Below are 576,716 nucleotides of genomic sequence, written 5' to 3'. Positions count from 1 at the left end.
CTCTGGGCAACTTATTAAAGTCAAACTTGACCAGCTCAAATTCTGAACCTTCTGGCTTGATACCGCATCAATCCAGGGATTTTTTTTCCTTAAATAGTTGTAACAAAAGTATATTTTCACTTTTGAAGACATGAGGCTGAAAGAGTTGAAAATAGAACAAAAAGTTTGATTCTGAGAAGTTGTCAAAATAAGCAACAACAAAAACAACAAATATGTGTTGATCACCTACTATGTGCCAGGCATTGTTTAGATGCTAGGCACACACTAGTAAAGAACAGCAAAATCTCTGCTTTCACTGAGTTTACAGTGTCAGTGGAATTCACAGTGTGAGCAGTGAAACTAAAATTAGCGTGTTAACCAGGGAGGAGTTTGTTATGGGTTGAGTTGTGTCCTCCCCAAAATTCATGTGTTGAAATCCTAACCCCCAGTTTCTGAGAATGTGAATTTATTTGGAAGTAGGGTCAATGCAGATGTAATAAATTAAGTAATTAGGTCATTAGGGTGGGCTCTAATCCCATATGACTGGGGATTTGGACACAAACTCACACACAGGGAGAATGCCATGTGCAGGTGAAGGCAGAGATTGGGGTGATGCTTCTACAAGCCAAAGAATGCAAAGATTGCCAGGAAACCACCAGAAGCTGGGGAGAGGCATGGAACAGATTCTTCCTGACAGTCTTAGAAGGAACCACCCCTGCTGACACCTTGATCTCAGACTTCTGGCCTCCAGAACAGTGAGACAATAAATGTCTGTTGTTTAAGGCACCCAGTCTGGGGTACTTTGTTATGGCAGCCCTAGCAAGCTCATACGGAGTGGAATCCCAAAAACTGGGAAGGATGAAGGACCCACTTTATGCACAGCAGGCTGGTTTTTTCCCTAGCAGCTCCAGGGCTTGTTCGAGAGGCTCATGAGAAAACGTCCTTGATGGTAGAGATGGGTCCTGCACACAGGCCCACCATCATGGGCTTCCCCTCACCAAAGCTGACTTGGCTGCCACCATTGCCCAGTGTCCACCTTGCTAATAGCAGTGACGAGCCCTGAGCCACTGATCTACCCTGGGGGGTGGGGTGGGCAGTGCAAACCAGCACCTTTGTGGCCAGTTGATTATATTGTACCTCTTCCATCACGGAGAGGGCAGTGATTTGTCTTCAGTGGAATAGATTCTTGTTGCAGATTTGGAAACCAAGCTACCTGGGTTCAAATCCTGGCTCTGCTACTTACCAGCTGTGTGACCTTGAGTGCGTTGCACCATGCTTTAGTTCCCTCATTTACAAAATGAGGATAAAATTAGTACCTACCTGTATTAGTTTCCTGAGGCTACTGTAATAAATTACCATATTTTAGTGGCTTAACACAACAGAAGTACATTCTCTCACAGTTCTTGGGAGCCGAACTCTGAAATTACAGTGCTGGTAGGGCCATGCTCCCTCCAGAGGCTCTTGAGGAGAATCCTTTCTAGAATCTTCTTCCAGCTTTGGTGGCTGCTGAAGTTCCTGGGCTGGGGTCTGCATCACTCCAATCTCTGCCCTCTCCTCTTCTGTGTGTGTTGAGTCTCCCTCTGCGTAGCTGTTATAAAGACACATGTGATTGGATTTAGGATAATCCACGATAATCTCCCCATGCCGAGATCCTTAATTTAATCACATCTGCAAAGACCCTTTTTCCTTAAAAGGTAACATTTTCTGTTTCCATGGATTAGGACTGATTATCTTTGGGTGGCCATTATTCAGCCTACTATACTACCTCATAGGATTATTGTGAGAATTAAATTAGTTCATTCTTGGAAAGCTTTTAAAACGACTCGAAACGTGATGAGCACTCAACAGATGTTACCAATGATGAAGAGTATACAATGATCTTAGACAACCGAAAGAGTGACACGGTGGATTTCTGTCATTTTTACTGGGCTGCCTAGCATCTGGATCCCATTTCTACATTTGAGGAGTTCCCCACCTTATGAATCTTGGTGGATTGTTAAGCTGCCTTCTATTATAGAAGCTTAACATGGTAGACATTGCTTTCTTTCTTCTGTGGGAGCAAGGAAGTGGGCCCTTAGTCCAGGCTCTACCAACCTGATGCCTCCAACCTGTACAAAGACATTGGGATCACAGAGGTTACCATATGGCGGCTTGTCTCAGCAGCAGCAACATCAGTTTCTAGAGATCGCAGCAGCTGTATTTCCCTTCCCGTGCTGCATCACATTGTGAGGAAAATAAGTCCTCATTGCTTTGGTTTTGGGGGAGGGACGTAGCTGTTGTGGTACTACCTACCCACCTTGATTCCTGGTTTTGCAGCTACATGGTCCACTATGGTAGACACAAGCCACATGTGGCTATTTAAATTAAATACAATTAATTTTTGTTTAATGTGCACTAGCCACACTTCAAGTGCTCAATAGCTATGTGTGTATTGGACAGTTCATATCTAGAACATGTCCCATCCTTGCAGCAAATTCTATTGGACAATACCATTCTACAGCCTTCCAGTAATTTTGTGAGTTTCTCAATATTCTTTCAGTAATGCGGCTCAGAGATTGTTTCTGCAACAAAGATTTGCCTCCAACAAATAGTATGCATTGACACTGACAATACTGGCGTTATCAGTAGCAAAGAATTAGTATGACTTACATTGGGGTATAAATCTCCTTTTTAGGGTACATGGCAAGCGTACTTTCAGAATTGAAATTGGAGCATGATGCCTGCTCCTGAGAAATAGTCAAATCATTTTGAGACTGATGTCACTCCAGGGATCTGAACATACATATCTTACGTGGGAAACAAAATGATCTCAGTGAAACTCAAATTAAGGTATATATCCATTGATAAGTAAAATGCAGCTTCTTCCATGCCATTTAGCATTCAGTAAAATGTTTCAAATTAATTACTTGGAAAAATCTGTGATATTTTGCAAAGCATTTTATAATCAGTTTTATTAATCAATTTTTATATCCTCCTCTCTGACATTTAATAAAATCAAGCCTAAGAGGACAATATTTTAATACATGTTATAAATAAGAAAATGATTTTAGGCAAGTTGATAAAATGAAAACTAAAGGGGGGAGGCACAAGTATTGTGGATTCCTGAAAAGGCAGGCAGCGTTTGCCATGAGGCCCTGCTCTTATCTCCAACAATCTTTTCTTCATTTTTAAAACACTGAAGCCAAGGTTGGTCTTGTCCAACTACCAAATGTCCTAGGAACATTGACCTCACTTTTCAAGAATTCAGTATTGAGTAGAATTTGTATTTATTTGTGTAGTATTTAAAGCAGCATTTTGATTTAGTTATACTTCTTATTCATGATAACATGCTCAAAAATATTTTTAAAGGAATGAATCCTAATTCTACCTTACCGTTTGCAAATATCATTTTCACATGTATTGACTCCTGAGCCCGGTGTTTTGATGTACAGCATAAGCCCATATCTTGCATGTGATGTGCAAAGGAATACAGTCAAAGGAGAACACTCATGTAGAGGCATTTCCTTCACTAAAGCTCAATACGTTGTGAAAATCTAACTCAAACTGGCATGAAATAGCTATATGGAGTTTTTCTTCTTCTATTTCATGTCTGGCAAGGAAGGCTACACTTTCATGTTTATTGTTATGCACGTTGTTTGCCAATGAAATCTAAGATGGAACAATTTAGAACATAGAGATCACTGACACCACAATATTAGTGATCAGATGGCAAGAGTTTAAGCTGGATGTCACTGTGTAGATTACTGCGGATTGAACATGATGTCTCGGTGACAATCCCTACGGCCAAGGTGGGTGAGAAAGGAATGCCATTCTAGGGAAAAACAGCTGAGCTATGATATCTGACAGATTTCTCTGGGGGACATGACTAATGCCCTGAGGCTCTGGTAAGATCTCAGGAAGCTCCTTCCTCCCACCCCTCATAAAATGAGTGGGACTGGATTTCCATCCCACTGGAGCAGCTCGTAGATGAGTCATATTCGATCTAATTTCCCAAGTAACAGCAAGATGTCATTTCCTATACTTTGAATGTTGAAAAGCAAAATCATATTGGCCTCCTAGTGCATTAGGCAGCCACCTTGGTTTTATATATTCAGGTGATTTTTTTGTAATTATAGAATGATTTGCACTTATTACATTGTTTTTTTTTTTTTTTTGGAAAGGAAATGATCAGCCTTCAACTTTTCTTACAAGTCTCTTGAGTAAGAGAAAATTTTCAGTTTGCTGAGATATTTATTTTTTGTGGCAAAATATACGTAACAAAATTTATCCTTTTAAGCGTTAAGTGTACAATTCAGTGGCATTAGGCACATTCACAATGTTGTGCAATCATCACCACTGTCCATTTCCAGAACTTGGTCATCATTCTAAACTGAAACTCTGTACGCACTAAACAATAACTTCACATTCCCCCCCACCCCCCACTTTCTCTCTTTATAAATTTGGCTATTCTAATTACCTCATGTAAGAGGAATCATACGATATTTGCCCTTTTGTGTCTGGCTTATTTCCTTTAGCATAATGTTTTTAAGGTTCATCCATGTTGTAGCATATATCAAAACTTCATTCTTTTTAAGGCCAAATAATATTTCATTGTATGGATATATCATTTTTTTATCCATTCATATTACATTGTAGTTTTGTTCTAATTCCCTTCCAGACTGAGAGTGCCTGGAGGGCAGAAGTGATATACAGAGTATCTTTGTACTCCCAGCACCTAGCAGGTTGAAGAAAAGAAAGGACAAATGGTCTCTATTGATAACTCAATGATCAGCAGGGAGGTTTAGCTCACTGATCACTTGCAGGCACTTGGACTTGTCGGTAGGCCTGGATCTACAGTCGGAAAGATGAAGCTGTTGTCTTCAGCTGTGTCCTGATGGGCAGCCTTCTGCAGACCAAAGGCTTACCCCATCCCTCTGTCTTGGGGAAAGAGCACAGCAGGCACTAGCTGTCCTTAGTCTGGGCTTTGACTCACAGAGAGGTGAGCAGGAGGGGCTCAGAGGACACAGCCAGGCAGAACTCTGGCACGGAAGCCTCTGCCTCACTACCTCACAGTGCTGGGCAGGGTGCAAGGGCAGAGGCAGATTCCGGAGGGAAATTCAATCTCTGCCTTATCTTGCATTTCGCAATACCCTCCTTTAGCTCAGATAACCAAATGTGGGCTTCGGAGCAGATCCAATATTGAATGAAATTAAATAAAAGTTGACCTTGCCAACTCAGTCAGAGATGGCCTAGTAAACAATGTCCCTTTAAAACAGCCTAGGGAGTTTCTTCGGTTGCAGAAACAGCCACACTACTGTGCTATATGACAGCAGAAGATATTTGCTTCAGTCCTACAGTTCCATTGTGCTCTTCATCTTTTTCTGTCTGGGGCCCAAGTGTACATTTATTTCAAGTTTGACAACAGTCAAAAATGGCATTATTAATGCCAGAGAAAGGAAACCCTGGCGGAGGGAATGGAAAGGTGTGGACGGCAGAACCAAGGAAACTTGTGGAGGAGCCGAGGCTGTGGCTCCAGGTGGGAGGCGCCGTTAGCGTGTGGCGGGCAGAGCTCAGCTTGAATCCTCAGCCTGCACTGTAGTAGCTGAGTGACCATGGGTAAGTTACTCTCTAAGACTGAAGTTCCTCCTTGCAGGACTGACCGGAGGGTTAGAATACATACATGGAGGAACAAGGCATAAGAAATGGTTGTCATCCAGGGGCTTTAAACACTCCTGGTAACAATTGTTATTACATTTTTGGATCTGTATGACATAGGTCTCTGTTAGACAGGGAATAATGGACCTTGGAAGTCTGCCTGGCCTTTGGAGAGGAGGAATGTGGAGCTGCCAAGATACTATAATTTAAAGAGGTTCTAATATATAGATTTAGCTAATAAAAATGGAGACACCCAGTTAAATATCAATTTCAGGTAAGCAAAAAATAATTTTTTTAGTTGAAGTATATCCCATTCAGTATTTGGGACATACTTATACTAAAAAATGATTTCTTGTTTATTTGAGATTCAAGTTTAGGTGGGCATTTTGTAACCCTACAGGTAGGGTATCTCATCTAAAAGATCTACTTTAGACTCATTCTTGTGGTTCTTAAAGGGTTTTTTAATTTTCTAGGGAATTTCTGTGTTAACATATCCGCTTAAGCTTCAATAATATATAGGCAGATAATGGCTGTGATGACTCCTAGTTGAGAGCAAACCATTGTGGGAATGAGACCCTAGCAAAGTGCTGGGGCCGTTTGGCGTGTGATGAAAAAGGAGACCGAGGAGTGTGGGCATCTGGGACCGGTCTGTTCCTCGCAGTTCTTTTAGTTTCCATACCCAATCTTCTTCTTAAAGCCTGGCGGCTCTTTCATGTTCTCCCACCACAGGGAGGCCATGAACCTCAGACAGGTGATGAGGTAGGGGCTACTTACCTCAGAAGTACAGGTAATGCAGCCCCGGCAGCTGCCCTGTGCACAGTTACCATTGTGCTGTCCAAACTACTGGCTGAAAGTCACACAGAGACTCTGTCTGAGGATAAAGGGGACTGTACGAGGCAGAATAACAGCCCCAGAGGCATCTGTCCCTGTCCCTGGAACCTGTGACATGGCAAAGAGAAATTAAGGTTGCAGGTGGAATGAAGTTTGCTAATCAGCTGACCTTAAACGAAGGAGATTATGCTGGATTAGCCAGGTGGGCTCAATATAGATGCCAGGCTCCTGAGAAGGGGAAGAAGAAGGCAGAAGAGAGTCAGAGAGATGGCAATGGGAAGAAATGCCCTGCTGTTGGATCGCTTTGAGGTTGGAGGAAGGGCCCAGGAAGCAAGGCAGGTGGGCAGCTTCTAGAAGCTAGAAAGGACAAGGAAGTGTATCCTTCTCAAGAGCCTCCAGAAAGGTAGGCTGCTCTGTTGACACCTTGACTTCAGCCCCGTGAGACCCATCTCAGACTTCTGAACGACAGCACTGTGAGGTAACAAGCGCATGTGGTTTTAAGGACAGAGTTTGTGTTAATTTGTTTCGGGAACAGTTGGAAACTAGTCCAGAGACCAAAGTGAGAAAAGAAACAATGGCCAATGAAATAGCTCAGAGAGTAACTGGAGTTGGGAGTGTGGATGTGCTTGGATGTCTTAATAGAAAGACCTGGTTCAGAGAATTGTCTAGACTCAGAAGGGCAATTGATTGAAGACAAATCCTACCCACACAGGACCATTAAACAGAGGCCAGAGAATGTTAGAGCTGAAAGGAATTCTAGGAATCATCCAGTCCAGCCCCTTCATTTCCCAGATGGGGCATCCAAAGCTCAGAGAGATCTGATTGCTACAGTTCACAGAGCGGAGTAGGGAATGAGCCAGGATGAGAATTCTGCTCTGACACATTGGCCAGCACTCCTGGCACCACACCACACTCACAAAATCATTATTTTACAGGTGGAGGGATTACCTATTTAAATTTCAAAGAAATCTTTAGGAATATTTTTGAACTTCAATGCTAATTAGTGAATTGACTCAGGGTAAGATACCAGTTCTTCTGCCTCCTGTACTCCTCATGGCTGTGTCTGTCCATGGGTCTCTCCCCCCTCTCTTACTTGGACCCACAGCTGCATCTTCTTAGGACTCTGCTCACCCACTGTCACCTGCACAAGGAAGTAGCATGTGTGGGTACTGGGTCCAGATAGACCTGCGTTCTCATCTTGGTTTTGCCCCTGACATGATACAGTGGATCCCTTAGAGTAATGTGGGTAATCTCTTAAAGGCTCAGCATCCTTATCAGTAAAATGGGATCATAATTGGATGGGATCCAATAAGATAATGCATATAAAGCTTTTAGCACGGAGTCTGGGACACAGTAGCGTTCACAGGAATGGTAGCTGTTGTTGTTTTCTTTATGGAGGCCTTCTTCAGTCCAGCCCTCTGCTTCCATGTCTGTCAGGATGAGGCACCTTTCTGCGTGTTCCTCTGGAAGCTTGCGCTACCTGTCATAGCCTTTATCACTCAGGGCTGAAAAAGGTAATTTACTTGAACGTCTCCCTGCTCTGGACTATAAGCAACTTGGAATCAGTAATGGTGGCTTCTTGTGTTTCTATCTCCTGGTACTGTGGACAGTACCTGACTCGAAATTTGACACACATACATAAAGGAATAGCTAACACTCATTGAGTACTTGCCACATGCCACTGTTTTACGTATTCCACTTAAAATAATTCAGTTTGTCCTCATGGTACATCTGAGACATAGGTACTGATATTCTCATTTTACTGATGGGGAAACTGAGAGCTCTCGCTTCCCAGCCTTTTCTTTTATTTCCTCCTTCTACCTTTTCAAGCATTTTCCAAGTCATCTTTCCCTCTCAGACAGATCATACTTCTCCTACAGAGTTTCTAGGGGGAAATGTGAGGAGGTGGCTGCTGAAGCTGGAGGGGCCAATTACAAATGTTCCAGGGGCTTATATGCAGGCAGATAGAGGCTTTTATTCCTTATCTTGTTACTCAAAAATGTCTGTTGACTGGTTTAATAAATGAATGACTTATATACTGGATAAAAACAGAACAAACCAATCAACCAACCAAACAAAAACAAATAACCTGGTGCAGCTTTCTTTAATGCTCTGAAATAGCTCCATCTTTACTGTGGCCTCATTTGAAAATAAAGTGCCAGTGTGAAATGTCCTGGTGTTTCTCGTCTAAATTCTGGTTGGTCTTTCAAGCACAGCAGATAGGTAATGACTACTAATTAGTTAGCTATTGATTTTTCAGGTTTTGCTTCGCTGGTGTGGGTAAACAAAATTCTCTGTGAAAGTGAGAAGGAGTGAAGCTTCTTTTGAATTCCAGAAGCTCTCTTCCAAGATGTTCCAGGATTCAACAGTTCTATATTATAGGTGCATTTAATTGGAAATTTGCTTACATTACATTGCTACTTACATTGTTGCTACTTACATTCTCTGCAGGATTAGATGTTTAGTGTGGAAATATTCCTACGAATACATGACATTTGAGGGGTGTAACTGACTGTTCCTAATAGAACCTGGGAATGGTTATTGCTACTGAATTTCCTATCAGACAAGCACCATTGTCATCTGAGTGGGCTAGATATTCATATACTGTAGTTTGATGTGGGAATTCGTTTTCAAATGGATTCTGAAATTTGGCGAATATATGATCCTTCACTAACTAGAGAGAGTAAGAGCTTTAGAGTTTGAGGCATTGCAGAAAACTCTGAAAAGAAGCATCCTCATTTCCAAGGATAAAAATTAGCTGATACCAACTAAACTCCCTTGAGTTTGCTTTTGGCTAAAATTTCTAAGTCTGATATATGAGAGGAATTTCACTTTATTCTCGCAGTGGCAGGAGTGGGCAGTTGAAGCTGTTGGACTTGGTTTCAGATGGGAAAAACAGTGACATAACCTCGCCCTGCTCTCCCTATCTGGTTCTGTGCTTCTAGTTCCGAGAACTGCCTGTGAGGGAATAATTAACATGATGGAAGCTATTTTAAAAACATCTGTCTACAAACTTATGGGTGGAGAGAGGATAGCTGGAAAGGGCTCAAAGGAGAATCGCAAAAAGACTAAAATCTTGGAAAAGAGGGTTTATTAGTAAGGATCTCTGATTATTCGTAAGACAGGACCAAGGAGATGAAATAATGCTCCTAAAGTATACTGAGTGGTTTTGCACACCACAGTAGGTAAGTGAACAAAGGAAAGGAGCTGATTTTTCTTAAAAGAATTAATGGTTACTCTACCTAATTAAAAGATAGTCAACATTAAGAGCAATAGAAGATGAAAATTAAGGAGAAAACGTGGAATCGTTTTTCCCCTATCACAATGGCAAAGATCTGCTCCCGCCCAGTAGTCTCGAGGTGGGAAAAGGGGGATTCTCTCCCTGCCGTACGTTGCAGAGGTTGATGAGAGCTGGTCTTAGTCTGCTTGGGCTGCCATAACAAAGCACCATGACCTGGGGGGCTTAAACAACAGAAACGTATTTTCTCACAGTTCTGGAGACTGGGAAGTCCAAGATCAAGGTATCGGCCAATTTGGATAAGGACTCTCTTCCTGGCTTGCAAATGGCCCCCTTCTCACTGAGTCTTCATACGACAGATCTTCTCTCTCTGTCTCTCTTCCCCTCTCTCTCGTCCTCTTCTTATAAGGGTGTCAATCCCATGAGGCCAGGTCCATGCTCTCGTAACCTAAGCACTCCTCAAAAGGCCCCACTAATACCATCACGTTGGAAGTGGGGCTTCAACATATCTATTTAGGGGTGGAAACAAACATTCAGTCCACAACAGATCTTAAATTGGCCAACTGATTGGAGGACAATTAGGCAATATATATATCAAAATTTTAACAAAGAGTCTATTTTGCTCCAGCAATTCCAGTATCACGAATTTATCTTAAGGGAAAACTTGGGCCAGTGTTCAGAAGTATCCCTACAGGTTGGTCACTACAATGGTGCTTACATTAGAGAGATGTTGGAAGTGCTGAACATATCCATCAATCTGGGATGAACCAAGTGAATTATGATACATCTCTACCAGGGGTCAGCATGTTTTCTTAAAGGGCCACATAAAAACATTTTTTAGACTTTGGGGTCAAGAGGCAAAACTGAGAAGATAATGTAGGCACTAATATAATATTTAAAATATAACCACTTAAAAATGTAAAATTCATCTTTAGCTTCTGAGCCATACAAAAACAGGCAGTGGGCCAGATTTGGGCTGCAGGCCTTAGTTGCCAATCTCTGGTCCATACAGTGAATACTATAAAGCTACTGAAAATAATGACACCGATCTACATTTATTGACATGGAAAGATACCTACAATTAATTATTAAGGGAAAAAAAGCATGGACAGTATGATTATATACTATATTTGCATATATACATTCAAAATAGCATGTATATTATGACTCTATTTTTGTGAAAATCATTTGTTTTCTGTGTATGAATATATATGCATACAAAGTCTAAAAGGCTACAAACCAAAATATTATCCTCTGGTTAACTCTGGGTTGTGGATTGGGGTGATCTTTATTTTCTTTAAAAATTCCTGTATTTTCTGATTTGGGAAGTCAATGAACATATATTACTTCTGTAATTTTAAATAACATAAAACTATTAAAAGCCCATAAACACCTCTAAGAAACAAACACAAATAAGAAAACAAAGCATTATTGTACAGAATATTGCTAATTGCTAAGTATTACGCCTGAATTTGGGGGTAGAAAATAAAAAGAATTCAACTTATCTTTCAGATGATAAATTTAGGATAACATCCTGACACTGAAAGGATTAGCAGGAATTTTTGCTCTCCTCCATTTCGTAGAAAGTTTTAAGTGCAAATTTGAAGACAAGGAATAGTCTGATGAAATCTTCAATACCCTTTTCAAACATCTAACCGTTGCTTTTGCTTATATTAAACACAAGTTTTAGAGTCCACACCATAATAAACATCTTACAAGACAACCTTGGTGGGAATGGAAGATATGTTGGTATTTTCTCCCAAAAAGAAAATGCAAAAATTTAAGTTTAATCACAGCTTTTAGTTTTAAACATGAAAACATTGCAAAACCAGTGAAAATACGGTCACATAGCCAGAATAAGAATGTGACCAGGGAACAAGGGTTTCAGAAACATGACACTAACCTATTTAGCTAAAATCAATTAATAACTTATTTTTCATCTCAAATGAATTTAGTTACCCAATGCTTGTAAAATATCCCTTTGGACACGTTCTTTAAAATTAGCTTTTTAAGTTTTTATCACCACTTTTGGAAGAAATTTCCTCTATGAGTGGACTTTCTGAATTGTTGACTATCCCTAGTGAGGGCAGCTTGTTTTCTACAGGAAATGCAGGTGTGTGTGTGTTCCCAATAAAAATGTACCAAATGAGTAATGGTCGTGAACTTTGAAGATGTTGTGCCTGGTAGGGAAATAGACATTTAAATGTTTTGAGTTAAGTAGTTCTGTTTGTGTAGCAAAACTAAATAATGATAACACTGACAATAGTAAAAGCTTTGATTTATTAAGTACTTTCTAGGCCAGGCACAATACGAGATAGCAGTCTGCTAGGACACAGGTTTACCACACTCATTTTAAGAAGTGCAATTACAGTTCAGAGAGGCAAAATAACTTTTGAAGTCACATAGCTCGTAAGTGGTAGAGGTGCGATTCATACACAGATCTGTTTTAAATTTGTGCACTTTCTGCTCTGCCAAATGGCCATCATACAGTGCAAATGTAAACTATTATCGTATTATCTGTTAGTTTGTTCTCATCAATCATTAGGGCACAAAATGTCTTAGTCAATTTGGGCTAGTAATAGAATCCTGTAGACTGTGTATTAATAGTATTAACAGGCTGGGTATTAACTGGCTTCAACAACAATTTATTTCTCACAGTCTGGAGGCTGGAAGGCTGAGATCGGGGTGCCAGCATTGTCAGGTTCTTGGTGAGGATCCTTTTTCTGGTTATGTCCTCACATGGATTCTTCTTGGCACAGCCTCTTTTTACAAGGGTATTAATTCCATCTAGGGGCTCCACTCTCAAGACCTTATCTAAACCTAATTACCTCCCAAAGGTGTCACCTCCAAATACCACCATATTGGGGGTTAGGGCTCCAACACATGAATTTTGGGGGGACACAGATGTTCCGTCCATAGCACATAATGATGAGTTGATTACGACTATGAAACCATATCTGAGAGGAATACTGTGAATTTTATGAAACCATTATGAAACTGTTGAACTTAGAGGGACTCCGTCTTGATCATTCAAAGACAGCAGCCATTGCCTCAGTGAACATTCGCCGTCATCAATTCTCTTCCTCTTTCACAGAAACATTCTCTTGACATCTTGCAGTCCTTGGTGATGGATAGCAGCTCTCACTTTCGACCCTCAGTCCCTTTATGATGCGTGCTACAGACTCAGGTCGTAGGGAGGTCAACGCTTGCAATTCACAGACTGCTGCCCCTGCAGCAGCCCCTGTTGCTGACTGATAAATGGTTAACTGCTTCTTAGATAAGCTTTTGTTCCAAAGATATAGCACTTACAAAATGGACTAAAGAGAAACAAAATTTGAACAAGCAATTTCATGGGCAGAATGGGGAAGAAATCCCCAAAACAAAGAAACAAACAAAACCTCTCTCCGTTCTTTGCACATAGGCTCTAAAACGTATTTCAATTGTTGCCCTTAAATTTTCAAACTTGGATCACTGTTCATGTCTCATATTTCCTTGATGGTTTTTTTTTAGCTAGAGGCAACATTCATTCTTTTATTTGTACCCTCTCTTGTTTCTCATTTGTTCACTCATTCTACCATCATCGGTTGGGTGCCTGCTCTATGCTAGGTATTGCCCTGGATATAGGGCACAAAGCCAAATGAAAGATGGTTCCTCCTCTCCAGAAACTTTTGGCTTTGTATTATACAGCCATAACATTACATTGTGAGTACAAGACACCAAAGTGTGGATGAAAACTGGAAATCTATATAATGGTTGGCGCTCGCCACAGTGATGCTGGGTAATGCACCACTCCTAAACTCAATGGCTCCAAACAATAATCATTTACTCTCACTCATGCATCTATAAGTTGGGTTGTGTGTATTCGTTTGCTAGGGCTACCATAACATAATACCACAGACTGGGTGACTTAAACAATAGCAATTTATTTTCTCACAACTCTGGAAGCTAGAAGTCCAAAATCAATGCATCAGCAGGTTTGGTTCTTCTGAGTCCTCTGTCCTTGGCTGGCAGGTGGCTGCCTTCTTGCTGTGTCTTCATATGGTCTTCCCTCTGTGTATGCGTCCTGATCTCCTCTGATTACAAGGATACCGGTCACATTGCATCAGGGCTCACCCATCTAACTTCACTTGACTTTACTTCTTTAAAGGTCCTACCTCCAAATATTGTCACATTCTTGGGTACTAGGGGTTAGGACTTCAACATACAAATTTGTGGGGGACGCAATCCAGCCCATGATAGATGGGGTTTAGTCAATCTAAACTGGGCTCAGAGGGGTGGGCAGGTCTCATGTCTTTCAGCCTCCTGGAGAACCAGGCTAGCTGGGGCATATGTGTCTCATGGCAGAACTCTGAAGCTTTCAGAAGGGTGAGGAAAAACATGCAATGTGTCTTAAGGTCTTGGCTCAGGACTTGCCCACTATGACTTCCACCCACATTCTATTGGCCAAAACAAATTCCATAGCCAAACCTGACTTTAAAGGGTTGGGGAATAAACTTTGCACCCAGTGGAAGGAACTTCACACTCACAAGATATAGTGAGAGGACACAGGGAGAGGTGAAGAATTGGGAACAATAATGCAGTCTACCTCAAAGTAGAATGTATTAACTCAGCCTGGAGTTTTCTCTACCTGAAGTGAGCTGAATTTTATTTTACTTCTGAGTGGTATTTAGCCTTGAGTAGTTTCATTCAGTTTCTAAAATGAGTAACAATATGCTTGTACTATTTGGGTAATTTCAAAATCCTTTCCTGAATCAACTACATTAGCCATCCTATTAGTTGAGTAAAAATGATCACAAACCAGTGTCCAGGTGTTTTGCTCGGTAGACAGAGCACCATCTATCTAGACAGAGTGAAATGAGGCTGATGTCCCAGGTCTGATGCACAGATGACTGCTGTTTCACAGCCGTTGATTCTCTCAGAAGGCACTTTATCTGACGTACCGGGTGAGGAGGGACCAGCCGACGTTCACTGTCATGACTGTGAAAACAGTTCAAAGCGGATGTCCCCTGACAAGGGGTCAGTATATTTAGAACAACATGATTAGGTAATAATATGATGTAAGTCATTTAAATGTCCTGTAGGCAACCGAAGTGGAAGGAACACTGTGAAAATAGGAAGTATCACCAGTGCATTTGCCGACAGTGAAAATTGGACTGGCGTGTCTAGTAGTTACCTCGTGGGTAGCCCTTGGCTATTCTACTCCTCAGCTCATCCAGAGTGCTGGCTCCACCAGCAACACGGAGGGAAGGATTGCTAGGTGGCAGATTAATATCTGTGGGATTTGCTATTAGACAAGAGAGAGGGAAGTAAAACAGATTGGGCCACCTTAGGGAAGGAAAGGAAATGTATGGGAATAAAATAATTACGGCAACTGAAATAGAGGGAAAAAAAAGATAGAGAAATGAGAAAAGGCTAAATTAAAATTTTCCAGAATGGCTTTTCTGGCCCCTGGGGCTGATGATTGCATTCTCCAGGGTTTATGAGTTTTATGAAACTTTACCATCTTTATATATTCACTTCTCTTTATTTGATGGCAAGGTAAAGAAAAATGAATCGAAGAATATGCTGAGTGACCCGCATCATTATCTTTTAACAGGGTACCGCCCAGAAATTTTAGGCCTGCATTTGCTTTTCTGTTTACCATCATATTTGCGCTAAACGTAAGCCAAAAAAATGTGCTAGGACACTGGATGAAAAAGTGATTCAAATATGAAATATGATTCAAATACCAAATATGAAAAAATATGAGTTAAATAACACATGACATGTGGCTGCTCAACATGAAAGAACCAACACTTTAAAGTATTCCTTGATGCTGCTCTGATCCTGAATGTGTATACATCTCTTTGCAATAATTTATTAGCAGAAATTATAGTATTAAATGTGAAATTATGAATTTTTAAAAATGACATTGTAAAGGAGTCCAGTATTTTGTTTCCGGATGTATTACTACATTGTCAGGCCCGTCAATGAAACGGATCAGGGTTACATTTAAGGTCGGCGCTAGAAAGGAAAAATAACAACATAGGTAACAGTGAAAGCTTCGATGATGATCCATCTTACTGAAAGGCAAAAGTATCCAGTCAACAATAAGTGAAACCAAAAAGCATGTGGACATCTTTCTTCCGTTAACCTCAATGCTGGTGATCTGCTCTCAGTAAACATCATCCATCACATTAATGATTTTTGAAATATTGTATTGGTGTTGTAGTTTTGTTTTTATTTACTATAAGTTTCTTTTGGTTGTAGAGTTTTCTAAGAGCTATAAACACAAGGAGTTCATATTTAGTTTAATGTTTTTCATATTTTAAAAACATTACAATAAAAATTATTTACATTAATATCAGTGGTATTTGAGAATTTCTTTTCCCTATAGAAGTAATTTGTTCATAAGTTTGATGAAAGAAGGAGATGATAGAAGATAGGTAATGAAGTGAAGGTTTTGTAGAAGGATAACAGATAGTCAAAGAGGATATGCTAGTTTCCTATTGTTGCTGTAACAAATTACCACAAACTTAGTGTCGTAAGGCAACACAAATGTGTTCTCGTACAGTTCTGGAGGCCAGAAGTCCAAGATCAGTCTTGCTGGGCTAAAGTCAAGGTGTCAGGAAGGCTGGTGCCTGCTGGAGACTCCAGGAGAGAATCAGCCTTCTCATCATTTCCAGCTTCTGGAGGCCACCTACATTCCTCGATGCATGACCTCTTCCTCAACACCTTTCCTCGTGCTCTGTCATCACATCTCCACTTCCTCCTGTGACCCTCTAACCTCCCTTTTAAAAGAATCCTTGTGATTACATTTAGGGCCAACCTGGAAAATCCAGGATAACGTCCCATTTCAAGATTCTTAGCTTCATCCCATCTGCACACTTCCTTTTGCCGTATAAGGTAACATTCAAAGATTCCAGGGATTAGAATGTGGACACCTTTGGGGACCATAATTCAGCTTACCACATAGGGACAGTTATATTAAGACCGAGTTAGGGAAAGGAGTGTGAAGTAGGGCTGAGCAGGGAGGTGGTTCCTTCATGGAACAATGTCTCCAGTATTTAACTTAATCATTTGATGGATGAAACAACACTTGTAGGTGGTCTCCTTAGAAGGAAACATTGAACACAAGGAAAGATTTGGAAAATGAAATTTTGGGAGAAGAAAATGTAAAATTGTAGTAAATTTTTTTTTGAAATGTAGACAGAGATATAAATGTTGGTAATCAGCCATTCTTACCAACATCTACTGGATGTTAGTAACTGCCTACTGTTCTGAAGGGGAGCGGAATATGCCACCTTAAAATATGACTCTCTGGCATAAGGATTATTTTGAGCTGATTATTTTTGAGAAACAGCAGACATAGGAGGAACTTTGAAGGTAGAATAGATGTTATTCCTTTGTATGGGAAATTTATATTTATAAAGGAAACCTCCATCTGTAAGGGTGCACCTCTCTTTACCAGGAAGAGAAGGGTGGCTCTAAATCACAAGAGAATCTTATCAATGGAGAATGTTAGACTTAAATCTTCATAACCAACCTTACCTTTGTTTACTGTGCTTTTCCTGCTCACCTCTCCCTAACTGGCCTGCCCTCTTCTTTCTTTCTTTTGTCTTTAGCTGAAGATGGTATTTAAGGTGGTGGCTTTTACCATCTTGGGGAGTTACTCAGTTTTCCTGGGTATCTCCCATGTACACAGGAGGTATACATGTTTATAAACTTCTGTTCGTTTTTCTCTTGTTAATCTGTCTTTTATTATAGGGCATCTCAGCCAAGAACTCAAAAAGGTAGAAGGAAAATTGTTCTTCCTCCCCTAGAGTTTACATAAACCACAGCAAAACTGGTTTAGATTTTAGAGAAAGGAAGAAAGCTGCACTGGTGTTTTGGTGAATGAAATTATTAGCTACTCATATAGATTGATAAAAAAAGTTTTGGAATCTTCTGGAAAATTTTAAGGCAAAGATGGAGCACTATGCCATGGAAAGTAGTGGGAGACTGTCTGGAGAGGCACAGCGTATTATGCATTTACAAGTGTTTGAATGCCATGAGTCATAGCCAGCCCTTTTTGAGGTGCCCTCCAAAAAATGAGCTAGTTCTCAAGCCTTTCTGGTTGCTCAACTGACTTGGAAGAACTTTCTGGCCAACAGTGGCTGGTTATGTGTGCCAGGGAGCAAAGTTACGGATCTCTGTTCACAGCTTGGATAGTCACAGCTACGTTTACAGTAACACAATGGGGTGGAGTTGCCTAGGCCCTCCTTCACTGTGTATAGCAACCTCCCAGAGTGGGGGTCGTGCCAGGGCTGCTGCATACACTACTGCAGACCGCGTGCAGCTCGGACAGGGCTGCTCCCTGCACGTGCCATCTGAGGGACCACATGGGGCTCTGTGCTTAGGAGGGTTCTATGCTCCATTGTTGCCGTCTTGAAAATCTTAATTTTTGGACAAAGGGGCCTGCATTTTCATGTTGTACTGAGCCCTGCAAATTATGTAATGGGTCCTGCCTGTACAATCTCAACCAGCATCCCTATCGCCCACCTCTGTGTGGCCAAGTGGTCAAAAAAAAAAAAAAATACATGCACCTGAAAATCATGTAATGAGAGTATAAAATCAGGTAATAAGGAGACTAGAAACAGCAATTACAAGAGTCCCCTTGTCCTAAGTTATTACGTCAGGCACTGTCAGGCAGTATTTCCCTTCTTCCCTCACAGCAGTACAGCCAAGGCCACGTTCTTGCTTCAATTTTACAGCACAGGAAACTGAGCCTTTGCTGCGAGAAAACTCGCCTGTACTTTATGGAGCTGGTACACAACTGAGTCAAAAATCGGACAGAAATCTGTGGTTCCAAAGCTTCTGCTTCACCAAAACTGTCTTACCTGTCACTTCCTGGCAGGCATTGCATTTTAGGAGGGACGACTGCTGTCCCGGCTATTTTCATGAGACAACTCACTTTACTTTGGGACACCTCCAACTGCAAGAAACTTCTTACTCACTCTGAAATACAGAAACAGCCCTGCCCTCAGGAATGCTTATTGCGGTGTCATTTAAATATATAAAATATTTTGAAACAGTCTCAATAGCCGACAATATATGACGATACATCCACAAAATAGACCGTTATACAGTTACATAAATTGCGTTTAGGAAAATTTTAAGGATATAGAAAATAATTTTTATAACATAAAGTTATGATACAAAGTTGTTTATTTAGACCATGTGAAAAGTGCATAGAGAAAAGACTTGAAGGAAATATGCTAAGATATTAATAGAGAGAATTTGGGGACTGGGGTAATTTTTATTTCTTCTCTGTGCTTTCCAAATTTTCTACAATGTAAATTCTATTTATAAGATATACATTTTAAAAGGTGGTTGGGAAGTATGTTGTGTTATCTATCCAATGAATACTTATTGAGCACCTCTTATGTGGAAGTCACTGCTCTTGGCCCTGGCAGTGAGTAAGACCAAGTCCTTACCCTCATTTACCTTATATTCTGTAACATTAATTTTATTGAACTCTTGTTATCTTTACTTAAGCATCCAAGTCAAACTAACAGGCACTCTTGGATTCACAGGCAACCAAAACTTTAGTTTTTTTAAAAAAAATGAACTGTGAAGTTAATCTTGTTCTTGGAAAACTGATTTTCTCATTGAATAGGCTCAGTCTCTTGAGATGGTTTTACTTCAGGAGTTTTAATTTTGACAGAGTATTAGTTGTTCCTTCTAGCATTGAGACCTTTATACCTAAGTCAAACATATTTTCTCTGAATTTTTTTTGCTTGAGGAAGATTGTCGCTGAGCTAACATCTGTGGCAATCTTCCTCTAATTTTTGTATGTGGGATGCTGTCACAGCATGGCTTGATGATGAGTGATGTGTAGCTCCGTGCCTGGAATCCAAACCCATCGAACCCTGGGGCCTCCAAAGTGGAGCATGCGAACTTAACCACTGCACCACCGGGCCAGCCCCTATTTTCTCTGACTTTGGTAGGGGAGGAAACATCTCTTCCTGTACCCATCTTAGGTTCTCCAGCTGAGGCCCTTTAAATTAGACTGACATAAGACAGAGTAACAAAAAAAAAATGAACAGAGGTTTATTAACATGTGTACCATGCGTGTAACACATGGGAATACCCAGAGATGGGTAGCTCAGAGTACCTGAGTTTATGTAGCTTCTTAGCAAAGGAACAATAAGTTTTTAGAGAAGTAACAACAAACGGAAAGGACCTTGTGTCCCTAGGGCAAATGGTGGGAAGGCAAACACGTGGGGAACCAACGGTAAGTCAAGGCTGGTTGGTCAAGTCTGTTCCGTAGCTTCCTCTGGTGCCATCTCCAGGCTGATGAGGTTCTTAGGTTGCCTCCAGTGATTAACTTCTGTCCTTCTTGGTAGAGAGGGGAGGAGGGACATCCTTGAAAATTTAGGTCCTGTTTTTAGCAAGCAGAGGGAGGGCAGGAAGCTTTTCCTGTGTTTGCTGCTTCTTAATTGCCTTCAGCTCAAAATAATTCCTATATCAAAAAGGCAAATTTTGGGATGACATATTCTGGTTTCTCTCACTTTACTCAGGCCAATACTAGAGATAATAAGGGAACAGCCTCAAGTGTGGAGTCAGACCTTATCTGTAAGTCCCACCCCCGAGTCCCTGGTAGTCCCATAAATTCTGGGTATGACTGTTCAAACAACTGGCTCATCTACTGTATATGTTTACTAGGAAGTCACTAAAGATTTTTCCAAAAGCCTAATTGACAGTGAGATATATTATATTTATGGAATGTTCCAGTTTAGCAACTTTCTCAAAGAAGGAAATGAGTTCACTTGGGCGCATCTTGTTTTTAGAGAGCCTGCACTACTTCGTAGGGTCTGCTGCCTGTGTGTAAAGTTTTTCCTAAATACCCACAAACCATCTGTTAAGTAATTCGTTATAGAATTTCCCAGTGAATAACATTAAGTTCATCTGTCTAGGGTTTGGGAATTTGCTTTTTTGTAAATTGGAACAATATTTTCCCATAATAAAGTCCTTGAGGGGCTGAATGGAGAATCACAAATACCTTGATAGGTGGTCCTTGAGATGGAAAATAGTCTCTAATCCTGAGTAGCCAGAAGACCATAGAGCGTCTTGGCCTCCTCTCTGTGGTCCTGAAGGCCCTCAGAGAGAGGTGAGGTCTGTTAATTAAACACTCTTCGTCTAAAACAAAGCTGGCTGGCACAGGGAGATTTCAGAAGAACCATAATGTGAATTTGATTTTGCATTTAAAAAGCCCTGCTTTATGCAATTGACATGTTGGAGAAAAGATTGATAGGGGAACTTCTTAAGAACACGAGAGGGGCTGGTAATTTGCATATTAATTTATGTACCCCAAATGAATGCAGACAGCCATAAAATGCACTTGTAATAATTATACTACCATTGAACTGTGGGCTTTTAATTAAATGGAATGTTTTTATCTTGTGTTTTCCACGTTAGCCACGTTGCTATGGGTGTCAAGCTGTTCTTGCAAATCAAAGCATTGGAGATGCCTGATTCTGAGCTTTCATCGCTCTGCAGCCCATGGTGGCCCACATTCCAGCACTGTGGCAGCTGAGTCTGGTGCTCTGGGCAAGCTCTGGGCACTTCTGCTTTATGCTAGCTTGAAAGGAGGGCACTGGAGACCCAGCTCAGTCACACTGGCACGGGACAGGCATGACAAACCCTGCCTTTGGAAATGAGAAAGAAAGGATGCTTGCAACCTGTGAGCCCTTTAAATAAATCAGAAAACTAAGCCCTGGGTGTTCTTGAGACTCTTTTGCATTATTTGTTTGTCAGAGCTAGCTATTTTGATCTCCATCTCCATTGTGAGCATATCAGTGTTCAAGGCAGAAGCTGTGTTATACAAATGATCATTTTCACACTTTTCAATGCAGCAACAAGAATGCTCTTTTCTCCTCTGTTTTCTTCAAAAAGGCTGTTAAGTGGAGCCACTTGAGACTGATGTGAACGAGTGCCATTGTGTTTTGATGTTCTGAGCTGGATACTGCTGAGCTTCTTGTTTTTTATCTGAGTTGCACCGTCCCAATCCATTATCTTAATGGCAAGAACAGAGATGGGACACATCCAAGCCAATGACAGCCAGGGGCTCAAGGGCACTCAAGTTGGGGTTGGAGAATGTCTGTTGATATAAAATGAGTAGCATGCAGGTACTGTTCATGTGTCCGAGGGAATTCACAGGGAGAGTGATGTCATATATATGCAAGCTTTAGTGTTCATTATGACTTTTGCTACAACTTACATGTCCAGGAATTCTTTACAACAGCCCTACACTATATTGTTCTCTTGGTTTCAAGTAGCAAAGACAACTTAAGTTAAAAAAAGGGGAATTTATTATAAAAGCACAGTGTCAAATTAAGTAAACAAGGAGGTCATTAGGCTGAGGTGGTTCTAGTGGAGGTCTCCCTAAACAAACCAAAATCTGAGCTTGTCAATGCCTCAAGGTTAGGAAATTGGAACCTAAGGACAACCTAACACAAACAGCCACTAGGCTTTAAGCTCTAGCCAATCAATGATGTCCTTGCTTTGTCTCTGCCTTTTCTCTATAAAAATCTCTCCCCAGGGGGCTGGCCCTGTGGTCCAGTGGTTAAGTTTGTGTGCTCCGCTTCGGTGGCCCAGGGTTTCACTGGTTCGGATCCTGGGTGTGGACATGGCACCGCTTGTCAGGCCACGCTGAGGCGGCGTCCCACATGCCACAGCTAGAAGGACCCACAACTAAAATATACAACTATGTACTGGGGGAATTTGGGGAGAAAAGGCAAAAAGAAAGATTGGCAACAGTTTTTAGCTCAGGTGCCGATCTTTAAAAAAAAAAAAAGACTGCTTCCTTTAAGATAAAAAAAAAAAAAAGTCTCTCCCCAGCTCCTGTTGGTGGAATGCTCCTAACCACTTCTGGTTTAGTATTGCCCCTTTCAAATTGATTTTTGCTCAAATAATTCTTAAAATACTTTTAATATGCCTCAGTTTATCTTTTAACCACAGGTAGGTATGTTTCATAGAACTTAAGGCCAGGGATGGGGCTGGGATTCAGAAATGATCATTACGGGAACTGAGAATTTGGCCAAAACCTGGGGAATGTTCTGCCCATCTCTTGGTCTTGGTTTCTGTCTGTTGTTAGCTCTTCCTTCTTTTCTCTTGCCAGACTGGCTCTTCCCGTGGCTTTCTCTGCAGGGTAGGCAGAGCCGGAGACCACCAAGAGCTCCCAAGTTCTGATCTAGCCTCAAAGAGTGTCTCTGTCTCTGTCGCTCTTTGGCTCCCTCAGTTCCAAGTTCCCATAGAGGGGACCCTGCCCACCCTGGATGCATTGCCTACCCCAGTCCGATCAACTGTGGCCTGGGTTGAGGGGAGTGCGAGTGACTGTGAGTTTGTGTGTGTCTCTGCCTGGGGGAGCAGGCCTGGCTGACAAATATGACCAGGGACTGATGGGGACAGATGATGACATCCACACCAGGTGCCCTTGTCTCTCTCTTTACTCTTTTTAGTGTAACGTGCTAATTGACTCCATCTAGGAATGTATCTAATAAGGCAGAAGATCATGAAAAGCAGGACCATGATAGTGAGGTCTTGGCAATTCATATCTTTTTAAAGCTAAGTGTGCTCTAAGTGCATTTCATGTTCTTCAAATGAGTCACTCTGGAGAGTGTTAGTGTAACCACAGTCAGATGCCCAGAGTTGACAAGCTGGGAGAGAGCAGCAAAGGGTCGCCATCTCTCACGCTGAGTCCAAGACACTTCTGAGAGCTAGATCAATGCCAACACACCATTTCCCCCGTATAAAAGGAGGATTTGGTCAGAGAGCCCTCTGAAATGATACCTATCAGATACTGAGCTGTCCACATAAAGACAGTCCTTATTACAGCAACAATGACAATTTTGAAAGCAGGGCCACAGATTTTATCTGTGACCCCCAGCAATCTCCTAAATTTTAATTTCTGCTTTGCTTTATTATTTCAAGCTCTCTTCTCTCTCTTTTCCACCCAATTTGTTGCCATGAAGTCACATGTTCTTTGGTTTTGCATCATATTTTTCTGCAATTCTCAAAAGTTTCAAAAAAAAAAATTTTTAAGCCAGGAAATTAAAAGCTGAAGAAGGGAAAAGCTGCAATTGTGAAGTTTTAATTATTGCTATTGTGACGTGAATTATCAGGGAATTATCAGAACATAAATTTCTGTCTCACCCAAGAAACAAGATAAAGTAAAAAGCCACAATGGTGTCAGAATTCATCAGGGAACTTAGAGTTATTGTGTCAGCTCTGTTCTTATAAATCCTGAGTGACGTTATCACAGAAGGTGCATAGGCCTCGCCAAAGAAACTCACACCCAAAGGAGGCTAAAAAAATGGTGTGATTTGGTTTCTGTGTCAATTTCATGGCTGGCTTTCTTTCTGTCTCACAGTCCCATAGCACTTGATCTCTCTAGAGTGCCACAGCCTATTGTGTATTAAAACCATGTGTATTTATGTCTTATTTTCATTAATAGATTGTAAAGTCCTTGAAGGCAGGGCATGTGTCAGATATACAATTTATGACTATCTAATTAGGTGTTGGCTTACCTTTTGGTTCTTCTGTCTCCTCTATTCAGATACTGTTCGTATCTTTGAGGGAGCCTGTTATATATGTCGAATTAGTAAACAGAAACTTCATTAAATTGGAGTTGAGAGGCCAAAAGCGGGAGATCTCATGCCCTACATGATAGCAGAGCCCAATAGGAAGAAGAAAGACTTCCTCTTCTTGACATGGCAAGAAGCTCAGCCAATGAGAGACGGTCACAACTTAGCCATTGAAAAGCTCTACACATCAACTCTCAATTCCTCCAATGGCATTGAAAAGCTCTACACATCAACTCTCAATTCCTCCAATGGACACTCTATTTACAATTGCCCTCTGGCTTCCTCTTCCATTCTGTAAGAGTTTCTCCTCCCTTGCTGCTGGGTGACTTGCACGTGACTTGTCATGGTGTCAGACCCAGAAGTGCAAATCTTTGCTGATCTCAAATAAACTGATTTTTGCTGGAGAAACAACCAGCTGGCTATTTGTTTAAGGACAACATACAACCGACTCTTCTCCATCTAAGTTTTAGATTGGTTGAAAAACAAGATAAAATGAGTCATGATGGGAAAATGGAAATATCATCCTTGTCACAGATGGAGGCCATAGTGTAGGACTGGAAGGTGTAGGTTAATGTCTGAGCCCAGAGGGATGTGCTCCTTCCTTTTCCTCAGGTCAGCCCTTGGAAAGCCCTCTTGGGAGGAAGTCGGAGTCTTCAGAGCGTCCACACTCAACCAGATGGCTGTTTCTGCTAGTCCAGGTGGAGACGAAAGAAACAGAGTACATCCTGCTGTCCCTGCCTGCGCAGAATCTTTGAGAGTTTAGCTTCACACAAAGGAGAATTTGAACTAAACCAATCAGGTCAGGCCTTCTGCCTATGTGAGGAGGCGTTAGCACTGGGGCCGGGGGCCAGGAGTGTTTGTGGTATGGTGTCCTCATGGAGACCAGAAGCGGGAAAGCACATTTCCCCACCAAGACTGTGAGCCCCGCAAGGACAGGAGCCATGCCTTTTTCCTGCAATTTATACCCAGCCCAGATCATGGTGCCTGGCACTGAGAGAGCACTCAACAAATGCCGCCCACAAGATGAATGAAGAAACTTCCAACGCCAGTCCCTGAAAAATAGCAGGTGCCCATAAATACTTGTTGAATAAATAAATGCTTAAATGCTTTAAGCAACAAATTGATCCTGAGGATAATCATAAAAGATGATGATAATAATAATAATAATTTCCTGATGATCATGTTCTACGTCCTTTGGTAACTCAAGAATGGCAACCCACAGAGCCTTGTGCTCAGGATCAGAAACATGGATTTTGGTCTGCAAGATTCTGATTTTTGTGCCTTTGACCAGCCAGTCTGAGGGACCTGGGGCTGCTGAAACGAGGTGGTTTGTGAGTCAACCTCCCAAGGACTGGGTGGGCTCACTTTATTTTTTTTTCAAGTTCCTAAATCCTAATTAACCACAGGTAGACTTGCCATCCAAAGGCCAATGCCAGAGCTATTGACATTTGGAGATAATTAGCTGTGGTTCCAGGTACCCAAAGTGGATTCTGTAGTTATTATGAATAGGAGAGGGAGTTGATGCAGTTAATTGGCAAATTGGATGAACTGAAGGTGTGTGATTAAACACAATTTCAGTTTTTAGTGCAGCTTATTGCAACAGGAACACTCTTGTTTATATATTTCCAGCTAGGTGTCCTCATTTCTAAAAGCTATTTAAAAAGATTATGTATATATGAAATATTTCTAGAAATGTAAATTTTGGCAGATCATACTATCTTCCTTCCTCTGCTCCTGGATGGAAATTTCTGGTAGTTAAATGAGATTTAATAGCTACGATGCCTTAGTGTGGGTCACGTATAAAACCACCTTTTGAAGTAGTTATAATTAGTTTTTTGTTTATGATTCGAACCTGGAGTTTGATGCAGGTGCTGTCTTAGGTGGGTGGTGCCAGTTGATCTCCTGGCCCCAGAATGGCTGACTGGAGAGGGCAGCCCAATCACTCCTGAAATGGAGGCACTTGTTTGCCCAAGAGAATCACTCCAAAACTCAGGGAGGTGTTAAATGAACTTGTTTATAATCTCATCTTAGAAAAACAAATAGAAAACAGTTAAATGCAGCCTGGGTTCAGTTCCAGCTTGCTGCTGTCTCAAGTGATGCTGAACAATTTGCCTATTTGCCTTGACACTTGCCATATATATGAGTTGGGAAAACTTGGGCCTGGAGTGGCGAGGGTCCTGCTGAGGGAGCAGTTTCTCTTTCTACCTCATCTTACTGGGTATATTTAAAATAAGCTATTGTGGGCTGAATTGTGTCCCCTAAAATCTTACGTTGTGGTACTAACCTCCAGTACCTCAGAAGGTGACCTTATTTGGAAATAGGGTTGTTGCAATTGTAATGAGTTACAGGTTGATGAGGTTATATTGGAGTAGGATGGGTCCTTGATCCCATATGACTGGTGTCTTTATAAGAAGATGATGTGAAGACAGAGACGCACAGGGAGAACACCACGTGATGATGGCGGCAGAGACTGGAGTGACGTGGTGTCGAGCCAAGGATTGACAGCCCCCACCGGAAGCTGGAAGAGGCAAGAAAGGATTCTACAGAGTTTCAGAGGGAGTATGACTCAGCCAACACCTTGATTTCAGACTTCTAGCCTTCAGTATTGTGAGAGAATGAATTTCCGTTGTTGTGAGCCAACCCAATTTGTGGTACTTTGTTCCAGCAGCTGTAGGAAATGAATACAGAAGCGTTCGTGCCTGTAAAGTGGTCTCTGCTGCTCTTTTCTTTGAGATTTCGAAGGGCTAAACTCTCCAGATCCTCATAACAACCCTGTTTTACAAGTCAGGAAACTCAAGAGTCAGAAATATTATCTTCTTCTTAAGCATATTTGAATCCAGGTTTGTGTGAACCGGGAGCCCATGTGCCATCCACTCTCCATGCCTGAGTTGCTTGATCATAAGTGGCTCTCGACCCTGGTCTGACATGCTTTTGCAGTGGCAGCAGTCCGCATCCCACACTGGCTTCTCCTTTAATCGTCTCTTTAGTGGATGTTTGAAGCCCACACACATGTGATGCCCCTCTCCTGAGTACCCCATGAGTGAGTCGTACTTTCAAGCTCGCTTTCATAGTAGTTGTGATGTGTGATGTCAAGCTATTCACACTGGTTGGGACTAGGAATGCCATGTGCCACCATCTACAGTGGAGCCAGCAAGATGATGTAGGCAAAAGCCTCAGGTCCCAGGACTGCCAAGATCCTGCCTTTTGTTCTGTAACTGAATCTTCTTTGAAAAGAGCAATTCCAGTCTCCAGAAGGATCCAAGGAGCCATCCGGGTAGTTATCCAGCACTTCTGATTCCCACTCCACAAGAGTCAAGGGGAATGGTTGGGTATGCTTAATACAGTGAGTATTTCCTCGGAATCTTTGGCTGTCACATAGGGTGGATTGTCAGGATGGGCCGCAGGAAGGACAAGGCACAATTTCTTTTCAGGCCCTTGTAAACCTAGTCAGAGTTGGGAATGAAAGGAAATGGGCTCTTTTTTGTGTTTGTGTTTTTGCCTGTATGAGTTTGCCAGGGCTGCTATAACAAGGTGCCACAGATGGGGGTGCTTAAACAACAGATGTTTATTTTGTCACGGTTCTGGAGGCTGGAAGTTGAGATCAAGATGTCCTCAGGTTGTTTCTTCTGAGCCCTCTCTCGTTTGCTCGTATATGGCTGTCTTCTCCCTGTGTCTTCCCCTCGTCTTCCCTCAGTGCATGTGTCCAAATCTCCTCTTATAAGGACGCCAGTCATTGCATTAGAGCCCACCCCAATGACCTCATGTTCACTTAGTTACCTCTTTAAGTACTCAATCTCCAAACATAGTCTAAGGTACTGGGGGTTAGGACTTCAGCATATGAATATTGAGGGGACAAAATTGAGCCCCTGACAGTCTCCTTGACCTGGTGGGACTCCTTGAGGACATGGACTGGGTTTCACATATTTTGAGACCTCCAGAGCTGAACACAGGACCTGGCCCCAAGTCAATGATCAACCCTTTTGCTGAATGAATGCACTTTGATTCTTAAGGGACAAACAAAAACAAAAACAAATCTGGTGTTTGCTTCTGTGCTTGCCGTACACAGGCCCCAGTCCCAAACTGCAACCCAGATTACATGTTGAGAATGTACATACGGGAAGAGGAGGGAAAGAGACAGACATGCCAGATGGGAAAGGTGTGCTGGTGCATAACAATAATAGTAATGGCATATGGCTTGTTGTTGTTGTTGTTCTCAGCATAATGCTCTTAACTGGATGATAGTTACAAAATAGAAATATGCCCATGGATGTATTACGAGAGTCTTGTTTCATAATCAAGACCATGAGGTGATAGAAAACAAAGAGAGAGAGAAAACAAAGGCTCCCCACCTAGGAGCCTTTCTCCACTGTGTGCAAACAGCCCCAGGCGTGCTGAGTTACCCAAGGCTTCAGCACATTTCTCTTTCTTTCTTCTGCCCACCCACTTGCTGGTTGTTGCAATCCAGCCAGTTCTACAGAGTTGCTGGGCCAACCTGTGGTTATCCTATTCTTAGAACAGCAAACTACTTACAAATTTGAATTCATTTCCCCCCCCCAAAATAGAAGTAGGTGCAGATATGTTTGACATAATTTATGAAAATACACTGATACCTCCGTGAAAGAAGTGAACCCTTTATTCACTTCAATGTTTTCATTCATTCCTCCATTCACGCATGCATTTGACACATCAAGAGCCTACTACATGCCAAATACAGAGTTAGGCACTATACGTCTAGCAGATTTTTCCTAGAACGTTGTACCACTCTTCCCTGTGTTTGGTTTCCCTTCTGTCCAGAAGGAGGTCATTGTAAACTCCAAGCCAATGCTTCTTATACTTCTCTGTGAATGAGATTCTCCTGGGGAGCCATTTAAAACTGCAGAGCTTCCGCAGATACTCACTTAGTGGGTCTGGTGTGGGGCCTAGGAATCTGACTCTTTTTTTTTCTGAGGAAGATTGGCCCTGAGCTAACATCTGTGCCAACCTTCCTCTTTTTTGTATGTGGGTTGCTGCCACAGTATGACTGCCAACGAGTGGTGTATGTCTGCAGCTGGGAACCGAACCTGGGCCGCTGAAGATGAACGTTCCGAACTTAACCTCTAGGCCATGGGGCTGGCCCCAGGAATCTGAATTTTTAACAGATACCCCAGGAGATTCCCATAGAGGTGGTTCATAGGTAAATGCCCTTTGAGAAATGCTGCTCCAGAGTTAGAAGTACGAGTTGAGGGTGCAGTCCTGACTTCAGTCATAATAGCACAGTTCTCTCAACACTGAAGCTGGCAGCCCATGGGAAAAAGTGTGTGTTGGGTGGGACCTGTGGGGTGTGCCCATCGGGATGCGGTATGTGCCTGTGGGCTGGAGAGAGAGGGTGGTGGGGACAATGAAAGGGGTTTCCCTCAGCTGGGATTCACCTTCCCTTCCTCTGTTTCCCCTGGGAAGACTTGGGTTCCAGTGGCCAGGCCACACATTACTTTCTCAGCTTCGCTTTACTCCATGCAGCTCACCAGAGTTCAGAATTAAATTGTTTTCATTAGTAATGGAATTTGATTTTGAACTTGTGAAAATACAATCAAGTTGTGTGGTCCTTTGACTTGGGCCTTCCAGCAGCTTCTTACCGGCTTATACGAACTTGTCGGTGATAAGATTCGAGCTGTACCTGGAATTCCCACGGAGTTTTTCTTGGCTGCTCTGCGAAGCAATTGTTTTCACACCCATTATTTCCAGCTTATGTAAACCATTTGTTGGGGAGGGAAATGGCCTTTGCTTGTTACGCTGGGAGGTCTTTTGCTGAGATCTGAGGCTTCTATGTTCCAGCTTGGATGGACAGTTATTTATCCCTTTCCTATGTTGAAGACTAAATGGGAAATAAACCCATGATAACTAATACAGATTTGCACCACCTATGGCAACTCATTTCAGCATATAAATTTGTTTTCTTTTTCCTTGACATAAAAACCCTTTGTAAGTCTCCCTTGGTAGTATCCAAAATTGCATGTCTGATCTTTTATGCGCCAATCACGCCTGAAAATACCCCTGCAATTTCAATGCTATCTGGAGCAGTCTCTGTCCATATTCTATGTAAAGGTCTAATGGAGGAAGAGGAATAAATATTATGGCAATTATTACTATGAGCTTTACTTTAAGCAGCAAAGCCCAAGATTTCTGTGGAGACACAAATACATCAAACTGTATTTTTTATCATCATATCTAAACTGGGCAATGATAGCATATCAATAAACTTCAATTACACTCAAGAAAATACTAAAAGTGAACCTCTAGTGACGCTCAATAAAGTCTACAGGCACATTAGGGTTATATAGGGCCGTGACATCCATCTGGTATTTTTCAGCGACATCTAGTCAATTACTACATTTCATCATGTGTAATCCCCTTTTATCTCCAGTTCCTGCTGGTGCGGTAATTCTCACTCTGCTACATCTGTGGCTTTACGGTGAATTTTTATCGCCTACTAGCCGGTGCGTCCCTTCCTGCCCCAGGATGTAGTTGAACTGTATTTGTTGAGGATTTAATTGCAAAGTGGTATAAAATATGGATTTAGAGACGTATAGGAAATGCATAACACAATTGGCAACGTATTAAAAATGAGCATGCTTTGAAATAAAAGATCGCATTTTAGGCAAAGTATGGATGCCATCAGAGCACTGAAACTGGAGTTTGCAGTGTTGTTTTAGAAGGTAAAAACTAAACAAAAGGAAACAAAAACAAAGAAGCAAAATGAACCCCGTCTAACAGCGATCTTTTGGCAAGGAAATTTTGTACACATATTTTATATATGGTGTACAATGTTTTTTGTGTATTTGAACATGTACGTGTACAAATGTTAAATGCATAAGCTCATTTGTATAAATGTTATGAAACATATAAATCATATTTTGGAAAGCTGACTGTATTTTTTTAATGGACTATTTTTTTTTTAGAGCAGTTTTAGGTTCACAGCAAAATCAAGAGGAAGATACAGAGTTCCCATATATCCCCCTGTCCTCACACACACACAGCCTCCCCCATTACCAACATCCCCCACCAGAACGGTATGTTTGTTACAGTTGATGAATTTACTTGCCACCCTGTTATCACCCAAAGTCTGTAGTCTATATTAGGGTTCACTTGATGTTGTACATTCTTTGTGTTTTGACAAACGTATAATGACATGTATTCACCATTATAGCATCTTAAAGAGTATTTTCAGTGCCCTAAAAATCCTCTGTGCTCCAGCTATTTGTCACTCACTCCCCACTCACACGGTCTGGTTCTGTTCATCCTATGATAGCTGCTCTGTCGTAATGCATATCCATCCCTTCTTCCTTCTTTCTCTTCCAGTTTTCCTTCATCTCCCCTCCCTCCCTCCCTTCCTCCTTTCTTTCAAAAACTATTTATTGTGCATCAACTTTGTGCCACGTTCTCTGCTAGATATTCTGAATGCAGTGGAGAGCAAAACAGACATGATATCTGTCTTCATGGAGCTTAGTGTATGGTCAAGAGGACAGATGTTAAACAGTGTTTACCAAATAAAAACATAGTGACGTAATTGCTGGGAATAATGAGGAATGGATGCAAGGAGAAATAACAAAGAGGGGACCCAATTTAGGGATTAAGGACAGCTTTGAGGAAGGCACATTTAAGCTGAGATCTGAAGGAAGACTTAAGAGTTCACCAGGGTGTAGTGTTCTAAGCGGAGGGAAGATGATCACTTCCGGATTGGGATGCTCCTCAAGAATTTCTTTTTGTTTGTTTGCTTTTAAATAAACCTTTCATTTTAGAATAGTTTCAGATTTAGAGATAGTACAGAGACAGATTTCCAAAGACAGTACAGAGAATTCTATGTGTCCCCCATCCAGTTCAGTAAGATCTTATAATCTTACATTACTATGATATGTTTGTCACAAATAAGGAATCAACATTGGTACATGTTGTTAAGGAAACTCCAGACTCTATTCCAACTTTACTAGTCTTCTCTTAATGTCCACGTTTTGTCCTGGGTTCCAGTCCAGGATCCCCACATTGCATGTAGTCATCATGTGTCCTGAGCCTCCTCTGGTCTGTGACAGTTTCTGACTTTCTTTGTTCTTCAGGACCTTGGAGTTTTGAGGAGTACCGGTCGAGTATTCTGTAGAATGTCCCTCATTTTGGCTTTGTCTGATGTTTTTCCCATGGTTAGACTAGAGTTATTGGTTCTAGGAACAAGACAACAAAGGTGAAGTGTCATTCTCATCATATCATATCAAGGAGACATGTTACATGTTATCAACATGACTTATCACTGAGGATGTCAACTTTCATCACCTGTTTCAGGTCCTACTTGCCAGGATTCTCCACTGTACTTTTTCCCCCCACTTGCCATTCTCTACTCATTGGAAGCAAGTGTCAAAGTGCAGCCCACACTCAACCTCCTTGAGGGAGGATTATCTACATAAATTATTTGGAATTCTTAACAAGAGATTTGTCTCTTCTTCCTCATTTATTTACTTAGTCAATCATCTACATCAGTATGAATTCATGCATATTTATTTTATACATTGGATTATTACCCAATACTATAGAATTAATTTTGTTGCTCAAATTCTTCCAGCTTTGGCCATCGGGAGCTCTTTTGGCCCCGTGTCCCTTTTGCTTACTCACATCTCTTTTTTCTTGTGCACTTCCTGACTTTATGGCACTGCAAGATGCTCCAGATTCATCCTGTGTAATCCCTGCCCCAGCCCTGGAATCAGCCATTTCTCCACGGAGCCCTGGTTCCTTCAGTGGCGAACAGTATGAGCAACTAATATGTGGCACTCGGGGTGCTCATTGCTACTGGGGTGTCACTACTTTTAGTTCCTCTTAACTGAGAGAGCAAGAAAATATATGTGTGCATACTAACCCATGTATATACGTGTATCTATATATATTTCTAGATGTATCCATCTGTATCTATATTAACCTAAACATAAGTTCATACTGATGTTCTTGAACTCTGATCTATTACCACATGGATCATTCTAGCTTTCTTCTTTTGCTTGTCCATAATCTCCCACTCCTGCCATGAAAAAACCTGGCTCCCGCCATCTGCCATCCATTTACTTAATTGTTCAAGTTTCATTTCAAAATTATTAACCTGTTCCTCCATGAGAAAACTTTATCAACTAGAGTACTAAGCTTATGCACAGTTCCTTTTGCCTTTAGTCTTGCAACCTCCCCTCATTTTCAAAGTTACTTAGGTCAGCACCTTTTTTCCTCCCTCCCCTTATGATAAATGTATTTCATACATTTGAAATACTCTCCTTATAGTGAATATATTTCATATATTTCATACATTTGTAATAAAGTTAGATTCTTCTATCCCATTCCGGGATAGCCTGATCTCCTAAATCATTTCTTAAATTTGCTTACACTGAGGTTCACTCTTTGTGCTGTAAAGTTTATGGGTTTGACAACTTTGTAGCATCATGTATCTACCACTCCTGAACCATGCAGATTAGTTATTCGCACCTAAAAAGTGCCCTGTGCTGCCACTAGTCAAACACTCCCTCTTCTTCAAACCCATGGAAACCTTCAATCTGTTTTCTGTCCTTACAGTTTTTCCTTTTCCATAATGTTGGATGTATATAGCCTTTCAGACTAGTTTTTTTGATTTATCAAAATACATTTGACTCATTCATGTTGCATAATCAATAGCTTGTTCCTTTTTATCATTGAATAATATTCCATTTTATGCACGTACCGCAGCTTGTTTATCCATTTACACACTGAAGGACATTTTGGTTGCTTCTAGTTTTTGGCAATTATGAACAAAGCTGCTACAAACCATTGCATACATCTTAGTCAGTTCAGGCTGCTATAACAAAGTACCATAGACTGGCTGGCCTATAAACAATACAAATTTGGATGTCACAATCTGGAGGCTTGAAGTCTAAGATCAGGGAGCAGCACAGTCAAGTTCTGGTCAGAACCCTCTTTTGGGATTCACCGCTGACTTCTCATTATATTCTCACACTGTGAGAACAGAAAGGGGGATGGAAGCTCTCCTACTACTCTTACAAGGGCACTAATCCCATTCATGATGACTCCATCCACATGACCTTGTCTAATCTTAATTGCCTCCCAAAGCCCCCCCGACTCCTAATGCTATCACATTGGGGTGTTCCAATATATGAGTTTTGAGGGACACAAAGAAACTGCCAAACTGTCTTCCAAAGTGACTGTATCATTTTGTACCATTTCCACTAGGAATGGGTGAGCATTCCTGTTGCTCCACATCCTTGTTGGCATTTGGTATTGTTGGTTTTTTGGATGTTAGCCATTGTATTAGATGTATGAAATCATATCCTCAAAGGTTATAATCATTTTTATAGACTCAGTGACTAGCATAGGGCATGCCATGGTTGGAATGGATCAACAAATAACTAAATTGAACACAAAAATGTGATTTTACAGTTTATATCTTACAGGTTCCTCTGTTACTGAATAGGGTGTGTTTGGATACGGATTACATTTGGAAAAGAACTGCAAGCTCAAATGCCTTACAAAGTGAAACAGACTGAGTATAAGGACAATAGGGATTGGTAGGGGCTGTGGCAATGTGGAGACTCCAAAAAAACCCAGCAAACCCAGAATTGCCATGTTTTCCAAATTTTTAGGTTGATTCATAAAACTAAATTTTCAAGAAATCTCCCAACTTGTAAATTTTAGTAATCAACTAAAAATTTTAAAACACTTTGTCAGATAGATGGTATATCTTTGTAGGATAGATTTGAACAGTGGGCTAACAATTTTTACCCTATGAGCTTTTAATCTCTTGTGTTGTGGCACGGAGGCAATGCATCCTTAATGACCTAAAATTTTAGTCATTATTTGATTATTATTTATTATTTATATTTATATTGGCAGAAAGAAAAATCAATGTGAAGATTTCAGTATCTGAAGTGAAGCTAGAAAATGTAACTTTATGGCCAGTTTACAAGCTTATGTTAGAGAACAGTATTTAAAGGTTAATTATTCGAACGTTTGTAAGTGTGAGAACTCTGAGTTAGGAAGTCACCTGGATCAATCAGATTCATCTTGGAATGTGGATATTTCATTTAAGCTACTGCCTTTCAGAGCTTTGAGAATCTTTCTTTCTCTATAGCAGGGTTTTGTGGGGGAAAAGAATCAGGAGGCCAGCCATTTCAATTACCTGTTTTGTTCAGTCTTCCTACACTGCTCCCAACCAGTGATGTATAAAACATGAACACATTTTATAATTTATGGGGAGAGAAGAAATTGTGTCACATGCAACAATCTAGTCAATATTTATGAATTTTATGAATTTTCTGCTTCTTAATAGGAGGGTGTGAAAATAACTTAAATGCTGATTGCATGTTAGCAATTACCCTAAGTCTGGAGAAGACAAGAAACCTACAGTCCTAAATAAGGTCTCTGTGTCTGCACAGCAATGTTCCTGTTGAATTGTCTCTCCTTTTTGACATGGTTGACTCCCTTCTGTTTCATTACTGTTCTAATAAGCTCCAAAGCTGTTTCAACAGAACCAAGACACTCTTTAATCAGAGACGATGTGATACATGGTAAAATAGTTTCTACATCCTGTGTGGAATGGACAACAAGCAAGAAAAATACTTCCTCTCTAATTTTAATTAGAATTAGAAGGCTCCCCAGCTGGTTAGCTCAGTTAGTGAGAGCACCCTGCAGAGCCCACGTTCTGACCCTCCCGTGGGCCAGTTAATTTTGCTTAGTTCAGTAGCCACAGCTTGTGTCTCTGCCTCTGCACAGTGATCTGGAGAACATGTCTCCTTAATCATTAAGGAAACGGAATGTGTGAGTGTGGGTGTATTGCCATTTCTGGCAAAATGACTTGAAGAGCAATCCCATTGCTCTCTGTGGTCAGCACCACTATCTTCACAGCCAAAGAAGAGAACATTGTATGGAGAGAATCCCACTTACTATCTGTGTGATGATGGCCTTCTTTGACCTTTCAGAGTCTTAGCTTTCTTATCGGGAGCTTGGCCGTTAGATTTTAATGACATCATGTCTACAAAAACTCTCAAAATGCAAAGAGCTATACAAATCGAAAAGGGATGGTTAACTATGGTTCCTCTCTAAGGAAAATAATCTCTTGTCGTGTAAGGAGCTTTACATGGAAAATCTGAGTTCTATTTATTTTAAGAGAGAATATTTTGATCTCATTCTAGCTCAAAGCTATAAACAAGTGGAGGTATTCAAAAGCTCACTTTGAACAGAAATCCATGCTTATCTTCTAGTTCTCTGCCCCAGAGTTGTTCAGATGCAAGGCCTCATGGCAACTGTGGCATAGCCCCCAGTTCTGCTGTGGCAGGAGGGTGTTACATGTGAGTGGGCGTGTTCGGGCTCTCTCAACCTGCCTCACTCCAATACAAAAGCTGTACCTTCCCTATGCTTTATCCACTGTGGATATTATTCACATAATATTTTGTTGAAAGACAGAGTTTTGCTATTAAAAATTACATTTAGGGGCTGGCCCGGTGGTGTAGTGGTTGGGTTTGCACGCTCTGCTGTGGTGGCTCAGGGTTCTCAGGTTCAGATCCTGGATGTACACCTACACACTGCTCATCAAGCTGTGCTGTGGCGGTGTCCCACACATAAAGCAGAGGAAGATTGACACAGATCTTAGCTCAGGGACAATCTTCCTCACCCCTACCCCACAAAAAAAGTTGTGTTTAGAAACTACATTCTAAATGTCATCTACATGATGACATTCTAAAGTGTACCATGGAAAAGCAGTGAGCAATATCTAGACTGTGGGGAACTTTGCAGGATAAATGGTCTGGTGTTTTCAACAACGTATTCCAAGGGGAAATGTTCACATATTCTGCCTTCTCTCCATCGATTATTTTCTCTCTTCTGCAAAAGTTGGTTTCAATTAGTTTTCTCTCAAATGGATCATTGCTATCAATATAGACATGTTATTATTTTTCCCATCTTAAAAAAATATTTCTTCTGGCCTGATGAAGGCCGCCAATGTCCTCCCTTCTTTGCTCCCCTTTGGAGCAAAACTCTTGGAAAGTATTGTCTATAACTATCACCAATCTCTCTCCTCTCATTCTCTCTAGAAAACACTCCAAACAGGTTTATGCCTTCATTGAAATCGTTCTTATGAATGTCACCAATGGTGACATTACTAAATCCAGCGGTCACTCTCTGGCCTCACCGTGCTTGACCTATCATCAGATAGGTCACTGTTTTTGCCTGGCTTCCAGGTCATGCCCTCATCTGATTTCTCTCCTATTGTTCTGACCTTTTTCTCTTTCTTTTAAGTTTTTTCCTGGTTTCTCTTCTTCATCTTGACCTCTAAATATTCTCTGTCCCGAGGCTTGGTTCTGGAACTCTTCTCTCTACACTGCTTGCCTTGGTGATTTCATCAGAGTTTGTGTCATTAAATACTATTCCTCTGCTGAGAACTCCTGAATGTTCATCTCTAGCACTATTGCCTTCCCTAACTTGCAGACCCTTCTCTATAACTGCATACTTTCCCTCTCACTTGGATGTATGAAAGATATCCCAAACTTTACATGTTCCGAACTTAACTCTGGCTATTTCCCAACCTGCCCTGCAGTAGCCAGTTCTTCCTACCATTAATGGCAACTCCAGTCCTTCAGTCATTCAAATGAAACATCCGGTGTTACCCTTGTTAAAGAAAAAAACTATTCAGACATTTGTTAAAGACGGTAAGGCAGGCCTTATTCAGGGGGACTACTGCAATGGGGTTTGCAGTAGGGGAGAGAGATTGGGCTAAACTCCAAATACAACAAGGGAAAGTGAGAATTTATAGCCAAGCAGCAGGGTGGGGGTCAGATGGATGGAAAATTACTAAGAGGAAGCATCCAGGCTAGGGGGTCTTCTTGCTAGATGGACTCAACAGGATTCTTGCTGAAGGCAAGCCAGGCTGATGCTGTCTTATTTCAGGCTGCTATAACAAAGTCCATAGACGAGCGGCTCATAAACAACAGAAATTTATTTCTCACAGTTCTGGAGGCTGGAAGTCCAAGACCAGGGTGCCACCATGGTCAGAGTCTGGTGAGAGCCCTCTTCCAGGTTGCAGATTGCTGTCTTTTCCTTTATCCCTCACATGATGAAGAGAGAGCAGAGAGAGAGGAGTGACACTCTTAGTCTCTTATAAGGTCACTAATCCCATTCATGAGGGTTCTAGCCTCCTGTCTTCACCATGTCCCAAAGGCTCCATCTCCTAACACCATCACATTGGGGTTTAGATTTCAAGATTTGAATTTGGGGGGGACACAAACATTTGGTCCACAACGGATATCAAGGGTGGGAGATTTTCAATAAACTCACACGGCAGGATTCTTGCTAAAACTGGACTAAACAGGCCAAGGACAGAGCTGAAGGTCAGGGCTTGGAGGGCTTGGAGGAGCCTGACTAGTTAGGTCACGGAGAACGTCCTTGTCATCCTCATCTCCGCTCCTTGGCTCATACTACAATCTGATTTTCCAGCAGTTTTTATTTTTGGCCTTACCTACAAAATATATCCAGAATTTGACCACTTCTGCCCACCTTGTGCCACTCCTTTGATCCAAGCCACCGTTACGTTTCACATGATTTTTGCAATAGTCTCTTGCTTTGGCCTTCGCTTCCCTTCATTACATTTTCAACCCTGCAGCCAGAGTGGCCTGCTTAAACTTAAGTCCGAGTGCTTCTCTCATCTGATCAAAACCCTCCAATGGCTCCCAACTCACTCAGTGCAAAAGCCAAGGTCCCCATTCGGACCCATGCAGCCCTCTGTGACCTGGCCCCAATCACCTCCCTAACCTCACTTCCTACTTTCTTACTCCACTCCAGCCACTCTGGCCTCCTTGTTGGCCTTCACACACCCACAGGCAGTCTTTATTATCCTTATTGCCTTTCTCCTCCCACCAGACGGTAAATTCCATGAGGTTATTGTCGGTTTCACACTCTGCAGAATCCTTGCTCCCAGGACAGGTGCCTATGGGGTAGGCAGGCATTGGATATTTGTTGAAAAAACAAATAAACTAATTTTTGGCTTTGGAAAATACATTTAAAGATGCATGTTAAAAATTTAAAGGTAGCTATTTAAAGAATAGCAGTAACAGATGTAATTTCCAGGTAATTAGAGGAGAAAAATGGAATAAAGAAAATTTTACTAACAAGAGAAAGGAGAAAAAATAGTAGAAGGGATGCATACTAAACAGAAAACTAAAACAGGATAGCAGAAAGGGAAAACATTACAGGAATCCCAGTCTACATCAATGACACAGACTCTCAGAATCGAATTTAAAAATCTAGTTATGAGGTGTTTGCAAGAGGCTAATATAAAATCAAATCATGCAGAAAGTTTGAAAATAAAAGGAAGGAAAACTATATGCAGGCAAATGTTAATAAAAGGAAAACAAGAGCAACAATGTTAAAATGACAAAATATAACTCAAGGGTAAAAGCGTTGAGAAGGAAAAAGAAAAGGTGCCTTATCTTAATAAAACACCTACCAAGAAGATGGAAGAATCATAAATCAATTTGCAATTTTCATCATAGCTTTGAAATATAAATAAAGCAAAAGAACAAATCGAAAAATCTACATTCTTAGTGAGAGATTTTAACACCCTTTTCCAAGAAACTGGCAGATTAAGTAGACAAAAATTTAGGACATGGAATATTTGAATACCCTATTACAGGTGTTCTGAGGCGCTGGGTGAAAATTGAGTTCTAAATATATATCTAGAGGATCACGGGGGTTTAAAAAACACAGAGACATACATGGGGATAATAAAAATAATCATATGTTGTCTATACACTGTCTACACCTAAAGAGCCAGTTGAGAATCCCAGTCCATTTTCTAATCTTTTAACACACCTGGATCCTGGCATTGCATAGAAGAGTGGTTCTCAAAATGAAAGCCCTGGCAAAGAACCAGCGCAAAGAGAGTTTTGGGGAACACGTAGTTGGGGTAGGTGGAAGACTCTGGAGCAGCTTGGGTGTGTGGAAGGATGCTGAGAGAGATGGGGTGTTGCACTTTTCACGGGAGAAGTAGTAAGTATTTTAATTGCTTTCAATTATGTTCTGTGGGATTGCTCTTTCTTGCAGCCCTACCATTGTGAGACTGGACCATCGGGGCCCAGGATTTATTTGGGTGACAACTAGATATAGTTCCAATGGGAAAGCCTGAGGCCAGACCCGGAGTACCTGGTGCTTACCTTTCTTCTCCTGGATGGGCAGCATCAGCTTCATGTTGGAATTTGTTAGAAATGCAGATCCCTGGGCTGCAGCCCCGACCTACTGAGTCAGCAGCTCTGCAGATGGGCCCATCTTTTAAAAGCTCTCTGGGGGCTTCTGATACCAGCTCACATGTTTGAAGCCCCTGCCCGGATCTAACCTCCCGCCTGCCTGCCTTCCTTGGTTTGGATGTCCTCAAGGCAACAGAAGAACAAATTCCTGTTGGGGAGAGGGAAACAGGAATTAAGGTTGGGGATAAAACAGGAAAGAAAAAAAAATAACAACAAAAACAAAAGGAAACAAGAGAGTGTTCTTATATGAAATTATTATAATATGCCCTGAATGCAGAGGCATGATTAATTCAAATCTATGTACCTAAGATCCTGAAGGAAAAAAAAAGTTCAATAATGAATGACTTTCAGAGTTTGAAAGGTGAAATTGGGCTACGCATTCTAAAATCCTAGATCCACAAGCTGATAAAATGTGGGACAGGAAGTTTCTTTTAGAAGTAACTCTAGCTTTTGAGAATGGAACATATATAAATGTGGAGGCTAATTACAAGTTGACTTAAGCTATGGGCCCGATATGATTTTAAGCTTGAAAACAAAAGCATAGCTCAGGGTTTGGGGTAGGCAGCCGTGAATTTGAATCTTAGCTAAGCCACTTACTAGCTGCATTATCACAGACTTGGTACTTAATTATTTTCACATTCAATTTTCTCGTCTAAAAAATAGAGATAATTCTATCTATTTTACAGATTTGTTGCAAGAATTAAAAGTGATGCCATACATAAAGAAACAAGCAGTGTAAGGACAGAGCAAGTACTCTTTGGTGGAGAGAAATAAGACTTTTACTAGACAGTAAGCACGGGATCCGCACCTCTATACCTGGTTTTTCAGTATGTGATAGTATTGATTACAAAGAAAAGCGTGGATAGGAATGATACAATCTTTGTAGATTGATTAATTTTATTAGAATCTAGCAAGCCTGACAACTTTTTTCAGTGGTTCTTAAAGTCATGGACGATGCTCTTTGTCTAACTCAGTTATGCAGATGTCTGAGAAATAAACAGTGCCCTCTGTCTCTCTTTTCCCCTACCTTCTTGGCCCCCCTCCACGTCTCCTCTGTCACAGCAAACAGGTCCTGCTGTGCCGCACTTGAGACCTGTGCTATTGTGGCTGTTAAAAGGAAGCCAGACCCACTATCCATCACTACCATGAGGTGTGACTGCAGGTGAGTCCTTTAAACAGTCCTTAAAAATGAAGAGTTTATTGTAGCTAATCTCTTAGGTCCCATCTCACATTAACATCTTCCAATTCTGCATTTGGAGTATAATATCCTCCACTAATTCCAAGCCCAAGACCATTCTTTGATCATGGAAAATTAATGTGTTACTTAGCTTTGCTACTCAAAGTGTGGTCCGTGGACCAGCATCATCCTCCTCACCATCTGGGAGCTAGTTAGAAATGCAGAATCTCAGGCCTTATCCAAGCCTCCTGAATCAGAATTCTAACAGGATCCCCAGGTGATGTGTGTCCCATTAAAGTTTGAAAAGCACTGCTTTAGAGAATCACACCTCACTTTTATTTGTTCATATGAAATTCACTGCCGTCATCTTCAAAGTATGTCCCCGGAAATCACAGCAATCCCATAAAATTCACATAAGGAGGCTCACATTTTGACCATTTTTATAAAGGGAAACTGAGTCGGAGAATAAAGGGGGCTTGCTGAGGGACTGGGGATGATGATTGTCACATAGAGAAGCGACCACAATCGTCTCCAGACAGCTGTCACAGTTTCCAAGCTTGTTATATGCAATGCTGGGATTCCTGCCGGAGCCACATCAGCCTTTTGACACCTGAGCTAGTTAAACAGAATACACAGAGTCATTTGCATAAGATGATGCCCTTTGGAAGATGAAGTTTCTTTGAAATGAGAGAGACTGATTTGTACTTTGTTATTTTTAAAACTCGATTCATGTCATTCTGTTTATTTTGGCCACCACTGATCTTTAATTATAAAATTACACAGTTTGGAAAGAGACTGTTGACCCCCTACCTGTGCCCAGTTTAACTGAACACGTATCTTTCTGTTCTCTTGTCATGGTGTCAGCTTCAAAGTCAAAAACAAACTGCCTTGCCCTCAGACTCTTGATCCTCCCTTCTGTAGTTGCAATCATGGCTTTTTGAGGACAAATGCTTATTGCCACAGCTGTGGCTGGCAGCTTACACACCCCCTTTCAAATGGGCTGTTAGGGAGACAGACTTCATTTGGCTCTAGGCGAGTAGATGAACCTGAGATGCTTCTCTCAGGCCATTGGTTCTGCTCTTCTTCTTTTTTTTTTTTTTTGAGATCTGAATTCTCCCTCTGTAAAGGGAATTATAGGTGGGCAATAAGTATTGTGTCCACCTAAACCACCAAGAAATGCACGGGAAAAATGGAAGCTTATGCAAATCTGTCAAAGAGATGGGAAATGCTGTGATGCTATTTTCTCTTAAAGTCTCTCCCCTTATTCTTTATGTCCTGTGTAGTTTTGCAAGCTGCCTTGTCACCATTGGAGACTATTATAGCTCTCGATTTTAAAAAGGAGATGTCCCTGTCCCATCTTGCATCCACCTCTGAGTTCTAAGGAAACCAGAACGAGTTCTTGGGGTAGATGTGTGGCCATATCATGGGAAGTAACACTTGGGCAAAGTCCCTTTCGAATGCTTCTGGAATCAGATGGTTGTTTTTAATGGTTCATTTCCTGGACATGGTTATGTTAGACTTCTTTCTACCTCACCTGTTTCCCCTCCCCTCATCATTTTTGGTTATGTTTAAAATTACTGTATTTTAGACTTCAGTTTCTTAAGACATTTTAAAAAAAAGGTAAATGGAAGCCAATCCCATAATCTTTACTGTATAGCTAGTTTTGGTTTTCCATTCTTAAGGTTTCTAAATAAAATTTCAACATGCTTTTTAACACCTCGTCATCTCTAGTGAAAATTAAAATGTTGCCTAAAATCACACCATGGCAGTTTTATGCAGAATATGAAACTTTCACACTGTTTGATGCTATTATAAATCATTCATATTGAGTAAGCGTCAAAAATGGCTAAGATTTAGTAGCTGAGGGAATAAAATGCTTTTTGCCCTACTCTTATACAAAGAATTCTAACGTAGTTTGAAGATCTTGAGAGAAGAGTTTAACTGTTCTGTGATAATGGAAATGTTCTCTGTTTGTGCTGTCCAATATGGCAGCCACTGGCCCCATGTGGTCACTGAGCCCCTGAAATGTGGCTAGTGTAACTGAGGAACTGAATTTTAAATTTTATTTCCTTTAAATTAAATTTAAATAGCCACATGTAGCTAGTGGCTATAATATTGGCTTAGACCAGAAGTTGATAAATTATGGCCCGTGGCCAAATCCAGCCTGCTGCTTGTTTTTGTAAAGAAAGCTTTATTGGAACATAACTACGCCCATTCACTTACACGCTGTTTTCCGCTGCTTTTGAACAACAGCAGAGTTGTGTAGTTACAACAGTGACTAGTCCACGAAGCCTAAAATATTTAAGGTCTAGCCCTTTACAGAAAACATTTGTTGGCCTTGGTCTACAATGTGCAATGGCATCAGATCCACAGCGCATAGGGAAAAGCAGTCCTGCCAATCCAGAGATGTGAAAACCTGGACACAAACTGTGGCCTTGAAAACTACAGTAAGAGATTGGTGATTGGCGATTTCTTAGTTTGTGTTTTTTCTGTAAAACATAGTTCACGGTCACGGTAAAATTTCAAAAAAAGAATGGAAAGTGAAGAGTTAAAGTCATTTTCCGTGCATTGACAAGCACCTGTGTGTGTGTTATAGAATAAATAATATCATCCCATATGTAGTGTCCTACAAGTTTCATGTTACCTCCTTTTAACACTTTATCTTGACATTTTTATGACCTCAAACATTAATCTATCCCACCGCCAAGGTAAAAATCTCACTTCAATGATTATTTCCTTTTTAACTTTTTTACCCTTTCAGTAATGTTTGTAATATTTGTGGACAAATGTAGAAATGGGAGTTTCAAACATTTAGCTATTTTTGAAGTCTCAAGTGAAGTTTTACACATGTATATATGTACACTCCACATTTCAAAGATAAGAGTTTTGATGATATTTCTTATTAGTGAGAGTTAAATGTGAGAGAAAATTTAAACTTACTGTTTAGTCCTACATCTAGGAACAAGCAAAGTAAGAAAATGGACATGTGGGGCCAGCCCCATGGCCGAGTGGTTGAGTTCAGGTGCTCTGCCTTGGTGGAGCAGGGTTTCACCAGTTTGCATCCTGGGCACGGACACGGCACTGCTCATCAAGCCATGCTGAGGCAGCATCCCACATGGCAAAACTAGAAGGACCTACAAGTAGAATATACAACTATGTCCTGGGGGACTTTGGCGAGAAAGAAAAAAAAAAAGATTGCCAATAGGTGTTAGCTCAGGTGCCAATTTTCAAAAAAAAAGGACACGTGTGTGAGGAGAAATTTTATTTGAACTTTTGGAAAAAATCATGCAATTTTATTTTCCGTATACTGGGAACTGGGTGTGCTGTATAAGAAAGACATTGATTCAACCAAATTCTTTGAGCACTGACTCAGCGAGGGCTGACAGGGCTGTCGTATAAATGGAAGATATGATAGTGTCTTGGTTTATAGTCTCTCTGGGTATCCAATCATATAAGGGTAAATGCGTAAAATGTAAGACAATATATAATTAGAACTCACTTGAGTAATGTGGTAAATGTTAAGGAACATCTATTGTTGTTGCTAATTTTTTCTTTATTTCTTTGCTTAGGAAGATTCACCCTGACCTAACATCTGTTGCCTGTCTTCCTCTTTTTTTGCTTAAGGAAGATTGTCCCTGAGCTAACATCTGTCCCAATCTTCCTCTATTTTGTATGTGGTGTGCTGCCACAGCATGGCTTGATGAGCGGTGTGTAGGTCTGCACCTGGGATCTGAACCCGTGAACCTGGGCTGTGGAAGCAGAGTGCCTGTGCTAAATTTAACCACTATGCCATGGGGCCAGGCCCTCATTGTTGCTAATTTTAACCTATGCAATGGCACATAAACCTCAGCTAGGTGCTTTGATGTGAAGCTCAAGAACAAGAAAGACTTGGTTAGAACAGTGGAAGATAGTGTGCAAGGGAAAGGAAGTCATGGGAAAGGGTGAGTGGTAGAAAGTGCAGGGGGACATTCAGATGATAATTATGAAGTCAACATATAGAGATTATACAGTGATGGGATACTGTAAATTTTTCATTTTTCCCCGTGGTCATCCTTTTCCAAGAATGCACAGTATTGATTTAAACTATATTGGAAGAAGAGCCCTTTGAGGTTGTATGAAATGCAACCCATTCTAGAAAGGCTAAAGAACCTGATTACGTCCAGGGCAAAGAAATGGAAAAAGTTGGAGGAGGCAATTAGCAGCCTATATATACCTAACAAGTTGTTTTAAAGGACACTGGTGACAATAAGCCTGGTACGTATTCTGTGCCAGAAGGAAGCAATTTCAGTTAACATCAAAGTTGGTTTGTGCAGATTGCTATAAATAACACTTTCCTTTGGCTGGAAGTGACTCAGCAGTATCCTTCCCCAAGCCCACTGTCATTAAGAGGTTGTGAAGGAAACTTATTCCAGGCTCCCTGGGGACAAGGTAAGCAGGTAATGAGGGCAGAGAATGCCTTTGCTTGGGGGCAGGAGGTCCCCAGGAGCGGGATATGGGCTAGTAATGTGAAGACAGCAGTGTTCTGTATTCCTGCCTTGGGTGGGCACTGTGTGTTTTTGGGAAAGAACCAGAGAGCCTTGTGGGAGGCCTAGGCCCTGGTCATGTGACCTTGAGCAAGCCATGCAATTTTTTGGTAGATCACTTTCCTCTCATTTTTTTGCCCCATCTACCTCACATTCAATAAGAGGGTATGATAATAAAGAATACTTTGAAAAAGTTAAAAAAACCCAACAACAGAAAACCCATACATAGTTAAGAAATCACCATTTCTCCAGAGTCAGGTCCAAAGGTGAAGATTAGAATTGGACATGACATAGGGAAAGAGGGTAGGGAGGTGTCACTTAAGACATTCACTCCAGATCCGATACAGATCCTCAGTCTGGGAGCCACTTTGGGATTAGGATCTATTCCATGGATCCATCTATTGTATTGACCTACATACTGGTAAGAGTCTACAGAAAGTTCTCTGGGGAAAGCCCTACCCTGGGCTAACTTGAGAAGGTATCATCCTATCTGTATCAGTGTGAGGGGATGTGCAGTGCTTAGCTGTTAGTGGTATTCCTTGCTTTTGAAACTAGGAAGGACAAGCTTGGGTTCATAGCTGTGGAGACAAATGAAGGCCAACCCAATGACAAAAGGAAAAGCTATTTATTCAGAGCTTGTTATAGCAAGAGAGTCAGCCACTGTCGTTTGTGTTTGACAGAGACTCAAAAGCAGGCAGAGGAGTGGGAGAGCTTCATAGTGGAGAAAAGGGAGGGCTTCACCGGTGCCCTGATTGGAGGCTGTGGCCTGAGGAAGCTGGAGGTGCACTAACTAGAACTGGGGTGTCCTGTGTGATTGGTTAGGGGTGCATATTTGGCTTTCTCTGGTTGGTCCCAAGTTGAAAGTGAGGTCAAAAACCAGGGAAGCTGTCAGTTATTAATCAAGTCCTAGCTTTTGGGGCTGATTGTTAGGGAAGTTTTTGTTTAGCTTCCTGGATTGTTATTAAAGATAGCAAGTGACTCCTGCAAGTGTGACTCATAGCAGGCTGCCCTCCAGGGCTGTTCATTGCAGATAAGAGTTGGTGCTGCAGCTTGTGGGTCAGAGTTCCGTTTGTATAGATGGCCTGACCATTGTCCATTTTACAGTCTGTCTCTCATAGTTAAGACCAAACACTGATGAGTATCATCAAGTTCTTGCTTTGCCGTGACTTGTGTGACCTTGTGCAAGTTACCTAACTTCTCAGGTATAAATGTGATCATAGTGCCTGTCCTAGAGTAGTAGCTCACAAGGTTGCATGGGGGTCAAATGAGATAAACAAGTGTCCAAGATGGTAGCCTGTTCAGTAAGGTGTTGAATAAATTCTATTGAGGACAGTGACAGAGACCAGTATGGAGTCAAAGCTGTCCTCTTTCCCCTTCCCTGCTCTAAGGTATAGGAAACCACATTGTTGTTGGTTGGAAAAGCTTAGTTCATACTGTTTAGCACCTCTGCCACTCATTAAATTTTGAACCACTTTCTCCATGAAGTCTCCCAGTTATTAATAAGAGGAAATGCACTGACTCTTAAACCCTCATATTTTAACCATTTTTGGGATAACAGATCCATTTGAGGATTTGATGAAAGTTAGGGACCCTCTTCCAGAAAAATACACATATGCACGTACACTCAATTTTACACAAAATTTCAGAGGGTTCACGTGAGGAGTGTATTTATGTAGACTTTTTTACACAGAGGTTCTCAACCCAGGCTGCGTATTAAAAACATCCGGGTAGTTTTGAAAAATCATGGGAATTTTTAAGCAAGCTAACTCCAAGTCAATTAAATCAGAATCGCTGGGGGTGAGACCAGACATCAGTCCTGGAAGCTCCTCAGGTTTAAACTCTTGCTCTAAGGCAGTGGTTATCAAGCTCTAATGAACATCAGAATCACCTGGAGGGCTTGTTAAACTTGGAAAGCTGGGACCCTCCCCCAGAAGTTCTGATGTGGTGGGTCTCCGGTGGGAAGCGGACATTTGCAGGTTGAAAAAGCACCTCAGGTGATTCTGATACTAATCTCTGAGACAGCTTTGGAGGAGGGAAACCAGGGTACAACCCGAGACGTGGTATTTCGGTAGCTCAGAGCTCAAACTAATGCATCAACACACCCCATTCTCAGTCTCTCAGGTACCTGGCAGCATCTGGCTGTATGCTGTTTGACTGAGTAATAACTAAATGCTTGTGTTTCTCTAGGATTCACCAGCCTGGAGGGGAGGTCAGAGGACAGAAGATGCCTCCAGAGCTCACTCATAACAGCACATTTGCTAGTCCTGTACTTTTCCCGAGTCCTTCCAACCCACGTGGCCTGTTGTCGCTCAGGTTGCGGAGAGGGTGCTCAGTACTGAACTCTGTTGGGGAAATATAATTAGGAACAAAATCTTCTCCCAATCCAGAAATCCTCTCCACCAAGGTAGTAGAGAAAGAAACTACTTTTATTATTGACTAAGCATTAAACCAGACCGTGATGCACATCACAGGCAATCCGCTAAGAGATTGCAAAGACAGAAAGCAATCACACCCTTTTATAGAGCCAAGCAGATACAACTCATTACAGACGTGTTCTCAAGATAAACAATAACCAGTTCTCAAGCAAGAGGACTTGATAGCACCATTTGTCACACATAGTTCTTCCTAACTTTATCTGGTAATTGTGTGGCCGTCTGTGTTAGCAAGTTAGCTTTATCCAGAGGAAAAACAAATTTCTCATGTCTTTATGACTGGAAGTACTTGCATAACTTGGAACCAGGCACCCACAGAAGTTGGGATCTTAACCTCACCAGTCAGAAAATGGGAGCTAGGGGTGCTATCTGTCTTGGCATTTACATTTCAAAGAGAGGACTCTGAGGTCTTTTAGAAAGAAATTTCAGGGTCATAAAGCTGACAAAAGACCTATCTAATTTTTGAGAAGATTTATATACATTTCAAAGAGAGGAGAAATTACTTATAATTTTAGGGTTTTTAAAAAAAATTTTATTGAGGTCTAAAGTAAATACTCTAAGAAAAAGGACAGGAGGGGGATCTTTTCCCTTATTTTCAACAGGGAGAATTATGCCTCTTATTTTAAATTAAATGAAATTCTTATACTCTGTCTTAGTCTTGGACTGTTACAACAAAATTCCATAGTGTGGGTGGCTTAAACAACAAGCATTTATTTCTCATGGTCCTGGAGGATGGGAAGTCCAAGGTCAAGATGCCAGCAGATTTGGCGTCTGGTGAGAAGCCGCCTCCCAGCTTGCAGATGGCTGCTTTCTCCCTGTGTCCTCACATGGTGGCAGAGAGAGAGAGAGAGAGAGAGAATCTGAGCTTTCTGGTGTCTCTTCTTATGAGAACACGAATCCTATCAATCAGGGTCCCACCCTTATGACCTCATTTAACATTAATTATCTCCTTATAGGCCCCATCTCCAAATACAGTCACATTGGGGGTTAGGGTTTCAACATATGAATTTTGAGGGAACACAGTTCAGTCCACAGCACATGCATGGTCTGAGGCCTGCATTCAGCACAACTGCCCTGCCCCACCCTATCCTCGGGAGCTTTTCAACTTAGCCTCAGTGTGGCATTAACACTGATGTCAGGCAGTGGGGCAAGCAGCTGCCAGGCCAGATCAACCCTCTGGAATGGTTCTTTCTTGACTATCACATCCCCACTTCCTCCTTCTCCTCAGGTAGGAGTCTTTCCTGTCTTTTCTTCTCACCGTCCAAGGATTTAAAAGGCTTCGAGGGGACGTAGGGCCAGATTTTATCTGACAACATCCCAGATGAGTTTTGAGAGTTCTTTTTGCTCCAGTCTTTCCCACCAGAGTGTTTAGTAAGAGTTTATTTCCTGTGCATCATGCCACAAATTTACTTCCATCAACCCTGCTCTGTGACCTGATACTGAGTCTCCCTGGATTAAGGGAGAACAGACAGGCAGTTTCTTGGGTTCTGAAACCTCACTGGAAAGGTGGTAAGATGTAGAAACAGGTCCTTACTAGAACTTCCCTCAGGGAATTTGATACTCTTCTGAATGGAAGATTGAGACTCCCAAAGGGCATACTTTAGCCACAAAAATAGGCTATAAACTTTCCTTAAAAGAGGTGGCTTGGCTTAGCTGTGGGGATAACCGTTTAAGTCGAGAGGCTGACACCCACCAGGCCCACATACAAAGGCGGTGCCATTCTCTCCTCCAGGTATGTAGCGGACAAATATTTAGAGAATGCTGGTTTGGAGGCTTCCAAACTATGTCTTTTCTAGTTTACCCACGTGTCCCTGTCTGGCCCTTCTCTAATTACCACACACACAGCCCCCTCCAAGTCATCTTCTTCTTGAGTTGACCAAAATTCTGTGTTTTTCATTAAAAACTTAACTACACTTATAACAGTAATGTCTTTAAGAGTACCAAAATCACAGAAATTGATTAAAATATGACATATGCAACATTTCCCAAATTACTCTTTGTGTTCCTTTTGCTGGAGTCTGTCTTTCTACACTTGTGTTAACCTCTTGGTCATCTGACTTGGTCTAAATTCCCATCCCAGTAGGTCAGCAAAACCTCCAAGCTTGGGGCAGGCTGAGTCTTGTCCCAAGTGTTCTTAGCAATATGCCTCTTCCATACATTTAAAAATGTGTAAGTTAGTTGTCTTGCTCCTTGACGGGAGCAGGGGCAGAACCCACTAGAATAGTGTAAAATGGGAAAAAAGAGAAAAGGTTAGTATTTTGGTTTTTCTAAAGGTAAGAATAGCAACAGCAAAAGACTAAGAGTTGCGAATTCTCGCTGGGTGCCCAGCACAGTGCTTTATATGCATGATCTCGTTAATCCTCCCAGCAGCCCCTTGGAGGGAGCGCAGTTATTACCCAGGTTTCACAGATGAGGAAGCAGAGGATTAGAAGGGTTAAGTACCTCTGGGGAATACAGAGCTCCCTATGAAGGCAGAGGCTATTCCCAGGGCTTGGAGTAGAGCCTAGACCAGCACTGTCCAATAGAAATATAGTGAGATCCGTACACATAATTTAAAATTTTTCTAGTATCACATTAAAAAGGTAAAAAGAAGCATGTGAAATTAATTTTAAGAATATATTCTATTTAACCCAATATATAGAAAATATTATCATTTTAACATGTAATCAATGTAAATTATGAATGAGATGCTTTGTATTCTTTTTCATACTAAGTCTCTGAAATCTGGTGTGTATTTTATACTCAGAGCACATCTCAATTTGGATCAGCCACAGTACAAAGTGCCAACAGCAGTATGTGGCTAGTGGCTACCATATTAGACAATGCAGGTCTAGAATCTAGTAGGTGATTGTAGCAGAGACAACTGTGCTCACCAAATATTTCATTTCTACTACATTTCCCAGCCCCTCTTGCAGTTGGGGGGGAGCACGTAATTAGTTCTAGCCAATGGGCTATAAACACTGGTTACATGTGCTGTTTTTGGGTCAAAGCATTTAACTGTCAGTGAAAGACACCCTCTGTTGTGTTCTTTCTTTGCTGTGGCAACTGAGGAAGGCTTGTGTTATGTTGGTGGAGGCATAAGTCAAGGCAGCCTGGATCTCTAAGTTGCCATGTGGTGGGCAGTTGCTCTAGAGACAGACTTGGGCTTTGCAAGGGGGAGAAATAAAGTTCAGTTGCGTTAAGATGTTAAAATTTTGGAGTTAGTTTTGACAGCAGAGACTAGCCTTTCCTGACTAATGGAGTGATGATAGATTTTGGTGAATGAATGAATGAATGAATGAAGGGACGTAAAGAATGAATAAGAACCATATTCCTCCAGGGGGAGGTTGGGCCAACCAGCTAGAACAACCTTAACCCAGAAATATTGGTGTGATTACAGACTGTGCTAGGCCTGGTGCTGGCCTCTGTGCTGGATGTAATTGAGTAGAACCAAGATGAGGTGACAAACACCAGGACACTGGCCACTTCCACTGAGGATCTCACTTGAAGAAAGTTTGTGCCCTGACATTTCCTTTTCCTGTCGCAACATTTACTACTGTCTTTTGGTTATCTTGTTTGCTGGACTGCACTGAGTCGGGCATAGAAAGAGGGCAACATCAGAAAATCTGTAAGATAAAGAAAAAGTCTTGACAAGAACTTCTCCTTTGGTGGATGAAAGAATTCTCCACTTTTGGTACAGGAAGCTAAAAAGAAATCTGATTTAATCCAATAAACTATAAACCACAATCCGGTAAGGCACAATGGCTGGATTAGGAGCTAGGAGTCTAGGATCTAAACGTTTTTGCGATTAATGGCTGACTATCTCTCAATTTTCAACATCTCTTGGAGAAGTTGTAAAAATTTATTGAATCCGTCGTATCACTTTATTCCTGAAAGTATCATATTTAACTTATGAGGCTGTCAGCAGGTCCATCCATAATTCATCTAAGAAACCTTCAACTCATGATGGCTGGTGTTCCTTTGATGTTGAACTGCTTATAAACTACAGAGATTGACATTTCAACATCCAGAGAGATGATTTTCTTAGTGTCATTGCTGTTACTATTCACATTCTATCAAGTTCAAAGACTTGTATAGCCATCAATGCTGAGTCACTATCATTGAGCACTTAGCATGTACCCAGCATTTCATGTGCATTATCTCATTTAGTTCACATGACAGCTCTATGTGGTAGGCATTATTATCCACATTTTACAGATGAAGAGACTGGTCTCAAAACGGTGAAGTACCTTGACCAAGTTCACACAGCAAGGAGTTGGTGGTATTACAGCTCCAACCAAGCTTTATCTGATTCCCAACACATGCTTCTAACTAGGAAACCATGCTGCCTCCCTAGTGTGGAAATGGGTATTGTATTAGTTTGCTAGGGCTGCCATTACAAAGTACCACAGACTGGGTGGTTTAAACAATAGAAACTTATTGTCTCACATTTCTGGAGGCCAGAAGTTCAAGATCAAGGTGTTGGCAGGGTTGGTTTCTTCTGAGGGCTTTGAGGGAAGGATCTGTTCCAGGCTCTCTCCTTGGCTTGTAGGTGGCCATCTTTTCCCTATGTCTTCATGTGGCCTTCCATCTGTACAATCTGTGTCCACATTTCCTCTTCTCATAAGGACACCAGTCATACTGAATTAGGGCCCACCCAATGCCCTCTACAAAGACCCACCTCCAAGCAGTCACCTTCTGAGGTGTGGAGTTTAGGACCTCAGTGTATGAATACTAGATGGAACACAGCTCAGCCCATAGCAGATATGCTGCCGGGTTGTTTTCTCAGAGGTTAGACTACTTTTTACTTTAGTGATGTGGCCTCCATTTGAATCCTTCTGACTGGAATTTCAGTAGCCAAGTCAGCGTCTGAGTCACATCTGATTCGTATTCATCTTCTTTAAGACTGAACTTGAAGTGCCACCTAATACTGATAGCCGAGGCCTGGGAACTGGCTGCCTTTCACTTCAGTGTGTGAAAGGATACATGACAAAGTTAGACTTAGGGCATTTTATTTTATCAACTGTCTGAGTCACTGCTCTTTCCTGTCTCAAAGGACTATTTAGAGATTAATTGAATAAAAATCGCAACACGATTGCGTGGTTTGGAATTGGAGGCAGTGACTCATAGTCTTGTCAGTATCTGGTATAAATTATAAGTGAAGGCTTTCGTGTCACTAACTATAAGGAGGGCATATTTTATTTTGATTGGGTTGGAATGGAAAGAATAAAGGATCTGGAAGAGGCTTTAGGGTGTGTGTGAGTATGTGGGTACGTGTTATGGGGGGGATGCATTTGAGATGGGCAGGTCAAGAACCCAGAGGTAATGAATAGCCTAAGAAGAACAGCAGGCTTGGCTAGGGGAGAGGTGGGGAGAACCCATTAAAGGAACACGAAAGACCATCTTTGTCGGCCCTGCCAACCTTTTCAGACACAGAGATCTCAATCTAAATCTCCGGGAGTAGTGACAGGCTCTCAGAGCAGAGAGATCCCAAGTTGGCTTCTCTCCTCATTTTCCCAAGAATTGAACTTTAGAATATCCTGAGGCTCAAATTCTATTCTGCTGCTGCCTTTTTCCAGTCGCAGATCTTGCAAAACATTGTGATGAGGGGCTCATCTGTGTCTGTTTTAGAAATGGACATGCATCCTAATGGTGGCTGTCTCAGCTTTGCCTTGCCCACTGGATGTGAGTTCTAGATGGAGTCAAGCTGAGTGTTGTGAGCTTAGTGGGTAATATCCTGTGTTCTCAAAGCACAAGAACATCGTGTCCAATAAAGATCACGTAACAATCACAGTTCTTTGTTGAGGGCAGAGCTGCCTTGGTTATGCCATGGGGATGCAGTGCAAAAGGGAGGAATATTCTGTTTTATACCATTTTCAGAGTACCATTTTGCTCTTGTTGATGGCTCGCAATGGCTCTGTGTCTGGGCCTTACATGGGATACGGAATCTGACAGTGTATTTAGAATTGTTTATGGTCGTTATGTAAAAGAGATTTATTTCCTAAAGGGAAATCTTCTTCTGCCTCTGTAATTCTGCTCTTACCTAAGAGTATAAGAGCTATACTGCCTGTGTTCTCATGAAGAGAAATCTGTTTTCTAACTGAGTAGGCTGAGTTCAGGGTGAGATGAGATTTCAGCTTTTTCCTCTGTCATAGTCAGGCTTTTCAGAACGAAGCGTTAATGGATGCAGAAACACTTTTATGTGGTTGGAGAAGAATTGTTTTCGTAGGAGGACAAGATGTAATGTTCCTTGTAGAAGTCAGTCTAGTCCTTAGTGTGAAGCCTGCCAACACTAACGCTTCTCACAGTGTAAACACCTCCCCCTTCCTAGCTTGCTCTTCCTGAGGTGCTGTCTCTCTGCAGCTCACTGTTTTCTCCTTGTTATGTAGGCCCCTGGGTTTACTTATTTATTTTTTTAAAGAACATTAACTCTTGAATGGAAACAATGATATCTAACATACTTGATTTTGTATTTGCCATACTGCCATAGAGATGTACAAGCTTTCAACGATTTATTCACTTTCCTGAAAAAGTATTAAAAAGCTGCTGGGAATTGCATTTGGAACTCTGTGGACTGATCTCGCGAGATAATTAGCCATCCATCTGTCTTAGAAGTGCTAAGAAGAACAGAGAAGTTGGGTTTAAGATATGACTCTTTATGAGAGTTAAATAGGGACTAAAGGACCCTTAGAGGTGGTCCAGGCACTTGCTACATGGTTCTACTAGCCCTGGAGGCTGGACTGAGCCCAGGAACTGGCACCAGAACCTTGGGTCTATATGAAACAGGGAAAGGCTATGGTCACTAGCCTACTGTGCAATGGAGTTTCATCCAGTGTAATTGGTCCTCTTCAGTCTTTTTGAAGGATAGAGTAATACTGGGGCTTCCTGTCAAGGTTGACTAGTCTATACTGAGAGCTAGAACAAGGTCAGGGCTAAGATAGTGAGAAGTCTGTGCTTTTGGTATAGGATGAGATGAGGATCAAGTTATTAGTTATCTAGCCACATGTTAAAAGTTATCCTAAACCTAGTGTCTTAAAGCAACAAATATTTGCTCTCACAGTTTCCATGGATTAGGAATCTGGGTGCAGCTTCCTGAGTGTCCCTTCCTTTAAGTCTCTCAAAAAGCTGCAATCTGAGTGTCATCTTGGGCTGCAGTCTCATGTGAAGGCTTGACTAAGGAGGATCTGCTTCCAAGCTCACTCATGGGATTGTTGGCAGGATTCAGTTTCTCATGGTCTGTTGGACTGAGGGCTTAAGTGTCTTGCTGGCCATTGGCTAAAGATCTCCTTCAGTTTCTTGCTACATGGGTCTCCCCATATAACAGCTGGCTTCACTTAGAATGAGCAAATGAAAGAGCAAGAGAGAGTGCCCAAGATAGAAGCCAGTCTTTTCGTAACCTAATCTCGCAAGTGATATCCCATAACTTCTGCCATACTCTTTTCCTTAGAAGTGAGTTGGTAAGTCTATCCAAGACTCAAGGGGATAGAATTATAGAAAAATGTGTCTACCAGGAGACAGGATGGTTGGGGCCATCTTGGAGGTTTCCTACCACACCACGGCAGAACAAGGTACAAATAGCAGAGATCAGACCACATGAGCAGAAACATGGAGAATCCAAAGCTCATTAATAAAAAACAAACTCATAGGAATTTGGGCTTTGGAATAGACAGACATGAAGGACAGACATGAGACAATAAGATCTTATGAGCTAGGGTAACTTTTGCTAAACTCATAAAAAGCCAAGGACCATAGTCTTACACATGTTCATACTCACCATGAGGCTAAGTAAGTACTATGCCTTGTAAAAATTTGTTGAGTGCATGAAGCAGAGCATTTCAGATTTTTTCTTAGTTTTAGTGATTGATCTTTCTGGTTTCTTATAATGGTTCAAAGAATTTGCATTTCTTATAGAGTAAACTCAGATGGAATCAGTGTTTCTGTCATTAGTAGTGTGGCTTTGTGACATGTTGTCCAAATATTTTGCCAATATTCACTTTTGAGAGTGAAAGGTGTTCCTACTAACGACTTTGCAAGGTAACAGATGCATGCTAAGGTCTTCCAGGAAACTGGGATGTGTAGTCATCCTAGCTGTTACTCAAGCTCCCTCAACAAGGCTTCCAAGGACCTGGGACAGCCCTGCAATGACTCCAGCATCCTCTGGTTTGGGGAAGACCCAGGAATCCTAAGCCAGAGAAGCCCATGGGACGATTCTCTCCCTCCAGTTGGGGCCACAGCTACCTTATTTGTGGAATCAGAAGGGAGAGAGTTAATGTCCCTTTTTCACCTGGGAATTAACTTGGTTACATTTTCCATTACTCTGGAGATTAATATAATTTTGAGGGTCTCCTGGGTACAGTGAGTACCTATAGTGTCAGTCAGCAAATGATTGTGTGGGTGAGCAACTGTTCCTGATCCAAGCTTCAGTTCTGACTTTGAAACCACTTTACCCTGCTGGCTCTCCCTTTCCCTTTCCCTGTGAAATTTAAAGGAAATCTCCTTTTTCTGTAAATAAAAGTAAACAGCTCATGTCCTATGGTGATGGGGATAAAGGTTCTAATTGGTTTCAAGTATTATATAAATAAAAGATACGGCAGAAATGGCAATTTACCCTCAGCACTTATTACAATATTTACAAAGAGACCTAGATTCTCATCTCAAAATCAATACCTTTTGTTTTTTTAAAGATTGGCACCCAACGTCTGTTGCCAATCTCCTTTTTTTTCCCCCTTCTTCTCCCCAAAGCCCCCCAGTACATACTTGCATATTCTAGCTGTGAGTGCCTCTGGTTGTGCTATGTGGAATGCTACCTCAGCATGGCTTGGTGAGCGGGGCCATGTCCCTGCCTAGGATCCATACTGGTGAAACCCTGGGCTGCAGAAGCAGAGCCCACGAATTTAACTGCTCGGCCACAGGGCCAGTCCCAAATTAATACCTTTTGATGATCAATTATTGAAAGCTGTGGGGTTGCTTTTTAGGCTAAGGGCCACGTCTTGTGCCAGAGCTAGCCCTATTAAGGCAAAAGCATCATGTGAGTGAACCCTCATAACTAACTGAGATATGGGTGGTTGTAATCTTGAATATAGCATTGAGGAGAAACTACTCTCAGACGACATAAAGGCTGGGGCTCTGAACCATTTGATTTTCATTGGCCAGTGGCTCCTAGAATTTCCTGGGGACCTCTGAGGTTGAATCTGGGTATTTATCTTCCGAATCAATGACCTCTTTCCCTCACCCTGAGCCAACCTGCCTTAGTAGGAGAGGAAACCCCCTCATGTTTCCATATTAGCCTTTTTTTGTTTGGCCAAAGGTATGAAACCATGAATTGTGGTACTGATCTAGCTCCATTGAGATTTCTAGGGAAAGTCCATCTTTTTATTAAGTAAGAAAGAAAGATGGAAACTATGGAGAATGACAATAGATTTTTATGGTATTGTCATGGCAAAAATGACAAATTTTACAGTTTATCTTAGGTAATGGAAAAAGACTTATTCAAAACTCTTGAATAGTTTCTTTTACCCCAAATTATGCACAGATAGGGAAATAGTGCTTCTTTAATGAATACAAGTAAAAGTAACCATTTAACCCGTAATGTTATGTTCAATGCAGTTGACATGGAGGTGAAAACGATGGGCTGAAAAATGCAAAGCTTCCCTTGGAAGCTTGGATTTGGCCAATTTCTTTTGACATGCATCAGGAGTCGTATTTCCATGGCAAACTCGGAATTTTGCAGCTTTTGTGGCTTGTGACATTTTGATTTATGTGGAGATTAAAAAAGAATGACACCCTGACCAGAAAAACATGATCACAGAATGAATGTGCCACAACTGAAGTCAAGGAGGCTTCTTTCTTTCTGAGGCTCCACGGAAGTCCCTAAGGCGTACACATCGTATTTGTGTCTTAACTACGCCATGGGGCTTTGTCAGTGTTTTGACAAACCTCAAAAATGTCCATCTTGGAGACTAGGCTAGCAGTGGGCACAGAGCCTTGCCTCTCTTCTTTGGATGAGAGTTTCTTGCAGGGTGGAGGTAGCACAATGTGGTGGGGAAGAGCAAGGCAAAAGCTGTAGAGTCAGAGAACTAGGATTTAGACCCAGCCTTGATCCTGGTTGCATGACCTTGGGCAAGTCAATCACTATCTCTGGAGACGGATTTCCTTATCCGTAAACAGGGAACAATGATTAAACCTACCCCAGAGATGTGATGGGTAAATGAAAGAGTGTTCACAAAACGTGGTAATTAAATGAAAGAACACATACAAGCACAAGCGTGATGCAGTTATCAGTAGTTGTTATTATCAGAGCATTCAGGGGGCATCCTCCAGATGGTCTTTGGGTTGGTCTTTTGAAGTATTAATATTTATATCATAATAATATCTGTATCTTTGTTTCCAGACAAAGCTTAAAAGCTTAAATCACGTCAAATGAGGAAAATTATTTTTGTTAATACTTCTGACTTTTCGGGGGGGGCGGGTGGAGACGGGACAGACTGAGGGAGTCGGTGGAGACTTTCACTGTCATGGGGGTTTCTGTGGTATGAAAAGAATTTGGAGAGCTATTATTTACTTTGGAATTGATGCAACATTCTCCCAGGCTAGCTGCTGGGGCCTGGGCTGGGATTGGAGGAGATCTTCATTATGTCTTGTACTTGAGAAGGAGGAGGTTAAAACCACTTCCATTGCCTTCTAAAATGCTTTCTTGATGCACTAAGTTTCAAAAGCTTTCCTTCTCCAAGATGTTAAAAAATAGAAGAATTGCCCCATGCACTCCACCAAAGGCTGATTGCTAGTATGCCTCTTCTGTCCACCTCAATTCTCAAGAATTCTTCATCTGTGATGTTAACCTTGCCAAGTTCCTGGGCCTCAGGAAGTGAGCAGAAGTGAGCAGAAGCCTTAGTTCACCAGTTGCAGCCAGGTACTGCCTGAGAGCTTCTTGCTGGCCAGATCCAGTTATAACCCCAGGATCCTTCACTTTCCCTGCTGGTTCCCAGATTCTTGTTGGCACCCCTGGGGGGCTGGCTTCTGGCTCCCATGCCCCCTAGTTGCTGGCTGCAGCCCTGGAAACCCCAATGCCGCCATTGGACTTCAAACACTGCGTGCTACTGGCCCTGTGACGCTCACTACATGTAGTGGCCCTCTGGGATTTCACTTACTGGTGCCTGCCTGTTGCAGCTTGAGGTTGGTCTTTCCCCTCATCCTCTGTGTCACACACTGAGCACTGGACAAGTGTTGGTCTTCCTTGCACCAGGGCAGTTTGTTTACCTCCATCCAATGTGGTCCTGGTTTCCTCTCCATTCTCTCTGACTCATACTTCTGAAGTTCTAGCATGCTTCATTCTTGAGAATGTCCTAATGACTGGTAAAAATAAAAAGCAAAAATCGAGTCCTGTTCCTTCTAGGGAGACAAAGGTTTGACTATCAGTGAATTAGCTGGAACATCAATACAGCAGCCTGAGTCAAGTGGAAGTAAAGTATGTAAACTTTGGGTCAGATAGACTTGAGTCCAAATTCTGACTCAGCTTTGTGCCCTTAAGCAGGACACTCAGGCTCTCTCAGCCAGAATTTCCTCCACCTCAGCTGTCAGTAAGAGACTACATTTTCAGGATTGTTGTAGGGATTAAGTGAGAGAGTGAAGGCACGTAAATTAGCTGGCACATAGTAAATACACAACAAATGTTAGATATTATTATTATTATTACCATACTATTATTATTATTACCAAATCATTACTGCTGAAAAGAACTTAGATACATAACACCACTCTCTAAATAGAGTTTCTAAACAGGATTTCTCAATGACCCAAGCTAGGGAGCAAGGACCCATGGAAGGTTTTCGTATAGACTCAAAATGTTGAAACCTTTAGTAAAATTTATTGACTCTTTCTTGAAGGAGAATAGCTTTTTATTTCAAGGGGGGAAAATGCCCTTGGAATTCTCTAGTTGGTAATGTGAACAAATTCTGATGAAAATAGGAAGAAAGATTGTAGACTCCACTATGGCATCAAATGATGAATCCTGACTAAAAGTCAACAGATGTTCAGCAAATCAGTGATTCATTTAAAAGACTGCCCTAGTGGGTTGTCACTGTCGCTCACCTAGACTCAATGAACTAGTCACAGGAAAAAAATCGAATGTGCATAATTTATCTTTGAGACGCCTTTGTGTCTAATAAGTACACAATGTTTAGGCCCTTAATGGTAAAGATTTATTTTCCTCAAAAAGTAGACAGGTTGGTATAATGACTACTAAAGGAATATGAGACATAAAGAGAGATGGGCATCCTATCAGCCTGGCAGAAACATTTGGCAAGGACGTGGTGGAACAGGAACAAGGTGGGGGGGGGCCAAGATTCCACAGCCTCATCACTGGCTCTATGAGGAGAGAACCCACCCCTCTGAGGATATTGGCATCCTTGCAGCTGAACTGAATGGTTTGGTTTGGCCATTCACAGTCAGACTGTGCCAGCAAAGGAAGAGACATCGCTCTTTGAGAAAGTCAGACATTCCATGAATTGAGAAGGAAATATGAAATCACTAGAAGTTTTTGATATGTCACAGTAGAGTTGAATACCTACTTCAGAGATATGCTTATGCTAATCTTGACTTCTTTTAGCAAATAAAGATTGCATAGTTTACTTACACAACACATAGACCTCAATGTGAGCGTAATAAAACATATGTGTACAGATTAAAAATAATAGTAAGATAAATCCCTGTGTATCAGTACTTAGAAGCTTCCCTTTGAGACCTGTAGTCTGAGAAAATCAGGCTCATTGGCCCATTGCACTCAGGGAAACGACACACCAAGAATCATTAGGTGTCTCACCGAACAAAGAGAAAGATACAGGTATTACAGGATCGGGGGGAAGGGCAAAGTTTAGGCTCAGAGCATCATGAAATCTAAACTGCAAAGTGACCCTGAGGGCCAGTTTCCTTGGAGCCTACATAGTTAAGATAGACATGGAATGCTGAGTCCAGACACCCCTTATCTGAAGCTCTGCATTGATTGTGAATCAAGAATGCTTCTCTGTTTCAAAGTGGCTTAGATTTCCAGGCCAGAGGGGAAGGTTTCATTCTTACGGATATAATGCCAAGTTTCAGATAGTCTATGATTTCAAAGAACAAGGTTTCTCTAAATTATGTTGTATGTTCATTGGTGATGGAGAAAAATCAACCAGGGAATTGTGGTGAGGAGGTTGCCTTTTAAATAGGGTAGTCAGGGAAGGCTTCACCTTTGAGTAAGGATTTGAAGGGAGCAAGGGAGTGAGTCATGCAGATGTCATGCGGAAGAGCATTCCAGGCAGAGGGAAGTGCAAATGCTGAGGTGAGAGCGGGGCTTGAATGTTAGAGGTTCAGCAAGGAGGCCAGTGGGTGTGGAATGGAAGGAGGAAGGACAAGGGGTACAAGGTTATAGCAGTAACGAGGGGCCAGTTAATGCAGGGCCTTGTAAATCATTGTGATAAATTTGGCCTTTACTTCAAGTGAGATGAGAACACCAAGATCTAACATGTTTTGACAGGACCATTTGAGCGGCTGTGTTGAGAGGAGACTCAAGAAAGGTAAGAGGAGACCAGTGTGGGGGCTACTGCAATCATCCAGGTGAGAGGTCAATGCTTTGGACATGAGTAGGAAGCAGGAGAGATGCTGAGAGATGGTTAGATTCTGAATAAATTTGAAGAGCTGACAGGACTGTCATGCACTGTGTCTGTTCTTCTAATCTCTTAGTACTCACAGTAGCTATTTTAACTTGCTATCCAACTTATCAAAGTCTAGTTTGTCAACATATTTACTGCACTCTACAACAACTATGGGTCTTATGATGCTTTAACTTTTTCTTTTTAGTCTTCTAAATTTATATTATTGTCCTCTATTATTTATATTCTATCCTATTTCCCGTACATATTAGACATTATTTTGTTGTATACACTCAATGTTTGTTTATATAGATATTTATCTACAATTTTATCCATCATTATTTCTTCCATCACTCATCTTTCGTCTAGTATCATTTTTATCTCCCTGGAGTATATTCTTTATATTCCAAATCTTTTTAGTTATTTTTTAAAATTTTAATAAACTTTTTATTTTAACATAGTCTTAGAGTCACAAAAAAGTTGCGTTCTTATATATCTCACACAGTTTCCCCTATTATTAGCATCTTACATTAGTATGGTTTGTCACAATTAATGAACCAGTATTGATACATTATTATCAGTTAAAGTTCACACTTTATTCAGATTTCCTTAGTTTGTTTTTAATGGCCTTTTCCTGTTCCAGGATCCCATCTAGGATGCCACACTATATTTCGTTGTTATGTCTCTTAGGCTCCTCTTGACTATGACAGTTTCTTATATTTTCCTTGTTTTTATGACCTTGACAATTTTCAGGAATTTTGATCAGATATTTTGTAGAATATCCTTCAACTGGAATTTGTTTGATGTTTTTCTCATGATTAGACTGGGGTTCTGGGGTTCTAGGAGGAGGACCACAGAGATAAAACACCATTCTCATCAAATCACATCAGGATACTTGTTATCAAGATGAGTTACCACTGTTGATGTTAACTCTCATTATCTGGCTCAGGTAGTATTTGTCAGGTTTCTCTACTGTAAGATTAATTGTTTTTTCTTCCTTTCCATACTATCTTCTTTGGAAGGAAGTCACTATTCGCAGCTCACACTTTAGGAGTGGGGAGCTTTGTTCTCCACTTCCCATTTATTTGTTTACTCAATCATTTATATAGGTCTGGACTCATGGATATTTATTTGATGTACTGGGTTTATAATCCAATACTATATTACTTACTTGTTGCTCAGATTGTCCTAGCTTTCGCTATTGGGAGTTTTTTCAGGTTGGCTCCTGTGTCCCTTTGACGCTATCCTATCATTTTGCGTTTTTTAGCACTTCCTGAACTTCTGGTGCTAAAACATGCTGCAGGCTTGTCCTGTATCCTCCTGATCCAAGCCCTGGAATCAGCCACCTTTCCAAGGAACCCTTGTTTCTTCAGAATGGATTTGAATTTATTTCTTGTAGATACTGACTGCCTGAGACCCTTAACCTGAAAATAATCTAGAACTTTTTGTACTCTCAATTATTATGGATTCGATCACAGAGTTACTAGAGGGCGTTTTTGGTTATAAATTCTCAGGGGAAATTTTTTCCCTCTTCTATCAAGCACCAACATCAAGACATACAAATTTCCTTGATGCCTTCTTTTCATTGGCCAGTTTATTCGTCTCCGCCTTCACCATCAGCGTACAGTTCTTCGCTGTCTCAGTTTACGTAGTGAGGCTTCTCTTGACCCCTCCAGTTTTTGGTGAATTCTAGGCCTTATCTTCTCTTCAATTTCCTAACACTTTCACTTATAAGAGTGTAAACTCAATAGATTGGGGTTCAGCAGAGACCCTCAGAATGAAAACCCTAGCTTGTTGCTTTCGTGTCTGCCGTGGTTCCTGCTTTTACTTTATTTTTGACCCCTGTGGATTCTTTCCCTTCTGCCAACTCATTGAAACAGATATTTCTCAAGTTTTACCCTTTATTCTAGTGGTTTCCCTTGGGAGAGATGTTCAGTTTACCTACTTAGCCATTCCACCAGAAGTAAAATTCTAGGTTCATATTTTGACCTTGTTATTGATTAGAGGAGGTTCCCTACCACGGGTTTTCTAGTAGACAGCAGCTTCCATGGGTCAAGAACATGGACCTGTGGTCATCAACACAGCATTAAAATTCTTCTCTCCTTGTGCTCACCCGGTGTGTTATTAGCTTAGGCTGAGGGGATAGTGAAGAAGAATGGAAGGTACATGTTTAATAATCCAGACAAGCATAGGCTTTTGTGGTACTTTGGTGGTGGGAATGTTGTTGAGTTGCGGCCACACAACAAAGATTTTCAGCTGGAAGCTGTATAGTCTCCTTTCCAATGTGTAGAAAGGCTGAAATAAGCACTCTGACATGTTCTCCCAAACCATGGTCTCTCTATCCGGGGACTGTACACATCTGGACAGTAGTGTGTGAGGATGGCAGGGGGTAAAGAAGAAGCATTTTCTTCTAGCGATTGCCCTGTCACTCCACTGCCTTTGTCATTCATGCTTTTCAGTAGGTTAGTATCTATTTGGTAGCTCCTCTACTTATTCGCCACCCATTCAAGTCTCAACGCAATTCCGTCTGACTTCTATCCCACTCCACTGAAACAGCTTTCACTGAGTCCGTCAATGACCTCTTAGTCTATTCAAAATTTGTCTCCTTCCAATTCTCATTCTACTTGGCCTCTCATCATTGGATGTTGTTGAACAACTCTTCCTTGAAAGACTCGCACGCCTTGGATTCCTGGTTTTCCTATCTCTATGGCCATCTCATCTCACAGAAATAATTTCTTCCTCTCTGAATGGCTTTTCCTTATTCTCCAGCCATTCTCCCATTCTTCTGTCTCCATCTTCTTAAAAAATATAGATCAAGCTCTATGTCTGAGATAGAATAGACAAGTTGATAAGATGGGTATGCTCCTTGTTTCATAGAGCTTGCTATCTAGTGGGCTATAAACCTTATTAAAGTGAGTTATGGGATTACACAACAGGGGAACCTAGTCAAGTCTGGGTGGTTGACCTCTAAGCTCATGTCTAAAGGATAAGTAATAGCTTGTCTGTTATAGTGAGTAGCCAGGTATGGGAGTCAGCATGTTCGAAGGTTCATAGATAAGAGAGCATGTTGTGTATAAGGAGTTGAAAGAAGCCTGATATGGCTTCCTCAGAAAGGGGAAGAGCAGTGAGAGACACTATTGGAGAGGTAGGCAGGGATCATGTCGTGTGGAGTCTTGGGAGCCTCTAGCGTGTAGAAAATGAACTGGAAGTTGGCAGGAAGGGAAGTGACTAGAGTAGTTTGGGGCCCATTGTGATATATCAGGAGAGCGATAATGATGACTTGGCCAAGGGTAATGCGTTGTGCCAAATAAACAGATTCAAATTAAGTAAGAAGAGACTTTATTGGAAAGAATCATTATGCCAGAGAGGGAAAGGGAGCTATTGCAATAGGGAGAACTCTGGCAAGAAATCTGCAAGCATCTCCAAGGTCAGGCAGAAAAGGCTTTTCTTTTATAGGGAGGAATGAACAAGACTGGAAAGAACCAGGTGTGGGCAAGTGGGGTGAACGAGGCGCGTGGCATGATAGGACAGTAGGTCAGAGAATGTTTCGCCCTGAGGTCAGCCTATTTTGGGGAGGGGTCTTTAAGTAGGGGCTGTATGCTGACTCAGGTCAAGGGTGAGTCCAAGTTCAGGGACCTGAAGGAAGGAAAGAAGCTTGACTAAGTTTGATCAAGTCAGATTAGTGGGCATTTTCTTCTGATGGATCAGTGGGGACAAACAGTTCATCTAATTGTTTATGAGGCAAAGAACGAGAATTTGGAGGGTCTGTGGCCTTGTCATCGATAAACAAGGAGACATCCATGAGTCTTGTCAATGTCAAACGGGGAAAGGGAGTTCTTTGCATTGAGCTGTTTCCCGGAACACAAGAGGATAGGGGGATTTCTTAATCATTGATGATTTACATGAGCACAGGGCTCAAGTAAAACTCAAATTGTCAAGTGGATTGGAAGAAATAAACATGTTTAAGAAATACCCAGCAGTTGATTTCATAGGATTTGCTGATAGGTTGAATGTTAAATTAGCTTTCTAACCAGGCTCCTTGCACCCTGATTTGCTTCCACATCCCCAAATACACGTTCCACATTCCTCGGGGATAACATATCTTAATAAGTTACAACATGCCACTCATGCTTGCAAAAAGTTTCCCAGCTGCATATGTTTTTGGTCTTGGAATAAACTTTCTTCCTTAGTCAATGGGCAAACTTTCATTTATCATTCAAATCTCTTCTCGAATGTTACCCCTTAAACTCTTCTTAAATGTTATGGTGAAGCCATATCTCTCCCTACCTCTCCCCAATGGACTTAGTGTCTCCCTCTTTAAAAATATGTCTTCACATTATTTTCCCTTCAATTATTTGTTTATTTGTCTATTTCTTTCACTGGATTTTTGAGTTTATTTAAGGAAGGGGCCAGTGTCCTTAATCTGTCTCCCCAATGTTGATAGAAGTGCATCGCATATAGTTGGTGCTCAATAAATGTTTAATCAAACTATTGATTAAACTATAAGTCCATGGAGATCTAATTGAATGGAGTCTCCTTGAGGCTGTTTCTTGAACACCAGCATCCTGAACTCTACTTTGCCAAGTAAGTGAAGGCCATCTCTCCTCTAAGCTGTGATGTAAGGAGAGTTGTGAGTTTCTTCACCCCCTAGCATTTTTATTCCTTGTTACATGCTTTATTTGCTTGTTTTCAGGTTTGCCCTCTTTACTCTTGTCTCTCTAGAATCGTCATAAAAAGGGTGAGCCATGATTCCCCCATACCTTAGTATGAACGAGTTCATCAGGTAGCTTTTCTCCGCAGCAGGAGAGATTGTTTTGTGTTTGGGGAATGGGCGAGGGGGCAGAAGAACGGGGTGGAGAATGCTGAAGGCTGACTTGATCTGGTTCATGATCTCTCTGGGATAGCTCTGCTTAGAAGCATTGTTTCTTACTAGTAATTTACTACACCCATTATTATTATGGGCATTAGTGTTGAAGGATGGGTTTCAAAATGTGTTCTGTGGAGACTTAGTCTTCTGTAGACGTGCTTCTGAGATACTCTTGTTGGGTAGGGACGGGCAGATGATCAGGGAATAAGGTCCCAGGCCTCTTACTCCCATCCCTGTTCAACCACGGTACCTCCCTGGGTTCACACCTGCCACGTATAAGCCAGTAACCCATCCATACCTATTTCATCTTTATTTTTTTTAATGTTCATCTCCTCCCTGGTGGAGATGGGTTCTACTTTTCCCTTCAACTATTTTAGCACAAAGAGTTCACAACTTATTTCAGCTAAGATGTAATGGGAAATTTTCAGTCGTAATTCTCCTTGCCTTGTTTTCCCTACTAGGCCCCTGATTCTGAATATCGACAGGAAGGGCCTGATTGTATGTCCCAAGATGCATAAAGAGTCCAAAGAGGCTCAAGAAATCTCAGAAAGAGACTAGAGGACTATTTTACAAACCAGGCTCTTTTGAGAGCTGAGGTGTTGCAAAGGCACATGGGGCCTCCCTGGGGGGCTGAGAGAGTCGTCTATACCAGTGTTTTAGCCAAGCAGCAGTACTTCAATCTCTTAATTACTGGGGCTTTGTGGAACATTTCACTTGAAAACAGGGTTCTTCTGCTAAAAGGCGTTTGAACACCACTGGCCTAGAAGATTATCAAAGCCTCTTTTGGCTATAATGTGGCTACATTCTTTCTTAGGAGGGAATGACAAAGGGAAGCTATGATATTCTTTTCACTGTATGGAGCATAAACTATGGCTCATGAAGCACAGATAGTTGAGCTCTGATGGCTTTGCCTTGGAAGGGTAGATCTGAGTCTCTCCTACATGAAAGAGGAAAAAGAATCTTAGTTGCTGGGAATGTATCATGCACTGTACGAGTGTGCATTTTAATGCCAGTGTCAGGGCAAACTTCCGCCAGCTGTCTAAACATTTACTGAACCAAATAATAGCATGCAAGATATGTGGGTTTCAGATATTTGCCATCTTAAAACAGCACTTACTCATTAACTTAATCACAGCTGCTATATGCCAGCCAATGTATTTTGTTTGTAAACAATGCATCTGCTCCAGGCAGCCATCGGGAGCTCTGCTGCGATCATGTACAGCAGGCTGGTTAATGCAGAGATGAGCATCCCAAGTGTTTGAAACAAATGGGGCCATGTCTCAGACTGAGCCTGTTGACTCTAGTGGGGAAACAAAAAGCTTGAGGTTTATTCCATCGCAAGTACCGCTCTCAACAGAATTAGATGTTCAGTTTGGAGAAATGTCCTGATGTCCATGATGTTTATTTGAAATGGGACATATCCCCTAAATGGTTGATTGTTTACCCTTTGTTATAGACTGAATATTTGTCTCCCCCCAACGAATTCATATGTTGAAGCCCTAACCCCCAGTGTGACTATATTTGGAGTTAGGGCCTCTGAGGAGGTGATAAAGTTGAAAGGAGGTCATAAGGGTAGGTCCCTAATCCATCATGACTGCCCACAAGAAGAATAGCTGGGTTGCAAAGTAAGCATACATTTAATTTTATAAGAGACAGCCAAACTATTTTCCAAAGTGGTTTTTCCATTCCCATTAGCAACGTGTGAGGATTCCAGTTGTTTCACAACATTCGTCAACACTTAGTATTGTCAGAATTTCTCATTTTAGCCATTCTGTGGGTGCTGAGTGGCATCTCATTTTCCTGTTAATTTGCTTTTCTCTCACGACTAATGATGTTGAGAAGTTTTTCTTGTGACCATTGACCAATTGTATATGTATTTCTTGTGTGATGTTCCTAAGTCTTTTGCCCGTCAAAACAAATTGCATTTTCTCTTTCTATTATTGAGTTGTAGGGTTCATTATATGGTCAAGATTCATGTCTTTGTCTGACATATGTGTTATAAATATTTTCTCCCGGTCTGTGGCTTGCTTATTCTCTTGTTCAAAATCTTCCTGCCTTGCCCCAATGTCTGTAGACGTTTCTCCCCCACTAACTTGCCAACAGCTCTTCCTCCCATCAAATTAGTTTCCTCTTCAGCTTCCCAAGGTGCCATGCTCATTCCTGACTCCATGGCTTCACTTGTTTGGACATTTGGCCTCTGTGTGTTATCAGACATCTCACTTACATTAGCGCTCTGTATCTGTATGTTTTGTTTCGTCACCTGGATGTTAACTTCTTGAGGACAGGGTGTGCTTCTTGTTTTTTCTGTACTGCATCTAAAACTGTGCTGTGCAAAAATACTTGGAGCCCTATACGTAGGTGCAGATAGTTCAGGTCTAGAAACCCTCTGAACAGGAGGCTTCGGAGAAGGTCCTCTTTCGGCTTCTTACCCCAATACTGTTGACCATTTGTAATTTCTTCCTTTCATTTTAGACGTGAAGTTGAGTCAGTTTTGTACATTTGCAGTTTCTCTACCAATTCCTGATGTCTTTTTATTTTATAGTTCCAAATACTTCATTAAGTATGTCCAGATTTGGAAGTGCAGATTACCTTTTATAAGACATTATACCATTACAGTCTGGCTTTAGGGAATTGAGCAAATTGTGTATTCTCAAAATCAGAGTTTCCACAGCATCATTATAATAAATTTTGGGGAACTAATGAGAAGAAAAAATGTACCTTCTTACTCATCTTTTAGTTATTAATTTAAGGTGTCTATGGGTGCTAGGTCAGGTTCTTAGAGGCCATATTGACACCTAAATCAATTAACCACGTAAGAACATTTTGAGGAGAATGTTACTGCTTTTTTGGAGGATGGAAAATCTAAGAGTAATACAAGATGCTATTCGCTTCTTGGGAAATTTGTAATCTACTTACTAGTCCAGAATTTCCTTTCTCTCATCTATAATAAAAACAAAAATAATAAAAACCCTCTTATAAAGTAATATATTTCTGTAGTTCCTTGGGTTTCTCTTCCTACGTGACCATGTTGGGAATTCTGGGTATCAGGGATGATCCATTGGAAGAAAGAGCGAAAAGAATATCAGGAATTTTCAATTATCTATCCTCTGATTTATTCAACAAAAATTGCTTGATTACATACCATGACTGAAAAGACAAGAGCTGAAGAGAGAGTCTGTTCATGCAATGCATGATAGGGGACCATAGCCCTACATTTTGGGGATAATTTCATGGAGAGCAACTGCGCTGGACTACAAAATGTCTAAATGTCTCTTGACTCCCTCTCAGAAACAGCTTGCTGAGATAAATGGAGAATTGGTCCAAGCACAGCATTTCCTGTCTTTTTAAAGTGATAAGGTATGAATTGGGTTTGTATGTGCTCAGGGATGCAGAATATAGATATGACAATTTGTTTTTAATTTTCATGATTACAGGTTCACAGAAATCAGTTAGCTGATTACAAGTTACTTTTCAAATACACATTGGGAGCTTTATCTACTTCCAGAAGATAAAATAACCACGCTGATGCATATTTTCCACCTGTTTCTCTAGATCTTTTCTCCACTTATCACATACCCTCTGCCCTGGACAGCTGACGTATAGGGTCAATATCAAGGTCTTCCTTGTTCTCTGGCTTCCACTTGGGGTTGACCAGTGAGATGCTGGCAGGACACTGGAGGGAGCAGGAAACTGGGGTCATTTTCCTAACTCCTGGCTTCCTCCCTATGAGGTCACTTCAGGTTGGCCATGTCTCTTTACTGAAGGTCATTGCTTATATCAAGGTGGCTTCTCAACACAGCGTTCACCTTCCAGGGGCAGGTAACTGCTTTCTCCACTCATCCCTTTGGCCTTGGGGTGGTAATAGCTCTGGTTATTAACACCAGGTTACTGTACTATTCCTGTGGGTCCCTTCATCCTGGCCCAGGCCTTTGTGAACAGATACTTTTGAAATAAACCTCCTCAAATTATCTTGTTATGAGTGTGCCATCTTGTTAGCATCAGGGCTGATATATCACAGCATAAAATTACATTCTGTTTACAACATATTTATTTTTTTAAAGATACAAATAAACACATCGCGGTTAACATCTGGTACCATTCATTTCATTTGACCCATCTCTTACATACCCTAAAATGGCCTTTTGGAGCCTCTGAGGGAAGTGAGAGGTAATTAATCTCTTAACTTGTGGCGGGGGTCTTCAAGTGAAGTGGTTTCTGTTATTTTAATTCAAAAGCTATATGTGAACTTCTGGCCAGTAAGGACACCTGGGATAAAATAAAGGCCCCTACCCACAAGAATACATGAGATGTTGGATAAAACACGGCAACAATTAAAAATGTGCCCAAGCATTTCACACACATTATGATGGCAATTATCAAAAAATGGGAAATAACAAGTGTTGACCAGGGTGTGGAATCCTTGTGCATTGCTGGTGGGAATGTAAAACGGTACAGCTCCTGTAGAAAACAGTTTGACAGTTCCTCAAAAAGTTAAACATAGAATTACCATATGTTTATATCCCAGCAATTCCCTTTCTGGGTATATATCCCAAAGAATTAAAAGCAAGGACTCAAAGAAATACCTGTGCACCTGTGTTCACAGCAATACTATTCACAACAGCCAAACGGTGGAAACAACCCAAGTGTTCATCAGCAAATGAATGGATGGACAAAACGTGGTATATACACACAATGGAATATTATTCAGCTGTGAAAAGGAATGAAATTCTGATAAATACGATAATATTGATGGACCTTGAAAACATTATGCTAAATAAAATAAGCTAAACATACAAGGACAGATATTGTATGATTCCACTTATATGAGGTAGCCAGAACAGACAGAAAGTAGAGTAGGGGTTGCCAGGGGCTGGGAGCAGAGGGGCATGGGGAGTTTTTGTTTAATGGGTACAGAGTTTCTGTTTGGGATAATGAGAAAGTTCTGGAAATGGATAGTGATGATGGTTATACAACAATGAGAATGTACTTAATGCCACTGAACTGTACACTTAAAAATGGTTAAAATGGCAAATTTTATGTTATGTATATTTTACCACACAAAAAATGCCCCCCTCCCCAATTTATCCAAACTGAAAGCAAGAAAGGGAAATCTGCAGGTGCCAAAAGTAAGGGCAGATTTAGGAGTTGGGAGCAGAGGCTGGGTGCAAATGCCTTACAAAGGTAGTGAAAGCAGGCATTGGCCGATACACACTGCAAGCAGCGGTTTCAGCCTCGGGTGCACACTGAAATCACCAGAGAGCTTAAGAAAGTACCGATTCCTGGACCTCATCCCCAGAGACTCTGATTCAGTTGGTTTGGGAGTAGCCTGGGCTGCATCCCTAACCAGGTGCTGGGTATTCCCATGAAAACGAATCCTCTGTGTGTATGAGTTTACAGCCAGAATGAGAAATTACATAAGGAAAGGAGGGAGGCTCAGCAGACATAAAATAAAGTATTTTTACGTCCAAACAGAAGAAAAAAGAACAACATAAAATAGAATTTAAAATAAATGTACTTTATGGGGGCTGGCCCCATGGCCGAGTGGTTAAGTTCGCCCATTTGGCTTCGGCGGCCCAGAGTTTTGCTGATTCGGATCCTGGGTGTGGACATGGCACCACTCATCAGGTCATTGCTGAGGTGGCATCCCACATGCCACAACTAGAAGGACCCAAAATATACAACTATGTACTGGGGGGATTTGGGAAGACAAAGCAAAAAAGAAAAGAATAGAGATTGGCAACAGTTGTTAGCTCAGGTGCCAATCTTTAAAAAATAAATGTACTTTAAATGATCAAAGATTTAAAGGAAAGAATAGAAATCACACAGGAGGAACTTGATATTGTAACAAAGAACAAATAGATTTGAAAGAAACCAAATCAAAATTCTAGAAAGTAAAAGGTGAGAGACTAAATTGAAAATTTGAAAGAGAACTTATAAGGCTTGAAAAAGAACGTATCAGTAACAAGCTTCAACATATGCCCAATAGACATTCCTGAATGACAGAGTAGAAAGAATGGAGGAGAGACATGAGGGTGGAGAATATTCCATATTGAGGAAAGATACAAATTCTCAGACTGAAGGAACACATGAGACCTCAAAGAATAATTAAAAAATTCACCCAGATGCGTCAAAATGAAACTATAAGAAATCAAAGACAAAGAGAACATCTTCCACTCTACCTGAGAGGGAAGACCGATGACACAGAAAGACATGGCTCTAGATTGACAGCTGCTTCCCCACAGCAACAAGAGCTGCCTGGAAACTGACTTCAGAGGTTGAGGGAGAACACGCATCATCCTGGTCATCAAGAGTTAAGGCAAAATCTAGACACATTCAGATCCACAGAGGAAGAGAAAGTGTCCCGCCTCCAGGCCTCTGCTGAAGGAACCAACAAGGAAGGATTCAGCAGCAGGGACATTACACAGACTTTTAAATTAAATCAAAGCACTACCTATCAACACTTGCAGGCGAGCTAAAACATCTACTTCGGGGGAAATTTCTAGCCTTATATGAATGAATTAGAGAACAAGAAAAGTTGAAAAAAATGTGTCTGAATAACAAAAACGGACAAAGAAAAACACAGTAAACCAAAGTAGAAGGGAAAATATAATAAAGACAGAATCAGAAATTAATGAACTAGAAAACAAAGAAATGATAGAGATGATTAATAAAGTTATCTGAAGTTTATATTGCACTCAAATGATTACAATGCAGAATATCTGTCTATATATTTATGTATCTATCTTCTCCAGAAATCAATAAAAAGGCAAAAACTAGTCTAAAAGAGTGCAAAGTTTAAGCAGGTATTTCATATGGAAAGAAACGTATGAAATAGTTAATAAACACAAAAAGATGCTCAGACTCACTACTAATTAGGAAAATGCCAATTAAAAAAAATTGACACACTGTTTTATACCCATCAGATTTTCAAAAATTAAATGAACATCTGTCAGTGCCAGTAAGGAAGTGGGGAAGCAGAACCTTGACCCATTGCTGTTAGGAATGTCAATCAGTTCAATGACTTCAGAGGGCAATTTGGCAGCTCGCTGGTCCAGCTGAAGATGTGCACACCCAGCATTTCCACTCCCAGGTGAATTCCCTACACATTCACTGCAGCATTGCTTTTGTTACAACAAAAAATTCAACACTTGAATGTCCATCAATAGACTTATGGATAAATTACTGTCTCTAATATACTGGGATAATATACAATATTTAAGATGAATAACTTAGGTTAGCATGTATTGATATGGGTTGACATCAAAAACATACTGTTGATATGCTAAGTGAACTAAGCCAGACTAAAGGACAAATACTGTATGATTCCACTTATATAAGCTACCTAGAACAGGCAAATTCATGGAGACAGAGAGTAGAATGGTGGTTACCAGAGGCTGGGGGGAGAGGGAAAAGGGGAGTTGCTGTGTAATGGGTACACAGTTTCTTTGAGTTGATGAAAAAGTTCTGTAAATGGAAATTGGTGATGATTGTACAATATTGTGAATGCAATTAATGCCACTGAATTATATACTTAAAATTGTTAAAATGGTAAACCACGTGTATATTTACAATAAGAAATTTAAAAATCCATAATGTTGAATGGAGAAAACAATTTACAGAAAGATAGGTACCTATACTATTTAAAGACTTGTAAAATTGTTTATGATACATGCATATGTGTTGAAAGTAAAATGACACAAATGGATAGGTTGTGCAGCAACGTCAAGATAGTGGTTTCACCTGGAGAGGGAGCGAGCAAAATGGGGGTCTTGGGCTTTAATTGTACCTGTGATATTTCTTAAAACAAACAAAAGTTCTGAAGGAAACAGAACAAAATGTTGACCCTTAATTCTTAGTGGCGATACATGTACATTTGAAATATCTACCTTTTAAAAATCCCCAGAAGCACCGTTTGGGGGGATGTTCTGATCATTTAGTTGACTCTGCAAAATTTGCAAAATAGGATGGTGATTGGGTAGAGGTTGTGAGGCAAGGAAAAATGTCAGGGTCCAGCTACCATATATCTCTCAAATGTCTGTTTACATCTTTCTTACTCTAAAGAACTTCATTACTAGACTTTTCCAGGTATTGTGGTGGACCAGGAGCCACAAGAGTGGTCCCCGTATTTCAGTAAATGAAGGCGAGCCAGTCTTTTGTGGAAGACCTGCCATACAAGGTCCTCAAGTGAGGGAAATCATCTGGTGCCTTCTGGCTGGCTGAATTGCACATGGATTCTAGCTAACTGTAAATAATCATGAACAAAGAATATCTCAGTAGCCAATATTTTTCTCTGCTGGTATCAAATGAAATTCATTTGGTATCAGCTGGAGTTTTTATAGTGCTAATGGAAGTTATTTCCAGTTATCATGTCAGTCCATAAGTATACAAAGGCAGCAATTTCACTGGTAATCTGCAGATCAGTTCGTTTGTAGGGGGTATACTTTAGACTGTTTCTGCAGTGTAAGCTTTTATCTTATGAAATGCGGGGGAATCATAAATAAAAAGAGAATGGTGAAACAGAACATCCAACAAGGGCTAAGGATGGGCTTGGCAACATTTCATATAGTGACTGTCTGAACTCCAAGATGTGGTGATGTCGGGGAAGCCCTGGGCACAATGGGGAGCCCGTGCATCTGAGAACTCATTCTACCAAATGTTAGTTAGCTCCCCTCCTCATTCCAGTGGTGGCTCTTTAAATACCGACAGTTCTTGCTTCTGTGCAGCTGCCATTTGATCTCATTCCATGGGGTAGAAGAACGGAGCTGGAACCATCAATTTTTGTTTTTCAATAAACTCACGTAATTTTGCCATACTCCCACCAAGTACAAGAATGACAATGGAGCCCTGTAAATAAAATCTGCTCCCTGCAGGATTTTAATTATTTATATTCTTTCAGCAAACAGAATCCCCATCCATCATGATGATAGCATGTGTGCAGACCAGAGGATCAAAAGGCAGTGCCAAGGTGTTAGCTCGGAGAAGCTTTTCTCTCTGAACATGGACATGCTGAAAGCCTGACATATTTGTCTCAAATATCATAACTGGTAGCATTGCAGGAAGCTTGTTTTGTACAAAGGACTCTGGAGCCTAACGGATTTTTTTCCCCAAAGATCAAAGATGGAGTCATCTGACTCTCATTACCATGTTATGTGTTCAATTCTTGATAGAAGAGAACACTGCTTTTAGAAGGAGTAGGCAAGAATTGTACACTTAAAAATGGTTAAAATGGTAAATTTTATGTAATGTATACTTTACCACAATAAAAAAATACATAGAGAAAAATGAGTAAGCAAATAAACAGGGGTGAATAAACCTTGGTTAGGCATGAACTCTGGGCCAGGTATTGTAGGGAGTGGTAAAGATTCCTTGGGACAGAGATGCTATGTTAACTCCTTCTTATACCTGCTTTCCCTTATGATCCTTTCCTAGCTCAGCAGAGTGGCTGGATAACAGTGAGCACAAGCACATTTACTGAATGAAATAAAAGATAGTCTCCCTGTTCTCAAAGAGCAGGGCAGAAGGAGCACTGTTCTACAAAAAAACCCCAAAAACCCCCAAAAAACCCCTAAGAGGAATTATGTATCTACACATATATATCCCTTGTCTGAAAGCACCTAGAAGGCATGGACTGGGGCTCCTGTGCACCCTCAGCCCTGAGCCCAGTGCCTGGGTGTGCAGTGGGGGCTGCTGGAGTCCCACCCAGACCTCTTTACCCACCCTGTGCAACCGTCCCCCAGCTGCTGGGAGCCTCGGCACTCACAGCTCAGAGCTGCCCTCCGCTAACAGAGAGCCACTCCCTACTCCCTTCAGATGGCTGCATTCTTGCTTAGCTCTCTTCTTCTGTTTTATCCCACTATTCTCCTTCCCCTGAGATCTATTACCCAATAAATCACTCAGATAAGAGTGCTCATCTCAGGCTTTGCTTCTAGACCTGACCAAAGAGAGCATATGGAAGATATGCTATACATATTGAACAAATGATTGAACACTCCTCTGGTACTCTTCCATGGGAATAAAAACATGTGTCAAGGAGCCACAAGGTGGCCCCAAATCTAGATGTTGTAAGAGTGAGATGATTAAGAATAGAAAGTGCTGGCCTAGTGAGGGGTGAGAGCACGGGGACAAGGAGGAACACATTGGCACATGTTTTCTTAGATTGCCTCCAGAGCTTGAAGACCTAGAATAAATCCACATCACTCCAAGCCCCTCAAAATATTGCCATTTCTTTCCCTTCCCTTATCACACAGTAAGATGAGGTTTTGAGACAGTCTTGTGGTAGAGTCAATTGCTGTGGCATTTATTCGTTGAATAACTATATATCTTCTACCTCATTCTATTTATTCTATAATTTATTCTATAATTGCTACCTATACAAACAATTCAGAAGGGCCATCACCTTCGAATAATCAGCATGATTGCCATGATGTGTCTTATGATTTTAAGTTTTTTTGACATTAACCTCTTGCGATTAGTTCTTTAAGTCATTCAGAATGCCCGGGTTATTTTCCTCTGCAATGGAAGCGGTACCACAGGACCTGCAGGAGCAGAAGCGTATTCCTGTCTACGCCTTCTTCACAATGCCCGTTAGTACCTTCAAAGCAGGACTCACAATTCTGTCTTTCAGCCATCGAGTTGCCGGTAGGCCTCATGAAAGAACGGATCATTTAGGGCTCGACATCCTTCTTTGTTCCTTAACAAAGATCTTTCTGACACTTTGCTAGAGGGCCCAGAATTTCCGCCTCATCTTGTGCTGCAGAGGCCCAAACTTTGGAAACTGGCATCCATCAACATCTGCAAATACCGCTGAAACAACATTAGGGCCCTTGGCTTTCCACAGTTTCAGTATTTTAAATAAAGACCAAGCCAAACCTCGTCATAATCCTGGCACAGACAGACACAAACACCATCACAGCTGCTGTCTTTGCCTCAGTCTACCCAATAGCTACTGCTTCTGGTTGCCCAAGTCATGTTGGTCACATCAGCGTTTTATTTTGGTGGGGGTGGGAATAGGGTTAGGGTCACCTTATATCCTCACCCAAATGCTATATGCAAAATGCAAGTAATTTTTTGTTCACTACATGAGATTAGTGACCGTGGACAATAAATAGAATTTTGAGAAAAACCTTGGTAAAATACTCTGAGGAAATCATTCCTTTGGTGTTGGCGTATTTAGCCAAAACCCTGGAGTTCCACAAATCCCATATGTGCCTTCATGGTCTTTTTTCTTCATACACTGCATTTTACCCTAGCTCCAAGTCCTCGCCCCAGCATTTTTTTTCCCAATTGTGAATTTCTTCTTTCTTGTTTTCTTTAAAGTTATTTATTTATTTTAAATCAAATAATCCATGAGTACGTAAGTACACGCTTGTAACAATGATAAGACCAACCTTCCCAATTCTAGTCTTTACCAGTTATCTTTTCTGTACGTATCTTCCAGACTCCTTTGTGTGTGTGGGGGTGTGTGTGCATAAACAGAACTTCGCTCCATGGGGATGGAGGTCACATGGACATGAAGAGGAGCTTCTTGGTGGAAGGTCAAGGTGGTTTATAGCAGCGGTCTCACCTGAGACATGCTTTTCAAGGGGTATATGAGCATGGAAATTATTCAGGGAATCAGTGTTTAGATCCTTAGATTCTACAGGTCCTCTTTCCTACAATTCCTTCCTCAAGAACCTGCCTGAGTTCACAATAGCTCTTCTTCCAAATGATAAACCAAAAGCAGACTCCTAACTCATCCCAAATCTTCCTCATAGATTGGAAGCGTGAAAACCTCTGGGCCTCCAATAAAGGGAGCCCTCCTTTAAATATTAATGGAGGTTCCATAAACCCTCAGGGCCTCCTGTGTTTCTCTATCTTAATCACTCTTCTATTCAGGGTGAGATTTGGCGTTTCGGACCTAGGTTAGAATGTTCCGATTCAGATATTGGAATAGTAAGAGTTACGAACAATTTTTGATGAATTTGTCTCCCCCATTGCCTTTCTTTTGCTAAAGAATGTAAGATTCTGTGACAGCAAAGTGAAGTGCACTTTAAGAAATATTGAGTGCTAAAAACGACCTTTTTCATGTATTTAACTATAAGCAATTCTTTTCAGCTATTCTTAGAACTCATCCTTAGTGTGTTTTATTAGCTGGAAAGAAGAGACCTTTGAATAGCCTGACAGTAGGTTAGTTTTGCAGAATCTTTTAAATGTAACTGTAATGTTTCTAGAACTACCGAAATTTTTAGGATACATTCCATAGAACCCTTGGGTAAAACTTATATGTGATTTCTTTTAGATTCAGGTTGTGTTGTTCAATTAGATAATTAAAAATTATTTTATTCCATCATATTTTAAAATATTTATTCTAAGCATAGTCAGTCTCAATCTTACTTCATGTGATAAAATGTTTAATAGTTTCCAATTCTTGTTAACATAAAATTACATATGATAGCTGCTGAATGGATTCATTTTTTAGCAGCATTACATTAGCAGATGATTAACTTCCAATAAAAGTTTTCTCTTAATACTTATGAAATATTTATTCAGATTTGAAGCGCATTTGCATTTTTGATCTATTGTTTACTAATAGAAATTTTGATTACACAATTTGGAGGAATGTTTAACACTTAGAACATTATGATCATGGAAATGAAACAAATTTTAAAAACTTAATTTCTATAAACATATTTTTATTGAATAAAGAATGGTGATGTCATCAATAAAAGACTTCCAAGCATTAAACTATATTCCATTAGGGTATAAATCTAAAAGAAGAGTAATGGTAATACAAATAAGAGAAAGGAAAGGAAATGCAAACATTTCTGAAAGTTAAGAAAGTTCATTCATGTATTGTTAAATTGGTAATAGTCTTACTAAGAACTGTGAAGAGTCAGAGATTTTACCCTCCTTGCAAGCTAGAAAGGTAACCTGCCACAGTTTCAGGGATGCTGTTAGAAGACATGAGACTCCTGGGACGGAGAAAAAAAGACTTCATTATTCAGGGTACAGCGGACAGCATGTGCTTCATGTCTGGGCTGGCCCCCATGCCTGGCAATGGCTGTTGTGTGATAGCTTTGTACTGTATTTACTTGCCTAGGTTGAACTATGTCTGCCAGAGTTCTCTTTCCTGCGTGTTTCTGGTTAGGGTAGCAGATCTGTAGGCTGAGGAAAGCAGCAGCCATTTTGCAGTTCTCGCACATTGTTCCTGATCCGCTGATTTACCTTGTTGGAGCAAGGCAGCAGCTGGGCCTACAACTGCTGCACCTTCCCCTGGATCCTCTTGTAGTTTCCCCTAGGCCAGGTCTGCTTCTTCACCTCTTGATGAAGGACCCTGGCTTCTGCACGATGATACCTTCGCCACCAGGCTCCAAAGCGACAAAAAGAGGCAACTGTCTCCCAACAGGTGGCTTTTAAACCATTATGCAACTTAGATTCTATTGCACATATTCAAAATAATGCCATAGCTTTCATTTTTAAATTTCAACATTTACAACCTGCTAGAAGTCACATTCTTTATTTAAGCTTTTGAAGAAAAAATTTAAATATCAACTTAAAAGTATTCAAGAGGGTGCATAATTTTTCAAAATAATTTTAGGTGGTGTATGAACAGTCAAGTTTGAGACTCGTGGTTTATAGAGTGGTCTTGATTTATAGGATGGTTTATAGGAGAGTCAAATTCAAGTATGTGGACTTCTGGTATTTCTGAAGCGCCATGTGGCATCTGCCACCATGATAGGGCTGGGGGTGTCCATAACCGCAATTCCCCTCCTCTAGAAACAGTTCTGTGAGATGATGCCTAGAATTTTACTTTGAGAAGCAAAGAATTAATATAATCCTTCCTCACATACACACACAAAACACAAAAAATGGGCATAGCAGTAGGTTAAGTTTGCATGCTCCGCTTCGGTGGCCTGGGGTTCACAGGTTTGGACTCCAGGCATGGACCACGCTATGCTGTGGCAGGCATCCCACATATAAAATAGAGGAAGATGGGCACAGATGTTAGCTCAGGGCCAATCTTCCTCAGCAAAAAGAGGAGAATTGGCGGCACATGTTAGCTCAGGGCTAATCTTCCTAAAAGAAAAAAAAATACTATTGGTGCTGGTGATGACGGGAAAAGTTGCCTGCAAAGGACATGATCAGAAGCAGTTTTACAGAGCTTCTGGGTTGGTGAACTTGTGGAGATTTGGGGAGAATGGCACATCTGGAGAGGGCATGGAAACTCCACACCCCTTCCCACGTACCTTGCCCTGTGCATTCTTCCATCCGGCTGTTGCTGAGTTATATCCTTATCTAACAAACCAATGATCTGGTAAGTAAAAAAAAAAAAAAAAAAAAAGTAGTGTTATAATGAGAGGATTATGTAACAATTTTAAGAACAGGTGAGCTGGTGACAAGTGTGCTGGTCACCTTGTTTGCCCTAACGATGCTGGTGCCTTCAGAGGCTGCTCCAGGGAAGTGGACCGGGTAGACACTTGGTCAACTGGGACAGTGAGAATCTCTCTCCTGGGAATTTGTGGTAAGAGATGTGGAATTAGAAGACTTGATTTGAGTTATACTTTCTGTGTGACCATGGGAAAGTCCTTTGACTTCTCTATCTGTCTATATCTCTAAAACAGTGAAATTAACAGGGCCATTATGAGAACTAAACCAAGATATGGATGTCAAAGTGCTTTGTGAAGTAAAAAGTACTACAGAATCTAACCTATGATTCCTACCCCCTACTCCCCAAGGCCACTGTTTATCTGCATCCTTGTTTAGGGTTGTGTGAAGAGTGGGCTTGTGCATTTAGCCCCTCTGTCTGTGTACCTACAGCACAACATTTCTTGACAAGGTATTGGAATGAAGAGGTGCTGATGGCCAGTTGAAGGGTGGGCATGTTGATTTGTGTCTAGTAATCAAGCACAAGGGGTGAGGTTCTCTTGGATTTGTGTTTCCAGATCACATTCTTAGTCGGCTTGTTTCTGTATCAATGTCTGTGAACAGGGACTCATTTTAAAGATTTTCTTTGTTCTCCTTACCAGTTCACAAGGTAATTTGCCTTACACTTGGTCTCTGAGCCTGAAAAGGTGGCCAGACACTTAGGTTCACTACTCTGTTCAGTGGCTATACCTTACGGCCTCCAGCATGAGGAGTGGTCCAGGAGCGTCACCGCTGCCTCCAGCGCCAAGTCATGGCTCCTGTGTTTCAAACCTAGAGACCTTGCGGGCAGGTACCTAGAGTGATGTTAGTGCCTGGGAATAAACTCTGCAGAGGGAACATTTTCCTCTCGCCTGTTTCTTTGAGAACAAAAGAAAGATAAGTGGCTTCTAAGGTTTCCAGAACCCAAGCCTCTTGCTTGAATTTCATTAAAAAAGCAAAATATTGGTTGATGCAGCTTGTAGAATGTGGATACAAGTTGAAATTCTGGGAAGGTAAGCTTCCAAGTTCCGCAGACATCTATATTCGTTTGGTAGGGCTGTCTTCACAAAGTACCACTAATTGGGTGGCTTGAAACAACAGAAATTTATTCTTTCACAGGTCTGGAGCCCAGAAATCTGAAATCAAGGTGTTGACAGGCTTGGCTCCTACTGGACTCTCTGAGGGTGAATCTGTTCCATTCTCCTCCCCCGGTTTCTGGTGGCGGCTGCGAATCGGTGGACTTTGGCTTGTAGATGCATCACTCAAATATCTGCCTCCGTCTTCACATGGCCTTCTCCCCGCTGTCTCTGTGTTCAGATTTCCCTCTTCTTATAAGGACAACAGTCATATTGGATTACGGGCCCACCCTACTCTCGTTTGACTTCATCTTAATTTAACTAATTACATTTTTAATGACACTACATCCAAATAAGGCCACATTCTGAGACCCCAGAGGTTAAGACTTCCACATATCATTTTTGGGGGATACAATTCAACCCACAAGAATGTCTAAGTGCTGAACGTTTGTCCAGGGGATCTCCCACCTGAAATGTCCCCAAACAGCCAAGCCTTAGTTCCAAAGTCACGTTTTGTTGCTTCCAACACAACTTTTATATTCTGCAGTGCTTTTATTTTTCTGATTCCTTTAGTGGGAAAACTGTGGAAAGGATTTCTCAGCAAAGATTTAATAATGGGCATTCAATTTGGTGGTGGTTTTTACACTCAGAGGAGAAAGGACTGATCTTGTAACACAAGCATTCATTTTTAATAAAAAGATCTGTGGATTTAAAGCTCAATGATTATCGCCTGAGGAGATATGATGGCCTCCAGTTAATTCCTTTAGGTTGGTGAGACATCTCCTACAAGACCTTAATGAGACCTTCTATGATTTGTTTGATTTCTTTCCTCTGTAGATTATCTCTTCAAAGCAGTTTGGGTTTGTGCTTTGTAAGCATCAGGATTTTTGGATCTCACACTTAAAGCTGTGACTATTGATCTAAAAGATATTTAGGTTTCAAGACACATGGTTATCGAGCTTTTATATCTGCAGATTGCATTTCTAGTAAGAAACAACTGAAAGAAATGTTCTTCATGCTTTTTTGTTGTTTTTCAGTGTGGGAGAGATGAACATTAACCATTTGATTATAATTATAAATACATCAAATATGATGCAGTTTTAATTACACAAGGCCAACTGAAAATGCAAAACTTGAATATGCGATTTTAATTCAGATAGATGCATAATTACAAGGGTACTTCTCACAGGGACAAGCATGGGGAAGTTCACTTTCACTCCCCTCTCCTCCTCTTTCCTTAAATGCTATTCTTGTTCATTAAACCCCCTGGTATCCTTGGAAATGTTCTGCTCTAGTTTTCTTTTATTGCTCATAGACACTAGGAGTGAGTTAAAAGCCAAATCCAACCAGAAGTCAGCGTGAGAACCTGTCGGAAATCTTCACTGTGTTTTTAGGAGAATGGCAAAATGGTCCACACAGTTTCATTTGTATTGTTACCAAGCAAAACCTCAACAAAAGTACATTTCTTCCTCAACAATCATTTATTGAAGATATTAACATAAACATATAAGTAGTAGGAACTGTATTACACTATATGTTTGTAAGAGCTTTCTACTTGGTTTAAAGATTGAAGGCTGCCTTCCTTGTATATATCTTTACTTGTTTGCATGAATCCCCATGTCTACATCCCCAAATAGAGACGTAACTTTCCAGATAGACAGTGAAAAATACTAGGACTCCATATGTACTCACATACCCATAATATTTCATTTAGAGTCACCTTTATTCCCTTTGAATTGAGCATAATTAAATATCTGTTTAGTTTGTTATTAAACAACATGAAGAGTGTGAGTTTCTCATTATCAGAAATAACTATCATGATAAACCTTTAACAAATATACCGAAACTTAAAACCAATGGAATATGGCCTCCTTCAGTGTTCTCCCTGGAGACAAAGGCCAATAATGATACCATCTCTCAAATTAGGGAGACCCAACAGTTGGTGCCTTGGACCATGAATCTAGGTGTTTCTGGAGACAGTTCAGAGCAACTTCTTCATATTCCTTCTTCTTCGGGCTGATCGCAGAGTTACTTTTATCTGCAGTGTTAACACAATGCCAAGCGCAATCATTGCCTAGGCTCTATATCACTTATATCTGATTTCCATGCCTTACAACAATAATTATGCCTATCATTAAATATTAGCCCATGGGGGGGTAAGATTTATTTATTGCTACACAAAATTCTATTCTCATATGATCAGTTCACATATTTTGCTGTTCAAGCAAAAACTGTGTTCTAGTGAAAAAAACAAATTAAGGGGGAACACTTTCATCAACCTGGTTAAAACCCGATTTGGGACGATTCATGTAATTGCCTAACAACAAAGCACTTTCATTTTACAATACTGGGTGCAATTTGACTCTCAAAACACAATGAGAAGAAAATTTTCATTCATCTGCTTAAAGATTTTCCACTGTTATTGCAAATGTTTAAGTGGATTTCTCAGAAACACATTGGGATTAAAAACAACCACCACCTCCTTTTGAATTAATGCCTTTTTGTCTTTTAGAGCCCTTTCTGGGGGGAGGTTTTGTTATTCAACACCATTTTAACCAATAATACAATGATCATTATGAAGATTATTTACCAAAAGCGTTTATTGAAAGCATTTTCCTGGATTGAAGAGCTCTGTTGCTGTGGGAAAGAAGTATTTCACTAAAGAGTACCTTAACAATACGAAAGCATTTACACAACCTTCCATGTTGCTTTCTCAAGAGTTTCGTGAGTCATTTTGATGAGCAATCAGCAGGCATTGAGGCTAGTGAAGAGTTGTTTGTAGTTTAACCACCAAACCTCACTTGCCAACACTACCACTCTTCTTAATTACAAGCCACTAAGATGATTATCCTTTGTCATACAGAAGTTTCCAGGTGTCCAATTGTATGTGTGCTTCCAGTTCAGAGAAGGGTAAAAGGGAGAATTGTTGCAGTGCCAACAGAGTGGACAGGCTTCTGGGTCATGTGACAAATCCTGGTTGGCCATTGAATACTTTAACTCAGAGCTGTTCCCGACGCGCCTGCTCTGAGAGCTGGATGTGAGATCCCGATAATAGATACAAGGTTTTTAACCCACATGCAATACGTGCTTGTTTAAGTGGAACGGATGGGGAATGAGTGCTTTGTTTAATCGACGTTTTTTGTTAACAAAAAATTACTAAAATATTAATCTTGCCTTATTTTTTTTCAATCACTAATTTTCAAACAACTGGAAAAATATATTTCGTATTAAGACGAAGCGAACATAATCAGGATCTGATCCCAAACATCACCTCTGGAAAAAGCCTTCGCTGACTATCGTTATCTAAAGTCACATCCCAACCCATGCTAATCACTCTCTGTTCCTGGACTGGGTTTTATTTTTTCTCCCCATAGCACTCAACACTACCTGAAGTGGTCGGGAGTATTTATTGGATTACACACTTATTGTCTTTTCTCTGCTAGAAAGCAAGTTCCATGAGGACCCAGGCACTATGCTCAGCCTGTCCCCAGCAGCCAGACTAGTTCCTGGCACACAGTCAAAGCTCAGCGCGTTTGTTGACTGAAGGGGTAAATTTCAGAGAATCTTTATTCTTGTTTTGGTGAGGAAGATTGTCCCTGAGCTAACATCTTTGCCAGTCTTCCTCTATTTTGTATGTGGGATATATCCACAGCATGGCTTGATGAATGCTGTGTATGTCCACACCTGGGATCCAAACCCATGAACTCTGGGCTGCTGAAGCAGAGCGTGCAAATGTAATGACAATGCCACTGGGCTGGCCCCAAATTTCAGAGTATCTTAGGGTCATAATCAGTAAGATTTTCCAAATTGTGAGTCATGGAAGATTATTTCTATGGAATTTTAATAAATATTACATGATAAAGGGGATCTGAGGTCAAATAAATTTGAAAAATGATGGGATAAATAAAGTTAAACAAATATTTTGAATGTAGGTTTTCTCAGAATCTTTACAGTGCTAATTATTTCATTACAGAGCCTTCTGTTTTTGAGAGGCATCTTGACCCACATTCAGAGCAACCGGCTTTGGGAAATGCTGCTGAATAGAGAATGAAGACAGTTCTGGTTGCCTGAGATTATTGGTGATTTGGATTCTGTACAAACGGGAAAATACTACAGATTAGATAAGCCCCTTAAAGTGAAGTAATCTACGTTAAATGGCCAATAATTTTGTGAAGTGCATATAGAAAAAAGGTGAAATTGTGACATGTGAGCCTTGGGTGTTGTTGAATCCTAATCTTACCACCTTGTTCTTTTCTTTAATTTCCTTTTAATTTCCTGAGAACACTCAGGGCCGTGCGGCAAAGTATGAAGACAAGAGAAGCCAAAGTAACAGTTCTGTTTTTCCATCGTGACCTTCTGTGACCTTCAAGTATCAGGAGCTTATCTATTCAATAATAAAATGTCTACTTCTTTTTTTTTCTATGACAGCTTCTTTTATTTTGCTTTTTAATCACAAATGATAGTTCTTGATCTTGGATGTACATTTTAGTCCTGGACTTTAAATAAGTTTTAAAAAATGATCTTTTGATTTCTTATTTTTTTTTTTTTACTTTTTTCAGCTATGCTTTTGATATAATTTCCCTAGCCAATGCTACTATTTTATAATAGCACCTTTCCCCAAAATTGAATAATCAAACGGTTTTTCTCCCCCTGGTCATATCCCTCCAGATATTATCCTACACTGCTTGCCTGGCAAAGCGAGTGCATAATCCTATTCTGAGAAAATGTTATAGAATTATTTTATTTCAGATATTCTCTGTGTCATTTTTTATTGCTCAGAGTCTAGTCTAATTTATTTCTTTTCCTTTGGTGTTCTAAAATTACTTATTCTGTGAAATAACAACTTATCTCATCAAAAACCCCCAAATTTTTGCATTTGGTCCTGGTGAATTATTTTGCCACTGCGTAGAAATCTAGAATGCTCCTTACCACTAAATAGTCTAAATTTGTGTCTTCCTCTATTTGCATAAACATTTCCTTCTAGTCTTATTGCTGGTTGGGGGGTCTATTTCTGAGGTTCCTGACTTGCAGACCATGAATTCCAGTGGGTCATTGAGTCACTTCTTGAGTTCACACACTCACTAAATGTTGTCTGTAAACTGAATAAAAAATTCTTGCATATGTATGGATTAGTATTTTTCAAACGTAAGTATACACTTAAAATTAATACAATTGGAATTATTTGAAAGCATTTCCAAATTCATAGGGATTATTTTTAAAATGTATTTTCTTAATAAAAAGATTTTAAAAGTATAAATACCATCTTATAAGGGCCTAAGAAATATTTTGATGTTAAAGGGTCCTTATTTGCAACCTAAGAGACTCCTTGTCACTTCCCTCTGCTGATGAGATTTTTACCCTATTGTAGTATATGTTGTTGCTACACATAATGCTAATCCTACATTTCCTCCTATTCCTCTCTTGCCTTTAGAATTTATACCCAGCAGTGAACCAAATGGTTTTTAAAAGTATGGTACCTGTTTACTTTAATAATATTTGTTTATTTTTCGTACAGTGAAAAATGTGTATAGAGCTCACACCAAGTGGTCCTCCTCACTGGCTGTGTGTAAGAATCATCCTCAGGGCTGGAAAAAACACAGAAAACTCTCTCCCACCCACTTCTACTGGATAAGCATCTCCTAGGAGGAGAGGGTGTTTGGGCACCTCTGTTTTTAAAGAGCTCCCTAGGAGATTCAAATGCATAGCGAGTGGGGAGAAACAACCGTGAGCTGTGGGCCAGGCACCATGTTTGGTGCCCAGCCTCACAGGAGTGAAAAATTAGATGTGAGATCATCTTCTCTCAGAGCCTGGTCTTGCAGGCATCTCACAGCAACTTCCCTGAGTCTAGCCAGCTTTTCACCAAATGCATTGTATTTTGAGACCCTGCAATTATTGCACAAAAATGGTTTACTTAATTAGAAAATGCCAGACATAAGTGTTTGATTCTTGGCCTTAAAAGCTCAGATACCAGACTGTCTGGCTCTACACTGCATGCCTGGCAAAGTGAGTGCACAATGCCTGGCACATAGACGCTAATCAATAAATATTTGTGTTGGATGAACAACTGCGTAAATGAGCAGTGCTTGGTATAAAGGAATTGTTTGCCAACTTCAGACTTGCAATTATTTGTAGTGGGAGAAAAGTACCCAGAGGCAAAGTTCCTGATTCACAGAAAATGGTCAGTTCTAAGCAAGGCTGTTCCTATTACCTCTCCCAAGTCTATTAAATTTCAACATAATATAGTCCTAACTGCCAAATATTACAAATTGTCCTTAATTCCAAACAGAATAAATTAAATCAGACTTCATCCTATTGAAGCTCTTACCAGTTCTTTTTTTTTTGGTTGTTGTTATGGTTTCATTTCTTTTTTTCTCCTTCTTTCTCTTTTTGGCAAGGCTAAGAAGACTTTAATTCTGCTGCTTTCTTGCTAGGTGACTTTGAGAGCTTTGGTAAAGTTTTGTACCCCGTATTTTCTCATCTGTAAAATGGAAACAGCAGCATCTACCACATCCTGTTTTAGGACAATAGATGACATATGATCATGTTAAACATGATACATAGGAAGTGATACCTAAGTGTAAATTGTATCTGTGGATACTCCAATATTCTCATTTTACAGATGAGTTTCACCAACATGCTCAAGGCCCCACAGCCACCTAGGACTGGACGCATGCTTCGAATGTGGTGACAGAGGTAGAGGCCATGGAGAGGGATGTACCTTGATTGTAGAAACTATCTCTAATAATAGGAAGGTGGCAAGGGTAGGACTCTATATCCACCCCAAAACTCGATGGCTTAAAATAGTAAGAATTTACTACTCATGCACCTAGAGTGGTTGGCCAGCCGTCAGCTGGCCTGGAATGAGTTCAGCTGGGATGACTCAGGCAGCTCCGTTCTGCTCCATACATCTCTTAACTTCTGTCAGGCTGACCCAGGCATATTCTCATGATGATGGTGAAGTCAAGGGTGAGCAAATACCAATGCACGAGTGCTTTTCAGAACTTTGTTTGCAACATCCCAGTTACTATCCATTGGCCAAAGCAGCTCGCGAGACCTAATATGCTTTGGGAGTGGGGAGTGTTCCTTGATTAGACCTAGATTCTTCTTTCTATGAGTGGCTTCTTACTCCATTGTTCACAGTTCTTATCCCTGTCCTCTAAGATGTCCTTATTTTTCCTTCTTGGCTACTTCTGAAGAGGGACTGGAAGATGTACCCTTTGAACAACTTTCTCAGCCTACTCCTCCTTCATAGAAAGTCAGGAACACGGAAGACTTTGTTTCATTGTGAACAGTCTTGGTTCCTTTTAGTCCAGGATACTCCATGTATCAAAAACCAAACCCACAATTTGTTTGGAGACATATGTCTCTCTCTATATTTAATCCCTAATGTTTTGTGCATTTTATATTTCTGTGGGACAGTGTCCTTAAGAATCTTGAAAGCCTTTTTGTTGAACTTAGTGGGTTTACAAGGCACCATCTTAATGATCCAAGAAGTCTTAACAAAGGGTCTCACAAATACATTCTTAATTTTGTCTTTGCCCATGGCCATAGTCTTAATTTGAGAATCTTGTACTAGCTTAAGAGGCTAGAGATGAAAAACAGTTTTATTTTCTAAACTAGCAGAGTATGGCACCTCCATATTCTCTCTAAGTTCAACTTGCAAGTTGTCCAGTTATTTTCTGAGTTCATCTCTTTCTTATAACAGTTTATTACACACAGCTAGTTAGAGCCAGCTGACACTTTCAATATTCTGCCTTTAAATTTCTTTGCTGAAGTCCAGAATTTCACCAGGAACATTTTCTATCTTCCATCACATAGTTCGCTACTATGATAACATGGGTCACCAACTTTCCTTCCTCCTATAACAATTTTCTTACCACTTTTTTTAGGTTTATACAACAGTTTCATTTCTGTTTTTCTAGACTCTATCTACCACCTCATCACAAAGCCAAGGCCACATTAGGTTTTTGTTATAATAACACTTCACTCTATGTACCAATTTCTGAATCTGTTATCTGTGCCACAGTAGTGTTACATAACCCCCAGCCCCAAACTCCATGGCTTAAAGTAACGTATTTATTACTTACACGTCTAGGTTCTTGGGTGGGCTTGCATATCTGGAGGTTGGCTGTCTCTCAGCTGTTCTAGGACAGCCTTGGCTGGGATCACTGGAGCAACTTAGCTCTGCTCCACTTATCTCTTGTCTTCCAGCAGGCTAACCTGGTTATGTTCTCATGGTCATGGCAGTGCCTGAGAGTAAGCAAGCACCAATGTGCAAGTGCTTTCCAAGACCCTGTGCTACATTGGCTAACATTTCATTGACCAAAGTGAGTCACTTGACCAAATCCAGAGGTGGGGAATTATGTCCTACCCACTAAAAAAGTGAGGCTCTAGGGCAAATAATTAGGGCGTTAGTGCCATTGAAGCACAGATGAAAATTGAGAAAGGCTCTTACCTCTAATGCTGGCCTATAAAGACAGTTGGGTGGTTCGAGACCCAATGTTCAACTGGGCATCAAGTACAACTTTCCAAATCCGAAGAAATAATCAACTTTTGATACCAGAAGAGAAGGTGAGGGTCCAACCCAGCAGCAGGACACCATGACCATAATGGAGACAGGCCAGACAGCAAAATGAAAGTAAGGAGGTGTGTGATATATGATTTGGGGTAAATTGTTCTTTTATGGAAAAGAACTCATGCGGTAGCCAGGGAACAGTGAGAGCAGAATCCAGTCCTCTGGAGAAAGGGCTGGCCAGAACTAGTAGGGTCTGAAGGCCCTAGTCATGCTAGTTGAGGCTGAAGGTTAGGCTCTGTCTTATAGTTGGGAAAACTAGAGTGCGAGGCAGAGAAATAAGTGGACTCTTGAAATCAAAAGGCAAAAAGGCAGGGGCAGTCACAGCTGAGAAGCTCATCTCTGGCACACAAGCCCCAGGTACACCAATGATAACTGGGTAGAGACTCCCAATTTACTGCTTAACTAAATAAAGATTTTTTTCAGTTAAAAGGAGTGAGTTGAGTCCTACAGTCCTTTACGTTTACGAATCATTTGCACATGTATCTTTTCATTTGACATCCACATCCAGTAAGGGAGGCAGAATGAGCATCGTTATCTCAAATTTTCATATGAGAAACCTGGGACTCAGAAATGGTACAGGATTTACCCAAGGTTACTGAGCTGGTAGGTGATGAAGTTGGATTCAGAATCAGGCATTCTCGCTCCAGGTGCTTTCTACATTGATGCAGAAGGCTTAGCGAGGAGTGGTGTTACTCTGTAGGGTTCTGCAAAAGACCTTTCTAGAAGAAGGATACAGAGGATTCTTTCCTCACATGGATTGTAGAAGTGGCACAGAGGAAAAGTAAAATAATGACGAGAGTCTTCCATTTTCCAGACATCTCTGAGAAGTTCATTCTAGTAAACGCAGATGAACAGATGAAAATTGAGAAAGGACATTACCTCTAATGCTGGCCCGTAGGGACAGTTGGGTGGTTCTGGTGCATTTTTGTTTTGTCTTGCTTAGAAAGTAGAGGAATCAAGAAAGGGGGAATTGCTCTACTGGAATAAGTTTCATTATCAAAGAATGGGTTAAGGATGTGGAAAGGATGGGAATCTAGGTAAAAAGTCTTAAGTCTGAAACTGAGAAGGGTGTGAAATTTCACCCTACTTTACAAGTTAACAGGTTAGCCTACCACAGTTATATATATATTCTGACAGGAAACAAACATGAGGTCTGTTTATTACTCACAAAGCATCGTAGCGCTGATTCCTAAGCCGCAATCCCTGTAGAGCTGCAGGATGAGTTATATAACATGAGAATGTTATAGTTAAACCATTATAGGCCAAAGAAAATTAATCTTTTTTCTGAGTGTGGTCAAGGTAGCCCCACTGAGAGGAGTGTGTGTGGGATTAGAGGCTGGGGGGAAGACAGATGTGAAATGGGGAAAGCAAGGATCAACTGGGAGCCAAGGGTACTAGCTAGAATCCAAGAGGATGGACTGGAATCTGTGTTGCTCTCTCACAGCCTTCTAACCTCCATCTTTGATAGTGGAGGTGTCCACCAGGAGCCGCTGGCACCCTTTGTCAGCGAGCTAAACACTCTCCTGGCCTTGGAGTCACAGAAGTTGAAGGAGGAGATTCAAGGAGGCAGAGTTGCTGCAGGCCAACAAGGTAAGCAGGCAGATCAACAACAATGCTGGGGCTGCAACAGAGCTTCTGACCCTGCTGACCCTGCTCTGACCTTCAAAGCCTCAAAAGCAACGTGGCTGCTACTTCACTTCCATCTTCCAAATTGCTGGCAAAATGTCTTTGGCTGTTCCCGAGAATTGTATGTATGCAAAGGAATTCTGGGAAATGTAGTTTCAGTTTAGCTAAGTTGACACAGTCTGAATCCCTCTACCCCCATCTGTGTTGACATGTCCAGTGGACTTGGGAGATACCCATGATTACTCCCTTCAGGAGGATTTTTCATATGGGATTTCAGACTCTTCCTAAATCTTTTAGCCTTCTCTTCTCTGTGGTAAGCCATCCTAAGACCTCTGTGTATTTTTGCTACTCTTGAATCATCCTCTTTGTCTAATTTGTATTCTCTGAGACTCTCCGTCACTCTGTAGCTGATGCGGCTGAGGGCCAGGCGGTACCCTGGCAAATGCTCAGTCAGTTTCAGCTTATGGGAATGAGAACCTCATGGTTCCTGTACTTTGTCCTATTTCCATATGATATTTAAGCTGTGTTTATGCTGAGCTAGGTGTGTGTTGTGTTTCTGCAGTCGATTGTTCCTCATAAAGAAGTCTATCTTGCCTATATATTTACTGAACCTGGTGCGGACTATGACCCCTGATTTTGAGTAGGTCAGAGTGTTTTCCTAACAAAGAAGAGCAGTATGCTTTGGCACAGCTGCTTTCAATTTTTCCTAGAATGCTAGAAGGAAGCAGACATTCATTTGGTTTTTGCCAGTCTCTCTTTGTCTAAATTGTCCCATTTGGCTTAGCCTGTTGGCTTTGGTCTATTAGAATAGCGACGTAGGAAACTGTTCCTCTTGGTTTATGAGCTTGAACCCAAGTGCCTTAACACGTGCCTTAGCAGGACAGAGATTTACATAAATATTTCTGGGCCATCAGATCTCTGTGAAGAGCGTTTGCACATTCCAGATGTAGGGTATGAATGTGCAAATCCCACGTGGAGATCACAGTTCACTAACTTGTGGATGGGCCCCCCGAGAAAAGAAGACATTCAGTATAATGACTCTGCAAACTGTAGATGAGAGACCCAGAAACCACCACTCTTTTGGCACTGTTTAAAATTTGGGCAAGGAGCCACATTTCTGAGGCAAAGAGAACTGCATTTTCCTTTTCATAATAATAAAAAACCTTTAGCATTTCAGAATAAGCAATATTCATCTCTCAATTAGTATTAACAGCTAATCAGGGTGCAGAGGGTGGTGGAGCTCGTCAAACAGCAGGCAGCTTGTTTTATTTTTTCAATGCCGCTTAAAGATTATTCGAAAAATCTCCTTCAGAGACCGGTGTGCGTGGAGCCATGTACCCCCAGTCAGAATTTAAAGTGATCCAAAATACAATATTAATGATTGATGCCAAAGCTCACAGTTTGGCACTGGGGTTTAATTAGATAAGCATTGCAGCTGTTTTCGGGTAAAGGCAACTTGATGGGACACAAAGCTGTTATGTAACTTCCCATCTACAGGATATCTATTGAAGCGGAAACAGAAGCAAGCTACTAGGAATTAGGATGATGACTTTTTTTTTCAGAGCTGAAATGAGTAGAATTCTGATTGTGGGGGAGGGAGAAGCATTTTGTAACTAAAAAGGTAGGTTTGGATCTTCTGTTTCATTTACTGATGAACTGAACACTCATAAAACCCAGCTAGTGCAGCCAAGCCAAGATCTGGCAAGTCACGTGTAAAAAGCTTACGTGTGTGGCTCTCTTGGCCCATGCCACTTTGCACATACAAAATCCTCTTGTCTCAAACCCATCCTTCACCTTGCAAGCATCACAGTTGTCTCAGGCTGTCTAATGTCTTACTCATGCAGACACACATCTGTAATAGCTGCTTTGGAATCACTCTCTCTCCCTGAAAACTTGAGAACAATTTAAATTGGGGTTGATGGTGTTTCACTTCACCGGGTCAAAGAGATTGTCACCGTTCCATTATTATAAGAGTTTAGAGTCTTCTGTCTCTCAAGCTGGAAATGACTAAAAAGCACTGTATAGTCTCTGTCTACAGCTTTGGCTTGTGTGTGTGACCTCTATCACCTGAGACAGCTAAAGAGAACAATTTATTGAAGCTCATTGTGAATTAAATGTGCAAGACTTCAAGAATGCGTCCCACCAGAATGAGGCTCAGAGCTCTGCACGTTTAAAGTGGTATTGTTAAATTGATCTTTAAAACATCTCTACCCAATAAAAAGGAAACTTGTCTAGATGTTTCCTGTTGTGAAATAATCATAATAGCCATCTATGAAATAAATTCTTAATTGCTTATTGTCAACATCTACAAAATGTGAAGTTACACATGAATGCCATTATTATTTTTGTTGTGTAGGTGGAGCTTAATGAGTCTTCTCCTGACTAAGCCTGACTAATTTGTGAGAATTTTGAATAAACCTGACTCTTTCAATGTAAGTAGGGGAGAAATGAATCTCTTTGGAGGTGCATTAACTCTCTCGGGTTATTAAATTTTCATTGCCTGCCTGAGAAGGGATTTAAGCACTGCTTTATTCCCTCTTGTTAAAGGTGTTGCAAGGTGCGCAACTGGGAATTAGGAAATTTGGAAAATTAAGTCCTAGTTTGGCCATTTTCTAGCTGTGTGATTCAGTCAGTTTGCTAAGCTTTGAGGGTCCCTCTCCTCATTTGCATAACAGGAACAATAGCCCCTTCCCTCTTTCTCTCCCAGGGCAATTCTGAGGATCCAGTTGGATAGAACACGTCTTCAGGCTTAGATTGTAAACTGGGTGTGTCTAATATTCTACAAATACACTTGTAATAAATTAATGGTGGCTTCCGTGAAGCGGTTCCTCACGGTCTACTCCACAAAGCTACAGAGAACAGGTGACTGTCTCTTAACTTTTCCCCTGAGCAAGAGCAATGGCTGTATCTGGGTTTCCAAAGCTTTTCTCAATAGTAATACTCTTACCACCTGCCTTTCTTGGGGAGGTCAGAGAGGGGTGGAAGATTATTCATACAGACACAGAGATAAGGAAAACGAGATTTTGTGCACCACTGAATGAAGTATAAGTCAAACCTTGGATCCAGGCCTTCTGGTCCCAAGGTAGGTGTTGCCTCCTTTGTAGTGGATTGTCTCTGCAGACAGTCTGCAAATAAATGGGAATGGTGAGCTATCAAGGAAAAGTGTGGTTAACTATGGAATTGAAGAGTGCAGATATCAACAAAGCAGGCAATTCATTAAAGCAGATCAATAAGTTTAACAGCAGGGTTGCCATGAGACACACTGTAGGTAATTGCCTTGTATTTACATGAGAGTTGGCTATGTGGATTTAAAAAAAATAGAATATGTTCCTTTTAGTTGCATTCAGTAAGGATTGTTGATCACTTGCAAGTGACACTTCTATACTTGTTCCTTCGATAAAATAATTGATAGATGTATGATTCTTTTGTGTCTTTTCTAATTGATGCCAACAGAAAAGCTGACAACAATAAGTAGCAGGATTATTGCAATACCCCATCAAAATCTCTGAGCATAGAGATGGATTATAGTGCTTTAAACATCACCATACATCCCAAAGACAATCAATAAAAATTACTGATGAGAGATTCAATTGATGAACCAAAGCCTGGTAGTGTGCCCAGTGAAAGGTAGGCGTGAAGATTTTAGATAAAAGCAATGAGTGGAATGTAGGAAATGCTAATAAAAAGTTAATGCGTAGGTAATAAACACACGTCTTGAAATGAACAGTCAAGCACTTAACTTGTAGAATAATGATAATTGTGATGAATGATGACAGCAATTGCTTTTGTTTATTGGTGCTTACTCACTTTCCAATCCAGCGAATAGTTTTTTCCAGAGTTCTAGCTTGGATTCTCTTTTTTTCTCTCCATATAGTCTCCTTCGGCTTTATTATCCACACTAGGACTACATTTACCATTTGGGTAACAACTCAAGTAACCTCCTGCATGCCTTAGTAACCTCATGCACACCTCTGAACACTCCTATAGCATTTTTCTCATACTTCCATTATATTAGGCAGTTGAAACCATGGATATGAATGAGATGGAGATAAAGTGAGAAGTGTAGATCACCTACAATCAAGGATTAAGGAACCCCAACATTTTAAACGCAAAGTAAATGAAGATTTTAGAGACAGAGTAAGTGAGTGGCCAGAAGGGTAGGAACACAATCAAAAGAGGGTAGCGTCACTGTGTAAACCCAAAGGAAGAAAGTGTTTCATGAAGAAGGATTGGTCAACAGGACTGAGATGTCAGATAAGATGAAGGCTGAAAAATGCCCATTGGATCAAGCAATATGGAGGCCACTAGTGAACTTGGCCAAAGCTGTTTTGGTGAAATGAAATGGGTGGAAGCCAGATCTCTGTGGATTGAGAAGTGAGTAGGAGTTGAGTAAAGAGAAACAGAAAGGACAGGCAACTGACTCATCTAGAGCTATTTTAAAATCAATGACACCATTTTCCATTTATTCCCTCAGAGTTGCAGTTAATGCAAACTGTGAAGGAGTCCATCCAAAAAGGCCTCCCATCCATCTGGAGCTAATGATGTTTCCAGCACTCAGCGAGGCTCCTGGGAACCAAACAACCCTGTTGTCAGCCCACCTGGTCTAGCATTTCCAGGAGCAGCTGGCTTGTTCCAGAGAGGTCTAAGTCCTCCAATCCATCAGAGACGCCCCGGTCCGGTTCTGTGGAAATTTCTAGGCTAGTTATTTCCTCCATGACTCATCCATGTGTTTCATCCAAACTTAAAAATGCTCCTCCTGTCACCCTCCTCTCCAAAGTCCCAACCCCTGTGGCTCTGTGCTTTCTTCTCCCTGAACAGATGTAATTTCCACCGTATTTCTTAGAACCTATACTTAATTGCACACAACATCACATACGCCCTTAGCCTAGTCACAGATCCTTCATCCATTTTCTGGCTCTCACTGAAACCTTCTCTCTCAAGTGGACACTCTCATTTGGGTTGGAGTCCTTGCTCCCAATGTAACTTGTAGATCTTTACTCCTCCGCAGTTCTCCTCGCTCATTCCCCTCTTTCCGGGAGCCCCTGGGCTCACTGTCAATCTTTTCATCTCAGGTGTATAAATCCACCCTTCATCTTAGGCTCTTAACTCCTTTTCCTCCTCAACAGACCAGGAACCTGGTATCACCTACCATCCAAATATACCCCAAAGCTCACCACTTCTTTCTGCCTCCACTGCCTCCACCTAGGCTGCATTCCAGGCCACCACAGTCTTTTACCTGTGCTGCTATAACCTTGTAAATCAGCTTTCTGATTCTCCTTTTGCCCCCATAGTCAGTTTTCCATTCAGCTGCCAGAGGAATTTCCCTAAAATGTATCATGTCATGTCATGCCTCTGCTCAGAACCCTTTAGGGGCTTTCCATCCCACTGAGACTGAAATCCAAAGCCCTCTGGGGTCAACCCCTGCCCATCTCTCTGCCTCAACTCCTATCACATCCCTCTTGTTCAGGCCGCCCCCGCCATACTGGAATCCTTGGGCCCCACCAAGCTCATTCTCTCCTCACAGTCTCTTCCTGGAGAGCTCCTTTTGTGGACATCCACATGGCTTTCTCTCCACTCCATTCAGCTCCCTGCTTGAATGGAATGCCCCGGAGAGCCCTCCCTGATCACTTTATCCAGAATAGTCCCTTCCTCTCCTTGCCCCCAATATCACTCTCAACTTGAAGCTGTGCACACCTTAAAACCACAGTTATAATGTCCAGGTGTGTTTGTTTAGGCCTCTTTCCTCCACTAGAACCCAAGTGCCTTGAAAGAAGACGGCATTTGCCTGTCTTGCTCACCTCTGTCCCCTCAGGGCCTAGAGCCACGTGTGGCACATCATCTGTGCTAAATAAATAAGTGTGGAATGAATGAAGAAATGACTTCTTTAGTCACCATGTCTTAAGGCCATAAAACAAGTTTTGTGGAGCGGCAGCTTGTTGGGATCTAAACGTAAAATGCAAGCTCTTCTCCCAAAAGCATTACTGCTGAAGAGCTGACTGTCTCAGCATGACTCTTATAACGGTGTGAGGACTCAGGACTTGGAATAGGCTATTCCAGTCCTATCCCTTCTTATCTTTGTCTTTGATTTGAAGGTCTTCTCGCCTGGTGCAGGCCGGCCTGTGACTCTATTCCCAGTGTCTCAGTCTGTTCAGGCTTCTCTAACAAAGTACCACAGACAGGCCTTATAAACAATGGAAATTTATTTCTCACAGTCTGGAGGCTGGAAGTCTGAGATCAGGGTGCCAGCATGGTTGGGTTCTGATGAGAACCCTCTTCTGGGCTGCAGACTGCTGACATCTTGTTGTCTCTCCACATGGCGGAGGGCAGGGAGGAGGCAAGCTCTCTCATGACTCTTATAAGGGCACTAATTCCATTTATAAAGGCTCCACTCTCATGACCTCATCGAATCTTAATCACCTCTGACAGGCCCCACCTCTTAATGTCATCACCTTAGGGATAGGGGTTCAACATATGGATTTTGGCGGGACACAAGCATTCAGTCTGTAACACCTGGTTTAGAATGGAGGGAGAGCATGTGGCGTTTTCTCCTGTGTCTTCTCTCCCCTCTACCGGGCAGGGTCAGGAGAGGCTTCTGTTTGTGGGTGAAAGAGAGCAGGCCTTTCCCACCTGACTGCCAGCTGGCATCGAGGTGGCTGGCCTCTCTGTGCTTTGTTCGTCTTCTATTTGCAAGGACATCTCCCAGTAAGCCTGAAGGGGAGGTAGCTGTCCAATGACTGGAAGTTTCTCTGAATTTAAAATGTGGGGCTTTTAGTACTTTTGTACTGAGCTTTGGAGCTAAGTTATGATTCTGAGAAAAACAGAAAAAACATACTGAGCCCCAATGTCGTCCTTTCAAGGTAATCGTCAGGAACTGCTCAACCTCTGAAACCCTGTGATAAATTCCAAGCTCTGACCTCAGCCTTCCAGGATTTTCCTCCTCTTTGGCCCCTTCAAGACTTTCACTCTCCTTATCCACCAGCCTCTCGACTCTTCCCTCATTCCCCACCCTGCCTAAACCTTATGGGTCATCACTTCAACCTCCTCAGAGAGCCCTTCCCAGACCTTCCCAGACATGCAGGCTCCTCCTCAGCACACCGTTTCGTTCATAGCCCCTACGACTATCAGCAGTTCTGATTTTTTTCTTTACGTCTTTGTTTCTTGTTTGTTTCCATGGCACAATACCACCAAGAACCCTTCCCTCTTTTGTTCACCACTGTGTCTCTGATGCTTAGAATAATGCTTAGTACCTATCCGTCACTCAGTAAATATTTGTTGAATGGATGAGTACATTTCAACAACTCTCTTGCCAATACCTCCAACACCTTTGATCTCTAAATTCTGCCCCACCCACCCACCAAAAGGCCAATCTTGGTCCATCTGTCCATCTACCATCCCTGCCCCTACCCAAGCCTCTGAACATTGTTGGAGAAAATTGTGCAATGCTTGAATTGCAGCTACTACCCATCCATGGTCCTGATCCCCAACTTCTGCAGTCCTCAGTCATCTCTCTCCCACTTCTCACAGTATTTGCTTCAAGCCTTCCTCAGTTTCTCCAGGCCCCTCCAACCACCTGAAAACAGAATACATCGAATGAGAATGATCTCAATTGTCCCGTCTCCCTAACCCTTGCCTTCATTCATCCTCAGCTCCTTCATTCATTTCAATAGGGAATGGACTTCCCTTCCCTTCTCCTACATAAGCACATGCTCTCCCCTGAGCTATCCCCCTCCTCAGGGACCTCTCTCCATCACTCTTGCTCCTGTAGCTTCAGCATCTTCTCTCTTGTTCCCTCTTTGCTACCAGTATTTAAACGTGATTACATCTCTCAGTATTGAAAAAAATAACCCCCCCCCAAACCTACCCTCCCCTCCATGTTTCTTATAGATCCTGTCTTATCTCATTTCTTTCAATTTTCTACGTATATTGTATCTAGTTTTGTCCCTCCTGTTCACACCATAACCCTCTACAGTCTTATTCTAGCCCTACCACACCAAAGAAGCGCTCTTTTCTGGGTCACCATCATATTATGCTGATGGATAGCTTAGGCTGTAGTAAGTGTGAACCATTGCCCCAGCTCCGTTCTTTGGGAGGCAGGAAAGGCCAATGATCTCTTCCATATATTTGCACCACTGAGTCTCTCATAAGGCCCAGGTGGCACAAATAATGACCCAGAATTCCACAGAAACCAGCAAACTAACTCCTGTTCTTATCTCTTGGGTGGACTTCACAAGTTGTCTGGATTCCATGTGTGTCTCATGAAAAGTCCTGAAGGTCACCGTGTGCCAAGCAGCTTCTCCAGGAGTGTGGAAGGAGCTGCTGCAGCTGGCTGGAGATCGATGTTTTGAGTAGCTTGGAAAAGTGCTGTGCAAGCTCAACTGAATTTTTTTGATGATTTGATTTTCACACAGTCATTAAGTCTGCTTGGGGTAGGGAGAAAAGACAAGAGGCAAACATTTTGGAAAGAGGAAGGAGGAATCTAGTGGTGTAAAAGCTAGAGGAAGACTGACAGTGAAGGAGGTCTGGAGGATGGACGTGTTTTGCCTGGTTGCTATGTAGAAGACGCCATAGCTGGCACCTTTTGCCTTTCGCTGGCAGCATAATTTTGCTAATCCATCCCGCCATGTTCCCTGCATCTCACTTCATCCCACCATGTTCCCTGCATTCCAAAGTCACACCATACCAACTGCTAACTCACAACCTCACACCCCTTCAGTTTCCTTAGTCTGATTCCCCATGAGTTCTCTATTGAACTCATACTCCTTACGTCTCAGCTCAAATGCCACCTCCTCCATGAAGCCCTCTGATGCCTATACCAGCAACCCCACTGGAATGAACTTACTCTTGCGTGGTCACCCCAGCATGTTACTACTTTTATTGAGAAGGAACATGGTTCAGTTTAGAGAAAAACTCGGCCTGTATAAAGTCAGACAGCCCTGGGTGCGTGTAGAATTGATGACGTACTGGGTGGGACATTGGGCAAATCACTTAACCTCCCAGAGCCTCAATTTCCCCTCCTTTGGAAAGGTGATAATATACAAATCAGAGGGCTGTGGTGGGGATTAAGTGCAATGAAGAATATCAAGCTCTTTGCATCTGCTCAGTGCTCTGTAGTTGCGCCCCCACCCCTTGCATCCTGCCAGGCATTAGAGTTGGTTGTTTCTCCCTCTCGTTGGATGGAAAGCTCTGGGAGGGCAGGGATCACAACCTTAGCAACAGAATATCCTTCTACAGGCCCTCACACAGTGTTTAGTGATGCTCAATAAATGTGTAACAGATTAAGCCCAATTTTCTTCACACGCTACCTCCCAGGTTTATGACCTCCTAGTACTCACAGAAAGTGATAATATTTGCATGGAACACTGGGATCACATGAAGGGAATTTGGGGGCATCAATATGGGGATGGGTGAAAAAATTAAGTACATTTCCATGATCTTATATAACTGTGATAAGGGAAATTAAATATTTAGAAACAAAAAATTTACTTGTATAAAACTTTAAAGTATAATCTCTCAATGACTGGACTCAAGAAGTTCACAGAAGATGCTACCAAAATAGAATCAAAAATAAGGTTGAGTGATTTTGAAAACATTGTGTTTTACATTTTAAATCACTATAAAATATTTGCAAATGTTAATAACTGCCAGGACACTGGTAGTCTGTTCTGGGGAATGCTCATTAGGAAGGTCAGGTTTAGTTAATTTTTATCCGAAGTTCCAGACTTGTTTCTAAGTAAGGAAACCTGTGAGCCACAGGTAGTGCCCTGGTGGCAGGCAGGCGGGAGCCAGCACAGCAGCAGGAATCAGGACAGCATCAGCAGGGTCCACCTGCATCTAGGCACTCGGCAGGCAATCAGCAAATAACATCACCTAAATATGGCTTGACTTTCATCGGAGCCCAATTTCCTCTGTCTTTACTTTAGAAAGGAACATTGATCAGCAACTAATGTGCTTTGTTAAAATGCAGGAATGTCCTGACAAGGTCACTGACATGTTTTGGGCATGGCTCATGTTTATCACTCTGGGTTTCTGATTCTGGGTAGTATCTGGGTTGGCTTTGACTGCTGTACCATTCTGGAATGACTTTGAAGGATACTGTTGATTCCAAGGGACCCACTGCCTGCCAAAACTGTGTTCCAGGAAAAGAGATGGAAGGGAATCAGAGAGGCACAACCTCAGGGATTGGAAGTTAGACAGACGTAGCCATCTGTTACTGCTCCCGCCCAGCTCACGGGCGGCTGTAATTACAGGGCTCTTTTTACAGGTGCGTATTTGTGTTATGTTTGCCCTCCACTTGTCTTTCTGGGTTCATTTTGAAGCACTTGAGGCAATGCAAGGTGTCCTTTGGCTCTGTAAAATGGCAGGATGGCTCAGAGCCCTGCCTGGTAGGACAAGATCTGTCGTGACATTCTGGTGTGTTTCCACACCCAAGGATAGGAAGGGCATTTGGTGGCAGAGGTGGAAGAGAGGGTTCAACAGGGGTACAGTCTGGCCGGACGATAGATACTAAGCAGACATCTCGGGTTATCCGTAAGATAACTTCACTTCCCCCGTCCGTGCCAAACTGAAATACGTGGGGGCCATGCTAAGCCCACTAAGCCAGATTACAGTCAGAATAAAATGAACTCACATATACATAGGCACATAAGTTTTTATACCTTTATAATCTGACCCTACGAGTAGTTGTATACAATGGGCCAAATCAGCTGGGCCTCAATGAAACTTATCTCCAGGTTATGGCTCCATTTTGCACTTGGAAGTTTCCGTTAGGGGAAGACTCAGGATATAAGATCTCAGAGTTCCAACCTTCCACTCTGTCTTGCATAGATTTTTATCACTTGTTTATGTTCTTCTTATATTAAATGCAACACAATTATTAAACATCTACCGCAAACCCAGTGCTCTGATAGATGCTGGGACACAGGGCTGGATAAAATGGCCCAGTGGAGGAAACAGACATCCAAGACCACGGTTTGCCCAGGGCGATGTGTGCTGTAATGAAGGGAGCAGAGGGCAGCATAGAGAAAGAGAGGAAGGGTATCCCACTCGGCATGCAATAGATGCTCAATAAATGTACATTGCTATGAAAGTATATGACAAGGTGAATTTCCTTCAAACAATCATTAACAGGAATATTTATATATATACACATATAAATAATACAATACTACTTTCATTATAATTACTGTTTTTCTTAGTACCTATTATGTGTCAGGCACTCTTCCACACACTCTACACGTATTATTTCTAATCCTCTCAACACTTTCATTAGGCGTGTTCATATTGTTTTATTTAGGCTTGTATTTATTGAGACTTCATGAGATTAAGTTACTTAAGGCACACAAATTGTCTCGTACTCGGGTTTAAAGGTTTAGGTATAATTTTATTTTCAGCCACATTCATGCTCTTTCACGAGCTCATTCTTGCCAGCAAGTATCTTTGACAATCAAGTCCATGTGTAAGTCAGCACCGTCACACTCTCCTTGGGTCTATTTGGCTCTATCCTGTTTCCCACCATAGGCACCCACCAAGCCTGCACATGCACATCCATGCACACTCACGTGTGTGTGCACACTTTCCTGACTGCCTCTCACTCGTTCATACCCCAGCTACATTGGGAATGGGAGCCTGACTGTTCCATAAGATATCCAGTGTTTTCTTTCCTCTGTGCTTTTTTTTGTGCACTTTATTCTCACTTATTAGAGTTTTGAGTTATTCAACAGTCTTAAGAAGAAATGCTCGTCAGTGTGTGAAATGTTAATAAATTGCTTTTTGCTAGAGCTAACTAGTCCAGCTAGTTTTGAAGAAAAGAACGCTAGTTCTCTAACTCAAATCACTCGGTTTTGCAATTGTTTTCCCTGGAATATTAGTTGTTATATTTCTCCTCCATTTTTTTTCTCTTTTAAGGCTCCTTTTCCTCAATATTTTCCTTTTGCATCGGTTGGGATGTGAATATTTGGGCTCCCCTGGAGACTTCTTACTCTAAAATACTGAGCCACTTTATTGTAGGACTGATAAATGCTGTGACTGATGGTGCTAGGATCAACTTAATGACAAGGAAATGCTTATGTTCCAAGGCCAATGATTGCAACCCCTTCCTCACCAGCTTTCCTGCTTCGAGCATGGCTCCCCTGCAGTCAATCCTTCATGCAGCTGCCAAATTCATCGTTCTCACCTACCTCTCTGACAGTGTCACCTCTCTCATCAAAACCCCATGGTGGGGGCCAGCCTGGTGGTGCAGTGGTTAAGTTCACACATTCTGCTTCGGTGGCCTGGGGTTCGCTGGTTCGGGTCCTGGGTGTGGACCTATGCACTGCCTGTCAAGCCATGCTGTGGCAGGTGTCCCATGTATAAAGTAGAGGAAGATGGGCATGGATGTTAGCTCAGGGCCAGTCCTCCTAAAATATACAGATAAATAAATAAATAAATAAAAATAAAACCAAAAAGCAAATTGTAAAAACAAAACAAAACAAAAACCGTGGTGGCTCGCTATTACCCTTCATGTCTGTTGGTGCCCAAAGCTGTGCCCTTAGCTTCAGGACCCTCAATCTCTGGAGTCTCCCACCTTCTAGACCTATCCAGCATTATGCTGTGAATGCAATCCACCTTATTCCTAGCGCCACTCCTCAATACGTCGGGAATCCATTCGGAGTACGCCAGCGGACTCCGAATGGATTTCTGAACGCTGCTCTCTTTGCCTCCACATCCCTTCCCAAGACTTCCAGCCCCCAACCCCACTCTTTGTCAAGGATTACCTGTTGAAATTTCACTTCTTTCTCAAACTCTTCTTCATTTAATTGAATAATAGCTTGTACTTTGGCAGATTTTATTTTTATTTTTAATTGTGATAAAATACGCAGAATGTAAAATTTACCGTCTGAATCATTTTTAAGTACATAGTTCACCAGTGTTAAGTACATCCACATTGTTGTGCAACCAATCTCCAGAACCCTTTCATCTTGCAAAACTTAAACTTGAGAGGCCAGCCTGGCAGTCTAGTGGTTAAGTTCACGCACTCCGCTTCAGCAGCCCAGGGTTTGCAGTTTCGGATCCTGGGCACGGACCTAGCACCACTTGTCAAGCCATGCTGTGGCGGCATCCCAAATAAAACAGAGGAATATTGGCACAGATGTTAGCTCAGGGCCAATCTTCCTCACACACACACACAAAACAACAAAAAACTGAAACTCTATACCCATTAAACAATAACTCCCAATTCCCCCCTCCCTCCAGCCCTGACAACTTCCATTCTGCTCTCTGTCTCTATAAATTTGGTTACTCTAGTTACCTCAGGTAAGCAGAACTGCGTAGTATCTGTCCTTTTGTGTCTGGCTTATTTCACTGAGTATAATGTCCTCAAAGTTTATTCATGTAGTAGCATGTGTCAGAATTTCCTTCCTTTTTAAGGCTGAACAATATTCCATTGTACGGACATACCACATTTTGCTTACGCAATCGTCTGCTGGTGGACATTTGGGTTGCTTCCACCTTTTGGTTATCGTGAATAGTGCTGCTATGAACATAGGTGCACAAATAGCTCTTTGAGACCCTGCTTTCAATTCTTTCGGGTATATACTCACCTGTACATCTTTAAACTGAAAACAGTTTCAAAATTTGCTTAAAGAGAAAGAAACAAAAGCAACTATGTGGTGCTTTCAAGTGATTCACAGTAAGGGATGTGCTAATATTCAGATAGGTTGTATCTTCTCCAGAATCCAATGGTGATAAATGACTATTTCACAATGAACTATGAATGGCATCTATTTGTTGACTGGTTCAAACCTCAGAAGCAGTGAGAGAGATACTAATCTGAAAAATTGTGAGTGTGGTTAGCTGAAGAAGTAACCTCAAGTAACTGTACTTTAGGTTTTAAGTGTTTTATCTTCTTAGTCTTCATTTTTATGGCACTTAGTGTAGTTTTGTGATGTCAAAATAATATGTTTGTGGTAGAAAATATGGGAGGCACAGAAATGTGTGTGTGATCAGTTTGCTGGGTGAAAAGCACTTGTGCCTCTTCTTGCTAAGAGATACCCCTAGGTGATTCTGATTGCCTCTCTCACACCCGCTATGGCTTGCTCCAGGTGGAGGGAGAGCTCTGGGCAGCTGGGCTGGAGAACATGCAAGTTACAAAAATTACTTTAATCCTTCTGGCCTGGAATCTCTGCTGAATGTAACTCCTTTCCTTTCAGTTCACACCCGATCTTACGTTTGACTCTTTGTTCTCTTAGGGCAAAAAGAGATGAGAAAAGAGGATCCCAAGGAAAAGTGCACCAAAGGCAAAGATTGGCCCTCTAAGACCCCCAGCAGAGCTGGCCAAAGTGCCCGCTTCCATCTTCCAGGCTGGAGGCCCTTGAGGCCATGCTCCCAAGCAGAGGCCTGTCCATACAGAGACCAGGTTTTGAACATTTTCTCTGGTCACAGTTAATCTGCGTCACCAGCACCATAGCTCTTTGTCCTCAACCTTGACCCCATTGAGCCTGCATGTGGCCTTGAGCTCTTATCCTCAGCATGTGCCATTGCATGTGTCATGGTGGAGGACCTCCCTGTCCTGCAGGATTTATCCCATCTTCCCCAGCGAGGTGTGCCTTATGTAGCTCAGATTTAAAAAAACGAAAGCCCTTCATATTCAGCAAGTACGTTGCAGTTTTGCACTTCAGTTTTCTTTCGGCGATTCCCCAAATACAGATGTTAATATAAGCCTATTTCTTGAGATGATCATGTTAGGCAAGAGAAGACTAGTACGAAAGAAAACATTTGAAGAAAAGTCGTGCCATTACTCCCCACACCACTTCCCTTGTTATTTTTTGTATCTTCATCTGGCTCTGACGGCAAATTTAGTTGAAAAGAGGGCCATCCACCCACTTTACTTCCAACAGCACCATGGAATTTCTCACCTTAGAGCCAATCTGAAAAACTCAATTAACTTTTGCTTAAAGAGCAAATTGAAGGCACCCTTCTCATTTGAAAGTTAAAGTCCCCACGGGATTGGATTGGAAAGCCAAGCTTCCTTCAGTTTTGGCCCCCTTCCTTCTCTCTCTGCAGGGTCTTTATTCTTGTTACCGCCTCACCTTCCTGCTTAATCCCCAGCCGCCATATGCCATCCATGTCTCTGGATGTTTTATTTGGGATCCAGGACTTGGAATTCGCCCTCATTTTTACTGTTATTCACTGCAGGTCGAAGACAATGGAAGTAATAAAGGGATTCCGTTTCCTGATGAGTCAGCAGTTTGCAGAGCAGAGCTCTTGCTTCTCTGTAACACAAAACAAGATGTGTATTGACAGAATACTGATGAAAACTCTTTAAAAGGTTCTTTATGCCCTCCACTCTCCAAATAATCAAGATACTTTTCACTGTTCTATCTTATTTTCTATCAAAATTTCTTTTGGTGGCTTTTCACAGACAAGGCCACAGCTTTTGACTTAAACTCATTCAAATGAATGAGGAGACTGCAGGAGAAGGTCCCAACGTGGCTGATGTTACATAGCTGACAGCAAGAAGGGACCTGCGCTGGGTTCTGTTTATCTTTCAAGTCTCTAAGCTGTTGACTCAATGAGACCCTCCATGGCATCTTAGCAGAAATGACCTGTATTTTTCCCTTGGTCGCCTAAATCATGGTGTTTACCTTACTGAGTGGCTCAGACATCTTCTACACCGTATTGGAGCCTCCTTAATACACCATTTGTAATAGACTGAAATGAGAACTAAGCCAGGCTCTGTGTATGTGTGTGTGTGTGTACACAAAACCTAGTTCAATTTTCACAACTACACACCTATGAAGTATCTATTATTATCTGCCCTGTATGGATGTAAAAACCAAAGGTCAGAGAAACGACATAATTGTTTGACATCTCCCAGTCAGTGAAAAAGCTGGGATTTGCTCTAGGGTTCCCCACTTACAAAGACGTTGTTCTTTCTATCTATATCATGTTGCTCCTTTGGTTGTAAAAACAATAATTATCTATCAATCCCTTACCCAACCATTTTCTCTCAAAAAACATCTGGCTGATGAGAGTTGCCCAACGGTTGTGAATTCCATTCCTGCCTTTTCCTCCCTTTCCTATCTGGCCAATTTTCTTTGCTGAAAGCACTCTCAGACTATCAAAATTCTCAAAAGACTTCAAACCAGTTCTGTGTATGAGCAGAATATAGAAGCTGTCATAATGTTGGCCACCCCAGAATTACGTTTTTATATACTATGGTTTTCAAATTGGGGCCAATCAACTTGTCATTCACTGAAATGTTTTCAGCAGAGATTATGCTGACACATGGGGATACATATGTCACACTTATAGGAAAAGTCTTAAAATATGATTATTCCACTGGCGTCGCCAAAGATGAGATTATTCAGCTATATTGAGTGTGGCTCTTGTGGATCACTCAGCTACTTGTGATTTTTCCCTAGGCTTTTAAAAAATTCTCCTACAAGGATAAAACAAACAAAATAACATCCTCCTGATAAAGTACAAAAAATGATTAAATATACTGCAGACATTAGAGAAATACCATATTCAATCAATTATAATGTCAGTTTATAAATTTCCATCTCACACTGTGTCTGAAGTTCTGTAATAGGCTTTCTGCCACATAAAGCTGGGCAAGGAGCTCCTTGATTGAAGGTCCCCTTAGGTAAAATGCAGGGTGACTGGTTATTTTTCTTGGAAATAAGACCAGCGCAGATTTAAGGGCTGCAGAAGGGTGCTGAGGATTTACCCTCTTATTCTGGAGAAGTCGAAGCTAGGGCTGTGGGAGGTACACTAAGCTGGGATGAGCTCCATAGCAGGAGTTCATATCTTAGCCAAGGAATGTCTACTGAAGTCCAGACTTGTACATCCAACACCCTTCTCAGCGTCTCTTAGGCGGACATCTTACGGTCAACTTTTCTAGCACTGGCCCCCCGTTTCTCCTTCCCAGACCTGTCTGCTTAGTTTTAGCCTCCTCAGTGTTCGGCAATGCTATGCTTCCAGTTGCTCATGCCAAAAACTTTAGGGCTATCTCTGATTCCTCAATTTCTCTTATACCACATACCCAACTCCTCAGCGTATTTTGTTGGCTCTGTCTCCACAGTACACCTAGATTCTGATCACTTCTCACCACTATCACCACCAATACCTTGGTCCACGCCACCATAATCTCAAGCATGGATGACTACAATAGCCTCCTACTGGTTTTCCTTTTCTATCCTTGTCCTGGATAGGCTTTTGTCAAGCTAGCAGCCTTGTTAAAACCAAGGGCAGAGCGTGTTCCTCCTCTTTCAAAGCTCCCTACTGGCTCCCCATCTCCCTCAGAGTAAAAGCCACAGACCTTCCAATAATCTCCAAGGCTCCACACTCTCAGCTCAGTTCCCTCTCTAGTCTCTCTCACTGCTCTTTCCCTCCCTCCATCTTCTCCGGCCATAATGGCTTCCTTGCTCTTTGTCTCAGCCACTAAACTTGCTCAGTGTTGGTCTGAGTCTGGATTCATTACTGATGTCTCATCAGGTGTCCTCATCTTGTCTTTTGAGCCTGTTCTAAAAGTCATCTCAACGCTTTCTGGACAAAATATAACCCATCCATCCAATTAATCATTGAGACAAATCAGTTTTACTTCCAAAATATGTGTCTAATTCTCTTTTCATCATTTTTACTGCCAAAATTCCCTCCCACCCCCCACCAAAAAAATTCACTTCTGTCTGGTCTAGTGCCTTCCAGGTTTGTATTGTCTTTTTTCTCTGCCTGGGTGAACCTCCCAGAGACGTTCTTATTGTTAATTCCCTCACCTCTTTCAAGTCTTTACTCAAAGATTTCCTTTTCAAGGGGGGCTATCTTGACCACCCTATTCAAAATTGCAACCTGTATATTTTCCTATTAGAATGTAAACTCCATGAAAGCAGACATTATTATCTTTTTATTTTTAAGCTGATGTATCCCAAGAACTAAGAACAGTGCCTGGCAGTAGTAGGCACTAATTGCATGTTAGTTTAATGAATGAATAAGCTGGAAAGTCCTAGTTCCAGATCTAGCTTTGACATTGTGGGACTTTGGGCAAAACAACTCTATCTCCTGAAGTCTGATTTTTTTTCACATGTGGAGAAACTAGGGTTTGCAACTCCTACTTCGTGACTTCAGGGTGACTCTCATATTTTTATGAAAACCTTCCAAAAAACAGACCTCGGTATGCAAATGCAATCTGGTTAGGGGCAGATGCTGCAGAGGTCATGGATGGCACGGTGGGCTCATGCCAGTCCCGGAGCTGCCCTGGCTGTCAGCCCACATGCTCAGTGTTGCTCCTCTGAAAAATCACTGTTGCAAAGTCGTGTCAAATTCTAGCTTAGGGCTAATGTGTAGCTGCAGTCTGACTGAACCAGGAAAAATCTGGACCGTGGAAGGACTAGGCAGCCCTAATGTTTACATACTCTTGATAAAAAGCCATTGCTATGGAAACTTTCCATTCTGTTTTACATGTGTGACATTCTGAGAGTGACTGGCCAGAAGGATATAGCTAGATCCATGAAATATTGAAAATCACACCTCAAATTATTATGGACTTTGTGACTTAATCTTCTGTTAATGACTGTGCTCTGAAGTTCAAAAATATTGTTACCTGGGGTTTAATGATTTTTAAATAAGTTCTTTATTAAAAATACCTGAGTCAGAATCACTTGTCATTTTCTCAAACTGATGATTAATGATTAGAGAAGATCCACTGGTACATAGAATTTTAGGAATCCTATTTTAAAAGGGTTCTTCCTCATTTTTAATGAGTTTCCTACCTTTAGGCATTGTGCTACATGCCTTTGTTTGTCTTAATTAAGATTTGTAAGCAGCTTAAAACTAAAATTTTTAATTTTTACTTGCAAAAGTAGTAGGCATTCAGCCTTAAATATAAAGATTTTTCTAGAACGGAGAGAAATGATTTTTACTCATTCATTTATTCATTCAACAACCATCAATTAGACCTCTACTACGTGCCAAATCTTGTGTTAAGAGATAAAGAAACAGTAGCCCACAAATTACACCAGTCCCTACCGTTATTCATGGAGTGTATGGTCTAGGGGGAGAGAGAAATAAAATAAATAATTAAACACCATATAGTTATAATAATTGTGCTAAATGTTGCTAAGGAAAATCAGGAGACTGAACAGCAGGAGATCTAAGCTGATGAAGAGAGAGGCTGCAGAACCTTCCCACAGTAGGAGGCCTGTGGGAGGGATGAACATTCAGGTGGATGGGAGAGCATATGTGAACGCCCTGGGGTTAACAAGAATGAAAAGAAGACCAACAGTCCTGGAGCTTCTCAGCAAAAAGGAGAAGGGCAATAAACTGGAGAGTACCAGACCATGCAGGGCCTTGTAAACTGTGTGAAGAATTACGGATTGTTTCAAAAGTAAAAGGAATCCATTGAAAGGGATCAAGCGAGAGAGTGACATGATTGGATTTAATTCATTTCAGAAGATCACGCTGGGTGCTGAGCAGAGACTGAGCTGGAGGTGGAGTGGGGATGGGGACAGCACTTAGGAGGCCTCTGCACTAGTCCAGACATAAATAACGTTTTTGGTGGTGGTGGTGGTGGTTGTTGGCAGTGAAGATGATGAAAAGAAAACCCACTGGACGCATATTTCGGAAGTAGAGCTGATGAGTCTGGTCAGTGGATAGATGAGATGTGCGGTTTATGTTTTCTACAGAATGTGTTGAGATCATTTGGGAGCAGGTTCAGAGGACTCTAGATGAGGACATCTGACGGAACATCAGTAATGGATCCAGACTCAGGCCAACGATGATGGTTTCAGCACCTGGAACTGGGTGGTCGCTGCGTGACAGAGGCCTCAGAGATCTGATTCCATGAACACCTTGATGTCCAGTTCACATTGTGGTGTTTATGTACCCCTACTTCCAACTGTCAAGCACAGATTTTACTTCTGTGGTGGTTTATGGAGAGTGGATATTCTATGTCTGTCAAAAAAGGGCTCATTCTCCTCTGTTTCCTAAGAACAGATAGATCCCTAGTTCTGTTGAGATTGTCTATTTCTTCTTGAGTCAGTTTTGGTAATTTGCGTGTTTCTAAGAAGTTTATCTGAATTATTTTAGTGTGTTGGCATATAATTGTTCATAGTATTCTCTTATAATTCTTTGAATTTCTGTAAGGTCTGTAATAATTTATTAATTTTAAAAAATTAATCATTTATGATGTTGGTTATTTTCATCTTCTCTCTTTTTTCTGTATTTCTTTTAGTCTAGCTAAAAGTTTGTCAATTTTGTTGATCTTTTCAAGGAACCAGCTTCTGATTTCCTTGATTCTCTCTATTATTTCTCGATGTTCTATTTTCTTTATCTCTACTCTAATCTTTATTATTTCCTTCCTTCTTCTGGCTTTGGGCTTATTTTGTTCTTTTCCTAGTTTCTTAAGATGTAAAGTTAGGTTGTTGATTTGAGATTTTTCTATTATTTTTTTAATGTAGTTGTTCACAGCTATGGATTTTCTCTGAGCAATGCTTTCACTGCATTCCATATGTTTTAGCATGTTGTGTTTTCATTTTCATTTGTCTCAAGGTACTTTCTAATTTCCCTAGTGATTTCTTCTTTAACCCATTGGTTGTTTGAGTATGTTGTTTAATTTCCATTTATTTGAGATTTTCCAGTTTTCCTTCTGTTATTTATTTCTAGCTTCATTCCACTGTGGTTAGAGAAGCTACTCTAATGATTTCAATCTTTTTAAATTCACTGCTTTAAGATATATAGTATATCCTGGGGAATGTTCCATGCGCACTTGAGAAGAATGTGTGTTCTCATGCTATGGGTCAGAGTATTCTGTATATGTCTGCTAGGTCTAGTTGGTTTATAGTGTTATTCAGGTCCTCTAATTCATTATTGATCTTCTGTCCAAATGTTCTATCCATTAGTGAAAGTGGAGGGTATTGAAGGCTCCATCTATTATTGTAGATCTGTCTATTTCTCCCTTCAATTTGGTCAATGTTTGCTTCATATATCTTGGGTCTCCTTTGTTTAGTGCATAGATGTGTTTAATTACTATATATTTTTGATGGAGTCACCCTTTTGTCAATATATAATGTCCTTCTTTAACTTAAAATCTATTTTATCTGATAGTCATATAGCCGCCCCAACTCTCTTTTGGTTACTATTTTCAGGAAATATCTTTATTATCCTTTCACTTTCAACCTATTTGTGTCTTTGAGTCTAAAGTAGGTCCCTCGTAAGCAGCAAACACTTGGATCATTTTATTTTAAATCCATCTTGCCTTCTCTGTCTTTTAATTGGTGAATTTAATTCATTTACATTTAAAGTGACTACTGATGATGCAGGACTTACTTCTGCCATTTTGCTATTTGTTTTTTATAGGTCTTATATATTTTTTGCTTATCATTTTCTCCAATACTGCCTTATTTTGTTTTTGATTTTTTTCCTAGTGAACAGTTTTGATTCTCTCTTCATTTCATTTTCTGTGTATTTTAAAATATACTTTCATAGTGGTTACCAAGGGAATTACAGTTAACATCCTAAATTAATGCCAATCTAGTTTGAATTGATACCAACTTAACTTCAACAATGTTGAATACGTTAACTCCACTCCTATCCAGCTCTGTACCTCCCTTTAGGTTGTTATTGTCACAAATTTCATCTTTATACATTGTGGGTCCCTTAGCACACATTTAAAATTATTGTTTTATGCATTTGCATCTTAAATTATAGTGGAAACAAAAGAGGAGTTACAAACTAAAAATACAATAATACTAGCTTTTATATTTACCAATGTCATTTTTCTTTTGGTTAATTTTTTTTTAAACTGCCATGCTCAAGTTTGCCTTAAAATATTGGGCATGTTTGGCTCATGTCAGCTGTCAGGCTTCAGCTCATGGTGACTAGCTCACAGAGTCAGCCAGTGTGTTGGTGGCAACATTCATACATTCATAAAGAATGTGGAGGGCTTTGCTTTCAGGTATCTACACCCACAATTTGCCCTGGTTTTACTCAGATTCTACTTTTTAAAAGGAGAAATCTGTGCTTTTCTCTCTTCTTTTTTCTGTCCTCTCTTCCTGTCTCTTTTGCTTTTAGCTTTCCTTCTTTCTCCATGGAGAGTAGACACCTAGTTCTGCACTTGTGAGCAAAGGAGTTATCTGTGACTTTCAGTTGAATTCTCCCTGTTTTGAGCCTCATGTCTCCTCTCTGCATTTTGCTGTCCCTACCGTCTCTCAGTTAGAGAACCTCTGGAGCCCTACTGTCTCTCCTCTGCTGTGTTCCTCCACCTGGCTCTGTCAGTTACTGAGACTACATCTGCTTCCACAGTACAGGAATTATTGAAATCTCTTGTCAACTGACAAATCACCTCACATAGTCACTTCTTGCTGTGAGTTCTATTAATCAGTCTTTGCTCCAATAATGCTGTTAACAAACAACCATACTATTTTGCAGTGACTTAAAACAACGAACTTTTTTTCTCACTCATGAATCTATTGGTGAATTGTGGAAGTTTCTGAAACTGTGTTCCAATTATTTTATTCCTTTAACATATTCTTATTTTAATGTCTCTTTCAAATGTTTCTTTTTTCCTGCAATCATATTTTATAGGAAATCCATTTAAAACTAATTTTAAACAAATTTGCTCAAGTCTATTTGTGTTGCCATTCAGCGATCTTGTTTTTGAACCGGGTGTAGCAGAATAACTGGAGGCAGTAACATCTGTGGCCACTGTTGCAGAATTGTCCTTTCTAGTCAATCTTCAAAGCTTCTAATAAAGTGTCATAAAAGAAAAAAGGTAAAACAATGGTCTCCATCCAACCTGCATATAAGGTTATTGGAGCAGTTTGCTGTGTAAACAAGAACGCTTTAGCCCTCTGTCAGATGGCTCATTTACCTGGAAGGCTTGAGGGCTGAAGAATGTTAGCTCAGACACACAAAGTTGTGCCTGAGCTTACTCCAGGCAAAGTGAGAAGCAGCTGTTCCCTACCTAGTTACCTGAGGCTTACAGTGTCTGATCCCCTTGCCCCTCTGTTCTGAGGGAGGAGGGAATGTCATCATCATGACGTTCTCAATGATGGACGTAACTTTGTTAGCCCTTCCAGGACTATTTGCATTTTGGCAGGAATCGAGGTCTTATGCTGAAGAAATGAGGGAATATCGTTTTTAATACCAGACAATGTAGAAGGACAGATAAAGAGCTGCCTTTCCAAATACTATCATATTCAGGGGACAGAATCAAAAGTATTGTTAGTCTTTCTAGACTTCATGTATCAATTTCCCTTCTCAAGTTTGTCCTTTTCTATATTCTAGTTCCTAGATGTCAAATAGGAGCCTTACATGCTATTTGGGGTGGAAAAATAGGTCCTGTATTGTTCTCCATAAATAACGCAGCTTGGGCCAGTAAACAGTAGGTAGAGAATTGTACCTGTGGGTTGTATTTTCAGATTGTTGCTTTTATTGTCCAGGTCTAGTTCATTGCTTGCCTTGCTTACATTTTTCCAGCTTTGACTTATGAGCTTTTGATAATTTGTCTGTCTTGGGAATATTTATTCATAATTGACATCACTCGCACTTAACGAAAGGATTTGAGCAGCTCACAGTAGAGATACCATAACAACACTTTAAAAATAGAAGTCAGAAATCAGAAGCTATGTAGCAGAGGCAGCATTACAAACAACAGGCTTCGAAGTCAGACACACCTAGGAAGATTAACCTCTCTCAGTCTCAGTCCCTTGTCTGTAAACTGCAAACAACTATCGTACCTACACCCTGGGTTTATTATGACCAAGTATTTAGCTTGATGCTAGCACATTGGCATGACTAAAAAAATAGAAGTTATTGTTGTCATGTGGACAAAAGAGCAAATAAATATAGCAAACTGTCAGGCTTCTCTAGTTCTGATGATTTTACTTTTTTAAAAAAATATTTAACATTTTTTTTTAAAGACTGGCACCAGAGCTAACATCTCTTGCCAATCTTTCTTTTTATCCTTCTTCTTCCCAAAGGCCCCCAGTACACAGCCGTATATTCTGGTTTTAGGTCCTTCTGGTTGTGCGATTTGACTTTTTAACTCATGTTCTTGGATGGCCAGACAAAAATGTGAATACATTAAATTAGGTGATCCCTGAAGTTTTATGGAATGTGGCTTTTGTTGTCCAAGCCTCTCCTGCTTACCACAGCACAATCCCAAGAATTTATGTTGTTCAAAAAAGGCATGGAATTCCCAAACAGCATTCTTATTAAGGACAAGTGGAAGCTGGGGTGGGAGTAATAACTAAAATTTAATGAGTGCCTACTTTATACTGAGACCTGTTTTAGGAAATGAGCATATTTGATTGCATTAAATACTCTCAATAATTCTGTCAAATTGATATTGCTCATCTCCCATTTATGGATGAATAAATCAAACTTAAGAAATTTAACTAAATTCACAGAGTCACTTAAACATTTAGGTCTAGAATTTGAACCCAGGTCTATCCCATGCCAAAGCCTACGGTCTTTCTATGCCAACATCCACCTACCTTGCTGACTTCAAGGATTAAGTCAACAGGTGATCAGAGCGTCTGCAAAATGTCTGGTTACACCTAGACCACTTAGTTTTAAAAAATATTTTGTCTTCACTGACGTTGGCTGAAGACATAAAGAGATTTCCGGGGTCAGTTTCTCACTGACCACTGATTTTGTGTCTTTCATCTTCCTGGAGCTCTTCATATTAGATATTTTCTCTAGCTTTTTCAGGATTCAAAGGAAGCATGATAGTGAGCTGTGTATTCTAATATCTAGAATATGCTGAAATCCACCAGTAGGACATGCATGATTTTAGTAGAAAAAAGGAAAGCAGATTGCAGTTCATTTCTCCTGTAATCTCACTCCTCTTTGTGTGTGTGTGTGTGTGTCTGTGTCTGTGTGTGTGTCCCTGGCAGCTTGACCCCCCTCCTGAAATTGTGGCTTTTTTGGTTGTTGTCATTTTTGTTCCTTTCTTTCTTGGAAGAGATAAATTTCTAGTCTATTTGCCTTTTGAAAACTCTCTCCCTTATAAATCTATCAACATACCTTCATCTTCCACCCACTGCAGTTACCTCTTCAAAGTATCCCCCCATGGTGACAACAGCTGAGTCAAAACCATCTGCTAGAGCTTTCGTGTCCACCCACACATTTTATAGCATAATATTATTTCCATTATGTGATTAAAGAAAGGAAATATTATCATAGCTGAATGGAAAATGTTCTTTCCAACAGCACTTCTACTGAAGTGCCAGAAAGTGTTCTCCATATGTTGATCCATAAAAACACGAGAAATACTGTTTAAACCTGGAGGCACCTGGAGTTCCTTTTAAGTTTGGCAACACATCCCAGGCTGTCTTTGCACTCTTCTAGTCATTTTTCTAAGTACTCACCTAGTTGAATGACTTGAGAAAAAAGGGCAAAGATTTACTGAGCCCAGTGGTGATGGTCAAGCTACAGGATGGGAGAAAATATTTGCAACATATACATCAAACAACAGGTTTGCATCTAGAATATGTAAAAACAGAAAAAAAAATCTCATAACTACAAAATAAGATGAGAACTCAACAACAAACAACATAGGCAAAAGATTTGAACAGATACTAGACAAAAGAAGATGTAGGAATGACCAATGAGTGCATAAAAACATGTTCAACATTGTTAACCATTGGGGAAATCCAAATTAAAACCACAATGAGATACTCCTGTATGCTCAATAAAAGGGCTATTATTAAAAAGACTGACAATATCCATTGTTGGTGAGCAGGTGGAGTAACTGGAATGCTCCCACATTGTTGGTGGGAATGTAAAATGGTACGGCCAAGTTGGAAAGAGTTTAACAGGTTCTTAAAATGTTTAAGCATACACTAATATATAACTGAATCCCATACCTCTTGGTATTTACCAGAGAAAAATGAAAACTACACCCGCACAAAGACTTTTATAGGAATGCTCATAGCAACTTTATTTTTAATAGCGCCAAACTGGAAGCAACCTGTATGTCCATTGACAGGTGATTGGATAAACAAAATGTGGTCTATCCATACAAGGGGATAACATTCAGCAATAAAAAGGATCAAACAACTGATATATGCAACAAAACGGGTAAATCTTAAAATCATTATACTGAGTACATACTACATACGAGTAACATGCTGGATCATCTTTCATGTGAGAGAGAGAAACAGCAGGAGAGGACACCTGGCACGTGCAAAATCAGTGAACTCAGGAATAGTAGCTTCTATAACAATAGAAGACATCACTCAAACAGCCAGAATAAAAGAGGGGGAAATTGGTGGCCATAGGTACTAGTGAATGCAACTGAAGCGAGTCTTTGGGACTCCTAGGAATATGTTTGGGAATACGTTTTTTAGTGTGGCTAGAATTTCTGCAATTGTGGGTGGAGATGGAGGCAAAATAGTCTGTTCATATTGCCTCTCTAATTTCTTCCAGAATGTTATACGTGGGAAACATATATTATAAGTGTGAACAATAACAACAACAACCTGAAAACACACCAACATGGAAGCAGTCAGCAATAAAGTATATTATGAATGAGGAGACTATATCAAGTCATAGGTTAAAAGAAACATCATGCAGATATTCTATAGAGTAATTAAGCACTATTCTTACTTTCTTCAAAGGTAAGATACTTTGTTAGATCAATAGACAGCTCTGTTTATTCCTACCTAAAAATTTTCTGTATGATGAGAATGCTATTAATAACCTTTCTTCTCTCCTTCTCATGAGCTTTTAAAAAAGTCACTTTATTTTAATATATGCAGAATATGAAGTTTACCATTTTAAGCATTTTTGGGTGTATAATTCGGTGATACTAAGTACATTTACAGTGTTGTGCAACCATCGTCACTATTCATCTCCACAACTTTGTCATCATCCAAAACTGAAACTCTGTTTCCATTAAACAACTCCCATTCTCCCGTCCCCGCAGTCCCTGGTAGCCACCAGTCTGCCTTTTCTCTCTCTGTGAATTTGCCTATTCTACCTACCTCCTGGAGGTGGAATCATACAACATTTGTATACCACATTTTGTTTACTCATTCATCTGTTGATGGACACAGGTTGCGTCCACATTTTGGCTATTGTGACTAATGCTGCTATGAACATTGGTGTACAAACATCTGTTTGAGTCCTTGATCTTAATTCTTTGGGGTGTGTACCTAGAAGCGGAACTGCTAGAACATATGGACATTCTCTGCTTAGTTTTGTTGTTTTTTTTTTTGAGGAACTGCTATACTCTCACTAGCTTTTAAATAAAATTTCATTATTGCTTGCTCACCTTCTCCTTCTCCTCCGAGGAGTGCTTGACCTCTGCCTTCCCAATTCCCAGGCTGATTGTAAAGGAGAAGTGGGAGAATGGGTGGAGAGAAGAACCAAATGGTAGGAAGAAAATGGAAAGCGTTCCTACTTGCCTGGTTAAGCTCTAGGTGCCCTTTTGTGCTGGAGAATTCAGGTAATGGGCAAAGTAGAAATAAAGCCAAGAACTAAGACAATCTTCATAACAAAGAGCTAGAGGAGGAGAGAGGAGATGAATGTCAGCGGCTTGGCAAGGGAGGGGCGCTGGAGCGGTTGCAGGATGCAAGAAGACGTGGAGGAAGGGAGCTTGTAAGAAGTGTCCCTGCTGTGGGTTGTGAATTGGAACTACCAATGGTTCTTAGGTGAACCGACTGGAATTCCTCCTAAATTGCTCTTGATTATTGGATTGGGTTTCCTTACACTAGATTCTCTGCAGAGACTGAGTCATAGGAAGCCCCTAGAGACAGGAGAGTTACACCTGAACCGGCCAACGTAGCTAAAGTTTCTGCTATTATAGTAGCAACATCCCTACTGCTTCAGTAAATGAAAAAAGGAAAAAACATTTGATTAGAGTCAAGATTCCAAGGTTATAATAAAGCATTAATTCTTTTTTCTTAGGGCTTTAGGCTACACCCATAATAAAGTAAATGCAGCTAGGGGGAGATTATTTTCATTGCCTGTGACACAGGCTTTCAGCTGTGGCTTTAACTGGAGTTGTGCATTTGAATATTCATAAGTCTGAATTGCAAGCTCACAAATCAGGATTATTTTCTGTATAGGATACCAGCCAGAAACAATGTCATCATTTATTTGGAAAAAACAATATGGTGTGTAGGATGGAATGAGGTTATGTAACAAAACTTTCCTAACCCTAAATCAGGCTGTGTTCTGACACATGGTCTGATAAGGCAAAATATTTCAAATCAGTACAGGCCTGGAAAACCCAGGACATATGGCTGCCTTAGTTTTGGTACTAAAATAGGATCCCTCACTCAGATGTGAGCTCAGTAAATTAAACAGCATTACCCCAATACACTCGTGTGTTCCTTGATTATTGATTCAGTCACTTCTCAGCAAGGTTTAGAACCTTTTCAGTGTATGTTTCCAGTCTCGTCTGTTGGTTCTACTCTCTCTCACAGCCTACCGTCAACCCATTTTAAACTACTTAGTTTCACTGTACAGTCACGTGTGACTTAATGATGAAGATACATTCTGAGAAAGGCGTCCTTAAGCGATTTTGTCGTGTGCGCATCACAGAGTGTACTTACACAAATCTAGATGGTATAACCTACTACACACCTAGGCTCTATGATACTAATCTTATGGGACCAAAACATTATGCAGTGCATGGCTGCATATGCCATTCTCTCCATACTTTTCACGTGTAGTTTTCTCTCTGTGGAATACCTTTTCCTGCACTCTGCCTAGATAACCTTTCCTAATCCCCCTAGTCTCTGAATAGGCATCATCTCCTAGGAGAAGAAGTCTCGTACCACTTCCTTCCCTTATCCTTTTGTCCTGGTGATTTCTCTGTGCCTCTGCGTTATCCTTGTACCACAGTGTATTTCACACAGTCCCGTAAATGTTGACTTACTTCTTTTCTCCCCAGGATAATAAGTTGTTTGAGGGTGTGTTAGTTTGCTAGGGCTACCACAACAAAATACCACAGACTGGGTGGCTTAAACAACAAAAATTTATTATCTCACCATTCTGCTGGTTGAAAGTCCAAGATCAAGGTGATGGCAGGGTTGGTTTCTCCTTTGGCCTCTTTCCTTAGCTTGCAGATGGCTGCCTGCTTACTGTATCCTCACGTGGCCTTTTCTCTGCTCAAAAAAGCATCCCTAGTGTCTCTTCCTCTTCTTACAGGGACACCAGTCATGTTGTTGGTGTGCAGTCTTCCAGTCTAGAAGATTAAAGCCTGGGAGGCGGTTGTGGGATGGATCCTGAACAGCAAAAAATTAGCAGTAACATTAGCAGGGAACATACTTGTGAGATAAGAGAGGAATAAAAGTTTTGCATGAATCTGTAAGAGGTCCCATTGGCATGCTACTGTGTTTTTATGGTGCAATGCTTTGGAGTTCAGGGTGAAATGGAGAGAAAGTGGTCAGGAGGGTTGCCTAGACAGTATTGGGTGTAAATAAAGATCTAAAAGGTGAGCGACTCCAGGGTGTTGTGAAGGACCTTTACAAAATAGCTCCACACAGTCTCCAGAGTTATTTGACAGGAGTTAGTTGGAGTAGAGTGAGACATGTAAAACTGGAGACTAGTAAGGGTTCAAGGGACTAGGGGTCGGGGAGCATGTTGGATCCAGGCAGGAAGGGAAAGACAAGCTTTCTGTGGCCCCTGAGGCAGATTTCAGGTCCTTCCTAAATTTCAGCTCTCTCATTCCCCTCTCCCCAGAGTGAGCACTTTATTGCGGCCATAATTTCTCTACATAAAGCTCCTTAAGAAATGAAAACTTGGGGAAAACATGTTTTTAAATAAAGAGACAAGTCTTTCATGTTCTATAGCAGTGGTCCTCATGGTCATATAAATATGGATTCACATCTGGCGATCCCATCAGCCCCAAGAGGTGCACAACATTTGCTCCAATATTTGAACGCAAAAAGGAGGGGTCCTAACAAGTGACTCCAAGTGAGAAATCCCTGTGCCACTGGAGAGCTGCAGCTAGGATGGTTTTCTTAACCCAGAAGCCAGGTCCCTCATTTCTAAATATACTGTCAGATATGTTCCTTTATTTTTTAAAAGTAAACTTGAAAACATGTTCTTCTTGCTAATGGAACCATTGAATTGAGACTCATTTTAGCACTTGGGTTATGAACCCTGACCAGCTTTTCACACAGAGCTGGGTTTTTATCCACACATAACCCTTCTGTCACCATCATTATCATCTGTTGCTTCTACCCAAATTTCTCATATTACACACTTTCAGCATCATTACCCCAAATTGGAGAATTTCAGACAGAATCATCTGCGGAAATATCGGAGGTAAAAATAAGCCATTGTAGGCTGTTGATGTCACCCCGAGGCCTTGTCTGCTACTTTTCTCCTCATTTTACTGCACTTAACCCACTAGAAAAGGAACTGAACTATAATCAACTGCAATTTATCAGGGCTAATGGGGGGGGAGGAGAGGCACTGGTAATACAAGATAGCAAATAATAAGAGAGAAATGTAGGAAAAAGATGACATATGCATACATAGAAATATTATAAATATCTGCCCTAATAACTTTGCAATTGAACTAAAATGGTCTGTGGCCTGGGATGGGGACAGTAGTGAAGCAGGATTATGTAGGCATGGTGTTCATTTTGTCATTGGCAGAGGCAGGGAAAGCTGGGTTAGCGAACTCAATAAGCAGAAAATTGAGGGCTGATTTGCAGCCAACTACAATGGAAAACAGGCAGGTATATCTGAGCCAGGTTCACATATCATGTTCATTTTCTCATTTAAAAAATTGTCACACCACTTTTATTCTATGACTGATTTTTCTGTGAATCACCTAAAAGTAGACCTTACTTTTTGGAGAGCTCCAGGAAAAACTGGGATTGAGTATGACTCTCAAATTTTACTTCTGTAGAAATGGACATGAAGCTTGGCATGCGTCAATCTGATGAAAGGACCCTGATCTTGACTGTCCTTGAAGGATGCATGTGTGCAATGGCTGGGAGACAGGCTGTGCCTGTCTAGGGGTAGGATGCAACATTATTTCCATCTTGACATCTCATTTCTCAAGGAAGGCATGGAGCATTTTGCTGGAGTCTGCAAATAAGTCAAAATAAATCAAGATCTGCACCGGAACCGAAAGCTCCATTACCTTTTTCATCAGATTTTCTTGGGCTGTACACGTATAACTGGAGAAAAAGGGCAGAGACAGAATGTCAAGCAAAGGAACCATTTTAAAAAATATTTTAATTGTAGCCAAAAAATCAGCTATACAGGAGCTTATGTTTTTAATGACTCTGAATGTGAGATGGATCTAAGCATTCGCACAGTTTTTTCCTGTCTAAAATGTCATTTCCTCCCTTGTCCTTAACTGTCACATATGTCAACTTGACTCATGACACACCCTTCATCCTTGAAAGCTCAAACTCCAAAGTCACAGTTTCTTAACATTTGTTTGGTTAAGTGCCACCGCCCAAGATCCAGTTATTACTGTAGCCAATTAACTAGTTCACTGGTTCATGAAAGCTGTAATGCTTCTAGAAGCAATAAAATGAAAGCACAGAGCTCTTTTTTAAAGGCAGAGAGAATTGGCAGGACTTTCAGTGGTTGCTGTCGTCATTGTTAGCTGTCCTGCATGTTGGAGGAGCCCGAGCTCTCAGGGGCTTTACTGGATCCTTTGATGTATGAAGATTCCAATTTAGAGCTTAGCCTGGGCATGTTTTCCAGAGACTAAGCCAGGTGTCTGGGCAGGGGAGTGGGATGTGCGAGGATGTCTTTCCAGCGGAGAGGATGTTTTGCCCTGATATATGTAGCAGAAACTGGTTAGCTCTTAACCAAACCCACTTCTCTTCTCTCTAAGCCCATTTTCCAGCTCCTCTTGCAGTTAGGCATGGCCACATGATTGAGATCTGGCTGATAGAATGTGCTGGAAGACATGTTCATATCTCTAGGCCTGGCTCCATAGTCTTTCACTTCTGGATTGACGCAGACAAGTGTGGTAAATTAGGGAACCTGGTGGTGAAGATGAAGGAGCCATTGGACAGAGAGCACCTGGGTCCCTGAATCGCTTCTTCGAGGCCACCTGCCCACAGATTGGGAATAAGCTTTATTGAGAAAAATAAACTTCTATTGTCTGAAGCCACTGAGACTTAGGGTTTTATCTGTTACATCCTTAGTTAGTTCTTCCTTAACTAAAACTCTAAACCTGCGTTTGCCTAAATTTATGCATATTGACATTATTTTGGCTTACTGTGGAAAGCAGTTTTAGACTCACCTTTGTAAAAACAAATAAAGGTCTATGCATTTGCAAGACGTATCTTTCCAAATCCTTGTAAGACAAGAGTTTTCCAAAGGTCGGTTAATATTAGTGATCCACTGAAAGCCAGGACCTAAATCGAAGTGAGGAACCAGCTCTTAAACTCATGGAGCTGAACTGATTTCGGTTTCCTTCTGAGGCTGCCTCAGGCCTGGGGGACACAGAGGGAGACACGGGTCACATTCACAGCGAGAATGACAGTGCTTTTCACCCCAGGTCCCAGCCAGGGAGTTCTCTTGTATTCTTGTAGAGATCTTTTTATTAGGTTCCCCAGATATACTTTGGTCCTTTCAGGTCATTTGTGTGGACATAAACAGATAACCGCATGAGAAAAACTAAGGCTGTTTATTTTGAGCTATCGCAAGGGAGTCAGCCCCCATCACTTATGTTTGGCAGAGACTCAAAGGCAGGCAGAGGAGTGGGAGAGCTTTTTGGTGGAGAAAGCCCTCACTGGGGCTGCTGGCCTGGGGAAGCTGGAGATGGGCTAGTTAGAGCCAGATGACCTGTGCGTATTTGGTCTTCTCTGGCTGGTCCCATGTTGAAAGTGCGGACAAGATTCGGGAAGCTGTCTGTTATTAATCAAGTCCTAGCCATTGGGGCTGATTGTCACAGAAGTTATTGTCTAGCTTCCTGAATTGTCACTAGAGACAGTAGTCTGACTCCTGCCAGTTTGATTGACAGCAGGCTATCTTTCCGGGCTGTTTGTGGCTTCCTGGGCAGGCTGCTACAGGCTGGGGGAAGAGTTCTATTCGTATAGATGGCCTGGCCATTGTCCATTTTATATTCAGTCTCTCGTTTGTTTATTTATTTTTATGATTATTATCTATGATTATTATCTTTTAAAACAGACTCTTCCTTCCTCCAGAGACAAGTTGACTGGCTCCATCCACGGTCAAGGTGAAAAGCCTCCTTCCTTGCTGATCATAAACCTGTCCCTGAGGATGGGTACCAGGGATTTCAATGCCTTCCCTACCTGGGGGCAATGCTCCTTGCCCTCCTAGGGCACCTCTCCCATAGAGATTTGGGGGTAAAAGCTATCTCTATAGGTTTGTCCCCTGAAAGTCTCAATCTCATCAGTCTTTGAAATCTTTTTCCTATTTATGCTTTTCCTGGAGGCTGTGGCATTCTCATGTAAGTTGGTCTACTGGTGGCTGCCCCTTGCGACCTGCTTCTGGGTGGCCAGGCAGGATAGGTCTCCCATTCTATTGCATTAAAAAAAAGATGATTTAAGATAAAAGTCTCTGCAAACAATTGGGTATAACTATGGGGTTTGTATAAATTTGTGCCTATTTTTCTTTCTTTTTTTTTGGTGAGGAAGATTGTCCCTGAGCTAACATCTGCGCCAATCTTTCTCTATTTTGTAGCGGCTTGCCACCACAGCATTGCTTGATGAGTGGTATACCCACGCCCGGGATCTGAACCTGCGAACCCCAGGCTGCCAAAGCAGAGCGTGCAAACAACCACTACGCCACTGGGCTGGCATCCCTATTTTTCTTTTTAAACCTGTTGGTTTATTCTGTTTTTAAATATGCAATGGATCTGGCCAAGAGAAGAAAATAAGATCTTTTATATTTTCTTTTCATGCTCCCCTTTCAGATGCTCAAGGCTGATAACAGAAAATCCCCTAAACCGTTCAGTATTCTGGGCGTTTAAAAGATCCTCAAGCATCACCTCTTTGGAAGCCCGGTGTTTTTAAATTTGCAAAGTAGGCAGGCAGGACATGATGCCACATTCCCAACTCCCCGGGACTCAGTTCAGGAGTTTGATTAACATTTTGGTTTGGCTCAGCCAAGAGAAGCTGAAGTGTCTGCTTAGAAGAAGCGGGGCAGGCGTTCAAATGAGGGCTCTTTTCTGCCAAGATCAAAGCAGCGTTGCACATTTTAGAGAGTCTCATTCGCAGGGCCTCGGAGCCTTGTGGCACCGACTTGAAGCCTGTGTGGTCAGAAGTGGCCACTCGAGCAGTCTTAGGGCTGGGCAAAGGCTTCTTTGTTTCAGAAAGTGCTTCCCACTGGGAGAAAGGAATGTGAAGTGAGAGAGCCCTCTTTTGGAGGAAGAAAGCTAAGGAGGAAAGCGAGGGAGAGCGGGAAAGGCGACAGTCAAGCCTGGGGAAGAAGACGTCAGCTCAGGACTCTTGGTTCGCCTTTTTGGGGAGGGAGGTACTCAGAAGAATGACAGTCTGCATTTCTGAATTCAGATCGTGGGAAAACCAACAAATGTTTTTAAGACAAAAGGTAAAGGATATACTACCTATGGGGAAAAACTTTTCCAAAATTATCTAGAGTACAGATGACACGGTTAGAATTTTTCCCTTCTTGTGTGTTTGGCTAAGAGAAGGACCTCCACAGGTGGCAACAGAGTGGCTGAGATGGGTTACGAGAGGGCTGCAGGAGTGGGGAGCAACCTTCTGTCGAGGGCCTGAACACTGGGAGTGCCGTTCGAATGTATTCCATTGTGGTTCCAGGTCCACTTCCTTCGCGTTTACAACAAGACCGACAGCAAAGGTGATCCAAGTGAAAATATCCCTGATTGTTTTGAACACTAACTTTGTTGAGCGTGGTGAGCAGCTTCTAACAGGGCTCCCAGTGATCCCCGCCTCCTGGTGTTCACCCCACCCCTTGCGTGGCGACTGGTTTAGGGACTGCTTCTGATGAGTAAAATGTGGCAAAAGTGTTGAGCTGTCACTTCTGGAGAGGATTATGAAAGTGTGTGACTTCCGTTTTGCTCACACAGTGCTCTCGTCCTCTCACTTGCCTGCTCTGATTAAGCCATGTCAGAGCTGTCCTGTGGAGAGGCCTGTGGAGAGAGAAGGCAGCCTCTAGCCCATGGCCAATCAGGAACCTAGACTCTCAGTCCAATAGCATGTGAAAAACTGAATCTGATGATGGAGTTCAGGACATACAACCTCAAAATATGGCTCCTTGGCATATTGAATATTTTAAGCTGAAGGTGTTTGAGAAAATGGCAGAAGCCATTTCGAAGGTGACTTTGACCTCTCCCTCTTGCCCCTCTCCCTTGAAACAGGACATAAAACCTTTATGTGAGAGGTTCTCTCTATCCCAGGGGAAAGGAGCATCCTTACGTCCAAAGACAGAGGGAGGCCAAGCAGAATCCAAACAAACAGTCTTACTGAGTTTCTCCCAGGTCGTGACCCCGGCCTCATTCTCTATAACCTATATATTCCTCCATGACAGTCTGCTCGTTGTCAAATTGAGCATGAGAGCACACAGGTCTGTTTCTTTGGGTCTTCACTTCCTTATGAAGGCTCCTGTGTCACATAAAACTTATATTAAATAAATGTGGATGGTTTTCTCCTGTTAATCAGTCCCTGTTGGTTTAATTTTTAAACTGAGCTAAAGACCTAAGAGGGTCCAGGAAAACTTTTCCTCCCTTACACTGACAATAACCATGCGAGTGATCTCGGAAAGGCATCCCTTTCCTGGCCTGCCTTGAGGCGGCTATAGCCCCCTGTTCCCTTGATTTCAGTCTGTGCAAGTCCCTGAAGTAGAGGGCCCAGCTCAATCATGCCCAGGTTCCTGAACTATAGGAAGTGTGAGATAGTAAGTGTTGTTGTTTCTGCAGCAAGAGATACCTAATACATGGAAGGATTATTTCGCTGCACCGATTTCCTTCTCCCTGGCTCTGTGCATCCATGTGGCAGCCAAGTCCTATAGGGATTTCTTTTTCTTTAAAGTTTTCACCTCTTCTCTTTTCTCTAGTCTCACAGCCACAGCCTATTCCAAGGAAAGATTAAAGTTTTTGGGAAATTATTAAAAAATAGATTAAGAGTCCTGACATTTGCAGAATGTCCTGCAGCCACTTGTCCTCATTACCCACCCTTGGTTCGTCTGGTTCATCAAGTCTCATTTAGCTGTGCACCAATTAGATTGCCTTTGGCAGCAAGTGACATAAAATCTGAAAAAATAGTGGATTATATAAGCAAAGGGTTTATTTATCTCACATAGCAAAAAGGCTGGAGTTAGGTAGCCAAGGATGTTATTCAACCAGAGGTTGGCAAACTTTGTAAAAGGCCAGAGAGTAAGTCTTTTAGGCTTTGCGGGACAAACAGACTACAGCAACCACTCAGCTCTACCCTTGTAACATGAGAGCAACCACAGATAATAGACAAATAAATAACAGGCAATGTAAACAAATGAGCACGGCTGTCTTCCAGTAAAATTTTACTCGTGGACAACAAAGTTTGAATTTCATATAATTTTATGTGTCGTGATATATTATTCTTCTTTTGATTTCTTCCCAACTATTTAAAAATGTGAAAACCATTCTTCCCACAGGCTGTGTAAAAACAGAGAGTGGGTCGGATTTGCTGACCTTCATAGGAGCCTCCTTCCACCTTCCCACACCTGCATTCTTAGTGCGTGGTTTGTCTTCATGGACACATCATGGCTGCTGCTGCACCACTCACTGTGTCTGCATTCCAGGAAAAAAGACAGAGGAGGGGGAGGGAAAAAGGAGTGGCTCCTAGATCAGATCAGCAAAAGCCTTCCAGAACCCCTCAGCTTATGTCTCAATGGGCAGAATTGTGTCAGCTTGTTTCAGCTGAACAGGCTGCAGACCTGATCAAATTTGGGGTTCAGTTAATAGAAAGGAGAGAAAGAATGGATATTAGAATGGCAAATAGCAGAATGTGCCAGAGCTGAGTCCTTGCTTTACCCTCTCATCTGTGATCCAGAGGCAATATCCAAACGAGTATTTTCTGTAATAGCATAGATCTCTTGATGCCTGATTATGCAAAATATTACTTTCCAATTTTCCAGTGGTAATTCATGTTGTATCAGAGCACATTAGTGAGCTCCAGAAATTTTGATGAACAAGCGTTTCAGAAATTTGACTAGTGATTTTTATTATTGCCCAACCAGTTCTCAACACACAGATATATCGTCAGGATCCAGTTTGTGTGGGCCCGTTTAAAGTAGAAATGCAGTGATTGCTAGTATGGGCAGAACCGTTCCTGCCTTGGACAGCTTGTTACGGCTAATTTTTAAAAAGTAGCAACTAAAATGCTTGCTACAGTAGTTTATAGTTCTTTCCTGCTTTGAATCCTTCACATTAACAGGTTCCCTTGAAAGGGACTGCAAATTGGGAATTGAGACAATACTTTTTGCTGTTAGTTTTTGCTCAAGTTCCACAGAAGCACCTGCTGGAAGAAACCTTTGGAGACACTGACTAACCCAACAAGGGACAGGGCAGTGAGCCCTGCCCTCACACTGTGGCTGGCGAGAGAGAAGTCACAGGTCTCTCTGCCCATTGGCACTGTCTGCATATGAACAGAACACTTAATTCCATGGCCCTACAACTATGACACTTTCCAGAAAAGAGAGATCTTAGGTGGCATAGGAAAAAAGGTGGCCCTGGCACATTTACTGGATATGGACATTGGAAAACAAAACCTATGGATAAAATAGTGGGACAAAGGTGATAGATCATTGGAATACGATCATTGACTTCTGGCCCTATGACTAGCTGTGGAATTTAAAGACATCACTGATTTCTCTACATCTCAGTTCCCGCCTCTCAAAACCTGCTCCCATCTCACTTTACAATGGTATAAGATAACATATAAGAGCATACGTAGGCTTTGGCATCAGACAGACCTGGGTTCAAGTTTCGGCTCTGCCACTTTCAATCTGGGTGAGCTCGGACAAGCGGCTTGATCCCCAGGAGCTGAAATCCCCTACTGTAAAATGGGACTAAAAAGATCTATTTCCTACTTCGTTTCCAGCACAAAAAGAGAAAATATATGTAATGCTGTTCGCATAGTACTTGACAACTAGTAAGCACTCAAAAAAATTGCCACCTATCATGATTCTTTTTGTAGAATAATATGATTCTTTTCCTGACCATTTGCTAAGTTCCTTTGTGAAATACACTGTACATAAAACTCTGTATTGAAGTCTCCGCTCTAGCTGGGAGTTCACTTCTTCATTAGACAAGCCCAGTCAGCTTTGAGTTATATTTTGAAATTCCCTTTCTAAAGAATAGCTAACTCTTACTGAGTGCTTGTGACGAACCAGGCATTGTTTTAAGCACTTTGCATGTATTATGTCACTGAATCCTCACAATAACCATATAAAGAAAGGAGTACTATTATTCCAGTGTTAGCAGTGAGAAACTGGGGCCTGGTGCGATCGTCTCGTCTGAAGGTATCCAGCAGTAAGCGGTGGAATGGGCATTTGAACCCCTAGGCTGGTGATTCTCCATCCAGGATGATCGCCACCGTACCCTCCCCAGGGGACATTTCCACACTTCCAGTTGTCACAGCTGGGGGGAGGGTGCTGCTGGCATCTAGTGGGCAGAGGCCGGGGGTGCTGCTAGACATCCTACAGTGCACAGGACAGCTCCCCCGACAAGGAGTTATCCAGCACAAATGTCAGCAGTGCCAAGATGGAGAAACCTCTCCTGGGCGATCTGGTTCCTGAGCTCCTGTTTCCAACTATTTCTTTATCCAGTTTCCATATCTTTTCCACAGATCAGACAAGGATAATTTAAAGACAATGTGCTAACCCTACGGGTTTTCTCAGGTCTTGTATGCCATTCTGAAAACCTTTAGGACTAATTAATCTGAGAATGATTATCATTTGGTTTTTCAAAGAGGTTAATTGTGGAATGAATACCATTTAAAATCCAAATGTAACATAGTACCAGAAAAAAACCAAAAAATGTCTTCTCCTTTGATTCAGAAACAGCAAGTTTCTGTGAGTGCACAGTGAACCTGAGAAGGCATACTGAAGTGGTGCTTCAGTGAATGTGCAAAATACTCACGGAGGTGGCCTTGGTGGGCGATGACAGTGCCGAGACAGAGGGAAGACACGAAGGAGATGCTTGTCAGCTTTTCCTTAAAGCCCAAAGAACCAGGCGATATCTGAAAGAATTAGCAACAGCCCTGGAAAAAAACCAAAAAACCCAGCTTTGAGGTAGAGGTGGAAGAGCAGAAGCGTATCCTTAAATTTCCTTGGCTAGGAAGTGTGTTCTTTGATGCATCCACCATCCATTTTTTTCCTACTCTGGGATCTGGAAGACAGCCATGAAGGAGGGAAATAAGGCCCTACCCTCATGGGGCTTATGCTTTTAGGTGAGATAGAAAATACACCAATGAACAAATGAGTGTGTAATTTGATATCAGACGGTGGCAAGTGCTAGGAAAAAAATATAGCAGAAGAAGATGTCATAGAATGCGAGAGCTGGCGCTGTTTTAGCAGGGTCTCAGGGAAGACATTTCTGAGAAGACGACATTTGAGTGGAAACCCAAATAAAGTGAGGGACGGAGCCGTTCAAAGGCAGAGGTGCAGATGACCCAGGAAGCAGTGCAGTCTGGAGACAGGAAAGGTGACCTGTTTTTTCCCCAGCAAGAACAGGAAACCTCATGTGGCAAGAGAGAAGTGATCAAGGAGAGCATGAGAGGAGGTGAAGTCAGTGCGGTGAGCAGGGTCCAGACCGGCAGCGCCTGCCCGCTGTGGTGCAGAGCTGAGCCTTGTCCTGCAGGAGGTGGAAAGGAGTTGGAGGACGGTGAGCAGGGAAGTGATGTGAATGAATGTGTAATACTCTAAAAAAATCACTTTGGCTGCTCTGTGGAGACCTAGCGGGAGGGGGCAACGGTGGAAGCACAATGATCAGGGAGGGACGTGGCAGACTCATCTTCTCTAGTCATTAGGGGGTGGAAGCATGACTTTGGAGTCCCTCCGTCTTTCGTCCAAATCATAGCTCTGTCATTACTAGTTGTGCAACCTTGCCTATCTCTGAGACATATTTCCCCTGTGAAATGAAGACATGAATATTTATCTCACATGACTATTCAGAGAGTTGATTGGGAACTGTATGTTGAGAGCCTACCATGGCCCCTGGTATTACATTTCATAGGCATTTATTAAATGTTCATTCCATTACTGCAATTGACTGAATGTTTGTGTCCCCTCAAAATTCATATGTTGAAACCCTAATGCCCAAGGTGATGGTATTAGGTGATGTGGCCTCTGGGAGGTGATTAGGTCATGAGGGTGGAGGCCTCAGAATTGGGATTAGTGCTCTTATAAAAGAGACTCCAGAGAGTTCTCTTGTCCCACTTCCACCATGTGAGGACACAGGAAGAAGACAGCTGTCTGTGAACCAGGAAGCAATTCCTCACCAGATACTGCCTGTGCCTTGATCTCTGACTTCCCAGCCTCCAGAACTGTGAGAAATAAATATTTGTTGTTTGAGCCACTCAGTCTATGGTATTTTTATTATAGCAGCCCATATGGACTAAGATAGTATTTTGATGCGATAGGACATGTCTAACTGCCACGTAAAAAATGGCTACATCCCCCCAACACCATGCACCCTGAAGACCCCTCGCTCTACTTTATTTCTCTCTAAGCCCCATCAGCAACGGGAGCACCATGAAGGCAAGGACTTGGTTTCTTGGTCACTGCTATTCCTACCTCCTACAGCAGTGTTTCACATGAATACTTATGTCTCAATTACTATCTGATGAATGAAAAAATATGAGTGCATTTGTTTGAGTATTTACTAAAATGTGGACCTTGGACTCGAACCCTTGGCAGTTCCAAATGTTGACCACATTGAAAATTTCAACTATCGTTTGGTTAGTGGTCAGGGTTGATTTGGCCAATATGCATGATTCAGCAAGAGGCTTTCTTACTTAGTCATTACCCTAATTATATCCTCCCCAAATCTGAATGCTCCAGCGAGTGGATTATCTTGTCTGTGGATTGTTCTTTAGACTAGAATAGACAAGAAGATTTGCTCTCTTTTTAGAATCTGTGAAAATGTTTTGAAGAGCTATTCGAGGATGAGGAAAAAAACCAAACTTCTCCATCCTTCATTGTCTGATATGTGAATCTGAGCTCAGAAATTGATGATCAGAAGAAAGTTTGCTCATCAGCCTGACAAGAGAAAGTTTAGGAAAAGAGATGCAGGAAGGTACTGCAAGTGAGATCCTTACGGGACTTTATAACTTAAAGTCTCCTAGGACACCCAAATTCTCTGATAGTGATAGAAAGGAATATTTCTTGAAGTGAATTGACAAATGAAATGATATTAGCCTGAGTGCAAAGTAGGATCTTAATGACCCTGAAAGACTGAGGTTATTACATGGTTAATACGAAGCTCCTTTTTCCCTTGTCTTTCTTGATAGGTCATCTTTGCCATTAGTAACTGGAACAAGAGTTAAAACGCATGTGGCATTTCTAAAATGCCATTTCTTGTTCAAAGGTTAACACCATAATGAAGTTTCCTGGAAAATATGACACCATCTTTCTTATTTTCTTGTAAGTATGTGCAGTTAAGAAACTTGTTGTCGGCCAGGCCAAAGATTTTATGATTGCAAGCTAGTGGAAGCTTGGTTTCTAAACATTCAGTGACATGATATCATGAACGGTTAGGGTGTGGGAGGGATGAATTCTTCTTTTCACACATGCGTTCTGACTGTTGAGAACTTCTTTTGTGAGATATATGTACAGTAGTTTCATGATGATTGAAATAGTTCCCTTTAAATTTCAAATACATGTCAAAATATCACGTCATAAAATCAAACACTCAAGATATGATAAAGTAAAATCGCTTTCATAAGATTAATTTTACGTGGACTAAGGGTAAAGTTCTTTAAAATGTTTCCTTTGACTATGAAGACTTCATTATAGAAACTGTGTTTATCTAAGACTGGAAGAGGATTAAACTGGATTTGAAGCATCACAAAATGAATGATGGGACCAGCCACTGTCATACTTGAATCAAAGTTCAAGGTAATTGCTATTTTACTTTACCAGTACAACTTCATGAACAAGTATTATAAAAATTAAGGAAGAGTACAATGTGTAGAATTTATGAAGCTGTGTTCCATGCAGAAATGATCAGTGGCATATGAAACATTAACATATAAACATAAACAGTGGGTTTAGCACCTTTTACCTTACAAAGTGTTGTACATCTATTAGCTTATTGAATGCTCAAAATAACCCCTAGACTTGACATTTATCTTCTGCCTGTTTTACAGGTAATAGTTGGAGATATCAAGGATATTTCCAAAACACCTCTCTCTGAAATGGCACAGCCTGGAGTCGCCTGCAGTTTATTTCTACCATGTCAGGCTGCATATTTAAGTCTGGCAAGCTCCTTGCTTTGAACCATAACATAAACTGTTTAATGCTGGGTATTGTAGATGTGTAAATGCAGAGGGCAGAAAACACACTACTGCAATAAGGTGATAAAATAAACATTTTAAAGTCATTTGGAAAGCCACTATAGTTTGCCTTGGTTAAAAGATAAACTGAGGCATATTAAAAATTTTAAGAGTTTATCATAGCAAAAATCAGTTCTAGTTGGGCAGCACCAAACCGGAAGTGGTTAGGAGACTCTACAGACAGGAGCTGAGGAAAGGCTTTTATGGAAAAGAAGTGGAAGCAAAGCAAGGAAACTATTTAATTGGGTATAGCTTAAGCACTTGTATTTTTTGGGACAGGCTCGTTGGCTGTTTGTGATTGGTTGTCCTTAGGTTTTGATTTCTTAACCTTGAGGCATCTCAGGCTTAGGTTTGGGTTTGCTTACAGAGCCACTAAGGCATAAAGCCACCTCTAATGGCCTTTTTGTTTAATTAATTTAACAGCTTTCTAAACTCTTGATTTGTTCCAAGTTCTGTGGGTTATTTCCTGTGCTGTGTGCAGTGGAGTTCACAATAATTAATGATGATAATAATAGTTGTTATTAATGACATAGCAACCAAAATGATCTAAGGAAACATAAAATAGCAATTGCAATGCAGTTGGTCCAGTACGTAGCATAATTTGCTTGCCTAACAACAGTGCATTGATAACGATTGTGTTAAGGAGAGTTGAGAATTTTCAGGATGATACTCAGCAAACCATATCAGGATAAAAACAAACTAAACTAAAATGAAATCCAACAAACAGCAAAGATTGGGTGGTTGGCTATGAATGGAGGCCATTTTGGGGCATATGTTAACATACTTCCAAAATTATTCCCCATGTGGCTGGGAAAGGAACATAAAACCTTCTTTGGAAAAATAACCTGACTATTTAATTCTTCACATTTGATATCCTTGTGAGCAGGGCATTACACAGGTATTCAGAATTCCTAGCCATATACACTCTCATTTCTTCCCTGCAATGTGCGTTTTTATGTTACATGAAATTTTTTACATTAATCTAAGATTAATACTCTTAGATTCCCAAACTTCATGAAGAATAAAGTAATTTATCATTCTTTGTACCCTATTGTGGAGGGGAAGGAAAAAAATTCTTCTACAAAAATGCACAAAGAAAATAACTTTAAATTCTATCTTACTTATTACAGTGTATCCACTTTTCTTTTTTGTTGAATTTAGAATTGCTATTATGTAATACATTTAAATTCCCCAGTGTGTTATTAGAAGAGTCTATTGAATTATGTGCTTCTAAGAGATGTATCCATCTTTTTGCATATGAATATTATGTAAAACTATGGTCATGCATTTCATTTGCTCGCCACAGTGTGACTTGAGGGGGTTCAGTTTCTCTCTGAGCTTTTGAAAACTAGTTACAGGCTAGTGGATCAGATTAGAGAGCAAAACAGTTGATAAATTACTACTTTTTATTAAGGATAATAAATGTAAATGCGTGTTTCAAAAGCATTAAAGACAGATGTTTTCATGGCTCCTATATATCAAGGGGCTAGATGAGGCTTTATACATAGAGTTTAAAATGAGAACTATTGACTGCTATGTGGGGGTATCCATCAGGATCGCTCTTCATACTGTGGCAGCTGCATGCTGCTGTGATGCTGAAAGCTCTGCCACCAGTATTTCAAATACCTGCAGGGTCACCCACGGTGGACAGGTTTCAGTGGAGCTTTCAGGATAAGACAGACTAGGAAGAAGGACCTGGCCACCCACTTCTGAAAAAATTGGCCATGAAAACCCTATGAATAGCAGTGGAGCATTATCTGATACAGCACCAGAAGGTGAGAGGATGGAGCATGAAGACTGTGTAGGATTCTGCTCTGCGGGACACACGATCGCTAGGAGTCGGAACCAACTTGATGGCACTAACAACAACATCCTTCAGGACGAGGGTTGATATGCGGGTGTGGGGTGCTTTGTCATGCACTGAGAACGGAAGTAATGGACACGTCATGGAAGCCCCAGTGCGAGCACATGGAATTTTAGCTCTAGTTTAAGTTAAGCTGAGCTATGCTTGGTAAGAAAAAGCAATCTGCAGCTTTGCCCATCAAAAACATTCTTCAGTGACCTTTGGGAACCTGCTCACCTGGACAAAATCCAGGCATTAATTAACAGAGAGACCGAAAAAGGAGCTTGCAAAGGAAGTGGGAGAATTAAATAGGAGGGAGGTTCTTGTTTTTCAAGAGATTTGAGGAACCGTGTCACTGTTGAATGGCATGTGTTGAATTTAATTCAGGTTTTCTGCTGTCTTTGCTGGGGCTGACATCAACATGGAGTGTAAAATTGGATATGACATCGATCTTGGACTTGGTTCATGTATTTATCAACCACAAACTCCACCCCTCACCGCAAACAGCTCCCAAACTAAAAACTTACCAAAAATTAACTCTGTTCAGCAAGAGTTCTCTACAATCCATGGCCTGAAGTTTTATCTGGTCAATGAAATATTCAACTATTCGGGTTCTTTAAAGTCCTGTTCTGTGTTTGAAGTTTCTTTCACTTTCTTAAAATTCTTAGTTGCTCACATTTCTCTTCACATCTGTGACTTTTTTCCCCATGTGACTTTCCAGTTCATTAAAACAACCAAAAACAAACAAACAAAACCACGGAGAGTCCTGTATATTTCCCAAATGTGCCTTTGCTTTTCTTTGCTTAATTTAAATTTGTCCTAGTTTTCAACACGACATACCCCCGTAGGTGTGGTTATTTTCATATAGAATTGTGATCTCACAGACGTTTACCATAGTGTTAAGTTTTGCTATTGCTTTTTCAACTGTTCTTTGCTTTATAGCACCTTGACGTGAAGCCCTGAATTCTTCACACATAATTTTGCATATAATTATTTTAGTTGTCTCTGAAATATTATGCCCGGGGTGAGCAACCCTCAGCCTCCTGGAATATATATACAAATACATTTGTTGAGGTCCATGCCTACTGAAACTGCAGCTGTCTCTCTGCTGGGGCGAGGAAAGAGCCGCAGCTCTTGAATAAGAACAAAGTGATGGAAATGTCATTACTCAGGAATGGCATAAGCTTCAGGTGCAGAATGCACTAACACAGTTTTTGTTACCTGCATTCAAAATGCAGTTATGCAGACAGAGACTTAGACAACGTTTGCAGGGCAAAGAACCTCTACTTCTGAGAATTGGAGAGAAAAAAATCAGGAACTTTGGGGCTTTCTACTGCACTCTCCCTAACTGAGACCTTTGACCACATAAAGGCATTTTACAAGGACACTGACTCTGCTGTGAGTTTCACTGGAGAACCACCAAATCAACTACCCACAGGAATGGATTTAGAGTTGATCATCAATCTAAGAAGGAGCAATCACGTAATTGAATAATAACAGTAATCTCTCTCCCAGGGAAGATCAAATCAGACAATAAAAACAGAGCTTCTGTAAGTTTCTCTACGTTCTTCTTTCAAGAAAAAGGGATGTTATGTTGTATTGTTTCTTTCTTTACATTCTTTGATGTTGAGACCAAGATTATGCTCCCAAATCAGGTGACCTTCCTGTCTCTAACAATACAGGGTCTAGCTGTAGCCAAAACACTTGCCATTCCCAAAGTGGATTCATATTGTCCGTTCAGCAGCAACTAAGTGACAGGAAGCTAGCTTGACGCGAGTCTTGAAATATTCAAAGTCCTGCTTCTCAAGGGGAGGAGGAGAATTAGGGAAACAACAAAGAGCTGCTGACCTTTGTTTTCACCCCTTTGCAACTAACTTCTCAGGCTTTGGTGACGTCTCAGGGATGTCCCCTGTGAAATGAGGGTACAGGCCTTGACCCTGGGCTCGCCTTCCCAGAGCCTCTGTGTGGGCTGCATCTCGCTGGCCAGCTGGCCATTAGCAAGTGGGGACTTGATGTTCTTCTCATCTTGGGATGGTAAGAAATTTATGAAAATGCTGGGTCCCGAGGACTAAAAGAGGAAATGATGACTAAACGTAGAGAATAGTCTAGCAGATGACAAGATGAATAGAGCAATAATATGTAATCTTGGCAGGCAATTTGCTCGTTAGTGTGACAAGGATCCTAGGCGAGGGCTGGAAAATTGCTCTTGAGGATGGAAATGGTAGTAATGCTTCACTCTCGAAGGCAGGTGCTCATGTTCCGGTGGAGAGCTAACTGCCACAGCAGCAGAGCCTGACCGGCTTGGCTTAGGGCAAAGGAAAGGGGAGACATCAACTTGGCCAAGCAAGCCTACCCCTTGTGAAAATCTGGAATAACACCAAAGACCAGGAGGAACGACACTTAAAGACTGTCTTGAAACAGGAATGCAAACCGGCTGCACCCTTTTAGAGAGCTTATTGTTTCCTCTAGGACATTCCAAGACACTTTCTCCCCCTAAATCTCTCAGTTGCCAGTTTATCTTCAAATAGAAAGGAGAAACTCTGCCTCCCAGAGGCAGGAGGGACCACTGTGACTGCAGGATCACTGCAGCTATCTCTTTGGCATGGGGAAAGGACCCCCTCAGACAGTATCACAGATTTGAAGAGGAAAACTTCCACTCAGAACTTGTCGCCCGTGTGTCCTGGAAGGTCCAATTATCTCCTGCTGCAAGAGTTTTAAGCATCTCACTAAGGTTTTCTAAGTTGCCCGTAATAGCTACATTGTTTTCTTTGGGCTGTTAGATTTAGGAAGTTTTGCAGTGTGTGGACATGGGGCTGGCTTGTGCAAGTTTCAAAGCTTCCAGAGGATTAAAAACCATCATTCCCAAGCAATTTTGAGGAAACCTGTTGTCACCACTGCTGGATATTGAAGGTCAAAAGTCACACTTCCTGGAGGAAGATGGGGACATCTTGTTGACCAGCATCCTTGTTGACTCATGGAGATGTTGATGTGTTTTGGGGTCTGTAAAGCTGGGTAATCTAGACTCACTGGGTGGTGCATAGCCCTGGAAAAGGAGACCTCTGTTAAGGCAAGTGGGAGCCCCGTATTAGAGGTTTCAGCAAACCACGAGAGCTGGGACTGCTTTCTGAGCAAAGCAGGCCAGGGAGCACAAATATTTATTTCTGTCAGGGACAAGAGGAGTTGCTTGCTTGATTTGAAGGTCCCAGTTTTGAACAAACAATTGAGCATTTCTCTGAGTATGTATTTTCTTGCTCACTTCTTAGCTTTTCCTTCGTTCTTTACCTCATTTTCCACGTCTTAAAATAAGCCACTTCAAAAGTTTAACTTTTCTATGAAGATTTTTTTCTGAGCTCTCCAGCTAGACATGTTTTCTTTCTTTTCTAAACTCCTATAACATTTTGTTTATATTTCTCTAATGGCCGCTATGGTGGTCTGTCTACCTGAGGATCCCGGGTATTCTTTAAAACCCATCTCAAATATCCCCTCACAATTAGGCCTTTACTTACTCTCCTACGTTTCAATTTCACTTTCATAGCATCTGTTACAGAGCTCAGGATGCAAGTAATGGGGTGTGTCTTCTTTTGTATTCCAGTCTCCAGCTCATTGTCTTAGATAACAAACATTTTTGAGGTCATTGTTTGTCTACTTGTCTCTTCCCTTATTAGATAATAAGCTCCTTAAACTTTAACTTGTAGAATGAACCACCGTTTGGTTACTAGCCTGGCTGGCCATTTATCTATTTGCTCTCAGATCTACTCCTTGCTCTTCTCTACTCTGTTCTTCATCCTCTCACAGATGGCAGACCCTGCAGAGTATGTTTCTCAAGCTCCCGTGTCAACTGGCTTCCATCTGGTTTGGCCAATTGGAGATACTGGTGGGAGCTTGGAGGGTGAGAGAGAAGGAGAAGCCAGGGAATTTTCTCTCCTCTTTCTATGTTGGGTGGTTCTTCAACAGCAGCTGTGACTTCTCTGAGGCTCTAGCTCCTGGTAGGGTCCAGCTTCTGCTATGGTTCTGAAAGGTTCTCTATAGTCCCAGCATGAGGACTACAGTCCTCATGAGTCCCAGTCTCAGGCCCAGGTGAGCCCAGTTCCTCGGATCCAGTAACACTGCTTTTGTTCCTGAAGCTGAGGAATGGCAGAGGCTTCTGCTGTAGATAATTTTTGGATTCCTTCACCATCCACCAGCCCTTTTTGGCTTCCCAAATTTTCCTTTACTTGTGTAACCAGTTCACTGTATTGGAATTACCTAGAGTGGTTATTCTTTTTCTAACTACACTCTGACTAAATCACCGGTCCTTGTTTTTCACAGGCTTATCTAAAACTTATCGTTTATCTACCCTCCTTCGGGTATTGTGAAAGGAAGAGGTGGAAAGAGAAATAAGCATCTTCAAGGAAAAGATACTGCCGGGAGGGAGAGAGATATGATTTTTGATATAAAGAAAAAAACCTGGAAGCAATTAATTCTGATTAGTGGAATCCCATAAGGCTTCATAGAGAAGGAATCATTTGAGATGAGCCTTGAAGGATGAGTAGAATTTTGACAAGTGAAGACTCAAGGAGGGGAGGAAATGGTAAAGGTGATTGTTTGCAGAACTGTACAGGTAAAGGAAGAGCTGCAGGGAGGTGCCTGGTGTGTTTGGGGGAGGGGAGTGTGAGTGGTTTGGTAGTGGCTGGAGGGTAGGTTACTAGGAAGTTGCAATAGGAGATAAGGCTAATGGATGTGGCTATATACTGATGACTCTTCAGGTTATATCTTTAGCTCACACCTTTCCCTTAAGCTCTAGATCCATGTCTCTGCCAGTCTGCTGGATATTTCTACCTCACATTCAACATGTCCAATACTGAACTCATCATATTCTCCCACATGCCCCGTCTTGTCCTCTTCCAGTCCCTGCATCCTACTGAGGCCAGGATGATCCTCCCAGGATGCAGGTCTATCCCTTCTAAGAACAGGTTATGGAAATACTAAAATGTTTCCATGGTAAAGAGCTTCCATCACGAGTCCCATGCTACTGTAAGCCCCCCAGCCACTATTATCTCCTCTTGGGTCACTTGATCCACTTACAAATCATTAATAGATGGGTAGTGGTGGCTCCATTGCTATAACTGGAACCTGTTCTGGTTGGACAGTGCCCATGCTCTAACAGTTTGGAATATCACCCCTGATCCCAGGGATGAGAAATTGTGTCTTAGACGGGTATTGAGGTATATTAGTTTGCTGGGGTTGCCACAACAAAGTACCACAGACTGGGGGAGATGGTGGGGTGCTTAAACAACAGAGGCTTACTTTATCACAGTTCTGGAGGCTGGAAGTCCAAGATCAAGCTTTCAGCAGGGCTGGTTTCTTCTGAGGCCTCTATCTTTGGCTTATAGATGGTCATCTTCTCCTTGTGTCTTCACATGGTCTTCCCTCTGATGTTTCTGTGTCCTAATCTCCTCTTATAAGGACACAAATCTTGTTGGATTAGGAACCACCCCAATGACCTCATTTAATCCCACTACCTCTTTAAAGATACTATTTCAAAATAGTCACCTTCGGATGTACTAGGGGTCAGGACTTCAACATATGAATTTAGAAAGGGACACAATTCAGCCCATAACATGATGCAGAAAAACTAGAATGTAAATTCAGACCACGTTGGCAAAAACAAGTTCAAAACCAAAGTGCGGCATCGGGAAATGTGAGAAGAAGGTGGGTAGTGGGCATGAGGGAGGTGGCCAGGAGGAGTTTAGGAGCTACAGTGCCACATGGAGGGCTTTCCCAGATCCTAAATGCTTTCCTTGATTGTAGGGGATCAAGAACTATTTGAACATAGAACAACTGAGGAGCCAGGTTAGATAGCTTTGGATTGCATTAAGGGAAAGACGCCTTTAGGATTCACACTTGGAGATTTCCAGGGAGCTGTTGGAGTTCAGAATCTGATCTGAGAAGGGAGGTCTTCTGTAGAGCGTGGATTTAGAATTCTGCCGATCACAGATGTTGCTGGATCACACCCCCACCTCCAGCAGTGTGGGGGTCCATCTCAGGGCAGTGGACTACCTCCAGCCTGCTCCACGGGCTCTCATCAGCTGCCATAAACATTATGTTTGTTGGCGGCCCATTGTCTGTCAATTACTGTCACCCTGTAATAACAAACTGGACTTCCTGTGAGTCAGCCATAGTCCCTCCACTCAGAGACGCTGCCTGAAGGGTCTAAATTCAGAACCATTAATTAATTCCTTCCCAGTGTCCGGGGCATGGGGAGCACAAACTCTCCCATTTACCCACGATGCTGCTGGCTGGGTAACGTCATGCAGTTCTCCCTTTTAATTTAGCAATGTCTCATCTGACAAGCATCCAGATCACCCTCAGTCTCCCTTGTTTTCCTAACCAGAAGACAGAAAACAAGAGATCAAGGCATTTATGCATCAGCCCTGTGGAAAAATGGCAAAGATTACAATACGTTATATTTAGATCCCCGATTTGCTTGAGGAAGATAATTGGGAAATTAAGTTGCCTGGTTGGGAAGTCAGCAGTCCTTCTGTTTTTGTAGGGCTGTGCAGTCTTGTAAATGTTCAGGCCTTCAATACCTTCAGGCACTCATAGTTAATTTTAAAAATTGGAAGATTCTGTGTATAAACTTCCTGATTTAATGAGATAAGTCAAAAGGGGAGAAAAGGGGGGAATTTCTTGCAGTAATTGGTTGCTACATTTTCCTCATTGCCTTTCTAATCCATTCTGTTGGAAAGAGTTAGGTTTTAGATTGCAGAAGTCCATGGCAATAAGTGCTATTTAAGATAAAGAGACATAATAAATCTGAGCCACACGCAGGGAGGTTCCCAGGGGATTAGCAGCTGCTCAGCCTTCCCCCTTGTTGCTGGGGGAGAGGGTCTGACTCCCAGGGCTGCGTAGGAGAGAGAATTTCCATGGCACACCTGAGGTTGTGGAGTCACGTACTATGGAGGGAAGTTTTAATTGGAATTTTTCAGTATTAGATTTTCCAGGGACTTCATTTGGGCCAACCCTACAACAGAGAAATAAATCCTTTCAGTACATGAAAAAACTAGAAAAGAAATGTCCTCTCGAATAAGGTCATCCCTGAATTTGAGGAACCCTAAGATAAAGTGTTGCGTTAGTTTTTGAGGGCTGCCGTGTAAAAATGTACCACAGACTGAGGGGTTTAAACAACAGAAGTTTATTTCCTCACAGTTGTGGAGTCTGGCAGCCCAAGATCAAGGCACTGGCAGACTCTGCCTGGTGAGGGCCAACTTCCCCTTCACAAATGGCTGTCTTCTTGCTGTGTCCTCACATGGTGGAAGGGGCGAGTGAGCTCTGTGGGGCCTCTTTTATAAGGGACCTAATCCTGTTCATGATGGCTCCATGCTCATGACCTAATCACCTCCCAAAGGCCCCACCTCCTAATATCGTCACATAGAGATTAGGCTTCAACATGAGTTTTAGGGGGGCACAAATATTCAGTCTAAAACAGTTGTAATTATGCCTTTTCTTTCAAAGTGTATTCTTAGAGCAGGGGTCAGCAAAATTTTTCTGTGAAGAGTCAGATAGTAAATATTTTCGTCTTTCGGGCCATTTGGTCTTGATTGCCACTTCTCCACTCTGCCACTGTAGCAGCCATACAGAACACATAAGTGAATGGGCATGTGTTCCAATAAAACTTTATCTACAAACACAGGCAGCTGGGCAGTTTGGGCCCACAGGCTGTAGCGTGCCAACCTGTCTTAGACAATCATTTAGGCTCTCTGGATTTCATTGCCACACCTACAGAATGAGAGTGTTGATCTAAGGCAATGCTTCTCACACGTTAGGATCATCTGGAGAGCTAGTGAAAGCCCAGATTCTTGCACCTACTCCTAGAGATTCCGATTCAATGAGTCTGGAGGGCGCCTGGGGATTTGCGTTTCTAACATGGTCCCAGATGAAGCTGATGCTGCTGGTTCAGGGACCACTCTTTGGATAGTGCAGTTCCGAAGCAATGCTTTTCATCCCTGGCTGCAGATTTGCTGTTAGGACTGATGCCTCTGCTCCACCTGAAACCAATTAATTAGTAGAACCCAGCTTCTGAGTGTTTCAGAAGTCCCCCAAGAGATTCTCATGTGCAGGTGGGGTTGAGATCCACTGGTGGAAGCAGCTCCAAAGCCAGGCCCGCCAAGTGTGGTTCCCAGACCCCCAGCAGCACCACCTGGGCGTTTGTTAGAAATGCAGAGTCTCAGGCCCCACCTTGACCTACTGAATCGGAATTCGCATTTTAGCAAGTTCCCCAGGTGATTCATGCACCCGTTAAAGTTGGAGAAATGGGGCTCTAAAGGAAGGAATGAGCTTAACATTTACAAGTTCCTTTTGTCCCCACTATGCAGAACGCGCCTGGCAGGCTACTTAACTTGCTTTATCTTAAACTTGCCTGTATTAGTTTTCTACTGTTCCCCTAACAAGTTAACATGAATTTAGTAGTTTGAAGCAACACCCATATATTATCTCACACTTCTGTAGATCAGAAGTCTGGGCAGACTCATTTGGATTCTCGGCTTAGGGTCTCGCGGGCCCAAATCAAGGTGTGGGTGGGGTTGGCTCTTCCCTGGAGGCTCGAGGGGAGAATCCACTTCCAAGCTCATTCCAGCTGTTGGCAGATTCTGTTCCTTGTGGTTGTAGGACTGAGGTCCCTGCTTTCTGGTGGGCTGTTGGGCAGGGGCTGCTGCAGCTTCTAGAGACCCCTTTGAGGTCCTTTTTACATTTTACCGTTCCTCTTCCAAGACAGCAACCACTCATCAAACCCTTATCATGCTGCCAATTTCCCTGATTTCCCCTTCTACTACAGGCTAAAGACTTCCTGCTTGTAAAGAGTGTGTGTGATCAGATTAAGCTCACCTGTGTAATCTCCATTTTTACCAACTCAAAGTCAACTGGTTAGTAACATTAACAACATCTCCAAAATCCCTTTTGCCATCAGTGTGACATCCTATCATAGTCATGGTCCTGGGGACTAGAGTTGAAGATCTTGGGGGGCCATTTAGGAATTCTGCCTACCACATTGTTCAGACTCCATGGCTTACAAGTAAGCCTTAGAGCCAGATTTTGATTCTAGGTTCGTCTGACCTTAAAGCTCATAGTAACACTATTTTACTAACTTGTCTCTCAGTGGTAAAAACCAGTGTGTTACAGAGAACTTCATAGTTATCAATGAGCTTTCCCATTTACTGTTTTGTATTGTAATACTTATGAGGTAGTAGTATTCCTTTTTTTATGGATGATAAAACTGGGGATTGAGAATGTTTAATTATTTGTTCAAGACCCTGCAGGCAGAAAATAGCAAATTAAGGACTGAAGGACAGTTCTCCTGATTCCAAATCCAATCCTTTTGCTTTTACATCACCACGATTCCCTAATTTCTTGTTTAGATCTTTTTCGTTATCTAATTGGGAAACAGATTTACTTGGATAGAATAAAGAAACTAGCAGAGTAATTACAGATTGGATGCAAATGTTTGAATGCTACATGGGCCATGTGCAGAAAAATGGGTCTACCTGTTATGCTAATTGAGAGAGAAATTCTGCCCAAATGCAGAAACATATTCCATTCAGGCCTTAAAAATTATGGTTCTTAAAGAAGATAGTCATTGAATTTTTAAACATAATTTAGAAAACAACCAAACGCGAAGCAAAAACTTTTGCTGAATTGCAAGTCAATCAAGTAATTATTTTTGAGAAATGACAGGAAGTTTTCACAAACTGTGGCCACATCCCACCTTTGTGATCAGAAAGTTAGCTCCCCCACGGACAAAGTTTAAGAAGAGATCACAGAAACATGATCGTGCGAGTGACTGTTTTCTTGTTCATTCTCTTTTCATTTCTAATGCAAAGATAACAATGTGGCCTGGAAGAATGTATCTACAATTAAAAAGTTAAGATTCCTTTAGAAGTCAGGCTGATCACTACTGGTCAGTGTTTTCCTGGTAGGGCCAACTAGGTTGCTAGCGGATAGAGAGTACCTCTCTCACCTGAGTACCCAAATAATTTAATCATTTTTTCCTCTCCTCTTGGGGCAAAAGTTGTATTTAGTGAGAGACTATCCTTGCACTGCCAGTTCAGAAGTTATTATTTTATTTTTATTTTTTTGAGGAAGATTAGCCCTGAGCTAACATCTGCTGCCAATCCTCCTCTATTTGCTAAGGAAGACTGGCCGTGAGCTAACATCCGTGCCCATCTTCCTCTACTTTATATGTAGGATGCCTGCCCAGCATGGCTTGATAAGCCATGCATACGTCTACACCCGGGATCCGAACTGGCAAACCCCGGGCTGCCGAAGCAGAATGTGCAAACTTAACCACTGCATCACTAGGCTGGCCCCCAGAAGTTATTTTATGCTTGAAGAATGGCCAATCATTTGTTCAAATAAAAAACAGCTAGAAATTCAATAGTATCTTGGGCCTATTTCCTTGCCATCATTTATAGATGCGAGGAGATCTGTTACAATCTGGGTTGCAGTCTATGATTCAAACAAACTACAAAAAGAATTAGGCCTTGGTCAGGTCAATTTTATTAAAGGCCTTCATCTTGGAGGATCAATGAATATAAGAGAAAGGTTAACCCCAAGGCCTCCTGGTTGGTGAACAAACACATCAAAGGGGACTCACATTGTTCCCTTGGTCAATCTCTGATGTTGCCATACTCAGTTGATCTGAAGATGTGTGGAAAGATAAACACGAACAGGGTGCAAACATGGAACTCTTTTCATTACACCAGTTAGCCGGGAGCTCTGTCCCCTTGTTTTTCATGAGGTGGGTTATTTTAATTGTAGATGCTGGTAACAACAGTCAACATCCAGTCTGTCATTTCCAATACAATCTTTCCTAAAAGAATATCTCCACCGTATTTGACAGACAGCGTTATCTGTCCATCATTTTCATAGATCACTGTGATCTCACAGGCAGAAAATCAAGGTGACTATGAGGAGAAGCTGGAGGAGTAAGTCATTCATTTTGAGCTCTTTATGTTCATTTGAGAGCATCTCGTCCTTTCCAACTGTATATTTGAGGGAGAACCCGTTGTAAGAACAATGTGGGTGTTTGATGGAGAAATCGAAAGTGGACCAGAGTAGTCTGTGTGACAAATGGTAATGCTCATGTCGTTATCTGAAGATGAATGCATTCATGCCTAGTAGTGAGCATGCAAAGATAATTAAGACATGGTCCCCTCCATCAACAATATAATATAGATTAATATTCTAGAATTAAAATTCTAAATTTGATTATTTAGGGAAGGTCATAATATACCTCCATCACAATCATTTAAACAAATGCACAACATGGATATTCTCTCTGGAATACTTCTTTTTTTCCTAAAATATTTCTGATGACATTTCTTCTGAAGGTCGCAAATTGGTACTCAAGACTGGGAAAAACAGTTTCCGGCATTCATTCATGAAGTCAAATGTAAAAACTGTTATTTTTATTTGGGTTTTATTTATAGCAGGGAGAGGAATTAATAAATTGACACACCATTCATTCCAAATCTAAACCTGATGTCCCATTTTTGGAAGATCCATCTCAGCTCTTCTCTTATAAATCAGAAAAAACAGAAACAAACAGGAAAAAAAATCCAGATACCAGCAGAGGCTGGTGACCCGGTGGCCAGTCACTACGAGAAGCAGCTGGTTCTTCCTAGTCCGGCCTTCACCTTTCCAACCAGGGATTTTTAGGTTTCACTCTACAGAGTCAATTGCTGTAGGGGGGAAAAGTCTTCAAATTGCATTACAATATCACTCATTTCCCTTTCCTATAGATTTCCCCCTCTCTCCCTTCCAGGGACATCGATTTTCCTCCTTGGGTTTCTGAGAAAGCTTTGCTCCCCAGGCGTCTTTATCTGGCTCACCGACCAAGCATTATTCACACTTCTCCCGCAGCCATGCAGATGTGCCACCTGCTGCTTGGGCTTCCCGGGGCTCCTACCTCTGAAGGACAGTGGTCTGAATTTCTGAAGGGAGCCCTGGAAAACCTTTGAAGGGAAGTGAGTTAAGAACTCTAATCTGCAAGGATATAAAGGCTCTCACAGGTGCTTGCTTTTCTGTCACTGCGTGTCTGATGGTGCCTGTGAGATTCTCTGAGTTTCCACGAGCAGCTAAGGAGCTCCTCGGACAGACTCAGCACTTTCCTGTGGCTCTGTCAAGTGCCCGGGTCAACCTCTTGGGCCGTGTTTGGCAGATTGCGAATGGGCTCAGAGGGGAAATCATGCCTTGTCTTGAGGCACATTGAGCAGCCCTCAGGATGTCCCACCAGTGCCCCCCCGCCCCCAACCCCACCAGCTCATTATTCTGGCTGTGAAGAATGGAGATTTTATGAATGTAATGACAGTGGGGTGATCTCTGAAACTTATTGTGAACATAGACCTGAATAGATCTTATCAGAGGTCATGACAGCTGGCATAATTCACGTGGGTTTAACAGGCTATAAAATATGCTGACATACATGTCTCATTTGATTCTCATAATCTCAAGGAGAGGCAGGTAAAGCAGGTATCAGTCCAGTCTCAGCTTAGAGAAGAGAAAAGAGAAGCCCTGAGAGGTGAAGTGACTTAGAGATCTGCCTGTGCTCATGGAAAACAGTGCAGATCAAGAAATTCCCCCACCCTGCTGTGTTCTAGAGAATGGCTTACTGCAAAGAACCACCCTTCTCCCATGACTTAGATCCAACTCATGGATGACCCCTTTGTTTCCATATGATATGGCCAGACACAGACCCTCCGAATTCCCATTGTTGGCTTCATGAGTGATTAGCTGACTGTTTGACCAATTAAGACAAAATGCCTGCTAACTTGACTCGGTCGAACTCTTGTCTGACTTCCCGCCTTCCCCCAGTCCCCTGAACTTGGACCCACCTAAGCCTGAGCCAGCATCAGAAAGTGGAACAACTGCTCCTTAGCGCCCCTCCGGAATCTGCTGACCTCAGGAGAAGACATTTCCTGCTCGGCTGTCTGGTCTTGCCATCCATCCATCCCACACCCCCCCTCCCTGATTAGGTTCATTCTAGCACTGCTTACCACTCCCTATAAAAGAAAATTCTTTTTTGCCTGAACTTTGAGATGATCTTACAGTCAGAACTTCTTCCTATTGCAATAGTCTCTTTGAATAAAATCCCTCCTTACTCAAGTCAGGATTTGGTTTTATCTGACAGGTCAGAGGCTAAGGAGCAAAGGTGCCCCACTGTCACCAGCCTTGGTCACCCACATGGTCTGTCTGTCGCACCCACCAGGTGGGTGGTTGAATTGTGGCCCCGACTCTAGGCCCTGCTTACCCAGGCTGGGTTCCCACTTCTCATGCTCTGTGCTCGTGCAACACCGTGCCCTGCAGGAGTCTCTGGAACAAAGCTCTTTCTCAAGAAGTGAAGAGCAATCTCAAAGGACATCCGCGATGCTCCAGGGACGATTGATGCTGCTTTGTTTACGGTGGCGTTTTACCTCAACCTGAGAGCAAGTTGTCTGTGTCTCAGAGAGAAGTGAGTTAAAGGGACGAAGGGAACAGGAATTCAAGATGGAAAAATGAGAAATCGTCCCAGTGGTTGACATTTTGTTTGGGATGAATGCCAGGGATATCAGATATTCTAATTTAGAGGTGAGTTAAAAAAATGCGAAGCCATTCCATTTTGTTCAGCTTAAGGAGCAGCGCTGAGAACCACCTGTGCCAATATGCTGTTTAGAGATGCCGGAGGAACAGGTGGACAGGTCAGCCCTGCCTTCAAGGGCTTTATAGTTAAGGATTCAGACACATGCCCTGGATTGGAGAAGCAAGTTCAGGATTACCTGAAAACTGGGCAATCAGCTCTTTAGTACATGGGTACCAGTTTCAGTAATTGTGTAGCTTGTTGACCCACTGCATACATTTTTCTTTTCTACAATATCAACTATAGTGGAAGGATGTCTTGTACAAATTTTGAGTTTTATTAGTATATCCCTTTATAATGATGATAATCTATGAGCTTTGCAGCCAATATTTCTGTAGCTTGTTGATTCATGTGTGTGGCTACAGTTTACCAAACATTATATGCTCTCAAGTTTGCTCTGGAGAAAAACTTCTCAACGAGCCACCTGCAAAATTACCTTCTTTTGTGGCTAGATTCCTTAAAATCCAATATATTGTGAAGGATATGATCAATAAGCAGATGGCTCAAGCCCATACACATGCCAAGAAATGAGGCATCTAATTAACAGTTAGACAAGGGTGTGAGGCAATTGCAGAAGGGGAGTGGAGACCCTGCCTGGGCTGGGCGACCCCTGGAGAAGAGAACCAGGGCTGGTGGTGTGACATGTCGACACGAGGTAGCTATTGGAAGTGAGAACACAGCTAGGACTTTCAGGCTGTGCTCATTAGGGCTTCTCAAAATTCCCAATTATCTTTTGACCTGGCCCTGAGCAAGGCCCCTTTTTATTGCTATGAAAAAGGAGTCAATGGATCAAAAAGAACACCCGATTTGAAATTCTACGTGGGTTTGACTCTGAAGCTAAGTTGGTAGAACACAGAAATGAGGCATTCTCTGCAGCCAGTGATGGACACAGGCAGGATGGAAGCAAAGGCGGGCTTCTGGAGTGGGGCAGTTTGGTGTCCTGCACAAAGGTCAGAAAAAGATAATTTGCGAGAAGAGGGCAGCACACCGCTTGCAGTGAAGCCCTGAGTAATGTTTCTGTTAATCTGTGAGTCCCACCAAGGGTGTCAAGAGAGTGGGGACAACTTCTTGTCCCCCTGTCACTAGGCTCAAACAGGAACAGAAGGAGGCTTTCCTCTTCTCTGTACCTGGGAGAGCCCACCACTGAGTGCCCCCTGGCACCAAAGCAGAGAACTGAGTTCACTCTGCCAGCTGTCCCTGTGACATGTGGGATGTATTGTCAACCCATGGCCAGCCTCATGTTCCCGTGTTGACTGCTTTTTTGTTGTGCTTCCAATGTTTCCCCAGGTAGGGCCCTCCCTGACGTTTCGAAATGTGAAATGCAGACACAAAAGAGAAGACAGTGCCTGGAGTCTGATATATCCTGAGACAATTCTCCTAATGCCCCTGGGACCAATTAAGACAAAGGAGGTCAAGACTGTACCTGTGGGAGGTGACGTATCTTTCAAGTCTGTTGACACAGCCTTGTAAATCAGCACCTCGACAACAAGTAAACACATTAAAAACAAAGTCAGTGCAACTTTTCACTTTCTTAATCTGCTTTCCCTTCCTGCTTGGAGAGGAGAAATGCAAGTAACTGAGTGAATGAAATCAGCATTCTTTGCTTCTTGTTCTGGAGAAAAAAAGACAATTGGTTGGATTCTGTGGGCAGACAAGTGCATTAACCAACTACAGGTAATGAAACGATACTCAGTGTGATGGTAATTTTACATGTCATGACGTGGCTAGGCTATGGTGCCCAGCTGTTTGGTCAAATACTAATTTAGATGTTGCTGTGAAGATATATTTTAGATGTGATTAACACTTCAATCACTAGGCTTTGAGTAAAGCCAATTACCCTCCATAATGTGGGTGGGCTTCATCAAATCACTGAAGGCCTTAAGAGCAAAGACTGAGTTTTCCAGAAGAAGAAGGAATTCTCTTTCAAGACTCTAGACATAGAAATCCTGCCTGAGTTTCTAGCTTGCAGATTTTGGACTCAACACTGCCACATCAACTCTTGCTTGAATTTCTAGCCTGCTGCCCTGCCCTGAAGATTTTCGACTTGTCATCATCCTCCATAATTGCATGAGCCAATTCCTTGAAATAAATTTCTCTCTCTATATATATCCTATTTCTCTGGAGAACCCTGACTAGTATGCTCATTCTGTCTATTCTAGATGAAGTACTCTCCTTGACCAGACGCATTGGCTAACACTGGCTTAGTTGCCTGCAAGCGTGAGATATCATGATTATTTCCAAGAATGGAGGGCTGGAGTAGAGCCTATTTTTTTTTCTCCTGTCTCCCTGTTCCCCATCCTCTGGTCTTCTCTTAATCTTTCTAATCTACTCATGCTCCAAGAGCGTTACCTACTTTTATACTCTTGTGTCTCCAAAGACGAAATTAAATAAAGACTACCTAAGTGTATACAGAAAATTCAGACCAAAAAACAACCTTTCTTTGATGTAATTTATGTATTCAACTCTCTTCTGAGATGTTGGCTAAAGAAGTCTTTTCTGGAAGATGTTACTTTACTATTCCTGGCAGACCTTGGTCAAGTTGCTGATTTATTATTTTAGATGGTTTTGACAGGGCTTGGAATGCAAAAGCACATCTTTTAATATGTATTATTTGTAGGGAGCCCATGGGCCTTAGCCTAGTCCTGCACATACAGGTGGGTTTGATCTTATTTAAATGCTAAACGTCTCAGTGACTAGTCAGGCATTAGGAACCCTGCTAGGAATGATGCATCAGAACAAATGTTTCCACTTAGTGTTTTTGCGGGGGGTCACCATCCACATCGTATAGTAAATGGAGTGACAAATAACAATTTGCTAAAGGGACACAATGAACCTACATAATTCCTCTTGTAGGTTGGTTAATTCTGTAATGAAGACTTAAAAGCTGGCATTGTCTTTGAACCACTGCCTGCAAAGAGAGAAAGAGAAACAACTTCAAATCTGCCTCTAAAAACATCCACAGCTTAATTCAATGGACGGTGACGCCAGCCCTCTAAACATTCAAACGAGATTTTAGGTATTTACTAGGCTACTACATAGGGATTTTTAAATTGAATGGATGACACACAGCATTGGGGAAAAATAATAAAATATTACATTTAAGCCAGATAAACTGTTCCAATATAGAAGGCAAGCAGATACGGAAGCACAATTTAAGTGTGGCAGTGGAATTGTTTCGCTTTTTCAATTTGGCCACTAGCTTTTGGGATCAAGTCAGAGGATGACTTTTTTAAAATTTCTTTTGTTAATTTTGATAGCATGCACACAACATAAGATTCCATTTTAACCATTTTTAAGTGTACCATTCAGTAGCGTTACGTACATTCACCTTGTGCGATAAATCTTGAGAACTTTTTCGTCTTGCAAAACTGAAACTTTACACCCATTAAACAACAACTTCCCCTCCCCTCAGCCCCTGGTAAGCATCATTTGACTTTCTGTTCCTATGAGTTTTACTATTCTTGTTTTTTGGGGGGAAGATTAGCCCTGAGTAAACATCTACGGCCAATCCTCCTCTTTTTGCTGAGGAAGACTGGCCCTGACCTAACATCCGTGCCCATCTTCCTCTACTTTACATGTGGGACACCTGCCACAGCATGGCTTGATAAGCGGTGCATAGGTCCACACCCGGGATCCAAATTGGTGAACCCCGGGCCGCTGAAGTGGAATGTGTGAACTTAATAGTTGTGCCACTGGGCCGGCCTTGAGTTTTACTACTCTTGATACGGCCTATAAGTGGACTCAAATAGCATTTGTCTTTTTGTGACTGGCTTACTTCACTTGGCATAATGTCCTCAAGGTTCATCCATGTTGTAGTATGTGTCAGAAGTTCCTTACTTTTTAACACTGAATAATATTCCATTGTATGGATGTACGTTTTGTTTATCCACTCATCCATCAATGGCCATTTGGGTTGCTTCTACCTTTTGACTATTGTGAATAATGCTGCCATAAACAGGAGCATACAAAAAATATGTCTTCAAGACCTGCTTTCAATTATTTTGTATATATACCCAGAAGAGGTGTTGTTGGATCATATAGTAATTCCATTTTTAATTTTTTGAGGAAGCATTATACTGTTTTCTATAGTGGCTGCACCATTTTATATTCCTACCAACAATGCACAAGGGTTATGATTTCTCCACATCCTTGCCAACATCCTTGCTGTTTTCCGTCTTTTTGTTTATTTCGTCAGTTGGTTTTGGTTGTTTTGATGACAGCCAGTCTAATGAGTGTGAGGTCAAGATATAATTTTTGGAGGTAGTAGTGTTGGAATGATACTACATGACAGTAAGGAGCTGAGCTGAGCTGACTGGGGAGGAAGATGAGCTTCCAGGCTGTACAGAGGGATTAAAGGGATCAGTGTTGTGAAGGAGACAGTGGAAGTTTTCTCCTTCCACATACTAACTCAGAAAAGTGGACCTCCCTATCAACTCTGGGAACAGGGAACTTGTGTGTTTCTGGGCTTCTGGGAAGCGAGAAAACTCACAGTTGAGTGTCCTGGTTAGGTCTGAACAGGCTCAGGGCTCACCATTTCTGTCCTCTGAAAGGGAGGAGACTCTGTTATGGGCTGAATTGTGCCCCCCCTAGAATTCATCCATTGCCCCAGGATGTGACCGTATTTGGAGACAGGGCCTTTAAAGAGATGGCTAAATTAAAATAAAGTCATCTGGGTGGCCCCTAATCCAATATGACCAGTGTCCTTATAAGAAGAGGAGGTTAAGACAGAGCTACACACAGAGGCAAGACACAGCGTGAGGACACAGGAAGAAGACGGCCATCTGCAAGCCCAGGAGGGAGACCTCAGAGGAAACCAATCCTGCCAATACCTTGATTTTGGACTTCTCGCCTCTACAACTGTGAGACAATAAAATTCAGTTGTTTAAGCCCTCTGGTCTGTGGTCCTTTGTTACGGCAGCCCAAGCAAACAAACACAGACCCTCCTTCCTCCTAGTTTTCTATAGTCGCTCCTTTGGCAGTCTCATCTAGTTCATGCTTTAAATACCATTTCTATGCTGATGCTCCCATATGTGAATCCCTCTCTGTGGACCCCTAGTCTTATTTATTCAACCATCAAATCTACATTCTCTGTTGGCAGTCTAACAGATTATTTTATTTTTTTTGTGAGGAAGATTCCCCCTGAGCTAACATCTGTTGCTAATCTTCCTCTTTTTGCTTGAGGTGTTTGCTCTATGCTAACACCTGTGCCAGTCTCCCTCTCTTTTGCATGTGGGTTGCTTCCACAGCATGGCCGCCAATGAGTGGTGTAGGTCCGTGTCTGGGAACCAAAACCAGGCCAGGGAAGCAGAACGCATTGAACTTAACCACTAGGACATGGAGCCAGCCCCCAGATATTTTTAATTCAACATGTGTAATTGGCATATTAAACAAGCTCAAGTCACACCATAATTAAAACAGACTTTACTTTTAGTTTTTCACTGTCTCTTTCAAATTTATTTGGTAACTTTCCCTTGGTCCCGGATATGAATTCCAGTAGCCCACAACTTTTCTGTTCATCCTTAGATATTAGAAATGCTCAGTGGTCACTTTATGTAGCATTCATTCTTCATTCAGAAATTGGAATGTTCCAACTTGAACTTGATTTAATGCCAGATCTTTACCCTTTCACAGACTCAGATCTACTCTGAGCTGGAAACCTGCTGTGGTAGACAGAATAATGGCCCACTTGACAATTGGTCAACTGGAGATTCTGGTTAGGAGGTTAGACAGCTAGTTAATGATTTGGGGTGTGGTGCACATGAACACAGACTAAGCCCATCCAGTAAATGAACTGAATGAATTCACCTCCTCTGCCTTTTTTAAAAGCAAGAAGCTGAATTTTGTCTCAGAGAGGATATGAGGCTCACCCAAAATTACACAAGGAGCAACTAATAAATCCAGGACTTGAAAAATCTGACTCTGAAGTTCATGGTCTTCCATCTGTCCTGGTGTGTTTCAGACTAGGCCCTCAGAGCACTAGGATGGTTCAGGGCATCTTTGGGGCTGGAGTGGGAGTGTATTAGTTTTCTAGGGCTGTTGTAACAAAATTCTACAAACTGGGTGGCTTAAAACAACAGGAATTTATAATCGCACAGTTCCAGTTCTGGAGGCCAGAAATCCAACCTGAAGGTGTGGCAGGGCTGTGCTTCCTCGATGCCTCCAGGGGAGGAGACGTCCTTGCTTCTTGCAGTTTCTTGTAGCCCTAAGTGTTCCTTGCTTGTGGCAGCATCACTCCAACCTCTGCCTCTGTCTTCACCTGGCTGTCTTCCCTCTGTGTCTGTGTCTTCATGTCGTTTCCTACTCCCTGTGTGTTTCTCTTGTCTTCCTTTAAGGATACTGGTCATATAGCATTAAGGGCCCACCCTACTCTAGTATGACCTCACCATAACTTAACTAATTACATCTGCAAAGACTCTATTCCCAAATAAGCTCACATTCACAGGGACCGGGGGTTAGGATTTCAACAGACATTTTCTAGGGAGCACAATTCAATCCATAACAGGGGTGAGAAGTAGGCCATGAGAGTGAGGTTCTCATCTTCACCCCAATTTCAACTAGGGCTGCCCTGCTTTTGCCTGGTTACTACTTTGGGGTCCCTCGAAGGACTGTGTTTGAGAAAGAGTGCCACTGCTAAGCAATCCGTTGAAAACCACCTGTCTATAGTATGCCACTTTCTACAAAGAAACAGCAAACACATCATTCAATAGGCATAGAAACCGCTTTGGCCTAAGCCTTCATAACTCCAGTCTTTCTTCCACATGCCCTGTCTCATTCAGTTTGTGTAGGGCACAAATGGCCTGTCACTACTGATGGGTGTTCCTCTCGAAGCACCACGGAGAAAAGAGTGAATAGCATTGGTCTGGCCATTCTCTCCATATCTGCTCCTTTTGAGTCCCCTCGAGTTGCCATATGTGCAATGCACGTGTGGTCTGTTCCCCTTGGGGGCTCCATATCAAGTATTCTATCCCTTATGCTTTTTGGTGCCCTTGGAACCAATGGTGTCCTTTAATAAAAGGCGGTAGGTGGCACAATGACAGGATTAGTATCAGTGTCTGGTTTCCCTAAGGACCAGGGAACATTGTGGCCGAATTTTCCCCATCTGCATAACTGCACTGTTTCTATGTTTATGAAAAATCTAAGAGGGGTGGCGCTTATCTTCTCAGCTTGCCGTCTGCTCTACCGGCTTCAGGAAAATAGCAGGGCTGAGTCCCACAGGAATGGTTTGGCTGTTTCAACTAATTGAAAATGTAGGGTGCTGCAGCTGTAAACGCATTGCTATTCTGCCCCTTGTTTGACTGCAGAATGAACAACAATGATGTTCTGCTGAACATCAATTACAGACGTTCTAGGAAGGGCTCAGCAATTTTGTGGACAATAAAGCTGTATTACTCAAGTGTAATGAGCTGAAAAAAATATCTGGTTTTCATGCAGCACCAGCACAGACCCAGGCCCTGGCCAGGGAAGACCCTTTCTGCTCTGTTGTGGGTTTGAGAGGTGCAGGGTGTTCACCCAGTCTTATGGGCACAAATGTGAAAGGAACATTCCGGCTTAGGAACTGAGCTGAAATGAGTATCAGGGACAGAGCTTTTGCCAACTAGTTATAGATGGAATATTCAAACACACAGTTTGCAAAGTGTCAGATACCTAGTGGTCCCACCTCTAAAGCCCCCTTCCCTCAACAAACACAAGAAAAGGGTTTAGAAACGATCGACGACTCCGAGTAAATTCTTTTACAAATCCTATATTTATTTTATTTTCTTATGTACAAAAAGTAAACTCCAAGTAAACATAAAACCACATAAAATCCTTTCAGCTTCACTGAGTTTAACTGCCATTATCTTATAGTCAAATGAATCATTTAAACAATAGACAGTCACCACAAGTTACATTTGTTATACAGAAGGAATGTGATATTTGGCTATTTTAAGATTTTTAAATAGAGAAAAAGAGATTATAAATCACCTGGGGCGGGGGTGGGGAGGGAAATGAAAGGATTTTGAGATAATCACTCCATTAAAAGAAATAATCTAAACAGCAAATCTTCAGTCAAGAATAATGTAATGGCCCAAAAACACTTCTACCCAGTTGACCCAGCATAAGAGGCCCAATGGTACTTTATAATCACTTTGCATTTTAACTTTCCCAGAGGAGGTGGACCAGTGATGTGTGAAACAAATACAATGGATTTGTGGGATACCTAAACTGTGAGTTCAAAGCAAGATTTTGCAGAGTACCATTATTTCCATAGGAGATTCTAGACCAGGGAAGTCATTTTGAATTGAACATAGCACTGGTGTATTATGATCAACGATAATGTCTTTGCTGATTTAAGGCAAAATGGAAATACTTTGGGTAAGAAATGAAGCCAATGACAGCATCGCATATGCAAAGATGTTTTTTATAAGCTGAATCATGCAGTTTTACTCTTCTTGCTCAACTCAGTTATTAAAAGGCTTTTCAAGAAACTCAACCTCTTTACAGAACCACGTCCCTCAAGCCATCTATGTATGGGTTTGTTTTAAACCAGTTAGCTCCATGGGCTGGTTTCTTTGCCTGGTACCTGAACACCCAATGCTCTCGGAAGAAGGCAACAATTTCATTAGTGTGACTGAGGACAGAAACTGACTTGTTCTGATCTCTAAATATCTTGTGCATATATTATTTTCAAAGTTGAAAAAAATAATATATTTTTTGAAATTCAGAACCTGTAGATTGTAAAACTAGTATCATTTTAGCATGAGCTCAGAGCTGACCTTTTCAGGTCAATCTTAAATAATAAATTCTCTCAAGAGAGGTATTTCTAGTGGAGGTGGAAAAAACGTGAACTAAAGCTTTAGTTCCTGTACCTTAAACGTCAGCCACTTGGGCTTAGCACTCTTTCAGGGGATGGTAATAATACATGAGAGCATATACAAATATACATCTTACTTATGTAGACAGAATATATGAAGTTTTTGAATGATCTACATCTGGTGTTGGTATGGTTTCTAATATAACTAATACTGTCATTACGCAATTTCTTGAACACATGGTAATAACCCATGATACTAAACAGCTTTGAAAGACCAAGTTTTATGCCTTCCTATGGCAGAACAAAAATCAATTCATAAAAATCTTGTGACAAGTTGGAGTTAAATCACATACCAATTACAGATTGCTCACTGGACAATGAGGAAAATATTAGAACAAGAGTTTCACCACTCGACTGCCATTTGCATTGATTTCTACCTATAAATCCAGAAGGTCATCTCCACTTTCGTCGCTCTCCACCGTCAGCTGCCGGGTCCACCACTTCTTAACTTCAGAGCCACAGGAAGCTGTATCAGTCATGGGGTTCATTTTGCACACTACAGATTTCATTGTTGTCCGCCCTCCAAACCGTAAGTTGACCGAAGACACTGAATGGCTTATTGGTTTGGGTGCTGTGGAATTAATAAGAGTCCCATGAGCAAGATGGTGTCGTCTCACCCTACTGCAAGCCATTCCAGAAATACCATGGTATGCCCTTCAGTAACACTTTGGCAAACAAGTCCTATCCATAGATGTTCACATAAAACTTTTTCAGCACTTTGTTCTTTACATTCAAAATGGCCTTTAAAATTATGTTATGGATGACTAGTAATACCATTTGAAAAAAAAATGCTGCTTGCCCCTGGCACCTTGTAATAATTATGAAAACTAAAAAATTACTAAAAGTTCCCATTTGGGCAAATATAAGTCGCAGAAATATGTGTGAGTTGGTGTTCATTAGTCTATACATATAAAGAGAAAAAACAAAGGAAGAGAAGGGATGGCATAACCAATAGCGAGGAGAGAGGGAGGGATGTAGAGAAGGTATGGAAAGGAAGATGTGTGTAACTAATTTTTTTTGGTAAAAATGAATTGAAGTGTAGCATCAGTGAAAAAGGACTGATTCACGGACAGATTTAAAACATGCTCAGGGCATTCATCTTTCCAATCCATGTGTCCAAATAAGGCAATGTGTGTGAAGACTTTGTTGACACACTCATGGCTTTGGGTCCCACTTCTGTGACCTGTAGACGTGTAACCAAAGTCAAGCTCATGTCTCTGAACCCAAGTTTCCTCAACTGTAAAATAAAGAGAATACAAGTGTCCTCATTGTACTATTGTGAGGATTAAACTAGATTAAGTGAGATGACCTAAGAAAAAGCATAGCAGAATTACCATCTGATCCAGCAATCCCACTTCAGGATATATTTCTGAAGGGAACAAATTCACTATCTTGAAGAGATACCTGCACTTCCTTGTTCATTGTGTATTATTCCCAACGGCCAAGACATGGAAACAACCTAAGTGTCTATCAGTGGATGAATGAATAAAGAAGATGTGGTGTATATACACAATGGAATATTATTTAGCCTTAAAAAAGAAGGAAATCCTTCTATGTGTGACAAGAAGGATGAACCTGGAGGACACTACGTCAACCGTAATAAGCTAGGCACGGAAAGAAAAACACTGCATGATCTCAGTTATGTGTGGAATCTAAAAATATCAAATTCATAGAAGCAGAGGGTAGAATGGTGGTTACCAGGGCAAGTGAGCAAGTGAGGGGGGGAGGACAGGGGAATGGGGAGATGATGGCCAAAGGGTACAGAGTTTCGGTTATGTAGGATAAATAAATTCTAGAGATCTAACATACGGTGACTACGGTTAACAATACTGTATTGTATACTGGAAATCTGCTGAAAGAGTCAATCTTAAGTGTTCTCACCACACACACACAAGCAGTAACTATGTGAGGTGATGCATATGTTAATTAGCTTAGTTACAGTAACCATTTCACAATGTATATGTTCATCAAAACATTATGTTGTATACCTTAAATATACAGAACTTTTATTAAAAAATCAAAGAGAAAAAACGAGAAAAAGGAAAATGCATACCAGGATACCTGAGACATTGTTGGTACCTGTTAAAATGCTCTTTTTCTTGCCCTGTGCTTCTTCAAACTCAGCGAGTCCCCAAGAGCATGTCCCTTTAGTCGGGGGCCACCCAGGCTTGGACTTTTGGAGGCACTTTGACGACACCCTTTCTTTTATCCATTTAAGTGACTGTGCCTCTCCCTTAGGTCGTCTCTCCTATCTGTCCTCCAGGGTCTGGATCACTGCCACCAGCTTTGTCCATGTCCTCATCACCTCATGCCCAGAGTACTATACCGTCCTCTGGCTCACAGCCCTGCCTCCAGCCTCTGCCACAGACAGTTCACTCTCTACCCTGCTGCCAAGTCAGTCTTCCTAAAGCACGAATTCCAAATGTCACGTCTTGCTCAGAAATCCTCACTGGTTCCTAACTGCCTACAAGATGAAGTTGAAACCACTCAGCCTGTAATTTAAGGTCTTTCATGGCCTGACTCCACCACCTACTCAATCTTGTTCTCTATAACTCCCTGCTTTGTTTAACCAGGCAGAAGCTAGGCTCTCTCTGATCTCTGAGTAATAAACTCCTGGGCATGAAAAAAGATATTTTCCTCTCTGGTGTTAAGGCCCACTGAATAACTTTTGGCCTCAAGATCTAAGTTACACTGTCTTCTGCTTTGTGCAACAGACATGCTACAGAAGAGTCTGCAGCATCATCCATCTTCTCACTTGGATCGGGCTGAGAAGGGACCCAGTTAAAGGGCATTAGGAAGCCCCCACTTTACCGTGAACTCTACAGAGTTATCTACAGAGAAACCCACGCACAGAGGACTTCGGCTGTGCATCTTATTGCTCCCCTCCATCCCTGAGTGCTCCTAATGGGATTATCCTGGCTTTCGAAAACCCCACGGCCTCTAGAAGAAAATTCTCTCACTAAATCAGTAAAGTGTGGAGAATAATAGGATTGTGAGGATTAAATGAGGGAACACATGTAATGCACTCACAATAGTGATTGGCATACAGCAAATACCACAACAGTTACATATTACATTATATCACACTATGTAAGTTTTGTTGTTCCTTCTTTGACAACTCTGGTACTTTCTGAATGATTGTATCCATCCACTCCCTTTTAAACAAATTTTGCCTATTTTGAGAATGCCTTAAATGTACACAGGAAGCCCTTGGAAATCTCTTCCTCTTTCTTTCTAGATCTTGGCTATAACATCGTTGTTAATGGTTGCTGCCTTCTCGACCATGGTAGCTGAAAATGAGGGTTAATGTAGTGCTATTTAGAGAAGTTACTTTGAGGGGAATGATGAGGGGCTATATTTTTCATTGTTTCACTGTCTATAAATAGCTTCAAAGATTTTTTTTTTTTTTCAGATGCAGACCTGTATTTGAAATCCAAGACCCAAAACACACAGAGTGCAGACACCTTTAAAATGCCTCCATGGATGGAGAAGGCGCGCGATGTACGTACCCGAGGGCAGGCGCCACTGCCCGATCTTCCTTTGGGGTTTCCCGGCGGCATCTGCCGCGTCCTGCCGACTTCCTCCCCGGTCCGACAGGGTGGGGCTCAGGAGCTGCTGCTGGCTGCTGGTCTGCAGGGGCAAGAACCAAGCAGGTACGCTTAACGCTATGCTCGCCTCCGTCTCTCTGCGCTGGCCTGGACCCTCATTTTATTTTAGGAAAGGAAGAAAACACGGCAGGAAAACAGGTGGGAAAAACAATATGGACCCACAGTGCCACAATGCGGAAAGGAAAAGCGCAAATTGGTAAGAAGAGTCAAGGAAAACCGGAGTCGCCAGTGCACATCGTGACCAAACGAGCCGCGGCTCTGCAGGGAGCACCTTTCCTTGGGCATCCCTCCATAATCCTGCACCCCAAGGCCAAGTTCCCTTCACGCCTGGGGGCATGGCCCTGTACCAGAGCAAGGAGGGAGGGTGGGGCAGCCAACACAGCCTGGTTTGGGGAAGTAGACGCTTGCCAACCTGGAGGTCAGTGGCTAGAGCTTGAGGGAGAGAGTGCTCACCAGACAAGGCTCTGTGAGGGGTCCCGGAGGAGAAGGACGCTTATCCCAATTAACACAAAAGTCAGAGAAATGCTCAGGCCTTCTATACATTTTGCCCGCTGTCCTATTCACCATCACCTTCCCCTTTTCTGATCAACGCCTCCATCTTCACATCTCTTCAATATCCCCTCTTGGTTTTCTGGTTACCTCTTGGGCTTTTTTTAACCTAAAACCACAGAGCTCTGCGATCATCTCTTTCCCTGCCTCGCTGTCTTGCTGGCTGTGCTGACCTTATCCCAGCCCCACACACTAAGCATTGCCAAGCCATCCTCAGGGTACACAGGTGGCAGGGTCATTGTAGAGGCCTCCACGTCCCCCCTCTGTTGACTGTCCTTGCACAAGTCCCTGTAGTGGGGTTCTTACAGGCTGGGGGGACAACAGCATAAAATCCAAACTGGGCTGTGGAACAAGAGGGCTGCTTGGGGCGTCCTGCTGGGCTGTGGAGCCTCAGGCTTCAGTATTTATCGTGGCCCTGACTGGGCCACTACACACTACAAAGCATGATGCTGCCAGAGGGCCCGTCTCAGAACACTGGATCAGCTCCAGCTGATTCATAACTGCACCCCGGGAAAGGCAGGACCCCCGCCAGCTGCTTCTCACAGCGCAAGGCTCTCTGGACACTGGTGACTCTGTGCTGGTGTTATGGACCTGTAGACTGAGCTTGGAAGTGAAAATAGCAAACAGAAGGTCCTCAAGCTAATCCTCTCGGAATTCCATGTGCTTTTCTGATGCCCAACTAAGGAAGGAGAAGTCCTTACTGAGTCTATTTAAAGAGGCTGAAGGCCAGGTAGAAACATTTCGCTGCAAATTTCTACGATTTGGTGAGAAGAAAATGTGTAGGGCAGAGCTTCAGGCAAACCATGCTCTCCTAAGTCAGGTAATGTTGCTGGACTCCAGTTGAACCCTCATAGATGTGAGGTTAACTCTTAAGACAAAAGTCAACAGAATTATCACGTTTAGGGCATTCACATTTTCTTAGTATGCATACAAATCAGAATCTTTTGCAATAACCTCAGCTATTTCCAGGATGGCAAAGACACAAACATAATCTAGATCAACATGTTCCAATTTTTTTTTTTACTTAAAACCTTCCAATCAGAAACACTGTCAGCTTGTCTGAAATGGCTATGTGAACAGCACCAATTTATTTTTTCTTAAGAAAAAAACGCACGGAATATCCGTGGATGCTAGACACCTCCTACCCGTACCTCCGGTTGCATATTATTATCCTGACTGTTGGCGTTCATGTCCTCGCTGGGCTGGGTGGTCTCGATACTGGGAGGATTCAGAAACCGGGTCCGCTCCTGTTGTTGGCTCTCTCTCAGGCTGTGGATGATGCTGCAGGACTGCTGCTGTTTCTACGGAAATATGATTGTTGTTTCAGGAATGGAAAAACCCGGACCAACATCCCCCTGCCCCCATCACTCAAATTGTATTTCCTTCTGTCCTCTCCAAGGAACCTGCATGCTTGGTGACCTCTTAGGAACTTCTAAACAAGGATCCTTAATGAATTTCACTGATAAGTATCAGCCTGATATAACAGAGGGCTTAGAGACTTAGCAATTGCCTTCCCCTTCCATTTTCATTTGCATAACAATTGGAATAGTTATGTTCCTTGATACTGGCTTGTATTTTATTTAAAATAGAAATTTTAAATCACTAATGTGGGTGTCTATTTTTTCCCCTTCTTATTTTACGCTCGTTAAGCCAGTGTGGATGGCCCCTTCCTCTAAGTTGTAAGGGGCAGAGAGCCTTGGACGGATGAACACTTGCTCTTGTCTTGGTTCTGCATTGGGGCAGGCCAATCTGTCCCGGCACAGACTGAGGCCAGGATGCCCTGGTGGTGAGCTGGCGCTCCCTGTGCCCTCTCAGGAGGGCAGACATGCTCTCTGGAGCTAGCAGAGCTCCGGTGGGCCAGCTGTGACAGCTGCCTTGTCCTACAAGTTTGGGGTGTTTCGTTTCTCTGGGGCCCTTTTCTTTTCCAATAGAAAGATATGTTTCTGGAGTTGATGCTATTCTGAGAAACAGGATAAAAAATTAGCTATTACGTGTAAATGTTTAGTGATTATTTGATTTTTTTCTCCCTGTGTGTGAAACATATGTCAAAAGCATTTATAAAATTAATTACCTAATAGAAATGTCCATTGTAAACACAGTATATGCCAACACAGTATATGTTCATGGATTTATGGGTTAGAGAATCTTAAAGCTTATAGTTCAGGAAGCAGCAAACACATCGTTAAACTCCCAGGAGAGGTGGCCTTTAATTAAATACCGAACAACATTATCAAAAATGTGTTAGAATTTTTAGGAGCATTTTAATAGTAGTTTTGTAAATTCAGTTGCCAGTCAAAATGTAGAGATTTTTGGCATTCTGAACAATTAAGTTTTAATTAATGGAGATCAGAAATATTTTAATACCAATAAATTACTTTTTAAACATATGTTATATTTCCATTGAATATATGGAAACTTCTTATGGACTCTGCTCAAGAGACTGCAGCTGAATTTGGACCAGAGTTAAGGCTGAATCGTCATCTGACCATCATAAGTGGATGAAGTTAACAAAGTTGAAGAGATATAAGGCTCATCACAGGAGGATCTAATCCTGTTGTTCATGATGCTGTTTTCTTTTTTCCCCTCCTCCTCCTTCTTTGAGAGGAAGAAATAGAACCCCAGATGCTTCTAGCTCACTCACGGCTCTGATGCGCTTTAGGCACTTTTTAAGCCACATTCGGATGGTCTGCTTGGCCACTTCCTCCTCGATGGTGTACTCCAGCTGCTCCCTTGCAAGCAGCTCCTCCAACTGCAAACTCTTCCGGATGTCAACCGACCGGTAGGAGAGCATGCTGGAGGGGGAAACACAGCAGCAATCGCAGCTTTGATTCACCTGGGATTTAGACCTTCGATATTTCAAAATCCAATGAGGACATCACTCGATCCAACCAGTGTAGCGTCCTGATGCCACCTGACTAGCTGGTGGCTTGAACTAGTAATGTCACCTCTCTGTCTCTCTTCTCTCAGCTTTAAAACAGGGATAGTCGTGGTACCTGCCTTATTAAATGAGTTACTATTTGTGAGATGCGTACAAGAATAAGTGCCATATAAATGTTTGTAAAACAAAAGATCCAGGCTAGGCCCTGATCTACAGTATCAGCTGCTTAGGTTAAGACGCTGAAACTTTCTCTGCAGAAGGAAGTCTGCGCCCTCTACACTTTCTTCACTTCGGCTCCAACTGGTGACGGGTAACATGGCTTTGGCTGTGGGTGACGCATCCCCTTGCCCCCTCATTTCCCTCTCAATTTATCTCCTTTGTCTCCTGGGTTTTCTTCATTAGTTCTAGATGGATGCAAAGCCAAGGTTGAGTATTCATTCCCATGCTGCCCAGACAGTGGCAAATGAAACCAACACAGCTGATACATTGCATCAGGGCCTCTGGGCAACAAGGCTACTCATGCGTCCAGGCTGAGAGGTCTACAGCCAAAGGAAGATGCAGCCCTTCTGGCAGCTTGGTGCTCCCTGGTGCAGCCGCAGGATCCCAGGTTATTGCTCATCGCCTGCCTGCCCCAGCTGCGAGCTCAGTCCCCTCTCTGCAGCCCAAATCAGAGCATGGAGGGGCCTGAGAGTCTCCCCGTGCACTGCTGGTGCACTGAGCTGCTCCTTTTTGCTAAGGCTCCTCCCACTATGGAGGAATAAAGGGCATTTGCTCTTCTTCTCTTCCCTGCCTCGTCAAGAAGCTCATCATTGCTGGACCGTTTTCACCATATACTGAACCAGAGGGATAGGGAGGGCAGACAATGCCACCATCAACTTCGCCTGAGTCCATTTTATCAGACGCATCACTAAGTTCCAAAGAGGCTGAATGGTAATTATTAACGACAGCGATATCTCTCTGTGCCTCACTTTCAGACTAAAAATATTTGTCACTAGGAGGAAAGATTAAGTGACATTCTGAAAGGGATGACATCTTTGGCTATTCATATGTATTTTCTGCCCTCCTTTTTCTGCCTTTTAAAAATTTCACTCCTGGGGCCAGCCCAGTGGCACAGTGGTTAAGTGTGCACGTTCTGCTTCAGTGGCCCGGGGTTCGCTGGTTCGGTTCCTGGGTGCAGACATGGCCCCGCTTGGCAAGCCATGCTGTGGTAGGTGTCCCACGTATAAAGTGGAGGAAGATGGGCATGGATGTTAGCTCAGGGCCAGTCTTCCTTGGTAAAAAGAGGAGGATTGGCAGCAGATGTTAGCTCAGGGCTAATCTTCCTAAAAAAAAAAGTTCTCTTCTGGAAGAAGTGAACACAGGGAGGTAAAATTGACAACTTGAGGAAACTTCCTTCCTGTCTGTTCTCTTTTCAAATTCCAGTCATGAGCATATTTCTGTATACCTGAATGCTCCTGAAATTTATGACACTGTACCCAATGTTTAACTTGTCAGGTATTTGCAACATGATGAAAATAGCTACTGTTGGTAGAAGGTTCTTAACTCTTTCTGTGGCAGGGACCCATTTGGCAGTAGAGTCTATGGAACATTTCTTAGAATAATGTTTTAAATGCATAAAATAAAATACACATTATTACAAAGGAAGCCAATTATATCAAAAATACAGTTCTCAAATTATTCTTTTTAAAAGGTGGTGATATAGTAACGTAAGTGATTCTTTATTATCGCACTTAATAATAACATCTAGTTGAGGTCAAATGACTACTATAACAGAAGTACTGGTAAGCATAAAGGATATTCTAAGACATCGGCCATGGCAGTAATGTGATTCGAAAATATCTGATTTCTACTGGTGACAAATACGTGGGTATTGTTAATACTGCTGTGGCTCGTTGCCTACATTCATCATTGAAGAAAATGCTGCGTTTCAGTGAGTGATTAGTGAAAATAAAGATGTCACTGATTCCCCTCCCCAGTCCATGGACCTCTGAATTTTATCCATGGACTCCTGTGTAAGAAGCTGTTATGGGGTGAACTGTTCCCCACCAAAAAGGATATGTTGATGTCCTAACCCCCAATACCTCAGAGTGCGATCTTATTCGGAAATAGGTCATTGCAGATGTAATTAGTTAAGATGGGGTCAAGCTGGAGTAGGGTGGGCTCCTAATCCCATATGACTAGTGTCTTTATAAAAGGGAACATTTGGACACAGACACACACACACGTGCGCAAACGCGTGTACCCCCCCCCCCCCCACAGGGAGAACACCATGTGAAGATGAAGGCAGAGATGCAGAGATTGGGGTGATGCTTCTACAAGCCAAGGAATGCCAAAGATTGCCAGCAAATCACCAGAAGCTAGTAGAGAGGCATGGAACAACCTCGGAAGGAACCAACTCTGCCACCTTCATCAAGACTTCCAGCCTCCAGGGCCGCGAGACACTAAATCTGCTGTTTAAACACTCAGCGTACGGCAGTTTATTACAGCAGTCATGGCAGACTAACACGGAAGTCTGTCAGAGAGGAAGAGAGGATGAGCAGCGGATGGGTCCTTCGTCCTGTCTGGGTATTCATTAAATGTCTGGAAAATGTGGTTTGTCAACCGACCCAGGGCCCCCATCACAGAGTGGACCGGGAAAATTCTTGTGAGACCCACGAGTGAGAAGATCTTAGCTCCAGATGTTAGCTCCAGCTTTCCCACAGAGGGCAAGGAACTGTGAGCAAGTCACTCAACTCTCTGGGACCAGCTCCTTCCTCCAAAATCAAGAGGTGGCCCCTGGCTCTCTGAGGTCCCTCTGCTTCCTCCCTTCAGGAGCTCCCTGGTCAGGGGCACTTGTGGGGATGTCAGGCCTCGGCTTCTCTCCCCTTCAGTGTGAGGCACTCACTCAGACATGATCTAGTACATACAGGACAGTGAGAAAGGCCACTTCAAGCCTGAGAAATGTGACCTCACCTTATAACCACAGCGGATGTGGCATTTCAGGTCCTGACCCTACTTGTGAATTGTGTTTCACAAGGCCTTTAATGATGGCAGCTTCAGTTTCTGGACTCAGTTCAGCTGTGTGACACAGAGAGTGAACCCCCCTTGTACCTCAGGACATCATGGAAAGTGACGTCGCCGCCGTTGTGCAGCCTCTCCATCTCATAGCACATGTGTTTAAACAGGAGTTTGTCTTTGTCGAGGTCCACCTCCAGCCTCCCCCGCAGCAGCCGCAGCAGGAACTTCACGCGGAAAGTCGGAATCACCCCCTGGACGGCAGAGCATAGTACTGACTCATCGTAAATCATCATCAGGTCATAACGATCACTGGGATTCTGTTTTCACAGCAAAAAACCCATAGCTATTTCTCCACAAGATAGCGTAATTAGCACCGGGCCACAGGGAAGTTGCTGGCCCCGCTGGAGGCTGGGGTAGGGCAGGGGATAGGCGGCTGAAAGGAGCTGAGATGAAAAGCTGAGCAACCAGAGTTTGTGCTGCGCTTCTCTGGTTCTACAGGGTAACCCCACTATGCAGCATTTGGATCCAGAGGGTGCAAAGCTGGCCCTCTGCCTCCCAGGCCTGATGCTTGCTTTACCAGGCTTCCCTTCCTGTGGCCCATGCCCCTGACTCGGCCCCTGCTCCACCGTTTCTCTAAGACACACGCTGAGAGGGTCAGTGATGCATTACCACAAAAAAAGGAAAATGTACATGCACACGATCCTGCTCTCCACTTAATCCAGATGCTAGGGACTTCTAAACATTTATTCTAAGTTGTTCTTCTATGGACCCATGGCTGCTTTTCAGGTCTTCTCCATTATCATATCAGAACAATTATAAAAAAAAGGGAACTGGGCTCCCAGCTCTGCCCTCTTTCTGGTCAGAGCAGCTCCAGATTCTGAGAACCTAACACGTGTCGCTATCTTCTGGGCAATAAAAGCTACCCTGCCATCCTGGCTCTGCCTCTGAATTAAGGTGTTGGGCAAGAGGCAGGGACATGGGCAGCCCATGGGTTCCTGTCAGTTACTAACATCTGAACCTGTTGAGAGGTGGTGCCGCCTTCCGTGTGTATGACAGAGGAACGCAGGTTCCTGCGGGCCGTAGTCTTGGAGATGTCAGTGAATCTAGCTGAGATGAGAGGCAAGGCTAGGTGCCCGCACGCGCAGATCACTGTTTCAGAAGAAAACCCCCCAAGGCTGGTGCCCGGGTGAAGTTGCGGATGCCAAGGAGAGAGAGGGCAAAGCGGGTGGAGACAGCTACGCAGCCCCGGCTCCAGTCCAGGCCCCTCCTTGACTCAGCCTGCTCTGGCTCCTTGGTTTTTGTGCCCTGTCAGCTCTTCCTGCAACTATTTTCAGATCCTCCCACGGATCTGCCTGCCCACGGCGAAATTTCCCTCGTGTTTCAGATGGTGGGTCAAATAGCACCTCCCAGATGGGCCTCATGGCCACCCTGCTCAGGGAGTCTGCCCCCACCTCCAGCCACTGTCCACCATATCACCTTCTTTAAAGTGTTTATAGCTTCTTGAAATAATGATAATTATAACGATTACTATCATTTCACTTTGTACTGTTTGTCTCCCCCCTTAGAACCGGAGCTCTGTGAAGCACGAGATCTTTCCATCCTGTTCACTGTTATGTCACCTGTGCTGAGGACTGTGCTTGAGTGTTTGCTAGGATGAAGATGCAGGAAGGAGGAGGACAAAGCAGAAGATGCTGCTGCTTTGGCTAATTCTAGGAAATCTTGGATAAGCTTTACGATTAAAACATTCAAATAAGTCCAAAGTAATTCAAAATAATAACTTTCTGAAACCACTTAAATAACTCCTTTGCGCTTCTAATCAGGATTGATGTTTGAGGCTAAGGTGATCATGAATCTGTATTATACTGTCCCTCTGGTAATCTGAACCTCACCCCTTCTCCTGCCCCGAGCCCAGGCTGGTTTCTTCAGCAATCCCCTGCTTTCCTGTCCTTGCTGAACTTCTGAATGGCTGAAGAAGACGTTCACGGTTGGAGAGGATTGAGGGGGAACTATTCTGTCCCCCCACCCCCCAGCATATTCCGCTGATGTGTCAATGATAGCTTTCTGCAATGCACCAATGCAATGGCTATTCAAAATTCAATATATGTCAGCTGCCAACAAGAAGCCCACTTGAGTGTTTGAGCGATGGCGTTAAGTCTTTTTGGGGTAGGGACAGGAAACAACAATCCACACTCCTACCTCTCTTTTATCATCCACCATATTCCATATGATTTGAAAGTGGCGAAGATCATTGTAACTTAAAAGCTGGTCCTCTTCAGTGGAATAAAACAAGGAGAAATTCTCAACAATTATGGCTAAAGAAAAAAAAGGAAAAATTGAGAAGTTAGACAATTATGCTAATCCATCATTTTTCATAAAGAGTAAAACATCTAGCATAAATAATAGATTTTATCAGCTATGTTATAAGCCAAATTTTTAAAGTGCTTTTAGTATGGTTTCCAAGTTGGCATGTTTTACACTTGGACTAAGCTATTTATCAGGCTCCTGCCTTTCCAAAACATGAGGGTCACGAGCATAAACACACATTCTGTGTATTTAGATACTCGTGCCAGCTGGCTTTCATTCTTAGGCGAGAGTTCCAGGGCAGTTTTCAAAGGTTAAATTGAGTTCTGGGTGGCCCCACAGCTGGGTGAACGGCGAGTATCTTTCGAATACATAAATGCAACATTTCGAGGCTGTAAAGGTGGCCCTCCCTGATATTTGTTCAACTTAATCCAGGAGAAGAGCTCTTTTGAAATTAGTGATCATAATAAATAGGAGAACTCTTGAAATTGCAATCAACTGTCATTTACATGCTTTTCAAAAGGTCTTTTCAGCTTCTGGATTGAGAGGCAACAATTTATAATTAATGCCATGAAACACCCACCCCAGGCAACCCAGGATAATTACTTGAAAATTGTACATAATTATCTAAGTACCTGAGTTTAAAGAGATTAAAAAATATCAACGAACATCACTTACCTACAAGCAGATTTAGCATGATGTAGGCAATGATGACATAAAATGAACAGAAATACATAAGTGCCCCAGCATAATTTCCGCAGTCTGTTGCCCAGTATGTAAATTCATCTGGAGTACAAAAGGGAGGCTGGACCTGTGGGGCCATGGCAGGAAAGAAGGAGGAGAGGGTGAGAGCAGAGAAGAATACACATTTCTGTGAACTGACTGTAGTTAGTGAACATATTCCTAAACATATAAGATATAATTAACTTCAAAGTAATGTCTCAGAAGCCACATACACTGGGTGCATCATTTATGGCAAAAAATCAGAACAGAATATTTCACTTATGCTATACTTTTAGGCTTGCAGAAACCCAAGTTCAGTGCCATTTTAGAAGTAAAATGAAAATGAACTGGTTTCCTCCAGGAGACACTCTTTCTGCCACCTCCACTCGTCCCAAATGATAAGTAGTTACTGTGATACAAATTGCAGAAAATCAAAGAAAAAGGCATTTTAAAAAACTTGTCTGACTTAAGTAATGGGTTAAGATTTAGGAAGATTTGCTATACATAGCAAATTCCCATTCAGACTGTGTAAGGAGAAGCCAGTAACCCTCATTCCAGGAGCCCTGTTCTGGGATGTAATGGGAAAGCACAGACGCAGCTTATCGAAAGTCTCCCCAGTCTGCAGTGGCCCAATAAAATGCCACCGCCTCTGAGAGGCCTCCTGTTTCCTTCAGCCAGAGAGACTAGCTCTTTCTTACACATTCCCAAAGCATTCTGCTTATTCTTTATTTAGAATTTATTTAATTCTGCCTTGTATTATATTTGACTTAGGAAATTCTGGCCCTATTCATTCGTGCACAAAGTTCTTGCACTCCCATTACGTGCTGGGTTTAAGCCCAGCGTTGGGGACGGACCTGTGAGCCAGACATAGACCCTGTCCCTCTTTCACCTGCTGACAGTCCAGAGCTGTGCAGTCCAACATGGAGCCGCTAACTACATGTGGCTATTCAAGTTTAAATTTATGTTCACTAGCCTTAAATACAATTAAATAAAATTAAAATTCAGTTCCTCAGTTGCACTTAGTCACATTTCAAGTGCCCAATAACCACATATGGATAGTGGCTACTGAATCGGACAGTGTCGATTGCCGTCACTGAAGAAATTTCTTTTGGACAGTGTTGGCCTGGAGGGGGAGAGAGAGGAAATAAACTCATCAAGCCAATAATTTGCCACAGTTGTGATACGCACTACAAAGGCGCTGTAAGAGTGTCTGACCAGCAGCCTTAACATAGGAAGGATTCCTGAAAGAACTGATGTTTAAACTGAGAACTGAAGGACGATGAATTAGCCCAGAGAAAGGAGGATCCCAAAAGAAAAGTACAACTCAGAACCCTGGATGGAAGCTCCTTGAGGAGGCTTTGGAATCACTGAAGATCCAGCACGTAGTATACAGCCCGGTACGAACCAGGGGCTCCGTGAGTACCTGTTGAATAAATTACCTCAAAGAAGTGGAACTCCTGTTTGTAGTTCACTGTCAAAATGTTAAATATGGGATGGTAAGAACAATGCCCTCCTAATGCATATTTGTTGAATGGAACTACAATAGCTCAAGCTGGGTTCACTGGAAAGTTTTCCTGTATGTGCATACACTGTAATATAAAATAAAGCAATTTTATGAACTAAAAGGCCAGGATATGTGTTTTGAACACTAAGTCTTGATGCTAACAAGGATGATGCTGCCAATATAGCATTGCCAAAGAATGTCATCTGATTCTACGTTGAGGCATTGTTAGTGATGAAGAGATATTTACCATACAGTCATGCATAATCTTGTTCCAGTCTTCGCCTGTGACAATTCGGAACAGGACGGTGATAGCTTTGCCAGCTGAAGAAAAGTTTGCATGCCTAATTTAAGGAAAAAAATAAAAACACAATGCGAGTAGCATGGTTTGTCATGAAGCAGTCAGGTTTGTCACCACCAAAACAGGTGGAAATTTGGAGAAAATTTGGTTGCTAAGTTATCATTTCCAAAGGTTACACCCTCTTATTTGTTTGTTATTTAGCCTTGCCCCCCAAGTATAGCTGTCTGAACAGCCCAGTCCTAGCATGGTGCCACCAATTTACTGCCATTCATCTTGAATGACTCAGGGAGGAAGATTTGACAATTAAAAATGATTCCTTCTTTCATGTGAATTATGCTATAAAAGGTGAGGCTGACGTATCAAGTAAACTCTGCAACAAGACACATTTGTGCATGATTTATTTTGTAAGGACCTTTTTTTAAAAACTATGAGATGCTTCCACAAAATTTAAGATAATCTTCGAAAAATGCTTTTTATATATAATAACCATTTTGGGGGTTCTACCTTCTCATGTTTTGCTAAAACAAAGGAAAAGAAAAGGAAAAACCCAATGCCATCTCGAAATTGTTTAATTAAAAAAATTACATATCACTTTTTGGCAGTATGTGGATAGAAAGAGTGCTGGAATTCATCTGGATATTAGAAGTGGTTATTCCTATATGGTGGTGGAATTATGGATTCTTTTTGTTTTCTTTTGTTTCTGAATTTTCTAAGGTTTCTAAAGTAAATATGCATACTGTTTACAAGTATAAAAATGTCATTTAAAATTTGGCCCTTTTTTTTCAGTTTTAATTTCCAACTGATTGCTCCCTCCACCCTTGCATCTTTGTTTAAAAATATTCAGGTTTCTATTCATGATTTTATTACTAAAAAAGTTTACTTGATAAACAAATAGAAAGGTAAATATACACCAACCTGTTAATGTTCTCTCCATATTTCACAGTACCAAATAAAACAACTCCAGCAAAAGCATAACACAGCAGCAAGAGGAACATTCCTACGATGATAAAGAAGCTTTTATACATGCTGACGACCACGGTCAGGAGGAGCATCTTTAGTGTTACCTGGATGGAGATGGAGATGGAGATGGAGAGAGAGAGAATACTCAGTTCATAAAGCCAGGAAGAACCTAGGAAGTAAATAACATTTAGGCAGGTTGACACAAGAGTGACTCAAGGATATCCTTCCAAAATTGCTCCCTATTAGTTATTGAATCTGAATACTATTAAAAAACCATTAGAGAAATTCTACTCATGTCTCAAACTGTTCAGCCTCTTCAGCCTAATTAATAAAAGTTATACCCCAAGATTTTTGGCTTTTCATTTTCTCCTCTTGCTCCCTAGTTCTCTATAAGGGTTATATATTTTTGGTCCATAGCAAGTAGACTCAGGATTATTTCACAAACAGTTGTTGACAAAAACAAACCTAAGCAATGGTAAAATACTAAATAAGTATCAAATATTAAATATATTGATTATGTGGATATAGAGAATGTCTATGAAATAATGTTAGTAATAAAAAAAGAAACTACTTTAAAAATGAAAAATAAGTGTGGATGTATGTATGAACATTAACAAGGAAAATAAAGGATTCTGGAATCATAGAATTATGACTATTCATTAAAGATTATTTTTCTTTGCAGTAAACTAACTGAACTCTATGAAAATAAAAATAAAGACGCATAAAGAACGACCACTGGTTTTTGCTTTCATGCCTATGTTATGTTTAGTCGATGACTTGGGTTCGCTTAGCAAATATGAAGAAGAAACAAAACAATATGAATGTCAGGAAACATATCACAAGATAACTAAGCCACTGATTCATTTTAATATTTAATATTTGCTCATTTGACTTATGTTGTCTAGCAATTTGTTAACTACAGCCCTGAAGACCCAGAAGGACAGTCATTACTCCTTTCTTAACTGTATACATGACATTTGATAGTATTCTGTACAACATACTCACATGCTTTCCACAGATGGAGAAAAACCTAAAGACAATCACACATGCGCCCATCATGTAGGTGTACGCATTCTGCAAGTTAAACAGAAGCGAGCCCGTCATAATTTGCACAAAAGATCTTGTTACTGTTCCATTTTTCATTTTAAGTCTTCTGTGAAGTCTACTGAATAATTAGTTTAATAAAATGTGAAAATTCCTATAAGAAATTTATCTAAAATAGGTGCTGAAAAGGTCACTGCCAAAACTCATGAATAAATATTAGCTATAAAATCAAATCTTAAATGAAACTTTGGTTTCTGTTTTGCTCAGCTGAATTCTGTATTTTAAAACTTATTTTACATAAAATAGTGACCAGCTCCTTTGAGGAGAAAGAAAAACCTAGGATAACAATGCAACACGAGGAAGTGAAGAGAGACAGGAGATGGTGTTGGAAAAGGTTGCCGGAAGTCAGACTCCTTCTCTCTGAAGACCAGCCAGCCATATGCGCATTAGTCTACACTGATTTCAGAGGTGTCCCACCCTATCCAGAAACATACCCAGGTCTTCCTTCAAGTGTGTGATCAACAGCAAGAGATGACTCAATGCACTTTATGACTAAGAAAGCTTCATCTGAGAAACAAAGATGCCACCAGTTATAACAGCAATAACAAGTGTGGCATTAAGCTGATGCCAAGGCATGATTATTCTTGAGGAGCCTTGCCTAACCAAATGACAACAATCACAGATGGGCCCCCAGGAAGGGGGTCTGGGAGATCCTTGGTGAGGTGTCCGCAGAGAAGCATCTTTGGGGGAACAGGACTGCATCTTCCTTCACAACAGTCCACTGCAAAACAGAGCGGAGAACGAGTGTCCTTCCAGGACCAGAGGCTCCTGGAGAACAAAAACAGTCAGGCCGAATAGGCAAGCTGGTCTTTTTGGTCTGAGATTTCCTCTCTGGGGACATCTGGAATTAGGAAGACTACTCCACTTTTTTGCTTGAACTCAGTAGCTTTTGGCCACAATTTGTCTGGAGAAAGAAAAAAACATGGGCCTTGCTGTTCCTTCTTTCCATGTTAGCTCAAAACCTATTGTGCATACTTTCTCCCTTTGCATTCTGGAAGCGATGACACCCAACAGCTTCTAAGAAGATGACCCAAATCCTTCACCTGGACTACAAGGTACTGAGAGGTCTGACACCTTCTTACCCATCCAGATCTCATCCCATGTCCCCCTCGATCCTTCTCCTCCAGTCCCGCTCCCCATCCTCCTTCCAGCTCCTGCACTCTTCCATCACAGGGACAGCTGCCCGAAATGTTCTCCCTCATGCTACAGACTGAACCTATCATCACTCCCTCAAGGATGCCTTCCAGGGCCTCTCTGATGAAGCCATCTCCCACTATTATGTGTCATCACAGGAACATGTGTCTCTTTCCATCTCCCTCACCAGGGCTGTAATTCTCATTGACTTGGGAGCATTTGATGAATAACTACCTAACTTTCCAGGCTGTGAGTTCACAAGAGCAGTGACTGTCTTTGTTCTTCTTATTACGGTCTTCTCAATTCCTACCACAATGACTTGCACATCCTTAGTGCTCCAAACCATTTACTGTTTGAGGAATGAATCAGTGATGAAGGAATGAAGTGACAGAGCCCACCCAGGTCTGGCACAGGCCCTAGTGCTGAAGGTGACAATTGTTTTAAGAAGGACACTCAATATCTTCCTGAGCACAACAATTTCATACTAAAGCAAGCCGTCTGTGATGTGCAGAAAGGTTCTGTGTTATGGGTCTTTCCTAGCATGACTCTAACATTGGAGAGGATGACAGAATAAATGAAAGAGACCAGAGGGAAACTGATAATATTACTTTTGGATGGGTCAAGGAAGACTAAAAGAAAAATAACATTCTGTGTTATGGGTTTGTATACTCCTTACAGTTGGAAAAACTTCACATACAGTCATTCGCTGCATCACCACGTTTCGGTCAAGGACGGATCACATACACAACAGTGGGCCCATAAGATTGGTACCATAGAGCCTAAGGGTGTAATAGGTTATACCATCTAGGTTTATGGAAGTGCACTCTATGATGTTAGCATAAGGACAAAATTGGCTAACGATGCATTTCTCAGAATGTATCCCCGTTGTTAAGTGACACATGACTGTACTTGATTTTCCTAATGCCCATGTGGAATAGGTAGATTATGAAGTTATATCCCCAAGTTCAGAACAGGGAACAAAACATCACTGAAGCAAATAACTTGATCAAGGCTGGAAACAGTGGAGCCTCGTCTAGGACCCAGGCCTTCTAGAGCTGCGCCGTCCAACATCGTAACCACTAGCCACATGCAGTTTTTGAGTACTTGAAATATGGCAAATCTAAATTAAGATATGCTGTAAATGTAAAATACACACTCAAAGATTTAGTACAGAAGAAAGGATATAAGCTTTCTCCTCCATAATTTTTATACTGCTGACATGTTGAAATAATATTTTAGATATGGTAGGTTAAAAATATAGTGCTAAATTTATGTCATCTGTTTCTTTTTTATATTTTAAATGTGGCTCTCAGGAAACTTAAAGTTATATCTGCAACCACGTTTTATTTCTATTGGACAACATGGCTCGAGATCACAGTCAGGTACACCCATAGCTGTAGATTTTGAGTTGGATCTCAGACTGAATGGAGGGTGGGGAGGCTGAAGGCATTTTAGGCAAAACAGTGAGAACTCAGGTATGGAGATGGAAATGATGTGCCATGGAGAAACGGCAGCTCGGTGTCTAGCAGAAACGAAGACAGCAAAAGTGCCTGAGAATCAGACTGTGAAACACTGACGATAATGTCATGGCCTGGATGCTACCCGCCAGCTCAGAAAACTGGGTCTGAGTCTTCTGATAGGAGCTTGTGAGTGAAGTCAGACAGGTTTCCATCTGTTTCCCTTTCTCTCTCCCTGTCATTTTTATCCTTTGGGAAAATGAAAATTAAGCCAGAAGATCTTTAAGGCCCTTCTCTTTCTGGCTCACGTGCTCCAGGTCTTTGAAGGTCTAGGTTTTGTTTGTGTGAAGAGAGTGAGTGTGTGCAGACATACGTACGTGTGTGCGTGTGTGTGTGTGTGTGTGTGTGTGTGTGTGTGTGTGTGCAGGCACGTCTGAGGGCCTGTCATGGTCAAGGCTGGATTTTAGGGAGGTTAATCTGACACTTGAGAGTAGGCTGACACGGAGTGAAAGGACACTGGAAACAGGGTTACCCGAATGGAAATGATCAACCAAAATAATCTTTAATTACGCGCATACCAGGAGGGCAAAGTGAAGGACCACCCAGACAACGCCAAGTGACGTTACCAGCAGATCGTATCGATTTCTTCTGCTTTGCCAGAAGCCAGCAGGTGACATTGCTATGATCTTCATTGTAACCTGGGGACAACAGTGAAGAGAGTGAAGAAAGGCTGAGTGTTTAGCACATATTTAAACGTATTAAATTGAGGGACACTATTTTTTTAAAGGATGTGGAAACCAAAGAGGAGAATTTATTACTGACACAGATTTTTTAAAGCTGAACAGGTTACAAATCTATACTCCCCACACTCTTTTCTCCTTGTTTTATGACTACTTCTGATAGCAGGACCTTTTTCTGCCTTAAGTAAAAGATCATATATTTCAGGAAACATCAACCAGTACAGGGTGGAATAAGAATCTGCTTGTATTTCAAAGAAGATTGCCATGGAAAGTCATATCATATGGACCACATATTAAAATAATCTTGTCTGGGCCAACTCCCTTTGCCACCATGTTGCAATCTGAGTCCCTAAATTATAGTGGTTTGTGTCGTTCACTATAAATATTTGAACTCAAGAAACTAGACAGGCCAAAATTCAGACACAACAATCAACAGCAGTTAGCAATTCCTGCAGTTAGAAAAGGTCCAAAATATAAAGTTAAGTCTTTGTTCAAATTAAGCAGAACAGCCTTAGAAGGAAACATCCTGAGAGCATGCTACCTCCCTCCCCCCAAAGACTTCAAAAGCAATAGGACACAGAACTGAAAGTAAGTGCATCAAAGGCAGACACTGTTTTACTTTAAAGGTGCACTGCTCCCCCCAGAGCCAGCTGACTCATTACCGTACCTCTAGAACAAAGATGAAGGTGAAAACGACCGACATTGTTGCCAAAGGAACAGTCACCGGATCCTCGACGTCCCACTGTAACAGAAACAGCACACAAGTCTTTGCCCACAGCCATTGGGCTCAAAAGACTGTCCCCTCTTTTTCTCATTTGAATATGATTGTGAATTTTAATGTTTTATACTCAAGAATGTAGACTGTGAGTGGATATGGCCGCTTGTGGTATTCTTAGATGCACCAATGAATACAGAGCTCATTCCGAGTCTTAGGGTGAAATAAAGTACCTTGACAGAGAGTAGCACCGACTGGGCCAGGACAAGCAATGCAATCGTCCTCTTAAAAAATGGATGCTGGGTTATGTCATACATCTTAGCTCTAAAGCCATCATTATCTGGAAAAGAAAGGTTTAGTCAAGGGCATTTCAGACACAGGTCACATTTACTGTCTTGTCTTTGATTCTCTTCAATGCTCATCTTAAAACCCATTACATTTTTTTCCCCTACAGTTCACTCTATTGTGAAGTGTTTTGCAGGAATGGCTGGCTCTGAATATTTAAAACGATGGTGCATGACGCCGTCTGTATTGGAAGGAGGACCACGTCATTCAATTTCTGTCAGTTTAATACATTTCACTCACATGTTTAAAAGGCAAGCACACATATATTTTATTTAAAACTTCATTTTTTCATTAAGGCTTATCCTGAGAGCACTGAAGTGGAGCCTTTGGGTGGTTGATTTTAACAGCCTATGGACAGATCTGTAGTTTGGAGCCTGTTTCTATATTAACTTATGCACAACCGCCTAGTGGCCTCACGATTATTATTTTAATTGAAATTTTAGACTCCCGGGGAATCATGAACACTAGTGCCCAACATGAATAAAATCAGAGCATCTTTGATACCCGGGCGAGGTGGGAGATGAAGAGGCTGTGCTATCTTCAGTCGGCTCTTCAGATCTTCCCATCTTCTCTGATCTACAGTCAGCAGAGCCGTCCCCTTAATAAACAAAGGAAAGCAGAAAAAGGCCTTTGTCTTGTTCTCCACAGCAAGGACGCTGCAATTCGGGCAGTCATACAAACAGAACTAATTTGGGTTTAAAATAAAAATAAGCATGAAACACCGTGGTGGTTCGATAAACATGGTCAGAATTCTCAAACTTGGTCTTGAGAGAGTTCCAGAAAGGATGGCCATGGGTTTCAGAGAAGATTCAGCAGCCTTCAGTTGGCATCTTTGAACATGTAATATTCAGGTTTGGGAATATCTAAAGCAGGTTTTCTACATGATTAAATTTTCAAAAAGGGATACTCACTCTAATAGTGGTTAGTTTCCTTTCATTTCATAGTAGAAAATGCTGCAGCAAAATTACAGCTTGTCAATGCTGCTTCTTCTGGTTAAGGATATTTTGTCTTTTTAAAAGTCATTCTTATATATGCAATAGCAAACCTCTTCTTAATCGATAGGAAGTCATGGAACTTGATCCTTAAGAAATTAGTGCTGTGACAACTGACTAAAGGAGATCAGATATTCTATATTATATACTAATATAATGTGCATGCCTTAAAATGCACATAAATATATTCTATTACATTTCATTACATTATATTATAAAAGCAGAAAATAATTTTAGAAACTGGGAAATAAAAACCCACCTGCCCCAACTCCCATTTTCCCTTTCTGTCTGCGGAGCTAACAATTGTCCTTCAGGGATAAATCCTCCCCACTTCGTTTTCAGCCTTTTGCTGTTTATGCATAAATACTTAAGAATGTATTTGTTTTGAATTTAAAAATTTATATAATGGTATCTAATATGTGCTTATTTATGCAGTTGTTTTTATCTTCATTGAACAGTATGTTTTCCATACAACTAGATATTAAATCTAATTGGTTTATTTTAACTGCTTATATAGTATCCCTCTGTACAAATATATCAGAAGTTATCATTTTACGTTTATGGACTATAAACAATGCTGCAATAAACACACACGCACTGCCTCATGGTAAACATCTTTCTTGGTGGTAAATCTCTAAGAGAGGAATTGCTGAGGCTAGAAATTTACGCATCTTATATTTACCAGATATTGTCAAGTTGCATCTAAAGAGCAAAACCCAAGAAAATTTCCCGGCAGCGATCTACAAGTGTTCCTGTTTCCTTATATTCTTGACGATATTTGACATTACCATTTGATGGGTATGAAATATATCTAACTTAGCTTTAAATTAATGAGACAAAACATTTTTTATGTGTATAAATGGTGATTCCTGTATGTTCTTATATGAATTACCTGTTCATATTCTTTGCTCATTTTTGTATTTGGATACTTACTTTTAGATGTTTTATAGAAATACTTACTATATCCTGGATAGTAATCTTTTGTCAGTCATGTTAGTTGTAAATATTTTACAACTTAGCTTTTTTTTTTTTTCAATTTTGCTTATCACTCATGCCTTTTCATTTTAATGTAATCTAATTTATAAATTTTTTTCTCTACGGATCTCAGTTGGTGCTTAATGTGAAGAACTCCACAACTACTCCAGGGTCAAAAATAAATTCTGTCTGGTTTAAAAATGGTTTAAATTTTGCTTTTCATAGCTGGGTCTTTCATCCATCTGGAATTCATTTTTGAGCATGCTGCGAGGTAAAGATCTCAGTTGAGTTTCTTAGCTCTAAATGGTCAATTATCCCAGCATCGCTTAGTGATGGTCACAGCTCCTCCACTGATTTGCTGTGCTACTTCTGTTTTCTAGATACGTGGGTCCCTCCTGGGGCTTCCTGTTCTGTTCTGTAAGTCTAACTTTCTATCCCTGGAATGATGCTGACAGTATTTTACTTACTGTAGCTTGTTTACTTTCCTTTTCCACATTTTTGCTCACGTTCAACCTTGCGAGAGATTTATTGATTTAATTTTTTTTTTAAAGAACTAGCTTTTTGTCATTCTTGAGCCTTCCTATAGCTACTTTGTTCTCTACATCATTAATTTCTGTCCTTCGCTTTATTTTCTTCCTCCTTCTTTCTTTGATTTTACTTTGTTGTTCTTATAATTTATTGATTTGGATCTTTGACATATTAATTAACCTTTGGTTCTTCTCTAACATGGACACTTAAAGTTATAAATTTGCATGTAATTACTGATTTATCTACATCTTGTGAGTTTTTATCTATCATTTTTATAGATGATTTACCTAAAATTGTGATTCTTTTGTGACTTCTGTAACTCAAAAATTATTTAGAGTATTGTCTTACTATTTCCAAATTATGAGGGATTTTTTGCTATCTTTTCAAATTATGGTAGAGAACATATTGTGTACATTATCAATTCTTTGGCAACTATTTTTTATGACCTTGGAGAGGTCATATTTTGTACTTGAAAATAATAGATATTTTCACATTGTTGGAGTCAGTGTTCTTTATACGTGTCATTAGATCAAATGTTTTTATTTTGTCAAATCTAATATTTTATTTCTATTTTTTCCTGTTTGATTTATGAGTTTCTTAGAGAAATATGTTACTATTTTCAATCATTTATTTGGATTTGCTAGTTTTTTTAAAAATAACGTGGTTTATTTTTGCTTTGCACTTTTTTTTTTTTTTTGTTTAGGAAGATGCGCCCTGAGCTAACAACTGTTGCCAATCTTCCTCTTTTTGCTTGAGGAAGTTGCTGAGTTAACATCGGTGCCAATCTTCCTCTATTTTGTATGTGTTACGCTGCCACAGCATGGCTTGATGAGTGATATATAGGTCTGTACTTGAGCTCCGAACTGGCGAACCCCAAGCCGCCAAAGTGGAGTATGTGAACTTAACCATTATACCCTCAGACGGCTCCTGCTTTGTACATTTTGAGATTCAGGAGGTCCATATCTTTCTGAGGATTAGTTTCCTTTGTCATTTAATTACACTGTTTATTCTTAATAATGATATTTGTTTTAAAGTAATTTTTTCTATATTAATAATGTTAAACCACTTTTTTCACTAACTGCAAACAAACATTTGTTCTCTGGATGTTATACACAGCAAGATATTTTGGAAAGTTGAACTCTGAAAGAATCCAAAATAATAATAAGCATGGTGGTATCATGCTTGACCATGGTGATCATTAATATATGAAAACTTCTGAAAGCTTATTATTGTGAAAATAAGTTTATTAATCAAATATATTGTCTTACAGTAGGGAAATTTTTAAAAATATATTACTGGTATAGAGTTTGGAATTTTAAACCAGGGTTCCATTTTCTAAGGAAGACATAATTTTGCATAATTCTTAATTGTGAAACCATCGCCCCCAAAGTTTACCTTTTCTCATATCTTTATATCTGTTTACTGCCTGTATATTTGGAAATCTATTTCTATACCCTTGGGAGTGACAAATAAAATGTGAGCTTCATAAGGGCAGAAATCTTAATGCATTTAGTTTTTAGTTTATGTGTTGAGTTCCTTATGTTCTCAGGGTCAAGAGCAGCGTCTGGTATCTAGTAAGTGCTCAAAGAAATACGTTGAATGATTGAATAATAGATGAATAAATGCCGTTTTACAGTAGCTCGTGCACTGCTATCTAAAAGACTGGCAAAAAAATCTTTTCTAAAAGGTTCACATAATTTGGAAATTTATATCTCCAATTAACTAATCAAGTTTTTAATGTCTGTTATACAATTTCTTCTACTTTTGCCCTTTCTCTAAGCATCCATTTGAGCTTATATCCATGCTCCCCTTTCTCAGCCCAAAAAGCTTTTGTCTTCCTTCAGAATCTAAATACAACCAGTGTTATAAGCAGACCTCCTGTTATTCTTCTGACTTCAGCCATTCCTCTAAGTTCAAGAGCTGTAATTAATTATACATTTGTCTCTAGTTATTGAACATTTCATGTTGTTTCCTTTGTGTCACTGAATTGTGAGCTGCCATAAGACCTAATTCTTCTGAAATCAGGTGTCTGCTCAGAGGGCCCCGTACGACATTCTGAGCAAACAGTGCCTAAACTCTGTTAATTGACTGATCCGCTTCTGCTCGTATTCCAGAATAATCAGTATCTGCTCCATTGCATGGCTCAAAGCCATCTAAAAAGACCCATTTTCCTCTTTCTGCTTGGTATTAAATTGGACACACTGTAGGGCTTAAGAAACTCATTTATGAATGCGTTAAAGTAAAATAGGGGGGCTGGGCAATATGATCTTTATCCTTTTTTCTTATTCTAAATTCCATGTTTCTGGGGTTGGAATACTGTTGGGGCCCAAAGGGGGGATTTTTAAGTTGTTCCCTTTGAAAGCCTGAATGAAATGACATCCTCATTAGGCACACATCAAAGGTGCCAATTGACTGGGTAACTGGTACCACACATGTGGAGCCTGGGGGACTGTGAATGATAGAGTCCCCTGTGTCACTATGCAAACCAAAGGGCTCTGATGTGAATGCGTACAAATCAGTCCTAGCTATGAATAACATGGAACAGCACGGCGTTACACACGCAAATCTAGTTTAATTCAGCGCAGAACAACAGTCGACATTTTTATACTCTTGAATTCGAAGAATCAGAGACTCTGCAGTAATAGACACCACTTCGGAATTCTGGCTCCATTTTCTATACCTCATAAGCCCCAGACAAGTTATTTCACTTCTGTAAGCTGTCTTTTCTTCAACTGTACATTTCACAGTTGTGAGAACTGGGAGTAGCATAGGAAAAACCTCAGTGCATAGTAAGTCCTCAAAAACTGTATGCATCTCAATGATTATGACTCCAGAAGACCGACTCTTACACAACAGAGGGCGTACCAGCCATGTCCAGAAGAACGACACAGAATGTTCTCCAAACTCACTTTTTCGCAGAAAACTACCCTTGCTGTTTTCCTGTTTGTGAACTCTCGTACTGATCATCAGAGCTGTAATGAGCTCAGTAAGCTTCCCGAGTTCATAAAGTATGTGAAGTTTTAAATGAAATTAGACATCTTCTTTCTAGTCTATGAATTAAGATTTAAGGTTTTCTACTGCAGCCCTCTTCCCCATCAAAATTCTGAGTTCACCTACTGAGTAACAAAGAAGCAAACAATTTACATTTTGTGAAAGTAATATTACCTGCAATCAGTGCATCGATTTTAGCTATTGTGTTTTAATAACTTGCTGCACGTCTTTTCAATTTGAACAATAGGAGATGCGCCTTTCAGTTGTCGGCGAATTAATGACATCGTTACCAAAAGGGGAAATTTAGCAAGAGAATTGTGCTCTTAAATAATGTGCCTGAAAGGCAGCAAAGAGGTAGCTGGTAAAATAGTTACAGAGATTATTTACACCAGTCACATTACGGTTTAATGCGACTTCATGCCGTGTGTGAAAAAGAGAGCTCAAAGTGAGTAGCTAGGAAAGAATAAACCCTGTGGTATTCAAACCAAAAATTCTTACCTTGTTTTCATTGAAATTAGCAATAACTACTCCAACAAAAAGGGTCAGTCCAATCATGCAACCCAGGAATACAAAAACATGAATATAGATTCCATGCATCTGTATAAATGAAAAATACGGTTATTCATCAAAGCCAATGAAAGCAGCTGTTGAAGCGTTCAAAGGATTCCATGTGCTTGCTTACCGGCCCCACACGATGAATAATAACATCCCTCACTTCCACCCAGCCTTTCAAGGAGAGAACTTCAAACAACGCCAGCATAGCATTTCCCACATTGTCAAAATTAAAGTTCCGTGGATTCGCCCTGCAAGTCAGAAAGAGGAATGTTCTGTGAAATGCCGATGAGAAGCCCCCTAAGGCAGATATCTGTAGCTCTTTCCAGTCTTGGTGCAGAGAATATTTAGCACTTGGTGGGCTAGATGGCATTCATTTGCTAAATCATAACAATGTGTTATGTGTTATAATTTATTAATTAGGCAGTTAATTATTAGGTAAGAGTGGGTGTTCTCAATTGAAAACAACAGAAACGTGCATAACTCCAGTCCCAGCTCCAGAGCTTCTTGCGACATGTCTGGCTTGTCTTGATTACATGGAGGACTGGAAAGACACTTTCTAGCTAGAAATCATATAGGAGATTATCACAAAGGGGCACTGGAGTTTGGATGTAAACTTTGAAATAGTTTCATAATTGAAAACCGTTCTATGGGCATAAATGACAATTCCCCGTGTTAGTATAGAAAGTGTAAAAAGAGTAGCATTTGACCACTTTATTTCATTCTGTGTCGTCACTGTGAACAGCATGCTGTAAGACAGTGATGCAGTTAGCCACTGAGATGACAAAAGGTGTTTGCTCACGGCCTCTAAGTGTCCAGATCACTCTCTCCCAGTTGTATTTTTCCTCTCATTAACTCTGAGTGTTGTCAATAGATTCTTCTCGTAGCCCCAACGCACAGGATGCTGTCTGCACCCACAATTGATTCCTGATTTCTCAAACACTTTGGCCCACTATTTTTTGGTAGAGGGTGGTCTCATTTCTCGTTTTTCTGACACGTTTATACTTGTTTTCTTCCCACTTAGCAAAGTGATCTTTTCTACTATAATGCATTTCCTTTCGTTGTTATAGGTCTCAGCCAATAATTTTATTGTTAATAGAAGATTTCAGTGTTTTTTCCCCTATCCCCTTATTAGAAGCTATGTTAAATAGTTAAATGATTTAGATAATCACACACTTTGATGAAGAACTGAGTTTAGGTTTACTGAATACAGTAGGCCTACTGAAGCCTAGCTAAATTCTATTTTGATAACTTTTTTTCTTGCTAGCTCATTTATCAAAATTTAACCTTCAGAAAAGGTAACTTTCTGGGGGACAATTTGGTTTAATATTTTTCTACCATCTTTTGTTTTTTTAAACCATAGAAACAATCATGTGATGCACTTTTATAAGTTTTCTTTTTTTAATACTACATAGATAGGGATCTAATAAGAAAACATAAAACTGAAACTGACTTGCTTCTAAAGGTTTAAGGCTGATTGGTAGAAATGTTTTCTACATTGTCCAAAAGTCCCACTCAGAAATTCAGAAATTTGGGATTCTGATTTATATTTTTTAAGTATGAGATGAGCATATTCTCTTGAATTTTTCCAACAATCTTTCCTTTGGGGGACTGCAATTAAATTTATATTTTACAGCCGACAGAAGCTAGAAGGATTCTACAGAAGCCACAGTTTTCTCAAATAAGGATTTTTTTTCAACCCAGTGAGCCAGCTCTCAGATCTGACATTGAACTTTCTTACTCATCCATTTTCTTTACGTAAAAGTGCTTTTTTAGGTGGACTTGCAGCAACCCAAGCTACTTTCACGTTCTATATCCTTTGTAAGTTAGAATATGTTAAAAAAAACACGTTTAGGCTAAACAAAGAAAAATATAATAAAGGATCATAGACTTAAGTAGTTGGAAGAATATATTACAGTTTAAAAAAATGACTCTTTCTCAGTTTTAATCATAAGATATTTATGTCTTGCCCATGCTCCTAAAATTGGGAAGTTTGAAACTTGATGTATAACTACAGAGGACTTCAGTAAATCCCAGACATAATCCATTATTGTAATTTTTCCTCTCGCCTTTCCTTGATTTGGAAGGCTGTTTGAATATCATCTTTTCTGGCTAATTTTTAAAAGATTATAATCTTGTCAATCCAATTTGGAAAACGAAGACATTGGTTCTGATCTCACAATTCGATCAATCTTCTACCTCCCAGTGAAAAGTGCTCCAGGGTCCCAAGGTCACGGCAAGGAGAGCTGTTCCTCCTCTGGGAAGACGGAGGCACCATGAGGGAGAGGAACTCAGCCTCTGCTCTTGGATGTGGAAATGTAAGGATGACACTGTCCAAAACGGCACCCTGTATCTTACACATGTCTGCCCTCTAGACTAAAGAAATCAGGAACTTTTTGTACTTTCTAGAAGGCACTGGTATTTTTCTGCCTTGTGCTTTGGGAACAGTCTCCTCAGGCCGCAGCCCCTGACCTCTGCCCCACCCCTCCCGCTCACCTGCCTAATTCCTACGCATCCTTCAAAAGTGAACTGGGGCTCTTCTCCTCCGGGTCCTTCCCCCTGGTCCCATCACAGCTTGGGTTAGGTGCCTCTCCTGTGGCTGCCACTGCACCCTTTCCTTTTCTGCATCCTAGAATCAGAGGCTGGTACACCACAAAGCTCAAGAACTTAAGCCTCAGGGCCCCTCCCTGGCACAGGCCCCGGCCAAGACCCTGGAAGGGGCCCAGAAGTGAGTTCACATAGTCACATGGTTTTGTTAAACTTACCAAAGTAAGGTAGTTTTATATTCTTTTGCTTAAAGAGTTTATCCAAATTGTTTGAGCTTAAGAATTCACAAAAATCTGATCCCCTTCTGCCTAGAACGTACCACAGTGTAACTTAAAATTACTTAGCAGTAAGCTTCAAGTGAGCGTCAAGTGCGTTTAGGGGCATGTATATGTGGCATCAAAGCCTTTAGCATATTATATTAAATTAGTTGTAATTTTATTTTCTATTCTCCACAGACTTCAAGCTCCTAAGGGTCGGGTCCTTGGCTTGTCCCCAGTGACAGCATAATGTACGCCGAATAGTAAGCACTCAATACACGCATTCATGGAAAACTGAGTACTTTTTCGATTTTGCTGTCATGCATTCCATTTTCCTATAGCCCACACCTCCGCTTAAGCCAAAACACACACTCTGTATAATATATAATATGTCTAAGCCTTTTTACCAAGGGACTTTTTATCTCATCAAATCTGAGTGTTTCAGAAGGAAACAAATGTATTCATCTGAGGAGGGAACACAGAAAGCAGACTGTCTGAATTAGGGAGCGCATATTTGTGTCCTAATTATAATTATCAAAGCATTCCTCTAGGCGAATTCCCAGATATAAGTTATTTTGTTAATCACAAATTAGCCAATATAAAATTACAAAATTTTCAGCTGCTAACTCCTGACGAGCTTACTAAAGAAAGAAAATGTAAAAATCATCATGGTTACAGTGGACTTTTCTTTGATGGAAAATTGTTATTTCACTAAAACTAACCCAACTCACAATATTCTGAACAAAAGGAAAAAAGCTATTGTGATGATATTCAAGTGATACACCTCTATTTGCTTAGCTTTTAAAGTGTCCTTGAACTTGAAACCCCCAATAACAACTTACATAAAACATTACATTTCAATTAACTCTGATTTTTAAAATCCTTGGGAGCTGATTTCATGGAACAGGTTGAATGCCATGGGGTACAACTGGACACAGTTTACTTTTCTCCCAATAGTGCCTTCCAGCATGTTCTAGCTCCCTTCCTGACTTCTTGGGGAGAGCTCAAAGCTTTTTGGTCACTTTCAGCTATAAGATCAGTCTCATTCTAAAAAGTACACTCCATTTTACACCCAACCTTTGCTTTCCTAACCCGAAAAAGGATCCCATCCTCAGCCTGACCTGTGGTTTGAGGAGGAAAGAAGAGGGGTGGCCACTCTCTTCCGCTCCCCTTCTTCTGACCACCATCTGATTCTCCCAAGATTGAGGTAGGATGCAATTGGAGTTGGAGAAATGGAGTTAAAGTCTGTGTGTCTTAAGCTGCTGGACTCCAGCCATTGGCGTTCTCGTCACAGCAGCTGTTGCTCTTCCATGGAGCCCATTGTATGGTCCTAAGAAACACCTTGTATATTAACCATGTTTCTAGCTTCTGTGAACTTGACACTTTATCATCTGTCCTACATACGTATGCTGGCCACACTTTGTTCCAGACCACCCGATGAAATGCTCAAGTCACCCTGCCTCCTTTATCACCCCCTCCCCCAGAGGAATCTTTTGTATAGAATGCTTTTCAAATACAAACCAACCAACCCAGAGTCCACACCCCCAACCCCCACTTTAATCAGGCTTTCACACTCCGGGCCACTATCCACCTGCCCTAATCACCCCAGGGCAGGTACCAGACCACTGGGACAGCCTCTATGCCCCAGAGCCTGCTGAAATTATTCAAATTAGTCGACTCTCAGCCTGCTTGCCCTGCCTCACCCATTCCCTCCCTGGGAAACCACAATAACAGCTCCTGCCCACAGCTCTCCCTCTGCCTCTGCCTCCTGACCCACCCTGCTGCTTCCCCAAGTGGTCCCAGTGGTGTGGCATGTCCTGTCCCCTTCCTCTTGGGAACAAACTATCTTTTCATAGCAGTCATCTCTTGACCTGCTGGCCTTACAATACCTCACGTTTTCTATTAATACACTATATTTTAAGATACTCCCCAGCACGAGGATGCCCGTCGTGCCGTTCCTGCTGTGAGCACAGTCTCTCGGTGATTCTTTCACAGGAGCTGGGTGATGGAGGTGGATAACCTTTTAGGAAGAACTGCTGGGGTTGTCCAGGTGCTCTCTTTAGAATATAATACTTTCTCTCCTATTGACCTCAGCTTTGAGGCTTTAGCCCAAGTTCCAAAACAGCAGGAAAAAAATCCCTGATATAAATAATTTATTTATGGTATAATAAGGAGTTTTCACCTCACAGAAACATAAACGTTTTATGCTTCTTTAATTTTTTATTTTAATGTAAATTGGACTGCTTTTCTAGTTAGCACTGGGATAAGGATATTCCCTCGTGTCAAATACTTCCCTATCCAGGCTCAAGCCACACATCCAAAATTAATCTTTGTTTTTCATAATTCCTTGGTAATCAAAAAAAAACCCACCTCAATTTAAATTGTATTGAATTGTTTACGGAAGGGAATTTCATGTTAGAGAAATGCCCAAGCAGGTAACAGTGAGTCCCGAGGGTAAAAAGGGCTCAAATGCTATTCCTTTTAAACAATCTGGACATTTAGTAGAGAACATCAATTGTGACAAAAGCAGACAAGCTTTGCTGTGGTTTACTTACTATTCTAAGAGATAAAGACGAAATAAAAAGAAGACAGACAATGATTTAAAAGGACAAATGAAGCTGACAGAACATTCAGGTCATCAATGAAGCAAATCGAGAGATTCCATCCTGGTCATTAGTAAAGCGGATGAGAAAGAAAGTACTAGGTACTTCTACCTTTGACGTAAATGCTTTGAAAACTCATTTTTGAGAAAAGTGAATTTTTAAGAGAAAGATTTAATCTATTGTGTTGCTGATCATTCCTTTCTAGTGTTTCTATAATGCAAATCCTTCAATGTAAATGGGTTTTAAAAGTGAAACAGCATTATGATTTATGCTGCTGTACGATTGTATGAGGACATCAGATTTTCCCTTAAAAATATAAACTCAGGATAAGTTTAGTTTTAATTTGATAGAAAATCTTTGTTTTTTAAAACACTAATTTTTAAAGCCATGTGAATCGACATACATACTTTTAAAGTATTAGAAAAATACTGTGGTGATATTTCATTGTTTCATGAAGCAATATGCGACTCAGTGTACCGCTTGCTCTCTTACTTATTGTATTTTTTTTTTCTTTCTGAGGAAGATTAGCCCTGAGCTAACATCTGCCACCAATCCTCCTCTTTTTGCTGAGGAAGATTGGCCCTGAGCTAACATCCGTGCCCATCTTCCTCTATTTTATATGTGGGACGCCTGCCACAGCATGGCTTGATAAGTGGTGGGTAGGTCTGTGCCTGGGATCAGAACTGGCGAACCCCCAGGTCACCAAAGTGGAGTGCGTGAACTTAACCACTGCGCCATTGGGCCGGCCCCTACTTACTGTATTTTTGCATCCTGTTGTAATTCAGTGCTTTGCCTTGTGTTACTTAAACTCATTTTAACATCTCTAGCAGAATTATTTTTAGTTTCATGCCATATTATACTGATTTAAAACCTTACACTGACAAATAAAGCATTCTTCTGGATATTTTTCTGATATGCTTACCAAACACGGGGCACCCAGAATCCAGGTTTTTTCTCTCCAGGTCTTAACTTTAAATTTAAGTTCTTGGACACACTTACATTAATTCTGAATATCCCATTACAATCTTCCTAAAACAGGGGAAAAAAAGGGGGGAAGGAGAGGGAATCTGGTCAAAAACTGAACTCAGAAAAGATAAAAGATAATAAACACTTTTTACATAGAATAATAAAGGTCTTTTATCTGACAACAGTGATGTGGACAGCTACGCAGCAAATAGGAACAGAGACCGCAGAGATGAGTGCTGAAAGCGTTAGTAAGTGGGCAAGGGCTCTGAACAGACATTCCTCCAAGGAAGCTATACAAATGGTCAATGAGCACATGAAAAGTAGCTCAGCATCATTAGCTATCAAGGAAATGCAGATCAAAACCACCATGGGATATGACTTCAGACCCAGTAATAAGGCTGTAATCAAAAAGTCATAGAACAACGAGCTTTGGTGAGGATGTGCAGAAATCTGAATCCTCATCCTCGAGTCCTCACACACTGCTGATGGGGACGGAAAAGGGCGCAGCCACTTTGGAAAACAGTGGCAGTTCCACAAATGACTAAACAAGGAGTTACCATAGGATCTAGCAATTTCATTCCTAGGTATTTACCCAAGAGAAATGAGAACATATATCCACACGGAAACTTGTACATGAATGTTTCTATCATTATTATTATAAATAGCATTATTTATATAAAAGCTAAAAGATAGAAACAATCCAAACGTCCATCAATGGATGAATACATAAACAAAATGTGGTTTATTCACTCAATACAATATTACTCGGCCATCAAATGGAATGAAATACTGATACATGCTACATTATGGATGAACCTTGAAAATATTATGCTAAGTGAAAAAAGCCAGCCGCTCATATGAGAGTCTCCACCAAGGAAGTCTGCAGAGACAGGAAGTAGATTAGTGGTTGTTTAGGGATGGAGGTGCCAGCAGGGTAAGGATATATGGGGTGGTAGTTAAAAGACAGTGTTTCTCTCTTGAGGTGATGAAAATATTCTAAAATTGGCTCTGGTGATGGTTGTACAACTCTGTGAATGTGCTAACGACCACTGAATTGTACCTGAAGTGGGTGAATTGCGTGGTGTATGTGAATTGCATCTCAATAAAGCTATTTAAGAAAGATTTAAAACATAAAACATTAGTAGGAAGTTTTGAACTCATTCTTTGTCTTTATTCTCCTTTTTGTTCTCTCTCCTTCTTTGACTACAATTGCCATATTTGGAACCCACACCTCTTTTCTGGGTTCAAGGTGTATATGGCAAAATTCTTGATCACTATTTGAATATTTCAACAGAACTTCAAATTTTAACCTGTTTAAAGTCACTTTGACCCTAAAACATGTCTCCTGGCTTGCCCACTTCTGTCGGTGAACAGCATCCTGTCAGCACGCCAGCATCGAGACCTCGGAGTTGCCCACGGCTTTTGCTGTCCTGCATCCTCCACGTCTCCATTCTTATTTCAACTAGTGTAGTGAATACCAACAACACTCAAAAATTTGTCTTTCTGAGCCCACTGGAGCCCACGTTTGATTGGGTGAGGCAGCATGGTGTTCTGACTTTTGACCTTGGACTACTGGGCCAGGCTGCCTGGACATGAATCTCAGCGTCCTCACTTACTGGGGGTGACCTTACATAAGTCATTTAACCTTTGTACTCCTGTTTTCCTCATCAGCAGAATGTGGTAACCGTGATAGTTCTCTGGACAGTACTTGTAATTTGTGAGCACTAATAAGTGTCTGCTTCCTTTTCTCACAAACCTTTAATGACTTCTCATTCCTCATCAAAGAAATTCCAAACCCCTTAGGCTGGCATTCCAGGCCCCCAAGGATCTCTCCCTAAACTACATTTCTGGCCTTGTTTGTCCGTTCTCTTCAACATGGGAGGGAAGTAAACATCGACCATTGGAGGTTGGGTTAGGTTCTTCACATACAAAAGCTGATTTAATTTTCATAATATTGCTGTGTGAGAAGTGTCATAGTGGAGAAAAATAGGTCCAGAGGGATTAAGTGGACAGAACAAGCCATCATACCTACTAAAGCAGGATTCTAGTCTTGGAAGCCAGGATTCCAAAACATTTGTTCTTTGTTCCTGCCTCGCACCAGGACTCCTCCTTGCATGCTGTGTCTTTTTTCACTCTGCCTCCTCTGTGTGCAGGCGTCTTTCCTGCTCATCTCGAAGCTGACCTCCTTCCTAAAGCCTTCCTAGCACAGTGCTCCCAGGTGGAAGCACTATTTCCCATCCTTGAAGTCAGCTGGCATATTATTTCTGTTTCTCATGTGCTCTTTTAACTTCTGACTTTATATTATAGCTCCTTAAATATGAAGCACATGTTCTGATTGGATAGAAAATGCTGCAAAGAAGGGCAGTGACTTACACGTTTTTTTCATTCTTCATTTCACCTATCATGGTATCTTGTACATAACTGATATTTAATACCTATTGGTCAAAAAGTATCCTCAGAGTTTGTTGACAGGGCTTTGGTGACTGAGTTCTGGGTTCCGTATCTCTATCTAAAGTGATCTCAAGATTTCTGCTGTCAAGTTTTAAGAAAAGGAGCAGAGGGAGAGATGGTGCTCAGCCAGACACCAAGAAAATAACATGGTGTGCCAAGAGGAAAATGTGGCACCAACAACTCAAGCTTCCTTGTCTTTAAACATGAGCTGTGTGATTCAAATGTTGGTGTATCTAGTTTCCCCTTTTTGCTGGGGTTTTCATTTCTTTTAGAAAGATGGACTGAAGCTCTGAGATAGAACTGATGTCCCCTCATCCACATGGTGTTCTTGGCCTTGGTCTAGCCGGACTAGAAAAGAGCTTGTCCTGATGTAAAGATACAGACTACTTCTTACTATACCAATTTCTTTTCCATTATTCTGTGTGATGTTGATGTTTTCTGTGATGGATAAGTTTTCTCAGGCTTTCTTTATGAGGCTTCCATGGAGACCTCATTGCTCTGGGAAAGATAATAAACTCATCATGGTATCCATGGGTTTGTCCATGCATCATGAGCTCTCTGTCCCCTATACAAGTCATCAATCTTTAGCTTGGGCTGAGTATGAATAGATAATGTACAATCACAATGCTCTTAGGCCATCATTGGTATACTCAGCCATCCAAGATCCCTACTAGGCTTCATCTTGAAATGTTATTATCTTTCTGGTCTTTATTCAGTTTGGATCTAAAATAACAATTCTTTCCTTACGCAGGCTTGTGGACTAATGCATAAGCTGGCTATTACTTCCTTCGTTAGCTAATCTGGTACCCCACGAGCTTCATACCACGTTCCTTGTTGTATCTTCTCAGGTTCATTGAAGTTCCTGGGACCTCTGGTGAGAGGAATTAAAGGAAGCAGTGACCTAGGTGGTGCCCTGTGAAATAACATAAGTTCTGCCCAACCTGCTCTGCCTCTTCCTGAAATCCTCATTATTAATATAATTGATAAAGCATTTTGACTGGACAAAGATGTTACCTGTATTTTACGACAATTAGAGACCTAAAAATTTTTATAATTAGAAGCTAACAATGTAGGAATTTTCATACTGATATAAAATCTATATTAGATAGCCATGTTTGCTAGAAATACGTACTATAGTTCAGCTCTATCAGGCCTTTTAGAAACAAACATTTTAATGAACTTAAGGTATTATTTTACCTGGATGAAAGAGGAAATACTTTTAGTTTATGCATCAGCAGTACTTGGTTTACTTCATTAATTTACTTGTAATAGGGCAGAATTCTAAGAGAATGGGACACCGGATGGTATAGCAGAGACTGGCTAATTACTAACCAAACCATGTCCCTTCTTTTTAGAGAATGCATCACTAAACTCCGCGTCACGGTCTCCCTTCCAGCATGGTGAGCCCATGCTCTTCCCAGCGGAAGATGAAGTGATGTGTGCCACTTCTAGGCTCAGCCCTTAGTCCTTGCAGATAGAGATTGTTCTCTGTTCTTATCTGCCAGCTAAATGGAGAAGACTTTGAAGACAATCAAGAGTGAAGACACAAGACAAAAGGCGCTTGAGTCCCCGAGTGGTCATTTGGAGGAGAGCCTGTCCAACTCATCCAAGAAGCAAGATAGTCATTTCATTATGTCCAGCTACTGAAACACCGGCCTTGTTCCAGCAGCTAGACTCCTCCTCCTAACACTGACTGAAGAAAGACAAAGAAAAGAGCAGTAGTAAAAAGGACTCAAGCTTGGGACCCTATTAGTTGTCATAATGGGGAAGATTCTGGGCAGCTAAGAGCTAATGCCAGGCCTTGGGCTCCCGGTGAGGGGAGTGTGCAGTGGAGAAGTATTAAGAGGGGCATGAAATTCAGGCTTTGCCTCTCATACTTTTTCTAGGGGCTGTTCATTGATATGAGCCTCATGTGACAACAGAGGCAGGACTGAGTTGGGGGAGGCCTAAAGGGAAAGTTTTTGAGGTTCACAGCTATAAACATCTGGAATCTTAGGTGACTATGCCGCAGATGTCAGTAGTGGTGACAATGGAACAGGAGGGAAGAGGAGAATTCCCTGAGATGTGCTTTCAGCCTTATAAACCTTTGCTAGCCAGAAGAGACACGGTGTTCTTTAAGCAAAGGGAGTTCATAGGAAGAGAATTCCGAGAGTCTTGTCAGGGGCTCCTCAAAGCAGCCTCAGCAGCCACTGGTAACACACGCTTTCCAAGGGATGGGAAACCACCTTAATTTTTATCCCAAAAGACAGAAAGGAGCATCTTACCCTTCTAATAATGTTGGGATCATTGCACTTAGCCAGTTTTCCAGCAAAAAGCTGAACTCCAAAGCTTGCAAAAACAAGCATTAATGTCAGCAACAGAATGGAGACCTGAAAGAAATTGGTGAAATACAAAATCTCTCAGTAAAAAATGAAACATTAGGTTTGTTTTGAACAGCGATATGAGCAGGACTTTTCAGATAACATTGTATGAAATCCATGGTCTTTTGAGGACATCTTTTAACTTCACCACAAGTCATTCCATTAGCCCTACTGGAATGTTAAAGGAAGAAAATTAACAAGAGGCTTTGAATTTTTAGAATAAAAACATATGACTTTCATGTAAGAAAACAGGTAAAGCCATTTTGATATGACTTGGATTTTTCTGATTTTGAAATCAACACTCTGCTTTATTTTATTTAATGGAACGAAAAATATTTAAATAAGTATATTTTCTTCATTTTCTCAAAATGGATTCATATCTCTATTAGCAGAGCATAAATTAGAGGGACAGTGGCTTTGCTTTCGTGTGAGCATGAGGGCGTATGAATGTGCTGTGTATAGAGGATGTGAGATAATTCAGTCCTGAAAGGCAAATCTGCTAATTGACTCATGCTCCCTCTGCTGGGTGACTGCTTTTGTCTCAGCAGAGAAAAGTGGCAAAGGATAAAATACTGAATATTGATCTGTACTGGTTGAATAATCTAAACATATACCTTAAATATACTAAAATTACACAGAAACATCATAGAGGAAAGCCACAAATAGATTCTCTTCTAAATTCTATCAGGGCTCCAAGATGCACATTAGCTGTCAGTTGATACTGTTTTCCTTCAGTTCCAGCTGTGTGAAAAACCACCATGTTATGGCTTTATTCCAAAGAAAATATGGAATTTTAAACACATATTTAAACAAAATATCAGCAACTATATGCCTATAGTAACATCACAGCCTGTCTTTAAAATACCTTTGAATCAACTACAACTACAGCTGTTCTCTCACCATAGGTGTGTTTCTAGAAAGCAAGATACAAAACAATCTTACGTAAATCAATCTATGTTTTCCAGACACAAGCAGAACTCATTAATAATAAAAATAATCCTCTGATAACTCCTTTGTAAGGCAAAGATCCATTTGTAACAGACTGTGAGCAAGGAGCCTCTTAGCTGTTTTTTCTGCAGCCCCGCTCTTAGAAGACCCTAAATCAATGTTTGCCCAACTAAAAAGAATATTTTCCCCTTCAATCACATTTGTATTTATTACTGTATATTGAGGTTATTTAAAGTAGGGTATATCTGTGTTACATTTTGTTAAGTTGTTTTATGTAAACACTCTAAAGATCAGAGCCAAAGTCTATGCTATGGGCTTTAGGCGATATACAGAATGAGATCATGAGCCCAAATGTGTTCACTCCTAACACAATTTGTGAAACAGATGGTGATGAATCTTATCCTTAATTTCTAGATGGAAAACTAAAATCCAGAGTAGAAATTAGGGTCAAGAGTTAGGGACGGAAGTGTCAGCAGATAAGATCTCTTGTTATCATACTTTCCAGAGTGCTTCTCATTAGTTTACTAAAAATGTCCCTTGAGTTAAATACACTGATAACCAGAAGCATCCACAGGTAAAGTTTCTGAATGTGTGTTGTGTTTTGTTAGTGCCTCTATAATCCTCTGGCAATAAGCAAAATTGTATACCTAGCCTTGACAAGCAAGGCTCACTTTACCCCCTCATTAGCTACATTACAGAGTTGGATGACTGGTCTGGAAGCAAAGAGTAACTAACATACCAAAAAAATTTCCTTGAAGCCACTGAAAAGTTCTCGAACAACTTTCCTCATCTGGGGCACCAGTTTGAATATCCGCAGAGGTCTCAGGCACCGAAGAACCATGAGGAGCTGAGCTCCCGATTCAGCAGGCACATTTTGAGGCATCCAACAAAGAAATATCAAGCTCACCTAGAGGGAAAAAATAATCTCTGGAACTTATATAATTTATCCACTACTATCTACATTTTTGAGAGCCAACTGGCCACAACTTTCCCTTTGCAGAGATTCCATGTGTTATGCGGGACAAGCATTCGCCAGGTATGTATGCTGTCTACTAACTATGAACTAAGAACCCAATGTAGACCGGTTAGAGGCCCCAAAGGAAAGTCATCAGGTATATGCAGGTATGAACTGGGGGTTCCCTCCCCTGTGTGGTGTGTGGTCACCAGTGCCTTCTGGTCCTTCTCTTTAACTTGCACACTGGAGGCTCCACTGATGTCAACACTGTTGAAATTCCTTTGATTGAGGATGCTAAACCTCATGCTTGAACCAATACTCACTATTTTATTAATGATCTGAACATGCTACATGTTAATGGTCACATTTCTCCTTGTTGCGTTGGAAAGACACTGATTTTCCATCTTCTTGGATATATAGAAAAAAATGAAATTTCTTTGAGCCCCCTCCTTTGGTTTCTCAATTTACTTTAACTGAACAGTTGAATGGTCACCTTCTCTACCCAGGTATTTGTGCACTGGAGTCGGGAGAGAGTCCAAATACACTTACTTTAGTTTGCCTTTGGCAACAAGGGGCTCAATCAATTTATATGATGTAGATTTTTTTTAGTATAGGAGCCAGAAGAAGTGTGGGGTGCAAACGAGATTTGCTTTCTTAAACCTTATTAATGTATGTCTTATGCATACACCAATCTGGTTGATGTATTTGAACCACATCCATGGATATTTTTAATGCTCTTTATTTAGATTTTATATGTGTGCCTATTTGCCTATAATGGACTACTCTACGTAAGAACTCAGTTATCGCCTCCAAGCCGCTGTGACTCACATTCTTCACTCTTGTACCAAGAAATGCAGATTTTATAAAACCATTACATTTTACATTTAGGAAATAACCAAAGACTTACAAGATATATAAATATGTCCATTACTCCACCGAAGTCCCTGATGACAGCAGTTGGAGTGAAAAATAAGCCATCTGCCATAATCTTCAGATTAAGTTCAATGCTCATGAATATCACAAACACATACTCAGCAATCTGAAAATGGGCAAAAGGCAATTTGATCATCATATATGGAAACATTGCAGGGTCAGTGTTTTCCCTCTGAGCTGTGAGCTGCGATTCAGCAGCAGTACCTGCAAAGTAGGTGCATGCATGACTCTTCGAAAGGGGGATTCGAACATCATGGAGATGCAGGAGCAGATGGTGACGATGATCATGACCCAGTCCAGGTAAGTCACCAATCCCAGCAAATCACTGCCGAAGACCAAACAAAACTGAGAAACACAAACACTCTAGGAGAGGCTGCTGAACGTCAGAGAAGATCCTTCTGTGATTCAATTAACACGGCTGGCATTTTCCTACGACTCCCCAACCATTTATTTCATAGCGTGATATAGCAAGAAATGAAAGAAAATTTTTGTATTTTTATCCAGCATAAAACAGTACATGGAAACTTCAAACGTGCATGCAAAACAGAGTTTGTAATGCTTACTAAAGTTGATGGTACTTTGTATTTTTCACAGCTCCTGTGACAGGATCTGTTTTAGATCTGTAAGAGAGAACAAACACATAAAACTCTGCAACATAGCAAGCGCTTTATAACTTGGCAGCATAGTAATTATAAACATCTCATCTACCTAAAATTTCTTTTACATCCTCTATAAAATGTTCTTTATAGTATAGTATTTGTTAACGGTATGCGGCTTTAGAAGGCAGAGAACATTAGATGAAAGAAAAGTCAGAAAAGTTTGCAGTTGATGCTTACAGAAGTTTTGTGTTTCTCGGAATACTTGATTTTAGAATTTGTGACTCCATCCAACAACTTTTAACCTGGATATCACAAAATTAAATTTTGACTTTCAATTAAAACCACTAGTTAAAATCTTTGCCTAAGCAGTTCAAGGATGTTCCTCACAATTATTTAACGAAACAGCCATAAATTAAATAGAGTTCTTCACTCTGCATTTAACTGCAATCTTGTGGAGTAATTTACGTGGAATTCTTGGGGTGGGGATTTATGACTTCCAGCCTCAGGATGCCCATGAGCAAACTTCAGCGAAGCCCCTGACGGTCTGTGTGTGTGTATTCCCAGGTACAACAAAGTCTTCCTCAGTCCACATCAGCTGCATTGCTGACAAAAGTAGAGTTAAACCACACTAAATGAAGTGGAGAATTAACAATTAGATGCTAACGTGGAGACGGCCAGCAGGATAATTCCAGATGCAAAACCTACTTTGGGAACTGATCAACTCTAAACTGCCACCTTCTTCTTTCAGGGAAGCTTTCAACGATTATTATCAGGTGTTTGAATTGTGAAGGTCTTTCTAGGACAGCAGAAAGAACAATAGACTGGCGATCAGGAGAAAGTCATGCACTAGCTGCTGTCCTTGAGGAAAGTCCTTAACCTCCACTGACCTAAATGCCCTCCTCTGTTGAAGGAGGAGGGACGCAGATGACACCAATGGTTCCCGAGGTCTCTGCCAGCCCTGAAATGTGACAACAGTGTATTAGATTCCTAGGGCTGCTGTAACAAAGACCACAGACTGACTGGCTTAAACCACAAACATTTTCTCCCAGTTCTGGAGGCTAGAAGTCCAAGATGGAGGTGTTGGCAGGGTTGGTTCCTCTGAGTGCTGAGGGAAGGACCTCTCCCAGGCCCCTCTCCTTGGCTTGTAGACGGTGGTCTTCTCCCTGTGTCTTCACATCCTCTTTCCTCTGTGTGTCTCTGTCCAAATTTCCTCTTCTTATAAGGACACCAGTCATATTGGATTAGGGCCCACCCTAATGACCTCCTTTTAACTTAATTACTTCTTTAAAATCCCTATCCCTGTCTCCAGTACAGTGGCATTCTGAGATACTGGGGATTAGGACTTCAACACATGAACTCTTGAGGGGTGGGGACACAACTCCGCTCATAACAGATAGTGATTATCATGATACTCATTATCAACAAAGGAGATCAATTTACTTAACTGATGGCATCAGAGAAGGACCAACATAACGGAAAGTTTTCACACTTCCTCGGAGACTCCTAATATAGTCAGAATATTTACTTAAAGTTATGCATGACAAAACTTCCATTTTATCCTTTGGTTGCCTGCTAAAATTGGCTTAGGTCATCACAAATGCAATGTCCTCCATCATAAATGCAGGTTGACCACACTGACAGCATCTTATAACATTCCTTCCACGTGGATAGGGATAGAGATACTGGCCAGTGGGTGTTCTTCTTGTAACAGCTGGTAATGGAAGTCCTAGTCAACTTCTTTCCACTTATATTATTCTAGAATAAACCAGTTAAGGTTATTTTGACCACAAAGAAACTACAAGTCTAGACGAAGATGTGTGCAATGAACTTCATCTTGTCATTCAGTCTCCCTTTGGTTCAGTATTTCCAGAATAAAAGACGGAGTTAATAACACTGATATAAACATATTGGGCAACTGTTAAAATAAACAAAAATGGCTGTTAAGTGCTTTATAAACGTGAGTTTCATATAAACGTTAACCACTTGAAGGCTTTGTTTATTTTCCACCTGGCCGGCCGTTCAGCAAAGAGGAGCAGCATGATTAATTAGCCCACAGTTTATTTTGTGACCCCATTAGGACTACACGTTCCTTCTTGCTCGTCTGACAACTCCCCCTGCTGCTTGCACGACTCAGGCCAAACACCTGGCTGAAACGGAGTGTACTCACGCATTGAAGCGTGCCCGGACCACCACCCGGCAGAAGTTTCTGAACCTGTGCTCCCGGCCGACTATGAACAGCGGTTTATCGAAGTACGGGTGGTTCTCTCTCAGCTCTTCTTCTTGCACTTTCCTTGAAGGGGAAATTTACGGGAGAGTAAGGCTGAGGGACAGTTCGCCATTCCAAAATGAGAGCTGGGAAACTGGGAACACCCCATACCTCTTCATTTCCGCTTGTTCCTTTTTTTCCTGGATCATCTTTATTTCGCTGTCTTCTCTTTGTGCATTTCTATACCTCACTGTATTGGAATGCTAGAAACAAAAGAAAAGGGGGCATATTAAAATGGAAGCTTTTTTGGAAGGTCCAAAAAAGATAATCAATTTTTTAAAATTAAAATAAAAGTCTTTATTATATATATATGTATTTTGAAAGCCACAGTCATCTTAGGAGGCTTATCTTTTTCCTCTAAAGGGTAATTTCTCCAGAAAAATATTTATTGAGACTCTATTATGTGCCAGGCACTGTTCCAGTGCTACGGACAAAGCAAAACAGAAAAAATAATGACAAATCCCTGCTCTTGTGGGGCTAATGTTGTAGTCAGAGGAGGCAGCTAAAAATTAAGTCAAAACAAGGAAGAACATCAGAAGATGTTTAACGTTCTGGCAAAAAACGAAGAGGACAGAGAGTGCTAGAAGGCTCCCTGTCTAAACAGACAGGTCAGAGCAGGCCTCACTAAAAAGTTGTTCTCTGAGTGAAGACTTGAAGGAGGCAGCCGCTGGATCTCCCCCTGCAGAAACGTGGTCTTTCAGAGGAGGGGTGGGTCTGCGTGTATACACATGGAACAGCCAGGATGCCGGTGCAGGTGGCGTCAAGAGAGCGAGGAACAGAGTAGGAGAAGAGACCAGAGGGGTGGGGTGCAGGCTGATCGTGTAAGACTGACTCTGGTTTTTGCTCCTTGGTAGATGCAGAGCCATTGTTCAATTAACCGGATAGATTTTATAGGAGGCATTCCTTAGATTTAATTATCTGTATCTTCTATCATTTGTAATAAGTGAAAAGATGAAACTCTATTTTAAATTGCTTCTATGATGGAGGAAAAGACATTGAGAGAATGAAATTCTTATTCTCTTAATTCCTATGAAATTAGCAGGACCCCATTCCCTTTGGCCATGGAGAAGATGGCGGCTGGAGTTTTGTTACATGTCTACACAGAAAATATAATAAAAAGTCTTTGAAGAAGAAATAAGCCTCTGGAATTGAGACTATTCAAATAGGGCCTTTTGTTGTGTATATTTAAACACATATTTTCAAAGCCATGTCCTAAGGTGATTCATACGTAGATTGCACATTTCTACTGAATCACATTGAAGGAAAGTGCTCTGAACTGGTGTTGCCTCTCTGACTTTTTGCCTAGAAATTTTTTCCATACAATATACCTGACCCTCAAATTATAAGTACATAGACCACATGTTGGATCTGATCACAATTCCATGTTAATAATATGGTAGATCATATCCAACAGAGCTCTAGTTTAAAAATCATGGTGGTGACATGCTTGTGCCAATTAGAACTGTATAAATTGGGTAATGGCCGTATTGAGTTTTTTCATCACCAACTTAAATTGATGCTTTTGCCTGGAACACTTAGTAAGGAGAATTTACTCTGACTAAGATAGCAGTTTCTACAGATTGAAAGAAGATGGACTCTGTTGAAAACTCCAGAAACTCTTAAGAAATAAGAGGTAAAGTGGTAAAAAAGACAAAAAACCCACAAAAAAATCCTGAGCCTGGCTAACTTTCTCTTCCTAGACCTCCTTCTTTAAATGCCATCCTTGGCTCTGAAGGTCAAGACTCCGCTTTCTTAGCAAGTTATCCAGACTCAACTTAAGACGTACATTTTAATAAGGGCTTCACTAATGATAATTACGTAACGTGTACTTTCCAACTGTCTTGTGATCTCCGTGTGGTATGGTTGCTGGTGAGTCCAACCCATTGGTTAGACATCTGCCTCCCTGGATTTTCATGGATTTTCACGTGGTTTGTTCCTTCACTTACTTTGGGTCCCTAGGCTAATGAAGAATGTGAATACTGACCATCCTCTTTAACATTCCCTGCCGCCAAATCTCCACCTTTGATTTCTTCACGCTATTTTATTTTATTTTTTTATAGTATAGAGCAAAACTGTCACAGCAATGAAGAGATGATGGAAAATAAATAAAAATCACTCCCAGAAATGATCATGTATTTGTTCACTTGCTTATTGTCTGTCTTTTTTACTAGAATGTAAGCTCCTGGAGGACAGAGATTCTGTCATGTTTCCCACTGTTCCTCATCACTCACAACAGGACCTGGCACATAACAACCCTTGATAAATAGTTATTGAGTCAGTAAATAAATAAATGAATGACCTAGACTCTAAAAGCAAAGCAATTCTTGGGAAATCTTACATAGTCTTTGACAGAAAAATTCTTCCAGAAATAAATTTTATTTCCCACTATGTAAAACCCTGAAATTACAGACACAGGATCTAGATTCTAGAATATTTTGAACTTAGTGAATATCCAAAATTAACAATGTGAATCATTCCTATAAAATGTTTTGTGTCTTTAATTTTAGTCAAATGCAACTGATACGTCACTTTTGTGTTACTATCTTAATGAAAACGTGCTATGAGGGACGTCTGAGTTTTTTACAGTTGTTAATGATCACTTTTCTGTACCTGGCCATTTTATTTGCTTCCTCAGTTTCCTGATTCCTTCTGGTCTGAAGTGCTAAGGATATGTGATAAAGCGACAGAAAGACCCAGGTGCTGGAATTGTCTGAGTAGTCATTTAAATACATTTTCATAATCATATTTCCAAAACCCAGAGCTTTGCTTAGAACTTACATCTTGAGTCAGAGTTTCAAGCGATTTCCCCCTACTGATCCTCTGGCTGTTTGAACCGTGTCTTAAGGATCTAAAAAAACCACAAGCAATTGGTCAATACATCTCAAGACCAAATTTAAAAAATAAAACAACTTTTCTATAGCATCACAAACGCTTATCATTTCTTTTTATAGCAAAAGCTTATAGTCTATCCAATTGTCTTTGAGCCTATCTAACAAAACTCAGAATTTTTCCTTCTGATCTTAAATGTGAGAATTTGGTCATCACCAAGGAAAAGGTTTTTGAAAGATTTTTTTGATCTTTGAATCTGATTGTATGTTTCATTATTGTTACTACCAACAAATAGAACTCAGTTTCTCACCCGTGCCTGTCTGCTAACCAGAGCTGTGCTCAGTGAACACTTCCTGTAAAACTCCTTTCCTTAGTTTCTCTGCAGCCTCGTCTCCCGGTGTATTTACCTGCGCTCTTGGCGGATATGATGCTGCACACTGAGAATTGACCTTTCCTTTGCCGGCTGCCCCTCAAATGATCCACTCAGCATGCGCTGTCGAGTGCAAGCTCTAGGAAAAAAGAAAAGAGCCCGAGATAAATGCGTGATCTGTACACTTGGGATGCATAATACATAACTGCCCATTACTCTTATTATTTTTAATATAATATAAGGCAATGATAATGTGAAATACAGCGAACGACACATAACCGTAAAGGTAAATGAGTTTCAGGCTCTGTGTCAAGAACACTTACAAAGCGGAACTGTCATAGCCATGAAGAGGTGCTGGAAAATAAATAGAAAGCTCTTGGCCCCCAAGTCCCCCCACCCGGAATAGGAGAGCTGCCATCAGGATTCTGTAAGCCGTATGGCCAGTCCAATCACAGGTAATCATGACGCTGGTTTTGAATTTAGACAGGGAGGTTTCTAATAACAGCACTTAGGGAAGGATTTGCCCACCCAGGCCCCTGGGATGATGGAATATATGTTCTGAGGAGATTTTGCAGAACTCTAGGAAAATAAGAAAGCATGAAATCGGGGGGCAAAAATTAGTGTTAAAGAGAAGTAACCAAAGCTGGACTTAATGGCTAGAGGACCCTCAGTCTAAAGCCGGTGGCTGACAGGTAACCAGCTACCACTTTCCTTGCAGTCAGAAAACTAAGAAGACTTTCAAAAACAGGGTCTCTTTAGACCATAACTGGGCTTGTGTTAATTTCACATTTGCTAATGAGTGAAGAAAATTGAGTGAGTCGACACCTGTGGTGCGAAAGATTTGGAGGGAAAACAAAATTTCTCCTCCAGAAAGCTCCCTCCCACTGGAAATGACAGGAATTCCCTTGATGTAGTTGTCAAGTGAAAAAAAAAATAATACAGGGGTTAAGAGACTTGTGTTCCAGAGGCGACACTGACATGAACTAGTTGAGTGACGTTTGGGCAAATCAGTTTCCTTACAGGTAAAATGAGAAGGCCTTGATCTGGAAGCTAACTCATAGACTTAAAATGCAATGATCTTATGATAAGCAAATCTTATGAGTCTGTACTTGTTCAACACCTGAACACATGTACTTCTTTACATTTCACTGCTTTACAGAACACTTTCATGTTTCCTAAAATGCATTTCTAGATTGGCTTTGAATTATTGTCTGTCTCAGAGTTAAGATCTTTGAGAAAAGATCTGTGTCTGTTTAGCATACTTAAAACAGCAGCTCTTATGAAATTATGCATTTATTTAAGTACTTAAAAATGCTTTTGATGCTGCTGCTGATATGTTGAATACCTATGAAAAATCATACAAATTTAATGAATGTAAATGCATTACAGGAAATAAAGCCCAAACAGTCACTATTCTTAGTTTAATAAGCAGCAAAGGACCATTTTGAGAGAAAATTCAAGTCAAAATTTTATTGAACAACAAGGATTTATGACAATGATATTTAGAGATTACGCTTATTTCCAGGACTGGGATGGTGTCTCAGAGGAAGATGCATTTGTAAGTTAGGATGAGTTGACAAAGGTATAGCATGATTTCATATCATGTGTATTAAGAATTGCTCTCTGGACAAAGGACTGGAAATTCTGAAGGCATCCTCACAAAATATATTTGAAGAATGGTATTATTCTGGCATAGATATATAGATCCCTTGCCATTTGTTTACACAAACTGTCAAGACTTAACCTTCAGCCACTGTCTTAGTGACTTTTATTCTTTTGTCACAAGACTCTCCCCTAAGGGAGTTGAGACCTATAGGCCTTAAACACAAAACACATACAACTGGATTACAATAGACCTGTTTGAGATGGAACAGTCACTGGCTTTAAGCTGCCCGTGGTAACGGACTGCTGGTATTTGACTGACAGCCCAGCCTGAGGATGCCTGGGCATTCTCGCTAGAGAAGAATTAGGACCTTACCTACTGACTCAGGACCTAATAGATCTCCCAGCACATAAGTCAACATAACACAGCCGTGCCCATCTGGGTGGCTCTGTGGATCCTGCTGAGACCCCCTCCTCTGGCTAAGAGATCCCATGGAGACCCACTGACTATTGGAAAGACTCCTTCCACTCCATGACATCTCCTCTTCCACCGCCTCCAACACAGCATAGCTGAAGTGGTGGGGAGAAAGCACTGTGCGCCTCCCCACCCCCCCCCACCCCGCCCACCCCACTGTTACTTTCTGGCTCCAGATCACTCCTTTCTTTCCTACTGGGTCCAGAGAAGTCAGAAAATAGTATTAAAATGGGCTGGAATTTCTCTGTGATTCACATGTGAATCTCTGTTCTCTGAATGATTTACTCATTTGGAGTGGGGGTGATAAGAGGCTGGTTTTTAGCTCTATGCTGCAATCAGAAAACCTGTGCTTGGGGCCGGCCCCATGGCTGAATGGTTAAGTTTACGTGCTCCACTTTGGCAGCCCAGGGTTTCCCTGGTTTGGATCCTGGGCACGGACCTAACACCGCTCATCAGGACATGCTGAGGCAGCGTCTCACATAGCACAACTAGGAGGACCTGCAACTAGAATATACAACTACGCACTGGGGGGCTTTGGGAAGAAGATGATGAAGAAAAGAAAGATTGGCAACAGATGTTAGCTCAGGTGCCAATCTTAAAAAAAAAAAAGAAAACCTGTGCTTAATAAGATAGCCACTTAAATGTGTACAATATGTAAAACCATTTGCTTTAATTTTCTTATACTATCACTTTCTTCTTTGTTTATAACACTGCTAGAATGATTTCAAACTAGATAATGATGGAAAAAAGAATAAAATACTAAGTAATTCTGGGCCAGTTAAAAGATGCAACAAATAACTTCAGAGTTCTACTCAAGCCCAGTATAACCCTCAGTGCTTTCCATTTCCTGGCTGAGAGGACCCTACCAGAGTCTCCCTGTTCTCTGAGCAGAGGCTGCTTACCCATCTCCTCGTTTCCTGGGGCTCCAAAGGTACACACATAATCTGAGCAAAGTGAAATCAGGCAAGTGGGGTCATCTTGACTTGGTGGTTAAGAGGTTACCTTTGGTGTCTCAGGCTCAATGTGACTCTTTCTGTTCCCCTGTGCCAACCCCACATCCCAGTACTCCACCCCCACTTATGGTGCCAAAACAAAGGTAAAGAGTCTCCATCTTCATGTAGTGCTGCCTTTGTTGAGTCTCTTCTTGAACCGAATGCTTTGGTATCTCATTCTTCCTTCAAATATGTCCAATAGCTTTTAAGCTAGAAAACTCTATAGGTAAATTCTAGGGTTTCTTAGCTGAAAACTAAGGGCCATATTTTTCTAGCAAATTGCTAAACATTTGGGTGAAAGAAATTGGGGGGGAGCACATGAAAGGTAGTTCATTTGAAAGCTCCTGAAGGCTTTTTCTCCCCGCTTCCGAGTACAGTGGTGGGATCTTACTCAAATTAAAAAGCAAAAGTCTCTCTCTCAGGTAGATGTTCTCAAGACAACCAAGAAAAGAAGGAACAATGGTCATTCCAAAAAGGGCCATGGTCACGTGCAGCCTGTTCGCTGCACCAACTGCACCTGATGTGTGCCCAAGGACAAGGCCATTAACAAGTTCCTCATTTAAAGCATAAGCGGAGGCCACAGCCGCCAGGGACATTTCCGAAGTGTCTTCAACGCCTACGTGCTTCCCAAACCGGATGTGAAACTACACTACTGTGTGAGTTGTGCCATTCAAAGCAAGGCAGTCAGGAGTCATTCTCGTGGAGCCCGGAAGGACCGAACACCCCCACCCCAATTTAGGCCTGCAGGGGCTGCCCCACCACCTCTGCCCAAGCCCAGGTATTGAGCTAAGTCCTTAAGACTGAAGAAACACTCTCCTCTGGAAAAAAATAAAATGGAAATCATACTTGAAAAAAAAAAAAAGCAAAAGTCTCTTCTAGGCACTGTATCCATTATAGTTAATTACTAGCCTATTTATCTATAATAGTTTTCCCATGGAAAAAACCAGGTGATGATACAGAAAAAAACAACTTTTCTACAGATTCATAAATCCACCTAGAAAAAAACACATGGGAAAAATCTAATTACATTATACAAGGAGATCAGTTGCCAAAAATGAGTTCCCTACGGATGAAGGAAGGAACTCAGATGGAAGGATATAAATCTGCGGTAGCAGAGGGAGGTAGGGAGCAAGGACATGGGAAAGAAGCTGCATAATAGGTTCACTCTGAGGACACCTGGACATTGAAACAAGTGTAAAGAGTGCCACTTTAGGATGATTCTGCATAAATGAAACAGCCTCATGCATAAGCCACTGTCACACTCTTTTGTCATGTAAAATATTGTGCTATTTTGGAAAATAATGGGCTTGGTAGGAAATTATTAACTTCAATCTGGCACGATCAGATTCTAAGAGGTTTCATATTCTCTAACACAATGTGCCAGGTTCACATGAAAGTATGGTAAAAGTTTGCTTCATTACTTTTAAAAGGAAATACAATTTTATTATATGCAAACATATAGAGTAATCCAAACCGTGAACCACCAAAGAGTGTTGTAACATGCACAATATAATTACAAATTTTAATATAAATGGGTTCTGATAAGTAACATAGAGAGAGAAGTGAATATTTCCCCCATGTGAAAGCACAGAAAACTTATGTTTTATCTTCCATGTTGCTGAAGCATATTATTAACAAGCTTGTTTACTGCTTATGGCATTTTGTCATCATTAGTCACCTCCCTTGTTAGAGTGAGTTCTTTAGGGACCATTTTGTCATTCATCCTCATATTCCTGAAGTGCAGGCCCTGGCACTCCACTGGGCTGACTGATGCGCAGAATGAATGAGTGAAAGGTGGGGGTGTGTGAGGAGAGCAGAGGAAGGTGAGGGAAGTGGGAGGGCTGGATCCACAACTTGCTAGTCTCGAGGTTCAAAGCAGTACATTAGATTTCCAGTTTCAAACCCAGCAGCACAGCTGTGGAAAGTTCTATCCTTTGGGGCCTAAAGGAGAAGACGATTTGAGAAAACACAAGGTTTAGAACTATGCATTTCCAACCTCAGTTTTTCTAGCTGTGGGACCTTAGGTGAGTGACATGCATTCTCCAAACCTCCGTGTCCCCTTTGTAAAACGTGAGCAACAATAATACCTTTCCTACTAACTTCATAGGGAATTGGATCAAATATGATTATGAATATGAAAGTGCTTTTGAAACATTTACGTTTTATTTAAATTTTAGTTGCTAGTATTTACTTTTCCATCTTGTCCCATGTCATGGTTGATGTTAAAACATTCTACAGAGGGCTGAGGACAGAACAGCAAATTTGACAGAGGGTCATATTGGAAGATAGGAAGATAATGTCTACCATGGACTAGAGCTGCAGCCTCTTAACTGGTCTCCACACATCTACTCTCAATAAATGTATTATTATCCCAAGCAAAGTGTTTTCTGAAATGAACATCCGTAATGTGACGGAGGTAGGCATTTCTCAGACTGCCACCAATGATCCTGCCTCCTGGCTTTCATGCCGTTGTGTAATCCCTGAGTGTGGGCAGGACACAGTGACTTGCTTCTAATGAACAGAAGGCAAAAGGGATGGGATGGGTTACAAAAGACTGTGCCTATTGTCTTCTGCACTCACTCACTCTCTCTTGCCCTCTCGCTTGCTCGCTTTGACAAAGCAAGCTACCATGTTGTGAAATGTTCTAGTCACACTTCTTAAGGAAGGAGAGTGGCCTCCAGTTAACAGCTCGTGAGGAATGAAACATTACTCTAACAGCCCATGAAGCACTAAATCCAGGGCCAGCTCCGTGGCTGAGTGGTTAAGTTCGCACGCTCCGCTTCGGCGGCCCAGGGTTTTGCAGGTTCGGATCCTGGGCATGGACATGGCACTGCTCATCAGGCCACGCTGAGGCGGTGTCCCACATGCCACAGCTAGAAGGACCCACAACTAAAATATACAACTATGTACTGGGGAGGTTTGGGGAGAAAAAGCAGAAAAAAAAAAGATTGGCAACAGTTGTTAGTTCAGGTGCCAATCTTTTAAAAAACAACAAAAAAACCTAAATCCTATTAATAACCATGAGAATGAGCTAGAAAGAGGATTCTTCCCATTCAAGTCAAAATGGCTTCAGCTTTGTGAGAGACCCAGAGCCAGGGACCCAGCTAAGCCACACCCAGATTCCTGACTGGAACTGTGAGAGAATCCATGTGTTGTTTAAATCACTGAGTTTTGGAGTAACCTGTTACACAGCAAAGACAACTAATACGGTTATCATCACTTGTCTTATCTTATCATCTTCAACACCCTACTGCTCTTCAGAGAAAGACTAAGACTGAAACTTAGCATGGCATGCAAAGTCCTCTAGGGTCTGGCCCCAACCTCCCTTCCCAGTCTCATCTTTTACCCTCAGGGACCTCAGTTTCTCCACACCACCCTCTTTGGTCTTTCAGTTCCTCACATCCGCCATGCTTTAAAGAGCTCCAAGAGAGCAAGGGTTGACTTTGTGATCACTCACTTACTACTTCCACCTTGTACCCAGTAGGTGCTCGACAAATATTTGTTAAACGAATAAAATTTGAAATTCTGTGAAGATCAAATATTTTAATTTCTTTTTTGATCACTTCATGCTTATGAAGCACGGAAATAATCACAAACCCAACAGCATGTGTTTGAAATATGCTTTTTAAAAGGGAAGTTAACTAATCTCAATTTTATCTCAAGTTAGAATACCATGCCACTCAAGAAATAGGCTGCACACCTATAATAGATGAGATCCTGAGACAGTAACAACAACAACAAAAAAATCCTTTTTGCTCCTTGCAAGCAGAAAATTTATAAATCTTTATCTATATTCTATGTGAACGCTATTAAGGGAAACTGGCAAGCCAACGCGAAGCTGAGCTGAACTCATTTCAATTTCTCAAACAGGAGATCTGATCTGTCACTGGGAACACGTCTCCATACATCTTGTCTTACAGCAATCTGATGCCAAGCTGAAACAGTGAATAACCAAGCAATCTGAGACTTTTGATAGTTTACCAATGAGAAATGAGATGCACACATCACTAAAGCTATGCATTTAGTAATAGACCTACTGAGAAGCAGAATTACTTGGATGCTCAAGCTATATTTTGCCACTTTTAATTTTTCATTAGAATTTAGATGCCTTTTTGTCCCACATAAGGATAAAAGAAATATGTTTTCAGGAAGAAAATGTTCATTTACTTGCTGCTTAGAGAAAAAGCAAAGCTAATGGTATTGAAAACACTCTGTGATCTTCATGGAGGGTCTTGCTCTTCTTAGTGGAAAGACTGGTAGGGTCGTGGTATTAAGGTCTTCAACATCTTCTCTGGATCTCTTCATAATGGCGAATACTAGAAGGCCAGTTTCTTAGAAACTCCATCTAGTGGCTTAATATAAAAAAAATTGGTCTGCCTGCTTGGCTTCTGGAACTGGGAGGCACAAGGCTTCAAGTGTCTGGTGAAAAATAATGAAGTCTTTTGTCTTGTCTGAGCAAGGAAATTCTCCATTATGCAGGCATATGTAAGCCCTTTATTCCCGCTCCCTGGAGGAGAATTACAGTGAGGCATTTTCCTTCTCCCAGTTGGGGTTAATGTTATGCCCGCTCTACCTTTGAAAGTAAAACAAGACTAGGACCCCTGATGATGATTCAAATGTGGGAATATTCTTCAGCAAACACACGTTCCCAGTTGCAAAAATATTACCCCTGGTTTCTTGCCAAGCCTTTGAAAAAATATATGAAAGATTGATTCTTTCTTTTCCCCCCTCTGCATTGCCTTTGTGCTGTGGAATTTCAATTGCCCTCATATCACAGACATATATATATAATCTTCTATGGAGGTTGAGAGAAGAGAATCATGTCTTAAGAAATTGTCTCTATTTTTCTTGACATTTCTCCATCTAAAATATTTTTAAATTGGCCCGAAGATTATGGTTATAAGAGAGATCTTTGGAGCTTTATTAGCCTTTAAACACCACTAGTTGTTTATAGAAACAGTAGCAGGGGGTCCTCGGTTTCTTTCTTCTCAGTCTCATGTCTTCTTTCTTAATGTTCCAGAACAAGGGTGTGGAAAAAGCCTCTACATTCTGTAATGAAAGAGAGAGGGCTCTGAGTCTTCAAATTATTTTCATTCATTATAGAAAAGTTAGATTACACGATACCATCTGGTATTAAATGTAATTACCATCTAAAGGAAATGCAATGTAAGTTTGCAGAGCATTAAATGTGAGGGATTTTACTCAAATCTTGAGCTCCACAAGGGAACACATTTTAAAGTATTATCAGATGTTGGTTAATATAATGTAATCACATCAACAGACAACAGGAAAATAGTCCTTCAGCGGTAATTATGTAAAACTAGGGCTGTACAACTGTGTAAGAGAATAGATAAGGAGTATTTCCTGGAAAGGGCTCTTACCTGACTCCACGAGAGGGACAATGTGATCATCCAAAGTAGAGACAGCAGCGGATGCTAATGAGTGAGCTCCTCTGTAATGGGCTCTTGGGGAGATGAGGAAAAAGCTGCATTTTTATTGTAGTGAATTCCCCACTCCTTCGTGAATCAGCCCAGCCCTGAGTCAACGGATGCAGATCTTTAATAGCAACAGCAGATTAGTTCTTTCCAACCTTGCGCTATCCACAAAAATGTTTTCATATTAGATTTGTAAATATGTGGGCAACATGAACTTCATTGTAGATAGAAAAATAAAATAAGCCTTAATGTCTTATAATGTTGTTACTATACATAAAAAAGAAACTTAACTCATGGGAAATCTGTGTCGTTGGTGCATCTGTTAAAATTCAGCAAATAAAATGTCAGAGATCCCAGACCATTCACTGAGGTTCAAATTTAGTAACCCAACTACTGTCTCAGAAAAATGTAAATCACAACGCAAAGACTGACCTTTTTGTTACAATAAAAGTGAAATCTTGCAAATGTTGCATAAATCATGTGAACCAATTTTCTACAGATACGTATTTTCCTATATTAGTTATTAGTGTGCCCTTCAGTGATAAAATAGTAAAAGAAAACCCTGCTAAAATATCTTCCCACATCTGTTAGGAAAAATTTAATAGTAGCTCTCCTAATCCACAGCAATATTACAATCACCTTGGGGCTTATCTAAAAATAATCTCCAGATCATATACTACCTCAATGAAATATAACATATTTTGATTGCCACAAATCAGGTACTACCTAGGAAAACATCATATAATATATTAATTTACTATGTATGGTGGCAGACATTAACTAGACTTATTGTGGTGATCATTTTGCAATATATACAAATCCCCTTGAATCATTATGTTGTATGCCTAAAACTCATATAATGTTATATGTCAACTATAGCTCAATAAAAATATTTTTTAGGGCCAGCCCGGTGGCATAGCAGTTAAGTTCACATGCTGAACTTTGGTGGCCCAGGGTTCACTGATTTGGATCCCGGGCATGGACCTATGCGCCACTTACCAAGCCATGCTGTGGCAGGCATCTCACATGTAAAATAGAGGAAGATAGGCACAGAAGATAGCTCAGGGCCAATCTTCCTCAGCAAAAAGAGGAGGATTGGTAGCAGATGTTAGCTCAGGGCTAATCTTCCTCAAAAAAATCTTTTTAAAAGTTCAAGGAAAGGAAGTTTGGTTGTTAAACAGCAAAAAAAAAAAAAAAAAAAAGAACATGTATATCATATTGCATCAATTAAGTTATATTTTGCCACTTTGAATTTTTCACTATTCTATGTTATATACAAATGCATATACTCACAGATCTTATTTCTTTAGTTTATTCTTCTCTGAATACAGTTCATTTCCATCTGTGTAGTCTCTATATCTCCAAATGGTTTTTCAACTAATAGTTTTCAACTAATCTACAACAGTTTTTAAGCATCATGAAAACTTTAGCAAGGAAAACCTTAATAAAACTTAGTAAGGAAAACCAACTAGGCAGCCTTAAAAGAATCACATATAAATATTTACAATAATATTTAATATTTAAATTAAATATTTGATTATATGAAATTTTAACATTAATATATAATATTAATAATAAGCATTTAATACACTGATATTTATAATACATTAAATATAGTAATAAATATATTTAATAAGTCAGATGTTAATAATTTAATATTTAATTAATAGTGGGCATATGAACGCCCAACACTCTGTTTTCTTAAAATTTCAGGTTATTCTTGCCAAATATTGGTCATAAAAAATTGCTGCTGTGTCAGGAGGCTGACTCCAACTCAGCCTCAGGGGCCTCTGTCCTCTTTCCTCTCATCGGCAGAGTCATCCCAGGTCCCTGCCCTCCCACAGCTGCAGCACATTCTGGGCAGCAGTCGGCAAGTCGAGCCCAAAGGTCTGTGGGATGCCGCAAGGTACTCTCGTCCTCTCAGGGGTGTGAACGTGTCTCACCAGTTATGCCCAGAATGCGGAGCTTCAGAGAACTAACATAACCTTGTCCAAAGTTGCTGAATTGCTGTGCTAACTGATGAAAGTATAATTCACAAAGGAGAACTTGCCAAATGGGGCAAGATGCTCACGCGTTGCATTATGAAGCTCTCTTAGACTTCCCATTCACTGAGGCAGCTTCAGAGAATTGGCCACTCTGGATCCAGACAAGAGAATGAAGAGGCTCTTCTTTCTGTCCTCAAACTTCCCTTGTCGTATAGCTAACGATGTGCACAGGAACAGGTGGCCTTTTGCAGGGAATCATTGGGATGTCACTTGAATTCCTTCCTCTAGAAACTTCCATGATTTCCTCAATCTCTGCAGTGTCAGGCTCACCCTGTCCTCTAGACGAATATGACTTCATGTTCTAGAGAAGAGCCCAGGCATCAGTTCATCTGTCCCTGACCCTGGGGGGAGCTGGAAGAGCAGGGCCCTCGAAAAGGCCAGAGCCCAAAAGAAATACTTCTCATTCAGCTTACAGCCCAGGAAGGACCACCCCCAGCTAAGTCCTCATCCACCTAGAAGTCACAGAACTTCAACGTGACGTGCACGCCGAAGGTTCTAGGTAGACAATTACAACCCATGCAGAAGACAATGTCATGCCTGCCTTGGCCATAGTGGGCACTGTTCTCTAGTGGTGCCTAAGATGGTGGTTACAGACTCTGTTCCAGCTGCTCCTCCTGCCTGATCACCAGCAAAAAAATCCAATGATCTTTTTTTGTTTTGTTTTTTGAAGGTTTTTTTTTTTTTTCCTTTTTGGTGAGGAAGAGTGGCCCTGAGCTAACATCTGTTGCCAGTCTTCCTCTATTTTTTCTCCCCAGAGCCCCAGTACATAGTTGTGTATCCTAGCTGTAAGTCATTCTAGTTCATCTATGTGGGATGCTGCCACAGCATGGCTTGATGAGTGGTGCTAGGTCTGTGCCCAGGATCCAAACTGGTGAACCTGGGCTGCCAAAGCAGAGTGTGTGAACTTAATTACTTGGCCATGGGGCCGGCCCCTATCCAATGAACTTGATTTCAGTCTCACTCACAATCACTCCCCCACCTGCCAAGTCAATCAGGCCACGCTTTACCAACACCTGTGATCATGCCCTGGCCTCTCCCTTTGCCAGTTGTTCTTGCAAGATGCTGGTCTCTACCTCTTTGACTAGGCCTCCTCCCAGAAACTTCATAGGTTTCCTCCTTCTGAGATAGGACTGTTTTTTCCTGGAACATCTACGCTGAATGGAGAATGTCACAGCTGTCCTTCAGGCATCACAAAGATCATGGTTCATCCCCAGGACTTCCAGCCAGCTACCAGAGATGCTAATCTCGGTTGATGAATCTATGTCGTAGTTTGGGAGTAGATCCACCAACATCCAGCAAATGATCTGAACAAATGATCTGATGATCCCTTGAAGATGTTAGTTAGCAAGGCTAGCATAGGCCCAACTGAGTATAAAGCTGCAGCACATAGGCTGTTGCCAGCTGGGTCAGAAATTTGGGATCTAGCTGGAAAAGAGTGTACCGACATATCAAAAGCATTTTATGTCCCTCAGACCTAGTCTCTGCTGGGCAACAGTGGAGAATTCTGAAGCAAGCTCTTAAGGATCTGCTTTGAGAGGTGACTGTGAACTGCCTGCATCTTGGGGGCAACTGTGGGTCGCTCCTAGACTTACTACTAATAATGGGAAATCACCTACAGAGCGCTTTACAGGTACTAACTTGTGTAACCCTTACCTATCAGGCAGGGTTATTTATTTATAGGACCCCCTTTTTTTGAGGAAGATTAGACCTGAACTAACATCTGCCGCCAATCCTCCTCTTTTTGCTGAGGAAGACTGGCCCTGAGCTAACATCCGTGCCCATCTTCCTCCACTTTATATGTGGGATGCCAGCCACCGCACGGTGTGCCAAGCCGTGCCATGTCCATGCCTGGGATCCAAACCAGTGAACCCTGGGCCGCCGAAGTGGAATGTGCAAACTTAACTGCTGTGCCACCAGGCCAGCCCCTATAGGCCCCATTTAAGAGGTGAGAAAATTGAGGTGCAGAGAGATTAAGTAACTTGCTGAAAGTCAAACATCTGTGAAGTGGTGGAGCCAGGATTCTAAACCAGTTTGGCTACTGAGCCACCGAGTGAGTATTTGATGCACATCTCTCGTTTCCTCCTATGATGTTGCTTAGAGCTCCACTTGACAGATGAAGAAACTGAGCCTTCCCAGGGACTCACTGGTACCCAGAGGATTTGACTGCAAAGCCTGCCCTCTTTCCATTTCTACTACACCGGGTGACACAGCATATTCCACATGACTGTATGAACCTGGACAGGAATGATGCCATCTTTGCAGGTCAGTGTCAAGAAGGCCACACAATTCCAGTCCACAAATGAGTTTGCCTGAGTTGACTTATCCATCAGAGTCTGGGGTTTGGGTTGCAAATAATATCCAGCAAAAGATCTTCCATGAAGACACTTCTATTACCCCCAGATAGCTCGTGGCTGGTTCCCCTGTACCACGGGAAGTTTTAAGGAGGGTGTGTAGAGAGAAGGAAGAAGCTGAAGAGAGTTATGGTCCTAGAGAGTTAAACCACCCAGAGAGTAAGGATACCAGCAGCCCATTCAGCACTTTTGTGTACATTGGACACAGGCACCCCTTCCTCTTGAGGGATGTGGTCCCATGCCAGGGGTGCTGGTTGGCAAGGGTGGTATGCTTAGCAGGTCAAGTGAGGGCTGCATGCGAGCCTCTAACTGCCCCCTTGATCTGGCAACTTTGTGTCATGCATAACCCCTATGCGGACCCCGAAAAGCAGCCCCAAGTGCAGGAAAAACAAGGGATTTAGTGTTGTCAATACAGGGCATGAGAGCGGGGGACTCCTCTAGAATTTAAAAGCATGGAGTGGTAGCAAATACTTGGATTTCGGAGTCACACAAACCAGGGGTTGATTCCTGGTTCCCTGACTCACTAGACAGGGTGACCACAGGCAAGTCACCTAACCTTTTGAGCCTTAATTTCTTCATCTCTAAAACAGAGCTAATAATCCTTAGCTTTCAGGGCTGCTGTGAAGACCTAGCTGGGGGAGATCATGTTAAGCAGCACAGTGTTCAGTACACGGTCCCTTTCCAACAGGAGGGAGAGCTTGCATGAGTTGTTAGAGGATTCATAAAAATCGCTGCCTATTTGGGAAATCATATTGTAGTTGATACTGATGATTAATGTGACACCGAAGATATTTCTATGGTGTGTAATCTTGGGAAAAATGACTTAGCCTAAGACTCAGTTTTGTCATCTATAACATGGGGGTAAAAACAGTATTTTTTCTGCATAAGTGTGTTGTGCAGATTAAATGAGATAACATCCATAGAGCTTAGCGTCATACCTGGATCTTAATAAATGTTAATTATTCATTCTTTTCCCTTCTCCCTTTTCCTCCTCTTCTATCTTCATGTTAGAAGGGCATTTTCATAGCATAATGGAAATATAATTTAAGGTATAAAGCACCAAGGCTGAGATTGTTGTTCACTTTATTTTATGGAACATTTTAGATAAAAGATTTTAATTGTTAAAGTCACTCACTAAGAAAACTGTGACTACGCTATATATGAATTTTCTCGTCACAATTGTGTTCAGAAAACTAGAGATATTATTGAAAGCTCCTACATCTAACTAGTGTCATAAATATTTTTAAGGGAAAACATTGTGAGCTCCTTTAGGGAATAATCTGTGTCCAGTATCTAGGAAAATACCTGGCATATAGAAGATGCTACAGAAATGTTTCTTGAATGAAAGGATGAATGTCTTAGGGGCACTTTTTTTCAGGAAGAAAATCTAGCTAATGTCATTTAAAAAACTGTATCTTAATAAATGTATAGCGATTTTATTCATATTTAAGTAGTATATAATTGTAGTCAATAAAAACGATTCTTTTAAAATGACAGAGAAAAACTAACCCTACATATGTCATTAAACATATTTGATTTTTTTGTAGTAAGTAGCATTCAACTAAAGACTATTCTTTAGACTTTAAAAAATTATTAATACAAGAGCATGGTGAGGAAAATTTTGTCATAGATCCAAATATCAGAATGTGAATAACATACCAGGCTGAGCATTCAAAAAGATTATAAAGATACGTCCTAACTAATGAGGTACTGATGGCAAACCACAGAAGGATGGAGCTTTCTAAAATAAGGTAAAATGTGTAGTTATTTTATTTTGACATTTTTCTATGCATTCAGCCTTGCAGGAATGATAATGCATTTCTGCTCAATTTCAGGGCTCCGCATTAGAGAAATCTCCATATGGGTAGCGATGCCTTTGAAAGCACACTGCTATTTGTTTTGATTTCATCTGATGTAGTGAAAAGGTCACCGCCTTTTGAAGGAGGCGTTCTTTAGTGGAGCTGAACGGTACAAAGTCAAAACAGCAGTGACTTTAATAGCAACGTTGGATTTTATAATTTAGGTGGTAGGACATCCTCTCTCTCACAATACTTTCCAGACATATTTTGAAAAAAGCAATACAGGTGCCCGTTTGTGCCAAGGGAATCACCTGCCTTTTAGTATGCGGGAGTGTTCTCAAGTTCTGTAGATATGCCCCACTTTTGTTTCTCATCAGAGGGTTCCCAGATATCACCAGAAGTTCATTTCTATTTCTCAAAGCAGGCATTAATTTTAAAAAATGATAAGGAGAAGAATACACATTAAAAATAATTCTGTGTAGCAATGATTGGTGACTCCACCAATGGTTCAAATACTCCAGACTCCAGGGCCCTTTCTCTCTGAAGGACTTTTTCCTCGTAGGCTTGAATTTCCTGTTCACCGTAAGGTACACAGCAAACTCTTTGCTGGAATAATGTGGATCCTGTTTTCAAACGGAAGATGGATATTTGGAAATGTGGGTCCCCTGAGAACTGGGACCTCTGGCAGTCCTGCAGCTTAATTATCAATACTAAGAACTGAGGCCTCTCCGTCAATATGATTTTACTGTTCATTTCAGGAAATTTCTGTCCAGGAACTTAAGGCCATTAACCAATAAGCAATTTCATTGTTAGCTTCAGAAACTTTCCGAAAACCCATTTAGCTGAATTCCAGACTAATGGACCAGTCCCTTTCTCTAGACAATAGGTCGTTCAACTGGTCAAACTAGTTACCTAAAAATAATTGGTACTTATCAAGACTCAGGCCAAGACTCTGCCCAGCTAAATCCTAAACATTTTGTTAAAAAACACTATTTCTAGAAATTAGTTGTATTTCTTTTTTAAAGGTAATAGGTGTATATGGTTAAAAATTTAAAAGGCATAAAATAGAATAGATTTCTAGAGTGAAGACGGCAGCGTAAAGTCACTGTCTATTTTCCCTCTTCTCAGAAATCACCCCAAATCAAGAAGGAAAGTGGAAATCAGAAGTGCAAACTCTCTGAATGACTGATAATTGAAATGCAGAGCCAGAGGGAATGGAAAGGGCACTGAGGCAGTGGAGAGGCACCAGGCGTGTCACCTCTTTCTTGCCCCCTGCCCCCTCACAGGGCTGCCCTCCCCTACCTGTCTATAACAGGTACTTATTACCTGTTGTGTATCCTGGAGAGTCCCAAACTCTTTTTTATTTTCATTGAGGTATAATTGACATATAACATTATATTAGTTTCAGGTGTGCAATGTAATGATTTGATGTTTGCATATATTGTGAAATGATTTAAACTCTTATATCAAGAATTCTGGGGTCGGCCCCGTGGCCGTGTGGCTAAAATTCCTCATACTCTGCTTTGCCAGCCCGAGTTTGATGGTTTGGATTCCAGGGGCGGAGCTACACCACCCATCAGCCATGCTGTGGAGGCGTCCCCCATGCAAAGTGGAGGGAGACTGACATGGAAGTCAGCTCAGGGCTGATCCTTCTCACACACACACACGAAAGAATTCTGCCCAATGCCAATCAGATCTGCCCCCCTAAAACTCAAACCCAAACCCTGAAGTTCACCTCCTCCAATCTCAAAATTCCCAGAGAGCTGGAATTTAAATAATTTATCAGTTTACACAGCTAGGCCTCCAGATACCTTCGATTAGGGATTTGTTTTCTATTATTTCCCCCAAATATTTGTAATTTTTAAGAAGTTATTTCTAAGACACTATTTCATAATATCTTCCTCTGACGTCACGCTCAATTTAAAGTTTATGTGACTTACCTCTATCTACACCCCAATCAGGACAAATGCCCTCCTGGGATGTACTTGCCCAAATGTCAGCTCAGGCCTTCTGTCCATGCCTCTCCCTACTTCTCTTGCCTGCCTCCCTGGGGAGGACCCCCTTAGATGAAGCTAAAGACGACTAGTCTATGAAAATAAAAACCTTAGGAAAATGAAGAGGACAGAACACTAAAACAAGCCTCTGCGGGACTTTTTCTCTTTTGTATCACGGCTGACCCATCTGTTAAGATCCTGAATCCGCACCTCCTTATCTGCCAGCCCTTTCCTTCCTTCAAAGCCTCCCTTCACAATGCAAATGGTCATAGAAAAGGCCATTTTTTCCCAGCTTTATTGAGGTATAGTTGACAAATATTGTGTAAATTAAAGGTGTACAACATGATTTGATATACTTCTAAATTGTGAGATGATTACATTCATCTCCTCACAGTTACCATTCGTGTGTGTGTATGTGTGTGTGTGTGTGTGTGTGTAGAAAACATTTAAGATCTACCCTCTTAGCAGATTTCAAGTATACAATACGTTATTGTTAACTGTACTGTTAATTGTTAATTGTAAGCCATACGTTACATCACTAGAACTTACTCCTCTTATAACTGGAGATATGCACACTTTGGTCAACATCTCCCCATTTTCCCCACTTCCCAGCCCATGGCAACCCCCAATCTCCTCTCTATTTCTTTGAGTCCTACTTTTCCTAGATTCCTCACATAAGTGAGATCATACAGTATTTGTCTTTCCACTTTTAAGTTACCCAGGAACTGTGGCATTGCTGAATTAACAGACAGAAAGGTTAGAGCCTCGGGCCGGAGAGGCTCCCAGGCAGTAAGAAGACACTGAGAGAGTGGCGGGAACTCTTCCTTCCTCCTCAGTTTGTGTAGGCCTTTTTGAATCTTTTGCCCTGAGGTGACTGTAAATATTTTCCTTTTCTTTTTTTTTCAGGTTCTCTTTTCTCCTCTTCTTAATTTTTTTCCTATTAATTGTTATTGTTGTTCTTTGGGAACAAAGTAGAAAAATGCCCATGGACCCATAGACATGGACCCAATCTATTGTTGACTTTCTAACTTATGGATTACATTATAATGCAGTTATGATATTATTATTATCACTATTGTTATTATTGCTAGTGAAAAAAAGATAAGTACATCCAAAGAAACTATCAGTTTGACCTCCTGCACTTGTCCTTAATTCTTGCAGAGTCTAGTAGAGGAGCAATGAGGAAAACATTTCAGCAGAAGAAAAAAGGTAAATGGCTTTTCTACAGATCAACTCTGTCTTTTTTTTTTTTGAGGAAAATTAGCCCTGAGGTAACATCTGCTGCCAATCCTCCTCCTTTTGCTGAGGAAGACTGGCCCTGAGCTAACATCCATGCCCATCTTCCTCTATTTCACATGGGACACCTGTCACAGCATGGCTTAACAGGCGGTGCGTAGGTCCACACCCAGGATCTGAACCAGCGAACCCCGGGCTGCCGAAGAGGAACATGTGAACTTAACTGCTGTGCCACCTGGCTGGCCCCTGAATTTGTATTCTTAAAAAAAAATTCTTAAGTTTTTTTCCCCTAATAGTGGCCTCTTATTTCCTGAGATTCCCAAGATAACACAGCTCAGGCAGCCCCAAGGAGCTCCCTCCCGTTTTGCAATATGCTGGGCTGTAGTAAAATGCTAAGAGCTCTGGGAGTCCCTCAAGCTACACAGTTACTGGGCAAGTCTTTTCCCTGATAGTCTTAGAAATTTTGCTCATGCATCCTGTAAATTTCCTCTTTTTAAAGCCACTTCTGTACATTTAAAAATCAACAACTAAATTTCCCCCTCATGATGTTCATTAGCAGTAAAGGACGTAACTTCTAGCTTTATTACAAATGTGCTTTAATATAACTTTGGAAAACACTGGACAGTCTCATCCACGCAGTCCATTCAATTTTATGACACTGGGCACCTACGAAGTCAGCTTTCATTGCCAAACCAATCAGCTAAAGCTGTCAGAAGAAGTCTGACTTTAATTTTCAATTCAAATAACACGTTAACACGTGATCTTGTGACATCCATGTTATTTCTGAGGCCTAACTCTAAGGTAGATGAATTCTTGGAAGAAGGTTTTTCAAAAGTCTGTCACCTGGATGGATAATAAGGTGCTGCATGATGGCACCCTCCTTCGGGAGAAAGCCATGTGGGAATTGTCCCTGAGCCTGGCAACCAAGAGGATTTTACACTCCAGATCAGGACACCTCAGTTTGACCTTTCTTTGGACGGATGAGAGACAGTTTCACTTTTCTTTTGTAAACTGTGACAGAAGTTAATAAGGAAAGGCTGGTGGAAGGTCAAATTTAAGAAAGAGTTCAGAGGGAAGTGAGGCTCTGGAAACCACTTCCTTCCAAGCAACCCCATCTGCCGATGCCTGGAAGGCTGGGAACCCCTGGGGCACGTTCACCTCAGATGGAAGGTAGTTATTCTGGGCAGGTGAGTGAGGTCATTTTGGTTCCTAATTTGCCACGTAAATTCTGAAGACAAGCCAGAATATTACAGTCTCCCTGTGGGTCATTTCTGGTTTGAGGCAGAATTCTCTTCCCTGTGAATGCATCAGCACTCCTGCGGGGCTGGTCCAGCACAGGATCTGTTTTGTGTGAGGGAGGGAGAGATTTTAAGACCTCCGAGCTTGAGGTCACCGTAGGGATTTACTCTGCCATGAACTTTTCCAGTACAGTTACAGCTTGAATATTACCAGGTAGCATTCGAGGCTGGCCTCATGGCATTATCTAGTGGTAAAGCCAAGAATTAGCCAGTTGGAAGCAAACCAAGGGTGGGATACAGGTTGTTAGAAATTTGCTTGCAGGCTTCCCTTTTTCCATTTCAATGAGACCTTTTAGGTTCATTTCATCATATGCCATAGTGATAATATACAAGCCCTAGAAATATTTAGTTTCATCTCATAAAAGCTATTCCAGCACATACTCAACTCTATGCATGAATCGTCAGCCATTATAAAGAGTAAACATAGTCATGCACTGTGTAACAATGTTTTGGCCAATGATGGACTGCATGTGCGATGGTGCTCCCATAAGATTAGTACCAGAGAGCCTAGGTGTGTAGTAGGCTCTACCATCTAGGTTTGTGTAAGTGCACTCCATGATGTTTGCACAATCACAAAATCACCTAATGAAGCATTTCTCAGAATGCCTCCCCATCATTAAGTGTCACCATCATTAAGAATACACAGAATACTCTCCTGATTAGTTAGGATTGTTTTGGCACACAAATTTCAAGTAGTGTTATAAAGTCAAAATAGTTTCTCAAATCATATATATTAGCCCTATTTCCTCATGACAGTTATCCAAGTTATAGTGATATACAGTCTGGCAAAAATGCTTTATTGACTATTCTTAGTAATGAAGATAGAGTAGAAGACAATCTAACTTCTTCCACTTACAAGTTTGGAGAAGGTATCCAAGTAAGAATTTGTCCACTTGCCTTGTCAACCATTTTACCTCCAGCTCCCAATACTTAGCTGTGTCATTCACATACGTCTATGTAATATATGCACCAATAAATTACATTCCAAATACTTATGAATTTTTATAATGATCCAGTTACTCTATATTATAACACAGTCATATAAAATACTCTTACGTGGCTAGCTTAATTTTTCTTTCTGATACTTAATTTCAAGGTAGATTTTAGAAAGTAGCATTAAAATTATACAAATTCATAAGCATTCTAAAATGGATATGCTTTTGACTCATTTTAAATTAATTTATTCTTAATAAATCAATAAATCATAATTACTTTCAAAAAGCTTACCCTTTTAGCATTTTTCCTTTAGATTGTGATTTGTCCTTTAGATGTCACAAAAGATGTACAACTTGTAAGAATAATAGTAAGTTATTTTCACCTTTTTTGTAAATGTTTATACTTATAAGTTATGTTTAAATGCATAAAAAGAAAAGAAATGGCCAGTTGAGCTAATAAAATGTTATTCTTTCAGGGAAGACAGTAATGATGTATTTAGTATTATTTATAAATATATAGATACCCAAACCTACTTCCTAGAAGAAAATGTATATTGATACTCAGAAGATTAGTTCATTAAAAAAAAAGCTCTTTTTTTGCTTAATATAATCCCACTTGTGTTCAAATATGTATTAACATTTAATGGTGTTACCTTAAGATTTTAGTCACTGCGGTCTCCTTTTCCAGAAGGTTCCTTGCCCTGATGCTGAAAACAGACTTGCGAAGCTGTAAAATTATGAGTCTGACTTTAGTTTTGGAATGTAAAGGGATAATATACCGATGAATCATTAAATACATTAAATAGATAACATTAATAAAACAGTAAATGTGATTTTTTTTCACTAAACTATCATCATTCAATTGATTCTATCATTTAATTTTAATTTCTATTTTTGCTTTTATGTGGACAGAACTGCAAACAAACTTGTGGGGCCACACGTCACAGCCATGGGGGTGATGCTCTGTTGTGCTCACTAGTAATAATATTGCCCTACATCTAAACAGGCTTTTCAGTTTCCAAAGAATTTAACGTTGAAACAAATATTGGACTGCTTATTGTCACTGTTTAGTAAAATGTTCTCTAATCCTCACGACGTCTGTTTCAAGTCCTTGGCCTGTGATCCAATACTGCTCTCAATGATGAGTTTAGGAGTTGTTTTCCCTACAAGCATGAGACAAATGAGATGAGCTTCCAAGCTTTCTTCCGAGTTGGCAATGATGAAGTTACTCCAGGGAAGAGAACTAAGGAAAAAAATCTTGGAGGTTGACCATAAACCAGAAGATACACTCCCCAGCTCAGCTCTGTGCTGCTCGATAGGTGCAGCAGATGATTGACAGGTGTACAAGGAGCTGAGTGGGCAGGAAGAGGGCAGAGAAAGAACAGGGAAGCACACCACCCTGGGAAGAGTCCTAACAACAAATAACTAGAAGGTGTAACTCCAGTAGTCAGACTAAAGACGATAACTGGACAATGACCTGTTCATTTTGACAAATAGATGAGGTTAGCTTTACTGAGCATTAGTACAATACTAGTGATTATTGAAGATATAGGGTAACTAGAATCAGAGTTCTTGCTCCCTAGAATTGAAAGCCTAGTTAGGAAGGCAAGGCTGTGACACATGAGACTATCAGTGAAAAGTATGATACAGTAGATAGTGAAGCGCTGGGCAACATGCTCAGTAGGAAAGATGAGAGGGTCGTGGGACTCTGGGTGCAGGAGAACAATGTGCCTGAATTGGTTAGCAAAGAAGTCTTTTGAAGACGTGGCAGCTGTGTATTGGGCCTTGAAGGAAGAAAAAAAGCAGGAAACAGAACAACTCTGTATTCAGTAAAAATAGACCATTTTAAACAAGGGTTAGGTAACTGAAGTGCAGAGTCACAGAGCTCCAGTCTGCAAAGAAACCTGTAAACAAATGCTGTAATGTCAACCTGTACGTGCATACAGCCACAGCTGGGGAACAGCTGGTTGTCATAAATTAGTCTTTTCAGCCATAACCGACATTCTAGATAACATTATAGCCAGCAATGTAATTTTCATATTTCACAGCAGACCTGTAATAAAGGGAAGCATCACTGAACACATTGCAATTTCCCTTACATGAGGAAAGGGGGTACACTCACTTTTTTTCAATAATGAAAAACTGAGTTGGTTTCATTATTCACTAGAATCCTTAGGAGAGTAAATTAATGTGTAGATAAGGAAACAAAAGCGGATGTCATTTTTTTTGCAAATTATATATTCAGGGTAGTGCACAAAAGGCTGTTTACCATGATGTACAATGAAACTTTCTTGCGTCTTCTCCTCTCGGCTTTGGCCTTGATTTAACCTCCCCGGGCTGACAGCACATCTCCTGCGGAATGCTGTTTAGAGTCACTTTTGGAGACAGAACACTCAGCTGAAAGGTCCTGACGTGAGGCTTCTGATCCTTTGATACCCGAGCGCCTGGGCTAGCAGGCCCCCAGAGTGCAAGTCTAGGAGAGGGCTGCGGACCCCACAGCTCTCACTCCCTCTTCGAAGGACAAAGACGCGTCTTAGCTGTCTTTCCCTTAGTGTAAGCGAACGGTCTGAACTCAGTCACCCAGCTACGGCCCCTGTAACAGGGCAGCTGACGCTTAAAATAGTGTTCTTCATAGGGGGAAAAACCTTTGCAGAAACTGGGAATAATAGTTATCATATTGTTTCCAAAATTATTTCTGTACTGCATATGCTTGCTAAAGGGCAACCAAGCCTCCTTTGTCCTAAACCTGAACGATTAAAACAAAATACACAATTAATCTGCACAAGGGAGTACTTGAGAACTGTTTCCATAATAGCAGAAGTAGCAGAATAAATATGGTAATAGGAGAACTTTAATTCAGCTTTGGGATGTTCTTGAAAGAAGAAAGGCGATATCTACAGCTATCTCTGTCTTTATCTATCTCTACCTATCTATCCATCTGGCTAAATTTAATAGTCTAGATATGTATTTAGATAGTTATGTGTTTTAACTGTTCTTTCTCCCAGTTAATAAAGAAGGCCTAGAGTGATTATCAATTTCCCTTCAGTTTTTCTTATTTCCGTAGTAAAGCTTTGCACATTTCTTGTAGCAAAGGATGTTCTCTAAGTGACTGTTAGACTGCTCTGCAGTGCCCTCTTCTGGCTCCAAAAGATACTGACAGTCACCTGAAATCAAAACACTTAAGGAAAACAGAGATCTATTTCATGAAAAGTAACTTTAGATCTGAAATTGTCCATTACAGCTATGAAACGTGTCAGTAATTGTTAATTCTGGATATAAACATATCATAGACGTAGGACATAAAAAGAAGGGTATGGGTAACATTTACATAAAGTTTGCATTGAAAAAAATAAAAGATTAGATGAAAAAGCTTCTCTTTTTTTGGTGGTTTTATTTTGTTTTTAAACCTAATACATTCAACTCCACAAGATAACCATTCTTTGACTGAATTAATGCTCGAAAACAAATAAATTAAATTTAAATGTTCAAACAATACAGAGATGACATTTTTGTCTTAAGTTTTAATTTAAAAGATGTTTCTAGAATTGTGCACTTTAACATGGAATTCAAGAGCCTGGAAGTTCAAATCAGTTTGCATAGAGTTATTCATGATTGAATAATTCAGACCTGAAGGACACAGCAAATGGATGGGTCTAGCTGACTTTTGGCTGATGAATGTCTTTGAAGTGTTTTAATCTACAGGTTCCCCTTTCCTCCCCAAAGCTTAAGAACCCGGGCCATTTGACTTGTGGTCTCTGGGAGTCTGGATTTTGCTAAGTACATGTTCATGGTATAGTTCACCACGTTCCTGTGTTCTTTGTATTTCCCACAAATTGGCAGCTGGGTCCAGAGTTTCATCAGACGCAGGTTTGATCCCTTTGACAAGGCCATTGGTGGTGTCATAGTCTTTCACCAGGAGGCCTATAATGCCTGCTTGTCATGTTAGTCGTATTGATGTTCATTGCTGAGATTGCTGCTTCTTCAGTTTGTAAAACTGTTGTTTCTTTTTCATTTACTAGTTCGAATACTTCTATAAGGAGGTACTTCCCCTCAAGTATTATTTGGCTACTCAGTAGTACAATTCATAAGGAAAGGGCAAGATGAATGCTTGATTCTATCTTATTAGTTTTTATATGATTAACTGACTTTCTATCATCCTCTCATGGTGACTAGTTACTACTTTAAAAATGTCATTATGATTCAAATGTATTCGATTGGTTTCAATCTATTACAATTATCATCCCTCTTGTAGGTCAAATTATCCCAACTGTGCTCATGGGGAGCTTTTTTCAGGTTTGGCCACAGGTTTTTTGACGTGATTCTGGAGTGTTTGGCACAGCTTCCTTGTTCTGAGGTATGACAAGATGTTCCAAGCTCATCTTGTAGGCTTCCCGTTCAAATCAACCATCTCCTCCAGGAAGCTCTGGTTTATTCATTGAGAAATCGTGTTTCACGAACATAATCTAGACTCTAGCGATACAACTGCTACTGAGTTGGTCACTGTTTTAAGCTGAGTTTATTCTGTTTTTTTCCATTTAAATCCAGGACGAAGGGCTTTTACCTAACCTCTTCTATATGATGTCTATGTTTTTTATTTCCCCCCTACATCAAGACTCTTGATTATCAAGGACACGGAAGATGACAGAACTAGACTATCGCATAACTACTCATTAGTTTTATTTCACATTTCACAGACAGTAGTTCAGAATTACAATCTCAATTCTAACACAACAAAGCAACTAATGAATATTTTAAGTGTTTGCACATATTCTTCCCATTCTCGTCTCCCATTTGTATACTTTTACTATACTTATATTAGCAGAGAAAATAGCTTTTATATATTTTAGTCTCCTTCTTTTTTTATTTTTTGGTGAGGAAGATTGTCCCTGAGCTAACATCTGTCGCCAATCTTCCTCTATTTTATATGTGGGATGCTGCCACAGCATGGCTTGATGAGTGGTGTGTAGGTCCATGCCCGGGATCTGAACCAGAGAATGCTGGGCCGCTGAAGCAGAGTGTGCTAAATTAACCACTATGCCAGCCCCCTTACATCTTGATAATAGTTTTTTTGTCCCTTTAAACTTGGAAGTCAGTTTTCCAGGATATGAGAAACCTGGCTCACATATTCTCTCCCTGGGTATCCTACATACGTCACTCTAATTTTTTCTGACATAAAGCATTACTGCTGAAAGGTTTGATGGTAATGGAATGTTCTTTCCTTTATAATAATCACTTGTTCATTTTGAGCTAGCTAGCAATTTTTTTTTTTAATTTAAAGACCTATAACTTGTCTGGAATATGTCTTATTTGTAGTCATTCATGGTTGATATTTTCAGGTATACGGTGTGTGTGTTCAATCGGTAGTTTCAAATCTTTTTACATTTCAAAAATTTTAGTACTTGTTTTATTCTACTCTTCTGGTTTTCTTTTTTCAGGACTTCTATAATTAGCCGTTGGACCATCTTTGACTTTCTTCAGTTTGTCATCTTCTTTCAAATCATTTTCATCTCTTTCTTCATTTCTTTCTGATGTCTTAAAATTTCTCCTTCATTTTCTATTTCTCTTAAGATATCAGCTAATGTGTGTAATCACTCTACGTTTCTTCTAGTTTAGTCTAATTGCTTTTATTTATCACTCTCTCCTGAGTTCTAACACCTCATGTATGAGTTTTTCTAATTCATATTTATGTTGCTATTCTAATCCTAGGTAATTTGTAACGTCTTTTAACTCATTTTGCAATACTTTGCTACAGTTTGAGTTCTTTGTGGCACATCTTTATGGCCTGCCTTCACTACCTACAGGGACAGTATTCTGTTCCTTATTCTTTTTTTCTTATAAATTTTGTAGGGAACTTGACTTTAATAATTTTCTCTTGCTCATTTTTATGCAAAATTAGTTTTCCTGAATAGTTTAGTATTTCTCTTCTGAACAGTTCAGAGCCTCCCCTTCTGCTGCTTTAATAAAGCAATCAAACACAGGAGCTTTCTTTCTGGGATTTCCTGGCTCTGTTCCCACGCCCCCCTGACACCTCTAACTTTAACTGGATCTGCTTTTTCCTTTCTCCCTCTTGTCACTGGCCCATTCCGTTCTGATCCTACTCCTGCATGTTCTTCAGTGTGGAGCTAAGAGGCTGTCCTCCTGTTCCCACAAACATTAGATGCCCTGTAACTAACCTTGGCTTCTTCCCCGCAGGCACCTATACCACGTGTTACTGACGGATTGCTTGCGTCACCTAAAATTCATATGATGAAGCCCTAACCCGCAAGGTGATGGTATTAGGAGATGGGGCCTTTGGGAGGCAATTGTTTGGATGATGTCATGAGGACAGAGCCCCCATGATGGGATTAGTGTCGCCTTATCAGAAGAAGAAGAGACCAGAGCCCTTCCTCTTTCTGTTGTGGGAGGACACAGTGAGAAGGCTGCCATCTGTGAGCCAGGAAGAGGAACCAGACACTGAACTGCTGGCCCCTTGGACTTCCTAGCCTCCAGAACTGTGAGAAATGAAAGGTTTATCGGTTAAATTACCCAGTCTGTGGTATTTTGTTATAGCTGCCCAAACAAACTAAGATGCCATGCAAATCATGGGCTATTGGTTTGTCTGCACCTGCTTTTATTTAGGGTTTGTAGATTACCTTGTTTTGTTGTAAATGTTGTCTATGGATTTTTGGCTTTGTTATCTAGGTATTCTCTTTATTTTCATATGGGAATTCAAGGAGATTCCAAAACTATTCCAATGCCTCTGCCAACTTTCCAGAAGGCTCCTTCATTTTTCCTTGTTGAATTTTGATGCAGATTTACCACTTTTATTAATCTTTTCAAAGAACGAAATTTAAGTTTTATTGATATTATCTATTGCTTCTTTTCCCCCCATTTGATTAATATCTGCTTTTATCTTTACCATTTCTTTCCTTCTGCCATCTTAATATTTTCTCAGTTGATATTTTTCTAAATACTTGAGCTGAATACTTGGAAGATTATTCAAGACTTTATTTCTTGACTAAACATTCAAGGCAATAATTTCTCCTCTAAAAATGCTTTTAGCTACTTCTCACAAGTTTGACATATATTGTGTTCACTATTTTTCAGTTCTAGACTTTTTATTTCCATTGTGGGTTCTTCTATGCTCCCCAAGTTATTTAGAGGCGGTTTTTAAATTTCAAAATGGGTGGGTGTTTTTTGTACTTGCTATTTGGTTTCTAATTTTATTGCATTTTGGTCAAACAATGTCTTCTCTAGGATACCGACTGGGTATATAGTTAGGATTTCTTTGTGGTATAGTAAGCGGTCATGTTTTGTGAATCATTCACATGCTCTTCAATCAGAATGTGTATTCTCTAGTCATTTAATGAAGAATTGTCCATTCAATGAAGAATTAAATTAAATTGTTCATTAAACTATATTTCAAGTCCTGTAAGTCTTTATTAATTTTCTTGGCTCTTTGATCGTGGTGAGGTGTTATATACATATTTTACATATACATAAAATATACATATTTTAAACTTAATCTTCAAATGAATCCTCATAGGTAGGTATTATTCTCTCTTTTTCACAGATGAGAAATCCAAGATTCATAGAAATTAAGTTGTCTGAGATTACCCAGATAATAAACTGCAGGATTATGATTAGAACTCGATTGTACAGCTTCAGTGTTCCAATCTTTTCACTACGTCATGATGTGAACCACCACTACACTTAACAGTATAAAAAAAAGCATTTTCCAAAATATACCGTAATAAAACATTACTTGATTTGAAAGATTTGGTTTACACATATAACAAGCTGTTACTTACCCCAAATCTTAATGCAAAACCTAAACTAGCCAATTTTTCCCTTGTTCCATATATGCATAATTGATTTTCAGAATAACCACCCTGAAACACTAAAAGAGATCAACGAACTTTCCAACCCATTAAAGCCAGTATGGCTCTAGTATTCATATTCTAGATTTACTGATTCCAAAAGTCAGGGATCCATCACAACTTTCAATTAACCAGAATATTAATTCAATTTCTTTAGTCACCTGGGAGTAACCGCAGACTTGTCACGGAATATTAGATTCCTCTGGGATCCCACAGGGCTTAGAGCTAAAGAACTGTAATTTCATTCCAGTAATTCCCTTAAAAATGAAGCCATTAATATTTATTTGAGAAAGAAAACCACAAATATTGCAACTATTCAACTAACTTTTTTGATCTGGAGTTGTTAACAATACATTTCTCTTTATAACTGGGAAAAAAGTTTGAGAGCCCTTATTTTTCTTTTCTAACTTTAAAAATATTAACAGATTGATAATAAATGGGAAAGTGTTTATAAAAACATCTGACCATAAAGCACAAAATCATGGTCCAATGCACAGGGCTTGATGAATGCCATTTCTGCTAGAAAGATGTAGTGCAATTACTGTAATGAGCCACTTTATTGAATAAGTCTCCCACATAAAATATAGTAATTGGAAATAAGCAATTACTTGAAATTACTTAGGTTGAAGGTGGTAGGTACCTCATTTGACTGTATTTGAATTTTTCATGCACCCGTGAGCTGAAAATTAATCCCAAAGTGCATCTGACAGATCATGTGTATGGCAAGGTGTTTCTATGAAATAAACTTTTTATGGAATTGACATTATGTTGGGGAAAGTGATTAGTGTAGGTGGCAACAAGATTAAAAAAGTCATATTACAATGCATATAAAAGCAAATGCTGTTATAATATCATGTTATGAACATTGACATATGTCTTAGATGTGAATTTTGTGAAAAGAGAGTTTTAGATGAGGGGTCAAGATCTCTACTCTTCAGTTATTTTAACATTATAAATTCTGAACTCTGAAAAACACCAGGCATGAGTTAAAAATATATATATATAAATACCTTTGTGTGCACACACACACGCACACACACACCAAATGTTCACTCTTTAGGACTCCAGGGCACCCAGCACTCTCTGTGAATTCCACCAGATCATAAGCTCCATATGACTAGGAGAGTGCATTCCTTGTCCCCTACATTCTATTCCATTGTCTAGCACTGTGCGTTGTTGGTTCTTTTTTTTTTTTTGAGGAAGATTAGCCCTGAGCTGACATCTGCCGCCAATCCTCCTCTTTTTGCTGAGGAAGACTGGCCCTGAGCTAACATCTGTGCCCATCTTCCTCTACTTTATATGTGGACGCCTGCCACAGCATGGCTTGACAAGTGGTGCATAGGTCTGCACCCGGGATCCCAACTGGCGAACCCCAGGCTGCCAAAGTGGAACGTGCAAACTTACCCACTGCGCCACTGGCTTGGCCCCCATGGTTGGTTCTTGAAATGTATTTAAATAACCAATACATTTTTAATATACTACATTTTTTTTCTTATGAAGTGAATCCTTGAAATAACCAGTGTGAATGAGGTAAAAATGACAAAGAAGGATTGCTTATTTTGAAATGCATCAATTCACTTGATATATAGGAAAATCTTGTAAAACTAGAAACTAAAATGATATTGGAAATTTAATTGGCTTGATTTTTTTGCACTTGAATTTTGCGACAATGCTTTAGTCACTAAAGCAGTAGCCTGTGTCATTGTAGCTTTGGTCAAATCTCCAACCCTTTACACATCAGATGGACCAGTATAATGAAAACCCCTGATGCAAAGAACCAGGGAAAACCAATATCTTCAATTATTGAAAAGAATTAGAGATGTCTAATATACAGAGCTTACTGGTAAGAAATGACAATATATGCAAAGTAGGTTTTAAATTATACAAGTAAAAGACAAAATGACTTTGTGGTTATAGCTCATATAAACAGAAAGACAAAGATTGAAAATCTACAGAGATTTAAAAAATAAGATGAGTGGGTTTATGATTCTGGGAGCAAATGCCAGATGCTTTTAACCGTGCAGCTGTTTGTGCATTTAGAATCCGTGGCCCTCTGATAATATGAGGGAGCACTCCCTGGTCTCCAATTATGGGTCACTTGTACTTGAACGTCAGGTCCGAATAACAAGAACTCAGCAGCAGCAACTCCAACACACTGAGACTGGCATATCACTCAATGCAAAAGAAAACTTACGAGCACAACTAGGCTCAAAAGAGAAGAATGTTAAAAAGTACAGTCATGTGTCACTTAACGATGGGGACACGTTCCGAGAAATGTGTTGTCAGGTGATTTCGTCATTGTGCAACATCATAGAGTGCACTTACCCAAACCTAGATGGTGCAGCCCACTACACACCTAGGCTCTAAGGTACTAGTCTTATGGGATCACTGCTGTATGTGCGATCCGTCGTTGACTGAAATGTTGTTATGGAGCGGAGGACTGTAGAGCTAAACATAATTTCAAAGATAGGTTTAGCTGCAACCTTCAGTTCTCTGGAACCTGTTTTGGAAGTAGTACCCCAAACTGTTGATTAAAAACCTTCTATATTACCTATAAAAGATTCTTAATTCTAGACTGATTTGCTTTTCACTCTCAATGAACGTACACCCAAGGAATGCAAACAAATTCTGTATGTATAATCCCAAACTAAAAATGGTTAGATGATTAAATATTCTGCAAAAAGAATCACTGATAGGGAATTCCTACTCTCATGTTAGTGACAGCAGCAAAATGCGTTTTTCACCCAGAGCCCAGCACACTGTTTGCATCTAAAGGTCCTCGATGAACAACCTTCAACGGAAGAAGGTGCGCTCGAACGCAGCTGCATTTTGATCTGAGCTCAAAAACGTACTGCAAAGATCAATAAAAACAAATAAAAAGGTTTCCATTTATATTATGTATCTTTTGTTTCCTCTCCATTAGTGTGAATAAATGGGCAATCAATTCTCTACTAAAGCATTCTTACGCTAAAGGCAGAAGTTCATGGGGTTTTCATATTTGATGAACACCACGTCTTCCTCCCCCTCACACTGCCCCGCACCCCTGCCACACAGACCCCGGTCAGGCGGTGGCCCCTGTAACCTCCCATGCCTCTCCCCCCGACATGTCTTGAACAGCCTTGCAGAGATGGCAAGCTATTATTTCAGAAAATTCTTCCAGAAGAGTCAAACCCTAGAGATGAAAATAGGCTATTCTCGTTTTTTAAGTGAGTAAATGTTCATCCTGGAAATTACAGATCAGCCTGAGTAACTTGCTACATGCAGAGTTACTGGAACAAATCATCAAACACTCTATAATCACAGAGAAAATTATAAAATGCTGCACGGCAATCAACAAGGCTTTGTGAAGAGTAAATCCTTTCAGGACAATTTCATTTACTTCTTGAGAGCCTAAGACACTAGGCAGACAATGGGGGTAGTAACTGAAATATCATTGAAAATCAGACCAAAAAAAAAAAAAATCAGACTCATGATCAATAAGGAAAATAAATCAGTAATTAATGTATTGTGTTCAACTAGACTGTTATATCCGAAGGTTACTTTGTTTAAGGAAAAGTCATTTGTCTTGACAGGTGAACATAAGTGTATTTGCTGAGTCTGACTTCATGGCATGGTTTAATATCAATGACTTTTCTTATCTGGGATGACAGGCATGCAACATAGGCTATGCCTCGTGCGATGCTAAGCATTTAACATATATTATTTAATTCTTCTAACAAACCTTGAAAATAAGAATTCCGTCTATTTTACAGATGAGGACTGGGAGCTACACCACAATCACTATTACTGCTCTTAATCACTATTCTATTCTATTTCTCACAATCAGTTACATCAAGCACATTATGCTTTCTGTGCCTTTCCACATGCTTCCCTCTGTGCCTGGAGCACCTTCCTCCTATCTCGCTTAATCAACCTGCTCCTGTAAGAAGGACTTAGGGGGTCATGTCTCATGTTCCTGTAATACTTTCATCCATTTACACGTTTCTCCCTGTTAGACTAAAAGCTTCTCAAAGGCAGAGTTCACATCTTGCTCACTGTTGAATTCCTACAGCCTGGAAGAATGCCAGATGAATAATGTGTTCCATAAATGCTTGTTGAATGACTGAGTGAATGCTGAAGACTTATGGAAATGAAAATGGTAGAGAAAACACAGTAATTGCTTGCATCATTTTCCTCCTTATTTTGTACATGTGTTGGCTGTTAATTGTGAAGGTTTATTATGGAATTTGCTAAATGCTTAGCAGAAAGGAGGCGGGTAAGAAAGAGAGCAGACATCGCCCTATTGTTGGAAAATTAGTCACTGTTCTTTATCATATGGGTTCTGATACTGTACTAGGAAGTGCAGGGGCACAAGGGGGTAGCTGGGACAGCCGTCATCCCTCCATGCGTCTCAGGATGATGTGACGCTGTGAGGTTCCCTCATGTTTCCCAACATCATAGGTTCTCACCTCAGAAACAGCACGTCAACCAGGACAGCAGGGCAGAAAGATCAGGGAGCTCAGCCAGAGAGCAGGGAGAGTCCCCAGCCCCAACCACAGTGGAAAGCTTGGCTTGGAGGAGATGCTTCACTCTGGAGACTGAGCAGGCTGCTTTTATTACCGGGGCTACTGGAAAGCCAGGTTCACAGCTTGGTTTTGTGGGGGATCAGAATTGGCCACCCAAAATATATCTCTTTGCCTTGACTACTTTTGAGGACAAAAAGACTCTGAAAGAAATATTGCCCTTCCCGCTAGCTGCCTAAAAGAATCTGAGACAGAGGGCCTGTGCCAGGAGGGAGCTACACCTGAGATGACTGTAGTGCAATGTAAATGTGTCTCCGGTCACTGTCTGGAGCTGGCCCATTTGCATTTCCATCTCCATATAAACTGCCTTCCTCCCCTTTGAAGATCCAAACCACTACCTCCAACATCCTCCTTTGTCTTCAGCTGAAGACTGTAGTTAACGCGACAGGCTTTGGCCATTCTGGCGAGTTCCTCAGCTTTCCTGGGTCTCTCCCATGTGTACACATTATAAAGCTTTGTTTGATTTTCTCCTGTTATTCTGTATCATGTCAATTGAATTCTTAGATCACCCAGAAGGACCTAGAAGGTAGAGGAATTGTCTTCCCCGCCTACAGTGTATTCACAAGCACTCTACTGAAGAAGCCTAGGGTTTAACTTCAAGCCTATGGAGAAAAAATGAGTAAAAAACCACTGCCTGATTTCCTTCTGCTTGGAAACTAGAAAAACTCCTCTCAGGGTACGCAGGTTTATCCTTTATCAGGAAGAGAGGGAAGCCCGCACAGATGGCCCCGGTGCGGGCGTGAGGGGAAAGGAACGTGGGACTTAGCCCTCGGGAACTCCGTTTCTATGGAGTGTGGAAGGGCAGCCATTCACCCCCAAGGAGCGGAGGGAAGACGCTATTTCCCGTCTTCGTGCTTTAGGATCTGCAACGCGGCTTAAAGATTTTACATTTTTGTTGGCTCCTTGTTTACAGCGAGAAGGACAGGTATTTTAAGCTATGAGATAAAGGTAATCCAACAGGGCTATTTTTAAAAACACAGTCTCTGCAAAGTGAGGTTGCCATGGGAATTACCAACGTTGTTCAAAGCCAGGGTAATTACTTGGAGAAAATCTTGCTTAACATGTGCTATTGTGTTTCCTGCATTGTTTAATCAAAAACAACCCCCTGCCTTTTGTTGTCAGGGGTTTTTTTTCTTTAACTTGTGATCTTCAGGTTCCTGGGGACTCCATGTTTCCCTTGGCAAGAGACAAGTGCTTCCCTCCAGTGCACTGGGAGTCACAAGTGTCTCCTTACCGGTGATCATTAACAGAAAAGTTTTATTTTATTGCTCCTTTTGTCATGTTATGAGAATCACCAAGAAGCCAGCCTCTCATTTTCTTTTTATTTCTTACTGCTCTTTAAGGAAAACAGCCTTAATTTGCATTACATGGGGCAGGGAGAGTTTCTCCGAGTAGAGTGAAGGACCTTGCTGTCCACCTGACACTGATTGGCATTTCCAAAGGCAGTTGGGATTCTGACAGAAACTTCCAGGTGCTTGATGAAAAATACTTTATCGGGGGGCAAACAGTGGTATGATTTCTGTTCAGGATTTTTGTTGTGTGTTTATGTATTTTTGTTTTTTAAGTGGCTTTAGGGTTTCTTACTAAAAATAAAAAAGGCCTGCCATATTTAAAAATACAAATATCAGCCTGCTTTCTCTTTGATTCTGCTTTCCTTAAATCCTCACCATTGAAATTCATTAAGTGGGATTCTCTGTTTTGGGTTTCCCTGGCCCAATGGCACTCAACAAGGATGGCAAGGAACCCAGGGGAGCTGAAGCTGGAAACAGTGGATCCCGAAAGGAATAAGTCAACTTTGCTGACAACCTAAATAAAGTCAAAGCTTTAAGAATGGAAGGCAGCCGAGGTAAGCCTTTTTGCTGATGCTACGATAGGGTAGCTGCTGCTGAGATGGAGAAAATATGTCCTCCGCATCCCACTTTCCGAACTGGAGCATTTACCCAGATAATGAAGGCCATAAAGAGATGAACAGTATTATTCCAACCATAGTTTACCTACATATGGGCCAACTAAGCTTACCTGGGATGAAGGGCAACCTGACCACCACCGATAATTTTCCTTGTATAAGGTCACATATTATGTGTTTGAATCAACCAACCTTATAGATGGGGGACTGCCTGCAGTATTCAAAAAATTCTAGTCTCTTTTCTTTTTATTTTACTTATTTATTTATTTATTTATTTTGGTGAGGAAGATTAGCCCTGAGCTAACATTCACTGCCAATCCTTCTCTTTTTGCTGAGGAAGACTGGGCCTAAGCTAACATCTGTGCCCATCTTCCTCTATTTTATATGTGGGATGCCTGCCACAGAATGGCTTGATAAGTGGTGTACAGGTCCACACCTGGGATCCGAACCTGAGAACCCCAGGCTGCTGAAGGGGAGTGTGTGAACTTACTCACACGCCACTGGTCTGACCCCAAATTCTAGTCTCTTTTAGATGCTGAGTGACTTGGATACCACCAAGGAGCAGTGTCTTTGCTATTTCATTAAATTTTAGGAGATCATGAGAAAGATTCAAATGTAAAATTATGGAATAAAACTATAATCGTTATCTTACTTTCAGTTAGTTAAAAATAACTGTTAAATGAGAAGATAAAAAGAAACCACCAAAATATAAAGACATTAGAGATGTCAGAAATGGCATTTGGAGTTCTTTGACCTCGCCCAGCACAGAGATGGCCTGACAGGGACAACAGCAACCAGACGAAGGGTGCGACCAAGTCCCCTTAGACTCCTCCTCCACCCCCCAGCCACACACCTGCCAAGAATCTTTTCACTTTTTGCCTTGCCGATTTCAAAATATTCTGTTCAGGAAATTTAAGAGAGATCATGTTTCCTCTTATGGAGAAAATAAATTTTCATGGACTAAGATTCCAATTTCGTGTTTCCAGAAGGATATTGTTACTAGGGATTTAAAAAAGCATGTTGTGGATTTGCCACGTCGAGTACAAATGATATCAGCTCTGGACACCCTTCCTGGAGTTCGCTGGTCAGAACCACAGCCCAGCCTGGGGCTTCATCCACACCTCTGGCTTCAAGTCTGCTTTGGAAATAACCTTTTTTTCAATCATTTTATTGAAGTCATAATGGCTTATAACATTGTGAAATTTCAGGTGTACATTATTATTTACCAGTTTCTGTATAGACTGCATCGTGCTCACCACCAATATTCTAATTTTTATCCGTCACCATGTATACGTGCCCCTTTACCCCTTTCGCCACCCCCATCCCCCTTCCCCTCTCACAACCATTAATCCGTTCTCTTTATCCATGAGTTTGTTTTAAAAATAAATGTTCTAGCGAGTAAAAACGCAATTTCAGACGGATTGGCTGAAACCAGGCTGTTATCCTCTCACTTGATTATCCACCAACATAAGAACTTCTGCTCCCATACCCTGTACACAGTACGGAATGAAACACAACTGTGCAGAAGAGCTGTAAATAGTTTAGTAGCAATTTTTTAAAAAGAGTAAAAGTCTTTAAGGAAAATTAAGAGTATTGAGTGCACATGCACACAAACACAGATTTCATGATTTTTCATTCAAAATTTAAAAGCAAAGGATGACATCAGTTGAGATCAAATTAGTGGGCTGGAAGATCAGGCAGAACAAATATCTTGCAGCACAGAATAAAAAGAGAGAGATGGCAATCATAAGCAAAAGGCGGAAGGAAAAAGGAGCAGATGGAAAAGTAATAACCGAAAAAAATAATGAATGAAAATTTTCTTGACAAATATCTTAGTTTACAAGCTGAAAGAGTTCCCAGTTTGGGCAGTTTGGACAGAAAAGACATTCAAAATATATCCTGGTAAAGTTTCTTTTTTTTGATGAGGAAGATTCAAAATATATCCTGGTAAAGTTTCTTTTTTTTGATGAGGAAGATTCGCCGTGAGCTAACATCTATTTCCAATCTTCCTCCTTTTTGCTTGAGGAAGATTAGCCCTGAGCTAACATCTGTGCCTGTCTTCCTCTATTCTTTTGTATGTGGGACACCACCACAGAGTGGCTGGTGAGTGGAGCAGGTCTGAGCTCCGGATCCGAGTCCGCAAACCTGGGCTGTTGAAGCAGAGCGTGTGGAACTTTAACCACTTGGCTGCGGGACTGGGACCCCTGGTAAAGTTTCGTAACTCCAAGGATATGCAGAAAGTCTTCCGAGCTTCCCCAAAGAAACCAGGAAACCAAAAAAACAAGCAACAACCAAAGAAAAAGAAATCTAATTTACTTCAAAAGAAAAAAAAATGACGCTGGCATCAGACTTGCCATCTACAATCTTGGCATCTAGGACATGGAGGAACAACATGTGTAAAGGACTTAAAGAACATGAAAATGAATCAATGGAAACCCTTGAACGAGAAGACACATCCTGCAAAGGAAATCGTCCCCATAGTCATGGAGAACAAAATCACTGACTGGCAGCAGAGAACCGAGGAACTGGGGAGAGAGAAAGGGGAGAAGTTCAAGCTTCTCTCGGGAGGGGATGGGGGAAACGAAGGAGGTGAGAAGAAAGCCCCGGTGCTCCGGCAGTCTGCTCCTTGTGGGGTGGGGAAGATTGGGGAGCAACAGTGAATCTCAGAGGGTGAAGCTGGTATTTTATTTTCACATGATAAGAGAGAAATGTGTATTTGATTATAAGCAATAGAAAAAAGGCAGTAACAATTTAAAGGAATAAAAACTAAACTAGGACTTGTAAAGTGAAATCTTTGCAAGTGAATTAGACGCTTTTACAAACTCTCATCTTTAATCTCTTTTACAAACTCTGTTATTGATCTTTCACTTTCTAACTGTGGAGTCTAAGGAAGAAAATTCCCTATCTGCTTTTCGAATGATAAAGAAATAGGTAAATCAGAACATGAGTAAGATAATGCACCCAGAGATAACCCCTGCCGCATATTAAGCACTCAGTAAGTGGTAGTTATTTTGATTGATTTTGGGGAAACTGCTCTGGTTATTCTCCCTGCGGTAAAAACTGGACTAAGCATGGTCTCTCACAGACGGCAACAAACAGGCCACCCCTGATCCGGGTGGTACCTTAGAGCTCAGAGCCCTTCCTTCTGGACATGAGAAGATGCAGCTTTGGGGGGGCTCGCGACCTATTCGAGCTCACACGGCTGCTATGTGGCACGGCTCAAAAGTGGACTTGGAGAAGTGCAACATTTAAATTCATAAATTTACAAATGTTAGGTTTAGTGATTTTTTTTCAACAAATACAATTATTTCTCATTAGTCTCCTGGACATTAGATTTCAGGACGCCACACGGTTATGTGGTTCTTTTCTCTCACATATATGCTTACGAGAAATGTGGTAATTTGAGACAGTGATTCTTACCTTTTGGTCAATGTACTTGTCTTCAATTGCAGACCGTTTGGAGTGATCACACGATGAGGACGAGGCCGACGGAAGGCTTCGTAAGAGGCAGCAAGTGTCCTGTTGCTGGCGATCGATGAACTGCTTCATAAAACTTTCCCTTTGCAAATGAAGGACACATACATCCAGCATTATTAATGAGATGGAACAATGAAGACATTGTGCAATGATGCGTTTGCTTGAGCTAAGATAAAGCAATGACAAAAGTTCATGGAAAACAAGGCATGCCATACCAAGAATGGTGTTTAGTTTAATTACTAAAAGAATTAATTTAGAGAAAGCTTTCTGAATCTTCAGTCATTCCTGTTTAAAAAAAAGCAATGTCCCTGAAATAACTTTTAAGCAATAATATTCAGTAATTGATGGTATTTTTTAATCCTACTGAGGTAATAAGATACTTTTTTTCTCCTTTAAAGAATTAATTCACCTCTCTGAACTTCCACTCATCATAAGAATCCTTGAGAGATAATCTTACATCGAAAGACTCAAAATAACTCAAAAGAACCTTACTTCACCTGATCTCTAACACACAGTAAGAATTCAAATAACATCTTTTCAAATAACCCCTAATCTTGAATCTAATTTATGGCTCTTTTATACTTCGTATTTTCAGGTTTGAAATTCTGTTTTTTTGAAAAAATCAGAAATGCAAATATATTTCTATTTGAATTTTAAATATTATGGCAGCACATCCAGTCTCAAACTTTTATAATCCCACCATAGAATTGTCTTTAAAACTAGTTACATAAAAAATGTCATATTTCATTTCATGCTGGCTCCATTTGTAATTATTGAGTTACATCTGAAAGAATTTCCCTTCGTTATCACAAATATCTTTTTTAAAGCATCTTCTAGGCAACTGCTTAACTGGAGGGCACAGTGGTAGAAAATCAAATTAGTGTGAGTGGAAAATGCCATAGTTCTTCTTTTAAAAAGTGGAAGACAAATTATATTCCAGTCAGACATGGCTTTCTAAACAGATGCTGTTACAGTAGTACAGAAGCCTGGGCAGTGGCAGCTTCTCTACTGACTTGAAAATAAAAGGGTGGCAGAGGCAATTTCACCCTTACATGGTTGAGGGTCCGAGGCTGCTGTCTACCTGCCATCTCTGCAACCTCGAGCACCTTTACCAGTTACCAGGGAAGTCAAATCCCTGGGGAGCATCTCAGGGAGAAGCAGTGGGAAGCAGCCTGCTTGCCGCGGCTGATCCAGTCGTCAAATGACTCTGCTCTGAATATATTGCTATATATACAGGGGTCAAGGGTTTCAAAAACAGAGGTAGAGAGAGTAGAACTATAGATAACTTAAAAATAGAAAAAAACCCACACCCACATGAGTTTGAAAGAAGGGCTGAAGCAGATGGAAGACGAATCTTTTACAGTGTATTTGAGATATACAAGCGAAGACATGCTTTCATACCTGATTTTAGGAACTGTAAAATCTGAAGGAAGCTTTGAGATTTTCACCATTTGTGGTCTGTTTGGAAACTTTTCAAAGATTCGAAGGCGCAAAGGGAGCTTTTCTTTGGTGTCTGCATTTGCTTCACTTTGCTTTAACTAAAGAAAAAAACAGAAGAAAAGAGGGGAATCTATAGACTGTTGGATTTTTTCAAAGACACAGTGAGTTGTTACATGAAGGCACAGTAGATGGCAGCAGAGACCCACTGAGGACACTTCCATCACCTGCCGTAGACTGCTCTCGCGCTCAAACCTTGAGCACCAGGAAAACAAAAATCAAAAACTAAGCGAAACAAAAAACTAAACCAGGAAAAAAATTAGAAGAAAAAAATGTATGTTATTTTACTCCTCAATATAAGCTCCTTTCATACCATACATTATTTTCTACTGTTGCTTATTTATTATCACTAACATATTTAAACAATAAAATTTGTTTTATAAATATATGTGCTAGAATTAGAAATCAAAAGAATAAAAAATAAACACAAATCCTAAGGGGTAATATTTGAAAAGAGGGAAAATGTCAAGAAAATTGGTCATTTGTTCCAGCAGATTAAAAAGAGAAGCTCAAATGGAAACAATACATTTGGTACATAAAGCAAGAGTTTTCTGTTTAGCTGTAAAGATGCTTGGGAATTATTACATTACGTGCCACAAAATGTCTCTGCGAGAAACAACAAGCAAGTGGTTCTATTTATTTATTTATTTCTATTTCTATAATATAGTTTTTATATTTCTACAAATTAGGTTTCAGAAAGTTGAGGCTTAATGAACATCACAAACTGGAACCAAGGCCGAGCTAAGGAGACATCATAAGGATGGATTTGGCTGGCAGGACTCTCACCTGAAAATGAGGTAGTGCACTTCCACACTTTCTCGCCACCCCTTCTCTCCCCTCCCAAGGCTGAACTCTCCTGCAGCCTTCCTTCCTTCTCTTGACCACTCCCTCCTCTCAGACCTCTCCACAGACCAGAGTCAACATCCCCACGTCCAGCCCGTCTCCTGTCCTGGCTCCCCAAACTGAATCTTTGAACACTGACCCTATTCGAAGAGTACATCTAACCCAGGTAGCAGTTTTGGTCAGGGGAGGGAAGCATGTTTCCAAAGGCATCAGCTTCCTATCTCCTGTGGGGACGCTTTTAATTTATAATTCCAATCTGTCTTGGGTTTGTGGAAAGATTCGCAAGAGAGGTTGAGAGAGGTTCCATAATAGGAAGAGAGATGGCAACTCTTTCCTCCCACCCCCATGGGGGCATCCAGACTGGTCAGAGAGAACATGGGCGCTGCACTGGGGGGAGCACCCCAACTTCAGTACAATATGTGGCTCAGTCGTCCAATAGCTTTATGAGCTCATAGTGAGATTACATGTCCTGATTTCTAGGTTGGAAAATGTGCCTCCTTTCTTGTTCTGCTACAAAAAGTGTTCTCACCCTTTGGTTTCATATAACAAAAATATTTTACCTTAGCCACCTGCACATCTTGTTGAATTTTGTGGCTTGTCTTCGGTTTTCTGTCTTAGGTGGTAATCTCATTTAGGGAAGGAGCCACCGTTGTTCATTGCCTCCCCCCTCCCTCCCTAAGTGGAACACTGAGCACAGCACGTTCTCAATAATTTGATGGTTATGATGAGGACAGTAATAAAGAATTAGCTCCCAAAGGCACAAAACAAAAAGTGCCAGCATTTCCATGAGATGCAGGCAATTAGAATAATGGTTCCACGTATGAACAAAGAGATTCATGAGGAAGAGATTTATTTTCCAAAAGTTTTTCTGCTGGTTATCGGCATGACCAGTAGAAAAATATTCGTCAGTGGTAAGTCGAGTAGGCAGAAAAAGAAAAAGCAGTTAATATGTTAAATCAGACCAGAGAGACAAGCAATTATATAAGGCCGAAGACAGGCAGGGGAGATAGAACAGAAATAAGGTGTTTAATTCATGCATTTGCTGACTCATTTTTTTATATATTGATGCAGTCATTTACAAAGCAAATCCCATAGGCCAAGTTCTGAGATAAGTTCTAGGCATATAAAAATAACTAAGACACAGTATTTGCCCTCACGGAGCCTGCATTATAATGGAAAGATGGTTACATAAACAGATAATGACAATAAAATACAATAGCTACTCTAGCTGAGATATAAACAAAGTGCTGGGAGCACAGGGTGAGGAGCAAAGAGAGAAATTAGAAAAAAAATGAAGGCGCGACTTCTACTTCCAGAGACTTCTTGGGCAGGAGAATGGCTCCACATGATTATGTTAGTCAACACTGGGGCCCTGGGTGTACCAGGACTGGTATGAATATTTTAGAGAATTAAATGTCTTCAAAGAGACACAAGGGCAACTGGTATATTCATCAGGACATGTCATCAAAACAAAAAACATGGAGCTCTTTTCTGAAAACCTCTCAGCTTGCGCGTTCTTGGATCCCCCTCAGTGCTTCCCTGGGCTCCCGCACTCCCTTCTATGGTCCCCCATCTGGTTTGGCTCCTTCGCATCTGCTCTCCATCCGCAGTCGTAGTAAACTTCTCACCTGGCTTAAACCCTTCAGTGGTGTTCCACAGCTCTCAAAACAAAACTCTCAATCTGTAGGCTCTCCTGCCCGATTTGGCCCCTCCTATCTGTCCAGCCTAATCTGGCCCTGTGCCTACACCATGTTTCAGTCATGTCATCTTCTTTCAGTTCCTCAAAAGTGTCTGGACCCTCTGCCTCAGAACTTTTGCAGGGCTGGTCCCTCTGTTAGGAGCTCCTCTCTTCTTCTCTCTCTCTTGTTCTTCACTAACTTCTACCTATTCTTGCAATTTCAGTTCCTCTAGCAATTCCTCACGGAAGCTTTCTCTGATTAACAAGGTCTCCTTCATACAAGCTCACAGCATATTGGGTTAAAACATAGGAAGCTGCTGTTAGTGTAGGTCAAAGCAGTCAAAAATCGGCAATTTCCTATGGTTCAATGTAATACACAATGTCTTAGGTTCCCAGGACTGCTGTAACCAATTACTACAAGACTGGCAGCTTAAAACAACAGAAATTTATTCTCTTAATGTTCTGGGGGCTAGAAGTCCTAAATCCAGGTATCAGCAGAGCCATGCTCTCTGGAGGCTCTTAGGGAAGAATCCTTCCTTGACTGTTGCCAGCTTCTTGGCAATCCTTGGTGTTCCTTAGCTTGTGGCTGCATCGCTCCAATATCTGCCTCTGTCACCCCAGGGCCTTCTTCCCTGTGTGTTTCTGTGTCTCTCTATCTGAATCTCCCTTTCTTTTCTCATACAAAGACACCACCCTAAACCAGTATGATCTTAACTGATTACATTTGCAAAAATCTAATTTCCAAATAACGTCCCATTCCAAGGTTCCAGGTGGATACGAATTTAAGCAAACACTATTGAAGCCTCTATATATAGCACTATTTGAAATTATAGCTTGTGACCACTTGAACACTGTATCTCTTTTCCCTGAGACTGTAAACTCCAAGAGGACAGGGATCATGTGAGGGTTTTCATTATTCCATATCCAGGGCCTGCCACAATATTTGACACAAAGTAAGCTAAACAAGTATTTGCTGAATAAATAATTATGCTGATCAGGAGGCAGAACTAAACTGTCCAGCAGATAACTGGGAAATAAGAGAAAGGATTTTAGGTATATTCTGAAGGGTGGAGAGATAAGCAGAAAATATCTATTTCCTGATTGAATAACTTGGTGTGGAACATAGGTGCCCCTAGATTCACGGACTAGAATAAAATTACTCTGCGGCATTTAACCTGAACTTACGCCTGCCACTGAAGAACTGATGAATGCCTAGAGAAAGTTTAGACATAAACTTTTGTAACATTTAGTCAAATATCCTAGAATATAATGTTTAACATATGTAGGTTACCAGTATTAAAAAACAATCACCTTGCCTATATGTTTTTTGGCTGAGGCATATTGGCCCTGAGCTACCATCTGTTGCCAATCTTCCTCTTCTTGCTTGAGGAAGATTTGCCCTGAGCTAATACCTGTGCCAATCTTCCTCTATTTTGTATGTGGGTCACCACCACAGCATGACCACTGATGAGCGGCATAGGTCTGCACCCAGGAACCGAACCCAGGCCACTGAAGCCAAGGGCACCGAACTTAACCACTAGGCCACGGGGCTGGCCCTGCCCATATGTTTTTTAAATGGAACTCATCTCATTCTAATTTGTATTCGAGTTATTTATACTTCCCAAAGCTATTAAGCTCCACAGGGGCAAGATCTCTTTCTTAAAGAATCTACTTTACTTTTATAGCACCTTCTAGAGAGTAGATATATAAGAACTGTTTGTGAATAAATGAATTAGAATTCACTGTAAAACTACAAAGGGCAAGTGAGAAGCTCTTTTTGATGACTCAGGAGGTTCTTCAGGATCCTGAAAACTCTATTCTCGCATATTGGGCATCCTTTCTTCATAGATGTGCAGAAGGGCCAGTTAAAACAGAGACAGATGAGAAGGTGCTCGAAACGGTAGATATACCAGATGTCACTGCTGAGGCCCTAGATAGAATCTTCTACAAGCAGGAAGGGGCCTCTTTCTGAGCAGCAGCTGCCAAGTGCTGTTTTCTGTTATTCACGGGTAAGCAGCATCCACTAAAGATAAACACGCACACATCCAGTGGCTTGGCAAATCCTCTCCTAGGCACACCTACCAGAAATGTGTGCACACAAACAGCACAGACACATCCTCACAAGCCCACAGCAGCACTATTTGTAAGAGTCCCGAACTGTAAACTCTTCACGTGCCCATCAGCAGTTGAATAGAAGAGTACACTGTGGTATATTTAGACATCTGAACCAGTAAATACATCCAAGCACACGATTAAGGGTGAATTTCACAACACAATGTCGAGTGAAGGAAGCCAGACAAAGCAAAAGGGTATGTACTGAACGACTCCATTTACATAAAGTTAAAAAACAGGCCACACAAATCTATGCACTTAGTCTCAGGACAGTGGTCATCCCGGGGTGGGAGTGAAGCATAATGACAAGAAGGGTGTATGGGTGTGGGACTTGGAAGGTAAAGTCAATATTTCTTGATCTGGGTGCTAGCCATGTTTAGTTTGTAAAAATTCAGCAAAATGCCTCTTTCTGTATGTATATTATGAGCCGCATATACGATAGTGGTCCCATAAGATTAGTACCATAGAGCCTAGGTGTGCAGTAAGCTGTACCATCTAGATGTGTGTAAGTTCTCTCTATAATGTTCACACAATGATGAAACGTATCAGAACGTATCCCTGTCATGAGTGACACATAACTGTAGTTCAGTAAAAATTTTAAAAAGGGAAGATGATGCAGAAAAGCAAAATCATTTAATTCTTACATCTCCACTCCATAACCTTGACCGTTTCTCCCTCCCCAATCCATGATCATGACTAAGATACAAAAAGAGAAAAAAAGAAGAAAAAGAAAGATGAGATGAGAGAGTGAGTGTGGAGGGGGTCCGAGGGGGGAGAAGGATGAGGCAACCAGAGTCAAGAACAGTATTTCATGGTACTTTGAAGCCACTAAAAAGTTTCCTTAATATGTGATGAAATGGTATTCTCCCTTTTATCCAAATTCTTTCCCCTTCTTGCACGTAAGTATAGATTTTCCAAGGTTAAATATACTTGGATGCAAATGAGTGAATAATATGGATTACAAGAACTGGATAATAATTTAAGGTCATTATACCATACCACAAAAGCAGACCTTCTAACATATAGCAATTGTGATTGTAAATGTCTGCTTAAAAAATTATTTCAAAGATCATGATTCTTGAATGGAAAGAACATAGTGCAGAGAACCCCAAGATTATATTCTTTATATTGAAAAACCTAATGCAAAGAACAGTACAAAGGAAGGAGTTTATAATGGCTTCAACTGAGCATGAAGTCTGGCTGTAACAGACAGATCAGATGATAGCTTTGTAAAAGACTCATACGGTTAAAAAAAAATTTGCAAAAAAGAAATTAGAATCAAAGAAAAAAATTTCAAACCTTGAGCTTTAAAAAATATAACTAATCTAAGCTCAGTGCTATTCTATGGCTCAGCATCTGTCTTGCTCAGATATCATTACACACTGGGCGGCTGAAAGCCTTTTGCTTTCGTTGTGCTTCTCAAGAGAGTTGGGTGTAATTGCTCTGCATGACACATACCCTGTTCTGCCTCATCGCTTAAATCTTCCATATTTCAGCCTGTGCTTTCTTCTGTTAAAATATTCAAACATTATCCAGTTTCAGTGCCTTTCTGAATGCTGCAACGAATAACTGAATTGAAGGATTATATTAAATAAAAATTTTTGTAATTTTTGGTGTGATTTTCTAAAAGAAAACAATTTAAAAAGCATTCAGACTTTGGAAAGAGCCTCATTTTAAAATCTAGCCCATGCTAGTTCAAAAAATGTGCATAGATCTGTGGGTTAATATAACTGAAGAGTATTTTTTGACTGCTCAATATATGAAAAACGACCCTATTATGTTCAATCTGGAGAAGGGGGTTCGGTTCCTCTTTGTTACCCTAGTAAATTAAGGCTGGATTCTGCTTGCATCTTTACCTGATGGCTTTTGCCAGTTTTTCTGGATCTATACATGACACGCTCATTCAGAATTGAGAATCTTCCTAAAGAATAAACCACTATTTTTTAAGGAAGTTTCTCTGATATTTTGCATCTGTGATTTTACCACCTGAATTTCTCGGCTTCTGGGTAAACAGATGGGATGTATGGAGTAATGATCAAACATGTTGGTTTTTATTACTATCCTTGTGCTACTATAAAACCTTGGTATACAAATATAAAGAATATCCCTCACCAGCTTGTTGAGTTCAATAAAGAGTTTCTTACAGGAGAGGACCTTCTTTTTTGCCCTGGGCAAAGGTCCTTCAGCCACGTGATTGCATAGAAGACAGCAATACTATACACTAAAAATGTTTCCTTTAAAAAGTGCTTAAGTCACTGATTTTTCCCCCTTCTACAAAAATCTTTACTAAATCCAGTACTTTCAAGGTCAAATTGGGGTTTTATGGCTGTAAATTGAAGGGTTCATTTCTTGGTTTGCGTATGAGCCATAAAAGCTACATTTTAACATGACAACTGGCACCCCAAACTGTTCAAAGTAATTTCATAACATTAGCTGATTGATGGCATGTGGTGTTTCCTCTTCTACATCTCTCAACAGATTCAGAGCTGTTACTCATTCGTCCTCTTGGCATGCCCCTGAAGAGAATGGGGAGAGGCGAGTGTTCTTGGAGGGGCAGGTACACTGGCGAATTAAGTGGCTCTTCCGCGCTTCCAGATTTGGGAGCCCAGCGGAGCACTTATGAAGGGCTGTTACATTTATACCATCTTATGACATCCCTTAGATGTACAAGACACGTTCACTTTCATGCTCTTGTTACAACACTGAACCTAAGATCTTACAGGCTTTAAATGTCCTTCAGAAGGTTACTTTGTGCAGCAATATAAATAATATTTGCAACAAAGCTAGGCTAGAAGAAAATGCTAACAAGTTAGTAAGAGGAAAAAAAACTTTTCAAAAACTAGAACACCGAATTATTTTGAATGCATAAGTTTTCCTTATATTGTTGTCCCTTAAAATCCCATTAATGGAATTAATGATTTCTTAGAGACAGTAGTAATAAATACAATTTGCTTTTATATGTTTTTTTCTTCCAGCTCCCAAATACCCCTATTTCACCTTACCTCTTCTGTTGTTACTCAACCTAGTCACAGTTGTTTCCATTAGGGAATTTACTGAGTCATAGAAACATGTTCATTATGATAAAAAATGCAGGTTTTTTCTCCTCTTCAGATGAGATTATATTAAAATTTTATGTAAACTAGATTGCTGGTTCTTGTTATGAGATGAATATTCAGTAAGTAACAGGAAAAAAGTCCATACCAAAGGAAATTCAAAATATATATATATATTACACTCACATAATTGTCCTCTATGATTTGATTTAGAAAACACAGGACATAGCATAGTCTAAGTAAAAATGGTAAAAAAGCAAGATGTGGATTTACTTTTTTTTTCAGTTTTATAATCCCTAACCACTTTGGATTTCAATGTTCTCAAATGAAAAATGAGGCTCTTCACTCTTATATAAATGCCACATATATAAGTGAGATAGCATATCGCCTGTAATTTGAGTTACTCCAGGGAAGTGTGCTATAAAAACCAAAGCTACCGCTATGCCACAGTAACTGCTAGCTCTACATGAAATGATCTTATTTCAGTGAACGGGGACAACTGAAGAGGATGGCATGTATCTGCTGTCCATCCCCTCTCCTCCATCTGCTGTGGGACCACCTCAATCTCTACCACTCTCTCCAGTTTCTTTCCTTTTGCTCTGTTGATTGATTGATTTTTCTCAACTCTTGATTGAAAAAACGAAAATGAAGATAGAGAGAGGCCAACATCTCCTGATCCTGTGTGCTCTATACCCCTTCCCTTTCCAAACTTGCTTCTTGAAAGAGTTACCTGTGCTCACCATCGACACTCCTTATATCTATGCTAACTTCCCGTTCATCTTCCACCCTCTCCGGTCTCAGGTCTCTCTCCATCTCCTCAGTGGGTTGGCCCTTGCCAGAGTGGTCAACATTTCCCATGTTGCTGAATCCAACGGTCACTTGGTCATCCATGTTTTACCTCACTGTCACTCCTTAAACCCTCCTAACTGGGTTTCCATTTTAGTCTTGTCCCTTTAAATCTATCTTTCAGAACATCTAAAAGAGAAACATCATCATGTTCCTGGTCCTTAAAGTAATTCAAGGACTGTAAATGGTGCATAGAAGAAACTCTAATCTTCTTAGCATGGCATAAAGAATCTTCTGATGCCTCATCCTTTATACCCTAACAATATTGGTTTGTGCATCCCTCCCACAGAGTCTTAATTCACGTTTGTGCCTTTGAATATAGCATTCCCCTGACTGCAATACACTTTCCTTCTACACCTGGTTAACTTTTATACATCCTTCAAAAATTATCTCCTCTAGAAAGATTTCTCAGAACAACAATTGGTAGTTGAAGTAGTACACATATGTGCTAAATAGTATGCTGAACACTTTGCATTGCTAACATTATTTGATCCTCACATAGCCCCATGATATAGGTACTATAATTAGCTCCACATTCTAGCATGCTACAGATGAGGAAACTGAGGTGGAAGGGCTTGCATCAGCTGCCTGAGGTCATGCAGCTAGAAGCGACAGCACTGGGATTGGAACACAATCTTTCTGAGTCCAAAGCTTGAGCTTCTAAACACTGTTCCATACTGCCTCATCGAAACAACGTTTTCAAGCCATAGATGCATTTTTACTTCTGCAATTTTGTACCCACTATTTCTTTTATATAGAACCCTTTCTCCCACTTTCCTAACAAAATTCAGTTCATCATTTTTAGACACATCTTCCCACCCTGCCTTCAACCTGAGTTAGGCACGTCTTCCCCTAGCATCCCCCTAGTGCTCAGGGCTTTGCACTCTAACTTCCTAATCAGGTGTACATTCCCCTATTAAGATAACGGACTTCTAAATGAGGGCAGGACTCTTGGCAGCCCTATAGCCTCACACTGTACATTTATACACTGAAGACGATGACAACACAACGTCGTGATGAGATGGAGAACAAAAAGGCAAGATAGAGCATGTCCCATAAACAGGCTGAAGTGGCCCATTCGTGATACTTCTCATCACTCTGCTATCCTTTTCTTAGGCTCTTTACAATGTAGAACCAGCCATATTAACCAGCACAAACAATTCTTCCAATTTCGTATGAGTTATATTACCGATAAAGATGAAGAGGAAAAATGACAAGCCACATCAGATTTTCTGTTAGAAACAAAATCACAAAAAGCATCTGGCTCGTAATGAAGTGTATGCTCCCAACATTTTAAGACCAAAAAAAGCATAATTAACTATAAATTCTATATAAGATGTTCATGGTATAAAGCCTCACAGATGTATGAGTCTTTGAACAAGGCAACACAATAGCCAATTCATATGTTCATACATTGCGTTATTAGAGCTTATCAAAGAAAATTCTTATCCCATTTAAAAGAACACTTTATTTTGAAATAATTTTAAAATTACATAAGAGTTGCAAAGACAGTGCAGAGAGTTCCTGTATACCCTTGACCCAGCTTTTTCTTATGTTAGCATCTTACATAATCATAGAACATTTATCAAAACTAAGAGATTAACCTTGGTCAAATACTTTTAACTAAAGTGCAGAACTTATTTGGAATTCCCCGGTTTTTGCATGAATGCCTTTTTTCTGTTTCAGGATCCCATCCAGGACACCAAATTATATTTCATCGTCATGTCTTCTTAGGCTCCTCTTGGCTGTGACGGTTTCTCCAACTTTCTTTGTTTTAATGACCTTGACAGTTTCGAGGAGCACTGGGCAGACGGTTTGTAGAGTGTCCCTCAATCTGAGGTTGTCTGATGTATTCTCCTGATTAGACTGAGGTTATGGACTTTTGGGAAGAACACCAAGGAGATAATATGCTTGTCTCACCACATCAGGGGCTACCCGATAGCAGTATGCCTTAATCTCGGTGATGTTAATCGTAATCGTTTGGGTAAGGTGTGTCTGCTAAGTTTCTTCACTATAAAGTTACGATGTTTCCCTTTCCTTAAACAATGAGTTAGAAGCAAGTCACTAACTCCAGCTGAGACTCAAGGAGAGAAGAATTAAGCTTTATCTCCCAGGAGGAAGGAGTAGGAAAGAATTTGTAGACACATGTTAAAACCATGACAATAACTAAAAGAAGATTTTGGGGGGAGATATTCTGAGGCCATGCAAATATCCTATTTCTCCTGAAAGTTCCACACGCTATTTTAGCATTCCTCAGTAGGTCTTGCCCGCAGCAACTGCAACTGCGGTGTTCTAACAGTGATTTTCTATTTCCCTCATTTATTAGTCCTTACATCTATTTTTCTACATTTATTATTTGGGATTATTCTGTGAGGAAGAGTTGTCCTTTCTCCTTGATTTTTTTATTCAACCATTTATTTACATACAACTATGATTTTTTGAGTATTTATTTTATTCTTTGGGTTATAATCTAACACTATTGTTATTTATTTTATTGCTTAAATTGTTCCTGCTTTACCCATCGGGACTCTTTCAGTTGACTCCTCTGCTTTGTCAATATACCTTTGTCCTATTTTTTTTTTTTAAAGCTCTTCCTTACTTTCTGGCTCCACAAAATATTTAAATCTCATCTTGTCTTTTCCCTGATAAAGCTCTAGAATCAGCCACTTCTTCAAAGAGCCTTGATTTGTTTTATTGGAGAATGGTGTTTAGAAACGACAATCTTAGCACTGGGTTTGCTTATTGTAACTGGAATATCACTGCTTCTAGGCTTGCTCAGAGGAAAGAGCTAGGACATACACGTATCTCTATAACCCACGTACACACACAGATGTATGTTTAGTACCTATCTACATATGCATGTATCTTATGTAACAGCTCAACCATATATAGCACGTGGATATACTATATATCTGTCTATGTACATATCTACGTCTGTATATCTATTCATGTATCTATGTGTCTATCTATCTTTTACCTTAAAATCAACTGAATTCATACTGACATTTCTACTCCAATCTACAGCCATAGGGTTCAAAATAAATATCACCCTTTAAACTGGAGGTATGGAAGACACATATTTTGTACTGGAGTCTCCACACTGGGGTCTTGAACCCCAGTCATGCTCTGTCCCCTTAAGTAATTCCTTTTAGGCAACAACCATGCATTTTCCAAGTGTCATTCCTGAGTATGCTTGTGGTAGACTGCAGAGTTGTTCAATGAGGCATGCTTTGATAAAAAGGGCTTATTAGATGCATTATGAAAATTTACGTTAATCAACATATTTTATGCAAAACAACATGGAAATAGGGATAACATCAAACAAAATAACATGGGTATATATTTCTCATTTCCTAGAAATAATCTAAGTCATTCTTTTGTTAATAGGGTAAAAAATATTCAATAATCAGACAGCTGTGGGTAAGAATGCCAGACACGCCCCATCTCCCACTGTGCCTACCACTGAGCAAGCACACTGAGTAGAATATAAAGAAAGGCTGACAATGAAATCGTCAACCCCCAATTACAGGGAAGCAGAACAATGAATAAAGAAAAAAGGATTGGTCGCTGTTCTTAGATATATTCCAAGACTTTCTGGCCACATTTGGTTATTAAAAATCAGTCTAGTGCAATCCAGTTTCATATCTGATTCAAACCTCCTCCTAACCCCGACCCCTCTGAGCTACAAGTGTGACTTCTGGTCTAGAACCAAGGAGGGGACATGGTCTCTTCTTTCATTGCTCCACATCTTCTTTTGGGTCTAACTCTTCCAAAGTGGGGGCCAGGGTGAAAAGACAATGACTCCCACTGCTGAGAAAGCTGCTCTTGATTGGTGAAAGCGGGTCTGGCATTCTGATTCCTAGGCTGTGTCTCATGCTGATCATTGACATCCCCAAATTCTGAGCCTCTGTGGTGGCTTGAACCTTGATCTGAACAGTTCTCAGTCTTAGCCCCTTCATCTCTTTAAACTGATCTTATTGCTGTTCATGTCTTCACGTGACATAATTTATTATTAAAAAAAAAAAAGCCTAACAATGAAGCAATTTCAGAAACAGCAGATCAAATGCTATATAAGATGATCTTTTGAGACTTAAATTACGGAAAATTATGGGTAATAATAGGCAAATTGACAACAAAAGAGTCATCTCTGACCAAAAGATTGAGAGAGTGGCTTCAAGTGGAGCTGGGTAACATCAAAGGCTGAGTAAAATGCCAAGTTTCCCGACTCTCAGCCACTAATGATTTATAGCTTCATCAGGATATTGATCCTCTGGCTCCTGGGCAGCTGAGTGTTCCGTGGAGCAGCAGGAATCCGAGACATCTGATGCCTCCAGCTGCATGTCATTCCCAGCTGTTGACCCCAGTGTGTTGTACAGACATCATTCTCTATGCATACCACGATGGAAAAAGGCAGGGTAGCAGTGTAGTAAATGGTGCTAACATATCTAAAAAAATTAAGAATCACTCAATAACTAGGAGTCTGTCTGAAAACTTTAAGGGTGAGGAGTCTGAGAGGAAAGGGTTGACAATTCATCTTCACTTCCTTAGCTGTCATTTACTCCTCATCATCTGTAACCCACCTTCTACACCATCAAAGTCCCGGAGCATGCTTTCATCATTGTCACTAACCATCTCCTTACGGCTAAAATGATGACCACGTTTTTACTAAAAAAAAAAGTTTAAATTGTGGTCAAAAACACATAACATAAAATTTACCATCTTAATCATTTTTAAGGCTTCAGTAGTGTTAGGCACATTCACATTGTTGTGCAAAAGATGCCTAGAACGTTTTTTCATATTGCAAAACTAAAACTCTGCAGCCATTGAACCACTCCTCTTTGCCCCTTCCCCCAAGCCTCTGGAGACCACCATTCTGCTTTCTGCTTCTATGAATCTGACTACTTTAGATACGTCATATAAGTGGAATCATATGTATTTATCTTTTTGTCAGTGGCTTATTTCGGTTAGCATAGTGTCCTCAAGGTTCATCCATGTTATGGTAAGCCAGAAAATCCTTCTTTTTTAAGGCTGAATAATATTCCACTGTATGTATACACTACATTTTCTTTATCCATTCATCTGTTAATGGACATCTGGGTTGCTTCCACCTTTTGGCTATTATGAATAATGCTGCAATGAGCATGGGTTTACAAATATCTCTTAGAGATCCTACTTTCAATTCTTTTGGAGATAGACCCAGAAGTGATATTGCTGGATCATACCTATTTTTAATTTTTTGAGGAAGCTCATACGGTTTTCCACAGCAGCTGCACCATTTTACATTCTCAGCAACAGTGTACAAGGGTTCTAATTTTTCCATATTCTCTCCAATACTTTTTGTTTTCTGGTTCTTTTTTGATAATGGCCATTAGGATGCTAATAGGTGTGAAGTGGTGTCTCATTTTGGTTTTGATGTGTAGTTCTCTAACGATTAGTGATACTGAACATCTTTTCATCTGCTTGTTGGCCATTCTTACGTCTTCTTTGAAGAAATGTCTATTTAAGTCCTCTGCCATTTTCATTGTTGTTGTTGTTCAGTTGTAGTACTTCTTTATATATTCTGGATATTAACTCATCATCGGATGCATGATTTGCAAATATTTTCTACCATTCCATAGATTGCCCTTTCACTCTCTTGATTGTTTCCTTTGACGTACAAAAGTTTTTAAGTGTGATGTTGTCCCATTTATTTATCTTTGCTTTTGTTGCATGTACTTTTGGTGTTATATTCAAGAAATCATTGCCAATTCCAATTTCATGAAGCTTTTTCATAATGTTTTCTTCCAGGAGTTTTATAGTTGTAGGTCTTACCTAAGGTCTTTAATCCACTTTGAGTTAATTGTTGTGTGTGTAAGGTAAGCTTCCAACTTCATTCTTTTGTATGTGGACATCTAGTTTCCCCAATATCATTTGTTAAAGAGACAGAACCTTTCCCATCGTGTGGTTTTGATACCCTTGTCAAAGATCATTTGACCATATACGTGAGGGTTTATTTCTGGGCTCTCTTTCTGTTCCATTGATCTATACATCTGTCTTCATGTCAGTACCATGCCATTTTGATTACTGCAGCTTTGTAATATGTTTTGAGATTAGGAAGTGTGAGACCGCCAACTTAGTTTATCTTTTTCAGAACTTTTTTTGGCTATTTTTGATCCCTTGAAATTCTATACGAATTTTAGGATAGTTTTTTTTTTTCTATTTCTGCAAAAAATACATTGAGATTTTGATAGAGATTGCATTGATCTGTAGATAGCTTTGGGTAGTATCGACATTTTAACAATATTAGGTCTTCCAACCCATGAACACAGGATGTCTTTTCATTTATCCGTGTTTTCTGTAACTTCCTTCAGCAATATTTTGAAGTTTCCAGTGTAGAAATCTTCCATCTCCTTGGTTAAGTTTATTCCTAGGCATTTTACTCTTTCCCATGCTACTATAAGTAGGATTGTTTTCTATGGTGACCATTTTGGACCTCTCTGAAGTCTCTGAGATTGTTGACCACAGCCTCCTTCTTGAAACACTTTTCCCTTTTGGATTTGATGACAAACACATTCTGGACTTTCCTCCTGCCTCTTGGGCTGTGACTTATTCACATTTCAGGCTCTTCCTCATTGGTTCATATGATTCGTTTGTTGTTCCTCAGGGAACCACTCTTCCCTTGGTAAACTCATGATTTTTAAAGGTTTAAATTGCCATCTGCATGCTGAATCTTGCTCTTCTTCAGTATTTATTTCAGCCCAGCTATTTCACCTAAGCTTTAAATCTTAACTATCACCATAAACATTGCCTCATAGATATTTCCCAGGCATCTTATGGAAAATAAGACCAACCTCCATACCCCAAGAGAAAACAAACAAACAAAAAAATCGATTTCTTCCTTCTCCTGCATTCTCTGTCTCGGCACACCTAGAGCAATCTAGAAACCTGCGTAATGTCATTGTCTCCTGCCTTTGCTTGTCTCCTACAGCCTATTCATCACCAAATCCTATCCTCTGTATTCCCTCCTCCGTATTTCACCACTCCTTTACCTCCCCTCATCTCCATTTCCTTTAGTTGGGGCTCTGATGACTGTCGGCCTCAGAAATTCGTCCTCCTATCTTCAGTGTAGGTGCCTTTCAGTTCATTCTCTGCACTGAAGCCAGAATGCAGGGGACACTGTCACTCTTTGGCTTAAATGACCTCAGGACAATATCTAAATGCTCAGCTGCTCACAGCATTTCATCTGCTAGTCTCTGTTTATTTTTCCAGGTCACCATTTTCTCTCTTGCTCTACACTTGAGACGCAGTGAACTATTAGCCTCCCCAAACCATTTCCTTTTTGTTGCCTAAAGAAAAAGCTTGTTGTTCTCTTGGTCTTGAGTACCTTTCCTCAGGCCACCTTCTTCCAATCCCCTTCACCTGGATAGACATTACTCAACCCTCAGGATTCAGTCTCTATCATACTTGTGAGAAAACATCTCTGATTTCATCACCTAAGTAGGTGCGTCTCCTATGTGCTCCCCAAACCTCTTGTAGTATCTGTTTATTTGTCACTCTCTCCCACCAGCTCACATGCTATTTGAAGGTGGGAACAAAGTGTTGGCCATCATTATGTTCCTTGCTCCTAACACAATATCAGAAGCACAGTAGATGAGTACCCAGACCCGAGGAGTAGGGAATGGGTAGATCTGGCCTCTGGGTAGTAACTTCCCAACTACAAAAGGTATAGCTCAGATGACCTCAGCCTGATGACACTACATGTGTGAATCACGCAACCCTCCTCCCAAACCCCCTACACTGATTCCTGGCTCACTATGCTATATTCTGGTTATAATTTGACCTCCAGTCTATACTCCCACAGAGAGAGAATATGTGATCCACAAATGTAAGCATCTCATCCAATCCACTGTCCAGACATGCGTCCCCTAATGAATGAATGAGCTGGTTCTTTGAGCAGGCAGCATGGCACCTTTTGGTGAGGACACTGAATTACAGTCAGAGAACTCATGTTGTCCCAACTTAGGTCCTTACAAATTGTATGAACTTGGGCAAGAAATTTACTCCCCTGAATGTTAGTTTCTGTGTCCTTAATATTCAGGATTGAATGCAATGATTTAATATGAGGTGCCTTGTACAAGGTAGTTTTCATAGGTAGTATTTATTACTGTGGCAGTTGCATTATTCTTTTATGTTACGTTAGTCTGAATTCACTCATGAGAGATGGACGAAATCCTGAGAAGACTGCAGGCTTGACTCAGATCAAGAGATGGCAACCACCACTGTCTCCTTGCTACTGCCCTAGAGCTGGAATGACTCCGATATAAGAAACAAGACAGAGATGAAAATAAAAGCTCTCAGATAAAGCTAAGGAGAAACAATAACCTGGAGCTCATATTTTAAAAAGGAATACAAGATTTTTGCTATTTTTGTTAAAAAAAATCACTGTCAATAAGAGAGAGAGGCTTCTTCACATGTCCACCCTCCACTGTGCAGTGGGCGCCATCAAAGACTGAACATCATCAAATTTGAACCAGGATTCAAATGAGACTTGATACAGAGCTGAGGAAACAGTTTTAATTTCAGAACTTTGAATTTAATCTAAACAGACCATCTATACTTCCCTTTTCAGTGATTCTTTCCCTGAGGCTACTCTGTGGGTTTTTCTTTCCTCAGAGTTTAATGAATTTTATATTGCTTAAAAGAAAACCCTTTATATCTGCCTTGCACTCAATTTGCAGAAATCATTAAAGCTGCAAGAATTCTCTTCATTTTCAAAGTTTGCAAAAGTCTACCTACATTCTACACTGTTCTCACTACACCATCAAGCATCAAGGTCATTGTCTCCCACTACTATTCAGAGGATAGCATTAGGACAAGGGGTTTTTTTAGCCTTTATACGAACTGATTTGGCTTCTCGGCAGTCAAATTATACATTCACAGGCAATCTCATCTCTAGTCAATTTTCTGATCTTACCCAGAAAACCACTGTATATCTATATCTATATCTATCTATACCTACATCTATACTTATCTGTCTCCAGGTCCTGTATTGGTTTTGGAGATGCTGAAAAGAGAAGCATGGTCTCTATTTAATTAGATATGGGGTCACATAAATTATGGGAGCTGTGAAATGGTTGCTCCTGCTATACTGCTGCTAGGAATCAACTGTGTCTTATATACAACACATGGGGAAAGCAATAGATAAATTTTATATGATGTATAATTGGCATGATTTCTTAGGACATGATTTATTTTGAAGAATGACAAAGGAAAAGCTACAGTGGTGGCAATCAAGGCACAACACTGGTAACATCATGGAGAGGGTGTGGTGGGATGTGCACTTACATCAGAACATCTCAAAGTTCACCCCTAAGGAGCCCTTTTATGATTCCCCTCTGAATCCTACCTTTTAAAAAAACTTTTTTCTCTATCAAAATGCCTTCATTAAGCAATCAATAATTCACCGTTTTTCCTTGAAGGAAGGCAGGTATGAAGAGACTTCAGAGCGTTAGCATTAGGGGCGCACGCTGCCACCAAGAACTTTCAGATTTCCAGTCAACAGTGTGAAAGCTGGCACTTTAGTTGGCATGTCTGGTCTTCCAGTGGGTGAATGCACAATTCCCGTTAGCCTTCCAGACGTCTTAAAGAGGCCACTGGCTCCACGGTTTCTCTCGAAGAGCCCTAGAAGTCAGCAGTGCCTGGTTGGAAACTACTGTCTCAAAGGGCAAGGAGGTGACTTCAGAAAATAATGGGAAAAAGATATGTAGCACTTTTCTCCCTAAGAAGAACACGAGTCCACGATTCCACCAACACTTGATCATGTAGACCGTACTTGCTCCCAGGGAGTTTCTCTGAAAGACTCTGATGTCCTTGGCTGTTTGGTCATCTGACTGTCTCTTTCCTATCTCTGGGTTTGGTCACATTCCTCCCCCTTCATCACACGGGCTATAGTCACAATCTGTGCTCTTTCCCTTAATTTCGTATCTTGAATGTTTTCCCAGTTCACTCTTCATCTCTTTCTTCCTCTCTTCTGTTCTAATTTCATCACTGTACCTCTTAGCTTCCCACGTTATCTCCTATCCTGTCCACCTGCAGGGTCATATTTCCTCTCCCAAACCCAAGAACTGACTTTCTCTTTCTAAGAGTGCTGTTTAGTGTCTCATATTTAACTTCTCCATTTTAGAGGTAACTTACACTGGTTTCTATGACTCTTAACAAAGTCTATGAACCAACATTTATATTTTAACACCACTGTTCTCACCACAATTATAAGGAAATACACTGAAAGTCTCCAAAGGCCTCATGAAAATGTTAATGTGCTGCAGGCACATTACGTCTGCATCTCAGGAGGATTATTGCTCCAGAAGGTCACCGGGAGAAGAGGCACCTCGGGCAGAGTCTGCCACCAAGTGGAGTGAAGGGCAGGCATCTTAGCTCTTACCTCCTGCAAAGCCACCCTTCCAGTGGCTCTGAAAACTCAGTGATCATCTGATTTTTGAGAGGAGGCAAAGAACTATTTTGAATAGTTTCAATAACTGGGTTGCTTAACTCACCTCCATTCCTCAGAAAACTGCCCCTCACATCAACAATCATTTTGTGAATATAATGATGTCTCTGGCATCTACAATGTCATTATTGATACACAAGTAATCAACAGTCCTGTGAGTGAGCCTTCATGCATGACTCATGTTTGGCAATTATATAGCTTTACCTTCATTCAACATAGTGTACAGGTTCAGAGTCTTGGTTTTTGGTCCAAATTGCCTAGGTTCAAATCCTAACTCTGCCATTTATTAACTGTGTGACCTTAGGCAAGTTACTTACCTTATCTGTGTCATAGTTTCCTCATCTATAAGATGGATATATGAACAATACCTGCATCACGTGGTTGTTGTAACAACTAAATAAGTTAAAATATAAAGCACCTGGCACTGAGCCAGCACTCAACAAATGTTACTGTAGCTACAAGAACCTACGGAGTGGTGGGTGCAAAGGTAACAGACGAAAAAAAGTTTGAACTGAACAAAGACAGACTTTGGAATACACAGAGCTTTCTGGAACTTGAAACATTAAGAAAATCAAATACTTTTGCACATTTTCCCCACTCTATCCTTTATCTGAGAAGAGCAAAAGTAGAGTATATGCATTTAAATCCTTAAGGGTTGGGTCTGCACCTGGAAAACTAAATAAATATTTCATGTAACATTTTCATTGGAGGTCTAGCAGAAGCTGTAAAAGACAGTCTAAAGTTTCAGATATCTGCATTATTACATGCATGTGTGTGTGTGAGTGGGTGTGTGTGGGGGGAGTATGCTGTGAGTGTATTTTTGAAGCTGTGTAAATAAGCCCTACCTCAAAAGCCAAAATCACTGGAAATAAGGAAAACCAGGGATATAAAAAATGACACAATTTTTAAAAACTAGTGAAAATACAAAATATTCTTATACAAAAATGGAAGAAAGTGAACCAGGAGCATTTTAGCTTACTACAATAATATTCGTTCTTCAGCAACTTAATGAGCTTCAAGTATAAAATTAATAGATGAATTTAACAGATGTGTAGTTTCACTTCAATCCTGACTAAAGAACAATGTGAAAAGTACTAATGAAAATGGATTCTCTTTTATTTATGATTAGGATTTTCAATGCTCAATTATCTCTAAATATTCAAAGAAAATACTCCAAATTGTAAGCTAGCACACCTGAATAATCGGCTCTGATGTACAGAGTTTCCAGGAACACAAGCATCACTAATATCTAGCAAGTGATTAAACAAAAACCATTTTATAACAAATGATAGATACGCAAAGCAAAGCACCATGTGTTTATACAAACTTTATAGGCCAGGAAAAAAGTCACAGGCCAATTAAAGTCCTGACTTTTTATTGTTTGTTTTTCACTTGCGGTCAGATAAAAGGTATATATTATATATTTTATCAGCACTGCAAAAATACTAGTAGGCTTGAATTCATAAACCTGAAAAAAATTGCCACATACAGATTTATTTTACTGCTTTCTAGAAGAAAAACTATTTTACAAATGTGAGTTGGAATTATATGGCATTTTAATCGGCCAGTGGATATTTAAAACCATACTGAATGTGGCCATAGCACCAGTTAAAAAAATAAAGTACTCTTCCTTTTATCTACAGAATACACATTTTAATGTACTCTATCAGGGGACATTCAAAATCTGTGAATGGTAAACGTGGTAGACAGGAGAATCCACATTTACATGCTAGATCAATATAACCACCTTAGTTCTACAGCAGCAGATTTTTATTCGTTATATCTAATTATATGGTTGGTCAGTTTCAGTTCTGACTTCACTGATTACATATTTCTTCTACAACTAGAAGCCACATAAAGTATTTGCATCAAGCGCATAAAAAGCTTCCCAACTCTCATCTGAAGAACCTGTCACTGTTGCCACAAATTGCAAAGATCTGGAAGAAATCCTCTCCACCACACCCAGACAGCCATTTTGCATGTGTAGCTGCAGGACAGCAAAGAACTAAAATCCTTTCTGATATGCTCACAGCAGGCATCTTTACATCAAATATGGATTTTTTCTTTATTGACTACCTTTGGTTAAAAGCATAGGCTGTGGAGATAAGAGCAATAAGATGAAATGCTTAGAGTGACCTTCAGATATGTTGAGGACAACAAAAAATATTCAAATAGATTATGTCTTGGCTTTGTTAAAAATAGACAACTCAGATCCAATTTGAAAATTCTGAATGTGTAAGGCCTCCCTAAAATTCCAGAGAAGATTTGTTTTAGAGCCTCGGTTATCTTTGTTAATATCCCGACTATTCCTGCAGTGTCATGGGGTGGTGATCCAAGAATATCTTATCCAGGGTCCCCCTCTCACCAACTCTCCTTCCCAAAGGGTTTATACTCTTTGGCACAGCCAAATATTCAAGCCGAGTATGCTTCACGTACCAGAAACTGTGAGAATGGCTGCTCATACCTGTACTCTTTCCGCCATCAATAACATCATCTTCACACATTTACATTTACGTGTTTGGGGGTATGATCATCAATGCCATAAAACCGAATCTGTTTTCATACATAACTGGGCAAACAGTTGATCATTTATTCTATTGCATTTCTTTTCTTTTTTTGGTGAGGATGATTGACCCTGAGCTAACATCTATTGCCAATCTCCCTCTTTTGGCTTGAGGAAGATTGTCCCTGAGCTAACATCCATGCCAATCTTCCTCCACTTTTTGTATGTGAGATGCTGCCACAGCAAGGCTTGATGAGCGGTGTGTAGGTCTGTGCCTGGGATCTGAACCCAGGAACCCCGGGCTGCCAAAGCAGAGTGCACAAACTTAACCACTATGTCACCAGGCTGGCCCCTCTATTCCATTTCTTATACTCACTTTAGGCACCCCAACTAAATTCTCTTTTAGTGTCTAGAGGTCAGGCAAGTAGATGCTTAATATTTTTGTGATGAGTAAAATAATCAAGAGTATTAATTATGCAAAATGGAAATCTGGTCCTGAGGCACTTCATTCCCGAACAATCTTCATTTAATGGTGGGAGGGGAACAGTCCCCAAATTCAATTTACTGGTACCATGTCCATCTTACTTTCACTCAAAATAATATAAAATATTCCTAGGATATTTATAGAGCAATAAAAAATTTCCTTTGTTGATACTGGATAAAAGTTAAACTTAAAAGAAAATTATTTTGCCAACTTAGACTGCCTTAATTTATTGAAATCTAGTTTTTTTATCTCAAAGCTTGAACTGCTTTAATATTACCTGTAAGTATATATTTTGCCCTTATTTTTTTAAATGCAGATTTAAACCCCCCCATACATCACTTACTTGTTTAAGTTTCTTTAGATCTTCATCAAGTTCTAAGTTGTCCAAAATAACAGCAACAAACAAACTCAGGAGGATCTATAAAATGGTTAAATAACAATGAAAAAACCCATATGCCATAAGTATCAAAATATTACATTCATAATATATAATATATATCTAAAATATACTGTACATAGAATGCATTAAATGAAAAATAAACATGTAATTGTAAATCATTATACAGGCATTTTAAGGTATTTATCACAAATACATTAAAGGAAATACATATGTTAACTGAAATAAACATTATAAATTTTAATTTGCTGTTTGAAGCTGATTTAAAATGGAAATTAAGAAAGTATTTTTATAATTCAACAATCCCACTTCTGAGACTATAACCAAAGAAAATAATCTGAGGTATGGATGAAAAGCTTAATCTCCAAAGGTGCTTGACGGAAGGTTATTTGTAATAATGAAATACTGGAAATAATAGCTAACCTAACATAAATAGTTAATACAGTTATAGAGATCTCTGTTAGAAAATTCATGCAGCCATTAAAAATTCCCATTGCTGTAGGGGGTCTCCAGGATGGCCCCCAGTGTTCCTCTCACCTCCCGGTGTTCACACTCCTGTGAGTTCCCTCCCACGTTGAATATGGCTGGTCTGTGTAACTGATAGGTTACAGAAATGATCGTGTGTGACTTATGAGGCTAGTTGATAAAACACATTGTGGCTTTCACTTTGCCTTCTCTTGTATCACCCATTCTGGTGGAAGCCAGCTGCCATGTCTTGAGGACACGCAAGGGGCCTTATGGAGAGGCCCGGGTGATGACGACCATGTGGGTGACCTATCTTAGAAATGGATCCTCCAGCCCCAGGAAAGCCTTCAGGTGACTGTAGCCCAGCCAGCATCTTCACTGCAAACCCCTGAGACATTCTGAACTAGAAACACCCAGCTAAGCCTGTCCCAGATTCCTGACCCACAGAAACTATGTAAGATGATAAATGTTTATTGTTGTAAGCTCTTAAATTGTTCACAATTTGTTAATAGCAATAGACAACTAATGCACTCATGAATTTTAATAGTATTGAAAAAATGCTTACAATATTAAATAAGAGTATAGATGGTTGAAGTGTAATTATGTACAAAAAGGAATAATAGAGAAAATTCTAGAAGGAGGTACTTTAGAAATGTTAATGGTGACTGCCTGTGTGAAAAATGGATTTTTCCCCTTTCTTTTGGCATTTCACCATATTCCCCAAATTTAAATTAAAAAGGCATATGCTTCTTTTGGAATGGGTATATAAAGTAAAAGAACGAGAACAACAAAAAAGTAGAATTTTAAAAATATTTTAATTTCTAGTCCCTTTTCAACTTTGAATTCTCTAAAGTCCCACAGTCATTTGACAATCTTTTCATTCCTAATTCATATTCTTCCTTTCAATTTTCCTCTTAACAAATTATTCCCATTTGTTAATATTAGATTGTTAAGCAAGGTAAGAAAGTCCAGGTAATTTTGTCATGACTTTGAAGTACTGGAGAGATTATTATAGAGAAGTTAATGGCTAGCTTTTTTCCAAGTTTAATGTTGATATAACAAGGAAAAGAAAGCCTCCAAATATTACATTTTAACAGGATATGCTTGGCTTGGGACAAGTGCCAGCACCCTTCCTTATACCAGCCTTGTCCTTTGGGATCCTACCAGCACTTAAAGACGATACGGAATGATCTAGACTGTAGATTTTTACTGATGTCACCACACCTGCCACACCATGGGCATCTGGGCACAAACGTATTCAGGCTTACTCTAAACCAGACATTACTCTAAACGGGACATTTCATAGTCCACTCCAAGTTTAGCCCCCTCCCCATGACCTGGACGTTGACCTTGATGTTATCATCAAAAGTAGTGTCAGCAGAGTCTGTCTTCCCTGCAGCCTCACCCCAGGTTCAGAGATGTCCGCCTGAAGGCCCCATGCTGCGAGTACGCACCGGCTCACACCTCTCCTCTCGCTCACTGGGCATCAAGCAGGCACTGCTCTGCGTCCTAATTTAACCAGTTTTCCTATCTCAGATGAAAGGGCAAACACAAATCTAAAAAAAAAAAATAATAATTTTCCCTGACGGAAAAAGGGAAAGCAACTGTTCCCCTCCCTTTTCTTACAGCATTTCCTTTAGAAAACCTGTCTACGTATGTTCTTCCTCTGTCCCTTTGAGATGTATATAAATCTTTTGAAAAGCTAAATGAGACTCATCGGTTTACAACCCAGGAGCAGCACCATGTCTCCCCTTCTCTGCGAGGACCAGGATGGGAGTGGAACTTAGCCACCCGGCTCCATGTTGCAAAGCTATCTGCCTGTCATGGAGATAAGAGTTTGATTTTTCCTTTGGATAAAGGCAACAGTTCCCACAGATGGCCACCCCAATGACCAGGCGAATTTAGGGGGGACTATATCTAACTAGTGGTGCTGTCAAGTCTTACTTGAGGATTTGTTGTTTTCATCTTGAGAACACGTACGTAACGTGGGGACGTGGATAAAAAGGCGAGACTCCTTTCTGTCTTTGTGATCTCGTTAGTGGGTTGCCTGTGAAGCCCGTCACAGTCTGGTTTAGTGCTTATTCAAGAACAAAACTCTTTTCTTTCTCCCCTACCTTGGTGGAGAGGCTTTCTGGTTTGGCAGGAGATCTTATTTTTTATTATTTCCCCAACACCAGACAGACGGCAGGCTACTTAAGGACAGTAAGGTTATGTTATTTGAGTAAATTCAACGAGTAGGTGATGGTACTCCATCCATGTGTCTGACATCACCTGGTGAGGACCACAGTATTGTGCTTACTGATATGAAGTTCACAATAGATTTAAGGGACGTAAGCTGGCAGCCTGGCAGAAAAGAGCATTGTGGTTGGAGACCTTGGTTAGCAAACGGGCTCTGCCAGTCACGAGCTACATGGCAACTACTAGCCCACCGTGAATTTCAGTGGTCTCATCTGTAGAATAGTGAGGCTATGACAATAATAGCTCAACAAATTGCAGCTCTCATTTTTTTGTTTAATCTTCCCCAACAACCCTGGTGTGTAGTATAGCCTATATGAAAATACACAGACATGAACTTAGATATGCCAAGATACAATGATCTCCTTGATATTTCTAGAAATGAATTTAATTTCCATAAGCCCTCCATTTGTGTTGATGGCTGAAAATGGAATCTTGCTACATCAATCCAATTTAGTCCTTTGAATAAATGCTCCTTTACTTTTCAGGGCTGGTCTCAGGTCAAGGATGTGATTGTCATTGGTGTTTGGTCCACTGTGGCCATGTGGTCTGTCCTCTGTCCCTTGTCAGGGGCAGTGATGGCTCTTGCTTTGGGGGCTCTGGGCTTTCTCTCTGCTGATATGGTTACCCCCTAAGTTCCTGCTAAGATCTCTGATTCTCATGACACCCTCTGTGTTAGTTTCCTAGGGCTGCTGGAACAAATTGCATAAGCTTGGTGGCTTAAAACAACACAAATGTATTCTATGACAGTACTGCAGGCCAGAAGCCCAAAATCTAGTTGTCAGCAGGACCATGCTCCCTCCAAAGGCTCCAGGAGAGGACCCTTGCTTACTTCTTCCAGTTTCTAGTGGCTCCAGATGTTCCCTGGCTTGTGGCTGCATCAGTCTAATCTCTGCCTCTGTCTTCACATGGCCTTCTCTTTCTCCCTGTGCCTTGTCCTCATGTATCTCTTAAAAGGACACTTGTTGGGCCTGGCCCTGTGGCTGAGTGGTTAAAGCTCTGTGTGCTTGGCTTCAGTGGCCTGGGTTCTCTGGTTCAGATCCCAGGCACAGACCTACTCCACTCACTGGCCATGCTGTGGTGGTGTCTCTCACACAAAATAGAGGAAGACTGGCACAGACATTAACTCAGGGCTAATCTTTCTCAAGCAAGAAAAAAGAGGAGGATTAGCAACAGATGTTAGTTCAGGGTGAATCTTCCTCAACAACAACAAAAAGACAGTTATCATCGGATTTAGGGCCCACCTGGATAATCCAGGATGATCTCATCTCAAGATTCTTAATTTAATTGCATCTGCAAAGACCCTTTTTCCAAATAAGGTGACATTCCCAGGTTCTGGAGTTAGGATGTGGACCCCCATTCAACCCCCTGTATTCTCTATCTGGTCTCTGGCCTGGGCCATTGTTCCTACAATAGTGTTGTTTCTACACACTGGCTCTCAACTCTCAGGGAAGTTTGGAAGTTCTGCCATGCCAGATGGGAGCTAAGGGAGACTTATTCATGAGGGATCTTTCAGGCCCTCTCTCTTCCTAGATGTCTCAGGCAGCTAACCAACTCTGTTCAGGCTGCCTCTTGTCTGTGGGGGCCCCCAGTAAGGCTATACACCGCCCCAATTTCCGACAAGAAGGGGGTACAAGACAAGTCTTGGATGTCAAAACACATCCAGGTTGGTACAAATAGTGCTGTTGTCCCTGAGGGTGGTGTCCCACCCTACCGTTGAAACACTCTTTGTCTCGCTCATGCTCCATCCCAGAAAACATTCTTATTTCCTCTCAGAAAGGAGGAATGTGAAGGAAAATTGGAACAGGGGTTGGAAGGGAGGCCCACACAAGTGTGATGACTGACAACCAGAAACTAAATCCAGGGTATCACACATTTAGTTCTGTGCCATCTGAGCATTTAGATTTCTGAGAGCTGATCTGGGCAAACGGGTGCAGGTGCATCTCCTGAACATTACTTATTTAAAACTGTGAGGCACTGATAAAGAGCCCAACCATGTGCTACCAAGACATCAAGATACCAGGGAGAAGGATGATTTTGGCAGGAAGAGAATTGTGAGAAAGGCTTTCCAGGTGGCATGAGCAAAGACAGGGCCTTGGGAGCATGTGGCTTATTGGGGGCCTGGTGAACCTGGCTGCCAGGGAGGAGGCTGGGGAGGCCAGAGAGGCAGGACAGAGGGCTGGCAGTTTGCCCAAATGGCACGAAGGGAGGTTGGGAGGTGTGAGGGAGGTTATAATTATCACAAAGTGATGACATTGGATTCTTCTCTGTTAAGTTTTTCCTTTCAAATGTCCTATTTTTTAATGCATGTAATGTAGTTATTTTAAACTGGCTCATTGAAACAGTAACTAGATAGTGTCAAGTGCAGTTTGACAAAGTTATTAAATATATAATGTTTTGTTACTTTATTTTTTAAAAAACAGTAATTTTATCCATTCTTCTTGGAGGAAAGAGAAAAAGCTACTCTCAGAGCAGGACAGAGAATGGACGTGGGATGCTAGCTGCACTTTCTCCTTTTCACGAAGATGAGAGTTTTATTTTCATGGTAGAGAGCAGGCAAGACTTGAAAAGGAGAAGCTTTGGCTTTGCTGGGAACAATGCTGGAGGGGCTCTGCAGTCTGAAAGCCTAACCTTTGCAGAATCCAGACCAGCTGTTAGGAGGGGTTCTGTAACGTAATGTGAGAGAAAACTTAAAGTTTGCTTTAAACAATCATTAAATGTAAGTTCAGTCAACACATATCTTTGAATGCTTAGGCTTCACTGCGTAATTAACAAGACAATGCAATGGCAAAAACAGAAACTGTATTTAAAAATATATGTGGAGGGGCTGGCCCCGTGGCCGAGTGGTTAAGATCGCGCGCTCCGCTGCAGGCGGCCCAGTGTTTCGTTAGTTCGAATCCTGGGCGCAGACATGGCACTGCTCATCAGACCACGCTGAGGCAGCGTCCCACATGCCACAACTAGAAGAACCCACAACGAAGAATACACAACTATGTACCGGGGGGCTTTGGGGAGAAAAAGGAAAAAATAAAATCTTTAAAAAAGAAAAATAAAAAAAAGAAAAAACACTAGTTGGGTCCTTTCTAAAAAAAAAAAAAAAAAAAAAAATATGTGGAGCTTCAGTTTCCTCCCGAAACTCTATTTGGACATGGACTTTGAGCTTGATCTTTTTCGCCATGTTCCTAAAGCATAGGGCACTGTGATAAGGTGACAGCTGGGCACGCAGGGTGAGAGATGACTGAAGGCTGGCTTGGGCTGTCACTTTGGAATGCAAGCAGAAGAAGCAGGGTGAGTCTGCAGCTGATTGTGAGAAGGTGAGAATTACTTTGTAGTTCTTTTCTCAGAGTCTAAGAAGGTGGCACAACCACTGTGATAAAGAAATAGAAGCGAAGGGAGGGTGGCAGCTTGGTTGCCATCATGTTTAATTTACCTTGTAATGAGACATTATTTTCCTACAAACCTGGTGCCAAGGGTATCTGGAAGGAGGCAAAGGCTGACTTGGGTGTCAGCCACTTCCTCCTCAAAAAAGTCATAGGAGTGGGGGACAAATCCTCATTATGAAAGCAAGAACTATTCCTCAGTTCTCTGTGTTTTTTTCATTTGTTTGTCTTGTTTTTATAGAAAGCTGAGGTAACGCTCATTAATAATCTGAACCCATTACATTGACGTCTGAATCTTATTTTCAGTCAATGTTTACCTAGAAGGGCCACATGTGCTGTGCCAAAAGGTTTTCCATAGCCATTAAGTGTGACTCACAGGTTTATATGAAAATGTTATTGATTCAATAGAGAATTTTTACAGGGACTTGCCACACTGAATCACGAGAGCTTCATCATGTGCATGAAACACTAACCTTCACACTTTGCCAGTTCTAAATTATGCAACCAACCAGCTCTGCGTTATTTTTCACATTTTAGATTTATATGATATTTATATTTACAACATGGATGGAATACTATATCACTGTTTTTTTAAAGATATAACTTCAGAGAAAAAAGGCTGATGATATACCCCTTCATTTCCTCTTGAGCTTTGTTAAAGCACATACGTACTTTCAACACAGAGCTATTTCGTTTGTGCAATGCTTTAGAAAAAGGAGATTCATATGTATGTTGTCATGCATTGGCTACTTGCCACTTTTAACAGGTCTGTAATATTCCATTATATTAATATGGATCATAAGTATTCGTTCTACCGCATAATATACAACTGATATAATACATCCACTTCCTTATTTTATGATAAATATTGATACCTGATGAATCACTAATTTCAGCAAAAAAGTAGGGAATAAGTATTAAAGTATTCCATGCATCTAATTCTTTATTTTCCTCAGATTATAATGCCCATTCTCACGATATTTTTACGTTGACAATGCATCCAGTGTGGAAAATGCCACCTATCGGGTCTCTGGAGGCCTCTGAAGTCTCCTTCCTAGGACTGGATGAATGACATAGCAACATACGGGTGGACGTTGACCTTCCAGTTTAGTGGATGTCAAAGCATCCGAGTCCAAGTTCAATATGGCTCCTCCCCCTGTGTTGTAGGAGCTGTTTAGCTACTGTAAATCCTTATGACCCCTCGTCTCTTTAACTCCTCCTCTCACTCCTTACATTCCTGAGAAGGCCCAGATTCATGTGAGTTAAGAGTCTGCTAGGTATTCGCTGTGATTAAATTTCACACATTTAACCATGGACAACTAAACTTGTTTTTCTCCCATTTACCATTTCAGCAAAATTCAGTAAATTACTGAAGCAGTGTGGTGCCAGTATCATTATTTCCTGCAATTTTGTCCTGACATGACCATTCTGTCCAACATACCAGGGTTCTCATGCTCTCTACCTGAGACTCACTTTTGGGTTAGCATGCTTCAGACTGCTGAAAGTTATGGTTTATTTTTACAAGAGGGTGGCCTTACCATTTGAGAATGGGTTTTCTTGGTTGAGAAATTCTCTCTCTGTAGCTTCATATCCTATTTTGTATTCTCTCTAACTCTGCATATAGTCACACCCTGTCCCTACTCCACTCTCCATTTTCATTTCTTCTCTAAAGTTTACTTTTACCATTTTCTTTTCCTTTTTATATAGCTTAAAGATAGCCCTTTAGCTGAAATGTCACCTTTAATCTTATTTCTTTCTCTACCATTAATCTGATTAATCATTTCTATTTTTTATTATGTTCAAGTATACGATAGAAGCACAGCGGGAATCTGGTCAACATCCCATAATCTTGTGTTTTTCCATTTATTTTTTACCATTTATAATCACACTACCCTAAGCTGTCTTGCAGGCTGTGGTTGGAAACAATCTCATTTTTTATCCAGGTCAACAAAAAGTCAAATGTAATCAGAGCAATGTACATTGGGATATGTTCAACGCAGATGCACTTTTAAATGAATTCTATGAAATCAAGTTATTTAATTTACACTTTGGAATGCCCATTTTTGTCAGCAAAATAGGACTATTCTAAGAAAGCTTCCACGACAGAAGCAAAATCAAGAGATTGCTGTGTTAATCTAAGCACTTCAAAGGTAACAAAAAGACTATCCACAATGAACGCTTAATTACATTTTCTCTCTTCCAGTATTCACACCATGGGGCTTTCCTTTGAAACAATAATAAAGGGAAAAAAACTGAGGGGAAAAAAATAGAGTCTTTCAAATGGTTAAGTTTTCCATAGTTCTTATCCCCAAAATCATTGGAAAAAGTGGGGGAAAAGATGAATTTCACAAGTGTTCTGCAAACTGCACTCGGTCAGGACAGAAATACAGCATACATACCTGACAGATGACAGAGATGTTTTAAAAGGACAATAGATAATGGTTATGAATATGCATCTGCTATATACTTAAGCTTGATTTTCATTGTGGGCTGACAAATTGGTGCCCCCAGGGGGCAAAGGAATAGCCTGCTGTTTTTTATTCCAGAACAAACTGCAGCCAAACATTTGTTTTTTTGCTGCTTGGCACATGCCTGTCCCTGAGAAGACTAAATCAGACACTCAGCAGGCTGTGTGGCACCCCCGGCTGGCGCGGATGAAAAACACATCAGAGCTTGCATATTTGTGTGGACTTTGGTTTTTTTTCATTTGAGTTACAATATTTTGTAGCATTTTGCAAAAAACCCACACAATTTAACAAAAATGTTCATGTTAAGGTAAGTTCAAGCCCAAAGACAGGCTACTGGAATAGAGATCTTAACTTCTAAATGCTCAGTGTTCAAGGGCATGCGATGTATATTTAACACAGGCCTATCACCTCCATGCACATATTTATATGTGGGTCCACAAACCATCTTCAGCTGTTTTACTGCTAATATTTTTAATATTTCAGATGAGATAGATCTGGAATGACTGGGAAGCAGATGCTTATTATGTGCCATTGACCACAGAGCAAGCCACAGCATGCCCTCCTGCCTCTGTGACCACTTGCATCATTAGGCTTAGAAGCACAGGTTTATTTGTTTGTTGGTTTGTTGGTTTGTGTTTACTAGTCCTACTTCTGTACTAGCTGCAGGCTCAAAGAGGACTGGGATTAAACTCTGTCCCTCTTTGGGCAGGATGTAGGCTAGTACTTATCCACAGTAGTTGAGATTCAGTGAAACTGCTGAATCAAACTGAGCTAAGTTGATAGAGCCCGTTGCAGAACTGTCAGTCTGCGGATACACAGGAAAAGAAAAACAACTGCTGATCGTGCTCGAAGCAAAATCTCCAGAGGACTGGGGAAATGACTTCAGATGCTAGACGTTTTGGGTAGTATAGAAGTGACAGTCTCAGTTTTAATTTATAAAGTGTTTTCTTTCACTGAATTAACAAGGTCTCATTTTAAAACATTATTCATAAATTTAAGAATCTGAATAGCTGATCTTTTTGCTTTAGACATCATAATCAGAGAAATCAGCTAAATATCTCAAAGCTTTAAAAATCTCACATAAGTCTGGTTGAGAAAAATCGGTTTGAGTTTTATTTGAACAGCGTATTTCGTCTAGCTCATACTATCTGTAAACCATAAGTTGAGATGGGTTAAAGAGCTAAAGGTGAAAGGCAAAAATTTAAAATAGTGGAAGGAGATGGGGAGAACATTTTTATTACCTCAGGGTGGTAAAGAATTTAAGCATGAGTCCAAAATAAATATCGACCATGAAGTGAAAAACTGGTAGTTTTGACCACGTCAAAATACAGCATCAAAAGACACTACAGACAAATTGGAATAACACATATTGCCTAAGAGAGGATATTTGCAACACATATAACAGTCAAGGGATTACTATCCAGAGTATATGTACCATTCTAACAAATGAATTTTAAAAGGACAAACTAGCCTTTAGAAAAATAGGTAAGGCATACAATTCGGTGAGTCACAAAGAAGGTGGCCAATAAACACATTAAGAAGTGCTCCCTTATTAAAAATTATGGAAATGCAAAAATGCAAATTAAGGCAAAGTAATATTACTATTCAACCACAAGACTGTCAAAATCTTAAAAGTCTAACTAGATAACTTAAAAGTCCATCAAGTAGACATGAGAATGTAAAAACACAGGGATTTTCAACCGCTGCCCTTGGAAGGATGAATTGGTGCAGTTTGCCTACAGAGCAGGGGGTTCCCAAATGAAAGGTCCAGACAGTAAATATTTTAGGCTTTGAGGGCCAAGAGGCAACATCGAGGATAATGTAGGTATTTACATAATCATTTAAAAACGCACAAACCATTCTTAGCTCACAGGCTGTAGAAATAAAGCCTGTGGACCAGATTTGGTATGTGGGCATGCAGACCCGTACTACAGAGCCATTTGGGCAGTATCCAGGATCCCAGATTCTACTTTCTGGCATATATCCTAGAGAAACTCTCACACAACTGGATGCAATGTACAAAAGCATTAGTTGCAACATTGTAAGAGAACAACATTGGAAAACAAACTAAATATCCACCAGGAGGGTAACTGATAAACAAATATGGCATATTCAGTCAATGGACTACTATACGATTACATATACTAGTGACCGAATGAGCTTTAAGATAAAATGATTTCAAAACCAATATTTGGTGTAAAGCTTAACTGAGAATATATGCAGAGTTTGAAATCATTTATTCTAAAAATTGCTACTTCTAATGATTTGTAAGGAGAGAAACACATGATCAAAAACAACTTGGCCACAGTGTGGAGTATGGACACACAGTGAGAGAAGTGTGCACACAGACATCTCCCACAGGGAGGCCATTAGTGCACTGGAAAAGTGTTTCTCAAACCGAAAAACTAATATTAATTTTAACAACTAATGGTGTAAAATGATTTTAGATGATAACTTTCAATCAAAAACACTACAGTTTTCAATGGATACATATGTGTGTGGGAAATTACTGCATTTCACTGATTTTAAGATGCACATTTATTTTCACATTTTAACAACTTTGAAATTGGGATGTACCTTATAATCTACATTCGTAGTTAAATTGTTGCTTTTTTTGTTAATATTACACAAAATAAGAGTCTTTTTGTAACTGATAGTATGTTAAATTTAATGAAATATGACATTATCTGGAAGATGGATTCATACCAAATTCATCACAGTCATTGCCTAGGAGAAGGGGTGTGGGGAAAGAACGAAAGACGGGAGAGAGGGACTTGGGCATAAATGATACTTTAAACTGATCAATAATACTTCTATAAGTTAAAAACATGAACTAGCATAAAAAAATTTTAGCATTTATTAATATATAGCTCTAATATACACACACACCATCTTATTTAAACTTAAAGGAACTGTGTTGGTGAAAGCTACAATCATCTTCTTGTACCATGGCTCAACATCCTCAAAAATCCAATCTCAACTCACCCATCCATGGCAACCTTGGACACTAGGTGTTTTTGGGCATTATAATCCTCACTTTCAGTTATAACACAACACAGAGATCAGGGAAGTTGTCTGATTCTTCCAAAGCCACACATCTAGTGACCAGCAGAGCTAGACCCTGAATCTGTATTTTGAAGTCCAGATCTGTACTCTTGTACTCTACCATATTTACCAAACCACCCTTGTTGACTTTTCCATTCTCAGTTGCTTTACAGATTTGAAAAAATTATGAATAAAAGAAGAAATGATTTCAATTTTCAGTTTTAACTTAGGAATACTTTTCGAAAATCACAATGAAAAAAATTATGAGGTGTTTTGGGTAGATACTTAAATCTGTAGAATGAAGGAGTGGAATCAGATATGGGTTTTCAAGCCGTGCTCTGTGAATTCCTGAAGCTCAGGTGAACCTCAGGAGTCCTTGGAAGTGCTTCAGTGTTCCACAATCAACGACACGTTTTTGGCCCAAAAAAGAAAATTTAGACTGCCCAAGATTCAATATTTTATTTCATTATATTAGTGATCCCTGCAGAAGATCACTTGAAAAAAATTACTTTGCCAAATAACTTACTAGGCTAGATCATTTTTCTTCTTGTTTTCATATTGTGTGATACTCCGACTTAAGGATCAAATCTATGTCTGAGTGTGAAAAATCTGCAATGAGGATAGCAAATAATTATATTGTTTTAATAGAAAAACAATTAGATATATTATTCCCATAGATAGATGATTTCAATCCTATCTACCCTACATTTAACCCATGATCAACAGTCTCCAAGCTATCCCATAGTTTTAAAGGAACTCAAACAAATAGTAAGTGCTCAATAAACAGTTGAACTCATGAGTGAGAGAGTGAATGAATGAATGACATAGGCTTAAACGTCCAGTAAGGGAGGATTCCAGGACCTCGGGGCCCAGTGTCCTGCAATTCGGACAGATTCAGCCCTGGAAGCCAGGCCTCGATACCCACTGCTGAATGTTCTTTCCTTTTGTGAATATCGTAAAAGCCCATGTAAAAAGTGTCAAAACTATTTCCATGTGATTCTAATGTTTGAACTCAGGACTTTACGCCACAACACAGTGTACCCCTGTGTACTTTCTGATGGACGTGTCTTAGTTTTGAAAGCCCCTGCCTATAGCAAATGCAACCTCCAACGCGTCTAGTTTCTCAAGCATTTATTTGATTCACAGACATTTAGAATTGAAAGGGACCTTAGAGCTCCTATGTAATTTGTTTTATTTTAGTGACTTTTGGGCAGAGGTTTGATTCCGTGAAGACATTTTCAGTGACAATGCTAAACTTCATAACTTAGGGAAGCAGCAACATGTAGCTGTAAGACCATGGGCTTTGAGACCAGGCTGACCTGGGAACATTCTGGCTCCAACATTTACACTTCACATGTCATTGGGCAAATTACTTAACTCCTCTGAGCCACAGTTTCATCATCTGTAAAGTGGGAATACTTCCGAACTTGGTTGTTTCAAATATTACGAGTAAAGTTGTAAAATACTTGGCCGTTCAATAAACAGTAGCAGGTTTCTTTTAATTTCATGTGTTCCTGATAAAGGGCAACATTTTGGGTCCTTACCTTGGAACTTTTGACATAATATTAGAGCTTAAGTTTGCTTCTTAAATATGCATACATTTATTATATGGAGATACACATTCGGCATTAGAAAGACCTGAGAATTACATCCCTTAGCATGTCATAGGCTGCATTTCGTAACTTTTTTCTTTCTTTTTAATAGAAATATATTGCAGAGAAAAATCTGCTTGTTTGACAGAAGTTGATTTTTCCTGGATTTTTGTCTTTAGTTTTTAGCGTGCTTTTTACAATATTTGCAGCTGTGTGTTTCATTTTTTTCCCATGTGTTTCTTTCAGTCACACATAGCACAAAAACACTGAGCTGATTTCTAATTAACTGACTGCACCCTGAGCTCCCCAGCTTCTGCCTTCAGTTTAATTATAGGTGTGAAGAGAAAGCAGTGAAATTGAAGAATGTGTCTCTGCATAATAAAAAATAACAATAATAATGTAGCTCTGGTTTGATCCTTGGATCAACTAGGGTGTGAATGCTTACAGATGATTAAGTTGGTATGCGAGTGTGGGATTTCCACTTTGTTTTGTCTTGTTTTCCCTCATGCAAACAGTTGTATCTGATGGAGACAACTTTTTGCTTAAATCTGAAACCCAGTTCCTGAAGTAGTTCTTTGATTCATAGAAATTTAGAATGGAAGGGCCCTCATCCAACAGGACTGCACTACGTTCCTTCTCTGACTCTGGTTCTGAAATTGAAAATAGGCCAAAAATCTGTTGATGCTCATCCCATTATGAATTCTAAGATATAACTGAAAAGAAGTGCTAAACTCACCAGTGTGGCAAAGAGATGATAGAGAATGAAATAGATGGCAACCACAGGTGCCCACATGTGTCCCACAGCATTTAGAGTTTGGTCCATTACGTCTACCCATCCTTCCTGGGTAAGGATCTGGAACATGGACATAAATGCCTACAGAGGGAAAGAAGGAAGGTATTAAACACCAGCTTTAGGCTTACACACAATATAAAATTAGTATATGGTGTTTGAGGCCTTCGATGTCAATCTTATAGATTTTTATCTGACTGATCAGAAGAACGGCCTTAATTCAAGAGACGGGAAAAGGCTGAGAACCAAAGCTCTTAAAAGCCTGACACTAACTATTTAGTGTAAAAATTTAAAATAATTACCCTGAATTAAAATTAGTCTTGTCGGTGGTAAATACTGTTGAGCAAATTAGAAAAAACTTCAGGACTTTTGCTTTTTTTTCCGTCTAAGCAAGTGACCTATTTAACACTTCCAGATTACTACGTTTTTTTTTTTTGCTGCTAAGCACAACTTATTTTTATAGTGAATTACATTTGATTGTCTAAAGGAATATGAAATAATTAATTTTACTTTTATAGTACTTATCAAATTATTTCAGTTATATTAAAAACATGAGACTTTTAAAAAAAAGAAATATTTCTAAATCATATTGCTATGCTGAGCAACTTAATAAAGGCAAACACATTTTTCATTATTTTCTTTATTCTCAAGGCACAGAGTCAAGATCATGGAAGAAGCCAAGACCAAAAAAGGAGCATTCCAACGAAATCCAGCCAAGCTAAAAGACTCATACTCTCTCTGCAAAGATCTTCTTCGGTTAGTTCCATTCTTACAAGTTTTTCTTATTATGTGATTATATCTACATCTCTGACTCATTCATCCTGTACGCATTAGTGGTCAATAAATGCTTCTCAAGGAGAATTTATGATGATGTCTGGGGAAAGCTGACAATTAGAAGCTAGTGACTCTTTAGAAATGTCCTTACAGGCTTTAGTACAGTGAAGACCTAAGTTGAATTCTCAGATATTGGCATGCCAAGAAATAAAGCCCAGGATAATACGAAGATGGACTGAGCCCAAGATAAAAGCCAGTAACACTGATAGGATCTTAGAGCCAAAATGGACCCTAAAGATAATCTAATCTGATTCTTTCTTTTTGAAGATAAGGAAAATGAGGCTTAAAGATGATAGGTGATTATCCCAAAGTCACTCTATTAATTGTGGCACTAACAGAAGCAGCACTCAGGCACTACGACTCCAAAGCAAGTCCTTTTCCAAGTATTGTATCCTGTGTTCAGTGAAGTCTTGGGTCTACTACTTCTCAGGCCTCATCACACAGTAAGCTCTCTTAGCAGTTTCCTTTACTAGAGACAATTACATTAACTTTTTTAGAAGTATGACATTCAATGCCCAGCACACAGAGGACCCGTTTGAACAAAGGAGCAATTAATTGTTAGATGAATCCTGAACTGGGAGATAAGTTTTTCCACTTACTCTTTGTCCATGTGTGAAACACTTCTTGAGTTAATTTTTCTATAATCTCATTACCCTACAAAGTGTTTTGTTCATCAAAGTGTGAAGTATGTTGTTACTGATACTTCAACTCAGCATCGCCAAGGACAATATAATACTTTCCTTGCCAGGGCACCTAAGAGAATATTAGCTTTAACTCTTCCTAAAAATACTTCAGAGAATTTCTCAACACATCATTTAACCTCATAAGCATGCCAGAATTTATCACTGAGGGCAATTATTTTTTCCCTGTTTTTTTTTTCTTGTTAAATATTTATTACATCCAAAGGCAAGGAACACAAGTTCCACAGATGGTTCACAGAAAAATATCAGATAGCTGTATTTTTTTCAATGGAGATGTCACCAGTGTGAAAGTGCATGTACATCCTAAAGACTCAACAGCAACAGGAGAAGAGTCAAAACACCTACCAGTATAAAAGAAATTTCACTGGACATGGATTTCTTTTCCCCAAAGTGATAGGAAAGCTTGTGATTAAGTCCAACAGATTTATTCTTGGTACTTACAGACCAAAAATTAAGGTGTACCTTGCAGCTTCCTTGGGCTACTGCCATTAGCTTTCATGAATACTCAGCTGTTATGTATTCCGTAAACGCTCGGGAACGTGGAGCTATGGGATTGTAACATGTTGCTGGGGGATGAGCAATGTGGGCAAAAACACTGGGCTTATCCTCTATGCTTTTCAGAATCTCAGAAGAAAAAACAAATCTCATTTCCACACAATTCAGCCACCAGAAAGTGTGTATTGTGGGATGCTGTGAATTATATTTGAGAGCAAAGCTTTCTGTTACAATACAATTCATGTGTTATAGCTGCTTACGTGAATAAACCAATCAAAGGCAGTGTCATGAATACTTCTATTATAAGCTGAAAATTAATTTGCATTCCGCATGAAGGGTGCCTTATCAGTTTTGCTGAGATTTTATCCAGAAATTTAAATCCCAATGATAGTTTGTTTGAGATTGTGAATCAAGTATACTTACTGACTTATATTGTCTGCAGGATCTGTGTTCCTTAAAGAATCTGCTTAGCTTATTTATTCAAAGACATTAGTGATTACTGAAGGTTTGATGTGTTGGGGATTGAGATGACGAAGACACGGTCTCTTGTGTTAAGGGATTTATAATCAAGAGTGGAAGAAAAAGATGAACATGACCAACTCTAAGTAAAGGAAGAATTAATAAGATGGTGGATAAAAGAAATACGGTAAAGCTATCAAGGAGCAAGTCAGAAGAACCTCTTGGGTGAGTCAAGAACAGTTTGGGGAAAATGATGGCAGCTGACTTTCATGAGGAAGACAAGTAGGATTTAAATGGTGGAGAAGGGAGCGATGACCAAAGGCCTACAGGAAGTTGTTTCTTTTCTCCCAGTTACCTGTTCAGGTGTTACACCATTTTCCTAGCCTGTTGACCTTTATCCCCCCTTCACTGGTTTCCACCTGCTCTTCGCAAATTAAGAAAACTAATCTTGTATCTGTCATATATGTTTAATGTATTTTTGCTTATCCATTTATGTTATTTTTGCAAACATAAGTCCTAAATTTCTATGTGGTCTAATTTGCCATTCCTTTTATTAAAGTTGTTTTTGTTTTGCTTTTAAGTGAGATTTCTCTCACTGCAAGATTAGATATAAATGTACCCATACTTTTATGTAGTAGCTTAACAGTTTCCTTATTTTATTACGTTTAACATCTTGAGCCAGAAATTGCTGTTTTAATCAGTGGAAGTCTGGAATTTATTTTGATTTAAGAAATAAGTAGGAGTTAATCTTATTTTTCTTTTCAATAGATGATCAGTTGATTAAACACAATATAACTGAAAAATCTATCTTTTCTTCACTAATTTGAGAAGTCCCCTTTATCGAATACTGAATGCTCATATGCTTTTGGCTCTATTTCTAGACACTCTATTCTTTTCCATCAATCTATTTCATTTCCAAATTGCCTAACAACTGCACATTTTAACAAGTGGTAGGGTTACTAGCCCCTCCTGATAAGCTTTTGTTTTCAGAATTCTTTTATTTATTTTTATATGTTAATTTCCCCAAAACATCCTCTTGTTTTATTCATTGAGATTACAAAGCAAAACTGATAGGATTCTCAAGTTATCCTCCAATCTTGAAGAAAGGTATACCTTTCCATTTATTAAGTCTTTATTCAAGAGTCTGAACTAAGATTTCTTCTTATATAGTTTCTGCTCATTTCTTGTTAAGCTCATTCTTAATATTACTTTTCAAAATTTTAATTAAGGTGATACTATAAGATTAAAACATTACACAGTAAAGAAACCTGTTGATAGGTTTCTTAACGAATAGCAAGCAATTGCTGTAAGCCTGAATATCTCAGGCCCACTTCCCAGAGGCCAATGTTTTTAACTCTTTGTGTTTTCACTTCTGGTCCCTGTTCAGTATTTCTTGATTTATCCACTTTAGACATAGACTTCTGCTATGATATATGAAGATTTAGTCCAGGCACAACGTCACTCCCCACTTCTCTTGACCACTCCCAGTTTTGTACATAAATCTCTATTACTCATTTCTCAAACTCTGACAGAGTGGCTTGCTGTCTCCCTCTATAAGATGGAGATCTCAGCACCTCTGCTCATCCCACTACCTCCCTCCTCTCTCATTTCCATCTTTAGTCATGCGTTCACTCACGTCCTCAAGTTCAACAATATTTACATTTTGTTTTTAGTCATAATTGGGTCTTCCATGCTTGTCAGTACATTGATAATCAATAGACTGATACTCGATATGTTGACTATGAAAATACTATTCCCTGTTGAGCTGGGTAATGCTCTAGGACAACACTTCCTCTTCCAGGGTCCAACATAACATGCAGGTACTAGAAGGTAAATGTTCAAGGTTAAATGTAGTCTCCTTTCTTACATTCCACTAATTGCTCAGAATCTGGCCCAACTTAATTTACTTTATTTGAATCATCATTTTCTTCTTATACGATTTTTAGTGTAGTTTTGTTTTAGTTGAGATTTTGATTGCTTTTCACATGTTCCATTGGGAAAGGAAATGCATGCTTTCTTCCATCTACCTTGAAGAGTTTCCTGATTCTCACACATTTTACCTATTGTTTGGAATAAATTCCAACTTTACTCTCCTATAGATGTTCTTCTTAGAGCCTTCAATTATCCAGAAACCATTTGATTCTTACTCTCATACATATTTTTCTTGGAGTGTTCTTACTACTTGTTTTAATTTGGACTAATTACTTTCTGGACCTGCTCCAAAGTTGTCAAAACCTTCATTTTTAACTTTCTTATCTAGAACTTTTATTATCTCCAGTATAGTGGAAAGTGATCCCAGAATCTCATCCCCAGTCATTACAGTCCTGTTTAAATTTGTCAGCCAGGTTTTCTTCTCTGTTTTGCTGTCTCAGTATGAGGAGAGGGGTTTGCAGGGAGAGAGAGATGTATTAGCTGAAGCTATGGGCAGGTATGATTGAAATATCACGCTTCAGATATTTCTCCAATTCAGGTAGATTCTGGAAATCTTTACTGCTGCCAGAGCTAATCAGTCCCAGGTGTTCACTTCCTCCAATTAATCAGCTTCTCTCCAGCCACCCCTCTCCCTCCACTGACGCCAGGTGAGGGCAAAGACAGGTTGATTCTGTTGGCGTTCCTCCTGTGGGGGGAGAGGACAACTCCTGGGCTCTCCTCTCTTCTCCTGGGCCTCCTGTCCCCTCACAGATTCTTTTCTATTCTCTTAAAATTTTCATTATGCTAAATTTTTGTTTATTATGGGAGATGATTAGTTTTCAGAAATTATGATTATTTTGCTTTCACGCTCAAGCTTTCTTGCCAGCTGGGAAAAATAAAATGGTGAGATCTCGCAGTTTATCTTGCCTTTGGTAAAATGGGCTGGAACAAGTGACTCCTACACCTGCAGGGTTCTCCCTCCCTTTTTTCTAGGCCTCTGCATACCCTCACGGACCCAGCCTCCTCAAATAGGGGGATATGAGTACATTGAGAATTTGCTTTCCGATTTAATTTCTTCTCAACTTCTTCTGGAAAACAGGCTAACGTGTGAGCATAGAGTATTCTCACTCTTTCTCTCTCTTTCTCTCCTACTCTCTTCTTCCTTTCCTCTCTCTCTCCCTCCTTTCCTCTCTCTTTCCTAGTAGCTGCTAGTCAAAGATAATGGTATGAAACTGTGGCCCTTTCTTGTGTGGTTATTTCTGGTGCAATTTTTACACACTGATAATTGTTTTATTCATTTCCTTAGGTTTTAGGGATAGAGGGTCTGTGATTTTGCTATTTTATCCCTCAAGTCCAAACCTACAGATGCAAATACGGGTAAACAGCTTTGTTTACAAGTGCTTTTTCTTTTTTGTTTCTAATGACATGATCACAATCACACATTAAACATCACTATACGGGTCAATCCCTGTGCATATGACAGGTGCCTGGCTGCAGCTAACTGAATCAGGCATATGCAGTTAACCTGAGAATGGGCCAGTTGCACATGAGGTGATCTGGACAAGAAACTCTGCCTCACCAGGAAGAACTAAATCAATCAAAAACATCTCTAATGAATTTCAAAGGGAAGCTACAGAGAAAAATCACATTGTTAGCAATAACATCTGAAGGTGAATGAATGAATGGAGATTGGTATGCAGTTGAGTAGGAGCAACGGAGGGGTCATTATAAAGTCAGGGTTATGAGCATGTTGATATTGCAAGGAAGCAAAGTCTCTGAATGAACAGAGTTAAGTGGGAAAGAAAATACACTGAATAAAGAGACTGCAATGATGTTCACCAAATGGAGAAGGAGGGTTTTGCAAATCATTAGCTCAGTGAGTACCTCCTTCTGATCAGAGTGTTTCATATTCCTTGGGCATGTGGGAGTAAAACAAAGGGTGAGAACTCGAGTAGAGAGTGAAAGTCACTAGACAAGAGTGTAAGGAAGTGAGCCGTCATGGGAGAAAACACATCTAAGAGCAGGAAGCAAGAGTCTTGGAGTCACTGGAAGGGCCTAAGCCCTGCAGTATAGAGCCACAAAATTCACTGCCAGCCCTTCTCAGGCTCCTTGGCAGACTTCCCCTCAATTTTCTAATCTCTAAATGTTGCAGAGCTTCAGGACTTGGTCCTTAGACCTCTTTCCTGTCTCTCAACATTTATTAACTAGTCAATCTCATCCATTCTAATGCCTTTAAATACCATCTATATACTGCTTACGCCCCCATTTGTAATGTCCAGAATCAACTCCACATCTCCACTTGGATGCCTAGAGGAATCTCAAACATTATATGTCCCAAATTAAACTCTTCATGCCCCATTGCTCTGGCCTGTTCTCCCTGCACTCCTTCCCAACTTGGAAAATGAAGAATCTATTCTTCAAGTTACTCAGGCCAATGACCTCACAGACATCTTTGGTCCTTCTCATTCCCTCACTTTCCACATAAAATCTGTCAGGAAATTCTGCTAAACCCAACCTTGGTTCTTGATCTCAGTTCCACATTTATCCTCAATATTCCTTGATATTACTACTAATACAGCTAATAGTTTCCCACTAAGTGGCCCAACATTTTGCTGTGCTTTCTGATCATAAACTGGGATTGGGAGTCTTGAATAAAAATAAGATCACCAAAGAGGGAAGAAAGGGGAATAAACAAGTATTTTCATAGCTTCCCTTTTGTTCCAACTAACACCCCTTGAGAAATGGATCACAGGTGGGATGAACAATGTCCCCTAAACCATGCTTCCATCAGGGCTACTGAGGGCCCATGCCGTAGCATTGCTGGCAGAAGCAGGTTCATCAATGACAGGAAATCCTTTTCTCTCTCAAGGTCCCAAGGATCCATTTCTTACCCCAAATCTGTTTCTGATAGACCTTCTTAGAGTTAAGTGAAAGCAAAGCAAGGGTATTCTCTTATGCTGAAACAAACAGGCTGAAAGTGTTTATCCAGACCTTGCAAAGTAGTGCTTAATCCTTTAAAAAAATATCATGGATGTCCTCTAATAACTTGATGACCCAATGCATGTTTTGGGCTTTTAGTATATGTGGATATCAATTCAGGTTAAAAAATAATTAAATATTAAAAAAAAAAGTAGTATGGGTAAACAGCTTTGGTTTTGGTCAATATACAGGGAACAGCATATACAGTATGATCCCATTTGTAATATACCTATCTAGATATGTTTTTCTGTGCGTAAAAATGCTTGAAAGCCTATACGATAAACTTGGAACTCTGAAGACTGGGATGGAAAGGACTGAGGAACTAGGGAAGGGGGTAAATACTCTCTTTTCGAACTTTTAAAGTTCTACTGAGATATAATTTATATACCATAAAATTCACCTTTTAAAGTATACAGTTAAAAACCAATAAAGTGGTTTTTAGTTTATTCACAGAGTTGTGCAACATAGCCCCTATCTAATTTAAGAATATTTTTATCACCCCTCCCAAAACTCTGTACCCATGAGCAGTCACTCCCCTTCCTTCCTCCCTCCAGCTTTTGGCAACCAATAATATACTTGCTGTCTCTGTGGATTTGCCTATTCTGAATATTTTCTATAAATGGAATCATACAATATGTGGTCAGAGTTCATCCAAGTCATAGCATTCCCTTTTATTGCCAAATAATATTTCATTACATGGATATACAACCTTTTAGCTATTCATCAGTTGATGGATATTTGGCTTGTTTCCACTTTTTGGCTACTAGGAATAATGCCGACATGAACATTCATGTACAGGTTTTTGTGTGGACATATGTTTTCAAAAATTACTTTTTACTTAATATGTTTTTTACTGTTTGTATTAAAATACATTTAAAACCATGTATTTCTTTAACTTTAAAAAACATACACGTTAAACATTTTTTAAATGTGGTGTGAAGAATACAATTGACATCACGACGTACAACTTTTCATTTTACAATGTAATTTGCATCTATTTTATCTATCTTTAGCTGGTTTCAAGAACTCTTTCTCTGCAAAATATCTGCTTTCAAAATGAAATCCACTTGACAGCTTACATAGTAGCTCAATCTTTGTATTGAGCGTGTCCCTGCTGTGTCTTACTACCAGTCAGCCCTAAAATACAAGGCTTGCCTTGATGGTGTTCACTGAGTGCAAAGTGACACCTCCATTGGTTTTAAATGCCTTAATTATTCACCGGCTCAATCTCCTTGTTGCTTTTTTCCCACTCAGACAGCAATAATAGGTAGAGGAGTTTTGTCTTCTGAAAAACTCATCTCATGATCCTGTAATATTTTGTTGTATAGCTCCTTTTATTTAAAACTTATTCAACTGTTCAAAGCTTTAACAATAATTAAAATGACACCAATATACAGTAAATGTTGGACCTACGTAATGTTGGAGTTAAATTTCTAAAAAGTACATTGCTTGGCAAAATCATGACTGACAAGATCAAGATCTTATGGAGAATTAGGAGTTGGGAAAAACCAATAAAAATGGCATTAAATTTATTTAAAAACCAACAATAAAGAAAACCTCTATGAGCCACCACTCACTGTGGCTAAACTAAGTTGTCCATAAATATGAATACTGCGGATTTGAAACCTGGAGTAAAAACAGTACTGTAATGTCAAAGTCATTAGCAGGAGCCATTTCTTTACTTCAAATACCTCTTTATCTGGTTCAGATGGAATTCCATGGTCCATCAATTCAATTGCACTCTTCCCAGTTCTCCAAACTCCATCTCTTTGTCTTTTTTGCCAAACTCTCAGGAAAAATGCCAACTCCTAGGTGAATCTAACTCTTCATGGCTGCACCTACCCATGCGGCTCCACTGTGGAGAAGGTTATACCCCAGGGCAATGGGCCTCTTCCACCCCGTCCTCCAAAGGAGCCTCAACACTGCCCAGTAAACTTCTTTGCTGTTTTTGGTAAATGAGTTATCAGCCACAAGCTTTTCAAAACTTCTTTTCGTGTGATCTAACTTTGGCCACCTCTCATCTCTGCCCTCACTCTTGAGAGATGATCTTCCTAGAAGGGACAGCTGAAGGAGTACAGTGTAAGATAGGTTGAGTGGGCTGAGTATAAAGACCAATAGAGCAGTGAGGCAAAGAACCAAGTGCTCAGCTCTGTAGTCCCAGGGTCCAAGTCTGGGATTCCATCACACACTGGCTTAGTGGCTCTGGGTAAAAACACCTAGCCATCACAACACCAAACTTCCTCAAATGTGTGATCGTATTATGACTCTTGGAAGACTGTTTGAGAATCAAAATAAATAAAGTAAGTGTGAGTACTTTATAAACATTAAAGCATGGAAGACTGTTTGAGAATCAAAATAAATAAAGTAAGTGTGAGTACTTTATAAACATTAAAGCACTACACAAATATTTGGGATAATAATAAAAAATCTGTCCCAAGGAAAAACTTCAATTACCTAGTTAAAATTTCAGAATTATTATGTAGTTTTCATGACTTAAACCTTTTTATGTCATATACAATGTAATTTCATTTTTATAAAGCTCGAAATTATACAGGATAAACTATATTTTTAAAAAGATATTTCCTTCAGGTACATGACTTTGAAAGTTTGACAGTGTTTTTGATGGCGTCATTTTATTTCATCTTTGAACTAAATGATTCCTAAGGTATCATCTAGCTGTTAAGCATCCATTGTTCTAAGATCTACTAATTGGTACTGGTAGTCAATTGGAAAATTTTGTTTTTATACAACATACTTTCCAGTTCATTTTCCCAGACTGTATCTTACCTATAAAAATTAAAGGAAAAGGCTAAAGTAAATATTTTCTTACTAATAGATAATAATTGCCTTTTGGTGCTGTCAATTCATCAGAGTATTTGTTGAATAAATAGTAAAAGTCGTGGTGTTGGCAAGTGAACTGAAAACAGGGAGCTAAGTAAACTAGGGGCTGTGCTGTCTTAAGTCATCACATATACTGGACTTGTTTTTTTAAAGATTGGCACCTGAGCTAACATCTGTTGCCAACCTGCCAATCATTTTTTTGCTTTCTTCTTCTTTTCCCCAAAGCCCCCCAGTACACAGTTGTACACTCTAGTTGTAGGTACTGCTGTTGTTTTTGGCTGTGCTATGTGGGATGCCACCTCAGCGTGGCTTGATGAGCTGTGCTCTGTCAGCATCCAGGATCTACACCAGTGAAACCCTGGGCTGCTGTAGCGGAGCGCGCGAACTTAACTACTTGGCCATGGGGCTGGCCCCTGGAATCTTAAAACACAATGGAACGCTGACTGTGTTGCAGGGCCCTGTTCTGTAGAGTTTAATTATTAGTGACTATTAAATGAAAAAGTTTTTGGAGCCATGTAGGTCTCTGTATAAGAACTCTTTCGTAATTTGAGATCTGTTGAAATCATTTACCTTTGTTGTTAACATTTAAAACATTAATCTCTGTAAAACGATTACTCTATGCCTTACTCCTTGTGATTTAGAAAGAAATAAAGTTAAAACTGATGGTTTCAATTAATTCTGTGACTGCTTTTTATGTTGGCAAGAAAGACCAAGCAGTTCTTTGCTTTTTTTTCAAAATGAACCCCATTATTTACTTTGCTTTTAAAATTCCTAAAATATGCTTGTTGCCAAGCATTCCATTTAAATGAATAAAAACAAGAGAAAACCTGTTTATTGGTCAAATTTTAGACTACTATGGAAAAGCCTTACTGAATCAAGACTAATGTAATTGGCCTTAAATGTCAAAATGAGCTTGAACATAATCAGAAGCAAAGCCGACATCAGAGCATTACGCCTATTCCAGCAACAAATTAAGTACCGTCTACACTTACATCTGATTTCAAGAGTAAAAGGAAAGATGGCAGAAGCTCATCTGCCAAAACCAGTGAATCCTTTTCTAGCTATGGAAGCATATGTAGGTGTATCCGATGACCTGTTTTCTTTTAAATGGCCGTGCTTGCGTTCACTTTTATGTATAACACCATAAATGACAATGTAGACAAAATCATCGATGTGTACAGTCTCGTAGGATTTCTTTCAGGGTAAGTTTAAATGACACAAGAAGAGACGCTGAGCCACGACGAGCTTTTATATGGTGGTTTACAGCTCCCAGAGCAGTTAATTGTCCATTATTTAGAGTATTTTGGGCAATAACCCTGTGAATTAGTTACTGTACATATTGTAGCCCCTATCGCAGATGGGGAACTGAAGTGCAGAGGCCTCAAATATTAACCTAGGCATGCAGGTAGCAAATGGTGCTGCTGGGTCTCTAGCCTGGGATCCATTAGCTTCAAATTCCTGCCACCCTTTTGGACATTCCAGGTACAAGACAGCTTACGATCCAATAATTGCTTATCTCCTTTCATTATCTAAGTCAATAAAACAAACAATATATATACCTAGTCTAAGTAATATTTAAAATTTTTACCTCCTTTGTCTAGCACAGTACAGCGTACATATCTGAAACTCCATAATATGCTCGACTGATTAATGAAAATAGGTATCTCCAGTATTTTTTCTTGGCTAAAATAAGCTCCACTCATTAACATTTTTCCATATGAGAAGGACATAACCTTTTCATTTTCATGAGAATCTGAAATTACAGAATATATTTTAATAATACAAATATTTTAATAATTAAAGACTTAAATGTTAAAGTTCCCATATTAGAAACATTTATCTTACAGAAAAAATATCAAGATGAACTGAATAAACTTATATTTTTCCCCTAACAATCTTTCTTGCAGAGCATGATATTTTTAGTTGAAAGGTATGCTTCCCACCGATTATGTTAAAATAATTTTGAAATGCAACCATCTAGCTGACAGAACAAACAGCTGTGAAAATGAGACCTGGAGATTTATGCAAATAGGAGACTTCTGAATTAATTTTCTTCATAGAACAGACTGTCAAGTTTCTTGGATTATTTATTTCATATTTCTTAATTAACGATTTTGCTAATGTCAGTCATATTAAATTTTCATGATGTGTTTCATTGGCAAATACATGCTATAAAATTGCAGATGAAAGTTGATATTTTACTTTTGGTGCAATAAAGATTTAGTAACATATACAAAATTGGCAATGCTCCTAAAAATACAGATGTATATCTTATTGTTAAGTAAACTGAGGGTTTATTAAGAAACCTTCTGTAAGTAAAATACCAGAGTCTACACAGGAAATTTTGCGGTGTTTTCTTTCTATCTGTTTGTATAACCACGCTCAAGAACAAGATTTTTCGATTTGGCTTCAAACAGAAAGCAGCTTTGGTCAACAGATGCTTATACTTTCGTATATTAACGAGATATATTAACATACATGAAATAATGTACGTACATAATATATGAAATAATATATTTCTTATATTAACAAAAACTACACTTTAGAAATGGAGTCTGCCTATTGTTTGCTCTCTTTTAATCAGCTTGATTTCTCATTTGTCTTCACTAAGTTCACAAAGAGCTTAACTGCAAATTATACTGTCTGCTCTTTCCTGTTACAAACATAAATTTCAAAGCTTTGCTTCTATTTTGATAGTATTTATTTAGTACTCTAATGTCTTGAAAATAAACTTGATAGTTGTTTACAAATAAATATTGTAATGATCTGACTTTAATAAAGCTGATTTTACAATCGTATATTGTAAAAATCTCTATATCTACCTATTTATATAATCTATATCTATCTCTCTATAGATAGATAGAGAGATAGATAATATTCTACCAGTTTTTTCCTGGACATAGATATGTATTTGAAACAAAATTGAAGTTAGTTACAAATATAGCTTTTATTATGCTTTTTAACTAAATATTTTATCATCACCATTTATGTCACTCATGATTTACCTCATTAATTAGTCTGTAAAAATATAATTTAGATAACTGTATAATAGGCCACCAAATTTAACCTTCATTTAAGACATTACATTATGGTTGGACACAAAAGTTGTTTCAAAATTTTTACAATGGTAAATAAAAGGATCATTTTTGTTTCTTAGTAGTGATATTCACAAAGCTTCCCCCTTTCTTTTTTTTCTCCCCAAAGCCCCAGTACATAGTTGTATATCCTAGATGTAGGTCCTTCTAGTTCTTCTACGTGGGACACCGCCTCAGCATGGCTCAATGAGCAGGGTGTAGGTCTGCACCCAGGATCCAAACCAGTGAACCCCTGGCCACCCGAGCAGAGCACGCAAACCTAACCACTTTGCCACTGGGCCAGCCCCCAAAAACAGCATTTTTGAAGATCAATCTTTGTGTGCATCTCTGGTTATTTTCTGGTTATATTCTCTGGTTATTATTTCTAAAAACGCAATTACTAGATCAAAGAGTAAAGATGCTTTTTAGTGTCTTGATATATAATGAAAAACTGATCCCCAGAAAAGTTACACAAATGTTCACTGCTGTGTGCAATATGTCAGGGGGCTTTCTGCCAGCAGCACACATCATCACTAAGGAAAACCAAAACAATGGGCAAACTTTGTCTGTTTGACATCTTCTTTACTGACATGCACTATAAATTAAGGTTTTATCTTCATATTTTCCTTTGTTTTAAAAAATTATTTGTGGTGGTGATTTTTAACTTGTTTGAAAATTCAGATTTATCCATTTTTTAAGTCTAGAAAGTCCTTGACCATCCAAGATGAAAGATGATACTTTCTCTTTGCTTTATACATTTTCACACTTCAAATATCCTTGCTCTAGTTCATCAGGAAAGTATTTTGATACACAGTAAGAGGGGGCTTTACTACCCCCAACATGACTTGTTTCATAATAATTAGTCTTTTAATCACTCATAATTCTTTGTCAAAATTTTTTAGTGGATATACAGGTTGACCCTTTCATCTGTACATTAAGTCTAAACCATACTTTTTAATTATTGCAGCCATATACATTTTCTTGCTGATTCTCACCAAGTTTTGATGATACTCCTCACTGTTTATTTTTTATAACATCTATAAGGTAAGGAAAATACTTCCTTAATAGGGTTTGTTTTGAGGATTGCATTACACATATGTGGATGTCTACGTATGTATATCTGCACCTCTTTCTCTCTCTATGCATCTACGAACAGTCCTTGTTATAGGGCCTCACATGAAAAAAGTACTCATATACAGTAATTATTACTATTAATAATAACCACCTCTGGGGAAATGTCTTTTAGACTTAAGAATAATTATGCTTTTCTAGGAACTAGCTTATTTTTACCTTATAATCATCGTAGAATTTATATGAAGACATTTATCAATCTAAGTGTATATGTGCCAGACAAACTAGAGTCACACCTGTTCCCAAACTCCAGGAAACACAGGTGTCTTCATGGTGAGCTTTTGTGGTTTGAGTCTTGTTTTTGCTTCCATTGTAATTTTGATTTTATTTTCCCTTTAGATAAATTCTTTCAAATTTTTTTAAAATTCACTTGACCTGGCTATAATCCTTGTTGGACACATTATATTCTCTTTGGAATAAGCAAAATATAATAAGCATTTCTTTTTGAGTATTGTTGAATCGGTAGCAACTTTAAGACTACTTTAATCATTTTTATTTGGTGAATGATGCAGAAATACATGCTTCCTCACGCTCCAAGACGGTGTCCCCTTTCCTTAATTGTCCATATTGCTTCACAACCCCCCTAATGGTTTTACATCCTCTTTTCACTTAACCTGAAATGACATGGCTTATCCCAAGAGACAGGAAATGTGACATTTGTTGATATTGTTAGCAAAATTATCTTTTTGGACATTCATATTACTATGCACACTTATGCCAGATTTCTAGAGTTTTTCATACAGAAATGTACCAAGTTCATTTCTGTGGATTGAGGTGGGACTTTTGTCCTTTGCCCATGCCTTTTTCCTGCAATTCTGAACTGGATTCACGGCACACAGAAAACGAAAATAACAACAAAAACAACAGAAGCAATACTAAGACCTAAGCCTCAACTATCTACCAGGTTCTTTCCAACCCCTGTCCCCACCTGGACTGTTTTTTCCCTTTTGTACTTCACAAACACAAGATTAGAGGATGCAACCTATTGACTTCCATTTGCCTAGGACAGCTCCTGTCGCCCCCTCCATGCCCCAGGCCACATACACATACTCAACTCCATGCAGGCTCACTCCTGTGCACACATAGATTTTTATCCCATTGTGTTTCCTGCATATTACAGTTTTAAAATTGATTTATAGTGGATGTTCAAGAAGGCTGGAGAGAGTCCTCTGCAGAGGTAGGCACCTCAGTCTTGTGGCTCATTAAGACCCTGAGTGTTAAACTCAAGGGGTGGGCAGTGGGGAAAGAATGAATCTGTACATCAGTCATTAAAAGGTCCCTTATTTAGTCCCATAAATGGAACAGTCCGTGATAAGCTATTTCAGATTTTGGCAATAATTTAGCAGTTGGTCTTATTTCTCTGTAATATAATTTTTTACTCTTTGCACTTTTGTGGAAAGTTGCAAAGAGGTGACTAAAAAGAATACTCTAAACTGGAATTGGGGCCTATTTTTAAACTTTCAGTGCAATGCAGAAAACTGACTACTTACTGTTCAGTTAATGTCCCGGTCATTTACTGAGGGGCCCTTGTATGTTTGGCTATCTGACAGTTGCTGGGAATTCACTGTGAGATGCTAAGAAGTTAGATTTTCATGCAATTTAAGAACACTAGCTGCTGCTACTTGTTAACTGCCTGTTACACAGCAGACACAGTGTTAGCCAGTTTGCATATATTATAGCCTTTAACCCTCCTAATAACCCTCTAAAATATGTACTATTATTCTGTTTTATTGATGAGGAACTGCAGATAGCCATGAGAGAGTAGTTGAAATGTCCAACTAGAGATTGTGTTTTTTTGTGGTCAAGACTCAAAAAAGTATTTAATAATATAGTCACCTTTTATCAGTGAAAATATGCTGACAGAAGCTCATCTTAACTGACTGAGACAAATATTCCTCATTAATGGCTCTTCTTTATTTTGGAGGTTGGTGCAGTGGAGTAAATCGATTATTAAAATACAAATGTAATATGACAATTAGTTGAAAAACTGAAAATAGGATGATTGGTAGAAAACTACCAAGATCAGAAGAAGTGCAAAAAAGGTGCTCCCCAAAAGAGCACATGTCTGGGATTAGGGCTAGGGAGATGATGATGCTTCACTCAAGGAACGTAGTAATTCCAACAACTGCAGTTCAGTGGACTAATGATATCCACACACAACGGGAAAAGATGGCCATCTCCCCATGACTCATGCTGCATTAAAATCATCCTCTAAACAGAAGTGCACAGGATACTGTTTTATCACCATGCCACTGATGAATCACCACAAAAATAAATTCAAAGAATGGAAAGGAAATAAAATTAATTTTACAGTTTTTTTGGGGGGAGATGGTCAGATTAAGCCATATCATTGTGCTACTTTAAAATTTAAACCAAACTGCCAGTTTCCTTGCACAGCCATGTGCAGGCATGAATGACCATTTGGCCTAAAGCCTCAGATGGGACTGACTTTATGAGACTGTGGAAGATTTAACACAGTAATGGCCACACAGAAAAAATAAAACCCTACCTCCCCTTTTGCCCCGAAGATGCTGGAAATTCCTCAACTGATCATAAATTTTTGTCTTTGCTCAATAAAAGTGAATTCTGTTCAATGAAAATACCTCCTCAGAGAAATAACATTTCTTTCAGTATAACATTCTTCAAAATAGCTCTTCCACTATTCTCCAGAAAAAAAATAAGAAAGAAAGAGCAAAACTCTTCAATGGTTCCCCTGTGTCATAATCCCACCTGCTGACGACACTCAATGGTCCAGCTCCAGATGTCACTGCAGTTCCTTCCTCACACGTCCCTCCACGCTCTGCCCATCTCCAGGCCTCTGCTTCACTCACTGCCTTTTCCTTATACGGGATACTCTCATCTAACGCCAGTACCCAAATCCTTACCTGCTGAAATCATATGCTCCCCTAAAGACACCTCTTCATAAGGCTTTGCAGACTTCCTTCCCTGGAAGCAATCTCTTCCTTTTATTAAAACAAGACGATATTTGGAAGCACGGTGCTTAGAGCACAGTAGGTTCCCAAAATTTTTAAATACTCTCCAGGACATCATTGATATCAGTTTAGAACTGAGTGTACCTATTGTAACATATTTCACCTCTGGCTTATTCAGGTCCTTTCTTATATGTCTGCTGTGGGATAAGTTGATTTCATCCTTACGTTCTCGATGGTACTGTGAATTACAGTCAGCATGCTTGTTTATGTGTGTATGCCTCATAGCTCCATCACACAGAGAATGTTTTCTGAAGTACAAACAAAAAGAGGTATGTGATTTATTTAGTCTTCACTATGACTGGATGCATCCAATATTTTGCAGAAAATGGTTTTCAATGGTGTAGCAGATTAGGGGTACGTAAACATGAGGATATGGGAATCAAAGAGGAGACAGTATCCACAATGCAAATGACTGCTACGAAATATGAGGCTGCAGATGGTGAAGGCAGATGCTGGGATGGCCTGGCCTCAGGTTTTGCCTACAGAAAAACAATAAATCTACCACCTGAAAGAGTCAACAGTGTGGGATTTTTTTCCTTCTAAAATATTTACTAGTGACTGATCATATAGGGAAAAAAATGATTTAAAAACCCCAGGAAATACTGGATAAAATGAACAAACACTCTTTTAAAGGCCTACTTAAGATCTCAAGAAAATAATAAAAACTCCAGGACCCAAAACTAATAGGATGCTTGAGTCAAGAAAAGACAACTTCCTGGGGGATTTATCATCTCTGCTTGACTTTGGGCTCCAATGTTGCGTCAAGCATAAGGGGCAAAGTCATGGGCCCTTGAAAGATGGAGATGGCTAACTGAGATGCCTGAGTAAAAGCTGGATATTTATTGGGCTTCACTGGAGGTTGACCAGAAAAGGAATTCAATGGCAAAAGGAGATGAAAAGGGAGCTTATGAGTCCTGACCTGGGCACACACATATGGAATCACATTATGACACAGCTGGCACTGCAGAACCACGGGGAATGGGTAGACTAGTTAAACATGGGACTGTGACAATGGGTTATCCAAACAGAAATAAAATAAGATTATACCCGATTTCATGGCATCCACAAAAATCGATTTCAGGTTAAATGAAGAGCTAAATGTTTAAAGCAAAACACAGCCTGACAAGACTGGGTGTTGCTGAGTTGTGAAGTAGAGAACATTCTCCTATACTGCTAGTAACACATAAATTCGTAAAGTACTTTGGAATGAAAGTTTATCAACATCTATTGAAGTTGAATATCTTTATTCTAAGACTCAGTAACTCTATTCCCAGCTACATTCCCTGAGAAACTTTTCACAAGTGCATAATTTCTCACGTGCACAAGTTAATGTGCAATGTTCAGAGCAGCACTATTTGGAGTCACAAAAAATTAGAACAAATATCCAAACCTGGATGCATTAGTTTTCAATTTCTGTGCAACAAATTACTGCAAACTTAGCAGGTTAGAACAACACTCATTTACTAGCTCACAGTGTCTGCAGATCAAAGGTGTGGGGGCATTATAACTGAGTCCTCTGTTCAGGGTCTCAGAGGCTGAAATCAAGGTGTGGGCTCGGCTGTGGTCTCATCTGAAGCTTGGGGTCTTCTTCTACCCTTACTCAGAATTCAGTTCCTGTGGTTGTAGGACTGAGGGTCCTGCTTTCTTGATGGTGGTCCTCTGGGGGCCACTCATAGTCCCTAAAGGCCACCCTCAGGTCCTAGTAACATGGCAGCTTACTTCTTCAAAGCCAACAGGAGACTCTTGCTTCAGATCTCTCTCTTCAGGAAGAGCCCAGTCCATCTGATTAGGTCAGACCCACCCAAGATAATCTGCTTTTTAACTGACTCCAAATTAAGTGATTAGCAATCTTCACAGGAGTGAAATGCCATCATATTCACAAGTCCTGCCCAAACCCAAAGGAAAGGGATTATTCAGTAGACCAGATATCTTTGGGGCCTATCTCAGAATTCATCTACCACACAGGAAAAGGGGAAAATAAGTTGTGCAGTGTTTAAATGAATAGTGCATTATATATATACATATATGTATAAAATATAAATCTATATATAAAATGCACTATCTAGTTGCATATTATACTGCAAGGAAAATAAATGAAATACATATACATGTACTCATATGGGAAAATCTCACAAAATAGTGTTAAGCAAAGAAAGAAAGCAATTAGCAGAAGAAATAGTGTAGTATGAGATCTTATAAGGCAGGTTTAAATTATGCAAAAAGATATGATTTTCAGTTGAATATGTAAGAATATATTTTATTATTCTTTATATCTCTTTGCATGTCTGAAATATTTTGTGAAAACATTAAAAATATATGAAGGACAAAACAATAAAACAAAAACATACAGATTCCAGCAATATTAATTGAACTAATTATACTTTTGAAGATAAAATAAACCTTGAATTTATTTTAAATGTAGTCAAACTCTAAGGAGCAAGTTATTTCTTCAAATTCCTCAGTAATTCAGTACAACTAGAAGCAGGATTAGTCATTTTTGTGGTGAGAGGAAACAGGGAAGTTAATTCGTAATTAAATGTTTTATAGCATTTACTACTTATATCGTATAACTGCTTTGGGCATGATTTTATAAGCAAAAATTCAACAGAGCAAGTAATTAGCATTTAGAGAATACAAATTAAGAAAACCTATATGAAATATAATATTAAAATTCAAATACTTTGTGTTATGGAGGGAGTATATTATTTATGAATAAAAACTATGCCCATTTGTAGAACTGCAAAATGAGGCCTGTTTATTAGTGTGTTAGTGGGAGATTAAAGGGAATAAAGATATTGAGCCGGTGGGAGAGTGCAATCTATGGCACACATTTTCGTAACTTAGAGGCACGTTGCTCTATACAGTAAGTAGAGGGATAAGGTGAACAGAACGTAGTGAAACTGCACGCGTGAGCTTCTGTCAGGCCACTACGGGAAACGTGCAATTTGTTTTAGCCTCTGTTACAGAAAGACTGGTGGCTCCTGCCTATGCCAACCAGTCTTATAACCTGGACGGGCTGTTCCATCAGAAAAAGTTAATCGAATTGCTCTCCTTAAAATACAACACATTAGTCCCAACAAAACAGGAGCCGCGGGACATCGCCTCATAGCAGGACTTGATCTTATTTCTACTTAGCAGTGCGCCTGTTGGGTCCAAATTAGAAGAGAAAGTTATTGGCTTGAGATGACAAAGTCGTTTTATTAAATTCCATCAATATATTGTTCTTCACCCTCCTGCCCCCCACTGAAAAAATTTCAAGCTCCCTCCCCCATCTCATGGGATCGTCTGCTGAGGCTCTGCTGGCTGTTTCCTCCCTGCCTCTACTTCCTGATGCCACAGACCCCTGGGCACAGTGTTAAGCTCTTTGGGATGTGTCAGGAGAGGAGAATGCGGCGCTGCCAACCTCAAGATACGTGTAGTCCAGGAGAGGCGATAAGACCCGTGCATAAATGTCGATGGTGTGTGACAGAAAGTGACAACTGCCATAAGAAGAGGGGGAGCAGGAAGCTAGTATGTGCCAGGTCCTATGCTGGCTGCTTTGCAGGTGCTATTTGGGCATCTTGGGAAGGAGCTGGAACCCAGATGCTTTTGGGGAGAGACATTAAACCCACCAGAGCCCTCTTCCAACCATATGTCTATTTATACGCCTTGTTTGCACAGGTCATGTAGGAGCTTTCTGCAGATAGAGATGAGAAGAGAAGTTTCATCCAGGTTGTGGGTCAGACCATTTTAGTGTCTTTTGTGATTGTCTCCCTAATATCCATTTCTTCCCACGTGATTAATCTAAGCCAATCATTTTGATTCCAGCCATCTTGCCAATGATTCATTTAGGAATGACCAAGTTACCCAATCCTGCCAATAAGAGATGAAGCACATTTGCTGGGGGAAGAGGAGGGATGGTACAGGCAAAGGTGTCCTTGCTCCTAATAAGGAGACCTGGGCAGAGGTGACAGCAACTTCCTCTAGATTTTCTCATGAAGCCTGGAAGTGTTGCCTCCATTTTGCTAACACATGAAGACAACATCTGGAGAAAGCATCTGCTTTAGTTTGATAGGGTTGCTGTAACAAAGTACCAAAAACCGGGTGGCTTAAAACAATGGGAATTCATTATCTCATGGTTGTGGAGCCTAGCAGTCTAGGCTCCAAATCAAGGTGTTGGCAGGACCCTCTGAAACTCCAGTGGAGAATCCTTCTTTGCCTCTTCTAGCTCTGGGTGTTTGCCAGCAATACTTGGAGGTCCCTGGCATGTAGATGCCACTCCAATCACATGGCCATCTCTTCCACATGTGTCTTGACATGGTCTTCCCTCTGTGCATGTCTGTGGCTGTGTCCAAATCCCCCTTTTTATAGAATACCAGTCACATTGGATTAGGGTCCATCCTAATGACCTCATTTTAACTTGATTACCTCTATTTACAAATAAGGACACATTTTGGGGTACTGGGGGTGAGAACTTCAACACATCTCTTGGGGCACATAATTCAACCCATAAACAGAACTGAGGGAATTTCAGGGAAAGATCCAGAGTCCTGGCTTCCTGAAATCTACCTAATCTCTTTAATTTTGTGAGAAAAAGTTCCTAACTAAGTCAGTTATAGTCAAGTTTTCTGCTACTTGCAGCCAAAGCATTCTGACAGAGTTATGCAGACATTTCAGATGGATAAGGGTAAGGGCAGTGATGGCAGCTCATGAGTGTCCTGGAGGAGTGGACAACAGTGGAAGAAAGAAACTGGTTTGTTGAGCCTGACACAGTGTGAAAGGACTGTAGAAGTTTGCTTTGGTCCAGGATTGTCATTCATTCTTCATTCAAAAACCTATTCACTGGCAGGGATCGTGCTAAGCAGGGAGGATTTAAAGAGCAAGATATACACTTTCGCCGTCTTTGAAAGGTGCGGTGGGGAAAATCCCAAAATATGAGCCCAAAGAGATAACTGGGGCCAGAGACGAAAAGATACTGAAAACCATATTAAGATGTTTGTTATCCTGAGGGAAAGGAGTACCTTGAAGGGTTTTAAACAGGAGAGTGCCATGAGACAATTTACATCTTAGAAGGGTCATGTTTACTGCAAATGGAGAATGGACTGAAGGGCAGCGACAAAGGCAGGGAGACTCAACAGAGAACACGTGGAATAATGCAAGTGAGAGATCCCTTTAGCATCCCTTCACCTTTTAGTATTTCAGGAAGTTCTGGGGTCTTTCACTGGAGGTGGAGCTCCGTCAGAGGGGCAATGCACTGGGCAGTCACAGAGTGTACCCAGGCTGCTGTTGTCTCTGCTGTCCCTCAGACCCTCCAGGATTATCTTCTTGGAATGTGGATGGGAAACTACCTTCCCGTGTCCACATCAGGTCCTCTTAAAGGATTTTCACAGCAGGTTGCTGGCGCCCAAGATAGAATCAGGCCACTCAAACCAGTGTTTAATTTTACACCTTGTCTTATTTTCCTAGAGAGAAGATGCCACCTGGATGGCTGGGTCAAGATCGGGTTTGAGAAACAGCTACAGAAAAATTATTTCCTGGGCACAAACACTGGGTATCCTTTACCATGTCAGGCTCCTCCTGCCTCTGCTGGACTCCTCCTTTCTTCATGGCAGGTCCTCTCAAGTCTCTCCAGTGCTCCCCCAGTTTACTCTCCTGCATCACATAGCTCTGTGTATGTTGGTGGTATCCAGCCTCCAAGATGGCCTGGACCCCCATAAAGAGAATATAAACAATTGCTGATTTTTAAAGATCCTATTTTACTTTAGGATGCATCATGTGATTTTTCTTACAGAAAATTTATTCTCCTAGTGTGCTGTGCTTTGGCTAATACTATAATGAACCAACCTACCTCAACACCCAACCACTAGATAACAAGAAGGGAAGGGAGTAAGAGCCACAGACGAGTGTCTGAACAGAAGTCTAGCATTGACAGTTATGTTCTTTTAACCATCTTTCCCGATGATTTCCTATTAGGAAAGTACCACAACCTGATGGCGCTTTATTTGGGAATGATAATGACCACTTTTTGTAATTATAATATTTTTAACATTTCTTTTAAAATTTGTTGTTTTTCAGGGATTTAACTCTTAATTACTGTTCACGGGCAAGGAAAAATCTACTCCTTCTAGTCGTTTCGCAGGTTTGGGCTGTCAACACTGTCAGCTGCCCAATCACTGATTAGGGGGCCCCAGTCACCCAGCTGCTGTCATTAAGATGGTCAAAGTAATCAGGCAGAAAGGCACAATTCAGTCATTGGAGATTGGAAAATGTAATGCTACTTGATTACTATTATGGCTGGGAAAAACAGAGCAAACCCCAAGGGGCTAAGTGGGACAAATCTAAGGCAGCCTTGTCTTTTATACAGATACTAACAGACCAACTTTAAATATAGTATACAGACTATAATAAAACTCTTTTTTAATGCTTTCTAAGCCCAGAACTGGCTTGTTTTTTTGTATTATTCAATATACACAGTGCTACAAGAAAAATACTATTTTTGCCTAGATTTTAGATGTAAAAATATAAAAGCTTTAATTTGTCCAGTGTCCACAGAGGGAAAGTGATGGAGTGAGGATGTGAAATCAGACCTGAGTGACAAGATCCGCAATGCTTCTTTGTACAGGCCCACAGCCCATATTCACAACTTCAATACAAAAATCTGAAAACAGCCAAAGGTGTTCTGTGTTGTTTTCGGTAGCTCCTTCAGGGGCAAAAGTCTAATCTGACCTAAGACTTACTTATTGTCTCTATTTATCCTTCTTTGTCTGAAGATTGATGCTTTGCTACAGACATACTAATGTGTTGACTACAGGGTGCTAATTCAGACAGTTCTGCAGGGTGATGTCATCCTGATAATATCTGGAATATTCTAAACTACAAAACCATCTGGCTCAAAGAAGTGTTGGGTAAGGGATATAAAATCCGTGAGGTGAGATTAGAGGAAATGGTAAAAGATGAAGATATGAAATTAAGATAAGACTGTGTAAATAAAGAAGAGAACTGAGAGTTGTTTTCCGTTTATTATCCCCCGTGCCTAGAACAATGGCTGACCGTCCGTGGAGCTCCAACACTGTGTACTGAATTCAACGGTCCTGAGAGATAGACTGAGGTACAAATGGTCTCGATGTTACTGTGTGAAAGATGGCGGTCTGCAATTTGTATTTACCGGCGAGGGGGCAGCGAGGGGGCAGACTAAGAAGAAGTGGGCTTAACGAGATCACTGTCAACTGTCCGTGCATCCCACCATCCCTGGAGGGATGGCTGACGCTCCGGTTGAGGAGCGTGGCTCCAGACCATAGGCATCCCATGTGGCTCAACCACAGGCAATGACAAACTCTGCGGAGCAGGATCACGGAGCAAGCTGCCCTGCCCACACCAGCCTTGGTGCACAACCAGCGCACTGAGGTCTTGGAGGGAGCTACAGTCAAGGACTTGGGTCCCCCCAGGCCGCCATGCTCATATGAGAAGCTGCATTGCTAGCCTAGGTGCCTCCAATTGGAGGTCACCTCACTGAGGGGCCTCCACTGCTGAGGCACTGACTTCATTCTGACTCAGTACTCTCCATTCCCAGCCCTTCCTCTTCTCCGCACTCTCCATCCTCCTCCCTTGGGTCTATAAAATGGTGGGTAAAAGCCTTTGCTCAGGGCTCCTGGCAGTTCAAAGATCCCTCTCTCCCGGCTGCATCTGCACCGACCCACTGGACGCCTGCCCAGCACTGCTCAGTGGGGAGAACAGTCCGCTGGGGAGCTGGTGCTTATTTCTGCTTGTTGCTTGTCCATAAGTGAACAAAGGCTCACTGTGACTTCCAGTTTGGCTTGTTGTCCCACATGACCACCTCGACACCTGACAGTCAACACCTGCCTAAGACCAATCTTTGTGCCGGTGCTCCGCATGTCACCCTCAGGAGACTTTTGCTGTCTTCTTCTTTATCTCATACTTTTTTGTGTGTGTGTGTGAGGAAGATTGGCCCTGAGCTAATATCTGTTGCCAATCTTCCTTTTTTGCTTGAGGAAGATTGGCCCTGAGCTAATATCTGTGCCAATCTTCCTCTATTTTGTATGTGGGAATGCCACCACAGCATGGCCTGATGAGCAGTGTGTAGGTCTGCACCTGGGATCCAAACCTGTCAACCCCAGGCCACCAAAGTGGAGCTCTGGAACTTAACAGCCATGCCATGGGGCTGGCCCCTATGTCATACATCTTTAATCTCACCCTCTCCTTGCTCCCTCTCATCATCATTTAAACACAATCACACTTCCATCCAACTTAAATGTTCCTTGGGTGGCTGACCCCATGGTGTAGTGGTTAAGTTCCACATGCTCTGCTTTTGGGGGTTCAGATCCCAGGCTCAGACCTACACCATTTGTCAGCCACTCTGTGGCAGCAAAGTAGAGGAAGATTAGCACAGATTTTAGCTCAGGGCTAATCTTCCTCAAGCAAAAAAAGAGGAAGATTGGCAACAGATGTTAGCTCAGGGCAAATCTTCCTCAGGAAAAAAAAAAAGTTCCTTGGCTTTATGTCCTCCTATTGTCATTGACCATCTTTCTTTTATAAGTTCTGGAACAAGACGTGGCTTACCTTGGACCTTTAGCATATGTTGTCCCAAAAACCTGGAACACTGTTCGCCTACACTCCATTTGGCTATATCCAACTGTTCTTCAGTAACCTCCAAGAAGCTTTCTTGGACTTTTCTGTTCTTGGCTGTGGATCTTGCCTCTGGGTTCCCAGACCACCTTGTGCTTGCCTTTATCAAGGCCCCTCATGCTTTATGTTTACTTACTGGTCACCCCCCTCAGCTGAGAATTTCTTGAGGACTGGAACTTAGTTGTTTTTGTGTCCCAGGATCACCAAGACCCCCTGGTTCTTGACAGATACTCAACAAATGCTTGGCAATGAGTAACAAATTTAGCGCAAGATGTAAAAAAAGTAACTCAGGCGATATTAGTCTGTTATGACTACAGACACCCTTGCCCTCAAAGCTTATGTTTTAAAAAATATATTATATGCTGTTCTTACCCAAGATTATTCTTCCCATATAATAGGCCTTACTATTTCAGCTTATGGTGAAAATATATACATTCACCATCTTGGTCATTATATTTTTTCATGTTTCTAAATCCACATGAAGTTACCTTTCAGGATCCCCTGATTAGGGGCTGTATCTTCCACATGAGTTCTGTCTACAGATTGATTTTTAACTTCCTTTTTAGCCAAAGTGATTTCAGGAGAATGCAGAGGCATGAACTTGACGATTGTCTAAAGACATTTCTAATCTGAAGAGTTTATGAATTTTATTACATTGAAAAATCAACATCTTCCTTCTGGACCATGCTTGACATAAAAATATACAAACTGTAAGGCAGATTTTAAAATGGTAACTCTCACGAACACAAAAACACTTTAAAAATTTTGGTATATTTTCATGTAAAGGTACTAAGAATACTAGCTTCCATCTTTACTGGTGTCAACATCTCAATCTATTAGATTATTTCCAGAATTTTAGAACTGATGTATAATCTGACAATGCTGAAAATGTGCTCAAACACCTGCACCTTGCAGAATGGATCCTTTTAAATATTAAATTTATAATAATAAAATTTATAATAATTTTATAAAATATATAATAATTTATAAAAATTTATAATAAATAATAAAAAATACGACAATATTTTTGAACCACTGTTAAAGTGAAATACCTCTAATGTTAATCATTATTACTAAAATAAGAATAATGAAAACCTGACTGCAGTTTTTCTTCTTACCCTTGGAAATGTTGTAAATCTGTCCAGTTCTTCAACAAAGCAGAACATCTGCAGACTAATGGCTGACATAACGATCAAGAGGCTGGCTGTAAACACAACCAAACTCCCCAGCTTTTTTCCAGGACCGAATATCTTGTACACAAAGTCCTCCAACGCAGGTGAAATCTTAATAAGCCGAACTACTCGAAGAACCTATCACGGGAGAGAAGAACACACATACTTGAGCATTTATTTACACGGATTCTTAAATAAGTGCATACTACAACCTCATTTTTCATAGTACTTTATAAAATCACACTTTTCCATTTGAGCAGCTAGAGATGAATAGTAGCAACAGAATAACCAAGGTACCAGTCTAGCTCAGCGCCTGCCTTACAGCCAGAGCCCAATGAATCCCAAATGAATGGAGGAAAATGGTGGCAACTAAGTGTCTTAACATATAACTTGATAATTCAAAGAGCTATTAACTAATACACATTGTTGAAATAAAATTGATATTTTTCTAATGTTCAGATGTAGAAGAAAACATTTACTTCAATATTAGCTATATTCATTGTCTCATAAAATAAACCTTCGGTATTACTGTACATTCATGGGGAATTTTTTAAAAACCTTCGATCAAGGAGTCTCTACTTAAGGTTGAGACTGATATGCTAATATCCGTTCTATCCTTCCTTTAAGTAATAGAACTTCCTGAATTTCGGCCTAGCAAGTGGCTACGCAGGGTTATGGACCACATTTTCCAGCCCAACTTGCAGCTGGGATGGCCAGTGGACTAGGTTCAGACCTACGGAATGTGAAAGGAAATGATTTTTGGAACTTCTGACGCATTAAAGTAAACAGACTTGCTGCGCATACTCTTTTTATGCCTTTCTCTGGCAGGGAAATGGCAACAACTAGAATAGCCCCTTTGCACCAAAAATAGAAGCCTCGTATAGAAGTTGACAGATTGAGTCCCACTCAACAGGTTGGCTTCCTGGATGACCATGCGGAGTGCAGTCATCTCCTTTCCCTGGACACCCACCAACTACTAGAGGGAAACAAACTTCTGTCTTATGTCAGACCTGTATTTTTAGATCTTTGTTATATCTGCGTAGCTTTTTACCTAAACACACATATTTTTTGACGGTTTGCAGGTATATAAATGCAAAAATCCCCACCCATAACTAACTAATAAACTCATTCTCTCGATCATTTAACAAATACTGATTGATTATTATGTGCCAAACATCATGTTGGACAAATAAGATTCAATGACTACTAACACAAAGGGAGTATAATATAAAAAGCAGCTCTTAAGATTAAAAATATAAATTAGTATACAATTGAAAGCTGAAGTATAAAGTATGGAAAAATAGCATTTTTCATCAAGTCTAAGATGTCATCAATTTTTTTAAATGCCTCTCAGAAATAAAAAAATGTTGCCAATTAAAGGATACCACACCACTGATTATAAGACAGGTCCCAAATTTAGAGATATTAAAATAGGAAAAATGTGATCTTGGGATAAACGAATTATGGGAAATAAAAGGTTGTCCAAGATGGTTCGATATCAATAAGAGCTTAAGGTATCTGTGAAGGCTGTTTAGGAGAAGAAAGATGAAAATCATAGTCTATTTTGAATATAGTTTTATAAAAACAGGAAATGCTTTAAAAACCTACATTTTAACTTTTACATGTGTAAAATAAGGTATGCTTGGATTTTTCGAGCATGCCTAGCTTTCTACTCTCGCTGATTTTCCTTTGGCAAATCACTCTTTCTCCACTCTTGGTCCATGAGGTCCCAAAGGGACTCGCAGGTGCCCACGATCCAGGCCTGGACAGAGTATCACAATGACCAGTGCCATCTTCAGAACTCTTGTTGGACCTATGAAAAGTATTCCATTTTTTATCCCCAATTGGCATTACTGTAAGAAACACATTAGCCTCGAGCTTTTGGGGGCCATCTTTGCCACCACATGGAGAAAGCCAGCTTAAGAATGATACTAACACAGAAGAAAGGTGAGTGGAGAAATAGACTGAGACCCAATAATAGCATTTTAGCCTCTGAATTTTGCCATACCTGTAGCCACATTTACCCCCCTAAACTTTGAATTAACAGGAAACACTGATGGGGAACCATATCATTCCAACTGTCTGCAGAAAACAAATGGTGTGGTCTGCAGCTGCATGTCTAGTAAACTAACAGACAAACATTTAAGGAAGTTGAGAAAATGTATATTTCCTTCATGCTAATTTAACATCCTTAACACAATACTTAAAGAAGAAAGTTTATGTGAGAAATCATACTGTTCAAATTAAACATTATACCATACGCATGGTTAAGCTACCCGTTTTTCGTGTTATAATTCTTAACATACGTTCCCAATTCAAAACATATTACACTCAGATTATCTTTCCAAATAACAAACAGCTTTATCATAAGAGCTATTAAAATATTAACATTCATACTAATATCCAGAGTAATAATTTGGAAAGATTTCTCACTTTTACCAGATTTGCTTATTCTCAGACATAAATGATTCAGTATCTAATCTGTGAACAGCTGAGTCCAGGAACGTTTATAGGAACAATTTAACTGGTTTATAGCTTGAATTTCAGTATTGTGTGTTTCCTCCACTTGTATTAAAATCATATTTAGAAGATTAAGTAATTTGGAGTCCTATCCCAAATTCTAATAAAAACAGCCTATGCACATCTGTGCAATTTTGATAAGTTAATATTTCATTAGCTGGAAGAAACAGAACATACTCTTCCCACACCGGTGATCTGATCAGCATTTTCAAAGGGGTAAGCCTGCACCCATGGAAACTTATCAGTGACTCTAATTATGCCTTGTCATTTATTTGGGGACAAGTATGATTTTCACTCTGTCTGCCCAACAAGGCCTTTTGATTTTGTGTTCCTACAGATATGAAATAAAGTAAACCATACTGTCAAAAATAAGCACTCACTATAGAACATTCTGTGGTCGTTCCCAAAGCACATTTTCCTGGTCACATTTCTAAGTCTGTCTCTTAAAGATCATCTGTTGACTAATAGTGAAATACCACAGAAATTGTGTAGTTAAGAATATGAACCATGAAATTAAACTTCTTGGGAATGAGTTTCCACCATTTGCTAGTTATGTGGTCTTGGGCAAGTTATTAAATCTCTTGGGACCTCATTTTACACGTATACTCTCTATTTCATAGGGTATGAGAAACAAATGAAACAACGCACTCAGCCCTGTGCCTGGCACACGGCAAATGCGCCATAAATACTGGCCAATGTCATCACATCATCCCAGTATGTCAGAACGATAGCATTTTGTAAGACCTTATTACTTCCCACAGGATAAGGCTGCCCTGTGTTCATTCCAGCCCTGCCACGCTGGCCTCTATGCTACTCCTTGAACACATCAGGACAGGGCCCTGTGGTTCTCTCTACCAGACCTCCTCATGGCTCCCTCCTCTCTTCACTCAGTCTCTGCTTGAATGTCACCTCTTCAGAGAGGGCTTCCATGAGCAACTCACCTAAAACGGCACCCTTGCCTCACAACCTCCATCCTTTCTACCCTGCTTGTGTCTTCCTTATAGCATCTCCAATACTGGTATTCCACGTTCTTTTGCGTACTTGTTTGTGAACTGTTTGCCTTCTAGAATTTAAGCTTGCTGACGTGGGGATCTTTGCTGCCTTGTTCACCTCTATCCTCTGTACCTGGAACAGTGTCTGGCACAGAGTGGATGTTTAGAAAATACCATTTGAATAGACGGATGAATAGCAGCAATAATTAGTCTCAGAAATAACTGATATTATAAAGGGAACCATTTTGCACTAAACTGTTGACTTCATTTAAATATGAAAAAAAAGAAATTCACTAAGGAAGGACTTGCTGCCAATACAGCGAAGAAAGGTCAAGTGAAATGAGAAGTGTGAGGACCAACAAGGGAGATCAAAGTGGGCCCATAAAGAGCCAATCTGTTCGGTACAGTGCGTTCTCCAGATGGGAATTTGCAAAAAATCCTTTCGACACTTTGAGAGATTTATTTTTATTATTTTACTTTTTTGGTGAGGAACACTGGCCCTGAGCTAACATCTATTGCCAATCTTCCTCTTTTTGCTTGAGGAAGATTGTCCCTGAGTTAACACCCGTGCCAATCTACCTCTATTTTTGTATGCAGGATGCCACCACAGCAGCTTAATGAGTGATATGTGGGTCTGTGCCCAGGATCCCAACCCATGAACCCTGGGTTGCTGAAGTGGAGCATGCAAACTTAACCACTATGCCACTGGGCCAGCCCTGAGAGATTTATGTTTCAGCTACAAAATAACTGAAGTAGTTTTTAATTATTTCATTAAAAAAATATAAATATGGCCACGCATAGAGAGATACAAATGAAAATCACTTAACTATCAACATAAACTATTACAAATTATAATCCAGAATCAAAGACATTAAAATTGCAAACTTCATTGAGTTCATACTATGTAAGTATATCTATATTTATATGTATAAAATGACTAGAGCCATGCATACTAGTTTGAGACATTTTGTGAAAAACAGACTAGTAGAAAAAACTAGAGATAATGACTATTAATAATTTGTAATAACTTGGTTTATTTTTTCCAATCATTTCTCCCTTTACAGGTATTTTATGTATATACATACATACAGCTATATATGTTATATATGAAACATGTATACATATGTAGCTATACATGTTATATGATTTTATACAGTCTTGTATCTAAATAAAACATAATCACATCTCTAATTTATTACAAATTCATTATAATCATTAGTTTTATGGTCAGATTTGCATACGACTTGCTAAGCTATTCCTCAAATGTTTACCATTTAAACAGTTCCCATTTTTTTCTCATAATTCCAAAATGAATATCTTTGCACATGAGATTTTTATCTATTTCTAACTTTTCACTGAAAAATTACCTGCAAGAAACTATAAGAATTTTAAAGTCCTGAATACCTTTTATCCTGTACCCTTGCTGAAATAGGCATTGATATTTTTCTTTATTTGGTTAATTTAATAGGTTTGCAAGAAACATATCAAATAGTTTCGATTATCAGGTAGACTTTTCTATAATTATGCACAATGATTCTCTAATGCGGGTACTAAATGCTCGTGTTGATTTTGTGAACCTAGACAGCAGTGCCCAAGAGCATATACGTTTGGGAAGCACATTTTGTATCAAGAGTTTTAAATGTGTGCCTATCTCTTGCCCCAGCCATCTCACTGATGACAGCCAAGCCTAAGGACATAAGCCAATAAGTGATGAGGGATTTAAGTCCACAGATGCTGACAGTACTGAAAGCCTGAACCACAAGGACCCTCTGTGATGTCAACATGCTCTGCTGTGATTACTAGAGGCTCAGCTTTTCATCTGCATTTGCAGGATGTTTTTCATTTGTGTGACTTATATTTTCATGTCCTTTCCTCCAGATATCAGAAGTATTCAGTTTCAGGTTGCGATCTGACAGCCAAAGCTAACGTTGCTCTGACAATGACAGCTTTGGTCTAACCAACAAATAAAACCAAAGAAGTTGGAATGCTTTTTCTTTCATCTAAGGAGCCAGAATCTTCTTCCTCCGAATCACTTCTTTAAAATTCTGCTGCCATTGTATTCTCCAACTATTTTTAAATATCTATTAAGAAAACAATGCACATTCTAGTGTTTTCATGACAAATTATATAAATGACAAATTTTGAGTCAGAAAAATGGCTATATTTGAGATTTTTAAAATTAGGATATCACATATACATATTTTATCATTTTGGCCAAGTATTTAAAAGAACAATGAGCACACTGCTATTATTCAGCAATTACAAAGAACATAATAATTACCGTTGTTTACTGAATATTTATAAAGTAATATGATTCAATCTATCATATTTGAAAAAACAGAGATCCAATTACAAAGAAAGAAAAAATGAGAGGATTTGTATTTAATCATCACGGAGTGTAATAGGCATTTATAAATAATAAAGTACGACAAATTACAACCTGTAAAGGTAATTTTTATTTCTTATTTCAATTGTAAGTCATTGTTGAGCAAACATTTAAATTTATTGAGAAGGGAGATCTATACTTGGAATTAAATTCATACTTTCTAACTTTCTTTAAAGTGTGTGTCAACATCTTAAAATTTGATATGTATGTATAGATATATAATCTATGTGTATATAAAATATGTGTATCTATGAACTATATGTGAAACATGTCCATTTATTACTGTTACTTTCAGGAGTTTAAAAAATAATGTTATAATTGATGAATGCACTATTTTTTGTACTTAAGATGTCATTGGGCCTATCTCAAAGTTTGTAATTACTACATAATAATTATATATAACTATTATATATAATCACATATAGTTATTATAATGTGACTGGCATTTTCTCTGGAAAGAAAAAAATTCTAAAGACAAATAGGTATTATTTGTATTACCTGAAAGTATGTGAATTGAGAATGATAAAGATCTGGATAGACATGAAGAGTGGTTCCAATTACAAGTAGTAGCTCAAATTTGTGGAGAGACGAGCTAATATATCCAGTAAATCCCAAACACCAGATCTTCAGAAGTGCTTCCAAATCAAAAAGTACTGTAAAAGCCACCTAGAGGAACAAAGAGAAATGAGATTAGAATCTAAAACTATGATTTGTTTAAAACTATTTCATATATTTGTTCCTGCACAAATTTTAGCCAATACCATATAAAACAAGGAGCCAAAAGAATCTAGAATGGCATTTTATTGAAAAAAAAAAAGGTTTGGAAACACACCAACTAGAACATAGTAGACCAAATACATCTTCAGCAATCAGAAAAATATATGTTAAAATGTTAAATATTTGAGTGGTATTATTTCTTAATTATTCACTATTTGATATTATTTAAAAGTCATTGCTATTTAAAGAATTACTGTATACACAGAAAACCTGGAGTTTTGTATAATTTGTATTTTTTAAAGATAAAGTTTCTATAATGCACAGATGTCTTATAAAACAACTCACATATTCCTAAGCATAATTAAAATAAAAAAGTTTAAATATCATTTATGCTTTGGGCCACATAAACAAGCAGAGAAATTTGGATTCTACACCAAGCAATTTATGTGTATGTGTGTATATGCACTAATACAACATATTTCTACATTATTCATTAATAAAATTAATAATAATATTACTACATTAAAATTAGGTCAACCTCTTAATCTATCTCATTAATTCCATGAATTTGCTATTACAAACACCAATACTATTATAAAATCTCATATAAACACAGCATGTTATTTTTCCTTTACTTATCCTATGGGGAAGAGTACTCATTTTATAAAGAAGTTTGCAACTGGAATTTAAATGTACAATATCAGATTAACTTCTAATTAAAGAACACAAGCGTGAGTGTTGGTATTAGTCATAACACATCCCTCTGAGAGGATCCCAGAAGATTTACTGGAAGACAGGAAGAAAGGAGAGCTTGCTTCTCTTTTTCCAGGCCAACATGAAATATCAGAAGGGATTTCTTTCCACTCACATTTGGAAAATGTGGAGAAAAATGGAGTTTCAATAATAGCATTTTTAGGAATGGAACACAAAAAGCATTGCAGATTGTTAACTTAGATGTGAGGAGGAAATTAACCTTACTTCTCAATCTAGCACTTCTGAAGGCCCAAGTTACTTCCTGATGTAAATTTTCATATCCCTTTTAAAAAACGTAAAAGAGTAATACATTTTAACTGTGAAATAATCCTAAATCAGAGTATTAATAAAATCCCTTGCCCACATTTCTTAGGTGATTCATGTTAACCACTTTGTAAATTCCCTTCTCAGTCAGCTGCCACCTCCTCCAAACAGAGATAATCACATGACCAGGTGTGCATTTTATATGTCACTCTGCCACTTGCTCTTCTCACTAACAATCACACACATCCCACCAGGTTAAGAGATATAGATCCTACTTATTCTTTCTACCAGCTGCATAATCTCCCACAGTATTCAGTGTCTACTTAATTCAACATTTTCCCTATTGATTCATTGATGAGTATAAATCATTGACTTCCTTGACAAGGAGTCATTGGGAGAAAAGGATAAGCATCCTGCCACTTCACAAACAAGACTGCGCTAACCATCCTTATGCAATATCAGTATTTATTGGGCCTTCATTTCTATAAATAGAGTCTGGAACCTGCTGTGGCTGGGACAAAGGACAGGTTTGTGTGCTCTAAATATTAGAAAATATTGAGAGACTACTTTCAAAATATTACAGTAAATCATTTGCCTTCCAGTAAGGTAGGAAAGTGTTTCTTGTCCTAAATCTGTACCATCACCAGATATAATCAAACTTAATCAAACTTTTGCTTATCTTTTCATACGTGTATTGATCAGTTAGATTTATTTTCTTTTTAAAACAATTTTTAGGAACATAAGCTTGACAATTTTCTATGGTGGTGTTTTGTCTTTCTTATCAGTGTTTGGAGTTGTTGATACTGAGGACATTAATCTTCATCTGCCATATGAACTGCATGTATTTTTTCCCTAGTGAATAGTGTGATTTTTAACTTTGGTGGCATTAGCTCTATCAACACTTTAAATATTATGTGGTCACATATGTCTATCCTTATTTTTACGATTTTTTTCTTTACTTTCTAAAATAGGACTTTAGAAGGATTAACATTGAGTCTTCACATCCAGGAACATATTACATTTTTCAATTTATTTGGACTATATCCTCCAATAAAAATTTCCTCCATAAAGATATTATTGTTTGTTTGTGAAATTTGTTTCTTTATATTTAATATTCTAGTCACTAATGTTAATGCATTTTTTACCTTATTTATTTATTACCATTTCTACCTAGTTAGTTGCAGTGGCAAGAGAAGCTATCGCTTTACCTATATTGATTTCCTATACTCGCCTTATTAGACTCTTCTATTAATTCTAACATTTTTGATAAAGTCTCCTGGGTTTTATAAAAATAAATACATTTCATCTGCAAATGAAGGTAAGATTTCTGTCAAGATTTATTTTGGAGTTAATTGTATTAATTCATTAGCTATAATGGAGCAGTTTTATTGTAATATACCAAATAATGAAGTGGTAATAAGAGGAAGCCATAATTTGCTCCCTATTTTCAGTGAAAGTTTTTCAGCATTCACATATAACAGTTACAATAGGTTTGAGTAATTAATTTCCACCACGTTTAAGGACTTTCCTTCTCATCCAATTCTACTTACAGGATTTTAGCCTTTAATTCAATGAGGCAATCAAACATATTACAAGAGCCCTTGATGTTGACCACTTGTATATTCCTGGAATAAATCCAAGAAGGTAATGCCAACCTGCTATATTTTATCACATAATATTTTATTTATAATTTTTGTAGCTACTGTCATATAGGAAATTGGTCTATAATTTTACTTGTACTATAACTATCAGGTTTGGTTTAAGCTTAATGTTAGTTTATCAAACTTACTGCGGAGTTTTCCATCTTTTGTATGATACACAATTTCTTAAATAAAGTAAGATTATTTCATCTTTGAAATTAGGTAAACTGCACCAAAAAACCCATATGGGCCCAGTCCTTTATGTAATGGTAGATCAAAGCTTTCCAATGTTCTTGCAGTCAGGTTTCATACCTGTCCATCAATTTGGTAGTTTACACTTTGCCAGGGAATCATCAGTGTCCTCTAGATTTTCAAGACCTGCATCTAGAATACACTTTTCCAGAAAGGACTAGTTCACCAAGGGGCATGAAGTATCTTACAAATTTGGTACCTCTCTAAATCAATTTCTTGGCCGATGTTTCTCAGACCCTGAAAGTAATGTGATTTGGAACTCCAATCTCAAGTGAAGGCCAACTTGTATTTACACATTTTCAGTAAAGCTTGCTCTTTTTCTGTGCTTCTGGAGTCAAGGTCAAGACTGAAGGTTTCCTCATTATTTCCTTCTGAGCGATGGATTTTTTCCTTCTTTCATTGAAGTACAGACCACATGTGTCCCAATGTCATGTCGGGGGGGTCTCTGTTCTGACTCTTCACCTTGCACAGCCTCTTCTTCTGTCCTGGGTATAGCTCTTAAAATTGCAAGTTCTAGGTGACAAGGATATGCAAATGCCCTCAGGGCAGCCACTGGCTTTAGTGCCCATCGAGCATTCTGCACTCAGATCATACTTAATTTTTGGCCTTGAGGATATTCATTAATTTTTTCCCATTCTGCTAAGCATTTAAAATGTTTTAACATTTTAGATTTCACTTTTAGTTGTTTCATAGAGAGGTGATTTTTTAGCTACCTTTCAGAGCCACCTTGAATCTGTCTCCTATAAACAATATACTATTTGATTTTGTGTTTAAACATAATTGGATTTTCTATGACTTTTGATTAGAAAATTCAACCCTCTTGCATTTAATGTACCAAGTTATACTTAGTCTTATGTTTCCTGTTTATCGTACATCATTGTTATTTCACCTTCTAACCTTTTCTTGTCTTTTCTGGCTCGGCCAAATTATTGTCAATTTCTTTTTTCCCTTTGTTAATTTGGACATTCTATTCTGCTTTTCTTTTTTGTTTTTAAGATTGGCCCTGAGCTAACATCTGTTGCCAATCTTCTTTTCTTCTTCTTCTTCTTCTTCTCCCCAAAGGCCCCCAATACATAGTTGTATATTTTTAGTTGTGGGCCCTTCTAGTTGCGGCATGTGGGATGCCGCCTCAGCATGGCTTGATGTGCGGTGCCGTGTCCGCTCCCAGGATCCGAATGAGCGAAACCCTGGGCCACTGAAGCAGAGTGCACGAACTTAACCGCTACGCCACAGGGCTGGCCCCTCTATTCTGCTTTTCTACTCCTCCAGTTTAATTCCCGTCATAAATCAACCTATACGTTTTCATTATTGCATCAGAATTGAACAATTGTAAACTCCTCTCCACACAGATTTGCGAGCTCACTCATCCGTCACAGCCCTACTGCCCTGTGAGTTCCACAGCATCCTTCTATCACTGCACTCTCCACTGACTTCATACCCCGTCCTAAATCCTGTTTTTGCTGAGATTGTTCACAATTTTATTTCTAGTTTCTTGAACTGTAATTATCTCTCCTTTAAATTCTCTCTCCTTTTTTCCAAGGATCCTGATTTGACGTTTTTATTATCGTCTTCCATTTAGATCCAATACTCACTACTTTTCTCTCCATTTCATCTTCTCTTACGTACTCCTGTGGATTATGATGTACTTGTCTTATGATTAGCATACCTATTAGCATACTTTCCTCAAATAAATATCACCAGTTGTATACTCTCTTAATCCTTTCCTATCTTAAAGGCATTTTTAACACTGACATGAATATTTTGGCTGGATACAGATTCTTGACTTGCGATTCTTCTCTCTCAGTGGTCTATATATATACACTGGATCACTGCTTTTACTTTCCAATATTGAAGATGAGTCATCCAATGCACAATATATTTATCCTACTTTTGCAGGTTATTTAAGCCTACTCAGAGGCTTAAAAAGGTTTTTCTTTATGCCTGCAACCAAGGAAAGTGGCCAGGACGTGCCTAGGAATGTATCTTTTTTTCATTTAATCTCCCTGAGATTTCGGGAGCCCTTTCAGCCTACAGATTTATGCCTTTCCTTGGTTTAGGAAGATTTGCTTCTCTCATTTATTATTACTCTTCTTCTGTCTGTTCCCTTTTTCCTTCAGGGGCTCCAGTGGTTCACATCTGAGTGGTCAGTCTCTGGCTTTTCCCTCATGATTTTTACCGTTTCTTTGAGTTATTTTTTTCCACTTGACCTCCCATATTAATAATTAGTTTTCAATAATGACCATGCCCTTTTTCAGCTCAGTTTTTGAAAATTTCAGTCAAGTTCAGAAGGTTTGTTTTGTGCCCTAATTATCTGCTCTTGAGATATTTTTTAAAAACCCCAAAACCTACTTCCATCAAGTCTACCTGATTGGGAAACTCCTGTATAGATGTTCTTGGATTTCCAAATTTTAGCCTCAGTTTCTGAGTCCCTTTGCATGAAAATATTTTTCTTTGCTTGCTCATGGCTATATGTTGTATGTTTTTTTTTTTGTTTATTTGTTTGTCTTTTATGCTCCCTTGAGCAGTGGCAAATGAGGGGAAGTAGAAGGCACTGTGGTTTTTGCGGTAAATGACCTAAAAACCCACAGTCGCTTTCGTGGGCATCGACAAGAGGCAATTCCTCTCCAGCCCTGGCTCCTTAGTCCAGGCGGTGCAAGAATATGAGGAAGTCTTTCTGACATCTCAGGGGACCCCTGGAGAAACTGAAACTCAGCTGTGTCCACAACAAAGGTCCCCCCAGCAGCCTGACCTGGCTGTCGTACTAACAGAGGGAGTAGCAACGGGCACCCACACCTCCATCTCTCAGTTCACCTGTATTTTCAGAATTTCATTCCAAAGGGAGGAACGCAATCCATTTCAAAGTGGCCTCTTTTTAAGTAGAGAACTACTAATAAATGCCTGAAATATATCCAAATAGATTGTCTACCTGTATATAAATACAATCAATCACTTTACTAACTTTGCATTTGCTATCAAAAAAGACGGAATGATCTGTTTAAATTGATCGTAATTCATAATAAAACACGCAGCTGGATCCAGTTGCATTATTATTTGCTTAGTGGTAAAACTATATGCTTTTCAAAGACACTAAAAGGCACTAAAAAACAATTTAGCAAATTATTATGAGATGACATATAAATACCCATATTCCCACTGATTTTCCTACCAGAATTCCTGATTCCAGTACTCCTCGGATCAAATACCTCGTTTCTTATGTAATTTGTCAATTGTTACAAACTAACACTCTAGTTCTCTTAAGAAACAGTAACAATCCCAAAGTGATAAAATTTTATGGAAAAATATTACACATAAAAATATATCTAACTTACTTGTAACTATGGGTTATCCTCTTGTAAGTGAGAACTATGTCAGGAATTAAAGAAGGGATTTGGAAAATTAAATTAGATTAAGTGATCAGCTATTTTAGTGCGGTTAGAGGGGTTAGAGTAGAATTTGAATTCAAAGGAATATAACAGTTCAGAAGAATCGAGGTAGAAGGTGTGAGGGGGCAGCCTTAGTAACTTCTCTTTGCGCAGCTCCAGCCTGTGGCAGGGCATTCAATCTGGACAGTAGCCAGACAGGGAGGAACTGGTCAGGGTCGTGCTGCTGGCTGAGTAAAAGGGAGAGGGCTCCTGGGCTGTCTGCAGAACCCGGTTACCTGGAAGGACACCCCATAACATCAACTGCACAGGTGTCCATCTCGGGGGTTTTGGTCGATCCCCAGCAGTCAGCAGTGCAACCTGTGGGAGGGTGCACTTCCCCTCGTCACCCGTAGCCCAGGAGCACAACGTTGCCTTGATCCCTCACTCTGCTGCCCCCACATCAAGAAAAATCTCTGTATCCTTGGAGTACAGTACATTAGTTGTGAGGCTGGATGAGTTGAAACTCGTCTTTTTAAGAGCGAAGGCAAGGCTTGTAAGAGTATAACAAACTTTCTGTGAATATTTTTGTCACATTACTTGAGAAAACTTGGAAACAATACATGAAAAGACAAAAATATTTCTTTCTTCCACAACTTTCCTAAATCAGCATTTTCCAACCTTTTTTTAATCACCCCCCCGCCAGAGTCTTTTTAGGTATTTTGTTCCTAATCACCACAGGATACGGAATTTTAAATACTACAGATACATAATATATCTGTTTACATACTCCATATATCCATCTCTGCTTTATACACAGGAACAGTGAGGGCTTTGTGCCTCTCCAAGAAACAATTTCTACTCCCTCAGAGGTGTTTTCACCCCCGTTGAGAATTCATGTTCTATAGATATATCAGGTTTGATGTCACTATAGCAGAGTTTAATTTTTCAGGAATGCAGTTTACATGAGTTCTTTAAACATCATATTTTATTATTTTTTCCCAAATTTTCACTGTATAATAATACATACGCCATTTAACATATGTTATAGCAAACCACCCTGTCCTCAAGAAAATGGCCAATAACGGAACGCAGATTTAAAAATTAAAGGAGTTATTGTTCTAAGAAACAGTATTATATTTGTTCTCAGGACAGCATATAACTTGTGAGAAGATTTTTTTAGAGTGAAAAGTATGAGAAATTAGGTTAAAATGCTTGTTTTCCAAAAGAATTTGTAACTGGATTTGTGAGGCTAGCAGGTAAATCAACAAGATGATCGTCAAATTTCTAAAGCTAAGGAGAAAAATAACTGAATGGAAAATGACGTGCTAATATAAATGGAACAATGGAAATTGTTCTGCCCTTTTAATTCAATGAATAATGCATGAGCATTTACAGGTGACAAATTATAAATGATCTGATTGTGCCATGCAGGTCTGAGAAGACGAAACATAGAGATACTGCCCAAATGTGGAAAGATATTTGAAATATATTATCCAAGGATTTGTGCTGCCATCTCTATTTCATAATTTCAAAGAAACATAATGGATATTTATGAGAAAAGGAATGCATATTTAATACAAAAGAAGACTATAGGACAAAACCCAGAAGAAACTCAGTTCGGGTAACTCTATTCTCCTAAATGAAATTCAGATTAAATAACACCAGAATAAATGATTACCCGCATCGTTCTAGAGGGGTCTGTGAATCATCTTCCCTTAGTCTACAGTGTCCCTTCAGTATTCTAGACAGTTAAAGAGCAAACTTTGAGACGGATCAGTGAATAGTTGAAAACGTCATTATTGAATTATTTTTCACTTAACAAGATATTGCCCAAATCCTTCAGAAACACACAAAAAAGTTATTGTCAGAAGAAACTTAATTAAAATTTCCCAGAAAACGAAACTAAACTTAATGATAATATGAAAGACTGCTGCTATGGCAAGATGAGTTACTTTCTTCATTTGGTCATTTCTTGTGATTAATGAGCTGAAATATGGGTGTCAGATTTTGTTGGAACTGAAATAAATGGCTCTTTCAAAATATCATAAAACCAAATGTCTTCAGAGGAACACAGAAATTACTTTTCTAGAAAAGATGACTTCATGCAAGATGGTAAAATGAGTCCACGCTTTGTGAAAACCCTTCTGCTTCAAACACAGCAATCACACTAAAACAGGAAACCAAAGGACATCCTGGAGTTCTGAACAAGAAAAACCTCTCTCTAGACCAGAAATGCAACAGAGACACATGTTGTTAGAACTGCTTGCTTTGTTGTTTTCTCTCTCTCATTAACTTGTGAGTTTCTTAAAAGAGGACTTTTCTTTAAATTGTTAATCTTCCGTGCATAACACTGTGCTGACAAACTTCTGTTAAATGTACAGTCTAATGGATATACGGATATATGTTTTCATATAACAATAGAAAAGTATTGTCCAAATTTTACTTATTAAGAAAATGAGAATATACATTTTAAAATATAATTATGTTCCTTATAAAAATGTGATTTATGTGTAAAATTCATAACGATGTATTATTTTAGATGAAAATGAAAACTCGTACAAAAGAAAGTCAGTCTTTACCTTTTTATGTTTATGCACAGCCAAGAAAACAAAGAAAAGTTTTCCCCATTTCTTAAGTAATTCTAAATTTAGGTTAATTAACCCAAAGTAACAAAACAAGTCCCCAGCTTCACAACAGAAGCTAGGGAGCTTAATTTATGCTTAAAGGCTGTTTTTTTAGACTGCAAGTTGACTCCTAACAGGTAGAGTGGTTTATTTTGGATTTTTGAAATAATTTATTCTGGAATATGTGGGAACTCAAGAAATTACTTCTCTAAAAGCTCATGGCCTTTGGTGATCTATTTTAAAAATAAACTTTCCAAAATATTACATAATGCTGTTGCCTTAAATACTGCATCATTATAGGCCATAAACTTGAATTGCTGTTATTATAGCCATTTTGAGGATTAAATGAGATAATGAATTCCTTTAAAGCACTTGGCAACATAACAGACCCTCCAAAACAATGGCAGCCATTATTGTTGTTATTAAGATATTTGAATTTAACACAGGAGGATGTAAGTTGACATGATTTGTGTGTCTACAGCTTAAACCAAGTTCGAGCTCACTGTTTATTTTTGCAAATAAAGTTTTACTGAAACACAGCCTAAATGTTGACTATCTGGCTCTTCAAGAAAAGTTTGCTTACTGCTGACTTAAACCCAACTCATCTTTATAAACTTTTTTAAAAGATAATATTTTATAAAAAATTGTTTGATTAAAATGACTTATCTGCACTCATTTGAAACAAACCACTTTGACTCGTGTATAAGTTTCTGATACAAAGAGTAGTGATGATGTAATTTGAATAAAGATCAAACATGCTTTGGAAACTCAGACATCCAAAATCAATCAATGGAAGTGGAACAAATTCTGAATGCTCCGGTAGTTCAAGAATAAAGTGATGTCTATATGGTTGTTTAAGTAAACTAAATCTCCACCACCTAGTTTATAACCAACAAATTGACTTCCAGTGGTTTGGGAAGGGGGCAACAATTAGTATACAGACGATACATACTAGATTCTACTATGCAATCCTGTCTCTCTCTTTTTAAAAAAATTTTTAATGCTATATACAAAAAGAAAACATGACAAGGATTTATCAACGACCCCTGGGCTCTGCACTTAAACGCAGGTGAACTCTACAATATTAAATTATTTGAAATTTCATACAGTATGATGATAAATCAGCGGACACACACAAACACATTAAGAAAGAGATCAATTTTGTATGTGAAACAATTAGATAAAATTTACTGGAGGATTCTGTTCTGTTCTTCTGATCCCAGTGGATGGCCTATATATTTATTCTACAGAGTTGAGTTAGTCTGACCGAGTACCCATCCTGGGCTGTGCTACAAAAGAAACGTTACTGTAAGTTCTAATATCCAGGACTCCCTCAGCAGCAGATACAGATTTCTCCTCCCACAGAGATGGCATAATCTCAATCACATGTAGCCATTTCTGTTTTTATTCCCAGGCATTTTTTCATTGGCCCTTCAACCTCCTGTTCTAATGCTATAGCATAATTCTTCTATCTCATCTATCTCCTCATGTCATTCTACCCAGAGACTTTAACTAACCTTTGTGTCTCTTGTTCCATGCTAAATAATTTCTTCTCCACTCTCAATCTCCACTCACAGCTCACAGAGTCTGCTTCCCATGTCCTTTCCTCAACCAGTTCTGTCTCAAATGCATAACTTCCCCCACAGCCCTTTCCAGAAGAGAATGCCCATTCTCAATGCCCATTCATTGCTCAAAGTTCCAATGCCCTATATGGCCCATGTAGGATAATATGTGGATGAGGAAGAGATATCCCATCCATTACTCCTCACTGCCCCTTGAGATGTACTCTATCAGGTTAAAACATCATCTTTCACCACTTTCTCTGTGGCTGCCTTCCATTAATCTCTCAATCAGTCACTCCAACATGCTCCTGCCTACACATCCTTCCCTAAGAACTAGCCTCACACTGAATGACTTTAATGTTATTGTGTAGATTCAGCCAACACCTCAGCTAAATGGTTCCTTACCATTTTTGTCTTGACTCCATTGTGTTTAAGTGACCCACATCCATATAATACCCTAGACTGTGTATTTAGTTACCTAGAGTTATTCCCAAATTCTAAATCCTGGATCCCGTTCTCTGATCAGAACCTTACCTTCTAACTCTCTTATTTCATCATTTCAGCCATATTTGTTCTTTGATCATTTGGAGACCCCTGATCCTTCACTTTGCTCCTTCACTCTTATTTCCACATCCAACCTAGACCACAGGGCCATCATTTCAACTGCTTTTCTATATTCCCTGAGCCCTTCTCTCAGCTCCACCAGCCTGAAAAAGTTCTAAAGTTGGATCAGTCCAAATGTTGCCTTTCTCCCCTTTATGCAAAGCCTAAAAAAGTCATAGACCTGTCTAAATTGGTATCACTATTAATTTATAGTCTCAAAACTCAGCAGGATGTTCAGTACTGCATTTGATGTATCTTTAATTAGTTATTTTGCATTCTCCACAATAACCATTTCCTCTCTCCTTTCTCCACAAGCTTCCCACTTTACTGTCCCATGATCAGGCCGGATGTAGACCTTGCTTCATACTTCACAGGACAGAGAGAAGAAACCCGATGGGGATTCCTTCAGCATCTGATCCTTCCATTAGAAGTGCACCTACGAATATTATTGGTCCATATTTCCTCTGCTTTTAATGATAATCCATTCTTCGTGTGCTGGATTTGCAGCAAAATTATACCCATTTCTCAGGTATTGGGCTGGATATAACTTCTTCACAAGCCTCTGTCATTGGTTCTTCACAATATAAAAAACTTGTTATTGTTTACTCTCTATATTTCTTGCTAAACTGTAAGTTCCACATACCGCGCAGCAATTGGGCACTGTCCTATCACAGAGACTCTGCTCCACTGAAAGTTTAGTACTGTGATATTTGTTACAGGAAAGAAACTTCCATGAAGAGTGGAATTCATAAGTGACTCCTTAAAAGTTTCCTGATACCCACATAGATGTTTACAATCAATAGGTAGGTGTATGCCATCCATTCTTTTTCTGAAAAGCTTATGTGCGGCTGGATTGAATTTTTATTAACCAAATCCATTTTTCAACGCACTGGGAGAATTCTGTGTATCTAAGAGAACTCAACTGTCTGGCAGATTGATTTTTTATGTGAAAAATGTTTTTTATAATAAAAGTAATCAAATCGTAATTTTTCCACTTTTTAAGTTTGCTTTTTCACATATTGGATTTCTTGAAGTCTGCACAACTCTATATGTATACCTCACCTACATGATGAATAGGTTTCTAAAGAATATATGTCAATCAATTTTTCCATAAAATATACTCATTGAATTCTGAAATAGATTTTAGAAATAACTTTTCACAACGAAAAAAACAGTGGTTTCTGGAAATCATTAAAAAATATTTAAAACTCAAATATTAACAAAGTTACTCAATCAATAAGAAGTACGATACCAAAACTCCAGTATGGTATGGATGGTGCTAGAAGATGCTTATTTAATCACTAAACACACCTGCTCCTGACTTGACATCTTTAGTGCAGGTTGTCACACCTCCGTTTCTAGGACAGACATTATTGTACTATCTCTTTCAATTTCCCTCCAGCCTCCTCCTTGGTATTATTGAGCTGACTTGCTTATTTCCAATCTTCTGAATCTGCGCTTGTGCTTACGTTTAGTAGGTAACAGACTAATGCAACATGACAAAGGGAGAGAAAAGGAGAGGTGGACAGGAACACAGCAAGATGGCAAGAACACCCAGGCAGAGGATTTCCTTGGCAACGGGACACACTATGGGGAAGATCAGTCAGGCCCACGGTCACAGGAAATGAATCAGGCAACGCAGTGACCAAAGGAAACAGTTAAGCAGCAGCTTCAGTCAAAGTCAAGTAATTAATGAATTGAAATTAATTTTCACATTTATAAAAGGCACTATTACCATGAAACGTGAGCTGCTTACCTCTGCAAGATAGAACTCATCATATTGCCTTCGGAAGCTTTCTCCCTTGTGGTAGTTGCTGGCAGCGACTATCACATCCACCGTCACCATACTCAGGATGAACATGTGGAAAACTGACGAGCGCATCATTTGCTGAGGAGGCAAAACAGACGAACTCTTAATGAAGAAATAACCTTACCATTAAACATAACTGGTGTGCTTAGACCTCGATCTGTGACATCTTTGTGAAATGCTGCTGTGCAAAATGGCACTTCCAAGAGAACTTGATGAATATAGTTACTACTGAACAGTGCGAGCAAAGGAATCTTTTTTTTCAGGCAGCTAAAAATGACTGCGGAGACAGTCACAGAGAAATGGAAAATAAATTTCATTTAACTTGTGTATAGCTCGTATCTTAATTTTCATTGGTTAGTTAGGTAGTCTTTATCCTTAACGCTGACTGTATGGAGAAATGAATTTTAAAAAGCTGATACCACAAAACAAGTATTGCTTTCTTCTGTTAAGAGAAAAAAACTACTGTGGATGAAGATATTTTAGAGATGATCATAAAACTGGAAGAAACTTGAGATCTATTTATTTTTTACTTTATTACTTCTACAAATAATTTATTTTTTACTTTTTTAAACCACTTTATTGAGGTACGATTGACATAAGAAAAGCTGTACATATTGAATGTATACAACTCAATGAGTTTGGGGCTAAGTATACACTCATGAAACCATCACCACTATCAAGGCCATAAACACATCCATCACTTCCAAAAGTTTCCCCCCTCCTCCTGTATTATTACTAATTTTTGTGGCAAGAACACTTAATATAAGATCTAGCCTCTTAGTAAATTTTAAGTATACAATATAGGATTGTTAGCTATGGGCACTAAGCTTTATAGCAGATCTCCAGAACTTCTTTATCTTACATACCTGAAACTTCGTGCCGTTTGCATAAATAATTCATTTAGAATTATACTACAACTAAAAAACCCGATGTCTATATTTATATTAACTATGTGCCTGGAGCTGTCGTAGGTGCTTTACATAAATTAACTCATTTAATGTCATAGCAGCCCTGGGAAGTTACTCTAATTTCATAGAGAAGGAAACTGAGGCTCAGAGAAGTTAAATAACTTTCCACTGTCACACAGTATTGAGGTGGAACCACAATGAGGACCCCAGTGTGGTCCAAGTCTACTGCCTACACTGAGTTGAAATAATTAGGCATTCAAAAATAATGACTGTTATTATAGCAGCTACCATGTATTGAATGCTTCCTGTCTTCTAGGCCACACTATAAACACGTTACTTATTTTATCTCTTTAAGTCTTGACCATTGCCTATATGCTGGGATATATTACTCCCTTTTCCCAGTGAGTTCAGAGAGAGTAATTCATTTATCCAAGGTCACCCAGCAAGTACACTGCAGATCCAGGCTCTGCACGTAAGTCTGTTGAAAGGCCATCCTGGGACCCACCGTCCACTGTGGGATAGAGAATATATAAAAGGAGAGAGCAGAGGCTGGGCAATAGGAGGAGGAGAGAGAAGCTGACCTATGGAAAGCGGCTGAACACATAACAACAAACCACTGAGTCACATCCCTTGGCACCAACTGACTAGGAACTAGCGCCACCACGCAACCTCCTGCTGAGGCCTTGCTTCTCCTCGGTACTTAGGGACACACATCCTTACCAGCTCATCTGACCTGAGACTTCTTCAGTCTTTGGAACTAGAAGAATCTAGCTACAGCAGAACCTGAGAATGGGAACAGAGAAGAAGGCGCTGTCTCTGTATCCACATCTGTGACTTCATGGGGCTTCCGGACCCTGCAGTGGGCACTGACAGCACGGGCTCCAGGCCAAGTTGCGTGTAGCTGTAACTCCGCCACTTACAAGCTCTGTGGCCCTGGGCAAGTTACTAAAACCTCTCTGTGCCTCAGTTTTCCCAACAATAAAGTGGAGATAACAGTGGCAACTCCAAAGGTTGTTACTGATTTTAAATGAGCAAAATATTTGTAAAGTTCTTAGAACAGTGCTTGCATGTTATAAGTGTTCTATAAAGGTTTGTAGTAAAAATAAATGCAATTCTGTGAATAAGGTATTTTGCTGTTCAGGAATGATAAACTAATTTCCCAAGGTCAAAGAATTAATTATGTTGTATACTTGACTGAGTCCAGAACCAAGCGAGATAAATAAAAGTGATAAGGTCTAATAATTTGAGAGATGTCAGAGCCATTGGAAAAGCAGTTATCTAGCAAGGTTTTGTGCCACCAAGGCTATTGATGCATTCTTAAATCCATCTGCCCTTGACTTTTTTTATAGGTAATAGATAATCAAATTCCAGAGCTGCCAACCAACATATTTAAATACATGTCAATTTACTTGCAGGAACTACTGACCTTCATGACACAGATAAGCAAATCAGTCTGCAAGTTTCTATTCTCGTTAGAATTTTTATTGTTATTTAGTCTTTCTCACATTGTGAGAGTTAAATTCCATAACTATTATTCTTTTTTCTATACTCTTTTCAACATAATGTTCTATTAAAAACATTTCGGCTGATTTCCACTTTATCTGCATGACAGAAAAGCCACAACTTTCTCTTTCTATTTTCCTTAGCTGTGAATTTATGTCTTAAGTAAACTGTTATTACTGAAAGGTCCAAACAAAGCTTTTAGCCATGGCTGTCAAAAAACTTTTAAATTGGTTTTGTAACTGTCACAGCTTTACTTTGGTGCTGTCATTATAATTAGGTTGTTTTTTGTCTGAGTGTCTACGTGTCCCTGTTGGTACAGAGTCATTAAAATAATCACTGACAATGGATTTTGATACACTATAATCACCATTGCTTAGCTGGCTTTCTCCAAAGTAATCACTTTCAAATATTAAATAAGAATTAAGGTGATCAGTATGCGCAGTTGTTAAATTTGAATATTTAAACTAGTAACTCTAGCTTTAAAGTTAGAGCTAGTGACACGGACTACTGCAACTCAATTCAATGCAACCAACGTTGGAAACTGGCTATTGGCTTCCGAAACATAGAAGGGCTAGCAACACTGCTTTTAGACTCATGCTTATATCTATAGGCAGTCCAGATTTATAACCTTCAATTTTTTTATTTTCTTATAAAAATTAATGTAAAAGAAAACGTTAAAGTTGAGTTAGTGTCACAAAATATTATATAACAAGATTTTCACAATCGTATTATTTAATACAGATGTAGACTATATATTATATATATAAACACATATGTATGTGTATATATGTATGTGTGTATATATATTTATATACATATACATGACCATATATCTACATATTTATATAGATATTTAATATAAGACTCTTCAGATCCTGCATATGCATTCAATTTTTTAAAGTTCCCTTCAACTGCAATGTCATTTTGGTTTATATTTTTTAAAATCAGATAAGTTTTACGTATACTTTTAGTTTGGTTTGATCCAAGAACTACTGTTTTCTGTATGTGACAGCTGGAATCATCAAAATATGAAGAAGAGACTCTAACCGAATCATCCCCATGGCAGCCATATCTGTCAGGAATGCTCAGGAGCCTTGCTACTCAAAGGGTGGTCCCTGAACCAGCAGCCTCCTGGGAGTGTATTGGAAATGCAGGATCAGAGGCTCTATCTCAGACCTACTAAATCAGAATCTGTGTTTTTAACAAGGTCCCTGATGATTAATGAGCATATTAGAGTTTGAGAGGCTCTGTCATACAGGATACTCCTTGAGTAGCAGGTTAAACTGGATGACCTTTACCATTTTTTTTTTTCTTTACAAATTCACAATTTCCTGATTCTAAGAGTCTATAACCACTGCACAGAATATAACAAACACTAGCTAGCATATTATGGTAATATGTTAGGATATACCACCACAAAAATGGATGCCCACCTTCCCCCCTTCTCCAGCTCTAAGATCAAAAATAGACTAAACCAGTTTGGCCTTATGAAGACAAAAGTATGTGTTGGTTTTTCAGCCATTGGGAGCGTATTATGAAGACAGCATAACAAGCTCTTCCATAAAGATTAAGAATGTAAGTGGCCTCCAGAATCTGGAAGAGGTAAGGAAACAGCGTCCTCCCTAGAACCTCCGGAAGGAATGCAGCCTTGCTGACACCTTGATTTTAGCCCAGGGAAACCCATTTCGGCCTTCTGACCTGTAGAACTATAAATAATGAATTCATGTTGTTTTAAGTCACTAAGATTGTGGCAATTTCTTACAACAGCAATAAGAAACGAATACAAGCACTGTTCCTGGTTTTGACACACACCAGCTCAAGTCATCTTCCATGAAACATGACCATATCCAAGTGCCCAGGGGTACAAAATTCCACCTGACCCAGGGGTTCCACCCAAGCCCACTTGCCTCCAGGAGTCTCTGTAAGATTTATTACTACAAATGTAAACTCACTATACCAACCGAGGTTTTCATCTTACTTGTTTCAGAAGGTGTAAAGAGACAACGGGTCTGGAGCAGTGATGCTGAGTCCAACCTCAAGCAGAGGAACAAGAAAGGCCACTTTTCTGTATGTTAGTTCTGAGCCCTACTGTGAAAGAGATGATCTCAAGAGACTGTGAAGCCTATGTCAGACATGGATAGGGCTCCTCACTCAATTCAAATTGACACCAACAAGAGGTATTATCAAAATAAGGGCTAATAGTTGAGCGCCTGGTTTGTGCCAAGCTTCATTCCAAGCATACTGCATGCTGGTGTAAAAATTGCGTTTAATCCCCAACAACCCATGAGATAGGTGCTTTTGTTATCCCCTTTCACCTGTGGAGAAACAGGAAAGGATAAGTGGATTTCCAAGCTCACAGAGTTAGAAAGTAGTCTCAGATATTTTGAGTCCAAAGCAGGTGCTCTCTTGCCTTCTATCAGGCAGTCAAAATTCTGCATGTTAAAGAAGAAAGAGAAGCAGCTCCCTCGCCAAGTGTTTGTGATTAAACAGAGGGCATATAAGTTTGTGAACCTTACGTTTGAAAACTGAAGACGATCTGTTCCTTACAGAAGAGTGTAAGATTGCCATGGTGTCAAAGCACGCCCATTTTGAAGGTAGGATGTGCTCAGTTCAAATCTTGGCTCTGTGCACAATCTAACCTCTCTGTGACTTAGTTTTCTTGTACGGGAGATGGATATGATAACACCTACATCTCTACATTGTAACACGAATAGAAATGAGACTATTTAGTTTAGAGTCTACATAGTATGGAGTCTAAACAGTATAGATGCCATAGCAAGCATCTTGCACTCCTCAACTCTTACAACTATTACTGTACTTGAGAAACATTCTAAGCATTTAAAGGTAGAGACACAATCAGTTGCTTACGGGGAAGGTAAGAAGGTATAACATGAGAAATCAGTGGAAGAGATAACTAATCTTGAAAGGAACCATGAAAATTCATAGACTTTCTAAAAGGTCTTAAACTGTCTCACTTTTAGTGGTATGAATGCTTAAGTACTTCAAGGGAGCTATTTCTCTTAATTTGTTCAGTAATTTTTCCTTTAAAGCAGTGCTTTAAAGATTCTGAAGACTGCAGGCAAACATCCAACAAGTCAAAATTGTGGCCTTGGAGGCCACAATAAGGCTAAATTAGGATAATGAATAGTACAGCTCAAAAATCAAATCTTTCTTTAAATTGCAGCTTGAGCGAATAAAATATCCTGCCTTGGTAAACAAATTTCATGCACTGAACATTGTATCTGCCATGTACTAAAAGTTGTGCTTTAATTAGATTTCAAAATAAACGTATTTGGAGGACAATGCAATTACAAGATGAAATTCTCAGAAACTACCTTGTATGTGAGCCATGGGCATAAGAACAAGATCATATGTAAAAGACCAAGTGCATAAAACCTAAAATAAATCTCCCATTTGCAAGTGGTGCAACCTTTGCTTCCCTTATTTAGAAGACATCTGGATATTCAGCACTTCTATAATCAATACACAAAATAATTCTGCCCAATATAAAGAATTTGTGTTAAGAAGGAAATATATTTGTATCAATACTGAAAACAGAACCAATGGATGCCCTTACAAACTATGCCTTTAACATCTGCCTGCTCCTGCCATGTCCTTGGAGAACCAGAGGATAGAAGGAGATCCATAAGTGACTTCTCACAGAGGCACTGAGAGGCTGTGATACCAATGAAAACCCTGCCCGCTGTCAAGTCCTGACTGGTTTGTGCTCTTTCCTGGACAGTAAGCTGGGTGAGGGAATCCCACCATGCGGAAGTCAATTGTAGGAGGAGGAAGAGGGGTTTAGGGAGACACTTTCAGCTCTTGGCCAGCGTGAGTATATCTTTCACTCTACTCTGTAAGAGTAAGGCTAGATGTTAAATCATAAACTGCCACACAAATGTTTATTACTGTTAGTAATATCTTTCAATCTCCAACTCCTGACTCTACAACACAAACTAGATTCTAATGATAAATACATGCCTTCTGGAAAAGAAATATCATTAAGAAGAACTGATTATTATACTAAGCCAGTGACTTTTAAATTTCTTTTAGCCCGTGTGGCAGAGCCTGAAATTGCCTGAAATTGAATGAACCTACCTCACTGTATCCACAGCCTTGCTTGTGCCCTCCCACTGTGACTCTGGACTTAGCCACATGACTTGTGAAAACATTTGTGAGTTGCCACTTACTCTTGCAGCTCTTAGAACCCTGAGCCACCACATCAACACTCCAGGCTGGCCTGCTGCATGGTAGCCATTGGCCCCATCATCCCTTTCCCCCTACAGCCAGCCATGACCCAGAAGCAGAGATGCTAGCTGATGAGCCAGATGCTGCTGCTGGCTGATTGCAGATGCAAAAGGGAGCCTGGCTGTGATCAGCTGAGACTGGCTCAGACTAGCAGGGTTATTCATGAGCAAACCATGAATTCATGAGCAAAAATTAGCATCTGTTTTAGAAACCACTAAGTTTTAGGGTGGCTTGTTGTTTAGCAAAAGCTAATTAACATACCCACCGAGCCCGTTTCCTCATCCGGGGCACACAGCTAGATGACACTACTCAGCCTATCAGCATCAAAGTGGGGCAATATGAGTGGTTCTCATCACTGGAATGGAAATGGAAGTGATATGTCACTTTGGAGGGGGAATTACAAAAGGGCATGTCTTCTCCAAACTCTCTCTCTCTTCCCCTCTACAGTGACCTTGGAAACCACGTGCCTCAGATGAGATCAAAAGATAATAGCTTTTGCAAGCAAAATTTCACACTTACATAAATATATGTATATGTGTATAGGTATACGCCATTTCTGCTTGAAGGTGATGGGGAACACAGCTGGCCTCACCTGTGGTGTGCTGGAGCTGCAATTGTGTGCATCTCTCCGCAACGTCATGTTCAGTAATGTCATGTTGTTAACTTGACATTGGCCATGGTGGGAGCATTTACACCATGGAAATTAGCAAGCTATCAATCAGGACTCCCCTACTTCAAGATGTTTGTTCATACTCAGCTTCCCTGGCTCTCCGGCATCTCCTTGGAGTGGTAATTTGCTGTGGGCTATTTGAAAACTCACGCTCTAATCATACATAATAACACTCGTAGGAAGAGTAGACCACTAAATGGGCTTACCCTTGTTACTATAGGCTTGGTCGTATAAATACATATATATATATATCATCCCATTCTGATACTTAGAGACTCATCCTGACCTATAATGCCAGGGCACTCACACAGATATGATGCCTTACTTAGCACTTTATAAAGCACACAAAAAAGCCATTGGAGGCACTGGAAGACTGCCATGAAGACCACAGGGATCTGGATAGCTCAGTTGAAGTGAGGAATAATTAAAATGGAGCTTTTTCTGTTACCTGTCCAATACAATTGCCTGTCTTGAATTAATTTAAACCATGGTGTATTTTGTTTACAAAAACATCAATTAAGGACAACAGGTATTTTCCAGAGGACAATATCATAAGAAATATTCACAATTTAAAATATCTTATAGAAAACTACTTACTATCTCCTTATTTCCTCACACTTTGGGGCCATACATTTATGGATTAATGGGAGAAAGGAAAAATAAACGTAGACATATACAAAAACCTTTCAATTAGCTAAACTATAATTTAAAGATTAAGAAGTCAATGCCCCTACATGGTTTCAATATTGACATTTGAAAAAATAATCAGGAATAAAAATGCTAAAGTCTTGACTTTGCAACAATGAAGTGCTGACCTTGCTTACTTTGCTGGACATAGATAATAATAAAAATCAAAGTATTTGTTCCTCCACAATATTTTTCTCTTGCATTCCCTGGTGTCTGGAAGAAGAGCAGCATAAGAGGGAAATGAAAGCACACAAGTATTATTTTTAGTTTCACGTTCCTACAGACTTCAGTCTTGAGTTCCTATGATGTTGGACACACAGTAGATTCAACAACAGTTTCTCACATGACTTGATTTTCCCCATGTACTGAATTGGTTGTGAAGCATTTTCTGCTTCCCCCTAAGGAAAGTAGCCTCAGAGAGATCTCTTCTATACGTTTCTCTATCTCCTGTATTAAATGAAAGCTACCATTGGTACTCTGGACACAGCTGGTTGGAACACAGGCCAAACTCCAGAAGGGCAGCCTCCCCCAAGGGGATGTGGCAAGGTCACTGATAAGAAGGATATCCCAAACTGGATGATGGCCCCAAGACCCACTCACTCTTGACTCTATTTTTCAGAAGTATTAATGCAAAGTCAGTAAAACAAATTAGGACACACAAGTTCAAGTAATATAATCTTATCGTTTCAAGTAATATCATCTTCTATTTGCACATTCCAAGACTGCACCATTCAGCTTTGGGCACAACGGGGCCCAAAGTGATGGTCAGCCTAGGAGGCCACTGCAAGTACTCCAGCAATAGGCCTTTCGGCTATGGTCACCTGGGCTATCCCTTCCTTGTGATCTTCTGATTCTGACTTAGAGACAAGTGTAAATAAAATGCCTGAGTGCAGGCACTAACATTTTCTATTTTCCTCCCTAGAGCTCCACAAACCATGTAATCACTGGGTTGTCTCGTCAGATTTTGACAAAGGTGCTGCCTTAGTCTTAGTTATCGGTATTGTTGTTTTTCTTTTTTCTTTGTCTTCGTGAGCACTTTAGTGAGAAGTCAGGATGGGACACCACAGGGCTGCTAGATAGTGGACCGTTACCCATGATGGTTTTCAGATCTTTGAAGACACTTTGACATTCCCACAGTTAATTAAAATGTTTATATCCAGAATCACTTGAAATTTACTTTTATATGTTTATTTTTATTTCTAGTATTAAATAGTGGGCACTAAACACAAAACTTCTGTTTTAAATTTAAGAAAGAAGTTACAAATTCAAAAACGAAATTAAATAGCTCTCCTTTTTAATAAATTGCATATCTAATACCATGCAGGACTTAGGTTGTTACATTTGACAAATGCAGAAATAAATACAAATTTTTGAGCTGTATAGCACCTTGAATTGGGAGACTCATTTTGAGATATTTAAAGTATTTAGGAAAGACAAAAAAAGAATTTAAAGAATTGAAAAAATACACAAGAAATACATCAACTCTGAAATGACTAAAGTTTTTTACTTTATCCAAACCTTGTCATCAGCCTTATGGCATGGAAGGAGTCACACTGCTCCTCCAAACGCTTCAACTGCAGTGATTATGTTGAACACAGAGAAAATACATGGCAATTTCAAACCCAGGTTGAAGGGTTTAAAGATGGTTGCATATTTAACCCCAGAAATCAAGACTTGTAAGAAGAACAATGTATCCTTCATTTTTTCCTAAGGTGATAATGCAACAAATATATGATGGAAATTTGTCTCCAAAGACTATATTATGAAGGCTTCACATAAGTTAGGTAATATCTCCTGATTAATATGAATGTAAATACCGAAGAGTCATAGGACTTATTCAAACTGGAAGATGAAAATACACAACGATATAGGAATTCAGTTTGAGATAACCTGAAATGCAAATAATTTTAAAGATGTTCTGAATCTTTCTTTCTTCCCATAAGGCTTGAAAATCAAAGACACAAAACTATTTAATCAACAGTAAAACAGATAAATAAATACAATAGCACTAATAATTTTATCTTACTTTTTATTATAATATTCTAGTCTGGTTTCTATTCTGAATATAATTATTATTTGAAATACATATATATTACATACTGAATATATATATAGATATGTATATTTAAATAGTTATACACGGAATATTTAGAACAGAGGATTTACACTATGGACTCCTCTCTTTAGCTGATTTGGCCATAACTGGTTTTAAGACTATAATAAGTCTTTTTCAATTAACCTTTTAGCTACCTTCTTACAACTTTTGTTTATGCTATTTTGCCTTTAGCTATTTTACTCTTCCTGTTGCTAATTCTCATTCTAAGTTATTATAGAATAATTTTTGTATTCCTTTTTTTGCCCCAAAACTTTTCCTCTAAGCCAGCTGTTTGATGTTCTGCTGTTAGAAACTGAAGATGAGCGTGTGAGGATGAACATGTTGGGGGGAGGGGTCACCGGCATCTGAGTAAGAGGAGAGTAAGAATTTGTGTCTGCTGGGTGTGAGGCTGCATCGTTTTGTCCATGAGAGCATGTGTGTGTGCACATTCACACATAATCCCCCAAATATTTGCTAAGCACTTATCATGTGAAAGTTATAATGGAAGCAACTGGACATAGAGAAGAAAGTAACCAAATATAATCAAGGAGTCAAGAGATCCTTCTGTTGAGGAAGCTTTATTTGACCTAATTTTGAAGGGATGGACATTAGGATGGAGTGGAGGAGACAAAATTCAGAGAAATTCAAAAGACTGAATTAATGTCAGAATTGAAGACAGATGAGATTTGGGGAGGACAAAGAGGGGCATGTCATAGGTTTGTGTATAGGTTTCTGGAGATGCAGGAAAAGCCTGATTTCTATATGGGAAAGGGTAGGGGAGAGGTGCATTTCGTTTTCCATATAAGAGGGCAGATGTGTCCCTGAGAACACCTGGGAACATGTCTGCTGGATGTTTAGAAATACACTTCTCAGACTCAGGAAACGGGGCTAGAACTAAAGGCTACGAGGTCCCTGGACTGTGGGTGTGCACAAGAGCCGACTTCCCGGAAGCGAACAGAATCCTCCGAGAGAGTGACGGAGTTAGAAGATATGCTAACAGTCATGCTAATCATTTCCACGCAGTGAGTGACCCACTGCACTCCACACCCCACGCCATCTCACGTGCAATAGTTCTAATTCTTACAAAACTCTGAGAGATATTATTATCCCTGTTTTTCAGGTCAGAAAACTGAGGCTCTGGGAGACTTAGCAAATCTTCCCAGGTTCTCCTGGGCCACACTGTCTTAGCTGGACACACTGTCTTCTCACACTGGTCTGTCAGTATAGAAGAGGTCTGCTTGCGGATGGAACCTAAGTTCTCATGGGCTCAACCAATTCTTGAAATCATCTGCCAGTTTGTGGGAAGCTTCATTAAGAAGACAAATGTTTAAGAATTGCTCAGGATGTCACTTCATCACTTGAGATACACATATCACACAGTCCACCTCCCCCAGTCTTCGCCTTCAATGGAAATTTTCTCAAAAAAGCATTAAAACTCTATAGTAATAATTTTCCCACAATTTGACCTACTTATTGTAAGAGCCTATTATCTCTGTTCTTTACAGAAGGAGGCACACGATGGGATGTTACCAGGGAGAAATCGAGTGCGAGCTTGCCGGGTCTCATGCATACTTTCATTTTCTTGTCAGGGACTTTCTTTGCGATAATAGATTACTGGGTGTGTGTTGGAAGATGGCTCAAAACTGTGCAGCCACATCTGCCAAACTGTCAAGAGATGAAAACTACTACCTGAGAGGCAGGAGACAAACAGCGTGTCACAGCAGCAGCTGAGAAATGAGGTTCCGATTTAACAGAATTCTATTTATCATACATTAGGGTGACCTCTTCACGCAGCTGTTGCTTAAGCTAAAATAGAGTTTAAACAACTAAGTAATCGGTTGATGCTAAAAGAGTCAATTATAACTTTTCACTTTTCTGAGACTCACACTAAAGGACACACTGAAGAAACTTTCGAAGTTTCTAAGTGGTTTTGGTAATACCACATAAAAGAACTGTGTTATTGCCTGAAGATGGTGGAGGAGTAAAATGTGCATCCATAGGTCAAGCATTAATATTTTAGACCTATCTTTCTAATATTTTAACGTCTTCTCAGTTAGACAGAAGTGCTAAGCCCTTTAAAGTTGTACAGAATTTCTGAAAATCATTTGGGAAAATCAACAGGTAAACAGGCAACGGACATGAATAAGCAATCTACAGAAAATAAAAGTGGCCTATGTATATATGAAAAAAGTGCTCAACATCCATAGGCTGTAATCAGGGAGATCTGAATTTAACACTGTGCTATATCATTTCATGTCATTAGGTGTAAACGTCTGATAACATCAAGTGTAGACAAGGATGTGAAACAATGAAGAACTCTTACACGTTGCTGGTAGGAGTAAACAGTGGCCCTACCACCTGGGCAGCCATTAGGGAAAGTCTCATAAAGCCTCAGGTTGTTCACATCCTTGAACCCAGCAATTGCTCTCCTCATTATAGATGCGCAAATAACTACCACAATGTGCAAAAAGGCATGGACAAGAAGGGTCCTGGAATGTTTGCAGTAGCAAAACAATAAAAACAATCTCAATGTCCATCAATAGGACAATGAATGAATGAATGAATGGACAAACTGTGGTATATTATTATGGTAGAATAATATAGAGTGATGAAAATGAAGTGGTTAAAAATATGAGGTAGACTGCCTGTGATAAAATTCCCAGTCAGTAACTAGTTATGTGACCTCCATCAAGTTACGTAAGCTCTCTGGCCTCAATCTTCTCATTTTCAAACAGAGATCAAAATAGTACCCACATTCATAGTATTGTTATGAGCATGAAATAATTTAATACATCTGTGATATTGTGATTTATGATAAAAATATATATTTGGTTTTTGTCCTGGTCCCTGGGACACAGCTTCTAAAACCTGTGGAATTTCCTGGGCTGAGAGCCATAAAGGTGTCTTTTGTTATGTTAACGAGGTGACTTTTGGAAAGCACCTAAGGAGAGTGGGAGGGCTGGTCATGAAAGGAGCAAACTATGTGATTAGAGGGTTGGAACATTCTGGCCTAACACCAGACCTCCAGGGAGGGTGGAGGGCTGGAGATTGAGTTCAATGCCAATGGCCAGTGACTTGATCAATCATGCCTATGTAATGAAGCCTCCATAAAACCCAAAAGGACAGGGTTCAGAAGTCTCCTGGGGCTGGTGAACACATGGAGGTGCTGGGAGAGTGGTACGCTCAGAGAACATGGGAGCTCTGTGCCCTTTCTCCATACCTTGCCTTATGCAATCTGTTCCATCTAGCTGTTCCTTAGTTATGTCGTTTTACAATAATCCCACAATCTAGTAAGTAAAATGTTTCTCTGAGTTCTGTGAGCTGTTCCAGCAAATTAATTGAACCCATGGAGAGGGTTGTTGGAACCTCCAATCTATAGTTGGTTGGTCAGAAGCCCCAGTGACTGGACTTCAGCTGGCATCTGAAGTGGGAGAGGGAGCAGTCTTGTAAGACTGAGCCTTTAACCTTTGGGATCAGATGCTATCGCCAAGTAGACAGTGTTAGAATTGAGTTGAACTGTAGGACACCCAGCCGGTGTCAGAGAATTGCTTGGTGGTGTGGGAAAACGCTCCCACCCCGCAATGGAATTGGTGACCAGAACCCTTAACTTCTAAGACACTGTGCCTGACCCATAGTGAGCGGTCAATAAATGCAGTTATTATTATTTTTAATACTGGATACATAGGTATTGTTGCTATTTGTGTTTCTACATTATTTCATAATATATTTTTCATGTAAGGAAATGATTGAATACTATATTGTTAAATGGCTCTAATTTACAAATTATTCCTCTGTAAACTCATGGAAACCATGTGGTGTTTCTCCAAAGAAACTATTTTACAGGTGATTTAAACTTCAGGTCAGACCATAATAGCCCATTTAGCCCTCAACAGACTTCTCAACTCCTATAAGAATTAAAAGTTTAATAGGAAAAGCTATCCCTGAGTTCTGACTACTGATGCCAACTTCCCCTACTCCTGATCAAAGAGTTACATCCCTTCTCCACTCACTCCATGCAGCTCATGAGGGTGCTGAGTAGTGGGTCGCATAGGCAGAAACTGGGGCAAGCTTTTCAGAGGGGATTAAGAAGGGAAAATTACTTTGAGTTCATGGTGTAGGAAAACCCAATACTTGGCTAAAGTGGACCTGCTGCTTCTATTCAATTCCTGTGACCTACTGCCTCTGGCCAACCTCTTTTCTTCCAGCTTCACACTCATCTTTGGACGTTTTCTGGTGAGTCTCTTTAGAACGCCTGAATGAGAGGTTACCAAACTCAGTCACGATCTGCCATATTCAGGCAATATGCAAGAAACAGAATAAAGCAAGTCTTCAAAGAGGAAAACAGAGGCAGATGCACAGACCAAAACAAAGACGAGAAATCACATGGACCGAACAAAGATGGAGAGAAAGGCACTGAAAGCATAGTCGTCTGGCAGGCCTGATGATGCTCGCAGCAAATGCTCCCTGTGAGGATAAGGTCTGCCCCTTGCGATCAAATAATTCTTGACCAGCATAGAAATACTCACTTAATTCTCACAAGCTGGGGAAAGAGGTATTATCCCCATTTTACAGAAATATGCCCAAGGTCATACTAATAAGTAGCATAGCTGAAATATGTCTGTCTTCATAGCTTACTCTCTAAGAGGCTACAATAGGGTGACTCATTCTCCCTCAGGAAAGATGCAGTACTGGGTATTCCTTCATAGAAGGAAGTAAGGATTCTGTAGCTGGAGAGGCAGGCGTGAGAGCAGGTTATGCAGGAGATGAGCTGGAGGCAGCTGTAGCACAAAAAAGAAAAGGAAGCTGGGTGTAGGGTTTGGGTTACCTATGTTCTCAGGCTTTCCTTGTCACTTCCAGCCATCTTGTTCCCACAGTAAGGACCAAAGACGGGAAGGGCTGGCACCCCAGACCAGGAGCATATCAGCAGTGCACAGGGAAGCAGAGAAAGCAGCAGAAAGACATTCCAGGCAGGACCGAGGGGGTGTTTCAGGGGCCACAGGACATTCGCTTATTTGCCCTTAACTTAGGAATGAATTTATTAGGAACTGCACAGATTTACCATAGGTAAGTTTCTTTTTAAATATGGTATGAATTTCATTCCAAACTGGATAAACACGAAAAATGTCCTAGCAAATTAACTTCATTAACATTAAGTTAATTAACTAAAAATTTGAACAAGGGGCATCAGAGAGCTCACCACACATAACCTACCAGGTCACCAATACGGTTCTGCTTGTCCTCCTGCTCTGAACCTGTGGTTTTGCAATTAAATTTAAGAGCACATGTATTTTTATTTATTACAAAAATAGAAAAGAAACACCCTAAGGGTGCCAGATTGAATCCTTTCCCTGTATGCCTGCATATGACTCCCATTATGATTATAATTATAGTTATAATTATAGTTATAATTATGCTTATAATTTGTGTCTCAGAATATAGAATTTGTAGAGTTTCAAATTACAGACCAAAGGTTCCTGTTTTTCCCTCTATAAATGGCTCTATAGAGCCTATTATTCCATAGAAGAGTAAGAAGATCTCTAAGTGCCCTGTTTCATTTGATAGCTCCATAATCAACGTATGTAGAGAGGGGGCAGAAAAACCACAATGATCGCAACGTTGGAAATAAGGTGAAAGATGTGTGTGTATATGTAGGAATGTAGGGAAACAATAAAAAAATTGTTCCTATTGCTCAGATCCTAATCACTGCTCACTGGAATATACATGAAATCCTCATAGATTCATTCTGGTATTGTAAAAAAATGTAAAAGATACATATATATCTTTTATATAGATAGATACATACCTACAAAGAGAGAGAAAAACATCAACTATTACACATCAAAGCCCTGGAATCACAGAGGCATCAGTTGTATCGTCTACTTGGTTTAACAGCAGTAGGGAAGATTAAGCCACATCAATCAATCTTATTGTATTAAATTACTGAATTACTTATAGTTGGTGGGGAAGACAGACAGATGTTCATGCCAACAAATCAGACTAGGATGCAGAAAGCATAAAATAAAGGAAAAATATAAGACATTGTACCAATGAAGAAAGTTAGTGAATTCAAAGCAATTTCACCTGAAACAAGGAAAGAAATGATTTTAAAACCATTTATAAAGGAATTTGAGACGGTCGCCATTTATGATGAGCTATAATTTCATTGCGAAATTTTGAAAACATAAAATTTACGGAAAGGCTATTTTGCAATACTAACTGAAATTTATGCACTACTTACTATTACACCATCTTTGTGATCTAAAGTCAGATTACTGTAACTTATTTCATGGGTCGCCCAAACAAATGGGTCCCGAGACCCAGCAGGTCCTATAACGGAGAAAAGTGGAGTCATGCATTAAACACAGAGGTGCACACTAAGTACTTTCTCCACGTCTACAAAGAAACAGGTGCATTTCTCCTCTCTTCCTGCAAACAAATTATTCCTTCACACATGCATTTATTTATGTATTTATCAATTTGTTATTTATTTATTTTCCCACCATAGAGTCATGGAGAAGGAGAAGTATTTTTCTACTCTGGGAAAAGTAACTGTCCAAATCCATGGATAAATAAAACACTCATTTCTAGTGCTGTGGGGACAATATGGAGTGTCGGGAGACTGAGGGGAAAATGGAGACTTTGCGCCCAGGCCAATAGGCAGCCGTCACCCAGATCCAGCCAATTATAGCCATGTGGGAGTGAGAGCCCTGTGTTGCCAGATCTTTCTATTTTACAAAAGCAGTAGGATATACGGATTTTCATGAAAACAATCTGTTTTTTAAAGTTTGGGTCAAATTTTCAAACAAAGTTCCACTCAGGACAAAATCAACAATTCCTAATACTCAAATGGGGTTTCTGGGTCAACAGATTGCCATCTTTCAGATATTGTTGATACCTAATTTTTCTAATGCATTTCAACAATTGCAAACTAAATTTAATTACAGCTGTTCAATTGTTTCATTCCAAAAAATTCTTCTCTTTTGTTAAGATAGGAATTGGTTTTGGTTCTTTTCAACTATGTTATTTCTGACTAAGACTACGTTTCTAAACACAGACCTATTTATTTCACATGCTAAAGAAGATAAAAAGAATTCTGAAAGCAGTGAGTCATAACAGAAGTCATGGTTATGTCCTGTCGAGCCTCTACCACCATGTTTCAGAAGAGAAGTGCTGTCAAAAGTACCCAACGTCATCTAAAGCCATCCACCTGGGAGAGGTTCTTTCTAAAAAGAAACTCCAAATGGACTGCTTGTTTTAGACTTAGAAATAAGTGCTTTTATAGAAATGCGTGTTATTGCCATAATCTACTTGATTTCTAGTTCCTAGAGACGAGAATAAGAGGACAAATAGAACAGCTTCTACGTGAGAAGTCAAATAAGTACTTTTAGAAGCCAAGAAGCAGCTGCGATGTTCTTTCACTTGATGGCCCTCTCGTTTAGAGAAGACCAGCTGAGCATCTTCCACGCATCAGCTACAGTTCTAGCAGTGACCATGCCCACTGTGTTCCCTAGTGTCACAGAGCTTCCTCTGGTTGGAGAAACAGACATTAAATAACCAACTATACCAGTTTAATTTATTTTATTAAAATTATCATAAACGCAAAAGTATAGGATGATATTGGAATATATAACCACGGTACCTGATCTGTTCTCTGAGGATGATGTTTGAGCTGAATTCTGAAGGATGAGTGTTCTAGAAACACTCTGTGAAAATGATATGGCGCCTCCTGGGGGCAAGAATGCAGTTTTATGAGAGACACGACGTATAAATGCAGGAATAAAGGGTCTTAGAAGAACTGGGTCTTAACATGAACCTCTTGGTTACCTCTGGAAGGAGAATGAGGGAGGATAAGTCGAGAGGAGTTAAAGCAACTCTTACTTTTTCTTTTATTTCTATAGTTTAAAATATGTTGTAGGGGAATATATTCACATTTTGCTTATTTTAAAAATAAAAAGAAGCGATACACACTACTGTTTGTCCTTGAGGGGGAGATGTCATTATAATCCTACACAGTGAGGGACTGGATGATTCAGATGAAAATTGTCCTGTCACCTAGTTTTAAATGGCGTTAATCATTTGTAACAGCCAACTATTATTTCCTGACCATTTTATGTAAATATTCTTTCTTTACTTGTTTTCTTTCTTTCTCTTTTAATTAATTAATGAATGACTAGTTTTTCACTCAGACATGGAAATGTACTCTCTCTATTCACAGTTCATGCCCAGGACAAAAAGACGTTCTCTTGGCCATCCCACTTTTCATCCATACACTTTCAAATCGGCTCGTTCCGGCAAGCTTGATTTAGGACCAACTATGTGAAGCTGAGCTGAAGGGAACTTCCTTCATACTGAATTGTCTGACTTCCTTCTCCTCTCATTTCAAACCGTATGCATCATCATGCATAAAACTTATCAAGCATGCTGCCATATTCACAACACAGGTCTAATATGCAGGTCTCTTGGGTGCCACAACCACACACTTCGAGCCTAACATCTACCTGCCTCTCCGCCGACCTTTATTTTCCTATATGCCTGCTCAGTGCTGTGTACTCCATCACACCCCCCTTGCCATTTATCTCTTGCCATCTCAAACCTCTGTGATAAGGAGGCTAACTTTCTTCCTAATTCCAGATTACAACCGTAAGGCATCTATTAACAAACACTTAATAGATTTTTAAGCAAGGTATTCAAGGTCCAGTAAGATTCTGATTTGGTACTCATGGCAGGCCCGATAATTTATTTCTATTATGAACTTGCGTTTCTTCGGCATATTTTTTCAGCTGGATAAAGCAGGAAACTAGGAACCTGAAGGCTCAGGTACAAGTCCTGGCTTCTCCATCTGGTTGAAGTGTAACATCAGGAGACTCACCCAGGCCCTCCAGATCCCCGCGTCCTCATCTACAAAGGCTGAGAGAGCACGCCAGTCTTTCTACGTCACAGGGCTGCACTGAGCCTCATCCTTAGTCACTCCCTCCCTCATTCTTGGTCTCGGTTTAAATATCACTACCTCATGAGGACCTTCTCTGACTTCTCAGATGAGGAGCAAGGACTCTAAAATGCATATTCCCATAGCACCCTGCATTACTTCTTTAAAATTCCCATTATTCTTATAATTGCTAGTTCAGTGCTGGTTTTCTCTTCCCACCCTGAAGCACCCTGTCAGCTCCGTGAGGGCAGGGACTGTGCTCTTCCTGTTCAGGACTATCTTAGTGTCAGTAAATATCAGCTGATGGAATCCTGAGTAACGTAAGTGAAAGTGCTTTTTAGGCAAGAAGCTGCTACTTCAATTGTTATTGTTGTTACTACTGGCGGCAATAGTAGGAGTAGACGTAGTTGTAGTAACTGAATCATCATCAGCATTGTCACCATCAAATGTATGGCAGAAAGAGAACCACAAAATAATATTAAATATTATCAATATTCATTGTAAACTCTTCCTCTTTCTCCCCTCCATCCTTTTAACCGATAGAAACATGTAACTACATATATGATTAAACGGCCATATACACGGAGCCCACAAGGATGGATAAGAGTACAATATTTTGCTTCTCATGTATCAATGCTTGAAACGCACAATGAGCCCCCACCTGGAGAAAGATCCAAAAGAAAGAAAGAAGGTGTGTTCTCACGCTGAAGTACATGAAAATCCCTTCTCCAAATTATGCGGGCAGGGAATACGAAGAACTATAAAAGCAGCCCTTTCTGAGAAGAAGATTTTTAACCGAAAGCAGAAGAGAGTGAAGAAAATAAAATTCTCCAGGAGGAAGAATCGGTTCTCTGTTCCCAAGATGAGGCTGCTTAATTGTTCCCCCTAAAAGAGCAGGGAAACGGAAATAGTGCAAACGCCGTGGAGTGGCAGAGATGCTGCTCTTGAGAAGGTGACATGGTTTTGAACAAGAATTATTGATATTTAGGGGCAGGGAGGGGGACAAAGCAAGAGAAGGTGCCAGAGTGGTCCACCAAAGAAAAGGAGTTTATGGGGCTTTATGAGGAGCTCAGAGCAGATGCTAAGTCCAGAAACTGCACAGGCCAAGACCTGATGGCCCATCCCCTGACCACCTCCCAGGACTCAGGCCCCTTCTAATCCCATCGCCTCACATTTGCAGAGGTGAACTTCGTTAAGGAAGTACCTTTATTACACCATGCTGCTCGGAGAGCTTGCAGATGCAGAACAGACTACCTATTAAAGATAGTCCTTCCCAGGACTCAGTAAGGTACTCAGTTAAGTGAATTATGATCGTGACCACCCACCCCCAAATAACTCAGGCCTTTTGGAAGAACATTTTTATAAGATTTAATGCGACAACAAAATTCTTCACAGGTTCAATACTGCTGGCATGCCATCACCTGTGTGTGCATTCATTCACCAGAAATTTACCAAATTGCTATGGTGTGGCTGAAAAAATGCGAGGTCCTGGGAATACAGGATGGAGGAAAATACTATCCCCAACTCCAGGACAATAAATTTGGGCAGATCTAGAGCTTGCAGAGCTGTGGATTTCCTTGTATAAAATAAAAGTCAAAGAGCTTTGCTGGATGAGTTTTAAAAATGGCATTGTACCGCACCTGGAGGCAGGCTGGAGCGCGTCCCTGGGGCTTGTTGACATCCACAGCCACCAGCTGCCACCCGCCAGCAGCGTCTTCATGAAACATCTTCAAGACAAAGAGGGAGATGAGTCAGAGACACTTAATATGGAACATTGAGAACTCCAACTTTATGTCTCCAGCTTTTAATATTTTTTTATGTTATCAAAGATTTGTCCTCTTACAGATTTATTTTTAGAACACGAGTCATTCCAATTATGTTCATTTTAACCCTGAAAATTTAAGTGAAATAGTAATAATAACAATAAGAAGAATGATCAGAGCTTGTATTTATTGGGCACTTGCTGTGTATCTGGTCCTTTATGCCTCACATATGCTTTGCATATAATTGCCCAAATATTCTCCATAAGACTGTAAAGTAGGTATTCTATCACCATTATACTGATTATCATATATTAGATCTGGGAGAAATAGAACATTAGAATTCCAAAGCATTGTGTCTGGTATGTTTTTACTAGAAGTGGTGAATTTTTATCTTTATTTAGTGGACATTCCTCACTGAGCCAATAGAAAAATATTCTCAGGATAAATAATATAAGAAATGTGCATGTAGTATAAGGAAAGAGGGTGATGTTATTTTAACGGTAGGAGACTGACATATCACTTAATAGACTCGGTGAACTTATTTTAACTAGGTCACAATTAATCCGCTCAGCAAAAATTTTATGTACATATTTATGAAGGGAAAAAGTATTTTGTTTTTCCTTAAAAGATGAACGTGATGAAATTCAGGATAGTATAAGATACTAAACCTGACAGTCACTGACCCGGCTGCTCAGCTGATTGAATGCCTAGGTTATTATCTTACTGCATGTTCTACCACCTCAAAAATTAGCTATCTGTCAATACTACATTCAGCTGGAAGACATTTCCCACTTATAAGTATTTTCCCACTAACATATTTTGTTTCCGATTCCTTGTGTGTGTGTGGGGGGTGTGTGTGTATGGAGGTGGTAGTGATAGGAATTAAGGATTTTATTTCTCTAAGAAAGGGCACTAACTACAAGCATTCACTGTTTCGTTCTCGCCCAAGGTCGCTGTTTCATACATTTAAATAAACATTTTCTTTGCAGTACTTATCTATGTCCTCGTGTTAGTCTGACCCTGTGTTCAGAGGGGTAATTGTGGATGGAAATAGGACATGACACAAAGATCCCATTACCTAGGGTTTATAATGGTAATTTCAAACTCCTGGTAGTCATCTGCAGAAAGAAAACGTGTCCTCTATAAAATACGTGAGGCAGTGGGCGACAAGCGCCGAAAGCCACAGGCCATATATGAATTTACTTTTAAAATGACAAAATGGAGGTGTGCATTTACACGAAGATTCTTTGATCAAAGACGCCAATTACAAAGCAGTTTCCTCAGCTGTCCATTTATAGGATTCTGATACCCTTTAGAGTGAATTTTAAAAGGTATCTTTAGTGGCAAAATTAAGCACATCCTTTAGGAACAGGCTCATTCTGAGAATACATACATTGGTTGAAATGCAAACCTGCTAAAGTGCCTTTTACAGTTCCTGTCACAATTCTGGGAGTCTCCTTTCAAGGAGAAAAGACAAAAGCAGTCTCGTCAGTCACCAGCTGAAACCCCTCCATGCACACATCCCGTGCTCTCTTATCCTGGCACAAAGATTCCTGCGGCATATATGTGCTTTGATCAGTAGCAGACTAATTTTCTCTGTTAAATTATTTCTTCCAGTAGACCAAAATCAAATGAATCAATTTAAATGTTAGTAAAAGTGTTGTCTCAAGGTCACTTCTTTGTATGAAATAAAGCGAAGGAAATGCAAACATGTTCAATTTCTCTTTAGTTCCCCGAATTATAAAATGCCATTTAGATTGGTTAATATAACAGTAGCTATGTGAGGCAGACGATGGGATATCCGAAACCAGGAATCCCCAGGAACTGAAGTCCTTAAAGGAGTATGGCAGGGGCTGCCAGTTGTCCCGCAAAATCTGTTCTCCCTGTCTTCCAAAGTAAGAAAATTTTTACACGAACACTGGGTCACCAAAAAGAAAAAGGACTAATTCTTTTCTTTTTTTGAAGCTCATCTTGATCATGTAATTACATACTGCCCCATGAGATATAAGCAGAAACTTTCTCTTTCTTTCCATTCTTTTCCTTCCTGCTTTCTGGAATAGGGATGTGAGGGTTAGAGCTACAGCAGCCACCTTAGTCCACAAAGCAACTTTAGGAATGAAGGTTATGCAAGGTGGAGCAAAAAGGTGGAAGGAATCTGGATTTGCGGCACTACGTCCACCACGGCAACCCTGAATGGCCTCCAATAACTTTACATGAGAGAGAAAGGAATGCTGTCTCACATAAGCCACTTGTTTGGGGCTTTTTGTCCCTTGTAGCTGAACTTAAGTAATACAAGTGGCATCAGTTTGAATGTCCAATGATTTATTTCACTTTAAAGATGTAAGTTTCGTTTCCCCTCTCAGTATATAATTAATACAGTTTTACTATTAAATACTTAAAAATGTGGCTGAGCTGTAAAAAATTCTTAAACTCAACACCCAGAGACAACCACCTCTAACATTTTAGAGTTAACCTTCCAGGAATGTTATACACACACACATACACAAAAACATGAGCCCATTTTTTTCATTAATATGTTGTCTGAATATTTTCATGTCAACAAATTTAATCATGATTTAATGGCTTGCATTTATTCTAAGTTCATAATTTATAACCAATAACTTATTGCTAGGGTTCATATTATTTTTTTTAAATCAAAATGACTCTATAAACATTCTTGAATGTATATCTTTGAGCACTGCCTCAAATTTTTCTTAGAATAAATTCCTAGAAGTGGAATCTCTTGATCAAATATAGTTTCTAATTTGATACATATTGCCTAACTTTTCTAGAAAGGATATTTCAATTTACACTCTTAGTAAAAATGTATGAGAATGCCCTTTTCTCCACCTTACAACCAACAAGAATACTCTTTTTTCAGAAAAGAGAAGTTCTCATGGGGCCAGAACAAAGACAGTGTGTTGACAGCAGGGCCCGTAATGACTAAATTAAAAAGAAGAAGGATCTCAGTGAGTAAAACTGAAGGCTCTTACAGCTGATCAACCTGGTTCTAAGTCCCAGGTCCACCACCTACCAGTTATGTAACATGCGGTAAACTAATTAACTTTCCAATCCTTGTCATTTTTTAATCTGCAAAGCAGAAACAATAATAGTACCTACCTCACAATATTATTGTGAAGATGAAATATGATTGCTTGTAAAGCCATTAACACATGATTAATGCAGTTCTCAATATCTGTTAATCATTGTAATAAGACGTTATGAATTAGTGGAATATGACCAATGACAACATGAGTGAATTTCCATGAGCTCTCTCCTGTTAGTACAACCATTTGGGAACCCATAGAGCTTTCAGTCTTGAGATTTATCTCAGGCTTGTCTGTTTGAAACTGCCAGGGTTTTACCAAGGGTCACTTGATTTACAAAGTAGTTAAGGATGCTTTTGGGATGGTTCTACTGTAGGCCACATTTCATCATCCTCATCAACAATAATAACAGATTATTTAATGGCGGGGGCAGAGAAAGAATCTTGGTAACTAGGCTAATCACTAGCAACTGAAATAAAATTCCAAACTCAAGAAACACACATACATATAATAATGTAGAGAAAATCTAAAATTTATTTTGAAATTCTTACCCTCTTTGAGTTCTTTCAAAAATCAATCATTTAAAAAAATAGGTAATAGTCTTTATTATATGAAATAATGAAAGTAGACACTTGACTAGATTTCATTATTATATGATATATTCACTGACTCAGCCTCACAAAACATAATTCTCATTTATGGCTTCCCATGGTGACTGTATTATTCCATTACTATGGTTTCTTATTGAAGGAGCTGACTATTGTACCGTGCTAGAAGAGACCTTCCCAGAATCTGCCTTCATTAAATTGCTTTCTCCCATATTTTAATGACGTATATTCACATGGAAATCAATGGTTTTGAAATGCAGTAAACAAATGTTTACTAAAGTATTGTCCTTGAGCATTAAGTTGTACATAGTCTTTTATGGTGGATAAATTCTTTCCATTTTTGATCATGTCTTCTTTTCTTCTATGCCTTTCTGCCTTTTAACCCAGCATTGAACATTTATACAGAAATTGCTTAGGAGCTCTAGAAACCCATATTCTAAGAATGTCAATGGAACCACAAAGGAGGAAGCACTTATAAGTGTGCTTTTATCCTACAACAACTCTACCCTTATCAATCCTCTACCTTAATTAGGGGATATTAATTCAGAAAACCTGGGCCAGCAAGCATGCTCAACCAGGGATTATGACAGACCCAGAAATGATTGCTCTCTTGAGATAATCAGATTGTCCAATTTACCAATCCCTCAATATGAACCATTGGACCATGAGTCATATATAAAAGTTAGGTATGTATTGCTTGCCAGAGCCCGCCTGGTGTCTCTCATCACCCTACAGAAGAAAAACATGGCCGTGTGGGGCCCTAATGGTTAGCAGTTCTTTCAGTTCTACCGCAGGCAAAGTCAGATCAGCTCATCCCTCCCATGAACCCGCCTAGATCAGAATACCACTTGACTACCCACAAATATGTGAGGTGAAGCGTCTAAGGAACGAGAGGAAATGTATGGACTAGGGAGATGCTACATCCAGGATATTTCTTCTTGCACATCTGCACATCCCAATATCCAATTCTAGGGCAACACCCTAAGAACTTGTGGCATGGGTAGTCCTGTTGTGGACTCACACAGGGCGCCATTATATCATGGATGTTGGAATCTATTGCACTATAACCCAACATATACCTGAGCATGTGGCAAAATGACCCATGTCTACCAATTACGCAGGTACAAAAGCCACCGTCCCCACCAGAGTTCAGGAGAACTAATGACTACTAATCTGAAATTTTCCACATCATTTTCCTTTTGTTTTCCTGTTACATGTTGTGTTATGATCTCCATAAGACCTTTGGCATTAATTTTTCTGTAATTTGTTTCTTTGCTGTGACTCAGAGGCAGGCTGCTTTGTTATTAAGAAAAAAACAAAACAGTTCTCATCACAGACTCTCTTTTCCCTTTGAACAGTCCACATCAGAACCAATTCCTACTGAATTATTGCCTAAGATGTCGGAAAGCCCCTTCTTTATCCTGTTAACGGGCATAATTTTCTTTCTACACACAGAGCCCTCCTGGAAAGTCCATAGACTTAGAGATATCAACAAGCCCACCAAGCCTGGGACCCTCTTAGTCTTTCTGTGAGGATAACATATAGAAAAAGTGCAAATGTCCCATATACCAGAGAAAGGCAAAAACTGACTTCATTTCTGAACACCTGTGTGCTTTACAACACAATAACCATCTTTATTTTATTTCCTCAAAGCCTATCTGCTTTATTGGAATTAGAAACTTGTGATTTAGTATTTTAAACCATTTAACAAGTGGTCCTTGCGCACAGAGTTCTGTCAGATTTTGCAAACGTAACAGAATCACAGCAAATGATGTCTCTCCCTTCCACACACACAAAGCATCTAGGCCACTTGCCCAGTGGCTGGTGAGGGGCTGGGCGGGGCCTGACAGCCTGTTGCCAGGCAGCCCAAGTGGTGTTTTACCAAGAGGCTGCTGCAGGAGCTTCGGTTGCCTAGCAACCGTGTCTTTAGCCGCCACATTTTTCTTAATGAAGGTTTTTCACAATTCTCTGTATGATTACCTCTCCTGAATACCTAAACCCATTACCTCTGAATTACCAACTTATTCCTCCTGATTAAGTACAATTTTGCATCAAAACAATTTTGTACAACTTTTTTCACAGTCTTTTCACTTTTCACTTTCTATTATAACTGCTGGCTGATTTAGTGGTGCTTCCAAACACTACCTTTCCAGCTGTGGTTTTATAAATAAGAGTTACTTAAGAAGCATTATATGGTTTCAAAGACATTTTAGGTCATCTCCCAGGAACACTGAATGTAAATTCTGTGTTGTGTTCATAGTTCTATGTTCTATTTAGTTCCCCATGTCGAGAGCAGAAAACATGCCCTTTGAGAAGTTATCACTCAATTTAAAAGACACGTCAGAATGGACTTGGACCTTTATTATTTCTCATAGTTTATTAAAAGAGATGAGAGAAGAAATAAGAACTAAATGTGGTTGATTCTTAGAAGGCTTTCCTACACGACATCTATGATATAACCTATATAACATTTAAAAAAATATTTCATGGAAGTTTGAAAGCTGTTTGTCAAAATTGAATAATATCAATATTATTCATCTGTAATGAATTGGCTAGACATTTCAAACTCTTACAACATCATAAAGATGCTGCATGAGGCCTTTTCAAATATTAGCATATTTAATAGCATTTTAGCATCTAATTACTAAAAGTTCAATTCAAAGATTTTCAAGGTAAAATGGCACCTTGGATCTTTCACAGATACCTTTGTCCCAACAGATCTGTCTAAGTGTTTACAAACTTACATTAAATTTTTCTTAAAATTTAATATTAATAGTTACAAGGCATTAAAACCATTTCATTCTTGATTCTGGAATTTTTACTTTCTGTCTCTTTTATAAAGATTCATACTAGAAGAAGATATATAAACCTGCCCTTCCTCTTTCTAAACACCAAAAGAACCCAAAAAACAAAAACCACACACTCACAACAAAACCAAAAATAAAAACAAAGACATTGGACCTGAATTGCCCTCTTACGTAATAACTGTCCTGCTGCTTTTAGCCAAACTCGAAGACACTTCCAATTTCCTAGGAGCATTGGGGGACCCTGCTGAAGATGCGGCGATTCCTCAAAAACCACAGGCAGGCATTTGAACTTGAGAAGTCTTCCTCATGACTCACTGTACTGTGATTGTTTCACTCTGAATGACATATGTTGTCCATTGCAAACACTCTAACCCTATACACAGGCCCTCTGACGGTGAGCACAGACATGCCCCTGGTCGAGTGAGCTTCCTCCTCACCCCCCGATACTGTACCTGTGTGGTGGCTGTGGAAGTGGTGCTGCTTCTTGATCCCCACATTTGTTGAAATTGGACCCTGATTTCTGCAAATGTTTCAATGATGACAGCGATAAACACATTCTGAAAGAAAATTACAAACCATATTTACCAAAGACTGGGAACAAGGGAGTGGAGGGAAACAGAAAACAAATAAAAAATCTGCAGAAACTGTCAGAAAACCGAGATTTCATTAGGATGCAGTTTTACAGTACCTTAACAAGCCAGGCAAGGAAGAATATGAGAGTGATGAAATAGAAGTAGGAACGCCAGCGGGGAAAGCTGTCAATGGCTCTGTACATGAGGAACACCCAGCCTTCCTGGGAGGCAGCCTCATAGACCGTGAATATGCTGGTGCCTGTCAAGAGACAGGAGAGCAGATTGAGTTACAGTGGACTTTTGAAATGAGAAAACATTTTTCAGAAACCAATTAATATTTATTCATGCTCATTTTCTCAATGACAGAAGCTCTTCTAAAGGGACTAATATTGCATGCAACATTGTATTGTTCTTATACTTAGGATTTGGATAAAGTTGTTTCTGACTTCAAGCCATGGCAATTTCAATATCCCAGCAATAAAAAAACTTTATATCATTAGCGATTAGGTTCATTTAACAATGTGGAAAAGGAAACCAATATTCAAATCAAGTGAAGATATAATAAAATATAATGTCTACAATGTAAGCTTGCCTCTTGGGGCTTAACACTTTCTGTGTGCTGAAAAGCACTTGTAGTTTTAGCCAAAATGAAATCAATCTGGGAATTGGGTTTCATTTGAAATCTCTCTCTCATAGGAAGACTGAAGTATTGTAGACTCCAAAAATCAGTATGTTGGAGCCTGTCTTTGGATTTCACGCTGTTTGCTAAACACCAAAATGTAACATAGTAAATCATCAAGTAGTATTTCGATTTTCCGGGAGAGTTGTCTCATTGAAAATACTACTGATAAGGGAAAGAAGAAAAGTGAACAATATGTGGGCAGACTTCTGAATACGTGGTTAAGAGGACCTAACATGCCATTCAGAGGAAAGACAGTGGTTAATCCTTGCAACATCATAACGTATGTGCTATTATTTCCCCATTTTACAGATGGAAAAACTAAAGCACATAAAGGGTAAGTGATTTGTCTAAAGATGCACAGATAATAATAGGAGAACTAGATTAACCGAGTCATTCTGGAACAAGGTCCTGCATATTTAACTGTGATGGTAACATGCCTTCTGACATCCTTTCTGTGGCTTAGTTTCCCCATCTGTAAAATGAGGAAATAAATAACCCATACCTCATAGTGTTGTGAGGATTAGATGATTTAATTTCAATAAAGCATTGGCATATGGTGAGTACTTAACCAATTTTAGGTATTATTATTATAAAAATGGAAAATAGTTGCTTAATATTATTTTGTGAGAAAACATATAAATAATATAGTGCTGAATTAAAGTTGTTTATAAAACAAATATGATACAGCTTGTTATTCATAAAACTGGTAAACATTTGCACTTCAATAAATTACACTGCTATAAATGAGTTAAATTATTATAGGATATAAAACCAACATCCACCCATATATGTTCTAATCACACAGAAATTTAAAACTAGAATATGCATACAATCAAATATCCAAACTAAGAAGGGGGTTACTCAGGTTGGCTGATGACTGACTATCTCTCTGGGCCTGTGCATTCAGGAAGAGTAATGAGAGCATCAATGAATACCAAAGCACGCAGAACAGCGAAAAGCCTGCAGTAAACGGGGACACGTGGGAAATAAAGAGGCTTGAGAGAACAGCTGAGAGAAAGGAGGAATGGGCATTCCTATTTGATGAATGCCTATGATGCACTAATCTGTGCTAAGTAGTTATATAAAATATAACTTCGTATGTGTACTGCCTCTCATTTTAAGAATCATATTGTACACACTGGTATGTCGTTGCCATAACAACTACCATTTGTAAAACACGCCCAGTTTAAGGTTCTTTTACATACTTCAATGCTAAGGAAATCTTTGTATAATTAGGCGGGTGGATGGGGAGGTGGGTAGAAGGGCAGATATTAACAAGCACATTTTACAGAAAAGGAAAGTGAAGGTCACTAGTTAATGAACTTGCCTGGGATAGAAAGTGATAAAGCCAGAAACTGAACTCTCACAGGTCCAGGTCTTTAACCCTTCTTTTCTTTGCCATGTTACTTTTATATTCTCTTGCTTGAGACTGAGACTTTAAAAAGAGCTTGTTTTCTCTTATTATCCTTAATTTGAATGAAGTCTATTTTTTTCTGAGGGTCTATGATGGGTAAGTTTATAGTGCAGTGAGGAACTCATGCAAGAAGACAACTTTAAAGAGAAAAATTCTGAAAAGAACAGCGTGTACAAAAAATAAAATGCCAACAGAAATAACCATTTCCATTAATGATTCATACGTACTAAAAATGTACATTTTTGCTTTTGTAGTGTGAATATGAAAGACAATTTTAACATAAAACAAGTCATTTATGTCCCTTTTCTTCTACTGATTTGAACTAAAACAGAAAAGGGGCTAGAGAAATCCATTACGAATTACCATTAAAGTGTAACAGCTTTACCAATTGAGCATTTACAGGTAAAATCATGGGACTGTCAATATAAGATTAAATTTGAAAGGAACACTGAAAATTATCCTGCTCTAACTCGCCCGTCTCTTCTTTTATTACATCCACAGGAAAGATGCTAGTTGGAATTAAGTAAAGAATAGTGCATTCAATGAGCAATCTCGAAGCTTTTACTTCATTTTTCCTAATTTGACACAGAAAAAAGAAAAGAAGTAGGACCTCGCAGTGCAGCTCAAAAAGCAGGGTTTGTTGATACAGAGAGATGAGACATTTGTGAAAATGTAACCAAAAAATGCCTGAGGAGAACGCCGACTCCTGAAAAAAGTGTTTCACGTATATACGAACTACAGCGGCTCAAAGGCTTTGAAGACGTTACGAAGAGTTGCAGGAGCAAAGGCAATTGAATAAGACAGTCCTTCCTCATCACTTTTCTACTCCCGAGTTGCAAAACATGAAAAGAAAATCACTTTCGAAAAAATTTTCCAATTGCTGACCGATATTTAAAACGGCAAAAATCAAATTTACGATCCTTATTTTCTTTGGGAAGTAGGCAACCCTGAGAAAGAAATCGTAGCCACTCAAACTTATTTTGCACATCCTGCTCTCTCTGACTGGCCCCCCACTACCCCAGCGCCTCTCTCTGGTCCTCTTAGCTGTCCCCTCTGCGCTGTCCCAGCCCAGCTCACTTCCTTTGCCCTCAGTCTCCTCAGGGAGCCCGGAGCTCACCTGCCTCACGTCGCTCACCACACTGACTTCTGTCACCCTGTCTGTCTCCCGAAACACTCTAAGTTAAGAGGACTCTAAGTTAACACTCTATCTTTCACTTCTGACCTGGCATTGAGAAGCACTCAAGAAATGTTGATACATTAAATAATATCATAGTATTAAAACATACGAAGGCCTTTCTCAAATATTTGCTTTTCTATCAATTCTTCCTCACTGTGAATACCGCACAGATAATTTGGAACCAAAGAGAAGTATTTAATAATTGACTTTGTTTTGCTGATTTTCAAAATTCACTTAGAACACATATACATATATAAACTTAAAAGTCCATGCTACACATAAACAAAAAAGTCTTCCCATATTGTTTGATCCAGCATGGGAAATCTCTAGAAAATATTATATTGATACATACAAAATATTTTCTCTAGATACACTCCAGAATACTTTTACTCCATTTTAATTTTGAAACTAAAATTTCTAGCCAAAAAGATCACACTTTCTTTGTTAAATGAATCCTGATTCTACAATAGCACCCGGGACTAGAACACATTTTCTTCCTAGAGAACAACAAGGCCTGCTCCAGAAATCTCTCTGGGAAGCTCCCGGGACAGCACCGTTTTCTTAGACCCCAATTCTCAAAGCACAAATTCAAGTTGTATAAGAAACAAAGTCACCATAACATTACTCGGCTCATCAATTCTCCTAATTTCATTCATCCTTACTGACCTCTTCCATTGGTTTGATTCATCAGATAAGAAGACCCACAAGTCTACATTTAGAAAATAAATCCCTTGGAACTTTCTACAGGCTGCATGTATTCAGATATAGTAGAGGATATTTTTTTTATAGCTCTGAACAAAATTATATTCCAATCTGTTTCCACTATCTTTAGGACTATATTTAACGCTTGGCTGTCTTCTGCTGACTCTTTTTTTGTGAAAAAAAGTGAGAAACTGATTGTGCCCTGGGAATACTCCCTTTTGTTTCTTCTTGACATAGGGTACATAATGCCATTGAGTTGTTCAACTTTGAAATAACGGGGCCACAAAATTTTGATGAGATTTAAAAACAAGTTACTAACCTGGGGTCCCAGCATTGAATTCCTCTCCAAACACAAAATATCTACTTATTCTAATGATGCTGATGCTCGATCTATTGTGAAAGAATTTGGGAAGTTAAAGTTGGTGATGTAGGCTTGAGATTGTTGAAAAGAATGAGTAAGTACACCAGGCCTTAGTCTGAACAATAACCTTCACCCCACACTCAGAATTCCCAATAGAATCTAGAGGTTCCTTTTAGGACAATTCATGCTATCCTCTCTCTCAATGTTTGGATCCTCAGGTCAATGTTCCTGAATTTTAACCCCTCCGGCGATACACACCACCCCCTGAGGCAGCCCCATCCAAGGTCAGGCAAGAACCCATCCCATTGGATGCTGGCTATGGCTCAGTCCCTTTTGAATCTGCTCTTGGCTTTGCAAAGCACAGCAAGCTACAGGAGTTTGGAAGTAGTCCCTATAGCACCTTGAGGGAGTCAGCCTTCATTCTACCTAGGTCATCCTGCTACAGATACTTGTCTTCTTATCTGGTCCATTAACCTTCCCAACCTGATGCACTTTTTATGAAACTGATCTGATTGTCTGGCTTCATTTCCCACCTGGGAACAGAATCTCAGTGTGGGCAAAATGACAACATTTTTGTCACTCAAGAACATCAATCTCCCTCAAACTTTTCTAAGTTGCTCTTTCTGTTCCCCCAGCTGACTCTGATTGGATCTTATCCTTTTCAGACTTTATCCCTACTACATTCCAGTGTGAGCATCCCTTTTAGTTGGAAGAGAAAAGAAAACTACATGTTCCTCCACCACTACACATGAATGGCTGTCATCTACTGGTGCCTCAATGAACTGCTCTTAACCAGCAAGTTTCACTGTGGAAGGATATAATTCTCAGCCTAAACTCCAAACGGACGCTTATTTTCTCAACTACAGTTGCAATGACTAAATCTCCAACCCTGAAAGGTGGTCAAACAAGAGAACACATGTAAAGAGCTTGATCTTTGCACATTTCCATTGTTAGAAATACAATCTGTTGAAGATGTGGTGAGTGTGCTTCCCTGGTTTCCATTTGTTTTGTTATGTTTGGATATATGCAACTTATCTCCAACTAAATGTTATTTTTAAACTCTACAACTACTCCATAGAGCAATATTCTTATTAAGCCACAGGACTAATACAAACACAGAACTTTGCTTAGTTTGAGAAAGAATTCACTGAAGCCACTTAAAGGCAGGTTGTCCTGTCAGTTTGACTTTAGGTAGAAGTCACTGTTGTTTAAATTCTAATGTGTCAAAGATAAATAAGTTCGCTCATCTAGGGGCACCACTGGTTAGTTGACACTCTAAGCCAGACACTCTAATTCCTCAACTTTGGCACTGGGGACATTTGGGGCTGGATAACGCTTTGTTGTGGGGGCCTGTCCTGAGCACTGCAGCATCCCTGACCTCCATCCACTAGAGTCAACAGCACCTTCAACCCCCAATTATGACAACCAAAAATGTTTGTGGACATTGCCCAGTATCCCCTGGTAGGCAAATCACCCCTGTTTGAGAACCACTTTTCTAACCTGATCGTCTCCCTGATCCTGTGACTTTTGTCCTTCAGGGCCTTAGCTCTGGGCCTCACATATGACTGCATTTATTAAGTATTTTTAAACTGAATTGAACTTCCTCATGTAACACAGGGGAAAATGGAACAATTGTGAGGCTTATCAAAATTTATCCTTTGGCTTATTATGAACTGTTTGGAGGTTAAACAATTTCAGGCCAAAGAAGAGACCTAAAAATGCATTTTTGGACTATATTTACAATAGTCTACACGTGAGTTTGACATTTTATTCATCTTTAAAAATTTTTGAAGGCTAAAAGCCTAGATCCTAAGACATCACTGTTTACACAAAATATTTGCCACACAGTAGACAGCTCAATAGTATCATTACATTAATATTTATCAGTTTTTTGTTTCAACAACTGCACATTGGAAGATAAATCTTATTTCGTTTTTACTTCCTGCAATATTATAAGATGACTGTCTGTACATACCTGTATCCCAGGGAGAAATATCTTAGTTTGGAGAATGAGATATTACAAATATATTAAGTTTTAAAAAGAAAAATCACATATTTGAAATGAAATAAATGGCAGAAAATTTTCCTCACGGAAAATTACAGTGCTACTTTGTGAATTATTCCAAGACAAACCACAAACACATATGTTTTGCAAGTTTTCCAGGTTTTGCAGCTGAATCAAAATGAGGCATTCAATATATTAACGTACAAAACAGAGGAAAACGGACTAATCTGTAGTCCATGTTCATGACTCTAATTCTGTCTGGACCACAAAACAGAGTGTTGAGTAGAAACCTGCTAAGTGGCTCATGACACATGTGGGTGCAGTCAACAATGGAATCTAAATGGCCACAACCAGATTCCAAACAGCTTGGCGGCTTCTCTAACTCAACCATAACCTGTAGCTTGAGGTCACCTGTTGAAGACAAAATCTACAATGAAATCATCTTTTGTGTCTGTGATCTCAGTTTCTTTCACCCTCTGGGAATTTGCCCATTCTCTGGCATAAAATCTCTTATACATATTTGAACCACACATTTAAAATATTTTAACCAGTGGCCAGTGGTGAGATTCACTGTAACTTTCTATAATATGTTTTTTTTCCCGCCACACTGCTCCACACCACCTCACCCTTTACCTCTTCACATGAACCGTACGCGCAAATCCTGAGAGTTGGATCTGTGCTGATAATAAATTTTAACCAAGCTTGGTTATTATAAAGTAAACCTATTTGTCATGAGGCCATAAAAACAAACGCCAGTGAGTGATGTATATTCTTAAGGTGGACATCTGGATTCGACATCATAAATCTCTGTCACTGAGGCTGAATGCATCGGCAAACATGAAATGTGAATAAGGTCAACAGAGCAGCACTAGCAAGAAAGGCCCATCCTGAATCACAGAGGCTTAATGAGCAATAAAACCAGCCAGAATTAAATTACTTGGGATGAAGTCACCTTTCTAATGAATAAAATCTTTATGAACAATGTTTTCTACTCCTTGAAATTACGTTTAATTTTACTAAAATATATTTCTAAAATAATTTAATTATTTCCCTGGACAGACTGTGATATAACCTTATGACTATAATAATCTACACACAACTCACCCACATGCTCAACTAAGGATCCACACACATTCAGTCTGACGACTGTCGTGCGGCCATCAAATAACAAAACAAAACAACATTTTTTATTTGCTCTTCAAGAACATGGAGCAAATACAGAGGACTTCTTTTATTCTAAATGCTTTAAAATGTATCTATAAACCTTATATTTTTGAGATGAATTTTAGTTTAGGTTTTTTTTTTTTTTTAAAAGGTAAGCACTCTTTTGGCACAACCTCACCTCACTGATGAAATCGCTTTATCTGTTACCTTAAACCTCATCACTACCCACAGCGCTGAAGTTTTGCTATAAGATCAAAGGCCATATAGAAAACAGCAGGTATATATTTATACATATTTTCTAAGTTAAACTTTTTTTATAAGTAATAAAGATTCTTAGTTGGGATGTATTTCTTCAGATGTAGGTAATTTCTAAACGCCCAAGTTCTAAATATAAAATACTTCTAAAGAAGGAGCGGTGAAGCTTTAACCATAGTATTCACAAATGGAAAAAGAAGTGTTGACAAGGCCGGATGCTGACATTGGCAGGAAAGTTTAGATATTAAAGTAGAACAGTTCCAAGGATGCTGAGTCCACATGCCAGCTAAAACACTCCCGCCCCTGGTGCCGGGCCGTTTCCATGTCGGGTGACTAAGGTAGCAAAGGAGAGGTCGTGACACACACCTGCCATCCCTCTGCCTTTGAGGAGCGTGATTTCAGATCAAAAGAGCTTCTTGGAAATTTATTTTCCATTAGCTGACTTAAAAAAACTATGCTAGGCCCCAATTAGCTTTCAGTTGCCTTTTCTAACAGTCCAACTGTCCATTCCCTCCTCTCTGTGTGACACTGGTCAGTTAGTTAACCATTCTGGGCCTCAGTCTACCATAGATAGACTATGGCAATCATGACACTTGCTGGTCACCCCTAAAACTCTAAATAAATGTTATTTAGTAGCTTTTTAATTTCCTCAAAAAACATATCATGCCAGAAATATGGTTTCTTTTAGAGTGTTTTAGCTGTGTCATCCATTTTTGGGTGAGATTTTAGGAACGATTTATTGGAAACTATAATCAAAAGAAATCAAAGCAAAAAGGCCAGAACCTCACATAATTTTTAAGGAGTTAATAGTCATGACATTAGAATTTCATAATAGTCCAAAATTAGAACCAAGTATTTGGAAAAAGATCTAAGACTTTCTTGTCTCCATATTTTGGGACACACACAGTTCCCATCTCTGCATTATCATGCACAAGCAATGAAAATAAGAATTAACTTTAAGATATATTTGGTCAGTCTACCTCAGAATAGCCACAATAGGGAGAATTTGTTTTAATTTTAATAGCAAGGCTGACTGAAATAGTAAATAAGCACAGGATCAAAAGAGCAACCAAGATTGGAAATAAATAACTTGATTTTTTGCTAACAGAGGCATATTAAAATCTAACTCAGGTCTAAGTAGGAAGGAAGAAAGATACCTCAGTGATATTGACCAAATGTAATTTACAATAAATATGAGATAAGAAATACAAATAACATATGGATTTAACTAAAGTTCTTATTTGTGTTATGATAAATATAAAATTTCCATGATTTACAACGAAAGATTTAATTACATCAATTTAAAAATTGATATGATAATATAAAACTAAAAACAAGGACATGCTCTAATATGCATACTAACATTACAGTTGAATAGCTACAACTAAATACGAAATATTAATTATTAAAAATTTTAAACTATACATGAGGAATTTTTTGTCATATATCTTCACATTGATATATGTATACAAAAATATTTACAGAATTTTTCCTATATTTGCCTGTCTACTTTCTTCCATAAACTCCTAAGGCTAAAAACATGTTTAAAAATGCAGTTTTTCAACTGGTTTAGACTTATTTTTTGGATGTGCCACAGATTCAATTTTAGATTCATTAAGATTATACTAAGACTGAAAAATATTTTGCCTGTATTAAAAGCTGTGTTACTAAGGAAGCAAGTTACTACGTATTCCCACTTGACCAACTTTTCCAACGTAAACCAGAACTTTTCATAGGTGAGATAAGAATATGAGGGAATAGTAATAAATTAACTTTAAAAAAATTAATAGACTTCTTTTTTTTAGCAGTTTTAGGCTTACAAAAAATGGAGCGGATTTTGTACGGAAAGTTCCCATCTATCCCGTCTCTCTGCACACTATCCCCTATTATTAACGTCTTGCATTAGTGTGGTGTAGTTGTCAAAACTGATGAACCAATGTGTGACACCATATTGCTAACTCAAGCCCACAGTTTACAGTAGGTTCACTCTCTGTGTTGTGCAGTTAGATGGGTCTTGACAAATCCATAACATTATGTATCCACTATTACAGTATTACACAGGATAGTTTCACCGTCCTAAAAATCCATTGTGCTCCACCTATTCAACCCTCACCTCTCTCCTCTGAAACCCTGCAACCACTGATCTTTTTGCTGTCTCTATAGTTTTGCCTTTTCCAAAATGTCATATAGTTGGAATCATACAGCAAGTAGCCTTTCAGACTAGTTTCTTTCACTTAGCAAGATGCATTTACCATTGCTCTATGTCTCTTGGTGGCCTAACAACGCATTTCTTTTTATTGCTGAGTAATATTCCATTGTATGGATGTACCACAGTTTTTTTAATCTCAAGTTATGCCCTATTGGGGGGCATCTTGGCTGCCTCCAGTTTTTGTCACTTATGAATAAAGCTGCTATAAACATTCGTGTACAGGTTTTTGTGTGGATATATGTTTTCAATTCATTTGGGTAAAGAGGAGCATTGATTGCTCAATCATATGTTAAGATTATGTTTAGCTTTGTTAAAAAAACAAAATGTCTTCCAAAGTGGCTGTACCATTTTGCATTCTCACCAGCAATGAATGAGAGTCCCTGTTGCTCTAAATCCTCACCAGCATTTGGTGGTGTCAGTGATTTGGATCTGAGCCATTCTGATAGGTGTATAGTGGTATCTCACTTTAATTTGCAATTCTCTAATTACATATGATGTTGGACATCTTTTCCTCTGCTTACTTGCCAAATGCTTACCTTCATTGGTGAGATGTCTGTTCAGATATTTTGCCCACCTTTAAACTGGGTTGTTTGTTTTCTTATTGTTGAGTTTTAAGAGTTCTTTGTATATTTTGAATACAAGTCTTTCATGAGATACGTGTTATTCAAATATTTTCTTTAGTCTGTGGCTTGTCTTTTTACTCTCTTAAGAGTGTCTTTTGCACAGCAGAAGTTATTAATTTTAGTGAAATCCAACTTAGCAGTTTTTTTCATTCACTTATCATGCTTTTGGTTTTGCCAAAACCAAAACCATTGACAAACCCAAGGTCACCTAGATATTTCTCCTACGTTATCTTCTAGAAGTTTCATAGTCTTGCATTTTACATTTAGGTCTATAATCCATTTGAGTTAATTTTTGTGCAAGGTGTACTGGATGTATCTAGATTTATGTTTTTGCATGTGTATGTCCAGTACTTCCAGCATCATTTGTTGAAGAGACTATCCTTTCTCCATTCAATTGTCTTTGCTCCTTTGTCAAAGACCAGTTGATGATTTGTGTAGGTATATTTCTGGGCTGTCTATTCTGTTCCATTGATCTAGCTTCTATTTTTCCAGTACCCCACTGTCTTGATACTGTAGTTTTGTATTAAATCCTGAATTCGAGTACTGTCAGTTCCCTGACTTTGCTCTTCTTCAGTGTTGTGTTGACGATTCTAGGTCTTTTGCCTTTCCATATAAACTTTAGAATCAGTTTGTTGATATCCAGAGGACAACATGCTAGAATTTTGATTGGGATTGTGTTGAATCTATAGCACAAGTTGGGAGGGACTATCTTTTATGCTCTGTTGTTAGGTGCACACACATTAAGGACTGTTATGTTTTCTGGGAGAACTGACCTGTATATAATTATGTAATGCTCCTCTTTCTCCCTGGTAATTTCTCTTGTTCTGAAGTTAGCTTTGTCTGAAATTAATAAAGCTACTCCCATTTTCCTTTCATTAGTGTTAACATGGTATATCTTTCTCAATCTCTTTTAATCTATCTGTCTTTATAGTTAAGGTGGACTTCTTGCAGACAAGATGTGGTTGAGTACTGTTTTTTTATCCACTCTCTTATTCTCTGTCTTTTAATTGGTATACTTATACCATTCACATTTAAAGTGATTATATAGATTAATATGTACCACATTTCTGTTTTCTTTTCATTGCACTTGTTCTTTGTTTCTTATTTGTCTTCATTTGCTTTTTTTTTTTGCCTTCTCTGGTTTTAATTGATTACAGTTTTACTCTTCTCTTAGCATATTAATATTTCTTTTAAAAAATTTTTAGTGGTTGCCTTAGAGTTTATATTATATATTTAAAACTAATGTAAGCCCACCTTCAGATAACTGTATCATTTCACAGAGAGAGGGGGTACCTCATAATAGAGTATTCCCTCTTCCTTCCTCCTGTCCCTTATAACACTGCTGTTATTCATCTCACTTATCCACGAGCTATAATCACCTAATATATTGTTGCTACCATTATTCTGAACAAGCAGCTATTAGGCCAGTTAAGAATAAGAAAAAGAAAAATATTTTATTTACCTTCATTTTTGTCTTTTCCCACATTCTTCTTCTTTATGTAGACTCACATTTCTGATCTACATCACTTTCCTTCTCTAAAGGACTTCTTCTATCATTTCTTGCAAAGCAGTTCTGCTGGCACCAAATTCTTTCAGGTTTTCTTTGTCCGAGAAAGTCTTTATATCTCCTCACTTTTGAAACATAATCTCTCTGAATACAAAATTCTAGGTTATTCTGTTTTTTCTTTCAACATTTTAAATATTTCACTTTACTCTCTTCTTGCTTACATGGCTTCAGAAGAGAAATCCAGTATAATTCTCATCCTTATTCCTTTACGGGTAAGGTGTTATTTTCCTCTGGTTTCTTTCAAGATTTCCTGTGTCTTTACTTTTCTGCAGTTTGAATATGATATACCCAAGTGCTGACACTTTGGTACTTATCCTGCTTGGTGTGGTCCAGGCTTCCTTGATCTGCAGCATTGTATCCAACATCAATTTTGGAAAATTCTCAGCCATTATTACTTCAAATATTTCTTCTGCTCCTTTCTCTCTTTCTTCTCCTTCTGGTATTCCCACTATATGTATGTTAAACTTCTGTAATTGTCCCACAGTTCTTTATCATTCTGTTCCCCTTTTTTTCATTCTTTTTCCTCCTTGCATTTCAGTTTGTGAAGTTTCTGTTGACATATCCTCAGTCTTAATGTTTCTTGCTTTGGCTGTGTCTAGTCTACTGAAAAGCCCTTGAAAGGCATTCTTCATTTCTGTTACAGTGTATTTGATCTCTAGTGTTTCCTTTTCATTCCTTCTTAGAGTTTCCACCTGCTTACATTACTCATTTGTTCTTGCATATTCTCCACTTTTTCAAATAGAACGCTTAGCATAATAATTAAGATATCTTAAATTCCAAATTACTTGATAATTACAAAATCTCTGTCATATCTGAGTCTGGTTCTGACCATTGCTTTGTCTCTTCAGATTGTGTTCTTATTTGCTTTTTACCATGCCTTGTAATTTTTTTTTGAAGGCTGGGTATGATATATTAGGTAACAGAACTGAGGGATGTGGTTTTAGTGGGAGGATTTATGTTAATCTGGCTGGGGGTTAGGCTGTGTTTAATGTATGCTGTATCTGAGGTGTCAAAGGCTTTGATTTCCTCTAGTGTCCTGGTTTCTGTCTCTCCCGTGGACATTAGGTTTCTCTAGAAACTCCTTCTAAATGGAATTTCTCTCTTGCAGCTGAGTTGTAATCCAGCTATTATTTTGGTGCCCTGTTAATGTGATGATAAGATATTGAGGAAGGGAAGCATTCTACAATCATAGGATCAAATCTCAGGTTTTTTAGTCCATTGAGTCCTAGGCTGTGACCTTCAGAGGAGTTTCTTAGCCTTTTTTTCTCAGTTTATGTGATACAGGAAGGGGGCTCTAGTCATCTGCCAGCCCTCCTCTTAGGTCATATGAGACTCCAGGAAAGTAGATGTCCTAGAGGTCATGGCTTTGTCATGGAGAACAGAGGGCTCTGGGCTTATTTCAGAATGGTCACTGTTCTTCTTCCCCTGCAGGAAGCATGAGGGAATTTTTCTCTGATCTTCTCCATAAGAACCTGGTAGGGGGGACCGGCCCAGAGGCGTAGTGGTTGAGTTCACACAATCTGCTTCAGTGGCCCAGGGTTTACAGTTTCAGATCCTGTGCCTGGACCTACACACTGCTCATCAAGCCATGCTATGGGCACATCCCACATAAATAGAGGAAGATTGGCACAGATGCTCACTCAGTGTCAATCTTCCTCAAGCAAAAAGAGGAAAACTGGCAACAGATGTTAGCTCAGGGCCAATCTTGCTCAAGCAAAAAGAGGAAAACTGGCAACAGATGTTAGCTCAGGGCCAATCTTCCTCACACACACACACACACACATGCACGCACGCACACACATGAAAGAAGTCTGGTAGGCCTCCTGGAGGTAAGAACTCATAAAAGCATGGAGGCCCCCTTAAGACTGGAGGAATTTTTAACTCTTAAGCTAGTCGATACTCAGCCTCCAGCAATCACCCAATTACAGTTTAAGTGTCTCTGGCTCTAGCGACTCCTGCTCCTGGGGAGATATGATCCTCTGTATTTGCTGTCTCCAAATTTCAAGGCAGTGGTTTGCCCTGCAACCCCAATTCTCTGTTAGATCTAAGAAGCACTGATGGTTTTCAGAATTGTTGATTTTCAGTTTGTTTAGCTTTTTCTGTGAGAACAGGATCGGCAACTTTCAAGTTCTTTACATGTTGGAGTAGAAACCACAAGCCATTAAATAACTTCTTTTTCATTTAAGATAGGGTCAGAAATAGCATGGACAAATGAGCATGTTTGATTAAAATGAGAGTTGTAAAGTAACACATGCAAAGGCATGACTTTCTGCTCACGTGTAGTCTAGTCAGCTTGGCCAGTTTGGCTTATGTACCAGTAACAGCATAGAAATGAAAACACCATCATTAGCACAAAGTAAGGCCAGACTGTGATAGTGAAGACTCTTCTGGCTGGCCCCAAGCCACTGTGCCAGAATGTGCCATATGTCATTTTACCTCATTAATAACTTTTTCTGCTTCCACCTTAATACCTACCTGTTTTTCTGCTTGATTTTAAACAAACTCTAAGGCAACATTAGACACAGACAGCACAGTGATAATAAGACAGTGGAGAGGGAGGAAGAAAAAAACCAGTGATTCATGGGATATGGTTCAAGTATCCGTTATATAATAGCACAACAAACTCAACCAAAGGCAACGAGCTTTGGGCAGCTGTGACCTGGCTGGCTTATGCCTGGAATGAAGTGTCTCTCCACGCTCTCATTAGGCACACTGACAGGACTGCTGCCCCAGGCCAGAGCTCCTTTGGCCAGCAATCAGACATTCCTAGCAAGTGTCTGGGCTCATGACATTAAGAGAGCAATCAGACAGTTGCACTGTGCTGGTGGGGTGACATTAACTTTTCTTCCCTGGTCAGGAGAACTACAGAAAAATCCTCCCTGGAAATACTACTTAACATCCAACGCACAGAGACATGTCTAGACTATGGAGTAATTATTTACAGTTTTAATAATCTTTTATTTAACTCATTATTCAGCAGGAATATAATCATACTCATTCTTCATCAATTATTTTATTCTTCTTCTAATTATTATTAGCTGATATAACTCAGCATTGTACAACTGACAGAGGGTTTTCATAAACCTCCATAATGGGTTCATTCAACACCCCTGAGGATTAACAATGAGACAACATGGCAGGTGTTGTCTCTTTTAGAGGGACGAGGAAATGGAGTTGAACATTTTATCTAAATCTCTTGTTCAATTAACACCATTACTCTTTGCCGTCTCATGAGTGGTGTTTACTTATGGACTGGGAGTAGTTACCCCCATATCAGCTGTGTTTTGTCATTCTCTTAAACTTGAATAAATTTGCTATTGCCTTCATGGACTTACAGCACATTTTCAGCACCAAGTACTGAAGTTTAAAGGGGCACAAGGACTTTCATCATCCACATAACTAGTTTAGTGACAAGGTTCTTGCATTTGGCACATTTAACTTTTCCAGCTTTTTAACCTCTAGTTTTGTCCTAGAATTCTTCAATATCTCTTACTTTAAAAAGAGGCAACAGTCAAAAGATTGATCTCCAAGGTTTAATCTTATTTGCGTGACAAATTCATACTCAACAGCATCTCTTGCCTTCTTTTTCCCTAAAGCTTTGACTGTAAGGGATGCACTAATCCTCTGCAATGTAGGACCTACCATTATTTATCTCACTTTATCAGTAGAATATAATATTTTTAAAAGTTTTGTCCAAGTTTTAAAGTCTGAAGTTTATTTACTTTCCCTCCCCCCCAGCAGAATGCAAGCCCCACCAGAGCAGCAACTGCGTCTTGCTCATCGCCATGTTCCCAGTGCCCACTGCCTGGCACGTCAAAGAAAGATACGCTAACCTGGACAAAACACAAACATGTACGTTAAGTGAGCAAACGAAAGCAACAAAGCAGAGAGTAGGTCAGGGAGAGGGGCTGGTGGAAATAGTCAAAGAGAAAACAGGCATAAAAGGGAAGGGTGCGTTGGACTAGGAGAAGAGTAGCAATTACAGAGGCTGGCTGACTTTGAAAGCTGGTCAGGCTGCTCATCTGCCACCATGGAGGGGCTCCAGATGTGAATTATCCGAATTAATTTGTATGAAGAGATAGTGCCTAGGGCAAAGTGGTGACCCACAGCAGCCGCCACGGCTCCCAATGCCGGACAGTAGACCTGCCTTGTCTGCCTAAGGATGCTCTGTGGTCCTCACTGGCAGATGCAGCCATCTCCTGACCAGAGGGGCAGTCCATTCCCAGCTCCCTCCCCAGAGCATCACTTGGTGGCTCTACGCCCACCTCCACAGCCCCCTACAGACCTTCACTCTGTTGCCTCACATGACCCTTCTCCCATATGGGTCCTCACGAAGTGGGCAAACCTGTAGTCTTACTCTCTGCGTTGGAAAAACTTTGGGGTCCGACAGGCTGGTACTCACAGATCTCCAGCATCCCCCAGCTACAATATCACTCTACTCACGGACATCTGTGAGGAGGTGGAGCTGGCCAGGCATTTACAGCTCAATGACTCCTCACAGCTGCCCTAGTACTATTAACCTCATTTTACAGATGAAAACTGAAGTCACCTGCCCAAGGCTGCGTGGTGAGGAAGCGCCGCCGAGAAGGGATTTAAACACAGGGTCTTTGAACATCCTCCTTACCCCAGAGCTGTCCCCCCACCGCCTTGATCTCCCCAAGCGCGGGCGCTGCCGCTGCTGCTCCCTTCTCCACATCCTCCCACAGCAGGCTCACTCCCGACCTCCAGGAAAGCTTCCTTCTACTCCCGTTGCCTCCACAGCTGGGACTGCCACGGAGCGGAGAGCGGTGTCGGTCACAATTTCGACACCTGAAGTGACACCTCTCTCTCTGGCCCTGCTGTCGCCTTGTGAGAGGATGTAAGGGAGGCAGTTATCCCAGCTCAGGAGGGAAAGAAAAGGAGACCCCCAAGGCTGCACTTCCCAACAGAACGAGGCCTTGTTCCTGCAGAAATGGGGGGCACTGAGGGTTGGGGCCTGCCCCTCTACCCATGCCTTCACCCCCTCTTCCTATCAGGCTTTCCTTGTCGGGGGCGGGGTGTTTGGGTGTTATCAGGTGCATTTTCTTGGCTTTTAAGAGCCCACACTCCCCTCTGACATTTCTGAGGCAAAAGGTAGGCTTTTGAAGGGCTACCTCCAGTTGCTGGAAGAGCTGAGCTGAGTAAGGGGCAGGCTTGGAGGCCACGCTGTTCTGTAAACAGCAGCAGCAATGAGCAGGCAGGAGCAGCTGTTCTGGGCCATAGCTGCCATGAGCTGCTCAGTCGGAGCAGGGTCTCAGCTCCACTTTCTTGCCCCTGTTACAGAAACCTCCGGGTGCCTAGCTCCCCTGTGTCTCATGGGGCTATACCCACGCCTCAGAGTGGTTAGCTCTGGACAGAGTGACGGTAGCCTGGGCTGCACTGGGCAGCTCCCACCCGGGGAAACCATGGACGACTCCTGGCCATGAAGCCACAGCAACTAAAACCTTGAGTTCCCTGGGGCTTCCACAGGTTACACAGGTGGAGAGACCCATCCTATCGTACACCAGGCCCTTTACACGGTTTGAGTCTGTATCAACACCCTGGCAAGCTGATTCTTATCACTTCCATTTTATAAGTGGGGAGACTGGCTCCATGAGGCTAAGAAGCTTGGTCACCTAGAAGTGACCGTCTGGAGCAGTATTCCCATGCATCCGTGCCTGCCTCCAAAAACTATGTTCTTTCCACTCGGCCACGCATGTCTCAACTTTCTGAAACTCTTCTTGGCTTGGTTTTGAGGAATTTGAACAAATTCTTGTCTGGTATACTTTAGGAAAGCAAAATTCTGCTTTTAAAATTAAATAGACTAGCCCGAAGGAAGGGAGAGGCAGGGAGGCGAAAATTCCTCCCTGTGTCTTTGGATCTGAGACGGTACTTGAGTGTCTCTGTTTGAGGTGGGAAGGAGCATTTACCTGCCTTCTCTCCTCGCCCTCCATGTTCCTCAGATTACTATCTAACAGGAGTAGATGGAGAGTTTTAACTCCAGATTAAAAACTTAAAATACAACAAAATTTTAATTACCTTCACTTATGAAGAGACTCTGTTAGGTAAATCAGAACAAAATAAAATTCAAAAGTGACTCATTTAGTTTCGGGGTGTACCTTCTGGCCATTCAGTAGTCCTAGCTGAAACTCTATGACTTCGTTTCATGATACGAATACAATCATTTGAGAAGTAGAACATAAAATAGAGAATTTTTTTATATAAAATAGGTTTGTTTTGACTTGTATAAAATGGCTGGTTTTAAGAAGAAATTTATAATTAACTGGGCATTTTGTCCTCTGCTTATTTAAAGCCTGCGGCAGACGCTGCTGGTTGTTCACTCCAGACTCATTCTGCCTTCTTCCTGGGGGTATGGCCGCTCAGCTGCAGAATATATTGTCTGTAATTTCCTGCTAGGACATGTGGCCCTGTGACAAAGTTCTCCCCGATGTGGGCAACTTCCAAGCCATCTACAAAAACCCCTTCTCTGGACTCATTTCTCCCTTCCTTTCTACCAGCTAGAAACAGAGATGCCACAGGCAAACTTGGAAAATGCGTGTTGAGGATGGCAGGGCTGCCACACATGCCTATACTTCGGGATGACTTCACGGGCAGAGCTCACCCACCCAGTCACACAGGACTATGACTTCAGAAAGAAATGAACTTGTATTTTGCTTGTACCATTGCATTTTGGGTTCTCTCTTATAAGTTTACTCTACCTCAACTACTACATAGCCTAAAATTCAAAGCAGCCTATGTTCCATGGGCACTGCTCTCGGAAATGGGCTGGTGTCCAGGGGAATGTCCATCTGAAAAATATGCTATCTAAAAATGAACACACAGGATCTCATACAAATATGTGGAGTGGATTTGATAGTTCAGGGAAACAAAACAAGGCAAAGTTCAAAAAGGCTTTCCATAAAACAGCTCTTTTTCCTCACAAAAACCACTCTATTGAACTTGCCCTAAATTACTGGCATGCTGAACCACAGGAATTCATACTCTACACACTCTCAGCCCAAAGAATAAATCCTGACCATAGATCTAAACTAACAAGGTAAAATTAACAATTTAATGTCACATAAAGACTTGCTTAAGATTCTTTGAAATGTTCAAAGGAGACATTTTAAATACGAGATTGTTATTTTTTAAATATAGGGTTTTGGTTTCATGACTAATGGTATGATTCAATAAGAAGCAATAAATTATTTCTCAAGAATAAAAGTTAATTTATCTCATTTCAATGCTCTCAAAAACTTTCCAAAACAGTGTTATTTCTTACTGGAAAATGTTAAGATTTAGGCAAAGTCCTAAGAATGACACACACACACACACACACACACACACACACTTCAACATTACTGAAGTCAGACACACCCACAGAAATTCACATACTTGACAGGACTACCAGTCTTTATTCTTGTTATTCTTGTTATTTTAGGCAAAGAAATATGAGAATCCTGTTGTTCTAGGCAAAGAAATATGAGAAATCTTTAGTACTGGAACAGGAGGCATTTTGGCAAACCATCACAAGTACTTTGAACTCAAAATTAATGGTCATAAGGATCATCTCAGTGAGATATAAATCTACACTACATAGTTTGATGAAATGTAGGGATGTATTTCCTTAACTGTCAATCAAAACACACTTGTTGGTTATTTCAGCACATCAACCAACCTATATTCATTTTATCTCTTGGCATAGAATTCCTAAAGCAGTATATTTGATGATTTTCAGCAAGACTCTAGAATAATGTCATGTGGTTTAAGTTAAATTCACATCATGTAGCCAAGCTTTTACAAATCTGCCTATTTTATTTTGTAGGAAATATTCTCATCTCAGCCATTGTTGACTTTGTATTTCAGACCAAAATTAAACAAGTCTCATTGACCCAATGTTGAGTCAAAGAATGCAAATTTTATAAATTTAATCATGAGTACTTTTCATTATTCAATCAAGTTTTGTGTTTTAAAATTAAAACGTAAGTGAAGAAATTCCACCAGCTGTAGCCTTTTCAATCTAATCACATTCCTCAAAGTTAATATACAAGGAAGCTAAGATCCTCATATTCCCCTCCAAACATACTCTTCTGGAAGTTAACAGCAACTCTCTCTAATCACTCAGGCCAAAAACCTTGGAGTGATCTTTCTGTTTTAATACGTGGCCAATCTATTAGCAAATCCCATTAACTCAGCCAGCACAACATATCCAGAGTCTACCCTCCCCCCTCCACTGTGACCACCCCAGGGCACCACCTTTCACATGGAGTATTCTAACAGTCTCGTAGCTGGTCCCTTCCTCTGCTGTTGCTTCCCTTTAGTTTGTTCTCGACCCAGCAAGCAAGAGTGTTTCTGATCAGTCTTGTTTCTCCTCTCCTCAAAATGCTCCCATAGCTTCCCAGGTCACGTATGAGTAAAAGCCAAAGTCATTACACTGACCTGTGAGGCTCTACAGGATCTGCCCCTTGTTGCCTTTCTGACCATATTCCCCCTTTACTCTCAAGACGTGAGCTTCTTCATATCAAGAGAGAGCATGGAGCAGGTTCCCTTCTCCATGCCTTTGAACTGGATGTTCCCTCTGCTTTGCATGTTCTTCTGCCCAGACAGCCGTGTGGCTTTCTCCCTCACATCTATCACACTTTCCTTTAAGGAAGCCTGCACGGCCACCCTATCCAAAACTGCCGTCCCTGCTCACAGCATCCCCGCTCTCCTCTTGCCTGATTTCCTTTACTCCCTGTCATTTATCACCATTTAACACACTGTTTACTTTACTCATTTATCCTAATTATTTCCTGTCTCCTCTTGTAGAATTTGTAAGCTCTCCGAAGGAAAGGACTTTTTGTCTGCTTTGTTCACCATATTGTAGCAGGTCCTCAACAAAAAACTGTTGAATGTTGAATGAATAAGAATATTTTTTTCTCAAATAATTGATTGGCCAGGAAGGGAACTCATAGAAAAATAGTAAAGAAACACATACACAGACACTGGAAAGAAAATAAAATCAGAACCAAATCAGAAAATAGATCTTTGTGGATAGAATGTGTAAAAATCTCATTAGTCATCACCTAGCTGCATGAATCAGAGACATGGCAAACAAAACATCAGAATACATGTGAAATTTTGAGGCAGGGGCCAGACTAACGTAGGAACAGGTGGCATTTTCCTAATGTGTTCCCTGTATGGCAGATGGTGCTACAGTTTACAGTCTGCAGAGTTCCATCACTGAGAGTTTTCTAGTCTCTAGTAAAATACTACCATATCCGGGATAGCTACACTATAGCCCATCTTATTCCTCCATCACCCACGTACACCAAGGAATCACTCAGTTCTCATTCTCTCTATTTGAACAACTGCACAGAAGAATTTTCAACTGAATACAAATGACAAATTATACTGATTAAAGTAAATTTCCTGAGTCACAGATCCACTAACATGGCGTGGACCCGTCTGTTTAAGTTCTGTGAACACCCAGAGCAGCAGGATCCCGCACAAGGCAGGTGAGCAGAGCTTTACAGTGAATGTGTCATTTGGATGCCTGTAAGATCTGCTAGGGTGTCTGTACTTGTGTTCTCATCCGAGGGTGGACCTATTAGTCACTCACACTTCCCACTGGTGGGTGGAAGACAGTGTTGGGGAGGTGCCAAAGTGATGCTTCCCAGAAACTGCCTCCAATGAAAACCTAAGGAAGAGCTTTCTAAATGGAAAAGGCATGGGGTGAAAGATAGAGAGGGGCCTCAAGGAGTAACACTTAAGACAAAACCAGTGATGCCAATGAAGAAGATGAAGAAATTCCTAAAGACACAAGGCTGACTACCTACAGACTCTCTGAGGAGCTCCTATTTCATGAAGAAGATGTACAAAAGGCAAAAGGCTGAGTATGTAGCCAAAAAGAAATACATTAGGTTGGCAGGCCTTTGTAGATAATACGTCAAGGAGGCCAGGGTTAAAATGAGGTTGAAATTGCAAAGTTTCTAACAAATAATGATTTCTGGCAATGTGGAGCACGAGGATAAACAAGGGACGATTGATCTAATACCTTGAGTAAGATCACTGCTAATGGAACAGGACACAATCAAGAGAGCCAGTAGGGAATGGCAGATTAAGGGATGTAATGGAAAGAGAAGGTGGGTAAGGTTTCCTAGTCAGAGGAGGTCAAGAGTACTACGTAACAGGCATCTATTCTGAAGCCTAGCGACCCTGCCTACAGCAGAGGGGAACCCTGCCTGGTCTTTTTACGCCCTCCTCTCATCTTCTGGTGCTGTATCAGACACTGCTCTGCTGCCATTCATAGGGTTTTCATGGCCAATTTTCTCAGAAGAGGGTGGCCAGGTCCTTCTTCCTAGTCTGTCTTAGTCTGGAAACTCTGCTAAAACCTGTCCACCATGAGTGACCCTGCTGGTAAACAAAATCCCCGTAGCATAGCTTTCGGCATCACAGCAACACGCAGCCGCCACAGTATGACAGCCAACAGATGGACAGATGGGTGGTATAGTTCCCTAACTGGGACATGAACATGGACCATGGCAGTAAGAGCACCAAATCTTAACCACTAGACCACCAGTGCTGGCATCAAATAAATTAATAGTAAATAAGTAAATTGTAGGCCTTGAGAAAAAATGGTAAAAATGAGAACTATTATTATACTAGCAAAAAACCAATGTGGCCTTGGCTTTGAGAAAGAAAAATTGTCAATGTTATAAAATAATCATTAATCCTAGAAAGCCTAAATACTCTTCAGACTTTTAGAAAAGAAAGGGGAAACTGTTGAGAGCCGACAAAGTTCACTAGAAAGGGATCTGTTCCAATCTGGTTTATTTTCCTTTGAAAAATTTTTACTTAGGTATTGATTGATTGATGGATTGATTGTTGATAGGATTACTAGAAAAGTGGATCTGGTAGGACTTAATTTCAGCAAGATATTTCACATTTTATCCTTCAGAAAAGATGGAGAAATCATCCTAAATGACAGTAGGACTAGATGAATTCACAGCTGACAGAACAATCTTTACTATACTAAGTTTCTCTGTAGAAATTAAAGGAGAAATTCTATATTAATTTAAGATACAACAGAGGAAAACTACCCTAATAAGAATTTGCATACCAACCCATAAACATATTATCTCTCAAAAAAGCCACTAAGAAAATTAATTTACTCTTTTAAACTGACTTCTAGTGATAATTAATACCAAGTAGTTGCTAACATAAATGAATCTAATGACAATGTTTCTTAAATATAATAAATGCAGAGACTAGAAAGCAGATACTGAGAAATACTGGATGCAGATTGTTACTAATAGGGAAAAATTAACAACCACTGCAGAGGTGGGTGCTCAGAGTTTTCACAACTTGACCCCTCCTGCTAAAGATGGCCATCCTGTTTTTCCTTCTTATCTAATATGCTCCTGATCTAACCTGAGTCCCAGCACCTTCCTTGAAATAACCAATGGATGGGACAGGGTTTATTACCTTCTTTCTTGCCTTCTTTCTATGTCATGCAGTGTGTTTGAACTGAAAGATAACCCAAGCCACCCAATGCTCAAGTTGCAGCTGTAGCTTGGGCACTAATTAAAGGAAGGAATTAAATTTTGTCTAGTCTATACAGCAAGGATACTTAGATAATGTACGGGAAGGCACTCTGTAAAGTGTAAAATGCTACCCAATAATGCTCCTCTCATCAGAACTTACATGTACCCTCCTCTTCCTAGACAGCAATAGATGATAATGGGGTAATTCATCATACTAGTTAGCAAATAGATCAAATTATATACTATCCCTCTAAATTCAGATGACCCTTAATCTAAATGAACTAGATAGATTGCCTTGAGGAGCCCTTAGGGAAGCACTCAGTCATTTCATGGGAACCAGCAAGAGCGACACTGTGGTTAGAGCGACCTCCAAGGATTCGAGACTTACTCTCCATCTACACAGAACTCTGGCGTTGCCTACCATATCTAACTGGACAGATACATCTTGGTGATTTCTCAAAATTATCTATTTATGCCATATTTTCAAGAGAATCTTATTTCCGCTTTCATCTTTCCTGACTTTCAATAACCACTGAAAATATTATATGAGGGACGGCAAAGAAATTTTCCATTTTTTTAAGTTCAAACATTAAATTTTTCTTGGATGGAAATTTTAGCCATTTGTCAGCACTGCACTTTCTTGTAAAGAATATATCCTTTTATACCCACACCATGGAAAATTTTTGTTTCAATTTCTTGAATATATTGCAAGGAAAAAAAACAAAGAACATTCCGTTTATATGTTTCCTTTCTCTTTAGAAAGGTTGGGGCTAGGTGACCACTATGGCCTTTACTAATTTCAAAATTATGTCACTCTTCCACAGATAAGTGAAATCATATGGTATTTGGCTTTCTCCATCTGACTTATTTTGCTTAGCTAATACCCTCAAGGTCCATCCATGTTGTCGCAAAAGTCAAGATTTTATTTTTCTATGGCTGAGTAGGATTCCATCGTATATATATATACCACATCTTCTATATCCATTCATCCATTGATGGGCGCCTGGAATTTACATACTATTATAAACGAATGCTACCTCAATGAAAAAATAAACGAAAAATAAAATTATGTCATTGTAGACATATTTAGACATTCTAGACACAGAATAGTTATGATAAAATTGCTTTAGTGATAGACGCAGATAATTCAGCAATTGTATGATGATAAATATAAAATATTTGATACAATTTTAGATTGTTTAATGTCTTTTAATTTTTAAAATAGTTATAACTACCAAGCATTATTAACCTCAATGTTTCTAGTTATTCTTAAACACTTAATTGAAATGCACAATATTTTATATATTTCCTCCTTTTAGCCTCACTTTATGGCTTTCTATAAATTAACCAAAGACAAATGTAGTTTGGCGGAACTTAAAGGGCTTTTTCTTATCTCCTGAAATTGTTTAGTCAAATATTTAGGAAGATTGTTCTGGATCTTTTAAATTTCTTTCTACTCATTTTGAAGATTTGCCCTGAGCTAACATCTGTACCAATCTTCTTCTTCTTTATATGCGGGATGACACCACAGCACGGCCGATAAGTGGACTAGGTCCACACCCGGGATCTGAACCTGCGAACCCTAAGCCGCTGAAGCAGAGCGTGTGAAACTTTAACCACTTGCCACAGGGCCAGCCCTGCACAAACAGTCTTTTTAAGAAAATGCAATTATTGATACAAATAATAATATTTGGTATGGAAAATCTTTATAAGTAATGATGCACTAAGGATCATTCCATGAGATGATGGCAAGAAATTTTAATCATGAACTAGATATCCTCTGGAGATGCTACAGACTTAATGAAATTAAGAATTTTGATCTTATTCACCCTTGTTAGCCACTGGCTCACTAATCTACATGTGAAAAATGAGCTCCAGGGCTATTGTCCGGAAAACCTGACTTCTCTCACGTGCGTGTTATATGAGATAAACTCCCGTGGTATGATCTGGTTAGCTCTCATGACCAGTGACTGCTCTCTGATTAACCTACTATTTTACTGGTCGGCATGGCCCTCCATGATCTGCCTCAGCTGGTCTATGACATCCTTCTGTATTATGCAAGATTCCCTGTGATAAAATTGATCAAACTAATCTCTTAGAGAGTCCTGCATTTTCATTTCTGTGGTCGTATGATCCTTGAAACATCGAATTTGCTTAATTCCCTTTCTATTTTTCATGCCCTTTCCTGGAGTGGTTACCTCTACAGGGGAAGGACGACCTTGGGAACCTCAGGGTTTCAGGAAGGTCAGATTTTAAGTTGGTTGGTGGGCTAACCAGTGTTTGTTTTATTGTTATGCTTACATAACTTACATAAATGTTACTTATGTCTATTCTTTTTTTTAAAAAAAAACTGGCACCTGAGCTAATATCTGTTGCCAGTCTTCTGGTTTTTTTCCTTCTTCTTCTTCTCCTCCCCAAAGCCCCCCAGTACATGGTTGTACATTCCAAATGTAGATCCTTCTGGTTGTGCTGTTTATTCTTTTTATATGTATGAATTATCTCAGTATTTTTTTAAAAAGCTAAAAAATTCCCTATTCTCTTTTTTGACACTCATTGAAATGCCAATTCTTCTTGGATGACCCTGTGATCATCCCAGAAAAAAACATGTTCCTTTCTTTGTGCTTTTGTAGTATACAGAAGTAGATAATTTACCAAGCTATCTGCCCAACTAGACCATACATTCCTTAATCTGCTCTGCGCCCTCCCTACCCCTCTTCCCATCCCTAGCTTTGCAAGCAGTGTGCATCTACGTCTGATAACTGTAAGAGATGAAAGATTGTACCTCCAGACAGCTTCGTACGTGAAGACCAAGATGAGATTATGTTGGCATCAACAATAGAAAATGATCATCCTTTTGTTCCATTTGCTCTTTCTGAAGAACTTAAAAATCCCTAAGCATGGACAATTGTTAGAACACAGTGAAGTTGGTGCATTTGTTATTTTCCATTGTCATCAGAAAATAATGCTTTCTTAGGCAAATCTACCTGTGTGAAGAAGCATCTAGCACTTTTAGCTAGGGAGATATATCTGACATCGATATTTTTTTTTAATGACTTGGCTCTTGAGCAGAAAAATGCAATTAAATCCAAGATCAGTGTACTTGATGTCCCTTTTATCCTTAGTAGGATAAAGCAACAAGAATTATATGCAACTAAGGAAATCCAGACTAAAGAACTCTTCAAGAAAACACTATAGTTTTCAATAATGCACCAATAGAGATCCCTAAAATTCAAAACTAATGCTTAAATTTTAAAACGCCTTGTGCATACAATTAAACAATGCTTTTGTAGGATGACTATGATGCTGGGCAAGATTGTTCTCACATATAGAAGATGTCACTAAAGCTGATAAGTGACCCAAGAAAACAGAAATGCCCCACTACCCTTCAAACTCAATAAACCTGGACTGAGGAAAGGGAAATATAATTCAATAAGAAGCTAATGAACACCCACCTGTGGGTAAAGTGCTGCTGGATGCTGCTATGAGTAATATAGATTGAGAATCATAAACTGGGCGCCACTGGAGGCAAAGTACTTCAGATCGAATGTACCTCAAGCCAAATGTGAGCGGAAAATACAGAGCAGCCAGAGGTGTCTCTTAGCAGGCAAGTGGAGGGAATCCTCAAGGCTGCAGTCAGACAGATGAAGTGTTCAGACACTCCTTTCTCTGTTGGCAATTGGGCTTTTTCAGACCTAACCTGCTCCATTCAGGGAACCTTATCATCAGGTTCTCTCAGTTTCCCCCAGCTCTCTGCCCTGTCATTCTTGGCCGATTCTCTCCTTTCATCCTTGCTTCACCCTGTGCCAGCCCAGTGATGGTACCAGGGCTGATTCAGTCCAATCATACAGACACTCCAGATGAGCGTTAGACTTCTGGAAGATGAAACATTCTGCTTCCCTCTGAATCAAATGGTTAACTGTGTTCAAAATACTGGCCTGTAATACTTAGTATATTTCATTTCATTTTTGGAAAATATGTAAACCATGTTTTCAAAGTGATTTTTTGTTACACACTTTTACATTGTCAAACATTCCTACAATGCATGTTTTACTTTTGTAATGAGACAAAACATTTTAAATTAAGCAGCCATGTATATTTTGCACATACACTAGCACTTATTTAGTTAGAAAATACCCATTCATTGTGTAGAAAAATGATTTTCTTGTATATATAACAAACAAACAAGGTTGAATTTAGATGTCTTTTAAAATACAGACTCTACTAATATCAAGAAATATATCTAATTATAATTTTACTTTTATATGAAGTTGATAGTCCATTGCTGTGAAATTTATCAATATAAAATTTATAACTTCTTAAAAATAGTTACTACACTCCCTAAGAATTTGTGGATTTGTCAACAGGCATTTTTCTTTTGAAATCGATCTCAAGTACATAAACCCTCAAATCAAATTTGTTGTATGTTTTCCGTGATGGTCACTGGCTCCCATTCTTTCTGCCCATCTCATTTCTCCCTCCTGTGTGATAAGAAGATTTCTTGGAATCCCAATAAGTTCTATTTTCAATCTTTTTCTGCCTGTTAGCACTAAGTGTACACTAAATTATTCAGTAAAGTAAACCTACTTTCAGGTGTTCAATTTACAACAACAAAGCAAGTCTTACGTATCTGTGTGACAACTTCTCAGCTACTCACAATTTTACACCACTTTCTTAGTTTCCTCAAATTACAACTCACTAAAATGAATAAAAAGTGAAGAAATTAAGAGTTCTCAACATTCTTAAATAAAATATATGCTAGGAAACCTCTGGTTGTCATTTTAGGTTTGATTTTAGATTAAGGTTTTTTCCCCCCTGCATTTCTATTTTAAAAGTAAAATCACAAATTCTGGGATATTTTCCACGCTGAAGTCATTTGGTTTTTAGCTTTGTGCCTTTTAGACACTTGAGATGCTCAATAATGACATAAAGTATAGTTCTTGCTGTGTGCGACTATTTCAGTGCCATATGAAGTTGGTTTTTTATAGGAGAGGGTGGGGGACGAAAAAAGGCTCTATTTTTGTATCCCATTAGAAGATTTACTGCCTTTTAGGGCACTGATTGCAAGAAATGGCCTATTACCAGTATTTCAGGTTCTTGGAATACGTCTCAAAGGCTTTTGTTGCTGACTGCAGTCAGCTTTCAGAGCTCTATCCTTGCTCCTGACAGATGCCCAAGACGAACTTATCCATTACTATTTTTGTTTTTTATTCTTAGAATGAAGATAGTTATCAAATCTGCCTCTCTTGCTACATCTATTTCGCCTTTTATTTGCTCCTAACACCTTCTTAGTACAATCCCTTGTCACCTGTCTTTTCCCACTCTGGTAAAATTTCCCAAGGTTAGAAGAAATGGTGATGAGATTTGCCTATCTACAGAGCAACACTGTTAATTTCTGATCACGCTATAGGTGACAATATCATTCCATGTGCCCATGTTATAACAAAGTCATTCCTGATTCTGTATCGCCCATTTGGGCTCATGCTTTCATCCATGATACCTCCCACTTTCTTTTTTTTGTTTCTTAGCAAAAGTCAAATCCTTCTTTAGAACATGGCTTCTGCTTAGAATCCCATGCACATTTCTGAGTTCTAGGTTTCCAGCATTTTGTACTTTCATTAACTCTACAATCTTACAGCCTGAAAACAAATAATGGACAAAAGCCAAGTATCTAGAACATATATAAGAATAAGGTAAACAACCCAAGAGAAAAATGGGCAAAGATAATGAACCAGCCTTTTACAGACGAAAATATCTGATTGGCCAATAAACATATGAGAAGATGCTTAACTTGATTGAAACCTTGCTAGCTATTAGAAAGATATAGAAATATCTTTTCACATCCATTTGACTGACTAAAATTTAAATATAATTTTAAATTATATATTAAATATTGACACGCTGAAAGGAAAACAGACACACTCATACACTAGTGGGAGTATATAGGAGCAATTTGAAAGTATCTATTAAAAATAAAAATGTGCATACTCAGCCCTTCTATTTCCAGATAACCATAGATACAGAACCATTTATACTGTGCACAAAGAGACTCATGCAAGAGTATTTAGAACTCTAGTGTTACTAATCACACACAAAAAGAAAAAGACATCCATTGATTGTAAAATGACCAAATAAAATGTGCGATAGTCATAGAGTAAAAGATCATATAGCTGCTAAACTAAATGAAGTAGATCACATTTATTCATGTGAATAATATGTACACAACACCACATATATTCTATATAAACATATATATGAACACCCATATGCAAATGAGTTTAAAGTTTAAAAGGACACAGATGAAACTCCTCATGTTATCACTAAGATCCTGGAGAAGAGATAAAAATTGGACTAAGTCAGCAAAAAAACCCTGCCGTTTTAACATTTTTTTAAAAAACAAGAATGAAATTATTTTTATGTAATTTTTTTAACTCAAGAAATATATGGATTTCTTAGCAGACACTCTTTATTACTAAAGTTTTATAGAAGCTCTTCACTTTACAAGTCAAATACACAGAAAAAATACAATTATCTATTCAAAGATTATAATTGACCAGCAGAGTAAACTATAAGCTTATAGGATTTTTTCTAATTAATTTATCTTTTAAATGACATTCCCTTTTATCCATTAACTGGATCTACTTTCACGGAGTATGTTTGTGGATGTGTATCAGTGTGTGCTTGCATGTGAAATATAGGGAATCCACAGAAATGGATTTAAAATTATATACTTTGATTTTCCTTAGTATACAAATCAAATGACAATGCACAAATATACATTATACAAAGTAAAACAATGCATATGATAAAAATGTACAAATGATAGTGTGTAAATTATTTGACAATATACAACATACATTTTAAAGTGTGTCACATACTTACAAATGCTAGGGTATATAGTACATAACTTCATCAGTATCAGTGTAAAATTCCTTACTTTAAAGTATGGTTATAGAGAAGTCAGCATCATGATGGAGTGAGTTGTTCCCTTTGTCTCTCCCCTCTCAGTTACAACAAAATAGATATTCATTAACCAACAGAGGATTCCCTACACAGCACAACAGGATGCCTGAGAGATGCATGCAACCACACGTCTAAAGGTGGATGGACTAGATTCCTGGGGATAAGCAGAACTAGGTGAGTGCACCTCTACCTCCCTGGTGGCAGCAATCCAGGTCTCATATCCTTACACAATGGCACAGTGTGACTGTAAGTGGAGAGAGGGGCAGCCTGGCCCATGTGTGAATGCTTGTGGAGTGGTAGCCCAGCACGGAGGAGTGCCCACCATGGCACGGCAGCCCTGCCCATGGGAACGCTCCCCACTGAGTAGTGGTAGCAGCTCAGGCCCCACATAGGCGCCCCTCCCACCTAGTGCTGCAGTTCTGCTGAAGTGTCCAAGAACATGAGCACAGCACTGGCCTGTATGAAAGAAAGTGCCCCTTCCACCTAGCAGAGCAGCTCAGCTGGTCCCTTGCCTAAAGCAGTGGCCCCACCCGCATGACAGCATTCTGAGCATGGAGGATAGAGGTCCTGCTCATGTGAGCTCAACCCATCCAGCAGCTGCAGCCAGCCAGCACAAACGCAGAATGGCCCTACTGGCACAATTACAGCAGATGGGGCGGGATCAGAAAATACAGCTTCTGCCCCTTCCCAGCAGTGGCAGGTGGAATCTGTGACCTAATACTACCAAAAATGTGCTGGCAAACACTAAACAAAAAATCAGAGGAGGGCCCCAACTCAAAAAAAAAGAGAAAACTGAGAAAACCACCACAGAAAAACACCAAAGTGAAATGATAGTCAGAAATACAAAGGAAGAGAAAGAATGGAACTATAGAACAACCAGAAAAGAAGAAATAAAATGGCAGTATTAAGTCCTCATATATCAATAATCACTCTAAATGTAAATGGATTGAATTCTCTAATCAAAAGACACAGAATAGCTGGATGGATTAGGCAACAAGACCCAACAATATGCTGCCTCCAGGAAACACATCTCAGCTCTAAAGACAAACACAGGCTGAGAGTGAAGGGATGGAAGATGATACTCAAAGCAAATGGAAACCAAAAGAAAGCAGATGTTGCCATACTTATATCAGACAAAGTGGATTTCAAGATAAAAAAGACAATGAGAGACAAAGAGGGGCAGTATATAATGATAGAAGGGACAGTCCACCAAGAGGACATAACACTTATGAATATATACAACTACCAGAGGAGCACCAAGTATATAAAGCAACTATTAACAGACCTAAAGGAGACATTAACAATAACACAATAATAGTAGGGGACCTCCACACGCCACTTACATCAATGGATAGATCATCCAGACAGAAAGTCAAAGAGGAAACAGTGGCCTTAAATGAAACATTAGACCAGATGGACTTAATAGATTATATAGAGAACATTCCATCCAAAAACAGCAGAATACACATTTTCTCAAGTGCACATGGAACATTCTCAAAGATAGATCATAGGTTGGGAAACAAGGTAAGCCTCAATAAATTTAAGAAGATTGAAATCATATCAAGCATCTTTTATGACCACAAGGCTATGAAACTAGAAGTCAACTACAAGAAAAAAGCTGGGAAAGTGACGAATACTTGAAGACTAAACAACATGCTACTGAACAACCATTGGGCCAATGAAGAAATCAAAGGAGAAATTAAAAAATACCTGGAGACAAATGAAAATGAAAATACAATATGCCAACTCTTATGGAATGCAGAAAAAGTGGTACCCAGAGGGAAATTTATAGCAACACAGGCTTACCTCAACAAACAAGAAAAATCTCAAATAAGTAATCTAAAACTACACCTAACAGAACTAGGAAAAGAAGAACAAACAAGGCCCAAAGTCAGCAGAAGGAGGGAAATAATAAAAATCAGAGCAGAAATAAATGAAATAGAGACTAAAAAATCAATAGAAGGGATGAATGAAACTAAGAGCTGGCTCTTTGAGAAGACAAATAAAAGTGACAAACCCTCAGCCAGACTCACTAAGAAAAAAGAGAAGGCATAAATCAATTAAATTAAAAATGAAAGATGAGAAATTACAGTGGACACCACAGAAATACAAAGGATTATAAGAGAATGATATGAAAATCTATATGCCAACAAATTGGACAACCTAGAAGAAATGGATAAATTCTAAGACTCATAAAACCTCCCAAAACTGAACCAAGAAGAAATAGAGAATGTGAATAGACCAATCACTAGTAAAGAGATTGAAACAATAATCAAAAACCTCCCAAAAAAACAAAAGTCCAGGACCAGATGGTTTCTCTGGAGAATTCTACCAAACATTCAAAGAAAATGTAATACCTATCCTTCTCAAACTATTCCAAAAAACTGAAGAAGATGGAATGCTTCCTAGCTTATTCTATGAGGCCAACATTACCCTGATACCAAAACCAGACAAGGACAACACAAAGAAGGAATATTACAGGCCAATATCACTAATGAACCTAGATGCAGAAATCTTCAAAAAAAATATTGGCAAATTGAATACAGCAATACATTAAAAAGATCACACATCATGACTGAGTGGGATTTATACCAGGGATGCAGGGATGGTTCAACATCTGTAAATCAATCAATGTGATACACCACATTAACAAAATGATAAATAAAAATCATATGCTCATTGCAATAGATACAGAGAAAGCATTTGACAAGATACAGCATCCATTTATGACAAAAACTCTCAATAAAATGGGTATAGAAGGAAAGTACCTCAACATAATAAAGGCCATACACGACAAACCCACAGCCAATATCATACTTAATAGTGAAAAACTGAAAGCTCTCCCACTAAAAACAAGAACAAGACAAAGGTGCCCACTCTCACCACTCCTATTCAACATAGTGCTGAAGATTTTGGCCAGAACAATTAGGCAAGAAAAAGAAATAAAAGGTATCCAAATTGGAAAGGAAGAAGTAAAATTTTTGCTGTTTGCAGATGACATAATCCTATATATAGGAAAGTCTAAAGAATCCACCAGAAAACTATCAGAAATAAACAACCACCACAGCAAAGTTGCAGGGTAAAAAGTCAACCCACAAAAATCAGTTGCATTTCTATAGACTAATAATGACTAGCAGAAAGAGAAGCCAAGAATACACCCTCATTTACAATTGCAACAAAAAGAATAAAATATCTAGGAATAAATTTAACCAAGGAGGTGAAAGATCTATTATACACTGTAAACTATAAGATACTACTGAAAGAAATCAAAGAAGACATAAAGAAATGGAAAGATATTTCATGCTTATGGATTGGAAGAATAAACATAGTTAAAATGTCCATATTGACTTGAATCTAAGACTTGAAACTTTAAAACTCCTAGATGAAAATACAGGACTTGAATCCAAGACCTGAAACTTTAAAACTCCTAGATGAAAATATAGGCAGTGCACTCTTCGACATCAGTTCTTAGAAGCATCTTTTCAAATACCATGTCTACTCAGGCAAGGGAAACAAAAGAAAAAATAAACAAATCGGACTACATCAGACTAAAAAGCTTCTGCAAGGCAAAGGAAACCATGAACAAAATGAAAAGACAACCTATCAACTGGGAGAAGATATTTGCAAATCATATAGCTGACAAAGGGTTGATTTCCAATATATATAAAGAACTCATACAACTCAACAACAAAAAACCAAACAACCCGATCAAAAAATGGGCAGAGGATCTGAACAGACATTTTTCCAAAGAAGATACACAGAAAGCCAAGAGGCACAGGAGAAGATGTTCAAATTCACTAATTACTAGAGAAATACAAATCAAAACCACCGTGAGATATCACCTTACACCCATCAGAATGCCTATAAGTACCAAGACAAAAAATAACAAATGTTGGATGTGGAGAAAAGGGAATCCTCAGACACTGCTGGTGGGAATGCAAACTGGTGCAGCTACTATGGAAAACAGTACAGAGATTTCTCAAAAAATTAAGAATAGAATACCAAATGATCCAACTATTCCATGACTGGGTATTTGTCCAAAGGACATGAAATCAACAATACAAAGGGATTTACTCACCTCTATGTTCATTGCAGCACCATTCACAATAACCAAGATGTGGAAGCAATCCAAGTGCCCAACAACTGATGATTGGATAAAGAAGATGTGGTGCATATATATACAATGGAATACTATTCAGCCATAAAAAAAACCAAAATCGTCCCATTTGCAACAGCACGGATGGACCTTGAGGGTATTATGTTAAGCAAAATAAGCCAGATGGAGAAAGACAAACACCACATGATTTCACTCATATGTGGAAGACAGACACATGGATAAGGAGAACAGATTAGTGGCCACCAGAGGGGGAGGGGTTGGGGGAGGTGAGTGAAAGGGTCAAGGGGCACATACAGATGGTGACGGATAAAAACTAGACTATTGGTGGTGAGCACTATGCTGTCTATATAGAAACTGATACAGAATAACATACACCTGAAATTATACAAGGTCATAAACCAATATGACCTCAATAAAATAATTTTTTTAAAGTATGGTTTTATTCCAATCCCCAAAGAACAGTAATTTTAAAAATATTTGCAATCCATGAATTTAGCATCTTTATAGATTATCAAAGAAATAATCCGTTTAATGTTTGATGTGCCTTTATTTGAAGTCTAATATGTCTTACCAGGAGGTTGGAATTGGTGATCTAATATATTTAGTTTCACCCATAATTTATATCACTTATGAGTTATGCAGAAACCATCTGTTTAAACTCCTATAGAATTATTGAAAATAATTTAAACATCTCTAAGTCTACATATTTTAAAAGATAAATCTATTTTGTTGAATAAATCTTAAAAAATTCTAAAAGTATATGCCAACAAAATAACAATCGTGATTCACTAGCTTTATTGTTTCTTATGATTCAATAATATTGATTTCATTTCATGTATGCTTACTTAACATAAATCAGTTTATTATTAATTGTGTCAGTATACCAAACACTAGTCAACTCATAAATAATTTGGTATAGTAGGCAGTACATTTGAGAATTATAATGAAGTTGCCAAATTTCTTAGCAGATGACAAAGCTTAAATAACTCATAATTACAGACCTCAGCCATTTGTCTTAACTAGAATAAATATCTATGCATTATCAAGATTTGCCAAAGAAATTACAAATTTATAATCTATTGGTATTATCAACCAATCTGTACTTAACAATTCTCAATGTGAGCAACGCAATGCAACTTTACTAATTCACCAAATGTTCTTGGATTCTATTTCCATAGGCCCCCTGTTATTAGCTAATCTTTTTCAAAATTTATTTTTAAGATTATATTTCCTTAATTCATGATGATTGTTTTAAAATCAATAATTTAAAAAAAAACAGCTATAATCAAGCTTAAGTGGTAATCACTTCTCAATATATACGTGTATCAAATCATCATGTTGTACACACTAAACTTACACAACATTATATGCCAAGTGTATCTCAACAAGCTGGAAAAAAAAACCCTAAAAATTAAAAAACTAAAAAATAGCACTCAAAACTATTAGCTTAGTCTGAAGAGTAGAACATAAAGTCTCACATGTAAATCTTATCCTATACCTACAGCCTCAACAGAGGCATTTCAGCTATTGGTTCGAATTCATAACCTATAAAAACAGAGCTTGTATAATGGAATCTAGCAAAGAAGGAAAAATAGGTCTCACGACTCTCCACAAGTCCAGAGGGGTAAGAGAGGGGAATAGTCATATGTACTAACATGCAAATAATACATCAATGTATTCTCATTTGATCCTTTTCCTAGGATGCTGAATTTGTGGATGGTCTATCTGTATACTGTCTGAAGACTTGTGTTTGGTAAAATATGGTATTTTCTGAAATCCCTAACTTTGTGTTCAGCCATTTCGCTGTAGATGGTAAAGGAGCTGCTGAGACAGGCTCCTCTATCACATGGAGGCACATGTCTGCACTGAATAAACAGTGTTTCACGTTGAGTTCATCAAACCACCCCATCACCAGCCAAACCAAGGGAAGTGAAACTTAACCTGTTAATAATTTCATATGATATTAACATTTGGGAAATATACACTATAATTATATTTAATTATGCAACCAGAGGGTCAAAATTTTACTATCAGCAGTAAAATGGCTTACATACTTTATAACTCTATAACTTTTGGTCATCATCAATTCAAATAATTTGAGTACTCATAATACATCTCAACCAACTCATCGAGGAGTAAATAATAAACACAGAACTCATACTACCAAACAATAAGTACTCAATTCTAACAAAAGTAAATAAAAATATTATCAATGGGAAATATTTTAGTGGACTTCCCTTTTGTAAAAAGAAAATAGAACCATTTAAATTGAGCCACACTAGAATTTAAAAGATTTTATCAAGTTATGTAGTAAATACATTTTGTTCTCCAGTAGCTTTTTTTTTTTTTTTTTTTTTGATAATTGCCATTGTGCTTGCTACCCTTTTCCTCAAAGGATTAAACTTCTGTATAAGCTGGTCCCTGGCGACACTAACACCTCACCTGTCTGTCCATAGCTTCATGGTGGCTTGAAACTACAGAGGATTGATCAATCTGGAATACTGTCAAAAGGCATGCATCTTCCACGTGAAACAGTACAGACTACAGACAAGAAATGAAAAAGTAGGTTGATTTCACAAAATATGTCAAACGAATGTACAGAGATGACCAAAGCTGTTTCCTCTTGCTAAGCTACACTTGACCATAGGAGACAACACATTAAGCGTTGCTTTGCATATGAGGTTAGCTGACCTAGGACCTCCTGTGGTGCTTACCACAAGGTAGGCGCTGAATAAATGCTAATTCCTCTTTCTTTACTCACGGTACAACACAACTCATAAGCCCTCTTGAATCTCCCTCCTGACACAAAATACCCAGCTGCTGCCCCTTGATTCCAGGCTGTCTGCCATCAAGACTTTCCTCCCAGGTTCCATTTCCAGTGGCCCAGGGCCCTATCGACCCCTCTGTAAAGGTCTCTGCCAAATGTGTGTTTCCCTACCAGCTGCTCCTCTCCTTTGTTCGCCTTCCAGGCCAGCGCTAGCTGCTTTCCTGTGGCTGATTTTCTTTTTGGCCTTTGCAGACTAATCACAGACAGCTGCGAGCTAATGAACCCCTCCAGGTGTCTCCCCTTAGGTTAAAATGAGGCATGGTCAGGACACAAGATGGTAAGGATATGTAAGATGTGTCATCCATTATTTTGACTCAATTTCTGTTCACTCTGGCCTCATTTTACAGAGCTTTATAAAATTCAGTTCACCATCAACAACAAAATTGAGCACAAGATATTCCTTTTAAACTGATTAAGAGAAGAAAAGAATTTCTTTTTAGAAACTTGCTTGAGACTTGAGAATCTAATGAAACTCTGCTGATGCCTAAATGATCTTGTCTTATTAATTAACATAGTTTAGATTCATTTTACTTTTGTTTTGGCCTACAAGTTCCCTTTTTAAAAAACTCAATGACAAATCCTATCTGAGAATTTATTTCTTGAAATACAGCACTCTGCTTAGGCCAACCAAAAAAATTAAGCACACGATAGGAGTTCTAAAGCCTGAAACAAGTCAGCCCTGAAGAAAGAAATCAAAAGATAAACAAGAATGAATGTTTAATAAATTGAAAATATAATGCCATCCATCTCTGGTTCTGTATTAGCGCTTACTTGTGCCTTCCAGGGCTAAACATGGTGCCTAACATACTGTATGGTCTCAATAAGTATTTGCTAAATGAATGAGTGAGTGAACAAATGAACATCAGGTGACTATAATCCTCACTTGAGTCATTGCTCAGAGATGGCAACTGCACATCTCAAGTCTTTCAGAACATTTCTGATTTCAAAAGTCCAACTGAGTGCAACATAGTGGCAAGCAAATTACATCACCCAGAGGACCGCTATCTCCAGAAATACTAATTATGCACTCTGTTTAGTTTTTGGAAAATACAGAATGTAGTAGAGAGGAGTGGTTTAGAGTAGGAATTTTAGTTGGATTGACTTGAGTCTGAATCCCTGACTTGCCATAAGCTATGTGGGCTTGGGTATGTTGCTTAATAGCATGACCTCCAGTTTCATCTTTGGAGAAATGAGGGTTTTTCAATTATATGTTGCTGTATGACAAACCACCACCAAACTTAGTGGATTCAAACAACCACTACTGATTGGTTCATGATTCTGTGGGAAGAGACTGGGCTAGGGTCAGATAGGTGATTCTTCTGCTGGTCTCACCTGGGTCCCTCATGGCTGTAGTCCAGCAGGTCATCTCAGGTCATAGATTCTAGGAGGGCTCGCTCACAAGCTGAGTAGGGGCTGGATGTCTAGTGGGGGCCTCGGTTCTCCACCACATGGCCTCTCTTCCTCCTATAGACTACTTTCCCTGGTCATCTCAGATCAACTCTCCAATGGTCAAGACATGAAGCTTCAGAGCCTCCGGAGGCCTTGCCTCCAAAACTTATACAATGTCACTTGATCACAGTCTCTTAGGCAAAGAAATTGATAGGAACTAGACTCAAGGGGAGGAAGAAGATTCCATCTCTTGATGAGAGGTAGCAAAGTAAGAAAGCAAATCGGGCGAGTGTCTAGGGAAGAGAAGATCTCACTTCAGCCTTGCAAATAATCCCCAAGAAGAATACCCAGTGAGTTATCTGAATATTTAAAAAGGCAAGGTTTTAAAGGGGCTATAAATGGTATTTTATTTTGTTTTTATTAGTCTTTTGAAAATACAGTGATCTTTTTCTCTTCCTTCACTCATTTTCAGTAATATTTTCTGGCTAAAACAAGGCACTGAGGCATAATAATTAGTATTTTGATTCTGATCTTCTAAGCAGTTTCTTTAACCATTGAGGCTCTTACCCTCAGACTAAAGAATACCCATCCGGTTAAATCTAATCAAGAGTCACTGGATTCTAGGGGCTGTCCCAGTGGTGCAGCAGTTAAGTGTGCACGTTCTGATTCTTGGCGGCCTAGGGTTCACCAGTTTGGATCCCGGGTGTGGACATGGCACTGCTTGGGAAACCATGCTGTGGTAGGCATCCCACATATAAAGTAGAGGAAGATGGGTACAGATGTGAGATCAGGGCCCATCTTCCTCAGCAAAAAAAGAGGCGGATTTGGCAGATATTAGCTCAGGACTAATCTTCCTCAAAAAAAAAAAAAATGATTCATTGGATTCTATGTCTACCCTGTCACCCATTCTTCAAAATTCCGTACTTAAAGTCAATGACAGATTCAAAGAACAGAGCCTGTGTATTTGTGAGCCACCACAGAAAGGAGGCAACTGTCAGCAGAGTATACATCCAGGATAACCATGCTTCGTAACTTTCATGTTTAATTAACTCAGGGAAGGACCAGAGTTGGATTCTCCCAAATCTAGACAAAATTAGAGGTGTGTTGTGCCTCTGAGCTTTCTAAGTCCAAGGGATATAAGAAGAGGTGAATACAACGATTGCCATGGATTCTAAGCAGCTGTGGGAAGATATAATAAAAAAGAAGAATGGGTTGAGTAGTTTTTCCCAGCTTTCTTCTAGTCTAGAAATTGGCAAATTTTTTCTTCAAACATCAAATGGTAAGTATCATAGGCTCTGTGGCCTATAGGGTTTCTGCTGGAACTATAGAAATGTGCTGTAGTTTCAGGAAGCGGCCATGGACCATAGGTCAACAAATGGGTGTGAAGTTGCAATAAAACTTTATTTACAAAAACAGACAGTAATCAAGATTTGGCCCAGGGGCCATGGCTTGCTGATCCTGCTCTCGTCAATCATAAACACACAACTTCAGCATCTCTTTAACTCTCTAGAAGCCGTGCAAGCACAAGGCATCTCCGCTTAGAAATAACCTTGCTGGCAGCATCTCAAAGCCATGCAGGAAATAGGAAGATATTTTTTAACATTTTATTCCTAATGAAAGTGTACATGGAGGAGAGAATAAACCAGTAAATGCAGCACACACTAGCACAGTAAAATGTGAGCACATTGTTAAATTATGGTGTATGATCCTGAGCGTCCTGCCAAGACTAAAAGGAGGTGAGCTAATGCCACGGACAGAATATAGATACTGGATGAGTTTGGCTCCTATTTCTCCCACTTTCTAAGTGTGTGGCCTCAGAATAGTTTGATCTAAAGTTCCTTCACTCATTTACTTGATAATTATATTTCTAATAAAAATGATAATTGTAATCATAGTTAAATTTTATTGAGGACTCATTAGGCAGGAGGACGAGAATAATCTAATTTAATCTTCCTTCTACCCTCTGGGATATGTACAATTTTTATCCTGATTTCACAGGCACAGAGAAGTGAAGTAACTTGTCCTACGTCACCCACCAGTGAGATGCAGGTTCTGTCCGGAAACTGAGTCCTCCTCTTACCGGAACTTGAGCACTCACAGAACGAACACTCGCTGCTGCAGTGCTACACTGGAGACGCTCAGAATAGAATCGGCGCTAAGACCTGTCCTTGCCCTCTGCGAGCCGCTTCCCTTCTCTGCATCTCAGCATCTGTACTGTCAGATGGCGTTAATGACATGCCACAGCTGGGGCTGATGTGACGATGAAGTGACATTCCTTACATACAGTAGCTGGCTCCTAAGTAGTCCTTACTTGACTTCAATTTGGTGTCGAGGATTGTAGTCACCACTCGTTTTTAAATAGAATAATATATTCCCATGCACAGATACAGATTATTTTTCACTGGACATTTGAGAGTAAGAATTGCCTAAGAACACTTATTTGCTTTATGTTTAGGTAATTCCTGATTAGAGTTTTTATTTATTTTTTGCTTATTTGTTAAACCACTTATATGGAGAAGCATTTGAATATTTGCTGAAATTAATATTAAGAAGATTAAGAACTCAAGATCTTAATCCATCAGAATTATTCTCAGTGCTCAATAACTGCATCGCTTATGTGCAGTCTACTCTCACTCCGTCTCTGGAATGTGTTTTGTCTTTACGCAAAGTAACTGCTGAGGTATGGTCTTACCAGGCTGCACAGAGGTTGGTGTCATAATTTAGCAGCAAGGAGTCAAAAAAAATAATAATACTGAAATGGAATCTTTGTAAAAATAAAAATTTCTGTAAATACATACTTACCAAATTTTAAAAAGTAATACTGAAAATGCATATAATATATTTTTGAATACAAAATAGGTGTGTAGTCAAATCAAAGAAAGGAAAACTGCATAGTTATAGGCAAATTACATATATAAATAAATATAAGGTTTATGTCAATTTGCTGAACGATGCTTACTTACAAATTTCCTTCCTTCATCCTCTCCACCCCACACCCAACCAACACAAGGAAATAGATAAGTAAACAATAATTTTTGAATGTATAAGTTAGCCCAAAGCTGAGTGAAATATCCCCCGGTTAGAGAGTATGAGAGAACACAGAATGAGAGCTGTGAGCAGAAGTGGAAGTCACAATGACTCACAGATCAATTCAGAGCGGATATAAACCGTAAGGGCCAGGGCTGGGCTTCTGCTGCCCAGGCAGGGCGAGGGGCTGGGGGGCACGAGTCTCCTAAGAGAAACCGGAACCCCAGCCCGGGGCCAACCAAGGTGCGTAGTCCAAATCTACAGTGTCCTCTACTGTACAAATAGTTCAAGGGTCTCTCCTCTCTCAAGCCCCAAAACTAACACCAAGATTAGTCCAGAGTGATTGCTGTCCTTGCAATTCCAGCAAACACTAATGTGGAGCTAGAAACCCGCACGGAAAGTGAGCTCACAGCCAACATTACAAACCACAGGAGAAAATGAATTACTATAAAGGAGAATTAGAAGATATGGAAGAATCTGAAAGAAATTCTAAACTAAGCATGTTTAAAACATTTAATGAGATAAAGAAAGGATTAGAAAGCAAATGGCAAGAACAGGGCTACAAGATAAAAGAACAGATTTGAAAAAATTAAATAGAAATTCAAGATATGCAAATCATAGATGCTGGAATAAAAAAACCCAATGAATAAGATGAACAGCAGACTAGAGACACTGAGAGAGAAAATTATCCAGAGTTCAGCAAAGAAGCTGAAGTGGAAAATATGCAAACTTTAAGAGACGTGGATGATAATACCAGATTCACCAGGCACCTAATAAAAAGGTCAGGGGACAAACGGAGTGAATACAGGGAAACAGAAAGCAAGATTTAGAGGCTTGGAGGACTGAATAAGAAAGCTTAACAAATATCTAATCAGTATTCTAGAAAATAAAGAATAGAGACTGGAGAAGAAATTGTGATTTGAAAAGATAATGTCCAAAAATCTTTCAGAAAAAAAGGCATAAGTCTCATGAGCACAAAATGAATCCCTAGCAGATAAAGAAAGAAAGATCCAAGACTAGACGCATTACACGGACACCACAAAACAGCAAAGACAAAGAACAAACCCTAAAAACTACCAGAGAAAAAACACAGATACGTTAAACAAACACAAAACCAAACAAACACAAAATTAAAAAGCCAAAAGCACTATCATTGGGCTCACAGGGAAGGTTGTCATCAGCAAGGACAGATTTCCAGAATACAATGAAATGATTTCAAAGTGTTGGGGAAAATAAATATCAACTAATAATTCTATACTCAGTCAAGCTATTCATCAAAAATAAGATAAAGACATTCTCAGAAAAGTGCATAACAAGCAGACATATTTGATCTGGCACAAAACGAAGCCGGAACACTTAATCTATGTCATTATATATCTTATTTAACAAAAACCAAAGTAAAAATATAATTCTTAAACCATCATTTTCCATTCTCAGATCTGACAAAAGCATCTGCCTCCTAGGTTAGGCAGGTTACAGAAATGTGAGAATGCTGAATATAAGGCAAGTGGGGGAAATGAGACTTGTACCAAACTGGAGCATTCATGCCCCACTTTACTGTCCTCATATTCAGAAATGTTTTAAAGGGATGTGGAGGCACACACACACGGGCACCCACCCCTGCACCTGGCACCCAGCTGCACCATCTACCCCGAGTCAAAGGCCCATCCTTTCTTCTGACTTCATTTCACTTTCATTTACTATTTGATTTTAACATCTCTGTTTGAGGGCAGGAATTTGGTTATATCTACTAACATCATTATATTTCAGTACCTGTATGCCTGGCATAGAGTAAATGCATAAAAAATGTCTGTTGAATACATTATTTATGAATACCCTCATTTTCTACTTATTATGAGAATTCATCTTATATTCTCTAAAAATTCTCATCTTCTCATGAAAACAGGAAAACAGCTCACGTTTTCCTTATTATCTAGAAATCTGATCAATAATAATCTTTATAATAGCAATGGTGGTAGTTACTTTTGTTTTAATAGTGGCAGCTAATATTTATTAGACTTATTTTAGCATATTTATTTTAACTTTATTTAGCATATTTTTTAGCTTAGTCTATATAGTATGTTTTAGGATCTTTAGCATGATTCCTGAATCCCAGCCCTAAGGGTGCGGGAGCGGAGAGGCAGAGGAGAATAAAGGGAGAAAGAGGGAAAGGACTCCTTGTCTCCGCAGCCCAGCGCCCACTCAGGGTGGAGGCACCCTCTTTCTCACAGCCCTCTACGGCTCAGGTTAGAAACACGTTTTCAAGGGCCGGAGAGCTTTCTCCCCTGAGGAGGAGGCCCGGCCCCTTGTCAGCACAGTTTTGCTAAGCAGAGCTCCTGTATTAGAACACGCAGCCCCAGGACGGGTAGGAGTTGGCCTTCCTCTGGCCTCATTAGCCTTGTGGGAAGAGCTATGCAAGGCTTTCCTACATGACATTATTCCTTTTTGCTCCAACTGATTAGTTGGTGAAATTAATTTAATTTCAAAGAAGGTCAAGGGAATTATGTTCCACTGGCCGCCATTACCAGCACGGAAGGTTTCCTTGACTTTCAACACAGGACTTCTGTGTGAGTCTGCTCACATTTGTCCCATGTGAGTATCTGGCGTAACAGGAAAGCCACTTAATTTCAAATGAGCTTAAAGGCTAGAGATGTATCTGAATTTTATTTAAATTTTCAACCACGAAGTTTCCAGAGAATGATATTTAAATAGGCAACATATCTAAAATAAAATTCTCCTACACGTGATCAACCTGTCCTCAAATATATAATGAGCTCACTGAGAGTTAGAAAAGACTTTATAAGAAGTACAGGAAGCTTAGCTCCTCCCTGAGGCACTTAGGAGCTAATGAGCTAATTGGGAAGGCGCGCACACACACAGACACACACACACAGTGGGAAACAAATAGAATTATGTTAACTTTCATGCACAAACCTTGTGTCACAGTTCAGACAGAATGGAGACAAATGCTACAGGTAAGCCGAGTCACGCATGAGTAGGACGAGTAGGAGGGAGGCATTCCAAGAATGAGACCAAGGAACTCAAGAAGAGAATGAACTGCTGGTGTTCCAAAGAGTACAGAATACAATGTGGCCTACGTTATTTTTTGACTTCAACATTTATGACTATAAAAAAAGAATATCATACACTTTTTAAACCTCGCTCTCACACAATAAGAACAGGACTATGAACTCCTACAATCTTTTTAAGAAATAAACCATCGGTTATTTATTATGTTAAAAATGTGCATATGTTTTAACTTAGAAATTGTTCTAGGAATCTATTTTAAAGCATACTCACACATGTGCAGAGGCTATATATGCATATTGCGTGAGCGTGTATTCAACACAGAATCACTTATTGTAGCAAAAAACTGAAAATCACTTGAACGTCTATCAGTAGGGAAACAGTTAAAAACATTTTACTAAATACCAAGAAACTCATAAAGATGAAAGACGAAAGGAAAGAGGAGGGGAAGGAATTATACATGGTAGAATTTATTACTTTTTTCATAAATCTCTTAGGTTATTTGAGATATTTATTTTTATAATTTACAAATATTTAAAATGTAACGATAAAAAAGTTAATTTCTTGGAGACCACTAGGTATTTCCAGTGAGTATTGTCTTCGATGTATAATATAAAAAAAATCTTCACTTTATGCCCTCAGAAACCCACTTTTGAAACTCCTTCTTTCAGTGTCTGATGAAAAGTCACTCTAGCAGCTGCCTTTTCTAATCATTCACCAAGAACTCCTGAGTATCTGCTGGACACCAAACAGTGGATATCCTTTTAAAATCACGTCTGTAAATTCTGTCTTTAAACCCCTCTTTCTTCCTAACATTTTGAATACTATCTGCATATGTAATTTCAGTTTAAGAAAGTCTGTGACCCTGTTTGAGAATTTAACGTAACAAAGTCTTGGTTCCTTTGGAAATCTACAAGCACACACTTTCACATGCAACCTGAGGGCATTTACTGCTGCCTGGACCCAGGGCGAAACCCTTAGATTTGGCCAAAGGCTCTCACAACTATTGTTCTTATTGAAACCGCATGATCTTGTCCTCTGTAACAAAAATACGTCAGGTTTTCTTTGTCCCATGATAAAGGAAATCCTTCCGAGAGAAAGTACAGAATTCTCAGAGATGAAAGTAAGCATTTCTGGTTGAATTCCATTGCCAGTTCTCTCTTCTTCATATGTTTTCATAAAAATCAACACTAAACATAAAGATTAATGTAGGGAAAACAACCCTTTGGTGCTTTTTCATAAAGTATTATAAATCTCAATTACATATTTTACAAATTAGTTTTTACTGTGGCTTTTTTGCAGCTGCAATAAAAATGTACATTCTGTGATAAATCATAGATATAGATACATAATAACTTCCTATTTTCTATTCATTTGTAAAGTTTTCATCTGATATCACAGACAGAAGCATGAAATATGGTTTAAAATGATTTAAATCTCATGAATCCATTTTTATCAGCATCATCAACAAAGTTCAATTTACATTCCACTATGATTTGAATAAAAGTAATTTTCTTTCACTACATTTTATGTCTCTATTTAATATCAGATGTAATAAGAGACAAATTATAAAAATAATAGAATGCCAATAGAAAAAAACATAAGGAGGAATTTTAAAGTAAAGCAAATCCTGTATTAAAGCTGAAACATTAGACCTGTGTAGGTGGATACACTGTCAATTCTACTTCAGCAAGATACGGCGGTAGTTCCACACATGAAACACTACCAGTGATGAAAATAACCACTGATGTTATTTCTTATCAATATCTAATAAAACTGATTTATGACTCACACAGCGAGCTGAGTCTGTATTTTGTAGTCAATACCACCCAAATTTAAATGAGGAAAATACCATAAAAGTAAATAATTGCTAAAACATATTTCCTGTTGGAAAAAAATACCAGTCCCAAATTTCCATCCCTATAACAGCCTTCTTCAGAAGTGACTTGGGAGTACATGAGAATCTGGCAGGCTACAGTTCACTTTACTTTAGTTTGTTTATTTTCTTGAAAGGCTCAATTAACTTATCATTGCTAGAAAAAAATTTACAAAGATTGCAAGTTATCACCTTAAATTTGTATACAGATTCCAAAGCCACATTAAACTTCTGTGATGCTGATGACCTGTAGTTTTTCTGTCTAATATTTTAAGGAGGGCATATGAGGAAAGCTTTACGATTTTTCTTTTCGGAAAGAGGATTAATAACATAAGTACTCTTTATGTCACATCTCTAATAAAGAAACTAATTATTAAGCATTTTCAAAGTCACCTTAAATAAAATTGTTGGTTAATTTGCAGTATTTAGAAAGAAAAATTAAATATTCATATATCAAAGGAAAAGAGATAGTGAATTCAAATACACAGGAGAAATTAATGCATGTAGCTATAAATTAAATATATAAGTGCATATATCATAATGGAATTCTGGATTTAGTTCAAATAACTGTAAACTCGACTACAATATACCAAATAACATATTTTTTCTTGCTTTCAACATTCTTTCCTACATCTCTAGCCTATATGTTTAGCATCTCATTTTGTATCAAAAGCATATTCACTCAGTTTTGCTGCCATTGCGTCTAATACTTGCCCAAACGTCCATAGCTAGATAAATTCCCTTGTAAAACTGCACTGTCTCCCAGGTATATTCTTTTCATATTTAGATTCTTACATACAACTGACATATATAATGTACCAACTCCATCACACAGTATGCAGGGGGCTGGAATCAAAGCCAGAGACAGCCCGGAGTGGCCCTCAGTTCATGGTGGATGCCACTCTCTTTTGCACTCATCCCTCTGTCCTAAAGACTTGGGGATGAGAGAAGGCGAGACGTCTGGTGGACTATTATGTTGGAGGACATGTCCCCTCCGCTCTCCTAATGAGACTCTATAATGGACCAGCTGTCCTGACAAGCCACAGGGAATGGCGATTACTCATGGCCGACTTCATAGATAATGTGGAGTTTGAGCACTGAGAACACAAGCTTTGACCTCAGCACACGGGGCAGAAGCCTTGGCTCCTAACTGGGGCTCATGCGTGACTTTGGGCAAATCAATTCTTTCTCATGTCATTTTCTTCACTTATCAATTGGGGATAATGACACCTTCGGGGTTTATTTTGAGAAGGAAAAACACAATGGATGACAAACCTTTTGCCTGGTGCCAGATACATAATAAGCAATCGATAAATGATAGCAGTAGTTGTCATAAGTAATGATAGTAATTACAATCATAAAGACTGTCTGTTGGACAATTAGTCACCATAAGAACATAGCGTCTGTTATTTCCCAGCTTTATCTTTGATTATTTTATATAAAGAATAGGGAAAATAGTCCACTATATACAGTCCATGTCGCATTAAAAAAGCATATATAATTTAAATGTCTTTTCTTTTAGTTATTTTCAGAATGTCATGTTTATAGTTTGATTTTGCTTATGAGCTTCCTCTATCTGACATAAATTGTTCCAATTGGGTTTAGTTTATTCTGGATTTTTAAAATCTTGGGCTTTTGTCTCTCGTTCTTATGATTCTCAACTGATAACAACAACAAAATGCCTGATACCTATTTATTTCCTAAGTGACTTTCCAGGAAGAATTTTATCTTTAAATGACATTCATTGGGTTGTTCTATCAAAACTGAACACGTTTTGTTTTTAGCTGACTGTTCAATGAATGGAGAGTTCAAACCACCTCCTGAATAGTTCTGTACTCATCTTCTGTACCCAATTTCTTACGTTCTTTTGAAAGATCATGACAAGTAAATTGCCAGTTCCATGGCATTTGCTCTGATTTCCTTCCCACATGTGATAGATTTGTTGTTCTTTTTTCCTAACAGGCACATCACGTCTGTTTGGGTAGTTGTCTCCACCAGCATCTCACCAAAGGTGAGCGATGCTAGACTTCTACTACAAAACTAAGACCAAAACTAAGCTTTGCAAGATTTTTTTTTTGAGTTTTCTCCTTAGTTAAACACTGATCTGAAGTGTAAAAAGGTTTGAGGGAGACAGTAAGTTCTAGTGGGAGTCTGTGAATCATGACAAGTGAGTTTAGCCCTGGCTCTGCGCAGAGTTCTCTGGAACTCTGCCCTCACTGGCTGTGATGCTCAGTTTCCTGACCCGTAAAACTGTGTGGGTAAACACATGACTGTTCATTTTTTCCAGCTCAAAATTCCTCTAATTTCATGTTCAGTGCTATTTAAAAAATTGCAATGTCTCCTCTTTTATGTCTCAGGTTGCATGTCTTACATGTTGATGAGCATGTGGTAACTCAGAGGAAGGGAGAGTCTGAAAGTGGGGTAAGTACTCAGAAAACTGAAGTAGGACTAATTTTCTAAATAGTGTAAGTTGATATGATTTTCTTTCACCTCTATATGTGTTTTTCTGGGTGTCGTCTGTCCCAAAATCTTTTCACTGCATGCTTGCTACCCACCTCCCCACACATTCACTGCAGTCATGGAATTTGAATGTCTGCTAAACAGATTTTGTGATCTTCAAATATGTCCTTTCAATAATGTATATTGCTCAGTAGGTCTGGAACAGGGGAGCGTGTGATGTCTTAAGAGCATAGGCCAACACCCTAGAGAGGATGTATTAGTTGAAGGTCCTTAAGAATAATCAGTAAAGAGTACACAGAAGTAAAGATGGGAAAGTATTGAAATAGCAGAGAGTGACAGAGCAACAGCTAGCATCTCGGTCACTATTTGGTACAGGGATTTAGAGAGGGCAGAAAACAAACCACTGGTGCTGGAGACAGAGCAGGGAACAGTGTGGCTTCCGCTCAGGGCCCGAGTGGAAGCTTTCCTTAGGTCTGTGGAAGCAGTGCCTGATGAAAGTCTGCTAAAAGATGGGGAGTGGCTGAATCCAGGGGTCACAAATTCAAATGTACAGGGATAAATAAAATCTTATGTGTGAGGCATAATCAAACTGTGGAAAATTCAATGGCGTAGGCTAAATATGGATAAGATTCCAAAGAGACACATAAGGCACAAAAGTGAGGATATTTCTGAGTAGCAAGAGAGGAATAATTAATTCATGAAGATGAACACCACCAAAAATTGGCCCTCTAGAATTCTGTACATTGACTAGAATGAGATAAAATTTGGGATATTACTTAATAGGGTTATAATGCAAGGTCAAGAATCCTTGTCCCCATCCCTCTACGCTTCTCCCTTGCTGTAAGATCCTGAACAGTCTGAGCAGCAAACAGGGAGTAACATCAGACACGGGTATGCTGCCCCAAATGCATCTGTGTCCTGCCCTCCCTCAGGAAAGTTGCCTGTTTTCCTCAAATAACACAGACATGCATTTCAGTTTTTCCGCTCTCTCTCTAATTCTCTGGCTCACTGTGTGACTGCTCTGTGCTAGACACTGACAGAAGGGTAGTTTCTCAGTTACTTCTCACATCCACCCCATAAAGGAGGTCTGTCACTTACCTCATTTTACAGGTGAGGAAATTGAGGAAGAGAGGTTCCTTACCTTCCCAAGGTTCCCACCCTAGGATGTAGGACAGTCACGACCCAAACCCCAGGGCGATTATTTCAAGTTTTCAATTTTTTCTAAAGTAGGTCATTTTTGACTTTGTAATGCATTTGCATGGCAAGTATGCATATACCTTCATTATATGATCCATATATTGTATAAAATGATAACGGTCTTTTTATTGCTGAGTATAAATATTAAGGGCATCAACATTATTACACTACCTCCCCTGTTTCTCTTCTCTCTTCTACACAATCATAATTTGTGATATTTACATTATGTTCTGTAAATCCTGCAGTTGTATTAGCTTTGTCCTTACAGTGAACAGATACCAGAGACAAGGCTCAGTCATTCTTGATTGGCTGAATGTCTTCAAGAAGACTTACCGTAAAATAAAGACTGAGTTCTTGCCTCTTCAAAAACAATCAAAAAGAGTTTGACACACTCTTTCCCTAAGGTCTCTGTAAGCATTGTGTCATTATACCCTAGAGTTGATGTAGGCGCCCCTGACGCAGGAAGGGTTAATAACCACTGGAAAAGGCTTGCCAACAAACTGTGACCCAGAGGTGAGAAGGCCAGTTAGCCAATGACGGGTAAGACCTGCAGGGGTAGGCAACCTAAGCCAGGCATGGTCGCCTGGGGGCATAGATGGAGACACGATATCGGGAGCAGGAAGGGCCCTTGCCTAGGAGGCCTTGCGTGCTCTGAGATAAAATATACGAGCAAAACAATAACATGATAATATCAAAACAGAGGCCGAGGGAGGGCTCCTCGAGAAATCACTAAGAATTCTTGGCATTCACTAATTACTTTGTCCAGAACACCTGTGTATGTTTAACAGCTGTAAGCTATGTATATACTGAAACGCTGGTTATAATAAACTCAGAGTGGCCATCAGCCCTCTCCGCATCCATCCTGATGTGTACATTGGATTGTGACACCGACAGTTGAATATCGACATGAAGTTCCAGGCTTTTCTCACGGCCCCCTTAGAACTGACTTGATCATTGTTTTTCTGGATGCCCAATGGATGCTTTCTTTAGCTTTGAATTCCGGCAGCTTTACTAAGCTATGCCTCCGTGTTAGTTGTTATGTCCATTTACGGAGATAAGCTGTACCCTTTTAATCCATATATTCAGGTCGTCTTCTTTTCCTGCAATGGTGGTAGTGGGTTTTTTTGAGTTATATATCTGGGATAGTTTTTCAGTTTTAAATGTACCTAAAAGTACATTTTAATAGATATAGTCCTGATTCTTTTTGATTATTACTCACCTTTGAAATCAATTTTCAGACCAGATACTTGTCATTGTTTCACATTCAGGTAATGTGGGGTAGAAATGAAACTTTTATAATATAGGCATGAATGTGCATGTATCAGTCCAGAGTTTACAACCTTGCATGCACATTAGAACCGCCTGGAGAGCTCTGAAAAACCATCTAGGACTTGGATAACTCCAAGGTTTTGAGTTAACTGGCTTGGGAATGGTGCTTGGGAATTGGTGTGGTTTTTTGTTTTTGTTTTTTGGTGAGGACAATTGTTCCCAAGCTAACATCTGTTGCCAATCTTCCTCTTTTTGCTTGAGGAAAATTGTTCCTGAGCTAACATCTGTGCCAGTTTTCCTGTATTTTGCATGTGGGATGCCACCACAGCATGGCTTGATGATTGGTGTGTAGGCTTGCACCTGGGATCTGAACCTTCGAACCCTGGACGTCAAAGCAGAGCCCGTGAACTCAACCACTACGCGATTAGGCCGGCCCTGGGAATTGGCGTGTTTTAAAGGACAGCCCAGGTCATCCTAAGATATAGCCAAATTTGAAAACCTTAAGTTTAGTCTTTCCCGCATCTTAGTCGACATGGATCAGCAGCACTAGGCCCCTCACAATTGAGTGTCTGTCCTCTTCTCTATATCTCTAACCAGCTGCTTACAGGAACAAGCACCTCTACTTTGTGATGACACAAAGTCCCAGAAAGCCCCACAGTCAGCTACACACTGACTTCCTGACTCAGAGGACTGTTCTGCTCCTCTGGGAACACTCACCTTTAGAAAGTTGGCATTCTTCTGACTCTGTCTGAGATCCTCAGAAGCCAGAATCCTTTTAGGAAGTTTTGTTAGACACCTGGTCTTCTGATGTCTGGTTTAGAGTTAGAAGTTTTTTGGGGCCTTTAAATAGGGAAATTGCATTTCTGTTTCTCAGTCTCCTTATGTTTGGAGCATTTTAGCAATGCGAAGGTGTCTTTATTCGGTAATCTTACAATAGGGGCTCTTCACGATGCTTCCTACTTCACGACTCTGGTTTTTAATATATTTTAAATTGAGTTTTTCAACATCATCAATGTTAAATTTTAATGAGATATAAAGCTACTTATAAATGAAATTTTATAAACAAGTTGAAATTCAATGTATTGCATGATAATTGGATTAGTAGGCAAAGGAAATGTGCTCCTTTTTAATTAATCATGATTACTTACATGTAAAGTACGTTGACCAAACTTATATGCACAATTAGGTACCTGATTATGTTTTAAATTCAACTGCATGCAGAAAGAGATGATCACATGTGTCAGTAAAATAACTTATTTTCCTTATTTTGGGGGAAACATAATCTTTTGTTTCCATAACAACTTTAAAAGGATTTCCTAAAATACTACAGTTTGTGTATCTACATAAACACATACTAGCAGGAAGTAGTTATCAATTTCAATCTAAACTATAGTGACCTTTACAATTTTGACTTGTACAAAGTCAACATTTCATTATCTAACCATTAGTCATACAATGATGATGAATTCAATCATGATTTGAGAAAAAGAAGCAAACAGACCAAATTAAGCCTGTATAAAAAGGGAAGTCATGAGGAAGAGCAAATACTGCCAAGGAAAACAGAGAAAATCAGAGAAAAGAACAAGAAAACAACTTGGTTCTCTATTATGGCTCTATCTCCTAACACAAACAGGATTGGTCACCAATGAATTCAAAAGGACCTATACTTTGTTCAGTCCATCAGTAAATATTTACAGAGGGCTCCCTACAGCCAGGCATTCTGCTGGGCCCTGGAGACATGAAGATGAAAAGACCAGCTTCCTGTTTTCAAGGAGCTTAAATCCTTGGGAGATAAATGTATAAATAAACAGTAGAGCTTCAGTAAGATTACTGCCCCAGTGGGGGCCTACTGCCCCAGGGCAATTCCCTCCTGGAACTGGGCCTCTCAAGTCAACACAATTTATAAGGAGACTTGCTCTCTCAAAGAGAGAGCGTACCCTAACTTAGTTGAAGCCATTACAAGTCACAGTGAAGAAAGATGAATGAACTCAAGTGTAATGCAGCATTTTGAGTTTAGGTATAACTGGGGCATGTAAAACGGTCAGGGTGTGATTTGAGTTAGCAATATGATTATAAAGGACTGGAGGTTTCTTATGCAAGGGCAGCCTGACTCCTGAAAGCTGGGCACTCTCCACATAACACATGGGTACACCCAGTTAGCCCCTAAAAGAAAGAGCTGCAGGCTCTGACAAGCCATGCATTCTAGTGGTGTCCCAGCTGTTAGGACTCCTGGAGCTTGTTCCACACAGCCTACCAAATCCACATATCTCACATCCCATACCACACCTAGGATTCCCTGCTCATCCCTGAAAGTCACTAGTATAATCCATAACAGGTCCCTGAACTTTTTAGACAGGGGAAAGAATGTAGGATTGGTTCCAAAGCCAGTTAAGTTTTAGAGAAACTGAAATACTACACTTAAATACTAAATACTCAGTCCTAGATTCTGTCAAAGGCTTAGTCTTGTGGTCTAGTTCATATATCAGGAAACTATTCCTCAATCAATGCAAGACCTTCATATATTCTTTCTGAAACTCCAATACTTGGCCCAGAGTTCATTATACCATTCTGTGTAGTACCTTCCAGGAGCTGCCATGACGGAAGGGCAGGGTGGGAATATCATTGATCAGCCACTTTTTCTGATGGGGCTGGGTTCACAGCAGTGGCCATCCAGGGTTGCAGGGGCCAGGTTCCCTGGCTATGAAATCCCCCATTGAACAGCTGGCCCACTGAGATTTGAAACCACATCAAAGTCAGGAAATAGATTTGGCTTCCAAAAGAACACAACCATTGTCTTATTATACACTGAAAGATTTTTCTCTTTGGCCCTGGGTAAAAGTGTCTAGAACGCTCTTAAATGCACCTGGGCCTTGAAACTTTAAGGAAAAATTAGTTTCTAAAAAAATGATTCTGCTAACTATTCTGTTATAGACTGAACATATAAAATTCATATGTTGAAGCCACAACCCCCCAATGGGATGGTAGTAGGAGGTGGGGACTTTGGAAGGTGATTTGATTTAGATGAGGTCATGAGGGTGGGGTTCCCAGGATGGCATTAGTGCCCTTATAAGAACATGTCAGAAAGCGCACTTGCACCCTCTCTTTCTCTGCCCCCCCAACTCCCCCCACCACATAAGGAGACAGTGAGAAGGTGGCCATCTGCAAGTCAGGGTGAGGGCTCTCACTGGAACCTAACCATGCCTGTCCCTGATATCAGACTTCAGATCCAGAACTGTGAGAAATAAATTTATGTTGTTTATGCCACCCACTCTGTGTATTGTGTTATTGGCAGCCTGAGCTAAGACAAATTCTCAAAGGATAAAATAATTGTTTAGAATTCCATGTTTTTTTTGTTTCAATAATGAAATATGTGCAACTTGCATGAAATTACAATGAATGCAATGATATCAACTAAATGGCGGATGCTAAGTTCTTTCATTACTAGGTATAATGGCCCATTTCAGGACTTAATAGGACAAGCCACTCATAAACGTACACATCTGAGCACATCATACTCACATATAAGCATCTATTACATAGCTGATGCACACTCATTAAACATGGCATTAGCTGTCTTCCGTTCCAGGATTACTTTTCAGCTCTCACGCACTCATCAATGCCTAGTATTCCAGTTAGTTAAGACTTACCTTGCCAACCAGGGTATCACTAAATGTGGTGGGAAACCACACCTTATTTATCTTTGAGGCAACAACCCCTGAACCTTGCTCGACAAATACTCTTAAATGCTATAATTAAGAACCAAAATAGTCTAAAATGAGAGATATCTAACTCTATACAGATATTGCTGAATATACAGAGACACAAACTGCATGTTACAGCCCATTAGGTAGAATATGTTACAATATAGACATCTAATTAAAATTTGCAGTTGTGTTTCCTAAATAATATAGCCAGTCTTAACATGATATATCAATTACACAAGTATTCTCTCCATTTCATACACATTGTAAAATAGAAACTGAAAATGCATTTTATCAGTAAGACAGACCTATCTCATTAAAGCCACTGTAGCCCAGCTCTTGCCTGCTAAGTCCCAGATCTTCGAGGTCCATGCATTTAAATCCTGGGGGGCACTGGTAGCCTTCTTCCAGCTCTGGTGAGCAATGCGTATCTGGGATAGCTAAACTATTCCAGGTTACATTTCTGTGAACAACACAGGAAAGGGTTAGATGATTTCCACAACTGTAAATGTTGATTAAAGGAGATAATGTAATCACTGTGCATTAGTAACTGCTGTATATGGACAGAGATGTAAGATTCCTGATTCAGGAACAGTATTCATAACATTAATAACACATTAAACATTCTCAAATGATATGCAACTCATCCACATGGCTTGTTATAAAATATTATGACCATTATTGGTTTTGTCATTCAAGTCCAAGACCCAGATAAGCAAAGGGAGGAACTTTCCTACAGATTTATAAGGAATGTTAACTTGTCTGGGGATTCCTCATTATTCACAAAATCCTTATCCTACTGTAGGCACAAATTTAACTTCTCTACTTCTAAGTAAACATTGAATGATAAAAGTCATTTTTATTATGGTACAAATACTAGGAGTCTCATAAATGACACTTGGCCTTCTTCCGTATTGGCATATGTGCCATTTAGAAAGAAAACCAGACAAATAAGGTGAGATGGAAGGAGCTAAAGGTATCACACTGGAGAGAGATTGGGGCGATTCAGTGATAACTCCAGGAATATTAACATCGTTGAGGTGGATGGCGATACAACCCTTTTTCATCTTTCTGGAGCACAGGCTAGAGATTAAGCTGATGTAGAAGGATTTAGAAACGTAATGGTTTTCTTGGTAGTGAGTACAGATAATCACTGGAACAGTGATTGTGGAATGTCATTCTGGGCTGACCTTAAAAATGGGCCCCAAATAGCTGCTATCTGAGGCTGGATTGTGTAGAAGCCAAAGTTTAGTCTAGAGGATTTCGCAAGCCTTCTAAACCCATGGTTTTATTATGGTCATTTCCCACTACATAAATGTCTCTAGGCATTTCCTAAGTGGGGATCAACCTTAGGACAGTCTCAGTCTCTTCAGCTTAGGGCCAAATTGCAGCAGACTTGTTGGGTCACATTTCTTTTCTCTAACATCTTCTTATATTCAACTGGCTGCTTCCTTCCCCTGATATAATACACTTTCTCTGGAGTCTGATGCCTAACTCTTCCCAGTCTCTTAGCTGACTGACGCCACCACACACACACACACACACACCACGCCTGGTGATACCTTGTGCAGTTCTGTCTCAGTCATCAACAAAGTTCTAAAGGCTTCACCCACAATTCAGACACCCTACGTGTCTTCCTTCAGGGCTCTACCTTCTGTCAGCTACAAGAGAGCTAATTTGTCTACACATCTTTGGGAATAAGTGTTTAAATAACTGTCTCCTCTGGTCACATTTTAAGGTGGTCCTTTGGACCCCACACGCAAAACCCAAGGGAAAGGCTCTAATTGTGGAAATTACCACTCGGTTGTGTCAGAAAGATATAATTTTAGACAGATACATCACTTATTTCTCCTCATTTCACATTCTTATACATAAGCCAAATGATGCCTCTTCACTTAAATCTAATCTGACTCCATGTTCCTGATGTGGTGCTCCCATTAGGACAATGTGGTAAAGGGACTGGGCTTCAGAGAGTAAGGCTTTCTGGGTTTGATCCCAAGCTCTGCCATTTACTGACTGAGGGACTCGAATAAAGTTCTATATGTTTCTGAGCTCAGTTTCCCCATCTGTAAGATAGGGGACTTCATAATTACAAGCGAAGGTTGTGTGAGGATTAAGTAAAGAAAACAACTAATGCATGCAGCATAGCACCCAGCATGTTGCAAGTACCCAATAAATCAATAATTATTAATCACTACAACAATAAAACACAGCATAAATCATGGCAGGTAAAAACACAACAATAAAGAATTGTCAGATGAATAGAAGGAATTTCTGCACATGATACCGAAAGCGTTTTGTTCACAGAACTGTGCAGCTGAAAGAAACTTTACAGATCACGTAATTCTTCATTTATGGTTGAGGAAGGTAAGGTGAAGTTTGGAGAGCGAACAGTTTACTAACCCATCAAAATTAATAATTTTAGCTCCATTTCCAATACTTTAAAAAGACAATAGCAGCAATGTCTAAGAAAACAGTGTCTACATGAAAAAGTTTCAGGAAACATCATCTCTCAGCTATTTGGATAGGGAATTAGACTCGGCAGCCAGTCTGCTGGGTGTGAATTCTAGCTCAGCCCTTACTACATGTGTGACTTCACTGATCTGTGCCTCAGTTTCCCCACCCATAAGATGGTGGGAAAATGCCTACCTCACAGAGTTCTGATTAAAATCTAATGATTTATGTCTGTAAAGTACTTTAAAATGGGTACTTGGTCGACATTAAGTGTTGAATGTTACCTATTGTTATTGATAGTCTGAAATCTGCAGACTGCCTAGATAGAAGCCCCAGCCCTGGGGTGTACTGCCTCAGCTTCCACACTTATAAAATGGGGAGAGCAATCGCACCTACTTTGTAGGGGAGTTTTAATCATTAAGTGAGCTAATGTACAATGAGCTCATGTACAACTCTCAGAACAGTGCTGGGAATAGGTTAATCGTTCAAAAAACTGTTAACTATTATGATTATATTTTCAGTAAATTATAAATATTAGAGTATTTTTTTCCTTTTTGATTCCATTTGTTTTTTTCTGTCCGATTAAGACTGATTCTCATTTTAAGCACAACCCTCAGCAGCACAGATATGATTTTGAAATCTTTTGGCTTCAGAGGCAGCAGATTCGAAACACATTATTTTTGCCAACATCAAGCTATTAGCAAATGCTTTTTAAAGACGCATTTACTAGATGATTAACTGCTCTGGAACACATGTATCTAAAACCACATGATAATTACTTTTTTAAAACTGAAATGAACGTCAAGAGTTTCAGAATATATGTTATTTATCTTAATTTCATTTTTCTCAATTAACAAGAATCTTCTAGATTTTATTTTTATTTGTTAATGTTAATTATCTCCTTGTTCATTTTCCCTCAGATATTCATGACAGAACAAGAAGCTTTCTGGAATTAGGAGGGTAGAACTCTTGCTCCAACCCGCCAAATTCCAAATATAGACAATGATTCTCCCAGTCGTAATAAACATCCAGTCACGCTTAAGTGGGTTTCAAGACCTGCCATTTCTTACCTACAGTCAGATTTCTTGAAAAAAGTTATCTATTTGTGATCTTAATTTAATACTTCAGCCCATTTTCATGATCTCCAATCCATTCAAATTGTTCTCATTTATTTCACATGCTACATTCAATTGGAAAATTTCTATTTTTTATCTTCTGTGACCTCTCAGCAGCATTCTACATAGCTGTTCTGGTAGTAGGTAGAATAATGGCCCCCTAAAGATGCCCACGTTTCTAATCTCCAGAATTTATGAATACGTTACGGTACATGGCAAAAGAGGATTAAGGTTACAGATGTGAACAAGGCTAAAAATCTTGAGTTTGGGAGATTATCCTGGATTATCTATGTGGGCCCAACCTAATCACATGAGTCCTTAAAAATGAAAAATCTTTCCCAGTTGTGGTTAGAGAGAGAGAGAGGGATGTGACTATGGAAGAAAGGCACAGAGAGATGCAACATTGCTGGCTTTGAAGATGCTAGTTTTGTCTGTTTCTCAGGTCATTCTCCTTTTCCATCTCTCCTCCTGTATTTGATCTGTCGTACTGAGTTGCACTGAACTTGGTCCTTGGCCTTCCTCTTTTTTCACGATGCTCTTTCCTTATGCAATCAAATCCACTTTCATAGTTTCAATTCTCTCTTGTCCTAGATGTCCTTTTAGAGTCTCAGAACTACATGTCCAACTGCCTATTACATCTCTCCACTACACCAAAACGACCTCCAACTCTATATATCTCATAAAGAACTCTGACTTCTAAGCCAACATTCCCTCTCAAGCAAGCAGCACCATAGCACCATCATCCAAAGTGTCAAGAAAGCTTGAGATCTCAGGATCACCTTGATACCTACTTCTCTCTCAACTCTGATAACTAATCATCATGTTTCCCTAAATATCCTCCAAAATATCTTTGAGCTCATTCAGCTCTCTCTGTCTCCACCTCCACATGCACCACTATCTAGTCTGCTAATTGGCCATCCTGCAGCCACACTTAGCCCTTCTGATCCTTTTGCCACAGAGCACAGAGAGAGACTTTTCATAATCACTGTCCTACTCTAAGTCCATCAGTGTCAAATCTTCAATATGATCTACAAGACCCTAAAGGATCTAGTTCCTCTGTTTCCCCCAAGTGTCCTAATGTCCAACCCTGCTGGCCTTCTCCCAGGGCTTGGTGTGCTCCTTCTACTTCAGGACCTTGTCCTCTGCTTGGAAATCTCTCCTCCCCTCTTTGCTTGGTTGACCCCATGTTTTAGCCTTCAAGCCTAGCCTGAATGTCACTTTCTCAGGGGAACCACTCCCAGTTCCTCTGCCTGGATTAGGTTTCCCTGCTATAATTTCTTAAAGTGCCCACACTTTCCATATCTGGCACTTGGGACACATGTAATTCATCTTGGTGTGGTCAACTGTTTATTGGACATCTTCCAAACTCAACTGTTGCCCAGTGTAACCTCCAATTCCCATTAGTCCCTCACATATAGTCTGTGATGTTTAAAACCAAGGTAAAAGACCAAAGTCCTCCAAAGAGGAAAGAATTCTGTCTCCAGACTGTCTGTGGACTCAAGACAGCAATATCAACTCCTGCTGGAATTCCCTGCTTGCTGGCCTGTTCTCAAGATTCTGGTCTTGCCAATCCCAATGATCACATGAGCCAATTCCTTAAAATAAATTTCTTTCTCTCTCTATATATATCCTATTGGTTCTGTTTCTCTGCAAAGCCCTGACTAACACATAGTAGATGCTTAATGAGTAGTTTTTGAATAAATGAATGAATGTGTCTGTCTTTCCACCATTATTTAAATCTATGGCAAATTTACTTACTTATTCATTTGTTTGTAAATTAACTATAAAAGAACTCTTCGACAATTGGATCCTGTTGTTTTTATGCAATTTTTTAGTGTAATATCTAAAAATTGGCATGGATTTTCAGTTTTTTAACTTTTTGGCTTTAGTAGTTTCCATGTTTCAAACGAGTACCGGAATCCCTCAGAACAGTTAATGGACTTTCAAAAGACTTTCATTATCTGCCTGGCGTATGTTTGTTTGCTTTTTTAATTCTTAAGAAAATATCCTATTTACAAATAACATTATGTAGGAGTTTGAGATCTAAGAAAATGTCTTCTGAGCTTGTTGCTAAAATTGTTTATTACAGCCCCAAACAACACCTCAGTACTTTAGAGTCTTACGGGTCTAAGTTAACATTACTCTTGACAGCACAGAGCGTCGAGCTATATATTGGAACACAAGGATTGTCATCTCAGTTCAGTGATGAACCAACTTAATTACCTTGGGCAATTCACCTTAACCATTTGAGCCTCAGTTTCCTCATGCGTAAAAATGAGAGAAACTTTTCAGCTATTTAAAAAACAATTCCCAGAATGACCTCATCACACTTTTATATAAAAGAAAAGGTAAATAGAGTGAAACCATGTGCCCCATGTGTTCTGTTCCCATCCATCCACAAGACACACCAATGCCAAATGCAATCGCTCAAGACTTTACGTTCAAATTCTTCTCTTCATTACTCACAGTGTCATCTTTCTCTACTGACATCCAACTGCTGTCACTGCTTGTTGTAACACATTTCGTGTTGGCCTTTTGTAATTACTGTCACTTATGAACATAACTATGCTTATCATTACTTAGCCCCTTTTAGAAATTGTTTTTCCCATATCCTTAGTGGGGCCACTTTATTTCATCTGTTCATTCATTCAAAATAATTATTTTTGATGGGTCTATTCTATGCCAAGCAACATGCTAAGAATGGAGATGACTAAGAAGGTATTTCTAACTCAGGGACTGTACTGCCTAACGTGAGAGAGAAAATAGGAAAGTAATGCCCACAGCAGAGCATGATGAACATTTAAAAGCTCTTTCTAGCATCACGGTGTTACAAAAGCTCAAAATAGAAACCTCACTATGACTACTGCTGGTGGATGTTGAGTTCTGGGAAACCTTTCCAGTAGGGGTGATGCTTGGAGTGACTAGACCCTAGTTCTAGGGGTGGAATACACAACAGCATTCTGGAAAGTGGAAACGTCACCACCTGGGGGTACACAGGAGAGAGAGAGGCCAGGGAGCTGGGAGAGAAAGAGAACATTTTAACCCTTTCATTAGTAGGTGAAACTATTCACAGCTTTTTCTGAGGGATTAGAAACAACTAGTTGTTATCATACCAAACAATTTTTAAACTACACTCTCAGAGATTTGCAGATTGGGAAAAAAGACAAGGATTTGTGCTTTCCTCAAAATGACACCATGTGACTGACACATACTGAGCTGACCACAACCTGTCCCTCATTTGTGAGAAAGGCGAAAAAGGCAAAAAACACTAACTTATAAAAGAGATTATTATTTAATTTAGCAGCAAGGTTTTCACAAAATATGCCAACTATGGGAATTTACAGATAACAATCTTGTTTACACTATTCTTACTTTTTTCCCTTGAAGAACTGAAGATAAGCAGAAAATGCTGACTTTTCCATAGCCAAATTTGACCCATTTATTGTAAAAGACATTCACAGAGACCAAGCTACAATGTATTTCAGTTTGGAAACTGTCAGTGGTGCAAGAAGGAAGTACATAGCACAACAAATCCTTATGCAACAGACAACACTATGCACCTTAAGATCATTTTGTTATTTATTGCATCAATAAGTTTCTTTTCTATTTATATTGTATTATCTAGGAAGAAATCATAAATAGAAGAACACACTTCTAGTTAAACCCATGGAGTGAATTACACACACACACACATACGCACACAATCTTCACACCTGGGAGAATAGTGAATATGGCCTTTGATCACTTAGGTCATTGCTTGCCTCACTCTTAGTGGTGGGCATGAAAACAAGGTTCACTTTATTGCCAAAAGCTTAGCCCTCCATTTAGAGGTCGTCCTTCTCACTGCGTGTGCTGACAGCAAACCTGCTCTGGCTGTTACCCACCTTTTGGGTTCACCCCAGAGAATCACCTGGCTTTGGTTTCACTCTTATTTGACCTCTTCTTTCAGGATTAATTAAAAACTCCTATAAAGTGGCCTGGCTAATTCTAATGCTGGATGCTTCGGAAAACTAATCTCACCCTGGAATTTGCAGAGATGAAACCGTTCATTGATTTTTGAAAACTTTTAATTGCTCTGCCTGGACTTTTTAGAAGGATTACAAAACAAGATAAATAGTCTGAGGCAGGAAATATTATTGACATCACACCTCTTTTTATAAACTAGTAGATCTGGCACATTTTCTAAGAAATGAGGAAACAAATTCCCCCTTAACTGTTAAACTGAGAGTATTTCAATACAATTTTTCCTTTTCCTCATCCTTTCCTGGATGGCCAGATAAGCAAAGCTGTAAAGAACTGAATTCATCATGCAGCAAAATAGTAAATTTAAATATTTTTTAAATATTGCACAAAATTTAAATAACAGTATTTTATTTTTTTAAAGTATTTTAAATAGTCACCTTACTTAGTATATCCGAACAGTTTTTTTAATTATATATTTTCCCCAGGTTTACGTCTTTAACAATATCACTCATTACTTTGCCAATGTGGATAAGGGACAATCCATGTGACAGGGCCGGGAGACTGGCATCTGAGACAGGATCAGGCAAGGAATGGGTTCAAAAAGAACGTTAGGAAAGCCCAGTCTCGGGGCCCAGAAGAAGCACTGATCTGTTCTGAACTGGAAATGTGAAAACTGTTTTGAGGTTAGAAGACGAAGTCTACTACCCTTGACATTTTGAATCAAGGTCAAGAGCTTCTCAAGCAGCGGCTCTTCTCCCTTTGCTTCAGGAACTAGAATATCCAGAGGGAGAGGGATCTGCAAGGAGACAGCTGGCATGATGGAAAATGGCCACCAGAATGTGAGGCCAAGCATATAGGACTTCAGTTGGTAATTTCACCAATTAATTAATGTGTGGCAAGGAGCTATTTCCTCCTCTCTCTCAGGATCATAAAACATAATTTGCGAGATCACTTTATGAATATAAACTGCCTCGTCCATATTAGGAACTCAGAATACATTTACGTTTACTGGATGTGGTTTGGCAGAGTTGTGTGGCTGGAGAGCAGGGATGTTTCCCACTCCAGTAGGTTCCATCGTTTTGGGATGGTCAAATGAAGCCAATGGCTCCACAACGGTAAGAACGTGTAGCTACCTTACAAGTGAAGGCCTGAGAAGGATTTAGAAAGTACCAAAGCCCCTGTCCCCAGACGCCTCAACCACAAGGTGCCCTTGCCCAATTCAATCATTAGACCTAAAAACATCCAAGAGTCACTGAATGAATAAGCTCCACAATGCTTCTATTTTTACTTCATCTGACCTTTCCATTTAAAAAAACCTTATCATTTTGTGAACAGAATTTATAAGACAATACAGTCATGAGTTGCTTAATGACAGAGATATGTTCTGAGAAACGTGTTGTTAGGTGATTTTGTTGTTGTGCAAACATCAGAGTGTACTTACACAAACCCAGATGGTATAGCCTATCACAAACCTCGGCTATATGGTACTAATCTTATGGAACCACTGTTGTCTGCGTGGTCCATCATTGACTGAAACATCTTTATGCAGCACATGACTATAATTCATTTATTTTGCAAGTGTCTTAAAGGGTAAACTTAAATTTTATTTGAACCAGCAATAGAAAACTGTCAAAAATCCAACATTATATCATCTCTGGTCTAAGTCTTAGTGATATTTTATAAAATACCAAGTCCTATAATCTGCCCCTGGGTGGGTGGCCATAGAACGTATTGTTCACACTGGGACTCTCCTGAGATCAAAAAGGAAGCTATCAGTAATTACTCTGAAACAATAGGGACACACCAGGATTGTCCTGAGCTTCTGTGATGTGTGGTCCCCTGCCTCGGGGTCTTAAAGCTAATGGTCCAGCCATCAGAAATATTTACCTGAACTCCTGGCTGAATCTTGCTCTCTGTATAGCAAACTTTCATATACTTAACATTTACATTTACTTATCTCAAAGATTTTCTAATTATCTCACTCTTGGGAATAAGATTTCATTATTTGATACTAAGCTATGAATAAATTTCTCTCCTTTCTCTGGAACGATAATAAAGCGTCAGGTAAGCGTTCATCTTTTCTATGTCACCTACCAGCTCAGTGTCACATGTTCCTCTTTTAGCTTGAGGGAGATTTCTGCCATCGTATTTGGCATTTTGCAACACCTGTTTCTGTCACGGGCCATTCCTGTTCTTGAGTTTCTTCAGGATATGAACAGCTTTGCTTAGTCAAATGTCATTACTCGGTCCATAATTGCCTTAGGTCACCATTCGATATCGGAGAAGAATCTAAAGCTTTACAGTAATGCTACTGTGGACAGAGCTAAGAGTCCCTTCCATCTGCTTTCAAAGAAACCAGCTCCATTTAAAAGCAAAACCGTGTGTATTGAGTTGCTTCCTTATTTATTCTGTTGGCCTCACAGATTATACATAATCAATTGCAGGGGTCAGCTGTGAAACCCAGGATATGCAGGTTTCTGAAGAGCCACATCTCTGCCTGAAAGCTCTCTCATTACTAGGCTATAGTGCATGCAAGTCAATTAAGCAGAAATTGGAACAATCGTTAAAGGACAACGATTAAGAGAAATGAGGTCATGAAAGCAACTGGCAACACTGACGGCTGGAAACACAACCTTCGTATCTGACCCAGAGATGTTTATGAGAAATTCCTAGTTAAGAAGCAACAGGAGGAAACAAAAAAGTTGGAAAAAATTTTAATTGGTACTTTTATGTGTTTTATTTTGACCTCCGACATTTTTTGAATATCTAAAAGTAAAGTAAATTAATATGTGGGCTGGAACTAAAAGGTAAAATGGTTATCGACAATTTTTCTGCTTATGAGTAGAACTTTAAACCCCTTAATATTGAACTGAAAATTAAAAGAAAAATGGTATAAATGATTGGTCTCTGAAATAAATCATCAAACTTCTGAACATTGTTTTTATGAGCAACATCATTACCATGTTGGTAGTTATGTATTTTCTTCTCAAAACAGTCAATTAAGAATCACATAAAGAGAAGGCAGAATATATGTGTATGCACACAATGCTATCAGGCAGATATTACACATATGGGAAAAAGAGAAAATGCAGACACCCCCCCATAACTGCTATGTCTTGAGTAACTGAAAATTCTGCCAACATTTATGAAATTCTTCACAAATGGGAACTCCATTTTTAGGATAAAGCAATGAGCAGCAGCTAATATTCAGAATACAAGAGGTCTTTTCATATTTTTTTCAAAGACATTCATTTCTTAGTACGGAGTATAGTACAGAGCTGGCAGAGAGTACTTACTGAAGTGATTCAAGGGCCGTGAGTTCAGAAGCATTCCCAATTTGTATTCAATTTTATGTGTCAAAGTTTGCCAGCGTGATGCCTGATCTTCTAGCTGTGTTAACAAGTTTCAGAATTCTCAAATTCTAACTTGGTTTTTAATAAAGTGGTAACTTTAAACCAACCTCCTGCATTCACTGCTGTTAGAACACAGCAGCTTTCTCATCCAGAGCTTTCTCTGTTCATCTCTATGTCTATTGTCTCACGCCCACACAATATCTTTTTCCACCTTTGTATTCATTCATGGAACAATCTAGACATATTCCACAGCCTACCTACACTTAAAAAAAAAAAACACCTACAGGTTTTCTTCCACGCATTTGTCTCTTCCTTCACCCACACAGTCAGCTCATTACTCACCACTTCCTCCAACTTTCCTACCCAGTGTTTGTACTAATTCACTGCTTTTCTAGGCTTTGAACATTGCTTTTCTATTTTTTAACCATTTCTCCTTCCCTGAATTGAGCCCCTTGCTTTCCTTTCTCTGTTCTTTTTTTATTTCCTCTTCTTTATCAATTTGTCATAACGTTATTATTATCTGTCCAGATATAATATATTACCAACCATGCCTTCAATAAACAGTTACTAAGTACTTGCTCTGTGCTAGAATACTAGGTACTGGCGATAGGAGATGCATCTTCTCCACCCTTTCTCATATGTGTCCTCAGGGACCTCACAGTGTAACAAGGAAAACAGGAAAAAAATAGCTACGAGTGCCAGCATGTTAGTTCTGGCACGATGCACTACATTAAATTCTACTCCTTCCACTACAAACAACTAGAGCTGTTGGATAAATGGTAACATTTAAAAATGCATATCTGGGCTCACAAGAAAGAAAAATACATTCCAAAATGTCAAAATATAAGAGAGAACCAAAAACTGGAGGAAGGGAAGTACATGAGTTGACAAAATGATGCTGTGAATGGGGCTAAGTATCCGGTATCCAAGAGCTTGGGTTTTAACACCCACACAAGGCAGAAGACAGGGTCCGGAGCCGAGGTGAGGCTGGGAGCTGGAAATGTGCCCCCATGCACAAAAACAAGTTGTAATTTAAAAGAGTTTCAGACTGTGATGTTGGTGAAGGGGTAGTCAAATAGATCAATGGAGCACAATAGACCATAGGTGCAGACCCAAATATGGACGGGGAATTAGCAAATGAGAAGGCAGCATTAAATTCAGTGGGTAACAACACACAACAAATAGCACTGCAACAGTCACCCTACCATATGAAGAAAATTAGATTTCTACTTCACACTAAAACATTTGTAAACAATTTCAGTAAGGGATACTTGATATACGATAAACTGCACATATTAAAATGTAGATATTTGATAAATTTTGACCTATGTCCAGAACCACAATCAACATAATGAACATACTGGTCAACCTCAAAGGCTTCTTACTGTTTTTGGGTAATCTTTTATTCCTATGAACCCTTATCCTCAGACAACCACTGATTTCCTTTCTATCATTAAGAGATATGCTTGCATTCTCTAGAATTCTATATAAATGGAATTGCAGAATATGTAATCTTTTTCATCTGGCTTCATTCACCCAGCATAATCACTGTGAGATTCATCCAAGATGTTGTGTATATCAATATCTCATACTTTTTTATTGCTATATAGTATTCTTTATATGGATATATCACAATTTGTTTATCCATTTATCGGCTGATGGTAATTTGGGTTTTACCAATTTAGGCTATCACAAAGTCACTGCATACATATAAGTCTTTGTATGGACAAACAGTTTCGTTTCTCTGCTTAAATATCTGAAATGGAATGAATGGGATATAAGGTAGCTGTCTGCTCAAGTTTTTAAGAAACTACCCAACTGTTTTTCAAAGTAGTTATGCAATTTTCCATTCCCATCTTATTTAAACGAGAAATGTAAATACTCTGACAGTATTATGTCAGCACACTCCCCATTCTGCCACACTGAGGAAAATTTCTAAATGTACACTTTGAATTTGCTTAATCTACTTTCCCACAGGGGTACATTTTTCAGTCTGGCTTGTCTTGAATATTTGTCTTAAAAATTGGATGAAACAATTTTGAGAAAGCAGAGAATATAGAACAGAGTACCTAAACGCTTTTAAAACAATTAGACACAGAGGTTTTTACTCATGAAAATTGTAGACACTTCCTTGTTAATCACTTAGATTAAAACGCAGTTAGTAGATAAACTTACCCTGGTTTCGTGTCATTTACTACACAGTGAAAGGTAAATGTTCCAAACATCTGAACTCCTAAAATTCCATAAAGAAGTAAAAAGAAAAGTAGAAAAATTGAAACGCTCCATATTTGTTCTCCGGATCGCCTGGGGAAAACAAAGCAGGTAAAGTAGGTGAAATTTACAGGAAGAGTCATAAACTTTTCCCCGTAACTTACATAAAAGCAGTGCTTACTTTAAAATATTTGTAATTCTGGTCCTTGGTAGTTCAAATCGGAAATAAATCCGGAATGCCCGGATCATAATTAGTGGCCGTGGGATCCGTAACATGCCCCAAGGTGACATCTGATCAACGATATCAGCAATTTCAAATACCTATAAGTTAAGAGGTGAACGAACAAGTTTAGACTTTCCTTTAGCATTGCTTATAGTCATGGCATATACAGACAGCATCAGTTGGTACATCCTGCACCCTGAACTTCACCCTACATTATTTTCCACCAAAATCAATTTTCTTTTGAGTATATTTTGAAGCTATAGCTATCTTAAGAGAAATAAATAAATAAACTAATGAAAGTGTCATTAATCTTGTTCATCTGCTGTATAATTCGTTTTTATTACAAAAACAAGTGCCAAGTTAGAATATGGAATAACTATGCTAAGCCTTCCTCACTAACGATGTTCTTTAGTGGAACTTCCTGAGTATTCAGAAAATAAAGCAATGGAGAAGGAGTTAAAAATATTATGAAAAAAATGTAAGAAAGAATTGTACCATTTACTAACAAAGGCAAAATGATAATTAGAACACACTTGTCAATCATACAATAGCTATTAAATGGAGAAGAGTACATTAATATGCAGGGTGAAATTAGACTGTTGGAAAGGTGAGCTTTATAAAAATAAGGACAGTTTATCAATAAGCACTTTAATGAGTTCATAGGATACACTCTGAATTTATTTTACTCTGAATTTTTTAATGAAGAATATGGTAACTTCAGTGGAATTAAATGCAAAATCAAGCCTGAATGCATGGGAATGAATTCTACTGTTTTCCAACAAAATCCCTTCTTTAGGCCTTTTTAATAACATATGTTCCCATTTTCATAGTAAGGCAATTTCTATTTGGAATATAGTATATTATGTTGACCAACATATATACCAATGTATCTATATTTAGCTGCTTTTAGTCAGGATTTAGTCACACAAAAGACTGGAATTTTTTTTAATTCAATTTTTTATTCTAAAAATACAGAAACCTCATCCCATATTCTTTATTTCAATGAATATATTTTTATATCTGTTTAATAAGAAATAATTTTCTACAGTATTGATTTTCATTTCTGATTAAGAAATAATTTCCAGATGTGACTGACAATGTTTAAAATGTTAGCCTTTTTTTAATCAATAAACATTTAAAATAACAGTGTTGTAGAAAATTACACAATCACATTTGATATAGATTCTTTAATACTTCCACTTAGATTTTCAATGCAAAATAATGCCCATTTTGGAAAACACCCCTTTGTAATTTAAAAGTTTCCATTACCTGTAACACCAATGAAACCCAGAGGCAAAAGACCATAAATCCATCAAAAACACACCAGCGATCTTTCACATAGGAACTATCCCCCTAAAAATAAATTTCACATGGTGTTATTAGGAAAAATGAATAATTTCAAAAAACATCTGTGGAGGGAAGAGTGAACTGTTAATTCAGTAAAAGCTAGCCACAATTTTTGTATTATAATTGAACAGATTTTCAAAAGGAATGCTTGTAGCATTTTAAACGGAATTCTACACGAGTAAAATAATCTATAAAACACAAGTAACTGCAGAACTTTGTGTGTAAAATTTTGAATTCACGCAAAGGGAAAAAGCATCACTATCTTTTCTTAGCCACACAGACTCTACTACGAAAGGAACCAGGGGCCATCCAACTCCACAGGCAGCTTAGGTCCTAAAACAACTCTGTCTCTACAAGAGCCAAGAGCACACAGTGGTCAGCGTGAAGGCCTTTCAGCCTGTAGGATCGACCACCATTAGTGGGAAATTAGCCAGGAATTCATCAAGAGCTAAATTAAAACTGAAGAAGAAACCTGCCTTCATTTTCAAAGGGAACATATATTGACTTTAACTCCAATTATATATGTAAAAGAGAGATAAAGAAGACACGCTACTTCCATTTAACAGTCAATCTACTGTGACATTAGGATTTAGAAAATGGGAATTTCAGAAAAATTTTCCTTTGGAATAACAAAACAGAAAACCTCAAGAGGTTGGAATTGGAAATCTTAAATAGAAAGGCCTTTGTTTTCTTAGTCCTGCCCCATTGAGTCACTAGGACTGCAGTAATCCATGAAACTCAGTTCTGGAGCCAGTCACATCTATCATTACCAGCTCTGATTGAACCTGCTTAGAAAATAAAAATAGAAACAGAATGCCAAGATTTTAAGTAAAATAATAAAATATGTTGCAGAATATTTATGAAAATGAAACAATTTCCAGAACCTTCCACCCTTAGTAACAAATAGGTTATCAAAAAGTTTCCTTGAGCAGTTTGCAGAAATAATTTGTAATTCACAAAACTAACGGTATGATAATAAAAATTACCTGACCCAGATATGAAGTGTAAACTCAACTTAGTAAACACTGGGCAAGCTCCCACTTTACATAAGGGGGTGTATAATGCTTAGTGGAACACACACACCCACACACACACAACAATCTTGTGTAGAAAAACAGATATGTACACACTGAGCTAATATATAAGGCAGAATAACTTATAATAAAGCTATAAATATGGTGGGAAAGATGGGAAGATTAATTTTATGGAGAGTTTAGAGAAAACAATGCTAGTTCCCAAGAGAATGCACAAATAATTTTATCAATGGGAAGAGAATTAACCAAACTTAGTGTGTTTTTGAGAAAACTCACAATAGACATGAAAGCAAAATCTGAGGCTTGGAGTCTGGGTGGCTAGGAGGGCAATGACCCTGTTCACCTGAGTGTTATGATCATCCTACGATGGCTTAAACCTGTTGAAGAGAAACTATATCTCAGGACATCACTGGTTACGTACACACATCTGCACATATTAAACACAGAACAAATAAGTTAAGGGTATTATAGTTGTCTTCAAAACCTCATGAAGTATCTTTTACTATAAGTGTCGTATTTGCCTTTATACTGCACAATTAACTGAAAATATAAATTAATTATAATCTAAATATAGACAAGATAGCCCATAAAAATTCAATTTTCTCTGCACCTAACTTTGAGTCACATCCAAAAAAATAATGGAATATAAATTATCTAAAGTTGTTTTGAAGGTTCCCTTGAGTTGCTTAGTATATAAATATATTTATTTGTACATTCATTCATTCACTCAATGTGTAGGACATCTCTGTGCTCTGGGGCAGTGTTCAAGGCACCAGTGACACTGGAGTGAACAAAACAAAAACTCCTGCCCTTATGTAACTTACATTCTCAGTTAATTTAAAAAAATGTAAAACATACAGTATATGCTAATAGTGTTATGCAGAAAAACAAAAGTGTATATATTCAAATTGACTTTTATTAAACAAATGTGTTCTCTACTTGTATGCTGGGAAAAAGGGAGAGAAAAATCTCTTGATCTTTATTTTAAGTACTAGGCATAGTTGTGATTCTTTAAAAAATGCAAATAATTCCAAAAATGAAAACTGAAATTTTATGGGACTCAGCAAAGAACATTTTAAGATAGGAACAATTAAAAGTAAATGTTATGCATGGAAAAGAATAATTATAAATCATTGAGTACATAGGTACCCAAACAGGATGAGTTTATATGGTATTTTTCCCAAATAGTATTATTTTATTTCTTTTTTTGTCATTAAAAAAGGTTATATATAGTGTCACTACAATTAACCTCTTTTGTTTTTCATAATCTGCTTTAGTAAGAAATTATATTCAATAAAATACAATATGAGAGATTCTCATTATATTGAGGATTATTTAAAATGTAAAAAGTGAGGATAAACAGTGATATTTCCCTGGGAGAGGAACAGAGCGGCCAGGAACCAAGGGTGAAAGAAAGATACACTTTTCTCAGGATATCCATTCACATGTCTTTTGACTAATGTTCATATATTACATTTTTTAAAACAGATTTTTAAAACTAAATTTTTTAAAAAATTTAGCTTTAACAAAAATCACTTTGTCAGTTGGCACAAATAAAATCAAATTTGAGAAGTCTGGCTCTCACAAATTCAGAATGTAAAGCTATCAATAACAGAGTTAGCTGAATTTTTGTTTCTTATTTACTATACAAATTTGTTTGCTAAGAAAATTGATGTTGCAAAGCTGACCTAAAGCCTATTTTGAACTATATAAAAGGATGGATTATTTTGAATCATTTTAGAAACCCCAGTGGAGATCCTGAATAAAGCAAAAGCATGCAAACACATTCTAATTTCGAATGACCTCCTGGCTTAGCAAAACTTCTACTTTATAACACAGAAAACTATTTCTGAGTTAGGAAGTAATTTTAGTTCCATTGTTGGAGTTGCTTTAGACCTTCCAGAAATTCACAGTGGCATTTACCTGTCGCCAATAAGACCACCACACACTAGATGGTATATGATGATCAATTAGAACTGACTTCTTTTTATTTTCCTGGTAAAATATGTGAAATAATCCACTAGGCATAAGTTTTACATATTATATTTCGGTTCATGTTCCCAAGAGTCAACCAATATTTATAAAAACCTTTAATAAGCAGCATTATAGTGAACTGGGACACAAAGACCAGTAACACTCAGATTTTCCCCACCTTTTTTTTGACCTTTTCTTCTTTACGGTTCATTGTTCTTCAGGCTGTTCTGTCTTCCTGAAAAATTCTCCCAAGTCTGTGTCAACTTTTTCCTCCAGACTCTGATCTGACCACAGCCTCCTCTGATCAGCTTTAGCTCACACTTCATGCAACAACTGGCAACTCGGCTCATGTATATAAACAATGTTCATATCGTGCAACTTACAGAATAGTTCTTTGTAACCCCCACCTGGTGGTTTAATAAATTTATAGTTTAGTCCCTCCCTTTTATCAGATATAAGGGCGAAATCTGAGTTTCCTACTTAAATCTTCTCTAAACATATTCTCTGGTGCTGCATTAAAAAAAAAGTCTATCCCTCACTGGAAATGCCTGAGTCTGTTCTGAAGATCAGTAGCACCTTGAGACTTTAAACAAGACAGTTTCAGGTGGTATTCCCAGCACCTGGCACAGAGTATGACATACAGCAGATATTGAATGAATGATGATAAGCACAAGAACGATGTCTTAGAGATCCTCTGTAGATTCCAATGAATACAGTAAGAGGTCAATTCGTACACTTTATGAAGGCACCCATTCACTAAAACTATTGGTATCATTCCTTAAAAGAAATGATTCTTTGACTCCTGGCAAAGAGAGAAAGATGTAATATCTTTCAAGGTAATTTCTTAAAGTTAAGACTCTTTTCCTATGTGACATGAAAAATCACAGATGAAATTATGGGATAACTTTTGGATACTTCCTGAATTAGTATGGTTTGAATAAGCAGAGTCTACATGCCATGCAAATAGGAATCGGGTCAAGGTTTATGTCATTTGTGCATTCTAATGTAATTGTAAATATGACTGAATTGAAATTGATATCATATTAATCATTATCAATAATCACTAAGGCTCCTTAAATCTAAAATATCTTTTAATAAATAGAATACAGACTTTGAAACCTTGCACTTTGAAATATAATCTCTTATTACATTTTGTGTCTGACATACTTATTAAATTGTCTCTTTTTCAATTTGCATGTTCAAAGTCTCTTACCATAACTGGTTAAAGGTTGTTATGATTCAATTTATAAGTATGTCCAGATCCTTTTAAAATCCCACTGTATTAATGCCTGTTATAATATTTGCAAAAAATAAACTGTCCCTTTTCTCTGCTTACAATATACGTAACGAGAACCTATCACACATGAATGCACAGTGGTACTTGAGAAATTTTAACACCTCAAAAAAGAAAGGAGAGTTTTAATTTGTTTGTTGCATCAACAAGACATTGAAGGCAGAGAGTGTGTGAGCTGTGGGCAGAAATCAGCATGCTGGTGGTTAGGGAGAGGAGTTATTCAAGAGCTTTCCATCAAATTTTAAAAAGGTAAACACTTGGAGGCTGCCAATCAATTATACAGTATAAAAGACTACCTTAAATGGCCATGCAAGTATTTAACAAGCAGAGACACCAAACACACTCACCTGAAGACATCTATAGGGATATAGTTTGCAGTAACAAAATGATACACACTTGTCTCGTTTCATGAGCACATGATTTATTGCTCTGAGTTCCTAGGGCCCATCTGTCACTGTGTCTCAGCATTATTATTTATTGCTTCAACAGTGCTCAGAGGATACATGTTACTTTTACAGAGGTCTATTGCCAGATGAAAAACAGACAACTGAGAATTGTCTGAAGAATTCAGTCTGAAATACCTGGGATGCTCTGCAATAGCACAAACATCTATCACCCAAAGGGGTATTTTTTGCCTCTAGAGATCTGGTGAGCTAGAATGTTTCTCAGAACAGGAATCAGTGGGAGAGGCAGTTAGAAACAAATCACGGGGAGTGGGAATTAATTGGCAGATACCTTCAAGCTTTGGAAACATTATACAATGCGTGAGTCCTTAAAATAAATACATTCCTCGAACAAAAAGTTTTAAAGACATTTCTTGCTAGAAGGACTTTCTGCTTCAGTTTCTCTCTCCTCTAGTACATCAAGCATGTTACTGCCACAGTGAACTTCTCAAATACAAATTAGATCATGTCACTCTTGGATTGGAATCCCCCATGCATCTTTACCAACCACAGAAAGAAGTCTGAGCTCTTCGCAGAGCATGCACAGCTCTCCATGGTACAGCCAGGCCTGCCTTCACAGAATCCTCTGCAGCTGCTCCCTGTGCACATCCCATCTGCTACTGCTAAATACTCAGAGCTCTCCAAAGCACCAGGCTGTTCCACGCCTTTGTGTCCCGGAGGACTCCTTTGCTCGCTCTGTGAAATCCTTCACTTGCATCCCCCATCACCTGTGCCACAGACCACATTTACTCACCCCTCAAGACATCACTTTACAGTGCTCTTTCTTCAAGGCTTCTATGATATCTCCAAGCAGAGTTCTTCACTCTTCTTTTGCGCCCCCTCCTTCCCATACCTTTTACAGACCACTAAAGCATTTTCACAAAACACTGAAGGTCTATCTCTCACTATCTGAATTCTTACTATACAAATATTTGCTATTTATAACATTTGCAAAAATATTTGCCCCCAAATCACTATGCAACTAGAAGAACCGCTATAATGAATTCGCACACATGCCAGTGGAAACATTTAAGTTGTCAATGAAGCCTGCAAGAAGGTACAGTGTGCAATGCAGGCCTAGCTGTTGTTCTTTTGGGCTAAATCTTATGCTGGCATTGTTAACCTACCTAATAATGGGTACGTTTTAAGTGCGTCACTGCCTTCCTCCTCCCTATGTTCCCTCTGAAGGTTAGCCTTTCACGGGACCCAGGACTTGAGCCTACCAATCTCAGTCCATTTGATTGTATTTCACCAATTTTAAGACATACTTCCCCTTGTCCTCAACAGAGTTTAACATTTCTGAATTTAGAAGGTATCTTATAATGTATCAATTAAAATCTTACATCGTACAAAGTGCAATTAGCAGCATTTTTTTCTTTCTTAAAGACCTGTAAAGTGATGCCGCATCTTATAACTGATGACCTTGATTCAATAAAACACAGTAGATAGTACTTTAACATATTTTTCTTTGCTTATTTACATAAGAGCACACGTTCCCATTTTTGTTGGATGCATACAAAACATCCCATACTGAATTCAGTAAGTAGAAACAATTGAACGATGGGTGTTTTAAACACTGTTTATTACACAGCACTATGCAGGTAGATGTTGTCTAGTATTAGAGAGTGATTTAGTGTTATTTGAAGAAATCGGTTGGGGCTGTAATGCATTACTCATTTCCATTTAAAATAATGGAACACAGGCTCCTGTTTTCTGAAAATATGCTACCCAACATGTTTTCAGGAATAGACTGGAAGCAAAAAATGAGGAGTGGCCTGCACATGCTTTACAAGCCAATTGCACAAAGTGGGCCAGGCGTTTGAGGACAGAGCCGCAGCTCGGTTTTGCCCCTTCCCCAAGGGCAGTTACAAGCTCATTGTGAGTGTCCAATCAATGTTTGATGAATGATTAAAGGGAAACTCGGAAACTGTACTTGGGTTTAAGACTATAACTCTCGCTTATATTTATATTATACTTATATCCCAAATATCTTAAACTTTTAATATTTTAAATTTATACATGGTTCAATATACTTGGCAGACCACTAGGTCAATAAAAATAGTGGAAAACACTAGACAGCCACAGCTTCAGTACTTTTGTTTTGAAAAATAAAGCTTCTGGGTTTGGTTTGTTGCAATAATTTTATAAGCTAGGTATTATTAGATTACATTATCTTAAGCATTAGGTATGAATTTTAGGTGTACCATAACACTGCCAAATCAGGCTAGGTATAATTTTAAAGAGTTGTGTATGATAAATGGGTAACAATACACTGGTTTGCTTCTATAAATATCTTATTATAGGCGAATATAGTTTTATGCATGGAAAACACTCTTTCAAAATCACAAGACCAGCACTCCCCAAATCTCCGACATAGGTAAACATTGACTCACACGTACTCCTCTACACAGAAGACTATGACATACTGGAGTTACTCGCTTACAAACTAAATCTCACTGTTCCTAAGAAATATTTTAGTTGAAAATCAGTGAATACTAAACATTTAATATCTGAACAGGTAAAATACATAGCTCTGTTCCAAACAATATGAAACTCATTAAGAAAATTATAACCTGATGTTTAAAATAGAACACGATGTGCACCTCTATACTCATTTGTCCCTACACACATAGGAAAACACAAGTTTCAGTCCTAAATGTGAACAAACACAGCACATATTTGCAAATTATTCTGGGTAAAGAGGCTAAAAACCTGAGTGACAGATTAAAAACTCAGTGTGGTTGGCAAATGAATTAGGGAGAAAAGCATGGAAATGTCCTGAAAAAAATGTTTTTAGCAGACAAGTGCTTAATAAAAGTTTAAAAACTTATAGCAGGGTTAATTGATAAGGGCACAGTAATTTAAACTTGAGTAACACGAGGTCCTCTAAAAAATTCTCACAGGGCATGTGGCTGACGTATTTCATTATGACGTCACAAATACCTACATATGTACATATTTCACATGCACATGTAAAACAAAAACAAATTTACAAATACAGAAATACAAAGCCAATAACATTTAAATTACAACATAAATTCACTGTGACAGACGATATTTTTGCTAAAACTAACTCTGATTAAAAGTTTAAGGGTTTTTTCCAAGCTTTCTTGTATAATTGACAATTAAAAATTGTATATATTTAAGGTATGCAACTTGATGGCTTGATATACATATACAACTCAATAGCAAAAAATAAATAAATAATCAAATTTTAAAAAGGGGAAAGGATTTGAATAGACATTTCTCAAAAGAAGACATTCAAGTGGCCAAGAGTTAGATGACAAGGTACTCAACTTCATCCATCATCAGGGAAATGCAAATCAACACCACAATGAGATATCACCTCACACCTGTTCGACAAGAAATAAGTGTTGGTGAGCATGTGGAGAAAAGGGAACCCTTGTGCACTGTTGGTGGGAATGTAAATGGGTATGGCCACTACAGCAAACAGTACAGAGGGTCATAAAAATATAGAACTGCCTTATGATCCAGCAATCCTATTTCTGGGACAGCAAGTTCACTTTTAAATACAAGCATGTGATCTCAAGTCCAATTTACTCTTTAATCTGTGTCTAACATGCATGTTTTCAGAAGTATGTGCTACAAAAATGATATTAATAAAGTTATGACTTTTTTGGGAAGGCCACAATAGCAAAAGTTCAAGGAGATGATACATTTAAAGCTTGGTTCAGGATAATCAGACCTCATATCCAACCATATTTAACCCAAATCTCAGCTGGCATTTAAACATTGAATACCAGTTTTAACGAGACCTGAAGCTGTCCTGGCTTCTTCAAGATAATGTGAGCAATGTGATATTATTAAAATCTGCATTATGTCATGTTTAATCCAATTACTTCTGAATGAAAAAAGAAAAACCATATCTGACGTTAATTTTCAATTCTTAGACATCGAAAATTTTTAAAAATTGGTTTTAGTAAATAACTTATCATCCAAATGTTGACAGAAGTCAGAAATACTAGAAATGGCTCATTTATAGCATTTTGAAAACAACCTGGTCATAAACCAAGTTTTTTCTTTTTTAACAATTGCTTCAACTTCTAATATTTAAACTATTAAAACCTCTGTTCACTCAACGCTCTATTCACTTGGAATGAATATATAATTTATGTATCAAGTCCGCCTCTGTTCTTTTTATCATTAGACTGTGACAATTAAAGTCATGCCTACAGTTATTTTCATGATGTTAAAGTCATCTTAATTCATCAAATAACTCAAGAAACAAAACTAGGGAAACGGCATGCCTTCATTCATTCAAGTTGGGATGTCAAAAAAGTCAACACATGGTAATTTCAAACCCAAAGTGCTCCATCCAGACTATTCAGAGATTGCCATTGCCTGAATGACCAATACAAGTGCCAAGGCCCTTGGGAATCACAAAATTTAAAAGAGGGCCAGGCTATGCTGGGGAGTAAAGTTACAGTTGCATAAAAGATTCTTCTTGTACTCTTAAAATACCGACTTTCCTTCAAGTTGACCTCCTGGTTTAGCTACCAATTTTCAGAATTTTATCTAAACCTAATGCTTTGAATTAACTGGCTTAACACTAGTGAGACCCAGACCATTTTGGAATCATGCTGAAATCCATTAGTTGAGGCATGGCAGGTGCCCACAGCTCCCACGGACCAACAGTTTCCCAGGGGGCTGTGGATCACATCTTAGAGTCAGGCTGTGTTTCCTAGGGCCCAGCTTACTGCACTCACAACAGACTCTTGGTGAGTCTCTGGGTTTCCTGGTTTTTGGAAAGCCCATCGGGACTGCTGTGGCTTTGACAGTTCAAGTCCAATGCCTATACTGAACTGAATTTCTCCTTTTGTATTTCTACCCTAATTTTCTGTGAGTCACCCTAAAAACTTCATAAAGCCTTTTCCAAACCCACCTTCAATATTGACAACAGCAAGCAGCTGGCTGGTCAAGTGACTAGCTGGAACTGATTGTGCAATGAATTGAATTGCGTCCCCCCCAAAATCCATGCCCACTCCGAACCTCAGAAGGTGACCTTGTTTGGAAATAATGTCTTTCAAAGATGTAATTAGTTAAGATGAAGTCATTCTGGATTGGAGCAGTGATTGGCATCCTTAAAAGAAGAAGAGAACACACAGAGATACACAGAGGGAAGAAAGCCACGTGAAGACAGGAGCAGAGAATGGAGTGATGCAGCTGTGAGCTAAGGAATTCCAAGGATTGCCAGGAGCCACCAAAAGCTGGGAAAAAGCAAGGAAGAGTTTGTCCCTGGAAGCTTCAGAGAGATCAGGGCCCTGCTGACACCCTGATTTTGGACTTGGGGCCGCCAGAATTGTGAGACAATAAATTTCTGTTGCTTTACGCCACCAAGGTTGTGGTCGTTTGTTACAGCAGAACTAGGAAACTAATACAAACTCCAAAGTACTTATCGGCTCTTTCAAGTTTATTTCTTTAAAGGGCACTCTGACAATGCAATCAAAGTAGGGAAGTCAGGCAGTAACAAACTCTGAGAGCAATGCTGGGGTGATTAATAAATGCATCTGTGGACAAGCTTCCAGCCTCACTCCCGTCCTTCATCTCTTTTATCAGAAGCATCAAATTGCATCCTCCACTTCCCACATTTCTCCTCCATATCCTTATACCCTAATCAACCAGATATTCACTCTTAGAGTTTTGGACACTGACTTCTGAGGACAAAGACAGAAAAAGACCTGTGTCCCAGGTTCACAGGGTCACCAGTGGCGGTGTGTGGACCAGACTGTTCTCAAGTATGACCTGTGCTGAGGTTATTGCTGCCCTGAATGCAGAACTCCCTGGAATGTATTTTTTAAGCTTGAAATCCAGTCCCTCATTCACTCAATGAGCCCAGAAAACGTTCCAAAACTTCCTTTAAAAAAAAAAAAGGCAGCCAGGATTTGGATTTTTCACCAAGGACTAAAAACCCTGAATACTGTTAATATTATCACTTCTTTACCTGGTTCAGCTAATTTTAAGCAATTCCCATACAGCAAGGCAGTTGTGCTAACACAAAGTAGGTGCTAAATAAACTACTATACACGTTAAACAGTTGACTCAGTTTGGATAAGATCATGATGGTAGTTTTTTTGAATCTCACAAATCTCCTAAGAAAATAGACAAAGCAAGTGGATAGCCTAGGAAAACATTTCCATGGATATAATCTTGAATAAAACTAAGTGACAACATAGTCCAAAATAAATACCAAACTATTGGCAATAACAAGATCTAGTTAAGACCACAGCTTGGGAAGGTTGTAGAGAGAAGACATGTAGGGAAGTTCTGGCTGACCTAAGAATTCCATAGCATAAAACACTATCAAATACTAGTGAAGTACTGAGTGGAACCCTCAGAAAGCAGACCTGAGAATAACTGGCAAAATCTGTAGAAATGCAATGTGGCAAGTTGCAAATTGTAGGTAAATGAAAAACAAAAAAAAATAAACAACCATCACCACTGTCTACCACGGGGCTGCAGGAAGATCAGAAGTAACAGAACACCCTCATCTCTCAAGCGTACCTAATGAAAACTCCTTTCCAGGATACCAGAAACCCACACGAAAGAAAAACTCTTGGAGTAGAATCCAAATTCGGTAGGGCAGGGACCTGGGGACACAGGACAAGAAGCCAGCCTTCATTTAGAAGAATAACAGGGGCCGGCTTCTTAGCTGAGTTAAGTTGATGTGCTCCGCTTCGGCAGCCCACAGTTTCACTGGTTCAGATCCTGGGAGCGGACACGGCACCACTCGTCAGGCCATGCTGAGGCGGCGTCCCACATACCACAACTAGAAGGACTCATACTAAAAAATATACAACTATGTACTGGGGGGATTTGGGGAGAAAAAAGCAGAAAAAAAAAAAAGAAGATTGGCAACAGTTGTTAGCTCAGGTGCCAATCTTTTAAAAAAAAAAGAACAATAGTTAGAATATATAACAAAAGATAAGACCCCTTTACTGATATCAAAAAGACAAAATATAAAAGCGTAAGTATAACAAAACACGTGCAAGTCTATAGGAGGAAAACTATAAAACTCTTGTAAGACACAAGAGCAAAGTTGGTAGAATGGAAAGACTTGCCTCTGATTTGGGATAGGAAGAATTGTGTGTGGCACGAATAACCAAGAGCAAAGCCAAAGACAGTGGCAACAGGGAAAAGCAATTGCAACTTACATCACAAAGGGCTAATATGCACAACACACACAGAATGCCCAAAATTGAAATGAAAAATAATAACAACGTGAAATGGCCTTTATAGACAGAAAATCAGACTCAATCTCACTCTCAAAAGAAAAATGCAAATGAAAACCACAGGGAGTTACTATATCCCACATCAGATTGGCAAATATCCACAGGTTCAACAACCTATTTTGCGGTGACAATGGGGGCCAGAGGCATCTGTGTACATCTCTGGTCAACAGTATAAATGGCTCAGGGAATATGGAGTATATAGAAACCATTAAATGGAACCACCGGAAAGCAATCAGCCAAGTCTATAATGTAGAACATCCCAGAAGACGAAAGGCTCATTTCTGCACTGGATCAAGGACATGGAAAACATTTTTTCAGAGTGTGTGGGGCTGAGACTTAAACAAGATTTAAAAATACAACAATTAAATACACTCCGTGAACCTGGTTTGAGTCCTGATTCAAAGAAGCTAACTGTAAAAGGAAATATTTGAGACAATTGGGGAAATACGAATATGGATTGGGTACTAGCCTACATTAAGGAATTATTGTTAATTTTGCTAGATGTGATAATGGTACGATGGTTATATAAAAGAAAATTTTATCAGTCAGTGATGCCTAAGGAGTTATTTCTGAAATAACCTGATTTCTCAGATTTGCTTTAAAGTGAAATAGAACTTGCCAAATATGGATAATTGTTGACGTTGATTTACAGGAATTCAGTACAACTATAATCTATACTTTTGTGAAATTTAAATTTTCCATAATAAAAAGGTTTTTTAAAAGTTAAAAATGAAAAAAGTAATATATTTACTGTGATCCCTTTCTTTAAATATAGCACACAATGAATTATGTAAAAAGAGAAGCAATGAAATTGACCAATAACTACATGTTTTACATCACCTCATAAAATTCTTGAAATCCTTACACAGAATAAGGCTCTTTTGCACCAAAATATGTAACTTGAGATGCTGATAGAGCCAGTAAATGAAAGAGCTAGGATTTGAGTCAAATCTCTCATTTGTCAGACCCTAACATCCATTCTGCTATGTCATTATACCACTATCTCCCAAAATAGTACAATTTAAAATACTTTAGAAAGCATCATCTACATATTTTTAAACTCTGTGAAGGCTAGAGCTACAGAAAGAAGAGATACCCTGTGAGAGAGATTTTCTTTCCTTTTTCTTTCTTTTCCTTTTCCTTTTCCTTTTATTTATTTATTTTTTGTCTCCCAAGGGTGCCAATTTCATGCTACATACTCCTTTTCTTATAGCTGGAATTCCTTTACAGCTCATGTCTTCTTTTTTTTAATCTCTTTATATCTTCAAAACCCCTCAGGTTTATGACATCCTGCTGAGTATCATCATGCTGTAACTTTATCACGTAAGTTTCATTCCGCATTCCATAAATCAACAGGTGCCCAGCTTGGGCCAGTGGCTGTGCCTGGTCGTGAGTTCACTCCTAGGTGGCAGGACAGACCGTCCCCTGGCCTTCATGAAGCTGGTTGTCAGGACATCTAGGTCCTTCCCAACTATTCCAAGACTTTGTGCCTTACACAATTCAACTTTTAAAATATTCTTATGCATCATATTTTTAACAATATCTGGAGTTATGCCCTTTTAAAAAAGACTTCAATATAAATAAAATGAAGCTATATTTTGTTTTACTGAAACTAAGATGAAAACATTATTAAACTGATTTAGATTTTCAATGCATTTTGGGTTTTAGCTTAAATAATATGGAAAGGCTCACCTTGACGATACCCCGGATGTGCATTTTTGCTATCATCTCTGCCGTGTAGAGAAACATCAGTAAAGTATCCAGAGTAAAGGTCACATACTGAAGAGGTGGGTAGTGCTCGAACGTCATGGGCGTGTTCATACAGACGGAAATGACGCTGATGATGGCACAGATGCGCAGCAAAGAGTGAACCCACTGCAAAAACGGTCCAAAGTTATTATTTGACACCATAAAGTGATATCTTAAACTTATGCTGTGAACCACACTACTTGGAAAACATAATAACAAGATTAAAATATATCACCAGTATAGAGAAGAAAAAGAAGGAAATAAGGTTTGCTAAGTGCATAGAATGTGCTAAATATTTTCATGTATTTTACATTGTTTAATTCTCAAAGCAGCCTAATTTGCGCATAGGACTCAGAAAGGTTAAGAGATAGTCCTGTGGTCAAGCATTAAGAAGAGCAAAGCCTCAGGGCGGCCCAGTGGCGCAGTGGTTAAGTTCACACGCTCCGCTTCAGCGGCCCTGGGTTCGCTGGTTCAGATCCCAGGTTTGGACATGGCACCACTTGGCAAGCCATGCCATGGTAGGCGTCCCACATATAAAGTAGAGGAAGATGGGCATGGATGTTAGGTCAGGACCAGTCTTCCTCAGAAAAAGAGGAGGATTGGCAGCAGATGTTAGCTCAGGGCTAATCTTCCTCAAAAAAAAAAAAAAAAGAAGAAGAAGAAGAGCAAAGCCTCGATGTGAACCTGGTCAGCTACCCCAACACCTCTGACACTGACTTTCCAGGGCCTCAGGCCACAGAGGAAGACTCTGATTCAATTAAAATGTGTTAACACCTCACTCATATGGAAATGTGATGTGCTATTACTTCCATACTTTTTAACGTACTATGAGACCCTAGAATCAGGAACTGTCTTACGTTTACTGTAACTTTCCTGGCATCTAGCACAACGGCCTTCCTAGTAGATCATAAATGCTTTTTAAAGTTAATTGATATATTCACATCATTAGGGTTTTCTATTTGTATTTTATATGTAACATCCATGTATAAAAAATATATTTTTAAATCTGACCTCATTCTACATTATCAAAAGATAATAAATGGACTTTCCTCTTTATTTTGGAGAATGTGTTTTGTACAAATTTAGCCCAGATACTTCTGCTCTTCCAAAATTCCAAAAAATTGAATTTCTGTGCAATTCTAACAGTGCATGTGCTATTTGAAGATTTTCCTTAACCCCAACATAAGGAAGTAAGAATTTAAAATATAAATTTGTGTATGTGTGTGTGTTTGCACATTTATACGTGTAGGACATATAATCACTCATAATGTTTTATTATGAAAACTAACACCTAGGATAAAAACTATGAGTTGCATCTGCATGCTAAACCCACACAATTAATACTTCTAGCTAATTAACTATTATGCAATGCTTAAACATAATCTAAACACGTTATTTACTGACTATCCTAAATATCTATGCAGTCATGTTAATCCTTTAATATTATACTCCCCCTGAAAGAAGATGTCGTTTTGTAGGAGATGCATCCTGCAGCTATACAAGCTAGCGAGTAGCCAAGATGAAAGACAGAAATGAGACTCAGAACTTTGAGGAGACTCAGACACTTGTATGCTGGTGAGTAAATTATAATATTAATCCGACAGTTGTAATATTTGCATGAAGACATAATGCTGTTAATTCCACACCGTAGAAGTCAGCGATGATTAAATTTATTTTAAGGGCTGATGCACTTTTCATGCAATTTGGAAGCGCTTCAATAAACATCAGTGTGTGAATTTAGTCCCATCTGGACCTCCCCACACAAAGGATGTAATTACACAAAAGAGCTTCAAAAGATGGGTTCTTCACCACAAGTCTGTTTTGAATTTAAAGAACAAATTCTAATTAAGCATTAATCATTTTAGTTAGTGCTTCCGAGCCTACATTTATAATACCACCTTCTTCAGAAGTACTCAGAGAGCTCTGTATGTGGTGGACACTGAGAACAAGAGAGTGAGTGCTCTATTCTCTATTCTATTCAATTCTCTAAATATGAATGGAAGACCTACTATGGTCAGAGATTATGCTGGGCTCTGAGGACACAAAAACAGAAACAATAGGATTCTGACTCATCACTACTTTGCAGTCTGATATGCATAATATATATTTATATACAATATACATTTACACTTACCTACAAATATAAAGTAGGGTAAATGGAAAGAGAAGAGGTTCATTCTGTCTGGAAGGAGACAGGTGGGGAGGGCCAAATGAGGAGCCTTTCAGGGAAGAGGGCATGGGTGTCCTCTGAGCAGCCTTCATGGCTGAGGAGGCCTGCACTCCTCCGAGTTGCTGGGAAAGGGCCTCTGGGCCGGGGAAATGCTGTGAACTGGCCAGGTATCTTGAAGGAGCAGGAAGTCACTGGTGAGGCTCAAGTGGGCAGTGTGCAGACATAGGAAAGGGCAGTTGCTGGACAAGTTAGAGCAAGAACATAAAGACCCTTGAATGTAATGCCCACGCATTTTAATCTGCAAGGTAGGTAGCAGGGATGTTTCAGTGATTGTAAAGCACAAGGGAAAGGCGAACAGAAATGGGAATGTAGAAAGAAATCTGAGCAGGCTGGAGAAGGAGTCTGGAGGGCAGATCAGACAAAGAACGACTGGAAAGGGCAGGGAGACGAGGCAGATAATCTTTATCACGGTCAAGGGAAAGACAAGCACTGTGAGAGCAACAGTTCATTTCCTTACTTCGCCCTCTACTGTGAGTTTAATAATGAAGCTGAGCCTACTCAGGGTCGTGGCGCTGAGTTCCCAAGACCTCTGACTAGGTCATGCGGCCTCCTGGCTGCTAGACTCTCTGTATGCAGTGACACTTGGCACAGCAGACGCCCCCCTCAAGTTCCCATCAGCTTAATTAGGCAGAGAAGGTAACAAGGTTCTTCAGAGGCACTAGCCACTATCTCATTAACTTTTCCTTTTACTCAAAACTTGCAACTCAAAGAGGGCCTTTAATTCCAAACATCTGATTACCTCTCACAGATTCACGCATGTTGAGAACTATAAGTAAAGGAATAGGTTACTGAGCTGGGACTCTGGCTTTGAATCAGCCTGAGAAGTGGCATTATCTCTATATCGTGTGACCCTGAGGACAGCGTGCACAGAGCAGGCGAGGAGGGAGCCGGACCACCCAGCATACCTTCCTATGTGAGTAACTCACGGTGGCACCTCATTACTTCATCTGAATTGTTCTCAACTTCCAGACTCCGAGACTCATCCATATTCTGCTGCAGCTCAAACAGATATTTCAAAGCCAAAGGGACATGATTTTTGAATTTTATGAATCAAATTTCCTTTATATCAGCGTGTGCTTCTCCATACTTCAAAAACGAAACTCACTGGCTTGTTAATCCAGAGTATGTCAGCGTTGTCCGACAGAGATTCATCAGGACCAAAGTCAGTAACCGGCTGGGCCTCCACCCTGGAGCTCTGCTTCCTTTTGAGCATGCTGAAGTTAGCTCTGGTGAGCAAGTACAAACCCGCAGTCTGAGGAAAGAAAGAGAGAGCTGAGGTAGTCACCTAAATCATCTTCACCCTGATCACAACAACGGAGTCCCCCCGCACGCCTATGCATTTGTTAGTTAAACACACGTGCCATTATATCGTGTGTAACAAACCTGCAAATAGAAAGTTTAAAAGGATGAGATAAAAATGAACATCATTAAAAGCATTTTTTTTTCTCTCAACCCAACAGACGGTCTTGCGCACTTCGTAAACGGGTTGCACGCCAGTTTAGAGACCACTGGTCTAGATTAACTGGGTTAAAACAGCTCTGTCTCTTAGGGTACACATATTGGTAAGAAATTTTTTGAGGTCTATGTTCATAGACCTAAAGCTGTCTCCACTTAAAGAAGGTCTGTGCCAGAGCACAGCTGACCAATCCAGGTGAAATACTCAGATCTTTCCCAGGATTTCCCTCCCAGTTAATTTAATGTGACGCTCACAGACATCTATTTCCAACGATAGTCCCAAGTTGATCTCCCAATTTTGTCCCTGCCATAGAGAATGAGGGCCAGAGAGAACGGGGAAGAACCTCCTCTGAATGGAGGCAGTTTTTTGCTTTTATGAATGCTGTGATTATCTCAATTCTTCCAGCTACTCTGTCTGCTTGCCACTTACATTTCCACAATTCTGTGTCATCTATATCTTGCTATATGTGTCACCTCCCTTTAGCCATTGCTCCCACCTTCCACAATCCAGCAGCCACTGAAGGGGACCTGCTATATGTCGGGCCTTCAGGACACAAAAAGCAAATAAGTGCAACAGAATGTGAGAAGAGAGGGTGTAAAGGCAGCTGGTGCCTAGTTACCCCGGGTCCACAGAGAGATTTGTCATTTGATGAACATCTGGATTGAGTCTCCAAGGAAGGAGAGGAGCTAAGGTTGCTTTCTGGATACGTATTACATTTTGGGCACTTAGCAATGATATTTTATTTAATCTTTACGATTGGTGGAAGAGGGGAAACATCTTGTCTTTTTTTGCAAGCACAAGAAATTCCAGCCTCTGGGCAGCTAATAACTTGACCAAGGGCACCCAAGCAAACTTGAAATTTAAAGGAAGCTCTGTCTGACCACAAAGCCTCAGGTGTTTGCAGTGGAAAATGCGGGTGCTAAGGGCTGCTTAGGAGACGTCTTAAAGGCAGGTAAGGGAGGGAAAAGGTCCTCCTGGCAGTGCACGGACGCGGAGATACCACAACAGGAAAATGCAGTAGTTTCAACACCAGGAAGGTGCTGGCTGTCCTGTCTGCTGCTCTATGGAGCTACAGAAAGAAACTTAACCAAGGACCATGAGCAGCACCACTCAATCCTCAGGGGAGCACAAGAAGAACAAGAATGTTTGCAGTATGTGTAAAGATGTACAGCTGCAATTTTCACTGGGAAAGAGAATAAAACACAGCACAGGACGAATCGGCTTTCAACCTGATTCCCTACATCTGAGTGCTTACCTCTATGTCTGTGATCTCCTTGATGCTCCTAGGTAGGTGCGGCTGCCTAACCCTCCTTTTCCCAGAAGAAATCAAGCTAATTGGCTTTAAGATGTGCTAGGTATTTCCAGGCTGTCTTGCCCTGAATGTTGGATTTGAATATGGGTTTTGCAGTAGGCTGCACTAATTAATTTTATTTTACATAATTGAAGTTGGGAACTCTTGACATCAGTATGCAAATATATGCAGAATATTCAAATTATTCTTGTTCTCTCATTTACTGTGGGGGAAAACATCTGGTAGCCTCAATTTGAGATGCTTCTTGAATGACAGTTTCCTATGTACCCCAAAACAGGATACAGAATCTTTTAGAAACCCTTTAAGATCACATAACACAAAGGAGGAAATAAAGAGTGCTTTCACAATGGTGATCAAAGATGACACAAGAAAACTGCATAGACTTAAGCATTAGCCATTATACCTTTATCATGGAGCAATGGAGACTTATGGAAGCCCATCTATTGCTCTTGTGATCTGGCCATAAGTTAGTCTGAAAAACTTGGGATGTATAAATGTGACACCTTCACATATGAATTTCCCGCACCTTTTATTATAAACATCCCACATGAAGGAAAAAAAAAACCAATTTTTGATTATGGATTTGTTCATCTAGAGAAGTAGACATCCAGAATTTATTTTTTTAAAAATCTCCATGTTGGCTATACTTGACCCCCCAAAACACTGGAACTATAATAAATGACGTTAGCTGTCATCGACTTCCACCCTCACTTCACCTACTGAAAAAGGACCCCCAAATAAACAGTGTCCAAGAAAGCTAACCATTCCGACTCCAACGGAACTCAGTTAATCTACACAGACATTAAAACTCAACAACTAGCTCCTCAATCACTGAAATTGTGATGGATTTAATAATACTAAATATTACACAAAGCATGCAAGTAGTACAATAAATTCAAGTTACAAACACATGAAGAGCCCAAAATTACTATGAGGCAATTGATTGTAATCATTTTCCTTTATGCACAGAAATATTGTTTTACACATTCATTCACATTGAATCAATATAACCGAGTACAGCAAACCTATTATCCCCTGATAAAGACCAGCAGGGATATTTAAGTATCCTAGGTAAGCTTACTATTTTGATAGGAAATTGTTCCCGTGTATCTTAGTCATATCACTATTATGTATTTATAACCCAATATTTTTTTTTCTGTTTATGGAAGTGTCCATTTTAAGGCAGTGCGGTAAGTTTACAAAGCGTGGCTTCCAGTAGCTTTTTCACACTTAATAAAAGTGGTTAGTATTTAAGTCGTTCAACAGTGGGAGGAGGCTGCACAGTCGCCATATGGTCATTGATAAATCTTTTACTTGGAAACAGCTAATGACAAGTCAGAGAGAAAAGATTCATTGCTCTCTTTGAAATGGTTAAAATCCAGTTTTATATTCTGTGCTGGCAACATTTTACTTCTATTGGCATACACTTTCCTTAGGTCATTCCAGCTCTGTCTTGACCAAATTAAAATTAACATACTGTTTTCTTTAATGGTGAGGTGCTTGTAACACAATGGGCCATTTCTTCCCCTTGTAACTTTCCCGGGTTTGCATTAAGCTCCTTTGAATCTTCTAAATAACGGTTTAGAGCATGTCCTCTACCTGCTGTCACATATGCCTTGTCCTCGATACTTAACCCTTAAATGAGCATCTGTTCTTACAAGATCCATCACCATCTGCTGGTGTGCAGCTACTATTATGGAGTCCCGGACCTGTGCTCCTGCTTCTTCACACGTAGGCCACACCAACACCATCCTCACTTAAAAATCAACAGGACAGGTTGCTCTCGGTTAGACACCCTTCTCCTTTACCCTTTCCTCTCAATTCCCAGGTCCTACTGCCCTGGGCTTTTCAGGCCCCCACATGTAGGTGCCCACACGTGCAGAAGGACAGCACAGATTCTCTTCCACGGGACCTCAGGTCTGGATTGCCACAAACATCAGCCTTTTTAATTGGTCCTGTCCTTTACAGCAGAAATCGACTTCCCAACACACTGATAACTCTCCTGTAACCCAGAAAACCCCAGCTTAGCCTCTTGTTTCTGATTCACTCATTCATTCACGCAGAAAATATTACGCATCCACCATGGTGTCAGGGACTACAACACATGCTGGCCAGACAAGGGGAACACCAAAGGCATTCGGGAGCCTGCAAACTGCTGGCTTTGTTTAGCCTTAGGTTTCAAGGACACTGAGTCCCACCTGCACTTCCTTTCATACTCATACCACACATTCCACTTGAGTTGGCTAAACATGCCATTACCCACCATCCTCCAACCTTTCTCAACTACGTCAGTAGCTTTACTCCAGCTGTGTCCTCTTGCCGTCTGCTGCCAATCCCACATCAGTTCTTCCTGTTCCCCAACTTAACTCATGAAGACTTTTCCTCTGCATGTGAGATTTGTTTGTTACAACCAAATGATTTAATGTTTGGTAATACAAGTGTAAACAAGAGAAACACACCACTCTAGCAGACTCACAGCATCTATTTTATTCTAAAAAGCCCCAAAAGAAGACAGAAGTCACCGATTTATTTTTAATCATTAGGCATCATTACATTTGGCAACATATCAAAATCAACGACTATTCTCCTGGTCACTTATGTGCACAAATTCTGGGACCTTTACGAGTTCAAGTGGAATATTTTATCTACCATCCCATTCAAGATACACACACATTGGGGGCCGGCCCCATGGCGGAGTGGTTGAGTTCACGTGCTCCTGCTTCGGCGGCCCAGGGTTTCACCGGTTCGGATCCTGGGCACAGACATGGCACCGCTCATCAGGCCATGTTGAGGCAGCGTCCCACATGTGACAACTAGAAGGACCCACAACTAAAAATATACAACTATGTACCGGGGGGCTTTGGGGAGAAAAGGGAAAAATAAAAATCTCTACAAAAAAAAAGAAACACACACATTAAATTTGCTTGGTATCTCTGTCACAGTTTGGGAAGCAAATTAAAAAAACAAAGTGTTCAATAGTACCCCTTGAGCTTTTCACCCCAAGCTTTACTTTCAGGTCTCTGGAAGGGCAGTCTTCACTGCTAGCAGAGGTTTCTCATTCATTCATGCTCGCATAACTGCAGTCATAAAAAAAAAAAATCATCCCAGTCATTGTACTAGGGAATGTGGACTTAGCATTAACAAAACACACCTGGGCTCTCTCCTCCTGGAATTCCTGAATGCCCTATATTCCTGACACGGCGGACCAGATGTTTAATTCAAAAGCAGAGCAGCTGATTAACTAAAGGAGAGCCTCTGACCACCATTCTTTCACTGCCTTATTGCTAGCTCCCTCCTACCTCCCCCGGCAAGGGATACTGGACAGTTGATTCCCAATATGCCTCTGAATCTGTGCTATCAGACATAAGATTCATGAGACAAGCCAGGACAGCTGGCTAACTGGTCCTTTCCTAGACTCAAATACCTAAATCTGAAATTAAATTAGAAGAAACAATTTTATTTTCACTACACAAGCAATACAGTTTGTTTTAGAAAAATTAGAAAAAAAATATAAACAAACTGAGAACAAAAGTAAAAACCATCAGGAATTCCCCTTCTAGGAACTCAATTATTTTTGCAAACTATTTGTTGAGTGAACACATCATGCCAGCCACTGGGCAAAGCGCCGCAGACAGAGCAATACTCAGATATGCTCGCTCTCTCCTCACAGAATCCCCTTTAGCTGGGGCACTTACTCAATGGACTACTCAATGCCTTGTATCTCTTTCAGTACTTTCTTTTCCATATATATTTTTCCATGAATATATTTATTTTTAAATAGCTGCTTAAACCCTGTTTTCTCATCAGCTTTTTTCTTCAACTAGCAGTATCCTGTGAACATCTTTCTCCATCAGTAAATATGCCTGCACAGAAAATCCTAACTGTAAACAAACACCACCTTCAAACCTCCGCCTTTCCATGTCTTTCTCGTCTCCTAAGCAAATTTACATTCTTACATGCACAAGGCTTTGCCAGGCAAACAGATAAAAGCACATCTTTCTAGATTAGTGGAGAAACACTTCACCCCATATTTGGGGAGACAATTGAATTTGATTTTACCAATTTTTTTTTCTTGAGGAAGATCAGCTCTGAGCTAACATCTTCCTCTTTTTGCTGAGGAAGAGTGACCCTGAGCTAACATCCGTGCCCATCTTCCTCCACCTTATATGTGGGACGCCTACCACAGCATGGCTTGACAGCGGTGCCATGTCTACACCCGGGATCCAAACCAGTGAATCCCGGGCTGCCGAAGGGGAACATGTGAACTTAACAGCTACACCACTGGGCCAGCCCCTGATTTGAGCAATTTTTTGATCTGAGCATTACAATCTTAAATCTTAATTCAAGTACTTTTCTCTCTCTCTTTTTTTTAATTGGCCACAAAACCCAAAACAACAACGACTGATATCTACATTCAAACAAGAGTTTCCGGCCTTTTCCTATATGCATATGAAAATTTTCCACTGTACTTCTTCACATCATACTAACAACTTGAAGACAAAAGAGGATGCTTATTCCTGACACCGAAACTGCCAAATGTCATCATTTCTGCAAAGTCAGAGTGTCCATTTTGTCTGGCCAAATTTCCTTCCTGACAGAAGACATGGCCACAAATGAATATAGCATCATACATGTTATGCCATGGTTTTAAATTAGGGAAAAAACCCACTATTTTTGCCTGATTTTCTGTTCTCCAAAATCCACTTGCCTTGCCTCAGGCCTATCTACCCCGCCCACTCATCCTTCCTCCAACAAACAGGACACACTGGCTCCTTAGAGCCTATGCAGGTGGCACCTCTCTCTGCCCAGCTCAGCGTCTCCTCACTCACTCCTTCTCGAATGGCTAACTCCCCTCCTTCTTCAAGGCCAGATCATCTTCGTTCCTGCCCTGGGCCCCGAGGACCTGTGTCCCATGGTCTCTCAGCTCTCTACGCCATATACACCATGAGCCATTTCCTACAGCTTCTGCAGCCCAGCATGTGGCACTTTCCCACACTGGGCTCCAGCAACCCCCTGTTCTCCTGTTTTGTGGTATCCAATAACTGCCTTTGATCTTAATAAAACCATTTAAAGGAAAATGTTACAGATAGAATTTGATGTAAAACTGGATCTTTCCTAACCAAATGTGTTATAAAAAAGAAAACAATCCTCAAACACACATATACACAGAAACCTACAAAAAACCCACAAAGACATGATAAAACGCTTTAGAAGATAAGGACGTTCCCATGGTACAGCAGTGAGCTCATCAGTTGATTTCCTCCCAAATTCTGTTGACCACCATGTAAAAACAGACTCCTTCCAACACAAATGTTTACTGAGGGCTTATCCTGCGCCAGGCCTTGGTCAAAGCATGTCACACATCACATCATTCAATTGTTACAAGAACTGTTCCACAGATGAGGAAAGTTAGGCATAGAGATGGGCCAGGATATGAACCAAGACAACATGGCTTACCAAACTGTTAAATTAAAAATTAAGTATACTATAAAATAGGTAATAAAAAGAAAATTATTTTATCAACATATCCTAATGACACAACCTGGTGATTACAAACTCTCTTAGCACCAATTGCTGTTTGTGAAAATAGTACAGACATGTCTCATTTCTTAAAATTGAGTTCATTTTTATTATAGGATTCATTTTATAGTTATTCCATCCACACATTTATAAAAATGTGTCTATTTTTTTCTGGCAAGCAATCATCAAACTTCTTATCAAATTGATCTAAATGTCACTTTCAAGTTTCTGAAGTCACTATTCATTTATCTAGCCTTTTTCCTTGAGGGTGAATCCTAGAAATATTGCTATGCTTTTATTATCTTTTCTCTAAATTTTACCCCCAAAAATGAGAAAAAGCATTTACTACCTCCCATGTGATAAGCTGACATCACGTAGTAAAGAGACAGCTGTCTTAATTTCCCCCAGATGACAGATTTCTTAATTTCCTAGAGTTAGTTTTAGTCTCACAAATTCTTGACTGAATATGCTGAGCATGTGAAAACTAGAAAGTAGATTCCACTTAAGATATGTGGTTAAAAGAGTACGTGTTTCTGCAGAGATTGTGCTAGGGCGGAAAGAAGAGGCTTATTGAGAGAAGTCCTTCTGTCATACTCCAAATCCACACACAGGACATAGGCAAGGCTGTGATTCTGTTTTGTAGTGTTCTCTGTTCTTCCAGCAAGGAAAATCCAGACTCAATGGAAGTTACCAATCAGAAGTTAGCAAGTGGTGGCTGCTAATTCAATAGAAAGAACTGTTTAATCTAAAAGTTTCCAATAATGATGTGTTACTTTGTAATTATACACCATTATAATGGGCTATCCGGAGAGGTGTTTCAGCTCCTTTCTGGATGTTTTCAGAGAGAATGACCATATATCATGGAGTTTGCAGAAAAGACCTTTGCCCTGTCTGGGAGTGTGCAATAGACTACATCCCAAGAGACGTCCAATGATAAAATTTATCAATACGCTCTTGAAGCTGCTCATAATTTTATGCATTTTATCCATCCTTAGGGTAGGGTGATTGTCTATAAACTACTGTACATAATTTTACAAGAGAATCAAGCTCAAGCATTATGTATTTTCTTTTCCACTTGAAAGATGAGAGCAAACATTTATTGAAAGCTGGCTCTGTGCCAGGCACTATGTCAAGGCCTGAACACCTTTCTGAAGTAGTTTTTAGTATTATCCCCATGGCACAGATTCAAAGTCTGAGGCAGACTTGCCCAGATCCATGTGAGTTGGAAGTAAGTTTAGAATCCAGGGAATCTGTTTTGTTGGGAGAACACAGGTCAGGGAGGGAGAGAGAGAACAGGCAGAGAATCTAACTCAATTTTCAACTTCAAGAACTTTTGTAAAATTGAAATGCTTTGAACAATGATGAATTTTACTTGTGATTTCTTCAAAACACATATAATTTGAAAATAATTAATTTTTAAGCCTAAACAAATTACACCTAACATTTGCTGAGGGTTTGTGATATGTCAGGCTAAGAGCTTTGCATGGACGATGTCATCTACTTCTGGCCCCGCCCCAGTGAGCAGGTGTTCTGTGATTCCTATTTTACAGATAAAGCCGAGGTTTAGAGGAGGGAAGTGCCCTGCCTCAGCTCTCTTTCTGATCTTTACCCCCGTGATATTCAGCTGTCCACGTCTTTCCATCTGACCTTTCCAGGGCTTTGTGAATAGAATCTTCTTTCGCAGACATCAGAGATGGGGAGTCTCCAATTCTTGCCTCTGCTAGGTCTAAACAGTGAAATTAAATTAGAGCACGGCTGCCCCCAGAACCACAGCGTCAGTCCTTGGCCACTCTCAGGCAAGCCTCTCATCAGTCCCCTTTGATCATGAACTGTATGGGCTGGCGGCATCTCTCCCTCTAATTGGGCTTCTGCTTGGAGGAAAGGCAGGAAGCTGTGTTGTTTTCTCTCTCAAAGCAGCCTGAGTCCTCTGTCTGACCCAGTGCCATAGCAGAGCAGATCACCTTAGTAGGAGAACTAAGCCAGCATTGAAATTTTGACCCATGGAGTCACGGCAGCAATCTCTCTCGCCTCCTTCTGCCTCTCTCTCTCCAAGCACACTTTTCATTTGGGTGCTTACTCGTCTGTGTCTTGGCCCTCACCAAATCAGGGTGTAGCCCTGCAAAAAGAGAGTTTTACATGCACGGTCCAGTCTCAGCAGGACTGCAAGGGCCACTCAAGATGGGCCACCGCAGAGAGGAAGCAAACATTTCAAAGGACCATCTCCAAACACAGGCTCTTTTCTCTTTTCCTTTTGTCAACACACTGATTAAAAACAGAAAATGGCCCCCCCCCTTTTTGTATTGAGTCTACTTCCTAAATCCCAAAGAAAAGCAGCGTATTATTTTTTTTTCTAATTCTTTCCACAAATATCTCAAAACAGTATCATTATTTCTCCAAGGATTCTGGTCTGTTTCATTTTTTTAGTTGTGAAAATTGAATTTCCTTTGACCTTTAAAAATTATTGGATTTGGTGCAGGAATTCAGGATGGACCATGATGGCCCAACATCCTTGCATCACTGCACCCTCCATGCCAAACTAAAACAGCCCAGCAGCAGGAGAGGGAACGAAGTTGTATCTGCAACAGCTAAATCACTGTACTGATGACAAGCTGGGGCGATCAGCCTGCCACGTAGGCTGAGCAGCCTCTCTCCAGCCTCTACTCAGAAAATGCAGTCAATCCATTCAACAAGTTTAGAAAGGGGACACATTTATAATTTTGTGAGTTATTGTGGGTACAGCATAGGTGTAAGAAAATTTTAAGAAAAGAATGTCAGAGTGAAGAAGGGTGATCAACACAGGTTGATCCTGTGATTTTGTAAGAAGGTCAAGTTTCCTAATGTTCAAGTGGTTCCTGAAAGGCTCTTTCATCCTCCAGGGAGTGGCAGAGCCTTCGATGGTTTTTATCACCCAATAGCTTAGTGACAGGCGTCCTATGCTGATAAACCACTACTATCATTTAAATATTATGAAAATCAGCAAAGGAGATTATCTATTTTTATTGTAGTTGCTTAATCTTGTAAAGAATCTACAAAAGTTGAAAAAGTGGATGGTTTAAAATAATGGTTTTGAAAACTTTTCCAGACTGTACTTAAATAGTACAGAAAATCAAAAGGAGTTATCCATTTTTTTTGTGGTTATTTAATTTTGTAACATGAATTCACAAAGTTTGGACAATGAAGGTGAATGGTTTAAAATAGTAGTTTCCAAAGATTGCTTAACATCTGAATCATCAGGGGAGATTTTAAAACTTCTCAAGCAGATCATCCTTCACCTCAGAAATGCTAAATTGGAACCTTCCCAGGGTGGAATATGGGAAATGGGTTTTTTTTTTAATTCTTTTTTTGGTGAGAAGGATTGGCCCTAAGCTAACATCTATTTCCAATCTTCCTCTTTTTTGCTTGAGGAAGATTGTCCCTGAGCTCACATCTGTGCCAGTCTTCCTCTATTTTGTATGTGGGACTCCACCATAGCATGGCTTGATGAGCAGCGTGCAGATTGGCACCTGGAATCCAAACCAGCAAACCCCAGGCCACTGAAGCAGAGAGTGTGAACTTAACCCCAATGCCACTGGGCCCCCCAGGAAATGGTATTTTTAAGAAACATTTCCCAGATGGTTCTTACACATTCTCCCAGCAGAAGTCCCAACTAGTGATGGATCACTGGTCTAGATGCTCACAAGAACACTTTAACACCTATAGAGTTTACAGTTCAGTCAAGACTGGTAGTTGGGGAAAAAAATAAGAAAGACTAGTTATAAATAACATAGGCAAAATAGAAATCTGAGACAAAAATCTTGATTTATAACTATGTATATACAGTATATTCTATCCTTAAGTTTTCCTCACAGAACTTCAGAATTTTCCTAAAAAATAACTCTATGGAATATATTTTATATTCAAGAATAAATTTTTGTCTTATGAGAAGATAACTAAGAAATCTGGTTTTTCCTTGACTTTCCACTATAATTTTCTAGTCTAGCATACACCTTTAAAATGGCTATTCATTTCTTGAAAGGAAGGAAGCAAAAACAACTTGCCTAGTTCAACTAAGTAGGTTTTAAAATTGCTTAACTTTTTATTTAATAAAACGTAGAAAGCTGTTTGAAGGCTTTCCAGAATTTAATATCTTTTTTCCTCCATAAAAGTATTGATATATATTGAATTGAGGGGAATGAGAAGGATAATTCGAGGAAAAGTGTTTCCAAATCCAACAAGCTCTATTTCTGAGAATTTAAATCCCTTATTTACAATATTTATCTTAATCTTTGTGCTTTAGCTCCTGGAAGGAATAGTTAACCAAGTTTCCATGTTTGAAAGATTCCCATGCCAGTTTTACATTATCCAGGATTTTTCTTCTTTCTCTCAGGCAAACTTCGTCACATATATTCAATAGCATTTTAAGCCATCAGTGACTTGATCTCATCTGATACAAATTTGTTTCTTGTCTAATATAGGCTTCCATAATTTGTACTTTACAGAAATAAGAGGTAATTGAAAAGAAACCCTTCCTCAACTCCAGATGTGATATGTGAAGCTGATCTCCTGTGGATTTCACAAGAATACAGGAGAACAGATTCAAAAAAAAAAAGCAGCAAAGTAGACACAGTTAACTAAAGATAAAGAAGTAGTTAGTTGTTTTATCTAGGCATACAAAATAGGAACAGAAATACCTACCATCACGGAAGATTGAAGTCCTTGATTTATCACCCAACCCTCCCTTTCATTCTGTGGTTGTCACCACCTCCGTCAGCACTTGTTCTGTTAATGAATCTCTACCATGCCCCTCTCCGTTTCCATTACAATATTCTGATTCCAGTCACTCAGTCTTAGAATTTCATCCCCAATTCTTCCAACACCTTCCTTCACTGACCCCCATTCTTATTTTTCTCCTTATTCTTGACCCCATTCTTATTTCTGGCATGCTGCTACATCCCATTGATAGCTACAGATCAATATGCCTTAAAGATTGAAACGCTGTGGCTCTTAGTTTTTTCTATCAGATCTAAAGCTTCCCTATTTTGTAATGAATTCATTCATATTTTTAGCATCCTCCTCTTTGTTTTCTTTGATAGTTCTGTTTTGTTGTTTTCTCTACTTCCTAAACTGAAATGCTGATTTCTTATCCCACTGTTGGTCACAGAACCTTTGGAGGAAACACTGCATCTATGGGCCATGTCTCCCAAAGCAAATACAGACAGGAATACTTCCGGCTACCTGTACATATTGTGGTGTTATGATAATTAGTATATATAGGAAGTTTGTAAATATAATTTTATTAAAGAGTAACTTTTATTACTTTAAGGTCCTTTTTTCTCATTTAATTACCTTTTGAAGTATTATTTTGACATTTACATACTTCTGCCTTTCTGGGTAGCAATTGCCTAATATATATTTCTTCATCTTTTTATATTTCATTTTTGACCCATAGTAATATCATAAGAGAACTGTCTTCTGGTACTTTTCAGAATTATACATTTTCAGGATAGTATTTTATTGCTAACTGATAGTTACTTTTGGCTCACGTGTATCAAGCCAGTCTAAATTTTCCTTTTGTAGACAGGTGAGATTTTTTTGAAGTTGACCAGAATGCCAATAGGATATTCTCCTTTTTCTAAATTTTTCAAATTCAAGGTATTCACCTGGATATCTCTAGATGTTGGCTACTTTTTATTAATTTTTCCTGGTACATGATGACTCATATTCGTCTACACATTTGGGTATTTTTTCATCTAAAGGAAAGTAATTATCATATTTCACAGAGAACAAGGCAGGTGTTCTATTTACTCTGATCTCCCTGTTACGGAGAGCATTTTTCTTTTTTAGGAAGATTAGCCCTGAGCTAACATCCGCTGCCAATCCTCCTCTCTTTTGCTGAAGAAGACTGGCCCTGAGCTAACATCATGCCCATCTTCCTCTACTTTATATGTGGGACGCCTGCCACAGCATGGCTTGATAAATGGTGTGTAGGTCCGTGCCAGGGATCCGAACCCTCGAACCCAGGCCACCAAAGGGGAACGTGTGAATTTAACCCCTGCACCACCAGGGCCCCCAGGGAGAGCATTTATTTGCGTGTCTCTGTGGGCTGTCCTCCATCCTCAGCCCAAACAAAGTCCCCTTTTGATCTCCTTCTTTTGCATAACTGGAGTACGTCTCGCTCCTGATCTCTGCAGAAGTGATTCCTTGGCTGCAGAGTTCTCACCTTTCCTCTTCTATTCTCCTTGACTCCCTCCCAGGACCCCTACCGCTGCCCCCACCTCTGGACTTGCCAACTCAGTCCCTGTCACCTGAGCACCTTCCATTTGGCGTGGCGGTGGTTGCCGTGGAGTCTGCTTCAGCAGTCAAGTCATTCTGTTACCTGCAGAATGCTCCCAACTTTAGTCTTCACCATATCAAATTCAAGGGTTCTGCCAGGAGCTCTGTTCCTCACTTTTCACGCAACTCTCTCAGAAAGGGAATTGTGACCTGAACCTTGGTTTTGCCCATCAGCCCCGCTAGTCCAGTTCCATCTGCACTGACTCTACCAGAAATGCCTTGATGCCGACGGTCTCGGAGCAAACGGTCTTCCCCTCCCTGTACCTGTGGGATACAGGTTTCCCAACATATAAATTCCTTTGATCACTTATTTGAAGTCCGAGTAGGAAATCAAAAAGCATAATTAGACTCTGGAGCTCAAAAATCATTTTTTCCTAAAACACTCTGCATTTCCTTACTCTTTTTTTCAGCTTACCACTTCTGTAACATTCCTACTTTGGTTTTACTCTAAGAGGCATATTTTATCATCTGGATTTCAGATGAATTTGTTAAAGGTCAAGTCTTTCTCTAGTGCAAAGGCCATAAATCCAAGCTATTATCTCATCTTCTTTTATTCCTGTAAAAGAGGGAAGGTGATCCACAAATACAAAGCAGATTTACCTCAGAAAGCATGTACAGCACCTTCCCCAAAATGACAATCTTTATGACACCAACGTGAAGATATGTATATATCCATAATATATCATATATATCATATACATACAAAATATATATGTATCTCCATAATAATTTAGGTTTTTTTCCAGGAATATCATTGTTTGGAATTTATCATGAGAAAAATAATATCCAATAGAAATAAATTCCTATACTCTAAATATCTATCAGGACATTATTCATAATGATGAAAAACAGCAAAAAGCACATGTCCAGTGATAGAGATATGGCTATATAAGTGAGGCTATATTCATGGCTTATAGTCTTATATAGTCACTTACCATTTTTTAAGAAAACCGTATAGGAACATGAAAAAATGCATATGATAAATATTAAATGGAAAAATGAGTATAAAAATTGTACAACACCTGGACTACAAATACACAAAGTATGCAGTCTTAAAAAGGCTATGCAGGGGCCAGCCTGGTGGTACAGCAGGTTAAGTTCACATGCTCCGCTTCAGCAGCCCCAGGTTCGCCAGTTCACATCCCAGATAGGAACCTACGCATCGTTTATCAAGCCATGCTGTGGAGGTGTGCCACATACAAAATAGAGGAGGATGGGCATGGATGTTAGCTCAGGGTTGATCTTCCTCAGCAAAAAAGAGGAGGATTGCAGCGGATGTTAGCTCAGGGGTCATATTCCTCAAAAAAAAAAAAAAAAAGGCTACAGCAAATACACAGATATTACAATCATTTGTGTTAGGTTGTTAGGACTTTGGGTGTTTATTCTCTTTTCTCTACCATCTCTGTCATTTCTATCATGTTTGATTATTTTAAAATTCAAAGGATGAATTAAAAATTTTTAAATGTTTGTACACAAAGAGTTGTGAAGGAGTAAAAGTTTCTTGCATAGGTCTCTGAGGAAGGTAAGAATCATATAACATGACAGTCATGCTCTAAAATATTGATACCAATTTTGAGGGGCAAGCCACAATTTCGTTAAGCTCAAGGTCATAGTTTCCAAACCAAAACTACAAAATAGCACATCTTTCTTTCTATCCACTTGGTTACATGCTTGTCTTTCCTGACAGATTCGTGGGTTCTGAGTCTCTTTTCCTCACTGAACTGCCAGCTCCCAGCCCAGTGCCTGGCTCACAATTAGGGTATAATCTTATGGGTAGATACGATTGTTTTCTTTACAACCTCGAAATCCACATGCGACTCTTTTCCCCCTCGCTAAATATACATAGCCAGAAAAATCTGAAATTATCTCAGCATCACTGATAAACGACAAAACAAATACACACATGCATGCCCAGGTGTAAAGACACACTCACACTTGCAATATATACGGGAAAGAGAAGAGAAGCAAATGAACCTTTCAAAGAAATGCCATACCCAAAGACGAGGAAAATGCTACCCAAACCTTCAAGTCTCTAAACTGCAAGCAAATGGTACTATTTTGAGTAGGTTTTTCTCTAAAGTATAACATTTCCTCTTTTGAATATCTTGCAAGTCATCTCCAAAAGTTATAACTATATTACCACCATTTTTCAAGACATGACTTGTCTTTAATTTTCACAGACTTTTAGTATAGTCCTCACTAGTGACAGCACATCTATTCTGCCAAGATGTCATGTCTTCTACGAACACATAACAGGGTCCAATGAGCCTATTCATTTTTTTTTTTTAAAGATTGGCACCTGAACTAACAACTGTTGCCAATCTTTTTTCTTCCTCTTCTCCTTCTCCTCAAAGCCACCCACCACACAGTTGTATATTCTAGTTGTGAGTGCCTCTGGTTGTGCCATGTGGGACGCCACCTCAGCATGGCCAGATGAGCAGGGCCTGTCCGCTCCCAGGATCCAAACTAGTGAAACCCTGGGCCAATGAAGCAGAGCGCGCGAACTCAACCATTCGGCCACGGGGTGTTCATTTTTAAATTTGTCTCCTAAGCCTAGTTTTTCCTTCACTCTGTTTGGTTTTAGCAATAGCTGGCTCAAAATACACTACAGAAGGATGAAAAATACAACACGGAAAGGTCCACAGAATGAAAGGCAACCAAGTAGGAAATACGCTTTTGTTGTTGCAGTAGAGGTTGGAGAAACCATGATTTTTATTCAAAACTGTTGAAACTTAATCTTTGAATGTCAAAAGCCCCTCCTACTGTATATCTGCCTTGAGGATATGGCCTCAGTCCACCCTCTCCTCTCCTACTTAATTTCAAATCAAATCACAGCTGTAGCTACGAAAGTGTGAATCATAAAAAAATAACGGCCACCTGTTAATTTCTGATCCCCAGGAAGGGTCTTCTCCAACCTTGGCCTCCTTATACACAACAGTCACAGCTGCTCCAGTCCATTCCATCCCCTGGGAAATCCAGGCCTAGCTGATGACCACACAAACACGACATTAAGACTACAACCTTCAGGCCTCGGAAGTGTGTGTGTGAATACACATCCTGATAATACATTCCCTGAAAAATTCTGCCTGAAACTGAAAGATTAATCCCATGATATCTCAAGCATTTATCAGGATCTGAGTTCAGAGTTATCACAGCATCCTGAAAGACGAAAATCTGAGTCAGAGGCATAAGCTCTTGCTCAGGGTTGTGGGCCCGCCTTTCGATTCCAGCCTGGAGATCCACACCAATCTCTTAAGGGCTCAATGACAAAAAGGGGTTGCTTTGGTAACACACCACTTTGCTTGCTGTGTGACCACCCTGGTGAAAGCTGCTCAACCAGGCCAATTAATAAGATGAGGGACATGAAGCAATAGGCCGGAGCATGGGGGGTAGGGCAAGGCCACCGGCCCCCTGAAACCTGCTGGAGCAGGACCACCCCCACACCTGCGAGTTCGCCCGGAGGTGCGAGGGGCCGCTGCCGCGAGGCGCATCAGCCACATCCCCAGCCACCTGTCCCCCGGCGGGGCAGGCCGAGGTCAGGCAGCCCTGCGCTTCCAGCGCCCACCCGCGCGGCCGAGTCGGGGCCGGCGCCTCCCGCGGCTCCCACGCCCGGACCCCGCGGAGCTAAAGGCGCCCCGCCCTCGCCCCTGCGCCCCCCTCGCCCCCCGCGCCTCCCGGCCCAGCCCCGGCGAAGGCGACCGGCGCGCGCCCGGGCCTCGGACGGCCGTGACCAACCTGTAACCCTCGCGCTCGGTGCGGTCATGGTGCGCGGGGTGGCAGCGGCGGGGCCCCCGCGGGGACGCAGCCCCTCCTCCCGCGGCTCGGTCGGCGCGCCCCCCGGCTGGGCCGGCTCGGGCTCTCGGTGCCGGCGCGCGCTCCTGCCGCCGGGCGCGGGGCCTGCGGAGGGAGCGGGGAGAGCGGAGGGGAAGGGGGTCAGGCTGCGGCTTGTTTCCTTTTTGCCTTTTTTTCTAATCAGAGTTGGCTTTGCCGCAGGGGCTGCGACGAGGCCGTGGGCTGGAGGAGAAACCGGCAGAGGAGGCTGCGCTGCGGTTGGTGGGAGCGCGAGGGTCGGAGCCAGCAGGTTCCTCGTCTCCAGCTGCCACCGGCCGCAGTCTCACAGCAACAGCTGGGCTCTCCCCTGCCAGCTCCTCTCGTGGTCTCTGTCGTGCTCCCCGAGCACGGCCGTGTGCACTCGAGACCGGCACACGCGGGGCACACGCAAGGACACCGCATAGAGGCCAGTGAGGCCCGTGTGCGTGAGTGTGTGCGTGTGCGGGGTCTGGTCTTACTGGACACCGTATCTGAGGATGCACACTAGTTTCACCCTGGAGTATGAAATCGCGAAGTAATGAGTGCATCAGTGACACCTCTCATAGTCTTCTAAACATGTTGACCTTTTCCCTTAAAATTAATGAGGCTGGATGTCCATTCAAAAATTGATAGTTGCCTCCATGCGCTGTAGGTATATCCGGACAGGAAGCTGCACCTGATGTTTCCTGCGGCTCTTAGCAGAGCAGGTTTAGGGAAATCTTGGAATCTTGGGCACCTTGCTCAGGCCCGGGGGACATCCACCCACACAGTTGCACTTCCTGGAAAGCTTGCTCTGGGGCTGGCGTCTTGCCTTGTAGTCAGATATTAAAACAACCAAGGAACCCTTGACAGGAATTAGACATCATACACACACAGACACATAAATAGAGGGAGAGAGAAACTGAATGAAGTTTCCTCTAAAAGAGATATCAGCAGTCTTCAACAAAAAACAATTCCCTATTCAAAATGTTAAATCCCAAGGGTTGGAAGTAAAGTCACACGCACACATTTTAAGATGTGTTTTCTGGTTGTGTATATTTAATTGTTTCCATCTAAAGAAACCTATTCACAATCCATTCACATTGGGACCAATATTAGCACTTTTTTATTGTCTATATTAGCCTGTTTTTACTGTTTAAAGGAAATTTAAAAACAATTGGCATTTCATGAAATATGGAAGCATGTGGAATCATCTTTTTTCCAATTTCTGAAGATTTCAGAAAGGTCAACTATATAAAAGGCTAAGTTTTCACAAATGAAACCTTATGGAAATATTCTGGTAACATCAAATGGAAAGTAGTTTAAACAATGATAAGTCTATAAACAATTTGTGTAGAAAAACTATTTACTCATTTGTTTAATCGCCGTAAGTCGCTGCTCTCAATTGTTTGATCTAAAGGCTGGTTTATTTCAGTTTGTATTTTTAAAAGATCTAGCTATGTATCATTCTTTGGAATTCATCAAGTTAAAATAATCAGAAAATTATATTAATGAAGTAATTAAAGACCAAGATATTAAGAATTTACAAATTTTGTGAATGAAGTGATAAAGGCAGCAATTTTACTAATCTCAGCACCACTCATCATCAATCAGGCATTTCAGACCCTTCTCTGACGGAGGTTCAACTACCACTATGTAAGCATCTATAATTCATGCGTAGGAGCCAACAATCCCATGGATGATGGAGAAAGCCTGGGAAAGCAGTGGGCTTCAATGAAGCAGTCATGGACAAACTCAGTACACCCATCCTGGAATCTGTAGGAACTCCCTATATATGGGAGTAGACAATCATCCTAAAAGGCAGATACTTATGTCCCAAATACCATATTACTCCTTCTACCTGCTCATCTTCCCTTCTGTTTTCTTATCAGTAAAATGAGGGAAGATGGACAAGCATCTTTTCCAGATCCAACAGGCTCTGTAACTATACTCATTGCTATAATCCAATGAAAGCAATTTGGCACCCGATGGATTCAATATAATTCACAGGTATGTTTTGTTTGGCTTGCAAAATATTTTTGACAAAATAAGATCAATTACCAACATGAGATGTGTAGTTTATCATGAAAAATTGGAAGATCTGGCCAAGTCAGGTTTGCATTTCTGCATGGCAAAGAGGACCTGGAAGCATCCCGTGCCTCCCTCAGACAGGTCTATCCTTCCCGTTTGCCCCTGTAACCCGGGCCACTCCCATGCCCGGCCCTAGAAGGCGTTTGAGGGTGTGAGCCCATACAGTTCACTCTGTATTCAACAGTATGAGACTAGGAAGGGGCACTGTCAAACAGAGAGAAAACACTCAAATGCAAAGAATTTTACAATACACAGGATGAAGCCAGGCCAATGTACAATCAAGAGAGCAAACTATGGTTTAGAGAAAATTACATTCATAGTCCAGCAAGTGCTTTGGAATGGAAGTAACTATGAAATGCGAGATAGTAAGAATTTGATGAAAATGGGATATTTGTTTATCACTAACTCATCTGTCCCTGTTTATTTCTAAAATTAGTATCTCATGTGACACCATAATGAGTAGCTGAGAAAACAATAACAATGCTATAGGAGAAATTTTAAAATCCTTGGAGGGAATGCCATGTGCTCTATGGGAATATGGAAACCAATTCAGCTCCAGAAGGATTCTGGTAGATTAGATTTATGAGTAGAGTACACTAAGATAACTACTCAAGATGTTCCAACATCTTTGAGACCCTTGTTAAGATTGATTTCAATCTGTACACATTTGCTTATATTGTGTGACTTCAGGACTCACATATGGCCCACTTGCCAGCAAATATGGATATGATTGAATTTCCTCTGTTAGAGACACTCTGAGCAGGGAAAGTAAAGGTCCAGAAGACCTTCTTAAAAATAAAAACAGGCTGGGGTTAAGTTTGCACACTCCGCTTTGGTGGGCCAGGGTTCACAGGTTCGGATCCCGGGCGTGGACCTAGGCACCCTTTATCAAGCCACGCTGTGGCAGGCGTCCCACATATAAAATAGGAAGATGGTCACAGATGGTAGCTCAGGGCTAATCTTACTCAATATTAAATAAATAAAAAATTAAAAAATTAAAATAAAAACAGGCTAACCAGGGGGCATCCACTGCTTGCTGACTTCCTAGCGTGGATTAGCATGTACAGAATTACATCTATGCAGAACAGATCCAGTTTGGTGATGAAGGGCCTGGGTGAGGTTTAACAGTTTTTTTTCTACACCTCTCAGGAGGAAGCATGATATTGAGTGCTGCTGGGATGTCCTTGTCCTGTCATGAATCAGCTTTCCAGGCAACCACAAAACAATCATTCAGCAGTTAAATATTACAAGGTTTGGGAAGACCCCTCACATCTTACCTTTCCTTGAAGGCAATGATAATAAGGATCACTTTGGTGATCTTAAATATTTCCATGGAAATTCTGATTAAATATCTCTGGAATGAGACATGCAACTATGGAGAATCGCTCTTAATAAAACAGGCATCCTTTGAGGGAGGCGGTCCTGATAATTGGCACCTATTCACAAGACTTCCTTTCCTCATAGATCAGAGCGGACTTGCCCACTCTCGCCCGGCTCGGGCAGCGCCGTCTTTGGGTGGACGCTGGGCCAGCCCTGGAATCCCTGTAGACCCTGCACTTATGCTGTAGTTGTGTTATCTGAAGCACTAAAACTGTGTGAGAGCAGCTGGGTGGTAAAAGACCATCTGCTGAGGCAGAATTGAGGTCTTGGCAAGGGTGTGGGATGGCCCGTTAATGTTTCAAGTAGTTCCTATTTGCATTCAAATTAACCACAGAGAGGAGAAAGGCTTAGCATATCCTTCAACAGCAAATACAAGAAGGAAGGATGATATTAAACCTCAAACAGACAGAGGCTGTGACTCAAACTGGGCAGAAATAAATTGGGGCAAGAAATGCAAATAATTTCTCTTATGGAAAAATAAACTGCCAAACGATATGAGAGAGATTCCAGAGGACAAACTGGACTTGGAAAATCATAAAGAGTAGAAATAAGTTTGGTCTTGGGGCCAGCTTGGTGGTGTAGTGGTCAAGTTCTCATGCTCCACTTCAGTGGCCCAGGGTTCCCAGGTTTGGATCCTGGGCGCAGACCCAGCAGCAGTCATCCAGCCATGGTGTGGTGGCATCCCATATAAAACAGAGGGAAGATTGGCACAGATGTTCACTCAGGGCCAATCTTCCTCACAAAAAAGTAACAGAAAAATAAAAAAATAAAAAAAATAAGTTTGGTCTTTACACTATGCACACTTTATAGTTTAATTGAAAAAGATTCCTAACTCACCATTTCGTTCTGCTTTAGGATTATATTTTCAGATGAAACTAGGTTTTAGGAGGAAAAAAAGGGAAAGATTGTAAAATCAGGAATAAACAATATTACCAATTAAACATTCGTCCTGGTAGCAAAATAGAGATCCCAGTGTAGTGAGCTACAGCAGAGCCAGTCGCCCAAAGAAACTGGTGGACTTCTGAAAACAAAGGTCATGTTTCACGAAAATCACTCAGTAATAAAATGATGCATGTTTTGACTACTTAGTAACAAAAGCTACTACCAGATAGGAGTAAATATTTGAGTTCTGAAAATAACCTTGAAGATCTCATTTATTGTATAAAATATCTTAGTAAGTACATACCAGGGCCTCAGAACCCTCAAGGCTGATAGGCTGGGGCCATCTGTAAGGCAAGCCACCCAAAAATCTAGCAGAGGGGAAGAGGCATCTGGAATGGGTGACAGCGCAGAAAGCTGGCGAGCATCATGTATTGACTTGGGACCAGCAGTAGTAGCGGGGGCTGTTGTTGATCTCACTAATTCTCCTCTTATAAATGGCTCAGAAATTGGGACCAACCAGAATCCTGGAGAAAATAAACTGTGCCTGGGTGGAATCAGCAAGGCGAGAAGCAAGTAGATCTGCGTAGCACTGAGAAGCAAGGGGTAGATAGTGTTGGATGGCATTGATGGCACATCCAGGGCTGCTTTACCAGGCCACGTTACCCATCCCCCTGCTGCTGTTAGGATTAGTGCTACCTTCTCATAACCGTCCCCTTCTTCAGAGAATGGCCCTGTTTAGAGTGAGAGATGCCTCATCTGGGAAGATACGACCCCACCTTCACCCCGGGAGCAGTCTGAAGCCAATAAGAAATGGACAAGCCAGCCCTCACGCCTCAAGGTGGACCAACTCTGGTGTCGTGTATCTCCAGAGCTCCCTATAGGCCCTGGCTGAAGCTAGACTCTGTCTGAGACCTGTCTCCTTCCTCAGCTCCTTTCCCTGCTCTCTCCTGCTATGCTCACTTCCTCTCTCCTGAAAGAACCCCTTGAATAAGTCATGTGTCCCTGAATCTTTGTCTTAGACCCTGCTTCTAGGGAGCTAACCTAAGACAATTTCCTATTTTGCGTGTTACTGTAACAGGAATTAGTAAATTTCCTTCTCTTACTAATTGTTTTTGAGTCCAGAAAGCTTGCAAAACTTTAGTCCTGCAAATTCTAAAAATGTGATGTAGGTTCTTTTTAGATATTCTACATACAGAATTATTTTCTCTCTGAAAAATGACAGTTTTGCTTTCACTTTTCAAATGTTTATATTTTATTCCTTTTCTTTGCCTTTCGGTGCTGGCCACCTTGGAGATATTAGATGCAGAGATTGTTTTTGATCTCAAAGGGACAGCTTCCAATGATTAACCACTTCCAGTGTATGATATTTACTATAGGTTTTTTGGTTGATAACTTTTTTAGATAAGGTTATTTCTATTCCTAGTTTACTAAGAGTTTTTTTCTTTTATTTTTTTTTACCTTGAATGACTTTTGTTCTTTAAAAATACTTTTTCTATACCTACTGAGATAAATATATGATGTTTCTCCTTCAGTCTATTAATGATGTGAACGACAAAATCAAAAGATCTTCAGTGGTATCTTATGATCTGCAATGAAAGCACAAACAAACAAGCAGAGCGAATGGACAACTAGAAAAAGAATTTTCTTTACAATTACCAGCTGCTTTATATCTGGACTAAAACGAGACGCTTCACCTTTTCTCATCTCTGATTAGATGATTCATCGTCGTTAGGTAGGGTGGTGTGCTCAGCAGGCGTCTGAAACAACCCTTTACATTCAGGGAAAGCAAGTTCATTTGGAGAAATCAGAAAACATTTAAAAACATATAGTTTTCTTATGTAGCACTTTCAAACTACTCTATATTAGAGCCTAACATTGCTACTTCACAGAACCCTGGCATCTCCATCACAGAATATGAAATCGGGGTATCTGCTCGCTGCTCTGACTCCACTAATTTACTGAAACATGTTCATGGTCCATCCAGAACAGTGTTTGCTGGAAAATTAGGAAGGCACGTGTGTTCTAGCACATACTTAATGTCTCTTAACATTGAAATCATCATCTTCTAAATAAAAGTGTTGGCTCTTTTTCTAACATAGTTTTCTATCATTCACAGCCACATGTGTGTCAAACAGTTTATTGTACTTCACTGTGCAGAGTCAACGAAGAGCTGCATAAGGTCAAGGACAAGGCCTTTCACACTGTTGTGGGAGGTCATCAAGAGGATATGACCACTAGTTGACCTGCAAGCTGGACCCAGGCAGTTAGAGGCTCCTCATCCCCTCTCTTGTCCTTGGATATATGTTCTGCCCACCGATGCCACACTAGGAGCTTTTGCAAGGACACAGCCTTGAGAGACTAAGGTGTTGTTGAGCATCTTGATGGTATACGTGTAACTGAACTCAGTTAAGGCCTCTATATAAACTTTGAAGATTCCGGCAGGTGGGCGTGGAGGTCTAGTCGTCTGTGGCTGCCCAAGACAAGCCTCATAAGTGAGTTCCCTTGCCTCCTACACCTGCCACCAGCCAATCTGGAGTGATCTGTCTCTTTCTCCAGTCTCTCCTTGCCCTCCCAGGATGGCGACCAGTTTCAGATCTCACCCAGGCAGCTCCAAAGTTTGCGAACCAATGAGTACACCAGGCCCAACTGTTACACAGAATCTGTTTTTTCGAGAACTTTGGGAACAAGCAACTCATAAAATTATGAAGATAATTACCCCTAGGGTCACAAAATGCAGAATGCATAGGCATAGTTTTAATAAATTTCATTATAACCCTTGCTGTACAAGGCACTGAAGGGAAACGAGTTAATGATGGACTTGTATCGCTCAACTATTTATTTCACAAGTGACAGCTGCTTCAGGATTCAACTATACTTTTTAAAGCACAATGTAATTTTTTAAACATGATAACCTGGTTGTACAGGCCAGCTTGGGTAACCAAATCTGTTTGGAAAATGAATTAGATTTTTCTGTAATTATTGAGTTAGGCCAGGCCAATGAATTGGAAAAGCATTAAAATGAATGAAGTACTCATACATACAACATGGATGACTCTTACAAACGTGCCAAGAAAACTTACTCAAGAGTTAATACTGTATGTTTTCATCAATATGCATTTCAAAAATAGGAAAAATTAGTGGTGGGTAAACATCAGAATGGTGGTTGACTCTGGGGTGTGGGAAAGATTGACTGGGAAGGGGAATGAGGGAAGTTTTGGGGAGTGACAAGACTGTTCTGTATCTTTAAGACTCTTCTATCTTATGAAAATTTCATATAAAAGAAAAGACTAAAATATATTGAACTATGGTTGAAATGCATGCTGAATTACTTAGGTAGAAATGTATGAATGTCTGCAATTTACTTTGAGATGCATCAAACACTAAGATGGATTGGTAGATGGAGGAAGGTTAGATGGGCAGACATGTGATAGAGTAAGTACATAAACTGTTAGTGTTGGCATCGTGGTGGTGGGTATATATGAGCTCACTGTATAGATCTTTCAATTTCTATTATGTTTGAAAGTTTTCATAATAGTTTTGTCAGAAAAATATAACCAGAATCTGACCACCTTCTACTCTCACACTTCTTCCAGCTGTCATCAGAATTATTTCTATATCTTCCAAACTAGTCTCTTCTGCTCCCCGCTCTGCCCCCTGCAGTCTACTCCTGGTACAGCCAACCAGAGCAATAAACAAATCTAATCACATCACTCCTTTTCTCAAAACATTGTGAGAGCATCCCATTATCCTCAGGGCGAAATTCCAGATCCTCTGACTTACCATGCCATACTGATGTAGCCACCATGTGGGCCCCCTTACCTCTCTGACCTTTCCTCCCACTACACTCCTCCTTCAGGAATTCCACTTGAACCACATTCACCTCCTTTCTGTTCCTTGAGCTATCAGGGATGCTTCTACCTCAGGGCCTTTGCACTTACTCTTTCCTCTGTCTGGAGTACTTTTCCGTCAGAAATCTGTTTGGGTCACTCATTCCTTAAGTTCTTGTGGATTATCTTCTCAGTCAAATCTTCCCTGTCTATTCTATCTAAAATTTCATTGCCCCAATCCAATATTTCTTATTCCCATTCCCTTTTTTATCTTTTCTCCTTAGCTCCTTTATGTATCTAACACCCTCTGTAGTTTACTTATTTATCTTGCTCTTTGTCTACACCACTGGAACAGAAGCTCCATGAATTTTGTCTGTTTACTCCTGACTGTATCCTCAGCACTTACAACAGTGCTTAGCACATACTGAGCACCTAATAAATATTTATTGAGTGAATAAAGAAATATCTGCAATCTTGGATGTGGCCTTTTATGGAAACAGAATAGTATAATTAATTATAGAAACACACATGACTGATTTAGTAAAATTGAGACTTTATGGAAATTTGGGGATAGCCAGTCTGAGCAATGGTAAAGAGCAATGCTTTGCTAAGCTTTGGGCCTGGCACATTAGTGTTTTCGTAAAGAGTGTAAGTAGAATAGCAACCAATCACCCAAGTCAGTTGGAGGAGAGATTGTGCTTTGAGCTGCAAGAAGAAAGCATAAGTGACACCAAATGTATTATTTCAGAGGACTTATGCTCTACTCCCATGGATTTTTACTTTTTTAAAATCTAAAATATATGCTCGTTGAGAGCAGCGATGTCTGTTGGTCTAGTTCACTGCTGTATCCCTGGCCTGAGAACAAAGCTTGCAGACAGGAAGTGTGCAATATTCATTTGTCGAATAAATGGTATTATGAATATTGATGTTGTCATTATTGTTAAATAAATTAAATTATGAATATGATTATGATGTTGATATAATCATGGCTTGCTCGGTGAGTCCGTCCCGGGCTGGTCATGAGAAACTCACCATATAGCTGAGTATCCAGATGGGTCACCTGCTATTAAATCTTCAATGAACAACGTGTATAGAGAAGTGGAGTCTGGTGACAATACAAAAACTGCAGGTGAAACGAATAGCCATGTGTTCGTGTGTCTCTAACTCCCAGGATAATTTAAAGTAATTCTTCATAAGTCACTAGCTGTGGCAAAAGGTATGGTCTGTACATATTTAGATGGAGCCACTGCTGGTCCAGCCTGCGAGTGAAGAAAGACGTACACTTTTTATGGGATAACTCAATGCATGTCAGAGATCACGGCTTGGAGAAAATGGAATAAGGCCTGGATTTCAGCCTTCACTCATGCCCCCAGCCAGATGCCTATGTGTAGGCGAGAGCCTGCACAATCAGGTGTGGTGGACTTGTGCGTGGATTGCTTTCCAGTATGTGTCAGTTTGCGTGTCCACCAGCAATGTACTGGGGAGCCTGGCTCATCCACTCTCTCCAACATTATGTCTACAAAGTCTTTTCTAATTCAAATGATGGAAAATCATATCTCGTTTTATTTTACATTTCCTGGCTCACCTAGTGAGCTTGTTCTTTTAAACTACATTTTTAAAATGTACATTTTCTACATTTTTGCTGTTTTTATAACTTATCTTTTGATACTCTTTGCTCATTTTGTTGAGAAATTAGCATTTTCTTACCACTTTGTAAAAGTTCCTCTTAAGTTAGGGATTACCAATGATTTTTTCATAAAGTTTGTAAATCCTTCGCCCATTTGGGATGACTTATATTTTTGTTAGTGATGCATCAAAAGTGCGATGAGCTCTATCGACCGTTGCCTTTGTGTTTTTTCACATTGTTGTTATGCCATCTATCAATATATCTGTATCTGAAAATCTCTATCTATCATTGTTCCATCTAGAATTTATATGGAGTTTAATATCCAGTGAAGAGTTAGGTTATTTTGTTTTGTTTTTAAAATAGTCGAACAATTATCCCATCATCACCACTTACATTTATTGAATTTAGAATCTAAGTTCTGATTTTGAGCCGCCATTTCTGTGGTATGATGTAAATGTCTACTCTTGCACAAAATCTATTCCATTTAAGTATTTTCCCTGTAAAACATGCTTAAATAGTTGGAAGGAAAAGTCCATTTGCCAACTCCCATTACTGAAGCTCTTTTCTGTGCTTTCTTAACGATATTGTAATTATTTCTGCAAGTTAATTTACAAACCATTTTATGCTGCCTAAAAAAGCAATAAATTAAGGTTTTCAGTGGCATTCCATTACACATTGGAGTTACCTTGTGAGTAAGTGATAGCTTTGTACTATTAGTCATTCCATCCAGGAAGATGGCACAGCTCTCTCTTTATTGATCTCTAATTTGATAGTTGGCATCAAGTTTATGCATTTTCTCTTCTATATGTTTCACACTTCTCACACAGAAGTCAAGATTAGGAATTTTAAATATTTGAAGAACCATTGGGTTTGTGATTTTCCCCATTACGTATCAAGATTTGTTATTGCTTTACATAGGAAAGGTGTCTGGTTTTGTAAGTTTATCATGTATATAGCTACATTACTGAACTCTTTTTGAATTCCAGAAGTATTTCATTCTTTCTAAATTCATACATGTTGCTCTTATTTTCCCAAGTCTAATGTGATGCATAGAAGAACAAATTTTTTTCTCTTGAGTAGCTCTAACATTGGTATACTTCAGTGAAAAACTATTTCCGAAACCATAGACTTACCTGAGGTTTGCCTGCTCCCAGGGGAATGTGGAATGATTGACAGAGTTTACCATCTTCTTGTCCATCATCAATGTAACCACTGTCACTGGGGCTGGAGTTATGGCAAAATTTTCCACAGAAGAACTTTCCTGGGAGATTTCAATCCTGTATAGACAAAGATTATCAGAGGTAAACACTTGGGCAAAAAAGTTTTCAACTTATTTTATGTCAGCTTTTCTGGGCAGGCATTAAGATCTATTTTGTTCATTTCTGTGTCCCCAGCTCTTAGAACAGGACTAGCACGTGGTAGCATTCAACAAATATCTATTGATTGCTGTTGAATAAAAATTTGGGGGAATGCATTTGTCTAAAGGAGAAAAATAATCTGATATTGACAAGTCTATTGGCTTTGGAGTGAGTCTTTTCCAAAACTTCCTAGCAAAATTCTTGCTATTTCTATAACTATTCCTTCTAAACACATGCCAGCAGACTAGTGTTGGTTGGCTGACCAATTAGTTCTCTCTCCTCTTGGCCACATGCTCAGGGCAAAGGCCGGTTGCCAGCTCCAATTAACAGCCATGTGAATTCAGTTTCCATTTCTAGTAGTTGCTTTAGATATAGACATGTGACATATTTCTAGCCAATGAGACTTAGAAGAAAGACTGCTGGAAGCTTGTAAGAAAGATTTTTTTTTTCACTCTTAAAAAGAACATGAGTCAGAGACATGTTTGACTCCCTGAGGACATTCTGGGTGAGCTGCATGAGTTGGGGAGGCTTGGACTTGATCTAGCCATCTGGTGACCAGGAAAGGACAAGTCTGAGACTGAAGCTAACAGCCTGTAGGTGATGGAGCAAAAACAGAAGAAGAACCTGGCTCTTTGATGTCATTGGTGAGCTGCTGAAATAAAACTGAAATCTTGTGAACTAACATTTATACCGCCTGTTACTAGGCTTCCAATTATGGGCAGTTGAAAGCATCCCATGAACCATGGATACAAATGAGATTTAGAAGTGCACATAAATTTAAATGAAATAAATAGCTCTGGACTACTGTATTGACAGTAAAGACATTTTTAGCCTTGTCTTATATGCTTTAAAGTCTTTCAGAGGAAATAAAGAACTTTATATACTTTTAAAGAGAAGTTTGTAGATATGTTGGGAAAGAACATTCCAGATGGAGAGGACATAAAGTGCAAAGGGCCTGAAGTGAGAATACACCTTGCAATTTTGAGAAAGAGCAAACAGTCCAACATGACTGGACGAGGTGAGCATGGATGTAAGTGGGTGGAGTACACATCATATAAGGGCTTGTGTGTTCTTTTAAAAACTTTGGTTTACGTATTTCCCCATGACATGGAAAGGTTTCCAGCAAAGCAGTGTTATAATCTACGTATATTTTAGGGCTTGTTCTGGCTAAGCTATTAAGAACTGACATAAGGGCAGGAGCAGGGAGACCTGATTGACTTCTGCTGTCCAGGTGAGAGAAGATGTTGGCTTGGATCAAAGTGAGGCTAGTAGAGATGGTGAGATGCACTCAGATTCTGAATCCTTTTGGAGGGATCTGACAGGATTCATTGATGGATAGACTATGGGCTGTGAGAAAAATAGAAGAGTTAAGAATAATTCTGAGGTTTTGGGCCTGAGTCTCTGGAAGAATGGATTTACTATTTATTGGATGAAGAGGACTGTGCGGGGGCAGGTTTAGATGTGGGGTGGGGATAACAGGAGCTTAGTGTTGGACAGGGAAAATTGTATATGCCCATCAGACATCCAAGAGAATACTCTGAGGAGGCATTTGTGTATTTTATTTATACATATATGATTATTTCTGGAAAAAGAGAAGGGCTAGAATTATAAATCTGGGTGTCTTCGGTATAGAGATTGTATCTAAAAGCAAGACTGGATGAAGTCACCTAGGACGTCTCTTTTCTAAATGTAAACATAAAAGACAAGTGGACCAAGACTGAGCATATTGCACACAATCATTTAGAGGCCAGGGAGATGAGAATGCAGGTGTTATGTATAGACAATTCCTTCGTGGAGTTTTCCTACAAACTGAAAGAGATAAGTAGTGTTATTGTGAGACAATTATTATTTTTGTTAAGACAGGAGACATGAGTCCACTTTATGCTGACCTAGCGGGTAGGGAAAATTTGTGAGGCAGGAAGATGGGGAGTGAATAGAGCATGTCCCTGAGTAGAAGAATGGATTAGGATCCAGTGCACAAAGGAGGGCTGGCCTGATCTAGAAGCACAGATGATTCACCTATTCATTCATTTTAACAGGGCAGAAGGTAGAATGTGAGGTCCTAAATGCAGCAAGTGGGTAGTTTGGCGGCATGAGTTTGTGGAAATTTTGTTCTAATTGGTTTCATTTTTATTTCAATGAAATTGGAAGAAACTCATCAAGTGAGAGTGAGGATCGAGGAAGAACATGTTGGAGGTTTGGGGGAAAATAAGTTGGAGAATCATCAACTAGGAGAGTGTGGAGTGGCTGGACTATGGAAATAGAGCATGATTACTGGCAATCTCAAGGGCCCACTTGAGATTATTGATTATGAATTTAATATGAGACATGTATTTTTTCCTAGCCTTGTTCAGTGGCGTGAGTGAAGTCAACAGCAATGTAATCTGTTTTTCACAGGGTTATAGTTTAGCCTAGTGAGTAATAAAATATTTTCAAGCCCAGTATAACAGTAGCAAGGCTTCTTGTGAAAGTTCATTGATTTCAAATCACATTATTTCTGCAGGTATTACAGTATATGCAACTGTTTGGGCTAAAAACAAAAAATATAGTTTAAAAAGATAAAGTCAGATTTATGCTGTTTTCTGAAGTCAATGAATCTTATGCTAACAGATTTCTTAGAACTCAATAGCCTTTCTGCTAATGGAAAATATTTACAGAGATAGAAGGGAAATGAGAAAATATATCAGCAAGGGAAAAAAATGATGAAGGATTTGTAACAATATCAAGTAAATAAAAGGATTCATAAAGAAATGTGCACTGTGCTTTATTTCCAAAACTATCTACCCTCACTAATCCCAATGGTAACCTGCAATGTTGGTTTTGCCATGTTTTCACTTGGAATCTACCAAAATATGACTATTTCTTAAAGAACACAAGTAGTTGAGGGAAATTTCTGAAACATATGGGAAATATATTCACCTGATACGTTATTCTACATTAATGTTTTTCAATGGATAAATTGGGTTTATTTTTGTTTCCATATTGTCAATTATGGGAATTATTTATAAACATATATCATCTTATTTAGATTTTAAGATCCTTAGAGAGAGTACTAACTTTGTAAGTCTTTGCATCCCTGTTTTGCCTGTCTAGTACTATTTTACCAAGTAGAGTCCTCAATCAGTATTTGTTTAAAGGATTAACTAAATACCAATCAGTTCACAAATTTAATTGTCCAAGATCTAAATGCATTGTATGAATAATTTTCCCTCTGAGGTAATAGGTATTTTTAGTGAGGCAGTCAAATAATTTTATATTAGGCACTGAAATTTTCCATTCCCTGACCAGAAATCAGTCTCAAAACACAGTGGTGATAATGTCTAATTACTAAACCACCAGGGAACTGAAGCTTCCTGCTTTAGTGTGAAAATAAAGTAGAAGATGATATTAAATAAGTATGTCCTCATTAGTCTTCAAAACATTCTCACGTTGTAAGACTGGAAAAAACCTTCAGAGACCATTGAATTCAGTATCTACATCCAGGCAGGATGATAACTAAATTACACCAAAAATATAGCTGACTTTCTTATATAAGAAGCTTCAGTGGAAAAAATTCATAAAAATGTTTTCTCTATGAATTTCAATACATTATGTAACCAAACAAAAATTATGGACTTGATCTGGTTGGTGTGTTTATATAACATCAAGCCATTGGTGTAATGGATGTTTGTAACTAAAATTAGGGGTTCAAGTATGGTTTTCTTGTTATCAAAAGCCTTCCAGCGATCCAAAAGTGTATTCATTTTTCCAAATAGTCACCAGGAATCTTCGTCTTTGATTTAAGCCAATTTCCTACCCTTGTGATTATAAGTGGATATAAAATGGTTGCTCACCATGAAGTCTACCATGTATTTTGTGTATCCCTATATATTTTATTATTATTATGTGTATAAGATTTTTTTTAATGTATAATGGCAATCGCTGAACCTAGACTAATCGACTTTTTCCCCAAATTAAGAAATTCATTTCCTCTTGATCAGTCATGCAATATTGAGCCACAACTATTAGATCACTGGAGGTGACCATCTTTATTGGTCATAAATAGTTGAACAACAACAATTGTTTATGGTTGTTTAAACAACATATCCCATAAAGTAACATATCTCAAATCACATGAGGTGTTACATGTAATAGTATGTTATCTTAGTTTGAATTTCCCAGAAGCAGATGCAGGATGAATATTTGTGTGAAATTAATTTTAATACAGGTGCTCCCAGAGGAGATCAACATGGAAGTGGTAGAAGCAGGGCAGGGAGAGGAAGAAGATAAGCAATCATGTAATTTTAGGCATAAGACTCACAGAGAGTTGGATTTAACATGATCTTGTAGGGGAATGATAGATTATAACTTATACCTCAGAGATGTCTAAACCTAGGCAAATTTGCTGGGCTTTCACCCAACAGTCTTTGGTTCTGGCTTCAGGAGGGTAAGTGGGAGGCGGGAGGGAGGTGAAACAGGGAAGGAACTTCTCACTCTGTACTTGTTGACAAAGTGGTCTCAGTAGTCTGAGGGCAGTGCCCTGAAGAGGATGTATAAGTGCTGGTCTTTGAAAGTACACCAACGGGACAACACGTACACCAACAGAATTCGTGAATCTGAGGGAACCTGGGCAGGGCACCAATGATGTCTGACATCTATGGTAGACACCTTCAAGATGCTGAGAAAATACAACCAACGCATATAAGGCAGTTGTAGTACAATGCAAGAATTAGTTAAATAGCCATCAGTATAAGTCCAATAAGTTGAGACTGTTGATATTACCCACACGGGCTGAAGAAGACTGAGGAGCCCTGTGGAAGGCATTGAACTAAAGTAGATTTTTAAAATGTGGAAGACTTAACTGCATGGGGGAGAAAAGAGGGCATTTTGTGGCTGAAAAAGCAAAATTTTGCAGATTGGGAAGCAAATGTTGAGAAGGAATTAGGGGTACAGAATGATTTTTTGGGAGTAACACCTGGGAAAGGGCAAGGGAGGAGGCAAGACTGGGGAACGGGAGCCATCAGTCTATCAGGCTGAAGTGACATTGCTCTGTGCCAACCCCGTGGGCAGCTCTTGCGCAGTGATTGTCGCTTAGAGGATGCTACGTTGGGCAGAAATGGCTGGACTCTCATACCACTGTCTTATCCAGCCAGTGATGGGTCATCCTGAGAAGGGCATGACGTTGGCTAGAAAGCTGAGGCAGCCTCTGAAGGGGCAAACAAACAGCTGGTGGTTTTTAGCCGACCACACTCCTCTCTGCTGGTTACCTAGTCTTTTCTTGAAGGGGGTTCTAAGCAATGTCCTGCACTCATGACTAAATGCAAGATGTCAGAAATTATGGAGGCACGTGACACATTGTTGACTGTAGGAATGGAATAGGAACCACTCTTGTAATCATGAGAAATGTTCCTTGGGTCTGTCCTCCTTACGGGTATTTCTTCTTGTACCTCAAAGCTGGTATCATTCTTGATGGCACTTATAGATGCATACTAAATGCTTTTTTCAGTGAATAGTTGAATGATGGCAGTCTGGCAAATGTTGCTAAAGGAAAGGTATGGGAATGATACAGTCTTCAAGCTGAATCAAAGAACACTGAGTTACCTGTGAGCCATTGGCAGGGAAGGAGAAAGCAGTAACTGAAATGGAAAATGGAGGGGTACAGGACAAACTTTACCTTTTTTATCATTTGACCTGAGACCAATTCTATTCCAAAAGAAGCAACTGACTTTATGCACAAATGCCTTGTCTTAATTTGCTTACTTCATTATCCTGGTTATTTGCCTGTCTTTTGTAAGAAACGTATTTCCACCTCAGGAAGTTGTTGTAATGATGAAGTAAGGTAAAATATCACATCTTTCTGATTCTCAAAGGCAAACATTTTGTATAGATTTTTAACAAATCTGCAATCAGATCAATAGCAATTGATGAAATCTTACAATCTCTATTGGCCAAGGCACTCATGAGGATGTACAAGCACCCGAAGCTCTAATCTCGAAACTTGCAAAAGTAGTGCCAGTCTCTTGGAATAAAACCCCACAGACAGTCGCAGAGTAATCTTGGAACCAAACAGATGTGGTGACCAGGTATGGATCATGGTGATTCAGATGAGTTCAGCAAAATTCTAGAAGTTGGAACCAAAATTTGGCTAGCTATACAAATATGCTAATAACTCAGCACCAAAGGAGTTTGACATATTTCATGGATTATTTTAAGTAAGACTGCATCATCAACACTTAATGACACGGAGGATGGTGCGGTATGAAAAACACAGTCATGTAATTCTAAGTTGAATAGTGAATAGTTAGAGCCTTCAAAGAAGTTTCAGGAATATCTCAACCAATTAGCTTCACTTGTATTTTCCTTTTGATTTACAGAATAGGGAGATATCATAAAAATAAATGTAAATAAGCCTAAAAGATGTCTTTCAATAAGTACAAAATAAAATATCTAACTGATAAGCACACGTCGCAGTTTAGTTGGCCATGTTTTTTTCTTTCTCAGTGTTACATAAAATGATGATGAATCTTGAAATGGAGAGTGTCTTATATTTGATGAAATATGTTACAGAAAGTGACTGACATAGAGTCGGTTCTCAATGAAAGTGAGTGGACTTGATTTTTCAATTATTTGTTACTTCAATCTAAAAGAACTTAGGTATTTAAGTCATTGCAATAATTTTTTAGAAGAACAAACACAATGAAACATAAAATCTAATCATTTAATTAATATTTCTTATATGTTTTATAGTTTCATCAATAAGTGGAAGAAGTGGATGCTATTTCTCTTTCGAGACACAGTTATATCCAACCAAGTGGATATATTTAACCTAGGACCGTAAGCAGTCCCTGGAAGAGAGTTACTTAAGAAATTACGAAACAACTCAACTTTCCCATCGTGTTAAACACCCTTTCGACACACCAGGACGGTACTACAGATATTTCGGTTTTCAAGAATTGTTCAATGTGAAGCTTCATTTGACTCTCTAATGCCAAAGCAGCAGATTTAGGGACAGAATTAATTAGAGGAACAAGTTTTTTGACCATTTCAACCAGAGCTTGAGAGGCAAATATAATTTACGGTGTCACCACAGTCGAGAAGGAGGCAGAATGTGAAAGAAGTGGTAATTGACTGAGTTACAGACAGGCTAATGAGCTGCTGTCTCTTTAAAAACTGGCTTTGTCACTCCAGTTCTTACTCAGCTATTCTACTTTTCTATTATCGGCCTGAGTTACCCTCCTCGCCTTTTTTCTAAAGCAATTTAATTCATATCCCACTTACAGTAATTTGTCTAGATTGATTATCAGGCTTATATCAATGGAATTTCTATAGACTGAATTTCTTCACTGTTTATGAAAATAAAAAGTCTTGCTGACAATCTTCATCACAATAAGAAAACGTGTACAAGTTGCCTCATCCAATAAATGACATCCAAGTCCATAGGATGTTTTTTATACCTATAATTTAAGTTTATAATTTGTACATTATTGTGGGAAAATGTTCAGCTCTGACATGGATTTCCACAGCACTGTTATTATTTCCTGGATGTGTCTCAGCATCTAGGACAGCACGCTCGGGGCTCCTGACTAGGCGCCAGCCTGCAACCTGCCGAGCATCTCTCTTCTAGATTCTGTCTCATTAGTCTGCTTATTTCCTTTTGATTTATGTAGAATGTGAGAATAATAGTGAAAATAATGGAAATGGTAGTGTGAATAAAAGTTTTAAATCAGGGTAGTGTATGGTACGCCCTGCACAAAACCCGGAGTAGTGCTATGACGAGGAGGAAGCTAGTGGCTGCTACTGCCGAGTAGCTTTGTAGACCAGGCTGGGTAGTGGGAAAGGCCCCAGCACAGAGTTCAAATAAAAATACACATGAATGAAATATATTTTTAGCTTCTGGAAAGTATGCTTTATAAACTAACTCACTAGAAATGCCTATTACCAGAAGACTAAATACTAGTTTCCATCATTTCCATCTCTAATATATGTGCATACGTAAGCAACTATATATATTTGCTTCCATATCTATATACTCCTATTCCCCCTTTATTACTGGAAGACTCTGGACAAATATACAAAGAAAATATAATCACAGAACTTTAGAATTGGAGAGAACCACTGCTCCCTCAACCGCGCCATTTTGGCAACTGAAATTCAGCAGGTTAAGGAACCCAGCCAAGATCAGGCTGCTATGGGATGAGAGAGCCAGCATCAGAAACCCTTCTCTGAACAAATCGTTCAGTGTTCTCTCCACTTGTCTGCTCCTGAGTATATCCTCCCGGTTGTTATTAACTGATTAACAGCTGAGCATGACTTTAAGAATTAGAGCCTATTAGTTGGGATAAAATAATATTGAAGTGATAAATCTCTTTTCTTCTGAAGTCAATGAAAACTTCCAGACTTTGTTTTTCTAAAATTTCCCTTCAGCATCAACTAGAACTGCAAAAATACTCAGAAGACTGAAAGATTATTTCTTATCCCAGAGGCTCCTAATATTTCCAGGTGTTTTTACTACGTGGGAGGAAAAAAAATGCCTTCTGGGTCTGCACTAATGTCTGGAAAAGATGTTAACTAAACACCTTTTTATTCCACAGCTTTGGCCCAGCTGAAAAGTTCTTTTTCTTGGAAATTTAAACTTATTTTTATTGCTGCCTGGGAATATTTCGACTTCCTGAAAGATTTGGTGTACCTTTTACTATTTGAAAACATGGCAGCCTCCTTTGAGCTGAAAATTTCATCCAAACGGCTTTTGAGTGAAATTGAGATTTTTTTTTTACTTCAAACTTGACTCTAAGTGATTGGACAGTTAGTGTGCACACATATACGGAGAGTTCAATAAGAGCTGTTGATTATCTGACTCTACATTAGCTTTCTTGATTTTTTTCATGACAAATATAATTTTCCCGCTGATTTTTATATTTTAGTTGCCTAAATTTGGCTCATGACTGTGTTAATTCTTTCCTCCCATTAAACCCAAAATACTCTCCTTGAGTTTAAATTATTGATTTTAATCAAGGTGTATCAAATTTTTAAAAGTCATTCATTCATTCAGTCTTTCTCTAAGCAAATATTTACTGAGATTCTCCTCTGTGCCAGGTACTAGAGTTACAGCACAGAGCAAGAGATCAAAGGTCCCTGCTCTCATGGAATCTATATTTAAATGGCAAGTGGTAGATTATGTGAAGTAGGTAAATACATGGAAAAACACAATGTGAGACTCTTTTAAGAGCTGCCAAGAAAATAGAATAAAGAGTGCTTGATCAGGGGAGCAGCTTTAGACAGAGGGAGGGAGGAAGGAAGAAAGGAAAGAAAGAAGGGAGGAAAGGAGGAAGGAAATAATAAATAAATACTTCTAAAAAAATCTTCTTGCTTATCCTCATATCTCACACATCTTGTTGCCTACAATTTTTGAGTCTTTCCTGCCTAGTTGACATGAAGCACAATGATGGAGCTGTCCAGCTCTACAATTTCCATATAGGAGGGATGTAAGGATGTCAATACTCTTGCAAGTCGGGGTTGGGGGACTGCCTTGGATCCGAGAGATCAGCCATAGAGGAGGCTGTTCCTGATGGGCACTGGGGAATTCCCAGTGAGATGTGCAGTTGTGAGCCGTTAGCATCTGATACTGCCATCAGCTAGGGGATGGGTACATGGGCCCTGGAGAGGGGATCTGAGTGGAGCATCCACTATGGAGACAGTCAGAGTCCAAACATAAAGTGTCTTGTATGAAATTATAGAATATTCAAGATTCATGTTATAAACAATGGAGAGCGATTAAAATATTTTTTGATAGAGAATGGACATGATGAAATTTGTGTGTTAGAAAGATCTCAGAGGGAGCAGGGTAAGAGTAGACACATAGGATGAGACTGGATGCAGGGAGGCCCGTTAGGAGGTTATGGCAATAGTGTACAAGATAAAAGTGAAAGTAAAGATGTTGGAGTGGGAGGCTAGATTACTAAAAGATTGAATCAACGTGATTCAGGGATTTACTGGATAATCCAGGCGAATTGTAGAGAGGTGCCAAAGATAATTCTCAGAACTATGACTATAGGAATTAGGTTAAAAATGATATAATTAATATAAATTTGGAATATAGGAAGAGGATCTGGCATTATTTGGATTATTATGGTATCTACATGATGTCAGGAGGATACTAAAGTTTACAAATGTCATCTGAAAATTCTTCTAGAATCTACTATATCACCTGCATCCTTTGTTGACTCATGGATCTGTTATTCACGTTGTGCATCATTTCCAGTTAATTTATTTATGCCAGAAATATATATTCAGTATATAACATGTATTGGGCACTCTTTTAGGCACCGACAAAAAAGGTGTGAAATCCCAAGTTTTACCTGGTAAACTACTGTTGATAAGGCAACTGATGGGATCTTTCATAATATTCTTGTGTACAAAATGAAGACATAGACTGATTCAGACAACTCACTACACTGGAAAGTGGTCGGATTATTTATTCAACATGTGCTGATTAAGGGACTGCTCTTGTCTTGAAGAAAGTTCTCACCTAAGCTTGGGCCTCACCTAATACTTTTCAACTACATTATCAATTATTTGAATAAAGATATGGAAAATATGCTCATCATATTTACTTTTGAAAGGGTAAGAGAAATACAAAACTAGTATCCATAAAGATTTTGACTGTCTGGCTAAAAGAGCTGAGCCTAGATAAAATGACAAAAATATCAACTTCTATTTGGGGAAAAGCATACTTGTAAAAGCACCTGATTGGAGTAACGAGAGAGTCAAAAAGTTAATGTGATCTTCAGTTTATTAGTAGAAATATGGCATAGGAAATAAGAATGCTGAAAGTATCAATCTGTTTCTGTTAGGGGACATCATCGAGAGCACATGACCGCCAGTTGACCGGTGAGCTGGACCCGGGCAACAGGAGGGTCCTCACGCCCTCCCTTGTCCTTGGAGTGTACACTCTGACTACCATTCCCACTGTGAGAACTGCTTTCAAGGATGCAGTCTTGAGAGAGCAATGTGTGAGTGGGACCATCTGGACTGTATTTGTGACTGAAACCCATTAAGATGTTTGTATAAACATTTAAGATTCTGGCAGGCAGGTGCAAAAATCTACTAGGGTCATGGCCACCCAAGACAAACCTTGTACGTAAGTTCCCTTGCTTATTACACCAGCACCTACCAGTCTGGAGTGGTCTGCCTCTTTCTTTGGTGTCTTCTTGCTTTCCATGTATGGGGGTCAGTTTGCAAGACAACAGTTCCCCACACGTAGACTACATCTACTTCATAGCCTCAATTGTGCATGTTACACTTTACAGAAGCATCCACACCAGACAAAGCAAAAACACTCAGGAAATCACCGTGTTGAAGACTTGAAATTGTAATACACGAGAAGGAGGTGATGGAAATAAAAATGTTCATCTTGAGAAGTGTAGAATTATTTGGGGAATACGTGTAACAGGTGTGGGACTGGGGAACACACATATTATATCTTAAGATATTTTAGGCAAGGCTCATGGCCAGGATATTATTTTAAATGACCTTTTGGGATAGATCTGAAACCAAGGAGTGAAAAATTCAGAACTGCTCTGGGAAAGGAAAGTGTTCCCCTTAATTTTTGTTTTCTTACCAAGTCTACCTAATCATTCGGCATGTGTTGTACACTGTCAACAAATTTAATTTTAGACTAGATGACTTTAAAAAATCACCTCTGGGCCCCGCCCAGTCGTGTAGTGGTTAAGCTCACATGCTGCACTTTGGCGGCTTGGGGTTCACGAGTTCAGATCCTTGGCCAGGACCTACACACTGCTCATCAAGCCAGGCTGTGGTGGCGTCCCACATACAAAATAGAGGAAGATTGGCAACAGATGTTAGCTCAGGGCCAATCTTCTTCTCCAAAAAGCAAAGCACAACAAAACAAAACAAAATCCCTTGAAGCCTGAGATTCCACAATTTTGTGACCTGAGGATTCAAGGACTACATTCAGGAATCCCTTTGAGTTTGGTTCTAGATGCTGGGGGTCTTCCCAGGCATCCTCCACTTTGCATTCAATCCACTGCCTTTTCCCCAGAACTGTCACAGGGTCTTCTGGGTCAGTGAGAATTTCAGGGCCTTCCATACAGCAATTGGGCTCTACATCCATCCTCATTAGAATATGCATCCTTGAGGTTTCTGGGAGAGGGGAGAAAGCAGATATTTCCAAGGCATTTAGTACTTTTGCAGAAAAAAATAATCAAAGTTTTGCTAAAAAGAGAAATTTTAAATATTACTTTTATTTTGACAGAGTTTCTATGAATCCAAGACTTTCTACTGAGTCACCAAGTCAGCCACAATATAACTATTTCAACTTACTGGAAATACTATTTCTGAGTCACAGTGATATAATGATCTGAACATTTAAATGCTCTCAGTCACCTGGTACATACTGTCTTTACTTCACAGCTGCGTGCTCTTAATGATAATATTCCTCATTGCACATTACACTGTATAAAAATACCACGGGTTACAAAGTTGTTTTAATTTATGAAAGAAATGTTCAAATGTCAGGACCCTATTTCACAACAATTCTTTTTTGCCTCAGAAACTTTGCAAAAAGTAAGTAATACATGACTCATTTATTAAAAGTCCCGTGTTTTCATTGCAAATTCCTAGCCAGGCTTTGGAATTGATGCTTCCCTTCTACTATTCCCATATTCTCTGAGTCACCAAGGTTTTTAGATGTTGGCAGGAGAGCCTGTTCCTACGTCCTCATAGTGTTACACGTGGCTAGGAGGGAATGTAAGGCCAAAAGTTGAACTAGGAGTGAGTGTAAGCACTGCCCTGAGATCCAGGCGTACGTGGTCCCAGCCCTGGGCCCTGGGCTCTGCAGGGTTTCTCAAATGATGACGTGCAAAGAGATTTCTCAGGGTATTGTGAAAATGCACCCTGTGATTCAGTAGGTCTGGGATTGGGACCTGAGAATTTGCATTTCTAGCAAGTTCCCAGGTGCTGCTTTTGCTGGTTCACGGATCACACTTTGAGAAGGACTGGTTTAGTGATTCCCTCTGTTTCTCCTCCAGACACACCCTCTCCCCACAGAATGAGTGGTTCATGTGATCCAGGGAACCCGCCAACCTAGAGCCTATGTTGCTCCTTCTAAACCACACTCTGGGCTCCCAGGACCCAAGAAATCCCCCGCCCAGACCATTCTCTGGCTTGTGCACACGCCTCTCCAGTCTATCCTCCTGATAGCAGATCCTGCTACCGGTTGCACATGCCTGGGCCTAAAGGTTGACAAAGGCTCAGCCATTTGGAGAAGGCTTAGCTGCCTGGGCTAGGATGTGCCCCAGGCAGAGCCCCTTCTGGTATAGACAGAGACTGGGGAAGCAAGAGAAAACGGGTGGGCTCTGTTCACAGGGCCTTCGCTTGCCTCCTTGCCCCAGCAGGCAAATGTTGGGAGTGATCTTATGTCTGTTCATGTAAATGACAGGGAGAAATCCCATCTTGTTATACTTATCCCTGATTTTAAGGCCACAGAACCATAGCTGGGATGGTTCTATCTCATAAGGAACCATTGCATCTAAAGTGCTCTTCTTAGAGCGAAGGAAGAATTTTTTCTCCCCTTCCATATAACCCTCCACAACACTTTTCCCAGTTGACTGCACAATATAGGGGAAAATGTGTGGGCTTTGAGGTCCCACAGATTTCAGCTGAACTCTCACCTTAACTTCTTGTGTGAATTTGAACAAGTCAGTTACTTTTGAGCAAGAGCTCATTCTTGCCCACTGTTTCTTGGTCTTTATAAAGGGAATAAGAATATTTCTCCACTCTCTTACCCATTCTCCATTTTCTCCCAGTTTACTTCTAATCCTCCTTCAACCTTTAATTCAAATGCCGCCACCTTGATTAGATCAGGTGCCTCCAGCTGCTCTGGAAGTAACTGCACTCTTTTTCATTGTACTTGCAATTCTTTGTCCTTTTATATTTGTGTTTTTGTTTTGATTCGTGTCTACTGGCCCACTGGATTCTGGGAGCAGTGGTCACATCTCCTCAATCCCCCGTTGTGTCCTCTCTCCCTGGCACAGAGCCTGGTATCTGGCAGATACTAAACCCGTGTTTGCTAAATGAGTAAATGAGTTTGTGGTTATTGCCACAATTAGAGACAAAATATGCTAAGTGACTGGCACATAGTAGATGTTTAATAGGTGACCCTGATGCTTTTTCAGTGCAATTGACACTGTAATCAGGCATTTTATTTTATTTCCTCATACTTGATTCATGGGGGGGAACGGGGTGAATTTGGGACAACTACAATTTGAACTGTCCAACTCAAGAAAAAAATGTGGTGCAATAAACTACTGGCCTGAGCAACTAGAAACATGACACACTTTTTAAAGGCTTGAGAAATGAAAGACCCATAATTTAAAACAAAGGGTAAAAAGACAGGAAAATGGCATATTTGTCTATTTTGCTTGCCCCTTACAACTCACAGCCCAAGTAGCCAAATAGTGCCTCTTCTTAAACAGCACGTGTTCACACTGACATCGTCAGCCTCCCCCTTTCTCCTCTACATCTCGAGGATTATTTTTATCCGTCCCTTTAATATCAGCCAGCCCAAATATTCTCTTGTCAAATATTTCTGGGGCCTGTACTTGAAGAAAGAAGTGATTTTCCCAAATCTGTGAACAGAACTTTTTTTTTATGTCAAAATAAACCATCTGCTTGTACAACTGTTTCTAATTACTTCCCTGCCTAGACTCTCCACTTGAGGGGTTTGGTACCAGCACCCCGCCCAGAGCCGTGCCGCTGCCCAATTCCTCGCAGGCAGCTCATCCACGCACTTGCAGCTCCGGGGTAGAGCCCGGACCTGCACGCCTGGCTGTCTGTGGGTCCGTCTGCCCGGCCATCTGCTGGTGGCACCTCTCTCTCCCGCAGCCTGCCCCCATAGCCCCACCTTGCAGAAACACGGCGCGCCTCCACAGCCCGGGAGCTCAGCATGCTTCCCGCAGGCTTCAGGAACGTCTTGCTGCTGGCGTCCTCCCTGCTCTTCGCGGGGCTGTCAGCTGTTCCTCAAAGCTTCTCGCCATCTCTGAGGTAAGTTTGGTTTGTTATTCTTTAAGGCGGACCTGCCCTGCTTTGCGTGGCAGGCAGGGCTCAAGCTTGCAGGATGGCTGCCGAGAACCAAGAGCAGTTAGGAAGTTGGACACAGGATAAACTCTTTCCAACCTGTTCCTATTCCTTTGCTTATATCTACACTATGTGTTGCTTCACTCTTGTCCTTTTGCTTTTCCTTCGGAAAAATGCAATAATTGAATAAACATATAATTTCTTCCTATCCCAAAACATATCAGGAGGAAGTTCTGCCCTGACTTAAAGGCATGAGTACCTGTACGTTCTCATAGCCTATAAGGCAGAATTATTTCATGGGGCCTGTATTATATTTTATAGTACGTCTTGAAAAAGACTTAGAGGCACTTTGCAATAAACTTTTAAAAAGTATAGTTCATGAGTGCCGCTTAATGCAACTTTAAAAAGCATTATGACCTATGCTATCATAACACATAAGCTCTGTTTACATATAAGTCTCTTCTTTTTCAAAAAATAATTGCCACTGGGCACGAGATAGCGACTGGACTTTTTAGAGAACTGAAAAGTCAGCCAAGTGCCATACTTTGGATTAATTTGTATTTAATCTAGATGTGCACATAGGATTCCGTGGCAAATGGTCAAGAGGCAGGGCTGGATCACCTCTGTCCACCTGGAAGAGGGTCTTATTCCTAAATGGGCAAGTCAGCCCTTAGATATTTTGGGCCATGGTCATTTCTCAGGCCATGAACCATGGGTGGTACCTGCGTGGCGCCCAGAGAAATGTGGGGCCTCAGGCTTCCTGTCCTTGGGGTTGTACGTCTCCAGGTGGGTGGGCATTGGGAGGAAACGAGGACTCAGAGCGGAAAGAGCAGTGTCTGTTCTTGACTACGGCCCTGCTGTGGTTTGTCACCCATGCAGAATCGGGCCTGGTGCCGCTTGCAGGCTGTCCCGGGCCGAGTCGGAGCGCCGGTGCCGGGCGCCCGGGCAGCCCCCAGGGGGCGCTCTGTGCCACGGCCGGGGCCGGTGCGACTGCGGGGTCTGCATCTGCCACGTGAGCGAGCCGGGCGTGTACTTCGGGCCCCTGTGTGAGTGCCACGAGTGGGTGTGCGAGACCTACGACGGGAGCATCTGCGCAGGTAAGGGGCGAGGCTGCTCCTCTGCGGGACACACCGCCCCGCAGGAGCCAGGGAGGCTCCCTTCTGGGTTTCTGCCGCTTCACAGGGCACCGGGGTGGGGACAGAACGACTCTATTCCATGGCCCTCGAGGAAGTTACCGCCAGCCGCGACGGCCTTCCTTTTGCTAGTCAATTCTGGAATCATGGTTTGTACTACTTTCCTCTGCCGTAGGGTCCAAACTCAAATGGAAATAATGTTTGTAAGTTCATTCGCTTAATTATTCACCTCACTTCCTTCTACTCTAGTTCCTTAGTACAACTAAACCACCCAACTTCCTCCCAAATGGAGTACTTTTGCTGGGCTCTCCTATCCCAATTATGAATATTAATCATAATATTTGCAGAACATACGCCTATATTTTATTTTACCAGGGGAACACAGGCGAATGTTATTTTCCTAAATTCCAGGGCAATTGAACTCTGGTTTGCCCTCTCATACTTAGAGTATAGTTCACAGACAGAAGTGCGGATCTGAGACTCTAACAAGGGAAAAATAAGCAGGCCCGTTTTTACTCAGCAGCGATTGCTTTTGTATTGTTTCATCGGCTTGAAATTTTTAGCTGTGGTGAAACTTGGTATTTTGTAAGGGTGGAGTGAAAAGAAATTCATTTCCCTTCGCACAGTTTTAAGAAGCGATTCAGATTCTGATATTGGAAAGGGTCAGGATGTTTTTTTGAGGGGACCACCCCTAACGTCTACTGGTTTCGCATGAACATGTCATTTACTTAAGGCCACGAACCTCAATTAGGTCATTGTGAATGACACGGGCACTCCATCAGTAAAAGGACAATGCAATGCATTCCAATGAGGGTTTGGCAAATTTGCAGGGAAAAAAAAATCACAACTTATTTGATCCACAATGTAGCTAAGAATAAGAGTCCAACACTAACATAGAGAGATCAAGAATGAGTTTATAGCAAAATGCTTTTTTCTTGGCACCTGATCCCAGAAGTGCATAGTGAGAATACTTAATATGCAGGCTGTTTGGCAGTGGAAAAAATAGTCATCAAAGTCGTTCACCAGGGCACAGGTGCTTCTATGTGGTTGGTTTGCCCTGTGAAGGCTGAAGTTCAACCCTTTAAAATATCAAATGCCACAACTTGTTATTTTAACTTCGTCAGCCCCACAAGCTGCGGTATTGTTAAGGGCAGCCCTCGGAATGAAAGCTAAGTATTGCCTAATATTTCATTCCAAATTCAACTGTTACCTGGCTTCTCTGACTTTTATTGCCTCTGGCAAGGCCTTTTAAATATCTTGAGTTCTGAACACAGTTTTCAGGGCATTTTGTATTGCTCTTTCACCGGAAAAGTAAGACGTGAGATGCAGCCTTCAGCCAATGGAACTATTATGGGTGCCATGAGATAAAGCTCCCCTCCTGAGGAGCCTTAGCTGGTTCCTTTCTGCAAAACCATACGGAGGGAACACTGTGGTATACAGGGCTCTTATTTTTCTCCCTTGGAAAGTGATGTGCTGTTTACTCCTAGCATCTTAGTCACTGCATTCCTTCCTCCCTGATACAAAAATGCAGCACTGAGTCATGCATGGTTTTGTTTGCTTGCGTGTGCATTCCTGTAGAAGGCGAAATACTTCTCTTTATTGCAAGCCTCAATGAAGTGACCGTGTTCTTCTTCCATTCTCATCTTTCTCGCTGATGCCCGTGAGGCCTACATCTCTGCCCTTCGGGGCCTGGTGCAGAATCTACGTTTGCCTGGCCAGTGAGGAGAATCTTACACACAACACATCAGCCAACTTGCCGCTTGTTCTCAGCTTCACATTTAGCTTCTCAATTCCATCCTGGAGAAATAGTTCCAATATTGTAGCTAGGAAAATAGAAACATAGCAGGTTGTCTCTTTGTTTTTATGTGCACCTGGGCCTTCATGTCTGTGATAAACTCCTATAGGGGCTGGTAGTAGGGTAGCTTTCAGAGACCTCCCCCACCTCCGTGAAGAAAACGAAATCCTGCTCTGGTAGGGTGTCATAGAGTGGTTAAGACTATGGGCTCTGGAGGAAAATTTCCAGGATGCAGATCCCAGCCCACTTAACAGCTGTGTGAACTTGGGCAGTTACTTAAGCTTCCTGAGCCTTGATTTCTTCATCTGTAAAGTGGGAATAATAAAAATACCTACCTTACAGCATTGTTGTGAGGTTTAACTTATATAAAACACTGTGAATCAGGCTTTTCACAAAATAAGTGCTCAATACATATTAATGTGTGTGTATGTATATAACAATATTATAGCAGTGCACAAAAGGTGACCTAATATGGATAGATGGATGGATGGATGGGTGGATAGAAAGATAAATAGATAAATAGCCTGGCTTTGTGTTTGTTGGGCTTTTGACGCAGTGAAAGCAATTTAGTTTTCTTGGTGTAATCTGGGTCTGTTATTGATCCAAAGCTCAAAAGGTTGAGCAAGGATAGCTATTTTGGCCCAGTCTCAGAGCAGCTGTATTAGATACACCATGCCCTTTTAAAATTAAGCCCATTGGAATTCTTATACTGTGAATCATAAGAAACATACTTATTTTAGTTTGAGCTGGTTGAAAGTGATTACGTTTACACTGTCACAAGTGGTCTATTTCTTCCCGTGTCCACTTTTCCATGCGCGTGAATCTTCCTCTGACTTCTGCAGCATAAAGGCCTGGCCCAGCGATTGTTCCTGTGGGTGCAATGTTCTAATAAGGAGTAAACTAATTTTGATGAAATATGTCTTTGAGAACAGTAAAATGTTTGGTTACATAAAAAGAAACTTCCAGTTGATATTTCCAAGGCATTTCTGGATAACTCCTCTGAACAGCTATGATTACACTTAAATAAAATGTTGGTTTCTTAAAAATCTGTACTAATCATTTTTGAAATATATCACTTAAAAGTTTTCAGTTTTAGTAAGTGGGAAGAACTGATTCAAGTTCGCAGACCCTTATGGAGTGCTGTGTATTTGCTAGGCTCTCTGCTGTTGAAGGGCATGTAAAGATGAGGATGGTATGAGAGCTTCTCGTTGACTAGGGAGGTTAAGAGAAGTACCCAATATCTGTAGTGTAACGCAGAATATAATTTTTACAAATTTATGTGAGGGTTCCATTGATGCAGGGATTAAATATTATTGGTAAAAGTTCTTGAGAAAGAGGTAGCATTTGACATAAATCTTTAAGTCTAGGGAGGTTTTTAATCCAGAAGGTGGACTTCTGAGTGAAGAAAAATTCAAGCAAAGGCTTAGAGGCAGAAGAGCATATGGGTGTGTTTGGGGAAGAGTGAGGGATTCTAGGGTTGGCTTGGCTGGATCTTAGAGCTGTGGGGAAAGTAGTAGGAGATGTACTGAGAGTTACAGTAGGGCATATTGTGGAGAGCTTTGAACCTGAATGTGAAGTTTGCGCTCAGTTAAACAGCATATAGGAGCCATGACGCTGTTGGAACCCGGGAGGGGTGGTTAGTGCTCTGACTCGTGAAAAGTAATGTGGTGCCTGAGGGCACGGCAGGTTGGGGTAGACACTTGATGGGGAGGAACTCAATTTATATACTATTTAAATTATAGTCCACCGGAGAGGGAATAAGGATAGAATTATGATGAATTTTAAAGACTGTTGAAAGGTAGAATTAATATGCTTTAGTACCCAAGGATGAGTAAGTTGATAAGTCAGTGACTGAGAGTGTGATAGAACTGACGGAAGAAAGAAGTCAGGAGAAAGAACCAGATAACTCCTAATCAATGGCTAAAAGTCCTTATTAAAGAAAAAAACACTTATTTTTATCTGGAATTACTGTAAAATGAAGAATTATTGCTAGCAGAATAAGTCTGGACTTTATTGGGGCTAGATGGGAATCTTGTCTGAACTGTGAACTTGTCTGTATTGTTAACTCTGAGCGAGTCCTTTGATTTCTCTGAAACTTAAGTTTCCTTTTCTGAAACAACATCTTTATGGATATAAAGAATGTTACGCTATGCGTGGTATTATTCAGAATAATTTATAACATTTATGTATAAATATATTTAACAGTTAAATTTAATATGTTTAATGTTATATATTTATATATAGATACGTTAAATATTTAAAATTAATATATTTAATATCCAGATAATTTTACATTTATTCAGACTATATAAACATTTTATAAACATTGATTTATATACAAACATACGCAATATAAAATAATTAAAATATTATTAGATTAATATTATTTTCTTCCTTTGTGGAATCACTCTTTAGCTTTTCCCTTCTTATTCATTTTCTATTTTCTACCGTCTCTTCTTTCCTTCAGACCTTATCCTATTCTACTTGCCCACTCCTTTTCCTCTGTCCAAGCCCCCTTGGTATTCCCCATCCTTTGCTTCATTTTTATATTTCCTCTCTGCCCCTGTGAGGGACACCCAGTACATGAGAGCATCACCTGCTCTTTGGTGCCCTCCCCAGGAAGCGCATGTGTTGAGCAGGCTGACTGGTTTCCACACTGCCTCCTTTCACGTGTTTTCATCATGGCCTTAGCATCTCTTATACTTTTGGAGAACACATTCAGGAGTCTCACAAAATCAGCTCACTCAGCTCATGCAAACCTCTTTTTTGAGCTCTCCTCTCTTAGACTCATCCATTTTGGGGAAATGCATCTTTTCTTACCCCAAGTAACACATAGAAGTTAAAAGTTTTTATCCTTTGCCGGGGTCCCGCCCCGGCGGAGTCCAGGTTCCTGAGGGATGGACGGCGTCGGCGCGATGAGGGAGGGGGAAAATAAAGGGGACGTGAGACTTGGGTTGGTGTTAGCAAGTCCGACTTTACTGTGCACAAGTGTCGTTTATATATTTTTCAGGATTAGTACAGAAATAGTTCTACAAATATTCTCAGAGAGATAAGGAAGTAAAAAACGAGCACAAGAATATTTATTAGCATTCTGTTCTATAGAGCATAAGGTTAATGGTAGTCTTCTCCGCAATTAACTAGTGTTTGTTGTCTCTAAGCTAAAGGAGATAGGTACCTAGGCGTCTGTTGTAATTCATGGTAAAGTTAAATCAAAGAGAGAAGGTCCAGGCCTCCGGACAGGACAGCAGTCCATCTGGTTGCATCCTGGTGAAGCCATCCCTGCCTCCCTCAATCATTTACGCCATTAGTGTAGATGGTTAATGGGAACAAAAGGCGACTCCAGGGTGTCTTATCCCCAGGGCTATCTGCATTCTCAGCGGGCAGTTAAACATCTTTACTTTTTCGCGCCCTTTAGGGGGTGGAAGCATTCCTTTGTCTTTTAGATTGTAGAGCTAACAGTCCCTTAAGCACACTGCCGGAGAAAGTATCACTTTGTTAGTAAAGTAAAGGGCTGAAAAGCTAAGCTAAACTATATATCTTCAAGAATAAAAAAGAGAAATAAGTATACACATAACCTTGATAGAAAGCATACATATAATTCAGAAAATATCAGGGGTGTCGGCCGGCCATCCTTCACCGAGGGGCATTCTTGCACCCCTCGGCCCTTCTACTCACCAATTATTTATTATTTATTGCTTTTAGGAGAAAACCTCTATAACATTTTAACAGAAAGCAGAAGGTCAAGAATAATATATAGATACTTCTTGATCATCCAATTAACCAGCAAACTTAGAAGGACGATGCATATGTATATTTAGACAAAGAACTGGAGGGAGAAGGAAACATTAACCAGATGGAGGCCATAAACCTAATTCGACATCTTATCTGGGCAGGATTCCTTTCTGATTGTCTCAAATGGGACTGTGTGCTCCTCCAATAATTAACTGAAAAATATCTTGAAAGTTACCTACAGGTGGTCACATTCTCTTACTATATCTAATTTTCCCAGGAGGTAGTGCCTCCCAAGCAGCCACGCAAAGGAGTGAAAACTGGAGGTTAAGAAAGGAAAAGGAATGAAGGGCAATTAGAAGCAGCACAGGTTTCAGAACTATGTGAGGGGCTGGCCGGTTATTCTTCACCAAGGGGCGACCCTGCACCCCTCGGCGTTAATCGGCTGGACCCTGTCAAACAGCCGATCAAATGATGTAGCCACGGCTTCCAGCAATCCTTAAACCCTCATTCACTGCTGGTGGGAATGCAAACTGGTGCAGGCACTATGGAAAACAGTACGGAGATTTCTCAAAAAATTAAAAATAGAAATATCATATGAGACAGCCATCCCACTACTGGGTATCTATCCAAAGAACTTGAAATCAGCAATTCCAGAAGTCCCATGCACCCCTATGTTCATTGCAGCATTATTTACAATAGCCAAGATGTGGAAGCAACCTAAGTGCCCATCAACTGATGATTGGATAAGGAAGATATGGGATATGTATACAACGGAATACTACTCAGGCATAAAAAAGGATAAAATCATCCCATTCACAACAACATGGATGGAGCTTGAGAGTTAAATAAGTGAAATAAGTTAGTGAAGTAAGCCAGATAGAGAAAGACAATCTCTGTATGACTCCACTCATATGTGGAAGATAAACATGTAGACAAAGAGAACAGATTAGTGGTTACCAGGGGAAAGAGGGGGTGGTGCGGGTGGGCAGAAAGGGTGAAGTGGTGCACCTACAACATGGCTGACAAACAATAATGTACAGCTGAAATTTCACAAGGTTGTAAACTATCATAATCTCAATGAAATTTAAAAAAAAAAAGTTTTCATCCTTAAAGCAAGTACCAGACTTGCATACCACTTTCTCTGGTCTACACCACTTTATTTTGCCAGTACTCTGCCGCTCTACCATAGACACTGAAATACCTGGGCCTTGGACCAGGTCATCCCTGACCTGGTTAATTATCAAGAGCATATTTACAACATTATGGTATTTAGATCAAATAGTATCAATGTGATAAGTTCAGCAGTTATTTTTTAAGTAAAATTTCCCCAGAAAGAGAACGTAACGTATGGAAACAAATTTATTTGTGTTACAAGTTTTAAATTTGCAAAGCATAAACCTCCTCTATAGGGTTCTTAAAAATCGTCAATGTGTTTTGAGACAGGATGCTAAAACTGACATCCCACGTCTCTTTGTATCATAACCCCCCAAAAAGCTGCTCAGTTCTCTGGGCCTCAGACACAGATTGTTAAATCTGATCTTATGACTCGTGATCCTCAGGGCTTGGAGGTGGACAATCAATGCCATAGGAGCAGAGATACCCTATATGGGTCTTTGTCTGAAGAATTCCCTCACTGAGGAGTTATGAAGTAAGACAAGACATTTTTCTGAGTTCCATATCTTGCCATTGTATTAGTTTTCTGTTGCTGCTGTAACAAATTACCACAAACAAAATACATAAATAGATTTACCACAAACATATATTTTCTTTTAGTTTTGTAGGTCAGAAGTCTTACATGGGTCTCCCATGGCTAAAGTGTTGGCAGGCTCCACTCCTTTCTGGAGACTTTTGGAGAGAATCTATTTCCTGGTCATTTGTTGTTGAGAGAATTTAGTTTCCTGTAGTTGTAGGACCAAGGTCCCCATTTCCTTGCTGGCTGTCAGCTGGGGGATCTCCCTTATTTCCTAGAGGCCTCTCTTGGATCCTTGCCTGTGCACCCCTACATCGCAGAGCCAGCAATAGGGTATTAGATTCTTCTCATTAGGCTGTTTCTCTGAGTTTCTTCCATTGTAATATCTCTCTCTCACCACAGCCTGGAAAAATGGTCCTGTTTTAAGGACTCATGTGATTAGATTGGATCCACTCAGATAATCAAGTATAATCTTCTTATTTTAAGATCCATAATCCTAATCACATCAGCAAAGTCTCTTTTTCCATGTAAGGTAACGTATTTACAGGTTCCAGGAACAAGGATGTGGACTTCTTTGGGGGCCTTTATTCTTCTGAGTGTAGCCATCCTTCTAAAAATTGCTAGAGGGATACCATGATGTACGAATGGGAAGGGAGAGAGGTTCCAACTCCATCAATGCCTGGCTGTTCTCACATTCTATCCAGGATGAAAGTACTGAGTCTTTTCCTTCTTTCAGAGCTCATCTACGTGATTTAATTTCCCTGGTCCCAGTCTTTCCCACACCATTACTGATAGGGGACATCAGGTTTCTGCTCCAGATCGTGAAGAGTGACTTACAACTCAGCAGTTGCCTTGGTTCAATGCCTGACATTATCACTTGCAAACTGTGGAGCTGTGGGCAAGTTACTCAAATGCTTGCAACTTTGTTTCCTTATCTGTAAAATGGGGGCAGTAGTAGTATCGAACGGGGATAATACAATGCCAAACACATGTGAGTGATTAGTGAGTCACTGGAGTTTTTGTGCTTACTTAGTTCAGTGCCTCTCTTCTACTCTAGCATGATCCTTGGTCCTAAGATAATTACTCCCAAAAAAGCGATTTTTCCTCCACCTTATGTCTTCCTCTGGGTCTAAACCTATGTTTCACATTTCCCCCTTTGACTTTCAGTGAGTGTTTGGAACTATCTGACCTCAGACAACATGCCTCCTCCATAGTGTCAAGGCTGGATGAGCTTTCAGCCCTGGCCAACTTGAGGAGGAGACTAAGCCACTCTCTGTGTCATGCTGCTCACTGGACATCTAAGTTTCTGACCCTCATTTCTGTCTTTATCTCAGGAGCTTAACTTTTGTGTTCCTGTCTCTGCAATCATCACCCTCATTCACACCATCATAATTGATTGTATGGAAGATTCCAGAGCTCCATCCTCAATACTGTGTGATTAATCCTTGAATCTGGAATTTTTAACCTTTTTCTTTCCGGAAACCCCAAGATTTTTACAAATTTGCAGGGTGTACATTCAGTGGCTTTCTGCATCTGACTGTTCCTTCCATTGAGATATCTGGATTTCCAGACTGTTCCTTTATCTCCTCCAAAGCATTGATCTCAAGTGAGCTGATCCCAGAACCTACTTGTTCAACTTACAAAAATGGGAAAAGCAACACAATACAAAACACAATCAAAATAACTCACTTTTACAGTGTTTTTGAATATGTAGTATACACTACTAAATGTTCTGGAGACATTGGGAGTGGGGTTGTTTAATCCCAAGAATGTAAACAATTTAAGATTGAATAGTAATCATTCTTGTTCTTAAAACTCCCAGCTACTCTTTCCTGTGCTTCAGACATCCCCTCTCTCTCCTTTCCAAACTCCTTTTCCTTGTCAACATTCCTCATTTTTATTTCATTCCCAAATTCTGCTCATTTTTGGCAAGGAGTTTAACTATTATTTCTATCATCTTGTCTCTTGCTCATCCATGGTCTTTGAACTCTTGGTTTCTATCCTACGTGTTGATGTTCTTAGATATTAAGGATATATATGTAGTAATGTATGTGCATATCTTTTCACATCTTACTTTATAATATATATGTATTGATAAATAACAAGGCCTAAGGAGATTCTCTTTATGCGTATATATTCTGATTTCTTATATACACATTTACATATCTATATATGTATGAATACATATTTATTACCTTAATTTTATACATAAATATCATATATATGTGAATATATAAATATCTGTTCAAATGTATATGTGTATGTGTTTATATCGTATATATGTGAATATATAAATACGTGCACAAACATATTTATATATGTATTTATACATGTATGTGTGCATCAAAATGTTATATGCAGAGACACACATACAGAACTCATCTTTCTGATAGACTACTATCTGCAGAGGGAGTCTATTCCACTTTCAAATCTTTGTGATGCTAATACTTGTGATATAGAAGGCCCCCTTGAGATTACCACATGTGGAACCCTGCCACAAATCAGTCTCTCATCGGTGAAGTCTTTGGTGACTGTCTCTTCAAGAAATACCACGAAGACAGTGAGAAATTATATAGTTGACTCCCATTTGGATTGTCTTCTTCACCATCCAGTCAATTAAATGTTGTTAGGCTGCTGAAGTCACATTTCAATTGCCATTAATGTTGGTAAAGGAGTTGTCTTATTGTAATACGAAAACTTTGTTCAAAGAAAACAGAAAACAGCTTCTTTTCCTATTTTTTATGAATAATAGTACTATTCTTGTCACTAACGTATTTTTATGCAACATACGTTTTACAGAGAGTTTTGAAACTACTCCCAGTCTCGTGTTGCATGCTAAATTCTGGAGTCGAGGGTAGGATGCAAAAATACTCTTGATTTTCTTATAGCTAGCCTCTGGAAGACAGTCTTAGAAATATAAAATGAATGATAAATAAATTTTCTGTATCCTCAAGGCAATAATATCTTCCTGTACTGTTTTTCATGTGACAATAAATTCTACTACAACAGAAATTTTATTCTTGGCTAAGTTCATCTGAATTGTCTAGTCAGACCTCAGCAGATAGAAAAAGAGAAATAAATAAAATAGTGAGATAAGCCAGCTTTGTATCTGTCTGGATTTAAGATCTTTTAACTTAGGAAGCAGTTTGCATCAATGGGAGGATGACTGGATTAGGAGACAGAAGAAATAGGCCATATTATACACTTTTGCACCTATCTACTATGTGATCTTGGCAAATAACAAAAATATCCACCTAAGCCTACAGTTATCTATTTATATTTTGTATAATTATCCCTCTGATGTTTTCAAAAGGAAAGTGTGAGGTTCAGGAACTTAGTGGGTAATTGGCACATTGTAGGGCTCAGTAAATATTTGTGGAGTGCATAAATAAGATTCAGCTTTCCCAAATTACTGCTATGCGTCCAGCAGTATGTTTGTGGCACAAATGCTTTGTAAAGGAGGCTGCACATTTTAATATTCAAGGATGGTGGTAATAGTGAGAGGGTAAAAGAAAGAAGACACTCATAATTATGAAGTAGAAGTTTTGATGCTGCTGGTAGTTAACAAACAAACCAAGAAGATGAAAATATGAGTCAGAAAGCCTAAGAAAACCTGGAGATGGCATTCTCCTCGTCATCCAATGAAACCACAGCCAACTTTGACTCTCCCTTTTCATTTAATCTTGTATCCTGCCAGTCTTGCTAATGTTTTTATGTAATTTTATGTTAAATCCAGCTCCATTGTCAATGCCCTAACCCAGTTTTCCTTTCCTCCACCTTGGAACAGTAGTTAAGTTCTTATGAGTCTTTGGACTCCAGGGTGTCTCCATTCCTATCTGTCTTGTAAGCTACCACTTAGTAAATCCACATAAATGACATTTTTTCAAGTTATCGGTGCTCTTACAAACTCCCTTCAAAGACTGTTCTATTTATTCTGACCACTTATTCTGTACCCCTTCTTCTTTTTGTTTTATTTTTGGTTTTTTTTGGTGAGGAAGATTGGCCCTGAGCTAACATCTGTGCCAATCTTCCTCTGTTTTGTATGTGGGACACTAACACAACATGGCTTGATGAATGGTGTGTAGGTCTGTACCCAGGATCCAAACCCATGAACCCTGAGCTGCTGAAGCAGAGCACACTAACTTAACCACTGTGCCACTGGGCCGGCCCCTCTGTACCCCTTCTTTAATTCACTTCACTAACCATATTGAGGGAATATAGTATGGATATCAAATCTAAACTTTGGCTTCACATCTACTTGGCTTTTAAGACCTCTTAGACTCTGGTTCCCCTTTTAACGGCAGGCACATTTCTCACCATATGTGCTCCCTCCTCTCTGGTCAGATTTAAACCTCACCATCACTTAATATACTCTTTACTACACAAATTATCACTCTGTTTCTTGTATTTCTTATGTTCACAAGTATACCAGATGCTTTTTGAATACTGGCACAATATCATATATTTTTATGGAAATTTTTAAAGCATTTATCACAGTGCTGAGTAAATAGTACAGAACTTTAGTGGCACTCTTTACTTCTTTATGTGGATTTGAATTACTGTGTAGTGTCCTTTAATGTCAACCTGAAAGATTCTCTTCAGTATTTCTTGTAGGGCAGATCTACTAGCAAAAAGGTCTCTCAGTTTTTGTTTGTCTGAGAATGTCTTAATTGGTCCTTCATATTTGAAGGATAGTTTTACTGGATATAGAATTCTTGGTTGAAAGTTTTATTTTCTTTCAATACTTTGAATATGTTATCCTACTACCTTCTAGCCTCCATGGTTTCTGCTTAGAAATTACTTGTTAACCTTATGGAGGATCCCTTGTATGTGGTGAGTCTCTTCTCTCTTGATGCTTTCATGATTCTTTGTCTTTAGCTTTTGAAAGTTTGATTTTTAGGTGTCCAGGAATGGATCTTTTTGCCCTTGTCCTACCTGGAGTGTGTTGAGCTTCTTATATTTATAGACATATCTTTAATCAAATTTGGGAACTTTCTGGCCTTAATTTCTTCAAATATCCTTTCAGCCCCTTTATTTCTCTCCTCTCCTTCTGGGACTCCCATTGTTCCTATGTTGGTATGTTTGATGGTATCCCACAAGTCTCGGATGCTCTGTTCATTTTTCTTCATTCTTTTCTTTTCCTATTCCTCAGACTGGATAAATTACAAATGACTGTCTTCCTTGATTCTTTCTTCTGCCTGCTCAAACCTCCTGTTTTGCTTCTCTAATGAATTTTTCATTTGAGTTATTATACTTTTCAGCTGCAGAATTTCTATTCTGCTAAAGGAAAAATTCTATCTCTTTGTTGATTCTCTATTTGGTGAGATTTTGTTTCTATACTTTCCTTTAGTTCTTTTGGCATGATTTCTTGTAATTCTTTGAATATATTTAAAATAGCTGACAAAAGTCTTTGTCTAGTAGTAGTGTCTGGTTGACTTCTGGGATAGTTTCAGTTGACTACTTTTTTTTTTTCTATACATGGGCCATCCTTTCTTGGTTCTTCACAAGTCTTTTAATTTTTTTGTTGAAACTGTGTATTTTAAATAATACAGTGTGGCAAGTCTGGAAATCGTATTCTACCTCCTCCCTAGGGTTTCTTATTGTTGCTACTTGTTGTCTGTTTAATGACTTTTCTGGACTAATTTTGTAAAGTGCATGCATTGTTATGTGTGGTCATTGAAATAGTTGCTCAATTAGCATAGGAACTTAGCTAATGATTGGACAGAGATTTCCTTAAATGTCTGGAACCAATAAGTCTCCCTGTCTTTGTCCAGTGGCTCTGTGTGCATGTTGCAGTGTTGCAGCAAGCCTTCAACTCAGCTAGGATGTTTCAACTCTGCCTCAGTTTTCACTTCTTGCTCGCCTAGAGCCTCAATGTCAGTCATAAGTGATGACTTAGGACTTTCTCAGTTTTCCCCTGAGCGTGTGCATAGCTCTATGCATTCACATGGCCTTCTGGATTCCCAGGAATATTGGAGCTTTTCAAAGCCTTTATGGGCATCTCTTTTTCCAGCTTTTTCTTTTAAGTTTGTTAGTTAGTCTACTGTCTTCTCTGTTATCCTCTTTGAGGATAACAGAGAGCTGTGAAGTTAAACTCTTGCCTGTAATAGTTTTCTACAGATGCCTCCCAGGGAAAAGGCTTTTCTCACTGATGAGTTCCAGGTCAGGTAAAATACAGAGAGCCTTGCAAGTGAGGTAATTCAGGGGGAATAAGCAGACAGATAAAATAATGATAGTCTTTTGAGAATGAGACTTTGAAAGAATTTCATTCCTGTTCTGCTTCTTCCAGTGACTGCCAGGGTGCTAGACTTCACTGTAAATATGGGCTGTTAATTTTCAGGGCTTCTATGGACATTTAATTAATTTCCAGAGTCTGAAAAAGTTGATTCTGAAAAAAATTCTGAGAATTTTTTCCAGTTTTCTTATTGCTTTTATGAAGGAGAGAATTTTCAGAAGTTCTAATTCTGCCATTTTTGCTGACTTCTGATTAGTTTTTATTTTGAGAATCTTACTCTCCCAGATAAAGACCCGATTTTTCAACCCTTCCCCCTTCTGAGAGCCAAATGTGGATATGTGATGAAATTCTAGCCAAAGAGATGTACTCAGAGATGTTGTGACAGGACCAAAAGGGAGCTGACTTGCAAAGAGATATTTGTTTTGCCTGTCCACCTTTCTTCCTGCCTTGTATACACCTGGGGTTCCAGCAGCTCTTTTGAATCAAGAGATGAATATGGTGGCCACCTATGAGGATGGCTTAGCCACAAGCAGGAATCTGGCTTTTTGGAGACACTGTAGTGCTGCCACTCCAGTCCTGGACCGCCTGCCTCTGGACTGCTTTATGCATGTAAGAATAATAGACTTTTATGTTGTTTAAGCCCCTGTCATTTTGGAGTTGTCTGTCATTGGCAGTTAAATATAACCCTATCTGAAACAATGGTTTTATTTAAAAAGTTCAAGTCTATTAAAATAGGGAGAGGATAGAATATGTACCGTGGTTGAGAGCTTGAGCTCATGAGACCAGTAGGGCTGGATTCCACACCAGTTTGCCTCCTATGTGGGCTTCAACAGTTTTTGTAAACTCTGTAGGACTTAATTTGCTCATCTCTAACATGGGGTATAATTAACACTCTGGGGAGGGGTATTGCAAAGTTTAAGTGAGAAAATACACATGAAGGACCTAATAGAATAACTGCCACATAATTATCATTCTAAATGGTAGCCATTATTACTGTTAATGAGCTATTATTACTAATAAATGAATGTTTACTTCATGGCTGGAAGACATTTTTGATTTTTGGCTATTAGATGAATATTAGCTGGATTGTTATTTTGGGGGCCACTAGCCCTGTGAGATGCTCACACTGGGATTTATGCACCAAGAACCTCAGCCTACAGAGATAACATCACTTTCACACTGGCATTCACATACCCTTGCGGCCTCCACTCAATGAATGGAACAACAGAATCTCTATGCTGTTTAAAATTATTTTTTCACCTCCATTTATTGCTAAATATACACCTTAAGTGCCTAAGCTCATGTCATTGAATTCAAGTAAGATAAATATGTGCATGCTGTGACTCCCTTTTAGTCTTATGGTTAATCATTGCCTCTAGTGTTAATCATTGTTAAATTTAGGGTGTATATGTCCACATTTTCCCATGATTATATAAATATGTGTGTTATAAACACGTGCACATGCACACACACTCAGTTCTTTCTCTTTCTCTTTCTTGTTTTTTCCTTAAGAAGATATCATGGCCCTCATTTTAGTTTAGTAGTATATTTATGATTAAGAATTTTAATAGGTATATGATGTTCTATAGTATGGATGTATTACTTTATTAAAATATTTGCCTATTAATGGACATTCTGATCGTTCTCAGTTTTTGTTATTTTTATGCATTTTGTTTTTTGAGATAGGAGGACTTTAAACAGTATTTTCAAACTCCACTTTAAAATTGTACATACATATTTGCACACATACATGCACACAGCTCTCGAGCACTCTGGCTCTTGCACATGCACGTAGACATTTCCACTAGAGTGAGCTGGGTTCCAAGGCACGTGTAAGGCAGTCACCAGCCAACAGAAGCCTTATTAAAAGTGTCTTTGTACGTGGCTGATCTTGGCAAAGAGAAGCTTTGAATCAGGTGGAACTGGGAGATCTGAAGCCTTTGTCCTTTGGGAAATTTAGATTCCAAGTCTGGCCTGGGCTTCAAGGTCAAGAGTCACATCTGACACAGGAAGAAGCGTAGTGCTCCCGGGACTGAGAGTACCGGGGGATTTTCCAGGGTGGTTTAGGCCCCCGCATGGGAAAATTCTCAAGCTATTTTCCCTGAACTCTTAAATTGGTAAAGACAGAGAGCTGCAAGAAGGTTGTAAATCTCATTTTCTTTGGAAAAGAGTGCTTTGTCTTTTCAAGGATCACATTTCCTGGCAAATAAGAAACTATATTTTGTAATAGAACTCATTCTTCTATCTACTCTAAATCATCTTACTTAAGGCTGGGTAAAAGAATGAAGGCTTTATAAAGGGAAAAGAAAAATAAGACCTTTGTGAGGGTGCTGCTGGCTTGACCTTGTGTCACTGCAGTCCTAACTTAGACAGTAAGATAGTCCCTATACCGAGAGCCCTATCTTCCTCATTGTACATCGTCACTAATTCAAACATCAAATTATTCCAAGTGAGTAGTTACTCATTCTAGTTTCCTGTTTTATTACTTTATTTGGATACTTCCTAGGGAAAGACAGGCTAAAAAAAATTTTTTTAAAAAGGTTAATACGTTTTGATAATGCTTAGAAACTTCTCTTACGACAAGGGCTTAACTGTGAATTTGTGATTTAGTCAATTGGGGAGAGTAAGGAACCAAAATCAGAAAACCAAAACATGGTAGATGTATGTCCCAGCTGGTCATTACTGCTCTTTCAAAGCTATCATTTTGTGCTGTGCAAAATAGTTAGACAAAACTAGTTATTTTTTCTATACAAAATGACTTGGCCATTTAAGCCTTTTCCTTTCTAAAATACAAAAGACAAGTTACAGGCTTTTTTTTTTTCCTTTTCTTTTGGCTTTTGTGGTCAAAACTGTTAGTTGTATAAGCTCTAAGAGCACTCTTGACGTGAAAATAATTCATTTGTTTTAAGAAGGAATATATTGGATTTGTTAGCTATGTACTGGATAGACTTCTCTCAATTGCCTGCTTGGATGGATTTGAACCTTAAAATTAATGCTACATTAGTAATACAAAAAAATAATGTGAAAATATCTACTTATATTTGAGTATGCTTTGCTGGAAAATATTTTCATACCTATGAATTTATTCAATCTCATATAACTTTTAAGAGGTAGTCAAAATTATTTTCCTCCAACTATCATACTAAAGAACTCTGAGAGTAAATCTGTCCCCAAATCAATAGAAGGCTTCTGTTCAAGCATATTAACGTTGTTCTGAAACCACATATTTAAGGAAAATATTTTCATGAATTTGGAGGCCTAAAATAAGAACATAATTTTCAGGGACTTCATTTTTGCATTTAAAAATATATCTTCCGTTGATTTTTTTTCTTGGGAAAGCAGATTTTGACTCTCGTTTTGGCCTTATGTCAGAGATAGTGCGTATAAAAGCTCAAACACTGGACAGAAAAACCCCTTATTCATTTAGCATCAAAAGAAGTCCAAGTAACAGAAATCACTGGGACTAAATTACTTGTCGTGCCAACAAAGAACACTTCTCTCATCTGTAATCGGAATTCTTCAGTGATTGCATTTAACACAACTATTATCCAAATAACAAGGATTCTCTGGCGTCAAGAATGGGAGAAATTCCTCCATAACCTTTTATTTTCCTTGTTTATAAAAGTGAAAGGAAAGGTAGATAGGAGAATTGGAAATACATGTTACTTTCATGGACATTACCTAGTGTTATTTTGTTTATTACACATTTTGGCTATTATGAATGTCACATTAGAGAATATCTTTTGCTCTTACAAAATTAACGTATTCATAATATGAAATCCAGAAATTCAGATACATGCAATTTTTAGTGTATGTATGGCCTTTTTGCGAACGAAGAGATGTGAATTAAGAAATGTGCAGTGAGGGAAGAAAGGAGTCTGTAAAATGCTGAACACTTTTGATGGGATCACCAGCAAGGAGATGCCTTCTGCCTGGGAGATGGGTCTGTCAGCCTTTGGCTCATGATATGAAGGCTTCTGGGGGCATCCTACATGTGTCACTCATCAATCTGCCTGGGATTCCTAAAGTCCTACTCCTTCTGTATTTCAAATATCTCTGTTGATATGCCAGATGTAGAATTTTAAGACTTATGAGTGGCAATGCACTGATCTGTTATTAATATGGTCTTTGTTGAATTTAATAATCTTTCCTTTGGGAAAGCTAAGTGAGCAGGTTTGGATGGGATGAAAATGCAGAGGCAGACTTCTCTGGAAAATGCTTCAGAATTAAAACAAAAAAACAAAACAAATTGTGTCTTCTTTCTCCACTATTGTTATTTACTGTGTGATTTTGTGTAAATCACTTAACTTCTCTGTGCCTCAGTTAAATTCAACAAGCCTTTATTAAGCATCTCCAAAAAGATATCTGGAGGAGAACAGGGCATTGATAGCTGTGCTCTGCTCCTTCCTGTGTGCTGTAAAGCGGCGTGGCAGGGGGGAGCTGAGGAACCGGGGAGTCGATGAGCTGAATTGCTCTCAGCTGCAGGATTTGACATAGATATTCGAAGATACTGGCTCCTCAGTGAAATTAATTGATTGATGTGACTGTAAATATCTAACTGATATTTAAATTTAATTTGGAGGTAAATATGTTTCACTTTTAATTACATAGTAAATTATATTCGCATCTTGAGGATTTTTATGAAGGGGTGAGAAAATTGGAGAGAAAAAAGCAAAAATATATCTAGAGGCTAATCTAGATATATTGGATTGACTTATGAGATATCAATCTCATAAAAATGAATTCCCTAAAGATAGACTTAATGTCTTATGAGTCAAAGGGAAGTGTTCCTTTCCACTGTACTTAAATGTACCAATCTGCGGTTCCATGGCATCATCCAACTGAACTTTGTATAAATGCGTGCTCCACATGCCATAGAATAAGCGGTTCAAATGAAAAACAAACTATTGATACATGTCACAAGACAGGCTCAATCGTTGTCTGTTTTCATTTGCACATTTAGTAAGCCATTTATCTGCTTTTTGTTAAATTACCCTTTTTAATTTCCACACTCTTTCTACCTTAGGAGAATATTTTATGTAGGATAATGTGTTTGGTTCCTTGAATAAGCGATTTTTGGAATTTCTTTTATCTTCTGAGAACTTCAAACAAGCATTGGAATCAGTCACCATATTTGGTATTGTTCGGATTTCTGTTTTTCAGATTTTTAAATGATAGAATTCCATTTACTTAAGAAGAAAGGAGAATGGAAACAGTTTTAAATTGTACGAGTTATCAATACAACCATTGATTGGCCAGTCAACCATTGGAAATTAATTGACAACACTGTACTGTAGTTCATTAATTTAATGCAGAGTATCTTCCTGTTTCTAATGAGGAACTGTAGATCCCTTAGAGACTAATTTTCCATAAAGTTTGATTGATTTTGAAATTCAAAATATTTACAGTTTTATTAGAAGTCCATATAGATATTGTTGACAAAAATACATGTGTAGTTATTAGAAAGGTTGTCTGTATAAATTAGTCACTGTCTTTAGGAATTGAAACTCTGAAAATGGACAGCTTTCTCATATATAAAGAGCCAAGGATTTATGTATAGATATAAAATAAGAAATATACATATTTGTGTTGTATGTTTGTAATTATTATGTCATTTGTGTGTTCAATCACCAGCTATTTATTAAGCAACTACAGTGGATAAGACCCTGCATTAGTAGCTATAGGGGTTATAAAGATTAAAAGATGTGATTACTTTCCTTGAGAAATGTAGCAGTCGGTTTAAAATAGAGTGCAATGCAGCGTTAAAGACGTACTAAGTGCCTCTCACATGAAGCGGTGGAGCCGTTTTGGAGATGAGTGAGATATTACCTAGTGAGTATGGGAGGATGGGCATTCCAGCCAAAGGGCGAAAATAAGTAAATTTGAAGGTAAAATCTCATGGATACTAGTCTTGCTTCTTTAGGTCAATGGATTCTTTCTGAGGGGTTATCAGAGAGAAGCCTGCAGAGGTAAGTGGGGAGCTGTTCAATGCCAGAAAAATGACTGTGGACAGCTCTTGGCAGGCAATGGCGAGTGGACAATTGGCTTTTCCAGATAGAAATTTCAGGGACATTGATCTTAGGATAAATGGAAAGAGAAAAGCCTTTAAATGGAGAGAACAATGAGAAAGCTGTTTAAATAGCCAATAGTGAAAACTAATAATATTCTGAATCATGTTGCTGATCATAGAAAGAAAAGGGAAAGAGCGATGCTAGGTACATTGTTAGGTGATGAAAATGACAGGAACAGGAGATGGGACTTGGAAGGTGGGGGCAAGACTGACTTAGTAAATGTAAACTGTTGTCATGTTAGTTTTCAAATATTCCAAGCCTGCAACCTCCCACCCCACCTCCACTCCAGAGACACCTGGGCCTCTTCATGATTTGAAATTAAAGGGTTAAACCCCTGCATACCTAGAGAACTCCTGCCCTGCTTTGGTGCTAAGCACTGGTACTTTTTCCTCATTCCTGATTAAATACTTGCAAGTGTCTTCCACCAGGGAGAGAAGAAGGGGATATGTTGGGGCCATCAATAGGAAATTGAGGAGGCGATGTTTTTGAAGGCAAAAGGGTGAGCACTTGTTCACAAATAGCCATCTGAAGGTGGTGAATTGTGACCAAAGAATACATCAACCCCCAAACAATTCATCATATAATGAGCATGAATTGGGAGCCGAGAGGACTTTAAAAAGGTGCCACTCCTGAGCTCAACTCATTTTCTCTAAAATATCACATCTAGATAAGTTTCTAGTTATTTAAATCGATATTTTTATTTGTGGGTGTCTAGGACAATTTAACTCTTTAGATGTTGGTAATCATTTCATCAAAGCTGTGAGAAAGGAATGAGAAATGAAATTGTAGGTTGAATGGTAAACACTAGTTGCAACTCTTAACTATAGTGCTATGTATACTATACCCAAAGTATAATAAGATGTCTTGCTATTTGTATTCATCATGTAAAAATAGCTTCAATTTAACTTGATTAAAAATAAAATTCTGCATGAAAATATCAGAAACTTCCTATTATATGGAAAAGAAATCTAAATATTAAATAATTTTTATGTGTACTTCCAATATTTGTTTACAAGATACTATGAAATTAAATTGTAGCATAGTATGAAGTAGGTAAAACTCCAAATACACTATGAACTCTATGTTATTCCATATAATAATTTCCTCATGACTTTCCTTCATATACTTTTTAGTGTATCTGCACTAAATAAGATGGAGTCATTCAGGCTTATTTGGGGGGCAGTCATCTTTCAGATACTCACAGGTGTTTCAGGTAGGACACGTTTTTGGGGCCCAAGTAATGGAAAACCCAACCCAAACATGCTTAAGATAAAACATTACAATTTACTGTCCCACTTAAATGAAATATTTAGAAGACTTGTTCCCAAAGTGTGGTCCTTGAGCCAGTATCACTGGAGACTTGTTCAAAATGCAGGCTCTGAATCACAATTTCCTGACTCAGAAACTCTGACTGTGAGGCTCAGCCATCTGCTTTAACGAGCCCTGCACGTTGTTCTGGTGCATAGTAAAATTTGAGAAACGTGGTCTAGGGCTAAATCTATCTTTGGGAGCAACTCAATTTAGGGCTTAAAGGCTACCACCAGGGTCTAAATGTAGGCTCTGCTACTCCTGGGTTAGCCCTATTTCTAGGCTTCACATGGTGGCCAATGAGTTTTAGATGCGTGTCATTGCAACACCCTGTCCGGTGGACGAGAGAAATGATTTCATCTTGAATTGAGTCTTTAATATCTGGTAGAAATCTGGATGTAGACAAAGGAATGAAGAGAACTAGAAATGGTAACCGCATGAGTCAATACACATGATATATTTTTCTTTTATTCAAATCTTTTTAAAAGAGATAGTCAGAGGGAGAAGCATGTGGCTGCAAAGAAGACCAAAAACAGAGATGAGAGATTGGAGAAAAACAGGAGACTAGGTTACTGGGACAATAAAGACGATTTGAGAAATAGGTAAATAGTGCAGATCTGCAGTATGGGTTTCATATTTTAAAAGTATAGAGACGTTGCAGCTTTAAAACTTCATAAGCTTTTTAAATGTCATGTTTAATATTGTAAAATAATGATAATTTTAATCATTCATGCTAATTGCTATTCTCTATGGTTATATCACTATTCATTTATTCAGTCAAAGCGTGTGTAGCATTGTAAGGGACACAAGCACATATCCAGTATTCCACATTTTACTTAGGTTCGTTTTATACAAAAAAAGTGACTATGCTGTAGATTTTGAGTGTAGGCTTTTTTTTTTTTTAATGCTTTCTAAATTGCATCAACCAAATGGGAAACAAATCTAAAAATATGTAAAGAACTACCTAAATACATTCTTAAGGTAAATATTTTATAATAAAATTTTCTTTATAATACTTCTTCATAAACCTTGGGCTTGTTTTATTGCTTCTAGTTACTCCCAGTGGTTTTGTTGAACTATCTTATTTTTGGTTCCTATATCTTTATTAGGTAAAAATGCCCAGATTTAGCATATTGTGGAGCACATTGAATTTCACAAGAGAAATGTGTCGTTATAGCTCCAAGGCAGGTGTTGTGATCCTGTCAAATTGCTCAAGCTAATTTGGAGCCACGTCAGGTCAGTTGCTGGGAGACGTCTGAGGAGCACAGGAAATTATATGGAGCCTGTTGATAACAGCTTGTCCTTGTACTGTGACCTAAAATAATCCCAAACCTGCCACATTGTCAACTCCCTTGTTAAAATAGAAGGTTCATATTGGAGAGTTTATACCAAAATCACTTAAAAAGAGAAAATAAGGATGATTTAAAAATGTAGTTGTAATTGTTGAAAATATGGATAAAATTGGCAATTATGATTACATTTGCAAAAAAGTTCTTTTAAAATAAGTACACTTGATGTTTACTTAAATTACCTCAGTTGTGTTTTCTAAGCTTGAGTGATCATAAGAATTAGTTGTAGTGTTTTTCCATCATCAGTTTCCTAAGCCCCTCCTATGGAGAAGTGTATTTCATAGATGTTTCTATTTAACTAGCGTCCCAGGCAAAATGCTGGCCTAAGGTAAGGAATTTGTATACTTTTAAAAAAATGAATGTGGGGAAGCTCATAGAAATATATCCAATCTTATCTTATAAATTTTATATCCTTACCATTCATTTAGGCCAGAAAGAAGGGTTAACCTCCCTAATTCAAGTGGCGCCTAGGAAGAGAATTGAAGGGTGAACTAGGTTTATGTTCGGTGTGTGCAGATGGCACAGGAGGAGGGGCTGTGTACAGCCATGCAGAAAGGTTGAGGCCAAGGAGGTGGTGAAAATAGAAATCGTGGGGTTCTGAGGAGATCAAGTGGATATTGGCTGTGATGAGAAAGGGGATACAAAGGAGGAACTTGATTGGGGCCCCCAGTAAATGGAGATACTGATATTTCCCAAAGGATGCTCATGTGACACAAGCCATGCCTTTCAAACCAAGGAGCCAGCCGTGGCATTGGCATGCATGGGAGCATACAATTCCAAATGAGGCTGGAGTCAAGTGAGCCATTGCTTTTTGTATTAGAACACATGATCTTTTCAGAGCAATCTGCCCATACTTTATGGTCATGTTAAAGGGAGTATAGTTTTTAGCTTGACATGTAAATTCAACTGACTGTATCTTGACTTAAAAGAGTGAATGGCATTTCAGAGTTCATTCTTTTATTTTTAAGTAGGTTAAGGACACATGTCTGCTTGGTTTTCCCGTGTCCATTGTGAAATTGGGATGCCTCCAGGAATTGACGGTGGAGGAGATTCCAGGTTGCAGGCTTTGTAACAGAGGAATACTTAAGCTGACTCCCAACTCTACCTTGTGAGGACTGTGTCAAGAGGTAAAAGCTACTAAACCTGCCCAACAAATTTCCTTGCCTGTAAACTGAAGAACAGGACATCTTAATAGAAAGTGCTATTTACTTAGCATATACCACGCGCCCCAGCATTGTGCTAGGTGTCCTTTATATTATTCATGGAATTTCCACTACACCCTTTTGAGATAAGCATTATTATGTCCTGACAATAGCAACACCGATGTAGTTTCTTTATAGGACTTTTGTGTGTAATCAGTGAGGTTAGAGACTTTCAACAAACAAACAAAAATCATGTTCAAAAGTGGGGGTCAAATTCTACTTCTTTTGAGACAAACTGTATACAGCTTTGAGAAAACAGGTTTGTTTTTTTTTCCCAACATCTACCCATTAAATTTGTATGGAACCCTCCCTGATCTATTAACACATGGCATTTATATTATGGAGGTGCTCAATATACTTTAGCTCTCCTTCAATGCTTTGGCATGTGACTTGGAAAGACCAGATGGTGTAGTTGAATATATATGGGCTTCAGAGTTAGAAAAGTATTGGATTGATAGAATCTTGTCTGTCCTGAATTGGCTGTGCGACACTAAACAGGTTCTTTCACCTCTTCCAAGTCTGTTCTCAGTGGAAGACTGGGAATCATCTCATAGTGTCCTTATGAAGACTAAGTGAAATAATATAAGGTGACCTATCACAGGGAGTGACAAAAATTGGATAAGATTTTAAATGAAATATCACACTTGAATGACAATGTGTAGAATAATTCTTTCTAAATGCATGTCTACATCATCACAGCTATAACAGAAAGATTCATTTTCTGAAAAGTGTGAATGTAAATAATGTTAGAGGAGCAAGTTTTTGAGTAACATTTGGTAAGATCCATCCTGAATGAAGGGAATTAGTGAACTTATGTTTTGTTTTGTTCCACACTAGGGGAAGGAATGTACTGCTAAGGATGAGGTTGCTGACATCAAAGGTTGCTGAATGCTGCTGCACAATGATAAAACAGCATTCGGTGTGTCTGACTCATTGGTGAAAAAATAGAAACCATTGAGAGGTGGACTAAAGGTCTTGGTGTGAGGATTGCTAGCTTTTAGAACAAGTGGAAAACAAAATGTTTTCATTTTAGACTTTGTCTTAAGAGCTCACTTGCTGTCATGGGAACGTTCAGTAAGAGTAAACATTTTTCGTTTGATTTAGTTAGCACTTTGCTATGGACTGAAATTTTGTGTCCCCCCTGAAATTCTTAAGTTGAGGCCTTAACCCCCAATAGGATGGTATTAGAAGGTGGGACATTTGAGGAGGATTAGGTGTAGATGAGGTCGTGAGGGTGGATCCCCATGATGGGATTGGTGCCCTTATAAGAAGAGGAAGAGACAGTGGAGCTCTCTCCTTCTCTGCCATGTGAGGACACAGCAAGAAGGCAGCTGTTTGCAAGCCAGGCAGAAGGCCCTCCCCAAGAACCAGATCTGTCAGCACCTTGATCTTGGACTTTCTAGACACTAGAGCTGTGAGAAATAAATGTCTGTTGTTTAAGCCACCCAGTCTATGATATTATATTATAGTGGCCCGAGCTAAGACACTCTTAATGAACAGCTATTATGTACAGAGTCCTCTTAAGCAAAAAGGAACAGTCCAACCCTGAAGCCAGTGAAGCCAAGACTGATTAAAGTAATGCTATAAATGAACACGTCAGTAATTTGCTCATCGTGTGTAGTGTGAGAAGCCATTAATTCTGCCTGGGATTATCATGCGAGAGGTGCCCTTTGAGCTGGGTCTTGAAGAATGAGAGGGATTTGTACCCTTGAGGTGTGAAAGCTTCAAAGAGATAGGAAATTGTAAAGGAGTAAAGAGAAGACGCTAAACTACAAATAAATGTATTGACAAAATATGCCAAGCCTAACAAATGTAAGCTGAGTCAAATGCAATAGCTCTGATTATCTTCTTGTTTCAGATTTTAGTCTGACAGATTTGCAGAGAAAGGGAGGAGAGTTTCTTGGTCATTAGGGAAATCATCACTGAATCGTGTTTTTCTGTTGAAGAGCTGGGAATCCGTTAGTGTTCCCAGCATCAGTATTGCCCCAAAGCTAAAGACATTTATTGACATTTAGTAAAGAATTTGAAAATTCCTTCTTCATACTGGCTCCATTGTTAATGAGTGGTATATTAGCATATTGCACCTATAAGATCTTTCTTGGTTTCTGGGTGAACCATTTGGCCAAAAAGTCTATAGGAATGGTTTTTTTTTTTAAAGGTTCTAATGACTTTTCTGCTCTATAATTTGTAAGCACTTTTATATCTCCAACTTGTAACTACATAAATCACTGTGAGTTAAATGTGTTTGAACTTTGTCATTAATGAATGTTTGGTTTTCTGTCTCTGATTCAAGATTGTGAATAATATGCATTGGTCTCCTTTTGCAGCAGCATTCTCCTCTTCCAGGTCAGCAGATGGCAGAGTCCGTCAGGGTCAAACTCTAGCATCTTTCTCCTCTCACTGTCTGCCTAGATCGTTTTACCTTCCCTGTCACTGGTCACTGCAAAAACTTACTTTATAAAGCTGATAGCTTCCAAATTAACTCACTTTTTTGCCTTCTCATCATGCGAAAGTTTATATATGCACGTATAGGCTGTGAAGTTTTATTCAGATTGTTGCATTTGAAGGGCTCTTAAGATTAGACAAATTGTGCTACAGGGCCCGTGCCTCGTCACTCATTCTAACGGCTTTTCCTCCATCATACATTGCTAGTTTCTTTGACCATTTTAAATATTTCACTTGGTTTTGAACTGATTTATAAGATGACAAGTTCCGAGTCACCTGGATGAATAGGTTCCTAAAGGAGATTCTGGAATGTATACAGCGCCTTCTTTTTGAAGTTCGACTGCTTCAAATATATGACTGTATTTGTGGTCATGCTCAACAGTTATTCATTTAGGAGGTGATTTTGCTATTTTTGGAGAAAAGGGAAATGGAATAAATGGGTTGCTTTTAGATTCCAGAAATCCATTTGGCTCAATCGGGCTGACACACTTTATTGCAGTTTTCTGGGCCTCTTTGTAATTTACAGTGGATATTAATTTCCTGCTCAGGCTGCTAGGCAGCTTCTATTGAGTCAGAAAGGAGGCCGGGGCTGGCGGTGTTAGGTGGAACAACACCCTGAGAGGGGTGGTCAGGATTCACTCTGCGGGTCTACCTGTGGATACCCTTCTCTTGTCCCCCTCTTCCTTTCTTTTCCCGGATTCCTCAGAGTTTGAAAGGATGAGATTTTATTTTACCTCCCCTCCTGCACTCCTGGGAAATCCATTATGTAAAACACTAGGATTAAATTCACCATCCACAGCTGTTGGTAGGTTAAAAGGTAGCCACCAAAGGAATGTAGAAAATTCTTTCTTCACAGAACCTGGCTCCCAAGTATGTTGTCTTGCTATACAATCCTCTTTTGAATTTCAGAAGCTGAATATTAATTCTTTCTCTTTGCATTGCTTCTTTAATAATCCTGAAATTCCTCACTCCCTTTCACCCTCCAAGTTCAAATGGAGAAGCCTTAGGCTGCCTAAGGATAAATACATTTATGAAGAAAACAGTAATCCCTCTACACAGGCGTTTTCTGGGAGTAAATCCTCTGCTAAATACATAGTAGGAGAATATAAACTATGAAGTTTGTTGCTGAAATAAGTAAATAAATAGGTGAATGGGTGGGAGGGGAGATGGAAATGACAGATTTTGTGGAATGAGCAGATTTCAAATCATCCTTAGAATTTTCAAAATTTGACTCATAGGATTTCATATTTAGAGCTAAGAAAACTTCAAGTAGTTCATAAATAAAGGGCTATTTGAATTCTCTAACTTCCTTACCTAGTGGAAGTGGAGCTCCTGCCTTTTGATCTTTTACCACCTGTCCCAGTGATCTGATGAAGAATGATGAACCTAATGAAGGCTGGGGAAACTTTTGAGAAGATACCAGTTTTGCTTAGTTTTTGAAAAGAAAAAACAGTAAGCTATTTCCCACTAAATCATTTCCATATACCTCATGTCGTGTATTCTTTATTACGATTCTCGATACTGCAGCAAATTGTTTTGAGAGTCTTTGACTCAAACTTACATTTTGCATTCACTTCCTGGTCTGGAGCGGTTCCGATCTGTGGGTGGGGAATGACATTGGCAGGCAGCTCCTCTTTGTCCGGGACATACTTCAGCCGCACGACAACTCTCCTCCCGAGTGATATGTGAGTTGGGCCTTCATCACCTGTGCATCCTGCCAATATATTTTCCACATCTGTCCTCCCGGTTGTCCAAAGATTTATTCTACATGCCTGATGGCAAAATGTCCTTGCGCCTGGGGACTGAAGCCCGTAGAACATCGATCTCATCTTCTTTCTTTGACACAAGTCCATTAGCTTCATCTGTCTTGAGGACAATCCCGGCTAAAAGCCTATCTGATTTTTCTTCTTTGGGGACCTTTCAGAATTTCAAGGTTATAGAGAAATTGGCTTGGTGCAAAGCATGTCGCCATCTGTTGCTAGTTTCTAATCTCAGATCCATTTAAGGGATTTGCTGGGCTAGATTTATATAGACATTTTAACTAATTATATTTCTTTGTACCTAACCCAAGAACACATATTTAGGTTTGTCTTTTCAGTATCATTTACCTAAATATCCCACTAGTCATTTGTTTTGGGGGAATATAGTATTTACCTGCCATCTATTGTGATAAGACATAATACACAGCATGAGTCTATTGGGTAGTCATAAAACAATAATGTATATGAATAGAGAGCCAAAAAGCAAGCAGGGGATTTAGAGGTCCCTGTTTTGTTGTTTTGTTTTGTTTTGTTTTAAATGAGAAAATTGAAACCCACAGAGCTTGTGTGCCTTTCTAGCAAAGTCTCAAAATGAGCTCACGTTTCAGATAAAATTTGCCTTCAAGTTCTAAATCAACTAAAGTACTCAAGTTTTAGTAACCATTTATTCCTGAGATTTTGTTTGATTCCTTGATTAATAAGTGATTCTTTTAGAAAGTTATGAATATTATTTTCTAGTGAAAGTTTGAAAGGGGCTAAAGAAATATGGTAATACCTTGGTCAGAATATACAACTATACAACTCTCTCTCATATGCACACACAAACATACATACTCTTACACATATCTATGTATTGACATACACTTCTAAACAAATAAATATATTTACATATTCTACATTATGTTAAGTTTTATGTTGTTATATTACACATGCTTCATATATACTTTCCCACAATGTTCTAACCTAGAGCCAGTAAACTCTCTTTTACAAATTTATCTTAAGGAAATAATCCAGAGCAAGAGAAATGCTATATACATGAAGATGCTTAATGCATCGATGCCTATAATAGCAAAAAGTTGTAGACAATTACTTATCCAATAGCGTAAAATGAGTTATACAACATTAACTCAATGTGATAATTTACAGTCATTAAAAATAAGTATGAAGATTTCATAAGTGGACATATGATACAAAATCAAGTTTTAAAAAACAAAACCACTATTGTACGTCCACTCTGCTTTCAATTATGGGAAAAGTATGTATGCATACAGACAAAAGTGAAAAGTTCTGTGAAATACTACCAGGGTGAGGTTGGTAAAATTATAAATGCTTTTTTTCTACTTTTAAATTTTTCTGTAATTTAATATTGGTTCATAATACAACATGATTCAATAGTATGATACACAGTATTAGGAAATAGGAGCACATTATTTGAAGAGGGATGACAAGGACATGATGCAAGTGCTGTTCTTCTCCATACCCATGACTGACATTCCTAGCTGGTCAGGGAGGGTTTGGAATCCTCAGTTGGGCCTTCGGGTCCCTAAATTGATCAAGCGGCCTGGAAGGTGCTAACTATTTTCAAGTCTTAACTGTGTATTCCAAATAAATTAATTTTTTAAGGAAGATTGCTGACTTTAAAGGGGCTCCAAAATGTGTAAGTAGCAGGAATGATGACTGGGACAAAACCCCCTGGTGTTCATTACTTAGAAATGTATGGTATTGAAGGGATGGGAATGTTAGGAACTGAGCGAGCCCTTGGCAGAACCACGGAATAGCCTAGATTTGTTTCCAGCCTCGACACAGATAATGCCATATCTCTCCCAACAGATGTAAACATGGTCATCTCTTTTCCAGGCATAATTGTCTTTTCCCATCCTAGAATCCTCTTGTCAAGATGTACCTGTTCTCTTCCCATCCTCTCAAGCACCCTCGGGACATAATCTGTGTGTGGGCACCACTCCTCAACAGTGCTGTTGCTATTTGGATAGGAATTGTTTGGGGACATACTATTTTGCACAAAGAGGGAAGATTTTTGTTCAGGCTAATGACTTTTGATACTTCTCAAATCATACTGTAGGGGCCTACCTCACATAGGGTGGGCTCAGGTTGGAGAGGTAGCAGAGGATAAAAGGGTCTTTACTTGGAGCTACCAGGGAGATGTGTGGGATTTCATGCTATCTGTCTGGGACATGATTAGGAAGAAGCTTTCCCATTTGGGTAGGTAAACTTACATGGTTTACATAACCAGCATAGCTTCCTTTTAACTTGAGACAATGATTCTAGATAAAATGAATTCATTAAGATAAAAGTTAATATCTTCTATCTTACAGTGTGTGTTTCATAACAGAGTAGAACATTTTCAAAAGCTTTGTCTTATGTTGGTTTTCTTAATACTTTTTAATTTTCCCAGCAGGCTATTTCCCCAACTTATCTACATACAGATACATCCACCCTAAATCTGTATTTCCCAGTCAGTCTTACTCCAGAGTTACTCTTTCTCACAGAACCTTTCTACTTGAATGATTTGCTAATATCTGAAAATGAACATATTGAAGTCAGGGTTCAAAATCTATTTCTGTTGCAAAACAACAGATAGTGCTCAGTATAGAATTCCACACTCTATTCATATCCAGTTTACTCCAAAACTAGATAAGCTCCCAGGTAGGCCAGTGGCCAGTGGACCTGAGCCCTGGGCTTGGAGTCAGGAGACCCAGGGTGGGGTTCCCTCTGCCTGAGCACAGCTCTGTGATCCAGTAAATCATTTAATCTCTCACGTTTCAAACTCCCCATCTGTGAAAGGAGTGGCTTGACCTACATGGTCTCAAAAACCTCTTCAAGCTTAAAATTCTGCTTCTGTGATTGTAATATTTAACAATACATGTAATTGTGCTTGTGCTGCATGATAATTATGCATGAAAATAAATGGCTCACAATGAATGACTGTAATTAGTTATAACCTACAGAGAACAGATCCATATTTAAGTGTTTCCTCTTCTCATTTTATTTGTTTTTCCAATGTCAATAATCACTATCAATGCCCTTTGATTTTCCCTTGAAAGCATGCATCCTTTTATCGTTATCGTCCTCGACTTCCGTCTCTCCATTGTTTTCTTATCGATATAGTCCTCCTGGTCACACAGGGACACATATGATAAAGACATAGGCGTGTGTTGGTGCACTTGATGGTATCCCACATTTCTCTGAGACTTTATTCATTTTTCTTTATTCTGTTTTCTCTCTGTTCTTTGGATTACACAATCTTTATCAACCTGTATTCGAGTTTACTAACTCTTCTTCTTGTGTAATTGTCATGTTGATTTTTTCCTATTGAGTTGGGTCAGAACACTTAAACCAGGTAAGCACTGAGACTCTGAAATTTCTATGTCATTGGGCAAACTAGTGAAAAAGTGAAGCTGGAAATTAGAGAAAAACTTTGATTTCACTTGGTGTACTTTAATTTAAATTGGCCACATGGAAGTCCCAAGCAAAGGTGCTCCATGTCCTGAGTGGCCTGTTACTTGTCTTCGGAGCTGGAAGCATGTTGTGACCCCCTTAACCATGTAACTCCCTTTAAGGGCAGTCCCTTTGGATGATGCCTGGTTTCTAGAGAAATTACCTGGAAATTGGTTCTGAAGCTAAGGAGTCCTTGAGAGAAATAGCGTTCATCTCTTTTTTCTAAGTAATTCAGCTGAGATGTATTTTCCTTTCAGGCAGGTACAAAATTCCCTGCTCTCGGGTTCAAAGATGAGTGTTCCTTCTGTAGAGTTTAATACTTTGACAGTTTCAGGAGTGGTGGGGGAGATTCTGATGCCAACCTCTGATCAGAATGTTTTTCCAATAGCAGCGTCTGGTTCTGTGGTAGGATTTCAGTCAGTAAGGTTTTCCGTTTAGTCATATGATTTAGTGCCCCTGGTATTCACGTCCTAATTTAGTATATCTGACCCACCACTTAAAAATTTTGTTGCACTTTTTTCTTTTGATTTAGTACCTAAAAAAGGCTTTCTACCTGAGACCTCATATGACTTCCACTGGGAACTGTCTCCACTTTCAACTTGCATTTCCTTTGAAATTCCACTGGCTGGCCTTCATTTCCAAATCTACTGAGAAGTCTCTTGTCTGAAGCCTGGTCGTTGTATTTCCTTCACAGATGTGAGCACACTTTTTTTGACTTCTCAAATGAGTGTATTAGACAAGACTGTTAAAATAATCTGTGACGGTGTATCTTAGGGTGGAAATATGAGGCGTATTTTTCTGTAGAGATAGATACTGCAATCATTGTTTCATATACCATGTAACACCTCTGAAATACCTTTATAAATTGATTTGCTTCCCCAGAACACTTGGGAAGGGCTGCTATTTGCGCCAGCTAATGTCTAGAGATCTACAGTGACGTATTCAGTGAGATTCATTTAGGATTCAAGGAATTTGGGTTCATCGAGTCTTTAGGATTTTACAAAAATGAAGACTTAGTTAAGAAGAGGTGAATCTTCATTCAGTTTAAAAAATATACACATGACCTAAATAATTTATATAGCTGTATATTTGTATACACGGGTGTGATATGTCAACTTATTAAACCACCAATCCTACTTCCTTGAGCCTAGTAGTATGGATGGCCCCAGATGGGGGCTTCATCTTGGTTCATGAATGTCCCCTTCCAGCACCGTCTTGCTTTGCATTGTCTGTGTCTTTAGCTTCATGTGGGTTGTTCCTTGGCTATCTGCAAAGAAAGAACTTCAGACTCTTCCTGCATTTACCCCATATCCTTTTATCACAATCTATACCTGCTTCCCCATGTTCTAAAGAATGGCTGTTGCTGGATATTGCGCCTTTGGTTCTGACTTTTATTTTTTTACTCTATCAACCCTTACCTCATGTCTTGGTATCTACAGTTACACAGAGGCACTTGATGCAAAGTTTATTGTATCAATACCGTAGATGGCTGCAATGGTGATTGCTTTACAGTGAAAGGTCATACAGTTGTTTATGGTTTTATCTGGGGAAAAGAGAGAAGACTGTTCGTCAGCACTGAAATATTCTTTTCTTTATATTCTTTATGTTCATATTTTCCCTTTGACTTTGACTATAAAATGCCCCAACTCAATTTTGAAACTAGATCAAAGAGAACAAGAAAAATTGTCTAGAGTTGCCATTTCTGGCTTGGACAATATATTTCTCATGTTATCCTGTCCCATCAATGAGAGTCACATCGGAATAGACTTTGGCAATTGATTTGTCTACTTGTAATCAGATGCCCCTACAGAGATCATTAATGCATGGCCCCGAAACGGGGAAAAAATTTCTGTGTGTTTGAAATTTGTCTTAACAGTAACAGGGGAAAAGAGAAAGAAGAAATGGGAGGTGGTTCAGGGCTTAGGTGCCTTTGTTTCCTAATTTGCTTCTCAGATAGATCCTGGGCCTGGAACACATTCTTCGCTTGTGCTGTTTGAGCTTCCTACCACTGGCTCTTAGACTTCATCCCTTCAGTCTGGCTTTCCTGATGGCCATTGACTGCCATGGCCTCCCTGTCACCACTCCCTTCCTCAGCTGCCATCTCCTACACCTCTGTAGGCTACAGGTTTGTCCTGCAGCACCTGTTCCACTCACCAAAGTGGCCCACCAGGCACTCTCGTTCTCTGGTCTCTCAGAATAAAATCATAAGGATGAAGACAGTAAATTTAAAATAGCCTGTATTTGATTGGTCATGGTTAGGATAATTTTTGATGATTGCCTGCAAGCTTCAACTAACTAGCATAAAGTCCAGTAAAATGTATCATGAAGTTTCTCCTTATAAGTTGTTTTTTTGGATATTATCAACAGAGTCCATTTCCATTGGATTCCTACTTATAACAGTGAGTTTAATTTGGTGAAATTCCTGCTCACCGATATTGGAAATGAAAGTTTCGGTTATGAGGATGCAATTAAAGCATCGCCAAGTTAAAAATGTCACGTCGCTCTTTGTCAGCGAGGTTCATTATGCTATATTATTATATTTGTATGAATCCTTTCTTACAAGGAGCTTAATGTTCTCCCTGAATATTAAACAACTGCCACAAATTCTTATGAGAGTATTCTTCTTCCAAATTACATAAAATTTAAAAGTCATTTACTAATTCATCCTTCCATATCTCTCCAATGTAGGGAGAACTCAAGCAGATTTGCCCACTGGAAGAGGGGACGTCCCCTTTCCACTGTTGGGTTGCTGATTGCGTTTCCCCAACATTTATCTTTCATGTAAATCAGTCATAGGCAAAAAAGAGGCATCCTGGTGGGGAGTGGCATTTTACAGCCTTCAAACAGCTTTTTCCAAACAAATAATAATAAAACTACTTGGGCACATGTGTCAGTCCTCTGGGAGCCCTGTCTCTAGCAGAGGGACTCGAATCGACTCCAATATCCACTCCAGAAGTATCTCAGACTTATTTAGGACAAAAGCAAATACAGCTTGGAATCCTACCCCCGTTCATTACCCAGTTGAAGCCACTCACAATTTATCTGAGCTAATTGCTCTTCTTGTTCCTTCTTGACAGTAAATAAAATAATAAAAAGTTATTTTTAAACAGCTAAGTGGTAGATATCTCAGTGGTTATTATTATGATATTACCGGCGCCTCCTGTTCTGTTTCCCAGCGGAGATGGAGTTTGGTTTGACTTGAGTTCACCTCTTGGCTCCTGCTCTTTGGCTTCACGTCTTCAGTCTGTCCTGCCTGGCTTGGATACTGGGTTCTGGAATCTGTTCTAGGAAGAATTCAAGTAGCCTGGATCTGATTACTCTTCTGGAGGGAAAGAGGGTGAAACAGGTTGATGGCAGGAAGTCCTTCCACAGTTTCTTTCTTTCTGTGGCAGCCCGAGCCTCTGAAAACTCCTTAATCACACTCTTCTACTGAGTACTTGTAGCAGTGCTGGACCATGGTACGGTGAGTGTCGAGTTGTCTGCACCTACAGCTAGTACTGCCAACCGTACTCCGCCAGCTCATCTTCTAGTTCTCAGGGTCCTGACGGGATGTGACACTGTGACATGTAGTACCCTGTCATTCTTCTAGGGATTTAATTTCTAGGTAAAACCAAGGAAGAGCTTTCTCACTGAGAGTCCAGCTATCTGACACGAACGTCCTCTCTTGAAATACACTAACTGCAGGAGAGGAAATTGAAATCTTGTGAAAACACAAACGACTCTTACATATTACCCAGCAAGGAAACCACAGTATTCCAGAGAATCATAATGCCCCACAACAGCCCTTATCATTTCCACTTGAAAGATCTGTAGGTGCTATATGACCTTAGACTCTACCCTCCAGTGTGGTCAGTTTCTTCCAGAAAATATGTTGTACTGTTCATTGTTGGGCTCCCATGAGATCAAGATTTCTCCAAGGTCTGCCCCATCGATAAACTTTTGGACCAGTGATGAACAAACTATGGCTTGGAGGGCATATGCTACATAAACAGCTTCCAGAAGTGGCTCATGATCTAATTCTTGGAAATCCCTCATCATAAAGATGAAGAAACCGAGGACTAGAGGATCCCATGTAAGCCAGTTTCATTCTGCTTACTTTGAATATATATCCCTCTCACTCCCCAAGGGCTCCAGGGATGTGCCTGACCAGAAAGGGCTGCTTGGATCAGCCCCATTAGCAGAAGGAAATGGATGCAGACAAAACAAAGTGAGAATGTGCACTGGCCCCCAAGGAGACACCTCAATTTAAAGGTTGAATGGATATCATAGGCATAAGTACACACTTAAAAAAAAAAAAACAAAACTGGTGCTCTTTGACAGATGCCCTTATGTACAATAAACAGTCTAAGATAATTTTTATGTAAATTAGTATTTTTACTTCCAATTAAAAAATAGTTTTATTTAATACAACACAGATGAAGAAAACCACACACCACCATGTGTGGCATAATGAATTATTAGAAGGTTGAACTCTGAGGCCAAGAAATTGAAATCTGCAGCCATGCCAGAAGCCATGGATCCCATCCCAAATTTGACCTCACTCTCTCCCTTCCAAAGTAATCATTGTCTCCGTATTCATTCTTTCCTTCATTTATTTACCGTTCGACGAGCATTTATGGAGTACCTAGCATACATCAGCCTTTTCTCTTCCATCTGATATATTTAGAATGGCATTTTAGGTAACCAAGACATAGTTGTAAAGAAATTAGATTTTCTAGACCTAGAAACTCATTCTCAAAAACTGCTATTTAGGTGGCTGCTCTGATTACTTGGGCATAGATAGGTTGGTTCATATATTTACTAATTAAATAGATTTTTATTGATAACTTTTAATATTCAATGCCTGTGTTGAAAATTATGAGACAGACATATGAATAAATTGCAATATTTGTTTCTGCAGTATTTATACTGTAAGGACAACAGACATAATGCAAAAGAAATCTTACTAGTAAAAACGGCAGAGGCTCTTTTTCCCCTAAATTCTCATGTGCCTGGTTACAGCTTTTGAGACAGAAGGAAAAAGAAAAATGATTTGATATGTTTCCTTTCTCCACCAGTCATTCCCTAGGAGAGAAGAAAGAATGAGGCAAAATGAATTGGATTGTCCCTCAGTCTTTTTCCATTACACCTCTCCATCTATAGATTATATCCTCTAACAATTTCCTTCCTCTAATTTAAATCCAGGGCTCCTGGGAACTTATTTTGTGTGTACCCAATAAAACAGCATTAATCTGATAGCGGTTTGTTCAAACTGGCACAAAATTTGAAGCAAGTGCTGTTTTCAACCTGCCAGATGTCATATTTGGTAAAAGAAATATGGGATAATCAATTTTAAAGTCTCCAGGGACTTCGTATACTGTGAAATTTATGGAAGTAAAAGTCACAATTGAGGCAGAAGGATCCAGAACAGAAGAAGTAAAGTTGTGCACTGAGCCACAGACACTTTTTTCATAAATATATGGACCCAATATTTCTAAGACTGTTTGTAGTCAGGATCAAGAGTGGAGGTGTCATCTGCATGACCACTTCAGACACTGGGATGTAATAGGGGTTCACCGGGTGTCTACTCCCCAGAAGGGGCTGCTGTACCTGTAAAGAAATGGTGATGGGAATTTGAGCTGATAGTCAAGCCTTAGCGAATGGGAAATACTATTCTGAAATAATGAAGGAAGACACACCATGTTCTTACCCTGGGGGCTGGGATCAAGGAAAGACCTCATGGTGAGTCAGGAACTCACCCTTTAGCTGGATGGATACAACGTGTTTGTTCATGGTAGGAGAGCTCATGCCTTTGAAGTGGCATGATGGGCAGCTCTGAAATGACGTCTCACATGGCTCCTGGGGGATGCACCTCAAATTTATCAAAAAATGAGGAACCACTAGAAACTGAGAGAACTATTTTCTTCTAGCGTCTTTAGTCCCTGGTGGGGAAAATTCCCCTCTTAGCCTCAACAGCTGAAACTGTGGAGAGGTGATAAATAGAGCTGAGAGTGATGTGTTTTGCTTTAATGGTCACCTTTAATGGTGACAGAATAGAGTTTTTGGGCGTAAGAATAACCAGTAACTAAACAGCAACCAATAACTAAACAGCAGCACACAATATACTATCGGGGATGGTCATTTAGAAGACGAAGAGTATTCAAGTCTGGGTATCCATAAAGCCTGAAGTTACATATACTTTGAAATATGGGCACGCATTTAAATCTGTAAAAGATAAAGCCAATTTTTTTGTTAAATAAAAACCTGATTTTAAAGAAAAACATCTTTGCTGAATGTTGGGATAATTATTAAAAATACTTTGCTTTATAAAGATATATTCCCAGGAGAGCTGTCACAAGCACTACAGTTAGGATAGATCCATTTTTAAAAAAACATGAAAAGGTTATTTTTGTTATAAAACTGCTCATCCTTTTAGTACTTGACATAAACTACTGGAGACACAAAGTGGATAGAAAGGAATCGTCTGTCATACAGTCTCTGTCCAGTGAGGGTTTGAACATGACAATCTGACTTCCAAGCCCTGTATCTTAACTACTATTTTATATTACAGGTTTGTTTTGAAGATTAAATAAGATAATAAGAGTGCACTGTAACATTCTACACAAGTAAAATATCATTAGCTGATAAAGCCAATGCCTGTGCATTTCCTTAAATATCTATGTCCAAGTATTCATCGAGAACATCAAAATGCTTTTATCCTTAGGTCGCTAGTCTTGGCAATAGACATTTTCACAAATTCACTTTAGATATACAAATCTAAACATGTTCTCTACATACATTTTACGTGAGAGGAGAGTATTAATAAAATAAATACTGAAGTCAGAAATATTGCATGAGCATTCCACCTTAGCCAGGAGCCTTTTGTACCTATTTTTCAGGAAGATAATTTTTAAGAAACTGAAAGAGTAGATGGCAAACGATGGCTGGCTCGCTGACTCATTGCTTTAACTTGCTTTGGTGGCTGCTGCTTCTGTCTTTTCTGTGTTTAAGGGGAAGATATACCTGGCAAATTTCTCTAATGTGCTTTGCAGTACTTGGAAAAAATGACATCTTCACATAATGTCAAAGAAAAAACAGCATCACTCAGCCTTTTTGTACAATTAAGGATAATTCTATGTAAGTGGAAGAAGGTGAGGGCGAAATAGAATGTTCAGCGGGTCATCTCTCTATAAAGTGTTTAATACTGAGACATTTTGGGTGTCCATGCTGTGCTTCAAGCTGTTGAGGATTTCAAGCTTGCCTACTTATTTATTATAAACATTTAAAGCTGAGACCTTCACAAAAGGCCACAATTAGCAGTGAGTGCATTCACACAAAGAAAATGTATTTGAATGAGATGTCTCTACTGTTAGATGGGTTGTCAGCAGAATTGTCAAAAAGGATATTTGTACTTCTCTGCAAGTCGTTTGGCTTTGGCAATCAAGAAAATGAAGACTCCTATAGTAGGGGTGTGCACCTAAATGGCACTTTTACCAATTTCGTGAACACTTTTTGAGTGCCTATTGTATACTAGATGTGTATGTCTTTGAAGAGCTCATAGTCTAGCAGAAGATATAAATAAGAGAATAAATGTTTAGAGTACAATGTGATGAAATATTTGGGAGAAAGGCGTTCTATATGCCCTGGGGACTCTAAGTAGATTGTGGCTAACTCTGCCTGGAGGATTTAGGGGAGTAACAACGACTAAAACAATGAATATTAAAAAAATAAGATTTATTAATATTCATTATTTTGTTCAGTCTTTATAGAGTGTTTTAGTATATTTCAGGCACTGTATTTGATGCTGGGAATACACTGGTGACAAAACATAATAGGGCCAAGAATGGCAGAAGGTCTGAGACTTTTACCCTCCTTGCAAGCTAACTAGTTAGCCTGGCAGTTTCACGGCTGCTGATAGAAGACATGAGGTTCCTAGGTCAGAGACAAAGGACTTTATTTATTACTCATGGCATAATGGGGCAGCACAAGCTTCATGTTCATATCGGTTCTTTTTGCTTCCCAAATTCTATGGGAGAATTGCAGTGTAGGTCCAGATGGATGCTGTGCACATAGGTGTGAATTCATACTTTTTGCTTCTTGAGCAAATTTTACTAATTTATACTTTATCTCAAAATTACTTCTTGCATTAAAGTTTTCAAATTTTGTTTCCATTTAACTATTATAAAGTTATTTATTGTTAGTGAAAAAGAAGTTTTACTTTGTATTTACTTTTTATTTTCAACAATAATTTTACTATATCATGTGACAGTCTTTTCTTCATAAACACCTGAGTTTTACCTTTTCTTTGGTTAGATTTTAAATAATGTATTATTAAATTTATTATTTAACCTTTTAAATTACAAACAATTTACTTTTTTTGTGTTTTCTTCCAGTGCTTTTATTAAAGCTTCGTGTTATTCTTTTTTTTGCTTTTTAAAATTAGAGCTTAATTTACTTCCATTCTTTTGTTTTTAATTCATAATTGTTTAACACTGTGGATCTCATTGCATAGTGATTTATTAGCAGATATATTAGGCCACAAAGGATGCATGAAATATCTGGCAGACATTTATGTACCCAGACAGAGAAGTTTGGACCTCTGAGTGCTTAGGATGGCATTTCTCTCCCGTCCTTTGCCCTGATGAGTAGGCTTTTGTGATCAGGGAAATGACCTGCTTCTTTGCCCAGAAAGGTAATTCTCAGTAAAAGATGATAAACAAGGATAAAATAAGTACATTAAAAAATGGTGATGTATAAAATATTTTTATTCTTGTACTTTATGTAAAATGCAAAACAAATAGATCATTCTTGTAAAGTGGAATACAATAGTGTATAAAGGAAAAAAGTGAGAGTTCCCCCAGTGTCCCCACACTCACAGCCGTAAACTGTATTCTTAATTCTGTTACCTCCCATGGCCATCTGTGATGCCAACAAAAGGTCTGATCTCAGGGCTTTCTCTCAGCCTGAAGAACCATCAGTAGCTGACTTTACCATTCTTTTCCTGCTTGCTAACACTCAGAAGTAACTATACCACTGCTTTATCCAACCGCTGAACACACAGACAAGGGCACTTTCTGGTAGCAGCTTTCCAGTTCTTTAGAAACTATTAAACTGATGACAGAGAACAAACTGAACTTGCTGGTAGTAGGTCTGTAGATTTGAAAGTTGTTTCGGCAGCAGAACACCAGTGTCTGAGTTCCCTTTTTTGGCTGCATGTCAGCCCCAGGATGACAGTGCAGTAGTGACATGAGAGAGTTCTATTAGCAAGAGGCTTAGCTACTTCTGAAGAGGTAGGTTTTCCTACCAAGTGAATATTCTTTTGATGATGGGCCTACTGCAATGTGCTCAACAAGGAACTAACCTAAGGACATTTGAGAATACTTCAGCTGTCCTAAAATGCACTGCTGAGCTAAACAAGACATTCCTGATGTGTTGAATTTTACTCCTTGGTTTGATTCAGGACAAAATACCAGGAGGCATAACTTTCTACTTTTATAGAGCATCTGTGACATTGAAGATAGAAGAAATGTTAAACTTATTCGATTGTTAAAGACAAAACTAAACTATTCAACTATAATGCCATATTTTCTTCATTTTGGGGTAAATTTCTAGAGTCATGTGTGTCAGAATAGCAATGGGATTTTGATAGTAGGCATTTTTTTCCATGGCAACTGTGAAACACCACGTGCAGCGGGATATTGGGATACTTGGAAGATGTGGCAAGTATTTAGAGTGAAGTAGCAGGTTCATCAATGGGCAGGCAGTGTGGGGTTGGATGGGCAGTGCCCGAGGTGTCGCTGCTTTGCCTCCACGCCCACTACCTGCTCTGCCTGCAGGCTCCACAATATTTGCAACCCAGGAGAGGTTCCTGACTGCTGAGGAAACACAAGAGACTCTATCTGAGATAAATTTTGCTTCAGGCTCAAGGTCTCCCTTTTTTTGGCCCATGGCTTGCATTTGATTTCTGATTTCCGTTGACTTGTGTGACATGTGGGATTCTCGTCTCCTGAGATCTCTCTTGACTGTGAGCAGATTACCCAGAGTAACATGAAAACATGGTAGGTTTCCAATTTCTAAGGATCATGGATTTTAAAAACGCTGATTTGTTTGTTCAGTAGAGATCAGGGTTTGAAGGTGTCATTGGGAGAACTAAGCGTTTCTGCACGAGGCAAGGAAACATGAAGACACCGGGAAGATCTGGGAGAGAGGGGCCTACCTGGGTCGGGAAAGAGGAACTAACGGAAGCCTGGTTGCTGAAGGATATGTTTAGAGTATGCCCTCTCCACGTCCCAGTGAGTCTTCCCACACAATATACGGAGTTAACCCTTTTCCTTCTAACCTCATGCAATCTTTAAGCAGACATTTGTTTCTCATCAATCTGTTGTGAAGTGAATGCTATGTGCTTATTTTCTGCTTTACCCACGAGAAGTTCCATGAGGAAAGAAGAATGGCCTGTTCTATTCTCTGCTTTGACCCCAACACCAAAGACAGTGCTTGGCACAGAGTGGGCACCCACGAAATACTTGCTGAACAAATAAATGACATTTATTTAGAAATAAATTATTTTGCTTTTATGATTGTGTTGAACAGATAAATTATTTTCCCTTATTTATCATCCCACTTCAAATAGTATCTTTTTCTAGTACACATGCTTTAAAAATTTTTGCTTATGACAAAAAATATAAAAATTCTTCAATATTTTTAAAATACAGACAAATATGCGGCAGGGAAAGCACAATTTCATCTACCTTAGGAAACCACTAGTTCTTTTCCATACTTCTGTCTAGTCATCTTTATGTATGTTTTCATAGAGCTGATGTTAACTACAGCATCAGTCCTTCAATGAGCTCTAGCTAGTGTTTTAAGGAAGCATGGATCTAGCAAGCTCCCAGAACCACTGGCACAACTACACTTTTGGAAATAACTTCCCATTGATCCTATTCTCTTCCAAATCTGCTTTCTCAAACTTAGGTCATGTGTGAGGCATTGCTTGCAAGGGAGTCTGGGAAATGTAGTTTTTAACACACCAAACTCTTTACTGTGTTGGTCCTTGTACTTTTATTCTGTTTGTCTAGAATGCTCTTCCTGCTGCTGTTCACAAAAATGATCCATTGACATATTTCAACCTGCGTGGTGACTTACACCGTGGCCTCTCCCAGTTTCTCTATCCCACCATTCAGTTCATTTTTCTTTGTAGCACCTCTGACAATCTGTAACTAGTCATTGGTGTCCCTTGGCTCTCTCCTCCACTAGAATGTAAGCTCCATGAGGGCAGGAACTTTGTCTCATTCGCAACTCTAGCCATAGTACCTTGCACTTTGCCAGAGCTTTGCATATTTTATACAGGTCTGGAACATCTTACATTTGCCAAACTGCTTCATAAGAATACTGTTTCAGGGGGCCGGCCCCATGGCCGAGTGGTTAAGTTCGAGCGCTCTGCTTTGGCGACCCAGGGTTTCACCAGTTTGAATCCTGGGCACCAACATGGCACTACTCATCAAGCCATGCTGAGGTGGCATCGCACATGCCACAACTAGAAGGACTCACAACTAAAAATACACAACTATGTACTGGGGGGCTTTGGGGAGAAAAAGAAAAAATAAAATCTTAAAAAAAAAAGAGTACTGTTTCAGCTCGCTTTTCTGATAACAATGAAATCCATCTTATCCATCTTATCATATCACCACTGAAATGGAATATTTTCATGATTAAACCTTTGCTCATCTTTTCCCACTGAAGTTTAGAGGTTTTTTCCCCTCTTTTAATTACCTATAAAGTTTTAGTGTATTATGGATATTCATTCTTGGCCATATTTTTTGAAATAAAATTTACATGATTGTGTTCTATGCTGACATTTTAAATGTCTATGTAGTCAAACTAATTGATTCTTTCCTTTGTGATTTCTTTCATTGTTAAGAAAGTCATCATCCAGACACCAGATGAATTTTTATTTTGAATTCTTTGATGTTTTCAATATTTCCACCCTTTGAGATACTTCCTTTATCAAATTTATTTTTACTAACTATATTTTAAGAATCTTTTGATCTTTATCAAATTTGAAGCTGGTTCATTTTAGTAGGTAATAGAAAACGTTGGCTCAGAAACCAAACGTAAATCGCAGACAAAAAAGAAAGACTGTGAAACTAAAGTGTTTGCATCTTATATATTTGTCTCTTCTTGTACCAGTATTGAGCAATTCTGAAAATCACCTTCAAACACTCATCCCTCTTTTAGCTGTTTTCCACAAATATACATTAATTTTATGTCCATGTTCTAAGTGGAGCAATGCCATCAAACCTGGTTTGCTTAGCACAATGTTGTGATTCTTTCAATGTCAATTATTATTGGAGAGTATTATTATTATTGGATAAGGTTTATACATGGTCCTAATTGTAGGTTTGAAACTGGTCGCAGTGACTTCCCACCGGCGAGGATGAATGGGGGAAAAGTTGATTTTGGCAATGCAGGAGGCCAGCGGTCCTCAGAGTCCGACTGGGGAGGGAATGGAAATGATGTGCACTCCTGTAATTCCGTTAAAGTGCCCACATATCAACTGAAGCCCTTAGACTAATTTCTTTGAAAAGCACTCTCTCAAATTTCCTGTGGCTAACTTCAGGTCAAAAATAAAATCACCAATGTTTTATAACTGTGGTTAGTTACTATAATAATTAATTTAACAATGTGCCTGCCTAGACATAGATTAGGCAGTGACCTTGAAAGAATGAAGAATACTACAAAAATTAAATCTGCTCTATGCTGATTTCTTAGTCTTCCTCATTTACTGGCTTTTTTTCTTTTTTTTGAATAGTCATTCTCTTTTACTCCATTTTGAAAAAACTCCAGGAATAGAATGAGAGATGATTTTAATTTGCAGAAACTATGTGTTTATGTATTTGGGCATTATAAATGAGAACTCTGACAGGAAGTTCAGAATTGAGTGTCGAGGAAGAGTAATTGAGTGTACAGTAGTGTGGTAAACACACCTTAAGGAAACCTCCAGTGAGTCACACCCTTGTATAATCCATTCCCCTTGAGTGGAATCAGGGAGTCGCCTTTAACTGGTAGAATATTGCAAAAGTGATGGAAGGTCACTCCAATGACTGTTATATGGCAAAGGTGAAAGATTTTGCTGATGTATTTAGTTCCTAGTCTGTTGTCTCTGAGCCAATCAAAGGGAGATTATTCTAAGTGGAATTGGCCGAATCAAGTGAGTCCTTTAAAGGGAGGTCCCAGCCTTCCCTGAAGGGAAGCAGAGCTCTCTCCCTCCTTCAGTTGCTTTGAAGAAGGAAGAGTCATAAATCCTACAGCCACAAAGAAATGAATTTCACCAGCAACCCGAGGGAGCTTGCAGGTGGATCCTTTCCTATTTGAGCCACCAGATGAGAACACAGCCAGACATGCACCTTTGTGTCAGCCTTCTGAAGCTCTGATCAGAGAACTCAGCTAAGCTACGTCCGGACTTCTGATCTATAGAAACTGTGAGATAATAAATACGTGTTGCTTTATGCCTCTCAGTTGTTATGCTGTAACAGAAAACTAAAACAAGGAGTCTCCTTGACTGCATCAGCTAAGGGAAGGAGAATGCTTTCTCTCAGAAACACCAAAATATGCACTTCCTCTCTCAGACTGAAGATTAATTTGAAAGTTGCCATTCTAATTTGAAATTATGTCCATACTGGAAGAAATGGTCTGGTACTTTCTGCTTTCTTTGTGTACCCTTTTTATTAAGGGATGCTGATAAAAATATCAAAGGGAGTATTCTTGGGGCTGGCTCCGTGGCTGAGTGGTTATGTTTATGTTCTGCTTTGGCAGCCCGGGGTTCACCAGTTCAGATCCTGGGTGTGGACATAGACCGCTCATCAAGCATGTGGCGGCATTCCACGTAGAAGAACTAGAATGACTTACCACAAGGATATACAACTATGTACTGGGGCTTTGGGGAGGGAAAAAAAAAAAGGAAGATTGGCAACAGATGTTACCTCAGGGCCAATCTTCCTCACCAAAAAAAAAAAAGCACCCTTAAAAAAAAGACACAACTAGAAGGACCTGCAGCTAGAATATACAACTATTTACTGGGATGCTTTGGGGAGAAGAGAAAAAAAAGGATTGGCAATAGATGTTGACTCAGGTACCAACCTTTAGGGAAAAAAAAGAGTATTCTTGAAATAATGCCCCCTCAGACTAATAGTAGTGCTTATTCTTGTGAGTTTTGAGTTTTCCTACAATCCTACCACTCTTCTGATTTTGTCTATTCTCATTTAAGTCCTTTTCCTTCTAAGGTCAAGTGGACACTCCTTTTCCACTTGCCACTGTGTTTGATCAGCTGATCTCCTTTTCACGGTGTTATTAGTACCTTGTCTGTGCCGAGGGATTCTGCATCTCACTTGGCCAGGATGCTTATTTCAGCTGGATTCCTCTTTCCATTCTCATTCTGGGTCCACCCTTGCCCCTTTATCACTGCCTCTTTCCCATGTCCCTCAGCATCCAAGAAATTTCTGTCTCCTTTCCTCCTTAAGATTTGCCTCCATGTAAGAATTTCCATTTCCTGCTTGACAAGTTTCAAATTTAGAAATGTGGAGTTTAAGCCTGTTCCTTTGTGAGATTCGTGTTTCGTGTTTATTTTCCTTGGAAAGAAGTGAACAAAGGTACATGCAACTTTGAGTGCGCATGAGGTTTTTCATCATCGTTGGGTACAGATCACATATAAATATCTCACCTGAGCTCTAGAATTGTGGCACTACTATTCAAAGGTTGTGAGTGACCATGAAGACCATTCCTACAGATGGGTGATCCTTTGAGAACCAGAAGCATTGCAGGGAAAGTTGGCTATTCTTTGACCAAAGGATGCCTGCTATAGACTGAATGTTTTTGTCCCTCCAAATTCACATGTTGAAATCCTAATCCCCTAAGCGACAGTATTAGGAGGTGGGGCCTTTGGGAGGTGGTTAGGTCATGAGGGTGGAGCCTTCATGAATGGGATTAGTGCCCATAAAAGAGACAACTTTTTCCTTGCACCATATGAGGCCACAGCAAAGCGACAGCCATCTATCAACCAGGAAGTGGGTCCTTTCCAGATACCAAATCTGTTGGCACCTTGATCTTGGACTTTTCAACCTCCAGAAATGTAAGAAATAAATATGTATTGTTTATAAGCCCCTCAGTCTGTGGGATTCTGTTGCAGAAGCCTGAACAGACTAAGACAGCCTCTTTTGTGCTCTGAAGTACACGGCTTCTCATCTGCGATTGCCTTCCCTTACGTGGATCTGTGTGCCAAGGTCTCCACCAGTTCCCGCATCTGTGCCTCATTCCCTGAAGCTGGGATTCAGAATATATTACAAGGATTGCGTGGGTCTTTCCTGTACCAGGACATAGCAGTGGCTTGGTGTCCTGCCCATTTGTGTGGCAGGAAATACTTTTATTTGTGCTGGTGAATACATTTTGTCTGGGACTTCTTCCTTCCCTAAAAATCTTGCATTCTTTCACAAAACAAACATGTCATGAGTAATTATGATATTCCAAGGAGTGTCCAGAGGGCTATGGAGGGTATAAAGATGAAAAAGAGTTGCCTTTCCCCTCCCAGGTGTAACAATTATGACATATACTGGGAAGGTGATACTGATGTCTGGTGGGTACACATCCTCTGTGGCATAAGGTTCATACTCAGTAAGATTTACTAAATCAGAATTTCTGGGTGTGGAGCCTGGGGATCCAAAATGCCTCCCACGTGTTTTTTGTGCACACTGAAGTTTAAGAACCGTATTATCTGGTCCCAAAATAATGTTGCTGCTGTGCTGCTGCTAAGATAAAATATCAGAAATTCCTCCAATTTCTTATTATGTCTTTAATAATAGACATATTATTATTTAAAAGAGAAAAGAGAAATCATATACTCCTTAAAATTATTTTTATTAATCAAAATTAGCATTTAGGTTAGGGTTAGACTTCCTGTACCTTTATAATTCTCTTGTAAGTCTAAAGCTTTTAATATGGTCTTTCACAATCATACTTCAGATGAATGGAGAACCATGGATCCTGTGAAATCAGGTTCTGAAATTGACCTACAAGGAATGAATTCTTCGTGAGGATGTGTTATTCACATCTGCAGTAATTATTTTGGACTAATAAATATTCTAGATTAAAACAATCTTGGGAAATATCTCACATGCAATACTTCCTGACTTAATAATGACTAATGTATATTAACTTCCTTTTTGGTGATAATTCGGAATGAGGCACTGCCCTGAGTCTGTGCAGATGTGAATATATAGCATTCGTGTGTCTCATGTTTTAATTTAATCACATGAAATTAATACCCTAAATTAATACTTTCTGAATTATTAATTGTTGCTTTGTATTGTGACATTTTAAACATTTCTAGTGTTTAACACATGTTCTGTGTTTTCATGGGATGATATATAAATGAGGAAACGTCCTAAAAGTAGAAGCGAAATAGCCTATATCTAAGTATTCCATCCTACACACCCCCGTCTTTCTGCATTATAGGAAGAAGTGTGTTGATTGGTTTATATAAACTTTATAATTAAATATACATTTATTGCTGAATTGGAGATAAAGGGGAAATTTGAAAATAATCAAAATGTTATCAACATCTGTTAAAAACTTGCTAAGTTTAGTTTCATCATTAAAATTACCATGACTTAATATTCTCCAGTGAATAAATGTCTCCTTTGGAAAAAACTAATAACTTTTAAAGCACATTAACTCTTCTAGGTCACCAAGGTGCTATTTAATGAGTCACATCTAATTACTTTTTTTTTAGTTAGGAATCATTTTTAGGAGTTAATTTCCTAAAGTCTTTCATTTCTTCTTTTGATATCATTTGTGTAATGAGAGGTACATATTTATAAGTGATGATAAGTATAAAAACAAACTAATTATATCTATGAATAATTATATCTGTTAATATTATGAAATTTCAACTTTCCCCCCGGCTGTTTAAAATCACCTGCATTTAATATCTGAATTTCAATTCCTTCGATATCCCTTTTACATGAGAGTTTAACATGGAGTCTAAAATAACCACTGAAAATATTGCCTTAAAAACTTGAAGACGTGTGAATGTGGTGTGTGCATACCCTCAGGTATCTGAACTTGGGTAACTTTAGCTCCTTCCATCCATCTTTGCTCCTGATACCCCAGGCTATGGGAAGCTGGGCTGTGCTAATGAGCACTCGGATACTGGCCACCAGAGGGCTCCCATATTCCTTCCATTTAAGTATAAAAATACAAAATGCAACTAACATCAAGTTCACCACCAAATAAAAAGTATTGTATTGTAGTTATTTATGGTATAGTCATCTACAGAGAAAAATGTTCTAAACCCGCTGTTTTCTTATGCAGAATGCTTTGAGTGAACAAACTTGAGAAACTGAACACCTCCATTGAACACCTCCGTTAAAACAAAGTGATTAAAACGTGTGGTTGGTTTGGTTTTGGTTTCTGGAGACCATGGTACAGACATAAACAGTAATTAATACTCAATGATTCCCATTTAAAAAATATTGACATTAGTTCATTTGGGTATAAATCCTTTATATATTTATGAATGATATAAAATATAACTGATTCTAGTCGTTGGAGTACAGTTTTTTTAATCACAAGCTAGCTTCTAGATTATCCTGAAATAAAAGTCTGGATGTTTTTGTTAGCCCAGCTTTTGATATAACACAAAACGTTAAAAAACAAAATGGTAGGATTTCTTTGGATGGGTGTCGGTGGTAAGAGGAATAATGTCATAAGCTACGGGTATTTCCACTGGAGAAGAAGGAAAGAGTTACTTCCTTTGTGGGTCTTTCCTTGGGTTCTTTTTGAATTGTGTTATCTGAAAACCAGTCCCAGGACCTGAGCTTGCCAGGGTAACTCTAAGAGTTTCTAGAAGCAACACAGGCATTTGCCATTTTTCTCTTTTCTTTTATTTATGGTCATTTGTCTAGCTTTGATAACCCAGGTGGCATCCATTGAGTTTATGTATGCAGACATGTTTCTGCCTTGGGATAGAGGGTAGGGTCAGCAATTAATGGAAATGTTATAATTCATAGCAGAACAAACTTTGAAAACAGCATCTTTGGACACTCTTTGAATCTAGGTGAAACTCTTCAGATGAGTCATCAGATGGATCTTCTTTGTGATGTTTTTAAACCACAATTCATTTATCATCAGTAACTGAAAATGCTATTCAACCATTCTACCTTTTTCAATTACTTTTTTTCTAGAATACGTTACTTATTATTTCTGCACTTAAATGTGCATCAAAGAGAATAACAACATGGAGGGCCTGATTAACTCAATTATACACCCACATCTAGATGCTGTCTTTTTGCCTGTAAGACTGAAATATTGTGTTACAGAAGAAAATAAAACAATCTGTTCCTGCTTTTATCCATTATGTTCTGCTAGTCTAAGAATTATTTTGCTTTTCCTTTACAGAAAGAGAATAAAAAAAATAGAGCTAATTTTGGTTTATCTTGTATTTATTGAAATAGTTTTAAAGCAATGTTTTGAATTCTGTTTTAATCTGTGTTTTTCAAATGACATTTCTTAATGTGGGCTTTCTCTGAATCCTCCTCTATCCCAGCCATTGCTTTCTATCTGTAAGACAATGGTGATTACAAACACCCTAATCCTTAGGCTGAGATCACATCTGTGTCTAAAGGAAATGTGGATATGAAGTTATCAGAGTGTAAAATCTGTTTTGGAAGTTCAAGTAGAGTTGGTTATAGTTACATCCACACAGTAATAAATCTAGTCCAGCTCATCCCCATGATTGGCCAGATTTAGATTTGACTCCATTTCTGCTCAAGGAAATCCACAACATTGCAACTGGTAATTAACTACCTTTTAACACCATCACTAATCTCTAGTTCAAAATATGCACAAGTGAAAGAGAAGATTGAAAAAAAATTGCCAATTTTGATAGTGACTGGATGTCACCGTAGCCCAGAAGCTAATTATATTATGTTTTATGTTCTTCATGGAAGTCTTTGAATTGAAAGTCAAGAAAAGTTTTCTGAGTTAGATTTTGTTCAGGAGGGTCTTGGCAATTTAGTTGTCATACTATTTCTAAGTTTCTGTTATCTAGAAATAAAAATATCTGGAAATATTTTAATTAATATGTCCTAACAATTTTATGTAAAGTGATGTTTCCTACATTTCCTGAATAATTACTTCATTTCTGAACCTCAGTATGTTTAGATACTGCTCCATTGCATTTACCATTTAGGAAGAAAGTTTCTTCCTAGTTAGACTATGTAAAATCGAATTGGCATAAAATGAACTTTGGCTCAAAAGCTTCTCCTGACATTTATTTGCAAAGGTTTCTATGGCCAACATTCCTGCAGCTGAGGTGACATTAAGCCTGGTTGGTCACCAGGGAGAAATGTGGCGTTTCTCTTCAATTATTCTGGGTGTGAGAAGAAAGGAACTACTTGAGGATGTGCCAACCTTGATTTGCCTCCCTCTGCCCCTAGCCATACTTGATATTTATATTGCAGGCAAAAGACCAAAAAACTGAATTCCCAGCACAGGGAGATAGTGATCAGGGAGAAAACCTGCATTGCCCAGCTCTTAAAACCTACTTAAGTACCTATTCCTAAAGCCACTAATGGTACCCAGAGGCCTTCCTTTCTCAAGCTCTTGATGCATATCATTCTTTTCCCAGGATGTTGAGATCTCTTTAAAATACATAGATATATAAACATTATCTTAGAATACTGATGCTCAGTCTTGGCTGTACATGGCAATCACCTGGATGTGCTTTTTAATTCCTAACACTCAGGCTGCATGACAGACCAGCTAAATCAGAATGTCTCTGCTGTTGGAACCAGGCATCAGTTTTTTTAAGCCTCCAGGTGACTACAATATGGACCTAAATTTGAGAATCACTGTCTTATAAACCAACAACCCCAAATGATATCATAATCATAGATCCTGACATATGTAGTGGATGAAGATCTTAGTCTACAGGTCCAGATGTTCCAGATATACGGGTTATTTTCTTATAACCTAATCTAATTTCGATTGTGAATTGCACACTCCAACTTATATAATTCAGCCAGTGTGGTGGAGTTTATCTTGGCCAATTTAGGATTCTTTTTTTCTGTAGAACTGTAAGTGAGTTCCAAGGGGCTTACATGGTACTCAAGCATTTGGGCGTGGGATTGGAAAGGGCTCAGTTCTAGGCCACTACCTATCTGCACTAGCCTTGCTGAAATGCACACCAGCATGTCTGTCCCATGATGGGCCAGTGGTCCCTGGGTCCCTGTGGCACCACATTTCCACTCTGTTCCATCCCACCTGAAAGGCCCTCTCTTTCTCCCATGCTACGTCATGGCGTGAGGCACTGAGGTGAGCTGGCTTGAGTCTGTCCTAAAGCATCATCGACATTTCCTCTTTTCCCAGTCTTCCCCTCACTTGGGAAAATGGCTACGTGTTAGCTGTTTATAAAAGACTTACTGTGATGTTGAATGTAAATATTAAGAAAGGAACCAATGTTAAACCGGAACTTCTGGTCAGCAAAACCAGTGTCTCCTCTTCTTCTTTAGGCAAAAACTGTAAACTCCTTTTTAGTTTATAAGGAACCATAAAATTATGCCTTTTGTCTTGAAGCAACATTTTTAACATGGGATAGTTTGATTAAAAATTATCATTAAGAATTATATTAATATAAATATTCATCTCCAAATTATTTTTCTAGATACATTTAATTTGTCTTTGTCTTCCTCAGATGCTTTTGTCATCTGTCTAAACTGTATGAATCACCTTTAAAATCATATCAACCGGTGGTGCCACCTCCAAGGGAAGAGGCCAGAATTGTCTTAATCCTATTAGTGCCACCTCTCTTGTCCTTCAGAACCTCTCCTAATTATGGATTTGGATTAATTATTTCATTTGAGTGAGCATTTGAAGCTGATTCAAGGGGAGAGCAAGAACAGTTTATTGATTAATAACATTACAGAGTACATTTCTCAGTTCGTCTAACTTAGGGAGCCTCTAGGCTCTGTATAACCTTGGCCTTAGGAAATATGATTCTCACTTACAAAGTTCAAGTCAAATACTCAAAGCATTTATGTTACTATTACTGTAACAACAATCTCCATTAATTGTGGGCTTAGTATGTGTTGGACACCGTGTTCATACCTTATAAACATCGTCTTGTTTAATTTGATAATCTCCGTTTTGCAGATGAGGAAACTGCTGAATCACTTGTCCATGTTCACTCCGCTAGTTAATTGCAGTTAGGACTTGCTTCATGCTCTTAAACTTTATACTTAGACCTACTAATTGAAGGCACTTCTTGAGGTTTGAAATTGATTATTGTAAACACACACACAATAAAATACTCTTTTTTCTAGCAGGTACTAAACTTAGAAAATAAAATTAGTGGCATGCACTAAAAATAAATAAGTTAAATTCATAATGGTATATCAAGAGAGGCTTGGAAATATCTTGGGAATAAACTTTTTGAAGATAATGTGATAGATGCTACCCAGGCCTCCACAAAAAGTTTCTTGATACCCATGTCTGATACAGGGTACTTTGCTGAGGGGTCTGTGGTCTAAGCCAGAGCTGCTTGATAGAGCAATATGCAGTGATGGAAGCATTCTTCATTTGTCCTGACCGATATGTTAGCCCACTGAACTTCCTCCATCTGTCCCTCCCTCCTTCCCTTCCTTCCTTCTTTCTTTTGAATAAAGAGAATAAATACAAACTTTGGAGTCAGACAAACAAAAGCTTAATTCCTAGTAATAATCTGAGTAAATAACTGAGGTTTTCCTTCCTAAATGCAAACAGTAACACCTACTTATATGGTTATTTTTAGGATTAAGGGGATGATCCATGTAAAGTATCCAGTAGCATTCCTGCTATAAATCATCTATTGATGATGGTCGTACTGATGCTAATGACGTATCCATTCAGCAGATGAGATGAAAGTGTCGTCAATGTCTCCTGTGCTAAATCATGTATTTCCTCATTAACGTAGTAAAATCTCACATGCCATTGAAGCCATGTGTGTATACTGTGGTTTGTAGTATGGAGCAGTTTATCATCTGTGAGCATGTACGTGTGCTTTTCAAGGTAAGGTTGAAGTATTTGGCTTATTTTACTAATGATAACATCAAAACCTAGCAAGAGAGAGATTTACTGCAGATCTCATAGAAGTTTCCCTCAAATTCCCAGCTTCTGTTTCCATCTACTTTTCTTTCTGCTCTATCATATTGCCTCTGAAAAAATAATATGAAAGACTCTAAGACTCAATGAAAAATATAAATGTTTGTGGGACTTCATTAAAACTTTTCAATATGAATGAAAACAATAATCTGTTAGAATCTTGGTTTAGTATGATTAAAATTCCAGATGAAAGGATCTTTCAGTAATATCTCTCTTTTTTAAAAGACCATTAGCAGTGCTTTTTAGAGGGCAGCATTTATTTTGTTTAATCTTGCAACTGGAAAGTTCCAGCCTAAGGTCTTGAAGTGGGTGTAATAGTGGAAATGGTAGAGGAAATCCACTGTTCTTAAGGGATAAAAATTAGAGAAGTGATCTTTTGGTGAGGAAAGATGCCAAGTCGTGTATCAACTTTCATCTCCCACCATTATCACAGCTCCATGGAGAAGATGGCATCTAATCATGTTTTTGAAGGATAATCATTGTTCTGTTCAGGGTGTCCTGCTGACTCCATGGAGATGCTAGCAGGATGTGAGAGAGACTGCCAGGCTGACTCACTGAAACCAAGGGATTTAGCAAATGGCAGGAAAGGAGAGCAAGTTTGAGCTGAGAATGCAAGTGATGTGCTGAGATACCAAAGCAAGAAGAGTAAAACCTGAGGATTGCGGGGTACCTCACACATCCATGGGGCTGGGGAAGGGAATGCAGAATGTTAGAGGCTAAGATGTGCTTCCAGTCAAACACATTGTTGTCCAGGGCTTGAGAAGGCGGTGGAAACGAGTGACAAGCAGGACAATGAAGTGGTGAACTCACTTCTTGTAGACTGCGGTGTTATAATCCTTTTGTATCTGACTGTTGTCTTCAATCAAAATGCCACTTGAGAGAGAGGATTTTAGCAGAAATAATATAAGGAAGGGTTACCAAATGAAGTGATGATAAAAAGTGCTGGAATGAAAAAATATTTACAAATTTTGGGTGGACTCCAAAGAACAGAACTTTGCTCATGTAGGAGCCATGTTTCTTGACCTCTCGCTTGAGGTAATATTGGAAATTATCCCTCATTCATTAGTTCATTCACTCTTTCTCTTACTCATTCATTTCCAGGCACTGTTCTAGAAGCGAGAGATGTAGCAGCAAATAGCAGTGGATAAAAATCTCTGCTTACATAGAACTTTCCTTGTAAGATTAGAAAAGAAGCAAAACATAAAGCATTTTCGATGGTGACAAATAATACAGAAAAATTAGATGGGGAAGGGGGATCAGGATAGTTCGGCTGAGGAAGCTGCAATTTTAAATAGGGTGGCCAGGAAAGGCCTGCAAATGTAAAAGACCTTGCCTTTGTATTCAAGGAAGAGAATGGAGACCAGTGTGGCTGGAATAGAGGGAGAGAGGGGGCGAGGAGCAGAGGACGACGTCAGAGGGGCGGTGGGTTGGGGCAGAGGATGTGGTAGAGACTCATGGGCCCACACCAGAGGACCCAGACAGAGGATAATTGCTCTGCCACCCACGGTGGCATCAGGAAGGCCTTTTTTCCCCTGGGAATGCAGAAGAGCTTCCCTGTCCTTTTCCCTGACATATTATCTACCCACAGTGAGCTCAAGTAAAATCATAGTCAAAACATTGAGCTGATTGCATCTGCCCCTCTAGACTAGTTCTTTTTCATCCTGAAAACTACACTAAAAAAAAAAGACACTCCTACTATTCCATCCAGTTTACCTCCATTGTTCCATCTCTGGAGGTTATGATTTCTATTACTCCTAGCACATATCATGGAGGAATTTGAGTTCCGCTGTGGGACCCCGTTAAAGCGCTCTCAAAAGTGAGAAGAGATAAAGCTTCATCAGAGCCATGATTTAGGAAGGATTACATGGACAACTGCTTCATGGGAGGCAGAAAGATTAAGAGAAGGGAGACCAGTCAACCAGCTTTTTGAGTACGCTAAGAAAAATATGATGAGGCTTTTAAGTGGGACGTGGATGGAGGTTTATTCAGTCAGAAAATATTTATTGAGTATCTACTACATGCTAGTATCTACTATGACCCGTCTACATAGTTCTAGGTGCCAGGAGCAAGTCAGGGCTCTTTGCACTCATATTTCACTTAAAGAAAATAACAAAAAGTCAGATTTGAGGAGCTTTAAACCCAGGAATTGAGGCAGACAAGTGGCAAAGAACAAGAGCAAAGTGTAGCAATGGCATAAAGTCTTAGAGTTACTGTCCTCAAAGGAAAAGAGAGTGGTTGGTTATATAGCTTCAGGCAAAATAGTGCCAGTTGGGGGCTGGCCCCATGGAGTTCACATGCTCGTCTTAGGTGACCCAGGGTTTGTGGGTCTTGATGCCTGGCACGAACCTCAGCAGTGCTCATCAAGCCATGCTGAGGCAGCATCCCACATACAAAATAGAGGACGATTGGCACAGGTGTTAGCTCAGGGCCAGTCTTCTTCACACAAACACACACAAAAATTAGTGCCAGTGGATGGTATCTCAAGACATAGTCATTTCTAATCCAACGATTTCGCTTCAATTCATGCAGGGATTTCCCCCCCCCCCCCCACCTTTTGTGTAAATTCAAAACATAAATGAAGTGGAAATAATGCTGTTTTAAGAAAATTCACTCTTTAGCTCCCTTTCCAGAGCATATCTATTCTGTGAAAGAAAAGTGATTGCCCATCCTAGCTTCTTTGTCCTTGAAATAAATATCTGGTTCTAGATCCAAGATTTCTTAGGAGAAGATTGTATTGCTGGAAGTGTTTCAGTAATCTATGAATGACCCTAAATTACCTGTTCAAAGGAAGAGAAGGCCAAGGCTTGGATGCAACGGAGTAGCCTTTTCATTCTTCCCATGACTTCCTCTCCTTGGCCAACCATCCCAGGCCTCTCTGTGAGAGCCCAACTCTCTGCCTTCCTGGCCAACCAAGTTGGCTTAGAGAATGTCCTGGAGCCTACAGCTTACCACCTGCTGCAGTGGAAGCTGAAAGTGTTTTTGCTAACTGAATGTCAAACTGATGAGATTTTGCTAGCTATCTAGCATATTTTGACAAAAATACCGTGTATCTCTGTGAACCTTCTGCTCTGGATTAATGCTAATCCAAGACTGCTTTTTTTCGTGTTAGAAAACCATAGACTTCTTACTAATGCTGGTGACTTCCGAAATGTCAAAAACTAAACACTTTACTTATTCACTAAAGGAGTATGCGTTGTTCATGTTCAGGGTTGCTTGTTTTTATTCTCTTGACAACACTTTGAACTTAAAATGGAAGCACATCAAATAGTTGTTAGAGTGTCTGTGACTGTAAAAAAAAAACAAAACCATGTGCTCATGTGTTGCTCCATGACAGTAATCTTCAATTTTCTCCCAGAACCAGTGTGCATCACTTCCTGTGATTCAGGACCAGATTGTGGGATGGACAGCCATTCCGCCCTGCCATGAGCAGTAGCTGTGTGGACCATGATGACTTTCCCAGAAGCTTTACTCATTGCTCCTCAGGGCAAGTCTGTTGTGGTAGAGGTGAAACGTGAAGGCTGAGAATTATGGATCATAACCAAATGAGTTGTCGCTCCCTGATCTAATGTGGGTGAAAAAGAGAAGAAGGTGACAGAACTGTTTTTACTGCAGTTAAGTGTGATGAATCTATGCCTTTCTAATGAGATTAAGGAAAAAAAAAACCAACTTATTTTCAGTTTTTTCACCACCTCTCCTGTGTACTGCGAGTTAAACAACAGTCTGTGGGAGTTATACAGCAGGGAGCAATTGTTCCCTTGCTGGAAAATCTCCCAATTAAAAGCAGAGCCTGTCTTTCAAAAAAATCTGTTAATACCATTGATGATATGCTTCAGGTTATGTATAATCCTCTCACGTTCCCCATATCATGATTTACTTTATAGAGGGAAAAATTCAGTTCTTTTACTGGTAAGAAATAGATTATAGAACTCAATGTTTTCTCACTCATTCTTTTTGCAATTATTCTTAAATCAACAAGTTAAAATATGACACTAAAGCATGATACCTAAAGTAGGGAATGTCAAAAAAATGAATCCATCTCATGTTTGGGAAGGATATGGATGGTCATTTGACCAACTGATTTGTTTGTATAGCTGTCATCACTGATGTAATTCTACATGTGTTTGTGAAATTACTTGATTGGTATTTGTCTCCTCTACTAAAGTGTAAGATACATGAAGACAGGAATCACAGATGTGCGAGCTCACCACTCGTTTCAGAGTACCTAACACAGCCCTTGGCTCCGAGTTGGCACTCCATTTGGATATTTGTTGAGTTAAAGAATGAATGAATGAACTGACTGCCTATAACTAGAGTTTTGCGCAATTTGTTTTTAAAGAGGTTGCCTAAACTTTTGTGAACACCTCTAGTGACAGAGAAAACCCTTCTTCACAAGGGTGCCCAATGCATTATAAACAGTTTTGGCTATTAGAAAGTTTTTTCCTTCATTGAGTTGAACTATGTTGATGTATAGACTTTACTATTCAAAAATAGAATATGGTATTGTGTAGAATAGAATGGCTGATAGTGCTAATGTCAAAAAAATGACTAAGGAAAGTCAAGTCATATGTTTCAAAGTACCTCAAGCTTTCTTTTATTTCTTTCCTTTTCTTTCTCTTTTTTTTAAAAAGTATTGGAATGAATTGGAGTTCCAGTTCATTATAGGAAGATATTTTATAAGAACATTATGTTGATTTTCAGAACTTTTGGAGGTATGGAGGATAAACTTTAAATGATAGCTGAGTCCGTTAAATTCAACTGAAATACCTAAACCATATATTTAGCTGTAATTGTTGATTTTTTACAATTGTATACCAGTTTGTTCAAATCAGGTGTTTTCAATATCACTTCATGTAATTAGAAAGTGATGAAAAAAGTCACTGGGTAGGAAATAAACAGCTTCTTAAATGATAATATTTCAGGGCTCTGATATTTCCACTGCTCCACCACTGGACTGAAATTTCTTCTTGTAGCTTAAAGTCTGGTTTAAACTTTTCGTAATCATTAATATTCATTCACTTATTCTGTTGTTACATGTTTATCCAGGTCCTCCTATATTTTGAGGGGTTAAACATTGTGCTGTTTTTTTGTTTTTGTTTTGGTGAGGGAGATTGACCCTGAGCTAACGTCTGTTGCCAAGCTTCCTCTTTTTGCTTGAGGAAGATTTGCCCTGAACTAACATCTGTACTAATCTTCCCGTATTTTGTGTGTGAGTTGCTGCCACAGCATGGCTTGATGAGTGGTGTAGGTCCATATTCAGGATCTGAACCTGCAAATCCAGGCCACTGAAGAGGAGTGTGCCGAACTTAACCACTACACCACCGGGCCAGCACCAAGATTGTGCTGTTTTAAAGCAATACTCTGGAAGGAATAAAAATTAGCAGTTAATATCACATGAAGTCCAGCTCATTGAGTGGGTTTTCACAGAATTGGAAGGGTGACATGTGCACTGAAAAACAGGGCCTGCTGGTGTCTGAACGTACCACACCCTTTCTTCACATAGTTTTGTTGAGAATATTCCTTATCTATTAAGTAATTTAGATGCTTTATTAGTGATTTGGACTTTTCTTGATGATTTCATAGTTTTAATTTGCTCTCAAAGATTCAAGACAAATATGGTGTACATTTTAAAATAGGGTAAACACCTCTATTTAAAGAACTAATCTTTCCAAATTATTCCTTAGAAGTCAGCTGTTTATTTGAAGAGATGTTAATTTTTAAAAAATTGATTTGGGTACCATTAAGTGAATTTTTAAAAACAAAAAGTAAATAAGTAAAATGAATCACTTGTAGTAATTCTCTACTTATCTAAAAAGCTAATTTCTATTATAAGAACATACAGAGAGTAAATATTCAGTACGTTATCTGACAAGGGATGTGTTTATCCATCACAAATTAAAAATCAAGTTAACAGTTAAATGCTTTAATGTATTTTAGCAGATTTCAAATATATGTTAATTTTTTTGGAATTCAGAATCAGTATATTTAGATGCTAATTGCATATTAGTTTTGCTTTCTCTCTATATTTTAAGCTCCATAGATTATAAACAACATCCCTATTGCAGATTTTCTAAATAGTGTTTCTCCCAGTAAAGTCCTCTTCACTCCTGGCACTTAAGATTACAAAGAAGAAAGAAAGCAGTGGAACATATGAAATTCTCCTCTGAACATGAAGTTATAAAGTGGGAATGTACAGATGCAAAACAATTTTAAACTGTTACCTTGCAAAATATTTTGTTTTCCATAATGCTGTTTTAATAGAGTGAAAAGATTGATCGAAGTAATGAACCTAAATAATAGCATTTCCCTATCCTAAGGATGATTACAGTTATCAGTGGAAGCCTAGAAGCATTAGGTCCTAACTCCTAACATTAGGTCCAATTTTTGTTGCATGGTTGTTTAAAGACATATCATTAAACTAACCTAGGATTATTTGGAATAGAAAATAAAAAACTCCTGTTGGAAGCAATATTAACAATACGTAATTGATATGAACAATACCATATTCTCAATGGCTGGGTGTTAATATCAACATTCAGCTGAGTTCAAGCCAAAGTTGAATGCCATCATCATAGAACAAACTTCTGGAATTATAAGAATGAATCTGAACATTGGCTAAAAGTTTAATTACATTAAATTTGTTATTCAAAGATTTAGTGGGCAAATTTCTAAAGATGTCCTGGTCAAATTAGTTTAGTTTGAACTTTTAGCTTCCTTCAAAACATCTTTGAATCCCTATGAAAATCATGACTGGAAAAATTTTTCTCAACTTCCTTTGACTCGCTGGAATCTAGACGGACTCAGATTTTGCATTTGGCCCTCTGTTGATTCCTTTATCTTAAATATGGATACCTGCGGAAGGTTGGTGGTTTATGTTTAAAAAGATTCTGCCTGGCAGGTAATCAGAAGACCAGGCTATAATTATCTCTTCTAAGAGCAATACTAAGTGTCCTTCCTTCTCCAAAGTCAGGCTCAGTACTAGAACAAGGTTGCTGGTTTGTTTCTTTTTTTAAACTTCTAGAAGCATTAAGTTTCCAGAAGAGGTAGTACATAAAACAACATCCATTTGCTCTAGCATAAGCAATCTGGGTAAGATTGTATAACACAGCTTCTTAACAGACATTGCTATCTTCTAAAGTAACTAACCATGGAGGCATTTGTGTTCCTGAAAGTTACGTTGGAAAGAGGCAAAACTGAGAGTGATTTTTGAAGCTGAGAAGTGTGGTACAAAAGATGAGATTGTGAATATTGAGTTTGAATCAGATTTTATGATTTGAGATAAGCCAGTTGGTCTCCCTGAGTCTGAACGTTGGCTTTCTCATTCTCAACTCATAAGGTTGTGGTAAATAATTCATTGTGCTAATGAATGTGAAGGACCTAGCACAGGGCCTGACATATATTGGGTACTCAATAATATTAGTTTCCTCCTTTCTTAGGCTCGTTTTTACCTTATCTGCCTTTCGAAAATTCTGAAGTAAATTGATATAAGTCCTCTATTATTTTCCAGTGGTCATCTCACTGCCAAATATTGGCTTAAACACAGAGGATGATTTCTGGTCAAATTAACATTTTAATCTCATGTTCATAATGATTCCCTGGAAAATATCTAGGACAAATGATATTTGTGCATATTCAAGAAACCAATGGCACTTACATATTTAATTTAAGCCAATGGCATTTAATCAACTTTTCATACATAAACCTTTCTTTGCTTATCTCCATATTGAAGTAGATGTTTTCATACGTTGATGAACATAATATAGATTTTCAGTAAATTATTTCCTAACCCTCTGTGGCATCCAGCGTTCTCTCCCTGATTGCAATCACACATATTACTAGAATGGTGAGCATAGAAAGCTTAAAGTGGTACCTCCTGTCGCATTTCATGATCAGTCTCTTGAGATATGTGAAATTCATAATATTCTAATCAAACTGGCTGTTGCAGCCCGACTACAGATATTATATCAGCTCTGACTGCCACAAAGCACATCTTGGGAGTCAGAGACTGGCTCTTTGGCTATTCCATCTCTTTATTTGAGAAGAACACCAAGAACTAAAACAAATTTTGGCCAAATAACTTAGGCAATATTTATAATAGAATACACACACTGTATCTTAAGTGATAGATATATATTAGATTAAAATAATTTTATGTACAAATAGTTTTTAGAGATACATAACATTTCAAAGAAAAGCTTTGAGTTCAACCATTAGGACTCACAGTTTGTGGCAGTTTTGGGATGCTGTTGACAATGGTGTGGCTTTGGCAAAAGTAAAGTTGAAATGAAAGTATAAATTTTGACAACTGGGCAATTTATTTCACTCAATGTACAGCACCATGATAATCTCACTGAATTTCCTAGATGCAAGGTTGATTCAATAATCCTAATTAAAACTATTAATTTTAAAACAATATTTTTCATATAAAGCAGAAATGTTTCTCTCCTTTCCTAGAGAATTAAAATTGCCATATGGATCACAACCAATTAAATTACTATAATCAACTCCCAGGCCTTTTACCTTAGAATGGACTCTACATGTAGTCTCTGTCTTCATTTGAAAAAGAAATAAGGGATTCTATGACTGTTTGCATGAGGAGCCATTGAGATTTAGTCATAAGTAGCTATAGTTGCCTAATTGCATCTTAATCAAAAGAGAATTATGCAATACTTTTATGAGGGCTTATTAATCCTACGTCAAACTTTGGTTACATAGATAGAAATTATATTTGGATCAACCTTTAAAATCTCATATGAATTAAAGCTTATTATTAATGTCTATGCAAACTGTACACCATAATTTTACCAGTATTACAATGAAATAAGAGTCACTTGAGGGATAATTATAATTGCAAGTATGTAAAACAAGTTTTTGACCTAGACTCCAGTTTTTTAATTTATATTGATAAGACTGAGGAAAGTTATAGTGAAAAAGTAAGATATGTAGGAAGAAAAGCTGGTGTCATAATCTACTTTTGCTATTTACTAGTGGTGCACCCATGGAGAGTAATTTTTTGCTGCCTTCATCATTTACACATCTATCAAAGATTTTTGGGGGCAATTACTATGTGCCAGAAAATTGGATAGGAACCAAGAATATGAAAGTGAGATAACAGAGTCCCAGTCCTAAAGAAGGTGGCAGTTTAGTGGTGGGGAGAGAGCCATGTAAAGAGATAATTATGGGTTAGTGAAGTAATAGATACGTACGTGGTATAATGGAAGTCTGGAAAAGCTTCCTCCCCCAGTTGAGGGTCAGGGAGCATTTCAAGCAGAAGGGAAAGCATAAATAATGCAAGTGGAGAAGCAGCACTGACTTACAGTTGTTAGCGGAAATGAACGTCACAGCCATTTTAGGGAAAGTTATGGCTGTTAAATATTAGACATATATATTCATATAACATTTAGCTCATCAAATTTACCTTTAGAAAATTTTTTTAAGAATAATTCAGTTTAGGGGCTGCCCCATGGCCGAGCGGTTAAGTTTGGTTACTCTGTTTCGGCGGCCCAGGGTTTCCCTGGTTTGGATCCTAGGCGCGGACATAGCACTGCTCATCAGGCCATGCTGAGGTGGCGTCCCACATGCCACAACCAGAAGGACCTACAACTAGAATATACAACTATGTACTGGAGGGCTTTGGGGAGAAGAAGAAGAAGAAGAACTCAAAAAGGAAGATTGGCAACAGATGTTAGCTCACGTGCCACTCAAAAGGAAATAAATAAATAAGAATAATCCAATTTATTTAAACTAAAAAAAAAGCAAAACAGTTCACCCATTTCTCTGCATATTTTCAAACATACAAGAACTGAGAGACTATATGATCATAGCATTTCTTTGAGAAACTACCAGAGAAAAAATTTCTTTCAAGGAGTACTAGATAAGAATCTTTTATAAACACCTTTCTTAGGCACTGTGGATACAGTATTGGACAAGACAAAACTTTCTTGGTTCTCATTGACCTAACATTCTAGTTATCTAATTTTATAGAGAAAAATAAGTCAGAGGAGAAATTCTAGAGTATGTTCAGGAATGTTTATAGCCAGGGTGATATTCAGCTGGTATGCACTGATTAAATTATTACAGTTGTTAATATTGAAATACTACTCTAGCAATTGGTAAAACTATGTGGCCCCAAGTTTCCTAAGATCCTCCAGCCTTTCTGTGCACTGCAGGCCTTCCCCTGGGACCATGGATCTGTCTATGACCCAACAACTAAAGGGTTACGGCAGAGGCTGGTGGAGAGCCTCCAGGCTGGCCTGTGTTCACATGGGTTATTTCTACTTGTTAAATATTTCCAATATGTCTCCTGTTTTTAGTCACATTATTGGTATTGACAACAACTTGAAACAAAGACAAAGTCCAACAGAAGATTAAAGCATAATTTTTAAAAACAATCATGCAATGAGACATATTAAATGAAAATGAATGAAATACAGCTACATGTGACAAGATAGATGTCTTACAAACATAATGTTGAGCCAAAAATCTATGTTATAAAATTACGTATAACATTGAGTGACAGAGTTGATATTGTATGATTCTTATAAAAGTTAGAAAAGATGTGACATTAAACCATTGTTTATGCGTGTATACAAATGTAATAAAATTGTAAAGAAAAACGAAGTCATACCCAAAATTCAGGGTGGTTGGTGCAGCTGCAGTGGGGTACAAGGGATTCGGTCCTCATTGTGGTCTTCTTCCTTGTTATCTGGGTGGCGGATGCAAGGCTTTCATTTCATTATTAAGTGTTAAACCGTATGTAGGTTTTATATGTATCCTTTTGTGTTTATGATATTGTAAAACAGAGCAATTTACATGGCAAAAATGAAACCAACAGAAACAAACGACAAAGAACATTTTAAGTGTGCAAAGTCAAAGTAAGAAAAAACCAACAGAATAAACCCAAAATATTAAAGGAAAAGTTAATCAAATAGAAAACAAGTAAAAATAATAGAATGAAGTCAAATGCTAAGTTTTTGAAAGCTAGATAATCCTCCTGCAAACTTAATTAGGGAAAAACAAAAAATGCAAATAAGCAAATTAATAATAAAACAAACTAAATGAAAAGCAACAAACAAAACAACAAACAAAAAAAGAGAAATACACCGTTAGGAATGAAACTGCATACATTAACTACAGAATCAGCATAGTTTTAAAAACACAATGAGCATTGTTTTTCCAGCAAGATCGAAAATTTTATTAATCTCCAGAAAATGTAGTTTATCAACCTGACTCAAAAAGAAATAGAAAATTATTTACTATCGGGGTGAGATGAAGATGTTGACAATCATAGCTCCTTTCAGTATTTTACTGAAGGGAGTGACGTAAGAAAAAAGTAGTATAAGAATTTGAAAGAAAAATAACTCTCAAATATATTATAGGATCAGTAGTTCTATATAATTTTAAAAATAAAATAACAAACTAGATAAAACAAAACAAGACCCTATTGACTGTAAATTTTAAAAATCTCTCTTGAAACTCTTGCAAAAAGGGAAGATAAACCAAAACTGCAGCCTACCAAGACTATAAAAATAATCAAAATACTGAATATCGGAATTTGATGTGTGTGTATAAATTATTCATGTATTTTTTTATTTAGTGATTTATTTACTTTTCTCAGAATTTTTTGCTATTTTTTCCTTTTTCCTTGATTGTTTGTGAACATTTACTTTCCTTTTTTTGCATTCATTATGGTAGCTAATGGCTTTGCCTTTTTACTGGCTGTTAGATTTATTAGGTTTCTTTGTGTGGCTATTTTCTAATTTATTAATTTCTGCTTTCATCTTTAGTGGATTCTTCCTTATTCTTTCCTAAGAATTGTTATTTTATGACTTTATTTTTTTAATTAAAAGCTTAATTTCTTTATCTTCTTCCTTGTTTAGTATAAACATATTCAAGGAGATAAGTTTTCCCCTTAAGAGTTCTTTAGATAGATAGTCATGCACCACATAATGACTTTTTGGTCAACTCTGGACCATATATACAACGGTGGTCCCACAAGACTAGTACCATGTAACCCAGGTGTGCAGTAGGCTGTCCCATCCAGGTTTGTGTAAGCACACTGTGTGATGTTTGCACAAGGCTGAAATCGCCTAACAACGCATTTCTCAGAATGTATCCCTGTGAAGCAACACATGACTATACAAAAGAATGTGATAGTAAAATAATCTAAATATAAATTTTAAAACCTAGATGAAATGGATAGTTTTCTAACATTTTTCCAAAATGAACACACGAAGAAATAAAACTAAATAAGCCTACTAACCATAGTTACAATTTTACGTTTTTAAAAGTACCATCACCTCAAATACGTAAAAAAAATCCAGGAGCATGTTTAAGGATATTATACTACTTGCAACAGTGTCTGTACAGGAAGGGCAAGATTGGTTTAATCTTAGTATCTTTTAATATAATTTACGATATTGATAGGCCAATCTAGAAAAGACTCGTGATCATTTCTAGAGAGGCTGAAAAGTCATTTGATAAAATTTAACAATTATTTCTGACTTAAAAAAATGACAATAAAATAAAACAAGTAAATACTTTCTGAATATAAAAAGAATATATATCATAGCTTTCCCCCAAAGTAGCATGAAGTTTGGTGCATTTAAGTGAAGAATAGGAACATGGATTTATTCTTGGTACCATTTTTAACATTGTTTTGTATGTAGAAACCAAAATAACTAAACATAAGAAAAAATAGTTATTTTAAATTATTTAACTGTCATTAATTTGATTCAGATCTTAAATACCTAAAACAAAACAACCATCTGAAAAAGTGACTCGTAAGTAATAAGAGAATATAGTAGGCAATTAATTGAAATTGACAGGCTCTATTTTTACATTATACTTTAGTGTGTGTTTGTGAACTTATCCTAAATTAATCTTTATATTTAATGTAATTAGCTCCTCTCTCCCAAAAGTTCCAAGATTTATTTTTGGGATGAAATAAACTGAGTCTAAAAACAAATACTGAAAACAAAGTATACAAAAGAGAGACCAAACCTACCAAATATGTTTAAAATACATTTTTACACTTGAAGATTTAAAACAGCCTGACATTCACACATAAATTGACAGAGATATCAGTGTAAGATTATACAGGGTTGAGAAAAAGATATATATCCAGGAGGTAGTATTTGATAAAGGTGGCATTTTAAATCAATGGGGAAGGAGTAAACCATTTATTAATGATGTCGGAAGACTTACCTGGCTACATGCCAAAATAGATATGGACACTTACCTGACTGGTTATACCAAAGAATTCCAGATTTATGTGTAAAAACAAACTTTTAAGAAGAAAGCATGAGAGCATTTGATCATATGATTTAGGAGTGTTAGAAACTATATGTCATAAAAGTATTTGCAATATAATCGTAGAAAAAAGACTAAATTCTTTAACATATAAAACTTAATGCTTATAAAAATCGTGAAAATGTCTAACAACCCAATAGAAAAATAGGCAAAATATAAGCAGAAAATTATAAGAAAATGCAACAAAAATGGTTTTGTTTATAAAACAAAAATGATTTATACACTAATGAAAAGATGTTGAATCTCATCCATAGTTGACACATGCCAGTGAAAATATCCTGTGTAATTTTTAATGCTCAGATTGACACAGGTTATTTGATAATATTCTGTGTTATGTGTTGGCAAGTGTATCCTTACACATTGTTGGTGGGAGTGTATTTTGTATAGTTTTGGAAACAAATCTGTCTATGTCTATTAAAATTTTAATGATATGCATACCCTTTCATCCATAAACTCCACTTAAAATAATTTATCCCACAGATCTCTTCACACTTCTGAAAAAAGAAGCGTATGTAAGGAAGAATACTTACGACAACGTTGATTGTAGCAGTAAATGATCAAAACTAGTTAAGTGCACATCAATAAAGGATGGCTAGATTATTGTGGCTATATACAATGGGACATTATGCATCTCTTATAAAGAGTAAAGTAGATCTCTATGGGCTAAGATATTGATATGAAGAGGTGTTGGGAGATAATTCTTCATGGGTCTCTTCTGTTTCTATGATTCTTGTCAACACAGGTACTGGTCACTTTCATTCCAGAATATCAGAGAACAGTCTTGGAAGATAGACCTGGTGTCTCCCTCTGGAGCAACAGGAAGTTTGTTTATAGCCTAGTGTAATAAAATAATGTCTCCCTCTGGGGCACCTTCAGGCTCAGGCATGCTTGCTGCCCATTATCAAAGAGTTAGGATCCCCCTATAGTGGGGGTTCCTCTCCTGTAACACAACCCACTGCCTGTGCAAGCATCACCTGGCCACCGTCATGTTGTCCTGTGGCACTTAGGGGTAGATACCTGACTCAAACTGACATTTCAGCTACTGATGTGTGTAATAAAGCCCGTTGACTCTGACCCAAGAATCTCACGTCTTCTGCCAGAATCCAGGAAACTGTGGCAGGCTAATTTGTTAGTTTTAAAAAGGGGAAAATCTAATTTCAGCTCCCCCTTCACAGTTCTTGACAAAAGTTCTCCAGGATGTATTTCAGGTGGAAAAATAATTAAAGCTCAGAACAATGTACATAGTATACTGCTAACTTTAAGAAACTAGTAAGTGTGTGTGTGGCAAATGCAACTTTATATATAATTTATCTTGAAACTTGGATATTTGGATATGCAAAGGAAATATTGCTTTTAATTCCTTTTTTATTTTCTCTGATGTTCCTCATAAGTGTTCTTAACTTATAATATAATATATAATAATATAATAAGTGTCTCATAACTGTTCACTAAATGCCAGGGGGAAAATTAAAAGGAAACCAAACAATAAAATATAACTTAGTTCAAGCCTGCTTAAACCTAGTGTGATTCCATAATGTAAAGACTATCTTAGGTTTAATATCTTCAGTATAAGTGCTACAGTCTTTTTTATTCCTCTTATTTGCCTTATCTGCTGTAACATGCATTGGGGAATATGGATTTTACTGGCACTGTGTCTTGAGGCATGACGGAGGAAGATGAGGAGGCAGAGAAGGATGAGGCGGAGGTTGGGAGAAAGAGGGGAAGATGTCAAAGGATAGAGAAGCACCCAATAAGGTAAGGACTTAAATGTCACTTGAATTAAGGGATAAAAAGATATTAATCATCTTAGTTAGAAACCTGTCAGTAGAATGGTAGGATTGAAAACTGTAGAGAAAAGGTGAGACTGAGAGTGAAATCGACCTTTTTGGAGATCTGAATAAGAAAGGGAGAATTGACTTGGAATAGAGACTGGAAAAGGGGACATGTGTTTAGTAAGGGGAGTATTGGTTACATTTTGTAAAGAACAGGAGAAGTTGTTCGATTTTATGAAGGGAAGGTGCTAACAATGAAGCTAAGGTCGAAAATAGAGAAGAGAGAGGAAATAGGGCCCCCAAGAATCCGAAGGCAAAGAAATCAAGGCTCTTTGAAAGGAAGGGAGCTTTATGTAGCCTCAGGGACTGGAGAGAGAGAGGCAGAGAGGATGAGGGCAAGGTAAGAGGGAGGAAGGACAGGAAGTTAGGGGATTTCATTCTTGCTGCTCACTTTGAGGGTAGCTGAGCTGAGTGGGTGACTTGAGAGCTTGGTTAAAAATTTGGAGGAGTCGTTTAAAGACATTAACCAAGAATTTCCTTTTCTATTGGTGAGGATGGTAATACTTATTTTCTATTTTTTCATGCCATTTTGGTAATCAAATAAGATAATATGAATTAAAGTGATTTGTAACTTAGAAGTTTAATATATTTTTCTGTTATTTTATGCATTATAACTTGGTGAAGCTATTTTCCAAAGTAAATATTAGTATGCCAATGCAAAAAGGAAGACAAGATACGTTATCTAGAACGGTTAAAAATGGGATACTTTTAAAATCTAACAATAGGTGAAGTCTTATCTATATTAACTGTAGGCTTTCAGCGTGGGGAATGGCATAGCTTGTGAGTCAGGGACAGGAAGCACATCCTGGACAGGGCTTGGCAAGTTTTGAACTGATCATATTTTCACCTGAAGAGGTTCCTTCTCTTTGGAGCAATGACCACTCTGTTGTCATGCCCTTTTCTCACTCTCCAAATGCCTTGGCTTTAAATGGTTTCACAGCAACTGAGAGGACTGGCTATTACAGCAAGCCTTCCTTTCCTGTTTGATCACCTGTGTGCACATGTCAGTACAGGTTGCCTCTCCTCCGCCAATAGACGTGGTATTTATAAGAGCTCTACTTGTCGAATGAGCTGTGTCTAGTTTTCACTCCTGCAGAAATGAAGTAGAGGTATCAGAACAGAGTGACAGGGTATATTATATCCTAAAAATACATTGCTTGCCCTATGGCTTTATTCCCAATTTAATTTTTCTGTCTACTGATCAAGATTTTTAATTTTTAATAAGAGAATCAGAAGCGATATCTCATTTTAAAATATTTTTTACCTTGTCCATGAATTGCTTTTTAAATTTTATAAAATACTTCATGTGTAACTAAAATGTTTTAAAAATGAATAGTAACGAGCTCGTATCAGTCTCCATGCCAACTATTGATATATAATTTCCCGGTGACTGATCTTTGTATTGTAGAAAATGTCATGACTTAAAGTCCTTTTACCTGCTTGCAAAAGAATGATTTCATTTTTTTTCAATGAAGTCAACCAAACTGTCAACAACTTTTATTAATTACCCACTTTATACCAGCTTAGAGCAGAGGTACCCTAGGGAGTTACTGAGTTAATAGAAAAGAAAAGTCATTGCAATTAGATGATTTACAATAAAGTTAACTGAACATATAAATGTTTGTTAATTTTTGAACTAAATGAGAAGGAAATAAAAAAATAACTTGTTGCCATCTGCTCCTTTTTAGTTGATGAGGAGAAAATAACATTCCAAAGAATTGCTTGATCATCACATTTGAAGATCGTGAGGTGATTCTAGACGATCTTTGATTTAGCCTCTGCACAGACTTGTTTAAGAAGCAATGAAAGAGTTCTTCATAAAAAGTAGACTTTATAAAAAGTCTTTATAAAAGTTCAAACCTTTATAAAGTCTAGTTCTTGAGCATGTTTTGGCAGCTTATACGGAAGAGCCTTTACATGGCCCACTGGAATTTAATAATGCAATGGCACTAACGGGAGAGGTGTGGTATTCTTTCCAGATGAAGAAAGTGGTTTTATCTTTTTAGAGAACAGGATTTGGGGAATGGAGGAATCTTAAGTAGAAGAAAGAGAAAAATAAGCCATGGAGAGTCATTTGCCCTGTTTTTCAGTGATTGCCTAAGCAATGTGTTTCATTATATAGGGAATTTCTGTTGATTTTTTTTCCTATTGACTTTAGATACAAGTTAACAAAGAAAAATATACTTTTGCTTGGAGATTTTTGCTTTCTAATGTCACCTTTAGGTTGGCGCTGGGTAGGTACAACATTTAGGTTTGGTTATTTCTCCTAAGATGCGGGTAAATTTTGGCCATTGTTTGTGGAGTCACCTCTTAATCATGTGGATTGTTGTTGAATATATCAGTGGGCGGCAATTACTTTTTCAAACGATACATTCAGAAATATAAAATGATATACCTTCATTTTTCTGTACTTCCTTTAAACCATACCTTGAGCTCCTGTATTATTTTGTTAGGGCTGTCATATCAAAGTGCCACGAGCTGGAAGCTTTAAACTATAGACATTTTTTGTCTCACAGTTCTGGAGGCTAGAAGACCAAGATCAAGATATCAGCAGGGTTGGTTCCTTCTGCGGGTTATGAGGGAGAATCTGTTTCATGATTCTCTCCTGAGTTTCTGGTGTTTTTCCAGCAATCATTGGTGTTCCTTGGCTTATAGAGGCATCACCCCAATCTCTGTCTTCATCGTCACATGGCACTCTGTATCCAGATTTTCCCTTTATATAAGGACACTAGTCAGATTAGATTAATGACCCATCTTACTCCAATATGACCTCATCCTAACTAATTCTATCTTACTAATTATATCGTATTTCCAAATAAGCTCGAATTTTGGGGTACTAGAGTTAGAGCTTTAACACGAATTTTGAAGGGACACAATTCAACCAACACTTAACAGCTCCCATTCCACCAATGATAAGAATCTTCTTTAATTCGGTATACTAGTCAATTTGAGGTTTTCCCTGGAGTTCAGATGATAAGGGCAATGGAGACATAGGATCTTTGGAAGTAAACTGCTCACTGCCCACAGGGCATTGCTCTGTGTCCTTCTTCTAGCTCACCTCTGCTTCCGTAGTTTCTGTCTTCTATCCAGGCTCTCATTTACTATGACATCTATATTTCCCATTTGGTCTGTGGTTGGCAGTCAGTCCTTGTAGTTCTGTCTACTCGTTTTAACCACAAGTCCCCTTCAGGTAGCAACTTTCCCTCTCCAAAAAATTGTGATTTCCCTGCTGTGTCATCTGTGTCTGCATGACACTTGGTGGCCTGTATTAGGTACTTGCAACCTTCACAGCCATTTCTATTCTATTGAAACTGTTCCAAGATGGTCCAGAGAAAATTTGCAAAGCTTCTCCAGGGATGTGCAGTTGGATCTCCAACACTATCTTTCTGTGTCCTATACTCCACCCCACTGGAGGGGCAGGGGTCAAGGCTTTGTTCTGGAGACCCACACAATTCATAACTCTTCTCTGCACTTTGCATACTGGCTCAGCCTATATTCTTCTGAATAGCGTTATCCTCCCATTCACCTTATCAACTACATTCTACCCTGCTCTTCATACACCTTCAGGTTGTAAGAGATTAAGATTACTCTGTCTCCTTCATGCAGTACTTTATGAATATGAGTCAGGATTGTGACATCTCCGGAATGCCACTGAAGTCCCCAAATAATGCTCTTCCACATCATTGGTTATAGGACTATTACTTCTAAAAGATGTGGTTTTCTTTTTAGTTTGTTTCAGTAAAATATTATCATAAAGTATAAAAGATAAGAAAAAAAATATTGTCTTCACCACTTAGCTTAAGTAGAATCTTTCTTATAACTTTGCAAATGTGTTGCTTTAATCAGTTGTCTTAAAACTCTTAATCACACCTCAAAAAAATTGAATTTACCCATAGATGTGTATTCACTTATAATTATATAGACATATTTCATATCAATGTGTTATGCATGTTAAATATACAAAATAAACATCTTTAAAGATAAAACAAAAATGAATATAAATATTAATTCTAGTTTTTTCTTCTCGCATCCCAAGTATCTTCTTATGCACTCCCTGAATGATGAGCATGACATTTTGGAAACCACCAGTTTGTATCAGGACTTTTGCTCTGAAGCTGAAAAACAAAGGTGAACTTTTTTTTGCTGCTTTTTGTTGCTTTTCCAAAGGTATCCAATCCCAAAGGCTAGTATGAATGTGGGAGAATTTTAGGAAGCTTAAAAAAATATACACAGGCACACAAACACACACATAACAAACATGTATATATTTAAGTGTATATATACTTGTTAGCACATTGGTTAGAACTTTAAAGTCTTTAAATTATTATTCAGCCATAATTAGTCATTGAATTAGTTAGTGGATTTGTCTATTAGTTTTGTGAGATATGGACCTACTCTGAGAAAATTTCATATCCCTGTAACCCAGATGCCCTCTTAGTATTGGATCAGGAATTTTTTCTGTACAGTATGAGAGAGGAAGATACGTGAGTCAGAATTTGCACTTAATGTCTGTTTTTTATTCTGCAGAAGTACCTCTTCTCTTAAGTTTAGGATTGTGATTATCATGACAGTTGTGTTAGAGCAACCTGCTCTCCAAATACTGTCAGTGATAGCTAGAGTTTTATTGATAGGAAATGTTTTAAGTGCTTTTTGGGTATGAACTCATTCCCTACCGGTAACAACCCTGTGAGATAGATGTTATTATTTTCCTTAGCTTAGAGAGGAAGAAGCAGAGACAGTGAGAGGTGTTATGAGTTGAATTGTGTCCTCCCCAAAAGATATGTTGAAATCCAACCCTATAGTCCCTCAGACTGTGACCTTATTTGGAAATAGGGTCATTGCAGATGTAATTAGTTAAGATGAAGTCATATTGAAGTAGAGTGGGACCAAAATCCAGTGTGATGGTTGTCCTTATAATTAGACGGTAAGAGACACAGACACATGAGGAGAGCAGGCAGAGATTGGAGTGATGCGACTGCAAGCTAAGATTCCAAGAATTGTTGGTCCCCACCAGAAGGAAGAGGTGAGGAAGGATTCTACTCAGTGTCTCAAGGGAGCATGGCCCTGATAGCACCTTGATTTAGGACTTTTAGCCTCCAGAATTGTAAGATGATAAATTCCTGTTGTTGGAGTCACCCAGTTTGTGGTATTTTGTTACTGTAGTCCTAGGAAACTAATAAAGGACGTTAACTATTGCCCAAGATTACCCAGCTATCAGGTCATGGAAGCAGGACTTGAACCTGGGTAGTCCATCACTGGAGTGCACGCTCTGTGGCCCTGCATTATGGTGCCTCATGGAAGAGACAGAATGTCACCATGTTGATGCACAATGCCTTACTGATTGTGAGGAATAAGGACATTTACAGAGTTTGCTGGATGGACAACCAGTAGAACTTGAGATGAAGAAAGTTAACATAAACAGATGAAGAATATTATTAATATTTGTCAAAGATACACATATAAGAAGTTCTGGAATAAAAATCTCAACTTTGGAGGAATGCTAAATGCCATCTCATCATCCAGTGCTTTTACATTTTTTTGTTGTTGTTGAAGATTTTATTTTTCTTTTTTATCCCCAAAGCCCCCTGGTACATAGTTGTATATCTTTAGTTGTAGGTCCTTCTAGTTGTGGCATGGGATGCCACCTTGGCATGGCTTGATGAGCGGTGCCATGTCCGCACCCAGGATTCGAACCGGCAAAACCCTGGCCTGCCGAAGCAGAGCGCGCAAACTTAACCACTGGGCCACGGGGCTGGCCCAAGTGCTTTCACTTTTGGTAACCACATTAAAAGACGAAGTTTAGAGTCTTGCTAAGTCTCATATATATGCACATACATACACACATATATGAATACATATATGTATTAACAAACACACACACACACACGTACATATGCATCTATCTCCATTGACCTGATTCCTTGGCACACATATTTATCTATAATAAGGAAGGAGGTAATGGAAAGCATGAAGCTTCATTTTTTCTTCAGTAAAACTGAGATTTCACTAGTCTCAGGTCTCCTGTTCTGAATACAATGTTCTGAGATTCTTAGATTCCAATTTAAGTTCATTTCCATTAACTAAGAAATATTATTGGTGAATGTTAAGTTTCTAAATCTTGAGTGGCTTCTGTCATTTGGTGTATTTGATACTAAGAGACACTCCTGAATAAAATACTCCAACAGGACAACAGGCCAAGGCAGAAACTAAGGAAAAGGAGGGTCTTTTTATTTTTTTATTGCAGAAGAAAGTGAAGGAATCTGTAAAGATTTTTGATGAATAGAATCTTAGAACTGGAAGTTAGAGGAAAAGAGAACTGAGAACTTCTGTCATCTACTCCAGTGACCTTTCCTATCTCTCTTTCCCTTCTCGAGACAACTGAGAAATATGGCACATGCTCTTCTCATGAATTTTTTGGTGGGGAAGGGAGCACTAGCTTCTTGGGAAATGTGGATGAGACAGGGAGGCAAGAAGACAATTCTAATAATGCCCTGCATCCCTCAAGAAATACTAAGGTCATTTACATTTTTAATTTATCAGACAAAAAAAGATGAGACAAGAAAAGTTCAAAGATTAACCTTCTGAGGCGGCGGCAGCATCTGTACTAACAACTAGGTTTCCTGAATCTGAGCTAGTGCCTGTGTCTGTGTGTATTTGTGTGGTATAATTCTTGCCAGAACTTGATATAAAATTATATATTTGACTTTAGAAAATTTACTGCCCAAGGCTCAGCCAAAATATTGTCTTACTTTGCTATGATTTATATTTCATCCCTCAATCTCAGGTTACTGGAATTCTAAATTGAAATCTCCCAATTTTGGCAGTATTCAACCCATCCCTACTTTAAAAATAAACATATCAGGGCTGGCCTGGTGGTGCAGCACTTAAGTTTGCAGGCTCTGCTTCTCTGCGGCCCAGGGTTCGCTGGTTTGGATCCTGGGTGTGGACATGGCACCGCTTGGCAAAGGCCATGCTGTGGTAGGCGTCCCACGTATAAAGTAGAGGAAGATGGGTACATATGTTAGCTTAGGGCCAGTCTTCCTCAGCAAAAACAGGAGGATTGGCAGTAGTAGCTCAGGGCTAATCTTCCTCAAAAAACAACAACAACAAACAAAAAAACCAAAACAAAACATATCAGGATAATCTACAGTATTTTAACGGGTGCTTTGAATAACAAATAGGATTTTGTTTCACGATTGTTTTCAGTAGCAAACAAGATTTGGTAGCAATTGATATTCACCACCACCACTCTGATTTAATATATTGAGTGCCCCATTTGAAAAGACTACTTTGGCTTGTCAAGAGAAAAAGAAAATAACTGAGGCTATCGTATGGAATTTTCAGGATTATAAGAACCTTGGGGTTATTCAGTCCAATCTCTTAATTTTGCAGATTGACACATTGACGTCTAGAGAAATTAGGTGACTAGATTCCAGAATTCTTTCATCTGCCAGCTTTAGCATTATGTAATTTTACATAGTAAAGTCTGATAATCTTACTGTTAGAGGACTTTCATCAAGGATGATGAATACTCCAATTCTGGGCATGTGAGTTCCAAAAGGAAACAGCAAAAACTAAACTAGTGCTGTCAAGCCACCAACTGATAGCTTTTACTGGCACCGTCTTTCCTAGAGCAAAAGGAACCTGTCATGTCTCTTGCATTGCAACTAAGCAGATAATGTTGGCTGTAATGGGAAAAACATAGCTTTTCAGTTTACAAACTGTGACCTTGAACAAGCTAATTATACTTTAGTCCTTTTGTTTGTTAAATAGGGAAGCAAAATCTATCTCACTGGCTCCTTATGGAAATTAAACAGACTAGCCTGTATAAAGTCCCTATCATGCTACCCAGAAACCAATAACCAGTCTTTTCCCTTTCCTCTCTTCTTTTCTATTTTCCTGATCAAGGTCACATGGCAGATTAGTGTCCAAGCAGGACTAGAGCCCAGACCTTTTTATTTCTAGGGCAAAGCTCTTTCTACATGGAATTCTTCCATCGTTCACATTGTAGTGTTCTCAGGAATGGGAAGCAGAAATATCTAAGTTGTCATTTTTTGTTAGCCTGGGACTGGTGCCGCTGTCTTGAAAATGGTCAAGTTTCTCTCACAAACCATGAAGCAATTGTAATATTAAATAAGGCATCCTATCACAGTCTTTTTCTTAAAATTTTAGATGTGGCATTTAATTCTTTTGTTTCTTGTATCCAGAGAAGGCTGGGGAATCTTTACTGACCCAGAAAGAATGGGAGTAAAATTGAATGTGTCTATTATTAAGTGTACGTGTTTGAATCCACTGGAAAATAGGACACAATGCAGATCTTGGAAATTTACGTATTTTGCCAAAACAAATAGATTTGTAGGGCCAGCCAAGTGCTTAAATTAAGACATCTATTTCAAGGTTACCATGAAACTCTAGCAGTGGTATACCTAGTTTATTTGACACGCAGGAAGAATCATTTTTTGATATCTCTCCTCCTATATATGATAAAATTGTTTTCAGTAGTAATCATAAAATCATAGTTAATAATCAGGACTTACCCCCAGTTTTATTGAGATATAGGTGACATACAGCACTGTGTATGTTTAAGTTATACAGCATAATGACTTGACTTACATCTAGTGTGAAATGATTACCATAAGTTTGGTTAACATCCGTCATCTCATACAGACTCACAATAAAAGGGAAAAAAAAGATTTTTTTCCCTTGTGATGAGAACTCTTAGAATTTACTCTTTTAATAGCTTTCAAATACACCATACAGCATATGTGTATGTATACTAGTTAAAGTCTTCATCTTGTACATTACATCCCTGGTACTTGTTTATCTTACAACTAGAAGTTTATGACCACCTTCATCCAATTTCCTCTTCCCCCGCCCCCCACCTCTGGTAACCACAAGTCTGATCTCTTTTTCAATGGGTTTGGGTTTTGCTTGTTTGTTTTTAGATTCAACATATGAGTGAGATCCTACAGTATTTGTCTGACTTATTTCACTTAGCATAATGCCCTCAAGGTGCCATCCATGTTGTTGCAAAAGGCAAGTTCCCCTCTTTCTCATGGCTGAATACTAGTCAGTTGTAAATATGTACCACATCTTCTTTATCCATTCATCCTATACGTATACCTACCTACATCTGCATCTATCTATGATCAATCTATCTACATATTTTTCACCTTTTTAGGACTTAAAAAGGATTTGAAGCCAAAGATGTATAGCTAATCCAATAGGCTCATTAGTTTTGGAGGTTTATTTCCATCCAAAATATCAGTAGACTTGGGAGAGGTAAGTGCTGTCTCCTTCATCTTTATTTTTTTCTTTCTTATATTTGGCAAAGAAAAATACAATTATTTTCCATTGGTATATGCAAGTGGCTAATTGATTTTTAAAAGTTCTTCAATACTGATAAACTATTTCCATTTGGAAACAATTTGTTTTAATTTAAAAATAAAAAGCATCAACTTCTCCTCCTTTGTGTGCTAATGTATTTTAATGAGTTCCTCACCACTGACTGGAGTAGATTAGTGCCTTTGCATTACTCAGGTAAAAGGGATCATGGAGTAGTGGTGGAGCTGCTGCTGCATTGTTTAAGAATCACAAAACCCATTGTATTCTGTCTTTGCTGGAATGCCTTTCCTTTGTCAATGGAGGTCAAGGCATTAGCTCACCTGGGAAGCAGTGGAGAAAGTCAGTCAGGCTTCTACATTCTTACCTGAAAAGGAGACTAAACTACTGGATTTTGTCCTCCAAGTGGCTTGTCTTACCTTTCCAGTGACTGGCTACACCACCGACAACCGTGGGAGCAGTAAGAATAACCTCTTACTTTTTTTTTTAATTTTTATTTTTTATTGAGTTAACAATAGGTTACAATCTTGTGAAATTTCAGTTGTACATTATTGTCTGTCAGTCGCGTTGTAGGTGCACCCCTTCCCCCGTGTGCCCTCCCCCCACCCCCCCTTTCCCCTGGTAGCCACTCATCTGTTCTCTTTGTCCACATGTTTAAATTCCTCATATGAGTGGAGTCATACAGAGATTGTCCTTCTCTATCTGGCTTATTTCACTTAACATAACTCCCTCAAGCGCCATCCATGTTATTGCAAATGGGACGATTTTGTTCTTTTTTATGGCTGAGTAGTATTCCATTGTATATATATAACACATCTTCTTTATCCAGTCATCTGTTGATGGGTACTTAGGTTGCTTCCACGTCTTGGCTATTGTAAATAATCCTGCAATGAACATTGGGGTACATGGGACTTTTGGAATTGCTGACTTCAAGCTCTTTGGATAGATACCTAGTAGTGGGATAGCTGGGTCGTATGGTAGTTCTATTTTTAATTTTTTGAGGAATCTCCATACTGTTTTCCATAGTGGCTTCACCAGTTTGCATTCCCACCAGCAGTTTATGAGGGTTCCTTTTTCTCCACAACCTCTCCAGCATTTGTTACTATTTGTTTTAGTTATTTTTGTCATTCTGATGGGTGTAAGGTGATATCTTAGTGTAGTTTTGATTTGCATTTCCCTGATGCACAGCAATGATGAACATCTTTTCATGTGCCTATTGGCCATCCATATATCCTCTTTGGAGAAATGTCTGTTCATGTCTCCTGCCCATTCTTTGGTCGAGTTGTTTGATTTTTTGTTGTTGAGTTGTGTGAGTTCTTTATATATTATGGATATTAAGCCTTTGTCAGATGTATGACTTGCAAATATTTTTTCCCAGTTAGTGTTTTTTTTTTGTTTCAATCCTGTTTTCCTTTGCCTTGAAGAAGCTCTTTAGTCTGATGAAGTCCCATTTGTTTATTCTTTCTATTGTTTCTCTTGTCTGAGAAGACATGGTGTCCAAAACGATTGTTTTAATACTGATGTCAAAGAGTGTACTGCCTGCATTTTCTTCTAGAAGCCTTATGGTTTCAGGTCTCAGCTTTAGATCTTTGATCAATTTTGAGTTTATTTTGGTGAATGGTGGAAAAGAATGGTCAATTTTCATTCTTTTACATGTGGCTTTCCAGTTTTCCCAGCACCATTTGTTGAAAAGACTTTCTTTTCTCCATTGTATGCCCTCAGCTCCTTTGTCAAAGATAAGCTGTCCATAGATGTGTGGTTTTATCTCTGGGCTTTCAATTCTGTTCCATTGATCAGTGCACCTGTTTTTGTACCAGTACCATGCTGTTTTGATTACTGTAGCTTTGTAGTATGTTTTGAAGTCAGGGATTGTGATGCCTCCAGCTGTGTTCTTTTTTTCTCAAGATTGCTTTAGCAATTGGGGGTCTTTTGTTGCCCCATATGAATTTTAGGATTCTTTGTTCTATTTCTATAAAGAATGTCATTGGGATTCTGATTGGGATAGTGCTGAATCTGTAGATTGCTTTAGGTAGAATGGACATTTTAACTATGTTTATTCTTCCAATCCATGTACATGGAATGTCTTTTCATCTCTTTATGTCATCATCCGTCTCTTTCAGAAAAGCCTTTTAATTTTTGTTGTATAAGTCTTTCACTTCTTTAGTTAATTCACCCTGAGGTATTTTATTCTTTTTGTTGCAATTGTGAATGGTATTGTATTCTTGAGTTCTTTTTCTGTTAGTTCGTTATTAGAGTATAGAAATGCTACTGATTTATGTAAATTAATTTTATACCCTGCAACTTTGCTGTAGTTGTTGATTACTTCTAAAAGTTTTTCTTTGGATTCCTTGGGGTTTTCTAGATATGAGATCATGTTGTCTACAAACAGTGAGAGTTTCACTTCTTCCCACCCTATTTGGGTTCCTTTTATTCCTTTTTCTTGCCTAATTGCTCTGGCAAGGACCTCCAGTACTATGTTAAATAAGAGTGGTGATAGAGGGTATCCTTGTGTTGTTCCTGTTTTCAGGGGGATGGCACTCAGTTTTTGCCCATTGAGTATGATGTTGGCCGTGGATTTGTCATATATGGCCTTTATTATGTTGAGGTAATTCCCTTCTATCCCCATTTTGTTCAGAGTTTTTATTATAAATGGCTGTTGGATCTTGTCAAATGCTTTCTCTGCATCTATTGAGATGATCGTGTGGTTTTTATTCCTCAGTTTGTTGATGTAGTCTATCACGTTGATTGATTTGTGAATGTTGAACCATTCCTGTGTCCCTGGTATGAATCCCACTTGATCATGATGTATGATCCTTTTGATGAATTGCTGAATTCGGGTTGCCAAAATTTTGTTGAGAATTTTTGCATCTATGTTTATCAGTGATATTGGCCTGTAGTCCTCTTTTTTCGTGGTGTCCTTGTCAGGTTTTGGTATCAGCGTGATGTTGGCCTCATAGAATGTGTTAGGAAGTGTTCCATCCTCCCTAATTTTTTGGAATAGCTTGAAAAGGATAGATATTAAATCCTCTCTGAAAGTTTGGTAGAATTCCCCAGGAAAGCCATTTGGTCCTGGGGTTTTTCTTTGGGATGCTTTTGATTGTTGTTTCAATCTCTTTCCTTGTGATTGGTCTGTTCAAATTGTCTGCTTCTTCTTGACTAAGCTTTAATAGCCTCTTACGTTTTTATCCTCATTACTTTGGTGGGGAATTGTTTTCTCATTTCTCTGATATTCCTTTTTTGTGTGTTTGTTTTCTCTTGACTCCTTAGGAACTTATTTGAAGGGCAACATTTATTCTCAAGCGTGTTAGATTGTTCATGTGAGACCATGTTTTGTAGTTGTGGAAACTGAGTTATCTGGAGAAGAACTAGAACTGCAGCGGTTGAGACAGCCGGGAATGGTGAATGCTTTGCTGGTTAGGACTTCATGTCTGGGAAAGGGCCACCCTTTGATCTGGGCAATAAGAGCCTTCTTCCGGGCCTTATGATTTAGATGTTCTGCTCTGGTCCTCCTTGGCCATCATTCCAAAGGCTGGGGTGGGGTGGGATGTCTGAGAGACCAAGGGGATGTGGCCACCTAGCTCCGTGGAGCCAGCCACCTCTGTTCTCCTAGACCCGGAGACCTGGGACCCAGGGCTTTGTACTCCAAAGTTCCCCAACTCCCTTCCAGAGCCTGCTGTGACTTTCCCTCCAGGTCTGTGGCAGTGCATACATCTTTAGGCTGGACTGGTGATCAAGGAGCAGCTATTATAAGAGAAGCAGGGGAGGGGAAGGACTGAGAGAGCTGTGGAAGCAAACGTAGACCTGGGCTTTGCTGTCCGTAGGAATTCTCAGGCCCTCCCAGTGTAGGATAGAAATGGGGAGGAGGGGGGGCTTGCTGCCAGCCCTACCCACTTTGTTTTCATATCTAAGAGAAAAAAATGACCCCATCTTTTACATGAATTTGAGTTAGGAAAGAGAATAATCGAGATCTACAACTGTTGTGGGTTGAATTGTGTCCTCTCAGAAGATATGTGAAGTCTTAACACCCGGTACCTGTGAATGTGACATTTGGCAATAGGGTCTTTGAAGATGTGATTAAGTTAAGATGAGGTCATACTGGAGTAGAATGGGCTCTAAATCCAATGACTGGTGTACTTATAAGGAGAAAGATGTGAAGACACAGACACACATGTGGGAAAAAACCACATGAAGACAGAAACAGAGATGGGAGTTAAGCTGTCTCAAGCCAAGGAACACCAAAATTATGGGCAACCACCAGTAGCTGGGAGAGTGGCATGGAGGCGTTCCTCACTCAGATTCTCCAGAAGGACCCAGTCTGCCAATGCCTTGATTGTGAGCTTCTGGGCTCCAGAACTGTGAGAGAGTAAATTTCTGTTGTTGAAACCATTCAGTCTGTGGTACTTTGTATGGCAGCCCCACAAACTAGCACACAATGGATAAATGATTTTGAAAAATGAGATGTTTGTTGAATCCATTTTATTGACACTGCAATGGAGATTACTGTGCCAAAATAATATAGCAATCTAATGCCCTGAGACCTTCCAAAACTCTTAGTAACTTTGCATAAAGAGTAAAAAGAGTCTGAAGACTATTTTCTTTCTAAAAAATTATATATTTATCTTCAAATAAGATTGTACAGGTTATTACTTGATAATTCTTAACAGTAAAAAAGATTATTTCTGTTCACTTTCCTAAATGGAGGAAAGTAAATCAAGGAGGCCTTTACTGGGCCTCAAGTTTAGAAATAATATAAAAGTAGATGACCTGGTCCTACATTGACTGTCATCTTTGCCTCCAATCATATGCTAAAGGAAAAGCTGAAAACACATTACCTGACACATTGTTGGTCTAAGAGTGTGCTTAGGATGTTAATATAGGTTATGAGGAAAAGAGGCTCCCTAGTCAAAAGGAATTGTATATTCTGAACTAAAGATAAATAGCTTTTTCATGAGAGGACATCTGAGGAGTTTCATTGTACTGATATATATAATGACACTCTAAAAAAGAATATAGTGAAATTCTTTCCTCTCCCTCCCTTTTAAAAATAAATAGCCTTTCACGCACAAGTCATTATCCATCTCTGTTATATACCTTAGGTTAGAGTCTGAGATGTCCCATCCAATATAAAAGAAGCATTGGGTATTCTTGTATTCTAGATTCAGTAAATCATTACTACCATACTTCTTCTTCTTCAAATCGTTTCCCTTTGCTGTTGATATGAAGCTTTTTTGTTGGGATGATCCATAAAATTAGCTGATATTCAACTTACAGTGGTGGCGATTTCATGTGGTTCAACCTAATGCACTAATATTATTAAAGAGTCATTACAGTTACCAAGATACTTAATTTACCAAAAGAGGCTTAGCCACTTCAAGGATTTGGCTTAATACTTTTAGAAATAGACTGGATGGTTGACAGGAGAGATTACTTAGGCTTGTAAATGATACCAAGTTGGTGGAGATTGGCAATATCATGTAGGGCCAGATAGGAATGCAAAATGATACAGTCAATTTGATGGAGTAATGTGCACTGGATAAAATGAATTGCAATTAGGTTGCATGCAAGCTTTTGTTTGTAAAATAGAATAATTAATTTGAAAAATGCAACAGGAATGGAAACATTTACATGGACTGAGCCGTATGCAGAAGAGTTTTAAAGTCACAGCCAATCACAGATGCGGACTCTGTTGAACATGCCCAAATGGGGCACCCCTGAGCCTTTCAATCTGACTGGCCACCTGGACCTCATCGCGTGGATTTTGGCTGCCATGTTGAATGACTGTTAGCCCCAGATCAATGATTCCATTCTATTGTGGTCTATGAATTTCAGGCATTAAGACATAGTATCATTATCTTGAGTTATATAAGAATACTCTCCCTGCAACCCAGTCAAACTCTTCTCACCTTTCAAGGCCCAGTTAAAGGTAAAGAACATCTAGAAAGTCTTCTCTCCCCTCTTATTTCTACAGGTCGTAGACTCCATTGCTCAACTTAACACAAGATCTGACTAACATTTTTGGCTGAAGATAACCCCATCCTCTTTGTATATCGGTCTCGACTTTGAAGTTTATAAGTTCCTTGGAGATAAGTGCCAAGGATTATATGTGTTTTCACTTCAGTCTGACTATTATGTAGTCAATAAAAACATTAGTAGGCTTCATCAAGCAGGACTTAATAACGTTAATGATCACAACAATAAAAACAGCAAAATGTTTATTTGAGAGCATGAAAGGTTGAGAAATTTCCGTGGAAGTGATTGAATATGGCTCTTATTCTTTTGATTCTTGAACCAAATTTCCTCATTAAGAAACAAAGTATATACTTATTTTTCACGTCAATCTTATCCCGAGGTGGTATTTAATATATCCATAAAATTTTATTACATGTTATATTCAAATAAATATAAGTCCAATGATTAGTTTAGTGGAGTTTCATGTAAGATTCCTTGCCCAGAGTGTGGTTTTATGTGTTATAAAATGCAGTTCTATAGAAATCATTTTTATTGGCCTTTTTTCTCTTAAATGTGGAGATGGTAGGTGAATTTCTTTTTTAGTGCTAAATTTTCTAATCATGTGGTTTATTACACTTCTGGTTTGTTAGCCACTCTAATGTCTCTATAATTAACTTCATGATTTTAGAATTATTTATCAAAGTTGATTATTGAAATAAAATTCACGTATTCTATTATACTGTATAGTAGCATTACCTCTCAGCCACTGTAATATACATGTGTTTGAATTTATTATAGCTCAGTCTTGAAACAACATCACCCTTAAGAATCTTAGTTACAATAATTTCCTTTGGAAAACAATTTGAGTCTAACTGGATGTCATTAAATTCTCAGGCCATGGTAAGTGTAACTGTGGCAAGTGTGAGTGTGATGAAGGATGGTCTGGGGATGCTTGCCAGTACCCAACTCACTGTGATCTGACCAAGAAAAAAAGTAACCAAATGTGCAAGAATTCTCAAGATGTCATCTGCTCTAATGCAGGTAAGAATTCTATCCTATAAAAATTCTTAAGTGAAATAATCAAATATTGTTTTTTAATGGAAATATGTACGTGTTGAGAAATGTTGAACCTCTGAGTGAGCCTGCTTTTGAGTATATTTTTGAGAAATGAAATTCAGATAAGAAAAAATGTCATCTTGCTGAGACTGGCAAGTTTGACACCCTCCAGCTGTTCCAATGCCTCCTTCAAGCAGGATATCCACTGGAAACAACACCCTGACAACATTTTATGTAAATTGTGAACCATGAATTTGAATGCTGATTAAATCTTTTTAAAAGGATATATACAAACTGACAATTATTTTCTGTTACAGATCAAGGATGCTTTGAATTTATACCTTAGCATCAAATACAACCAAGCCTTTTACTTTTTTTTTGGTGAGGAAGATTAACCCTGAGCTAACTGCTGCCAATTATCCTCTTTTCAGTGAGGAAGACTGGCCCTGAGCTAACATTCATGCCCATCTTCCTTTACTTTATATGTGGGACACCTACTACAGCATGGTGTGCCAAGTGGCGCCATGTCCACACCCGGGATCCAAACCCGCGAACCCCAGGCCACCAAGAAGTGGAACGTGCAAACTTAACCACTGCGCCACCGGGCCAGCCCCCAAACCTTTTAAATTTAATAGAAGTTTTAGATGCACTGAATATGAAACTCATTGAAGAATATAGTGGCAACAAGATTTTTTGTTAGATGAAAATATTTTTATGTCTCAAAGGGGTCATTTAGAAATATTTCTTAGAAATTTATAGATAAGCTGTTAAAATTATTTGCCAAAACCATATAAAACAAAACAACTGTGTTTTGGTTTCAAAGGTGTTTAGCCATTGTTGCTATAATTAAATACTCTTAACTTTGGAGCATGTGGAGCTTCCACGTCAGCTTTTCTAAACCCTAGTGGAACTTGAGACTGCCCCTGTCCTGCACTGGAGGCTCTGATTCAGTTGTTTTGGGGTGTGTTCTGGACTACAGTGGGTTTTTAAAGCTTTCAGGTAATTCTTATGTAGATCCAGGGGTGTGAGCCATTGCTCTGTGTGCTAAAGGTGAGACGTTGACTACATGAATGAATATCTTCCCTCTTGAAACTCACTTTGTTGGTAGAGTCCTTCTGCAATTAGCTAGGACCTTTCCACAGTCTTTGATTGAGACAAATTATTCTGTGTAGATTAAGTGCAATCGGGTGTTTTGCTAGTCGTAATCAGCATCCATACCCAATGCAAAGCGTGAGTGGAGCAGTCAGGGACTGTGACAATAGTCTCAACAGTAGGTCTCAGGTCACTTTCTGTGTTCATAGATATTCTCCTTGCTTCTCTCTAGCACTCCAGTCTTTCCTTTCCTCTCAGTAGGAGATCTCCACCTCCAGTTTGTAACACCTGCTCCTCCAAACACACAGACACCCCGCATAGCCTCTTCTGTCTTGAAAAATTCACACTTTTCAAACTTCTTTCAGTAATAAGACTTGAATTCTTTATTCTCTATTTTTGGATTTATTTTTTTTTCAAATAAAATCTGAGTTATTATTATTTTTAATAATACATTATAACCAAATAGAATATAGTCTAGGAATCCAAAGATGTTTCAACATTCAGGAATCTAAACATGTGATTCGCTAAATTAATGTATTTCAAAGGAGAAAATTTACAGAATTATTTCAATAAATGATAAAATACATTTGATAAGGTGTAAAACATTTCAGAGATATCTGTGTCTCTATTTTTTTTTTAACATTGATCCCATCTACCATCCATATTCCAGTTTCACTTGACCCAACAATGTCCTTCATAGCATTTCCACCCCCTCTGTACAGGATCCAGGCTAAGCGGCAGTGTTATGTTGTCATCTCTCTTTAGCCTCCTTTGACCTGGACCATTTTCACAGACAGTGGTATTATAGCATTAAAATTTTGAAGAAAATTGTCCTCAACCTTTTTTTAATAGAATGTTACTTATTTTGGGTTTGCCTGTTGTGTCCTTGTGGTTAGATTCATGCTACATTCTTAGGTGAAATACTGGATAGATGATTTTGTGTTCTCAGGATGTGTCATCTGGAAGTACCTGAGATCCATCTGCTCTCGCTGGTCAGGTTAACTTTGCTCACATGGTCAGGCTGTTGGTCTGATGTCTCAGCTCTAGTCTGTGGGGGAAACCCGTTGAAACCATAAAATATCCCATCTTCATCAAAATTACCCCAGATTTACCATCCTTTGATGATTCTCACCTGATCCACTATTTACAATGATGATTGAAAAATGATGATTTCCAAATGCCAACATTCCCTCTATATGTACCAGTTGACACTCAACATTCTACCACAATGAGAGTCATCTCTCATCTATCAATCATTTAATATTTATTATGAGTCTAGGATCAGAATTCCTATTATTTCAATGGTTTATTGTTCATTACTGTACTTAATTATTCTGGTGCTCAGATAATCTCAGATTAGGCTAGTGGAACCCCTGTAAGCCTACTTCTCTATCCTTGTGACATGCCTCCATTGTTTTTTTGGTTTGGTTTGGTTTGGGTTTAGCAATTTTTTACTTCCTGGCAAATATACTTGCCAGAAATGTATTCTGGAGTCATATTGTACCTGCCCTGCCACACTTTTGGAATCAATCATTTCTCCAAAGAGCCCTGATTCCTTTTAGTGAAGAATGGT

General features: G+C 39.5%; 2 protein-coding genes across 2 annotated transcripts in view; one reads left to right on the top strand and one right to left on the bottom strand.

Moving 5' to 3' along the window:
• Window positions 1–159,333: 159,333 nt before the first annotated feature.
• Window positions 159,334–462,016, bottom strand: NALCN (sodium leak channel, non-selective). Its single transcript, XM_046664759.1, is given in 47 exon segments — window positions 159,334–160,189; window positions 162,818–162,847; window positions 162,850–162,873; window positions 162,876–162,908; window positions 163,128–163,248; window positions 164,927–165,076; window positions 166,417–166,567; window positions 169,744–169,901; window positions 171,847–171,962; window positions 172,630–172,762; window positions 174,426–174,519; window positions 175,392–175,540; window positions 176,442–176,510; window positions 179,710–179,829; window positions 180,539–180,613; window positions 180,820–180,926; window positions 181,436–181,529; window positions 186,916–187,014; window positions 187,100–187,220; window positions 193,299–193,405; window positions 198,058–198,162; window positions 199,841–200,008; window positions 200,964–201,095; window positions 201,194–201,314; window positions 201,553–201,609; window positions 203,756–203,878; window positions 203,966–204,057; window positions 206,633–206,702; window positions 207,091–207,192; window positions 227,869–227,942; window positions 244,963–245,101; window positions 246,421–246,557; window positions 268,865–268,939; window positions 282,840–282,977; window positions 310,052–310,243; window positions 316,502–316,669; window positions 329,537–329,668; window positions 350,268–350,354; window positions 357,305–357,409; window positions 357,541–357,683; window positions 413,264–413,418; window positions 426,016–426,144; window positions 426,233–426,372; window positions 427,544–427,627; window positions 441,309–441,491; window positions 444,701–444,847; window positions 461,931–462,016. Coding segments are annotated over 46 exon segments (5,304 nt in total). The 5' UTR covers window positions 444,809–444,847; window positions 461,931–462,016; the 3' UTR covers window positions 159,334–159,995.
• Window positions 462,017–487,892: 25,876 nt separating this feature from the next.
• Window positions 487,893–576,716, top strand: part of ITGBL1 (integrin subunit beta like 1) — a 207,382-nt gene continuing 118,558 nt past the window's right edge. Inside the window, exons 1-3 of the mRNA XM_046664856.1 lie at window positions 487,893–488,188; window positions 489,101–489,318; window positions 573,890–574,036. Coding sequence (XP_046520812.1) covers window positions 488,091–488,188; window positions 489,101–489,318; window positions 573,890–574,036 — 463 coding nt within the window. The 5' untranslated portion in view covers window positions 487,893–488,090. The remainder of the gene's footprint in view (window positions 488,189–489,100; window positions 489,319–573,889; window positions 574,037–576,716) is intronic.

This window comes from Equus quagga, chromosome 6, assembly GCF_021613505.1.
Source record: "Equus quagga isolate Etosha38 chromosome 6, UCLA_HA_Equagga_1.0, whole genome shotgun sequence".
Lineage (NCBI taxonomy): Eukaryota > Metazoa > Chordata > Mammalia > Perissodactyla > Equidae > Equus > Equus quagga.
The sequence above is the reverse complement of the archived record's forward strand: the minus strand, read 5'-3'. Positions and strand labels throughout refer to the sequence as shown.